The sequence below is a fragment of the Geotrypetes seraphini genome, chromosome 6, assembly GCF_902459505.1.
Source record: "Geotrypetes seraphini chromosome 6, aGeoSer1.1, whole genome shotgun sequence".
NCBI classification, from domain to species: Eukaryota; Metazoa; Chordata; class Amphibia; order Gymnophiona; family Dermophiidae; genus Geotrypetes; species Geotrypetes seraphini.
The window spans coordinates 240,893,467-241,351,220 of record NC_047089.1 but is presented as its reverse complement, the minus strand read 5'-3'; the positions used below and the strand labels follow the sequence as shown (position 1 = coordinate 241,351,220).

Genomic DNA, 457,754 nt, shown 5'->3' with positions numbered 1-457,754 from the left:
AAGGGATTGTGAAATGATCACAAACCCATTTGGCAGGAAGTCTTTACACAGAGATTAATGTCACAAGGCTCAGGGAGGTGCCCGCTGTGCCCTCTCCAGGTTCTATGCCAGTCTTCTTCAAGGCAAGGCCCTGGAGACTTCTGTGGCCGCCCTTGTCATCTGTACAGTTTTGTATACAAACTCAGGACAGAAAGAGTGACCTGGATGAGGGGGGGAAAGCCACTCGCTTGAAGGACAAGGCCATGATACAGAATAGTTTAAATCAGGGGTGTCCAACCTGCGGCCCCGGTCGAGGTCGATGCAGTGTTTCCCTTTGCTGCCCCCTGGTGTTTACTGTCTTGCTGCAGCGTTTGCGCGGTCCCCAGAAACATTTTTTTCAGCCAATGCGGCCCAGGGAAGCCAAAAGGTTGGACACCCCTGGTTTAAATAGTGATCTAGCTCTACTAAATCCAGCTCGCTATAGACCAGTTTCTAAGCTTTGCTTTTTAGCAAGATTGACAGAGAGGAGAGTTCTGAAGCAATTGGCATCTTGTATAGAATCAACAACTGTGTTAAATCCTAGACAAGCTGGATTCCGGATGATGCAGGTTTTCCTAAACTAAAACTTGGGGTTCCTTTTACTAAGCTGCGATAGCGGTTTTAGCGCGCGCAGAATTGCCGTGTGCGCTAAACCCACGCTACACGGCTAGAACTAATGCCAGCTCAATGCAGGCGTTAGCGTCTAGCGTGCGCTAAAACCGCTATCGCAGCTTAGTAAAAGGAGCCCCAAGTTTTATAGACCGAGTCATCTACCAAGAGGCGCTCAACTCGGTTTACAATAATGTAATCCATAAATTTGACGAGAAAAAGTAGACTGAAATAGTTAATTTCCAAAATGTTTAGCAAACAAACAAGTTTTCAGAACTTTCCGGAATAAAGCAAAAGTACCGCGCGTTAAACCGCCTGCCGCGCTAGCCGCTAACGCCTGCAATGAGCAGGCGTTAGTTTTTTAGCCGGCCGCGGGGGTTAGTGCGTGATCAAATGTCCGACGCGCTAACCCTGCTAGCGCGGCTTGATTAAAGGACCCCTATAAATTGAAAGCGTCTTTGAATAAAAAGGTCTTTACATTCGCTTTGTCATTGATACACAATAGTCGGCAGTGTCATGGATCTATATGAATCCACGTTTCAATCCTTCTTCGGGGTCGAGGTGATTTCCTTAGAGATGCCAGTCCATAGGGGCTATCTCATGCTGGGAACAATGGATCTATATGGGCAGTTATTTTGTGGTTCCCCTATAGCTCATTAGGACCTAAAGTCTTCAAGGGCCTGATGCTATCATTTAAATCAGGGGTGCCCACACTTTTTTGACTCACGAGCTACTTTTAAAATGACCAAGTCAAAATGATCTACCAACAATAAAATTTAAAAAAAACACAACGCACACTCTACGCATAGAATTGTTAATTATCATTCCTATTCTGGGGTTTTTTCAAAGAGGTCAAAGCAGATGACTCTATGCACTGTCACCTCAGTAACAACCATACAAAAATAGACAAATACCCACCCCCCTCCCTTTTTACTAAACCACAAAAGCAGTTTTTAGCGCAGGGAACTGCGCTGAATGCCCAGCACTGCTCTCGACGCTCATAGGCTCCCTGCGCTAAAAACCACTATTAGGTTTAGTAAAAGGGGACCATATTGTAAAATATAGACAGCAGATATAAATTCAGACACATTTTGATCACTAAATTTAAAATAAAATCATTTTTCCTACCTTGTCTGGTGATTTCATGAGTCTCTGGTTGCACTTTCATCTTCTGACTGTGCATCCAATCTTTCTTTCAGCCTGTATGCTTCCTCTCCTCCAAACCTCATTCCCTCCTCCAACTTTTTCTTCCTCTCTCCCTGCCCTTTCTTTCTTTCTCTCTTCATGCCCCCTTTCTTTTTTTCCTGTTTCTCTTCTTTCCTTCTGTCTCCCTGCCTGCCCCCTTTTTTTCTGTCTCCCTGCCTGCCCCCTTTTTTTCTTTCTCCCTGCCCTTCCCTAAGCCACTGCCGCTGCCATCGGGGAACAGGACCCAAACACCACAAACGGATAACAGGCCCCAAAGCCGCCGCCGACGCCGCCCCATGCTCTCTCTGCTTCGGGCCGATCAATCTTCCTCTCCCCGATGTCAATTCTGCCGTCGAAGAGGAAGTTCTGCCCAGCCAGGCAGCGATTGGCTGGCCCGAACTTCCACTCCGACGGCAGAATTGACGTCGGGGAGAGGAAGATTGATCGGCCCGATAGATCACCAAGGCAAAGGGAGTCCTGGATGATCGACTCACTTTGCCTTGGCAAGCTACCGGTCGATCGCGATCGACCTATTGGGCACCCCTGGTTTAAATCTTTGCATGACATGGCACCAAACCACTTGACAGCCAAACAGGTCCCTCCACTTTCAGGAGGAAATGCGCCTCAAAACGCCCCCTGGTGGTGTCCTTCAACTGTAAACCACCAAATGACGTTCCTACTCCACCTTCATACCATACCACTGGAATCAACTGTCCCCACAGATCCGATCCCTTGAAGGGTTCCTGAACTGTAGAAAAGAAATAAAAACATACCTCTTCACCTAACACCTCTGCCTACGGCCAGTGGATTGCTAAGAAATGTGCAGTAAATTGGTACGTCAGGATAAAAACTTGGATTGAAAATCTTGCACTGTAACTTTGGCAAATTGTAACCTGTGGCACCAACTTAAAAATTAGTGAAAACTACTGCCCTACTGGAATGGGACTGGGTAAAACGAGGATCCCGCGGACCCCGTAGGATCTAAAGCGCACGGCCTTAAAAAGATAGCAGCTGTGGCATGGGGCCCCTCGGGGTCCTCGTTGTAACTCCTGCAGACCTCACGGATCCCACTCACCCACAGATCCTGGTTTGAACCCCTGCTGACCTCACGGATCCCGCTCACCCCATGGATCCTCATCTTACCCCCTCCAGCGGGATCCGTGAGGGCCGCAGGGGTTAAAACGAGGATCCGTGGAGTGAGTGGGATTTGTCAGGATCCCTGTGGACCCCACACCATGGCCACTTTCTTTTTAAGGCCATTCGCTTTGAGTTCCCTGGGGCGTGCCGGATCCTTGTTTTAACTTCTAACCCCTCCCCCCCCCAAGCTGGTTTCTTTACCCCACAGCTATTGCCATTCTCCATGCATTTCTCAGCTGAGAAGTTAATCTTCTAGTTGTGCTGCTGAAAGTGAAAACTGGACAAAGACCTTTTCTGTATATATTGTTCATGTTTATTGAAAGCTTCTATACCCCTACTAATGACTGGGGAGTCAACTCATTTCAAAACAGTTTACATGAGCTTCTGTAATACTGTTACAATACAGAGTTAGTATTTTCTGAGATGGTTTCCAGTACAGACATATTTATACCATAATCCAGGAGGAAATTTTTTTTCCACTCAGAGAATAGTTAAGCTCTGGAACGCGTTGCCAGAGGATGTGGTAAGAGCGGATAGCGTAGCTGGTTTTAAGAAAGGTTTGGACAAGTTCCTGGAGGAAAAGTCCATAGTCTGTTATTAAGAAAGACATGGGGGGAAGCCACTGCTTGCCCTGGATCGGTAGCACGGAATGTTGCTACTGTTTGGGATTCTAGAATCTTGTTACTCTCTGGGATTCCAGAATCTTGCTATTGTTTGGGATTTTGTGTGGAATGTTGCTACTCCTTGGGTTTTGGCCAGGTACTAGTGACATGGATTGGCCACCGTGAGAACGGGCGTCTGGGACCATTGGTCTGACCCAGTGAGGCTATTCTTATGCTCTTATTGTATATTGAAAGCTTCTATACCGCTTCTAGTGATTGGGGGAGTCAATTCAGAGCGGTTTACATGAGCTTCTGTAAAGGTGTTACAATACAAAGTTAGCATTTTCTGAGATGGTTTTCAATCCATCTAATCCCACAACACAGTGGTATAAATATTAGGAAACCCAAAAAAAAAATACTCCTGCTAAACCACTATCAAAATAAAGTGATACCAAATCCTTATATGTGAAGTCAGCTTACTACATTATAGCAAACCGGGAGTGGGGGAAAAAAGCCTCATACCTGAAGCAAAGCACCATCCCGGTGTCGATATACAATTTATAATGCTCCCAATATAATCATAGGCAAAACCCACCCACTTCCTTCTTATTCTAAATAACCAGTACAACTTGACTGCAATATTGCCTATTTGGCAGAATCTCAGAGAAATATGCAGAGACTTTGCGTAATTCAGAATGCCGGGGTTAGATTGATTTTTGGACTGAAGAAGTGTGACTATATAACAGCTTTTTTTTGGGGGGGGAGGGGGGAAATTGCACTGGCTGCCGGTGGAGGCACGGGTGAAGTTTAAATTCGGTTGTTTTTGTTACAGGGTTTTATTTGGTCTTACCCCTAAATATTTAACCGATCTCTTTTCTTTTGCAACTAATAAACACAGGAGAAGTGTACATTTGAATTTTGTCTTTCCGCCCGTAAAAGGTTGTAAACGTAAAAAAAAATAAAAAAAATCACCAGCGCCTGTCTTACCAGGCTGCTCTATGGGGCAAGGATTTGGATTGTTTGATTATGCCCTCCAGTTCTTACTTGGAATTTAGGAGGCATTTAAAAACACACTTATACTTCTCCCTCCGTATTCGCTGTGATAGGGAATTAACAGAACCGCAAATACAGAAAAACCGTGACTAACTTTTTCATACGTTATTCGCTGTTTTCTATTAAAAACCATCATTATTATTATTATGTTCTTGTATACCGCCATACCCAAAAAGTTCTAGGCAGTTCACATCAATTAAATTAGGATCCGATCTGAACACGGATTTACAACATTTTGTCAGAATTACAAGCAACGAGGAAGGAAATGTTTGAGTTTTAGCAGGAATTTATCAGAGTTGGATTGGAAGGAAAGGGGGAGGGGGAGAGAGAGGGGTGGGGTGGGGAGGGTGTTGGTTTATTGCGGGGGAAAGGGGGTCAAGGGTCCTGTTCGCGGAATAGGTATGTTTTTGAGAAGTTTTCTGAAGTCGAGGTAGGTCGGGGCCTCGAGCATCATTTGGGCTAGCCAAGGGTTCAGCTTAGCCGCCTGGAAGGCGAAGGTTTTGTCGAGGAATCTTTTGAGCTGGCATAATTTTATGGAGGGGAAGGCGAACAGCTGAATTCTGCGGGATTTCTTATTGGTGCAGTACATAGTGAAGTGGTGAAATGGTGGTACATAGTGAATATGGTGAAACTGCAAATAACTGCAAATAACATGGTGGGGGACCTGGCCTGTTCCTGAAGGAGAGGCAAAACACGGTGAAGAAAGTGCTGGGAATCAGCGATTTTCTCTGTATACGCTTGGAATCAGCGATTTCTCTATGCAAGCTGATGTAATTTTGGGGGGAGGAGCCAGCAAGCTAAAAACCGTGAATAATCGAAACTGCGATTGCCGAAACCGCGAATACGGAAGGAGAAGTGTATTTGTCAAATATTTTGGGTAAGTAGCTTTCCATTTAATTGTACATCTTACGTTTTGTAAACCGCATAGAACTTTACGGTCCTGTGGTATAGAAGCTGATTGTTATGTTACTTGTTCTTTGCTTTTTTTTTCTCCTGATTTCTTTCCTTTTTTCTTTTCCAGTTTCTCAACTTCTCACAAATTAAAAATTCATTCAATTATATTATATTCGATTTGGTAGCATTCAATGCACAAGAGAAACTGTTGAAAAATATATTATGTCGCACCATCCATTTTTTACTTATCTTCAACAGTCCCGTTAATAGCATCTGTACTTTATAAACTTTTTTGCCGTTATGCTCCACTTCTCTGCTGTGAAAATATCCGTCTCATGTACTGTGCAGGACTATGGCTGCTTATCACCTAGATGTCAGCTGCTTCTCCTTCGCCAACGCTCCTCTAAGATCACTAAAATCTTCATCACAGCACCTATTATCTGTGCCGTCACTAGATTATATTAATGCAATGCGTACTTCCATTTTATCGGTAACCGCCCCGACATTGTGGAATGCTGCTCCAATTAATTCAAGGGCTCCTTTTACTAAGCCACGTTAGGGCATTGACACGCGGAATAGCGCATGCTAAAATGCTTAACGCAGCTTAGTAAAAGGAGCCCTAAGAGAAGAAACATCGTCGACTCAATTTAAATCAAAACGTAAAGCATTTTTATTCCAAGACGCTTACTACATTTAAACGTCCTTCTTAGGACGATAATGAAAATATTTTAAGATGACTTTTTTTTTTCTTTTTTTTTATTTTATATCCTAACGATTGTTCTTGCCTTGTTCTTGCAGATCGAATTCTCAAGCAAAGTTTTGGGCATCATTATTGACTCTACACTTTCCATTAATGATCATCTCAACTCTATGGTAAAAAAAAAAATGTTTTTTTAGTCTTCACATGTTGAGGAAAGTGAGATCCTGCTTCTGCCAACAACATTTTGCTGTCCTTGTTCAATCAATCATTCTTTCCAGACTAGACTATTGTAATTCCATCTATCTAAGTCTAACCAAGAAAAGTCTTCAAAGACTTCAGCGGATCCAGAACACTGAGGCTAGGCTGATCTTCGCAAAAAGTAAATTTGACCATGTTTCCCCGCTTCTGTCAAAACTTCACTGGCTTCCGGTGATTTCTAGGATTCACTTTAAATGGACCTGCCTAATTTTCAAGATCCTACATGGCATTCTTCCTCCCCTAATTCCACTATCCTGGAATTATTCGAGACCTGACACTACCAGATCCGCCCACATACTCAAACTATTTTTCCCTCGTTAAAAGGCGTCATCTATGCAGGTAAATTAGGGAAATCCCTTTTCTTCAAATTCACTGAGCTATGGAATAACCTCCCTGCCCCGCTGCTGAATCTAGGCTCATTCCAATTATTCCGAAAGCATCTGAAAACCTGGCTTTTCTCCAAAACGTAAAGCTAGCTATCCTCTTCATAACCTCTAATTTCTTATTATGTCTTTCCCTCATTTATTGAATTACCTGTAAACCGTGACGAGCTCTATCTTTATGGAGATGATGCGGTATACAAACTTAAGGTTTAGTTTAGTTTCTTTTCTGTTCAATATTTTAGTTCTCCCCATCTACCCTTTTGTTCCCAGTAAGTTAATTCATTATATGTATTGCTAATAAATGTTTTGACTGCTGTCAGGCTACATGCTAATTTTAAATGTAACCCACCTTGAAACTATGTACAGGCGATATGCCAGATTTTAAATAAACTTTGTAACTTTGATGTGATCTCTCATTCATCGGGTCATATGGAGGTAATTTTCTACACAGAAACAGCTTTTTAAAATTTCCCACCACATACACAGGTACAGTTATTTGTGTATGGTCTATTCACACACAAATGTATCTGCATCAGAGTGTAGATTTGTGTGCATTTCTGTTTGAAAACTGGATAAAAATGTGCAGTGTAAAAGTTGTCACATAGCGGTATTAAATGGAACAATTAGGTATCTTGCCACTAGGTGGCAGCACCATACCATACCATCCTGAAGACATCTCCGGCTAGATTATCAAAGTTTATCATGCCCTTAACATGGTCATTAGTTGGTTTAGCGTTCCAGTATTTTACTGGCTGATAATCAAGACGGCCTTTTCCGAGCTTCCTAGTAGTCTCTGACTCTGCCATGCAAATGTAGTACAACGAGGTCATTAATATTAAAATGGTAGTAAAATGGACTAATCGTTATTTAAAGCAGCACTGGGTAATTCTCTATCAATGTGGGCAAAATTTTCCGACAGGGTCTGAGCTGTCGTAGCCTTACTTTCTAGGCTCAGGCACTAATAGGAGAGAAAGACATGATAGCTCAAACCCCCCCCCCCCCCCCACACACACACACACAATGTTTTAAAAAAAGACCCCCGAATTGAAGGACAGCAAGAGGGATACCAACTCCCTCCTATCACTGGGGTCCCCGTTCTCCCACCAAACCCCATGACTCCCTGGCAGGAGGGATGCCCACTCCCTCTCACTGCCAGTGATCCCCAACCCCCCTCCAACTCCCTCGGTAGGAGGGATGCCCACTCCCTCCCACTGCCAGTGATCCCCAACCCCCCTCCAACCCCCTCGGTAGGAGGGATGCCCACTCCCTCCCACTGCCAGTGATCCCCAACCCCCCTCCAACCCCCTCGGTAGGAGGGATGCACACTCCCTCCCACTGCCAGTGATCCCCAACCCCCCTCCAACCCCCTCGGTAGGAGGGATGCACACTCCCTCCCACTGCCAGTGATCCCCAACCCCCCTCCAACCCCCTCGGTAGGAGGGATGCCCACTCCATCCCACTGCCAGTGATCCCCAACCCCCCTCCAACCCCCTCGGTAGGAGGGATGCACACTTCCTCCCGCCACTGGATCTTAATGTATCTCTTGGATAGCTTCTGGGCTTGCAGATGCATGAATCTGATGAATTTGATTGGTTGAGTGAGCAACAGGCAGATGTTCCTCAGCCAAATTCAGATCTGCAATCATTTCATCTGTTTGGCAGGAAAACCTAGCAGACATATATTACAATAAACCAGTGAGATAAGTGTGATGCAGAGGTTAAAACTACAGCCTCAGCACTGTTCTTTGTGACCCTGGACAAGTCACTTAATCCCCCCATTGCCCCAAGTACATTAGATAAATTGTGAGCCCACTGGGACCGATAGGAAAAAATGCTTCAGTACCTGAAAAAATTCATGTAAAATGTTCTGAGTTCCCTTACCACCTATAAGAAGAGCCCAAAATATTTCACTGGGGGTTAAGAAACAGGTTGCTTCTACCCCGGGCGAAAGCGCTGGAACACAGGAGAATAAATTAGATTTGACAAACTTTCTTGAGAATTCATTGGCAATAATAATGTCACCTTAATTGTGACATTTGCCTTGGAATTCGACCGAGATTTAATTCTACGTACTTACTTTAGGCACATGAATGATACTTTCCTTGGCTCAACTATTAGAGTTTTTCCTGGCATTTCTAATGACATTAAGGTCACCAGAATCACAGATGTACAGTACACTGGGGAATCCCTTTGGGTAAATTTGGCCAGAGGGAAGGACAAATGCCTGTATCTTGGCGTAGTATACAGACCCCCAAGACATCAAGAAGACCTAGATATGGAATTAATCGGAGATATAGAGAATATCACCTTGCGGGGGGACACAGTATTGGTAGGTGACTTCAACATGCCCGATGTGGATTGGGTCACGCTTTCCTCTGCCTCCGGCAGCAGCAGGAAGCTATTAAACTCTTTGCATGGAGCAGGACTCAGGCAACTGGTATTTGAGCCAACAAGGGATCAGGCAATTTTGGACCTGGTACTTACCAATGGAGAAAGTATCACAGAGGTCTCGGTGGGTGAAACTTTGGCCTCCAGTGACCACAATATGATATGGTTCAATCTCAGGAAAGGTTTCACGAAATCTACCACACTGACCAAGGTTCTCAAGTTCAAGGACACAAACTTCCAAGACATGGGAGACTTCGTTCACCAGGCGCTACAAATCCAAGCAGACACCAACAGCGTGGAGGAAATGTGGTCAACTTTGAAAACCACCATACAGGAAGCAACCAACCGCTATGTTAAATTAGTAAGCAAACGGAGTAGGAACAACAAGCCACAGTGGTTCTCCACGGAGATCTCGGACCTCATCAAAGAGAAGAAAAAAGCATTCATCTCTTACAAACAATCAGGGACACAGGACTCCAGAGAAGATTATCTGACCAAGTCAAGAGCCGTCAAAGCAGCAGTTAGGGAGGCCAAATTCCGCATGGAGGAGTCTCTAGCAAAGAACATCCAGAAGGGAGATGAATCTTTCTTCAGGTATATCAGTGACAGAAAAAAGAACTCGGGTGGGATAGTACGACTCAGAAAACCAGACGGAGACTATGTAGAAAAGGACTCGGAAAAAGCCCAACTGTTAAATGAATACTTCTGTTCAGTCTTCACCCGCGAGGCGCCGGGAATTGGCCCTCAACCACAGACAAGGATTAAATCAGTAGACCCATTTAGTAATTTCAAATTTACACCCAGCAGCGTCTACTGCGAGCTGTCAAAAATCAAGGTCAACAAGGCAATGGGGCCTGACAACCTACACCCTAGGGTACTCAGGGAGTTGGGTGATGTCTTGGCGGAACCGCTATCCGCGCTCTTCAATCTCTCCCTTAGTACAGGTAACGTCCCGATGGACTGAAAGACGGCTAACGTCATTCCACTACACAAGAAAGGCTCCAGGATAGAGATGGCAAACTACAGACCAGTGAGTCTCACTTCAATAGTGAGCAAACTAATGGAAACCCTAATCAAACGCCAATTGGATAGGATCATGGACGAGGAGAATCTACAGGATCCCCGCCAACATGGATTCACTAAGGGGAGATCCTGCCAATCCAACCTGATCAGCTTCTTTGACTGGGTGACGAGGAAGCTGGATGTTGGTGAGTCCCTGGACATCGTCTACCTGGATTTCAGCAAAGCATTTGATAGCGTGCCACACCGCAGGATGAGTTCTTTAGGTTTCGGCGACACATTAACCAAATGGGTTGGGAACTGGCTTGGGGGTAGGCTTCAGAGGGTGGTGGTGAATGGCACCCCCTCCGAAATGTCGGAGGTGATAAGTGGAGTGCCACAAGGCTCCGTCCTGGGCCCGATCTTGTTCAACATCTGTATAAGAGACTTGACAGAAGGGCTCCGAGGTAGAATAACATTATTCGCCGATGATGCCAAACTGAGCAATGTGGTGAGCAAAAGCACAGACAAAAAAGCAATGGCAGATGATATGGTGCATGACTTACTTCTGCTGGAGCACTGGTCTAGGTCCTGGCAACTCAGCTTCAATGCCAAAAAATGCAAAGTCATGCACCTGGGAAGCCAAAATCCATGCAAGATTTACACCCTAAATGGCGAGATTCTGACAAGAACTGAAGCAGAAAGAGACATAGGGGTGATTGTCAGGGAAGACATGAAGTCTGCAAACCAAGTGGAGCAAGCTTCATCCAAAGCAAGGCAAATCATAGGTTGCATATGCAGGAGTTTCATCAGCCGTAAACCTGAAGTCATTATGCCACTGTATAGATCCATGGTGAGACCGCACCTGGAGTACTGTGTGCAATTCTGGAGGCCGCATTACCGCAAGGATGTGCTGAGACTGGAATCGGTCCAGAGAATGGCCACCAGGATGATCTTGGGACTCAAAGAGCTCCCGTACGAGGAGCGGTTAGGGAAATTGCAGCTCTACTCACTCGAGGAGCGTCGAGAGAGGGGAAATATGATCGAGACATTCAAGTATCTCACGGGCCGCATCGAGGTGGAAGAAGACATCTTCTTCTTCAAGGGTCCCGCGGCAACAAGGGGGCATCCGTGGAAAATCAGGAGCGGGAAACTGCACAGTGACACTAGGAAGTTTTTCTTCACTGAAAGGGTGGTTGATCGCTGGAACAATCTTCCACTTCAGGTTATTGAGGCCAGAAGTGTGCCAGATTTTAAGGCCAGATGGGATAGACATGTGGGATCTATCCGCAAAGATAGATAGGGAGGGTCACTGGAGTGGGCAGACTTGATGGGCCGTGGCCCTTATCTGCCGTCTATTTCTATGTTTCTATGTTAGATGCAGAAAAGAAGGAAAGACTTTCTGGTTTACAGACCTAGGGTCGTTGTCTTAGGAGCATCCTTTATTTTGAAATTTCCTTCTAAATGCTGAATCTCATCTGAGGGTGAAAATGTTCTCTTTTTTTGAGCCGAAACAATGACTTGAGTTTATTGTGGCTAAGGAAGGGGGTGGTGTGGGGGGGAGTAATTATTGGTTCAATGGCTGTATCATCAATCTAGAACCAGCTATCTGGGGTTAATATCTTGCCTCCTGATTTGTTCTGTTGAGTTCTGGCATACCTTTTTATTGTCTTTTCTTTGTTCTTGGAACCTAAGATTGTGGACCAAATAAGTATATCATTTTCTTTTTCACTTTATCAGTCGATTAAAAGATTGTTTATTGTTTGTATCTAAATCTGTATTTTATCAATAAATAAAAAAATAAAACATTCATGTTTTGGAGTTTTAGACTCGATTTCCTTTCCCCCTATATCACATTAAAGGTGGTACATGGAGCCATCAGTCTGGCCCAGCATTCTAAGGTCAGGTTATTGCCTCCTTGGCTTGCTGTGTGGAAGTAGAGAATGATACGGTGACAAAATTCATCACCGATCCCGTCCCTGTGGATAACCACAGGAAACCATCTCCGTGTCATTCTTTAAGGAGTGAGGGAAGAATCAGAGTATGAATGGGCACAACCAGATTCTCCAGCCTTGCATTGAAGAATGCTGGTGTAGAAGGACTGAGGTTGAGATAGAGACAAAAGAATGACACAAGATGGTTTCCCATAGTTATCTGCAGGGACGGGAGCGGTGATGAATTTTGTCACCCTGTCATTCTCTATGTGGAAGACCTAGGTCTGATTGCAGAGGTCTGCTTTTCTTCCCCCAAAACCTAAACTGTGAAGGCAGCTATTTTGCTCAATGGTGACATCTAGTGACTGAATTTGGGATGCATGTCTATTAGAATATGCAAAGCTGCCTCAGCTTGTGGCCCCTGAGTCAGAATTTTTATAAAAATAGGGTTTTTTTGTTTAAAATTATGATTAGTAAGAGTTACTGCCAGTCTCTTGGTGGTTATTCATTTGTTCAGTTTATTTTTTTTTTCTCTTTAGTGTAATTGTACAATGTTTTACTTGCTCTGTTTTTGGTGATTGCAAACTGCTTCAATGCTATGTTCTGTCAGGCAGTAGACCAAGTGAACAGATCAGAAGTGGATGGTCCACAGTTGTAGAATTCTCTTCCAGAATCAGTACATGGTATTTCTATGTTTGTAATGTATGTTAGGACATGTTTTGTGTAACCCGTTTGGAACTTTGGACATGCAGGACATAAATATTTTAAATAAATAAAAACCCCTTGGTAGCCGCAAAGAAAGCTCAGGGCACCAAAGCTCAAGAGCAGAAGGAAAATTATTGGACTGTAAAAATAAGAAAACACTTCAAAACAAGGGGGGGAAAGGAAAGGGATTCGTATACCGTCTAACCACACTCAAAGTGGTTTACATACAGGTACTTCAAGCATTTTCCCTCTCTGTCCCAGTGGGCTCACAATCCATCTTCAATACAAAATTTTTTTTTTTTTTTAAAGCATTTTTTTTAAAAACATGAATGTTCACCAGCTGACAGTTCTTTTTACAGACACAGGAATGTGCTGATGAACGGGAAATCAAGCAGATACTGGTTGCTTTGTAAGTATTCTTTTGGTGTGATTTTTCCAGGAACACTGACAAACTGGTAGTGTCAAAAACGGCCAGAATATTTCCATGACAGACATTTCTATTTTGGTCAAGGTCATATGGAACAGGAGGCACTGGTCCCTCTAAACCAGTGGTCTCAAACTCAAACGCTTTGCAGGGCCACATTTTGGATAGTTAATGTCTTATTAAAGAAATGACAATTTTGCATGAGGTAAAACTCGTTATAGTTTATACATTTTTCCTTTTGGCTAAGTCTTAATAATAATATTGTCATTTATAGCTAAAGAGACATATGATCAAGAAACGGTTTTATTTTACTTTTCTGATTATGATAAACATACCGAGGGCCTCAAAATAGGACCTAGTGGGGCGCGAGTTTGAGACCACTGCTCTAATTGAAGTCCTACCACTAGAGGGCTCTGTTTCACTATCACATGTTCAGTAGTGAGGGACAGGCAAGCTCTGCAGCACCCAAAGAACCTGCCTGTCCCTAGCAATTGAAAATATAATTTTGAAGTACCACCTCCCCCTCCCGCTCAGTTTAGGGAGAAAAGTAACTGGGGATCAGTGGGATAGTAAGGGGGGGGAGCAGCCTGCCCTAGGTGCTGTCTTGGTAGGGGTATTGGCACCCGGCCTCCTCTCCACCTCCCCTGCTCCTTCCCCACCCCCACTACCGCACGCGTACGCTCGCCCCTTCCCTTCTCCCTTACCTCTTTAACATTTGTGGTGTGAGCAGCAACCCCAACCTGCTGCACGCGCCAGCGTCGACTCTTCCTGTGACATCACTTCCTGGACCTGGACCTAGGAAGTGACATCAGAGGAAGAGCCGACGCCGGCGTTGCTGTTTGCGCCTTGAACATTAAGGAGGTACAGGGAAGAGAAGGGGGTGCAGGCATGCATACACGGTAGAAAGTAGCGGATGGGGTTGGGGGGGCAGAGAGGAGGGCGGGGGAGGGCGCACCTGCCCCAGGCACCTCTCACCCTCACTACGCCGCTGCTGGGAATGCTCCTGAATATTCACGTTAAGCCTTGCTGCTCCTATTACTTATGCTTTTTGCTTTTTTAAAAAAATTAATTCCTAATTTTTTCTGTCGTTGCTCTGTCCTTTTTGTGGGCTTGTGAAAATACATGACTTCTGTATATAATTTTTTGGGCAAGGGTTCTACAAGGTTATTTCTTACGTAGTTACTTTTAAAAGCGTGCAAATAAAATAAATTCAGAATGATTATCTAATCTACCTTTGTTAACCAGATGCCAGAACATTCGGCTTGTGAGTACAAAACGTCTTATAGATGCTGCTTGCGGCTCTTTGCTTGTTTTTGGGCAAGAGATGAAAACGCAATAGGCAGCTGGTTTCCCAGATACGTCAGCTGGAGTTGGCAGCATTAAGTAAACCTTTGAAGGGTTTCACACAGGCCGCTCTTCCGTTTGCTTTGAAAGCAGAATGCTACTACCTCTAATGGTGTTTATACTGTTATTAGACATTTGAGAAAATAAACAAAAAAAACAGTGTAATTGCCAGCAGATATCGGGGCCAAAGAACTATACATAAAAGATAAGTACTTTTTAATAATACAATCTTTCAAGTCATGTACATATAAAAGTGTGTTAAGGTGGAAGTTTTGCAATGATTGGGTGGTGAGGTTTTTGGGGGACTTTCTGTCCCCAATTTCCTCCATGTCTCCGAGCACAATCTATCCACCGATTAAAGTATAAGGCATATGGAGTTTCAAGAGGACTTTTTAAGAAGTTACAGCAATTACACTAGTGTGTTTTTTGTTTATTTTCTTGAATTTTTTTCACGCTGTTTGATTTTTGAAGTTATTTTCCTCCTGTGTAGTCTTGTTATTAGACATTCCATGCTACCGATCCAGGGCAAGCAGTGGCTTCCCTCGTGTCTTTCTCAATAACAGTCTCTGGACTTTTCCTCCTATTGACAACACTGTTGCTGTGTTTTGCTTCTCTATCACAATAGCTGATTGTCTTGCAACAAGCTTTTTATCGGTTCGAATGGGAATGTCCTCAGTATCTCTCATCTCTCCCTAGTCTCTACCCTGGGAACTCCGTTCATCGGGTAAGTTTCTCTTGTTGGCACCCTTCTCCTCCACTGCCAACTTCCGACTCCATCCCTTCTACCTTGCTGCACCGTATGTCTGGAACAACCTGCCTGACTCAGTCTATTAGGCTCCGTCTCTGGCGCTATTCAAATCCAGGCTGAGAGCCCACTTTTTTGAAGCTGCATTTACGAAGTCCTAACCCAACCAACTTGTAAAGCACCCATATTTGTTTGTTTTTCATTGCCGGCCATGGTGATAAAAACTCAGACGCTCATAGAATTCCTATGAGTGTCATAACGTTTATCATGGCTGGTGATATAATAACCCGCTAATGCGGCTTCATAAAAGGGGGATACGAAAATTAGCATGTGCTACCCCTAGGTATAAAATGGGCCTTAGCATTTAACACACACTAATTCCCTTAATGAGCATTAAAGGCGCATTTAACCCTAACACTGCTTGATGAATTCCCCCTTAATACCTGCAAATTAAACAAAAAGGAAACACTAAGGAACTCATTAAGTCCTCAGTGGGCGGAGTCTTCTTGCTCATACATCAGTTCCAAGATATTTAAGGGGTCAGTCTGGTTTTCCAAGGCTGTAGGAAATTTATGGGAATTGCCAGCAGATTAATGGTTTGTGTCTTATTCTATGACTAGTATTTAAGCCCATTACATTAACAGGTGCTAGAATAGATGTCTGTCTGTCTGTCTTTCTTTCTGTCTCTCTATCTCCTGCTGTATTTCTCTCTCCCTGGCCCCCTTTCTCTGTCTGTCTTTCTGTCCCTCTTCCTGCCCCTGTGTCTTTCTTCCTTTCTTTCTGTCTCCCTCCCTCCCGCTATCTGTCTGTCTTTCTTTCTATCTGTCTCTCTCCCTGCTCCCTATGTAACATTCCCTCCCTCTCCATTTCCCTGTGCAGCAGCATTTCCCCCCACCCCACTTTCCTGTGCAGCAGCAGCATTCCCTCCCTTTCCATTTCCCTATGCAGCAGCATTCCCCTCCCCCACCCCACTTCCCTGTGCAGCAGCCGCATTCCCTCCCCCTACATTTTCCTGTGCAGCAGCATTCTCCCTCACAAACCCACTTCCCTGTGCAGCAATAGCAGCAGTATTTCCCTCCCCGCCCACTTCTCTGAGCATCAGCATCAGAGGTATTTACCTTCCCCTCCAGGTCCCTGTGGAGCAGCATCAGCATTCCCCCCCCCCCATCTCTTCCAGTCTGGCCTACCATCGCACTCACTGTGGTCAAGGAGATCTCCCTCCTCCAGATTAGACACACTGATTGGCTGCTTCATCAAAACTGTTCGTTGCCGCAATACTTCATTCACTGAAAGAGAGGGCACAGCAGGAAAAATGGCACTACCAGTAGAAGTTTATTTGTAAGTTTAAAGGTACCGCTGCGGCTCCTCTCAGGATCGCTGCCTGCGTCGGAAGTCTTCTCCAACGCAGGTGCGGCTCATGAGAGGAGCCGCTGCAGCACCTTTAATCTTAAAAATAAACTTCTACCGGTAGTGCCGTTTTTCCTGGATGGAAATCTGGAGTGCCAATTCTGTGCACGTGACCGTCGCCAGCACTCCCAATGACCTCCTCGCGGTCCAATGCAGGCAGCCATAGCGATGTTTCTCTGGCAGTGGGTGAATGAGGGCGGGAAGGGAGAGTCACGCGTGTTTGCTGCCTCTGTCAACCAGCCACTGCCACAGCCAAGCGCGCATGCGCACTCCTACCTGTGGGAACCTACAGCTCACGGAAAATGGAAGCACACAGGTAAGAGTGTGCATGCGCGCTTAGAGTTTTATTATATTAGATTAATGCTTGTCACTCTGTCCTCCGCTTCAAGATACTTATAAACAGTGACAGGATAATCAGGCACCAGACACCAGCGCGCTGACAATTCAGCGCAAGAAAGAAGTGCGCCGCCGAAAAACTTATTTTTAAAGAGCTACGATGGGAGTGTCCCACTTTAATGCATAGTGTTCGCGCTGCCGTTGGGGGTGCGTGGGGGGTGCAACCCCCAACATTGTAGAGAAAACGGAACTTTTCCTGAAAAAAAATCTGAAAAAGTTCCATTTTCTCTACCCCCCCCCCCCCAACGGCAGCATAAACACTATGCATTAAAGTGGGGTGTTCTCCCCACGCCCCCCGTTGGAGCTCTTTAAAAATAAGTTTTTCGGTGGCTTTCGGCGGCACACTTTTTTCTTGCGCTGAATTGTCAGCGCTGGATTGTCGGCGTGCTGGTGTCTTGCGCGCCACTGACAATGAACCCTTATAAACACATTCACGTTCAGGGAAATGTCTCCAGTTTTCAGCTAGCGAAGGCTGCCTTAGCTTATTTATCTAGGCTAAAAGGCACCTTAAAGTCATCTGAGAAGCTTTATACTACACGGCGCTATTATGCTAATTGTTCATCATATGCAAATAGTAAGTACAATGTAACCTCAGGATAATTAGCATCTTTAGGATTATGACTTAATCCATAGCCTAAGGAATTAATAGGAGGACTCAGTGGGTTAAATGCCAAGCAAAACAAAAGTGGCGACAGGGAGTCTTCTTGAAGTGTTCCTTGCTAGATCTTGGCGTGAAGAATGACAGTGTCCCATCTTCATACATTAGATTAAGCATAGTTTGTCACTGACCTTTCTGCTCCATGGGTCAGGCCCTTGTCCTCCTTTCCCCCCCCCCCTCCCCGACATGCACACGCTCCCCTTCTCTGGTACCTCTTTAATTTTTCCTGCACAAATTCCACAGAGATGTGAAGTAGAGAATGACACGGTGACAAAATTCATCACTGTTCCCGTCCCCGCGGATAACCACGGGAAACCATCTTCATGTCATTTTTTAAGGAAAGAGGGAAGAATCAGAGTATGAATGGCTACAAGCTTTGCTTTGAAGAATGCTGGTGTAGAAGGACTGAGGTTGAGATAGACACTGAAGAATGACAGTCTCTGGTATCCAGAGCAGATATTGTGATGTCATAATGCCTCCTTCCACCAGTGCCTAAGAGCCAATCACATCAGTGATGTCACAATGGCTTCATTATCCTTGGCTCCCATAAGAATCAGAGTATGAATGGCCACAACCACTGACCCTCAAGCTTTGCTTTGAAGAATGCTGGTGTAGAAGGACTGAGGTTGAGATAGACACTGAAGAATGACAGTCTCTGGTATCCAGAGCAGATATTGTGATGTCATAATACCTCATTCCACCAGTGCCTAAGAGCCAATCACATCAGTGATGTCACAATGGCTTCATTATCCTTGGCTCACATAAGAATCAGAGTATGAATGGCCACAACCACTGACCCTCAAGCTTTGCTTTGAAGAATGCTGGTGTAGAAGGACTGAGGTTGAAATAGACACTAGAAAATGATATGGGACGGGAACAATGATGAATTTTGTCACCATGTCATTCTCTAATGTGAAGGCAGCAGCACCGTGGCTTTGACGATTGCACTGAGGCCTCACATAATTTGTACTTATAAAATAAAAATATTACTTTACCTCCAGTGCTACCCACCTCCCTTGATTTGTATCTGGGGATTTTTGACCGTTATCATAAAAGGAGTGGACAGCAGAAACGTGACTTTGGCATGATTGGTAGTTGGCAGAAATGCAGCACTTCCGTTGGCAGTTTGTCATGCCAGCCATCAGTTTCCTCTTGAAAAACTGACCAAGTTGGCCAAAAGCAGGCCAGCTGGCGGCCCTGCTTTTTATACTGAGTTCAATCTGCCCCTGAGAACTTGCCGCTTGTCTCCTCCTTCTGTGACTAGAGCAGCCGTCTCATTGGCTAGCTCCTACCATAGTCTCTGCACTGGGAGGAGAAAGATTGGTAGAGCAATCGAGGGTTAGACTCTGGAAATACGTTCAAACATTTTAGCTATCCTTCTGGCTTGGAGAAAGTTAATTTACAATCTAGACAGTTGAAAATCCTAGTCTCCTGCGTCCTAAGTACATCACACCTCCTTACTAACATTTGGGTGCAAAGAATATGTCTAGTTTGTCTATACCTTAATTAATTTGGCCCTGCCTCTTCCCCCAATCACCATCCCTATCTTTTTCTCCTCTGGCTTTCTTTCAGAGGTATGTTCCATCATCACTTCTACTGCACCTCAACACCACTGTCCCTTCTAAGCTGAATGGAAGTCCTCCATCTATAGTCCTTCCAGAAGGGGGTGCTGTTTTATTATCACATTTTCAATAATGAGGGACAGGCAAGCTCTGCAGGACTCCAGGGAGCCTTCAGATCTATTAAATACACTTTTCCCTCCATATTCGCGGTTTCAATTATTCATGGTATTTTGTCCCGGGACCCCCCTAGTGAATCGCTCCATCCCCAACCTCCCCAGACCTGGTGGTCGAGTAGTGACATGGGGCGGGAGCAATCTTCCTACACTCCTGCCCCGTGCAGAGCCATCATCAAAAATGGCTGCTGTGAGTTCCCGTGGCCTCACGAGACTACAACGGAAACTTACGGCAGCCATTTTTGATGACGACTCTGCACGGGGCAGGAGTGTAGGAAGATCAGTCCTGCCCTGTGTCACCACTAGTCTACCAGGTAAGGTCCGTGAGGGCAGGAGGGAGGCGGGGGTCAGAGTCAGTCCAAAAGTTATTTGCAAATTTTCCATATTCGCGGGCCGGCTCTGCCCCCAACCCCCGCAACTACAGAGGGAGAAGTGTATGAAGCACAGAACATAAGCAGGTCCACAGAACAATCTAGGTCCATTACACCAGTGGCTCCCAACCCTGTCCTGGGGGACCACCCAGGCAGTCGGGATTTCAAGATATCCCTAACGAATATGCATGAGAGAGATTTGCATTCCTGTCCCTTCCATTATATGCAAATCTCTCTCATGCATATTCGTTAGGGATATCTTGAAAACCCGACTGGCTGGGGGGTCCCCCAGGACAAGGCTGGGAACCACTGCATTAAACATCTTGCCGAAAGCCCCTTGCCAATTGACCTGCATGTGTTATATCTACGCCAACTTGGTACAGTCGCTGGATGCATACCTCCAAATGCCAGCTACCTATCTAAAAACCAAACGATATCCACACTGTTATAACAACTGACAACTTAATTAAACTCCCCAAATGAAGTTTAGGACCTTCAGATGCAGTCTCTGTGTCCAGAACCCACACTTTGCATCTAATTTCTACTGTATTTGGGTTCAACTAAGCAGTTTGTTGTTTTCATCCTAATTATATATTCTAGAATGTTCTTGGCACTGACACATGGCTTACTGCATTATAATTCAGAGTTCAAGGTGACTAAAGACGAGCGTAGAGGATGTTTAGATGTAGGAAAGCCAGGCTCAAGCAGGGCCTCTAGCAACTGCAATGGTTCACCCAGTACATAAGCAAAACATTCTGGTTATTTTTCGGACTTGATCATGATTTATAGGCTTTTTGTTGGATGTTTAATTTTAATTAAAATTTTTTTAACACTAATTAGAAAGTCATGTACATTGACGATGCAGGTTGAATTGATCGAAACACAGGCAAAGCAGGAGAACCAGTATTCCACCAACGAGATCGAGAGACGAATGCACAAAGTGGAACACAAGCTTCTGGAAGTCCAGGAAATGTCGCTCATTGATTCACGTAATCATGTGAAAAACAAATCAAAGCAACCTCAGGATTTATTTAAGTAGGAAAGTGTCTCCGATAGTAGAAGCTCACATTAGTGAGACTCGGACTAGAGAATGACACAGTGACAAAATTCATCACCGTTCCCGTCCCCGCGGATAACCGCAGGAAATAATCCCATGTCATTTTCTAGTGTCTATCTCAACCTCAGTCCTTCTACACCAGCATCTTCAAAGAAAAGCTTGTGGGTCAGTGGTTGTGGCCATTCATACTCTGATTCTTATGTGAGCCAAGGATAATGAAGCCATTGTGACATCACTGATGTGATTGGCTCTTAAGCACTGGTGGAATGAGGCATTATGACATCACAATATCTGCTCTGGATACCAGAGACTGTCATTCTGTAGTGTCTGTTTCAACCTCAGTCCTTCTACACCAGCATTCTTCAAAGCAAAGCTTGCGGGTCAGTGGTTGTGGCCATTCATACTCTGATTCTTCCCTCTCTCCTTAAAGAATGACATGAAGTTTCAAGTTTCAAGTTTATTTGAATTTGATAGTTCGCTTATTAAATACTAAGCGAATTACATAATAAAAAAGTTATAGCATAAGGCAATGAGAAGTTATTTAACATAAATAATTTCAAGGGTTTGTGACAAACTGACAATACAGACGTACTAATATACACATAGGAAAGAACATTAGGAAATAAAAGTTACATTTTGCTGTTTCCCAGAGGGAAGAAAGGGGATATGTGATAGGTAGGGTAGAACATTAGGTTAGGGAAAGAAGTAAGAGGAGATTTAGTCAGTTTAGTACTTCACGGAAAGAGTCGTTCTAAAGATTAAATGAGACTTTAAAAAGAAATGTTTTTAAATGAGTTTTAAATGAGTTAAGATCTTTTATTTCTCTAATATATAGCGGGAGATTATTCCATATAAGAGGAGCCATGACTGAAAAGATGTCGTGGCGTCTTGTTCCTATTATTTTCAGTGAGGGGACCATTAATAGCCCTTGTGTGTTAGACCGAAGTGAACGATTTGAAATATGAGGAATTAAGAGTCGATCTATAAACTGTGGTTCATTAGTAGATATTGTTTTATGTACTAGTAATGCTATTTTATATGTTATACGTTGATTGATAGGTAACCAATGAGATTTTATCAAATAGGGGGTTACATGATCGTATTTCTTCCCTTGGTGAATTATTTTGATTGCAATGTTTTGTATTATTTGTAAGCGTCGTTGATCCTTGTGAGTGATATTCATAAGAAGTGAATTACAATAATCTAGTTTGGATATTATGAGGGAATATAATAAGATGTTTAGGGATTTTGATTCCAGATATTTCGACATTGAGCGAATTAAACGTAGACGATAGAAACAACTTTTAACTCTATTATTAATGTGCTCTTGATAGGAGAATTTGTCGTCAATTGTTACTCCTAGTATCTTGAGTGATGTGACAATTTCAATTATTGTGTTATCGATTGAAAAAGGAATAGAGAGCTTTAAGCCCTGTTTAAATGGAAAGAGTAAAGCTTTAGTTTTGGATATATTTAGCGCAAGCTTGTTCTGTGTTAGCCAATTTTTTATTTTTTCCAATTTTTGATTGATTTGAGTTATTTCGTTAGAGTTTTCCAGGTTGACCGGGTGAATTAGTTGGATATCGTCAGCATAGGCATACGTCGTGAAGCCTATGGATTGACTAAGACTGAGTAAAGGAGATAAAAATATGTTGAATAGTAATGGTGACAAGATTGAGCCCTGAGGGATTCCATAATTATGTGAAAATGGTATAGAGGAAGATTTATTAAAGCGCACTGTCGAGTTGCGGTCAGATAGGAAGGAAGAGAACCAGAGTAACGATGAATCGCTAATGCCTATTGATTGCAACCTGTCTAAAAGGAGGGAATGGTCTATGGTGTCGAATGCAGCCGAGAGGTCAAGGGAAAAAAGGATGACTGAATTGTGGTGGTCTAAATTGTAGATGATGTTGGTGGTGAGCCCAATTAAAGAATATTCGGTGTTGTGATGTTTCCTAAAACCCGTTTGATTAGGGTGAAGTATATTAGTAGATTGGACAAAATCTGATAGCTGGTTAAATACCACCTTCTCAGTGATTTTTGCTAAGAAGGGAATATTAGCGATAGGACGGTAGTTGGTTGGGTCATCGGGACTAATTTTATGATCCTTTAGTATAGGAGAGATTGTAGATGTTTTCCAAGTCTTGGGAATAGTCCCGGAAGAGAGACTTTTTTTGATAGGTAATTGTATAAATGGTCCAAAACAGGAAAAATATTTTTTTAAGATTACTGGAGGAATGATCTCAGAAGGGAAGCTCTTTAGGTTTGTTTTTTGGATAATTGATTTAATTTCTATTAATGTTGGGATTTTAAAATTAGAACATTTGGAGCAAGGGAGTTTATAAGTGTTGTGTGTTTCCGTGGAAGTGCTAGTTGGGGTGGATGCAAACTTGTTACGTATATTAATGATTTTCTTGCAGAAGGTGTCTGCAAGATGTTGTGCTGAAAGAACTGAATTATTTTTCTCGTATTTTGCGTTTGAGTTAAAGGATTTTATAATAGAGAATAAGACGGATGAATTTTTAGCTATTTTTATTTTATTGGTATAATAATTACGTTTAGCTTCATTAATTTTTATTTTATAATATTGAGATAGTTCTTTGAATGTTATCATGTTATTGATTGTTTTGTTTTTACGCCATTTTCTTTCTAGGGATCTGAGCTGTCTTTTAATGAGGGAAAGTTCCGGCGTATACCAGGGGTTTTGGACTTTTTTGATAGATATTGTTTTGTTAATAAGGGGGACTTCTTTGTCCAGTAGTGTTTGAATTGTGTCATTCCATGAATTAAGTTGTTCTTCAAGAGAGTCTGTCTCAAGGATTGGAGGACTTGAGAGAAGAAAGGAGGAGACTGACGAGAGTTCTAATTTAGTATAATCGCAATATGTTATATTTTTGGGTAAGGAGATCGGTAATATTTTCTTTTTTAACAGTAAATTAAATGAAATAAGATGATGGTCAGACCATGGGACTGGAGTATTAAGAATATTAGAATAAGACAGATGGTCAGTTTTTGCAATAAAAATCATATCCAAGATATGTCCTGCCTGGTGTGTGAACTCGTGAATGAGAGGTAAGAAATTAAGTGCATCCATATAAGTTAACAGTTCCTTGGTGAGAGGGTTAGCGGGTTCATCAAAGTGAAGATGGTTTCCCGCGGTTATCCACGGGAACGGTGATGAATTTTGTCATCGTGTCATTCTCTAACTCGGACCCTACACGGTCCGTGTTTTGGCAAATTCTCAGCCTTCATCAGGGGTCCTAAATATATAGACACGAATTATATGGTACCCGATACCTCAGAACAACTTTTTAGATGTTTTGCATACGAGAAAAATCTGCCAAATGAAAGTGAAACTTTTGTACCTAAATAAATCCTGAGGTTGCTTTGATTTGTTTTTAACATGAATGATTAGAGGACATTTTTTCCCTTGAATTTAGAAGTTCAATTGTGAGGGGGGAGGGAGGGTAATTTATTATTACAAATCGTACAAGGTATTTGATTATATGATAAGAAAGGGTGGGAAGGGAGGGAGATAAGAGCATATCATTTGTACCATTGATGATTATTAAGTGATATATTTATTGTTAATTTGTTTGAATATATTGTCACACTTATTGTAAGTTTGAAAATGAATAAATATTTTTTTAAAAAATATATTATTTTTTTTTAATGCATACTTGACTGGTGGGTGTGGCATATGCACAGGGCGACTGTGGGTATATAGTGAGCATAATACATATATAAGTAGCATGTGAATTATATAATTCTCTCATTATGCACATTCATGCTGACTTCCAGGCATGGAAAATCAAACACTAAATTGGGGGGAAACATATGAGGTCTCTTCAGCTTGGAGAAGAGACAGCTCAGGGGGGATATGATAGAGGTCTATAAAATACTGAGTGGGGTGGAAAATGTAGATGTGAATCATTTGTTCACTTTTTCCAAAAATACTAGAACTGGGGGATATACGATGAATCTACTAAGTAGTAGATTTAAAACAAACTGGAGAAAATATCTTTTCACACTTTGTGTAATTAAACTCAGAGGAATTAATTGCCAGAGAATGTGGTGAAATCAGTTAGCATAGCGGGGTTTAAAAAAGGTTTGGATAATTTCCTAAAAGAGACGTCCATAGGCCATTATTGAGATGGCTTGGAGAAATCCATTGCTTATGCCTAGGATAACATCTGGTTTTTAATTTTTTTCTTTTTTAAAATATATTTATTCATTTTAAAGCTAAAAATAAGTGCAACATATTATACAGACATTTTATACTTTAACAGCACTTAAATTCAATCAAATACATGTATCCTCCCCCCTTCTATATACCCAACTATTGCACTCAACCATAAATAAATTAAAAGTATCTCCCCACCCACCCTGGATGTGTATGTTCAAAGGGCAAAATCCATAATCACTCCTTACAGAATTTTGTCAATGGCTCCCAAACATCCTTAAATTTCCTATAATGTCCCTGCTGTATAGCAATCATACATTCCATTTTAAAAATGTGGCATAAAGATTCCCACCAGAAATTATGATTTAACCGGTCCCAGTTTTTCCAGTTCTTCAAAATAAGTTGTATGGCAACTCCCATCATAATAAAGAGAAGTTTATTATTATGGAAAGATATTGGGATTTTAGCCCTCATTAACGAGCCAAATAGCACGGTTTCGTATGTCAATGCCACTGGATTTTCCAATATTTCATTCACTTGACCCCAAATGGATCTCCAAAACTTAAGTATCAAGGGACAATAATACAGTAGATGATCCAATGTCCCTACATCGAGATGACAGTGCCAGCATCTATTAGACTTGGAACTATCCAATTTCTGTAATCGAACAAGGGTCCGAAAAGATCTATGTAACAAGAAAAAACATGTTTGTCTCATAGATGCAGACGCCGTACATCTCACCCTCCAAGTCCAAATTTGTGGCCATTGAGACGCAGAAATCTGTTGGCTTATCTCAATGCTCTAAATGTTACGAAGACCAGTCTTTGGTTTCTTATTCAAAACTTCAGATATTAATTTACACCACTGGGCGGCCTGATGCCCTGGGAAATCTGTCTGGAAGCATAGGACCGGCAAACTATACCGATTATTCAGATTCCGCCAATCAGGGAACCCCTTCTGAATATTATGTATATTGGTATTAGATCCCTTGTTTGTATCAAGTTAAGATAAAAACTTGTATCAAAAAACTTGTACTGTAACTATGATAAATTGTACCCTGTTAATTGTATATTATGTCCGTTAACCTGTAGCCCGTTCTGAGCTCTTTGGGGAAAACGGGATGGAAAATGAAAAAAAGAAATTTGTACCTGGGTCCCTTTATGTAAAGTCCACTGCACGACCACTAGGCTGCTCTTCTGCTCTGCTGGGATGTCTTGAGGTCAATTTAATAGGATCCCTATGGCTTGTTTTTTGAGTTTTTATAAAAAATTTGATATAATCGCTTATTTTGTTTTACTAAGCGAAATTCAATAATAAAAGTCATTAAATACACATATACTATTACAATTTAGGGACTACCTATAAAAAAGAGTAAACTCAACATACAAACCGATACAGAAGGGGGTAGAACAACAATATAGACCCTCTTAAAAAGGCGCGCAAAGCGTTTTAGTGTGGATTTAACACATGCTAAATCAATATGTGCACTAACGCATCCATAGGATAACATGCATGCTTTAGTGTTTAGACCAGGGGTGTCCAACCTGCTGCCCCGTGAAGTTATTTTGTGCGGCCCCAGTCGAAGGCGATGCAGTGTTTTCCTCTGCTGCCCCCGGGTGTTTACCATCTTGCCGGCCCCCTCCTCTGTCTTGCTGCAGCGTTTGCGCATTTGTGCGGTCCCAGAAAAAAAAAAAAATTTTCGGCCAATGCGGCCCAGGGAAGCCAAAAGGTTGGACACCCCTGGTTTAGACATTACATTGTACTTATTGACCTCATAACCATTAGTTTGGCATGGGTTACAAAAGATTATTAATGATAAATATAATACATTATCCCTCTTTCTTGGAATTCCTCAAACCCTAATACCACCAGATCCTCCCACAAACTAAAACTATCCTTCCCCTCGCTAAAAGGCATTTCCCACACAGGAAAGCTAGGGACCTCCCTCCACTTCAAAATCACTGAGCTCTGGAATAGAGAATGACACGGTGGCGGTTTACCCGCGGCCACCGCATTTTAGCCGCGGGTCACCCGCCGAAAACGGGGAAGAAAACTAGCAGTCGCTGCGGCGACGGGGACAAGGCCATACACCGCCCGCGGGGCGGTGAATGGTCTTGTCCCCGCAGTGAGGCATGAAGGATCGCGCGGTCCCCGCAGCTCACACCCGCCTGCCCAATCGATTCTAGTGTTTAGCCAGCTCTCTCCCTTCTCCTCACCTTAGTTTGTAGATTTTCTTTTTCGGCGACCCACACGCTATCAGAGAGCCGCGCACCCGCTGCTGCTCAGTTTCGATCTTCTGCTCTGACGCAACCGGAAACAGGAAGTTGCAGCAGAGCAGAAGATTGAACACTGAGCAGCCACGCGTGCGCGGCTCTTTGAGAAAGTGTGCAGGTCGCCGAAAAAGAAAACCTATAAACTAAGGTGAGGAGAAGGGAGAGAGCTGGCTAAACACTAGGATCGATTGGGCAGGCAGGTAGTGGCTGCGGGGACCGTGCGATCGCTAGTGTTCCCGGCTCAAATTGGAAGGAGGGAGTGAAAGGGAAAAGGATTCTGGGCCAAGGGGATGAAGTCGGAAAGAAAAACCCACAGCAGGAAAGAAAGGGAAGGACTGGCAGGTGAGCCAGATGCTAGAAGCAGGGGGGGAGGGGGGAAGAAAGAGGGAAAAAAGCTAGATGGGGTTGAAAATAAGAGACACACTGGTATGGAAGAGGAAGATAGCGGAAATCTGGACACAGGAAGGTAACAGAAAGAGGGGAAATTATGTGCACGGGGCATAGGGACAGAGACATAAAGGGGACATGCCATGGGGATGGTATATGGACACAGGGGGGGCAATGACAGATACATAGGGGAGATATTAGAAATGGAGAAAATAGGAGCACAGAAGCGAGATGGTTTGTGGGGATGGGACAGGGACCGAGCTTGCAGGCTCCAGTGGCTTGCACAAATTACATTGTAACGTGCCATGAAAATAAGAGGAAGGAAGGTAGATAGGCCACGCGAGAGGAGCTGAAGGGTAGTAGAAAGGAACAGATGGTAAAGGAGGGAGGGAAGGGTGGTGGTGGAAAGGAATAGAACAGACATTGAAGGAGGGTGGAGAGGAACAGACCCCCAAGGGAAATGTGGAAGACAGAGTGGGAAGAAGACAGATGCCAGACTATGCGGGAGCGGAGGGAAGAAGGTGGGTGCTAGACCAATTGGGGGGGGGGGTTAAGGGAGAGGCACAGTAACAGCAAATGGAAGACGCAGAGAGAAGACACACAGTGGATGGAAGGAATTCAATGAGAAGATGTGGAAAGCAGAAACCAGACAACAAAGGTAGAAAAAAAAATTATATTTATTTATTTATTTTTTGCTTTAGGATAAAATAGTATATTAGTTGTGTTGATAAAAATTTATAAACAAAGCCCTGCCAGCTGAACATCTCTTTCTCTAGTTCAGCAGCAGAAACTTTGATTTATAAGAAAGGAATAAGCTAAATATTACAGTACTAAGGCTTATATGGATGCAGCGGGGACGGTGACGGGGCGGTGAATGGGATGGCAGTGGCGGTGACGGGGCGGTGAAAGGGATGGCGGTGACGGTGACGGGGCGGTGAAGGGAACGGCGGTGACGGGGCGGTGCAGAGGATGGTGGGCCGGTGACGGGGACAGATTTTTTCCCCGTGTCATTCTCTACTCTGGAACAACCTTACCTCCCCTCTTCGGAACTTGAGCTCTCTCCAAGTTTTCCGCAAACATCTGAAAACCTGGCTTTTCTCAAAAAATGTAAGTCTCCCTCCAACTTAGGAATCAAGGAAACTCTTCTATCTTGGCATCCCAAATCCTCTAAATTTTCTTCACACTTCTACCTCTAACCCTCTGTTGTAGTTCCTTCCTATTTCTCCTACTGTAAACCGCGTCGAGCTCTACGAACGTGGAGATGATGCGGTATACAAACCTAAGGATTAGATTAGATTAGATTAGAAAATGGAAGTTAGTCAGATGCTTAGAAAAAAGATAGGTCTTCAGTCGCGTTCTAAATGTTTGTAGGGCTAAGCTGTGAGCAGTAATGCTCGAAATTCTTTGTCGTGAAGAGCTGCTTGGAACGCTAATGTGTTTAGCATGTGTTAATTTTTAGTGCGTGCTAAAAGCTTAGCGCACCTTTGTAAAAGAGGGGGGTTAGTTTTTTAAAGTTCAAAAGAGATACAGGTATGGAAAAAACCATAAGGTGGGGGATTCAGAAAGAATAAAAGGAAGAAGAGCAAGAAAGAAAAATTAAAAATAGAAATAAGGTACAGAAGAAGAGAGATGAAAGATAAGATCGGGTGAGGATAAAAGGATACGAGTATTATGTTTAAAGAAATTAAAAAAAAAAAAAAAAGGTTAAAGGCATGTTCCTTTTTTTCTAGGACATTTTTTTTTTTTTTTAAAGTACCTAAAGATATATATTTTGGGGCTGATTCTATAAACGGTGCCTAAATCGGCCGGCGCCTAAAAAAAACAGCACTAGCCGAGTTTCATTCACAGTTAGGCGCCATTTACGTAACCGCAGCTTGCGACGTCTAAGAAAAAAAATATAGGCACTTGAAATGCAGGCGAGGGTTTTAAAAGCCTACTTTTTCAGGTGCCTAAGTTTTTGGAGAATCACGCTTAGCAGTGCCTAACTCGCACTCCGCCCATAGAAACACCCACTTAGGCGTTAGACGTCGCTTGGCGCCATGCAACAGGCGCCTATTGCCCAATTAAATTTTATTTTTAGGCAATTACTGAGCCTATTGAGAATATTTTACCAATTAAGTTAGGCGCCCTTTATAGAGTCAGCCCCTTTGAGCACAAAACGTCTGGAAAATAGTGACCACCCAGAAAGCATTTCTAACTATGCGCAATTTAAGAAAAATCAGAAAATTCTTCGACAAAGAGCAATATAGGCTAGTAGTCCAATCCCTAGTACTAGGTCTATTGGACTACTGCAACATCCTCTATCTGCCTTGCCCTGCAACAATGATAAAACAACTACAGACAATCCAAAACACTGCACTCAGATTAATCTACTCACTGAGAAAATTTGACCACGTCACCGCAGCCTACCTGGACTCACACTGGTTGCCAATGCAAGCACGAATTCAATTCAAACTATACTATTATTCAAAGCAATAAATGGCACAGCCCCCAATTACCTAAACAACCGCCTGTACCAAAACGCCACCACTAGGCAAAGAAGAACTAAGACCCCTTTTACCTACCCCCCACTCAAAGGCACCCAGTGCAAGAAGTATTTGACAGTCTACTGGCGACGCATGCAGCGAAACTGGACCACGCTATCTCCAACCTGCTGATAACAACAAACGACAAATATTTTTGCAAAGAAATCAAAACCCACCTATTCAAAAAATTTATACAGATGGCTTAACCCCAACCGGACCCCCCTCAACGCAACTCCCCCCTCCCCCCTCCTCCCCCTTCACCAGTTCCCTTCTCTCTAGCCTCAAGCATGTCAACTGCTTCCCTAACGGTATATATACTGGATCTGCACTATTGCCTATTTGTACAGCATCTTGTAGCTCTTGAAATATACACCTCCATTACTCTTGTAACTTCTCCTGGAAAGGACCAGAATTCTCTCTGTAATTATCCTGGAAATGTCCAGTTGTCTCTTTTGTAATCCGCCCAGAACTGCAAGGTTGAGGCGGAATAGAAATCAGTAATGTAATGTAATGATTTTTTTATAAAACAAAAAAATAGGTGTTTTTCTGGTTCAAAAATTGCTATGTTTGGAACGACACTTGTTAATGTTTCACTGCTTTTCAACAAGACGTACATTCTTTTTGTGGGGCGACCCTCAGACCCAAAGAGCTGGCCAGAACCCTACACCTCGTGGTGGGGGTGGGACATCGGGGCTACATATATAAAATCATTTAATTGTTGCAAATCAAAGCAATTTACTTTAAAACATATGGAATAATCTGCGTTATCTTATCCTTTTTGTAATGTATGCTTTATCCCAGTGTGTCTCAAACGGTGTGCCATGTCCCAGTAGCGTGCCTTGAAGAGATTCCTGGTGTGCCACGAGAGATCCCAGAATTTTATTTTTAAAAATTCCCTTCATAAGTATACACTAGACGACTTGTACGTCGCATAGTCAAGAGTCTGTCAATGACCGAAGCGTCTAAGTGTAAAGGATACAACCACCCGGACAAGCATCATTCTTTGACGTGATTAGTCCTTGAAAACTAACAAGTAATTTTATTTTTTGTATAGTATTTTTTGTGCAGTAGTTATTTAAGACTCTATGTAAAGTAACTAGATTTAATTTTCCATTGATATGTAATTTACTATGTTAAGTATTTTCCTATATAATGTAACTCTTTATGTAATGTAACTTGAAATAATTTCCTATATAATGTATCCAGAAATAATTTCCTATGTATTGTATCTCTAGTTTTATCTATTCTATCTTTATAATCTAATAATTTATTTTTTTTTTTCTTAAAGTACTTTAGCTAGATTGTGAGCCTTCGGGACAGTCAGGGAACTTCCGAGTACTTTTCTTCATTTATTTTATTTTATTGCATCTTTTTTGTATCTTTACTGTAAACCGCTCTGAACCTCACGGTATAGCGGTATACAAGAATTCAATTATTATTATTATTATTATCCTAACTTGAGCAACAAAGCCATCAATGCTTTGTTACCATTTAGGTCTTCTTGCCTTTGCAAACTTGGATTTTCAGCTCTCAGAAATTAAATTGAAAAGAAGAGAACTGCAGATGGTGGATGATAAAATGCACGTTTGCATGTTGACTACTGACACACATTTGGAGTTAATTTGCACTCAAAAGCAAGCACATCCATCGCATTGATTAGCAATTCTTTCTACTTTAGTTTCACTTTCGTTACAATTGCCCATACATAACAATTTTAAATAAATAACTCTCAAATTTAATTTTTTTTTTTGTTAAGTTTTGCAATTTTATAATTTTAATTATAATGCACCATGAAAAGCATTTGCTCCGTTTAATGTGCCAGAGCTACAACTGTTTGAGACACGGCTCTATCCAAACGTGTTTAAAGAGACAGAGAGATTTGTTTGCTCGCTTGACTTGTGAAGTGAAAAGCACTTTGAGTTCCTTAACAGTAAGTGTAATTGTGTTCAAAGCAGCAGGCTGCTCAATTCCAAAAACCTGGCACATCCGAGCATATCCGTCTGTGCCAGCAAAGTTATTTTCTTGAGGTAGTCAAGTAATGACACTGAGGGCTCCTTTTACTAAGGTGCGTTAGGGCCTTAATGCGAGAAATAGCGCGCGCTAAAATGCCGCACGCGCTAGTTGCTACCGCCTCCTCTTGAGCAGGCGGTAGTTTTTCGGGTAGCGTGCGCTATAGCGCGTATAGCGCGTTAATCCGGTGCGTGCACTAAAACCGCTGGCGTACCTTAGTAAAAGGAGCCCTTAATCTCACTGCGTTAGAAATGATGGACAAACTTTTTGTTGAACATTTTGTACCATAAGGGAAAGGGGTTGGGGCTTGTACACCGTCTTTTTGAAGTCTTACAACCACGTTCAAAGCGGTTTCCAAAAACTCTCTGTTTACCCCTAAATGCATAATAGTATTAAAAAAACAAACATTCCAGTCGGGTTTCCCCCAATGAATATGCATGAGCTCTATTAGCATACAATGAAAGCAGTGCATGCAAATAGATCTCATGCATATTCATTGGGGAAATCCTGAAAACCCGACTGGAATGCGGCCCTCGAGGACCGACATTTGACACCCCTTCTTTAAAGGGTAAACATCTGCTAGTGTCCCTTCATATAGGGGCCCTTTTAAAGTGCACTAACTGATTTAGCATGCGCTAAATTGGTTATCACACCTTCATGAAAGGACCCCATAGTGAGAACTTGTCATTTTTAGCACCAACCCAAAAAATGCAAGACATCTTCTCCTGCAAATCCTATAGCCCTTGTGGGAGGGGATGTTTGCCACAGTCCCACTTCCCAACAGTTTCGTCCTGCAACCCATGGCCATCTTGAAAATGTATTACACACAAGCATTACTAGCCCCCCACCCCCTCTCGCTCATTGGAGTGATGGACATGGGCTAAGGACCGATGAGTGTGAGAATGACAGAGCCAGTGAGGGAGTTTCATGCTCAAGGTTGGCTCTCAGAGAGAACCTCAGCCACTGAGGTAAACAAGTTTCATGTTTATTTAAATTTCTTACCCTGTCTACTGGGGGGGGGGGGGGGGGGAGGGGGGAACCCTTCTAGGCAGCTTACAATTTTGAAATAGAAGGTACTATAGACAGGGGTAGGGAACTTCGGTCCTCGAGAGCCGTATTCCAGTCGGGTTTTCAGGATTTCCCCAGTGAATACGCATTGAAAGCAGTGCATGCAAATAGATCTCATGCATATTCATTGGGGAAATCCTGAAAACCTGACTGGAATACGGCTCTCGAGGACCGGAGCTCCCTACCCCTGCTATAGAGAGTTGTGAGGTTCAACACAGAAGAATGAGGGGTAGAACTACAATATATAACAGATAGTGGGAAACGGGAAACGTAAAAGGAATTCCATGATGTGTCTCTAAGACGATCACCCTGAGCCAAAAATGTGTGGAGAGAGAGGAATCAGCTTAGGAGTATGCATCCTTAAAAATAAATGTTTTCAGGCAAGATTTAAACCTCTCAAGGGAGATTTGAAGGTGAAAGGTGATGGGGAGTGAATTCCTTAGGGAAGGGTCTTGGATGGAGGAAATGGATTGGTGGATATGGTCAGTGGTGTAGGAAGGACGGTGCCCTGGGCACCGTCTTGGTGGGGGCATCGGCACCTCTCCGCCCTTCATGCCACACTATTCCTTCACCTCCCCCCCCCCCCCCCGCCATGTACTTCTTTAAAAATCTTCACCAGCATGAGCTCACGCTGGCCTGGCTCCCTCTGAAATTACTTCTGGGTCACGGGGACCAGAAGTGACATCAGAGGGAATGCCAGCACGAGCACAGGCAAAGATTTAGAGTTGTAGGAGGGAGGAAAGAAGGGGGCAAGTGTGGCTGACAGGCAGGCAGGAGGCGGAGAGGAGGGTGCGGGGGTCCCAACACTCCAGTTGCCTCTTACCCTCGCTATGCCACTGGATATGTTCATGGGTTACTTCCCTATAGGTCAGGACTACGAGTTGTTTTTGGTTGGCAGATCTGAGTGTCCGTAAAGGAGTGAAGGGGGTTTGTAGTCATGAAAGGTACGAGGGTTTGTTAGTCTGTAATACTCCGAAAACCTGGAGAATTTTGTAAGTGATCCTGTGGGTGACTGGAAGCCAATGTGATTCTTTTAATAAAGGAGTTATGTGGTCATATTTTCGAGCATTGTGTATTAACCGAATAGCTGGATGATTTGAAGTCTACGTATGGTTTTGTTTCTGATACCTGCGAGGAGGGAATTGCAGTAATCTAGCTGTTACATTATCAATGAACTAAACTAAACTAAACTAATGTGGAGCTCGGCACGGTTTACAAGAACTTAAAATATAGGAAGAGAAGGAAAAAAAAGGTTTACATGAACTTATATATAGAAGAGAAGAGTAAGGGGGGATAGAATTACATTTTAGTGAAAAGCCAGGTTTTCAGTTGCTTGCGGAATAATTGGAGGGAGCCCAGGTTCCGCAGCAGGATAGTAAGGTCATTCCAAAGACCTGCGATTCTGAAGAGAAGGGATTTTCCCAGTTTGCCTGCATAGCGAATACCGTGTAGAGAGGGGAAGGATAGTTTATACCTTTGGGAGGGTCTGGTAGAGTCAGGATTCGAGGAGTTATAAGATAGTGGGATTAAGGGAGGAAGGATGCCGTGAATGATCTTAAAAGCCAGGCAGGAGCATTTGAAATGGATTCTGGAAATCACTGGGAGCCAGTGAAGTTTGGCTAGGAGTGGGGAGACATGGTCAGACTTGCGTTTTGCAAAGATCAACTTGGCTGCAGTATTCTGGATTAGGTGGAGTCTTTGAAGACTTTTTTTGATAGGCTTAAGTAGATGGCATTGCAGTAGTCTAGTTTGGAGAAGATGATGGATTGGACAAGGACAGCGAAATGTTGTTGGCGAAAATAGGATCTTACTTTCTTCAGCATGTGGAGGCTGAAAAAACATGATTTAGCATGAAAGGACTAGAATATTAAATACTGGAGTGAAGATTAGTGAATGAATTGATCTTATTTGTCAAAACTTAAAAAAGGAGCGCTTGACCTCCTGTGAGATGTGGTTAGTGAATATAAGTTGAGAGTCAAGCATTATTCCTAGGATACGAGTAGAGTTTACGACTGGAACGAGTGTATTGTCTAATAGAAAAGTTGACAGTTTAGATTGTCCTTTGGGTCAAATATGATGACTTAAGACTTGTCAGGGTTTAATTTTAACTTGTGTTGATCAAGCTGGTTGGTAACAGAGATCAGGTTTTTGATTATATCAGTAATTTCACTAGTGGTGCTTGTGTTTAATTTGTAAAGAATTTGAATGTCGTCGGTGTAGATGAATAAGGTAAATCCTAGGTGTAGATGAATAAAGTAAATCCTAAACATTGTCTTAGAGCAGTGTCTCTCAAACTTTTTAGCTCTGGTACACTAAACGGAGCAGATGTCTTCTGCGGGATAATTTGAAAGTTATTTATTTAAGCGATGTGTGGGTAATTATAACAGTGAAACTAAAGTAGATGGAATAGAATTGCTAATCAATGTGATAGATAAGCTTACTGTTGAGTGCAAATTAACTAAAAACGCGGCTCAATTGTCGACAAGCAGTCACTCTCTTTTTTTTTCGATTTAATTTCTGTCAAAGCCGATAATCCAAGTTTGCAAAGATAAGAAGATCCAAATGGTGCCTTGATTACTTTGTTGCTCAAGTAAGGATAACTACTGCATATAAAATAAGACTTAAGATTAATTGCCATTAGTTTTCAAGGACCAATCACGTCAAAGAAGGATGCTTTTCTGGGCAGTTATATCCTTATCAACACAGACGCTCATAACATTGACAGACTTCTTGTGTACGTGACGTATTCTAGTGTATACGTATGAAGGGAATTTTTAAAAATCAAGCAAAATTCTGGAATATCTCGTGGCACAGCCGAAATCTCTTTGGGGCACATCACTGTGCCAAGGCACAGTTTGCGAAACACTGTCCTAGAGCAAGTAATTGCGCTACAAATAGGTTGAAGAGTAAGGGAGACAAGATGGAGCCTTGGGGTATTCCAAAATCAAGTATGAAAGGTATCGATAGTGTGAGTTGGCGACTTCATCTAATAGAAACAATTCACTAAATTATGAGGAAAACCAGTCTAATACGGTTTCCAGAAGGCTGATCCGATCTAGTCTTTGAAGTTTGTGAATGCACAGCATAGAGCTCCTGGACGTGAAGCTGCGATGGGAATTGAACCCGGTTCTCTAGGATCAAAGTAATCTGCACTAACCATTATGCTACTCCTCCGCTCTGCCTGATTTGTCAAATGAGCACACCACCAAACTTTGACTGAGGTATGTGAGGAAACACTTGTGAAGGATTCCTACCTCCTGATTGGTGACTAGGGAGTCTTTATCTCTGCAATAGTTTCTCATAATTCTGACTAGGTAGTTAATTTCCTTGTGTAACGTTTTCATATTATTTGTGACCAGGTAGTCACTATCTTACGCTTATCTTGACTTTTCTTTTTCTCGTTCTTTCTGCATCCTTTCCTCTTGCTCCTATCCTGCTTGTTTTTCCCTTAAGATATTGTAAACCTTTCCTGCCCTTTTGTCCTCTTGTGTCTAGTTTGGTTAATTTGTTCGTGTACATTCACCTTGTTATGTTTTTATTTTAAATATTGCCCACTGGTTTTATTTATTGTACACCGCTTTGACTTGACTTTTTTTTTGTTAAAAACAGCGGTGTATCAAATAACATAACTATAACCGTATTGTACTGTTAAGTCGCCTTGAACCTTCTTAGGCATAGCGCGACTCATAAATCTCAGATTAGATTAGTGTTGAAAGAATTCCTGGAATTTACAGGTGTGACAGTTGTCACCGATGATTTGAAAACTGAGATTGTGAATGAATCAAAATTACGTGAATAAGTTAAAATACAGTACCTGCACATTACATTGGAAACTCAGCCTTGAGGCCTTGAAATAAAGAGATTAAGCTCACAGATTGGCATTCCCTGTCTAAATTGCTGATTCTACATTTCAACTAATGCTTGGAAGTTCAGAAGGTTGATTTTGTGACTCTTAAGAGACATAGATTTATGTACCATTCTTCATATACATCCATGGGGATAAGGTTCTCAGAGGAACAGGAAATTTGGGAGTTTTACAGAGAATCTGTTTCTTATAGATTAGAAAATACAATACTAATTGGAAGGTCATACAGAAGTTAAGATGTATCTGTAGGAAGTAGGGCTTTTTACTGACATGATTGATATTTGAAAAGGTCAGAGATCAAAAGTGATTTAGGAAGAAAAGTGAAACACTGCCACCTGCTGGGTTTAAAAACTTAACAGAATGGACTTTTAATGTTAACATTGACATAAGGCATTTTTGGAAAGGAAGTCATGTGATCAACTGTGCCATTGTATTCTAAAGTATAATTATTACAAATGATGTCACATAGGGTATAAATCTGTTTGCCTTGTTTTCTCTCTTTGAAGAGCACTGAAATTCTGAGGGCTTGATCTTCCCAGACAGTGGGAGCTCAAACATTGAATTCACAGAACAGAGTCTCTATCCCAATCATGTGAGACAGAGAAACCATTCTGGCAATTCTTTTGGCCTCGATGTTCAAGTCTTCGGCCTACTTGAACATTAGGTACTTCACACAGATTTACATTAGGGATGTGCAGTTATTTGAAATGTGAGAAATGTCAACGACATTCCCCATGTCATAATGTGCCATTTTTAAATGAAAATCTGATAGGAAAAGCACAAAATTCTGTGAATTTTTATATACCGTTAAAGAGGGCAATGCTTTGAAAAGAGGGTACGGTCTTTTCCGATGAGCTCTTTGCAAAAAGTGTGCAGCCTTTCAAAAGGGTGCATATTCTTTTGTATGATGTGGCCGGCAAGCTTCAGGCCAAGGGCCTGGGATCACTGGCCACAATTAAACTCTTGTGAGTCGCTGCGGACTTCACAAGGATAGGTTCTTTCAGCGTTCGGTGAAAGGGACACCATCCAAAACAATAGGTTCAGTGTCAAAGAAAGGATTATATTTTAATTGTTCAAACAGAAGAAAAACAGTAACTTGTCAGGATTGAAATGGCAAAGCCAACGGGCTTCCCATACAAGGTAAACACAATGTTCAATAAACAGTCTCTGGTTGAGAAACCAACAAGAGTCCAAACTTAAACAAAACTCTCTTCCTCAGAGGTAAGTTCTCATTTAAATCATAGTCCAGGTGGAGTTCATTACCAAAAGAAAGGAAAACTTTTCCACCAAAACAAAGCTACAAGTCAGTGCAATAACACTGGCTTCTTCAGCGACTGCAGGCTGGAAAGACAGTGTGCACCGTGTGGTCTTGAATCGCCAGAAATTAGGCCCACTATCCCGCCACGTAACACGGGGCTAACCCCACTGTCTTATCATACCATAGTACACTTGATTCAAAAGGGAAAGCGCAATTAAGCTTTCAAAAATGGAAAAACAAACTTCAAAATAAAAGTCCTTGCTCAATTCAGCATAGTGAAAATCCACTCTTTAACATGAGTTACAATTATTCAGTCTGAGAAAAAGTTAATCAAAAACAAACTTGCCATCAACTTCAGCAACATTCAAATACTTGCTTTTATGAGGCAAACCTCCATAGGCGTATTCTCAGGAGTCAGCCCAACACTAGCTTCAGGGCTTGTTTCCAACTCCATGTCACATAGTTCCTCATTCAGACTGGAAGGCGATTCTTTTCCAGCTTCTACAAACTCCATGGCCTCAGGAGCTTGACAGCTATCAGGAGCTCCCAGCCCTGAGCCTTGTGACCTTCTCCCTTGCTGTTCCTCTCTCCTCTGATTTTCTAGGAGTCTAGTCTTCAGGAAGAGCAGCATTGCAGCCCCGCCCTCAACCCTCAGGTGGAAAGGATTTCCGGTGATTCACCTTGTGACCCAGAGGGGAATGGGAACCTAGCACTGCTGCTCTCTTACTCCCTCTACAGGCCCTAGAAGGAAATTCGGTCTGAGAGGCAGAAAATGGGGAATAAAACAGATTATGGGCAGTGTCTGGATTTGCACTGGGACCTGTACTAGGGACACTCCTAGCAGGCATAGTCTGCTTATCACAATGAGTACATGCATTCTTAATGACATCGCTCCTGTAATGGGGAAAAAAAATATGCCAGCACCCTAACAAACATAAGGAACATTCCTGTAAACACAGGAAACAACATGAAAATTTTTTTGAGCTGCATGCCATTAACTTACATCCTGGTTGCTGCACTGTAAATCGTCCATTCATTCATCTGGGCAGGTACAATACATTCACAAGACACAAGAAACATGTGATGGGAAAAGTCCATAGTCTGTTATTAAGACATAGGGGAAGCCTCTGCTTGCCCTGGATCGGTAGCATGGAATGTTGCTACTATTTGGAGTTCTAGAATCTTGTTGCTCTTTGGGATTCTGGAATCTTGCAATTCTTTGGATTCTGTATGGAATGCTGCTACTCCTTGGGTTTTGCCAGGTACTAGTGACCTATCCTGGCCAGAGGGAAGTGAGGTGGCCAAGAGCAGAACTTGTTGAAAATCATCTCAAGCACCTGTAACTTGGAGAGGTTTCCCTGCCCATTTAACAACACTGCAACCAACAGAAATATTTCTGGATTTCAGATCCACAAGGCATCACTGTGCTCTATAGGGCTGCTTCAAATAAAACTGGGACCTGGTGACCCGGTTCACAGTCATAAGCGTGCGGGACAAAGCCGCGCCGACATTAGAGAGCAGACAATTGAGCGTAAGCCTCAAGCATGCCGCTGTAAAAGTATATTTTAAAAAGTTCCGATGGGGGGGGGGTGAGGGAGAACCCCCCCCCAGTTTACTTAATAGCGCTGCCATTGGGGGTGGTTTTGGGGGGTTGTAACTCCCCGTTTTAGAGGAAACTTAACTTTTCCGCTATTTTTTTTAGGGGAAAAGTTAAGTTTCCTGCATAATGTGGGGGTTTACACCTCCCACACCCCCATCGGAGCTCTTTAAAATAACCTTTTATGGCGGCGCGCTGGAGTCTTTCGTGCACTTGTCTGCTCTCTACTGTCGGCGCGGCTTTGTCCGTCGTGCTTTTGTCCCGTCACCGGTGACCTCAAGCCCTAGAATAAACCTCTTAAATATATCCTTCTGGAACAAAGTAGAAATTGCCCAACCAGACAATACATATACACAAAAAAAATGCATAGATCTTTTGCACCTAGAAAGAAAAACACAGCGGCTACAACGTAACCAAAAATGTCATTCTATTTTGTTGGAGTTATAAAGCTTACAACATAGTGGCAATTGACATTACATAAATACCAAAAAAAACAGTATAAAAAAATCAAACTTAAAAACAATATCACGAAAAACTCCGGAATCCTTGTGTAGGAAACACAACTGTTCTTAGCTTTATTATTTTTAATTAAATTTTCTCTCTTTTATTATATGCATATTCTGTTCGCTCAAAATGAAGGAAGGGAGGGCAAGAAAAGGTGAACGCAACCACTGAGTGAATCCCACGCGCTTCTTCTATGTTTCTGGAAGAGCATAACTTAGGAGACAGGAGGGAGGGCAGCTTATACCATCAACATCCCTCCCCCCCTCCCAGTGTTCCAGAATGATCACGACTGGGCTTACAATGGAGAGATTATACGGGTAAACCTCTGACTGATGTGTATCCAGCCTCATTCTTCTGGCAAACAGAAGGCAGAACTCTGAATCTTAATTTTTGAACAGCTCTGTGCATGAATCTAAATTAAACTTACACCTGTCTCAATCTGTTTTTAGACCTTAGGTTGAACATGGACACAGCCAGAACAAGCCTCAACATGCATTCTTCACTATGCACGGGCACAAACATTTTTTCAAATTGGTGGTGCAAGATGACCACCGCCTCCTTCTGTTCTCCCTCTCAAAAAAAAAAATAAAAAAAGTCATAGAATTATAAAGCTTGTAAACTCGTAATCTGAAATACATTTGTTTTTTTATTTATTTATGGAAAAAAAAGAGTCATCAAAACAGTACCGCTCTGGACTGAACTGCCTGAGTGTTCTTCGTTTGCGATCGAAAGGAAGCAGGCGATTTGAAAGAGAAGGCAGCGTTTCAGGCATCAACACTTTCTCCTCCAGGACATAATTTCAGTTGTGCTATCGGAAACATTTGTGCTAACCTCTCGAGCAAAAAAGTTGAGGCAAATCTTATTTCATTTGGCACAGTTATTTTGGCTGGGGTGGGGGTGGGGGGTCGGAACTCAAAGTGTCACACGTGAGCAACATCAACGTTCCGTCTGTCGGTTCATTTTGACTGAAGGGTTTTCTTTATTTCATTAACTTCCATCTATGGAGGCAAGAAAGACAGAATTTTGTGTATTTAATAACTACTAAAAAAAAACCCCAAAAAACATTTAGGGTAATCTTAGGTGCGTACCCAAATTGCCCATGCAATTTAACTCAATTACATGCTAATTAGCACCAATAACTGGCATCTTAGCAAGCAACTCCTCTCTCCTTGGGTTCTACATCCCAAACCCTATATGTCACGTCTGTCTGTCCAAGTTAGACTGTAAGCTCTTCTGAGAAGGGACTGTCTCTTGAATCTTAAATGTACAGTGCTGCGTATGTCTTCCAGCGCTATAGAAATGATAAATAGTAGTAGTAATAGTAGATTGTAAGCTCTTCTGAGCAGAGACCATCTATTAAATGTGAAATGTACAGTGCTGTATATGTATCTTTCAGTGCTGTAGAAATGATAAATAATAGTAGTAGTAGTAGTAGTAGCAGCAGCAGATTGTAAGCTCTTCTGAGCAGGGACTTTCTATTAAATGTGAAATGTACAGCACTGCCTGCGTATGTCTTCCAGCGCTATAGAAGTGATAAATAGTAGTAACGGTAGAACAAGCAGCACTAATAGTACAATGCATGGTTACAGTCATAAATGTAAGCTTTGGGATGGGGAGAGCAGTAACCTGAACAGAGTGCTAGTAATAACCCTAAATCACTTTACTAGGCAAACCAGATGGACCATTTTGGTCCATCTGCTGTCATGTATATTACTAAAGGCAGATATTGCAGCTCATATAGGGAATTAGGGGGGGGGGGGGCGCTGATGAAGTAGAATCACATAGGACAAAGTCTGTAGGGACCACTCCCCTTTGTCCTATGTGATTCCACCTCAGCAGCTGCCCCCCCCCCTAATTCCCTACATCAGCACTACGTTCTGACTCCCCTTTTGTCCCATGTGTCTGTTATAATTAGACTGTAAGCTCTTCTGAGCAGGCACCATCCCTTGCAATGTGCAGCACTGCGTGCGTCTGGTAGCACTGTAGAAATAATAAATTGCTGTTATTGTGCTGAAACTTCCCGAGAAGCATCTCTCCTTTATATATTTCTTCAATTTTTATCCACCCGTTCAATATAAGATCTCCTCACCTTAACAGTTTCTATGATTTATCACACACTTTTCCACTTCCTTCTTCTATGACTTCAAATGTGTGCTGCTCAGTGGCGTAGTAAGGGGGGAGGTGGTCTGCCCCGGGTGACTTCTTGGTGGGGACGCCTGCGCCCGTCCTCCTCTCTGCCCCCGTTCCTTCCCGACCCCCAGCCCTGCCACACACGTGCGCCCCTTCCCTTCCCACGCAGCTCTTTAATTTTCCTGCTGCAAAGCAGTATCACGAACTTGCTGCCCACGTCGGCTCTCTGATGTCACTTCCGGGTCTCATGTCTAGGAAGTGATGGCAGAGGGAGAGCCGACACGACGTGGGCAGTGAGTTGGCGATGCCGTTCGCTCTGGGAAAGTTAAAGAACGGGAGAAGGGAAGGGGGGATGGAGAAGAGGGTGGGGGAGGGACACTATTACCCTGGATGTCACTCATCCTCGCTACGCCAGTGCTGCTGCTCATACCTCTTACAAAAATCAAAAACCCAACCCTTCCTTAGCCATCTAGCTTTCTTAGGAATGTTTCGCGGAGTGCTTGGGGGTCTAGTATGACGTTCAATAAGGTGTGGAGCCCATTGACTGCATATGCTGAATTGCAATGAAGGTCAGGTATCTCCCTTTTTACAGATTCCTTACACATCTGGGGGGTGGGGGGGGAGGAGAAGGTATTTGGGATTGCTAAAGGTATTTATCTATAATATTTTAATAATATATGCATATGCAGTGTAATAGTTATGTGAGGAAGGGAGGGAGAAAAGGATTGGTAATGGATTAATTTTGTGTATTTTAAGTGCGTTATGTATAATGCTAATGTTTAATATTGCACAGTGTTCCCCCGGTGATTCGCGGTCCCAGTCATGCGTGGTATTTTCTGACCGTGAACCGCCGACAAGGAGAGGGCAGCAGGAGAGAGCAATCGGAGCACCGCGAGTGCAGGAAATCACTCGCGGTACGCTCTGACCGCCTCTTCCTGTACTAAGTCGGGCCTTATCCAATCAGGAGCTGCGTGTCAAAGCAGCTCCTGATTGGATAAGGCCTGACTTAGTGCAGGAAGAGGCGGTCGGAGCGTACCGTGAGTGATTTCCTGCATTCGCGGCGCTCCGGCTGCTCTCCTGCTGCCCTCTTAAGGCTCCTCCATGAAAAACCGTATTTGTGTTTTTTTGAGATTCGCGGAGGTTCCTGGAACGGAACCCCTGCGAATTTCGGGGGAGAACTGTATTACACTGTCAAAATTTGAAAATCAATAAAGAATTAAACACACCAAAAAAAGAATGTTTCGCAAAAAAAGCAAGAGTGCGGACTTGTTAAGGTTGTGCATGTTTCTGCAAGTTGAACAAGCATACACAGACAGGAGGCCGTTAGGATGGCGCAGAGCTCATGTGTGGTGATGGCCAAAAAAGCAAAGAGAAGATTAGGAATTATTAGGAAAGGAACAGAGAATAAAACATGGGCGTAGTGAGTCCGAACCCATCCAGCAGCAATGCACCCTTAACACAACAGATTTTGAAAATGGATCAGTTTGGACAGAAGAGTCCAGAGAAATAAGCTCCCAGAAACAATGAGGTGAAACACAACAGTTAGGAGAATTTCCTCCTTTCCAATTGCCTCTCCGCTCGCCTCTACTCTCCCTTTCACAAGCACAGAACCCACACGGATAGACCCGGCATGCAAATGTACACACTCGCAGAGGGGGTTGAAAGGAATTCATGATTCAAAAAGGCATGGGATAAACACAGAGGATTTCTAATGTACTGACAAAATATATCTTTACTGTAACCCACTTGTATCCCATGTATTGACAAAACGTATCTTTATGGTAACCCACCTGTATCCCTTACACTGACAAAATGCACCTTGATAGTAAATCACTTGTATTGTAACCCACTTGCATCCCATGTACTGACAAAATATATCTTTACTGTAACCCACTTGTATCCCATGTACTGACAAAATATACCTTTACTGTAACCCACTTGTATCCCATGTACTGACAAAATATACCTTTACTGTAACCCACTTGTATCCCATGTACTGACAAAACGTATCTTTAAGGTAACCCACCTGTATCCCTTACACTGACAAAATGCACCTTGATAGTAAACCACTTGTATTGTAACCCACTTGTATCCCATGTACTGACAAAATGAATCTTTAATGTAAACCACTTGTATTGTAACCCACTTGTATCCCATGTACTGACTAAACGCATCTTTATTGTAAACCATTTCTATCCCATGTACTGTCAAATGTATCTTTATTGTAAACCATTTCTATCCCATGTACTGACTAAACGTATCTTTATTGTAAACCATTTCTATCCCATGTACTGACTAAATGTATCTTTATTGTAAACCGCTTCAAACTTCACGGTATAGCGGTATATAAGAAATAAATTATTATTATTATTAATTAGAAAATGAATGGTGTAAATTAAAGAACTAAGGCCAGTACCGGGCAGACTTGCGCAGTCTCTGCGCCATATATGGTGATTCGGTGCCGGATGGGCTGGGGAAGGGCATCAATGAGAACCTACGGTAACTTGGAACATGAGGACGTTACTGGCCAGACTTTATGGTAGGTATCCTGCCAATAATGGGATGGTTGGAGAGGCTGGAGGGAGCTTGGACGGCAACTCCAGCAGTTGGAACCTAGGACAAGACCAGGTGGACCTTACGGCCAATCAAAGAAAAAGAAAAGTTAATTTAATCATGAATTTATTTATGCTCCACGTGCCTTTCTCACTTGTTTTAGTGGGAAAATGGTCCAGAACAGTAGATCATGATATGAAGTTTGGAAAGAAAGCAGATTGAAGAGTAATGGTAGAAAATATGTCTTCACAGAAAAAAAAAAAATGATGAATATATGGAACAATCTCCCAGTGGAGCTGGTAGAGAAAGAAGTATCGGAATTAAAGAATACCTTTATTAAGAAGAAATGAAATACATTTATGGCATTGCTACTGGAGGGCTTAATCTGCCACTTCAACCTATGTCTTTTTGTATCGTGGTCTACCTCTTCATTTGCTTTCATAGACCTCCTACGGTTTTTCAGATGAGATTTCCCTTCCCTCTCGTATTTTCCCTTCTTTGGATTGCTTTTTTTTTTTTTTTGTGGAAAATGGATTTCTAAGCCTCTACCCTCGTGTTTAAGTCAGATATGTTAGTTCGTTTCTCCCCTATTTTATAATGTTTTATAATGTAAAACCGCCTAGAAGTATGATAGCCAGTATATGAAATTTTTAATAAACTTGACATCTCCCACATAGCTTAAGTTAAGCCACTGTACCTGTAATCGCAGTCGTATCTTTTTCTCTTCATCCAACTCAGCTAATAATTGTTTAATTTCTTTTCTGAAAGGAGAAGTAAAAAAAAAAAAAAGGGAATGCTTCTAAACATTTTTGTCACACACACAAGCATTCAAGTTGAACTGGAAATGGACAGATTTTTCCCCCAGTTAAGCAGAAAAACATGTCCAGATCTAGGTCAAGTCCCAGTTTGACTTGGATTACATGTTCCGAGTTAATCCAAGCCTGTTTGCCTATCCCCCTCAGCACGACCTTTCTGCTGAAATGGGTCTTTGAGCGATTAAGCTTAAGAAGTTTGTGTATTCAACAGACAAAGTACGTGAAACCAAAGGTGGTCTGTCAGTATTAAAATTCTTAAGCTAGCTAACAAGCAGGTAAGAACTGCACATTAATTTTTTAAAAGAGAATTATGGTTAGGCTTGCACCAGTGCTGTAACTGAAACAGATGATAAAGAAAATTGCCATGTTAGCAGGACAAAATTTAAATGCGAGCATGAAACCAACAAAGCCTTTGGAAAAATAGCATTACAGTGGTGCCTCACACAACGAACTTAATTCGTTCCAGGAGCAAGTTTGTTATGCGAAAAGTTCGTTATGTGAAACGCGTTTTCCCATAACAATACATGTTAAAAAAAATAATTCGTTCTGCAGCATAAAATATGCTAAGATGACATAAAAAAAGATAAATTTTTTGTTATTATGTTTATTTAGATACATCTAAAAACATAATTGTTTTTTAAAACAACACACATTTTTTAAATTTAAAGACAGACTAAGTAGAGTCTAATTTTACAGTGAGAGAGGGCAGAGTCTCAGCGGCAAAAACTGGGACTTAACTGTTCATTTACATCCTTTAATTTACATTTGGTGCACTGACTTGCTGCCCTTTCTATTGTCTCCCATTGGAAAAAAACAGTCATTCCTTTGCATTTCTTTTGTGTAGCATCTCAAAGGCTACCCTGACACCCCAGTGTATGTTTGAGAAAACATCATGTTTAGCTGCTGTTTGGCTCCTGGAGCCCAAAACAGAGAGACAGACTTGACTCCCTTGTAACCATATAGTATCTCAAGTACAGGGCAGCTTTAATGCAGAAGTGTAAGCATGCATCGGATACAAAAGAACGCAAGAGCAAAGCTTAACAAATTGCCAGATGCATGAAAGAAAAGTCAATTTAATAAGGTCAGTTGGTTTCTGTACAACAATGTTTTTTTTTTTTCTAGCATCGGGGAAGCGGCGAGAGTAGCTCCGCCCCCCCCAACGCATCAGCAGTAGGCGCCGGGCCCCTGCGAGCCGACGGTCCGCCACTGCACAGGGAGCCAGGCGGAGAGAGGGCAGTTAAGCGCAGTGCCTGCGCGGAAGGATGCAGCTCGGGCGACTTCGTTGTGTGAAACGAAGTTCGTTGTGGGAAGCAAGACCTGAAGTTCGTTGTGCGCAGCGTTCGCTGTGCGAGGCGTCCGTTATGCGAGGCACCACTGTATAAAGACACAGAGTGGTTTAAGACGCAAACTTTTAAGGTACTGTATTCTCTCTAATAATCACCCATCCCCTTGCTTGAGGAACCAAAAAAAACACCATAACATTTGGTGCGACCTCATCTGGAGTATTGCGTTCAATTCTGGCCTCCTTATCTCAAGAAAGATACAGTGGCGCTAGAAAAGATTCAAAGAAGAACGACCAAGATGGTAAAGGGATTGGAACTCCTCGCGTAAGAGGAAAGACTAAAAAGGTTAGGGCTCTTCAGCTTGGAAAAGAGACAGCTGAGGGGAGATAGGATTGAAGTCTAAAAAATCCTGAGTGGAGTAGAACGGGTACAAGTGGATCGATTTTTCACTCTGCCAAAAATGACAAAGACTAGGGGACACTCGATGAAGTTACAGCCAAATACTTTTAAAACCAATTGGAGTAAAAAAATTTCACTCAGAGAATAGTTAAGCTCTGGAACGCGTTGCCAGAGGATGTGGTAACAGCAGATAGCGTAGTTGGTTTGAAGAAAGATTTGGACAAGTTCCTGGAGGAAAAGTGTGTCTTATAGATCGAAAAATACGGTACCAGACAAATAATTCAAATTCAAAGTTTGGAAAATAAAGGCAGTGATACGAATCATTTGTCTGAAGACAAATAAAAAAGAGTCCAGGTTTTCACAAATCTTAAGGCCAACAGTCATCATAGCATTAAAGGGGAAATTCGATAAACTGCGCCTAGGTTAACACAGAAACACCGTTTGATACACTAGTTAACTTTAAATTCAAAACACCTACCAGTGTCTTAATAGAAGGTGCCGGAATCGTGCCTAACGCATGGCTAATGCTGGAAGTGGCATTAGGCACTACATGGAACCTACGTTGGTGCGCTTTGCGTCAAAGATAGGCGCCAGAAAGGTAGGCCTCGAAAACCCTGGACTACATTTCTGGCGCCTATCTTTCCCGGAGGCGCAGTTCTCTAAATGGCACCGTCCCGTGACTGACCCGTGATCGGCGGCGACCGCCGACATCGGTGCTCTTAAGAGAACCCGGCGGAATATGAACAAAGCTTAGCCGGATTCTCTAAGGCGGTGTCCCGAAATCTTTCTTGAGCCGCGGCACACTAAATGTAGTGGCTGCGGCTCAAGGCGCCCAGAAGCGTGTGACGTCGCGGTGACGATGTCACCCGCATGCCTGATGTCATCATGTCGACATCCGCGCATGCGCGAAGGGCGTTCAGATGGGCCCTGAGCTACCAGTGGGGTGGGTGTCAGCAGGGAAGAGGGCCGGAGTGAAGGAAAGGCACTAGCACTGGCTGAGTGCCTACAGGAGGTGCCTCTTAACATAGAAACACAGAAATAGACGGCAGATAAGGGCCAAGGCCCATCTATTCTGCCCACCCCAATGACCCTCCCCTACCTTTCTCTGTGAATAGATCCCATGTGTCTATCCCATTTGGCCTTAAAATCAGGCATGCTGCTGGCCTCAATCACCTGAAGTGGAAGACTATTCCAGCGATCAACCACCCTTTCAGTGAAAAAGGATTTCCTGGTGTCCCCGTGCAGTTTCCCGCCCCTGATTTTCCACGGATGCCCCCTTGTTGCCGCGGGACCCTTGAAAAAGAAGATATCTTCTTCCACCTCAATGCGGCCCGTGAGATACTTGAATGTCTCGATCATGTCACCCCTCTCTCTGCGTTCCTCGAGTGAGTACAGCTGCAACTTATCCAGCCGTTCCTCGAACAGCTGGATAAGTTGCAGCTGTACTGTACTGGCATGTCCTGTAGGCAGTCAGCCAGTGCCAGCGCCTCTCCTTCTCCCTAGTGTGCCATGGCACACTTGAAGTCTCAGGAGGCACACACAGTTTGCGATACACTGCTCTAAAGGGTCCAAACTAGAATTATTTCTATGACTGGGCTCAAGTACTGCTCAGTATTTCTCATCATAGTAACATAGTAACATAGTAGATGACGGCAGATAGAGACCCGAATGGTCCATCTAGTCTGTCCAACCTGATTCAATCTAAAAATTTGTGTGTGTTTCTCCTCCTCCTTAGCTATTTCTGGGCAAGAATCCAAAGCTCTGCCCGGTATTGTTCTTAGGTTCCAACTACTGAAATCTCCGTCAAAGCTCACTCCAGTCCATCTAAACCCTCCCAGTCATCGAGGCTCTCCTCAGCCCATCCTCAACAGCCATATACAGAAACAAACCGTGCAAGTCTGCCCAGTACTGGCCTCAGTTCTTCAATATTTACTATTATTTTCTGATTCTAGATCCTCTGTGTTCATCCCACGTTTTTTTGAACTCCGTCACCGTTTTCCTCTCCACCACCTTTCTCGGGAGCGCATTCCAGGCATCTACCACCCTCTCCGTAAAGAAGAATTTCCTTACATTGCTCTTGAGTCTCCCACCCCTCAACCTCAAATTATGTCCTCTGGTTTTACCATTTTCCTTTCTCTAGAAAATATTTTGTTGTACGTTAATACCTTTCAAGTATTTGAACGTCTGAATCATATCGCCCCTGTCCCTCCTTTCCTCTAAGGCAGGGGAAGGGAACTCTGGTCCTCGAGAGCAGTATTCCAGTCTGGTTTTCAGGATTTCCCCAATGAATATGCATTGAAAGCAGTGCATGCAAATAGATCTCATGCATATTCATTGGGGAAATCCTAAAAACCAGACTGGAATACGGCTCTCGAGGACCGGAGTTCCCTACCCCTGCTCTAAGGTATACATATTCAGAGCTTCCAGTCTCTCCTCATACGTCTTTTGTCGCAAACCTCCTATCATTTTCGTCGCCTTCCTCTGGACCGCTTCAAGCCTTTTTGAGTCCTTCGCCAGATACAGTCTCCAAAACTGAACATAATATTCCAAGTGGGGCCTCACCAACGACCTGTACAGGGGCATCAACACCTTCGTTCTTCTACTGGCTATGCCTCTCTTTCTAAAGCCCAGCATCCTTCTGGCAGCAGCCACCGCCTTGTCTCACTGTTTTTTTCACCTTTAGATCTTCGGACACTATCACCCTAAGGTCCCTCTCCCCATCTGTGCATATCAGCCTCTCCCCTCCCGACATATATGGTTCCTTCTGATTATTAATACGCAAATGCATTACTCTGCATTTCTTTGCATTGAATTTTAGTTGCCAGATTTTAGATCATTCTTCCAACTTTTGTAGATCCTTTTCATGTTTTCCACTCCCTCCTCGGTGTCTACTAGTGCTGCCCGATTCACGATTCGAATCGGTTCACCAATTCACTTCGGGTGAATTGATTCAAATCGATTTAAATTAAAAAAAAAAAAATCGGCTTCCCGATTCGGACCCTCCCTCCTCGCCCCCCAAAGCAGGAGCGGCAGCGCTGCTCTTGCTGGCCAGCCGGTGCCGCATCTGCTTTAGAGGGCGGGAGGGAGAGTCAGTCGGGAAGTGCTGCTGTCGGCTTCCCCCCTGGCCTCCCCGAAGGACATCGCATCGAATCGCACCCCCTGAAGGACTGCCCCCCCCCCCCCCGGGAAGGCCTCCATGTTCCCTCTGGCCTCTACGCAGCGTTTACCTTATAGCTGCAGCCTGCAATGAAGATCGCGGTTACAGCGTCTTTACTAAGTGCTTTCAGCTCTTTCCTCTGCTGTGGTCCTGCCCCTCCTCTGACATCATAGGCAGGATTGGGCGGAGGAAAGAGCTGAAAGCACTTAGTAAAGATGCTGTAACTGCGATCTTCATTGCAGGCTGTAGCTATAAGGTAAACGCTGCAGGGAGGCCAGAGGAAACACGGAGGCCTTCCCGGGGAGGGAGGAACACGGAGGCCTTCCCGGGGGGGGGGGCAGTCCTTCAGGGGGTGGGACAGGCCTTGGGGGGGGGGGTGCAGGCCTTTAAGGGGGGGTGCAGGGCTTTAAGGGGGGAATAGGCCTTTAAGGGGGAGGACAGGCCTTCAAGGGGGGGCAGGTCTTCAAAGGGGGGGGACAGGCCAGGGATGGTGGCACAGGCCTTCAGAGGGGACAGGTAGGCCTTCAGGGGGGACAAGCCTTCAAGGGGGGAGAGGCCTTCAAAGGGAGGGACAGGCCAGGGATGGTGGCATAGGCCTTCAGGGGGGCAGGCCTTCAGTGATGGAGGTACAGGCCTTCAGGGGGAGGTGCAGACCTTCAGGGGAGGGGGGCCCTGGTGTATAAGTACATGGAGGGAAGGAAGGGGGGGTTCAAAGAGACGTGCATATGCCGGACTTTGGGGGGGGAAGAAATAATGGGTCTAAAAATAGAGGAGAGGGAGAGAGATGATGGACAATGTAATTTAGGGAGGGAAGGAACAGAAAGGGAGAGAAGTTGGACACAAGGGATGGTATGGAGGGGGGTTAGAGATACTGGTTAGGAGGGTAGTTGGGAAAAGAAAGGGAGAGATGGTGGACCCTGGGATGGTGGGGAAGGAGGGAGAGATGCTGGATGAAAGGGTAGTTAAGAAAAGATGGATCTGTGGATGGAGACGAAAAAAAAGAAAGATGCCAGACCTCCGGGAGAGGGAAAGGAAACGGAAGGGGAGGACAGAGATGGCAGATGGATGGTTAGAACGGAGAAAGAAGGAGACGCTGACAAGCAAGTTATCAGAAGACAACCAGAGCCCGGGGCCAACAAGATCTGAATAATGCCCAGACAACAGAAGGTAGAAAAACGAATTTTATTTTCCATTTTGTGATTACAATATATCCGACAGCCAGTTTCTAACCCAGTTCACCACTTTGGGTCCTAACTTCAGCCCTTCAAGTTTGTTCAAGAGCCTCCTATGAGGAACCGTATCAAAGGCTTTGCTGAAATCTAAGTAAATTACATCTAGCATATGTCCTCGATCCAATTCTCTGGTCACCCAATCAAAAAATTCAACCAGGTTCGTTTGGCACGATTTAGTAAAGCCATGTTGCCTCGGATCCTGTAGCCCATTAGATTCAAGGAAGTACACTATCCTTTCTTTCAGCAACACTTCCATTATTTTTCCAACAACCGAAGTGAGGCTTACCGGCTTGTAGTTTCCCGCTTCATCCCTGTGACTGCTTTTATGAATAGGGACCACATCCGCTCTTCTCCAGTCCCTAGGAACCACTCCCATCTCCAGAGATTTGTTGAACAAGTCTTTAATAGGACTCGTCAGAACCTCTCTGAGCTCCCTTAGTATCCTGGGATGGATCCCGTCTGGTCCCATCGCTTTGTCCAACCTTCAGTTTTTCAAGTTGCTCATAAATACTCTCCTCCGTGAACGGCGCAGAATCCACTCCATTTTCTTGTGTAACTTTGCCAGACAATCTCAGTCCTTCTCCAGGCTTTTCTTCCGTGAACACAGAGCAGAAGTATTTGTTTAGGCACATTTGCTTTTTCTTCATCACTCTCCACATATCGGTTCCCAGCATCTTTTAGTTTAGCAATTCCATTTATCATCTTCCTCCTTTCACTGATATATCAGAAAAAAAGTTTTGTCCCCCTTTTTGACATTTTTAGCCATTTGCTCTTCCGCCAGGTGTATCTCCCTCTTGTCTTCTTTCAGTTTCACCCGGTAGTCCTTTCTGTACTCTTCTTCTTGGGTTTCTTTATATTTCAGGAACGCCAACTCTTTTGCCTTTATTTTCTTCGCTACTAGTTTAGAGAACCACGTCGGTTTTCTCTTATTTTTATTTAATTTCTTCAAATAAAGTTCCGTAACCATTTTTATAGCTCCTTTCAGCTTAGACCACTGTTTTTCGACTTCTCTTAGGTCCTCCCATCCTAAAAGCTCTTTCTTCAGGTACTCTCCCATTTTATTAAAGTCTGTACACTTGAAATCTAGGACTTTTAGCATTATGCAGCCACCCTCCACTTTAGCCATTATATCAAACCAAACCGTTTGATGATCGCTACTTCCTAGGTGAGCACCCACTCGAACATTAGATCAAATCTGTATATTTTGTTGCATAACGTTTTGAAATGCTCAAGGCCTGCCAACAGTGTCAGCTTTCTTTGGCCGGCTCAGTGGTTTCCGAATCCTGAAAACCTCATGTTACAGATGCATAGCACTGCTGTAGGTCTCCCGGACAACTTTGCGTAACCTGAACACTGACACTGCAATCCCCCAGCCACAGGAAGCCATCTGCCTGACTTTGCTACAGCTGAAATGACTTCAAATATTCTGCTAAAGTGTTTACACTGTAACGAAAATCTACCTTTCTGCCCACGTGACTGAGAACTTACTTTTGCTGGTCTTTCATGGCTTCCACGATGCTCCTCAGCTCCTTGACTTGTAGCCTCAGCTCGTCCAAGGTTAGCTGGTTGTGGCTCCCGTGCTCAGTCTTTGGCTTCCCTTCTGTGGTACTGGGCAAATAGGGAGTACTTGACCTTTGGCCTGTTGTTCCTATGGTGATGGAATGAAAGGCTGGCGGCGAGGACGGCGAGGAGGGTGGGGCTGCATGGGAGCTGCTTCCTCCTGCTTTCTGGGGCATTGACGTTCTATTTTCAGACACCTGAGATACAGAAACAGTACAGTAGTGAAGGGGCCACAGAGTACAAGTTACTCTCAGGCACTCAATTTTTATTTTATTAATTTTATTTTAATTTATTATATACTAGACAGATAGAAATTCTATTTAAAATACAGTTTGGAGAAACTCTTTATATGCCACATCTCTTTAAATTTTCTAATAATAAATCTTTGAACCTAAAACAATGATGCTTTTCGGTATCCAGTCAATAGGAACATCAGATACAATAGAACTTTTAACTCCACATGGTCATATCAAGCAGCAAATCTGTGGAAAGCATTATCAACTAATATTAAGCAGCAATCTAATTTTAAATGTTTCAAAAAAGACCTAAAGACCTATATTATTTCATGAATTTGTTACTAATATGCTACGATTCCCGAATTTTTTAAGGTTACCAACCATCAAGATCATTGCGTTCTGAAAATTCAGCACTGTTGAAGACAAAGGCCAATCCCAAGTCATGTGGAAACGAACGCCACGACCTTTTCATGTGCAGGAGTAAAACTGTGGCATGGCCTTGTCGGTCAAAGTCGGAAATGTGGGGGGATAGGCGTTCATTCAGGAAATTGCTGAAAACCACAATTATTTGTTGATGCATTTCTTTGAGCCCTTGACCTATTGCAAGGATTGAATCTTTCTGACCTTTTTGTTTTTATCTGTTCTGACCTGTTTCAATATTTTATGCATGTAATCTTATTGTAAACCGTTTTGGAATAAAACGGTATAAAAATTTTTTAAATAAATAAATAAATCCTAAATATTGTAATACTAGTTTTGAATTTGTATCACCATAATTACTTATGTAAACCGCTGTGAACTTCATGGAGGTATTGGTGGTATACAAATAAAATTGTATTGTATGCTACCTGAGAGCTATTTCCAGTTCAAAGTCAGTCTAGCCCCTTCCCGTTCCTATATTCCCGTAAAATTTAACTCTTCGCCTTCCCCTCCCTAAAACTATGCCACTCAAAAAAATTCCTTGACAAAACCTATGCCTTCCAAGCCGCCAAACTAAACCCTTGGCTAGCCCAAATGGTCCTCAAGGCCTACAACTACCTCGACTTTAGAAAATTACTCAAAACTTACCTATTCCGAGACCAAGACCCTTAATGCCCCTTTTCAATCCTCCTCCTCCCCCCCCTTTTGATCTACTCCCCTCCCCGTCTCCCTCCTCTCCCCCCTACTTCTCTCCTTGCTGTTCGCAACTTTATGATCAATTTGATATGTAACCACTTGTAATCTCTGTCTACTAATGTGAACCGCTTAGAATTCTTCGGGGTATGGCGGTATACAAAAATAAAGTTATTATTATTATTATATTGATGTCTGGTGCAACATAAGAGCCCACTTAATTTATTGTATCATTACCTGCGATACTGTAACGGTCCTGGGGACTTTCTTCGAAACATCTGCTGGTTTCTGAGCTAGGGAAGTAAACTCCTCCTTCTCTTCTTCAGGACTAGGTGAATCCAAAAAATCGGGACTCGAAAGCGAGGACTATTAACAAAGAAAAATGCAAATGAAAACCTGGGCATTATGCTCATAGCCTACTCCTCTGCCCTCCAACCCAGCCCGCTGATTAACCGTTCCCCTTAACTGTATCTATGACATCCTGTTTGTCTGTCTTGACTGTTTTTAGATTGTAAGCTCTTTCGAGCAGGGACTGTCTTCTTTTTCTTTGTGATTCTGTACAGCACTGCGTATGTCTGTTAGCGCTATAGAAATAATTCGTAGTAATAGTTGTGTGAAGCGCTTCAGTCTTTGGGAAGCAGAGCTGAGCTTGTGATGTCATAATGCATCATTCCACCAATAAGAGCCAATCTCATCAGTGATGTCACAATGGCTTGATTGTCCTGTACTCCCCTCTGCCCTCCAACCCAGCCAGCAGATTAACCCTTCCCTTAACTGTATTCATGACATCCTGTTTGTCTGTCTTGGCTGTTTAGATTGTAAGCTCTTTTGAGCAGGGACTGTTTTCTTACTCTTTGTGACTCTGTACAGTGCTGTGTGCGTCTGGTAGCGTTATAGAAACAATTAATAGTAGTATAATTCCCCTTGATTTTAGGGTTTGCCTTTCTATAATCCGCAGCAAATCTTATGTGAATTGAAGTGGCATAAAAGAACCTTGATTAGATTAGATTATTAGAATACGTTCTTAAAAATTCAAATTCAGGTGGAAGATCCTATACAAATATAAACCACCAGTGGATGGTATTAAATGTCCCCTGAGGAGATTCAAATCTAACAAATGTTAGCTTAAATGTCTTCAGATACTACTATTAAGAACATAAGAATAGCCTTACTGGGTCAGACCAATGGCCCATCAAGCCCAGTAGCCCGTTCTCACCGTGGCCAATCCAGGTCACTAGTACCTGGCCAAAACCCAAAGAGTAGCAACATTCCATTCAGAATCCTAAAATAGCAAGATTCTGGAATCCCAAAGAGTAACAAAAGATTCCGGAACCCCAAGGAGTAGCAACATTCCATGCTACCGATCCAGGGCAAGCAGAGGCTTCCCCCCGTGTCTTTCTCTATATAACAGACTATGGACTTTTCTTCCAGGAACTTGTCCAAACCTTTCTTAAAACCAGCTACTAATTTCTATAGCACTACCAGAAGTACACTGCGCTGTACAGAGTCACGAAGAAGACAGTCGCTGATCAAATGAGCTTACAATCTAAACAGACAAGACAAATAGGACGCCATGGATATAGCTTAAGATGCCATGGATATAAGTTAAGGGGAATGGTTAATCGCTGGCTGGGCTGGTGGGCAGTGGGGTTATGGATTAAAGGCTATATCAAAAAGGTGGGTTTTCAGTCTGCTTTTAAAGAAGGGAAGGGGTGTGGTGGACGAACTCGGGTAGTTTATTCCAGGCATAGGGGGGCAGCTAGATGAAAGGAACAAAATCTGGAATTGGCAGTGGAGGAGAGGGGGTACAGCTATGAGCAGCTTATCTGAGGAACGGAGTTTTCTGGGAGGTGTATAAGGAGAGAGAAGAGAGGAGAGGTATTGAGGGGCAGCAGAATGAACACACTTGTAGGTCAGCAATAGGAGTTTGAAATATACGCGAAGGTGGAGAGGGAGCCAGTGAAGTGATTTAAGGAGAGGGGTGACATGAGTGTAGCGAGGTTGGTAGAAGATGAGTCGTGCAGCAGAGTTTTGCACAGATTGCGGGGGGGGGGGGGGGAGGAGGAGGGGAGAGGCGGTACTGCGGGAGACCAGTTAGAAGTAGATACTGGGCTGTTTAAGTGCCTCATCTGAATCAAATGAGTGACAAAGGCAGACATGCAGATGGAAACAGTGTGTGGGCAATACATACGGATGTGAAGGACTGAGAGGGGGGCCGCCTGCCACTAGCTTTGGGCCTGGATGCGGTTGGATGACTGAGTTTCTCTCCTGCTGATACCACAGAATCAAACCCTTCAAGATCTACAAAAGAAAAAAAAAAAAAAAAAAAAAAAGGTAACAATAAAAAGATTTCTCTCTTCAAACACTAAAAACCATACACAGACATTAACAAGTTAATTTTCTCTGAGCACTGAATACACCAATATTGACAAATCTTCTTCCGGTCTCTTGCGTGCTTGGGCAACATGTCGGCACAATGAGAAACAAATAAGACTGGTGTCTCCCTACCCACGGTTCTATTACTCGTATCTAGGTTTGGAAGATCTGATGCATCCTTTTCTAAGATGTCAGACCCCTCCAAATTTTCCTTTATTTGGGTCATTTTCTTAACTCTCTACTTGCATAATGGAAAGAAAATTTAAAAGTTAATTTTGTAAAGGTTTTTCCACATACCTGCAAGGACAGTTTTACAAATGGAAAAGGTCTTTCATAAAACTATGTGCTACATAGTTATGTGTAAAATGACATGTAACATATGTGTGGAAGTAGATGGACAAGTGGTCCACTGGTCCTAGAATATTTTATTGTAGATAATCATATAAGAAGTAGCCAAACAGGGCAATGTTTCACCCACCAGGGCTGCCTCAGGGGCAGAAAAAAATAGTTAACACATAAAAACATAAATTAGCATAGGCACACTAAAACAAATTAATTGGTCATAATATGTCATTGATAAATTCATCATAAAACACAAGAAACCATAAAGATAAATAAATAAAAACTTGAATAAATATACAATATACATTCATGGGACTGTGCTCGGCCAAACCATCTTCAGAGGGTCCAGGAAAGGAACTCGTCCCCTGGGAATGCACCTTTTCAGGATCCTCAGTCCTGTAGGACTAAGAGGAGGCCGAACCCAAGGCTCCTGCCCCTCCCCCATATGATCTGTTGTACGCAGGATATGGACGGTCCTCAGCTGACCATCCAGTACAATTCCTGGCATGATATAGGAATAAGAAGGCTTGAGGAGTCCATCCCTGTTGATTTTAAGCAAAATGAAGGGGTTCTGAGGCAGACGGAGGCTTTGGAAAAAACAGATCACTCAAAATCTAAGATGGCTGCCGCCAGAAAAATCACACCAAAAATGGCCCTTGGAGACATCCCTGAAGGATAAAAACCACAGGGAAAGGGGTTTTAGAGGTGGGGGATCTAGGCTCTCGGGTCGGAATCCTTTAAATTCAACTTTTGAGGACCCTCCCCCCTGATTTTCCCCATAAGCTAGAATAGCCTTACTCTCTGTGCCATCCGGTGCTTGCCTGCCTGCTTCAGCATAAGATTTCAGTTGGAACAAAAGGAGAAGAAATCTGCCTCACAGATTCCCTGGATGAACTGGGTCTTTGGGCTACCAGTCGGCCCGCTGTTAGTCCCGGCCAAACTGGGAAGGAGCCTGCGCTCAAACTCCTGATGAAATCAGGGTTGTGAGCAGCTAGGCAGGGGATAGCCCCTGAGCTCAAAAATATAAGTGCAGGCTGGCTAGCTAGGTGTCCCCGAGGGCTGATCCTGCTAGCGGCTGACTTCTGCCATGCGAGTCTGCATCTTCTCCCAGTCAGAGGTCCCAACAAGTGGGAACCCCTGGGCATCGAGCCTCTAATCGAACACCTGGGGGAAAAACCACCCGAAAGTAAAAAAATTGCTGCAGAGCAGAGCCACTTCTGAGCAACTTGCTTGCAGAACACAAACTGAGGGGGGAGGGCAGGAACAGCTCCCTGGGAAGGAGGCGGAGTTGAAAACATGATTGACAGTTTTCTGCAAAAGCAACTTGAGAGTGGACATGCAGAACCCTAGTGTTCAGGACCACTAGACACATTGTATTAGAAGAGGGCGTGGCCAGTATAGAGTATACAACCTTGACTCTCTTACTGAACAGTCTAGATGGGCTATGCTACTCTTTATCCACCATCATAGGGTTACCAGATTTTATGTCAGTAAAATCTGGACCCCCTAGACCCGCCCCCCCAGGTCCACTTTATTCCACCCTCACTGCCTGTTCATCAGGCAGAAAGGCATCCGTATGTGACATCAACACATTGCATCCATGCATGTGCGGACGCCCCATCCCGATGCGATTTCTTTTCAAAACCCAAAGTCTCGGGTTTTGAAAATCCATCCGGACATGGGAAATCCAGACATCTAGTAACCCTACACCATCATTTACTATATTACTGGATGAAATGAGGGGGGGTGGGGGTGGAAAATCCAACCAGCAGATAAAGATTTATGATGCACTTTCGTTTTGATCTGCTTGTTAAAATACAAACAAACAAACAAAAAAAAAAAACACCCCACAAAATCCATCCATTCAAATGTTCCCATGAATTGTCAGAAGCACCTCAGGTCAAAGTCTCCCTTTTGTTAGCCAGACTGTCTTAAACTGAGACACCTGGGTTTCATTCCTGGCTCAGGCCACATGCTCTCCAAGGGTTAGGAATGCCGCAGTGTTGCGTTAACATTCAGATCCCCTGGGAAGAGACAGTCAAGTCATCTTGTTAACGCCAGCACCGAGAAGTCAGACTAAAGAGCCATGACTGCAGGGTTCAAGAAAGTCTTGTCTCTGTACAGACGGTACTAAATTTAGAGAGAGATACAAAATAAGGGGAAAAACTGGAAATAAAAGCCCCGTGGGGGGTGCCAAATCCTAGCCCTGGTTCCAGTTGAGCTGGAAGTGCAAAAGAACAGGAGGAAACTAGCAGATGGGGGGAAAAATTGTTACTGGGTCAAGTTTGCCACCCGATCATCAAATTTTAGTCATCTTTTTTTTTTTTTTTTAAATATATGCTTATTAACAGTGGTGGAACACAAATAAGCATGAGTCAACAATGCAAGAACACAAAAGCATATATACCACAAGTTATACAAGAGCAGATGACATATCCAAAGCAAGCAATCTAGTCATCTTGATCTCTTGCAGATGAAATCTGCTGAGCTGTGAGAAATTTAACACATGCACCCAAAATATTTTAGGTAGAATGCATGTAGGCATTCCCGGAGGTGTAGTTTGGATAGAGCAGACCTGGGTGATGAATGTAACACACTCACACATTTATAGTTTCTTTGGAGCGGGTGCAAATGTGCATGCCACATGATCTAGTTCTGGGAGTTACTTTTATTTAGGCCCACTGCTGTAAAATTTATCTCCTCTAATATAAACTCGGAACGGGCACAGTTATGATGGTTGCCACTGGAAGCTCAGGGAGTGTCAGGTCAAAAGGGTTCATAGACAACGGCGCGAAAGACAAAAGCGCGCGCCGATAATTGAGCACAGCGCGCGCCGCCGCACCGCTCTAAATTACAGTTTTTAGGGGCTCCGACGGGGGGTTTTGTTGGGGAACCCCCCCCCCAGTTTACTTAATAGACATCGCGCCGGTGTTATGGGGGGTTTGAGGGGTTGTAACCCTCCACATTTTACTGTAAACTGAACTTTTTCCCTAAAAACAGGGAAAAAGTGAAGTTTTCAGTAAAATGTGGGGGGTTACAACCCCCCACACCGCGGCACGATCTCTATTAAGTAAACTGGGGGGGTTCACCCCCACGCCCCCCGTCAGAGTGCTAAAAACAGTAATTTAGAGCGGCGTGGCGGCGCGCGCTGTGCTCAATTGTCTGGGCGCGCCTTTGTCCCGGCGCGCTTTTGACCTGACACCGGTCAAAAGCGCACCGGGACAAAGGCGCGCCCAGACAACTGAGCGCAATGCGGAGGCGCGCGCCGAAGAAAATGACAGTTTTAAAGGGCTCCGACGGGGGGTGTGGGGAGGGGAACCCCCACTTTACTTTATACAGATCGCACCACGTTATGGAGGGGTTTGGGGGGTTGTAACCCCCCCACATTTTACTGAAAACTTCACTTTTTCCCTAAAAAACAGGGAAATAGTTAAGTTTCCAGTATAATGAGGGCGGTTACAACTCCCCAAACCCCCCCACAACGCCGCCGCGATCTGTATTAAGTAAAGTGGGGGGGGTTCCCCAACAAACCCCCCCGTCGGAGCCCCTAAAAACATTCTTTTTCTTCGGTGCGCGCTTCCGTCTTGCGCTCAGTTGTCGGCGCTCGCCTTTGTCTTCGGCAGTTTTGTCTATGAACCAGCTCAGGGCACCACCGCATCAGTAGACGCTGGTTTCGATTAAGCTCAAAGACGCCGTAGACCAGATCCTTACTTCCATCTAGTAACAATTTTAAAAGTTTATACCATTTCTGGTTTTGGTCTTCAAGGGGTAACAGCCAAAGAAAAGGGGGAAAGGAATCTATAATATAAAAGACGAACAAAAAGAAAAAAAAATTCTGAAATTAAAAAAAAATTTTTTTTTTAAAGGCATTTAATTCAAAGAAATACAAAATTTTGTATCATCTGTGTTTCGGCACTCAACTTTCCTTAGAATTCCATTTAACTTTGTTTAAAATGCAATACAACAAAGAAGCTATTCTTTTTTCTTGGACATTTTGATCAAGAAGGAAGCTTATCGTTTTATTACATCAGTTTTCAAGAAACCCACTGATAAGAACAGGTATCTGCACTATACCAGCCTTCGTAATAAACATCTCAATGATAATTTACCCTTATAGCCAGTTCTTGGGATAATGCTGCCTTTGTTCAGAAACTGTGGATTTCATAAAACAAAAGCAGCCATGGCTACTAAATTCAAAATTAGAGGCTATCCTTTGACCTAAATCCAATATGAAAATCACAAATCCAAGCTTCACCATCGTGAGAATCTGTTGTCTACAGCAGTGTTTTTCAACCTTTTAACACCTATGGACCGGCAGAAATAAAAGAATTATTCTGTGGACCGGCTTCGGTCCGTGGAACGGCGGTTGAAGAACACTGGGCTAAGTCGTGGGCCAGACCCCGCCCATCTCTTCCCAATCTCCACCCCAGACCCCACCCCCATAATAGTACTAATTGCACCTTGCACATCCCGTGCCTCATCTAGAAGCCTTCCCTCTGACGTTGCAACGTCAGAGAGAAGGCTTCCGGTCCAGGCGCAGGATGCCCGTAGGAGCCACTGCCCGTGGCTTTGTGCACTGAATCAGTTAGGAAGAGGGAGCAGGCTCGAAGATAACGCCGCATCGATCGCACCGTGGACTGGCGGTTGAAAAACACTGTTTTGGGCCTGATGCATGTGCTGGGCCTGTGGATCGGCAGGAAATTTCTGTGGACCGGCACTGGTCCATGGACCAGTGGTTGAAGAACACTGGTCTACAGGACACAAGTCCAGAGTTCAATCAGATTTTGTCTGTACACTAAGGGCTCTTTTTACGAAGGCGCGTTAGGGCCTTAACACGCGGAATAGCGTGAGTTAAAATGCCCTGCGCGCTAGCCGCTACCGCCTCCTCTTGAGCTGGTGGTAGTTTTTTGGCTTGCGTGCACTAATCCGGTGCATGCGCTAAAAACGCTAGCGCACCTTCGTACAAGGAGCCCTAAATGTCATACATCTTTCCCGTATGTTCATTGTAAACTGCCTGGACTTTTTAGGCAGTATCTAAATTTTTTTTTTAATAAAACAAGAAATATTGGCATATCCTAGAAATTCAGTTGTTTCAAAGATAAGAAACTTACTATTGCCTATACATGGGGGAAATATTTAAAAGACAAATTAGTTTTGATCGTTTTGCAAGCAAAGTTCAATATATACATCCAACATTCAGGACGTTCCCCCTTGCGGAAAACGTTCAGTTTGTCGCCATTCTTTCCATCAGCTTTTCATCACCCTGCAACTGGGAAGACCTATAACCTACATTTTTTCCAGTACCTGCAATACAAGTTATGTGATCTGCGTTATTAAATGCCCATGTGACCTATTGTACGTAGGCACAATATAGCTGTGTTTCCAGACAATTTAAATTGGCACCCCTGGTTGAACACTGGGTAGATAAACAGAGTAGATGACATCCATTTCTCCATATTTAAAACTATGAAACAATATTGGAGAGGAGGTAATCTAAACCAGTGATTAGTTCATGCGTTAGACTATCTTCGAGATGAATACTCTACATCAGTGGTACTACTGGACAGGGGGGAAGGGGGAAGGGAGAAGGGGTACTGCTGGACAATGGGAACAGGGAAGGGAGAAGGGGTAATGCTGGGAAGGGGTACTGCTGGACCTAGCAAAAAGGGAGGGAAAAGAAAGGCGCTATACACTGGAGAGGAGGGTGAGATGGTGCATGGGGAGAGAGCATGTTGGGTTTGGGGGGCTTGGGGGTACGAAGGAGGGATGCCACTGAGGAAAGAGGCAAGGATAGAAAGAGAAAGCATGTAGGTGGCAGAAAGTGTTGGACTCATGGAGAGGGCAAGATTGATGGGGAAGGCAAAATGTTACACTGGGGAAGGGGGAGAGGGCAGAGAGTGAAAAGTTGGACTCATGGAGAGAGAGAGATGTTGTTTAGCTGAAAGAAGGAGGATCAGAGGAGAAGCATGCAGGAGGAAGAGAGAAAAAAATGTTGGACTGGTGGAAAGGAGGGAGAAATGTTGGACTGGGAGAGGGGCCAGAAAGGAGGAAGGGAAGGAAGATGGACTGCAGGGGGCAGAAAGGAGGAAGGAAAAGAGAAATGTTACACTGGAGGGGAAGGAGGGAAGGAGAGAGATGTTAAAGCATGGAAATAGAGAGGGAAGGAGAGAGAGATAGGAAGGGAAGACATGGAAATGTAGATTTTCAGAAGAAAGCAGAAAAAAGGGAAAAATTGAATGTTAAGTTAATGCCAAAGAAAGATGCAAGGCAGAACGTGAAGACGGAGAGAAAAACAAGAAGGCCCTGGAAACATAGTTAAAAGCACAGAAAAATGAAGTCAGCAGACAACAAAGGTAGGGAAAATATTTTATTTTCTATATAGTGATTGAAATATGTCAGTTCTGAGAAAGGAAAGATATTAAACTTTAATTATGAGGGCCGAAGAAAAAATAGGGTATTTGGAGGGCTGCAGAAAAAATAGTAAATGTCTTATTAAAGAAATGACAATTTTGCATGAGGTAAAACTCTTTATAGTTTATAAATCTTTCCTACACAAGATAAAGGAAAAATTTATAAACTATAAAGAGTTTTACCTCATGCAAAATTGTAATTTCTTTAATAAGACATTTACTATTTTTTCTGCGGCCCTCCAAGTACCTAAAAATCCAAAATGTGGCCCTGCAAATGGCTTGAGTTTGAAACCACTGCTCTACATCAGGGGTCTCAAAGTCCCTCCTTGAGGGCCGCAATCCAGTCGGGTTTTCAGGATTTCCCCAATGAATATGCATGAGATCTATGTGCATGCACTGCTTTCAATGCGTATTCATTGGGGAAATCCTGAAAACCTGACTGGATTGCGGTCCTCGAGGAGGGACTTTGAGATCCCTGTCCTACAGCAATAGTTAAGGGTTTAGGTCAGACATGGGCAACTCCGGTCCTCGAGGGCCGGATTCCAGTCGGGTTTTCAGGATTTCCCCAATGAATATGCATGAGATCTATGTGCATGCACTGCTTTCAATGCATATTCATTGGGGAAATCCTGAAAACCCGACTGGATTGCGGCCCTCGAGGAGGGACTTTGAGACCCCTGCTCTACATCCACAAGGCTTGAACTTAGACCTGGATTTTATTCAATTCCTGTGAACTTTCTAATGGTTTCACTCATTACGATATGTTGATCTGTTTATTTTATACTTGCCCAGTCCATTTTCAGTATCCCAAGGTTACATGGATTGTTGAGGAAGACCGCGTGCCGAAACACAGACTGAGTTGGGGTCCTTTTCACTCAGTTTTTTTTTTTACAAATTTTGTATTTCTTTCAACAAACACTTTTTTAAGAAATGTTTTGAAAATTTTATCCAGGTATTCCTTTTTTTCGTCCACTGCTTTGTTCTTCGAGGAGCAACTACATTCTTGTTGATGGAGAACAATTTTTCTATCAGAATTTTGTATAAGGGTTTCTTTTGCTCCTCTTGGATGGCAATAAAAATTAATTTGAAAAAAAAAAAAAAAAAAAGTAGGCCCAGTCAGTGGGCAATCTCTCTCACTGACCAGAGAGACGCTCCCTACACTGACAAGGCACCATAGAATCTAGGAAAACGCCTACTTGACAAACAGAATTTGGATGAAGCTTCCACAAACTGAAAACCCCTGCTCCCAACAAAATTAGAGGGGACTTGGCGATAAGACTAACAAGACAGTGAAGGAATATAATGAAGGTACATGCATAAAGCTTGCCACGGCTCACGTAAAGAAACGCACTTCACATTAAAGAGTTAGGAAACCAATCTAGAGACGACTAGGATACGTATCCTAGACTACAACATTCTCTTGTTAATATGCGTTCACGAACCATTACCAGCTACAGGACTGCTAACTAGTGGGGTGGGGGTACGCTACGATTGAGTCATGCATTCACTCAGCAATGCTAAGGGGGGCACAGAAGAGCTGAACAAACCTTACCCTCATCAAGTGAAGAGGAGTAGTTACCCATAGGAAAGAGATGCAAGTGGGAAAAGCTGGATGAGATGCAAATGGGAAGCAAAAGTAAGCGTCACTAGAACGGGAAAGAAAAAAAAACCAGAGAAAGCGAGAGATAAGCACAGCAGAAAATCATCAGCATATTTGGGGAGGCAGTTCTACTGGGTGCCTCCACTTAGGCGTCCCGAGGATGCAGTTATGAGCTTATTCTATTATAGCACCTGGGCATCCAGATATTCTATAAGTTAGATGCATAACTGGGCGCCACGCCCATACTCCATATACACCCCTTCCACTGTTACATAATAGCGCTGAGTTGCCCTGCTGGGGCACTTCACACTTATGCTCGTAAGTAATGATGCTCTAGATATTTACACACCCGAGGGGAGCTAAATGAAGGCATCTAGATTACAGCACTGCCCTTAGTATGCTATATGCTACATTATCACATAGCGGCTTCAGTGAAGGGTCCAAATTTATTCAAACAAAAACTTTTATTTCCCTTTCGTTTTTTTAAATTGCAGATTATCAAAGCTCCATATACCACTGAAGACATTAGATGAGATTGCTGCTTGTATGCAAATTGCTGGGTAGGTACAGAGGAGGGGGGGGGGGTCCTTCAATGTACCAGCTTCTTAAACAGCCCAACAATTTACAGATTCTTTATAAATGCAAGAAAGCAGCATGTGGTATTTTTTTTTTTTTTTTAACGATGACAAAACATATGAAGCATTCCATGGACGCCAGTGATAAAGAGCCCCAAAATCCCAGTCCAGTCTACCTTCAGACTTCTAGAGCAGGGGTGTCAAAGTCCCTCCTCGAGGGCCGCAATCCAGTCGGGTTTTCAGGATTTCCACAATGAATATGCATGAGCTCTATTAGCATACCATGAAAGCAGTGCATGCAAATAGATCTCATGCGTGTTCATTGGGGAAATCCTGAAAACCCAACTGGATTGCGGCCCTCGAGGAGGGACTTTGAGACCCCTGTTCTAGAGGGATCAAATGCTAGACTGGTGTCTTGGCACCCTTTATCATCAGTGCCCTGAGCCAGTGTCACCCTTGATCTAGCAGGAAGGAAAGACTTGAGAGAGGGGGGGAAGGGGGGATACCAGATTGTGGGGTTGGGGGTAGGGCGCCAATACCGAATGGCTCAGACGCCACCATCCCTTGAGCCAGCCCTGAGAATCCCAAAGCAGTAACAAAATCGTGAATATTCACTGTGGATATCCTGAAAACCTGATGGGACCATGGAATGGGCTGGGAATGGCAGCGACTTGAAGGCTATCCTAGGTGATCAAGGAGAAATTAGGTTCTTACCTGCTAATTTACTTTCTTTTAGCTTCTCCAGACCAGTAGAGGTTAACTTTACGAATGGGTATATATCTAATCATGACCAGCAGGTGGAGACTAAAAACAAAACTTTGGGACAGTATATACTATCCTCCCTTCTCTATTTCCCTCAGTCTGCCGAATAGCCAAGCAGAACCAAGAACTGGAAAACAGGAAGAAAACAATACTCCGAACAGGAGTAACAAATAACATACCCAAATGCTGTTGGAAAATGCAGAGGAGAAATACCCGAAGGAAAATGTCCCCACAGCTCGCCAGCTAAGCCAGCCGAGCCACAGCCGCTGTTCTTTAATTCTCCCCGGCCCTAGAAAAATACTAGAACCCGCAGCAAAAAACAAAAACTGCCCGCGAAAACAGCCCCAACAACAACAACAACAACAGACAGGGTGGGGACCTCTACTGGTCTGGAGAAGCTAAAAGAAAGTAAATTAGCAGGTAAGAACCTAATTTCTCCTTCTTTAGCACTCTCCAGACCAGTAGAGGTTAACTTTACGAATGGGACGTACCAAAGCAGTCCCTCTCACGGGCGGGACCCCCGAAGGGCCGATACCAGAACACGCTCACCGAACACCGCGTCCCGACGCGCCTGAACATCTACCCGATAATGTCTAACAAATGAATGCAAGGAGGACCAAACCGCAGCCTTACAAATATCCACCGGAGGCACGAGCGACGACTCAGCCCAAGAAGCCGCCTGACCCCGAGTGGAATGAGCCTTGAGAAACTCCGGAACAGGCTGCTGTTTCAGAAGAGAAGCGGAAGCAATCGTCTCCTTGATCCAGCGCGCAATAGTAGCCTTAGAAGCGCCAGCTCCCCGACGAGGACCAGCCAGGAGGACAAAGAGATGATCGGACTTCCGGAATTCCTGGGTCCGCTGCACATAAGAGCGAAGGACCCGACCGACATCCAACTTGCGCAGCTGCCGTTGCTCAGAAGAGCCCTCCCGACCACCCAAGACCGGGAGAACCACCGATTGATTGACATGAAAAGGAGAAACAACCTTCGGCAGAAAGGAAGGAACAGGCCGCAAGACGACCCGCTCCCTAGAAAACTCCAAGAAGGGAGCCCTACAAGAGAAAGCCTGCAGCTCAGAAACACGCCTAGCAGAAGTAATGGCCACCAAAAAGACCGCCTTCAAAGTAAGGTCCTTCAAAGAACAGTTGTCCAAGGGCTCGAAAGGCGGGCGCACCAAAACAGAGAGAACCAGATTAAGATCCCAAGAGGGAACCGAGGGCCGTAGGGGAGGCCTAAGCAACTTGGCCGCCCGCAGAAACCGAATCACATCAGGAAGAGCCGATAAACGCTGACCTGACACCAACCCTCGAAAGGCCGACAGGGCCGCAAGATGAACCTGGAGAGAAGACCAAGCCAGGCCTCTATCCAGGCCATCCTGCAAGAACTCTAGAATGTTAGGCAGAGAAGCGCGAAAAGAGGTCACTCCCCGCGCCCGACACCATTCCTCAAAGAGACGCCAAACCCGCACATAAGCCCGAGAGGTAGAAAGCCTCCGGGACCCCAACAGTGTAGCGATCACCTTGTCTGAATATCCCTTCTTGCTAAGGCGACCCCTTTCAAGAGCCACGCCGTAAGACAGAAGGGAGACGGGTCGAACATGGGAATGGGACCCTGCATCAGAAGGTCGTCCGAGAGAGGCAGAGGAAGAGGAACCGCCACCAGGTGCCTCACCAGATCCGCATACCACGGACGTCGAGGCCAATCCGGAGCCACCAGCACCACCAAACCCGGATGGTGAACAATGCGAAGAAGCACTCTGCCCACCAGCGGCCAAGGAGGGAACACATACAACAGTCCCTCCGTTGGCCACGGCTGGACCAGAGCATCCAGACCCTCGGCCAGCCCTTCCCTGCGACGACTGAAGAAGCGGGGCACTTTGGCGTTGCCACTCGTGGCCATCAGGTCCATCAGGGGCTGCCCCCAATCTTGCACTATCAACCGAAACGCTCCGGCGCCGAGAAACCACTCTCCTGGATCCAGGAAGTGACGACTGAGGAAGTCTGCCTGAACATTTTCTACCCCGGCTATATGAGAAGCCGAGAGGTCCAGAAGATGGGACTCCGCCCAAACCATGAGCCGAGCCGCCTCCTGCGCCACAGGAGTGCTCTTGGTGCCCCCCTGACGATTGACATAAGCCACCGCCGTGGCATTGTCCGACAGGACTCTGACCGACTTGCCCAGCAAAAGGGAGTGGAAAGCTAACAGCGCCAGCCTGACCGCTCTGGTCTCCAACACGTTGATCGACCAGGAGGCCTCCTCCGCGGACCAGGTGCCCCGAGCTGAGTGGCCCATAAACTGAGCCCCCCAACCGAGGAGACTCGCATCCGTAAGGAGCACTGTCCACTGCGGGAGATCCAGACCCACCCCCTGAACCAGGTGAGGGGTCCGGAGCCACCAGCGCAGACTGCAGCGCGCCAAGCCTCGCAGGGGAACCGGAACATCCAAATCTTGCCTCCGGGGAGACCACCTCCGGAGCAGAGCATACTGAAGAGGACGCATGTGGGCCCGCGCCCACCTCACCACGTCCAGGGACGCCGCCATTGACCCCAGGACTTGGAGGAAATCTCGCGCCCGAGGACCCCGGGACGCCAAAAGCAGGCGAATCTGAGATTGCAATTTGCTCACCCGGGCCTCTGGAAGGAAGACCTTCCCCAAGGAGGTGTCGAACATAACCCCAAGGCACTCCAGACGCTGAGCCGGGACCAACCGACTCTTGGAAAGGTTGACCACCCAGCCCAGCGACCGGAGAAACTCCACCACCCGAGCCGTAACCCGGGAGCTCTCCTGCAACGACTTTGCCCGAATCAACCAGTCGTCCAGGTAGGGGTGAACCAGGATGCCCACCGACCGCAAGGCTGCCGCAACGACCACCATTACTGTGGTGAACGTCCGAGGAGCCGTGGCCAGACCAAAGGGAAGCGCACAGAACTGAAAGTGCCGCCCCAAGATCGCAAAGCGAAGGAAGTGCTGATGAGAGGCCCGAATTGGAACCTGCAAGTAGGCCTCCGTCAGATCGAGAGACGTAAGAAACTCCCCCGGCTGAACCGCCAGAATGACCGACCGCAGCGTTTCCATGCGGAAAGACGGAATCTTGAGAGCTCTGTTGACCCCTTTCAAATCCAGGATGGGCCGAAAGGTCCCCTCCTTTATGGCCACCACAAAGTAAATGGAGTACCTGCCGGTGCCCCACTCCGTAGGGGACACCGGCACCACTGCCTCGAGATCTAGCAAACGCTGAAGGGTCTGACGAAAAGCCTGCGTCTTCCATGGAGTCTGACATGGAGAAGCGAGGAAAAGGTCCGGCAGAGAGCGGGTAAACTCCAGAGCGTAACCGTCCCGCACCACCTCAAGGACCCACTGATCGGACGCGATCTCGGCCCATTTGGGGAAAAATTTGCGCAGCCGGGCCCCCACCGGAACCAAAGGGGGCGTCGGCAAGGAGTCATTGCGCAGGACGGGAAGCGGGGGAACCGGCGGAGGGATTCCCTGCCCCCCGACGGGCCCCCCGAAAGGGCTGCATGCGCTGGAAGAACCGACCCCGGGAAAAACCCTGAGCCGGGAAAGAAGCAGCCCCACGCCCCGGGCGACACTTGCGAAATTCCCGCAAACGCCCCCGGGCAGCCCCACACCTAGACGCAGGGCGGGCACGGTCCTCAGGCAGACGGGGCACCTTCGAGTCCGTCAGAGTCTGAATCAACTCATCTAATTCCTCTTCAAACAAAAAGACCCCCTAAAGGGAACTTTAGTAAACTTAGCTTTGGACGCAGAATCCGCCGCCCAAGCGCGCAGCCACAAAATACGCCGCGCGGCCATGCCATAGACTTAGCCGAAATCCGCACCAAGTCATAAAGAGCATCTGAGAGGAACGAGGCAGCCATCGCAATCTTCGCTACCTCCTGATCCACTAGAGACCAGTCATCAGACTCCCGATCCAGGACACGCTCAGCCCACCGAAACACGGCGCGAGCGACTAGCTCCCCACAAACAGCCGCCTGGACCCCAAAGGCAGAGACATCAAAATCATACTTAAGAAGTGTCTCTAACGCACGCGCCTCCGAGACCCTAAGAGCAGAACCGTCCATAACAGGCACGGTATGCCGCTTAGGAAGTGCCGAGACCACCGCGTTCCCCATTGGCGAAATTAAGGTAGCCCTACCTCCCTCCGGGACGGGATACCCAAGAGCCAAGGCGCACACCAAACGAAACTGCGCCCATAGGCCACTGCACCAACACAAAATCCCGCAAATCCTGACGCACAGGAAAAGAGCGGGAACCAGGACAGACCCCCTGAAGCAGAGGGGCCCCCATACGCGGGGTCTCCGGCGGCGCCACTGCAAAAATGCAGCACCAAGGAGACCTGCTACACAGGTCTAAAAGCTCATCCCTCTGAATAAAAAAGCGCACCACGGACGCATCTGCTCTGGAAGACGGGAAACCCGCCGCCCCGCTGCCAACAGGCGTCCCCTCTAGAGGATCCTGGAAGCCCGCCAAAGCAGCCAGGTCCTCAACCAGGCCAACACGCTCCTCCGCCCACCAATTCGCAATCCAAGCCCCCCCGCGGGCGCTTGGATGAGGGAGGAGGAAGAGGGGACGCCAAACGAAAAGAGGGAGGCAAAGCCATAGGGGGCGCGGAGGGAAACCCCCCCCCCGAAACCCCTCAGGCGCACGTGGGACCCCCAAAAGTCCGCACAAAGAAAGAAAATAAATTGGGGGCAAAAAACCCCTGGGGGTCCCCAGGGACTCCCTGCCCCAGCAGGGGTCCATGCTGAAACCTGCCCCTGTGTTCGCCATACAGGGGGAAGGTCACCTGAGGTTGCAGACAAAATGGAGGGGCCAGACAAAGAAAATGGCGAAGTTCCCGCCAAAAATGCTCCCTCCATGGCCTGTAGCGGCTGAGAAGACTGAACAGTCTCAGCCGCTAAGACAGGCAAGTCGGCATCAGCTGTCAAAAAATCAGCTGAGAGGGAATCCTTCGGGGAATCCCTCCGTGGGCGGTTGTGGAAGACCGGGCTTCCCCACTGCTCCAAGCCGACTCGCGAGGCACCATCGGCGGGGAGCTCTGGGCGCCTGCAGCCGCTGCCGACGGAGCTCCACCACCTCACCGACCCAAACCGCCGAGTTCAGGCCGGCCGCGAGTGCCTCGCGGCTGGACTCAATTGTGTCCTACTCCCCCGGAGAAGGGCACAATTGCTCCATACGCGACCTAGCTATAAAAAAGTGCCGGTTACATGAAAAAATACAGTAAAATACAGTTTTCTTAAAGGGAAACAACCCTTCAGACCAGCACTACCTCAGGATTTTTTTTTTTTTTTTTACAGAACAGACTCCACAGGCTCTCGAAGCAATATGCCTTGCTTGACTTAGGGGGCAAGGCTTACTGCTGAGGCTCCTCTAAAAAAATGTGGGGAGGTGGAGGAAGTGGGGGGAGGGACCCCGCTCGTGACCCGCCGGGTTTGACACCCCCGAGGTCGGACGGACCCCCAAACAGGGCCCGACCAAGCTCCGTCCGGCCAAAAACAGGGACAATAAACCCCTAAACAAATTCCAACAGCCCTACCAAGAGAGATGGGTACAGATCACTCAACACCTGCTGGAGACTGAAAGAAGACTGAGGGAAATAGAGAAGGGAGGATAGTATATACTGTCCCAAAGTTTTGTTTTCAGTCTCCACCTGCTGGTCATGATTAGATATATACCCATTCGTAAAGTTAACCTCTACTGGTCTGGAGAGTGCTAAAGAATACAGTTTTCTCCTCCTCATCCCGTTACCCTAACCATGTAATTGCTAGAGAAAATGACGCGCTCTCCCCCTCTCCACCCTTGGCAAGAACAACCGCTATTCCCCCTCATACTACCGTTTCTCCCCCACTTCTGGAGTATTCATGCAAATGCTGTATGATTATTCATATTATGTTACAATTTCTTCCCTGACTAGGGTTACCAGATTTTACTTTAGTAAAATCAAGACCTCCTAACCCCGCCCCCAGGTCCGCCCCATTAGGCCCAGTCCTGCCCCAAATCCCGCCCCCGCACTACTTTCTGAGTGGCTGAGGTCAGTTCTTGTGAGTACTATGAGAACTGATGTCGGCCATTCAGTGGGTGGTAAGGGGGCAGGCCGGGATGCTGAAGAGATTGCGGCTGCCCTGTACCGCTGGAGACCCGAACCACGCGCCCGTGAAGGGGCTTCCTAAAAAGGTACTGGGAGGGGAATGAATGGAAAAGGCAGGGGAGGCGCCGGGAGATAAGCCGCAGCTAATGCCATGGGGCGGCTTATCTTCTGGATTTTAAACATAGGCCACCCTTTTCTGCAGCCTATACATGGGTGTGGCCTATGCAGACGGGTGGCTTATATACGGGGAAATATGGTATACATTTGTACTTTTAAAAAAAAGTTTTATAGGAGACTGTCCTCCCTGACACAGTTTAGCATAAGAACATAAGAACTGCCGCTGCTGGGTCAGACCAGTGGTCCATCGTGCCCAGCAGTCCACTCTCGCAACAGCCCCTAGGCCAAGGACCTGAGCCCTAATTGAGTCGAGCCTTACCTGCGTACGTTCTGTTCTAGCAGGAACTTGTCTAACTTGGTCTTGAATCCCTGGCGGGTGTTTTCCCCTACGAAAGCCTCCAGAAGAGCGTTCCAGTTTTCCACCACTCTCTGGGTGATAAAGAACTTCCTTACGTTCGTACGGAATCTATCCCCTTTCAACTTTAGAGAGTGCCCTCTCGTTCTCTCTACCTTGGAGAGGGTGAACAACCTGTCTTTATCTACTAAGTCTATTCCGTTCATTATCTTGAATGTTTCAATCATGGCCCCTCTCAATCTCCTCTTTTCAAGGGAGAAGAGGCCCAGTTTCTCTAATCTCTCGCTGTACAACTCCTCCAGCCCTTTAACCATTTTAGTCACTCTTTTCTTTGGACCCTTTCGAGTAGTACATTGATTTCATGCCCGATGCCCCCTATTAGATAAGTCTTGCATTATATTGTTTTACGAACAATTTTGAAATGGAGATTTTGAAAAAAAATTGTGTGTATGTGGTGAGGAGGGGGGAGGGGGCGACTAAAGATAGAAAATGTGAGAATATATTAAATCGGACCAATGAAGATGCCTGGTGGCGAATGTATCGCAATATTACAATCAGTTTGATATTTACCTACAGATGGTCAGATTATTACTTAATACAGATCTTTAATTTTATTGGGGGAAGGGAGATTTGCGTGAATTTGCAGCTAAAATTTTGTCATCTAGACCAGTGGTCTCAAACTCAAACCCTTTGCAGGGCCACATTGTGGACTTGTAGGTACTTGGAGGGCCTCAGTAAAAAATAGTTAATGTCTTATTAAAGAAATGACAATTTTGCTCGAGGTAAAACTCTTTATAGTTTATAAATCTTTCCTTTTGGCTAAGTCTTAATAATAATATTGTCATTTATAGCTAAAGAGACCTATGATCAAGAAACGGTTTTATTCTACTTTTGTGATTATGATAAACATACCGAGGGCCTCAAAATAGGACCTGGCGGGCCGCATGTGGCCCCTGGACTGCGAGTTTGAGACCACTGATCTAGACCCAGGTTGAAATTATTTAATTAATTAATTAAGAACTTGTACCGCGCTAATGCCTAAGTGGTCCACATCATACAGCCATAATTTTTAGACAGTAAAACAATAAATAAATAAACCATCCATTAAAATGCACTCTGCATAATCAGCACAAAATCATCTTTCACAAAAAGCCTCTACAAATAGAGTCGTCTTTAGTACCTTTTTAAATTTTTAAACGCTTTAATATAAACTCATCCAATACCTTCTGTGTTACAGACCAGCCCTAATTAAAAAGAACAAAACAAACAGATTCTGCAATGAGAACTCAATCTGGAAATGATCTAAACTGTGAATAGATCGGACACAAAGTTGCCAACTGGATCCAGATTCACGCGACAGGACTGATCTGGTCCTGGGTTTTACCCCATTGCATTCCCTAAGAAAGTAAGGCTACAAAGTTCCTACTTGCAGCTGGATAAACCAAGGACTGGATCAACCCTGTCGGGCAAATCTGGATCCAGTTGGCAACCTTTTACTGTATGAAAAGGTAGATGGTCTATATCAGGTACCAGAACTAGTTATTGCACATTAGTAATATAATGGGTACGCCTCATGTCAAAATATGGATGGACCAATCAGCGCTCACTTCCGGGTTAAACCATGCCCACACTCTGCCCAAACCACGCCCACTTTCTGCCCAAAACCCAGGGGCTTGGGTGACAGTGGGCGGGGTTTGGGTGGAGAGTGGGTGGGGTTTGGGCAAAGTGGGCGGGGTTTAACACGGACGTGAACGCTGATTGGTTGATCCTTATCTTGACAGCTGCTAATCATTTTCATACAAGGTATACCCATTATACTACTCACATTAATCAAGTATTCTTTTTAAAGGAGGGAATTTGGGAACAAACTATATCAGAGCCAAAAAGCACTGTGATGAAAATAAATACATTCCGCGTAAGATGTCATTTGTAAGCACTTCCTTCTGTATAAGATCCCTCATAAGATTTATCTCCATAGCCCTTCCCTACAGTTGTACTGTATTGCTTACAAGAGAATGGGGTTGCTGTGTACACACCTACACCTGTACAATGAAACATGCCCGCGTTCGCTGCCTAGGTGGAAAAGAGGCTTGGGAAGGAGCTCACCTACCCAGTGTGGTTCCTAATGCCCGCCTTCTCCCGTGCTCCTTTGGCCTACCCCCCCAAACCGCCCTCCCAAACCGTTCCCTTGAGCCTGCCTCCCTGCCCTGACTCCCTCCCCTCCCCCCTTCTGTCGGCACATCCTCGGCCGTTTTGTTGTCGCTGCCCACCCCACGTGGGGGGGGGGGGGAGGGTAGGGTGCTCTTCCTTTTCTCAAGAAAGGGGAAGAGAAAAAAATAATTCTGTGCAGTTACTCGAGCCAAAAACAAATTCTGAGGTAGCGTAGGAAAAACCAACATGACTGAGGGAATAGCCTGGGTCAGAAGTCTTCTACAAAATTCACGAAGAGAGTGCTGAAAAGCTTTTCACAACCTTTGCGCTGCTGGCTTAATGCTAAACTCTAACAAAAAAGAAACAATCCATGATTTTCAATCAATTATAAACAATGTGCCATCTTCAGTAGTGCCCGGGAAAAACAGTCTTCCGAGAGACCAGACTTAAGAGCAGTAAACCTCTCTCCTTTTTTCAATCACAGAACTGTCTGAATTGACTTTTATCGTAGCAAAACTTTGGCTGTTGAAAAAATGTTTATCAAAGCTTAAAAAGAACTTATCTTTTCGGGTTTTGACGCGTTTCAAGAATATGAGATCACAGTGAGACCAGCATCTGCAAAAATGAACATCGGGTTTTCTGAAGCAGCTTGCCGCGAAACGCGTCAAGACCCCCAGTGTTGCTCAGCGCCCGCAAAGATAAGTTCTTTTCAATCTTTGATAAGCATTTTTTCAATAGCCGAAGTTTTGCTATGATAAAAGTGATTTATTTATGTTTTATTTGTTTTAACATATTGATACACTTATTGTACGTTTGAAAATGAATAAAGAATTATAAAAAAAAAAAAAAGAAAAAAAGTAATTCAAACAGTGCTCTGATTGAAAATAAGGAGAGAAGTTTACTACTGGGGCTGCATAAAACTCCCCCCTCCTCCCCCCCCCCGAGCACTACTGAAGATGACACATTGTTTATAATTGTTTGAAAATCAGGGATCATTTCTTCTATTTTGTTACTTTGTATTACATTATCCTTGATTACTTTGTTACTGAGCTTCCCCAGCGAGTGTTAAGATTTAATGCCACACTCCACATGAGTCTAGTGTAACTTCTTAGCTGCTCACTACAACAAAAATTCAGCAAGGTGACACCTATGACATGAAGGAGGGATCTGGGCAGCGTTTTTACATTTTAAACATTAAGTCTTAAGAGTTTGCTGCATGCCTCAAGGCCGAGGGAGAATCATGCAAGGTGGTATGCACTTGCAGACCAGCAAAGAAGGAATCTGGCCCCCGAAAACTGTTAGGACAGCAGCTTTGCCCTTGCTGCAAGGTACTGCACCCGCTGCGAGTCTGAAGCCTAACATCCAAAAAAGTAAATGCATACTGCGGAGAGCGCAAGCATGCACCAAAGAAGCCAGATAGCAATAAAATGAGGGCAGTCACCGGCCGCGAAATCTAATGATGCATGCATGCAAAACACACAAAGATTTCGCCCCTTACCATTAACTCGGCGACTTGTTTTGCTTTTGCTGATGACCTGAGTGACAGAAGCAGGTGCCGGCTGCTGCCGACAGTTTCTTCCAAGTATTGTGGCCACTGGTAGTGCACTGAAACCCCCCTTCCAGTATCTGTTTACAGCAAATTAGCCGCAAGCATCTAAACATCTCCCCTTCGCTCCCCGCCCTCTCCGCCTGAAGGTTAATCAGTACCAAGCCAGGCACATTCCCAGTGAACTTTGAATATCAGCACATCGACTTCGCCCGCCTCTATTTCTCACTCACGGAAGCAGCCGTGCCCTTCACCAATGCACTCTAAAGCATTTCCCAAGTGGTATTCAGTAATACAGGGTCCAGCTCAAGTTAGAGCCCTATACGCTCTGAACTATCAAGACAGATACTTTATTGAAGAATCCAGTGGGTATCACCTATTTAGAACTTCTTGCTTGTTGCGGGTTTCCGGGTCTCGCTGCGTCTTTGTCAGGTAGAAACCGACATTTCAGCCGCCATGCTATGGCTTTCTTCGGGGTAGGCTCTGAGGTCGGCAGTGTGACTTTGGAAATAGTGGGTTCACTGTCCTGACTGGGAACAGGGCAGTCCAATTTGAATTTTGACGGGAAAGTCAGAAATTTGGGTTTTATGATGAAAGTCCATAGAATGGAAAAAGTCTCTGGTAGGGTTCTACCTGACAAAGACGCAGCGAGACCCGGAAACCTGTAACAAGCACAAACCCAGCTCCATGGGGAGAACATCTTTAAACCTACCTATAATGCCAGAAAATATGATCTCACTGGCTTCCGATTAGCCATCGAATCACTTTTCAAAATTCTGCTTTTATCATTTAAAACCCTTTCATCACATGAACCACAATTCAATGATAAATTGCTCATCTCTTACACAGTATCTTACACTCACTTCGGTCTATGAATCAAAAACTTCTTTTTTTTAATATATGTATCATTTTCATTCTAAGTGCATACAAAAATTGCATAAACCAGTCTCTATACATTATCCTTCTCCCTCCCACCCACCCCCTTTCTAACAGTCCCCTCCTTGAAAATCATTGGGACACGATGACAAGATATATTCTCGGCGATGGCGCCACAGCTCTGGAATGCTATGCCACAACGTCTAAGAGAGGAAATGAATCTGACCCGTTTTAAAAGTCATCTAAAAAGCTTCCTATTTAAGGATGCTTTTAACCCTTAACATGTGTTCAGTTCTTATACAAAATTCCATTTTCTAATTAACATAGTAACATAGTAGATGACGGCAGATAAAGACCCAAATGGTCCATCTAGTCTGCCCAACCTGATTCAATCTAAAAATTTGTTGGGTTTTTTTTTCTTCTTCTTCTTAGCTATTTCTTGGATCCTCTTTTATCCTTCTTCTCCTGTACTTCTTCCCGCTCTTTTCCTCTTCTTTTTTTTTCTTTTTAGACGCCCTATCATTCTTTCCATATATGTCTCTCCTCTGAACTTTGAAATACTAAATTGTAGTTCTATCCCTTTGTAATAGTTGGTCTGTATGTCTAATTGTCCACCCTATTATTTTTTTAGTTAAACTTTAAACTTGTAAATGTACATGTTTATGTCTTATTAATTTTTGTATTTCGCTTAGTAAATCTAAGGCCCTCTTTTGCAAAGGTGCGCTAAGCGTTTTAGCGTGCATTTAGCGCTTGCTAAATCAACGCATGCGCTAACTGCTAATGTGCCCATAGGATAACATGCACGCATTAGCATTTACCGTGCGCTAAAAAGCACAGCGCACCTTAGTCAAAGAGGGGGTAAATAAGCGATTCATCAGTCTAATAAAAACTTGGAAGAAACTTGGTCTGGAGCATTTACTATATCCAATCAGAGCCCCTTTAAGCTCACCAGGATTAAAATGAAAATTTTACATTCAATATAGTTTGATTTATATCCCGCTTTATACAAAGCGGGTTCCAAAATGTACATACATAATATTATCACATTGCATACAATTAACAAATCTAACAAACAAAACATTTGGTGACAGGTCAAAAGCACGCGCCGACAACCCAGCGCAGACAACTGAGTGCAAGGCGGAAGCGCGCCAAAGAAAAACAGTATTTTAAAGGGCTCCGACGGGGGGGTGGGGTGGAACCCCCCCACTTTACTTAACAGAGATCGCGCCGGCGTTGTTGGGGGTTTGGGGGGTTGTAACCCCCCACATTATATTGAAAACTTCACTTTTTCCCTAAAAAAGAGGGAAAAAGTTAAGTTTCCAGTACATGAGGGGGGTTACAACCCCCCAAACCCCCAACAACGCCGGCGCGATCTCTATTAAGTAAAGTGGGGGAGTTCCCCACCAACACTCCCCGTCGGAGCCCCTTAAAATACTGTTTTTCTTCGGCGCGCTTCTGCCTTGCGCTCAGTTGTCTGCGCGCATTTGTCGTCGAGTGCTTTTGTCTATGAACCAAACATTTCAGCGACCAGCGCCTACAAATATATTAAAGCTTCAAATCCCATATTTCAGCTTACAAAACAGATACCTTTTCAGTAATTTCTTAAAATTGCATACATTTCCCTGCTCACGGATGTATAGAGGGATGTCATTCCATGCCTGTGGGCCTCTGCACGAAAACATACCTGCCCTCGACACCTGCAAATGTTTAACAGGCGGAACAAACAGATTACCACGTTCCACAGAACAGAGATTTGGAAGGGGAACATATGGCAGAATACTATACACCAGATACCTTGGTGCTAGCCCATGTACACACACATATACCATAACCAGCAACTTGTAACGTATCCGGTAATCTAATTTCAGCCGGTATAATTTAATATAGTATTCTGCCACATGTTCCCACTTGCTCGGTCTAAAGAGCGTCCGCACAAGCGAATTTTGTGCAACCTGCAAAGCAGATAACGTCGAGGCTGGCGTTAGCAAAAACACAAGGTTGCAATAATCAAAGCAGGACAAAACTGCAGTTTGAAGTACAGTGGTACCTTGGTTTACGAGCATAATTTGCTCCGGAAGCATGCTTGTAATCCAAAGCACTCGTCTATCGGAGCAAATGTCCCCATAGGACATAATGGAAACTCAAAACGATTCGTTCCACAACTCAAAAGGAGTGCTGTAAGGAACTGGGAAGGGCATGCCCGCGGGTCCGGATGGCTTTTCAAAACCCGGCACTTTGTCTGGGTTTTGAAAAGCTTTCTCGAAATCACGTCGGGCAGGAGGGCACCTACGCATGGGCAGATGCCCTCCTGCTCGACGAGAGCACGCAGTGGGGGGAGTGGGTGGGACTGAGGCAGCGCTAGGGTGGAATTGGGGGTGGGACTGGGGTATAACTGGGCGGGGATGTGTAGAGCTGGGCGGGCCTAGGGGTACGGATTCTACTAAAGTAAAATCTGGTAACCCTAGCCTAACAACACCTGTATTTGGTTTAGTTTGCTGTACAGAACAAGCAATTAACGCATGCTACCCTTAGAAAGAGTCATCCATGACCCTCCCCAGGCAGAAAAATGTTACAAACAGCAGCAGCTTACCAATGTCATTGCTTTTATCCGAAGAGTCTCTTTCTGGGGTGTTGCTTATTAGATCTGCCTTCGGGCTGTCACTCCTGCCACTGCAAAACCAGAGAAGTCTTATTTTAGGGCAAAAGGATAATTTGTAAATTGCAGAAACGGACGACAGGAGGGAGGAAAGCTGTCATTTCAGCAGAGGAAGGGCGGAGAGCAGCTAAAACCATTTTTTAAGTGGGTTATAAATAAAGTAATTAAATAAATACATTTGCAATCGAGTGATCAGTAGATGATGGCAGATAAAGACCTGAACGGCCCATCCAGTCTGCCCATAAGTCATACCCATTAAAAAATACATGGACTATATAATATGATTGCACCCATGTATATGCATTGTTCTGCTTCTAATTCCTTCACAGTGTTGTTTTGTTTTATACAAATGTTCCATATATTTGTACTTGTACTTTTACTTTAAAACCAATAAAAAATTTTTGAACAACAACAACAAAAAAAATACACGGATTAAATTAACTTGTCTCTTCTTTGATATTTCTGGGCCATAGACTGTAAAGTCTGGTGTAGTCCTAGGTTCTAAATTTGTCCCCGGTGTCATTCTCTCATTGCTAGCTACACAGTTTTAATCATTGTACTCTGCTTTTGGTATTATGGTGTTACTGTTTTAACTAAGGAAAACAAAAAAACCTCTGTGGAGTGACGATGTTCCTAAATGGACTTTATTTGAAAGTGTCAAAGTTCCAAAGGTACACTGAAATCATCCACATAAAATAGTTCCATCCACATAAAAATAAATCATCCACATAAAATAAATTCATCCACATAAAAGCCTTAAAGGACCTAGTCCGCTAGGGATACAGGACCCAACACGGTCCGCGTTTCGACAAAAAGTCTTCTTCAGGGGTCCCTGGGGATCCTATAAAGGTGAGTGCGTGGGAAACAATTGTGTGGTGAGCCGGAAGTGAGACACTGCTTGCATTTGCAATAGAAAGGGGCACTTCTGGCTCACCACACAATTGTTTCCCACGTACTCATCTTTATAGGACCCCCAGGGACCCCTGAAGAAGACTTTTTGTCGAAACGCGGACCGTGTTGGGTCCTGTATCCCTAGCGGAGTAGGTCCTTTAAGACTTTTATGTGGATGAATTTATTTTTATGTGGATGAATTTATTTTATGTGGATGATTTCAGTGTACGTTTGGAACTTTGACACTTTCAAATAAAGTCCATTTAGGAACATCGTCACTCCACAGAGTTTTTTTGGTTTTCTCTGGATTTTCTTCTTTGTGGATATTTCGGGGTCAATTCCTTTTGTTTTTTTGCTTGTTACTATTTTAATTAACTTGATCCCAGTATCACTCACTATACTGAAATTTGTGAACAATTGCAACCTAGCTTGTACACGTACAAAGGCTACCTGAAGCCTAGATTATAATACAAAGATGCTTAGGCTCTGACAGGGTTCAAAAAAGCGTGGTGTGAACACAGAGCATCTACAATTGGAAAATGAATGTGTACATCGGTCAGCCTAAGGCCAGTACTGGGCAGACTTGTACGGTCTGCGTCCCAACTCGGTTTAGAATGAGCTAGGGAGGGCTTCAGCAGGAACTACAGTAATTTGGAACAGGAATACAGTGCTGGGCAGACTCTACTGCCTATACCCTGCAAAGATAGGCTGGAGTGAGCTTCGACCGCAGCTCCAGTAGATGAGCATAAGGACAGTATTGGGAGGACTTCAGGGTTAGTGGCCCAGAAATAACTAAGAAAAAAAAGGCAATTTAATGAAATTATGAATTTATAACGTATGTCATTTACTATGTATGTTATGTTACTATGTATGACCCTGTGACTTTCACAGTCACCCGTCACCAACTGACCTGATTTTTTCAAGTAATTATACGAGACTATCAATAATAGTCTCGTATAATTGCCTAAACTGAATTTGGGGGAGGGGAAGAACATCCAACAGGTTTCAGGGAAAGGGAAAGAGATTTGATATTACATTACATTACATTAGTGATTTCTATTCCGCCATTACCTTGCGGTTCAAGGCGGATTACATTCAAACTAAAAACAAGAATTACATTCATATTAAATGGAATAGAATAAGCGATGACATAGAATTTTTTAAGGTAATAAACATTGGATAAAGAGTTACCAAAGGGAAGTGGAGGTCTTTAGGAGATAAGAATAGGGTGAAATTATGGGTTTTAGATAACGTTTGATAGATAAAAGAGTATTAGAGAGATCTAAGGGTAAATAGAGTGTTGGATATTGGGTTGGGATTGGTTGTGCTGGATAGGTTTTGTGTGTTTTTTGAAGAGTATGGTTTTAATATTTCTCCTGAAGGCTTTGTAGTCTGAAGTCGAAGATAACAGAGTAGTGATATATCACCTTTCCAAGGTACAATCAAAGTGGTTTACATATACAATACAGGTACTTTTTCTGTCCCTAGTGAGCTTACAGTCTAGCAGGGGTGTCAAAGTCCCTCCTCGAGGGCCGGAATCCAGTCGGGTTTTCTGGATTTCCCCAATGAATATGCATTGAAAGCAGTGCATGCAAATAGATCTCATGCAGATTCATTGGGGAAATCCTGAAAACCCGACTGGATTCTGGCCCTTGAGGACCGACTTTGACACCTGTGGTCTAAGGGGTTTGGGCTATTTTTTTTGTACCTGGGGCAATGAAAGGCTAAATGGCTTGCCCAGGGTCACAAGGGAATGCAGTTGGAATTGAATCCAGTTCTTCTGATTCTCAGCCCATGTCAATAACCATTAGGTCTTGGAGAAAACAGGAGATACCTCCTTCCCGAACAGTGGAAGGCAAGAAAACAAACTAAGAAGGTACTCAATCGCCTCAAATTCTTCTTGTAAACCACCTAGAACTGAAAGGTATTGGCGGGATAGAAGGCACTAATGCAATGTATTGTTTATTAGATAATATGATGCTGACTCGACACGATCGTGTTTTCAGAAGAATTACTTGATGGTGCTGCATTTTGGCCTCTTCCGACTTATACAAACGAGGTCTCTCAACGAGTCTCTGCACATGGCCCCGCATTCTTCTGAATCCCCCCCCCCCCCCCCACACAGGCTGCACTCAAATGCTGTTACAACAAACCCAGCCTTGACGGAGCGGTGACCTAGTGGTTAGCACAGTTTCCTCAGCACCTTGAGATTGTGAGTTCAATTCCCAGTGCAGCTCCTTATGACTCTGGGCAAATCACTTACCACTTTATTGCCCCAGCTACGAAATAAGTACCAGTCTAAAATATGTAAACTGCTTTGATTGTAACCAGAGAGTGAAAAAAGCAGTGTATCAAGTCCTTTACAATCAAGCTACTGTGACATCATTGATGAGGTTGACTCTTATTGGTGGAATGAGCTATTGTGACATCACAATCTCAGCTCTGGTTACCAGAGACAGAAACTCTTCACACTAAAGGGGGAAGTTAGCAACTTAGGTCCATTGAGAGTGGTCCGGGGGTTAGCACGGCTGCCTCAGCACCCTGAGGCCATGAGTTCAAATCCCAGTGCAGCTCCTTGTGACCCTGGGCAAGTCACTTAACACTTCATTGCCCCAGGTACAAAATTAGTACCTGTCTAAAATATGTAAACCACTTTGATTGTAACCACACAGAAACAGCAGTATACCAAGTCCCATCCCCTTTATCACTTTTGTTCAAGTTAGTGAGGATACATTCCTAGAAGGCAAGAACATACCTGGTGTGAATGAGAGGTGCAGCGGGTCTTTCTGGTCTTCGAGGAGGTAGAGTGCCGGGCCTACTCAGAGAACTAGTCTTGGGTGGCCGAGGTTTTTTGGGAGGTATGGCAGGAATCGAAGGCCTTTGTACATCCACCAATTTTTGGTCTCTCTCTGGCCTTTCTTTACATCAAACATTTGAATTTATTTCATGTTTAAAAAAAAAAAAAAAAAAAAAAAAGATATCTTTTGACTAAAGTTACCAGTTATAGAGAATTTTAGATAATTTAAGACAATTTTGGACATCTTTAAAATACCCACTGGCTTGCTCTCATCAAAAACAGTGGTACAAGTCAGGAGGAAGGATGAAAGAATTTGGATTTACATCACACCTTTTATGATTCTATTGAAGGGAAGTTACGTTCAGGTACAACAGGGATTTTTTTTTTCCCTGTCCTTGGATGGCTCACAATCTAAACTGGTACCAAAGACAATGGAGGGTGATATTAAAATCACAAGAATCTGTTGTGAGATTAGAGAATGACATGGTAACAAAATTCATCACCTGGATAACCACGGGAAATGATCCGATGTCATTCTTTAGTGTCTATCCCAACCTCAGTCCTTCTATACCAGCATTCTTCAATGTAAGGTTGAGGGTCAGTGGCTGGGCCAATTCACACTCCGATTCTGTGAGCCAAGTATAGGACAATCAAGCCATTGTGATATCACTGATGAGGTTGGCTCTTAGGCATTGGTGGAATGAGGCATTATGATGTCACAATATCTGCTCTGGATACCAGAGACTGCCATTCTTTAGTGTCTAGCTCAGGGGTGGGCAACTCCGGTCCTCGAGGGCCGGAATCCAATCGGGTTTTCAAGATTTCCCCAATGAATATGCATTGAAAGCAGTGCATGCAAATAGATCTCATGCATATTCATTGGGGAAATCCTGAAAACCCAACTGGATTCCGGCCCTCGAGGACCGGAGTTGCCCACCCCTGGTCTAGCTCAACCTCAATCCTTCTACACCAGCATTCTTCAATGCAAGGCATGAGGGTCAGTGGTTGGGCCCATTCATACTCCGATTCTTCCCTCTCTCTTTAAAGAATGACATGGGGATGGTTTCCCAAGGTTATCCGCGGGGACGGGAACAGTGATGAATTTTGTCACCGTGCTACCCTAGTTCTCAGTTTGCTACTCTAAATATCAGGAACAGAGGTAGGAATTTTCCACATAGCAGTGGCACAATGCTTTAGTGAATAACGGGACTGGCCAACATCAATAGATTTTGAAAGTGTGCAATTTGACAGATTGTGAAACAAAAAGGAGCAAAAAGAGTTCCACTTTTTCAACAAACGAAGAAAAAGTGGAACTCTAGGGAGTCCAAAGCATAGGACAGTCTAAATAACAACAAATTGTTCTCTTGGAGAACAGACTCGATTCCAAGCAGTCACTTTTTCTCAATTCCAAGCAGTCTCTCTCTCTCTCGACATGGCCAAAATGCTCAGCATTTTGGTGTGCGATTGTTTTATTTCTGTGATCAGTTCAATTTTAGAATTTAAGAACTGTGCTCTAAACATCAGCTGATATCATCTTGACCAGTGAAATTGTACGACATGTTTTCCTTCTCCTGATGAAACACTGCTGCATTGAAAGAGTCTGCTTGGAATTGAGAGAAAGTGACTGCTTTGAATTGAACCTGTTCTATGTTTTATTAAACGTGCTTTGGATTCCACAGAGTTCTACTTTGTTTGTTCATTAGTAATGCAGAATGCCAAAACCTCTGAACATAGACTTTACAGTTGAGGCCAAGTTGAACAACGGCAGACCCATGGTTATCCGACACCCTAGGCCAGGGGTAGGCAATTCTGGTCCTTGAGAGGCGGAGCCAGGTCAGGTTTTTAGGATCTCCACAATGAATATGTACGAGATGGATTTGCATGCACTACCTCCTTGAGATGCAAATATATCTCATGCATATTTATTGTGGAGATCCTGATAACCTGACCTGGCTCAGGCTCTCGAGGACCGGAATTGCCTACCCCTGACCTAGGCAAATCCTTAGCCTTGTGCCTCTCACCAAAGGGCAACTGAAGGCCTTCCACCCAGTCAAGCATCATTCCTTCCCTGCCTCCCCCTCCCTCCAATATATCCACTATCTCCCCTCCAAGTTGTTCAGCAGATCTCTTTTCACATCACCGGCATTGCAGTCGATGTGCCTAAATAATTATTTTCCAGGCTAGCAAAGGCCATTAAAAATGCACAGCTATTCCCAGCTATGTAGTAGATTCTTTTACTTTTGTTAATGTAAAGCGTCCAAGACAATCACTTACATTCTTTTCGTTCCCTTCTGTCAAAGGATGTAAATATAGGAAATACCACCACCATCTTTTAGCCTATCACACAGCTTCTTGGGATAAAGATTTAAATTCCCTGATCTCTAATGCCGGGTCATAACACTTAAAAACCTATTTGTTCATCAAATTTTTAGGTAATTGACTGTATCCATCTTGAATGTCTCCTTACTTTTGTAAACCGCATGGATCTTTACTGTCATGCGGTATAGAAGAAGGCTTTTATGTTATGTTATGATTCTTCTGTACAAATCCCGAATAAAGAACAGTATAATGAATGCTTTAAATTTTCCAGAAAGCCTCAGCCCGACCACTCCACCGCTCAATACATCTTAGTAGCAGGAAGAATTACGTGGTTCTCATCACCGACTTTCAATTAATATGTTTTACTTATATTTTAATTACATTTATTTTACTCTTTATAAACTCTGTTAAAACTATAATTTAGCCATTTAATATTTAAGCCACTTATCTTTGAGATAACATGACTCGGGAGAGATGACCCGACATGTTTCGCACTCCCGTGATTTATCAAGGGTCTCCCATAGCCGTTCCTGTCATCCGACTCAGTGTAGGTTTAAAGAGTGCGAAACATGTCGGGTCGTCTCTCCCGAGTCATGTTAGCTCAAAGATTAAGTGGCTTAAATATTAAATGACTAAATTATAGTTTTAACGGAGTTTATAAAAAAGTAAAATAAACAGAATTAAAATATAAGTAAAACATATTAATTGAAAACCGGTGATGAGAGCCACGGAATTCTTCCCGCTACTAAGATGTATTGAGTGGTGGGGCTGAGGCTTTCTGGAAAATTTAAAGCATTCATTATATTGTTCTTTATTTGGGATTTGGACATTTGAGACTGTTATAGTTATTCCAAATTGAATACTTTAAAAAATTCTACATCATTACTGGGGAGATGATTCTGCTGTAGACAAATTGTGACAGCCTCAGTGGATGTCTAGGCTGTGTAGTGGGTGGGCCTGTCTTGAGCTGAACCAATTGTAGGATAGGTATTTCACAACCGCGGTCCAGCCTGCGCATAGTGGCTTGAATCTCCACCACTTGTCAGGGAAAGCTAACGAAAAGGATCCCTACCTTTTTCTTCTCCTCTGTTTGGAAGCGATTCTGGCCTTTCTGGAGGTATCTTTTTGATCTCATGCTTTCTCTCTGTGGTGCCTTAGATGAAAGAGAGAGAGAGAGAGAGAGAAAAAAAGAAAGTACAGCTACTATCAGTCCACACACTTTGTTACAACAAATTTTTAAAAGTTAACATTAAAAACCTGCCAATCTGGGGAAGACCCTATTCCGGGCAGAGTTCAAAAATATGTACATTACTACTGCTAATTTTTATAGTATTAGTTAATGTATATAATGTCATACACAAACATGAAATGTTCCATGTGTAATGACTCAGCTATTTAGGTGTGTACAGTGACTCGGCGTTTAAGAAGATGCGAGTTGGTGCAATGTTTCTTAATGAGGGCATCTGGGTTGTAAGAAATTAGCTCACATAAGTCCTGCTGATTGGAAATACATTCAAATACAGAGCCAGCGGAGGTGACTGGGATCTCTCTTTTAGTCATTCCCAGTGCATTTTGTTAAGAGATCATTTCCTCACACATGCGCCCACATCTGGACACCGAATTACACCATGCTCTCATTGTATTACATGAAGTGGGTGCATATTGACCAATGTGTTTGAAATATTCACTGACAGTGGAAGCTACTGCAGTCGATATATTAACAGCAGGAAGGGAGAAATTTATGCAGCATTAGGGCCTTAAGTCCAAAGCTATTTGACCAAAAATACTGCGCCAATATTTAAATCATCGCAGATTAGGCAGTAATGCAATTACATTATTGTACAACTACCCTAATGCAACTTGCAGTAATACACTGCATTAGGGCCCAAAAATCAGGGAAAAATAACCTCAGCTTTTTGTTGGGGTTATTTCACTGTTTGGGAGCACTGGTTTCCCAGGCCAGATAAGCAAGATTCCCTCTGGATTCTGGGTCCCCTGGCAAAAGACCCACTCTCCTCCCATAAGTACAAGCCCCCTCCCAATCAATCTTCCCTCACCTCTGAGGTATCTCTATCCCCCCCTCCCCTTCCCTCCCCCCCACAAAAAGTGACACTCGAAGATACAGGGAAATACTTTTAAAATCAACAAGAGGAAATATTTTTTCACTCAGAGAATAGTTAAGCTCTGGAACACATTGTCAGAAGGTTGTGGTAAGAGCAGACACTGGTTTTAAGAAGGATTTGGACAGTTTCCTGGAGGAAAAGTCCATAGTCTGTTATTGAGAAAGACATGGGGGAAGCCACTGCTTGTCCTGGATCGGTAGCATGGAATGTTGCTACTCTTTGGGATTCTGGAATGTTGCTACTGTTTGGGTTTTGGCCAGGTTCTAGTGACCTGGATTGGCCACTGTGAGAATGGGCTACTGGGCTTGACTGACCTTTGGTCTGACTGATAGATTCTTATGTTCTAATGGTTACCTTGATATTTTTGTTGTTCCGGTGAAAGGGGGAGGAGGTTCATGGTGTCTGGGGTTTCTTCAGGCTGGAGTGATGCCAGTTGCTCTTGCCCAGTGTGGTACCAGCTTCAAAATAACATAACATAACTTTATTCTTCTATATCGCCAACAATCAAACGACTTCTAGGCAGTTGATTGTTGGCAGTATAGAAGAATAAAGCTATGTTATGCTATAGTATGACTACTGCTAGAGTCAAATTTCCATATCTAATATAATAAAACGCTAGGCCGCGCATGCGCACTCCCATCGTGTGGGTCCATTTTCCGTGAGCTGTAGCAATCCATAGGAAGTGCGCATGCGCGGCTTACGGTTCTTTGAAGATGCAGCGGTGGCTACTCTCACGATCCCCGCCTGCGTCGGACTTTCGATGCAGGTGGGGATCATGAGAGGAGCCACCGTCGCGTCTTTCAAATAAAAAAAAAAAAATACGGCAAGACGTATGTCGGCCGCGGCGGCTGTCGGCGGCTGCAGGCCGCAGCAGCTGTAGCCCGCCGCGGCCGAGCATGGAGATGGGCCAAAGTTTTTGTCAACTTCTCAAAGACGCTGCAGCGGCTCCTCTCACGAGCCGCTCCTGCGTCGGAGAAGGCGGCGATCATGAGAGGAGCCGCCGGGAAGTTACACTGCTGGGGGCTCGGGCTGTTAGGTCCGTGCAGGCTCCTCTCGCGGTAAATAGAGGGAGAGGGAATGCTGCGGCTGCTGGACAGGGAAGTAGGGAAGGAGATAGGAAGAAAGACACAGGGACAGGGGCAGGGAGAGAGACAGAAAGACAAAAGGGGCCAGGGAGGGAGAGAGACAGAAAGAAAGACAGCGGGAGGAAGAGAGACAGAAAGAAAAAGACAGGGGTATGGAGAGAAACAGAAAAAAAGACAGATATATATTCTACCATAAGGGGGAGGAAGGGAGACAGAAAGAAAAGAAGAAAGACACTGGGACAGGGAGAGAGACAGAAAGACAGACAGACAAAGGGGGCCAGGGACAGAGACAGACAGAAAGAAAGACAGCAGGACAGAGAGAGAGAGAGAGACGGAAATAAAGACAGACAGAGAGACATATATTCTAGCACCCATTAATGTAACGGGCTAAAATACTAGTACAGAAATATTGGGGAGTGGATAGACTCTGCAGAGGGAACCCCAAGGCCAAGAGGACCTTGCAATGCCAACCTGGGAACATCAGGCCAAGGAAATGCTGCTGCTTCCAAAGTGGCTCACTAGTAATGTTTCTATTACAGAAAGGGGGATAGATGCATGGAAGTGTCTCCCAGAAGAGGTGGTGGAGACAGAGACTGTGTCTGAATTTAAAAGGGCCTAGGATAGGCACGTGGGATCTCTCAGAGAGAGAAAGAGAAAATGGTTACTGCGGATGGGCAGACTAGATGGGCCATTTGGTCTTTATCTGCTGTCATGTTACTATGTTTCTAGAACCATAAAGTTCTATGACCTCACAATGCAGATGTATAGAGCCTTATCCAATAGGGAGAGGAGATGCAAATGTTAATATCCTTAGCCAATAGGGAGAGGAGGAGATAGTGGATGCTGCGGATGGGTAGACTGAATGGGCCATTTCGCCTTTATCTGCCATCATGTTTCTATTCTCTTGAGCTGGGATTCAGCAAACTGCGATAATGGAACATCAGAGTGAAATAAATAGTCCTCTTTTACTGCACCTTGACGAATCCCCCTCCCCAAGTCTTACCTATCGTGAAATAAACAGTGTTCAACATCCTGTGTTTCTGCCTCTACACAATTATGCATTTTCTTTCTATACCTGGTTGTTAAAAAAGGCAATCCTGGGGTGGGATTAGAGCAGGGTTTCCAAACAGGTATTTTTAAAAGTATGCAGACATCACAGTTGAAAATCTACATAAAGTGGGGTATCTTTTTTAACTTTATGCAGTCATCCTGTCACTAAACAGTTTGCTCTTTATTCAGGTGGTTAAATTTCAAGTCTATTATTTAATCGCTATTGTTGACATCGTAAATAGCATGCAATGCCATTTACTTCTGTTTAAATATTTTTGCTTCTGTGATTGTCTGTTGCATATTTCTGGCTAATTCTTGCCTTGGTTGAATTTTTTCAAAAGGCAGTAAATAAAGCCTCATAAGTAAATATATTACTGTGCCAGCATTTCAGAACCACCAGAAATTCACAGGCAGAACTATGGACATTCCTGGCCAACCTGTGTCACAACCTGTCTACAGGTTAAAAGGGACTGGAGCTCTTCCAAGCGCCAACACTATATTCTGCACAGACTGAATTGGGTTGGTTGTATTTTACATTATTGCCACTAGAAGGCAGCATCAGTTCAACAAAGAATGCACAGGCTCAAAGTAAAGACACCTACCGTGTTTCCCTGAAAATAAGACCTACCCCAAAAATAAGTCCTAGCATGATTTTCAGGGTAGGTCTTTTTTTTTTTTTCAATTGTCTTTATTAGCAATTGCAAAGGGAACAACAACTAGGGTTTTGACCCAGGGTAGGTCTTAATATAAGCCCTACCCCAAAAATAAGCCCTAGTTGAAGCACTTATTTTGGGGGTAGGGGATAGCAAAATATGAGTCCACTGCTGGTACTGGGATCTTCCTAAATGCCGCAGCAGACCCTGCCATCTTTCCCAACCCACACGGCAGCAATCTAAACGGGCTGCTCCGGGTTTTCTCACATCGGGGCACTCCTCTGCTGCACCACTGTCATCAGCAATGTGGCAGAGGAACGTCCTCACGTGAGAAGGCCCGAAGCAGACTGTTTAGATTGCTGCTGCAACGCTGCCATTTGGAAGTAAGTAATGGTATGTCGGTCTCGCCATCGGCGTGGGGAGGCAGAGATGGAAGGGGAGGGAGAACTGGAAGGGTCGGCGGGGGCTTGGCTTCGTGGCAGGGGGGATAGAAAGATGCTGTGGGTTTTTGATTGGGCATTGTGCGTTTTGGGGGCCCAAAAATGATATAAGACAGTGTCTTATCTTCGGGGAAACACGGTAGCTGTGGTTTGGGAGAAAGAACTGGTTTACTTTGTGGCTGGTTTTCTGTAATTCATGAACAAAATAAGATTTTTAGTCCTAAGATAATGCAGGTCTGATTTTGTTTTGCAAATCAAACTAATTCTAATACAGAACCAATGCCATGTTCTCTCTCTATCACTCTATATGCACACATGCATACCTACATACACAAATAAACACACATAAAGGCATAAAATTCAGAGGTTTTGAGGTGTAGGGGTAGGTGGGTCTTGGTTAAACTTCAAGTTTTGGCTGTTCTAAGTTAATAGGGGCTAATAGCTACCATCAAGAAACAGCTGATTTTCTCCTATCTCAGATTACTTTTAATTTTTTTATTGGCATATACCATTACATGAATGAGGGCAGGCATGGCCTGCTAATGTTAAAAACAGCTGAACCTTGAAGAACAGCAGAGCAGAGTGAAATCCAGCCTTAACTTGGGATGATACTAGAAGAAATCAAAACATGCATGCATGCCTTGAAAAAAAAATCCTCACACTCTTGAATATTTTTCAAATTTTTTAAAATCTAAAAACACATTAGGAGTTTGTTTACAAATCTGTGCTACATACGCTACACTTTCAAATATAAAAAAAAAAAAAAATAATAATAGTAATATTCAAAAAGTAATTAATAATTAAGAAGTTTTGACTGCAAAACGGGTGTAGCCAGACACCCAATTTTTGGGCAGGCCCGAGCCAAAGGAGAACCCTACCCTCTGCCTGGCACCGCTCTCTCCCCTCCCCAGGTGATCAGGGGGTGTCTCTTAAATCCAATCCTACAATCTCCCTGGTACCTTTTAAGGCTTTTAGAAACATAGAAACATAGAAATAGACGGCAGATAAGGGCCACGGCCCATCTAGTCTGCCCACCTTAATGACCCACCCCTACCTTTCTCTGTGAAGAGAACCCACGTGACGATCCCATTTTGTCTTAAAATCAGGCACGCTGCTGGCCTCAATCACCTGAAGTGGAAGACCATTCCAGCGATCAACCACTCTTTCGGTGAAAAAGTACTTCCTGGTGTCACCTTGCAGCTTCCCTCCTCTGATTTTCCACGGATGCCCTCTTGTAGCCGTGGGACCTTTGAAAAAGAAGATATCTTCTTCCACCTTGATGCGGCCCGTGAGATATTTGAACGTCTCGATCATGTCTCCCCTCTCTCTGCGTTCCTCGAGTGAGTATAGCCGCAACTTATCCAGCCGTTCCTCGTATGGGAGGTCCTTGAGTCCTGAGACCATCCGGGTGGCCATTCGCTGGACCGACTCTAGTCTCAGCACATCTTTGCGGTAATGAGGCCTCCAGAATTGTACACAGTATTCCAGATGGGGTCTCACCATGGATCTATACAATGGCATAATGACTTCAGGCTTATGATTGACGAAACCCCTACGTATACACCCTATGATTTGTCTAGCCTTAGATGAAGCCTGCTCCACTTGATTGGCAGTCTTCATGTCTTCACTGATGATCACCCCTAAGTCCCGTTCTGCTACAGTCCTTGCTAGGATCTCGCCATTAAGGGTGTAACTTCTGCATGGGTTTTGGTTGCCAAGGTGCATGACCTTGCATTTTTTGGTATTGAAACCTAGTTGCCAGATCCTAGACCAGCGCTCCAATAGGAGTAGATCGTGCGTCATATTGTCGGATATTGAGTTTTGATCGTTACACTCCTTTCTACTACATTGCATAGTTTGGCGTCATCTGCGAATAACGTTATTTTACCTCGAAGCCCTTCTGCTAAGTCTCTTATAAAGATATTGAACAGGATCGGGCCCAAGACCGATCCCTGCGGCACTCCACTGATCACCTCTGTCATTTCAGAGGGGGTGCCATTCACGACCACTCGCTGAAGCCTGCCTCCAAGCCAGTTCTCAACCCATTTTGTCAAAGTGTCACCCAATCCTATAGAACTCATTTTGTTCAACAGCCTGCGGTGTGGTACGCTATCGAAAGCTTTGCTGAAGTCTAAGTATACGATGTCCAGGGGCTCCCCAACATCCAGCTTCCTCATCACCCAGTCAAAGAAGCTGATCAGGTTGGATTGGCAGGATCTCCCCATAGTAAATCCATGTTGACGGGGATCCCGTAGATTCTCCTCGTTCATGATCGTATCCAATTGACGTTTGATTAGAGTTTCCATCAGCTTGCTCACTATTGATGTGAGACTCACTGGTCTATAGTTTGCAGCCTCCATTTTGCAACCTTTTTTATGGAGTGGAATGACGTTAGCCGTTTTCCAGTCCAACGGGACTATACCCGTACTAAGGGAGAGATTGAAGAGCGCGGATAGTGGTTCCGCCAAGACATCACTTAACTCCCTGAGCACCCTGGGGTGTAGGTTGTCTGTCCCCATCGCTTTGTTAACCTTGAGTTTAGACAGCTCACAGTAGACACTGCCTGGCGTAAACTCGAAGCTACTAAACGGGTCTACTGAACAATCCCTCGTCTGTAGCAGAGGGCCAGATCCCGGCTCCTCGCGGGTGAAGACCGAGCAGAAGTATTCGTTTAAAAGTTTAGCCTTTTCCGAGTCCACTTCTACATAGTTCCCGTCTGGTTTCCTAAGGCGTACTATCCCGCCTGTGTTTCTGTTTCTGTCGCTAATATACCTGAAGAAGGATTTATCGCCCTTCTTGATGTTTTTTGCTAACGTCTCCTCGTTTCGGAATTTGGCCTCTCTAACTGCTGTTTTGACGGCTCTTGCCTTGACCAGGTAGTCTTCTCTCGAGTCCTGATTCCCTGATTTTAGTTTTATGCCTGTAGCTGTTTCTCAGTCATGGCCCCTACCTGCTAGAACTCTCTTCCCCCTTTACCTTAGGATAGAACTGTCCTTTATAGCAGTGGTCCCCAACCCTGTCCTGGCCAATCGGGTTTTCAGGATAGTTCTAATGAATATGCATGGAGCAGATTTGCATGCCTGTCACTTCCATTATATGCAAATCTCTCTCATGCATACTCATTAGGGCTATCCTGAAAACTCGATTGGCCCGGTAGTCCTCCAGAGCAGGGTTAGGGGGTTCAAAAGTCAACTGAAGACTTATTACGTTCCCTTGGCCTTTGACTTAGGGTCTCTTTTCTGATCTCAAACTCTGCTCACGTTCTTTAGGGTTTACTCCTCAATTTATTCTTTTGGGTCCAGAGAAGAGCGACTAAAATGGTTAAGGGGCTGGAAGAGTTGCCGTCTAGTGAAAGATTGGAGAACTGGGCCTCTTCTCCCTTCAAGACTTAGCAGATAAAGACAGATTGTTCATCCTATCCAAGGTAGAGAGAACGAGAGGACACTCTCTAAAGTTAAAAGGGGATAGATTCCGTACAAATGTAAGGAAGTTCTTCTTCACCCAGAGAGTGGTGGAAAACTGGAACGCTCTTCTGGAGTCTGTTATAAGGGAAAACACCCTCCAGGGATTCAAATAGGGGGAAACAACCTCCAGGGATTCAAGACAAAGTTAGACAAGTTCCTGCTAAACTGGAACGTACGCAGGTGAGGCTGGACTCATTTTGAGCACTGGTCTTTGACCTGGGGGGCCGCCGCTATCTCGGGTGAGTCCTGTGATGTCTCATACTTGTTCATGTAACTATGTCTGTTTTCCTTCCAATTTATAGTCTGTAAACCGCTTAAATTACACATTGTTTTATTTCTGCTGCACATTCCAGTGGCTACTCTGAAGCCAGAGCCACCAAGGCACTGGAGTGAGTGGAGGTCACTCCTATCCATTCTGCCATAGACCACCAGGAACTAGAAAGGTAGGCCTATGGGTCCTATAGGGGAGTGGGGGGAGGGTCCTTTATGAAGGGGTGCAATGCTCGGAAGAGGCCAGGAGGGAGGATGGTTGGCTTTTGTTGAAGAAGCAGAAGTGGAGGGGAGACCATGACTCTTCAGGCTGCTACTTGGACGTTATCTGGGTACCGGTTGATGTTCAGTGCTAACCAGGCAAAGATAGGATTCTATTTTATGCATTCCCATCTGGGCATTAGGACTGAATATCATCGGTGATCACACTCCAACCTGGCACTACCCAGACTGCGCGTGGGGGGTAGGGGTGGGGGGGGGGTCTGTGTCCACTACCTGGTTATGTGCTGCTGAATATCAGAGGATAGGAGGTCACAAATGACTTAACCAAGCAGGAGCCTTTCCTGCTCATTTAAATCACTGTAAGCCACTGTGAACCATAAGGGATTTGGTGGGATACTACTTCTACTATTCATTCAGTTATATCCGACCCTTGGATATGCTATAGGCCAGTCCTCGCCTTGCTTCCCTGTTTTCTAGTGAATTTGCCCTCATCACGTCCAAAATAGGTCAGTTTCTGTTCGGTCATCTTGCCTTTCAGGGACAACTCATGTTTTATATGATCAAGAACATCTTTGTTGGTGACCCTAACCATCCATGGGATTTGTATAAGTCTTCTCCGGCACCACAGCTCGAAGGCATCAATTTTTCTTCCATCTGCTTTCTCGAGAGTTCATGTCTTGAAGCCATACGTTGCCATTGGGAACATGACGGCAGTGATCAATTTTTGATGGTGACTGAGACATCCTTGCACTTCCACATTTGGTCCATGCTCACCATGGCTGCATATCACCCCCCTCCACCCCCCCAGTTTGGTGGGATATAAGCACGAGAAATAGAATTGAACTCAAAAGAGGTATTGGAAGCCAGCAACAAAATGAATTGATGCAATCACACTGATTCTGAATATCCCACTGAGGAGCTTTCAGAGATAAACCGAAGAGACGGCACACTTATGACAGTTAATCTATATGGTTGCCAGGGGTGATCCTCAATTTGATGACTACTTAATCATTGATTACTGACACTCTTCCTCAAATGCAGTGCATATTATTCATTGCAGAAAATGTGATGAAGGGTCCCATGTTGAAGAGACAAGGCAAATGTTAAAGACAAGAAACGATTCACATAGACGTATGATCAGATGCTACAAAGCAAACCAAGGAGACACCTAGTGAGAGAACATTTTTCAGGACCAAAATTCTGCATCAATGGCCTTATGATCAGAAAATTAAAAGGATTTTTTTTTTTTTTAAACAACCTAGGAATGTAAGACATTTTAATTTAAAATAAGATACTTTGCAACTAATGAGAAAGCACCTTCAGAGGTGTTAGTCGGGGACGGCATGCAGAGAATCTCATATCCCCTCCCACTTCCCCTGGTAGGCTTCTTAGCTTGTTTTCAGAACTGAGGCACCGTGAGCCAACATCGGGCAGGAAGGCACTCGCGCATGCATGGTGTGGGCAGTCTCAAAGCTTCATAAAAGCTTAAAGTGACAGTACACTTAGCACTGTCCATACCAGGCTCCATGGATGGCATCACCCACACGTGAGACTATGCTGCCTGCTCGTCCTAGGATAAAGGACTTTTTTCTGTATTTCCTATATTATATAAATCACAAAATTATACCTCTTGTCACCTTCTGATAACCCTTCTAGCGCTCCTTCTGTTCTCCCTCTCTCTGCCCCACTCCTACCTTCCCCTCCCCCAACCGTCAGTGGAATGCTTTTATGTTTCACTTATTTATTCTTCTGAAAAAAAAAAGGGTTACTTTTGAAAGCTCATCATAAAATGGATTGAGAATTAGTCCAATATAAAAGGTATCACCTTCTCTCTGGAATTCGTTGCCTAATCATTTACGAATCGAATCCGTACTAAAGCAATTTAAAGCAAAATTAAAAACATTCTTGTTCCAAGATGCTTTTGGACAACAACCGTCCTTTTAAGGACTAAACCCAGTTTTATAGCCTTTTACCCTTACCTATTGTTTTTCCATTAATTGTGCACTTTCTCGTTAAGATTGGAGTTCTCGCCCTTCTTCCCTAATTGTTTGTAGTCAGTATATATGTTCGTATGTGTTTACTAACCTAACCTGGTTCTGTTTAGTAATTTAATTTTAATTTGTTCTTAAGACACTTTTTATTTCTGTACACCGCTTAGAAATTTAATTAAGCGGTATAAAATTTTTTTTAAAAATAAACTTGAAACTTATTTCTTTATATTAACGTATATATTCGGATATTGTCATCTTTTGCTCAAACTGTCCTGACCTGGAGCAGGTGGTTATGGGCTCTGAAAGGTAGTCAAAAAATGTATTGTTAGTCCAATAAAAAAAAGGTTATTGCCTTATTTTCCATATCTGTTTCATTAATTAACTTTCAAAGTGAACAAACACAGCTACCGCACTGCTTGGTATGATAGAAAGGAATCCTCTTCTATTTTTCTTGATTGAACTTCTGTAAAATGTTATCTGAGAAACTGTCAGACCTTCGGAATAGCGAATGACACGGTGACAGAATTCATCACCATTTCCTTCACTGCGGATAACCGTGGGAAACCATCCCTATGTCACTCTTTAAGGAGAGAGGGAAGAATCAGATTATGAATGGGCACAACCAACGACCCTCAAGCCTTGCATTGAAGAATGCTGGTAGAAGGACTGAGGTTGAGATAGACACTGAAGAATGACAGTCTCTGGTATCCAGAGCTGATACTGTGATGTCACAATGCTTTATTCCACCAATAAAAGACAACCTCATCAGTGATGTCACAATGGGTTCATTATCCTATATTTGGCTCACATAAGAATCAGAGTATGAATGGGCACAGCCACCGACCCTCAAGCCTTGCATTGAAGAACGCAGGTGTAGAAGGACTGAGATAGAGATAAGACTCTAAAGAATGACATGGGATGGTTTCCCGTGGTTGTCTGCGGGGATGGGAATGGTGATGAATTCTGTCACCGTGTCAATCTCTACTTCAGAGCACACAAAGGAGGGGCTTTACAGTATACTTGAACAGCGACCTTCTGGTGTCTTTCTGGTGGCACACATCTCTGTGCATACAGAAGGACCTACTGGGTGACTTCCTGGACTATATGATCACTGGACCAGTTAAAGTAATTCTTTATACCCTAAGGTGCCATGAGCTGAGGAGAGATACTTTTTCATTATCTGTCACTGTTCAAAGACATCCCACCAAAGGAACAAAGTGCGACTTGTAGGAAACCAGGATTCAAAGTCAATTTTAATACCGTATATGTAAACAGCGGCAAAGTTCAATACAATTCTCTCTGATATAGATGAGGAAAATCTTGCATCTCTCGACATGACTGTGTTTTGGCAAGTCTTCCTTCATCAGGAGAAGTGAACCTTAATGTCAAGAATTTCTTTCAGGACAAAGATTCGGTTATCAAAGTGGTTTTTCTTTACTCGCCTTGACATTAAGGTTCACTTCTCCTGATGAAGGCAGACTTGCCGAAACACGGCCGTGCCGAGAGATACGAGAGACTCTTCATCTCTATAAGAGAGAATTGTATTGAACTTTGCTGTTTACGTATTTTAAAATTGACTTTGAATTCCTGATTTCCTACAAGCCCCACTTTGTTCCTTTGTCATGCACTGCATGGGACTTTGAACATAAGAACAAAAGAATTGTCATACTGGGTCAGACCAAAGGTCCATCAAGTCCAGTATCCTGTTTCCAACAGTGGCCAACCCAGGTCTCAAGTACTTAGCTAGATCAAAATAACAAAATTCCTAGGAATAAGCAGTGGATTTTGCCCAAGCCATCTCAATAATGTCTTATGGACTTCACTTTTGGGAAATTATCCAAGCCTTTTTTTAAACCCCACTAAGCTAACCGATTTCATCACAGCCTCTGGCAATGAATTCCAGAGTTTAATTATATGTTGTGTGAAGAAATATTTTTTCTGGCTTGTTTTAAATCTATTACTTAGTAGCTTCATCGCATGTCCCCTAGTCCTAGTATTTTTGGAAAGAGTGAACAAGCAATTCACATCTACCCCTTTCCACTCCACTTTGCTTGCTCCTTGTTTCATGCAAAGATATCGTACCACATTTTGACCCAAACCTGTTTGAAAAGCTATGAAGGTAATATATGGAAATAGAAAACAAAAAAATAAGATATAATGATAACTTTTTATTGGACTAACAATACATTTTTGACTAATTTTTGAAGGCAATACCTTCTTTGGGTGGGACATAAGCAAAAGATGACAAATAGCAGAATATATCAGTGAAATATTGAGTAAAATGGTGCAGTAAAAGATGGGTTACCTTTGAAAGCTAACAAAAAATGCATGAAGCAGGTCCAATTAAAAAGGTAGCTCCTTTATATTTTGTTCAGTTTCTATGTATTATTAGTGAAATATAAAAGCATTCCAATGGCAGAGTCATAGGGAAAAGCAGAGCTATGGATGAGGAGTGATGGGGAGAGATGGATGGGTGGATCAGAGGGTGACAAAGCAGTATAAATTTATGGCTTATAATACGATAGGAAACCCAGATCTTGTTATGTCTTTTCTGACGGGTGTAAAAATGTTTGATTCGTTTATATTTAAATTCACCGTATTGCAATGTTAATAATTGAAAACTAATAAAGATTTAAAAAATATATATATATATATTTCACCATTTTAACATCAAAAATTTATCTACCTAGATTATTTTTAAAGTTTCTTTTTTTTGGAAGGATATGGTTAATAGGGTAAGGTTAATCTGGGGAAATCTGTTTTTGTGTTTTATTACATTATCATTAGGTAGGTGGGGAGGGGGAGGGGGAAAAATTTGTTGAGTATGTATATTTGATAGTTAAATATGCTTATATTGATTTATTATATGTGAAATATTTATGTATTGCATTATTGAAGATTGTAAAAAAAATAAAGAATTATTTTTTTTAAAAAAGTTGTTGGTTTTTTTTAGCATAAAATCACCAAATCAATTCTCTTGTCTTGCCAAGTGCTCTTCCATAGATGCATCACTCTGGTTAGCTTTGCGGTATTTAAGGTGGTGCCCTTGTAAGTCATTTCTTGGCTTTAGTATCCTCCGTCACATTGTTTTTGCATTGAATAATATACACTGCATTTGATGAAGAGCTTGGGTGGGATTCCTTTATGCTGAATATTTTTCCCAGGTAAGTAATTGAGGAGGGGGTCCTGTGATACTGTGCTGGTACGTTTTGCAGCATGGTTTATTGCAAGAAGTCTACCCGTTCGCTTCATTTTGAGTGTCTGTCGGGAGTTTGTCGGAAGGGCCAGCGCTGGGGGAGCTGGGAATATCTCTTTCAGCAATTCATCCTCCCAGAACAGAGGCTGTAGATCTTTTACGAAAAGCTACAAGAAAAGGATTTTAAGGCAGCAGTGTGCACTGTAAACCACACATATGCAATCTACAGGTTTTGAGTCAGCACTGTGACACAACCACCTGTGTACACCAAGCAAAAAAGTAAAAGCCACTGTACTTTAGCAGCCTGACTTGAAAATGAGAGCTGGGCAATTAGCTTTAAGTCAAAACCAGTGACGTAGAGAGGGTGGGAGGCTTCTGGTGCTAACCCCCCCCCATCCTCTGCCCCCCCCCCCGCCACATGCGTGCCCCTTTCCCTCCCCATACCTGTTTATGTTCGCCAGTGCAAGCATCTCCAATCTGCTACCCACCCCAGCTTTGGCTCGCCCTCTGATGTCACTTCCTGGTCCTGCGACCAGGAAGTGACTTCAGCGGGAGAGCCGAGGCTGGCGAGAGCGGCAGGTTGGAGCTGCTGTTCACAGCATATTTTATTTATTCAATTTTCTATACCGTTCTTCCAGGGCAGCTCAGAACGGCTTACATTAATTTATTCAGGTACTCAAGAATTTTCCCTGTCCGTCCCGGACTCACAATCTATCTAATGTACCTGGGGCAATGGGGGGATTAAGTGACTTGCCCAGGTCATAAGGAGCAGCGTGGGTTTGAACCCACAACCTCGGGGTGCTGAAACTGTAGCTTTAATCACTGCGCCACATGGGGGGGGGGAGGGATGGCACACACGCAGCAGGGGAAGGGCAGGGAAGGATGGGAGCGTAGAGGAGGCACTCTCACCAAGACATCACCTGGGGCGGTCCCGCCGCCTCGCTCTCCCCTTACTATGCCACTGGTCAAATCCCAGGCTCAGGGATGACTGAAGCCAATGCTCTCGGTGCCTGTTAGTCATGGTTTTCAGGAGTCATCATTACCTGTCCCCGGCTTGATGGCAGGAGTAATTGGAGGTGGCTTCTTCGGTCTCTGCAATGGCACAATGGAATAAGAGAACATTAAGCTCCCGGATCAACCTCACGCACCAGGAAGTGACAAAATCTCTGTGCACTGTTTTCAAAAACAATTAGCACTCGCAATAAACACAGTACAGAAATGAAGTTTGTTCTGTATAAGCTTTCTGAAGCTTTCTAGTGCTCTTTTTGAAGAAAGACTCACAGCTGCCACAACACTCGATAAACTACCCTGGAAGTGAAACAAAACGTCTAGAGTAGTGTGTCCATAACTGTATAAAACCACTAGAAAAAATGTTTGCCCCTTTATCAGAAGTCCCCGTACCTGGACGAGTCTGGACTCCCAACTCAGAACACATAAACGGCCTCTTTTACAAAGCCACGCTAACGGCCCCGAAGCCCATAGAGATTTAAAGGGCTTCAGGGTGGAAAGTTGCGCGGGGACAGAAATCCCACCCATTCCCGCCTGTCCCCATCAGGATCCTTTCCGTCCCCACCCATCCCCGCAAGGAATTACCTCCATCCCCGCCCATCCCCATAAAAAGCAGCAATTACTTCTGACAGGATCATCAATTCCACAGTTTCTTTTGCTGTTTTCCTTGTGGAATCTCTTTGGTGGAACCCTTTTTTTTGTTTTCTGTTCAGGTAATTAACTTATAAACCCCCCTCTTTTACTAAGGCTGATGTGTCCATTATATTATATGGATAAACCCTTCTTTCAAAGCCTTCCATCCCTGTGGGAGTCCCATGGGCCAGAGGGGGGTCCCCGTGGGTTTTGGGGGGATTCCCGCGATCCCCGTTCCCGTGCAGACCTCTACTTCAGGGCTGTTGCCGCGCGGCTTTGTAAGAGAGGCCAAAAATTTTGAGTGGATAGTAACATTTGAAAAAGCACCTTCCATTTAACAAAAAGGCATTTAAGCGTTCTCCCCTCCCCCCTTTATGAAGCCGCATTAGGCTTTTTTATTGCCGTCCGCAGTGGTAAAAACTCAGACGCTCATAGAATTCCTATGAGCGTCAGTTTTTACCGCTGCGGCTTGCAATAAAAAAGCCTAATATGGCTTCATAAAATGGGGGAGGGGGGTTAATGAAAGATGTCTTTACCTTGAGACCTGAGCAAGTGTTGCATGGCGAAGCCTGGTACACAATACCATAACCAACACCTGGATTCTCAGTTTGACCCTAAAAATGTCACGTCATCCCCTGTATCTTAGTTCTAATCAAGACTCTGTAAACAGATCCTGTGTAGTCGCAGGCTTTCAGTACCATAATTTAATAATAATAATAATAACTTATTTTTGTATACCGCAGTACCAGAATAGTTCAGAGCGGTTTACATGACAAGAGACTGTACATCTACAGCGAAATTTACAAATAAGTCAATCAATCAATATAACTTAGCAAGTTGGGAGCAGGCAAGAAGGAGATAGAGAGGTTATAAACAAGTCAATCGGCGTGACTTAGGAAGTCGGGTGCAGGTAGGTAGGAGGTGCAGGTAGGTGGGAGGTGCAGGAAGGTGGGAGGTACAAAGCATAGTTAAAAGTAGAGTTACAAGGAGGGCGGGAGTCAGAGATATTTGTCAAAGAGATAAGTTTTGGTTGACTTCCTGAAAGTTTGGTAGGAGGGAGAATTAGAGATGAGAGTGGATAGACATTTGTTCCATTTGCATGCCTGGAACGCCAGGGATCTGTCAAGGAATCTCTTGTAGATGCAGCACTTTAGGGACGGGAAGGCAAACAAGTGGGTGTTACGTGTGCGGGTGGGGCCAGGACGGATAAAGTGATCTGATAGGTAGATTGGAGACGAGCCTGTTAGGGTTTTGAAGCAGAAGCAAGCAAATTTGAAGATAATCCTCGCCACCATAGGCAGCCCGTGCAGTTTTTTGTAGAAGGGGCTTATATGGTCAGATTTTTTTGAGATTACAGATGAGTCGAACGCAGTGGCGTACCAAGGGGGGGGCGGGAGGGGCAGTCCGCCCCAGGTGCCAGCCCTAAGGGGGTGCTCCCGGCCTTGCCGTTCAGTCCCCCCCCACCCCCCGAAGGACCGCTCGCCCCATTGACCTTCCTGCACCACCTGTGAAGCAGCCCGCAGCAGGATCGCGATGTCAGCGATCCCTGAGCTGCTTGGGCGCTGCTTCCTGCGCCGCGGTCCCGCCCCTCCTCTGATGTCAGAGGAGGGGTGGGACCACGGCGCAGGAAGCAGCGCCTAAGCAGCGCAGGGATCACTGACGTCGCGATCCTGCTGCGGCTGCTTCATAGGTGGTGCAGGAAGGTCAGTGGGGCGAGCGGTCCTTCGGGGGTGGGGGGGGAGGGAGACTGAACGGCAAGGCCGGGAGCATAGGTAGTGCTGCTTCATAGGTGGTGCGGGGAGGCCAGGGGGGCGAGCGGTCCTTCGGGGTGGGGCGGGCGGGCAGGCAGGCAGGCTGGCTTTCAAGGGGGAGGGGGGTGACAGGCAGGCAGGCAGGCCTTCAAGGGGGGGACAGGCCTTCGGGGGGGTGTGCAGACCTTCAAGGGGGGGGCAGGCAGGCCTTCAAGGGGGGGCAGGCAGGCCTTCAAGGGGGGGACAGGTCTACAAGGGGGTGGGATAGGCTTACAAGGGGGTGGGACAGGCCTTCAGGGGGGTGCAGGCCTTCAGGGGGGGTGCAGGCCTTCGGGGGGGGTGCAGGACTTCTGGGGGGGGGGTGCAGACCTTCAAGGGGGTGCAGGCCTTCAAGTGGGGGGACAGGCCTTCAAGGGGGGGACAGGCAGGCAGGCCTTCAAGGGGGGACAGGCCTACAAGGGGGGGACAGGCCTACAAGAGGGTGGGACAGGCCTTCAAGGGGGGTGCAGGCCTTTGGGGGGTGCAGGCCTTTGGGGGGGTGCAGACCTTCAAGGGGGTGCAGGTCTTCAAGGGGGGGACAGGCCTTCGGGGGGGGTGCAGACCTTCAAGGGGGTACAGGCCTTCAAAGGGGAGACAGGCCTACAAGGTGGTGGGACAGGCCTTCAAGGGGGGACAGGCCTACAAGGTGGTGGGACAGGCCTTCAAGGGGGGACAGGCCTACAAGGGGGGGACAGGCCTTTGGGGGGGTGCAGGCCTTCGGGGGGGTGCAGCAGACCTTCAAGGGGGGGGACAGGCATACAGGCCTTCAAGGGGGTGGGACAGGGGGGTACAAGCCTTCAAGGAGGGACAGGCAGGCCTTTAAGGGGGGACAGGCCTTTGGGGGGGACCCTGGTTTAGAAGTACACGGAGGGAAGGGGGGTGTTCAAAGAGACGTGCATATGCCAAACTTTGGGGGGGGGGGAAGAAATAATGGGTTTGAAAATAGAGGAGAGGGAGAGAGATGATGGACCATGGGATTTAGGGAGGGAAGGAACAGAAAGGGAGAGAAATTGGACACAAGGGATGGTGTGGAGGATGGATAGAGATACTGGATAAGAGGGTAATTGGGAAAAGAAAGGGAGAGATGGTGGACTCTGGGGTGGTGGGGAAGGAGGGAGAGATACCTGATGAAAGGGTAGTTAAGAAAAGGTGGATCTGTGGAGGGAGATGAAAAAAAGGAAAGATACCATACTTCCTGGGGAGGGAAGGGAAATGGAAAGGGAGGACAGAGTTGGCAGATGGATGGTTAGCATGCAGAAAGAAGAAAGAAGGAGACCCTGGCAAACAAGTTATCAGAAGAAAACCAGAGCCTTGGACCAACAAGATTTGAAATATAACCAGACAACAAAAGGTAGAAAAATTAATTTTATTTTCTGTTTTGTGATTACAATATGTCAGATTTGAAATGTGTATCCTGCCAGAGCTGGTGTTGGACTGCAAACGTGAGCTAGGATTTAACAGAGAGAGGAAAAGTCCTTTTTGTTTCTTTATTTTATTTACACCACAGCGCCAGTGTGGTTAGGAGAAGCCAAAGGGGATGAAAAAGCTATAAAACCCACCAGGAGTTTTGAAAAAAATCACCCAACTGGGCAGGAAAATCGAATTGAAAAACCAATTCAATAGGCTGAATCGAATCAAAATTTTTTTTCCTGAAGCTGGCAGCATTAGTTTGCGCTACTGTCTTAGACTTTAGGACCTGGGATTGGGGAGAGATGGCATCCTCAGTACTTTATAATGCAAGTGAAACGAGGATTTGGTCAGACTTTTGAAGGGTCTGCAGAAAAAAAATATTGTATAGGCCAGGGACATGAGACAGCAGGAAATGGGAACTTTTCTTCCTTCTATTTTTGTGAATGGAAAGGCTGAGGATGTCAGAGAGTTCAGTTAAAATATGTGCTTTATAAGAAAATATAATAATGTGTTTTATAAAGTTTATAGCATAGCTGGCCTACCCAGTGAGGTGTTCCTAGTGGTGGTGGTGGCAGCGTGTCAATGTGCTGAGAGGAAGAGGTGGTCTGAGAAATTCTGCTGAGCAAACTCTGGGACCATTTCCACCCCCCAGTTAGTCCATCCACTCAACTGGTTCACACACTGAGTGGGTCTGTTTTGGGATCTCTTCCAGTGGTTTATCAGTATCTCCTTCTGGTCCAAGGAAGGAAACTTTGTTATCCTTAGCATTGACCTACAGAATATGTTTGTAACAGCTGCTTGTGTGGCATTAGGCTATGTAGTGATCGAAAGAAAAAAACAGACCTTTGCACATTTTTGCACTATATGGTGGGTGTATGAGGAGATTCACATTTCCTGCACAGCTAAGTCCATGTGAAGTTACCTTGTGCTGTATTTGACATCTAGCAAGGTCTCTGTTTGAAAGGAAAGATCTAAACTTAAAAATGAAGTGGCCAGAAGGTATGGTAAAAGCAGATAGTGTAGCTGGTTTTAAGAAAGATTTGGACAAATTCCTGGAGGAAAAGTCCATAATCTGTTATTAAGACATGGGGGAAGTGTCTGCTTGCCTTGGATCGGTAGCATGGAATGTTGCTACTCTTTGGGTTTTGACCAGGTATTAGTGTCCTGGATTGGCTACCATGAGAATGGGCTACTGGGCATGATGGACCATTGGTCTGACCCAGTTAGGCTATTCTTATGTTATGTTCTCATCTGTAGGGGCCTTTGTTTTCACTTCTTATTTTAATGTATTTTTTTTCTGGGAACTTATCAGTGTTTTTTATAATGGGAACAAAAATGGAAGAGAATTAATGTGTGTGGGATGAGGGGGTAACTAATTTCTTCAGCTAAATAATTCAATCCACTTTAAACAGACATAGGAGAACTCACGCACCATTCACACACCCTCCAACCAAAAACTTCAAAAGAAAAAAAACTGTTCGACAACCTCCTAGCCATTCGAGCTGCAACACTCGACCCCCAACTCTACAACCAATTGACATCGACCACAGACTGCAAAACCTTTAAAAAGAAATAAAAACCCTTCTATTCAAAAAACACATAAAACCGAACTAACACAATCAGAACTGTCCCAAGCATCACCTGCAACTACTCCATATGTACTTCTGATGTCATGAAAATTCAGACATAATTTATGTTATGTTTGGAATATAAGAAAATTTTAACTGCATGTTTCTATTCTGACCATTTATTCCGTTTCATGGTCATTACCAAAAATATTTTTATACATGGGGGGGGTGTCAAAAAATGATGGGCCCCGGGTGCCACATACCCTAGGTACGCCACTGGTCGAACGGCTGCATTCTGAACGAGTCTTAAGCGTTTGATGGTTTTTTTTAAATGAACCTAGGTAGGACTAAGCCTATATAAATTGACTGGGTTAATCACACAATCTTCTAAATTTCACTGGAATAACTTTGGGAGGGCCTAGGGGTGGGGAGATAAAGTTAGGAAGATAGAATCCTAATGCTGTTTTTTAAAATTTTATCTACCCGATGAGACCATCCAAAACAAGGACCTGCAAGAAGACTAGTCACAATCTGGGTAAAAAGCGGACTTCACAGATTTTAACCAAATGACCTTAAAAATCTGCTCACCTCAGTCTTGAGAGCTACGGTTTGTAATTTCAGTTTATCTCTGACAGATCTGTAAATGGGGATTCCATGGACCTCGTGGATGTCTACCACACGACCTTAAAACGAGAGCGGCCGTGGCATGGAGTCTGCAGGGATCTTCGTTTTAACTCCCACGGACCTCACAGATCCTGCTCATCCTCATCTTACCCCTTTTCCAGTGGGATCTGCGAGGTACGCAGGAGTTAAAACGAGGATCCCCTGCAGATCCCATGCCACGGCTGCTTTCTTTTTAAGGTCGTGTGGTAGACACTCACGAATCATGTGCTTTAATTCCGTGAGGTCCGCGTTTTAACTTTTAACACTTGCTGATTTCTTTTTTCTTTGTGGTTGGGACTGGGTAAAACATGGACGCTGCGGACCCCGCAGAGATCCTTGTTTTAACTCTCGCGGACCTCACGGATCCTGCTCAGCAGATTTTTAAGGGCACGTGATTAAGATCTGCGAGGTCCGTGTTTTACCCAGCTCCCCCCTCCTCCCCCCGATCCCTTCTCTGTACTTGGTGAAAAAAGAGGCTCCATTTAGAAACCCACACCCAATCCCCTTCAGGCTTAAAAAAAAATTGCTAGTATTGGCACCTTCTCTTATTCTAATTTTTCTTCTTGCATTTCCAAAAACCCCAGCGATTCTAATATTCCTCTTCTGACAGCTACACTCTACTTTTTCAAAGATCTCTCCCAAATTTTCCTGAAGCGAAATGGGCAAAGGCTGACTAGTGTCACTGTATTACCTTGAAACATGAGTTTAATGACCTCTGTTTTGCTACAGACAACATACCACCTGATAATAGAGGAGGAGACCAATGAGATTAAATACTATGCATCTAGTTGGCTTGAATGCCTCCTTAGATTGGTTTTATGGTTTTTAAATTATATTAAAAGGAATGTTGAAAACCTTGTTTTCAAACACATGTTTCATAGTAATAAGAACTATGACGGAAAGCATGGAAAGTAACCTTAATTGGTAAATTTTAACCTATCAGGAGCAGGAAATAATTTCATTGGTTGTTGAGGTTTATTTGAACACTTTGAAATGCTGAGCCGTCATTTTGAGTGTGGAGAGTTGCACGAGGACAGGAATCCTCTCCGCCCCCGCCCATCCCGCCCTAAAAGTTACCTGTCCCCAAAAAAAGCAGCAATTACTTCAGAAAGTTTTGATTTTTTTTAAAGCCTTAGTTTATTTAAACCAGCAATAAAATACAATCCTTTTTTTTTTTTTTTAACACCCCCTTCCTTTTTTTAATCCCCTCCCCTCCTCTTTGCAGCGTCCTCCGGTTTCCCCCCTGGCCTCCCAGACTCACCTTCAGCTAATTAGGGCAGCCTCGGTCTCTTTCCTGGGCGGTGTCTCCTCTGAAGGGAACTTTTTCTCTTATGCCCGATTTATGTGGATTTTTGGATCAGATGAGATCTCTGCCCTCTCTATTTCTCTCAGAAGTCCTGGACGTAGCTCTCAAGGTGAAGTCCGATCCAAATTCCCCCTCTGCCAGACTTTTAAGCACTGGCCACTCCCCTATCACGCTGGTCCTTCATTTCTGTGTACCTCAAAGGCAAGACTCTGCTCTTTTGCACCTGAACTCCGATCTCCGTTAGTCTAGAATCAGCAAAATGACTGGCAGCAAGAGTTCAGGTGCACCAGCGATCTTTTTGCAGGCTGCCCTAATTATCGTAGCTGCTGAAGGGCAGCACTATTTCCAGCCGCACTTCTTCGCAGGGTAGTGGGCCCTGCACGTAGCTGACGGGAAGTCTTCCCTCCGATGCCAGCTCTGACGTCGGGAAAGACTTCTGGGTCAGCTACTGGTGTCGTGCTGAGAGCGCTGCACGCTGCAGAGAAGACTACTGTGTGGAGGGCAGTTAAAGATGCATTATCAACCAAGCTCTCCAACCCTGCGGGATCCCCATTCCCCGTGACCACGAGGGGCATCCCCAAAAGATCCCCAACAACCTGAGGCGGCGACCCCCATGGGATCCCGCGGGGTTCCCGTGCAGCTCTATTTGAGTATTCACAGAAGCTTGAGAGAAGTGAAGAAAGTACAATTATTTTAAATATTACATTACATTATCATTTATATACCGCATAACCTGATTTAGTTCAATGCGGTTCACAACTTTTAAGAATCTGAGAAAATCTCAGGAACTACACAAAGTGACAAATCATCATGTCCTAATTATGTATTACAGAAATTTATCAAATCAATAGGTTTTCAAGAGTTTCCTGAAATGTTTACACGATGCAGCTTATACGAGCAGTGTCTCCGATTGCAGCCTGAAATGAGAGCAACCTACCCCAAAAAAATTTTGTATCGACATTCCTTAACAGAAGGGAACGTGAAATAAAATAGAAAGCGTTTTGGCAAAAGTATGCCATGGAGAATTGACTTTTTTTTTTTTTTTTTGCAGAACTCTTTATAAGGTCCACTAGAATCTCTGATGCAGTGATAATTTATGCCACGACATAGTGGCTTTCATCGGATGGATGGACCATTGAATATAAGGTTTAAACACTAGTAGTTAAACACTAAAATGACTAAAGCACATTTTTTTTTTTTAAGTTTTGCACATTTTTTAATGTTCAGAAGGTTTTTTTTGTACCAATGACAGATATGAGTGAGCACTATTTTTAGAAGTGTCCAATTTAAATCTGTGGCTTTTCCTTCTGATAACTGAAGATTCATGTTATATTTAAATCTTTTTTTTTAATTCAAAGTGTATTCAACAGAACAAAATGAAAATAGGTAAAACTTTCCTCTGGTGAATGGCAACAAAAACAATCATAGGAAATCCAATTAAAGCCTTGAATTACATTTTAAGATACAACGAAACCAATCCCCTCCCCTAACATACTTCTACCCACTCATGGTTGACTTCAAATAAACAAGACTAAACTTATCAGACTAAAAATTAAAGATATGACTATGAGCCTTAGAGCAAATGTGTCCCAAAAGCGTTCCCAAGTTTGTTGGAACAGCATTCCTGAATGGAATTATAAATCCGTAACCGAGATCTTTTCCATTTTCATTTGAAAGATCATATATGTTCTCCATGCCTGCAAATCTGTTTGCTTCAGTGATATCCAAACTCACAAAATAGATTTAAGGGCAAACAACATAACTATTTTCAAAAAACATTTCAGTCCTCAGGGCACAGGAGATACTAAGACATAGATTCCAGAAAGCATTTTGGGGTTCAATGAAATTTTATACCATCGTAGACTTGACACATACTCTAATGCCATTGCCAAAATTGTTGTATCTCGGGACGCCGCCAAAACATATGGCCTAAACTGGCATATGGCGGCTGGCATTTAGGACAATTGCTAAGATTAGACGTGCGCTTTTCGGAGAGAAATATATAACCGTAATGCAAATTTATAGAGCCCTTCCCAATGAAAAACGTATCCATATGGACTTCACAAATGCTTACATCTGTGCAGTTGATAAAGATAGCTGCAAGTCTGTATTCCAGGAAGAAGTAAGATTCACAGTCATTTTCTGGAGAAGCTTATGATGAAAAGATAAAGATATGTTACTATCTGAGAACCCATTGTATAAGCCTTAGACAAGGTATCCTATACATCCTCACTCAGATCCTCCCAAGATAAGCTGTGAACATATTGGTGCAGCTGAATATAAGCAAAGACATCTCTATCAGCGTATCAGCAAAGGGTTTCATCTTGCCCTCTTTAGATAAAAATATTTTATACTTTGCTGATTCCATCTCTGAAAAGTAACAAAATCTTGGTCTAGAGCCAGGGGTAGGCAATTCCAGTCCTCGAGAGCCGGAACCAGGTCAGGTTTTCAGGATCTCCACCATGAATATGTATGAGATGGATTTGCATGCACTGCCTCCTTGAGATGCAAATCTATCTCATGCATGTTTATGGTGGAGATCCTGAAAGCCTGACCTGGCTCCGGCTCTCGAATTGCCTACCCCTGGCCTAGAGGAAAAGCATGATTTCCTTGTAGATATGGAGTGATTTGGGCTGAAAAATTAAGTCTCTTACAAATCTATCAAAAAAGGACAATGGATAAAAACCAGTACCTGGATGAATACAGGAAAAATAATAATGATTAACCTCCCCCCCCCAGAACATTTTATTAAAAACACGTTAAAAAAAGTCTTTGTGAACAAAGATAAGCAGCAGGACTATGGTTATATAAAAAAAAAAATCCAAATTTTTCCAAGCTGAAATTTTAGGTTATAGTAAAGTATTTAACATGGTGTGGAGCCCATTGGCATCATTTATTGAGTCACAATAGATGTCATGTACCTTTTCTTTTTATCTGACCTCCTTACACAACCAAGGTGGGAGGGAGGGTAGTGGGAAATGTGTTATTGTTTGTTATTCCTATTTTATTTATTGTATGGAAATTATAAATGTATATCTACTTTTATTAGTTAAGGGGGGAGGGGGGCAGAAAATGAGTGGTTTTTGAATTATTTGCATATTTAAAGTGTGTTTCTTGATTTGTTTATGTTTAAATTCATTGTGTTGCATTATTTATATTTTAAAATTAATAAAGATTTACAAAAAAAAAATCCAAATCAACAGAACAATTGTTGTTCAAAGGACGGTTTCAGCATTTAGCCTTCCTCAAGAGTCCATGTTATTTGATCAGGAAAAAGTACAGGGCAAATGTAAGGTAAGGTAGTGCAACCGACTGCAATGCCATAGTCCATAATTAGCACTCAGCTTGAGCAACTCAATCTAACTAAAACAAATGTTTTTCCTCCCCTTGTTTTAGTTGTCTTACAAATTCATCTCCACACCAACTTATATGTTTTCAGAAATGGATAATCTTTAAAAATTATTAAGGGGGAACCACTCGATGTATGTAACATACAACAAAAATATAATTTAGGCACCAATTGAGTTTTGATATCCGTGATCGAGAAATGTTCAGAGTTACGAAACCAGTCATTTATATGTCTCATACCACAGGCAATGGTAATATATCTTAACCCCCTTGATTTGTCAGGGTATGTAAGATCTTGACTGGCAGCTTGGCTCTTTTCCTACACCATAGATTAACATTGCAATCCTCTGTGCAAAAGTTTCTCCTCTTTCGTTGTAAGAAATAAGGGTAGTATTTGGCATACATAAAGCAGACAATGGGATTTTGATCATGTTATTCAACTGAATTCTTCCCCACAAGGATAGGGGGTATGCCCGCCTGGCACTCAGTCTCACAATGGAGTCATTTAATAAGGATTTTACATTCATATAAAGCTGACAGGTCTGTCAGCACATAAATACCCAGATATTTAAGGGCTCTGTCTTCCCATGCCACATTGTCCCCCATTGAATGTATTTTTAAATGTTCATCGCTTAGAATTTGAATTGAGCGATTAATCAAGAAAAATAATAAACTTGAAACTTGAAAGTCTCCACTCCAGTCGCCCCTTTTTTCTTGCTTCAAATTTGCTCCATTCGTTCACTTCTTCAGCTCAGTTCTCTTCGTGTTCTTACACATTCCATCGTTCTATCAAAACTTGATTACTGTAATTCTAGTCTTATTGGTCTTACAAACTACCAGCTATGTCAGACACAATTTGTAAAAAAATACCGCAGGCAGATCACTATATCGTCGTCCCAAATTTGACCATGTTATACCTCTTTTAAATGCAGAGCATATTCTTCCTGTTTCTTATTGAATCCCATATCCTTTCTTTTCAGATTCTATCCAGTGGTCTTCATTCTTTCCTATTCAGCTTCCTAGTTCAACGTTCTCCACAGATAACCCCTTCATTCAGACCAACATTTCGCGACCTTAGAATTACAGGGTTCTAAGTGACAATTTTCAGTATTTTTAACTCAGATGACTTCCGGGTTCTATCCGACATGTAGATGTTACAACACTCACGAGGCTTTATTGCAACTTAATCGTTCCTTCATTTCATAAGAAATTACATGGTAAATCCACACATGTCATTGAACACCAAATTGTCCCACAAACCTCCACTTCAAATTTCTGAGAATGACTTTCGGTACAGTTAGAACCATGTGATTCTAAGGTCGCGATTTGTTGGCCGTCCCCTCTTTCAGGCAGTTATTTCTTGATTCCAAAAAAATTCCTCTCTCTCAGTCATGGCGCCTACTCTTTGGAATTCTCTTCCCTTCTATCTTCGCACAGAAAATTTACGTTCAACATTTAAACAATAATAATAATAATCATAACAGTTTATATACCGCAGGACCGTGAAGTTCTATGCGGTTTACAATGAATTAGGAAGATTCTATGAATTAGAATGAATTACAATGAATTAGAAAGATTCAATGCGGTTTACAATGAATTAGAAGATTCTACAAATTGAATGGAACATTCATAGTTAAGAAATTAGTGGTTAACAGTTTACGGGATCAGATTTGGGGGGTGAGATTTAGAGCCCTAACCCCTTTAATCTTTCCTCATACGAGAGGAATTCCATCCCTTCATCATTTTGATTGCCTTTTGTTGAACCCTTTTCTAAATCTGCTATATCTCTTTTTGAGATACGGTGACCAGAATTGCACCGAATACTCAAGGTGAGGTCACATCATGGAGCGATATGGAGGCCTTATAATATGCTTGGTCTTATTTTCCATCCCTTTCCTAATCATTCCTAGCATTTTTTTTGGCCGTCTCTGCACACTGGGCCTCTGTTTCTATAAGCAATTATCTGTCCCTGCAGTAAAAGCTGTTGATAGATTTAACCTGACTTGCGTTTTATTTATTTATTCATTCAATTTTCTATACTGTTCTCCCAGGAGAGCTCAGAACGGTTTTCGTGAATTTATTCAGGCACTCAAGCCTTTTTTCCCTGTCTGCGGGCTCACAATCTATCTAACGTACCCGGGGCAATGGGGGGAGGGATCAAGTGACCTGCTCAGGGTCACAAGGAGCAGCGTGGGTTTGAACCCACAACCTCAGGGTGCTCAGGCTGCAACTTTAACCACTGTGCCACCCTCTGAGCATGGCATGGCAAACATTATCTGACAAAGATGGCAAGACACAGTTAAAGTATGGCAAAACATAACATGACCAAACATGGCATGGTGAAACATAGCATGGCGAGAATAGCATGGCAAAAACATAGCATGGCAAGCATAGTATTACAAAGCATGATTAACACTGTGTGACACGACTAGGCAAGTGTGCATGACGAAACACAGCATGGAAGACATGGAACGGCAAACATGGCATGGCATGAGAGATCATAGCATGGCAAACATAGTTCAGTAAATATGGTGTACACTTCTCCCTCTGTATTCGCTGTGATAGGGAATTAAGAGAACCACAAATACAGAAAAACTGCGAATAACTTTTTCATATGTTATTCACTGTTTTCTATTAAAGACCATCGTGAATGTGGTGAAATCGCGAATAACATGGCGGGAGACCTGGCCTGTTCCTGAAGGAGAGGCAAAACACGGTGAAGAAAGTGCTGGGAATCAGTGATTTTTCTCTGTAAATGCTTGGAATCAGCGATTTCTCTATGCAAGCTGATGTAATTTGGGGGGGAGGAGCCAGCAAGCTTAAAACCGTGAATAATCGAAACCGCGAATGCTGAAATCGTGAATACGGAGGGAGAAGTGTATAGTAGGACAAGGACGGTGGAGTGTGGTAGAACACTGTATGGCAAAACATGGCATGGTCAGCAGTGGCATAGCGAGGGCGAAAGTCACCCGGGGCGGTGGCGCCCTTCCCCTGCCGTGCATGCATGCCCCTTCTCGCTTCCGAAGCGAGCAGCGTGCCTGTGTCGGTTCACCCTTTGACATTACTTCCTAAGTGTGGGACCCGGAAGCCGATGCAGACGTGGGCAGCAATGTTGCCTCGCACTGGAGAAGAAAAAAAAAGGTATATGGGGGGGGGGAGGGGAAGGCAAGGTGCGCGTGCGATTGGCAGGGGGAGGAGTGGGGTGGGGCGGAGAGGAGGAGGTTTGCCAGTGCCCCTAGCGTGACGGCGCCCAGGGAGGACCCCTCACTACGCTGCTGATGGTAAGATATAGGATGAAGCACATCAGCTACATAAAGCCACAACAGCAGCTGGCACTAGAGGCTGGTACTTTATTAGAAGATTCAGTCATTATATAGTACTTACATTAACATCCTTCTCACAATCTGGGGGAAGGAGTTTTACAAAATTATCTGGAAACACTCCTCTTCTGCCATTCACCTCTCCAAACCACCAGCCCACATCTAGGCACTCCTAAAACAGAGCACATACTGCGTGATTAACATCTTGAACAGATAAAAAGGGGATCTAAAGTACTCAGCTTCAAAACATAAAGGTTGCATTAATAATTACTCCAATTCATACTGCCTCATAAGCCTCAAAAAGAATAGACAAAATAACTTGCATTTTTATTAAACAAAAAGTACAGTGCAAAATAAAAAGGTGGTGTAGGAATGATTTTCTTCCCTGGGACAAAATCTTGGTGTCTCAGATTTCAGATAGACAAGTTTTACCGGGGGCATAGCCATAGTGAGTTTGGGCTCAAGCCCACCAACCCAGCAGCCACAGGCCACCAGCAGTGGTTCCTACATGCTGCCTGCAGCTGACCCGGAAGCCTTCTCTCCTGCGCATTTTGTGGTTTGCATCAGAGGGAAGGCTTTCAGGTCAGCTGCCAGCAATATGTAGGAACCACTGTTAGTGACCTGGAGAGAATCAGAAATGCTGCACGGGCTGGGGTGGTGGGAAGGGAGGGAAAGAGAGATGCTTCACGGGCTGGGGTGGTGGGAAGGGAGGGAAAGAGAGATGCTGCACAGACTGGGGTGGTAGGAAGGGAGGGAAAGAGTGATGTTGCATGGGCTAGGGAGTGGGAAGGGAGGGAAAGAGAGATGCTGCACAGGCTGGGTGGTGGGAAGGGAGGGAAAGAGATTTTGCATGGGCTGGGGGGTGAGAAAGGAGGCAAAAAGATGCTGCATGGGCTGGGGGTGGGTGGGAAGGGAGGGAAAGAAAAGATGATGCACGGGAAGGCTTTGAAGACAATTTTGTTTGCCAAGCACTTTGGAAATGAACTACTTCTATCTCTCCTGTATTAGTTCTTTTGTATTTTTCTTTTTCTTAATGTTAACAGAGTTGAGCTCCAAATTGGCCAACAACCCAGTTTATAAAACTAAGTTTTAGTTTAGTTACTTTACGCTGTCCTTCCCAAGAGCTCAAAAGATTGGCCATAGTTCTACCACATTTATTGCTGTATTGATAAAGATGATACTGGTAGTACATCTAGGATTTTTGAGATCTCTGATGTATCAACTAGCTCAAAGAAACCAAAAACTGGACCTTGTGGGGAATCTGCCATAAAGACGCCATGCAGCATCTACCCGCTGCTCCAGGCGCAAAATAGCACTATCTCAGGGAATTTTTCTTATGATTAGAATAGCTGATAACAGTCCCGAAGAACAGCTTTTGCTGCTTCCCAAAACAAATAGGGATTTTTCGCTCTTTACTCAAAATTGTTGGCCGAGTGATCTGCCCATTGGGAAAGTAGGTATTGTTTAAAAGCAGCATTCCTGTACAAATCAAGTGGAAATTTCCAGCCTTAGGTTTTAGGATCCCCTTTAAGGTCCCAGCCCACCTACAGCACAGCATGGTCAGAAGCCTCAAAAGGTTCTGAAGTAGCCTCTTGAACAAAGGCCATAAGGTCTTATGATACATATTAAAATATAATCTATGCGAGCCTGAGTGGAGTGGGCCTTAGAATGATCTGTATAATAACGCTCCTGGGGGGATGCAACACTCCCCATATATCTAAAATATCAAAAGTAATATCCTTTGTGTTCATTCCATGCTTTTTCTAAATTCTGTCATTGTTTTCCTCTTTACCACTTCCCTCGGGAAGGCATTCCAGGCATCAACCACCCTCTCTGTGAAAAATAATTTCCTAACATTACTCTTAAGTCAACCACCCCCGCAACCTCAATTTATACCCTGTGCTTTTACCATTTTCCCTTCTCTAGAAAAGATTTGGTTCTTTTTAAAAAAAATGTTTAATAATGTTTATAAGCTTTAAAATCACAAACAACAGATCATTCCCACACCCACCAACGTACCAAAAAGAGACAAGTTTCATAACTTTACATATCAATTTGACAATAAGAATCCAACAAACCCCATACTTTTTAGAAAATATGGCAAACGCCTCTGGTTTATAGCTGCTACTTCCTCATACTTCCGCACCAAAGAAAAATCATTCCACCAGGCGCATTCTGAAAATTCAGAACTAGTCTTCCAGCAAGTCAAAATTTGCTGAATCGATAAACCCATTAATCGATAGCTTGGCATCTGCTTTATTTAATACTGCAACCAAGGCCGCAGAGCAACCAGTCTGTAAATTAGTGGCACATGAAATTTAACAATAGCTAAAACTCTTTTCCATATTGATTTCCAAAACAACTGTCCACAAAAATAAGCAAACGTATGTTGAAAAGTCCCCACCTCCAGGTGACAAGACCAACAAAAACACCCAACCCACCCCTCCCTTCGACAATCGTGACACCTTATAAATTGCCCAAAGGATCCGATGAGCCACATAAAAGAGTGACTGTGTCACTGAATCTGAACGGGTAGGCCTTGTTCAAACCCTTGTCCAAAAAGTCACCTAGTCATCCTCCTCCATTGTTTCTCCAAACTCATGCTTCCAAATTTGCTCCAAAGCCACACATCGATTAACCCCCTTAATTTCTGGTACATGGTTGAGGCTTTGTATTCTGCCCAATTAATCTCTCAGAGATATCCCGTAAACCAGTATCTCCCCTCTGAACAAACCCTAATAACCTACAATCGTTCCAACAATGCCGAAGCCGTAACCAATGTTGACCAACATACCAAATACTTTCGTCTTGCTAGTCAGCCTAACCAACCACATCACCCTGTATCCCTTACCTCAGGATTTTATCAGAAGGAAACAAGATCAGCTATCGGCCATACTTGATCCAAACCCTCTGCTAAGAACTTAAGTACCTGCAGTACTACATCCATCACTGTGCGTTACAATGAACCACGGTCTCCACCTTCATTGCTAGCAAGCCAACTAGGGGAATCAAGGATGCCAAAGGCCACTGCAGCTGCAACCACCGAGACCACCACCCATCCTCTTCTGGCAGCAACCTCTTGCTGACTTACAAGTGCGTTCGCTCTGAAGCCCCCTCCCCCATCTCTCTTCACTTATCTCCCTCTATGCTCCTCCTCATGATCCATCCTCTTCAAACGATCAATGATATTCAGAAAAGTCAAAAACGCTTAAATTCACTAACTCAGTGGTGTAACAAAGACAAGACCTTTCTATGATAACTTATTCTAATAACTTTGTTATGGGATATCAGATTGATCTTTTAAGTATTCTAACTCATCAGGTCTGCCAATTCCTCATCCATCCCTTTTTTTTCTTTTTTTGTCTTATTTTTTCATTCAATGTATGTGATATAAATACTTTAAATAACTTAGCTTTTGAACAGTATTATTCCATGCTTCAAGCACAGTTCTCCAGCATTTAAAAAATGCTCCCCATTGCCAACGCGTTTCGCCACTCTTTATCAAGGCTGGGGATACTAAACAGGTTTACATCACTGTCTACTATGCTGCTGGCCTGCAAAAGAATGACCTCCTCATGATCGCTATTCGTCAGGCAAGCCCCTCTTATCTGTACCCTTCTCTTCCACCAGGGCTGTGGAGTCGGAGTCGGAGGAAATTTCGGGTACCTGGAGTCGGAGTCAGAAGTACAAAAAACTGAGGAGTCGGAGTCAGAACATTTATCTACCGACTCCATTTTTGAACTTGGCATACCAATCACGAGCGATTCTTTCAGCTATAGCACCCACTATATACACAGCACAAATGTTGTGAGCAGCTTCTGCGGCCTTAGAACCTTGATTAAAAGCTAAAAGAAGGTGGTGTCAAAAATGCTCATTTCTCTCAACTTGACATTCCATTTTAACGATCTGAAAATTAACCAGTGCTGTGGAGTCGGAGGAAATTTCGGGTACCTGAAGTCGGAGTCTGACGTACAAAAAATTGAGGAGTCTGAGTCGGAACATTTATCTACCGACTCCACAGCCCTGTCTTCCACTGCCAACTCCAGATTCCATCCCTTCTTTCTTGCGGCACCGTATGCCTGGAACAGACTGCTTGAATCAATATGTCGTGCTCCCTCCCTAACTAAAAGACCACTTTTTTAAAATCTATTTTCAACTCCTAACTCCCACTCACTGCTGTCAGATACCCTATACCCACTGTCATCATTTCCTCTACCATAATCTCCCCAACCCCGAAATGTCCTCTCTAAATTAGATTGTAAGCTCTTCCGAGCAGGGATCCTCAAATAAACCATTACAGCGCTGCCTACGCCTTTCAGCGCTTTACAAATAATAAACAGTAGTAGTAACCAAGCCATCACTGCTGCCACCAAAAAATCCGCTTAAATAGCCTTGAAAGGCGGTATATAAAATCCTAATAAAACTTGAAAAAAACTTGATAATGATATAGCCCAAAGTCAGGGAAAAATCACACTCCCTGTACTCTTAAACCGCTTCAGTTTCTGTAGGTATCAAATTTTCATGTTGTACTCAAATAAAAAGTTAAAATGAGAAAATCAAAAATGCTACTTTGCAGATCAGCATCTCTTGTTGTTTATTTATTTATTTATTTATATACAGAGCATGCAATTTTATAAGAGCCATTTTCTATGTGTAAAAAGAAACATACTGTATAAAATCACCCTCTATGTGAAACTGTCATGAGTTTGCTCTCGAGTACTTTTTTTTTTTTTAAGAAATACTACTGGGCAGGATCACAGATGTTCTGAGAGTGTTTCCAGCCAATCAAAAGCAGTTTTACACAACAGGAATTTCTGAATAGGACTGGGTTTAAATTTTCCCACTCGCCAATTAAAGTATATTAGATTTTCCATGACTTTTTAATAAAATATTCACGCTTGATTGCAACCAGGGCCACTGCAAGGATATTAAGTACCAATGGCGAACCTTAAACCCTAACCATCCTGAAGTCCCCAAGACCATCTCTCCCAGAATAAACTGGGTAAATGGTTTATTTGATAATATCGCCTACCTTACAAAGTAAATTGAGGCGATGTACAATTAAAAACTATAAAAGTAGAAAACAACTCCATCAAAAAATAAAGAAAATGATTTTAGAAAGCCCATCCAATCAAGTATGTCATTCACGTATGTCGCTTGGCTGCAATCTCTCATAATGTCCAAAGTCTCTAAGAATCTGACTCCATAAGTTTCAAAAGCTAAGGTCTCCTTTTACTAAGGTGCGCTAGCCGAAAAATTACCGCCTGCTTAAAAGGAGGCGGTCGCGGCTAATGCGCGCTAAAACCGCAAGCGTGCCTTTGTAAATGGAGCCCCAAGTTTTTATATTCTTTCTGAATAATTTCAGTGATGATTCTGAACATAAAGATAACGGAAGCTTATTCCATAGAAAAGCCACCAGGAAGTAAAATGCCTTCTTTCTGGCGGCTTCATAGTGTAGCTCGGATGGTCTGGGCAGAGCCTGAAAACTGCGTACCCTCCCTACCAGTAAACATACCCCCTGTTCTAGTGGTTCCTAAACTTGTCCTGGGGGAACACCAGCCAGTCAGGTTTCCGGAATATCTACCATAAATATTCGTGAGATCGATTTGCATGCACTGCTTTCCACTGTATGCAAATTTCTCTCATTCATATTCACTGTGGGTATTAAGAAAACCTGACAAGCAGGGGTTCCCTCAGGAGAGGTCTGAGAATCACTGCCCTAATTTTTCCTTTTACTTGGTAGCTGTCAGGACCTATTGTTTTCCTTCAAATTTGGTTGCTCTTCATTGCTCACCACCCTTAAAAAAACAGCTGTTATTCCAAGCGATTGTCTAAGTAATAGCCAAGCCACCCTGATCATGAGTAATAATTAAGAGAGCACGGCAGTGATAAGCTGGCACAAAATAAATAAATGAAACAAACAATAATGTAAATTGTAGTGAAAAATAGGGCACGGTCATTTTTATTATTTGAAGCACAAGGTGTACGCCTATGATGATGTGCAGCAGGGCGTGAAAAATCGCCTGCTTTAAACATATTTAAGCCTGGAACTCTGGTAGTTTTGCCAGTGTAACGTTAGCTTTTATGACCACACTGAGGGGTATGTCTATTATACAAAAATTATTATATATTGATTTAATATCAACTTATCTCAATTATTTCACTAGGGACTAGTAACTTTAATTACCGTATTTTCACGCAAATAACACGCACCCGTATAAAACGCGCACACGTGTATAGCGCGCAGAAATCACGATGATAAGCACAAAAACTTTGGTATAACGCGCTCACGATTATACCGCGCATGCTGCCCGACTCTCCGTTCACCCCCCTGACTTCCGTGCACTGCCCCGCCTCTCCGTGCGCTGTCCCGACTCTCCGTTCACCCCCCCTGACTTTCGTGCACTGCCCCGACTTTCCGTGCGCTGTCCCGACTCTCCGTTCACCCCCCCTGACTTCCGTGCACTGTCCCCCCGTGAAGGTCTGTCCCCATCCTGAAAGCCTGATGCCCCCCCCCCGACGTCCGATACATCCCTCCCCCCGAAGGACCGCCGATTCCCCAACAATATCGGGCCAGGAGGGAGCCCAAATCCTCCTGGCCACGGCGACCCCCTAACCCCACCCCGCACTACATTACGGGCAGGAGGGATCCCAGGCCCTCCTGCCCTCGACGCAAACCCCCCTCCCCCCAACGACCGCCCCCCCAGCCGACCCGCGACCACCCTGGCGACCCCCACGACCCCCCCACCCCCCTTCCCCGTACCTTTGGTAGTTGGGCCAGAAGGGAGCCCAAACCCTCCTGGCCACGGCGACCCCCTAACCCCACCCCGCACTACATTACGGGCAGGAGGGATCCCAGGCCCTCCTGCCCTCGACGCAAACCCCCCTCCCCCCCAACGACCGCCCCCCCCAAGAACCTCCGACCGCCCCCCCAGCCGACCCGCGACCCCCCTGGCGACCCCCACGACCCCCCCCACCCCCCTTCCCCGTACCTTTGGTAGTTGGCCGGACAGACGGGAGCCAAACCCGCCTGTCCGGCAGGCAGCCAACGAAGGAATGAGGCCGGATTGGCCCATCCATCCTAAAGCTCCGCCTACTGGTGGGGCCTAAGGCGCGTGGGCCAATCAGAATAGGCCCTGGAGCCTTAGGTCCCACCTGGGGGCGCGGCCTGAGGCACATGGTCGGGTTGGGCCCATGTGCCTCAGGCCGCGCCCCCAGGTGGGACCTAAGGCTCCAGGGCCTATTCTGATTGGCCCACGCGCCTTAGGCCCCACCAGTAGGCGGAGCTTTAGGATGGATGGGCCAATCCGGCCTCATTCCTTCGTTGGCTGCCTGCCGGACAGGCGGGTTTGGCTCCCGTCTGTCCGGCCAACTACCAAAGGTACGGGGAAGGGGGGTGGGGGGGTCGTGGGGGTCGCCAGGGGGATCGCGGGTCGGCTGGGGGGCGGTCGGAGGTTCTTGGGGGGGGACGGTCGTTGGGGGGGAGGGGGGTTTGCGTCGAGGGCAGGAGGGCCTGGGATCCCTCCTGCCCGTAATGTAGTGCGGGGTGGGGATAGGGGGTCGCCGTGGCCAGGAGGGTTTGGGCTCCCTTCTGGCCCGATATTGTCGGGAAGTCGGCGGTCCTTCGGGGTGGGGGTGCGAGTGGTCCTGCCAGGGGGGGGGGATGTATCGGACGTCGGGGAGTCGGCCGGGCAAGAGGGCTTGGGCTCCCTCTTGCTCCGATCGTGGGTGCGGGTGGGAGCGCGTGCGAGCGGTCGTTCGGGGTGGGGGTGCGAGTGGTCCTGCCGGGGGGGGGGATGTATCGGACGTCGGGGAGTCGGCCGGGCAAGAGGGCTTGGGCTCCCTCTTGCTCCGATCGTGGATGCGGGTGCGGGTGGGAGCGCGTGCGAGTGGTCGTTCGGGGTGGGGGTGCGAGTGGTCCTGCTGGGAGGGTGAATCGGGCGTCGGGCGGGGTGGGAACTATGTTTTAAAACTTTTGTATACCGCGCTCACGCATATAACGCGCGAGGGGTATGCGCGGTAGGTAAAAACGCGTATAACGCGCGCGTTATATGCGTGAAAATACGGTACTATCCGTTGGGGGGGGGGGGAGAAAGGAGCAAAATATTTTTAAAAGATAATAAAACTTAAAGAAAAGACATGCCTTCTATTGGATGGAGAACCTGTAGACTGGAATAATTATTCAAGAAAACTTAACTGAAGCCTAGATACCGGCAGGTAACTCAGTCTGCCAGGAAACAGCTCAAGCTGCCACAACAGAACTCCGCCTTTCTCTGACTTCCTGCTTATTACAGTCTGTACAAACGGTTCATAGACAAAACCGCGGAAGACAAAGGCGCGCGCTAACATCTGAGTGCAAGACGGAGGCGTGCGCCGAAGAAAATGACAGTTTTTAGGGGCTCTGACTGGGGGTTTTGTTGGGGAGCCCCCCCACTTTACTTAATACAGATCGCGGCGGCGTTGTGGGTGGTTTGGGGGGTTGTAATCCCCCTCATTATACTGTAAACTTAACTTTTTCCCTGTATTTAGGGAAAAAGTGAAGTTTTTAGTAAAATGTGGGGGGTTACAACCCCCCAAATCCTCCACAACGCCCCCACAAAGCGGCACGATCTGTATAAAGTGGGGGGGTTCCCCCCCCACACACCCACGTCGGAGCCCCTAAAAACAGTTATTTTCTTCAGTGCGTGCCTCCACGCTGCGCTCAGTTGTCGGCGCGCGCCTTTGTCTTCCGCGGTTTTGACCTGACACCGTACAAACAGCAGTCAGCTATATCACATAGTCTACTAAGGCTATATATAATACGCATTCATATCAAAAAAAGCCTTAGAATAGTTTCTTAGACCTCAGCAGTGCAGCAGAATGCATATTATACTTCATGCATACTGCATATTTACTCTTCTATAAACTAAACGATAAAAAGATAAAAAAGATATATAAAAAGAAGGTTAGAATATGACCAATGACGATTCTGGTGCTGTTATGCGGTATGCATGAAGTATAATATGCATTCTGCTGCACCGTTCAGGTCTAAGAAACTATTACAGTCTGTGTCAGCTCTGTCTTGATTCATATTCCAGTATAGCAAGATGCATGTATGAAACTTAGGGCCTTTTCTATCAAACTGTGCTAGCAGTTTTTAGCGCAGAGAGCTGGGCTGAATGGCCCGCACTGCTCCTGACGCTCATAGGAACTCTATTAGTGTCGGGGAGCAGCGCGGGCCATTCAATGTGACTCACCGTGCTGCAAACTGCTAGCGAAGTTTGATAGAAGAGGCCCTTAATTAAGGAATAGTGATATCTAGTGCATTAAAGAGTCCCTAGCACTCTGAATGTTTTCTCTTTAGGCTTCCTGTGCTGCGCATGTCACTTCCTGTGCTGAAGTAAACAGAACTGCTGAAGTTGAATCATGAATGACTCGTCTGTCTTTGATTTTGAGCTCATAATCAAAGCTGAAGAGCAACCTCCATAATCTTCCTAAATCCCATCTGATTTTTGTACAAATACAAGTAATCCACCACTAACAAAGCAAAGAAGAGCAGCTAATGAGGCTGAAAATATGAGACAGTCCCCAGAGAAATATTTGCTACGGGACATATTTTAAAAGCTTACCTTCTTCACAATTGTAATGATTTCGCCCTCTTTGATAGTCAGCTCATCTTCATTCTGTGCTTCATATGGAAACAGCACTTTGCAATATTCCTTAGCTGGAAGAAGAAAAATAATTTACACAATTTATACCCTCTGCTTTTCATTTTTAAAATTTCCTTCCAAAGTTTATTTGAACATAAGAAAAGCCTTACTGGGTTAGACCAATGGTCCATCAAGCCCAATAGCCCGTTCTCACACTGGCCAATCCAGGTCACTAGCACCTGGCCAAAACCCAAGGAGTAGCAACATTCCATTCAGAATCCTAAAGAATAGCAAGATTCCGGAATCCCAAAGAGCAACATAAGATTCCGGAACCCCAAGGACTAGCAACATTCCCTTGCTACCGATCCAGGGCAAGCAGTGGCTTCCCCCATGTCTTTCTCAATAACAGACTATGGACTTTTCCTCCAGGAACTTGTCCAAACCTTTCTTAAAACCAGCTAGGCTATCTGCTCTTACCACATCCTCTGGCAACACGTTTCAGAGCTTAACTATTCTCCGAGAGAAAAAATATTTCCTCCTATTGGTTTTAAAAGTATTTCCCTGCAATTTCATCGAGTGTCCCCTAGTCTTTGTAATTTTTGACAAAGTGAAAAATTGATCCACTTATACCCGTTTCATTCCGCCTCAGGATTTTGTAGACTTCAATCCTATCTCCCCTCAGACGTCTCTTTTCCAAGCTGAAGAGCCCCAACCTTTTTAGTCTTTCCTCAGACGAGAGGAGTTCCATCCCCTTTATCATCTTGGTCACTCTTCTTTGAGCCTTTTCTAGCGCCGCTATATCTTGCTTGCATCTTTGCCCTTTCTGACATCATACAAAAATGAGATGCTGTGGGAAGGGACATCTTTTGGAAACTATACCAGAATTTTCTATAGTTAAGGATTAGGCAGCTACATTGTAATCCTAAAATAAATACTAGCCTGCATTTGGAGTACAGCAGAGTCCAACAAATTGTCATTCACCAAGCAGGAAAAGGAAGATCTGCTGCTATTTGCTTGGTTTCTACTGCCATTGAAGACATACTTTTTACTACTTTGAAAACTCTTCAAGGAGAGCTAAAATTAAAACCTTTTATCTCTTGCACTCTACCATATTATCAAATCACATTTACTATAAGACTGCCACATAAACCAGCCCAGTGGCTTGACAGCCCTACTGTCCATTACCATATATGGAAGGACCTGTGTGATTCCTGGCTCAGATTGGCCAGAGTTGGGATATGCGGAAGAGGCAACATTCACAGCCTCTAGCATAAGGCACTGGGAAACAATGGCTGTGTGATTTGAGGGTTCCGGAATGAGCTCTGGTTCATGGCTCTGGCCTAGACTGTTATTACAATGTCTGGGCTAAATCAAGCTTGAAAAAGACTTTTTATTAAAAGGGGGAGTAAACTTCCTTGGATTGCTGTAAATTTATTTATTAAAAAAATTTGTCAACTGCCTATTCCTAGGCGGCATTATAAAAGTAACCTACATAAAGTCAAACAAACACGACCTATACACGGTTCATAGTCTACAGCACACGAGGACAAAGGTGTGCGGACAACTGAGCGCAGGACTTCATCGCGCCAAAGAAAAAACGTATTTTAAAGGACTCCGACGGGGGGGGGGGTTGTTGGTGGGGAAAACCCCCCCCACACACTTTACTTAATAGAGATCGCGCTGGCATTGTGAGGGGTTTGGGGTGTTGTAACCCCCCTCATTATACTGGAAACTTTACTTTTTCCCTGTTTTTTAGGGAAAAAGTTAAGTTTTCAGTATAATGTGGGGGATCACACCCCCCATACCCACCCCCAACATGGCAGCGTGAGGCAGTGTGATCCCTATAAATAGAGTGGGGGGGTTCCCCTCCCCCACACCCCCATCAGAGCCTTCTGGGTCAGAAACTGGCTGTCGGACAGACGCCAGAGGGTGGTGGTTAATGGAAGTCGCTCGAAGGAAGGAAAGGTGACTAGTGGAGTCCCTCAGGGTTCGGTGCTGGGGCCAATCCTGTTCAATATGTATGTAAGTGACATTGCTGAAGGGTTAGAAGGAAAAGTGTGCCTTTTTGCAGATGATACCAGGATTTGTAACAGAGTAGACACCGAAGAGGGAGTGGAAAATATGAAAAAGGATCTGCAAAAGTTAGAGGAATGGTCTAATGCCTGGCAACTAAAATTCAATGCAAAGAAATGCAGAGTAATGCATTTGGGGATTAATAATAGGAAGGAACCGTATATGCTGGGAGGAGAGAAGCTGATATGCACGGACAGGGAGAGGGACCTTGGGGTGATAGTGTCCGAAGATCTAAAGGCGAAAAAACAGTGTGACAAGGCAGTGGCTGCTGCCAGAAGGATTCTGGGCTGTATAAAGAGAGGCGTAGTCAGTAGAAGGAAGAAGGTGTTGATGCCCCTGTACAGGTCATTGGTGAGGCCCCACTTGGAGTATTGTGTTCAGTTTTGGAGACCGTATCTGGCGAAAGACGTAAGAAGACTTGAGGCGGTCCAGAGGAGGGCAACGAAAATGATAGGAGGCTTGCGCCAGAAGACGTATGAGGAGAGACTGGAAGCCCTGAATATGTATACCCTAGAGGAAAGGAGAGACAGGGGAGATATGATTCAGACGTTCAAATACTTAAAGGGTATTAACGTAGAACAAAATCTTTTCCAGAGAAAGGAAAATGGTAAAACCAGAGGACATAATTTGAGGTTGAGGGGTGGTAGATTCAGGGGCAATGTTAGGAAATTCTACTTTACGGAGAGGGTGGTGGATGCCTGGAATGCGCTCCCGAGAGAGGTGGTGGAGAGTAAAACTGTGACTGAGTTCAAAGAAGCGTGGGATGAACACAGAAGATTTAGAATCAGAAAATAATATTAAAGATTGAACTAGGCCAGTTACTGGGCAGACTTGTACGGTCTGTGTCTGTGTATGGCCATTTGGAGGAGGATGGGCAGGGGAGGGCTTCAATGGCTGGGAGGGTGTAGATGGGCTGGAGTAAGTCTTAACAGAGATTTTGGCAGTTGGAATCCAAGCACAGTACCGGGTAAAGCTTTGGATTCTCGCCCAGAAATAGCTAAGAAGAAAAGAAAAAAAAAATTTAAATTGAATCAGGTTGGGCAGACTGGATGGACCATTCGGGTCTTTATCTGCCGTCATCTACTATGTTAAGCCCAGTAGCCCATTCTCACTATGTTAAAATACGGGTTTTCTTCAGCGCGAATAAGCCCTGCGCTCAGTTGTCCGTGCTCAATTATTGGTGCGCCTTTGTTCTCGCGCGCTTTTGACCCATCACCCTTATACACATATCTTAAATGAAGGTTCATGGTGTCAGATCCAAGAACTGATTCAGATTGGAAATACAAAGAAGCAGAAAAAAATACCTGCTGGGTTAAAATAAAACAAACAAACCCACAAAAACCTAACTAAATAAAAACAACAGATTGCCAAAAAATACAACAGCCTTACCTTTTGATCTGCTGTCAGCTTCTGCTTTCACCGAGTCCTGAGTTGCCATAGCTGGAGGTAATTTCTTCCCAATTGTCTGAAATAAAGAAATTACTTCATCTAAGTCTTCTTTAGTAACCCTTCAAAGAAAAATCAATAGAATTTTTATGATGCAAAACCGGAAGGGAGCTGCAAAGATTCAGAACCACGTCCATGAAACCAATGTTACGGTCTTAACTGTACTGTAGGGCGCTTTTAAAAATGCACACGCAGGCAAAGGTCTGCAGTTAGGCATGGGTAGAGAAGCACAGAACATTAGCAGGCAGGTAGGTCCTCTGCTCCACAGAGATACATCATGGAACCAAGGCTTTCAGATCCCAGGAAAAGTAACAAGTGATCAGGCACAGCTGGAGTCTTCTCAGCTGGTTAAAGCGGTATTGCCTCCAACTCATTGCAAAACTGAAATGAGCAGCAAGAGACCAACTTATGTTAACTCGCATCCGTCCAGGCTGAAGTGAAACTTCAGGTAATGAGCAGACTGGGTTAAAAAAAAAAAAAAAAAGTGTAGAAGATGACAGCATTTTTTTTCCTTCTTCACTCCCTAATCTAGGCTCAGCATTTGGCACACCTAGCCAATGACGAATGCCAGACAAGATCTCGGAGGGAGTGACGGATGTCAGGCATTGTGTGACGGTGCAATTTCTTTTTTTTTTTTTTATTCTTCACTTTATCTTTTAACAACGGATGGGGAACCTATCTAAATTTCTGAAATAGCTTAGCCTGCCATGGCACATCCCTTACTGCTGGGAGAGGCCAAAACCTGCAGCAGGCGGTGACAGGAGGATGGGAATTACAGTCAATTACAGAGAACTACCAAACAAATGTCTCAAGGTGTCTGCAGCATATAGTACACAGCACACAATGGCAGGAAGGGCAAACCCATCCATCCGGTCTGATCCTTTTCACGCTGCAAAATATGCACTTCAGCTGCCAGTCCCAAGGTGTGACCTCTAAATCAAATTTCTCCTTGCACAGGTTGATCTGGTTTGCTTCTCTCCTTGAAATGCCACCACCTTGGGGAGAGAAGCATATCATTCCCCTATCTGCTCCTTCCTGTACCCCTCAAGTCTGACCACAAAGCTCTATAACAGGCCAAGGACAAAGCCAGAACTTTATTTTTATTGGGGGAAGGGGGAGAACAAGCATTTCCTCTTAGTTGTCCCCCATCATAACTTTGCTGGCAGGGATGTTCAAGCCCCCACCAGTCAAAGACACTCTCTACTGCCTGAGGAGCAAGGAAGCGAGCAGGTAAACCTCCCACACCAGCACTTCCGCACATGCTCAGTTCAATTACATGAACTGAGCATGTGCAGAAATGCCAGCATCGGCAGCTAGAGCACCCCCACTGACTTCCTGCCACTCAGCACGGATGCGATCTCTGACATCAAGATGAGGCTTGAACACGTCCGTCAGTCACTTGTTCGGTGCCACAATTTTATAGGGGGCCTGAGCCCAAAATGGGGGAACCCAGGTCCAAGAGGCCCCCTCGTGGCTCTGCCACTTTAAACTTGTCAAACCTTTTTCTACTGATGGCCACATTTTATAAAATTTGAAGGGCCAAAACACAGAAGTCTCTCTCTCTCTCTCTCGTGTACCACCCCCTACTCTCAATCCTTCACTCAGTCTCTTTTCTTCCTCTCTCTCTCATATACCTGCAGCTTATTTCCTTCAACCAGCTTCAGTTGTACAAAATACAACGACATTCCTGCTGAGACTTGAGACCATGAGACCAACCCAAACCTCCATGGCTCAAGTTTGCAGAGAGCCAAGTCATGGTGGGAAAGCAGGAATCTCACTGTAACCACCACAAGGATCATCAAGCGTCCACAGGCCAGATTGAAGCATTTGGCGGGTAGAGTTCTAGCCTGGAGGCCATAGGATGGTCAAGCCTGCCCCACTGTGCAACAAATTTTAACTTTTTTTCTGGGGCAAGACGAAAATGAGGTTTAATTTATAGAATTTGACCTCCTATGTATGAAAACAGCCTCCGTTTTCTCCTATCACGTACAGTTTTTGAGCAAATCGCAAATATTTATAGCATGAGAAGTCATAATGTAACACATTGCGTCGATTTAAGAGTTCCTGTAAATATTACTTTCTAGAATCGTTTTGCTGTTGAAGTGCGTTTATAAACGAGATTAGGAGCGTCTCTAATTAATGTCCAACAATAACCAGCATTGACGAATTCCATCTGACCTGATATCATTTCTGCATTGTAGCAATGTCCTGGTGAAACCTTTCCCCGTGCTCATCACTTACACTGCCAAGATAATTGGGGGGAGGGGGATTTTAATTGGAGGCAAACTTTTAATATTTTACAGACTGTTATAACATTTACTCCAAGCATTAGAAAATATGGTGAAAATGTCAAATTTTGCATTATAATGCTCTTTTGCCAAAAAATCAGAGGGTTATACCGAAAAATTAAGATCGGTTTTGAATTCAGTGACCCCTGAATCACTATAGAACACCCACTATAATTCATGCCCCCAAACCTCTATTGCACAGTGTAATCCAAACAGCTAACATGGTCTCTGGTCTCTGTCCAGAAACAAAAAAAAAAAGAGAAAAATTCTCTGCACAAATTGTCAAAACAAATCAAAACAAAAACAAGAGAGCAGAAATCAAACTGTCAAAGGAGTTTATTAAAAACTAACATGCATATTATGCTTGAAAAACAAAGAGGAACCAAGGTGAGTCGTGTTTTGGTGTATGAGAGCCTGCATTAGGAGTCTAACACAATATATAAAAATTATGCAAAACGTACATCAATAAAAGGAACCAGGACTATATAATTAAAACCATATTTAAACCGGACTCAAAAAAGTGTTTGATGGACAGACCTTAACCCTTTCACTGGCCGCTTTACATAACTTGATGTTGAACGAGAGCAACGGCGCCGAGTAAACTGGGATTTGGAGACGCAGATCTCCCATAAGAGCCATAGAAGAGACATGTTGCTTCTGAGCAACAGTGCCAAATAAAGGGTTAACATACACGTGTCAAGGTCTGAGACAGATAAACTGACATGTAATATAACCCAGGGCTGCATTTTAATTAAAACTGAAATCAATCTATGTGCTAGAAACCAACAGAAGACCATTTTTAAGGTAGTACCTGTATGACATTTGTAAATCGATTTGATTGATTGTAACCACAGAAAGGCAGTACAGTACTCCCTTGAAATTCATGGGGGTTCCCATTCCAGTAACACCCGCGAATTCTGAAAAACCCGTGAATACGGGTTTTCAGTTGATCGAAGGCAGGAGAGAGCAGCTGGGGCACTGGCAGGTGCTTAAATTGTACTTACGAAGCCGGGCGCATTTTCCGACCGCCTCTTCCTGGTACTGAAGTCATGGTTACACCAATCAGGAGCTGCTTTGATATGCCAGATAGCGTGTCAAAGCAGGTCCTGATTGGTGTAGCCATGACTTTAGTACCAGGAAGAGGCGGTCAGAAAATACCGTGAATTACTGAGTCCGCGATTTGCGAACTGCGAATTTGAGGGGGGTTTACTGTATATCAAAATCCCTTCCCCTAAAGAACTGAATCTCCCTCCCTCTCACTCACAGATCCAACATCTCTCCCTTTTTCTTCCTTCCCTGCCTCTCTCTCTCTCTCCCCCATTACCTTTCTCTCTTTTCCCTTCCTCCCCTCCACCCCCTTGAGCAGCGACACAGACTTGGTGGAAAGCTCATCTCACGGCTGCTAAAGCTCACCGACTCGGCCATTACTTCCACCATTGGCCCCCTCCAGTTCTGTTCACAGGTCTGAAGCTCACTTTCTCCCTTCTACCCATAGTTCAGCATCTTCCCCCCACCTCCTCTCCCATCGTTCTGCCTTAAAAGTGGTCTTCTGTTGGTCTCTGGCAGAGGTTACCATGCCACATAGATTGCCTGCAACCTGCTCCAAAGCTTTCCCTCTGACCCGTCCCACCTTCTCTGAAATCACCTCTTGCTTCTGCATGGGTGGAACAGGTCAGAGGGACCAACAGAAGATCAGCTTTAAAGGTGGACCGGAATGAGGTTGGTTGGAGGATGATGATGAATTTCCTGGTGGGGGGGGGGGAGGAGGGAAGATGCTGGATTGTGCCAAGGACAGAGGTTTGAATTAGAAAAGAGCAAAGAGATGTTTGGAGGAGACATTGCAGTGTGATTTTTTTTCCCCCCACAAAGAATAATTAATGCATAAAACTCAGGGTTAACTGTGATTAACTTGCAGCCCTAATATAGACAACTTTGGTATCCATCCTGACAGCCCCTACCCTACAGCCATCGGGGGCTGAGGCGAGAGTAACTCCGCCCACCCCATAGCATCAGCAGAAGGCGCCCGGGCCCCCTCCATAAAAGGAGGCGGCCGACGGTTGTTTCCTCTGCTTCTTCACTGCTGCTAGCTGGAGAGGGCTGGGAGGCTGTTAGCAGGAGCGGGCTGAGAGAGACACAGAGTCTCATTAAAGCAGCAGCGCGTGGTGGACAGGGAGAGCGCGAGGCGAGCGGCAAACTCACTTTCTCCATCGGGGGCTGAGGCGAGAGTAACTCCGCCCACCCCATAGCATCAGCAGAAGGCGCCCGGGCCCCCTCCATAAAAGGAGGCGGCCGACGGTTGTTTCCTCTGCTTCTTCACTGCTGCTAGCTGGAGAGGGCTGGGAGGCTGTTAGCAGGAGCGGGCTGAGAGAGACACAGAGTCTCATTAAAGAAGCAGCGCGTGGTGGACAGGGAGAGCGCGAGGCGAGCGGCAAACTCACTTTCTCCATCGGGGGCTTCAGGGTCTAATCGTTCCTCCAAGTCTTACACCTTAAACATCCTACTGCTTACATCTCTCTGACACTCTAACTTTTCAACTCTACACTCCAGACGCCCTAAACTTACATACTCTCATACAAACCTTACGTACCCTCATACTATCTCTCTCTCTCTTTTTCTCTCTCTCTTTTTCTCTCTCTCATTCACTCTCTCTCATTTTCTCGTTAACAGGCAGACCTCACATATATTTCCTGATTATGGCAGGGCGAACAAGAAATGCGAAGCCTTCAAGCAAGATCGGCATTCTCTACACTGAGGGGATCCGGGAGGTGACCTCAACCTGCACACAGACGGAGGAGAATCCAGCACCAGGAGTGGATATGTCCATGCAGACTGAGGCCATCCCACTGCAGTACAACACGGCCTCCACACAGACAGAGGAGGACAGCCAGCAGGATGTCAACATTATGCGGGAACTAAAGAGCCTCAGGGAGGAGGTGAAACGCCTGAGGGGCATTAGAGAGGACGAGGCCTACATCGATGGAATAGTGCAGGAAATGTCCCAAATCACCGAACGGGCCCGTGACAGATCACTGAATGAGACACCAGGACCGTCGACGCTGAAACCAACTGTTGGAATCCAGGAGTTAGCTGAGGACACCGACTCCTGGCAGTTAGTGACCTCCTCCACAGGTAAACGTAGGAGACCCCCCCCTCCATTTACAAACTCTTCACCTTCTTATTCTTTCTCTTACCAGGGTAGCTCAACATCGACCCCACAACTTAACCTGAGGAACAGATTCCAGGTCTTGCAGGAAGAGGATACCGAGGTGAAGCAGGACCAGGTTCAACACACATCTCCATCTCCAGGGACAATGGATCGACCCCCCGAAAAGAAGCGCAGAGTAATAGTCATCGGGGACTCCATGCTGAGGGGCACCGAGGGACCAATATGCAGGCCGGATATGCAGTCAAGGGAGGTCTGCTGTCTGCCCGGAGCCAGAATACGAGATGTGACCACCTGTCTTGATAGACTTATCAGGCCCCAGGACCACTTCCCCATGATGCTCATCCACGTCGGAACGAATGACACTGCCAAGAACACCCTGGAGGACATAGCCAGAGACTTCGGAGCTCTGGGAAGGAGGCTAAAGCAGACAGGAGCACAGGTAGTATTCTCTTCGATTCTTCCTGTTAGGGGCAGAGGAAGGGACAGGGACGAACGTATCCTGAAGACGAATGAGTGGCTACAACGATGGTGCCGGGAAATGAACTTCGGATTCCTGAATCACGGAGAGGCACTACAGGGACTACAGGGATCAGACGGACTCCACCTGACCAACAGAGGTAAGAACGTCTTCGGACACCGACTAGCCCGCCTACTTCGAAGGGCTTTAAACTAGGTAAGTCGGGGGTGGGTACCCACTTTTACACCAGAGCAGTAAGTAACAATCCTGATGTGGTGAACCAAAACTCCGCTTCTAAGTCTGAGGTAAGTACCCTTACTGCAAAAGAATCGCTAGGAGACACTTTAATTCAAATGGGTGGCTCTCTACAGGAGAGTAATAAACATAAAGAGTGGAGAGCTATGTATGTTAACGCACGCAGCCTGGGGAATAAATTTCTAGAGCTAGAAACAGAAATAGTTAATGCAGACCTTGACGTAATAGCAATATCCGAAACATGGTTCACAGACTCTCATGGGTGGGATATAACTATACCGGGATACAACCTGCTTCGCCAAGACAGAGAGGGTAAGTTAGGAGGAGGGGTAGCACTTTACATCAAAGAGATCATCAAGACAACCAGGATCACGGATGTCAAGTATACTGGGGAATCCATCTGGGTAAACCTGGCCAGAGGCGGAGAAAAATGCCTGTACCTTGGTGTGGTATACAGACCTCCAAGACAATCGGAGGACAAGGATGCAGAATTAATTGAGGACATTGAGAATATCACCTTGCGGGGGGATGTTGTTCTGTTAGGAGACTTCAACATGCCTGATGTAGACTGGAACACACTCTCAGCGACAACTTGTGATAGCAGGAGGATATTGACGTCCATGAAGGGAGTACGGCTCAAACAAATGGTACTAGAGCCCACCAGGGCCCAGGCCATCCTGGACCTGGTACTTACGAACGGGGAAAGCGTCTCGGAGGTCTCGGTGGGAGAAACGCTAGCCACCAGTGATCATAACATGGTATGGTTTAACCTTAAGAAAGGCTTCCCTAGATCACAAACAAAAACAAGGGTACTCAATTTCCGGGGCACTGACTTTGCACGCATGGGAGATTTCGTCCATCAGAAGCTTCAGGTTCAAGAAGTAACTGATAATGTGGAAGCTATGTGGTCAACCTTGAAATCGACTCTTCACGAGGCAACTATCCGCTACATAAAATCAGTAACTAAACAACAAAGAAAAAAGAAACCCCAATGGTTCACTGATGAGGTCTTGTACCTCGTCAAGGAGAAGAAAAGAGCATTTCTCTCATACAAACGCACCGGGGATAAGGAAGCAAACATTGAATACAGGACAAAGTCTACAGCGGTCAAAACAGCAGTCAGGGAGGCCAAGCTTCAAATGGAAGAAACTCTAGTGAAGAACATTAAGAAAGGGGACAAATCCTTCTTCAGGTACATTAGCGACAGGAAAAAGAACACAAACGGGATAACACGCCTTAGAACGCCAGACGGGGATTATGTGGAAACAGATTCCGATAAAGCCAAACTACTGAATGATTACTTCTGTTCAGTCTTTACCTGTGAGGCACCAGGGCACGGGCCACAGCTGGAAACAAAGCAAAGCATGGAAGACCCATTTCAGAATTTTGAGTTCACAACTGCTGATGTTTACAGAGAACTGTCAAGACTCAAGGTGAACAAAGCCATGGGACCGGACAATTTGCACCCGAGAGTGCTCAGAGAGCTATGCGATGTTCTGGCAGAACCGTTTGCCATGCTCTTCAATCTCTCCCTAAGTACGGGGAGAGTCCCCCTGGACTGGAAAACAGCTAACGTCGTTCCTCTGCACAAAAAGGGTTGCAGAGCAGAGCCTGCGAATTACAGACCGGTGAGTCTCACATCAATAGTGTGTAAACTCATGGAAACTCTACTTAAAGGTAAATTAGACACGATATTGGATGAGGGGAATCTAAGGGATCCCTGCCAACATGGATTCACTAGGGGCAGGTCATGCCAATCCAATCTTATCAGCTTCTTTGATTGGGTGACAGGAAAGCTAGACTCGGGAGAGTCTCTGGACATAGTGTACTTGGATTTCAGTAAAGCTTTTGACAGTGTCCCACACCGTAGACTATTAAACAAGATGAAATCGATGGGGTTAGGTGAGAAACTAACTGCATGGGTCAATGATTGGCTGAGTGGAAGACTTCAGAGGGTGATGGTCAACGGCACCCTCTCTGAGACCTCGGAGGTGACCAGCGGAGTGCCGCAAGGCTCAGTCCTGGGACCATCCCTTTTCAACATATACATAAGGGACTTGACCCGAGGGCTTCAGGGTAAAGTAGCACTGTTTGCCGACGATGCCAAACTGTGTAATACAGTAAGCGAAAGCAACCTCAAGGATAGCATGACGCATGATCTGATCACGTTGGAAAACTGGTCCTCGATATGGCAGCTGGGTTTCAATGCTAAGAAGTGTAAGGTCATGCATCTCGGCAGCAGAAATCCATGCAGAACATACACCTTGAATGGAGAAACACTAGCTAGGACTTCAGAAGAACGGGACTTGGGAGTAATCATCAGTGCAGACATGAAGGCTGCCAAACAGGTAGAGAAGGCCTCATCCAAGGCAAGGCAAATGATGGGATGTATCAATAGAAGCTTCGTTAGCCGCAAACCTGAAGTCATAATGCCACTTTACAGAACCATGGTGAGACCTCATCTGGAATACTGTGTGCAATTCTGGAGGCCACATTACCGTAAAGATGTGCTTCGAGCTGAGTCGGTCCAGCGGATGGCCACTAGGATGGTCTCCGGACTCAAGGGTCTCTCATACGAAGAAAGACTGGGCAAATTGCAGCTCTATACTCTAGAAGAGCGCAGGGAAAGGGGTGACATGATAGAGACATTTAAGTACGTCACAGGTCGTGTCGAGGTGGAAAATGACATATTCTTTCCCAAGGGACCCTCGGTCACAAGGGGGCACCCGCTCAAACTCAGAGGAGGGAAATTTGGTGGTGACACCAGGAAGTATTTCTTCACAGAAAGGGTGGTGGATCAGTGGAACAAACTTCCGGAGCAGGTGATCAGAGCCACCAGCGTGCTCGACTTTAAGAATAAATGGGACATCCACGTGGGATCCCTGCGAGGGTCAAGTTAAGGAGCTGGGTCATTAGCACTCAGACTTAATGGGGTGGGTCAGTAGAGTGGGCAGACTTGGTGGGCTGTAGCCCTTTTCTGCCGTCATCTTTCTATGTTTCTATATTGTTAAATCAGTCTATGAAAACAATTAAACACCTGACACTAAGTCATATTTTATCCTAACTCTTCGCTTTCAGCAGCTAAAGATCCTCTAAGCTTACCTCATGCTTTCTTAAACACTAACAAAGATTTAATTGAGATGGACCAAAATCCCTTATTTTTGGTTTCAGTTGCAGCCCAAATTTACCATTTGGTTTCTGCTGAAACTGGGTTCTACTACACTGGCATTTTTGGCTGAAACCAACGCACACCTGAATACCAATTATGGGCCCATTTCTGCACCGAGACAAAACTGAAATTCTTAACTTTTGCCTCCAGGATAGGTTTACCATATGTCCTGATTAACCTGGACATGTCCTTTTTTTAGAGGACTATCCACGTGTCCAGATGGTTTTCTAAAACCTGGCAGCTCGCCCGGGATTTGGACCCTCTCCAAGTCCAACCTAAATTTATTTTTTACCTTCGGGCAGGTGAGCTGGGAGCCACATCAATCACAGTCCTGCCACAGGTACCGGTGGTCCGGGAGCAAGAGATCCTGTTGCGAGCTGTTGAAAACTCATTTGATGCTGGCTGGTGGTGGCAAGAAAGGCCACACGCTCTGCCTGAACTTGCGACAGCGTCTGGAGGGTGTCCGTGCATGCACATGATATCATCGTGCCCGTACATGCTTGGAGGCTCTCTAGATGTAGCCCCTGAGCTCAGGCAGAACCACGACTTTTCCTGCCATCTCCAGCCAGTGGGGTTGCAAGAGGAGCTCCTATCTCTGGACCACTGGTACCAGTGATGGGACTGCGATTGTAACATAGTAGATGATGGCAGATAAAGACCAGAATGGTCCATCCAGTCTGCCCAACCTGATTCATTTTAATTTTTTCTTCTTCTTCTTAACTATTTCTGGGCAAGAATCCAAAGCTCTGCCCGGTACTGTGCTTAGGTTCCAACTACTGAAGTCTCCATCAAAGCTCACTCTAGCCCAGTGGTCTCAAACTCAAACCCTTTGCCGGGCCACATTTTGGATTTGTAGGTACTTGGAGGGCTTCAGAAAAAAATAGTTAATGTCTTATTAAAGAAATGACAATTTTGCATGAGGTAAAACTCTTCATAGTTTATAAATCTTTCCTTTGGCTAAGTCTTAATAATAATATTGTAATTTATAGCTAAAGAAACATATGATCAAGAAAATGTTTTATTTTACTTTTCTGTTTATGATAAACATACCAAGGGCCTCAAATAGGACCTGGCAGGCCGTATGTGACCCCAGGCTGCAAGTCTGAAGCCACTGCTCTAGCCCATCTACACCCTCCCAACCACTGGAAACTCCGCACCATCAAACACTATCTTCAAATTTGCTTGCCTCTGCTTCAAATCCCTAACAGGCTCGTCCCCAATCTACCTATCAGATCACTTTGTCCGTCCGGGCCCCACCTGCACACGTAACGCCCACTTGTTTGCCTTCCCGTCCCTAAAGTGCTGCATCTACAAGAGATTCCTCGAGAGATCCCTGGCGTTCCAGGCATGCAAATGGAACAAATGTCTATCCACTCTCATCTCTAATTCTCCCTCCTACCAAACTTTCAGGAAGTCAATCAAAACTTATCTCTTTGACAAATATCTCTGACTCCCGCTCTCCTTGTAACTCTACTTTTAACTATGCCTTGTACCTCCCACCTTCCTGCACCTCCCACCTACCTGCCTTCTCCCTACCTGCACCTCCCACCTACCTGCACCCGACTTCCTAAGCCACGCCGATTGACTTGTTTATAAACTCTCTATCTCCTTCTTGCCTGCTCCCGACTCGCTAAGTTATATTGATTGATTGACTTATTTGTAAATTTCGCTGTAGTTGTAGAGTCTCTTGTCATGTAAACCACTCTGAACTATTCTGGTACTGCGGTATACAAAAATAAAGTTATTATTATTATTATTGAAGCCCTCCCCAGCCCATCTTCAACCAAATGGCCATATACAGAAACAGACCGTGCAAGTCTGCCCAGTACTGGCCTTCAATATTTACTATTATTTTCTGATTCTAGATCCTCTGGTGTTCATCCCACGTTTTTTTGAACTCCATCACCGTTTTCCTTTCCACTACCTCTCGGGAGTGCATTCCAGGCATCCACCATGCTCTCCGTAAAGAAGAATTTCCTTACATTGCTCTTGAGTCTCCCACCCCTCAGCCTCAAATTATGCCCTCTGGTTTTACCATTTTCCTTTCTCTTGAAAAGATTTTGTTCTACATTAATACCTTTCAAGTACCGGTACTTAAACGTCTGAATCATATCTCCCTGTCCCTCCTTTCCTCTAAGGTATACATATTCAGTGCTTTCAGTCTCTCCTCATACGTCTTTTTGTCGCAAACCTCCTATTAATTTTTGTTGCCTTCCTCTGGACTGCTTCAAGTCTTCTTATGTCCTTTGCCAGATACAGTCTCCAAAATTGAACATAATACTCCAAGTGGGGCCTCATCAACGACCTGTACAGGGACATCAACACCTTCTTTCTTCTACTGGTCACGCCTCTCTTTATACAACCCAGCATCCTTCTGGCAGCAGCCACTGCCTTGTCACACTTTTTTTTCATCTTTAGATCTTCGGATACTATCACCCCAAGGGCGCTCTCCCCCTCCGTGCATATCAGCCTCTCACCTCTCATCATATATGGTTCCTTCCAATTATTAATAACCAAATGCATTACTCTGCATTTTTTCGCATTGAATTTTAATTGCCAGATATTAGACCATTCCTCTAACTTTTGCAGATCTTTTTTCATATTTTCCACTCCCTCCACAGTGTCTACTCTGTTACAAATCTTGGTATCATCCACAAAAAGGCAAACTTTTCCTTCTAACCCTTCAGTAATGTCACTCACAAATATATTGAACAGGATCGGCCCCAGCACCGAACCCTGAGGGACTCCACTACTCACCTTTCCTTCCTCCGAGCGACTTCCATTAACCACCACCCTCTGGCGTCTGTCCGACAGTCAGTATCTAACCCAGTTCACCACTTTGGGTCCTAACTTCAGCCCTTCAAGTTTGTTCAAGAGCCTCCTATGAGGAACTGTGATTGATGCAGCTCCCCCAGCTGCCACTGGAGAGGTACCCATCCTGGGGGTAGGTGGGGAGAATGGGGTTGAAGAGGGGATGAAGTTTGTGTGGGGACAGGGCAGGGCTGGTGTCTTCCACTTTGGGGGGCCTCATTATCATATCCCCTGGTTATAGATCTGATTTCCCTTAAAACAGGTTTACATCTTGTGTATTATCAGATCCTTTCAGGGATTTGCTAAATTCTGTAGCTTCTTACAGGATTTTTAAAAAGAATGCGTTTCAGCACACTTTGTAGAAAGAGTAGGAGGAAGAATGGCAAAGAAAACCTAATGTAACTGCCCTAAACACAGACATTCAACAAAAACCTCCATTAGTAAATTTCAGTACCACTTTAAGGTTACAATAAGGCATTAGAAATTTACTAATACAGTATTGACATTGGCTGTGATCCTAAGTAACATAAAGAGTTGAAAATGATTTTATCTTCGCCAAACCACTCTTGTTCATGTTTCTCACATTTGGCTCACACGGCGATACTTGGCTAGAGAACATTTTCCATTCCACCCTATTAAGCATTTACTGGAGGGCAGAGTGTTGGAAGTTCCTAATTAAAAGACTGTTGGCTGTTTTGCATCGGAGTGTTTGGTGTGTGCATAGGGCATGCGTCTACCAGTCTATTTTTGCTTAAAAAAAAAAAAAAAAAAAAATGCAAATGATCTAACTTGCATTTCTCGTTCCACTAGCTCTAAATTGGAACAGGGGTTTTCAACCAGTTCTCAGGACACACCAAGGCCAATCAAGTTTTCAGGATACTCAAAATAAATATGCATGAGACAGATTTGCATAGAATGGAGGTAGCCAGCCTGCCTGCCTGGAAAACAAGAGGAGCTGCACGTCAAATAGTTTCCTGCTATGCAAGCCTTTGCAGCCCTGAAGAAGTGGCATGTCAGCCACGAAATGATCGTAGGCTGGCTGCTCATAGTTTTTCCTGAACTTGCAGTTTAAGTTTGTAGTTGCTGCTAGCACAGTTTTGCACAGCGGAATTAGAAATATGATTAACATAAGAATAGCCTTACTGGGTCAGACCAATGGTCCATCAAGCCCAGTAGCCCGTTCTCATGGTGGCCGATCCAGGTCACTAGTACCTGGCCAAAACCCAAAGAGTAAACCAAGAAGAAGAAGACTTCCTTATTGTGTAATCAGCCTACCCAGAATGACATATGGTTTAGAGCAAATTGGGTCTAATATGGATGTTTCCAAAAGACTTGAGTGTGTCTATCTTCAATTTTAGCTGTTCCCATATAGAACAAAATAAGCTACTATCTTTTTCTAAACAGTAGATTTACTTGCAGTAAGAGAAAGGCGTATCATATTCGTGGGTGATCAGATCATGGGACCTCTTATAATTTCTATATTATTTCATGTTCACATACTGACTCCAAATTTTAATCACCTACGCCTGTCCCATCCTACAAAAGAGTAGCAACATTCCATACAGAATCCAAAGAATAGAAAGATTCTGGAATCGCAAAGAGCAACAAGATTCTAGAACTCCAAAAAGTGGCAACATTCCATGTTACCGATCCAGAGCAAGTAGAGGTTTCACCCATGTCTTAACCCATGTTTTTCTTTTTGCACTTCTCTAGATATCTACATAAAGTAGCCACGAAAGTTTTTCTGCCTATGATGGATGGATGGATGTTTTTTTTCCCCCTCCTGTATAACTGAGGCTTTTTCTTTTGCTGGCTTTTATATGGTATCAGAGTTCAGTGCTTGTTGCTGGGTGTTCAATTCTCTTTTGGGGAGATTTTGTAAACGGTATTTAGAATGGAGGTAGTACTTGCAAAGTCATCTCAAGCTAGGGTTACCAGACGTACGGATTTCCCCGGACATGCCTGGGGGTCTGAATGGCTGTTCAAAACCGGCACTTTGTCTGGGTTTTGAAAAGCTGTGTCGGGCAGGGAGGCCGTCCACGCATGCACAGCTGTCACACAATAATGTCACGTGCATGCGTAAGTGCATGCGACATCATCACGTAGCGTCCACGCATGTGTGAACATCCACCCTGCCTGACAAGAGCAGGCAGCAGGGGGTGGGGCTTGGGTGGGGTTGGGGGCGGGGCTAGGGAGTCCGGATTTTCCATAAGGAAAATCTGACAATCCTGCCTCAAGCATTTTCACTGTGGGTTTTCTGGTGACCTGACTGGTTAAGTGTGTCCCAAGAACTTGGTTCAAAACCACTGCTCTAGAGTAGGGATTCTCAACCTAGTCCTCAGGGTGAGAAAGCAGCAAGGTAGATGAGGACTAATTTACTCCCTGAGGCAGTGGTTTAAATTAATATAGAAACAGAAACATGATGGCAGATAAAGGCCAAATGGTCCATCCAGTCTGTCCATCTGCAGCATCCACTATCTCCTCCTCTCCCTATTGGCTAAGGCTCTTAACATTTGCATTTTCTCTTCCTATAGGCTAAGGCTCTTTACACCTGCATTGTGATGTCATAGAGCTTTATGGTTATAGAAACATGATGGCAGATAAAGGCCAAATGGTCCATCCAGTCTGCCCATCTGCAGCATCCACTATTTCCTCCTCTCCCTATTGGCTAAGGCTCTTAACATTTGCATCTTCTCTTCCTATAGGCTAAGGCTCTTTACACCTGCATTGTAATGTCATAGAGCTTTCTGGTTATAGAAACATAGTAACATGATGGCACATAAAGGCCAAATGTCCCATCCAGTCTACCCATCCGCAGTAGACATTAACTCTTCCTCTCTCCAAGACAATGTATCGCAAATTGTGCACTGCAGCACACAGATTCGAGGTGTGCTGCGAGACGCCAGCAAGGAGAGGAGGCACCGGTGACTCTCTTCCTCGCTGGCAACTCTCCTCCTCTCCCTGCACCTTCCCCTCCTCCAGGATCCCCCATCAGTAAAGTGACAGGTTCAGGATCACGGATGGAGGGCTTGCGTAGGTTCAGGATCACGGATGGAGGGCTTCCGCACACGCACAGACAGTGACATGATTACATCATGCATGTTTGTGACATCATCGCATCGACGTCCATGTACTTCCAGATGCTTTTCGGTCACTGCACTGGGTTTAGTGTGCTGCGGCGCTGAAAAGTTTGCGGGACACCACTCTAAGAGATCCCACGCGCCTATCCCACACTCTTTTGAATTCAGACACAGTCTCTGTCTCCACCATCTCTTCCAGGAGACTGGGCACCATTGGAGCAAGATCATTAATAAGAGAGCAAGAGACACACACACAAAAAAAAATACCCTGAAAGTTGCTCAGAATTATATATTGATATGAAAAATATTTTTGCATAGCTGTAGTGTATAGTAAATGCTATGTGGGAAGGATTTTTATGCCGATGACTAAAAATGGATTGCGGAAATGTTTCCATAAAGTTATCTTGAGGCTTTTCCCTTCCACATACCGTCCTCCTAAGTCACACAAGAACTGGCACAGAATAATATTATATTGGTAATTTGTTTGTTACTGTTTCCCTGGTTTGAGTTGTACTATTTGATACTTCTACAGGACAGCACAGAGTCTTTTCAATTTTGATGAAGGTTTTTTGCCAATGAGGTGACCGCTCAACCCACCTTTAAGAAACCACTTTTTGTGCAGGTGGGAGGGCCTTTGTCTGAGGCTTTTTCCTTCTATTTCAACTTGTTGTAGAGCCTGTGCTGTTCTGGCATTATACAACTTGACATTACGCATCAATTTAAGTGAAAGTATTACTATTTATCATTACTGATTTTTCATTGTATCCGAGTCATTCTGGCTATTTGATACTAAGCCATCTCCTTGCATTGCAACTTGATCTGCTCTACCTTTGGGTTTCTGGCTGGGTTCGGCTGGTGGGATTGCTGCCTTTGTTGTTCCTTTCTGGTATTTGGACCTTTCTGCATTTTTGCTGCTGAGTTTGTATTTTGTCTGGTTGTGACCTTTTTCACTTTCAATAAAAATATATTTAAAAAAAAAAGAAAATGTGAAGCAGCCCTGAAGAATAATCCAACAACTATTCTACTCATTGGATGGTCAGAGCTTTTATATATACATATATCTTTTAAATAATTTATATTCCGCATATCCTACAATTCTATACGGATTACTAATTACAGTGGTACCTCGGTTTACGAGTGCACCGGTTTGCAAGTGTTTTGCAAGACGAGCAAAACATTCGCAAATTTGATGCCTCGTAAACCGAGCTTGCCTCACTGTATGAGCGCCCCCCCCTGAGAACCGGCACCCTCCCCCCCGCGATCCGGCACCCCCCGCCACCAACGGGCACCCCCCCCACCGCCATCGGGCACCCCCCGCCGCCACCGGCACCCCCCCGCTGCCACCTGAGATCCCCCAACCCACCCGAACCCTCTTCTTACTTCCAGTGTAGCCTCCGCATTGGCACCAGCATGTTCTGTGCCCGAAAATCTGCTTCCTGTGCTTACTATTCCAGTTCACTGTTATCTACTAAAAGAAGATAACCACGACTGTTGAATCTTTTTTACTTATCCTTTAATGCAGTATCTCAAGCGTGCCCCGAAGGGACCCGTTTCGCCTATACAGGCTTTTTCAAGGGTTCAAACAAGGAGCTCTGGAATAGTAAGCTTATTAGCTAATAGAGCAAGCAGAATTGCTACCGTTTCGTGGTAGGCCGGAACCTTAATCTAAAGAATATGATAAGCTTCTAGGCCTTTCTACAATCAATTCCCAACCAGTGGGGTTGTTATTCGTTGTGGGAGTTTCCAGATTGCCTCACTTTTCATCTTCATCTTTGCTTTAGAGATTAAGTGACTTGCCCAGGGTCACAAGGAACAGTGCAGGATTTGAACCCACAACCTCAGGGTGCCAACTGCACCGCACCGTGTCTGTATGGATATACATTATATACCAGTGGTCTCAAACTCGCGGCCCGCCAGATACTATTTTGAGGCCCTCGGTATGTTTATCATAATCACAAAAGTAAAACAGTTTCTTGATCATAAGTCTCTTTAGCTATAAATTACAATATTATTATTAAGACTTAGCCAAAAGGAAAGATTTATAAACTATAAAGAGTTTTATCTCATGCAAAATTGTCATTTCTTTAATAAGACATTAACTATTTTTTCTGAGGCCCTCCAAGTACCTACAAATCCAAAATGTGGCCCTGCAAAGGGTTTGAGTTTGTGACCACTGTTATATACCAATATAATCCTTACAAAACTAGAAGTTCAGATGCATTTACAGACAGGATGAACTTTGGGGAGGAAACAGAAATGCAGCTGTCAGCTTTTATCAATGTGAAAAAAGAAAAGCTTATCTTTCAAAGTTGTCAGCCACAAAAGAAGTAATTTAATGGGTTTCATTTATGTTCTATTTTGCACTTCAGCTACTATCAAGCAAGGCTCCGTAAAAAAAAAAAAAAAAAATCCATTCCAAACACATTGGAGCACAGGGAGAAAAGCAAAGGGGAAAAGAAACCTGCCAATTCACCACTGACAATTAACTAGAGCATTTCCTTTAGTGACTCAAAATAGCTGTAATCATTTGTGACCGGAGTAATCATCATTCATTCATCTTCAGCCCTTCGTGCCGCTAATGCATCACCAGTAATTCAGACTATTATCACAGTCTGCTTTCTTGTGCTTGTGCTTAACCCTCTGCTTTCACACAGCAATTTGCCTGCTAGCGAGTTGTACTGCTAGAGAGAGTCCCACAGCTTCCCCTAAAAAGCATTTCCAAGCTCCCAACAGAGGAAACATTACAGCTGAGGTCATCCCACATTAAATACTGGATTTACATTACATTGGTGTCTTCTACCTCACCAATACCTTTCAGTTCTAGGCTGTTTACAAAAGAATTGGCCTGGACATGCCCAGAGAAATTACAAGGTTGATAGTTGGAAAATGCCTTAGGATCTGGGGAGTCGAGAAGGTTGAGTTAGATCAATTGACAAATTTCTTGAATAGCATGGTTTAGATGTCATATTGAAAATGTTTTTCTTCATCTAGCATCTTGCCAAACCAGAAACCGATGAAAGTTTTCCCACACTCCAACTATATCCACAGCCCAGATAAAACACAAGGTGCTGAATTCCATTTTATTAAGAGACCATGAATCGAGTTTGAGGTAACTTCATTGAACATCGCTTTTCAGTAGTTCAACCTGAGGTGGTTAAACCAATGAACCACTTTAGCATGATCCTCCCATGCCAAAAAAATAAAGTACTAGAAAATCATACCTAAATATGTTAAAACCCATAATTCGAGGCTCCATAAGCAAGATAACACTTGTATTCATTCTCTGGTTGTATATTTGAGATCTAATAAGGTAAGAACATAAGAATAGCCTCACTGGATCAGACCAATGGTCCATCAAGCCCAGTAGCCCATTCTCATGGTAGCCAAAACAGGTCCCTAGTACCTGGCCAAAACTCAAAGAGTTGCAACATTCCATACAGAATCACAAAGAATAGCAAGAATCTGGAATCCCAAAGAGCAACAAGATTCTAGAACTCCAAATAGCAACAACGTTCCATGCTACTGATCCAGGGCAAGCAGTGGCTTCCCCCATGTCTTTCTCAATAACAGATTATGGACTTTACCTCCAGGAAATTGTCCAAACCTTTCTTAAAACCAGCTATGCTATCGGCTCTTACCACAACCTCTGGCACTGCGTTCCAAAGCTTAACTATTCTGAGTGAAAAAATTTTTCCTCCTATTGGTTTCAAAAGAATTTCACTGTAACTTAATCGCGTGTCCCCTAGTCTTTGTATTTTTTGATGGAGTGAAAAATCGATCCACTTGTACCCATTCTACTCCACTCAGGATTTTGTAGACTTAAATCATATCTCCCCCTCAGCCGTTTCCAGCTAATGACAGCCAAGGGATCATTCCCTGAATGACAGATTTATAGACCATAAAGTCACTTCAACTCTGGAGTGGTACTATTTGTTTAGATCAGGGGTGTCCAACCTGCGGCCCGAGGGCCGCATGCAGCCCCGTGAAGTATTTTGTGCGGCCTTGGTCAAGGGCAGCGTTTTCCTCTGCTGCCCCCGGGTGTTTACCGTCTTGCCGGCTCCGTCCTTTGTCTTGCTGCAGTGTTTGTGCGTTTGTGTGGCCCCAGAAACATTTTTTTTGGCCACCGTGGCCCAGGGAAGCCAGAAGGTTGGACACCCCTGGTTTAGATCATAAATGAAAATAAAGTAGCTTTAAACACAGCTTTAAACACTGCAGCGTCAGAGCTGCGGTGTCTTGGATTCTGAGTGGTGAGTGCTGGCAGCACCGAGAACGTATGCATTTCTCTTTTTAGGGGGGGGGGTTTGGCTTTGAAGAGTTGTTGTTTATTGACTTCATTTGATCCATTGTCTTGACGCAACGGCGTGTTGAAGCCGCATAACAATGGCTACCGTCGGCGGATCTTAACACCCTCTTCATTCAGATAAGCAATCTAACATATCAGGTTTTGTAGTTTTCACTGACTCTTAATTTATGGACATTATATTATGATTATTATACTGCTAATGAAGGGTTTTTTTAAATGCCTGCGATGGTTAAGTCCGAGTACAACTTATGTGAGCTGCAATGCTGAAAACGCTGTGCTTACTCCGTGAGTATGCCTGATAATCTGTAAGGCCACTTGATGCTTTTTTCCTTCATGCTATATAATAAAACCCTAAGCGCGCATGCGCACTTAGGGTTTCGTGTTCCCTGCCGCCGTGGTGTGTGATCCGTGGCCGTGTTCCATTTTAGAACCCGGCGTCAGGGAACACTCTGGCCACTCCCCCTCCTCCCGCCCTCACTCACCAACCGCTGCTGCTGGAGGAAGCGCAGGCAAGCTTTCTCCCAGCGGCGCCAGAGCCGCATCATCGCCGCCCGATTGCCGGACGCGGTGGCCACCGCAGCTGTGAAACTGCTCAGTACCGTTGCCGACGCCGCTCTTCAAAGGAGCCTGGTGAGGATAGCGGTGGCCTGTAGCAAACTTCGCAGGCTGCTCAGCACCTCAGTAGCATGTTTCCTCTGACGTACGTGATCGCGTCAGAGGGAACTTGCTACTGAGGTGCATAGCGGCCTGCGAGGTTCGCTACAGCTGGCCGCTATCCTCACCAGGCTGCAAACGAACATGCTGGACAGGGGGAGCAGGTAAGGGGTGCTGATGACTGGGGAGCAGGGAAGAGGGGCAGGGGGAGCACGAAAGAGGTGCTGATAGGCCGAGGAGCAGGGAAGAGGGACAGGGGGAGCACGAAAGAGGTGCTGATGGGCCGGGGAGCAGGGAAGAGGGACAGGGGAAGCACGGAAGAGGTGCTGATGGGCCAGGGAGCAGGGAAGAGGGACAGGGGGAGCATGAAAGAGGTGCTGATAGGCCGAGGAGCAGGGAAGAGGGACAGGGGGAGCACGAAAGAGGTGCTGATGGGCCGGGGAGCAGGGAAGAAGGAAAGGGGGAGCACGGAAGAGGTGCTGATGGGCTGGGGAGCAGGGAAGAGGGATAGGGGAAGCACAGAAGAGGTGCTGATGGACGGGGGAACAGGAAAGAGGGACAGGGGGAGCATGAAAGAGGTGTTGATGGGCCGGGGAGCAGGGAAGAGGTACAGGGGGAGCACGAAAGAGGTGCTGATGGACCGGGGAACAGGAAAGAGGGACAGGGGGAGCACAGAAGAGGTGCTGCTGGATACGGGGGACATAAAAGGAAGGGAGAAGGGCTACTGCTGGACAGGGGGAGCTGGCAAGGGGTGGTGGTGGACAGCAGAGGAAAAAGAGACAGAAAGAAAGACAGAAAGCAGCCAAGGAGAGAGAGAGAGAGAAAGACAGACAGACACATCTATTCTACCACCCGTTAATGTAACAGGCTTAAAGACTAGTTAATAATAATTGTTTAATGTATACAATTATTTACCCCAACTTTTACAAAACCGCAATAGCAGTTTTTAGCGCTGGCTGGCGCGCTGAATAATCTGCGCTGCTCCCGACACTATGAGATTCGGGAGCAGCACAGAGCATTCAGCGTGCCAGGGCTTGTGCTAAAAACTGCTATCAAAGTTTTATAAAAGAGGTTGGGGGAGAGGGGGGGTTAATTTTACTGAAGTGTGTTTGAACTTTGGTATATATAATGTAACATGCCACTTGCATAATAAAACGTGCAATACAAAACTTCTGAGTAGCTGATCATATAAAAATATTACATAGAAACATAGAAATAGACGGCAGATAAGGGCCAAGGCCCATCCAGTCTGCCCACTCTAATGTCCCTCCCCTACCATTGCCCTGTGAATAGATCCCTCCTCTTCCTTTGCCCTGTGAATAGATCCCACGTGACGATCCCATCTGGCCTTAAAATCAGGCACGCTGCTGGCCTCGATCACATGTAGTGGAAAACTATTCCAGCGATCAACCACCCTTTCTGTGAAAAAGAATTTCCTGGTGTCAGCTCATAGTTTCCCTCCCCTAATTTTCCACGGATGCCCTCTTGTTGTCGTGGGACCCTTGAAGAGGAAGATATCTTCCTCCGTCTCTATGCGGCCCGAGAGATACTTGAACGTCTCGATCATGTCCCCCCTCTCTCTGCGCTCCTCGAGTGAGTATAGCTGCAATTTGTTTAACCGTTCCTATATGAAAGAAGAAATACACAGTGTAGAAGTATCTCCACTGCCCAGGTCCTGCAAATACCCCAGAATTACTGTGGGATCAACACTACGGAAAGCCTAAGACGAATTCAACAGAATTAAGATGGAGACAGGGCCCTGTTCCACAAGTAAATGTCATAGAGGTAACAGTATGTGAATGAACATTTTTTCTCCGATTGAAAGGTTGTACTTTTTAAATGATTTTATGGAGTTCTATTTTTACTTGTGTTATTTTGTCTTGTTTACAAAATACACGGAATGTCAAAATTAATGAACGATGGAGCCAACGCTTTAAAACCCGATTACAACTTCTACTTATCACTTATATAGCGCTGAAAGGCGTACACAGCACTGTACATTGACATGTATACACAGTCCCTGCTTGGAAGAGCTTACAATCTAATTTGGACAAACAGACAAACATGACATATAGGGTTGGGGATGCAGAACCCAAGGTGAGAGGAGTTAGGAGGTGAAAGCACTCTCAAAGAGGTGGGCTGACATTTATAGATGGTCCCTGCTCGGAAGAGCTTACAATCTAATTTGGATAGACAGACAGACATGACACATAGGGTTGGGGATGCAGAACCCAAGGTGAGAGGAGTTAGGAGTCAAAAGCACTCTCGAAGAGCTGGGCTTTTAACTGGGCCTTAAATACTGCCAGAGACGAAGCCCGCCGTAGGGATTTGGGCACTTTGTTCCAAGCATACAGGGCAGCAAGGCAGAAAGGACAGTGTGTGGAGGTGGCAGTTGAAGACAAAGGCACAGATAGGAGGGACTTACCAGATGAGCGGAACTCATTGGGGGGGGGGGAATCATAGGGGGAGATAAGTGAAGAGAGATAGTGAGGGGCAGCTGATTGATGCAAATATGAATAATTTCAGTCAAAACTACAATTTTTTGTGGTTTTCTGGTTTCTCAGGGAAGTCTTTAGGACACAGCATGATCCTGTGACTTTTAAAGTAGAGGTCTGCATGGGAACGGGGATTGCGGGAATCCCGGGGGGTCCCGCGGGAATCCCCCCGACCCACGGAACTCCCACGGGGACCCCCCTCTGGCCCACGGGACTCCCACGGGGATGGAAGACTTTGGAAGCAGGGTTCGTGCATATAATATAATGGACACATCAGCCTTAGTAAAAGAGGGGGGGGTTATAAGTTAATTACCTGAACAGAAAACCAAAAAAAGGGTTCCACCAAAGAGATTCCACAAGGAAAACAGCAGCGCAAACACAAAAGGAACTGGAACTGATGATCCTGTCAGAAGTAATTGCTGCTTTTTATGGGGACGGGCGGGGATGAGTGGGGACGGAGAGGAACCTGGCGGGGACAGGCGGGGATGGGTGGGATTTCTGTCCCCGTGCAACTCTCTATTTTAAAGTCTCTGCTTACATACTTCTCTCAAGGAGAAATTACCAATTAACTTAATTGTATCCCTCAGGCCATCTTTAAAGGTTTTAACTAGATGTGATGGACATGAGTCCCTAGGGTTAGTGGTAGTTTTCAATCCTCACTACAATTCTATCAATATTCATATCATCTACCAGTTCAACGAAAGAGTCCCCCTGGGAAAACAACTCATTTGTCTTTCTTTAAAAAAGGAGCTAAAATAGAACCAAACTCAATTTAGCAGAGGTGTTACTTTAACCTTTTATTATCTCTAAATACTCCTTAATACAACTAATTCTATACCTCACAAACCTGCCACATCAAAAGAAAGTCCTCCTTATTATACTCCGAGGCCTGATTTAAGAGATTTCTTATCCTTTCAATAAGTCATTGGCCATATTATGTAATGGTGCAGTATTATTAGGATAAAATGTCTCCTTAGGCATCCTAATTAAAGAATGACACGGGGACAAATTTTTCCCCGTCGCCGCGGAAACTCATTTTCCCGTCCCCAAGAGTTCTTTTCCTGTCCCATTCCTGCAAGCTCCATCCTCATCTGCATAAGCTTCAAACACTTTAAAATCATAAGTGTTCGTGGCTTATGCAGTTAAGGCAGAGCTTACAATCTAACTAGGACAGACAGATATGACATATAGGGTTGGGTGGGTGCAAAACCCAAGGTGAGAGGAGTTAGGAGTCGAAAGCACTCTCGAAGAGGTGGGCTTTTAACTGGGCCTTGAACATTGCCAGAGACGGAGCCTGCTGTAGGGATTTGGGCAGCTTGTTCCAAGCATAAGGAGCAGCAAGGTAGAAGGGACGGAGTCTAGAGTTGGCAGTGGAAGAGAAGGGCACAGATAGGAGGGACTTACCAGATGGGCGGAGCAAAGGGGGAGGGGCCGCTGAGTGTGTTTGTAGGACAGTATCGGGAGTTTGAATTGTATTCGGAAAAGGATGGGAAGCCAATGAAGTGACTTTAGGAGTGGGGTCACGTGAGTAAAAGCGGCTCTCCCGGAATATGAGTCATGCAGCCGAATTCTGGAGGGATTGGAGGGGAGGGAGATGGCTAAGCGGAAGGCCTGAGAGTAGTGAGTTCTAGTAGTCCAAGCACGAGGTGAAACCAAGTTTAAGCACGATTCAAAATAAAATGTTCAGTGTTTTTCTGTCCTACACATGGGCATATCTCACCCTCCATTTATAACTGGAATCATCATCTGATATGATAGCGTAAGGTGGGCCTAAAGACTTCTCTATTTAATGATGTTTTTCTTTTATGAATTTGTATGTCCGACGTTGTCTGCTGATTCTATGGAATTTCTGGGTGGTGCGCATCCGGGCCTGGGAATCTCTAGACACCGCTAATGTTTCCCTTTCCTTTTCTATTATGCTCGGATTTCATTTTCTTACTTTAGTTAATATCTAGTGAGGGTTTGCTGTCTTTATGTGGGTTAAAAGCAAAATTAAAAAAAAAACCCCCCAAAAAAAACCACTATAGCAACTTAACCCACCTCGAATTCTGACACTGGATCCAACCAAATTGCTTATTTTGTCTGCCCACTACGCTGTCATAAGTTTATGGCCGTCTCCTCTCTCTGTTGGTAAGACGCCTTTGGTATCTATCCCAGACATGCTTGAATAAATCTTACACAAAGCACTTTTTCTAAAGGTGCAGATTTCTCCACTTTTCCATGGCTATTTCATTGTTAAAACAATATAAATCACGACCATTCATATAATTCTAGAAAAACATTTTTTATAGGGGGTGGTCTCAAAATAGGAAATAAGGGAATGGGGATGGGATTTGATATACCCAGTGGCGTAACCAAGGGGGGGGGGGAGAGAAGCAGTCCACCCCGGATGCAGTCCATAAGAGGGTGCTACAAGGGAGTGCTAGTATCACGGTCCGACTCTGTGAATTTCTTCCAGCAGCAATACATTCAGAATTTACTGCTCTGCCGATGTCGGGCCTTCCTCTCTACTGGGTCCTGTCATCATGGAAACAGGAAGCAGGCAGGACCCAGCAAAGGAAAGCCTGATGCTGGCAAGAACAGTGAGTTCTGAATGCTGCGTTGCCGACTGGGGAGTGACAAAGAGAGAGAGAGCACGAGAGGGCTAGGAGAGATATGCTGCACTCGATTGAGGAGAGGGAGGGAAAAGGAAGACAAGGGAAGGGAGAGGACAGACTATGGGGAAGGAAGGGAGAGAGGGAAAGGAAGGAAAGGAGATGCCAGACCAAGGAGAAAAGAGGGAGGGAAAGGAAAGAGAGGAGATACCAGAGCATGGAAGGGGAGGGAGAGATGGAAGGGAAGGAGAAATTTGCCAGGGCATGGGGGGGAGGGAAGGAAAGGAGACAGACATGCCAGACTATCAGGAAGGGAGGAACAGGAAGGAGAGGAGATGCCAGAGTATGGAAGGAGAGGAGATGCCAGAGTATGGAAGGGGAGGGAGAGATGGAAGGGAAGGAGAAAGATGCCAGGACATGGGGGGGGGAGGGAAGGGAAGGAGACTGAGATGTCAAACCATTGAGAAGGAAGGGAGGGAGGGAAAGGAAGTAAAGGAGATGCCAGAGCATGGAAGGAGAAGAAAGGAGATCCCAGGGCACGGAGAAGGGAAGCAGATGCCAGACCATAGGGTGAGTTGGGGTGAAAAAAAGGAAAGGAAAGGAGAAGAGAGATACCAGAGCATAGGGAAGGGAATGGAGACAGAAAGAGGAAAAAAACCAGAGAAAGAGGGCTGACGCTGTATGGAATGGAGAGTAAAAAGAAGATGAGAAAAGCAGAAACCAGAGATGACAAAAGGTAGAAAAAGATATTTGCTTGTTTTTTAGAATAAAGTAGCATTGTAGCTGCATTGATAAACATTTATAGGAAATAAGGTAATCTTTTTATTGGGACTAATTTTAATACATTTTTTACTAACTTTTGGAGACCAAAATCCCTTTCCTCAGGCAGTGGCATATCAAGGGGAGGGGGAGCAGAGGGGTTACTAAAAAAAAACAATAAAAAAAAAAAAAAATATATATATATATTAATATTGGGAAGGTATTAAAAATGATCAGCCCCAGGTGTCGCATATATTAGGTCAGGGTTGCCCAAGTCCGGTCCTCGAGATCTACTGGCAGGCCAGGTTTTCTGGATATCCACAATGAACATACATGAGAGAGATTTGCAGACCAAGAAGGCAGTGCAGGCAAATCTCTCTCATGCATATTCATTGTGGATATCCAGAAAACCTGGTCTGCCAGTAGATCTCGAGGACCGGACTTGGGCAGCCCTGTTTTAGGTACACCACTGGATATACCACTTTTCTGTGGTTACAATCAAAGCAGTATATTATATAAAGGTACTTATTTTGTATCTGAACAATGAAGGGTTAAATGACTTATCCAGAGTCAGAAGGAGCTGCAGTTGGAATCAAACTCAGTTCCCCTGGTTCTCAGGCCACTCCTTCAACTCCAGAGCTCAGCTGTCTGGACACAAAGGAAACCCTGGAATCTTCCATCCTATGAATTCATTCATCAAACAATATTTTCATTTTTATTTGTAGCTTCTAAATGAGAAACATCTGCATCCCATAATCATCCCCCGTCCTGCAGCCCACAGGCTTAACATCATCTTATGTCCTCATCTTACTGCAAGTACCAAAATTAGCAGGAGTAAACAGGCATGGATAGGAAGCCAAACGTTCCATTATCTGCAGCCCACACAATAGCCAATGATGTAAAGACTTGTGGTCTGGGGTCTTAGTCTTCATATAAAGATATCACTCTCTCCTCCTCAAAGTGAGGATGGGCAGCCAGACGTTTTTCTATTTTTTTTTTTTTTTCCATTTATAATACATATCTTTTCCCTATAAGATTCCACTATTTATATACAGGGCACAATTTTCGTAAAAACTATGCGCTATATGACATTTAGCTCGCCCTCCCAACTGCGCTCAGAACTGGGTTTCAAAATTACATTCATAATAATAAAACGGTACAACAAATGATATAAATACAATCAAATTAAACAACAGTCCCGGCCTGCCAATTTCCCTCCTGCACATCAGCAAAGAAATAAGTTTTAACAGGCTTATGAAATCTCAAATCATTAGTAAATCTCACAGAGCATAAAATAATGGTACCGTAACAGAAGCACGCCGACAATCCTGCGCAGGACTGATGCGCGCTGGCTTAAAACCCTTCCTGTTAGCGCTGTGAGGGAGGGTGTGGGCTTACAAGTGTTCGTGGTCCCGTTAGAGGGGGGTTGGGGGGGAACCCCACTACACTGAAAACTGCCGATTTCCTTAGTTTTTTGGGTATTCGGCAGTTTTTAGTATAATGTGGGGGGTCCCCCCACACACCCCTAACGGGAATAGGGAACAATTGTAAGTTTAGTGTGTGTGGGGGGGTCCCCCCACACACCCCCTTACAGCGCTAACAGGAAGTGTTTTAAGCCTGCGTATATCAGTCTAGCGCGGGATTGTCCGGTGCGCAAATGAAGGGTCACCTAAAAGGTACCGTAGCAGAAACACCATGCTTTTGTCCGGCGCGTGAATGATGGGTCACCTAAAATAATAGTAAGCTTGAGAACGAGCACACTAATTGAAAAGATCTGGCAGAGAGAGGGAAAAAGAAAATTCCTCTCATTCTGAGAATGTAGAGACCACCTAGACCAGTCCTCGAGAGCCATATTCCAGTCAGGTTTTTCAGGATTTCCCCAATGAATATGCATTGAAAGCAGTGCATGCAAGTAGATCTCATGCATATTCATTGGGGAAATCCTGAAAACCCGACTGGAATAAGGCTCTCGAGGCCCGGAGTTCCCTACCCCTGACCTAGGAGCATAAATTAGCAACTTCTTGGACACATATTTAGGTGCCATGCAATGAAACACTCTAAATGCTTATACCAATGTTTAAAAAAAAAAAAAAAGGCGATATTTCATGATTGGAAGCCAATAGAAAGGATGGACGGACAGGTGAGATGTGATATCGTGAACCTAGATTTTTCAAGTCAAATCACTGGGGGGGAGGGGGTCCTTTTATTAAGGTGCACTATCCGATTTAGCGCATACTAATTTTTGTCGCATGAACATAGAGTCTTATCAAGCTTTTATCTGGTAATCCCGTGGAGATGGCTGGCGAGTCCACTCTTTAGAAGTGGCAGGCAGAATCTAGCTGCCTTCTGCATGCTTATGAATGGGTGGGAAACACTTAGAATGGCCTCCTGGTGGAGGTGATGAAGACAGAAAGTGTGTATGAATTCAAGAAAGCTTGGGACAAGTTCGTTTTAAGTGAAAGGAGGGGATAGTAGATAGCATGGTTAGGCAGACTAGATGGGCCATATGGTCTATCTACCTTCATTTTTCTCTCTTTCTAAGCTTGACACAAAGTCTTACCGCTTTTGGTATTTTATTATCATAATTCTGGGATAATTTCATCTTTCTGTACATATAATTTATTGAAGGTTGAAGGTATATAAGATGAGGTAAATTGGAATATTGTTCATGTTTCTTTATCTTTACCTTCCAAAGTATTTAGATCAATGCTGTCTTGTTAAAATGTTTATTTTATTTTTATTTTTCCTCTAACTCTACTTTTCACTTCTCTATTACCCTCCAGGTACTTTAGTTAGATTGTGAGCCTTCGGGACAGTAAGGGAATTTTTCAAGTACCTTTCTTATTTCTAATCTTAATGTATATTTTCTGTAAACCGCTTAGAACCTAACGGATGTAGCGGTATATAAGAAATAAATTACATTACATTACATTTATCAGTAAAAGCCAAGTTTGTATGTCGGACATAGTGTCTGATGTACTACTGTTTTTATGTTCAACTATTTCAAGCTGTAAATGTTACACGGTAGTATATATTGTTGGTACTGATTTCTAAAAAAATTGCTTTCAAATAAAATGCACTGGTGAACCAAATAAACGTCCTTACAATGTGTTCCCTTCAGTCTCTAAAATTATGTATGCAACCCTGGTTTCGTGCCCCCACCACACCACACAGCGTGGGGCTCCGCCTGGACAGCTTGTCAGGTCGGAGGGAATCATCCACCCGACACCAGGTTTCACAATAAAGATTAAACACTTGCCTTTATTTGCTGCTACAATGATGGGGGGGTCACAGTCACTTACAGTCTCACATTCGAGCTTGGGCTTAGGCTGGGTCCAAAATACCCCGGTAGGCCGGAGGATACGCAATTCCGGGGTCTTCACTCGAACTCCTCACTTCCCTTCAGATGAGAAGACAGGTTGGTCCGAGGTATGAGTGGACCAAACAGGAACTTTATTCGAAGTTGATCAAACAGTCTCCCAAAACGATTTACAGGTAGCAGCACAGTGCAAAGCAGACACTAGGTCCCCATTCTCAAATGTTCTCCTGTCACCTCCAAATAGCTGTGCAGTCTCCACCATTTACACATTAGTTTCTAGTTCCTTCTCAAACTATATTGAGAGTCTCCCTCGGTCTAGGGCTTTGGCGGGAGAAGGAACTACCAAAAGCCTTTCTTCCTCTCTGCTCCCACCCAATGATGTTAAAGAGTCCCCTTCAGTCACCAGGCTCTGGCAGGGGAAAGAGCAAACCAGAAGCCAGGAACTTCCTATTGCAGTTCATTTTATAGTCTCTCCCACCCCCCACTGGAGAAAGGACCCCCCTCCCCATTCCTCCCTTTCAAACTGTGTTAAGTGACCACCTGAAAAATCCTCCACGCTGTTTTCACAGTGGAGGCAATTTTTTTCTTTTCCCTCTAAGCTGAGCAGGTGTCCTCCAGCTGCATTGCTACCACTAGGGGGTGGAATATTTTCAGTCGCTAAGGACAGGTATGTTCCCTGGAGTCCTGCAGAACTTGCCTGTCCCTCACAATTGAAAAATGTGACAGTGAAACAGCACCCTCTGTTGGTGAGACTGTGGGTGGAGGACTCCTGCTCAGCTTAGAGGGAACAGTGGCAGGGGCACACGTAAAACAATAGTGCTCTCTTGCACATTGCTACCCCATAATGGTGGATTCATTCCTCACTTCCTGTATTGTGCTTGCAACATTGCCAATTGTTCTGGTCTGGTGCTTGCTTTCATAGCAAGGCAGAAAGAAGGCTGAAGGAAAGAGCCACACCTGCCTGATTCATGCTAGCAAGGCGTTTCAAGCCAGGAAATAAATAAATAGCAAATTAACTCATTCTGGCTAGGTACATAGCGACAGTCATGATATGGATGCTTTCCTGGGGTGGGGAGAGATTGCCTGCTGCCGGTGACCAAGCTAGACCCAAAACAACTGGTTCATATTCTTCCAAAATAGATATGACAGTGTTTGCACCAGCACAAAGCCGTTTGCCTTGCTCCTTCATTGCTACGGTGTATGTGGCATTAGAGGAATGGTCATAGCACAGCGCTTTTCACTGGTTCAAATCCCAAGTGGCCTTCTAAAAAAAGGGACCAAAACTGAAGTGCTTTTACCCAAGCTCCAGTTATATTCGTACACATCTGTAAATGCTGCTGCATCACTGACCAGTGATAAGGACACAGAATGCCAAAAATAAGACATACAAACTTCACATTAGACAGGGTTATGGGTTTACCAACTGGCATAAATACTTGCAGACCTTATAATAGTATATCGTAAACTGTGTGCTGCGGCACACCAGTTTGCCTCCTGCGAATTCAGGGCTCCCGCGGCACACTGGGGAGAAGGAGAGGTGTCGTCGCCACCTCTTGCGAAGAGAAGCACGTCCTGTAGGCAATCAGCCCATGTCAGTGTCTCTCCTCTCCAGCCGGCCCTTTTCTTTGCAGGTACCCCCCCCCCCCCCACTGCCGGCGCAGGGCCTGTTTGAAGGACCTTTGTACATGTGTGATGTCATCATGGCGATGTCACGCACTTCCGGGTACCTTATAATCAATACTCATTTTATCTCACTGCTTGCATGAACCTGTAGCTCCAATCCATAAGACAACTTTCTTCATGCTTTGGGTTAACTCTAGGAATGGAACACACCATCATGAAACTGTTGTCAGCCAATAAGCCTGCAAGTGTGTCCTATGTAAGATATTTATTTAAAACACTGATGTGCCACTAATCCTCCATTCTAGGTGGCATACAAATGACATGAGAAATACCATATTTTTCGCACCATAAGACGCACCTGACCATAAGACGCACCCTAGATTTAGAGGAGGAAAACAAGAAAAAAAACCATTCTGAACAAAATTGTGTCAGCCAGATAGGATGCAGCGTAGTTGGATCGGGGTCAGCCTAAGCAGTGACTTACCGCTGCTGGAAAAAGAGAGAAGTCTGAAGGACAGGGGCAGGGTGGACCTAAGGGAGAATAAGGGGTACTGAACTCAAAGAAGTAGGGGATCTGAGACAGAGGTGCTGAACTCTTGGGGATGGGCTGGGAGCTGAGAGAAATGCTAGATAACAGGTGAGGGAACCAGGAAGGAGGAGTTAAATGCCCAAATTAGCCCAATCTTTTAAATCCATTTTTACCCCTCTCTCACAAAGGAACAAACCCAAATTTCAATAGATCATTTTTATCCTGACAGATTCATGACTATTTCAACCCTACTCCTGATTTTCCCCCTGATTTTTTTATGCTCATCTTTTTACACTACTTCGGGGACAGAGCTTATAGTGGGTAGTTCTGAGAGAGACCAGGAAGTTTTACTGCCCTTGGCAGCGGAGCTAGTTTGCAGAGGAGCGAAGAGGAAAAAGAGCTGAGTCATTTCTAATTTCAGTAGGGCCTGATGGAACACCATGATGGAGGCGGTGCGGGGCTCAAGGGGAGAGAGACAGACATGGAGCTGTCAAAACTGAGGCCTCTCTCGACACTTTCTACTTTCAGTTTTGATTGATCTTTGATTAAATCCACACGTTACTTTTCTGTTCCTGATCTCCTCGCACTGAACAAGTGGCCCTCGAGGATATCAGGCGGCGACAGAAGGGCGGAGAGAGCGGTAACAGCTGACTTTACTAGAGTCGGGGTTACCCCGCAAGTGAGACAGCACGAATCATTCAAAGATCTAATCCCCTCATACCGACTACTGTAACAACATATGAGAGCAAATGTAGTCCCTTCGGTTCATTCCCGGCTATCTCATGCTGGACAGCAGTTTGGGGCTTACTCGGTTAAGGTGGGGGGTGGGTGGGGGGAGGGAGCGGTAGCTGGGCTATCGGACGGTTCTCCGGCCTCTTCCCCTTTCTCCTTAGCCCGGTACTGTCTGGTTCCTGTTAACCGCACCCGGCGGTGGTGCTAGCTGCGGAAGGGCTGGCGATAGTGGCGACGATGCAGGAAGCCATGTCAAGATAAAATGAGAACCCTGCTGATGCCCTGCTCCATACTGGCTACTGCCGTTATTGTTGCTCTAGACACTGAGCCACACTTTCTACTCCTCCTCAGCCCACCCGTAGTCTGGCCTGCAGCGCGCTCCTTTGCGCGCCCTTTAACACAACGGAGCCTCGGCCCACAAGGGAGGTCAGCATGCTGCTACTGTGCGCACACCCCACCGAAAAGGTAGACTCGTTCTCTCCGTACAGTTCGAAAGGGGTGGGTGGGTTATGTTCGTTCCATAAGATGCACAGACATTTCCACCCACTTTGGGGGGGGGAAAAGTGCGTCTTATGGAGCGAAAAATACGGTATTTAAGTGAAAATATTTCTTCACACAATGTGTAATTAAACTCTAGCATTTGTTGCCGACGAATGTGGTGAAATCAGTTAGTTTAGCAGGGTTTAAAAAGGGTTTGGACAATAATGGCCTATGGAGAAGTCCATAGGCCATTATTGAGATGGCTTGGGGAAATCCACTGCTTATTCCTAGGATAAGCAGAATAAAATCTGTTTTTACTACTTGGAATCTAGCTAAGTACTTGGGATCTGGGTTGGCCACTATTGGAAACAGGATACTGGGCTTGATGGACCTTCGGTCTGTCCCAGTAGGGGAATTCTTATGGAACAAATTAACTGGACCGCAAAGAGCTCTGTCTGAAAATACTCAAAACTACACTTTTCATAGAAGCATTCCAATGAAAAATGTTTTCTGCCCAATTCTGTATTGTGTAGAACTGTGAACCAATTGTTTACACTGAATGATCTGTAATCTTTGATGTTTGTATAAGTCCTGTCTGTTTTATTTTATGCATGATACTACTTGTAAAGCCGCCTAGGAATAGGCGGTGGAGAAAATTTTTAAATAAATAAATAAAAAACCTCCACACTCATGACCCCCATCTCAGAAGCTACTCATTATCAAACATTGTTATCTTCGAAGGCTTAGTAATATCATGCAAGTCACACAACATGGCACCCAGCTACATACGAGCCAAACTTACAACATACATCCCAAACAGACCACTTTGCTCCCAAGAGGAAACATATCTACAAATACCTCCTGGTCGCACCCTCCAACTCCAGAGTGCCAGACGACTTTCATACTCGCACTTCCTATCAAGCTATTGGAATCAACTGCCTTCTCACATCAGATCCCTCAAAGGGCTTCTGAACTTTAGGAGAGCAGCTTACCTCTTCCCATAAATCCAGTAGCTGGTTTAATAAAGGTCTGGACAAATTCCTGGAGGAAAAGTCCATAGTCTATTATTGAGACATGGAGGAAGCCTCTGCTTGCCCTGGATAGGTAGCATGGAATGTTGCTACTCTTTGGGTTTTGGCCGGGTACAGTATAATCTCATTATATCGGACTCGCTTATAACAGAACTTCGTCTATAGCGGACAAGGTCCGCTGGTTCCGGCCGTGCGCCTTTATAAACATGTAGAAAATCATCGCATATAGCAGACTTTCGGATATAACAGACAACCAATTTGGTCCCCAGGGCTGCTTTTAGCTGTAGTTTTGTTCGGCTATAATGGACATACAAGCTCTGCCAACAAGGCGCGTGACGTGCCGGTGATATAGTACCAAAATGTAGCCCAGAAGAAAATGACAGATTATTTTTCTTTCCAGTACAGTACGACATAATGCATTAGAACATCTTCTAGTGTTCTGGTTTTGCAATCATTTCGTGCCATACCAATGTTTGCTGAGTTTTGTTATTGACGTTGCTGATATGCTTGTGCAGTGACTGTTATTCATTGATTGTACGTTGTTTCAAGTTGACCTAAATAAAGTTTTTAAAAAAATGCAACTCTGGATATAATGGTCTTTGGATATAACGGACTGTTTTTCCAGGTCCCTTGAAGTCCGTTATAATGAGATTATACTGTACTAATGACCTGGATTGGCCACCGTGAGAACAGGCTACTGGGCTTGATGGACCATTGGTTTGACCCAGTAAGGTTATTCTTATGTTCTTATGTGAGCAATCAAGCCATTGTGACATCACTGATGAGGTTGGCTCTGAGGCACTGTGGACTGAGGCATTATGACATCACAATCTCAGCTCTGGAATGTTGCTCTCATTGGGGTTCCAGAATCTTGCTACTCTTTGAGATGCTGCAATCTTGCTACTCTTTGGGTTTTGACCAGGTACTAGTGACCTGGATTGGCCACCGTGAGAACGGGCTACTGGGCTTGATGGACCCTTGGTCTGACCCAGTAAGGCTATTCTTATGTTCTTCCAACCAAATGTATTGTAATCTATGCTGAACTAGATACACTGAAGATGAAAAAAAACCCACAAAACATATGTTAACTTTAAATGACCAAACTGTATGCTAAACTTGACTCTGTATTTCAATCTAAGACGATCTACCATTACTGTACACATGTAAATTCATAATCCATTTGTCTTTGCATTATGTTAACTTTGTAACCCGTTATGAGCTCGTTGGGGGAGATGGGATATAAAAGAATCTACCAAATAAATAAAAATCCCTCAGATTCTATACATAGCACTGGAATTTTGCTCATGAATCCGAGATCCGCATGCAACTAAATGAGGTAGTAGGCACCAACTGGCCACTTAATTGGTGCTAATTGCTTCCTAATTGAAGTTGCAGGCAAATCTCCCCTGCGCACTATTCTACACCTTGGCGCCTAACTTTTGCGGTACGCAATCCAAAACAGAGCACGGCCACGGGAGGGGCACAAGCGGGGTCATTCTGAAAAGTAAGGTGTCAAATAATAGAATCTGGCCGAGCCTCAACTAAATTGGGACGCTGGACTTACACCTGTTCTCTATCAGGCGTAAGTGCGGCATCCACAGGGAGGCGCAATTTCTGCCGCTATTCTCTAAAAGTTGGATGTCCTTTGTGGGCTGACGGCCATTTATAAAATTTCCCCAATGTGTGTATCTTATTTCTAGGATTCTGAGAATTGTGAACCAGACTTAAAAAAAAAACCCCAAACACACATTTTGCTGAAACTACATGTAATCCAATCATATTCATTTCTATTATAAGAGTTTGGTCATTTACTAATTAATAAATCAAACCAAATTTCCTGTCAAATTATAAATACAACACTTACATTCACTATGTCTACCTATATTTGAGCCTGATGACCAATAGAACTATATAAATCTTTATCAATTAGGCATCAAAATCCACGAAGTCTATTTAAGGAAGAAAAAATTATCTGGCCCAAAAACTGGGCCATCAGTAAAACTTGAAAGTTATATGACTGCTCTGAAGTTAGGTAACTGCTATGAAGCATAATAACCTTTTTATATAATCATTTGTGCCTAGTGACTAATACGAGCAGTTAAATTTAGCCCAGTTTTTGGGCCAGAGAATTTTTTTTCTTCCTTAAATAGAAGGGAGTTGTTAAAAACATAAGAATAGCCTTACTGGGTCAGACCAATGGTCCACCAAGCCCAGTAGCCCGTTCTCACGTTGGCCAATCCAGGTCAATAGTACCTGGCCAAAACCCAAGGTGTAGCAATATTCCATGCTACCAATAGAGGGCAAGCAGTGGCTTCCCCCTTGTCTTTCTCAATAACAGACTATGGACTTTTCCTCCAGGAACTTGTCCAAACCTTTCTTCTTGGTTTTTTTCTCTCTCTGGTGTTTTTTTGGTAGCGGGTCAATAATAAAAAGAATGACTAACTTTAGCTCTCTTTTTGAGTATTTAGCCTTTCGGACTTTGAGGCCTAATTGATAAAGATTTCTATAGCTCGATCGGTCACTAGGCACAAATATAAGTAGACACAGTGAATTTATGTGTTGCATTGTTTATGACAGGAAACTCAGATCTTTGTTAAGTCTTTATGTTAGCTGACCAGTACTAATTAACTTATCATTTCTATAGCACTACTAGACATATGCAGTGCTGTACATCAAAACACAGAAGAGGCAGTCCCTGCTCATAAGAGCTTACAATCTAGTCAAGACAGACAAACTGGACAAGAAGGTGCATCAATGCACAGTGCTCAGGTGGGGGAATTACAGAGGGAATGATAAGACAGATATTGGGGCTAGAAGGTGGGTTGGAGTTTGGAATTTAAAGCATTTTCAAAGTGGACTTTGAGTCTGGATTTGAATACTGCCAGAGACGGAGCCTGATGTATCGAGTCAGGATTCCGGAATGTTATTGTTCTTTGAGATTCTGGAATGTTGCCATTATTTGGAATCTCAAAGAGTAGCAACATTTATTTATTTAAAATTATTTATAACCCGCCTATCCACAAATGTAAGTGAGAAACAAGTTTACATACACAGTCATGATAAAAACAAATAAAAACAAGTTTACACACAAAGGCATAATTAAAAATAAAAACAAGTACAAAACAAACTGATACAGTACAGGATAAAGCAGCAAAAAAACTGCTCAAGCTTACACTGTCACCTGGCTGGGACCTAAACAACGCTCAAACAACATGATTTTCACCCCTTTTCTGAACTGCAAAAAAAAAAAAAATAATATTCGATTGGCGCAATGCCAACGGTAAAGCATTCCAAAGAGAGAACATAGATTTACGGTTCCCTGTAAGTCTCACGGCACCTAACAACAGATCTTCTAGTTTCAAACTATCTGCCGAACTTGGAAAAAAGCCAGATATTCCATGCAGAATCTCCAATTTTGATTTGGCGATATAACAAGGTTTTAATAAACTTGTATAATAATAATAAACAACTTATCATTTCTATAGCACTACTAGACAAACGCAGCGCCGTACATCAAAACACAGAAGAGACAGTTCCTGCTCAAAAGAGCTTACCATCTAGTCAAGACAGACAAACTGGACAAGAAGGTGCATCAATACACAGTTTATTTATTTATTTATTTAGATTTTTATCCCGTCCTCCCAATAGCTCAGAACGGTTTACAAATGAACATACACAGTGCGGAGTAACTAGACATATAAGTAGTACAACAGGTTTAGTGGTTGGATTTATAATTTTTAGAGAGAATTGAATACAGGGAGATTAAGCAGAGGGAGAGAAGGGGGAAATACCGTAGTTTAATTTACGGAAAGTTATAAGCATATAGATGCAAATTTTTAGTGGATAGAGTAAGAGAGGGTCATACTGGAATTTCGGGAAGGAGATAGGAGAGTGGAGGGTGGGGCTTAAGGGGGGGAGAGACAGAGGAGATCTTTAATTAAAGAGGAGGGTCTTTACCGATTTACGGAATGCTAATAATGAGTTCTGTTGTCTAAGTTGGGGGGGAAGTTGGTTCCAGAGGTGTGGAATGAAGTGGCTGTAGGATCGTTTGTGGGCAGTTTCTGTGAGCAGGGATCTTCCGGGGGGGACGCATAGGCGTGTCTCTGACTTTGAGCGGAGGGTGCGAGTGGGGTTGTAGATGGGAAGTTTGGATTTTATGTAGGAGGGGGTGGTGGAGTAGATTCTCTTGTGGGCAATTGTTAGGGCTTTGAAAGTACAGCGTTGGCTAATTGGGAGCCAGTGTTCAGCATGGAGTGCCGGGGAGATGGAATCGCGGTAGTTGAGGTTGTGTAGGAGGCGGATGGCTGCATTTTGGACCCGTTGGAGGCGTCTGATATTATTTTTGGTTAGACCGTTAAATAGCGAGTTACAATAATCCATTCTGGAGAGGACATATGCGTATAGTAGTTGGGCGAGGTCTGGTTTGGAGATGTAGGGTTTGATCCTTTTCAGTTGGCGAAGGTAGTAGAAGGAGGTGGAGACTACTTGGGATATGTGGTTGGATAAGGATAGGTGTCCGTCTAGGGTTACTCCCAGGCTGCGAACTTGATCTGCTGCCGTTAGTCGAGTGGAATCCCATGTTAGTGTAGGTCGTAGGTATTTGGTGTTTTTGTTTCTGATCCATAGGAGTTCGGTTTTGGATGCGTTAAGTTGAAGCTTGTTGTTTGACATCCAAGTTTTCATGTCAGTGAGGCAGAGTTCGAGGTTAGCAATTTGGGATGGCCGATTTTCGCCTAAGGGGAGGAGCAGCTGGATGTCATCTGCATAAGAGTGGATTTTGATTTTATATTTTTGCGCTATGTCGATGACGGGTTTGATGTAGAGATTGAATAGAAGGGGGGATAGAAGGGCACCTTGAGGAACGCCATATTTGATAGGCTTAGGGTTAGATTTATGTGTCCCTAGTAGGACTGTTTGGGTCCTTTGGTGAAGGAAGGAGGTGATCCATTGGAGGGCTGTGTCTTTGATTCCGAGGTCGTGGAGCCTAGATGTGAGTAGGTGATGGTCAACTGTGTCGAAGGCAGCGCTAAGGTCAAGTAGGACTAGTAGGGCGTCGTTGCCTTTGTCCAGTATTGACCAGCTGTCGTCGATGATATCAATGAGAACTGATTCTGTGCTGTGGCCCTTACGGAAGCCAGATTGGACTGGGGATAGGGCAGCTTGTTCTTCAATGAAAGGGTGTAGGCGGGGGAATTTCAGAGGGAATGATAAGACAGAAGGTGGGTTGGAGTTTGGAATTCATGCATCACTCAGAGAAAAGCATCGAAAATGGTATGAGGAATGACTTGAAGACCTGAATATCTATAACCCTGAAGGAAAGGAGAGACAGGGATGGTATGATACAGACAATCAAATATTTGAAAGGTATTAATCTACAAACAAACCTTTTCCAGAGTGAGGGAAGGTAGTAGAGTTAGAGGACATGAATTGAGATTGCAGGGGATCTGACTCGGGGGGAAAAATATCAGGAAATACTTTTTCACAGATAGCATGGTAGATACCTGGAATGCTCTCCTGCGGGAGGTAATGGAGATGAAACCGGCAAGGAAATGCAAAAATGTGTGGGATAAACACAAAGAAATCCTATATGGAAGGCATGGAACCAAACAAGCTTAGCCGTGATTAGATGGTAACACCAGTAACTGAGTCCTACAGTCTGGGCTACTTTGAAACTATATCGAAAAACTGCAGACCTGGGCGGACAAATCTGGAGTGAGCTTGCTCCTGATCCCGGACCCCCAATCTGCAGCACAGGAGACCCCCCCCCAGAAACAGACATTCTCCAACAGCCTGCAATCTCCCGCTGCAAGGATATCCCCGCGGGGAATTACCACAGTACGAGGGCATACCTGTGACGAAAATACCGAGAAAACTACTGAAAACTAGCAAAAGAAACACAAGCAGAAGAGATAAGCTCCTACAGGCTGGCTTTTAGGAAAGAAAGACTGGTGTCCAAGGGGCATGCTCCAGGATATGCTAGCAGAGGGAGGAGTTCAGGCTTCAATCATCTGAGGCTACAGTGCCTGGCGGCAAAGGATGCATAAACCCACTGGGGGATTGTACAAGAAGTTCCGTTGGGGTTGGAGCCAGCAGTTATTATTGGGGGCAGAGGGGAAGCGGAAATAGAGACTAGTTATGGAGATTTCAAGGACCCGACTCTCAGGATTCTGGTCTGCCCAGGTGATGGTTGTAAAGGAAACGCAAGCTTGCTGTCTACACCAGTGGTTCCTAAACCTGACCTGGAGGACCCCCAGGCCAGTCGGGTTTTCAGTAAAGCCCTAATGAATATGCATGAGAGAAATCTGCATTTAAAGGGGGTACCAGGCACAGGGCCGCCATCAGAAATTTCTGGGCCCCTTACTGAGCAATCCTATTGGGCCCCCCAAGCACCCCTCCCCTCCGACCCCCCCTTCTTCCATGGGCCGCATACACACATACTTTTCTCTGTCGCCGCACTCTTTGACCAAAAGATTTGTAAGCCTGCAACCACGTCAAGGTAGACTCTTTCAGCAGGGCCCTAACCTAACCTAAACTAATCTATACCTATCTATTCCAAACTAACATATGTCTAATACTGAACTAATAACAAACTAACAAACATCTGCATAATAAATAACTAATAAATAATAGTGCTAGTAGCTATAATTCACTTTTGAATGTAAAATCTCAGTTAAGGATTTCTTTTGACCTTTGTAGGCCAGAAGTAGATCACAATTGCACAATATTTTTTGTAACAAGTATTAAATGTGTTTTTATAAATACTGTAAGCTTAATAAATATATCAGAAAAAACTATACATCTGAGCGCATATCTGAACATACACATCTGTATGATCCCATCCTCCTCTGCTTGCCTATAGCTGCATCATGCATGTTAAAAATGATATGTTGATATGTGCACCTTCCTTCCTTCCCATCCATCCTCCTCAGCCTGTCCTTACACATCCACAGCTGCATGTTAATGATGATGTATATGTTATGATGATAAATAAGTGCATATGAGCACGTCATTAACATGCAGCTATGGATGAATATAAAAAAGAAACAATATTCTGTACAATTGTCAATTTATAAATCAGTGTCTTCTCCCCATTCTCTCTTCCCCATTTCCCTTCAGCGTCCTCAGCCCACTCTCTCTCCACTTTCCTTCAGCACACGCACATAAAAACAAGCAAGTAATTTATATCATTTTCATTCTATTCATTCATAGAAATTAAAGTCTAAATAATGCCAGTCACATAACAAAACATGATTTTACAAAAATAATTCCCTGCACAGTCAAGCCTTCAAGGATTACTAGATGTCTTTCAGCAGTTCCCCTCCCCCTTACCTTTGTGGCCAAGTCAAAATGATCTACCAACAATAAAATTTTAAAAACACAAAGCACGCTGTACGCAGAGAAAATGTTAATTATCATTTATATTCCGTGGGTTTTCAAAGAGGTCAAGGCAGATGACTTTATGCAATGTCACCTCAGTAACAACTATACAAAAATAGATAAATATTCCCCCTCCCTTTTTACTAAAACGCGATAGCGGTTTTTAGCGCAGGGAGCTGCGCTGAATGCCCCACGCTGCTCTCAACGCTCATAGGCTCCCTGCGCTAAAAAACGCTATTGCGGTTTAGTAAAAGGGGGCCATAGTGCAAAATATAGACAGCATATATAAATTCTCAAAGCAGACACATTTTGATCACTAAATTGAAAATAAAACCATTTTTCCTACCTTTGGTAATTTCATCAATCTCTGGTTGCACTTTATTCTTCTGACTGTGCATCCAATATTTCTTATATTTCTTCCCTTCTTTCAGCCTCCTGTATGCTTCCTCTCCTCCAGACCTCATTCCCTCCCCAAACTTTTTCTTTGTTTCACCCTGCCCCTTCTTTCTTTTTCTCTCTCTCCATACCCCCTTTCTTTTTGTATGTCTGTTTTTCTCTCTCACCCTGCCCCCTTCTTTCTCTCTCCACACCCTCTTTCGTTCTGTCTCTCTTTTTCTCTCTCTCTTTCTGTGCCCCATTTTTCTTTGTTTCACCCTGCCCCCTTTCTTTCTTTCTCCCTGCCTTCCCCTATGCCACCACCACTGGGAAAATGCTGCCACTGCCACTGGGGAATAGGCTGCCACTGCCGCCATCGGGAACAGGCCAGCGCCGAGTTCGCCCTGCTTCTCTTCCCCACGGGGCCGACCAACTCTCGCCACCCGATGTCAATTCTAACGTCGGAGAGGATGTTCTAGGCCAGCCAGGCGATTGGCTGGCCCAGAACATCCTCTCCGACGTCAGAATTGACACAAGTGGCGAGAGTTGGCCGGCCCCACAGGGAAAAGCAGGGAGAACTTGGCGCCGGCCTGTTCCCGATGGCGGCGGTAGCACTCAAGTGGCTTATGAGCCGCAGTTTGCCGGCCTAGGGAGAACACTGGAGGGTGGCCAGCTGTGCACCCCCTTGGGACGTAAACCCGGGGCGGGGTGGGGCAGACCGTCCCCTCCCACCCTGGTATGCCACTATCTGTACCTCACTTCCTCCCTATGACCAAAAATTCTCCTTTCTTCTATTCCCCGTGTACACAGCCATCTCTTTCCCACCCTTCCTCTCTCCCAAGTCCATGCCTTCTGTGTCCAAAAACTCATTCCCTCCCCCACCTCAGCATCTCTTTCCCTCCCTTCCTCTCTCCCAAGTCCATGCCTTCTGTGTCCAAAAACCCATTCCCTCCCCCACCTCAGCATCTCTTTCCCTGCCTTCCTCTCTCCCAAGTTCATGCCTTGTGTCCAAAACGCACTCCCTCCCCCCTTTTGTGTTCCACATTTGCCTCCCAGCCCATCTTTGCAACTTTCTCAGCAAAACGAAGCTCAAGCCACGAGGCTTGTCTTCTGTTTCCTGCTTGCCCTGCCGCGCACAAATAGCCGACCGGAAGTATTCTCCGACGTCAGCGCTGATGTCGGAGGGCAGGCTTTGCTTAAGCCCTCCCTCCGACATCAGCGTTGACATCGGGGAACACTTGCGAACGGCTTTATGTGAGCGGCAGGGCAGGCAGGAACAGAAGACGAGCCTCGCGGCTGGAGATGTATTGAACTCCGCGGGTCCCCCGTCCAGCTCTCTCCTGTCCACGTGGGGCAGACCGCCCCTCCCCCTAGACTGTGGCCTAGGACCCTGGGGGAGCCCGGGCCCCCTGTCAGCTCCGGGCCCCTGAATGCAGGACTGGTGGTACTGCCCTGATGACGGCCCTGACCAGGCATGCAAATCTGCTCCATGCATATTCATTAGGGCTATCCTGAAAACCCGACTGGCCTGGGGGATCCTCCAGGACAGGGTTGGGAAACACTGGTCTACACCAAATGTTTTGCGACACACCTCCAATCTCTTGGAGATAGACCAGTGCGTAAAAGAGGGGCTGTATCATTTCATGAATTTCACACTGATTGAGAAACACTGACTTCCTGTAAAAATTGGAAATACAGATTGGTCTTCTTTTGTTCTTGCAACACGACTTCTAAGGCTGCTGTGTCCTGGTATACGTTCATTATCAGTGTTCTTCAATGCAAGGCCTAGGGGCCAGTGGTGGTCAGTGGAGACCTCTAGGGTGGCTCTGCTACTTTCTACCCAGGTTCGCAACAGAAAGGGGGAAGTGGATGAAGGAAAGAGCTGCATGTTTGGAGGACAAGATATTAAGAGAATGTCACGGGGACATAATTTTCCCCGTCCCCAAGGAAACTCATTTTCCTGTCCCTGTGAGTTCTTTTCCTGTCCCTGCCTCATTCCTGCAAGCTCCGTCCTCATCTGCACAAGCCTCAAACACTTTAAAATCATAAGTGTCCGAGGCTTGTACGGTTAAGGCAGAGCTTACAGGAATGGGACAGGGACAGTGACAAAACTTGCGGGAACAGGGAAATTGAGTTCCTGTGGGGATGTGGAAAACTGTCCCCGTCTCATTCTCTACTGAAGATATTTCTCAACTAGTCTATAAGCCCGTTACATTAACGGGTGCTAGAATAGATATGTCTGTCTGTCTTTCTTTCTGTTTCTCTCTCTCCTTGGCCACTGTCTGTCTTTCTTTCTTTCTGTGTCTCTCCTTGACCACTGTCTGTGTGCCTGTGTGTCTTTCTGTCTCTCTCTGTCCTTGGCCGCTGTCTGTCTCCCTCTGTCGCTCTCTGTGTGTGTCTGTCTTTCTGTCTCTTTCTCTCTCTCTCCTTGACTGCTGTCTGTCTGTCTTTTCCTCTCTCCTTGGCCGCTGTCTGTGTGTCTGTCTCTCTCTCTCTCTCTCTCTCCTTGGCCGCTGTCTGTGTATCTGTCTTTCTGTCTCTTTCTCTCTTTCTCTCCTTGGCCGCCGTCTGTGTGTCTGTCTTTCTGTCTCTTTCCCTCCCTCCTGTTCCCGCCTGCGCCCCGCTCCCCTTCTTTTGGCCGACCCCCCCAGCCCACCCCACCTCCTCTGCAGCAGCGCCACCAGTCTCTAACAAATCCTCATCCTTGGCCCGCCCAACGAACTGAAATTCACCCAGATGGGAGAGTGGAGGCAGAGGAGAAGGCCGTGCGACCAGGGAGCGGCAGTGGTTTTGGTCTGCTCTCCCCCTAGCTCCGTAGCTCGGTCGCTGCCACCTCCTTTTCTCCCCGAAGTCAGCTCAGAACGTGCGCACCTGCTGAACGCTCATGCGCACTCTACAACATTTCTCTGCCAGCCACGGATCTACGGACGCACGGAGCCACGAAGATTGAAGTGCGCATGCGCGCTAAGGGTATTATTATATAGGATAGGTGAATGAAATGTTCACCTCCTGGAGGATACACCCAATAAAAAGTTTGAAGGTGGACTAGTGGGGTGGATATTATTGACACACACTGATCAGTAATGTCATGGCCTTGTACGGAAGATATTTGGTGGCTGTCCTACAGTTCGTTTGCATCCGGAGTGGCCCTGACTTAAAAATGAGTGATGACAACTGTTTGATCAAATACGTTTTTCATCTTTTCCTACTTTCAGACCTCAAACATTTCCGTTTTGCTCTTAACATGCATGCATCACTGGTATTGTAAATATTCTATCAGGCTAATTTATCGATTCCTATGAGGTCTTAGATGCATTCTGCCATTGACATACCAGTTGTCCTGATCGTGGTAGAGTCCCAGGCAAAAGACACAGAGCTTGTAACAATCCATTCAGGACAATTTTCCTGTTGTTGGCCAGAAATTTTCAGAATAAAAAACGCTGGGCTTTTCAGAAGATACAGCAAAAATAACAAAAAAGGGCAACACTGAACTCCTTTTTGTAGGAGCTGACACACCCACAACATGTCTGGTCATGTAGAGTGGAAAAAAATGAAACTGTGGTATCGGCGAAGGGTCTTCAGGAGGTAGTGTCTTTCAAAGGGTTAATTTTGTACACATCACGACAGTAATGAACCTCATGCTTAAGACGGTGTGTGAACTATGATCTTAATGTCCCAGATTTTCTGGTAATGTTCCCCCATAGTACTTGCATTGTGTCAAACAGCCTTCTTCTGGAGCTGATAAGATTCAATACGTATAGGAATTGGCAAATTGGAAAATACTTTCAATTAAATCTGTGGCAACCGGCACAGTGAGAAATTTCTTTATTTTTTTTTCACTATGTTTTTTGGTCTCTGACTGCATTTCTTGGTACTTGAGGATCTTCTCTCTCTTTTTTCTCTTAAGTGGAATTGACTGGATGTCTATTATATAAGTAAAGCCCCGAGGCAAAAAATAAATAAATTTTTTTTTCAATACGACGGGAACAACTCTCCTATCAGCTTAAACCACATCACAGTGACGTGTTTTAAATAGCGGTAGCTTACGTCATACACTGAAAATGAAGGAAGAGAATGAAATTGCTTTTGTGCGAGGCTCAAATCCAACGTAACCACGATTGAAATGGTAAAGTAAGTTTTGATAACTAATCTGCTTTACTGTACATCTTTTATACCACATTTATTTTTATAAGTTGGACTATTTTTCCAGGTTGAAACGCTTTTTTAAAATTTGGTTCTTCTTTTATTTTATAGATTCAAATTCATGAGGAACCTCGACCCTGAGGAAGATACAGTGAAACGTGGTCATGTCGGGAGAGATGCTCCAGTCCTCACAAAGGTTGAATATACCGATAGTGATTATTCATCAAATGAAATAAAATAACTTAACAGTAAGAAAAGAAAAAAAGAAAAAGAAAAAAGAAAATATGATCCTATGACGAAGCTGGCTATAATGTTGAGTATTTAAAGAACTCCAGAAAGCCTACTGAGGATCCACCATACATATGAAAATATAAATGAGGGGAAAACTATTGATGACTGAGATTGTTCAAGATAATTATTTGGCAGCGACACCTCTATTACCATCCTTGCATTTATTACTATGTCCCCATTCTCTTGCATCAAGCTTTATCAAGTTTTAAATTTTCATTATAACTTGTTATACCACCTACAATAACTTCTAGGCAGTTTACAATAATAAAATTATTTCAAAAACGGAGAACAAACATTAAGGGCTCCTTTTAAAAAGGTGCACCGGCGGTTTTAGCGTGTGCTTAGTGCGTGCTAGCCGCTACCGCCTCCTTTTAAGCAGGCGGTAGTTTATCAGCTAGCGCGCGCTAATCTTGTGCGTGCGCTAAAAACGCTAGCACGTATTCGTAAAAGGAGCCCTGAGACTTACAGGACGGACAACAGACAGAACTTTGTTCTGGAGAAGATTGTCTTGCCTCAATTGGATGATTTTGGGAAAGAAATTGATTGCTTGGACTGTAACCAATTTGGTTTTAGGAAAGCACATAGTGTAAACGTTATTGACATCGTTACTAAATATTTTGCGCTTAGGGCTGGATCAACATGTAATTTCTGCTTGATATCCTTGGATATATCAGGAGCCTTTGATTCTGTAGCTCTTTAGAAAATGTTGCAGAGATTGAAAGATCTCGGGGTGGGTGGTACTGTTTTCAAATGGTTAAATTCATACCTGATAGACCGTACCTTTCAAGTAAGGAATGGGACTAAAATTTCGAGTAACTTACAGGTGCGGAGTAGAGAGTTGCGCGGAAACAGAAATCCCACCTGTCCCCGCCAGGATCCTCTCCGTCCCACCTGTCCCCGTCAGGATCCTCTCCGTCCCCGTCAGGATCCTCTCTGTCCCTACCTGTCCCCGCCAGGATCCTCTCCATCCCCACCCATCCCCGTCAGGATCCTCTCCGTCCCCACCTATCACCGCCAATATCCTCTCCGTCCCACCTGTCCCCGTCAGAATCTTCTCCGTCCCCACCAGGATCCTCTCCGTCCCACCTGTCCCCGTCAGGATCCTCTCCGTCCCCACCCATCCCCGTCAGGATCCTCTCTGTCCCACCTGTCCCCATCAGGATCCTCTCCATCCCCACCTGTCCCCGTCAGGATCCTCTTGGCCCCACCTGTCCCTGTCAGGATCCTCTCCATCCCCACCCATCCCCGTCAGGATCCTCTCCATCCCCACCCGTCCCCGTCAGGATCCTCTCCGTCCCAACCCATCCCCACAAGGAATTACCTCCATCCCCGCCCGTCCCCATAAAAAGCAGCAATTACTTCTGAGAGGATCATCAATTCCACAGTTTCTTTTGTGTTTGCGCTGCTGTTTTCCTTGTGGAATCTCTTTGGTGAAACCCTTTTTTTGTTTTCTGTTCAGGTAATTAACTTATAAACCCACTCTTTAACTAAGGCTGACGTGTCCATTATATTATATGGATGAACTCTGCTTCCAAAGCCTTCCATCCCCATGGGAGTCCCATTGGCTAGAGAGGGGTCCCCATGGGTGTCCCATGGGTTGGGGGGATTCCCGCGGGACCCACGGGATCCCCGTTCCTGTGCAGACCTCTAGTGCGGAGTGGAGTTCCTCAAGGTTCGGCGCTTTCAGCGCTGTTATTTCATATCTATATGGCTACCATTGGTCAGTTGTTTCAATCTTTAGGAGTTGAATACCGTATTTATGTGGATGATAATATCTTTTTTTCCCAGCGTGTGTGTGGGGAAATATACTGGAAAAACTGTTGACTAAAATCACTGGATGGATGGAGAAGAAAGGATTAAGATTGAATGTAGACAAGACTGAGGTAACGTTTGTAGGGAAATCAGACCATGTTAAATGGCCAAAAACATTAAAAGTAATGGATGAGGTACTACCAGTGAGGGAGTCTATGACAGTATTGGGAGTAAAATTGGACCCAGGGCATACTATGAATTGTCAAGTAGTAAAAACAGTGCAAATATGTTTTGCACAAATGCACTTATTGTACCGGGTGAAACCAATGCTGTTGTTACCTGGCTTCCGTGCTGTTGTACAAGCAATGGTTTTGTCATGGCTGGACTGCTGCAATGTCCTGTATCTGGGAATAACTAAGACCAGATATAGGGCATTGCAGGTGGTCCAGAATGCCGCAGCCAAGTTGATAACTGGAACATCAAGATATGAGCATATTACTCCATATCTTCAACAACTGCATTGGCTGCCAGATGGGTTTCGAATTCTGTACAAGGCAATCATGTTATGTCATCAATTCTTATATGGTACGATGCCTGAAATTTTTAAGAATATGATGTCTCGCTAACAACCACAAAGGTCCCTGCGTTCTATAGGTGTTGTATTGTGTAAAAACAAAGGCCAATCCTAAACATGTAGATACGAATGCTATGACCTTTTCATGTGCTGGAGTTAAGTATGGAACGGAATTGTTGGCCAAGTTCGAAAATGTGGAGAGAGGAATTCTTTTAGGAAAATTTTGAAGACTCAGCTATTTGTCAATGCGTTTTTCCGAGCAATCGATTCATATTATGCTGAATTTTTACTATACCTCGCCGGGTCAACGCTATTTGAACCCACTTAGATAAGTTCTCATTATTATATTTTTTGAACTCAAACTCATAGAATTCATATAGTAGTTGGAGAATATTCACTTTATTGGACATTTAAGGACATTTAACTCGAGTGTATCTCAACAAGCACTCTCTATTACCTTTTTACTCAAAATGGTGCAATGATTGATTCTACAAAAAACGCCTTTTAGGGGTTTGTACCCCAAATTGAAGTTTTTTTTCCATCTTGGATTCTGAGCACCTTTACTCGTTTAAAAAGGTATTTAAAGTAGCCTGTTCCTTTACTAGTTGTTTGTCTATTCAGATATTTTGGGAACAAATCTTTTTTTGAAATTTTTCCCAGTTGTATATATTGGAATTTTTACTATATCCTTCTATGTTGTATAGACTTTTAACATTTTATGTGTGTAACCCCTTGTGAACCGTTTTGGATAAAAAAAACAGTATAGAAATTTTTAAAATAAATAAATAGGTTATGTCATATACATTTGATTACAAGGGGTTGAGGGGGAGAACTACAGTTCTGAATAGGAGAGGAAGACATTTAAGGTGGACATACTAGAGGAAGGGAAGATTACATTTATTCTGAAGATATGGAGATAAAATGTTGCTTATAAATCAAAGGCATCCTTGAACAGAAAAGTCTTCTGATTCGATTTAAATTTGTCCATAGAAGATTCTTCACGGAGATGGGAAGGCATGGAGTTCCATAATTGTGGGGCTGTGACTGAAAATATGGAAGAACGTGTAGTATCATAAATTATTTGTTGTGGTGAGGGTGTTGCTACAAGATTTTGATTTTGCGATCTAAGTGTTTCGGAAGGTGTATATGGGATTAGCAATCTGTTAATGAATTCTGGCTGTTTGGAGATCTTTGTCTTAAAGGCTAATAGGATCTTATAGGTTATTCTATAAGAGACAGGTAACCAGTAAGATTTTATCCCAAATTATGTCATGATTCCAGTGCTTTTCCAGAACAGTGATGTACAGTACATAGTTTCCAGTAGATAAATTATGGCACCTTTTTGTATCTTTCTGTATAAAACTCTTCTCCCATCAGAATTCTAAAGTCACCTAAGAGATGACTAATTATTTCCAGCTTTTTCTTGCAGAATCTACAAATCTGTTTTAACAATTTTTTTCTCTACTTCCTTAATGGCGAGATCCTTGCAAGGACTGTAGCAGAACGGGACTTAGGGGTAATCATCAGTGAAGACATGAAGACTGCCAATCAAGTGGAGCAGGCTTCATCTAAGGATAGACAGATCATAGGGTGTATACGTAGGAGTTTCGTCAGCCGTAAGTCTGAAGTCATTATGCCATTATATAGATCCATGGTGAGACCTCATCTGGAATACTGTGTACAATTCTGGAGGCCTCATTACCGCAAGGATGTGCTGAGACTTGAGTCAGTCCAGCGAATGGCCACCTGGATGGTCTCGGGATTCAAGGATCTCCCGTACGAGGAACGCAGAGTGAGGGGAGACATGATCGAGACGTTCAAATATCTCACGGGCCGTATCGAGGTAGAAGAAGATATCTTCCTTCTCAAAGGTCCAACGACAACAAGAGGACATCCATGGAAAATCAGGGGCGGGAAATTGCACGGTGACACCAGGAAATACTTTTTCACCGAAAGAGTGGTTGATCGCTGAAATAATCTTCCACTTCAGGTGATCGAGGCAAGCAGCGTGCCTGATTTTAAGAAGAAATGGGATCGTCACGTGGGATCTCTTCACAGAGTTAAGTAGGGGAGGGTCATTAGGGTGGGCAGACTAGATGGGCCGTGGCCCTTATCTGCTGTCTATTTCTATGTTTCTATGCTTCCTTTGAACCATCTCCACTGTCTTGACCTGAAGCCATCACTCTCATACGCTTAGGGCTCCAGGGGCAGGGAAAAAAAGCAAACGTCTACAAATGGATAGTTTTGTACATTTTTAAAAATGGTTTTATTGGTACTTGATAAACCGCATTTGCCAACACATGGATCAATGTGGTTTACATTTCTCCCTATTGAGGCACTCTAATTATTTTTTTTCCCTATCTGTCCTGACAAGCTCACAGTCCAACTATGATACCTGGGGCAATGGAGAAATGACTTGCTCAAGGTCACAAGGAACGGCACTGGATTCGAACCTGCAACCACTAGGCCACTCCTGGTTCTTCCTGTTAGGGTTATCATATTTTTCTTGTTAAAATTCCGGATGCCTGACCCTGCCCCCCAGCCACGCCCATTCCACCTTTAGCCTGCCCTGTTCCATCCCAAGCCCCACCCCTGAAAGCCTCATTTCATTATTCCTTATCTCCGGGGCAATGTCCGGGTGGCTCTGAGCATGAGCGGATGCGTGTGACGTAATCCTCGCATTTTCAGAGGCTCTCCACACAAGGCTAGAGCTTTCCAAAACCCGGACAACTGCTGGGTTTTGGAAAGTCCATCTGGGCACCCGGACATGTCCAGGTTTTTTTTTAGTTGTTTGGTAACCCTACTTCCTGTGCACATTCAAAAATCGTTTCTAGCTCTTTCCTACCTGTGAGAGCGCTACTGTGTCTTAGAACTGCTAAATGGTTGATTTATCCTACTTGTAAGATAGAGAAAAGGGCCTGTTACTAATCCACACTTGTGCAAATAGGGTCTATTTTTTCCCCTTTTAATAAGTGATGCAGTTTGCTGGCTTACTAAGAAATTACACTTTTTAAAATTCACCTCTAACCCCTCCTCCAGTTGTACTAAAATATTACACAACTATTCATCTTGAAGACTAACTGTTAAAAATATTGTATCTAGACACAAATACATTACAGATCATTCATTCAGCAGCTATCTGGAGCGTTCAAGTCAGAGGCGTGAACAAAAAAATACAGAAAAAACTAAAAGCAAACAGCACATTACTGTCCGCAGGAAACATATGTCTTATTAATTATGCACTGTAAAATAATAATAATTAAAAAAAACTAAGTTAATTTTACAGTCGACCTCTGCCAGGTTGGTACTGCAAGGAGTTCCTGGCAAAAGGTCAATAAATTCCACAAAGACCCTTTCACTGCAAGTTCTTCCAGAGGTACAGCAGCTGGAAGCTTCTTTCCTGTTCTGGAGGAGCAGGTCGGTTGATACAAGCAAAAACCATGGGAGGCAACAGCAGAACTGTCTGCTCCAATTTATTTCCTGTTTTTCAAGATTATTATTTTTTTTTTTAAATGCAACAATGTAACATACAATTAGCAAAGCGATAGCTGGGTTTGTTTAGCAGTGATGTCATCATGACACAGTTCACAGTCAGTACAAGTTGCTGACAGATGAGCGTTTTAACACGTTACTGATATGCTCCAGCATAACTTGTTCGTAGGAGGCAATCGGAACCAAAAGGAAAAGCAAAACACTCAATTCAATGGCTTACTAAAGGGGACAAGTTACTCGTTGATAATCTCACCACTAAACTAAGATTATACTAACTACTAACATTACATTTCATATTAAATGTGTCAAATAAGCTCTTGAAAAAAACAAAAATGCTTTAAATCTGGCTACATAGCCACATCTCCACTTGCTTACAACTTCCACTTTGGTGGGGGAGGGGAGACATTTCTCTAAAGCAGGTTGAACTCTTTGGAATCCAGACAAGTAAGGTCATCGCCGTTATCTGGCACACAGCGCATAAGCATTTTCCCAGCTTTTCTGCTGTACCTTGGCCACTGAATTAAAAGCTTGCAGCATTCTTAAAAATGAAAACAAAGCCACTGCTTTTTTTATTTTTTTCCCTGCAGGCCAAACGCGGCTGCAACTTCTCTGCGGCACTTAAAGAAATGCAAACTACATATCTAATTTATTCCCTGCAGCATTGGAGTTCCAAAAATAAAATAATTAAAAAAAAGTATACAAAGAATTAAAACCAGCTGTGATGTTTAATGGCTGAATTCAAAAAAAAAATGAAAGCATTGCAAACAGTTCCAGGCCAGCATGTGTCTTCACAAATGAATTCCTGACTAATTTTTTTTATTTTTTTAATTCCTCTTAGGATATGCTGAAATAAAAATTGACTAGGTAGTTGGAGGAAAAAGATTTCAGAATATCCCCTAAAAGAAGAAGAAAGGGGGAGGGGGGGAGAATCTATATTTCTCCCAAGAACTTGTGAAGCGAGCATTCAATGACGATGGTTCTAGATGCTGGAAGGCAAATACATGAATAGAAATACATATGAAATGATAAATACCTCATCCGCCAGGGTGAAATAAAGCTGCCCTGCTAAGAGTCAGAATGTCCAGACACAAAATTCCTCCCACTCTCTTATTTCCTCTTAAGCAGCTACACGGACAAAGCCCGTCAGAGAAAACCTAAGACTGAGTCACATTTAGGGGCCCCGAACCAACACGTAAAAAAAACACAAGGCTGGCATTTGTTTATGATCCAGGAAGCCCGCAATCTATTCATGACTTTTCGGCATGATACACTGAAGGTTTCTGTCTTCTGTACTGGTGACCGGCTTTACCGGTTTTTGCTAAGAACAGCTTAAAAAGAGGAACGGGATCTCAAGCATGTGATAAGGGGGCAACGATATAGCTATTGAGAACCCCCCCTGCCACTCTCTCATCTCCTCCATTAAAAAAAGGGATTAAAATGTTAAGGAAATTACCCCTCTGAGTTCAAAAGTTTCCAGCATGCATCATGCAGCTCTTACCAGATCTGAACTTGGAGCTGACTCCGGTTTTGAAACACCCCAAGTGCCGTGCAATATTTTTGAGGATGTTGTACTATTTAAATCCGGTGCGATTTGTGCTGTCTTTTTTTTACCGTCCAAAGTAAGAAAACTTAACTCTCGAAAGATAGTCACAGATCTACGTCAGTGCAATGAGAAGGTCTGATCTACAACTTGGTTGCTGACTCTTTATTTCTACTTCTGACATACTGGGACTAATTATAGAAACCTCAATGCTTTGCTCTATAGGAGGAAAGGAAAAAGAAGAACAAGGGCATTTTTGGAGACATTGCAGACCATAAGAAAGTTACAGCCACAGGGGTGGGGGGGGGGGGGTCATTAGGAACCTCTTTTTAAGATGCATTTCAGTTTTTAATGGGAAAAGAGTATGCTTGGGTAGGAAAGAATTTTGGATTTAGCTCTCATCTTCAAGGTGTATGTACCATCTTTTCCCAAAAATAAGACACTGTCATATTAATTTTGGGCCCAAAAAAGGCACTAGGTCTTATTTTTGGGTAGGATTTTTTTTTTAATGTAATAATCATCTCTCCCTTCCTCTACTCCACCCCAATTCTTCCTATTTCCTTTCTCTCCCCCACATGTGCAGCATCTTTCTATCCATCCCCTTGTGCAGCAGAACCCTTGAAGCTTCTATCCCTCCCTTCCTCCTGGGCAGCATCTTTCTATCCCTCCCCCCTGCTGACCCTTCCATCTCTCCCTCCCATGCGATCCCTGACCCGGAATACCTGGAAACAAACAGCAGTGTCGGCAGCACAAGCTGGATCGCAGCCTGCCCTTCTCACGTCCGGGCGTTCCTCTGCCGCATCACTGATTATGTCATCAGCAACGCGGCACGGAACGGCCGGGCATGAGAAAGGCAGGCTGCGATTCAGCCTATGCTGCCGACACTGCCGTTTGTTTCCAGATATTTCGGCTCACGATAGGGGTTCGCATGGGATGGAGAGATGGAAGGGTTGGCGGGGGGGGGGGGGGCATGCGGAGGGAAGCGCTGCTGCTGGCGACTAGGGCTTATATTAAGACTTACCACAAAAATCATGCTAGGGCTTATTTTCAGGGTAGGTCTTATTTTGGGGGAAACACGGTATTTCTCTATCCCAACGGAGGATTAGGTGACTTGCTCAAGGCCACAAGGAGTGTCATTGGGATTTGAATTCTGGCTCTAAGTCCACAACTATCATTAGACCAGTGCTTTTCAATCTTTTTGTGGCCGTCACCCCATGATCATGGAGAAATAAAATTGCGACGACCCCCCCCCCCCCCGAAGGTGCAGAATAATAATGCACCAATGGAAAGCCCATCCAAATTGCGACTCCCCACTAGTTTTGTGACCCTACGTGGAATCCTGACCCACACACTGAGAAGTTCCGCATTAGACTGTTCTTCCGCTCTCCACACACTGCTTTCACTCTTACAAGCAACTTGCTTCTTCCGCTTCCATTTTTTTAAATTTTATTCCTAGGTTCATGTCTCCTTTTTTAGCCTCAAAAATTATTGTATTTTTTTACACTGCTTTTGCTATGAAAAATTATGAAGGTACGTGTCGAAGCATGCATTAAAGGATGCACAAGCTGTGGTTCACTGGCTGAGCTGGGCCGAGTCACTTAATCCTCCAGTGCCCACCGCTTTGAGTGTCAGCTTTGAAATGCCAAAGTGACAAAAAGGCCATAAACAAGTCCCCTATCCCTTTCATCATCCAGTTATCCTGTGGCCAAACCCAAGTACCTGTCAGAAACCCAAAGAGTAGCAACATTCCAGAGCTGAGATTGTGACATCATAATGCCTCATTCCACCAATGCCTCTGAGCCAACCTCATCAGTGATGTCACAATGGCTGGATTGTCCTATATTCAGCTCACATAAGAACATAGACTGGGACAGACTGGAGTTGTGGCTTACTGGTAGAGCTGCTGCCTCTGCACCCAGAGGTTGTGAGATCAAATCCTGCTACTGTTCCTTGTGACCCTGAGCAACTCACTTAACCCTCCAGTGCCTACAGCTCTGAACGTCAGCTTTCAAATGCCCTACATTTAGCTGAATTGAATGAAGAGGTTCCGGTGTCTTTGTGATTACATTAAAAACAAAATTCTCATTTTAGTTATCACTTCTATACTACTGTGCCAGATTCACATTCTACACTCAAGCCACATAGTAGTTTCTTGTGGTTTACAATGTTTAAAAGCCTTGTATTTTGTAAACAATGGAGTATACAATCTCCATTGTACTGTTGGATTCCATCCATTTTTCCCAAGAGTCTAGCCTCATAGGTTTTAATATCTTATTTATTTATTTTAAAAAATTCCTACCCGCCAAAGTGGGTTACAATAAAAACATACATTTCTAATTAATTCTCAAAAGAGACATACAACAATAAAAACAGTTTTATATTGAACTCCACATTTCATCCCTTAATGTCAATAGTCAACCATAATACTCCGCCACAAATAAGTGAGTTTGAAGTAATCACCTAAAATGCACAGCATTTCTATATAACCCGGCAATGCATTCAGTATAAATAAAAAGTCCCTGAACAATATAGGCTTCCAATTATTTAAATCCCACTAATATAAATTCACACACTCTCATACATAGAAACACAAAAATGAGTGCAAAGTGTGTAGAAGTAATGATCACGTGATCTACGCATGACGTACAGCAACGCACAAAAAGGGAGTATGTGATGTGTGCAAAAGGACCAATGAGATCTTGGCATCTGTTTGATGGTTGCTGAAAGCAGCAGGGTGGTAGCGTCTACACCAGGAGTCTCAAACCCGCAGCCTGGGGGCCACATGCGGCCCGCCAGATACTAATTCAAGGCCCTCGGTAGGTTTATCATAATCAGAAAAGTAAAACAGTTTCTTGATCATATGTCTCTTTAGCTATAAATTGCAATATTATTATTAAGACTTAGCCAAAAGGAAAGATTTATAAACTATATAGTTTTACTTCATACAAAATTGTCATTTCTTTAATAAGACATTAACTATTTTTTCTGAGGCCCTCCAAGTACCTACAAATCCAAAATGTGGCCCTGCAAAGGGTTTGAGTTTGAGACCACTGGGTCGATACTGTGGTGCACCATGAGAATCTGCAAGATGATTGCATTTGAACTTTAGTAATGTACTATTCATTTTTTGATTTGACGAAAATTAATTCACGCCATTTTTTTTTTTTTTTTGTTCAACCCTGAGGTCACGAGATACCAAGGGATAGAATGGGAGCTGTTAGACGGAGCTCCTCTGTGCTCTTGCATGCCTTCACCCTTAATTTGTGTTAACCCGTCAGTTTAGAGGTACCTACTAACAGATTCTACCTCGAGAATGCCTCGACCATCAGTGCAGAAGTCTTTTGGAGGAATCCAGGAAATCCACGGCATCAAAACCCAATGTAAAGACAAGGAGAAGAAGCGTTGTGCCAAAACAAAGATGGCAGTTCCTCTGAGACCACTGAGCCCATTGGTCAGTTCATCTTCGATAGTGGAGGCGACTGCAGCAGCAGACTCAGATTAAAGACTACAGTAAGAATTCAGCAAGCCAGAAGCCGCACGCGAGTGTTTGAATAGCCTGGGGCTAGAATTTGACACCCAGCAGTACCTCACGAGCAAACTCAAAGAGTAGGTCCAGGAAACCATGTGGCGGCAGGCGACCGTACAAAAATGTTCAGCAGAACTGGAACAGAAGGTGGACGACCTGGAAAATCGTTCCAGGCATAACAATCTGCCTCTCTCATCAGTCTGCCAAAATCTTTGTTGGAAAGAGAACTGTTGAAGTTTTTGGATACCAGACTTTCCCCCAGTCCCTACAACTGGAAGAACAACTTGCATCAATTTCGCACAGAGCATGCATGCAGACAGGAGGCCAACTGGCTACAGAACATCCAACCACATGCGACAGTCGTGAAACGGCTGCGGCTAGCTGCGTCTAGGGCTAGCATATTTTCGCGTGTGGGTCCTCGGGAGTGGAATAAGCTTCTGGGATATTTACGACAGCAATCGAGTTTAAATAGTTTTAAGAAAATGTTGAACACACACCTCTTCTGTAAGATGAAATATGGGACCTGATTTATAGTTTTTTGATGAAAGGCGTTAGTAGCCTCTTTGCAGTTTTAGGAGGCTTTATATCTACTATAATAAAATGCTAAGCACGCATGCGCACTCTTACCGCCGTGTTCCCTGATCCCTGATCTGTTGGGCTGTGGTCAGTAGAGTGCGCATGCGCGTTTAGCTTTCCAGTGGCCGCATGTGGCATACGCCATTACCTGGGCGCCCTGGATCGCCATCTTGGCAGCGGCTTTTTTTTTCTTACGCCTCGACTCCTTCCCGGCGAATGGAGGGATGTTCCATGGCACGGATGGAGGAGCGAGCGAGGCTGGGGAGGGAGGGGGAGCGGCGAACGGAGGGTTCAAATCCGCCCCTTCTACCGTCCGGACAAGTTTCCCCGCCGCGTCTCTTCCCGGGGCTCGGAGAAAGCCCCTGAAGGTGATTTCCAGCTGGGGAGGGAAAGCGGATGGTCGGGGTCCTGGCTGTTCGGTCCGTGCAGCCGCCGTCAGGCGTGGGAAGGGAAAGAAGCTGCCAGCGGGTACGCCCTGGATCGCCATCTTGGCAGCGTTTTGTTTTTTTTCCTTCCCAGCGAGCGTGTTCCAGGATTAGGGATCGCCCTTTTCGGACGGTAAGCCCGAACGGAGGCTTCAAATCCGCCCCTCTGAAGGTGATTTCCAGAGGTGTTTGCAAAGAAGAAACTATTCTCTTTTTCCTTCTCGCTCAGCCCTTCGACGCCTCTGCTACTGGTTTGCGGACAGAGGAGTCTCTTCAGCAGAGGCCTAGCCAGCTTTTGACGTCAGAGGGAGCAGAATTTCATAAAATAAGCCCCGGAAGGACTGGGAGAGAGGGGAGGGCTGAAATCTGCATTTGCACAGGCAGTTGGTGACTCACATTTTCGAGGAGGCTCAAGTGGAAATGAAATGTTGTAGGCCTATGGTGGTATGGGATAGGGTTATGCGATGAGACTTTCCCATAACCTAATTTCCTTAATATGTATATCTATGTGGGTTTTGAGTGGGGGTTTTCATAAACACAAAGAGACATAAAGAAAGACAGGGGGCCAGGAAGATAGAAGGGGGCAAGGGAGAGAGACAGACAGAAAAAAGACACACAGCCAGCAGCCAAGGAGAGAGAGGCAAAAACATCCAGTGGCCAAGGAGAGAGAGAGAAAAAGAAAGAATGACAGCCAGCCAGCATCCAAGGACAGAGAGAGAGAGAGAGAACCCCCCCTCCCCCCAGATAGAAAGACAGCTGCCAAGGAGAAAGAGATAAAGAAAACAGACAGTGTCCAAGGAAAGAGAGAGAGAAAGAAAAAACAAACAAACCCAGACAGCGGCCAAGGAGAAAGAGAGACAGACAGACATCTATTCTAGCACCCGTTAATATAATGGGCTTTATAGAGAAAAGGCCTCCGCATATAAAAACAAAATTAACCAGGCCAAAAACAACTACTATTCAAACAAAATGCATAAAGCAAAAAATCCTTCCATTCTATATAACATTCTAAAATCCATTACCCCAGAAACCAAAGGAAGCAATACCACTCAAAAGTCCATCTTAAAAGCACAGGAATTAGCTGATGCATTTCACCAAAAAATCAATACCATTCGAAATACTCTTTATTCCAATTTAGTAAGTAATCCCACGAACAATTACCAAGCTGAATTTATACCTACAGCCAAATGTTCTAATTTCAAAATCCCTTCCCTCAAAGACATAGAAGTTCTTTTTCAACAAATCAACTTAAAAGGTTCACGATCTGAAATTATCCCTCCATTTTACCTAAAAAAATTCTTCCCTTGTTTCGGGCCTTTCATTCATTCGCTTATCCTAAAAAGTTTACTCACTGCATCCGTCCCTCCCCTTTGGAAAACCGCTATCATCATTCCAATATTAAAAGACCATAAAATTTGCACAAATGAAGCAACAAACTATCGCCCAATTGTCAACATACCCTTCCTTGCCAAATTAACAGAAAAATTGATATTTAACCAAGTTTCAGAATTTGTGGAAACCACAAATGCTTTGCATCCCAATCAAACAGGTTTTCGTAAATTCCATAACACAGAATACTCAATGATAGGGCTAATAACCAATATTCACTATTATTTAGACCATCACAAATCTGTAGTTCTGTTTTCGTTAGACCTATCTGCGGCTTTCGACACAATAGACCACGACTTACTACTCAAACGATTAGAATCGATAGGCATTAATGACCATGTACTAAACGGGTTTACTTCGTACCTCTCCAACCGTACCTCAATGGTCAGGTTCAATAAAGAATATTCTAAAGCCTATATTCTTCAACCTATGGGATTCCCCAAGGTTCTATTGTGTCGCCTCTCCTATTCAATATCTTTCTTTCCCCATTACTTAGCATTTGCCAGTCAATTGGTTTTACCTCATTTACTTACGCGGACGATATTCAGCTTATCCATCCCTTTGATCCAGAAAACAACGAAGATATTATGTCAATTAATAAAAAACTTGAAATTATACAAAACCGGCTCAATTCCAACAAATTAGCATTAAATATACAAAAAACTAAATTATGCTTTTCACCTGGAAAAAGGACATAGCCCTGTAGACTCCATTTGTCCTTAATAGCATCCCCCTAGAGTCGGTGCCTGCTTTAAAAATTCTAGGGGTTATTATTGATGACAAATTACTGTTTCATGAACACATTACTCATAGAGTTAAAACATGCTTTTACAAATTACTCTTGATACGATCAATCTCAAAATTTCTTGAGCCCAAATCCATTAACATACTGATTCATTCCTTGATTATAGCTAAAATGGATTATTGTAATTCTCTTTTACTTAACATCTCACAAAAGGAAAAAAGAAGACTGCTATTAAGCTAATCCACAACGCCAAGAAATACGACCACGTCACGCCTTTATTGATTGACTCCCATTGGCTTCCAATCAGCCATCATATCACCTCCAAAGTGATACTATTAGTATTTAAAACATTAACCTTTAATGAACCACAATTCATAACCAGAATGTTAATCCCCCATAATACCTCTCAACCTCTCCGGTCGACCTTCCAGAATCTCTTAGCTATCCCTTCCTTGAAAATAGTAGGCACCAGAAGACACGATATGTTTTCCGTAATGGGTCCCCAATGGTGGAACTCATTGCCTCAATATATTAAAGATGGAAAAGACCTTATTTCCTTTAAAAAATCCTTAAAATCTTATTTTCTTAAAGACGCTTTTAACATTTAAATTTTAGACATGACATGATGTCTTCAGGCTTTAACTCTTTCCCCACCCTATTGTTTTTCTCCTTCTTTGTTTATTCCCTCTAAGAAAAAAATTGTAACTTTTCCCTTCTTACCCCCCTGATTCACGTTTGTTTTATTTTTTAAGAATTATGTTATTTCTTTAGTCTTTTTTGTAACCTACTTCTTTTTTTAGAATGTTGTACATCGCTTAGTAATTCGGATAAGCAATTCATCAAATAATAATAATAACTTGAAACTTAAAAACTAGTTAGATTATATTTTATTCATGTTCGATTTGTTGTACTGTATGTGATTCTGTTTGTGTATGTACTCTATTGTGACCCGCCTTGGGAAAGTGCTCTTCTGTATAGGAATTTTCCACCACAATTAGTTTGTTAACTAAAAATCCTGCAAAAGACCGATGATGTATGCTTCACCCCAGTAAGGACATGAAAAAAGCTTCATAAGTAGTGTCTTGGGTGTTTGAGGTCTTGAACTTAGTTAAGATTGTTCATAATCAGTTGGATATATTAAACAATACAATACCTGCACTGCAATGTTGTATAGCTATGGGTGGGCTTGGGTCGGCACAGGCCCATCCAGCAACAGTGACTCGTTCCCCTATTTCCCTTCCCCCTCCACTAGTGACCTGACATCCTCCCCAGTGTACCTTCCTTCCAGGCTCCCGGCAGCTGCAGCGATTCACCCTCACAGCCCGTGCTGGCCTCTGCAGGCTCCCCCAGAAAATGACATCAGTGAGAATGGGGATGTAACACAGGAAAGCCTAACCCAGGGATAGGGAACTCCGGTCCTCGAGAGCCGTATTCCAGTCGGGTTTTCAGGATTTCCCCAATGAATATGCATGAGATCTATTTGCATGCACTGCTTTCAATGCATATTCATTGGGGAAATCCTGAAAATCCGACTGGAATACGGCTCTCGAGGACCGGAGTTCCCTACCCCTGGCCTAGCCTTTTCCACCCAACTCCCATGAGGAAAGGTTTCTACAATACAGTGCTGTGTTTCTTTCTAAAAACAAAGCAAAAAAATTAAAATACTGACAAAGTAGAAAAGGGTTGTTTTGTCATTAAAAGATAAAATGGACATTGTGAAGAAATTTAAAAAAGGGAGTCTCAGGAAAAAAATTAGCAGAAGACTAAGGTTTAGGATTATCAACAGTATCCAACATAAAAAGACAAAGTGATGCTATTGTTATGTGGGATCTCTCAGAGAAAGAGATAATGGTTACTGCGGATGGGCAGACTAGATGGGCCATTTGACCTTTATCTGCCATCATGTTACTATGTTTCTATAACCATAAAGTTCTATGACATCACAATGCAGGTGTAAAGAGCTTTAGCCAATAGGGAGAGGAAATGCAAAATGTTAAGAGCCTTAGCCAATAGGGAGAGGAGGAGAGAGTGGATGCTGCACATGGGCAGACTAGATGGGCCATTTGGCCTTTATCTGCCATCATGTTCTATGTTTCTATTTCAGTTCTTGAAAAAGAGGAAGTTATTTGAGAAAAACCATGAAACGGTCAGCTAATAAACAGGCAGATAAAGACCTATATCTATGTTTTGTTTTTTAAAAAGATCATTAAGCTATTAATAATTACCAAAGATTATAAAAGGGTATGTTTGGAGAGAATGTACTTATAGAATTTTACATAGGGCTTATTTTTCCCAAATTCAAGCTTTTCATGCGAATTTAATAGATACCCCAATTTGTATTAAATGTAATAAAGATCCTGGCACATTATCTCATGCTTTTTGGTTGTGTCCTTTGATCAACTCATTTTGGTCTGCCATCCTATTATTTTTGGGTTCTTTATGGGGTAATTCGATAGTGGGTTGTCCTAGGGGAATAATTTTTGGTAAAGCATCAGCTTGTGGGGTTTTTGGCCAACTAAAATGTCTTTTATTTCAGAAAGCCTGTATGATTGGGCATAAATGTATTATGCAATTTTTGTTGCAGAAAGAATCTCCAAGTTTTTGGCATTGGAGGAATCAATTACATCGCTTATTTTTATTTGAGAGTTGGGAGGTTCGAGGTTCGCCTAAAAAAACTCATCTTTTTATGGACGTTTGGGATCCTTATATTCAGAATCTTTCACCAAAAATACGAAATTTGGTTATCAATGATTTATTATGAAAATTAGGTTTAATAATTACATTCCAGTTATTTATTTTAATTCTTTATTTTTGTCAACTTTCATCCAGGGTGAGGGATTTCATTTAGGGGAAGATAGTGGGTAGGGGATGGAATTAAGGGGGGGTGTAGATAAGATTGAATTAATTCATTTGGAAATTAAATTTGAAAGAATGATTTAAATTTGTATGAAATATTATTGTAATTCTTATCGTATTGAATGTATTTTTGTATTATCCTATTGTACTGATTATTTGATTCTTTCAATAAAAATTGTTATACATGAAAAAAGATCATTGGGCCATCCAATTTCTAGGCAGATATTAGCTGGAAAAACAATGCTATTCAATCAGCCAACTTCGAAGCCGGCACTGGATGGCTTCCAAATTTTAAATGCCGCCATGGAATCAGGCAGATTGAAATTCATGGTGAAAAGCTTTCTCCAAATTTACCAGCAGCTAATGACTCTCTTGCCCAATTTAATGACATTATCAAAAACTATGATCTATAATGAAAAATGAAATGGGTCTGAATTGGAAATCACTTCCCAATAAATCTCTGATTAGTCATAAGGAGCAATCAAGCTCCTGGGTTCAAGTCATCCAAAGAATGTGTCACATTGTTTGGGTGAGAGAGGTGGGGGGGGGGGATGCAACCGGAAGTCAAAAGTTGGAGTTCTTGCTAATTGGTAAATATTTTTTAAAAAACTCATACAGACGCCAAAAGAAATCCTGGATTAATTGTGAGATTGTCCTCGACAGATACGATAACTGCTTCATACCAGAAGTGAAAAGATTTCAGCTTCAGACAGGAAAGAAATAAATGTAATTTTATTGTTGGGACAATGCACCATCATATTAGAGAATGACACGGGACAGATTTTCCCCATCCCCGCAGAAACTCATTTTCCCGTCTCAGAGAGTTCATTTCCTGTCCCTGCCCAATTCCTGCAAGCTCTGTTCTCATCTGCACAAGCCTCAAACACTTTAGAATCCTAAGTAGCAACATTCTAGAGCTCAGATTGTGATGTCATAATGCCTCATTCCACCAATGCCTAAGCTCCGTCCTCACCTGCACAAGCCTCAAACACTTTAGAATCCTGAGTAGCAACATTCTAGAGCTCAGATTGTGATGTCATAATGCCTCATTCCACCAATGCCTAAGCTCCGTCCTCACCTGCACAAGCCTCAAACACTTTAAAATCCTAAGTAGCAACATTCTAGAGCTCAGACTGTGATGTCATAATGCCTCATTCCACCAATGCCTAAGCTCTGCACAAGCCTCAAACACTTTAAAATCATATGTGTTTGAAGCTTGTGTGGTTAAGGCAGAGCTTAGAGGAATGGGGCAGGGAAAACAACAGAACTCACAGGGATGGGACGGGGAAATTGAGTTCCTGCGGGAACAGGGAAAAATTTGTCCCTTTTTCATTCTCTACATCACATCCTACGGCTGAAAGCATAGAGTGAGAGGAAGGTGGATTCAAAGTGCTTTTTCTTCCTCCAAATGCGACATCTTTAATGCAGCCAATGGATCAAGGAGTTATCGTTTCCTTGAAACGACATTATAGGAAACAACTGTTACAGAAACTTCAATTGGCTGATATTGATGAATGAAGCATGATCCAAATCCATAAAAGAATTGAATATAACAGATTGTTCATACATGGTTGCTGGTGCTTCGAAATTAGTTAAAAATCAAACCCTAAAAAATAGTGTAGCTGGTTTTAAGAAAGGTTTGGACAAATTCCTGGAGGAAATGTCCATAGTCTGTTATTAAGACATGGGGGGAAGCCTCTGCTTGCCCTGAATCATAAAGTTTACTAATAGTCTATGTATCACTGACACAGCATGCTTACAAATACGTACTATTAAGAGTGATTTTTTTCTGCGTCTTAGATATTCCCTTTAATCACTCGATTTTTGAATGATTCAAGCCAGGGGTCTCAAAGTCCCTCCTTGAGGGCCGCAATCCAGTCGGGTTTTCAGGATTTCCCCAATGAATATGCATGAGATCTATGTGCGTGCACTGCTTTCAATGCATATTCATTGGGGAAATCCTGAAAACCCGACTGGATTGCGGCCCTCAAGGAGGGACTTTGAGATCCCTGATTTAAGCTCATTGCCCCTATTTGTGTGTGTTTGACGAAGTCTGCAACTTCTTTTGGGGCTCCGGTTGAGCAATGGATAATTCTGGACAGGACATTACCAAACAGTGAGCAACAGGCCAATGATTTATTGGCAGAATTTCATTTGTTTTCCTCTGCAGAACAAGGGTCTACTTTTTCGGACTGGGATCAACTAGAATCCACTCATAAAAGGATCATACGCACCGAATTACATGCAGCTAGTTTAGCTTACTGTAGGGTCAAACGCCTACCCAGGGGTTTGCGTATGAGATCGGAACCCCGGTTATTTTTAGACAATGGCAACTTTCCACAGAAATGGAATGCCATTCTCAATAAATGTTCATATGGCTTAATGTTATTAATTATTGAAACTACAAAATCCAACATAATCCATCCTATATATTACTAATAATTGGAAAGATCATAGTAAACTTAATTTTAATTTTTGGTGGAACTCAGTATGTCACATATATAGAATGGAAAGATCATTAGCGGTACAGAATGGAAATTATAAAAATTTTATTAAAATATGGGAGCCATTAACATCTTTTTGTCATGATTGAATGCCATTTTTCTATTAATTATAGAAACATAGAAAGATGACGGCAGAAAAGGGCCACAGCCCACCAAGTCTGCCCACTCTATTGACCCACCTCCTTAAGTCTGAGTGCTAGTGACCTGGTTTCTTAACTCGATCCTCGAAGGGATCCCACGTGGGTGTCCCATTTTTTCTTAAAGTCGAGCACGCTGGTGGCCTTGATCACCTGCACTGGTAGTTTGTTCCAGTGATCTACCACCCTTTCTGTGAAGAAATACTTCCTGGTGTCACCACTAAATTTCCCTCCTCTGAGTTTGAGCGGGTGCCCCCTTGTGACCGAGGGTCCCTTGGGAAAGAATATATCGTTTTCCACCTCGACACGACCTGTGACGTACTTAAACATCTCAATCATGTCACCCCTTTCCCTGCGCTCCTCTAGGGTATCGAGCTGCAGTTTGCCCAGTCTTTCTTCGTATGAGAGACCCTTGAGTCCGGCGACCATCCTAGTGGCCATCCGCTGGACCGACTCAGCTCGAAGCACATCTTTCCGGTAATGTGGCCTCCAGAATTGCACACAGTATTCCAGATGAGGTCTCACCATGGTTCTGTAGAGTGGCATTATGACTTCAGGTTTGCGGCTGACGAAGCTTCTATTGATACATCCCATCATTTGCCTTGCCTTAGATGAGGCCTTCTCTACTTGTTTGGCAGCCTTCATGTCTGCACTGATGATTACCCCCAAGTCCCGTTCCTCTGAAGTCCATTTAGTAGGGGGTGGGGGGGAGGGTTTCAAGTATATGATCTTATAATGATTAAGGGGCTTTGAGGGAAGGTGGGGAGAGGGTTACATTTGTACTTATAAGTTATAATGATAAGATGTTCAAGCGCTCAAATTAATTGTGTTTATTATGAATTTTTGTACACTTGATGAAAGTTTAAAAATGAATAAAGAATTAAAAAAAAAAAAAAAAAGAAACTACAAAAGTGGAGTTAGATCAGTACAAAATAGATGTACAAACACAAGTGGATTAGACGAGTTGATGACCGGAGACACTGGATTTGGGGCTTCCGGTTTGCTGACAAGGATCGGATGACATCTGGAGAAGTTTTGCAGCCATAACAGTGAAGTCATTTCAAGCTGGACTTCAGTCTTGACTGTTTTGCTTTTATTTTTCACTTTCTTTTTAGTTTATGATATTTTATTTTTAAATCTCATTCATTGTTTTGCCACTTGGTTTTTGTTTCCTAGTTTATTATTTAAATTTCATTTAAATTTCCCAAGAATTCTATAGTTTCAACGGTTCTCCCTTCTGCTTCTATTTCCTATCACCCCTCTTTTTTCAACCTTTCAAAGTCCTTTAGATCATTGTAGTCTTATTAGAGTGTTTATTTTCTTATTTTTCTCATCTATCTCTATTTTATTTCTTCATTACTCTACTAATTGTCATTTTTTTCCAGGTACTTTAGTTAGATTGTGAGCCTTCGGGACAGTAAGGGAATTTCTAAGTACCTATTTTACTTATAATTTTAATGCACCCTATTGTCTATTTTTCTGTAAACCGCTTAGAATCCTAACGGAGTTTAGCAGTATATAAGAAATAAATTACATTACATTTAAAAGGCAGTGTACAGGATGATATATATATGTAGCTCAATTTCAAGATCTGACTAAGAAACTTGATGATTTCAAAACTGAGTTACGAGGTTCCAAAATTTAAAAAAAAAAAACTATGCAGAGATGAGCTCGACTATCAGAGAGGATTTGTATACGGTTGGATGGACAAATCAAGAAGTCCTACATATGCTCAGACGTCTAGTGATACCTCTGAAAAGGAAACACAAAAGGCTGCACTTAGTGTCACCCTTGTACCAGGAACAGCAGTACTAACTCAGAAGAAGCCTTTTTTTAGCAGCAAACTCCAAGGTAGGCAATCAAAGACCCACAAGGCACAAGAATCCCAAGCCATAAGTCCATCGCATGTGCTTAATCTGTCCAGCAGGGTGCTTTACCAGTATTGAAATAGTAGTGCTTAACAAGGGTTTAGCCTTTGTTCCCACCTCTAAGTATAACCCACTGGACACCCGAATGTGTTTATACAAATTCATACGTAAATTAACGTTGAAACATTTTTTTCAGGATATTCATGAAAGTCAGGACAGTAATTCGGATGCAAGTGTGGGTTGTACCTGTATTCCATCTAAGAGACTTAAGTCCACTTGGTGCCCCTCTTGGCCCCATTGATTCCCATATTCAAGTGTTCGAACAAATGGTGGAACATGATATGTTGCAGATAATAATAACTTTATTTTTATATACCGCCAACTATCTTGCGACTTCTAGGCGGTTTACAATAAAGAGAAGTGGTTTACAATATAGAGAAACTGTAGTTACAATATAGATAAACTGTAGTTACAATAAAGAGAGACTGTACATACAGCGGATTAAAGGGTATAACATTGTACATCTGGTAGTTCCAACATTAATAAATGTTAACAGCAGTTTGTGTGCCGTGCTGCTTACACATGATTAGAAATGTTCCTTAAATTGAATATAGTGTTCATGGTTGGTGATTGGGTTGGGGTTTATAATTTAATGATTTGGGTATGTTGTGGTATTATAAAGGGGGCTGATGTTCTGGTTCGTTATCTAAGTATTTCAAGAACAGGTATGTTTTTAGGTGTTTCCTAAATTCACCATAGTTGGTTGTATATGCAATTAGTTTTTCTAAGTCTTTGCCCCATGTGGCTGCTTGGTACGATAACAGTTGTTGATGGTATCTCTTATATTTACACCCTCTAGCCGGTGGGGAGACAAATTTCAGGTGTGTTTTTCTTTCATGTCTGTTGGTTGGGAATGAGAAGAGGTCTGTGATGTATTTAGGGGCTAGACCGTTTAATACCTTGAAACAGAGACATCCTAGCTTGAACTTCGTGCGTGCCTTCATCGGCAGCCAGTGTAGGAGTCTGTAGGAAGGGGTTATGTGGTCGTACTTCTTCAACCCAAAAATCATCCTGACTGATAGATAGAGATACTGATAGATAGAGTATAGATAGAGTATAGATAGAGATACTGATAGATAGAGATACAACATTCAATCATTAAGGACAATTTAACTCCCTCTCAAAGGGCAGCTTTGAATTCTTTATCATCTTACAAGAACATAGTGATCCACCCTGCAGATAAAGGGGGCAGCATCGTAGTAATGAACACCTCCGCATACGTTCAGGAAGCGCAGCGACAACTTTTTGATGACACGTACTATAAACTCGTTGGTCATGACCCTACTGCTGAATTGGCTGAGGGAATTTCTCATATGCTGTTACAAGCTCTGGAATCCGAAGGTGAATACAAATTCCTGCGATGCCCCTGCCCGGTCATCTCTGTGATATATTTTGTCCCCAAAATACATAAATCTCTGGTGGACCCCCTCCGGGACGCCCCATGGTGGCGGGCATAGGATCTGCATTGGAGCCGTTATCTGAATTTATAGATCTTCAGTTGAAGGATCAAGTCCCACAGATCCCTTCGTACATTAGAGACACAGGAGGCATGATCAAGTTTTTGGACACATTTCAAGATGTCCCAGCCCATGCTATTTTAGTGTCTTTCGATATCACGGCATTACATACTAATATCCCGCAGGAGGCGGCGATTCACGTGATTAAGCAACATCTTCAACATATGGGATTGTCCTCTCAACGGATGGAGTTCTAGTTAATTTGGCTCAAATAGCTCTCAAAAAGAATTATTTTCAGTTTGACCAATCCTATTTTTTTTTTTTTAAATCAAAGGCACAGCCATGGGTGCGAAGATGGCACCAACAATAGCTTGTTTATATGTGGCTGCATTCGAACAACAGTATTTATATCCTTCTGAACATTTTACAAAGCTATTGATGTGGAAACATTACATTGACAATGTTTTTGCAGTGTGGTTCCCTGAAGCAGGAACGAAACGTGGTACGTCAGGACCTGCCAGCTATAAGATAAGTTTGCTGTTCTTTTTCAAATGATGGACGTACACAAGTAAACAAGTTTAGCCCTAGTGGCATAGGACTTTATTAAGTTTATATATTTGAAGTTCTTTTCAACCTTTTTTTGAATTTGCGATGATTGGGCGGTGAGGCAGTAGTGTCGGGGTTCTCCCCAGTTATTGCCTCCATGATTCTGAGCATAAAGTTTACTAATAGTCTATGTATCACTGACACAGCATACTTACAAATACTATGAAGAGTGATTTTTTTCTGCATCTTAGATATTTCCTTTAATCACTCAATTTTTGATTGATTTAAGCTCATTGCCCCTATTTGTGTGCCCTGAATCAGTAGCATAGGATGTTGCTACTCTTTGGGTTTTGGTCAGGTATTAGTGACCTGGATTGGCTACCGTGAGAATGGACTACTGGGCTGGATGGATCATTGGTCTTACACAGTAAGGCTATTCTTATGTTCTTATGTGAAACATTATTCTAAACAAATCAGAAAGACATAGAGAAGGAGAAAGCAATGATTTCCTTAAAAACATCACAAAGGATGTTCTGCACGTTTCTGGCTGCTTTATGATAGAGAACATCAGTGCATGGATATGCAGTGATGCTAATGATCCAGGGCATCAGATCATAATAGATGATGAAATTGTGGAATCACTACAAGGCAAGGAACAAGAGGAATCGCAAACTGATGACGACCAGCAGGTTGTTGCTGATGTGGGACTAACCCATGCAGAAGCCTTTGAATGCATCAAGATTTATAAAGACTAGAGGGGCACTCAAAAGTTGCAGAGTAATGCTTTTAAAACCAATAAGTGGAAATATTTTTTTCACTCAGAGAATATTTAAGCTCTGGAATGTATTGCCAGAGGATGTGGTAAGAGCAGTTAATGTAGCTGGTTTTATTAAAAAAAAAAAAAAAAAAAAGGTTTGGACAAGTTCCTGGAGGAAAAGCCCATAAACTGCTGTTGAGACAGATGTGGGGGACGCCACTGCTTGCCCTGGATCGGTGGCATGGAATGTTGCTACACATTGGGGATTCTGCATGGAATGTTGCTACTATGCGGGGTTCCGGAATCTTGTTACTCTGAGATTCTGGAATGCTGCTACTATTTGGATTTTTTTGCCAGATACTTGTGACTTGGATTGGCCTCTGTGAAGGCGGCATACTAGGCTACATGGATCCAGTAAGGCTATTCTTATGGTCTTAAGGTTTAAATACAGCAATGAGTTGCTTAGAAAAGCAGAAGAGAGCAGTGTGACCCAGCTCCTTTGCCGGAAAATTCTATGTGACCTTGCAGAACAGAAAATGAAAATCCACACTGAAACAATTAGCAAATACTTCCTTTTTTTACATAGAAATACAGTAGTATATGTATTACAAACACAGTACTGTAGGTTGGCATTTTATCCCCCTTATTGAAAATATCTTTGAAAATAAAAAATGTTCAATATTTAACACTCAGAATATGTGCTCTGTTCAAATACAGTGCCTATGCTGTAGTGTGTTATTTTGCCCTTTCTTGTTGAAAATAAAAAAAATAATATTCCAACATGCAAAGCTCAGAATGTGTGCTCTGTTCAAAGAGGTTAGTCCAATCATACAGATTCCCTTTATCCGGACTACCCTCTGCTGAGGTTAGTCTGGATAATCAGTTTTCGGATCTTTTCCAGATAAGCCCCGCCACTAATGGAAAAACTGCACGCACCGAAAGTTAAGCCCCGCCACCTTTTGCCAGCGCACGCAACCTTAACCAGTGAAGTTCTCAGCACAACGCCGATGTGTATAAAGTAAAGTGGGGGGGTTCCCCCCCATGCCCCCCCGTCGGAGCATCCAAAAAATATTATAAAAAAGAGGATATGAAACTTAACATTATCAAAAATAGGATAAACTGTCGGCCATTTTTTTAAGGGCTCTGACGGGGGGGGGCGTGGGGGGGAACCCCCCCACTTTACTTTATACAGATCGCGCCTCTTTTTTATAATCTTTTTTGGGTGGTGGGGGTTAACTTTTTGGTGGGGCTTATCTGGAAAAGATCCCAGTTTTCCACTGTACTTTTAACAGCATCTAGAACAGTGATTCTCAACCCTTTCCTGGAGGACCCCCCAGGCCAGTCGGGTTTTCAGGATAGCCCTACACGGAGCAGATTTGCATGCCTGGCACCTCCATTATATGCAAATCTCTCTCATGCATATTCATTGGGGCTATCCTGAAAACCTGACTGGCCTGGGAGTCCTCCAGGACAGTGTTGGAAACCACCGATCTAGAAGCCGACTTGTTGTTTAAAGCTACTTCACCAATAGAAATTGTTTAAAACTAAAAGCTGCAGTATTTTTAAAACTGAAAACGGATGAGGAAAGCCTAACTAGCTTAAGGTTCTTCAGCCTGGAGAAGAGACATCTGAAAGTAGATTATAATTATATCCAATAGTATAAAATTCTGGCGAGACCTCATTTCAAATATTGTGCACAATTCTGGAGACCACTCCTTCAAAAAGATATAAACAGGACAGAGTCGAAGCAGAGAAAGGCAGCTAAAATGGTCAGTGGTCTTCGTCATAAGGCGTACGGGGACAGATTTAATGATCTCAATATGTATACTTTGGAGGATAGGGGAGATACGAGAGAGATGTTTAAATACGTATGTGGCATAAATGCGAAAGAGGCGAGCCTCTTTCAATTGAAAGGAAGCTCTGGAATGAGGGGGGCATAGGATGAAGGTGAAAGGGGACAGATTCAGAAGCAACTTCAGAAAATACTTTTTCACAGAAAGGGTAGTGAATGTTTACAATGGCCTCCTGGAAGGTGGTAGACAAAAAAAGTGTATCTGAATTCAAGAAAGTTTGGGACAAGTAGGTTAGATCTCTAAGGGAATGGGGGGAGATAGTAGAAGGTATGGGGGTTAGGCAGATTAGATAGGCCATATGGTCTTTATCCGCCTTTATTTTTCTATGCTTTCATAAAACCATGAATAGAATAAGTAAACACGCATTGATTGAGCTTTCAAAAAGTTCAAGATGGGGGGGGGGGGCATTAAATATATTGGAGAAAATATTTTTTTGTTTGCTCAACATATAATTAAACTCTGGAATTCATTGCCAGAAGATGTGGTAGAAGCTTTGGATACATTTCTGGCCTTAGCATCCTGAGGTTGTAGGATCCCTCGCTGCTCCTTGTGACCCTAGACAATTCACTTAATCCCCTCATTGCCCCAGATACACTAAATAGAGTTTGAGCCCGCCAGAACAGATAGGGAAATATGATAAAGTAACTGAATGTAAAACACTTAGGATATAATGTAATTTATTTCTTATATACCGCTACATCCGTTAGGTTCTAAGCGGTTTACAGAAAATATACATTAAGATTAGAAATAAGAAAGGTACTTGAAAAATTCCCTTACTGTCCCGAAGGCTCACAATCTAACTAAAGTACCTGGAGGGTAATAGAGAAGTGAAAAGTAGAGTTAGAGGAAAAATAAAAATAAAATAAACATTTTAACAAGACAGCATTGATCTAAATACTTTGGAAGGTAGAAGAGAGGAGAGAAAGGAATAGAAGCAGAAGGGGGAGCCGTTGAACAGTAGAATTCTGGAGAAATTTAAATGATAGAAATAGAACAAAACAAAGACAAAAGGCAAAACAATAGATAAGATTAAAGATAAATCATAAGCTGGAAAGAAAAATAAAATAAAACTTATAAGTGGTGTATATATATATATTTGAGGAAAGTTGCTGCTTATTCCTAGGGGTATGCAGGATGGACACCATTTTTCATGATGCTGCTAGGTACTTTGACCTGGAGTTGCCCACTGGGCTTGATGAACCTTTTGGTCTGACCCAGTATGGCAATTCTTATGTTTTTAATGTCAGACCGATCCACCCAGCAAGGACAAAAAACATCAAAGGTGGCTGAATTCAAACACTGCTACTCTACGGATATTTGAAAGATTTTAAAAAAACTAAAATAAAAAATTAATTATTGCTGCAAACAATTGAAAATATGACAGCTGATTGGGGTATTTTGGAATATTAGTAGAAGCTTATTCCCTGTTTGCTGAGACTAGGAGTTAAAGAAAAATATTCAAGATCAAAGACAGAAATCAAAAAAAAGACACCTAAAGAAGTATATTACCAACCAAATATCTTTGCGATTCACATTTCAGAAACTCCAGGCTCCAATTCTAATAAAAAAAACAAGTTGAAACCACTAACAGAAATTCATTTGGGTAAAGAGTAGGACTGTCTCCTGGATGGAGCGGGGGGGTCTGGTATGATGAAAAGAATTAAACAAGGCAAACCAAAATAAAAGCAAAACAGTGAGAACGTGTTTTTCAGCCGACACAATGCACAGGAACGAAGCGAGGCAATGTGAAAGCCAACCTCGATTTACTCAAAAGCCTGTGATGGAGAAACACTGCACAGCTTCTCACCGACAGCTTTAATAATTACATTTATTCCCTTGAAGGCGCCTCGTTCACTGTGTCCCTTCAACTGGCAATCCCAATAAAATTCTCTGGGATATCAGAATATTAAAAAGAAACTCGTGGCCTTTGCATCCTGTACAATTTCTCATAACTATTCATGACTGGTAGTAATGTTGCATACAGATTTACATTTTAGCTACCGCTGTTTAAAGTTCTTCTGAAATTACCATTCCCTCCCCGTCTCCTTCTCCCCGATTCGCCCCTATCTATTCGGAGCAGTCATACGGTAGACCAGACATGGGCAACTCCGGTCCTCGAGGGCCGGAATCCAATCGGGTTTTCAGGATTTCCCCAATGAATATGCATTGAAAGCAGTGCACGCAAATAGATCTCATGCACATTCATTGGGGAAATCCTGAAAACCCGATTGGATTCCGGCCCTCGAGGACCGGAGTTGCCCATGTCTGCGGTAGACTCTCAGTTAACCAGCACCCATGGGGATTGATAGATGCCGGATAAATGTGGTTTCTGGTTGCTTGAGAGTTACTATTAAAAACAGACCTAACTAATATCCCTATACCAGGGGTCTCAAAGTCCCTTCTTTGAGGGCCGCAATCCAGTCGGGTTTTCAGTATTTCCCCAATGAATATGCATGAGATCTATGTGCATGCACTGCTTTCAATGCATATTCATTGGGGAAATCCTGAAAACCCGACTGGATTGCGGCCCTCAAGGAGGGACTTTGAGATCCCTGCCCTATACTATGCGACACCATAAACTGTTCCAGAAAAAACTACCGGACATGTGGTAGGCAAAGCGTGGGCATATTCAGGTGTGGTGTGCCAAGTTTACACTTAAATTTCCGACAGAAATTGATTTTATTTTCATTTTTATTTAAAGTATTACAGCATTTTTTTTTTTTAAAAATTTTTTTATGGTTGCTTGAGAGTCTCCTATCCTTTCCTTATTTTTCTTTGTTGGTTTGACTGTTTAACTGTATTTTAAGTTTTGTTTATTATTTTCTTTGTTCCCCACCCTATTTAATTTTTTTTAATATTTTTAAATTTTTTTTATTGTAAACCGCTTAGATTTACCTTTGGTTTTTTACTTGCAGTATATTAAATAAATTGAACTTGAACTACTGTACTTACCACAGGAGGAGCTCGTGTGGAATGAAATCTGTCCGGGCCATCCTTGGTCACATGATAAGCAACATGATAGATATATGTACTGCTCTGGAATATCCAAAGGGGAACCGCTCTGATGACAGGTAATCTCATGACTTCCTCCTTCCCTCAAAATTCTACTCTTCCCTTTCTTCCCTCACCCGCCCAAAATAGATTAATCTCTTTCATAAAAACACAGGAAAATGAAAGCAGATAAAAAGACCCATATGGCCTATCCAGTCTTCCCATCCATGCCATCAACTCACCCCTTCACTCCCTTAGAGATCCTACGTAGTTGTCTCCAGGTTGCTGGAATTCAGATATTTATTTATTCATTCAATTTTCTATACTGTTCTCCCAAAGGAGCGCAGAAAGGTTTACATGAATTTATTCAGGTACTCAAGCATTTTTCCTTGTCTGTCCGGGTGGGCTTACAATCTATCTAATGTACCCGGGACAATGGGGGGATTAAGTGACTTGCCCAGGGTCACAAGGAGCAGCGTGGACTTGAACCCACAACCTCTGGGTGTTGAGGCTGTAGCTTTAACCACTTTGCCACACTCTCTCCCTACTGTTTTTGTCTCTATCTCCTCCACCAGGAGGTTGTTCTGTGAATTCACCACCCTTTCAGTGAAGAAATATTTCCCCAGGTGACTTCCGAGTCTATCCCCTCTCACCTTCATCCTAAGCCCCCATATTCCAGAATTTCCTTTCAAGTGAAATATTTGCCTCCTGTGCATTTATACCAAGTTTCAAGTTTAATAATTGTTTTGATTAATCGCTTAATCATATTTCAAAGCGATGAACAAATTAAAATTACAATTTCTGGGAAACAATACATGACACAACAATACATATTAACATACAAAATTAAAAAAATTATCATTACAAACTTATAAACACAAGGAAGGGGGGGAGATGAAATACAAAATCATTATAGAAAAGTAGAACAAAAAAAAAAGGAAAAATACAAAATGAGTAACAAAAATAAACAGTATAATATAGTACAATAAAATAATCTGAGCTGCGGTGAGTTTTGTTAATTATCACATACCACATAGCTATTCCCTTCAACAAAGGTAGCCTTAACCCCTAGTGAACTTTCTGTAACAGAAGTCCCTCTGGGCTGGGGTGGGGGCTTCAGTTTCTACCGCATGAAGCAGACTGAGAAAGTACACTTCTCCCTCCGTATCTGCGGTTTCCGTATCTGCGGATTCGCTTATTCACGATTTTTCGGCTGCTGACTCCACCTCCTAATTTTCACCACTGAACTTGGCGTTTCACATCGGAAATCGCTGCTCCCAGTGGTTCCTGAAGGAAATCGCTGTTCTCGGCATTGAACGGAACAAATCGCAGGTCGGGTTATTCACGGTTTATCTTTTTCAGGTCTATTTTACCAAAAAAACTGCGCATAACATGCAAAAATTTATTCGCGGTTTTTTGGTATTCACGGCGATGTTCTGCCCGCATCCCTCGCGAATACGGAGGGAGAAGTGTAGTTCAGAAAGCTCCAGGATCAATGGTTGCTGATGGTTTCCTGGGCAACACTCTCAGATATCACGATGCCAGTGACTTAGAAAGGGGGACGCGGCGGGGGGGGAGGGGTCCGCCCCGAGCACGTTATTCCTAAGGGTGTGGCACCTCTCCAACCCTAGCTTCCTCCCATACCTTTCTTTACTTCCCTGGCGTGAGGTTGCTGCCCACGTCAGCATCAGTGCTCTGACACCCCTTTCGGGCGCCGCACCTAGGAAGTGACATTAAAAGGCAAGCCAACGTGGACACGAGCATGCTGCTCATGCCGGAGAAGTTAAAAAGGTACTGGGAAAAGGGAAGGGGGTGCATGCGGAGCTGAGAAGAGCGGCACCACTACCCTGGGTGCCACTCACTCTTATTACGCCACTGCTTGATGCCATTTTTAAAAAAACCTCACGAAGAACATGTTAATCTGTCGCTCAGGTCACAAGACAAAATGAAACTATGTAGCAAAACACAATTACATTGAGGCAGCAAAAATGACTCAGGAAGGCAACTTTACAAGTGAGACTATTTACACTCTGTTAAAAAGTGTTGATAAGCAAAAAAAATATGCACCACAAAACATACTGAAGATTAGCCACTAATTGAAGCGCTAACACTTTACGCTCAGGATTATTTTTCTATATTACAGAATAAAGCCTTAAAACATCCACCCCATGTGAAACAATTGGTATCCAGATGAGAAGCATGAAATTTTTTATGTATAAACAATTTCTAATTAATTTTTGAACGTTATAATAATGAATAAACTTCTATTAACAATCTCTAGCGTCCATTTTCAACATATATTTTAGAGCTTATTATTCTTTATTCCCTCTTTGAGTAATGAAACTTGTGATGGGCATATCATAACTCTACAGACGTCAATCTTTAGAATCTTTAGTTCCCGTCATGTATGCCTTTATATTCATTTATTTATTTATGTATTCAATTTTTTATACCGTTCTCCCAGGAGAGCTCAGAACGGTTTACATGAGTTTAATTCAGGTACTCAAGCATTTTTTCCTGTCTGTCCCGGTGGGCAATGAGGGGGTTAAGTGACTTGCCCAGGGTCACAAGGTTTGAATCCACAACCTCAGGGTGCCGAGGCTGTAGCTTTAACCACTTCGCCACACTATCCCCTTCCACCACCACCTACCAATTAATATTTTTAATTTATATTATGATTTGTGCAATGTATCAATTAATACATCTGCTCACCTATCCGACAATAAAAGCCTGCCGCTACAAAAGATTCTTGGACAGAACTCTTGCCTTCCAGGCAGGCAAACGGAACGACTGGCTTAGTAACGTTTTCGCGCTCTCTTCATCCTACTTCAGTTTTAGAAAACTATTAAAAACGAGTCTGTTCAATCGATTTGTTAACTAAGAATCTACTCAGCACTGCTTATTCAATCCAGTAACCCTAAGAACTTTATAGCTTTCTCATTCTTTATTATGTAAGATTGTATTGACTTTGATTGTAACCTCTTCGCTGATTGTCCAGCGCCTCTTGCTGTAAACCGCCTCGAACTTATATGGCTTTGGCAGACAAAACTAAATTCATCCTCCTAGAAAATAACAAAATCCCAACCATAACCAACTTAGAAATCAACTCTATCAACTACCCTTTGCAAACCACCCTAAAACTTCTAGGTATGACTATTGACAGAGGCTGCACCATGCAACCACAAATTAACAAAACAATACAGAAATCTTTCGCAGTTATGAGAAACCTTAGACAAGTCCGAAAATTCTTCAAAAAAACACAATTTCAGCTCCTAGTACAATCTCTAATCCTAAGTATCCTAGACTATTGCAACATCCTCTACCTCCCCTGCCCTGCAATAATGATTAAACAACTACAGACAATTCAGAATACAGCTCTGAGACTCATTACATTACATTACATTACATTACATTACGGATTTCTATTCCGCCTATACCTTGCAGTTCAAGGCGGATTACAAAAGATTTGACTGGACATTTCCAGAGATGATCACATTACAGAGGATTTTACTGGACATTTTCCAGTGAGGATACAAATTTTTTTTTTTTTTTTTTCTTGGGGATCTTATGGGTTGGATAGAAAACTGACAGTGCCTAGCAGTGTGATATTAGCAAATGGAACACAGTTAGAGTAGGCAAGATTACAATCTTTTTATGGTCTGTTTACTTGAAGGGTGATTAGGTGTGATACTTGGGGGAGGATTGTCTGGTGGTAGATGAGTTCAGTCGAGGTAGGTGAATTTTCTGGAGGTAGGTGAACTTAGCTGGAGGTAGGTGAAGTGGTTTAAGGTTTTTGGATGAATTTTTTAAAAAGCAGGGTTTTGATTTCTTTACGGAATGTTTTGAAGTCGTCCGATGTTGTCAGCAGGTTGGAGATGGAATGGTTGAGTTTTGCTGCTTGTGTTGCCAGAAGGTTGTCAAACATTTTCTTGCGTTGTGTGCCTTTGAGTGGAGGGAAGGCAAAAGGATTTGGGGTTCTTCTTTGTCTTGTGGTGGAGATCTGGTTTAAGCGGTTGTTTAGGTAGGATGGGGAAGAGCCTTGTATTGCTTTGTATAATAGGCAGAGGAATTTGAATTGAATTCGTGCTTGTATGGGTAGCCAGTGGGAGTCTAAGAAGGCGGTTGTTATGTGATCATATTTTCTAAGTGAGTAGATCAGTCTGAGGGCGGTGTTTTGTATGGTCTGGAGTTGCTTTATCATAATGGCTGAACAAGGAAGATATAGGGAGTTGCAATAGTCCAGCAGACCTAAGACTAGGGATTGTACGACTAGTCTGAATTGTGTTTGGTTGAAGAATTTTCTGATTTTGCGTAGGTTTCTCATGGTTAGGAAAGCTTTCTGGGTCGTCTTGTTGATTTGGGACTGCATTGTGCAACATCTGTCTATGGTGACTCCTAGTAGTTTTAGTTCGGGTTGTATTGGGTATTTGGTATTTTTGATTATCAGTTCTGTGATGGTAGGAGATTTGGCTTTTTCGAGCAGGAGGAATTTTGTTTTTTCTGAGTTTAGTTTTAGTTTATGATCCATCATCCATTTTTCTACTGTATCTAGGGTTGTTTCTAGCTTTGCGGTGGTGGTGGGCTCTGAAGGGTCGAAGGGGAGGAGTATGGTGATGTCGTCTGCGTAGCTAAAGGATGTGACATTTAGGTTATCTAAGGTGGCTCCTAGGGAGGAGATAAAGAGGTTGAAGAGTGTAGGTGAGAGAGGTGATCCTTGTGGAACTCCGCAGGGATTTGCCCATGGCTCTGATTTGATATCATTGTATTTTACCCTATAGGTTCTTGATTTGAGGAACCCTTGAAACCAGTTGTAAACTTTGCCAGAGATCCCTATGGCGTCGAGTATCTGTAGTAATATGGTGTGGTCAACTAGGTCAAATGCAGCAGAGAGGTCAAGTTGTATTAGTATCATCTTTTTTCCTTTACTGATGTGTTGCCGGGCTGTATCTAGAAGAGAGACAAGTAGTGTTTCTGTACTATGGTTGGTTCGAAATCCTGATTGTGAGGGGTGGAGTAGGTTATGTTTTTCCAGGTAGATTGTGAGGTATTGTGTGACTAGGCCTTCTATTATTTTGACGTATATTGGAATTGAAGCGATAGGTCTGTAGTTGGAGGGGCTATCTATTGGGCCTTTGTGATCTTTCATGATTGGGGTGATTAAGATCTCTCCTAAGTCCTGTGGGAATTGGCCTTCTGTTAGTGTGGTTTGAATCCATAACATAAAGTTGGTTTTGAATGTGGTGGAGGCGTTTGATAACAGGTAGGCGGGGCAATTATTTAGTTCGCTGGAGGCATGGCTGTATTTGTTGTAGAGTCGGTTCATATCCGACCAAAGTAGGATTGGGAAGTTGGACCAGCTTCTGTCTGCTACGATGGCTTCGCCTGTTATTGGGTTTGTTGTTATCTTTTCGAGATGGGTGGGTGTATTGATGAATGCGGTTCTGATATTAGTGATTTTGTTTTTGAAGTGGTCTGCTAGGTGGATGGCTGTCGGTGGGTGGATACCTTGAGTGGCAAGATAAGGTTTAGTATCAGTGAGGTTCTTTACTAGGTTGAATAGCTTTTTTGTGTCTGGGATTTTTATGCCTATCATTTTGGAGTAGTAGGCTTTCCGTTTTTCCTTGAGTTTGGTTTTATATTGGTTAATTTGATTTCTCCATGCAGTTTTAGTGTGTTTTAAGCTCTTATTTTTTTTCCAGTCTCTCTCTAGTTGTCTGCAGAGCTTTTTTGATTGGAGGAGTTCGGAGTCGAACCATTTATCAGAAGGTCTACATATTTTAAATTTTAATTTTTCTGGGGCTAGTTCATTCAGGATGGTTTCGCTTATGGTTCGCCATTGGGATATGAATTCGTTGGGGGCTGTGTTGGTGATGGAGTGGTCTGCTTTGTCCCAGAATGTGGGGGGGTTCAATTTTTTGGCGTGTTTTGAAGGAGGTTTTTTTTGGCGGTTGTTTGTTGATGCTTTGAGGCCAGTTGATGTTAAAGGCGTATTCATAGTGGTCTGACCAGAGTGAGGGGTGCCAGGCCCCATTTGAGATATGGATTTCGGGTTTGTGGGGGTGTTGGGTCATGTAAGCAGCGACATCTAGTTGGTGGCCTTTTTCGTGTGTGGGTTGGGGGTCGAGGATCTGGTAGTTCAGTGCTTTGAGGTATGAGAGTAAATTTATTACTTGTTTAGAGGTGTGATCTTCAAGATGGAGGTTTATATCTCCTAGGATTAGATTATGAGGTGAGGTTAGGGAGTTCTGGTAAATAAATTCTTCGATATCTTGTTTGTTGTCATTCCATTTTCCTGGTGTTGAGTAACAGAGGATGCATGTTAGAGTTCCAATGAAAGAATCATCGGATAGTTGACAGGCTAGGAGATCTAGGTGAGGGGTGGTGTGTTTGTCTAGGGTCTTTATATTGATGTTGTTTTTGAGTATGATGGCTAGACCTCCACCACGTTTTTTTTTCCTGCAGATCAGTTCTATTTTGTAACCTATAGGGCATAGTTCTGTGATGGTGGGATCGGATTCCGAGGTTAGCCAGGTTTCGGATAGGAATAAGCAGCTTAGTTGCTTTTTAACTATCCAGTCCTTAATGAGGTCTGCTTTTGTGCTTATTGATCTGATGTTCATGTATGCGCAGGATAATGAGATGTTGAGAGTTTGGGGAGTGGGTGAGCGGTTTGGGTGGAGGAGATTTTCTTTGGTTTGTGGATGATGGTTGCGGTTTTCTGGCTTTGGTTTTGGAGGTGGTCTTTTTCCCCAGCTGGTTGGTATGCTGATGTGGTTGAGTGAGGAGCAATCTATCAGGTTTCTGGGTGAATGAAGTTTTCTGGTAGGTAGTGGGAACCTTTGGGATTCTGTTAAGGTTGGGATAGAGGATGTGTGATAACCTTCTGTTTTTCTGTTGGTTAGGAGTAGGAAGAGTAGTAGATGTAGGAGTACGTTTGTTGAAAAGTTGGGAGGCATGGTGATGTTTGTGTAGGGTGCAGGAGGTTCTGCTGTTTGGTAACTGGTGTGATGTGCAGGTTGGGAGGTGTGGGGATGTTAGGGGAGGAGGAGGCGTTTTTATTTTATTTTTTTCCCTTTTGTTCTGTAGCGTCTGTGTCCTTCAGTAGTGAGTTCAGAGATGGGTGAGTTTTCTTCCCACTGTTGTGAGAAGTGGAGCTCTTCTTTGAATTGTGAGGGTCCCTACTGGTTCGGGGGAATACTATCAAAGTTAAGTAGGAATGGGAAGCACAAACGAAGAGTGTCAGCTATAGCAGTTTGTCTGTGCTTGTCAGGATTTAGGGGATAGACAGTACTAGTATCTTATCAGACTATAAGGAGGACGTATAGATTGTTTTGGGGCTAAACAGTAACTATCAACTTATTCGTCTGTATAGGTTCTTATGGAGATAAACATTACTAACAACTTATCAGTCTGTATAGGTTCTTATGGAGATAAACAGTACTAACAACTTATCAGTCTGTATAGGTTCTTATGGAGATAAACAGTACTAACAACTTATCAGTCTGTATAGGTTCTTATGGAGATAAACAGTACTAACAACTTATCAGTCTGTATAGGTTCTTATGGAGATAAACATTACTAACAACTTATCAGTCTGTATAGGTTCTTATGTTTATGGGTAATATTAATAATAATAATAATTTTATTCTTATATATTACATTACATTACAGATTTCTATTCCGCCATTACCTTTCGGTTCAAAGCGGATTACAAAAAGAGTTATGGAAGAAGGGTTACAACGTTAGATCAGAGAAGGTTTCCATTCATTCGTCTATTCATTGAAAAAAAACATGATCACATTACTGAGGCATTCATCAATTCTCATTGGCTTCCAATCCAGGAAAGAATAGAATTTAAATTCTACTGTATACTATTTAAAACTATAAATGGAGACAGCCCAACCTACCTAAACGACCGCCTCATCCAAACCACCTCTACCAGGCATAGAAAAACACCCCCCCCCCATTCACTTACCCCCCAATCAAAGAAGTAAAACGGAAAAAACCATACAACGGACTAGTGGCCACTCAGGCAGCGAAGATAGACAACCAAGTCTCCAACCTGTTGACAACAACCCCACACTACAAGATGTTCAGAAAGGAAATACAAACTATACTCTTCAAGAAATCCCTTAATAAAGCTTAATACCATGATAAAGCTTAACCCCCCCTCTTACCATCCCCTCCCTAACCCCAGATCCTACTTTTCCCTCTCTTGGAAACCTTCTCTGATCTAACGTTGTAACCCTTCTTCCATAACTCTTTTTGTAATCCGCTTTGAACCGAAAGGTAATGGCGGAATAGAAATCTGTAATGTAATGTAATATATAAGAATAAAATTATTATTATTATTAATATTACCCATAAACATAGTTCCTAAAAACCCTATAAATTATGTAGCAACCAACTTTTCAATTGTTGTTATTTGAAAGGCAACACTTATCTTTAAACTTGGTGGGTTCTGCCACCATCAGCGTTGATGTTTCTTGATTATTTTTCTGGCTTGTACACTTTTTACAGATTCTAAAGAAGGTGATCTCTGAGCAGTAACAGTGAATAGGTCATTTTCAAATCCATTTCTGAAGATAAGAGTGCGCTTACTTGCAGAAATGGGCTTTTATGAAGCTGCGTGCCCGATTATATATGCAAACTTTTATCCACTGTAGTCAGAGGCAATCCTATGCTCACTTTTTTATTCAGAAATAGGCTCGCAGAGAAGGGAGGGGGGGGGGGCAGAGGGAACAAAATTCCCATAAGCATTGCCTCCAAGGGGGAGCCCGGTGCTTGCCATAGAAAAGCTGCCCTCTTTGGAGGTATAGCATGGGCTGACCCGAGCCCACTCAGCAACTGTGTTACCCACAAACTGGGCAAGTCTTGCACTCTGCCTGCAGCAGACCCGGAAACCTCCCCTCCGACATGTCTGAAGACTGTATCAGAGGAGGGTAGGATGCGGCAGAGAGGAGGTTTCTGAGTCGGCCGTAGGTGGCGTGTGAGAATCGCTGTCACCACTGCTGGCAGCCACTTGTGAGAGAGGCTTATGAAGGTACATGGATGGGGGAGGTTGAATGAAGATTCAGCCATGGGGGGAAGCAAGGGAAGATAAAAGGAGAATTGTTGGACATCAGGGGGAGGGGTGAGAGGGAGAAATGTTGGGCATGGGTTTGGAGGGATGGGAGGGAGAGATCTTTACTTTTGACTGATGGTAGGGTGGGGGTGGGGCCCTTAAAACTGTTTGCCCCATGCCAGACACCGTCTCTCAGCTGCTCTGCTCAGGAAAGGTATCGACATAAATTAGCAGGTGTAAATGTGTACCAGTACTTTTCCTGGGACAATTTTCAGAGTGAGAGTAGAAACATAGAAAATGAAAGTTTCAAGTTTAATTTAAAAATTTGATATATCGCATATCATACTTTTATGCGGTTTTACCTAATAATATCATTAAACAGGGTAACGAATATTATCCCAGGACAAGCAGGCAGGTATTCTCACTAGTGGGTGATGTCATCCGACAGAGCCCCGATACGGACATCTTGCAAGCATGTCTTGCTTGAAGAAACTCAGAAGTTTCGAGATGCCCGCACCGCGCATGCGCCAGTGCCTTCCCGCCCGATGCTCCGGGCGTGTCTCCTCAGTTCTTTTTCTTCCGCGGAGCTGAGAAGTCTATCTTCAATTTGCGCCCATTGAATCTCTTTTTTGCCGCGGGTTGAGTTCTTTTGGCTCTCCTGTGCATTTATTTCTTTCTTTGATTTCTTTTTTTAAAAAAATAAATAAATAAATTTTTCCTTCCGATTGCGGCGGAGCTTTTCAGGCCTATGTCCCAGCCGATTACCAGTTTTAAAAAGTGTAGCAAGTGCCAGCGCGCGATTTCGCTCACGGACCCTCATCGACGCTGCTTACAGTGTCTGGGACCGGATCACTTCCCGAAATCGTGCCGGCCTTGCTCCACTCTGACGGCGAGAGCGTTTAAGCGCCGCTGTCTACTGTGGGAGTCCATGTTCAAGATGGAAGCTTCATCGGATCCTGCAGCTTCGACATCGACGGGTGCTCCGACTCCTTCCACGAAGCCCTCTGCCTCCCCGGCTGCTTCGGGCCTCCTGAAACCGGCATCGTTCACACCGGTTTCGGCCCCGGCTTCGGCGCCTTCCTCCGTCTCCTCGGAGCAGGTATCGACCCCGACAGTTCCACCGGTGGTGCTCAAGGTGCCGAAGACTGGCAAGCAGAAGCACGCAGCACCGAAGGAGCACGGAGACCATGCGGAAGGGCCCCCTTTTGGTGCGGATCCCTCCATATCGGCTTCGTTGCGGTCCCTTCTGGAGGCTCAGTTCGTGGAGCTCATGCAGAGCATGGGGCCTCGGCTGATTGCCACCATCCAGGGTGACGTCCCAGCTTCGGCTTCGAGGGGCGGACCGCCCCCTCCTCCTCGCCGCACGACCTCGTTACTCGGCGAGGAGGAGCGGCGAGCGGTGTCCGGGTCCTCGAGGAGGTCCTCCGTTAGTGCTGTGCCTCCTTTGGAACCGATTCCCTCGAGGAGGGCCTCCCTTAGTGATATGCCTCCCTTGGAGCCCATCCCCTCGAGGAAAGCCTCGTTTAGTGACCTGCCTCCCTTGGAACCGATTACTCCACCCCATGACTCAGTGTGGCGTCCACCTTTGGGGCTACCCAGTCCTGGGCATAGCAGGAAGCAGGACGAGTTCTTCCGAACCCCCTATCAAACCTGGGCGGCATCGGGGGAGGCGCCGACTCTTCCGCCTCTGCGATCGACGGCGTCGAGTCCGATCTGCTCCTTGGAGGCGTCTGAACCAGTTTCTCACAGACGGGCTCGATCCCCTTCCAGGCATTGGGAGGGGCATCGATCCAGACATACTTCGAAGCATTCCTCTCGGCACTCGACCGTCTCGCCTCAGAAGAAATTGCCTCGGTTGGGGTATGCTGCTTCGACTGGGTCTCCTCCTCCGGGCCCGGAGTTCGAGGACCCCGAGGTTTTCTACTCGTCCTGTTGCTCGCAGGCCTCTCTAGAGCCTGAAGCCTCTTCTTCTTCTAGTCTGTCTCGCAGACCGGCGACGGCGGACCAACTGTCCTTTTCATCGTTCCTCAGGCAGATGGCATGGACATTACTCTCGATGTTGGGTCTCGATACTCCAAGGAGTACCTCGATACCATGCACTTGCCTCGTCCTCCGGCGGAGTCCTTGCGGCTTCCCCTGTATAAGCTCTTCGACCAGACCTTCATGCGATGCTTCGAGTCTCCTTACTCTACCCCTGCGGTCCCTGGCAAATTGGATGCGCGGTACCGCACGGTGCATCATAAAGGCTTCGAGGGTCCTCAGCTTTCTCACCAGTCCCTCCTGGTCGAATCCTCACTCAAGCGGTCTCATTCTGGCCAGGTCTATGCTTCAGTGCCTCCGGGCCGCGAGGGCAGAACCATGGATAAGTTTGGTCGACGCATCTATCAGAATTCGATGATGGCGTCTCAAGTCCTGAATTACAATTTCCACTTTGCAGCCTACTTGGAATTTTTTCTACCTGTGCTTCGGAAGTTCACACCCTACATCGAATCCCAGGCTAGGTTTGAGTTTGAGGAAGTGGTTGCTTCGCTGTCCCAACTTCGGCTTCAGTTAATGCAATCTGCCTATGATGCGTTCGAGCTCTCAGCCCGAGCGGCGGCCTGCTCGGTGGCGATGCGCCGGTTGGCCTGGTTGCGGACCATTGATATGGACCCGAATCTTCAGGACCGCCTGGCGAACGTCCCGTGCGCTGGGGCGGATCTTTTTGACGAATCCATCGAGACTGTTACGAAGAAGTTGTCTGACCACGAAAAGTCCTTCCAATCTATCCTTAGGCCGAAGCCTAAGCCTCAGCAGTCTCGACCTTCTCGTCCGCCGTTGATTTATCAGCGGCGTTATCAGCCGAGGCAAACCACCTGCGAGGCAACCGGCGAAGCGCCAGCCTCCCCAGAAGGGTCAGCCTAAGTCTCAGTCGCCTGCTGTCCCTAAGACCACTCAGCCTTTTTGACTGTCTCGTCGAGGGCATAACCAACCTCGTTCTGCCTCCCCCTGTTTTTCCCATCGGAGGGCACCTCCATCATTTTTATCATCGCTGGGAGGCCATAACAACCGACCTCTGGGTCCTTACTATCATCAAGGAAGGATACTCTCTTCATTTCCATCGGGTCCCTCCGGACCACCCTCCAAGAGAGTATCCTTCCAACTTGACTCAGACTGCCCTTCTTCTCCAGGAAGCTCAGGCTTTGCTCCGGCTTCGTGCCGTGGAGCCGGTCCCGACGGACCAACTGAACCAGGGGTTTTACTCCCGGTACTTCCTTGTTCCGAAGAAGACGGGCGACCTGCGACCCATTTTGGACCTCAGGGCCCTCAACAAATTCCTAGTCAAGGAGAGGTTTCGCATGCTGACACTTGCTTCTCTTTACCCTCTCCTCGAGCAGAACGACTGGTTATGCTCTCTGGATCTCAAGGAGGCCTACATTCACATTCCCATTCATCCGGCCTCCCGCAAGTTCCTCAGATTTCGGGTGGGACATCTACATCTGCAGTATCGAGTGCTTCCATTCGGCCTGTCCTCGTCTCCCAGAGTCTTCACGAAGTGTCTGGTGGTGGTGGCCGCTGCACTCCGGAACAGGGGTCTTCAGGTATTTCCATACCTCGACGACTGGCTCATCAAGGCCCCGTCAGCTCCAAAGGTCATTTCGGCGACCTTGACCACGATCTGCTTCCTGCAGAGCCTAGGCTTCGAGATCAATTTTCCCAAATCTCATCTGCAGCCTACCCAGTCCCTTCCCTTCATCGGGGCGGTTCTGGACACCATTCAGCTTCGAGCATTCCTTTCTCCTCAGCGCATGGATGCTCTTCTTCGTCTCTGCCAGTCTGTATCTTCTCGCCAGTCCATCTCAGCGAGACACATGATGGTCCTCCTGGGCCACATGGCCTCTACAGTTCATGTGACACCCTTTGCCAGGCTCCATCTCAGAATTCCTCAGTGGACCCTAGCTTCTCAATGGACTCAAGTGTCAGACCCGTTGACTCGACACATCATAGTCACTCCTGCTCTTCGGCAGTCTCTACTTTGGTGGATGACCTCTTCGAATCTATCCAGAGGTTTGCTGTTTCACACTCCTCCTCATCAGAAGGTTCTCACAACCGATTCCTCGACCTATGCCTGGGGGGCTCATCTGGATGGGCTTCGCACTCAGGGATTCTGGACCTGTGCGGACCGACTCCATCAAATCAATCTTCTGGAGCTCAGATCCATCTTCAATGCTCTTCAAGCTTTTCAACATCTGCTTCACGACATGGTGGTCCTCATTCGCACCGACAATCAGGTCGCCATGTATTATGTCAACAAGCAAGGGGGCACGGGCTCGGCCTCCCTCTGCCAGGAAGCTCTCAGAGTCTGGGATTGGGCGGTTCGCCACAACACCTTCCTCAAAGCTGTCTACATTCAGGGGAAGGACAATGTCTTGGCGGACAAACTGAGTCGTCTTCTCCAGCCTCACGAATGGACACTCCACTCCAAGCCCCTTCATCAGATCTTTGCTCAGTGGGGAACGCCTCAGATAGACCTCTTTGCGGCTCCCCACAATTTCAAGCTGCCTCAGTTTTGCTTCAGGATCTACGCTCCTCATTGCCTCGAGGCAGATGCTTTTCTGCTGGATTGGGGGAATCACTTTCTGTATGCGTTTCCGCCATTCCCTCTCATTCAAAAGACTAGTCAAACTGAAGTCCGAACATGCCACCATGATTCTGATAGCTCCTCGGTGGCCCAGGCAACCTTGGTTCTCCTTTCTACTTCAACTCAGCAGCAGGGAACCGTACCTACTTCCGGTGTTTCCTTCACTGCTTACTCAGCATCAGGGGTCTCTGCTTCATCCCAACCTGCAGTCTCTCCGCCTGACAGCTTGGTTCCTCTCAACGTAACTCCGCACCAGTTTTCCCAGGCGGTGAGGGATGTCTTGGAGGCTTCCAGGAAGCCTGCTACTCGTCAATGCTACTCCCAAAAATGGACTAGATTTTCTTCATGGTGTATTTCCAATTCTAAGGAGCCTCAGCGAGCCTCCCTATCCTCTGTTTTGGACTATCTTTTACATCTGTCTCAGTCTGGTCTCAAGTCGACATCTATACGAATCCACCTGAGTGCTATTGCGGCTTTCCATCAGCCTCTACAAGGGAAACCTCTCTCTTCTCATCCTGTGGTTTCCAGATTTATGAAAGGACTTTTTCATGTCAATCCTCCTCTCAAACCGCCTCCAGTGGTTTGGGATCTAAATGTCGTCCTTTCTCAGCTTATGAAACCTCCTTTTGAGCCTCTGAGCAAGGCTCCACTAAAGTTTCTCACTTGGAAAGTGGTTTTTCTGGTGGCCCTCACATCTGCCCGCAGGGTCAGTGAGCTTCAGGCCTTGGTGGCGGACCCACCTTTCACAGTATTCCATCATGACAAGGTGGTCCTCCGCACTCACCCGAAATTCCTGCCTAAAGTGGTCTCTGAATTTCACCTCAACCAATCCATTGTGCTTCCAGTGTTCTTTCCAAAGCCTCATTCTCATCCTGGAGAATCAGCTCTTCACACTCTGGACTGTAAACGTGCTTTGGCTTTCTACTTGGATCGCACCAAACCACACAGAACTGCTCCTCAACTTTTCGTCTCCTTTGATCCAAACAAGTTGGGACGACCTGTATCGAAGCGCACCATCTCCAACTGGATGGCGGCTTGTATCTCTTTCTGCTATGCCCAGGCTGGATTACCCCTTCCCTGTAAGGTCACAGCACATAGGGTCAGAGCAATGGCAGCCTCTGTAGCCTTCCTCAGATCGACACCGATTGAGGAGATTTGTAGGGCTGCCACTTGGTCCTCGGTTCATAAGTTCACCTCTCATTATTGTCTGGATACTTTCTCCAGACGGGATGGGCAGTTTGGCCAAACTGTGTTACAAAATTTGTTCTCCTAAGTTGCCAACTCTCCCTCCATCCCATTGAGGTTAGCTTGGAGGTCACCCACTAGTGAGAATACCTGCCTGCTTGTCCTGGGATAAAGCAATGTTACTTACCGTAACAGTTGTTATCCAGGGACAGCAGGCAGCTATTCTCACGTCCCACCCACCTCCCCTGGGTTGGCTTCTCTGCTAGCTACCTGAACTGAGGAGACACGCCCGGAGCATCGGGCGGGAAGGCACTGGCGCATGTGCGGTGCGGGCATCTCGAAACTTCTGAGTTTCTTCAAGCAAGACATGCTTGCAAGATGTCCGTATCGGGGCTCTGTCGGATGACATCACCCACTAGTGAGAATAGCTGCCTGCTGTCCCTGGATAACAACTGTTACGGTAAGTAACATTGCTTTAGACCAACAGGACTTACTGGAACAATAAGGTTGAGGGGGGAAATACGTTTTAAAATAGTAATAATAATAATAGCCGTTTATATACCGCAAGTCCGTGAAGTTCTATGCGGTTTACAATGATTAAAAAGAATACTACAATTGAGCAGAACTTACATAGTTGGAGGTTAGTGACTAACAGAATATGAGAGCGGTTTTGGTGGGAGAGATTGTGCGGATCAGCTACCTAGGTAATTCAAGAACAGATATGTTTTTAGGTGTTTCCTAAATTCACCATAGTTGTTTGTATGCTTAAGTAGGTTTTCCAGGTCTTTGCCCCATGATACTGCTTGATATGAGAGGAAATTTTTTTTTAAAAAGTGAGGTTTCAGGTTATTTTGTGACATAGAGAAGAAGATTCCAGCATGATGGGATTCATGTTAGGTTAGGTTAATATGTTTTTTGAATAGTAGTGTTTTTATTTCTTTTCGGAATGCTTTATAGTCTGTTGTTGTAGTCAATAGGTTGGATAGGGACATACTAGTGCGCAGTCTGAGATCTAATCTAATCTAATCTAATCCTTAGGTTTGTATACCGCATCATCTCCACGTTCGTAGAGCTCGACGCGGTTTACAGTAGGAGAAATAGGAAGGAACTACAACAGAGGGTTAGAGGTAGAATCAAATTGGATAGGTAGAGGGAAAAATGTTTATGATCAGCTAGACCAATGTTTTGGAACGCTTTACCTTGTAATGTCAGAGAAACAGATCTATTTTTGAGCTTCAGAAAACAGGTTAAAGCCTCTCTGTTCATGCAGGCTTATACTTAACTCTGGATGATGTCAAAGAACTGGAATTTTTGAGCATATCTGTGGTGCGTCATTATTTGGATGACGTGTGGTTTATTTGTGTGTTGTTTTTATAACATGTGAACTGTAAGCTGCCCAGAATGGAAGATGGTGTGGGATAGACATTTTTTAAATAAAGAAATGGTGGGATTTTTACTTGCGCTGCTTAAGTTTAGCTGTGGTGTTTAAAAAATATAGTCTTACAAAGTTTTCTTTTTATAACCAGCTCCACCAAGGTCTGGAGCAGCTAGGATGCTGCTCTGTTTCCACTCTGCAAAATTTGGGGATTATTGTTATTTATTCATACTGAATGGCCAACTCAAGCAAAGGCTCCACAGCACAGAAGACAAAGCAGAGGAAGAGGAATGTACTAGCAACCCTACTGAAACTGAATCAAATATATTCTTAACAGGACCACATCACCGCCGCATACCAAGACACACACTGGCTACCTATACAAGCACGAATACTTTTTATATTCTACTGCATGCTCTTCAAAACCCTACATGGCAATGGTCCATCCTACCTGAACATTCGCCTAACTCGGAACAACTCTTCCAGATCTAGGAGAACTCAGACATCCTTCACCCCCTCACCCCAATCAAAGGCATTTAGTGTAAAAAAAAAAAAAATACAAGACGGCAGAGAAACTAGACAGACATCTCCAATTTACTGATCTCAGCACCAAACTGCAAAACCTTCTGGAGGGAAATAAAAACCAGGTTGTTCAGGAAATGTGTCAAGACAAACTCCTGATACAGCCAATTATCCTCACTCCATTACCAGACTCTAAATGTTCCAACCAATAGCTTCCCTGTAATCTTCTGTATATGACCAGAATATCTTAGTTTTTTAATCGCCTAGAACCACAAGGTATTGGCAGAATAAAAGAAACTAATGTAATGTTAATTCTATTAGAGATCATGTTTTGGATTTGCCAACCAGCATGGTAGGACCAACACTGTTTGCCTCATTCAGATTCATCAATACTAAACAAACATTTGTTAATGCCCTAAGTGCTGGCAAAGAAGGGAGGTCCATTACTTGCAGGTAGAACAGTAGTGGTTCTATGTGGTTTCTAGATTCTTTGCCATAAAGCTTGTAACCAACTAGAGAAGATAGCCACACTTCAAAACATAGAACAACAAAACTATCAATAGGGCCCATCCAAACTTCTCAGTTTTCTCTTTGGGAAGGAGCTTCTTTCACGAACCTTTAAATAATGAAAAAGGTTTACCACAAAAGTACCTTCTCTACTAGTAGAACGTCGTTTTCTACTTCTATTGACCTTGGTCTTAGCTTTATGGGTTTGTCTTTGAAGATGTCCCCAAATCCAAATCCCTTGATCTTCTTGGGCTGGATTTCTGAAGACGTTTCATTTGCCCCTTCTGATTTGGTGCTGCTTGAATCTCCACCATCACTCTCTGAGCCCGCCATGTCCTTCAAACCTAAGAAGAGTCAAGAAAACAAACAGGAAAAATAGTTTAACAGTAACTGTACAACTTGGTACCATCACACTCCTATAGCTGCCTCTTGAGAGCAGGACTGAACCAGTAACAGGATGGGCATGAGGAATTTTAGCACCCTTCCAAAAGATGTACCCTCCCCCTGTGACCTGTAGCACATGTTCTCCCTCTCCTGTTGGTGTTCTATTAGAATCCATCATCTCTTTCTCATCGCATCCCCAAGTCCTCAGGACCACAATGCCCATAGAAACATAGAGACATGATGGCAGATAAAGGCCAAATGGCCCATCTAGTCTGCCCATCCACAGTAACCATTATCTCTTTCTCTCTCTGAGAGATTCCACATGCCCTCTTGAATTCAGACACAGTCTCCGTTTCCACCACCTCTTCCGGGAGGCTGTTCCACGCATCTACCACCCTTTCCGTAAAAAAGTATTTTCTCAGATTATTCCGGAGCCTATCACCTCTTAACTTCATCCTATGCCCTCTCATGGCAGAGTTTCCTTTCAAATGAAAGACACTCGACTCATGCGCATTTACATTATGTAGGCATTTAAACGACTTATCATATCTCCCCTCTCCCGCTTTTCCTCCAAAGGATACAGATTGAGATCTTTAAGTTTGTCCCCATAGGAAAGGAGTCATAAAAGTCACTACTGGCTCTACGCATCATCACCCTGTGCCCCTGCGGTTCTCCAGCAAGTATTTCAAAGTAGAAGCAGAAATGGCCTTGCAGTAGAGTCAAGGCTTTCCCGAATGTGTTCCCAATACCATTTGCTGCTTCTCCCCACGCAAATGTTCATTCGTGCCATTTTTCAATCAACGGCTCCTAGAAAGGACTGTTTGGTACCCTGTATAATAGCATATTTCGCATCCCTCTGGTACATATCCTGGTTGCAAATAAAATCATGGAGATAACATGTTTTTGTAACACGTTCTCTGTTAATGAAGGATAAATAGCACAGGCAATCCCCGGGTTAAGAACGAGTTCCATTTTTTAAACCGTTCTTAAGTTAAATTTGTACGTAATTTGGATCCTGTACAGTACACAGACTATAAAAACATATTAAACATTAAAGAAACAGTCCTCAAAATAAAGTGCTGTAGTTTAAATAGAAAGAAAAGATAAGAGGTTTGCACTTACTTTCGTTCTTCATCCATCCCACTGTTCCCTCTCCACCACCACCACATCCAACATTTCTCCCTCTCATCTCTCTCTTCCCCATGCATCTGCACCTCTCGCCTCTCCCACCACCATGTCCAATAGTCCTCTCTCCCTCCCTATGCCCAACAATTCTCCTCTTTCTTCATTTCTCTATGTGCACCATCTTTTTCCCTCACTCCCTCCATTCTTCCATCCTATGTCACGAGTTCATGCTTTCCTCCCTCCCTTCTGTGTCCCAAATTCATGCTCCCTTCCTCCTTCCATCCTTTGTCCGAAGTTGGTGCTCCCTCCCTTCTTTCTGTGTCCCAACGCGACCTTGTTTCTCTCTTCCTGTCACAACTCCTCCCTTCTGTGTCCCAACACGCCACTCATCGACTTTTCTTCCCTCTGTTCTGCATCCCAAATTCATGCCTCCCTCCATCCTACGGGTGTTTACCTCCTCTAGTTGGCTTCTCTTCACAATGCTGCGGCCGTGGTTCTTACACATGGCTTGCGGCTGACCCGGAAGCCTTCCCTCTGATGTCAGAAGGAAAGTTTTCAGTTCAGTCATGGGCTGTGCATGCAGGAGCCGCTGTTTGTGGATTTGTGAAGAGAAGTACGGCTGGAAGGAGGGAGTCGGCCAGATAAGGTAAACACCCGCGGGAGGGAGGGAAGGAGGGAGGCATGAATTTGGACTCAGAAAAAAGGGATAGAAGGACGACGAGGGGCACATTGGGACACAGGAGGAGGGTCACATTGGAGTAGGAAGGGAGAGGCAGATCCCCAGTTTGTAAGTACGAATCCGATGTAAGTCAGACATTCTTAAAGCGGAGACTGCCTGTAGTAGAAGATTTCAGTTTCAGGCATGCCACTGTACATAAGCACTGAATTCAATTAAAAACAGAAAATACAATACTACTACTACTGTACAAGAAAAAAATAATCTATAAAACAAATTCAGAGATAAGCTCAGCTCCAGGGACAAAACTTTGCAATTCCATTAATGTACATTAGCAAAGAATAAAAGACAGAGCTTCTAGCAAATTACTGTGACCCTCAATGATTAAACTGTCTGAAAATATGCGTAGCTTGGAAGTGAGAGAGCAGGAGAGACCAGGTGAAAGAGATTAGGCTACAGCTACTTTGCATGCATGAAAACAGCATGCTCTGCACTAAAGCCAATCCTCAGGGCACATCAAGCCAGCTAGGTTTTCAGGATATCCACAATAAATATGCAAGAGGTATAGCGTAGAACTGCGTAAAAAGGAAGCAGTGCAGACAAATCTATCATGAATATTCATTATGGATATCCTAAAATCCTGACTGGCAAGGTGCACCCTGAGACTAGGTTGAGAACCATTGCCATTAATTTTCAACAGTGTCCCTTTACGACAAACAGATCCCGCGCATATTCGTTGCAGAAATCGTGAAAACCAGGCCGGGTTGTGGATCTCGAGGACTGGATTCGAGGACCCCTGTTATAACCTGTGAACGAAAGCTGGTCATGCCTCTGACTCACCATGCCCCTCCCAGGGCCACACTCCTGGCAGTTATACTTTATGGATAGTGTGTACACTATAGCAGGGGTCTCAAAGTCCCTCCTTGAGGGCCGCAATCCAGTCGGGTTTTCAGGATTTCCCTAATGAATATGCATGAGATCTATGTGCACGCACGGATTGCGGCCCTCAAGGAGGGACTTTTAGATCCCTGGTCTATAGAATACCAATTATAGCCAATAATTGGTTAACACTAATTGACATCTGATTACACTGTTACGCGTGTAACTGACTCTTGTATAGCATTCACATGGATCTTTGTGCACTAACGGCTAGATTCACTAAAGTCCACAAATCGCTCCGATTCGTGTCCTATCCGTTTCCGAGCCATTCTGGCCGATCGATTCAGTAAAGCTTGTCCATGCAAATTATCAAATCGTAAACACGCCCCCATTCGCGCACACGTCTCGCTGTAACATCGATCGACGCGTATGCGCATTGTATCCTTGTTGGTTTTGAAGTACATAACGCTTGCGCTAGCTCTTTAAGACTTCACTGCGTAGAAATGGGGCGGGGTTTAATCGTGGACGTCATTGGTGGGCTCTGAATGCGCCTGCTGCAAAGTATTGTTGTCGTAAAAAATGCACTATAAGAACTGTAGTTTTTACCAACCTCTCCTCGGCAAACTCGTGTTCCAAAAGAAGCAGATAGCGTAGCCGATGAGCGCCGTCCATTTCTCTCAGGAAAAGAACTGTTAAGTTGCTAGAAGGCACAACAGTTAACAGCAGTTGAATGCGCTGAGATCACGCGCTGTTATATACAGCCTACGAATCCCAGGAGGCTGTGCGGCTCTTTCTGCCGTGAAGCACGAAGCAACCAAAGGCAACTCCGTGACGTCAGATGCACGCGACAATCTAGCTGGAAGGAAGGGGGGGAGGGATAGTTTGATTTTTTTTAAAAAAATTTGGCATTGATATATGAAATGTACACTGTGCAAGGAGAGCACGGGGTTAATACGTGATTTTCTCGCCATGCGCATTACAAATCCGAGATTCACTCCCGCGCTCGCTATGCGCATTCCCCAAAAATATTTCTAACGCTTATGTACATGAAAGTTTACATATATTTAAAGTTTTGATATATTTTGGATTTTTTGCAGGGTAGATATATATTTTTAATGGGGTTCTTAACATGCACGCGGCAATTGCTCGGCAGGAATAGTCGGCGAGGATGTAAAGCGACTGGTCCTCAGCAATCGAAACTTTTTGGATCGGAAAGACCAGTCGGTTTGGACGAAATGGTTTCATGAATCGACGCCTTAAGAAATTTACATGCCTTTCTACTCATTTGCATGCGCAGATCGGATCGGGTGCGGATGGGGTCTGGAGGAAGGTTAGTGAATCGAGCTGGAGTCGAAAAGTGAGCGCAAACCGATTGGTACAAGATCGGTTTGCTTAGTAAATCTAGCCCTAAGGGTCATATTCTGTGAAACGAGACCAAAGCTATGCACACAAATTGGTGTGCCCTGCTCATTTCCATGCACTATTGGTTTAACAATCTAATCAGCAATTAATAAGAGGCAATTAACATGAATTTTTTTGTGTGCTGTACATAGAATTTGGGGGTAGGCATACAGATGGGTGTGCAAATTTATAGAATTAGGGTATTAAAGGCTGTGTACTCAAGTTTTAGAGCATAGGTTGCAAAAGTGCTCTAAAAATCACAAAACTCACTCAGGAAATGTTTTACATTACACAATTGAGGGAAATACAGAGGGGATGCTTTCAATTCCAATCTCCAACCCACCTTGTAAACATTCCCTCCCCACTGTGTATTTATGCACCTTCTTGTCCAGTTCGTTTGTCTTGACTAAATTGTAAGCTCTCTTGAGCTGGGACCATCTGTTTTATATGTTTTCATGTATAGCACTGTGTGTGTCTAGTAGCGTTATAGAAAAGATTATTAGTAGTAGAAGCTGTCTGAACACTCAGTGACATCACAATGCATAGGGGTCATATTCAGAATTCTTGATGACATCATAATGCAGCTGTTTATGGTCCTCCCACCTGAGCATAGTGTATTGATACACCTTCTTGTCCAGTTTGACTGCATCTATGCAGGTGGAATACTTGGGGCTAGATCAGACATGGGCAACTCTGGTCCTGGAGGGCCGGAATCCAATCGGGTTTGCATGCACTGCCATGCATATTCATTGTGGAAATCCTGAAAACCCGACGGGATTCCGGCCCTCCAGGACCGGAGTTGCCCATGTCTGGGCTAGATTCACTAAAGGTGCTACAATGTTACTCTGCAATAATGTGCCTTATTTAACACATGTCCCATTTTAGAGGGGAAGCTATAAACCATTAAGATGGGTTATTTTACCACAAGTTATACTATTTTAGTACAGGGTCTCGTTTTATGCAACTGAAGCCCTGTGGTAAAACTAACCCATCTTAACGGTTGACCACGTTGATAACTTCCTCCCTTATGCAATTCAACCTTATGTAACGCACATTTATTTATTTAATTCATTTTCCATCCCATTTTCCCCAAAGAGCTCAGAACGGATTACAGGTTAAACATACACCGTATACAGTTAACAGGTTACGATTTGCATTGGATTTGCCATAATTACAGTACAAGTTTACGATACAAGTTTTCATCCTAGCTTGACACATACGAGAGATCTAATACTAAAATACATAATATACAGTTTACAGGCTACAATTTTCCAAAGTTATCCTTACAGTGCATTAACAGCTTTAGTATGTGCTACTACCGTGTTTCCCTGAAGTTAAGACAGTGTCATATTCATTTGGGGCCCAAAAAAGGCACTAGATCTGATTTTCGGAAAGAGCTTATTTTTTTCATGAACATAGATCATCTCTCCCTTCCTCTCCTACATCCATTTCTTCCTTTTTGCTTCCCCCGACATGTGCAACATCTTTCCTCCCCTCTCACCCATCCCCTTGTGCCTTCTCTCTGCAGCATCTTTCTATCCCTCCATCCTTCCCAACCTCCTGTGCAGCAGAACCGTTGCCCAGCTTCCATCCCTCCCTCCCTCCCTTCCATCCCTAGTGCGGCAGAACCCTTGAACACCTGCCGCCGTCCCCGCTGCACAGCTGAACCGCCGATGACCCTCTATCCTTCCCAACCTCCTGTGCAGCAGAACCGTTGCCCAGCTTCCATCCCTCCCTCCCTTCCATCTCTAGTGCGGCAGAACCCTTGAACACCCGCCGCCGTCCCCGCTGCGCAGCTGAACCGCCGATGACCCTCCATCCTTCTCCTCCCAACTGATCCCCACCGACCACGACCATAAATACCTTGCTGCAGAGGAGCGTCGGGCCGGCAACACTCACAGGCTGATTTGCGGCCTTCTGTGTACTGATGCAGGCGGCCCCAGTGAGAAGGCCACAAAGCAGCTTGTGAGTACTCTTCTGCAGCAAGATATTTATGGTTGCGGTCGGTGGGTATCCGTTGGGAGGGAAGGATGGTCAGCGGGGATTCGGCAGTTCAGCTGCATGGCGGGGGCTGGGGGGAAGTGCGGCTGCCTACGACTAGGGCTTATTTTTTGGGGTAGGGCTTATAGTAAGATCTACCTCGAAAATCATGCTAGAGCTTATTTTCGGGGTAGGTCTTATTTTCGGGGAAACACGGTATCAGAACACTTTAGACCAGTGGTTCTCAACCCTGTCCTGGGGACCCCCCAAGCCAGTCGTGTTTTCAAGATATGCCTAATGAATATGCATGAGGAGAGAGATTTGCATACCTGTCACTTCCATTATATGCAAATCTCTCTCATGCATATTCATTAGGGATATCTTGAAACCCCGACTGACTGGGGGGTCCCCAGGACAGGGTTGAGAACCACTGCTTTAAACTAATACAGAAGCTTTCCATTTTATATTTCAATAGATTAAAATAAAACAAAAAGAAAATATGTTTTTATTGCACTAATAACACATACAAATAAAAGAGGTATCATCTTCTTTTCTATGTTTTATTTCTATTTATTACATTTAAAAGTGGACTAACACGGCTGCCCTATCACTTTACCCTTAGTATTTTAATAAATGTTATTCAGATTTTTGCTTGCTCACAAATATCTGTCACATAATAAATCTATAGGAGGCATCTCTTATGTCAGACTGGTACCACCCAAGGATTGTGAAACATCTCTGCTTTTGCTCTGCCAGCCTAAATGTTCCAGACTGCTCCATAGGGTGTCGACTCTCACAAAGAAGTGCTGCCACCTGCTGCCTACATAAGGATATTACAGGCCCAGCAATGACAAACAGGTGAGAGACACACTGACTGGTTCCTTACCTATTTTAATCTGCTGCTGCTCTTCCTGTGCAATTCCGACACTATCAAATTCATTGTGGAGCTCTTTGATGAAATTGGAAGGGAACATGCCAGTCTTTCCATTAAGGATTCCTTCCCACCATCCCTCTTCTACCTAAACCAAGATAAATTTGGAAAAATAGAACTGCTTAGATACAGTGAAAACATTTTTGCAAACACGGTCATCAATTTATTATGCATACCTTCATAATTATTAGATACAAGGATAGGAATTTTGTAAAAGCCTGCCCACCCTGTTCAGTTTGCATGCATAAGGTTCAACAATTCTCATAAGAAAACAGTCAATGCTTTTTTGAAAATTAAGGCAATGAAACTTCTGAAAACTACATTATTTGTAGAAGCATTTCAATAAATGTTTTTTTCTGGGTTATGAATGCTTCTGTATTGATACGCTGTCGAGTGCCGTAAAATATGGCTGATATAAAGGAAATGTTATTGTTTGTATAATATGTGCTGTGTGTTTCTTATTTTTATATGATTGGGGTTGATTTTTTGTGTGGTTTTTTGTTTGTTTTTTTTCATAAAACCGCCTAGGTATAGGCAATTAAGAAATCTTTTAAATAAATTTCCTGGCACGGTTTCAAAAATCCAAGAGTATGTCCAACCTTGCCTCCAACCTTGCTTTACTATTTTAAAATGTATTTTCTCCCTCCAACCTTATTGTTCCAGTAAGTCCTGTTGGTCTAATGTTCGTTACCCTGTTTAATGTTTTTATTAGGTAAAACTGCTTAGAAGTATGATAGGCAGTATATCAAATTTTTTAATTAAACTTGAAACTTTCATTTTCTATGTTTCCACTCTTACTCTGAAAATTGTCCCAGGAAAAGTACTGGTACAAATTTACATCTGCTAATTTATGTCGATACCTTTCCTGAGCGGAGCAGCTGAGAGACGGTGTCTGCCCCAACTGTCTCTGGAAAACACCTTTGTTTGCTGCCACTAAAAATGTCTATCAAATGGGATGAAACAGAATTTTATCCGCAGATAGTTCAAGCAATTTTATAAACAGGCAAGTGTACATAAAGATAGTGGATGACAGCAGAAAAAGACCTAGTGGTCCATCCAGTCATAATTAAATTAAATTGCCCTTTTTACTTTGATATTTCTGAGCCATAGACTGTAAAGTCTGCCCGGTACTGTCCTTAGGTCCCAACTTCTGGAGTTGCTGTCAAAGCTAACTCTAGCCCATCCAGCCATCTCATCTCTTGGGGATACATATCATAAAGTCTGTCCAGCAACATCTTCATGTTCCAAGTTACTGCAGTTCCCATCAATGTCCTCCCTAGCCCACCCTATATCAAATTGCCATATACAGGACACAGACCAATATCAAAGTAACATAGTAAATGACAGCAGATAAAGACCTGAACGGTCCATACAGTCTTCCCATTAGTTATACCCATTATAAATGCATGATTAAATTAACTTGTCTCTTCTTTGCTATTTCTGGGTCACAGACTGTAAAGTCCACCTGGTATTGTCATGGGTTCCAAATGCTGAAGTTGCTGTCCAAGCTCACTCCAGCCTATCCAACCATGTTTGCAGGACATCTAATCTAATCTAATCTAATCCTTAGGTTTGTATACTGCATCATCTCCACGTTCGTAGAGCTCGATGCGGTTTACAGTAGGAGAAATAGGAAGGAACTACAACAGAGGGTTAGAGGTAGAAGTGTGAAGAAAATTTAGAGGACTTGGGATGCCAAGATATAAGAGTTTCCTTGATTCCTAAGTTGGAGGGAGACTTACATTTTTTTGAGAAAAGCCAGGTTTTCAGATGTTTGCGGAAAACTTGGAGAGAGCTCAAGTTCCGAAGAGGGGAGGTAAGGTTGTTCCAGAGCTCAGTGACATCTACTGTAAAGTCTGGCCAGTAACATCCTCAGGTTCCAAGTTAGTGGAGTTCCCATCGATGCCCTCCCCAGCCCAATCCTACACCAAATCATCACATATGGGACATAGACCGTGCAAGTCTGTCCATTACCAGCCTTAGCTCTTTAATTTACATTCTTCGTTTTTCAGGGTGATGCTGGAGGATCTTACCAGACAAGCACAAAACCATAATTCATCAAGCCATTAGGACTCAAACAAGAGTCAATGGCACGCAACTAACTAAATTCATACCTTCAATTACTAAACTTAAAGTAACAAAAATATCAAAAACTCACTCTTACATTGAATATATTTATGAAGTGTCACTTATTATTTCCATATGCTCAGAGATATGAAGCTCTATAGGGAGTGAACCCATCTAGTCATTCCATATATATGGTAACATATATTTATTTTTAATTTAGTTTGATTTGCTTTTTAGATGTTATTATAACTTATTATAGATTCAACTTCTGAACTTTTTTTTGCCAAACTTTGCACTTTATAACTTGAAAACAGGAGAATAACAAGCCACAACTTAAGAGTAGGTAAGTCATTTATCTTAAACCTGACTTTGGGGATCCCAACGTGGCCCAGTTTCAATGACTTCCTCAGGAGACCCGAAAAACAAATTTTCAAATGATACAAACTCTTCAAATATCAATAGTGCTGTAAACCACCCTACAAAGGGCTTGCGACTGGCTTGCTCTGTGGCATAGCTGTACACTTCTCCCTCTGGATTCGCGGAGGATAGGGGCAGAGCCAGACCGCAAATTTCCGGCTCTGACCCACCCCCGCCTCTCCGGCCTTACCTGGTGGTCTAGCGGGCTTTCGGGGCAGGAGCGATCTTCCTACGCTCCTGCCCCATGCAGATTGCCATTAGGAAATGGCTGCTGTGAGTTCCCATAGTCTCTCGAGACTACGACGGGAACTCCCTACAGCTATTTCCTAATAGTGATCTGCATGGGGCAGCAGCGTAGGATGATCGCTCCTGCCCTGAAAGCCCGCTAGACCACCAGGTAAGGCCGGGATGCCGGGGGGAAGACTTAACGATGTTTTTTTTTTTCTTTTTCCCCCCTCCCCAAAAAATCGCGAATATGTGAAATCGCGATTGCCGAAACCGCGAATGGGGAGGGGGAAGTGTAATATTATGTCTCAAGTTTAAAGGTGATCAGTTCTTTCAATGGCGTTGCCTGGTTTCCAAACTTAAAGTAACAGCAGAAGAAAAACAGGTGTGGAGATATGAAGAAAACAGCAAAACAATTCCAGAGGGAATAAGAGAAGAGTTATTGTAGTTAAAACATTACCAAAAGAAAAATACATGAGTCTATGGAGAGCAGGGAAGCAAACAAGGTGAAGAACATTAAAGCTAAGGAATAGCGTGAAGTATTTTATCTGATAATGGTTACTGCGGATGGGCAGACTAGATGGGCCATTTGGCTTTAATCTGCCATCATGTTTCTATGTTTAGTTTAAATCAGGAACTCATTCCAACATCTGTACCTATGAAGGATGGAATCTACTTAAAGGTTGATAAGACTTCTGAAGTTTCAGGGTACTATTAGCCTCTTCATTATGTACAGAACCTCATATTAATGCTTTTGTCAGAGGAGTTTTCTTTAAACTTAAGTAGCTATGGTTAGCTCACTCCTGTTTATATCAAGAACATTTTAGAGTACTTGTTCAATTGATAACCTTGTCCCTATTGGACTACTGTAATTCCTTAAATTTAGGAATCTCATCAGAGTTAATAAGATTAGACTCTCATTGACTCAGAATACGACTGCCAGGTTAATATATGGATAATCTAAGTTTGATCATGTTTCACCATTGTTTATGTTTATTGAGGGCTTCTATACCGCTGTTAATGACTGGGGAGTCAATTCAGAGCGGTTTACATGAGCTTCTGTAAAGGTATTACAAAACAGAGTTACAAAGAGCGTCTTTGAGGTGTTACAATTCATGGACTCAATACAGAGTTACAAGGGTTCTGTAGAGGTGTTACAATAGAGTTTTTAATATTAGCATATTTATGCCATAATCAATCATCCTACTTATGTGTACACATTTATATCATAATCGGCACATCGATTTATGTACTTTTATGTACACTTTTATACCAAAATCTCAAAAATATAGGATAACAAGTCCAAGTGTTACTCTCAAGGGAGAAAAGACCTCAGTGTCTAATAGGGAAAATCAAAGCAACCCATATAGACAGGCTAGTTGCAAATATCACTTGCAGCCAGCAGACACATCCTCGGTCAAAAACTCCCAAAAAGTTGAGGACACAATTTCACAGTGAATTTCAACAGTCTTAATTCTAAGTTTCAAAAAGTTTTCAAAAAAACACTTATCTGAAAATTGTTGTCTTCTCAATCAAATTGCAAACACAAGAACGTGATCCTGGAGCTTGGAAGCAGGAGAAAATCACTCCATAGGAGACAAACTATGATTTGATTATGTATTGTTTTATGTGATTTCCTTTTTTCTTTTGAAGTATTGGATATTGTAATGTATTCAAAATTATATAAAAAAAAAACAAACCCAAACCCCCCACAACCTCTATTAAGTAAAGGGGGGGAATCCCCCCATGCCCCCCCGTCGGAGCCCTAAAAACAGTAATTTTCTGCGGCGCGCACCTCCGTGCTGCGCTCAATTGTCTGGGCGCGCCTTTGTCCCGGCGCGCTTTTGACCTGACACCAGATATTCTCATAACTCTCCCTCCTCCCCGGGTTGGCTTCTTAGCTGGCTTACCTTAACTGAGGGACTGCGCGCCTCCGTCGGGCGGGAAGGCACTCGCGCATGCGCGGTGCGGGCAACCGAGAACTTTCCAAGTTCTTAAAGTGGTCCGTACCAGGGGCTCCGTGTTGACGTCATCCATCAGTGGGAATATCTGCCTGCTGTCCCTGGATAACACCTGTTATGGTAAGCAACTGTGCTTTCTCCTCCTCTCCCTATTGGCTAAGGCTCTTAACATTTGCATCTCCTCTTCCTATAGACTAAAGCTCTTTACAACTGCATTGTGATGTCATAGAACATTATAAAACATTGTAACATGATGGCAGATAAAGGCCAAATGGCCCATCCAGAGCATCCACTATCTCCTCCTCTCCCTATTGGCTAAGGCTCTTAACATTTGCATCTCCTCTTCCTATAGGCTAAAGCTCTTTACAGCTGCATTGTGATGTCATAGAACATTATACAACATTGTAACATGATGGCAGATAAAGGCCAAATGGCCCATCTGCAGTAACCATTATCTCTTTCTCTCTCCGAGAGATCCCACGTGCCTATCCCAGGTCCTTTTGAATTCAGACACAGTCTCTGTCTCCACCAAAGAAATGGAGACATAAAGCTGGAAACAATTACAGGATAAAGGTTTTTCAGCAAGAATGGAGCTCATTTGGTGTGAAGTGGAGATAGAAATTCCTTCGCAGAAAAGTCAAATCACAGGTCTTGTTTATTCACCAGCTTGTTCAGAGACCCCTTAAAACAGGTCTCATACTGGGTGACTGGGTCTCTTTGTGAGCCACTGGTCACTTGAGTAGAGATTCTGATATAAACCTATGGAACTGTCCAAGTGGAAACACTGAGCCCTGATGATTTTTCTTCAGCCACTCACAAAAACCGCCCGTGTATTCAACCATAGACATGTCTGTATGTTTGACACTTCAGTTTGAAAAATGCTTTGGTGTCTTGTTAGGCTGAAACATGGAAGATCTTGCCAAGTACAAGAGAGGATAAAGGGAACAGTATTTTTTAGGCATAACTGCATACAAGTTTAAAGCAGAAGCTGTGAAAAAATGTCTTTAGTAATTCAGTCAGCTTTTAGAACAAAAGATAAATTAGGGCCAGATCCCAATTCCATAAAACTACCCACAGTGTGCTTTGAAAAAAATTTAACCCCCCCCCCACCCAAACAAACCAACTTATCCCCCCGTTTTCAACCCTGAGAATGCTATCATTCATCTCGCTCTCCAAAAGCCAGACTTCATCAAGTTATTGTTAAGGAAATAACTCTCCTAATGATTGACCGCTAACACTCTATATTAACTAGGCCCCTCTCACAAATTTGAATGGCATCACAAAAACATAGAAACATGATGGCAGATAAAGGCCAAAGGGCCCATCCAGTCTGCCCATCCACATCATCCACTATCTCCTCCTCTCCCTATAGGCTAAGGCTCTTTACACCTGCATTGTGAGGTCATAGAGCTTTATGGTTATACAAACACGATGGCAGTTAAAGGCCACATGGCCCACCCAGTCTGCCCATCCACAGCATCCACTATCTCCTCCTCTCCCTATTGGCTAAGGCTCTTTACACCTGCATTGTGAGGTCATACAGCATTATTTTTATAAGATGTGCAGTGTCTGGTAGCGCTATAGAAATAATTAATAGAAGTAGCAGTAAGCTACTTGCATAGTGAGGTCATAGAGCTTTATGGTTATAGAAACATGAGGTCCCAGTATAATTGTATCAAAACCACACGTGTGGATATTGTGGCATAAGCCCATGCATGCATGATGCTGTAAAGATGCCTCTCAGAAAGGGGGCACGCACGGTATGCCACAATATCCACACATGTGGTTTTGATACATTTATACTGGGACCTCTGAGGAAGACATATTGGTTGCAACACGGACAGTGTTGGTTCCCCTGCACCATTCACACATGTGGATTATCTTACTATACGTTCTATAGACTAAAATAAAGCCTGCATCAGGAACATCTGTCTCCACAGTTTTGGTTTTTGGTTTTTTTTTTGCTTTAGTATATAACTTTTGTGATCAGGACATCCTGAATCAAAATCATGCCCCTTGCTCCCTCTTTCCGCCACTGCAGGGAGGACGATGGACGGGAATTGATTTTTGCATTCTGTCTCCTTTGTGCCCTGTGTAGCTACACTATTCACCCAACCTTCTAACATTTTTATAAATGATATTGCTGAAGGGCTGTCGGGTAAGATTTGCCTCTTTGCAGATGATACCAAAATCTGCAATAGAGTAGACACGACGGATGGTGTGAATAACATGAAGAAAGACCTGGTGAAGCTTGAAGAATGGTCTGAAATTTGGCAGCTAAAATTTAATGCGAATAAATGCAAGGTCATGCATTTGGGCTGCAAAAATCAGAGGGAACGGTACAGTCTAGGGGGTGAGGAACTTATGTGCACAACGGAAGAGCGGGACTTGGGTGTGATTGTATGTGATGATCTTAAGGTGGCCAAACAGGTTGAAAAGGTGACGGTGAAAGCTAGAAGGATGCTAGGTTACATAGGGAGAGGTATGGCCAGTACAATTATGGAAGCCGCATCTTCAAAAAGATATGAAAAGGATGGAGTCAGTCCAGAGGAAGGCTACTAAAATGGTATGTGGTCTTCGTGATAAGGCGTATAGGGACAAACTTGAAGATCTCAATCTGTATACTTTGGAGGAAAGGCGGGAGAGGGGAGATATGATAAGTCGTTTAAATACCTACATAATATAAATGCGCATGAGTCGAGTCTCTTTCATTTGAAAGGAAACTCTGCAATGAGAGGGCATAGGATGAAGTTAAGAGGCGATAGGCTCCGGAACAATCTATGGAAATATTTTGTTACAGAAAGGGTGGTAGATGCGTGGAACAGTCTCCCGGAAGAGGTGGTGGAGACAGAGACTGTGTCTGAATTGAAAAGAGCCTGGGATAGGCACGTGGGATCTCTCAGAGAGAGAAAGAGATAATGGTTACTGCGGATGGGCAGCTCTATGACCTCACAATGCAGATGTAAAGAGCCTTAGCCTATAGGAAGAGGAGATGCAAATGTTAAGAGCCTTAGCCAATAGGGAGAGGAGGAGATAGTGGATGCTCTGGATGGGCCATTTGGCCTTTATCTGCCATCATGTTTCTAACCTTTAGGACAGCCTTGGCACTGATCAAGATTGTTAGAATAACTGCTTGAATCGTGCTTGCTAGATCTTGAACCTGAAGAAATAGACATAAATACCTTACCAAACATAAGGTGACCTTTTTTTTTTTGTCGCTTTAGTTATTTGGCATTTTATAGAGTCCCAAATCTAGTATAGTACTGAGCTTTTGATCTCCATTTGGGACTGTAGAGAAATATTGAGCTTCAGAGGAAGAGCGTCTCCCAGTGATGAATCGATTTTCACCCAGCGTACTTCTGTCTCAACCGTCTTCCTGTTACTTATTAGAATAGAGGTAAGGAAGGCAGTGTGATTTTCCTCAAAATTATACATATCTGCAAGTGTGAATGTGATTCATTGTAGTAATTCTCCTTAGGATCCCCCCCCCTCTCCAAATCTGCACAGTACAAGGGGGCACTTGGAGAAATTAAAAGGGGGCAGGTTTAGAACAAACGCTAGGAAGTTCTTTTTTACCCAGAGGGTGGTGGACACATGGAACGCGCTTCCGGAGGCCGTGATAGGCCAGAGCACGTTACAGGGCTTCAAAGAAGGTTTGGATAGGTTCCTAGAGGATAAGGGGATTGAGGGGTATAGATAGGAGTTGAGGTAGGTTATAGGAATAGTCAGGGACCACTGCACAGGTGATAGGCGTGAGGGGCCGCCGCGGGAGCGGACCGCTGGGCGGGATGGACCTCTGGTCTGACCCAGCGGAGGCAAATTCTTATGTTCTTATGTTATATTAGGTGCATTCTTCATAGAATCTCCTATTCCTTAGGTGCTACCTATGTGGAGAGAGTAGGGGATACTCCCCCCACTTCTCAGGTGTTCATTCTCCAACCTCTAGGGCAGAAATAAAGCGTCACTAATGCAGTCCGGGAACAAAATGCATTGTCCACTTCTGACAGAGGCCCTCATGCATGAAAATAGCATAACAGTCAGACAGATCCGGGAGGAGAGCAATCAGAGCAAACAGCAGTGCACGTTGTTTACATCCAAAAAACGTATAGCACTGTTAAGAGTTTATATCATTGGATGATTTGGACAAATTGGAAGAACATAACCTAGGACTTAGGCATAGGTTCAACAGAGAAACAAACAGTGCCAAAAAACAGAGCGAAAACGATGGTTTGATAAATGTAGCTTTTATGCTGCTGTTACCAAAGACGATTGTTTTGCTAGTTAATCTTTAAACATACAGATCTTTTGGTGACGGGTCAAAAGTGCGCGAGGACAAAGGCGCACCGACAACTGAGCGCAGGGCTTAATCGCGCCAAAGAAAACCTGTATTTTAAAGGGCTACTTAATAGGGATCACGCTGCCATGTTGGGGGGGGGTTGTAACCCCCCACATTATACTGAAAACTTAACTTTTTCCCTAAAAAACAGGGAAAAAGTTAAGTTTCCAGTATAATGAGGGGGGTTAAAAACCCCAAACTCCTCACAACGCCAGCGCGATCTCTATTAAGTAAAGTGGTGGGGGGTTCCCCACCAACACCCCCCCGTCGGAGCCCTTTAAAATACGTTTTTTCTTCGGCGCGATGAAGTCCTGTGCTCAGTTGTCAGCGCTCGGTTGTCGGCGTGCCTTTGTCCTCGCGCGCTTTAGACTATGAACCAATCTTTTTGGGGGGAAGTGGGGGGGGAGATCAAGGATTAAATTACACCTATTTTAAAAAGAGTGCATTAGTGGCCGATTCTGTTTCGTAACCAATTCGAAGTTTTGAAACTTGTCCAACAAGGTGTTTATGACATCATATGAGATCAATCTGCCTGCTTTTAAATATCAGCAGCAGTGGAGATCAACTGCTTTTACACCTAAGCAGCAACGAGACCAGCCACAACCACCGAGAGAACACAGACCCGATCCTACCAAGAGTGTGAACTCTTCCCCCCATGCAATCCGCTAAGAAGATCGACTGTCGGCTCCGGGCGGCTTTCCCGCAGAGGAGAGAATCCTGCATTCACCGTGGGCCTCATCTGGGGCAGCCTCCTTGGAGTGGCTGGGGCACGGGCAGTGTGTCTGGGAGGGAATGCATGGATGGGAGAACATCGCAGGGGAGGAGACATAGACATCCTGGGACTGTCGGCCAAGTCTCTTCCCTGAAGAAGCCCTTTTTCTGGAAACGTCATCGCTCCTCCTAAACTTACTTGCTCCACTTCATCACTGACGCTGAAACCGTGGATTGAAGACAAAGTTTTATTTTATTTTTCTTTCCAGCTTATGATTTATCTTTAATCTTATCTATTGTTTTGCATTTTGTCTTTATTTTGTTCTATTTCTATCATTTAAATTCCTTCTGCTTCTATTCCTTTCTCTCCTCTCTTCTACCTCCCAAAGTATTTAGATCAATGCTGTCTTGTTAAAATGTTTATTTTATTTTTATTTTTCCTCTAACTCTACTTTTCACTTCTCTATTACCCTCCAGGTACTTTAGCTAGATTGTGAGCCTTCGGGACAGTAAGGGAATTTTTCAAGTACCTTTCCTATTTCTAATCTTAATGTATATTTTCTGTAAACCGCTTAGAACCTAACGGATGTAGCGGTATATAAGAAATAAATTACATTACATTACATTACATCCTGCCGAATTATTTGGCAAAATGCCTAACACTATATATTCCACCAAGGACGCTAAGGTCACAGAAATGTTGGTTGTTAGACCCAAAGGGGAATATTTTATGATATGTACGGACCAAAAATTCATGTTTCTCTACAGCTGGACCATTGATGTGGAATGCATTGTCTGGTACTTTACGCTTACGGTTTTCTATTGCAATTTAGGAAGTTGCTCAAGATCCATTTGTTTGTTCAAGGTTTTCTAAGCTAATATTCTACTTCTTAAGTTAACATTTTACTTTCTGAATAGCATCTCTTTTACAAGTTATTGGATTTGTGCTCCTTGATTGAAGTGATGTAGTGCAATGGTTCCCAAACCCTGTCCTGGTGGACCACCAGGCCAGTCGGGATTTTGGGATAACCCTAACGAATATGCATGGGGCTGATTTGCATGCCTGTCACCTCCATTATATGGAAATCTCTCTCATGCATATTCATTTTCGGCTAACCCCAAAACCCAACTGGCCTCGTGGTCCTCCAGGACAGGGTTGGGAACCACCCATGTAGTGGATGAGCGGTTGAGATGGAAGTTATGGGTCGAGATGGTATAATCTTATGATTTTTACTGATGCAGGGGGAATCTTTGTGTTGTACAAGTCCTGAAATCTAATCTAATCTAAGTAATGTGATCCACCTTGGATAAAGAGCGGAATAAAAATGTTTGAAATAAATATGTTTGAACTACAGTCAGCCTACAATATGGCCGCTTCAACAAGTTGGCAGCTACCTCACAATATAAACACTTTTTTTTCCTGATAAAGAGGCAGCAGAGCCAAGTACTTTGATTATATCAGTAGCCCTTTCTATTGATAAAGTTTGGTTGTTAAAATTATTCTTTAATAATAGGCAGAAAGAATTCATGGGCTTTAAAATACAGATATTTCCTGATTTATCACGGGAGACCCAAAAGCGTCGCCGTGAATTTCTTATGCTGAAGCCAGGTGTTATATCTTTAGGTGCTACTTTTTACTTGCGACATCCTTGTAAGTGTATAGTCCATCACCGTACAGTTAAATATGTTTTCTTCGAGCCTAGTCAGTTGACTTCTTTTTTAGCGCTTTCCCGTTTGGAGGCAGAAAAATCATAAGCCCTAAGATTATAGATTAATCCCTGCAATCAGCCGTATAGCTATTTCTATGCATAAGAATGTACATTGTGTTCTATTCTTTTCTTTTGTACTCGCTAAGAAAATCTTGGATCCTATAATTTGAGGACTTGAGCATATTAGTTATAATTATTCCAATGTTATTGAATTATTTTCTTGCTTTATGTAGAATTACTAATCTTGCTTTCTGTACAAGTTATTCTTGGTTGTTTGATTTGAAAATCAATAAATATATTAAACACTTTTTTCAAGAGACTCCAACTTATAAGCGCAGTCCTAATCAATATATGAAACCGTGATACTGTTCACATGGATCTTCAGATTGACATCGAAGCAGCCTAACCCGCTGATGACTACATTCATCATTGATCCTTTTCTATACTCTGTTTTAAATAATTTAAATATTTTAATGCTTGTGTTAAGATAAACTTAGCTTATCGTGCAGCTACACCTCTTCCAACGTGTTCCAATTGCTTCCTCAGGGTTGGGGATGTTGAGATAGTAATCGCGCTCTCGGTTCTTAACCTGACTGCTTTACAATAACCGCTGCCGTTTCGTATAACATCACTGTTTCATGTATTGATTAGGTCTGCATTTACACAAGTTGGAGTCTCTTGAAAAAAGGGTTTATACAGTGGTTTACGAGTGCACCGGTTTTCGAGTGTTTTGCAAGACGAGCAAAACATTCGCAAAATCAGCGCCTCGGAAACCGAGTATGGCTCGATTTACGAGCGTCACCCCCGCGATCCGCACCCTTCCCCCGCCACGATTGGGCACCCCCCCCTGCCGCTTCTTACCATCATCTGGGCACCGGCACCGGCATGTCCTGTGCGTTGGTGCCGGTGCCCGAAGATCGGCCTCCTCTTCTTGCTGGGCCTTGAACATGCGCAGATGCTCAAGGCCCAGCAAGAAGAGGAGGCCGATCTTCGGGCACCGGCACCAACGCACAGGACATGCCGGTGCCGGTGCCCAGATGATGGTAAGAAGCGGAAGGGGATGCCCAATCGCGTCGGGGGGGGGGTGCCCAATCGCCGGGGGGAGGGTGCCAGATCGCAGGGGGGGCCTTTGGGGGAGCAATGACAGTTCTTGTGGGGGGGGGGGACAATGTATCAAAGCGACTTTCCATTATTTCCTATGGGGAAACTCACTTTGATAAACGAGCATTCTGGATTACGAGCATGCTCCTGGAACGGATTATGCTCGTAATCCAAGGTACCACTGTATTGTGAAGTACAGTTAGAGCATAGCAGAAAACTAGCATATTTAATTACATGTGCTTCTTTTAGTTAAATATCTTGTCTGTCCCTGTCCACTACTACTACTTAATCACTTAAATAGCACCGAAAGACGTACACAGTGCTGTACATTTTGACATTCATAGACAATGCCTGCTCGGAAGAGCTTACAATCTAACTTGGACAGAGAGACATGACATATAGGGCTGGGGATGCAGAAACCTAAGGTGAGAGGAGTTAGGAGTCGAAAGCGCTCTCGAAGAGGTGGGCTTTTAACTGGGCCTTGAACCCTGCCAGAGACGGAGCCCGGCGTAGGGATTCGGGCAGCTTGTTCCAAGCATACGGCGCAGCAAGGCAGACGGGACGGAGTCTGGAGTTGGCAGCTGAAGAGAAGGGCACAGATAGGAGGGCCTTACCAGCTGAGTGGAGCTCACGGGGGGGGGGGGGGGGAGGGGGCGACGAGAATCTTAGGGGGAGATAAGTAAAGAGAGATAGTGAAGGGCAGCTAAGTGAATGCGTTTGAAGGTCAGTAAGAGGAGTTTGAATTGTAGTCTGTCTCAAATGTACATCGACATTAAAAGCCGTCAGATTTTTTCTCCAGAAATAGGTCAGAAAATTGCAAACTCCTTAGAGCAAGGCTTTTGGATGGAATACCAGGGGGGGGGGGGGGGGGCTGAGATGGAATGATGCTCCAGGGTCTCATTAGTAGGATTTGAAAAGAGTCTAGGAGAATTATCTGGCAGCACAGCAGAGGGCAAGAGCATATAGGATGGGATGATCATTCCTCCTTCAAAACTTGGCATCTCTGAGACACCATGTTGCCTGTGATGGATCCATGTCCTATGCAATTTTATAAAATATGGTACAATGCTGATAAACATCCACCCCTCCTCCCGCCGTCAGCTGTCAGTGACAGGCGGAACTGACAGTCCGGGGACGTGCACAATGCAGGCTCCCTTCTCTTACCCAGCAGGCGGCTGACAGAGGCGATGCGTTCACAAAACGGCTGCAAATTAGCTTCAGTTCAGAACCCCCTATTACCAGCCAGGGGGAAAGGAACCTTTATCAACCTTTTGAAAATGTCCCTTTTATAAGCCAAATTGCACATATGGGGGCATCACAAAGGGCTTCATTTTGAGAATCAGTGTGCCCCTCTATTGTCAAGTTCGTTGCGCTTTTTATGCAGTTCAGCAGAGATGGGGATGGTTGATTTTGGAGTATGTAGAGCAGGGGGTTTGCAGTGTGCTGGGTTTACAAAAGGAGCCACGATCAGCCCATCCTATACGATCTCGCACTCCCCTGCGCTGCCAGGCTCTCAAAACCCTACACTAATGAGACCCTGGTTCATGATTCCATCTTGGCTCCCCTGGGATTCTATCCAAAAGCTTTGTAATTTTGTGACCTATTTCCGGAGGAAAAAACAAAAAAAATCTGATGGTTTTTTTAACATCGATGTACATAAATCTCTATTAAGATTTGGCTCAAGGTAATGTCTGAATTGGGCGACTGAGGATAAACTAATATATGTAAACCGCTTTGGTTGAACCACAAGGTGGAATCAAAGCCATGACCCTTCACCATACAAAAAAAAATTATCAGATTTTGTGGTCATCTTGGTCTCAGTGACAAACTCCTATTATTAAGCAGAGCTATGCAGAAAGTAAATCTATTATGGTCAAACCGACCACATCATAACCAGCAGCAAAGCCCTCAACTTGAACAGCAACAACCTTCCCTTTGTAAGAAAAGAAAAAAAAAGGCAGCAAAACAATGTAAACCACTTAGGCTATAAGTGGTTTTATAAATACTAAAAATAAATATTACACTGGGCCATAGAACAACATTACTGTTCTTCCCAGCAGGTGAAAGGAGTCATCCAGAGGTTGCCAAGGGGCTGAAAACCAGTGCTAAATCCCACTTCTCTCACTTGACCCTGGGCAAATTATTAAACTCCTGTTGCCTTAGGTAACCACTAAAGTTAAAAGTGTATTTGGACAGGGCTTATTGTATCCAAATTCTAAAAACAGAGCAAACTACAGCCTTTCCTTTCAACACAGATAAGTCTAACATTTTGGACATTTTATGCTTTCACGTGTTGGATATTTAAACAAATATTTTTTCATAGCACTTATGGCTATATGAACAGTATGTGCAGCTAACTGAAAATTGAAGACTTTTTCCGTGAAAGAGAGGGCTGAATGATATATATATATATTTTTTTTTTTTCACACTTCTTTTCAATTTTTTGTTTAGAGTTGGAGTTTGATTTTTTGCTTCACATTATCACTAAAAGGTAGAGACATGATGATGTACGGGGCGAACTCACTTGGGCTGCAGCGATTGTCCGCATATGAGTTGTCAGCCTTGATTGATTTATTTCAGTTTCCCAGGGCTGAGGCCTCTTCCATAGAAATTTATATTAGGTGAAATATAATTACAGAATTATTTTATATCATATCACTCTCCTCTCCTTGGGGTATATGGTGAGAGGGGTCTCTCTCTCCATATAATTTGCTGATTCTTTGGTATTTTGTTTAAGGTTTTTGGCAATCCTAGGTTTTTAAAAAAAAAATTTTTGCCTTTGTGTTAAACTACCTTTAACACTGGAAAAGTGGGCTAAACATCTAGGTTTATTACACTGGAGGGGAGAGGGAATAAGCTGGGGCATTTAGATTTATTGTTTTTTTGCCACACATTTGTTTTATTAAAACACTACATATACGCAGACGACATATCCATCCTAATCCCTTTAAATGACAACTCAACTGAAATTATAGACATCCTTTCACACACAATGAGAGAAATCCAAAAATGGACCACCAACTTTAAACTGAAACTAAACACAGAGAAAACAAAAGTCTTCTTGGCAAGCCCCAACGACAAAATAACGACATCTTTAAAAATAAACAGCCACGAATATCCGATTTTCAAAACCATAAAAATTCTGGGTATCACACTAGACACGCACTTGACCATGGCTGACCACACAAACTTAACAGTGAAGAAATCCTTTATATACTATGGAAGCTAAGGACTATCAAAAAATACTTTGACACAACATCCTTCAGGTTACTGGTGCAATCGCTGATCCTATCCACCCTGGACTACTGTAACATCGTCTATCTGGGTATCCCACAAAAAACAATTTAAAAAACTGAGATTAGTACAAAACACTGCAGTTTGCTTAATCTTCGGATTGAGAAAACAAGACCACACTAGCCCATACTACAAAAAACTGCACTGGTTACCAATGGAAGCGCGAATACAGTTCAAATTTGCATGCATCTGCTTCAAACAAATCTGGGGCCTAGCACCTTCCTACCTGCAAACACACTTTACTCTACACAACCCCACACGAACAACCAGAAACAAAAACATCTTCGCCTATTCTAAAATTACTGGCTGCAAATACAAATCCTACCTTGACAGAACCTTCATATTCCAAGCTAACAGACAACAATCCTGGCTGGGAAACCACATAAACAAAACCAGAGAGACCTACAACGCATTCCGAAAATATATCAAAACCACTCTGTTTTTAAGTGTGACAAACACTTTTAAGGTTTTAAGTGTGACAAATTCATCACTTAAACAGACCGATCCGCGCTCACTACGCATTTTTCCCCCCGACAAACCCGAAGCAATCTTCAGGCAATTTCTACCCCTCTCACTTTCCCTTCCCCTTTCAACCCTTCTTACATTCCCTCCCCTTACACCCCTTTTTCTTCTGTAACTTTCCCCTCATGCATTTGTAATTCGCTGAATGTCCAGCCTTCTTTCGATGTGAACCGCCTAGAAGTCGTCTGACTATGGCAGTATAGAAAAATAAAGTTATTATTATTGATATTAATGAATGAGTGTTGACCTGAGCTAGGAACTGCTTCCTCTGGGTTTTATTTATTTATTTATTTAGATTTTTAGCCTGTCCTCCCAGTAGCTCAGAACGGTCTACAAGTGAACATACACAATGGAGTGTAATTGGACATATAAGATATACAATAGGTTTAAATGTTTGGACATACAAGACTGCAGTAGTTTAAATACAGGGAGTATACAGCAAATTAAGAGTAGAATTTAAGTATAAGTAGTTTAGTTTAAATACAAGTTATTTGAGTTTAGATACAATTTATCAGAGTACAGACTAAGAGAGGACTATACTGAAATTTAGGGAGAAGATAGACAGGAGAGAGAAGAGAGAGGTGGGGCTTAAGGGGGTGACCTTTAGTTGAAGAGGAGGGTCTTTACCATTTTACGGAACGTCAATAATGAGTTTTAAGCTAAATCATCAGTGAAATGGTTGACGGGATATGATTGAAGTCTACAAAATCCTGTGTGGCATAGAACGGGTACAAGTGGATTAATTTTTTACTCCACCAAAAATTATAAAAACTAGGGGCAGTGGTATAGTAAGTGGAATGGGGTGGGGTCTGGGCGCTGTCTTGGTGAGGGTGCCGGCACCTGTCCTTCTCTCCACCCCCACTACTGAACATGCCCCTTCTCTGCCCCCAACACCTATTTATTTAATACATTTATATACTGCCCAATTTCTAGGTAGTTTCCAATATCAAAGCATTCATAAAATTTATCATAAAACACAGACATAAAAACACCACCACTTTCTTCTCATCCATATATGGCGACTGTATACCTAGAGTCCCAATAAGATGGTTATTTCTTCAATAGTACTCTAACTTGGAATCGCATATAGCTCATATATTCTAAGTGTTGTAATATATGATTCAACCACTCTTAATAGCTATAAATTTCATAACTTTACTGAATCTACAGACCTCATAAACACCACTCGTCGCTCAAATGTTTATCATAGCAATAAGCTTACTGTGTTGTCTCCTCACTGGCCCACTTTTATTTATCCTAATCTGATTTCAATGTTTAAAGTGCAGTTTTTAAAGTGCAATAGTATCAAAGTGCTTAAAATGTGCCTTAAAGTGCTCCTAGTCAAATGCTTTACATATGTACTAAAGGCTTATTTATGACTTATCTCAAGTTTCAAATTTTTTTTTCTTGGTTTTTCCTTCTCTAAAGGTGGGTGCGTCTTATGGTCCAAAAAATACGGTATTTGTTTTTATTATATTCATTGTGAATTTATATATTTTAATTACTTCATTTATGAACTTGCATTCCCTTTATTATACTTTAGATCAGGGGTAGCGAACTCTGGTCCTCAAGAGCCGTATTCCAGTCGGGTTTTCAGGATTTCCCCAATGAATATGCATTGAAAGCAGTGCATGCAAATAGATCTCATGAATATTCATTGGGGAAATCCTGAAAACCCGACTGGAATACGGCTCTCGAGGACCGGAGTTCCCTACCCCTGCTTTAGATGGTTAAAGTCACATACCTCTGTATTTAATATTTTCATGATTCAACCTCCTTATTGTGTTCATATATTGTAGACATTGTGTTTATATATGTTTAGAGATATTTCATTGCTATTCTGTTCTATAGGCTTCATTCATACACCCCTGAAGAAGGCTACCTTAGCTGAAACATGAACCGTATTGGGGGTCCAGTATAAAAAAAGATTGAAAGATTCTTTGTTACGTCTGCTTTATGTATGTGTTATATTTGTTTCATTGACAAAATTGTTCAAATAAATTGATTGTCCCTGAAGTTGACTGACTATGTCCCTTCCCCAATTTTTTGGTTTATACTTTCACACGTGGCTTTGTGTCTTTTCCTTTGTATTGTGGGATACACCAGCAATACAAAACATTTTTGGTGTTTTTGAGATCACATATTGCACTCCTGTTTCCTTACTTGCTATTAATCTCATCCCTCCCACAGATCTTAGTGTCCTTTCAGGTCTATACATTTCCCACAGTGTGCCAAAGCACGCTGGAACCGATCTATACAAGACCTGGTGGACCAGGGACAGAACTTTATACTGTACCCTCTGTTTTACTGGTAACCAATGAAATTATTAGATATGTGCCATTCTGGGAGTGTCAGTGATCAACCTCGCTGCCGAATTCATCATCAGTTGCAAGGCCTTGTTCTTTACTTGTGTCAATCCAAGATAAATTGAGTTACACTAATCCAATTTAGGCAATTTAGATGTCACATCCTGGACCTGCGTCTAGAAACTGATGTCAGAGGAAGAGCCAACGCTGGAAAGAACAGCAGGTTGGGGTTGCTGCTTGTGCAAGGAATTTTATAGAGGTACGGGAGAAAGGAAGGGGCGCGTGGCAGGAGGGGGTGGGGAAGGAGCGGGACGGGGGCGCCTCTCATGCTCGCTATGCCACCTACTAGGGGACACTCAAAGTTACAGGAAAATACTTTTCAAAACAATAAGAGGAAATATTTTTTCACTCAAAGAATAGTTAAGCTTTGGAACTCATTGCCAGAGGATGTGGTAAGAGCGGTTAAAGTAGCTGGTTTAAAAAAAAGTTTGGAAAAGTTCCTTGAGGAAAACTCCATAGTCTGCTATTGAGACAGACATGGGGGAAGCCTCCGCTTGCCCTGGATCGGTAGTATGGAATGTTGCTACTATTTGGAGTTCTAGAATCTTGTTGCTCTTTGGGATTCCAGAATCTTGCTTTTCTTTGGATTCTATATGGAATGCTGCTACTCTTTGTGTTTTTGCCAGGTACTAGGGACCTGGATGGGCTCCTGGGCTTGATGGAACATTAGTCTGACACAGTAAGGCTATTTATGTTCCTAATATGTGAGGATTATTTATCCTGCACTGATAAGTCTTCAAATTCAGTTTTATTCACCAATGTCTCACTCAACTTTGGCAAGTTCACTTAAAACAAAATGTTCTAGAAAAATCACTCACCCTTCATATCCAAAGAGAATGTTTTATTCAGGCATCAGTATTTCTCAGCACCCACGTTCCAGTTTTTTCTTTTACCAAAAAAAAAAAAAAAAAAAAACCAACCAACCCACAAACACACAGTCAGAATTTCACTCATCAACTCTTTTCACACCAACTGTCTCAACTAAAATTCCTCTTTGTATCTACTGCTGCTTGAGTCATCAGACAATCAATTGGCTTTCAGCTGAGGACATACGATAACTGACATACACAATTCCCTGCCAGCACGCCTTTCTCTCAATGTACATGCTCGGCACAAATTTTCAACCAGCCAGAATATTTACAGGTTTCAAATAATCACTATTATTTTATTATCACATCCCAATTTTTCTTGTGCATCTCCTCCAAGCCTTTACAATCTACGCAAAACTCTGCTGCACGACTTATCTTCCACCAACCTCGCTGCGCTCATATCACCCCTCTCCTTACAACGCTCATGACACCCCTCTCCTTAAGTCAATTCACTGGCTCCCTATCTGCCATCGTATACAGTTCGAGATCTTATTGCTGACCTACAAGTGCGTTCATTCTGCTGCCCCTCAATATCTCTCTTTATACATCTCCCAGAGAACTCCATTCCTCAGATTAGTCTGGAATTGGCAGTAGCTTTCTGAATGGCTCCCGCAAATTCTCATGAGTATTCGTGGGAACCATTCAGGAAGCCGCTCAGCGCCGAGCAGCAGCACCATAGCTGAAGCCGGAACTGGCGGCAGTAAGTGAGCAACTGGGTTAGCAGCGGGGCAGGAGCATGGAAAGCTCACTCCTGCCCACTGCACCTCTGGCCCACCAGGGATTCCAGCAACAGAGGAGGTACAATGGACAGGGAAGGGAGAGGGGACAGGGTGGCGAGCCTGGGAGAGAGGGAAGAGGGCTGTGTGCAGTGCCTGGTAGGGGAGGGAGGGGGCGCTGAGTGCAGACCCTGGCAGGGCACTTGAATTAGAGAGTTGCGCGGGGACAGAAATCCCACCCATCCCCGTCAGGATCCTCTCCGTCCCCACCCATCCCCGCAAGGAATTACCTCCATCCCCGCCAGGATCCTCTCCATCCCCACCCATCCCCGCAAGGAATTACCTCCATCCCCGCCCGTCCCCATAAAAAGCAGCAATTACTTCTGACAGGATCATCAATTCCACCGTTTCTTTTGTGTTTGCGCTGCTATTTTCCTTGTGGAATCTCTTTGGTGGAACCCTTTTTTTGTTTTCTGTTCAGGTAATTAACTTATAAATCCCCTCTTTTACTAAGGCTGACGTGTCCATTATATTATATGGATGAACCCTGCTTCCAAAGCCTTCCATCCCCGTTGGCTAGAGGGGGGATCCCCTTGGGAGTCCTGTGGGCCAGAGGGGGGTCCCCGTGGGAATCCCATGGGCCAGAGGGGGGTCCCTGTGGAAATCCCGTGGGCCAGAGGGGGGTCCCCGTGGGAGTCCTGTGGGTTAGGGGGGGATTCCCGTGTGACCCACGGGATTCCCGCGATCCCCGTTCCCATGCAGACCTCTAACTTGAATATTAAGCCACCCAACATATATTTGAGTCAACCATTTTTCTTCCTTTTGTGGGGTAAAAATGGGGGTCTCGACTTCTATTCAGAGAGACTTATATTCGAGCACATACGGTAAAACTGCTTTGTTATCTGTTGCCTCTCTGTCTCCTATTTACCCACCACCCCTCCTTCTTTCTGTGAAGCTATTACTGAAATGTTTTCATGTTTTCCTTATATATACTGAAATTTGTCAACATTTGCTTATTTCTGATCTGAAGGTTTACTTTTGAAAGCTCATCATAAAATTCACTGAGTTAGGCCAATAAAAAAAAGCTATTACCTTATTGTCTTTGCTTTTTATTTCTATTACCTATTTAAAATAGGAAAAACATGAAAAACACAACATTTAACAAAAAAAAACCAAACCGAAACAAAGCCCACATTCTAGCTCAACTGCTCACAGTCCCTCAAACGCCTGCCATTAGAAAAACGTTTAACAAAAAAAAAAAACCAAAACCAAAAAAAAGCAAGCTCTAGTTAAGGAATTTTTTTTTGGACTCAATGCCTTGTCAAATTTATGTCTTTGAAAAGTCTGTATAATGTAACTGTCTAGTCAATCTTTTCATATTCCTATTGAAACTGGCTACTGGTGCAGGAATGAGCTGTGAATAATTTCAGTGTTTGAGAACTTAAAGCTTTAAGACAGTTCTGGGCTTTCGGTGTCATGGTATCCTAGACAAATGAAGCATCCTCTTGTCTAACTGCCATCAGCTCAAATTGGAAATTCAACAACATTCTGCATCTCTACAGACAACCTCGGAAAGTATAGATATAGGTGGAATCTATTTTCTTACTCTTGCTGATTCTGTGACAGATCAAATTCCTCCATAAATGAAACCTGAGTCACACCTACACAATTAGCATTTATCAGACAACGGCAGAAGAGAGTTAATAGAGAAAAACAAATTCTTCAAATGATAAAAATCAGGAATACTGGAAAATATACTCCTAAAATACAATACAATTCTTGTCCGTCAAGCCCATTCCCTTCTTTAAAATCAGACTGAAAACTCACCTTTTTGATATGGCCTTCAATCCTTAACCCTACTCCTCTGCCCTCCAACCCAGCCAGCTGATTAACCGTTCCCCTTAACTGTATCCATGACATCCCGTGTGTCTGTCTTGGCTGTTTGGACTATAAGCTCTTTCGAGCAGGGACTGTTTTCTTCTTTGTGACTCTGTACAGCGTGGCGTACGTCTGGTAGTGCTATAGAATAATTCATAGTAGTAGTAGTGTGAAGAGTTTCAGTCTTTGGGAAGCAGAACTAGATTGTGATGTCATAATGCCTCATTCCACCAATAAGAGCCAACCTCATCAGTGATGTCACAATGGCTTCATTGTCCTGTACTCCCCTGTGCCCTCCAACCCTGCCAGCAGGTTAACCGTTCCCCTTAACTGTATCCATGACATCCTGTGTGTCTGTCTTGGCTGTTTGGATTGTAAGCTCTTTGGAGTAGGGACTGTTTTCTTCTTTGTGACTCTGTACAGTGCTGGTAGCGCTATAGAAATAATTAATAGTAGTATCCCATAATTTTCTGCCAGGAATCAAAGTGGCTTACAGCAAAGAGTTTTACATTAGTGACACTAGGTCGAAGATAATTGAAATAACATGGATAAATCAGGTTGAGGTAACACTGATGGGAAGATGTCAACGTCTTTGAAAAGTGGTACGTCTTAAGCCTTTTCCTGAAGTGACCGTATGTGGTGGGTTGCCGCAGATTAAGCAGGCAGACTGTTCTAGATGTGCGGCCCTAGGAACTCAAAGGTGGAGTCAAACATCTTCTTCCTGTGGGATCTTGTAGCATTGTGAAGACCTTGAATTGAGGAAGGTGTGCGAGACCTCAATGATGGACACTGCTCTGTTGGAATTCTCTCTGTAGATGGCCTTGTCGATCATACAAAGCTAACTTGTAACGAATCTGCTTTTTCACTGGTAGCCAATGCAGTTTAAGCAGTAAAGGACTAACTCTCTCGAAACGGCTGGCTCTGAAAATTAACCTCGCCGCTGCATTCTGGAGCATTTGCAGTCGCTTCAGTTCCTTCTCTGTAATGTCAAAGTACTTCTATTCATTTGAAAGTCAAAAGCCCCTGGCTGCCACAGTTGACTTAAACCCAAATATTCAGTACCAGTACCAGTACCAGACTGAGGTGATATTCAGCCCGCCCTCAAGATTGCTAACTGGATCAAGTTAGGACAGCAAAAAGATCAGCAGAACGAATATAACTGCTAAGGCCCAAATTCTATGTGTGACATCCTAAGTTGCATGCACAAATCGGTACGCACAGCCGATTAATGGACACAACTTAATTAACAACCCAGCTGGCACCGTTAATTGGCAATTAACACCTAATTGACACTAATTATTTGTTCATTTTTATAGCCCTCCCTCCCTAGGAGCCCAGAACGGGTTACATTAAAATAAAATTAGGTACTTAGAACTTCGCCAACTGTCCCAAAGGTTCACAATCTAACATAGTAAACATAGTAGATGACGGCAGATAAAGATCCAAATGGTCCATCCTGATTCAATTAAAATTTTTTTTTCTTCTTAGCTATTTCTGGGCAAGAATCCAAAGCTCTACCTGGTACTGTGCTTGGGTTCCAACTGCTGAACTCTCCGTCAAAGCTCACTCTAGCCCAGTGGTTCCCAAACCTGTCCTGGGGGACCCCCAGCCAGTCAGGTTTTCAAGATATCCCTAATGAATATGCATGAGAGAGATTTGCATATAATGGAAGTGACAGGTATGCAAATCTCTCTCATGCATATTCATTAGGGATATCTTGAAAACCTGACTGGCTGGGGGGTCCCCCAGGACTGGTTTGGGAACCACTGCTCTAGCCCATCTACACCCTCCCAGCCATTGAAGCCCTCCCCTGCCCATCCTCAACCAAAAACCAATATACAGACACAGACCGTGCAAGTCTGCCCAGTACCTGAGAAAACAATGATTAAATAGTAAAGATATAACACTTCAAATAACAAAAAAAAAGAGAATAAAATTAAAATAAATTAAAAAATAGAAAAGTCAAATCAGGCAAATTGATAAGTATTTGTACTTTTGTAACTCTTAAAATTTATTTGAATTACAGAAATAATTTATTTCCTTTGAATTTTTTCGTAATCCACAACACTAAGCCTTATATGATAGAAGCAGACTATAAAAACTCAAAGACAAAAGAATAGAAAAACTACCCACTGGACCCAGTCAGTGGCACTTATCTGGGGTGACAGGTGCTGCTACTCATACACTTAGGGGTCCTTTTACTAAGGCATATTAACCGATGTAGCATGTGGTAAATGCTAAGGCACCCATAGAATAAAATGGGCGCCTTTTAGCATGTGCTAAATCGATTAACGCGCCTTAGTAAAAGGACCCTTTAATTTTTTGGCTTTATATTCGAAAGTATTTAAGATTTTTCATTTTGTTTTTTTTAATTTCTTTCCCCCCCCCCCCCCCCAATTGATTTTTATTGAAGGTGGCAACGAGGGTGCATACACAAAGAATCAATACAAACCTCCCCCCACTTGGGAGGGTAAACAAAGCAGCACAACTAGACAAGATAAAAAGGAAACCAGACATCCCATGTGTAATACACGACCCTCCCGCACACCCAAATATTTAACATACAAGCTCAACCTCGCCAGTTTTCTTCTGCTTCTTTGGAACTTCAACTCCTGCTAAGCTAAGGCGTCGTCAGTCTTCCTTTACAGATACCTTTCGGCTTTTCCTCTGTTTTGTTCCTCTTCCCACACAGCCCAGCAATGGCAGCTGAAAGGCATGAATCCAAAGCGCCTTCTCCAACCCAACCCAAGTGCCCTGGAGTCCATCTCACAACCTCAATACCATGTTCCTTCAGAGGAGCAGTAGACTCAATCTCTGCAGAAGACAATCCAGAATTTCAGAAATGTCGCCATTCTGGGCTACCAGACTGACCCTTTGATTTTTAATTTAATTTGTGTAGAGATGATTTTTAATTTAATTTGTGTAGAGATGATTTTTAATTTAATTTATGTAGCAGTACTAACGGTTGAAGGATTCTGAAGATTCCCTCCTACATCATATATAAATGGTGAAAATGGATAAGTAAAACACAGTGCGCCAGTGTTTATATGGAAAGTGGTCCCAAAATATATTTTCTTTGGAAATCGGATTTTTTTGAAAACCTCCCAATCTCAGAGCGGACAGAAGTACAAGTCACGTTGCATTTTCAGGAGGCCCTACCCAGGGCACATTTATGTCAGCGGGGGAAATTAAAGCATGCAGAATGCATTTTCAGATCTGGGCAAATTATTTTAATTCACATTTCCCCCCCCCCCCCCTGCATAAGACGACAGCAGACATATTGCAGCTACTCTGCACCCACAGCAATAAAATCTATACAAAAAGTATGCATGAAATTTTCCTTTGGATTACTGGTTCAAAGCCTGCAGGTAAAGGGAATGGGACTTGTACACCGCTTTTTCTGTGTGGTTTACACATTCAAAGCTGTTTACATATTTTAAACAAGTACTTATTTTGTACCTGGGGCAATGAAGTGTTAAGTGACTTACCCGGGGTCACAAGGAGCTGCACTGGGATTTGAAGTCATGGCCTCAGGGTGCTAAAGCAGCCACGCTAACCCCCGGACCACTCTTCCACTCCCAGTGGCCTAAGTTGCTAACTTCCCCCTTTAGTGTGAAGAGTTTCTGTTTCTGGTAACCAGAGCTGAGATTGTGATGTCACAATACCTCATTCCACCAATAAGAGTCAACCTCATCAATGATGTCACAATAACTTGATTATACACAGTTTTTTTTTTCTCTCTGGTTACAATCAAAGCAGTTTACATGTTTTAGACAGGTACTTATTTTGTACCTGGTGTTAAGTGACTTGCCCAGAGTCACAGGGAGCTTGCACTGGGAATTGAACTCATGGCCTCAGGGTGCTGAGGAAGCCGTTCTAACCACTAGGCCACTCCTCCATTTGCAACGACGTGGGCAGTCTGTTTGCACTATGCTTATACTTCCTGGGGATAATAAACTGTTAACAGCGAGGTAGGGATATTGCAATTGTGCAAAAAGATTAGATCAAAACAAACAAAAAACCCCATCTACAGTATGAATTAAAAGCACTGTGTAACCCATAAAATACTACACAAGATGGGTCCGAAATAAACAGGTTGCATCAAGGGCTTTACATTAAATGTATTACAATATTCCAGTAAATAACAGACTTATATACTTATAACTTATATACTTCTCCTGCTTTTTGTAATTTATGTTAAAATTCTTCACACAGTGACATGATGGGGATTCAGTGAAGAATAGTTTGCATAACTGAGGCCTGATTTAAAAAGAGCACTGAAGTCTCATTTCAGCACGACTACTTTATTTTATTTTACTTCTAGCAGTCATATGCTCAAGAAAAGAGCAATATTTTTTAAAGAATGCAAAACTCAAAGATGCTGTAGAAAGACAGACAAAAAAATAGGCAGGTTTATAAAATCAGAATGATTTATAACCTGGCAAGATATAATATGAACAGAAAATGCACCCCTTGAAGGAAATAAATTATCTCTATTGCTGCTGGGATAACAAATATGGATTTATCATTTACTCTTTCAGATGCCAAAACAGCTCCTTGCTGTAAATGAAGTGAGCAGAGGCAATCCTTTTCATTGTCTGAGGCACAGGGAGACATCATAGAAACATAGAACATGACGGCAGAAAAGGGCCGATGGCCCAACAAGTCTGCCCACTCAAGAACCCTCCCTCCAGCTAGTCTGCCTGCTCAAGGAGCCTTCTTCCCTGGAGTATCTATCGATTGAGCATAACTCCGTAGTACTCCCACCTGTTTGCCCCATCGACTCTTGAAGTCGAGCACGTTACTGGCCTCAACCACCTGCTGGGGAAGATCATTCCATCAATCAATCACCCATTCAGTGTAGAAGTATTTCCTGGCATCTGCATGAAATCTTCCTCCCTTAAGTTTTAGTGGAAGCCCATAGAGCCTGCTACATGGTTAGCATAGACTGAAAAGGGCTGATTCTGTATAGGACGTCGGTCTCAGTGGCCGCCTAAGAAGCAGCTGAGAATCGTGTATCGGCGTCCTATACAGAATCGCATCTAACTAAAAATACAGAAGCCTTACCCTCCGATTCTTTAACTGGGGCCCATGTCACAAGCACCAGTTACAGAATTGTGCCTCAAATAGAAACATGATGGCAGATAAAGGCCAAATGGCCCATCTAGTCTGCCCAGCCGCAGTAACCATTATCTCTTTCTCTCTCCGAGAGATCCCACGTGCCTATCCAAGGTCCTTTTGAATTCAGACACAGTCTCTGTCTTCACTACCTCTTCTGGGAGACTGTTCCACGCATCTACCACCCTTTCTGTAAAAACGTATTTCCTTAGATTGCACCTGAGCCTCTTAACTTCATCCTATGCCCTCTCATTGCAGAGTTTCCTTTCAAATGAAAGAGACTTTGACTTATGCGTATTTATATTACATAGGTATTTAAAAGTCTCTATCATATCTCCCCCTCTCCCGCCTTTCCTCCAAAGTATACAGATTGAGATCTTTAAGTCTGTCCCCATATGCCTTATGATGAAAACCACATACCATTTTACACTTCCCCTTCCCCATTCGCGGTTTCGGCAATCGCAATTTCACATATTTGTGATTTTTGGGGGGAGGGGGAATAAAGAAAAAAAAACCCATTGTTAAGTCTTCCCCCCAGCATCCCGGCCTTACCTGGTGGTCTAGTGGGCTTTCGGGGCAGGAGCAATCTTCCTACGCTCCTGCCCCGTGCAGACTGCCATTACGAAATAGCTGTAGGGAGTTCCCGTCGTAGTCTCGAGAGACTATGGGAACTCACAGCAGCCCAGCAGCCATTTCCTAATGGCGATCTGCACAGGGCAGGAGCATAGGAAGATCACTCCTGCCCCGAAAGCCCGCTAGACCACCAGGTAAGGCCGGGAAGGCGGGAGGGAGGCGGGGGTGGGTCAGAGCAGATATTCGCGGTTTTTCACCATTTGCGGTCTGGCTCTGCCCCTATCCCCCGTGAATCCAGAGGGAGAAGTGTAGTAGCCTTCCTCTGGATTGACTCCATCCTTTTTATATCTGTTTGAAGTAGACACAACCGGCTGAGCTGATTGCGACAAGGGAATCCCCAATCAGCTGAACCGACAGGACTCCCCAAAGCCACAGCTTTGAGGAGTTCTGCAGGCTCAGCTGATCAAGGGGGAGGGGGAGATGAGAAATAACTCTGCCGTGATCAGTTGAGTCGGCTGCAGCAGGGGACCCCCTGTCAAGTACCCCCAAAATTGGCAGGAGGGATGTCTACTTCCTCCAGCTGCCTAACTTCCTGAACAGCCAAGACCCCCCCCCCCCCCATATCTGAGAATGGCAGGACAAATGCCCTCAGCCACCAACCCTTTCTATCCTCTGAACCCTCCTCCCCTTCCTGTTGAAGACTAGCAGGAGGGATGCCCACTCCTTCCTGCTAACACCTCCCCAGAACCCCCGACACCCCCCCAGACACCCCCAAACCTGCAGACCCCTTCCCCAGCACTCACCCCGACACCCTCATATCTTTGTCAAAGAAAGGCCAGCCAGAGGGATGCTTACTCCTTCCAGCCGGCAGGCCCGTTTCTTCAGACTGGCGGGCCTTCTCCTTCCCAGTCCATCCTGGGATGCACTGGGGAGAGGTTTAAGGCCCTGATTGGTTCAGTTGCCTAAAGCCCCTCCTATAAGAGGGGCCATAGTCACCTGGGCCAATCAGGGCCTTAGGTCTCCTTCCCAGTGCATCCTGGGATGTAATGGGCAGGGCCTAAGACTTCGATTGGCCAGGTATCTGGTCAGTCGGGAGTCTTAGGCCACACTCATTGAATACCAGGATCAGCTGAGCCAGCTGTAGCAGGGAACCCCCAGACAAGAACCCACAGAGGAGCCGTGGTTTCGGGGAGTCCTGATGGCTCAGCTGATTATTTTAACATTTGAAATGTAGGCCAGAGTGGCTAGACAGGTATTATGGCAATTGAAGAATAGAGGGGAAATGGGAGTGCCCAATTTTGAATTATATCATAAAGCTGCACAATTACAAATTTTAGTTGCATGGATGACTAGAATATCTAAACCTTGGGTTCCAATGGAATAAAAATTAATGTTTACTGTGCTATTATAGGCTATACCATGGCTTTCTATAGAACAATTGCTTATTTAACTTGTGGTCCTGGCTAGATATACAAGCAAAAATGTTTCTGCAGCAGCAATATTTTGGACTCAGTGCAATTTTATACAGTCAAACCTCGGTTTGTGAGTAACGCGGTTTATGAGTGTTTTGCAAGACAAGCAAAACACTCCAGCAAATTTTAACTCGCAAAACGAGCGTTGTCTCGAAAAACGGGCGTATACGCGCATGTCATTTATAAGCACGCACAACATCGATATGCCACGCTCATTGACATTGTGCACGTCTATACGTAATGCGTGCGTACGTGGTCATTTAGTAGAGCGGCGCTCGTAGCAAGTCTAGCACCCCGCACAGTTTGTGGGGAAAAAAAATATAGGTTCCCACCGGCACCCTGCACATCTTACGCTCACGTCCAATGAACACATCCTAAAAGCGTACCACATCCTGTGCATCTTACTCGCACGTTTTGTGTGTGCATCATACACACAGGAGCAGCAGCACCGTGGAGCCACCCAGGCTGTGGCTCTTCCTCTGGCTGCACGACGTCTTTCTCCTTTTTATTTCATATATTACAGTATTATTAAAGTTTTGGGGTTGCGGAACGTATCGTCTGGGTTTCCATTATTTCCTATGGGGAAATTCGCTTTGATATACGAGCATGCTTCTGGAACAAATTATGCTCGCAAACCAAGGTACCACTGTATTTGTATTTTATTTGTATTTATAGACCGCTCTTTGGTACAACAGCATAGTGGTTTACATAATATAAAACAGAAGGAAATGAACTCAATCTTCAAAAGAAAAGTAAAATGATAAAAATTCAATAAGCAATAAGTAAAAAGTATACAAGATAAAATAAATAACATAAAATTATAAAAAAATATACATATAATTATAAAAATATAAAGACTTCGACTGCAAATCTCTCCCAAAGTGTTCGCACTTTTTACTCAGAAAGCTTAATCACGGCACTGTACCGAGTACTGGTGGTATGTTCTAATCTAGTGCTCTCAACCTCGTGGCCCGGGGACCACATGCGACCCACCAGGTACTATTTTGAGGCCCTTAATATGTTTATCATAATCACAAAAGTAAAATAAAACAGTTTCTTGATCATATGTCTCTTTAGCTATAAATTGCAATATTATTATTAAGACTTAGCCAAAAAGAAAGATTTATAAACTATATAGTTTTACTTCATACAAAATTTGTCATTTCTTTAATAAGACATTAACCATTTTTTTCTGAGGCCCTCCAAGTACCTACAAATCCAAAATGTGGCCCTGCAAAGGGTTTGAGTTTGAGACCATTGTTCTAATCCTTCTACATAATAAATGAAGAAATGGGAGCAAGACCCAGGTGAGACACTGGATCTAGATATATGAATAAGCTTTAGAGGGCTCTTGAAGGTTTCTTTAGCCAGTAGTTTGAATGAATAGGTACAAATATTACGGTACTATACACCAAAATGATTGAGCTTGATTTATAACAATGTCAGTCCACAGTGTTGGAGACACTAATGCAGATGGAGACTTATCGTGTTTGGTGGACCTATCCTCAAGTACACAAAGTTTTTGGAATCACCTTTTGCAAAACATCGTCTATTACACATAAAACCCCAGCATTTATCAAAAGATAAGACATATTCTTGCCTGTAACCTGTTTACACCTAGCAAGATGCTCATTGTTTCATGCTGAAAGAAACAACACCCACCCACCATGACTCAAGCGCTGAGGACATGTGACTGTCTGTTTTATAATGAAATTAAAAACTTTAAAATATGGGCATTTACATCTCTTTCATAAGGTTTGGGACATTTATGTACAGTAGAGATTTTCCTTGCAATCGTTAAGCTAGAAATTATCAAATAAATGTGAAGTATTACAATGGGACAGTTTTGCCTTGCACATGATATCTCGTTTGTATATGGTAAACCCAGAGAGGTCAGGGGAGGCCTGGCATTGGAAATTCTTTGGATAGATTGGGGAAGCTGGTTATTTGTAATAAGAATGGACATTTGTTACTGTAATTCTTTGCTGACATTTGTATGGTTATAAATGATAAATAAATATAACCCCCTGCCCCCCCAAAAAAGCAAAGATACTTACTTACCTGTAGTAGGTGTTCTTCAAGGATAGCAAGTATATATTCTCAAGTGGGCGACATCATCCACAAAACCCGGTACAGACACTGCCAAGTGCACTGTTACTTTAAATCTTAAGACAGTGCCCATACCGAGTGCGTGCATGTTACTTCCCACCCAACGCTGGCTTCTGGCGCCATCAATTCAGTAACGAAGCTAAGAAGCCAACATGGGGAGATGGGCGGGTTGCGAGAATATATGCCTGCTGTCCTCAGAGAACACCTACTACAGGCAAGTAAGTATCTTTGTTTTCTCCGAGGACAAGCAGGCATAATATTCTCACACGCGGGGATTCCCAGGTTGGCAGGATCATGTCTCTGGAAGAGCTTAAACACGGCATATACAGGAAGCTGGGTTCCACCAGCAGAACCAGTATAGGCAGGAACTACCAAGGATCACTCCGAGCTAGAACTCGAACCAACAAGAAACCTCTGAGTAGAGTTCACAGAACGTAAGGATTCCATGGAACCCACTTTGGGAATCACTGGTGTAGACAATATAAATCTTTGTATTAATATTGGAATTCATCTTAACGCAGTGTGTAGTCGTATTTTCCATGCTCAACCCCTCTCTGCATTGCTGGGCAAGTAATGCGCACTTACAACCCACAGTAACCATGTGGTTAGGCTCAGAAAAGCTTTCTGCGTTGGCTTCTTACACTGTAAACTCTGAGGGGGGCAGGGAATTTCTCAAACCTGAATTAATATTAATGCTTTTAAGATGCCTCGAGCATTATTTGGAAAGGCAGGCTAAAAAAAAAAAAAATCCAAATCATTATCTGCGTTATTACATCGTACAGCGCTGCATGCGCAGACGACATTATAGATAGGTAAAAAAATATATACATTCAGGGTACAGAGTACTCACTTCTCCAAGAACTTCAATAATTTCACCAACTTTCAACTCCAGCTCATCTTCATTTTGAGGCATGTAACTGAAAGCCACTTGACATCTTCTCTGCCGGGTCTTGTCACCTGAATGTAGAAGCAAAAATGAAAATCACATTTAACGAGAGAGAGTGTGGCGCAGCCTCAGCACCCTGGGGTTCTGGGTTCAAACCCACGCTGCTCCTTGTGACCTTGGGCAATTAACTTAATCCCCCCATTGCCCCAGATTCATTAGCTAGATTGTGAGCCCACCGGGACAGACAGGGAAAAATGCTTGAGTACCTGAATAAACTCATGTAACTGTTCTGAGCTCTCCTGGGAGAACAGTATTGGAAATTGAATAAATAAATAGTGTGAAAAGTTTTAGCCTCTGATAAACAGAGCTGGGATTATGACTTCATAATGCCTCATTCCACCAATGACTAAGAGCCAAGCTCATCAGTGATGTCACAAAGGCTTGATTGTCCTATACTTAGAGCTCACTTTTACTTCATTTTGATTTCTAGAGTGGTGCAGTGGTTAAAGCTACAGTCTCAGCACACTGCTCCTTGTGACCCAGGTACATATTAGATAGATTGTGAGCCCACCGGGACAGAAAGGGAAAAATGCTCAGGTTCCTGAATAAATTCGTGTAAATCGTTCTAAGCTCCCCTGGGAGAATGGTGTAGAAAGTTGAATAAATAGTGTGAAAAGTTTCAGCCTCTGATAACTAGATCTGGTATTGTGACATCATAATGCCTCATTCCACCAATGCCTAAGAGCCAACCTCATGAGTGATGTCACAATAGCTTGACTGTCCTATACTTGGCTCACTTTTGCTACATTCTGAATTCAGAATAGTGGTTAAAGCTACAGCCTCAGCACCCTGAGGTTGTGGGTTCAAGCCCACGCTGCTCCTTGTGACCCTGGGCAAGTCACTTAATCGCCCCCATTGCCCCAGGTGCATTAGATAGATAGTGAGCTCACCGGGACAGACGGAAAAATGCTTGAGTACCTGAATAAACTCATGTAAACCGTTCTGAGCTCCCCTGGGAGAACGGTATAGAAAATTATATAAAATTAACATTGGTACACATTTTCTGCATAACTGGCCGATAGGTATGACACGTAATAAATCCAGGATGGAATCTGGGTGCTGATCCCAGGACTCTTGATGAAAGTAGTATAAAGTCTAGAGCTTCGCACATCTGTTTTCCACCCTGCAAGAGAGCTCCGAGTGGGTCATCCTTCCAATGGCTTAGTAAGGGGGGGGAGGACAGACTGCCCCAGGTGCAATGTTGGTGGGTACACCGGTACCCCTCCTCCTTTCTGCCCCCCTCACCTCTTCCCACTCCTCCCCTCGCCACGCGCTCCCCCTTCCCTTCCCCGTACCTCTAGCTATTCACCACAGTGAGCAACAAAAACTTCAACGTGCTCCCCGCGACTGCGTCATCTCTCCCGCCACGCAAAGCTTCAACGAGAGAGAAGAGAGGATCACGAGGAGCATGTTGACGTTCACTGCTTACAGCAATGAACAACTAGAGGTACGGGGGGAAGGGATGGGGTGCACGTATAGTGGGAGGAGGGAGATCGGGGAAGAAGCGGGGGGGAGGGGGCAGAGATAAGGGCGGGGGAGAGACGACGACGCTCCCGGGCGCCTCTCGCCCTCGTTATGCCACTGCATCCTTCCGAGCCATTTGCCCAGTGGTCAAGCAGATAAGATTTCTAATGGTTAGTGTAGTGGGTGAGAACCTAGGGAACTGGGTTCAATTTCCACCGCTACTCCCTGTGATTCTGGGCAGATTGTGAGCCTGCTACGAACAAAGAGTACCTTCATATAGTCTATGTAAACCGCTTTGATTGTACCCACAGAAAGGCGACATAGTAGAGGTGTGGCCTAGTCAGTGGCGTAGCGAGGATGGGAGGCGCCTTCCATCTCCTCCACCTGTCGAGCGCGCTCCCCTTCCTTTCCCCTGTACCTGTTTAGCTTTTCCCCCCCTCCGGCGCAAGCAGCATCTCTAACTTGCTGCCCACACCGTCATCAACTTTCCTTCTGACATCACTTCCTAGTCCTAGAAGTGATGTCAGAGGGGAAAGCCGTGGCAGGTGTGAGGAGCAGGTTGGAACTGCTGCTCGTGCCGGCAAAGAGCTACAGCTACGGTGGGGGTGAATTGAACGTGCGCAGGGTGGGGGGTGTAGTGGGAAGGAGGGGGTGGTGGAGAGGAGCCAGCACCCCCACCAGGATGGTACCCAGGACAGAGCAGTCTGCCCCTCCCTCTTACTACACGCTACTGGGCCTAGTGGTTAGAGCTGGTTCCTCAGCACACTGAAGTTGTGAGTTCAAATCCCTGCCTGCTCTTTGTGACTCTGGGCAAGTCACTTAACCCTCCATTGTCCCGGATACCACAGTTAAACTGTGAGCCTGTTGGGACAGACAGGAGTGCCCGATTTCTATTCAATGTATTGTAAACCGCTTTGGGTGAATATCTTCATTAAAAAGGCGGTTAAAAACCCAGATAATTAATTTTAAAAATATCACGTCTATACAGGTCAAAGTTTTAAAAAATATGATTTTAGGCAGCTCTGTTCCCACCTCACCCTCACCAGAATAACTCACAGAAGGGAAAAAAGCACAAAACAAGATTATAAAAGTGAGAGATGGCCACGCAAGCGCTGCCAAGTTATGCTGGCTCAGTCTGCAAAAATGATCAAACGGGTCATTCGCGTTCCTGCCTCAGTAAGCAAAAGATAGCCAGAGTCAGAGCTTCACTATGCCCCAACGAGCCTGGGCAGACTGGAGAGTCTTGGAATGCTGTACAGAGCGTGAAAGGCTGAGATAAGAGCACCATGGTGGAAATTATTTTTTTTGCTGTCGCAAGTCAGCGTGGCCTGCTGAAGAGCTAGAAACAGGTTCTGGGTTACTGTGAGAACAGAGCTGCTGTGCAAAAAACAAGAATTGTTAGTATGTGCAAAGCAGCATGAGGATAGTTGCCTTTAACTCGGAAAAAGGCCATCAATTTTAGCGTGTTTATACAGTAGATTCCTACAGACTAATCTTCAGGCTAAAGAAATTTGATCACGTGACACCCTACTACCAGCAGTTGCATTGGCTACCGATGGAAGCACGCATAAAGTTTAAGTACGCCTGCCTCCGCTTCAAAGTACTATACGGACTAGCCCCTAAATACATAACTGACCTTTTCTCCTTCTCAGCCAACAGACACAAGAGAAGCTCACATTCGAACTTCGTTTCCCCCCCAGTTAGAGGATGTAAACTGAAAAAAACACCATGAACACCTTCTCTCACATCAGGTAGCATTATGGGGTAAAGATCTAGAACAGTGGTTCCCAACCCTGTCCTGGAGGACCACCAGGCCAATCGGGTTTTCAGGCTAGCCCTAATGAATATGCATGGAGCAGATTTGCATGCCTATCACTTCCATTATATGCAAATCTCTCTCATGTATATTCATTAGGGCTAGCCTGAAAACCAAATTGGCCTGGTGGTCCTCCAGGACACGGTTAGGAACCACTGATCTAGAACAATTGCTTTCGCCCATTACTTATGAGGAATTCAGGAAGTGTCTAAAAACATACCTGTTCCTGAAGTTATCTAGACAACTGACCCGTACATCTCTTTCTCCTCAATAATGGTTTTCTTGACCTATTAATCACTTTCTTCCACCTCTCTTAAGTTTAATCAATTTGTACCTTCTTTTAATCTTTTGTAAACTGCATAGAACTTCACGATATTGTGGTATATAAACTGTTATTATTATTATTATTATTACAGAAATCCTGTTCTGCATACCGTCAATTTTCATTAAAGATCAGTGCTTTCAGAAACCCCTTTCACTAGCTGGAATGTCTCACAAGCGGCTGAGATTAACGCCATCACCCCTTAAGATTGCCACGCCGTCGACTTTTAAAACTGCAACTTCTTTAAAAAGGACTTGCAACGAACCATGTAAAGGGGGGCAGAAAAACTGACAAGAGGCAGGTGGCACTTCACAGACCAGCCAGTTTATTGAGGCAGAGCTTTCGATAACTAAAGACCACACGTAGCAAATGCACCGAAGCCCGTAGGAATTTAACAGGGCTTCGGTGCATTTGCCATGGGGGGGAATTGCTAGTGCGGCTTTGTAAAAGGAGCCTTAAATCTGTTAATCTATAAAGTTCCAACCTACCTCTGTCAAAGGGGCCTTTTACTGTGTTTCAAACAAAGAACGTATAAGACCCCAAACAAGTCAGGTTTTCAGCTTGTAAAAAATAATGTGCATTAACCACATGCAAATATTACTAGTATTTATTATTTCTATAGCGCTCAAAGGCGTATGCAGCTCTGCACATTTTAACATACAATAGACAGTCCCGTCTCAGAAGAGCTTACAATCTAATTTAGACAGTTTGCGATACACTGCTGTACACCTGTTTGGGGGGTCCTCTAGAAAAGGATTGGGATTTGATATACTGTTTTGACAAGGTATATTAAGGGCTAGACTCAAAGCTGGCCGATCCGTGGCTGAGTCTTCTTGGGCGATCGATTCAGCAAGCCTCCTCGTGCAAATTAATGCAATCGGAGGCACACCCCACAATCACTGAACGGATCGTTGCAGAGCGATTGGGACACATGCGCGGACCATCTTATTTTCCTGTAGATAGTCCGCGCATGCGTTGGCTCTCAGCACAGGCGTACGCAAGAAACTCAACAAATACAAACTATGTGGTGAGGGAATTGTCCAGGGACATCTGCTGAAGCGACCTCAAGAGACAGCGCCACATCCAATAAAGTGGAGAAAATAAGACCTCAGAGACCATGCTCCTCACAGTATGCAAGAAGCTGCTGAAAAGTTTGTGGGAGGGGGAGGGGGGATCGAGGAGGCTAGATCCAAGGTAAAAGGGACGAAGGGCAAGGCAACTTGGATGAGAGGCTAGGCCAGCAAATAGCAGACACGTGCACATGCCCTAGCCAGAACGTGAAACCTGCCCCGACTCTCCTGCTCTCTGCTGTCCTTCCCCGCAGTGCGAGCCCATAGTTTTAAAGCGGGGCTGCACTGCGGGGAAGGGCGGCAGAGAGCAGGAGAGTCGGGGCGGCACTTTTCCCCCATAGAGAATCAGACTTGCTGCTTAAACACACGAGGTAGGCAGGGCGGCAGAGAGTAGGGTTTTTTTCTGGGCTGCAGGGCTGGTATTTCAGCACGGGAGAGAGCAGGAAAGGAGTGAGCGACTGGTCCTCATCAGTTTCGGATCCTGGTTTCGGATCGGCCAGCCCAGTCGGTGTGGCTGAAAAATGTGGGTGAATCGCTGCCTTCCTAGATTTGCATGCCATTTCCCTTATTTGCATGCTCGGATTGGGTGTGGACAGGATTGGCCAGAAGGTTGGTGAATCGGGTCGGGCTCACAAAGGGGTCGCAAACCGATTGGTACACGATCGGTTTGCTTAGTGAATCTAGCCCTAAGTGGTTTACAATCAAATACTCAAGTAATTTTCCCTGTCTGTCCTGGTAGGTTCACAGTCTATCTAATGTACCTGGGGCAGTGAAGGATTAAGTGACTTGCTCAGGGTCACAAGGAACAGTATGGTTTTTGAACCCACAACCTCAGGGGGCTAAGGCTAAAGCTGTACCTCTAACCACTACGCCACGCTCTCATGAACCACTGTTCTTCTCCGATAGGTGAGAACAGTAGCAGCCACTGTTTTTGGCTGTATAGTACAGGGAGAGAGTGAGGGTTTTTCTCTATTGCCTTGGCTACAAGCTTTAAAATCCGTCTGTCAGTGCATGAAATACTGTACAGGATTCTGCATTATGTTTTAAGGGCGTGAACAGTATTTTTTAAAATCGTGTTTTGGTTTTTTTATTCATGAGGATTTATTTGTTTCATTTATATGAAATGGAAAACCCAACATTTTAAAAAAAGGACCCTGAAGGAGACCAGGACACAGTGGCAGCTGCATTGAATGGCCAAGGGCATTTTTTTTTTCCTGTTTGTTAGGCTAGCACTGCTCTGCTTGCTAATGATTAATAAATATTGCAAATTAAAGAAACCTGTCAAGACAAGACCACACTCAAACTGTCTCATATATACAATTTTTTTTTCTTTTTTTGTTTGCTCAAAAGCATGATAGTGATCAATTCCACATTGTGAGGTACATGTAAACATGGGGAGCATAACTAATGGCGATGATACCAATTTAAAATGTTCGGTAGTGTCATGTACAAAAAAATGGAATACATCAAAAAATGTTCCTAAAAATTAATTTTATAGTATAAAAATATCAATACAGTATAAACTCGTTATAACGGACTTCAAGGGACCTGGAAAAGCAGTCTGTTATATCCAGAGTTGCGTTTTTTTTTAAAACTTTATTTAGGTCAAATTGAAACAACATACAATCAATGAACAACAGTCACTGTACAAGCATATCAGCAACATCAATAACAAAACTCAGCAAAACACGAAATGATTGCAAAACCAGAACACTAAAAGATGTTCTAAGGCATTATGTCATACTGTACTGGAAAGAAAATACTCTGTCATTTTCTTCTGGGCTACATTTTGATACTATATCACTGGCACGCGCCTTGTAGACGGAGTCTGTATGTCCGTTATAGCCAAACAAATTTACAGCTAAAAGCGGCTCTGGGGACCAAACTGGTTGTCCGTTATATGCGATTATTTTCTGTATGTTTATAAAGGCGCACTGCCGGGACCAGCAGACCTTGTCCGCTATAGGCAAGGTTCCGTTATAAGCAAGTCCGTTATAACGAGATTATACTGTATACCCATATTTTTCACTATCCTCCCCTAAGCCACTGTAAAATAAAATTTGGTCTTGGCACACAAGAAACTCAACAAATACAAACTATATAGTGAGAGAATTGCCCAGGGACATCTGCTGCATCAACCTCAAGAGACAGCACATCAAATAAAGTGGAGAAAATAAGACCTGAGACCATGGTCCTCACAGTATACAAGAGGCTGCTGAAAAGTTCTCAGCCCAAGAAGAGAATGATGTGGAGCCACGAAACTTACAAGTTATTCCACACTTTTTTTGACACTTTAAATTTCAGTGAGGCAAATGCATCTAATAAACGGGCACAAGTATAGGGAAACCAAGCCATTGTGACATCACCGATGAGGCTGGCTCTTAGGCATTGATGGAATGAGGAATTATGACATCACAATAGGAGAGGAGCTGCTGAAAAGTTCTCAGCCCAACCAAGGAGAGAAGGATGTGGAGCCATGAAACTTACAAATTGATTCCATACTTTTCTTGAAATTTTTAATTTCAATGATATGAAATGAAATGAAATGAAAAGTGCCAAGAAAAGTGTGGAATAAATTTGTAAGTTTCATGGCTCCACATCATTCTCTTCTTGGTTGGGCTGAGAACTTTTCAGCGGCTCCTCTTATTGTGATGTCATAATTCCTCATTCCACCAATGCCTAAGAGCCAACCTCATCGGTGATGTCACAATGGCTTGGTTTCCCTATACTAGATGGTAATAAAGGAACTGCTACAATCATAGGTAGCCCCCCAACCCCCCTGCCCAAAAAAAAAAACCTCCACTTAAGAAGGGGATATGATTTCTGAGCTACTGCTGCAGTTTTCCCATCCTTTCCCCTTCATGTCTACCAGTTTCTCTGGCTTCAGCAACTTCCTTCCAGGTTTCCTCAATCATAGACCAGCTCCCGTAGCTACTGTCATATCTTTGATAGATTAGGCCAGTACAATGCCTCATTGCCATGCTGGGTCTGCAGATGGTGACACATTCAGCCAGCATGATGCTCCAGTGAGTCATGGGTCAATAGAGTTCCTCGAAACGGCTTGAATCTTTTAACACCCTCCTCATCTTGATGAACTCGGAGAACTCTGCAGCTGTCGTGGCTTCATCTCCACCACACACAGGAACATCAAGAGAAAGTTCCTCTGGATGCCTACATGCAGTGCCTAAAAAGTCTTATGAATGAGCAGTGGGCCCTAGGCCTCTTTACTTCTTGGGCAAAAATACACCATTGGACACTGAGAAGGGAGGGGGCTGACTGGGATGAACATGTACAGTATACAGAGAAGAAAATGACATAGGAATGGTGTAAACGTCTCTAGTAACATACTCTAATGGCAAATCCAACTCTGTACCTAGGACCACTAAAGCATGTCTGAGACGGTAAACTTGAAAGGTCACTTGGACACACAAAGTCAGAGGCGTGAAGAAAGTACAAGAGGTTTATTTACAGCATGCCGGACTCTAGTGCAGTGAACAGCCTGCTTACCAGAGTGTTAGAAACAGGAAATGCACGGACTTTTATGCCCTTTCACTAAACATATGCAAACTAATACATGCAAAAACTACAACTTTTCATTTGTTACTTCCTTAACTTTTCTACAATTATTATTGGTCCTAAGCCAGCACTTATGATAGGTTCAGGGATACAATTTATAGTCCTATAGCAGTGGTCTCAAACTCAAACCCTTTGCAGGGCCACATTTTGGATTTGTAGGTACTTGGAGGGCCTCAGAAAAAAATAGTTAATGTCTTATTAAAGAAATGACAATTTTTAACGAGGCAAAACTCTTTTATAGTTTATAAATCTTTCCTTTTGGCTAAGTCTTTCAAATAATATTGTAATTTATGGCTAAAGAGACATATGATCAAGAAACTGTTTTACTTTACTTGTGTGATTATGATAAACATACCGAGGGCCTCAAAATAGTACCTGGCAGGCCGCATGTGGCCCCCGGGCCGCGAGTTTGAGACCACTGTCCTATAGGGAGCTAGCTCATTTCTCTGCTTATCTAAATCTTACATGTACAGGAGGGTAGGGTACATCATGGCTCAAACTCTTATCTATTTAGCTTACAATGTGGTAAGGTAGGGACATACATTTTAGGCAGATGAGGTCAATAGATTATACACTGTTTTCAGCTATGTAGGCCAGAGCAGTATTTCAAACAACAGTTAACCATTTCATGACCCTACAAACTGATCTGCAATTCTGCACCCAGGACAGCATTAAATTCCAGATAAAAATATCCAAAAGCTTTCATCTAATAGATACAGAACAGCATAAAAATATACTGTGAGTACCGGTAAATATATAGCAGCATACAAATGGAGAGCAAAGATTTTTTTTTTCCAGGAAGACAGGTAAAATTTATGAGGTGCCAACTTTAATTACAGCAGGCAAAAGCTAGGTAGGATGTGTCAAAACATTTTGAGGGCTTTGGAAGAAATGTGACGCAGCTCATGATGAGGCATGGTATAGTCCGAGAGACAAGTCTGATGACAAAAATCAGTCTTCACAAGCAAGGCCTATATGTCCAAATTGACAGCCATCTCAGCAGGCAGTGAGAAAAAATTCGACTTCAGATGCCTGATTTTTCGTTGACAAGCATGGCAAATTATGTGAAATGAGGTGGGGGTGTTTATTCATTTTAAAAAAATGCAAATGTGCAAAAAGTATTTTTCAAAAGATGAGCACTATCAAAAGTTTTAAAAAAAATATGCAAAATGGAGCTCACCCTAGGGCTGTAGATGTTTTGTGTTTCAAGAATTCATATTCAGCTACTTGTCCATCAGGGCTGGTGCAACCTGGAGATGGTGTGCTCAGGTGGCAGTACTAGTTAGCCAATGGATAGTACCAAGGGTGTGCCTCAAAGCAGATGCCTACCCAGTTCCTAAGCCAGAGGCGTTTACCTCATTTAATTTAAGCATGCCGTCTAGGAAGAGAGGATAGAAACAAACACAGCAGGGTTGGCAGAAAAAAAAAAAAGGACCAAACCAGTTGCATACTGTAAGAATGTTTGAATGAGCACGGAATGAATTACCTAGAACAGTGTTCTTCAGCCACCGGTCCATGGACCGGTGCCGGTCCACAGAAATTTCCTGCCGGTCCACAGGGCCGGCATGTGCATCAGGCCCAAAAACTATGTTCTTCAACTGCCGGTCTGCGGCGCGATCGATGCGTTGTTAATAAGATTATATTGTGTGTGTATATATGAAAAATGAATGGAAAAAATAGTGTTACAATTAGGACTATGGGGGCAGGGTCTGGGGTGGAGATTGGGTAGAGATGGGCAGGATCTGGCCCATGACTTAGCCCAGTGTTCTTCAACCGCCAGTCTGCGGACTGATGCCGGTCCACAAAATAATTATTTTATTTCTGCCGGTCCATAGGTGTAAAAAGGTTGAAGAACACTGACCTAGAACTTGCAAACTGAAACGTATACTGTTTTTGTATAGAAATAACTAACATAGCCACTGGTAAAAATCTAAAAACAAAAAAAAGAGAAGGAAGAACAATAGGATAAGGATAAAAAGGTAACAAAAAAATGCACAAAGAAAACCAGAGTGCACAATGTCATGAAAGTATAACAACCCAAAACCGTGCAAAGAGGCATATATAGGCAAAAAAAGGGACTAATTACAGTAAAAAAAATACTGTAAGAACATTCCAAAGCAATATACATACAGTCGACTCCACCTAAGTGCACGTCGGTAAGCCTACCACCATGGTCCTGTTTTTTACATTAAAGTCAATGGACGTAAACTCTGGATATTTGTAATTCTGATAAGCACACGATCCGCTTATGCGCACTGATGTCGTAGGTCCCACCTGTATTCTTTCACGTAACGTTCACTCTGCTTAAAAGCAATCGCGTAGATGAACCGTGTGTTTTGGAACAGCAGTCTAGGCCTGGCCATGTGTTCGAGCTTTCAGAACTGAAGCGTGGCGTCACGTGGACAGAAATCATTGTCTTTGGCTGAATGTGTCCACCATGCTGATGTCAGACGTCGCTTAGGCATTGTTATTACGCTTAGGCATTGTTATTATAGTACTTGTTCATAAATTGGAAGGGCCAGTCCCTTGAGAGTGGTATACTCCAGGTCCTTCTGCAGTTGCTCACATATGGTCTCCCAATTAAAGCGATAGAGACCTATACACCGCTTTCAAACGTAGCGAAGCTGTTGGCTTCAAGGTGCCTGCCTATTGAATATGAAAGCAACAAAAACCAAGGGATAATCACAAACTTCAAACGTGATTACAGGTCACTCGTCCTAAGATATGTGATGGCAGTGATCGGTGCAAGCACGGAATCCTGCCCCCGAGCTGCTGATCTTGCGAGAAAAATGACGGTGCTTGACTCTCTTGATATGGTACGCTGATTAAGCGCAAATGGCAAACCGGTCCGAAGGGCTTGCACTTAAGCGGAGTTGACTGTACTAGAAAGGTACACTAACTTAAAACCAAAAAAGGAGAAATTAGATAAGAACATAAGAAGTTGCCTCCGCTGAGGCAGACCCTAGGTCCATCCTGCTCAGCGGTCCGCTCCCGCGGCGGCCCACCATGCCCATTGCCTGAGCAATGGTCTATACCTATCTATACCCCTCAATCCCTTTTTCTTCTAGGAATCTATCCAAACCTTCTTTGAAACCATTTAATGTTTTCTTGTCTACAACAGCCTCTGGAAGCGCGTTCCATGTATCCACCACCCTCTGAGTGAAAAAGAACTTCCTAGCGTTTGTTCTAAACCTCTCCCCTTTCAACTTCTCCGAGTGCCCCCTTGTACTTGTGGTGCCCCTTAATTTGAAAAATCTGTCCCTGTCTACTTTTTCTATGCCCTTCAGGATCTTGAAGGTTTCTCTCATGTCTCCTCTAAGTCTCCGCTTTTCCAGGGAGAAAAGTCCCAACTGCTTCAATCTGTCGGTATATGGGAGATTTTCCATTCCCTTTATCAGTTTGGTTGCTCTTCTTTGTACTCCCTCAAGTACCGCCATGTCTTTCTTCAGGTACGGTGACCAGTACTGGACACAGTACTCCAGATGCGGCCGCACCATTGCACAATACAGCGGCATGATGACTTCCTTCGTCCTAGTCGTAATACCCTTCTTAATGATACCCAACATTCTGTTTGCTTTCCTTGAGGCCGTGGCGCATTGCGCTGATGCCTTCAGTGTTGCGTCTACCATCACTCCCAGGTCTCTCTCCAGGTTACTGACCCCTAGTGGTGTTCCCCCCATTTTGTATGTGAACATCGGGTTCTTTTTCCCCACATGCATGACCTTGCATTTCCCTATGTTGAAGCTCATTTGCCATTTTTCGGCCCACTTTTCCAGCTGCGTTAGATCCTTTTGGAGATCTTCGCAGTCTTCCCTGGTTTGAGCCCTGCTGTATAGTTTGGTGTCATCTGCAAATTTAATGACTTCACACTTGGTTCCCGCCTCTAGGTCGTTTATGTAGATATTGAACAGGAGCGGTCCCAGCACCGACCCCTGCGGAACTCCGCTCGTAACTCCTTTCCAGTCTGAGTAGTGGCCCTTTACGCCAACCCTCTGCTTCCTGTTTGCCAGCCAGTTTTTGATCCATCGGTGGACCTCCCCTTGTACCCCGTGGTTCCATATCTTTTTAAGCAGTCTCTCGTGTGGTACCTTGGCGAAGGCTTTTTGGAAGTCAAGGTAAATGATGTCTATAGATTCCCCTTTATCCACCTGGCTGTTCACCCCCTCAAAGAAGTACAATAAGTTTGTGAGGCATGACCTACCCTTGCAGAAGCCATGTTGACTCGGTTTTAGCTGCCCATTTTTTTCGATGTGCTCACAGATGCTGTCTTTTATCAGTGCCTCCATCATCTTTCCCGGGACTGAGGTCAGGCTCACCGGCCTGTAGTTTCCTGGGTCTCCCCTTGCGCCCTTCTTGAAGATGGGCATGACATTTGCTATTTTCCAATCCTCCGGGATCTCTCCGGTTTTTAAGGATAGGTTGCATATCTGTCAAAGTGGCTCCGCTATTTCGTCTTTTAGTTCCTTGAGTACCCTTGGGTGAATGCCGTCCGGACCTGGCGATTTAACCTTTGTGTTTGTGGCCATTAACCACGGTGGCCACAAACACAAAGGCAAATTGAATGACAAGATTAAAGATAAGTAAAAAAGTCACATTTTAAAAGATCTCAATGTGAAAGTATATAATTGAAAGGGCATTAAACAAACAAATAATGTCAAAAGGGAGATTTAAAATGGCCCCTGCAAATGAACAGAAAAAGAAACTAAGTGGTGAGTGGGACTGTACCCATCAACCTTGGAAACAAGAACCTTTATTAATAAAGATTCAAATAAAAACTAAGCACATATATAAAAATAAAAATACAGGGATAAAATGTCCTTAGTCTTTAGGGATCCAACACAGTCTGTGTTTCGGCCTCCAATTGGAGGCCTGACTCAGGGGTGATGAAGTCGGTCTGAAAAAATACATGTACATTACATGAATACAAGAATGCAAAAAAATACAAAATTACAATGATGTTAAGAGCGCAAAAGAGACAACATGGATACTTAAAATAACTTAAAATATTAGATGTAAATAATGAGGCCGTTAAATATAATCAACATCGATATAAACATCAAATCAAACCATAATGCATACAAAAAAAAAAATATCGCAGGAATAACAAAAACACTTAAAATATCATGAGGTGCAAAATAGAATCGGACACATTGCACCTAGGAAGAGAGGGCCACATAGCTGATGAGGAAAAAGCAAGAACAGGGAGAGAAATAAAAAGCTATAGACTATGCCAGGGATACGCCCGACTGATAATATCCTACAAGTTCTCTACTGTACTTGCTACTTACTTTTTTGCATAATAAATGTGTACCTATGCTAAAGGAAGTTTAACACATGTTGCTTGAGTTACTCTAATAGCAGTGATTCCCAAACCTGTCCTGGGGGCACCCCAGCCAGTAAGGTTTTCAGGCTATCCACAATGAATAGTCACGAGTTAGATTTGCATACACTGCCCCCCCCCCCAGTATGATTTTTAAAGGTGCTCCTAATATAAGTCCTACCCCAAAAATAAGCCCTAGTTAAGATCAGCCTCCAATGCCCCTCCCGACTGTCCCCGACTCCATCCCTGACACTGCTTTCTCCCCTCATGTGCATCTTTCCTCCCCTCTCCTCCATTCCCCTGCGCAGCATCTTTCTACCTCTCCCTTCTATCCCCCTGTGCAGCAGAACCCCACCGACCTTTCACCCATCCCCTTGTGCAGCATCTTTCCCTCCCTCCCATCCCCCTGTGCAGCAGAACCCCGCCGACCCTCCCAATGGTGAGGCCGACATACCTCCGCTCTGAGGCCTTCAAAAACAGCAGCGGCTTTTGATGTTAACTCTTGGGAATTTATGTTATATACATTATTGTAATTGCTGCGGACCGCCTCATAGCCCTCAACAGGCAGTATATAAAACACTGATACATAAATTAAACCAAAATAACCGAGCAACTAGATATGGCGGTAGAGAGGCGCTATGTCAAAGATTAAACAGAGTCAAGGAAGATACACGTTCTGCAGGAAACAAACTATGTTCTGGAATCTCTATGGATAGACATTCCATACATGACTGGGAGGAATAGCTGCTGGGGTATATTTCCCTCCGCTCAACCAGCAGGAAGAAATGAACTGTGAAATGCTCACGGAAAGTAGACAGGCTATTAAATGTTGACACACAACAGCAATGAGAGCACTCAATCTCTCATCGGGGCATGTCAGGAAGGTTACATTTCTAGATGTCATAAATGTCTACTTCATGGAGCAACTGATCTCATCGTTCACGGAAAGAGAGGATCTGGTTCAAGGTTTATAAACATCAGAAACATGCAATCAGCCCATCACTGGAAGTAAATTAATAATTTATTTACAAAATTTACCGACTTAGATGTCTTTCCTACCTTTGCTGTAAGCCCAAGTTGAGCAACAATAACTCGCCAATTATTTAATTATTCTCCCATGGGCGCTCAGAATGGTTTACATGAATTTATTCAGGTAATCAGTGGGGGGATAAGTGACTTGCCCATAGTCACAAGGAGCAGCGTGGGTTTGAACCCACAACCTCAGGGTGCTGAGGCTGTAGCTTTAACCACTGCGCCACACTCTCCCCTATCACTCCCCACAAAATAGCAACATAAAGACTACAATGACCCAAATAAATCACTCTTTAAGAGTCTTCAAACTGAAAACAGGTCCCATATCTGCCTCAACTTCTGGCGGAGTTTATTCCACAAAGAGAACATGACAATAGAAAAATAAACAGGTCCTTTCACGGACAGATGTGTGAACTCCGGTCCCGATACCTCCAACACCCTTTCTCCCTGCAATCACAAACTGAAGTTTAGTATATACAATCGTTGCTTATCTCACAAATAACTAGGCCCTATACCTGTCAAGACCCAAGTCAACATTACAGTCAAACTGGGAAAGGGGAAGCCTATTCTGAAATGATGGACTCCACCTTAACTGGGCTGGAACTAGGCTGCTGGCACTAACATTTAAAAAGGAGATAAAGCAGCTTTTAAACTAAAATGGGGAGATGGGGGAGGGAGAACACATGTAGCAGCGAGAACAATCCTTGAAGGATAGTAACAAAACAGGCTATAAGGGGCATCCCTGTAGAAACATTTCAGCATTAACCTTTTCCTATCATGTGTCCGGGACATTCCAAAAATTTCATTGCCATCGTGGATAAACAGTCTGTATGGACTAATAAAGAGCCAGGAACACAAAATATTTGAATTTACAGACTTATGACTTATTTACATTATGTTTACAATAGCCGCAAATGATAACGGTGAATAATACAAAACTTTGCTAAAATAATTACGATTGGAACCAGCGTAAGGTAAAATTTATTACGATAGGAAAAGGTTAAAGAAAGCCAGGAGTGTTTAAGGGGAAATCAGAGTAAAAGGTTACAAATTAACCCAAACAACTTCTAAGCAGCTCGCAGATGCAAGGAGTAACCACAATTTGAAGTGTCTGTATAAAAATGCTAGGAGCCTAAACAATAACATGGGTGAATTAGAACATTACAGCACTAAATGAAGAGGTATAATAGGCATCTCAGAGACCTGGTGGAAGGACAACCAATGAGACACACTATTATCAGGGTACAAATTATATCACACAATGATAGGGTGGGTCAAATTAGAGGGAGGTTTACACTATATGTTAAAGAAGGAACCAAGTCCAAGCAAAATAAAACTTCTGCAGGAAAACAGACAACCCTATGGAATCCTTATGGACAGAAATTCCATATGTGGAGGAAAAGAGTATACTGGTAGGGCTATGCTATCATCTGCCAGGTCAGAACAAACAGACAGATGAAGAAATGTTAACAGAAATTAGGAAATCTAGAAAATTTGGCAACACTATAGTGATTTCAATAGCCACCCACTAACAAGGATTAAGGGAAGATGATTATGTTGAAATTGCACCGTACTTTTACAGCAGATAAGTGTTCTTCTAATGAGTATAATATGTACAGGTTGGATTTAAGGACAGTGAATTGATGCTTGCACGGTTGAAATGATATTACTGCTGGGACTTTGGAACTATGATTTTGTTTCCTATTTAAATTTTAATGTGATGTTTGAGGATATCTACAAATTATTGAGATTTTTGAGAAGACATGTTTTTTGGGTACAGTTTTTCTCTGACCTATGATTAATGTGGGTCTGTGTTATAAATACTTCATATGCCCATGTGGGTTGAACCCTTTTTTTTTTTTTTTAATAAGGTCTTTTTTCTCCACATTATTGCTTAACAGTTGTCCCCTTCATTACATTAAGGGCTCCTTTTACAAAAGTGCGTTAGGGCCTTAACGCGCGGAATACCACATGCTATAATGCTGCACGCGCTAGCCGCTACCACCTCCTCTTGAGAAGGCGGTAGTTTTTTGAGTAGCGCACACTAATCCGGTGGGTGCGCTAAAAACGCTAGCGCACCTTTGAAAAAGGAGCCCTAAGTATTGGTGGAATTTTTCCTTCCTTTTTTGTGATTTCAACTATCTCAGTATTGACTGGATAAATGTCAATCGGAAAGCGCTGGGGAGATAAAATTCCTGGATGTAATAAATGACTGTTTCTGGGAGCAACTGGTTCAGGAACTGAGAAGAGGAGGAGTTATTTTAGATCTAGTCTTTAATGGAATGCAGGACTTATCCAAGAAGTAACAGTGTTGGGTCTACAAGGAAACAATGATCATAATATAACAAATTTAACTTAAAAACTGGAGTGAGGTCACAAAGGAAATCTATTGCAGCAGCATTTAATTTTTGAAAGGATAACTATGATAAAATAAGGAAAATGATTATAAAAAAAGCTAAAAGAAACAGCAATTAAGGTTGCTGTTTAAAAATACCATCTTGGAAGCTCAGATCAAATGTGTTCCATATTACAAAATGTAGAAAAAAAAGAGCAAACTTCAGCCAGCATGGTTAAAAGCAGGGGTGTGGAGTCGGAGTCAAGGAATCGGGGGAAATTTCGGGTACCTGGAGTCGGAGTCGGAGTCAGAAGTACAAAAAACTGAGGAGTCGGAGTCGGAACATTTATCTACCGACTCCATTTTTGAACTTGGCATACCAATCACGAGCGATTCTTTCAGCTATAGCACCCACTATATACACAGCACAAATGTTGCGAGCAGCTTTTGCGGCCTTAGAACTTTGATTAAAAGCAAAAAGAAGGTGGTGTCGAAAATGCTCATTTCTCTCAACTTGACATTCCATTTTAACGATCTGAAAATTAACCAGTGCTGTGGAGTCGGAGTTGGAGTCAAGGAGTCGGAGGAAATTTCAGGTACCTGGAGTCGGAGTCGAAGTCTGAAGTACAAAAAACTGAGGAGTCGGAGTCAGAGTCGGAACATTTATCTACCGACTCCACAGCCTTGGTTAAAAGGTGGCATGGAAGAGGCTATTAAAGCAAAAGAATCCCAAGGATGTTATGAGCGAAGTTATTTTTAAGTTCAAAGCTGCGGTGGCGCTTCCTCTCACGAGCCGCACGTGCGTCTAAGTCTTCCGAAGCAGGCGGGGATCGTGAAACGAGCCACTGCAGCAGCTTTAAACTTAAAAATACCTCCGGCACAGAACTAAACGGTCAGCGAAAGAGCATCGGACATTGCTCGCGATCCTGGCCGCTCTTCACACACACTAGCAGGCAAAACAGCTTCCCACACACCCGAACAACCTCTAAGCGTGGGCTACCCTGCTCTTCAGCTTCTCTAAGCAGCAGCAGACTTATCCACAGCCAGGGAGTACTGTAAGGCCCTTTGATGCTCTTCTGTCTACCCTCCTCTTCTAAACAGCCAGATGCTGGACAGGGGAATCGGGTAAGGGGTGCTGCAGTACAGGGGGAGCAGGGAAGAGATGCTGCTGAACAGGGGGGGGAGGGAACAGGAAGGGAGGCCTACTGCTGGACAGGGGGAGCAGGGAACAGATGCTACTGGACAGGGGGAGCAGGGAACAGGTGCTGCTGGGCAGGGGGAAGGTAAAACAAAGGGAGAAGGGGTGCAGCTGGACAGGGGGGAGGTAAAAGGAAGGGAGAATGGCTACTTCTGGACAGGGGGAGCAGGGAAGAGGTGCTGCTGGACAGGGGGAGGTAAAACGAAGGGAGAAGGCCTGCTGCTGGACAGGGGGAGCTGTGAAGGGGTGGTGGTGGACACAGGGGAGGTAAAAGGAAGGGAGAAGGGCTACTGATGGACAGAGGGAGCAGACAAGGGGTGGTGGTGGACAGCCGAGGAAAGAGAGAGACAGACAGACAGAAAGACAGACAGCGGGAGGGAGAGAGACAGAAAGAAAGAAAGACAGACAGACAGAAAGCAGCCAAGGAGAGAAAAAGAAAAAAAAGAAAGACAAAGACACACATCTATTCTAGTTAATGTAACAGGCTTAAAGACTAGTAAAATATAATTTGATAGAATTTAAGTGCTGTTAAACTATAAAATGTGTTGCACTTTTTTTGGTTTTAAAATGAATAAAGATTAAAAAAAAAAAAGAATAAATTTACTGGTTAAATGATTAAACATAGCTTAATTGTGAAAAACCAGTGTGGATTTAGGAAAAGGGGGGTTATACTTTACTAGGTGGTTTTGTTTTTTTTAAGGAATCTTTCAAGGCATGAATAAGCACACAAAGACAAGAGAAGGTAAATATGGTATCTTGATTTCAAAAGACATTTGATAACGATCCTCTTGAGATACTCCTCAGGAAATTAGAAAGCCATGGGATAAGAGGCAATGTTGTACTGCAAATTGGAAACTGGTTAAACGATAATACAGAGCAAGACTAAATGGTCAGTTTTCTGAACAGAATAAACAGTGAAGTGCCTCAGGGATCTCCAACATTCAAGTCCAGAACTTATTGATAAACTGATCATTCCTTGTAACTCATCCAGAACGCTATGATCAAATAATCAACACCTTTTAGTTATACCTTCACTAAGCTAAATTGTATATGATACCTCCTGTTCCTTGACCTTCTCCATAACTGCCCCCCCCAATTGTGGCACTCTACGCTATTACATTTTCGGGAGGAATCTTCTCTGGATCGATTCAAAACGAATTTAAAACCATTTTTATTTAAAGATGCATTCGATTTATAGTCCCCCCCAATTACTCTTAATGACAAAGTTAAAATCTCTCTCTCCCTATTGTATTTAACATTCACATCTCTTTATCCTATCGATTATTGTATTTTAATCCCCTAACCCAGGGGTAGGCAATTCCGGTCCTCGAGAGCCGGAGCCAGGCCAGGTTTTCAGGATATCCACAATGAATATGCATGAGATGGATTTGCATGCACTGCCTCCTTGAGATGCAAATCTATCTCATGCATATTTATTGTGGATATCCTGAAAACCTGACCTGGCTCCGGCTCTCGAGAACTGGAATTGCCTACCACTGCCTTAACCTAATGTATGATAATGTACGTCTGTTAATGGGATATGTATGTATTAACAATATCAAAAAGCCTAAGAATATATATAAATATAAATATATAAAAGGAGGGGTCAGTCTCAAGTACAAATCAATCCCAAAGATCTGCTCCTAGTCCTTTGTATTCTATCTTTGGCATGGTAGGTGTGCATGTGCAAAGATAGAATATGTATGTATTACCCATATTTTATTCATTTTTACTTTTGTACGCTGCTTAGAAGTTTGATAAGTGGGATAACAAATTTTAAATAAACTTGAAACTTGATATTCATTAACGATCTAGAAAAGGGAACAATGAGTGAAATAATCAAATTTAAACGTGACAAAGTTCTCGGAAGTTAGTTAAAGCTCCAGGATGACAGCCAGAGAGACCCAGTTCAAATTCCACACAGCTGATCCTCGTACAAAAATTAATTGCCAAGCTTAGTAAAACCACTTAAGGATCTATTAATTTCCCCTTCTATGCTCTGGAGGGCTAGAAAGAGCTCCAGAAGCAGAACAGGTAGGTTATGCCTATAAGAAAGTCAAAAACTCAGGGACAGTTAGTTCATCGAGTTCACAAAGCAACGTCAAGTTTCCGTAGGCTACAGAATGCAGACCTACATGGTCTGAGAAAAAGTGTAGAAGGAAGCAGAGGGAAAAAGAAATTTCAATCTATGGTTTACCGCTGCTGTTGTCAGAGACAAGCAATATGATTCTTCTTCCTCAGGCACGCCAATAAACTATGTACTACATACAAACAGACGCCTGGCTGGCAATTGTGAAATAGGCGATAGGTTAGACTCCAGCTAGAGACAAGCATTTTTGTATAATATTTTGTTTAAAACAGAAAGCACTCCTCTACAGAAATGTCAGATAAATCATATTGATTAAACTGTCATCTTTGAGCTTCCTTTTTTTTTTTTCTTCTTCCCTTAATTGATGGCTTCCTCCTGTTCCTTGGGCTTCCCCTCAATTGGAAGCAGCACCAAGATCTGATAATATACAAGTCTTCATTTCAAGTTACACAGGAACTATTTTTTTTTCCCTCTGCATGTCCTAATGAAAAATGTTATAATGGACTTTGGAGTAGTAACCATATGAAGAAAAACAATGCAGGAAGATTAAATGATCCCTCCGTAGCAGTGGTCTCATTCTCAAACCCTTGGCAGGGCCACATTTTGGATTTGTGGGTACTTGGAGGGCCTCAGAAAAAATGTCTTATTAAAGAAATGACAATTTTGCATGAGGTAAAACTCTCTATAGTTTAGAAATCTTTCCTTTTGTCTAAGTCTTAATAATAATATTGTCATTTATAGCTAAAGAGATATATAATCAAGAAACTGTTTTATTTTACTTTTGTGCTTATGATAAACATACCGAGGTCCTCAAAACAGTACCTAGCGGGCCGCATGTGGCCCCCGGGCCGCGAGTTTGAGACCACTGCTCCATAGTGTGGGAAAAAAATCACCAAAAGACCCATTTAGAAGTCCATCAACTGGGAAAACAGAAGATAAATACATTCATAGTGATTTTTCCCCCCTATATACACTCTGGAACCACTTGTGAATTTTGCATTTATTCAACTTTCTGACCTTTTATCTTTTTTTGTTGACTCAATAATTTGTCTGTGTACCAAATTATAAGGGATACTTTTGGCTATTAGAATCAACTTTTTATTCTAGCCTGGCCTTGAATGTCTGAGGTTATTTGTTAAATTTGCCATGTTAATCATTTTTCGGTGTAAATCAAGTAATGTACTTCGCTGGCTAAAAAAGTACATGCGAGCGTCATCTATCCTTCATATTCATGTAAGTGGCTGTTTTCTGTGTCAGTGATGGCTCAGTATTTGGCGAGCCATCCTCTGTTCTTGATCACCTGTCTGCACTGTGTCGGCACTGAATGAACCAGTTTGATGAGATGATCACGGGTGACAACACAGTTGTAGGCTGCAATGAGTTGACTCAAATCAACTCAAGTTTTGATGTTGGAATGTCTCTTGGATATCTCCTAGTCCACCTTGTGCCACAATCGGATTCAGATCCAAAGAATGGGCAGGCCATTTGATTGACTCGTTGTTCTGAATCTTCCAGTTGATCACCTGTTTGGACCGATGGCAAGGTGTGTTGTCATCTTGGAACAGGAACTGGCCTGGAAACAGCTGCTGAGCCAATGGCGCAATGCGCTTTTGCCGAATTGTGATGTACTTGGTCCCGTTGGACCATTCCATCGATGATGAGTAGACATCCAACGCCACTGGCAGCTATGCAGCCCCAGACCTTCAAAGGATGCTTCACAATGAGGTTGAGGCACCCAGGCTTGGAACGCCTCTCCAGGAGATAGAGGTGTGGGCCTCCAATTTTTCAGTTTGCAGTTCTGACTCTAGCTGCTAGTGATATTAGCCTTTTCGTTTTTTGTTCTGGATCTAAACTACTGGTAAATGCAACTGTAGGTCCAGGATAAAGATATAAGTGAAGGCATAGCCTAATGGTCAGTGCAATGGGCTGTGATCCTGTGGAACTGGGTTCAGTTCCCACCAGTGGCATAATAAGGGGGAGGGGTGGACTGACTCAGGCGCTGTCTTGGTGGGGAACGGGGAGAAGGGAAGGCGCGAGAGTGGGATGGGGATGGAGCTTGGGGGGGGGAATGGAAAGGAGGGTACGCCACCGCCTCAGGCACCTCCTACCCTTGCTACGCTACTGGTTCCCACTGCAGCTCCTTGTGACTCTGGGCAAGTCACTTAACCTTCCACTGCCCCAGGTACAAAAATTTAGATTTTGAGGTCGGTGAAAGAATCTGCATATAATGTGTACGGCCCTATAGTAATGAGTAGTGCTAGTCATAGTAAAATAAAACATATAAAATATGGTGAATTTAAAGTTAAAATTTTGAAGCTGGAGTCGGAGTTGGTACATTTCTACCAACTCCACCTAAAATTGCTGCCAACTCCCTGATTACAATTTGGGTAGGCTCTCTATAGGTGCATCCATATTCTGTATCTCTTTATTTGGCTGCGATCACGGGAGGGAAGGGGGAGTCACAGCCCGCGAGACTTGACAAGCACTGGCATCACTGTTTTCACTTCCATCCTCCCTCCACTCCCACGAACACCTTCTGGTCTTCAGTCTCCGTGCTGGTCGCTAGCATGACTTAGGGCTCCTTTTACGAAGGTGCGCCAGGGCTTTTGCGCATGTTACATCGCCCCGCGCGCTAGACCTCAATGCCAGCATTGAGCTGGCGTTAGTTCTAGAAGCGTAGCACGCGGTGTTATCCTGCGTGCGCTAAAAATGCTAGCGCACCCTGGTAAACGGAGCCCTTACTGGTTTTCGTCTTGATTGGACGGATGGGTCCTTTCGCCTCTCCAGTACCCCCCCCCCCCCACTCCTGACGAAGATTTCAAAACGGGGCCCTGTCGAGTGGCGATAAGAGTGGATTCAGCTAAGCCGAACTGTACTTTAACTGCTTGGTTTCCAATTGTGATTTTTGGGGGGATTTCCCTTTATTGGATTTTTCATATTTTTTTATGACTTTCAGGGATTTAAAGCACCTTATAGTCCTTATCCCCTCTCTTTGAATGCACACTCGCACTTTATATTTATTTGCACTATATATATTTTTTGAAATAGGGGAACTTATAATGTACGGGGCAGTGTTTATTTAGACCTTTGGTCTGGTGCAAGTCATCAAACACCTGCCTGGAGCTAACTATGAATCGAAGGGTTGATTGAGCCCGTACTGACACCCCAATATTATTACTACTAAATTTTTGTAACACTTGAGCTGCGGGTGTTATTCTTATTGGGGGGGGGGGGTAAAGGCTTTTACCAATTGTTTTGGATTTTAAAAAATATATATCATTTGTCATCTTAGCAACCAAAATATTGAATCTGAAAACTTGGCTAATTCATATTCTAACGGGATGATGCAATCCTTATTAAAATCACAGCATGCCAATTTTTAGTTGATATTTCTAAAACTCTTACTACAAAACCTTATGCTTTTGAAATATATTTTGGAAGACTGCATGGAACAATTTCTGGGTAATACTAATATTTGGAAAGTAGCAAGTTCTGGTAACCACTGTATCACAGTTCTGACAGAGTGAAATACATACTGTATATACTTGAATATAAACCCATGCAATTATAAACCTTTTTCGCCCAATAAAGGGGAGGAAAAAGGATGCCTCGAATATAAACTGAACTCATGGCAGCCTCGTAAGGTTATCTGTGGGTCCTCGTGTCAGCCATTTTGAGTAATGAGACTGCATGGGGCAAAAACATAGAAGAATCGCTTTTGCCCTGGCTCACCATTGGCCAGTAGGCTTTAAGGTAGGTCCAGGGAAGAGTCCTGCGATGGCTCTGAGAGGGGATGACACCAATATAAACAGAGACTCCCATTTTGGGGCCATTATAACCCCAAAATCTAGGTTTTTATTCGAGTACATTAATTGAGCACCCTACCCAAATGATTGAGAAACAATGGAAGCAGTCAGTGCCTCAGAAAATTGTTCCTAAGGTCAATGTTGCAAGAGATCTTATAGGATTGTGAAAGCAAGTAACAGACTAGAATAATATTTATCAACCATTATTGTAATGCATCTTGCTTCCGAGTTCATTCAACCAATCACCACTGCAGACTGAGTCACATTGTGCATGAATCGCAACCTTCTGGAATGAAGGTTAAGTTGCACCATAATTTATGCCAGAGGTGAAATCTTGAATAAGGCAAAACATGTAGCATAAATGCTTCCCCCCTGTACTGTTAAAAACAGAAATGGATCTTTGGAAGCAAAGAAAAGGGAGAACCACCGTACCAGCCTCTTTTATCCCAGTTCTCCTTACAGGTCAGTCAGGAACATAAGAATGGCTGGACTTTTTTGTTTTAAACCCGAGTTCAAGAATTAATGCAGAAGAAATTTTGAAGTAAAACTCTAAAGGGTAAAAGGGATGGGACTTGATATAACACTTTTTCTGTGTAGCTACAATCAGATTAGACAGGTTCTTAAACATAGAAGCATGATGGCAGATAAAAGGCCAATTGGCCCATCCACAGCATCCATTATCTCCTCCTCTCCCTATTGGCTAAGGCTCTTTACACTTGCATTGTGATGTCATAGAACTTTATGGTTATAGAAACATTGTAACATGATGGCAGATAAAGGCAAATGGCCCATCCGCAGCATCCATTATCTTCTCCTCTCCCTATTGGCTAAGGCTCTTTACACTTGCATTGTGATGTCATAGAACTTTATGGTTATAGAAACATTGTAACATGATGGCAGATAAAGGCCACCCCCATACCTCTTTAAATCTTCATCAGCGTAAGCAGCTTCTCTGGCCTGCTGCTCACGCCGGCGTTGGCTTTCTCTCCGCCATCACTTCCTGGCCCCATGAGCCGGAAGTGATTTCAGAGGGACCCATGCTGGCGCCAGCAGCAGGCCAGAGTAGTTGCTCATGCTGGTGAAGATTTAAAGAGGTACGGGGTGGGGAAGGGTGAGCGTGGCATGGTGGGGCAGAGAGGGGATAGTGTCCCCACCAATATGGTCCCAGGATGGTCTCCCCCCACCCTTTACTACGCCACTGTGTAGGGGGGGGTGGAACTACAATATTAATAGGAAAGTAGTGGGAGAGTGGAAGAGGAAAGGTTTGCATATGCTTATCCAAGGATTTGCTTCTGTTACTGTAGTCGGGGAAAAAAAAAAAAAATCAGTTAAAGACTGGATGTGATTTAATTGTAGATCACAGGCATCCTTAAAGAGAAACGCTTCAAGATCTTGCTAAAAATGAACACAGGAAGACTGGATTCTTAAATGGAAAGGCAGTGAATTCCATAGGTCTGTTCCTTGTACTGAAAAGATGGTATCTGGTATGTTTATGCACTATTTCTCTTTAGGTGGGAACAATTAGCCAATTATGTTGTGACAACCTGAGTGTCCTGGTTGGGTGGTAGGGGGTAAGGTGGTGCGAGAGGTAGGCTGGTTTTCTCAGAGGTACTTTGAATCCCAGGAATAATATTTTATAGATAACACTGTGGGATATCGGAAACCAGCGAAAACTGTTTTCATGTGAGGCGTTACATTTGCCATGTTTCCCTATCCTATATAATAAAACGCTAGCCGCGCATGCGCACTCAGACCTGCGTGATCTGTAATCCCTGAGCCGTAGGTCCGTGGCCAGAGTGCGTATGCGGCGGCTACACAAAGCGTGAGAAACAGACTCAGGATGGGAGGATGCGCCGCAGCAAAGTGCTGCAAAGGTACTGCAGGGGAAGAGACATATCGCTTCTACACAAACCTCCCTCCAGCATTGGCAGTCGCAGCACGTTAAACAGGCTGCTTCGTGACTTTCTCCTGCAGTTGAGTCCCTCTGCCGCGTCACTAATGATGTCATCAATGATGCGACAGATAGACTCAACAGCAGAAGAAAGCCGCGAACCAGCCTGTTTAGCGTGCTGCGGCTGCCAACGCTGGAGGGAGGTTTGCTATTAAAGTCATCTCGCCGGGAGGGTCGCAAAGTCAGCGGGGGTTGGGCTGGGAGGGGAGAGAACCGTCTGCCTCGGGTGCTTCAGGCAGCAGCAGCGTTTACAATTCGCTGCTGTTGCGGCTTCAGGCCTTCCTCTCTGGCCGGTCCTGCCTACTTCCTGTTTTTATGAACACAGGACCCGCCAGAGAGGAATACCTGAAGCCAGCAACAGCAATGAATTGTGAATGCTGCTGTTGCCCGATGAAGTAGTTGAAGGAGGAAAGTGAGCACAGGGGAGAGTGGCTTGGAGGGAAAAACAGATGGCAGGGTATGGAGGGAAGGAGGAAGGTATGCTAGACCAAGGGAAAAGGAAAGAGGAGATGGAGAGAGGCCATATGGGACGGAGAGGGGCGCACACTGGATGGAAAGAGAAGAGAGGGCAGAGAATGTAACCCTTTAAATATAGTTTTCCTAGTGTTTCATGATTGTAAGTTTTTGTAATTATGTAATTTTATTTGTCTATGTTATAATTACCCCAAGTTTTTATTCATTCGTTATTGTTTGTATATCGCCTAGAATGTAGAATAGGCGATTAATCAAATTACATAATAAACTTGATAAACTTGAAGGGGCAACATAGAGGGTGAACAGTATTCTAGCACCCGTTAATGTAACGGGCTTAATGACTAGTGTTTTTAATAAGCTTGCAGAAGCTTGAGAAGAACATTTTATGGAACAAAATGCTGCTGCTACCTCTCTGCCCCCATAAACAAAATTTTCCATTTCAAAATTTTGCTAGATTAGCATACCCGTTTCATACACAGCTGCACTGATTTTTTTAGAGTCTCAGTGGCTGAAAACCCTTTTTGTAGCCATAGATTTGAATTTTATTTTTACCTACCTGCTATTAATTCAGTCTATTTACCTACATGTGGCAAATTAATTTGCAGGCAGATGTTCTTGAGTATGAAGAAAGGATAAATATAGAGCACAGAAGTGGCAGATTTTTGAAGGTACATCTAACTATCTCGGGTGACAGAAATTTTGTTTCTTGAATATTCTGAGGTTTAATGACTGTGGTATATGGTATAAGCATGGTATCCGACAACAGATAGGGTAACAGGAAGCTTATATGATAACATAATATACTGAGGTGTTATTCTACATTTTTCTAACTCCATAAAAATCTGGGCCAAATGCATTCTATCTAGCTTAAACTTGAATATGGAAACTTTAGCTTCACGTGTGAAAGCAGCTGAACAACTTTTTCCGACAAATGCCAGTTAATAGCAAAAGTATAGTTCTATACTAGCAATTTGCTTCTGCTACTGTGGGTTGCACTAAGTCAATTTTAAACAGACTTTACTGTGATATAGCACCTAAGTCACAACTGCCCAGGTGTTTCCCCTCCCCCATTTTTAATAATCATCTATTTACATCTGTTTTGTCAAGGTAGAAATCATCTTCAGCCAGGGGATAGGGCTGTCTCTATGTATGGGCCACTATGACATAACCCGGGGCTCTGAATTTCTCCCCACTTCTGACAGTCGCGGAGTCACATCTGCTACTATTAAAGACTTCTCTAGCCTTAAACAGCTGCTCGCATGATGCTGGGGAGCAAAAGGCAAAGTGGGGATTCAAGTGTCATGCAGAAGCAATCGGCTAAAATGCCAAGAGGCCATTGTTGTGATTTGTGTTGCTTTAAATTGATGGCGTCTTTGTTTGAAAGACAGCAGTGACTTCATGATCCCCATCCCCTGAAGAATTGTTCCACGAAACTCATCGGGTTAGGTTCTGGGGATCTTTCTTGCCTTGGCTGCTCATTGATAAAATCAATTTTGGACTTTAACCAAACATTTGTTGGACGGAAGGTGCTCCAGACCAGTGTTCTTCAACTGACGATCTGTGGACCGGTGCCGATCCGCAGAAATTTTCTGCCGGTCCACAGGGCTGGCACCTCCATCGGGCCCAAGAGATTGTTCTGTAGCCGCCGGTCCTCGGTGCGATCAATGTGGCTTCTTTGGGCCAGCTCCCTGAGTGCTGCAGTGCACAAAGCCATGGGAAAGGGCTCCTACCCGTGGCCTGCGCCTGACCTGGAAGCCTTCTCTCTGACGTTGCAACGCCAGAGGGAAGGCTTCCAGATGAGGCGCGGGATGCGCGCGAAGGGCCACTTCCCACAGCTTTGTGCAATGCGGCACTCAGGGAGCCGGCCCCAAGACCCTGCGTTGATCGCACCGTGGACTGGCCTGAAGCTAACACCAGGGGGCTGGCCAGAAGGCAAGGCACATGGAAGGAGAGAGACAACAACGGTAGGGGAAATGCTTTTATTTTTTTTATGTAGTGATTTTACATCTGCCCTAATTATCTGTTCAGGAAGAAATGCATTTGTTTCTTTTCCTCTGGGGTTGTACTGCTTGCAAAGTCTTGCATCTTAGGGTTTGTTTGTGAATATTAGCACTTTTAGTTTTGGAGTTCCAGGCAAATACTGACTATAATTAAGGAAGAAACTAAGGATTTTAACACTGATGTTGTTATCCATCTGGGAACAAATGACCTGGCCAACAACTCCACACTTGCAGCACAGAAAGCTTTTCGGGAGCTTGGTGAGGGCGTGAAACCTTTTGTAAAGACTTTAGCTTTTTCTGAAATACTGCCTGGAAGGACAAGAAGCTATATTGCACTGATGGGCTACATATTACTACAGCAGGAAAAAGAAACCTTGCAAAGAAATTTAGACAATATTTTTCTAGGTATTTAAACTAGAAGGTGGGGGTGGTGTATGTACGAAGGACAATTATAGAGACCACCCCCGGCAAAAGAAAAGATGTGATAGTAGTAAAGGCTGCAACATAAGCAATATCAGCAACTCATTTCTTAGTATTGCAACTGAAAGTGAAACGACACAAAAATCCATACGAAAAAGGAGATTATCGCTGAAAAATAGCTGGAAAGCGATGACCACAAATGCTCGCAGTCTAAGCAACAAAGTTCATGATCTGCAAGCCCTGATATTAGAGGCAGATCTAGATATTGTTGCTATCACAGAGACATGGTTCAGTGAATCACATGGATAGGATGCAAACATACCGGGATATAATCTTTTTAGGAAGGAAAGAGATGGTCATAAAGGTGGAGGAGTAGCTCTCTATGTAAAGATCAATATCCAAGCGACCAAAATGCAAGGGACCTGGGGAGAGGAAGAAGCGATATGGATTGCTCTGAAAAGAGAAGATGGAACTTCTATCTACGTGGGTGTAGTCTACAGACCTCCGACTCAATCGCAGCAAATTGATAAGGATCTGATTGTGGATATCCAAAAGTTTGGAAGGAAAGAGGAGGTTCTGCTGTTGGGAGATTTCAACCTGCCTGATGCGGACTGGAATGTTCCGTCTGCGGAATCGGAAAGAAGTAGGGAGATTGTGGATGCCTTTCAAGAGGCTCTGCTCAGACAAATGGTGACGGAACCCACAAGGGAAAAAGCGATATTGGATCTGGTCCTCACAAATGGAGAGAGTATCTCTAATGTTCGAGTGGGTGCTCACCTGGGTAGTAGCGATCATCAAACGGTTTGGTTTGATATAACGGCTAAAGTGGAGAGCGGCCGCACGATAGTTAAAGTCCTAGATTTCAAATGTACGGACTTTAATGCTATGGGAGAGTACCTGAAGAAAGAGCTGTTAGGATGGGAGGACATAAGAGAAGTGGAAAGACAGTGGTCAAAGCTGAAAGGAGCGATAAAAATGGCTACGGACCTTTATGTGAAGAAAATCAATAAAAACAGGAGAAAAAGGAAGCCGATATGGTTCTCCAACCTAGTGGCTGAGAAAATAAAGGCGAAAGAGTTGGCGTTCATGAAATATAAAAAAACCCAAGAAGAGGAGAGCAGAAAGGACTACAGGGTGAAACTGAAAGAAGCCAAGAGAGAGATACGTTTGGCGAAGGCACAGGCGGAAGAACAAATGGCTAAAAATGTAAAAAAGGGAGATAAAATTTTTTTCAGATATATTAGTGAAAGGAGGAAGATAAAAAATGGAATTGCTAGGCTAAAAGATGCTGGGAACAAATATGTGGAGAGTGATGAGGAGAAAGCAAATGTGCTAAACAAATACTTCTGTTCTGTGTTCACAGAAGAAAATCCTGGAGAAGGACCGAGATTGTCTGGCAAAGTTACACGAGAAAATGGAGTAGATTCTGCGCCGTTCACGGAGGAGGGTGTTTATGAGCAACTTGAAAAACTGAAGGTGGACAAAGCGATGGGACCAGACGGGATCCATCCCAGGATACTAAGGAAGCTCAGAGAGGTTCTGGCGAGTCCTATTAAAGACTTGTTCAACAAATCTCTGGAGACGGGAGTGATTCCTGGGGATTGGAGGAGAGCGGATGTGGTCCCTATTCATAAAAGTGGTCACAGGGATGAAGCAGGAAACTACAGGCCGGTGAGCCTCACTTCAGTTGTTGGAAAAATAATGGAAGTGTTGCTGAAAGAAAGGATAGTGTATTTCCTTGAATCTAATGGGTTACAGGATCCGAGGCAACATGGCTTTACAAAAGGTAAATCGTGCCAAACAAACCTGATTGAATTTTTTGATTGGGTGACCAGAGAGCTGGATTGAGGACATATGCTAGATGTAATTTACTTGGATTTCAGCAAAGCCTTTGATACAGTTCCTCATAGGAGGCTGTTGAACAAACTTGAAGGGCTGAAGTTAGGACCCAAAGTGGTGAACTGGGTCAGAAACTGGCTGTCGGACAGACGCCAGAGGGTGGTGGTTAATGGAAGTCGCTCGAAGGAAGGAAAGGTGACTAGTGGAGTCCCTCAGGGTTCGGTGCTGGGGCCAATCCTGTTCAATATGTATGTAAGTGACATTGCTGAAGGGTTAGAAGGAAAAGTGTGCCTTTTTGCAGATGATACCAAGATTTGTAACAGAGTAGACACCGAAGAGGGAGTGGAGAATATGAAAAAGGATCTGCAAAAGTTAGAGGAATGGTCTAATGCCTGGCAACTAAAATTCAATGCAAAGAAATGCAGAGTAATGCATTTGGGGATTAATAATAGGAAGGAACCGTATATGATGGGAGGAGAGAAGCTGATATGCACGGACGGGGAGAGGGACCTTGGGGTAATAGTGTCTGAAGATCTAAAAGCGAAAAAACAGTGTGACAAGGCAGTGGCTGCTGCCAGAAGGATTCTGGGCTGTATAAAGAGAGGCGTAGTCAGTAGAAGGAAGAAGGTGTTGATGCCCCTGTTCAGGTCATTGGTGAGGCCCCACTTAGAGTATTGTGTTCAGTTTTGGAGACCGTATCTGGCGAAAGACGTAAGAAGATTTGAGGCGGTCCAGAGGAGGGCGACGAAAATGATAGGAGGCTTGCGCCAGAAGACGTATGAGGAGAGACTGGAAGCCCTGAATATGTATACCCTAGAGGAAAGGAGAGACAGGGGAGATATGATTCAGACGTTCAAATACTTAAAGGGTATTAACGTAGAACAAAATCTTTTCCAGAGAAAGGAAAATGGTAAAACCAGAGGACATAATTTGAGGTTGAGGGGTGGTAGATTCAGGGGCAATGTTAGGAAATTCTACTTTACGGAGAGGGTGGTGGATGCCTGGAATGCGCTCCCGAGAGAGGTGGTGGAGAGTAAAACTGTGACTGAGTTCAAAGTAGCGTGGGATGAACACAGAAGATTTAGAATCAGAAAATAATATTAAATATTGAATTAGGCCAGTTACTGGGCAGACTTGCACGGTCTGTGTCTGTGTATGGCCGTTTGGCGGAGGATGGGCAGGGGAGGGCTTCAATGGCTGGGAGGGTGTAGATGGGCTGGAGTAAGTCTTAACAGAGATTTTGGCAGTTGGAACCCAAGCATAGTACCGGGTAAAGCTTTGGATTCTTGCCCAGAAATAGCTAAGAAGAAAAAAATAAAAATAAAAAAATTTAAATTGAATCAGGTTGGGCAGACTGGATGGACCATTCGGGTCTTTATCTGCCATCATCTACTATGTTACTATGTTATGGTCCTGTATTTGCATGGGGTTATCTGTTTTCTGGTAGGAATGAAAGTTGAAAAGCATACAGTGTGCTTTGTGTATTTTAATTTTGTGGTTAACCATTATGTGTTGTTAAAACGATTATATTGTGTGTATATATACGAAAAATGGATGGAAAAAATGGTGTTACAATTAGTACTATTAAGGGGCGGAGTCTGGGGAGGAGATTGGGTGGAGATGGGCACAATTTAGCCCAGTGTTCTTCAAATGCCGGTCCGCGGACCGGGGACAGTCCACAAAATAATCTTCAACAAATTCCTGAAACAGCCTTAATTTCAAACTTACCGTACTTCCCCCCTCCCTCTTCCCGCCACACTGAAACTACATAACCTACTCTTTACCTCTCTAGAAAGGACAAATGTTTTCCATTGTAACCCTCCTTTTTTTTTTTTAATCTCTTTTGTAACCTGCCTTGAACCGCAAGGTAATGGCGGAATAGAAATCTCTAATGTAATGTAATGTAATTTTATTTCCTCTGGTCCATAGATATCAAAAGGTTAAAGAGCACTGCTCTAGACAGATGAGAGAAAATTTTTTTTTATATGAAAAGTACTTAACTGCATTAATCACTGTTTAAATACAATATATGATAGAGAGGGGCTTAGTTCATTACACAGTACAGAAGAATATAACAGAAAAACATAAGAATAGCCTTACTGGGTCAGACGGTGACGGGACTAAATCGCGCGAGACAACGGCGCGCCGACAACTGAGCGCAAGGTTGACGGCGCGCCGAAGAAAAGCACTATTTTAAAGGGTTCCGACGGGGGGGGGGGGTGTTACTTAACAGACATTGTGCTGGCGTTGTGGGGGGCTTGGGGGGTTGTAACCCCCCACATTATACTTAAAACTGAACTTTTTCCCTAATAAACAGGCAAAAAGTTTGGTTTCAAGTATAATGAGGGGGGATACAACCCCCCAAACCCCCCACAATGCCAGCGCAATGTCTGTTAAGTAAAATAGGGGGGTTCCCCACCAACATCCCCCGTCGGAACCCTTTAAAATAGTGCTTTTCTTCGGTGCGCCGTCAACCTTGCGCTCAGTTGTCTCGCGCGATTTTGTCTATGAACCGGGTCAGACCAATGGTCCATCAAACCCAGTAGCCTGTCCTCATGGTAGCCAACCCAGGTCACTAGTATTTGACAAAAGCCTAAATAGTAGCAACATTCCATGCTTCCGGAGCAAGCAGTGGTTTCCCCCATGGAAATTGTCCAAACCTTTCTTAAAACCAGCTACGTTTACCGCTCTTACCATAATCTCCGGCAACGTATTCCAGAGCTTAAATATTCTTCGAGTGAAAAAATATTTCTTCCTGTAACTTTAATCAAGTGCCCCCTAGTTCAGTGGTTCCCAACCCTGTCCTGGAGGACCACCAGGCCAATCGGGTTTTCAGGATAGCACTAATAAACATGCATGAGAGAGATTTTCATATAATGGAAGTGACAGGCATGCAAACCTGCTCCATGCATATTCATTAGGGCTACCCTGAAAACCCAATTGGCCTGGCGGTCCTCCAGGACAGGGTTGGGAACCACTGCCCTAGTCTTTGTAATTTTTGACAGAGTAAAAAAAATATCGATCCATTTGTACCCATTCTACACCACTCGAGATTTTTGTAGTCTACACCAGTGTTCTTCAACCTTTTTACACCCGTGGACCGGCAGAAAAAAAAGAATTATTTTGTGGACCGGCAAACTACTAGGACTAAAATTTAAAAACCCCGTTTCTGCCCCATCTCCGCGAGCTCGGTTCCCACAAATCATCTGATCCCATCCACACAAGCCTCAGTTATCAATTTATATTGAATGTATTTTATTAAAGTATAAAAAGAAACAATATTCTGTACAATTGTCATTTTATAAATACAAATAATTCAGAGCAAGGATCAACAAAACCCCTGTCTCTCCTCCTCTTCACATATATCCCCTCTACTATCAAGAAATCTGAAGAAGCCAAATTATTACAGAATGCTACACAGAAATATCATGCTAACAGAATACTGCAGTCACACATGACAGGAATAGTTTTAGGGGAGTACAACTAGGGCAACTGCCCCCTGGTCAGAGAGCGCAATAAGCCAGCTGGAAGCTAAAGAAGCACTGCCTGGGTTTTGCAGTCCCCAGTTATGTCTAACACCAGCTCTAGCAGGATATATATTTCAAATCTGATATATTCTAATCACAAAATAGAAATAAAATGATTTTTTTCTACCTTTTGTCATCTCTGGTTTCTGCTTTCAATCTTCTTTTCACTCTCTTCCTTCCAGCGTCAGCCCTCTGTCTCTTCAGTCCAGCATCTGCCTCTTCCATCCACTGTCTGTCCTCTCCCCCTTCCATATGGTATCTGTCTTCTTTCTATGCCCCTCTCCTCTTTCCATCCAGCTTGTGCCCCTCTCTCCTTTTTACATGATTCATTCCAGCTTCACTGCTCTCTTCATTTTTCTCTCTCCTACACCAGATCTATCATCGTTGTCCCTCTCTGCTTATTTTTCTGCTGACCCCTTCCTATCATTAATCTCTCTATTTTCTCATGCCTGTGTCTCCCCTTCCCCTCCTCTAATCTCTCTGCCAGCTGTTTCCTTCCTTTATTCATTCTCCCTTCCCTCCTCCTCCTGTCCAGCAGTAACTCTCTTCCCTTCCTCCCCTCCCAGCAGCATCTCTCCTCCCTCTCCAGTAGCAGCTGTCCCTTTTTTCCCTTGCCCAGTAGCTTCCCAGATTCCTTTCCCTCCTCCCCTCCCAGAAGCATCTCTCCTTCTCCTTCTCCCTCTGCAGTAGCAGCTGCCCCTTTTTTTCCTTGCCCAGCAGCTTCCCAGATCTATTTCCCTCCTCCCCTCCCAGAAGCATCTCTCCTTCTCCTTCTCTCTCTGCAGTAGCAGCTGTCCCTTTTTTTCCTTGCCCAGCAGCTTCCCAGATCCCTTTCCCTTCTCCCCTCTCAGAAGCATCTCTCCTTCTCCTTCTCTCTCTGCAGTAGCAGCTGTCCCTTTTTTTCCTTGCCCAGCAGCTTCCCAGATTCCTTTCCCTCCTCCCCTCCCAGAAGCATCTCTCCTCTTCTCTCTCTGCAGTAGCAGCTGTCCCTTTTTTTCCTTGCCCAGCAGCTTCCCAGATTCCTTTCCCTCCTCCCCTCCCAGAAGCATCTCTCCTTCTCCTTCTCGCTATGCAGTAGCAGTTGTCCCTTTTTTTCCTTGCCCAGCAGCTTCCCAGATTCCTTTCCCTCCTCCCCTCCCAGAAGTATCTCTCCTTCTCCCTCTGCAGTAGCAGCTGTCCCTTTTTTTTCCTTGCCCAGCAGCTTCCCAGATCCCTTTCTCTCCTCCCCTCCCAGAAGCATCTCTCCTTCTCCTTCTCCCTCTGCAGTAGCAGCTGTCCCTTTTTTTCCCTTGCCCAGAAGCTTCTGATAGTGGCTTCTCCTCTCCCAGCAGCTCTTCTTACTTCCCAGCGCAGCGATACAGGAAGGCAGCCTCGGGTCCTTTGTTGGGTCGCGCCGCCTCTGAGGAAAGAGGAAGTTGCATCATCAGAGGCAGCCGCGAATCAGCAAAAGCCCCGAGGCTGCCTTCGTGATTCGCTGCGCTGGGAAGTAAAGGAGAGCTGCAGAGAGGGGAGAAAGCCACTGTCGGAGGCTCCCCAAGATCTCTCCGTCCCAGCGCAGACCTCAGATGTTGATCTTGCCGGCCCTGCGCGGACCGGCAGGAAGTTGAAGTTAGTCAGTCTTGCCGGCCCTGTGCAGACCGGCAAAAATTTCCTGCAGACCGACATCGGTCCGCAGACCGGCGGTTGAAGAACTGTGGTCTACACAGTGGCTAGCAAATATCGGACTGCATTGATAACTCAGGTATTTATCATGAAAGCTTCCCCATATTAAACAGCCATAGAGCCTACATGGCTTAAGTTTACCTGGACAAAATGGAAGTATTTACCAGCGGAAGAGCTGAGAAGCTGGGTTCCCTCTAAGGCAGGGGATTCTCAACCCAGTCCTCGGAATACATGTAGCCAGTCAGGTTTTCAGGATATCCACAATGACTAATCACGAGAAAGATGCACATGCCCTACTTCCATAGCATGCAAAATTTAATCTCATGCATATTCCCTGTGGGCAACCTGAAAACCTGACTGGCTAGGAGTGCCCCAAAGGATCGGGTGGGTTGAGAGCACCTGTTCTAAGGAATGATGGTTTGTGTGCAAAAGTTTCAGCCCAAGGGCAAAAATTTCCACCGACAGAATTTACGAGCAATTCTGGGCATAACAAGGTACAAAATTTAGGCAAAAATTAAGGCCCTCTTTTACTAAACTGCGGTAGAGGGTGGCCCAGAGTGCTAAATGCTCCAACGCTGCTACGACACTCATAGGCTTTTAACGCCCCAGGCCGTCGTAGAAACCTCTAGCGTGGCTTAGTAAAGAGGGGAGGGGGAGAGGTAAATGTTTATTATTACTAATAGTAAATAACTTTAATAATTTCTGCCTTTACATGAACTAAAAATATAAAAAGAAGACATTTCAGACTTGTGAAGGAAAGCCAATCGAACTATACCCTCCCCCACACCCTCCCAAAAAATCCCCTCACACAAAAGCTTTTTTTACATCAGCCAGCATAGAGCAAGGGTCTCAAAGTCCCTCCTTGAGGGCCGCAATCCAGTCGGGTTTTCAGGATTTCCCCAATGAATATGCATGAGATCTATGGGCGTGCACTGCTTTCAATGCATATTCATTGAACTATGAACGTAACTATATAATGTAAAATTATGATTGCAAACGGTAACCCGTTCTGAGCTCTTTGGGAAGGACGAGATATAAATATAAGGGTGATGAGATTAAGGCCCCCCCTTTTATTAAGTCACGTTAGGGGTTTTTTTTTTAATTGCTAGCAGCTGCGGTAAAAGCTCTAATGCTCATAGAATTCCGCAGCAGCCGGCGATAAAAAAAATCCCTATCTCACTTGCCCTATGTTGAGAAGGAAGGGGAGGGAGTTTGGTTGATGTTACTCTTTTATTGTATATGCTTGTTTTATTATTGTATATGATGCATTATTATTTGTACTGTGCACCTTTAGGGTGCGCTGGTGTTGTATTTGCTGTGTTTGCATCAATAAAAATTGATTGAACCTAAAAATCCCTAGCGTGGCTTAATAAAAGGGAGCCTAAGTGTCAAGACATCTAGAATAGAGAATGACATGGGGACAATTTTGTCCCTGTCCCCGCAGGAACCCAATTTCCCTGTCCCGACCCCGTGTGTTTTATCGCTTTCACTGTCCCATTCCTGTAAGCTCTGCCTTAACTATACAAACCTCAAACATTTATTTTAAAGTGTTTGAGGCTTGTGCAGATGAGGACGGAGCTTAGGCATTGGTGGAATGAGGCATTATGACATCACAATCAAAGCTCTAGAATGTTGCTACTTATGATTTTAAAGTGTTTGAGACTTGCGCAGATGAGGACAGAGCTTAGGCATTGGTGGAATGAGGCATTATGACATCACAATCAAAGCTCTAGAATGTTGCTACTTATGATTTTAAAGTGTTTGAGACTTGCGCAGATGAGGACAGAGCTTAGGCATTGGTGGAATGAGGCATTATGACATCACAATCAAAGCTCTAGAATGTTGCTACTTATGATTTTAAAGTGTTTGAGTCTTGTGCAGATGAGGACGGAGCTTGCAGGAATGGGAGCAGGGGCAGGAAAAGAACTCTCCGGGATGGGACGGGAATATGAGTTCCCGCGGGGACGGGGAAAAATTTGTCCCCATGCCATTCTCTAATCTAGAATTAGCAGGTTACTGACTACCAAAAAATTCATATCAACTAGATGCTGCATCTATTCAATGTCACGCTGGGCACCCAAGCAACAGCTTCTCCATCACCAGCTAAATATTTTGGCACTGGGGAACAGAGGTTTTCACTTGCGTATGTACACCTGTCTCAGGACTGCAAAGGCAAAATGGTGATGAGCAGTGAGCAAATGATCCCGCCCTAGATCCCACTCTTTCTTGAAACAAAAGATACTGCCTTGCATTCCAACATGATACTTCCATCCCAGATCTTCTTAGACCTCTGAGCAAACCAACCCATTCACAACTTCCCGTGGATTTCCCATCTTTGTCACACAGACACCAGGGTTTAAAAAAAACGAGAATGGTTTGGAAATTCTTCTCCAGTCCTTATCACTGGTCCTGCAGAAGCACAGGTAACCATGGTGATGCCCTCTCTTGACATATGCACATACACTCATCCCTTCCTATTCCCCTGCAGCTATTAACATTTCATAGGCAGCTTATGTCACTTAAGCAGATGATTTTAAATGTACTCAGTTTCCTATCCTCAAGCTCCTCTGCCTGGTTTCCTTCATTTCCACGCATTTTCCTTTAGCCGAGACTCAATTAGTAGAATCTAATGCACGTAAGAGTACAGATAAACTCTCCAGGCATTCACTATCACTATCATTTAGTGCTGGGTCTCAGTACCTTTTACAATTAAGCTAAACAGCACCATTGCAACTCATGACCCAGGCAATAGGAGGTTAAGTGCCCACTAAATGCATTTATATATGTAGTCATTTCAACCACAAGGAAATATGTTTATTACTGAGCAGCAAGCAGGCCCTTGGTTTAAACCAAACACAGACGTGCCATTTCTGAAAGGGTTTCAAAACAGCTCTGGTTTTCAAGTAACCAAACGTGCAAACTAGCCTGGCTCTCTACAGATGCACCTCTGTCATAAATCTTAAGTAGGCTATCCACAGCAGTATCTCTTCTGCTCACAAAAGTCTCCTGTTGATTGTAATATAAGCAGCAGAACGGAAAGGTAGAAAGAGGCAGCAGGGTCCGGTTTGCTGAAAGGCTCTTCCTTTGGAGCTAGGACAGGCCCCTACTTTGATTCAGTTTAGGAAAGGTTTGATAACAAACTTATTTGCACGCCGATTTATGAGGTTATACATTTGTCTAAGATGGGACTTATTGAAGAATACCTTTCTTTGAAAGCTGTATGACCTGCTTTTCTTGTTATGTAGTTTTTATGATGTTTTAAATTTATGTGTTACTATGTTACACTTTATTATGTTATGTAACCTTGTAACCCGTCCTGAGCTCTCCTGGGAGGACGGGTTATAAAATTAAGCAAATAAATAAAATAAATGTTAACCCACAATAGTGAGGGGCAATCCCCAGTCCCTATGCCACTCTCCTTCCAGAGGTTTTTAGGATGGGGGGATGCCAAGCTACGATTCGTATATACACACTTTTAAAACTTACTCTGTCTGGGCACTGCCTTATGTGTCAAAGGAAAAAAAAATGCGACAGAGCAGGGGCCTGCTGTGCCGAGAAGGGGAACATAGTAACATAGTAGATTACGGCAGATAAAGACCCGAATGGTCCTTCCAGTCTGTCCAACCTGATGCAATTTGAATTTTTTAAATATTTTCTTCTTAGCTATTTCTGGGCAAGAATCTAAAGCTCTACCCGGTACTGTGCTTGGGTTCCTACTGCCGAAATCTCTGTTAAAAACTACTTCAGCCCATCTAAACCCTCCCAGCCACTGAAGCCCTCCCCAGACCATCCCCCCACCAAACGGCCTTACACAGACACCGACCGTGCAGGATCTCTATGCTGCTTTCCTACCTCATGGCACTGACAAAACCTTTTAAACAAATAAGTTACAATAAAGGAGTAAATCAACAAAGACATGAACAGTTGAGCCACTTCAACCCCTGTCCAGAAAGTATACTATCCATTACAAGTGACAGTCGGGGGCCGGTTTTTGGCACTCTGGGACCCAGGGCAGAAATTAATGAGGAGGCCCCTGATCCCCTCTCCTCTCTACAGTGGGCCCTGACTGTCACTTGTCCCCTCTCCCCCCCCCCCCCCGATATCCCTACTTCCTATTACTACCACACAAACACCCCCCCCCCAAATATCCCTACCTCCCATTATTACCACACATAAAACAACTTTAAATGGCTTCTTTGCACACAGATAGACCTTTTACCAAAGGATCACAAACAGAAATTGAACTGGAAACCCCAAGAAATTAAACTCAGCAAGTATTATACTGGAAAAATAAAACCAGATAGGCACTTCTTTCTGTACTGAACACACAGTGATCCCAGGCCCCAGGTCCACCAAAATTTAGCCATTTCCCTGGCAGTAGCTGGTGGGGATCCCAAACCCTGCCAGTTGAAGTCCAGCTCCTCCAGTCTGGCAGCCAGTAATCTCCAAGTTCTGCCGCTAGCGGCAGGGTTTCTGAGCTGCCACCAGCTGTAGAGCTTGAAGAGTTCTGGCCGCCGAACTAGAGGAAGAGATCTTCAGTCGGCAGGGCTTAGGGAAGCACACCAACTTAGGTATTCATATTTTGCATTTGGGTAGGAGGCATGGGGCATGGCGGGAAGAAAGGTTAGTGCTCGAAATTTTATTGGACTAATACATTTGTCAATTAGCTTTCAGAGGTCAAAACCTCTTTCTTCAGGTCATTAAAGTATACTGCTGTTACTGTATCCCTGTCCTGACCTGAGGAACGGGGTTTTGGTCTCTAAATTAGTCAAAAATGTATTAAAATTAGTCCAATAAGAAGGATCACATTATTTCCATTTTCTATTTATAAACGTTTATCAACACAGTTACAATACTACTTTATTTCAAAGCAAAAAATATATATAGAAATAGAAATTGTTTTTCTACCTTTGTTGTCTGGTTTCTGCTTTCCTCATCTTCTCATCATTCTCTTCCTTTCATCCACTGTCTACCCTCTCTCTGCCTCTTCCATATGGCATCTGCTCTCTTTCTATGCCTCTTCCAGAAACTGTCTGCCTCTCCCTCCCCTCTTTCCCTTCCCCCCATTGGTGTGGCATCCATCTTCCCTCTGCTTCCCCCATGGTGTGGTATCTATCTTTTTCTCTTTCATCTCTCCCTCCCTCTCACCCTCCCAGCAGATTTTAGCATCTCCTTTCCTCCCCTCAGATCTGGTATCTGTCTCCTTCCTTTCCTTGCCCCAGATCTCGTATCTGTCTCTTACCTTTCCCACCATACTCTTGCATCTCTCTCCCCTCTTTCTTCCTTTTTTTTCCCTGGTCTTCCTTCTCAATTTATTTTCTGTCTGTCTAGATTAAATTCTCTTACTATCCAGTCATCAATTTCCCTCTTTTCATTGTGCCTACCTACAGCTTGCCACCTCTTTCCCTCACCCCTTCCAGTATCTAACTCTATCCTGTTCCTCCAATCCAGCATGTGCCCTTTTTTCTCTCTTCTCCCCACTTCCATTCAGTGTCTGCTCTCCTCTTTCACCCCCCCTTCCATCCAGCATCTGTCTCTACACAATAAACCTAAAACACCATTCAAACTCTTCCCCTTGTCGGGCCATCTCCCTTCCTTCCCCTCACCTTCACGGACACTTTTCCAAACTGAAGTTTTATCTCTCAGAGGGGCTACAACGCGGCTGCCGTTCTAATTTCACGCGGCTGCCCCAAATCATCTCCTCCGACACAATCCGAAGTTCAATTAAGCTAGTGAAAAGATAATAGCCTGGACTCCAATCTGAGTGTTAGCCACAGCTGTGTAATAATAATAATCTGCTAGTTTAACTTTAAACTTACAGCTCTGTTTTTACAGCTTAACTTCTTTGCTCATTTTGCAGCTACTGCTCAAGAAGCCTGCTCATTTAAAGGACGGCAGAACTGTCTGAACAACAAGGAGGATCTGTCAGGCCAAGTGCTTAGGAATCTATGGCACAAATTTACAACTCTGCATTATTTAACATTTCAAGAATCATATACGACGTCTTATAGGTACAAATGCAAAATGTTTTGTGGTTGACAAACCACATCATCTTTCTTGGCTCTTAACTCGGAATAGATTCAAACAGAATTAAGAAATCATGGAAACATTAACCAGGCACTAATGTTTTATTTAAATACCACTTATAGCCTGGGGCAATGGGGGGATTAAGCGACTTGCCTAGGGTCACAAGGAGCAGTGTGGGGTTTGAACCCACAACCTCAGGGTGCTGAAGCTGAGGCTACCCATTAATCAAGTTAACGTTATCCTACTATTCCCTAAGAACATACTGGGGCAGAACAAAGGTCCATCAAGCCCAGTTTCCTGTTTCCAAAAGTGGCCAACCCAGGTCACAAGTACCAAGCGAGATATCAAAGAGTAAAACAGATATATATATTTTTTTAATGCATGAATAAACATGTGGGCAAAAGTGTGAGTCAGCTGATCTACCTTGCAGTGTATCTAGATTTTCAGAAGTCTTTTGACCTACCACCTTATAAAAGACTCCTGAGGAAATTAAAGAGTCTGGTTGAAAAATTGGTAAAAGACCCCTTTTGTACCCAGAACAAGGATGACACCTGCAATATACAACTAAACTTAGAAATTTTCAATGATGAATAAGGGGATTTCAGTACGGGCTCAATTATTCCTACGAATGACCAAAAGCCCCGAGCAGGTGTTCATAGGTGACTAGCACCAGACTCAAAGGTCTAAATAAACCCTGCCCTGTACATCATGGTTACCCTTATTTTGAAACATTTAGCTGACAGCATTTAAGTAAAAATCTATATATATAAAACCCCTAGCCGCGCATGCGCACTCAACTGCGTGCTGCCGTGATCTCTGATCTGTGAGATGTAGGTCCGTTGCTGCAGGAGTGCGCATGCGCGAGTCCCCAGCCTTACTGCTTCCCAGCCGCCCCTGCTCGCGGTGTCGACTCCTCTCATGAGCCGCACCAGCGTTGGAGAAGGCTTCCGACGCTGGCGGGGATCGAGAGGAGCCCTGCGACACTCGCCCAGAGCAAGCCAAACCACGGACCGGGCAGGGAAGCGCCGAAAGAGACTCCAGCTGTGAGCCGCTCAGTGCGACCAGGCAGGCAGCCACGTGAGGGAGGGAAACAGAAAAAAAAAATGGTACGTGCAGGGAGAAGCTGGGCCTGCCTGTGGGAAACACGATAAGGGAAGGGGGGAGCCCTTGGAGCAGGCTACACCGCGGGAGGGAAGGGGGAGGGGCCAAAAGGAGCAGGCCACATCGTGCTAGGAGTAGGGAAGGGGGGTGGGGGAAAATGCTGATACTGCTGCACAGGGACTTGGAGGGGAAGAGGAAAGACACAGGGAGAGGGACAGAAAGACAGAGAAAGGGGGCCATGGAGTGAGAGAGAGACAGTGGGAGGGAGAGAGACAGAAAGACAGACATATATATATTCTAGCACCCGTTTATGTAACGGGCTTAATGACTAGTATAAATATAAAGTGCAAATGTGCGTCCAGCATAGGAAGAAAAGGGGGAACTGTAGGGTGTTTGAAATCCCCGCAAAAATCAATCACAAAAAAAATCATCAAAAAAAAATCAGAGAATAATAAAAAAAAAATCAATTAAACTAAATCTTCTCAAATTCAAAAGTTCATGAATTCATATCACCACTAGGGGCTCCTTTTACGAAGGTGTGCTAGCCGTTTTAGCGCACGCTACCCGAAAAACTACCGCCTGCTCAAGAGGAGGCGGTAGCGGTTAGCGCACGCTATTCTGTGCATTAAGGCCCTAATGTGCCTTCTTAAAAAGGAGCCCTATGTCTCCGTTCATCAATCAAAGATAAATAGTAAAATTCATGACAGAACGCTAAGGAACCAATAAACTTAGCTGTATCTTCCAGTTCATAAGTTCATGTCACCACCATATCTCCACTCGGGTGTCATCCTTGTGCTGGGTACAAAAGGGGTCTTTTACCAATTTTTCAACCAGAATTTTTATAGTATTGGTAATTACATTTTTTGGTTTTTTTGAAATTAAAGAGTCACATGACAGGATCGGAAACTGGTTGAAAGGACAGAACACACAGTAGAATTAAATAAGTCAATTTTGTTTAATAGAGGAAGGTAAATATTGTAGTGCCTCAGCAATCTGTCTTGGGGCCTGTGTGTTTTAACATATTTATAAATGATCTGAAAATTTTATAAAGATCTGGGGGCCATTGGAACGTTATTGTAAGGAGTAAACATCATTTTCCTTGGATGAATATATGTACACATTTGGGAGGGAGTTTTTCTGGAAATTTCACTATATTATGTGTTTATATTATATTTATGATATAATTGATTATAATATTTGAAAGAAGGTAGGTGGGACGGGATATAATTTTTATGTTTGTAGAATTATATGAGAATTACAAGTGTTATTGTTGTTACTAATGATATATTCCTGTACGCTTGCTGTAAGTTTTCAAAATGAATAAAGAATATTAATTTAAAAAAAAAATATATATATATATATATATATATACAAGCCCAGTTTCCTATTTCCAAATTATTCAAAAACATTAAAGTTGTTAAACAGCTTGCTGTGTGCAGGAGGATCTTGCAAGACTGGGCATCCAAATGACGGATAAAATTCAATGTGGACAAGTGTTATGTGATGCACATAGGGGAGAATAACCCAAATTATATGAGGGCAAATAAAAAAAATTAAAGGTAATTGTTATATTAAGTGATAACCGGAACAGAGCTAGCAAAATGCAACATATGTACTCTTACGTTGCCTGTTGGATCATTTGACTTTAGTCGTGTGGCAGCCACGAGATGAGAAACATGGATGCTCCATTGCAAGACTGCACCATTGAAGAATAACGTGCGGTAGTATGCTTTCTTTGGGCAGAGGGAGTGAAACCTGTGGAAATTCACCGTCAGATACTGACTCAGTATGGACATAGCATCAATGAAAGGTTTGTGAGTGGGTAAAAATATTTAAGGTTGGAAGAACAGGTGTCACCCATCAACATCGCACGCACAAGAACAAATTGACAGGGTGGATGCCTTGATTAGAGAAGACCGATGGATATCGGTGCCTCAATTGGCTGCAAATTTAGATATTAGCTATGGATTTGCATTTGCCATAATGCATGACGACTTGGGATACAGGAAAGTCTGTGCACGATGGGTTCCCAAACAGCTTACTGATCTGCATATGAAACAGCGAGTGGAGGTTCCAATCCAGTTCCCGAGACGGTATGAAGAAGATCCAAGCATTCTGTAGAGCATTATCACCGGCAATGAGATGTGAGAGCATCACTGTGACCTGGAGATCAAAAGATGAAGTAAAGGAAGAGGTGCTCACCTGGGAGCAGCCAAAAAACTTCTCTGCGGGAATGCAGAAGCTACTTGAACGACACAACAAATGTGTTTTCTTGCATGGATCTGTGTGGAAAAGTGATATGTTCAATTGCTCACAGCTACTTCTATTAAAGCCATTACATGTATTTTGCCTTTTTCATTTACTCTCGTACCTATTTGATACTAGGTTCTACATTAGGAGTTGCCCCTCAAGAAGGATCTAGGTGGCAATGTGGACAATATACTGAAATCATCTGCTCAATGTGCAACAGCAACTGAAAAAGCAAAGAGAATCTCGAAAATGATTAGCAAGGGAATAGAGCATAAAACAAATACTATATTGTCTCTGTGTTGCTTCATGGTGCAACCATGAGAACTGAGTGAAATTTTGGTCACTGCATCTCAAAAAGATATAACGGAATTAGAAAGGTACAGAAAAAAAAAAAGATGACTAAAATGATAAACAGGATGAACAACTCTCATATGAGGAAAGGCTAGTGAGGCGGGGGCTCTTCAGCTTGGAGAAGAGATAGATTAGGGGAGATATGACAGAGGTCTATAAAAATATAATTGGTATGTATGGGTAAATGCAAATGGGTGAATGCAAAAAATATATAACTACTAGGGGACATGTCATGAAGTTGCTAAGTAGTACATTTTAAACAATTTGGAGTTAAACTTTGGAACGCATTGCTGGAGAATGTGGTAAAAGCAGTAAGTGTATCTGGGTTTAAAAAAAAGTTTGTGCAAGTTCCTGGAAAAAAAGTCAATAGACTTTCTATGAGACTTTTGAAAAGCCAATGCTTATCCATAGAGGTAAAATGCATAAGAACGTAAGTAGTGCAAAACTGGAACAGACCAAAGGTGCATCAAGCCCAGTATCTTGTTTCGAACAGTGGCCAATTGAGGTAACAAGTGCCTGTCAAAATCCCAAATGAGTAAAACAGATTTTATACTGATTATCCTTAAAAAAAAAAAAAAGCAGTGGATTTTCCCAAGTCCATCTTTTAATGACTTCTGGAGTTTTCTTACACAAAATTAGCCAAACCTTTTTTAAAACCCTGCTAAGCTAATTGCTTTTACCACTCTTTTAAAACCATGCAAATCTAACGCTTTTGCTACTTCTTGGAATTCTGCAGGTAATTGTGACCTGGAAACAGGAAACTAGGCTGGATGGATCTTTGGTCTCAACGAGTATGGCAATTCTTATGTTTTTGATATTAACCACTTCTTCTGGCTATAAATTCCATAGCTCAGTCATGCATTCACAGAAAAAAAAACTATTTTAAAACTGCTACCAGTTAAGTTTCATGGAATGTCCCTTAATCCTAGTACTATTTCAAACAGTAAATAACCATCTCCATTCTATTTGCTTTCATGATTCCCACTGCATACCAAGCTGAGAATTTCAACGTGTTGTCCACAGTGGCTCAAAGATCCTCTCTCAGAACTGCAAATCCTTATAATACTCCTGGAGCAAAATCTGCACAACTACACTCCTGCAGAATTTGTGAATTCCCCAGGACACTGAATTTGATTGCTGCTACACAAAATGTTATCTTGACCTAGGGGAAGGTTAAGCACCAAATGGCTTCTTTCAGCAAGACTGATAATATCTGCAAAATTGTAAGCACCATGCCGATCTCAATCTACTAGGGTGCACAGTGTGGGAAGGCCATAACAGCCGCCACTTTCTGTGATTCTGCCAGATAGTGGGCTAGATGGACCTCTGGTCTGACCAAATATGGCAGTTTTTATGTAACCACTGAAAAATATGATGTGCCAAGCCAATCATGCCAGAGAGAGAATGTGTGGGGGGCACAGCTGCAGTGCAACTTGTCGATATTCCCAAGCCCCGTCAGCTGAAGGCTCAGCATTCTCCTCCCCTCAACCCCCCTGGTTAAATTAATCTATCATGCAAAAAAATTTGACCACGTCACTCCTCTCCTCCGTGAAGCACATTGGTTACCTATTACTCATCGTCTCTCCTATAAAATAATCCTCCTCGCTTTTAAAACTAAAAACTCTAACCCACCAGCGTTCATAGATAAAACTCTTGATACCTTATTCATCTTCCAGGACCCTCCGATCAAATAATCAAAATTTACTCTCCATACCATCAATCCAGGAACTATTTTACGATAACTACCCGCAAATCCATCTTTTCAGTCACTGCCCCCTCTCTGTGGAATGCCCTTCCTTTAGATGTTCGATTAGATAACTCCCTGGAAAAATTTAAAGCCAAACTTAAAACCTTCCTCTTTAAAGTACTATATTCAGCCTCTTAACCCCTTGATTCATGTGAAGCTTTGCAATATCTAATACAGTGGAACCTTGGTTTACGAGCATAATTCGTTCCAGAAGCATAAACCAAATTGCTCGTATATCAAAGCAAGTTTCCCCATAGGAAGTAAGGGAAACTGCTTTGATTGGTTTCACCTCCTCCCCCCCCCACGAGGCTACCAGCGCTGCTCCATCCTCCCCCCCCTTGAGGAATCCGACGCTGTTCCAAACCCCTCCCCGCGATCCAGCTTCCCCCCCCCACTCACGTTGCCCCCTCTCCACCGCAATCCTACTTTCCCACCTCCCGAGCAGTCAATGACACCCTTTATCCGACTTGGCACCAGTGCCGGTGCCCGAAGATCCTCCCTCTTCTGGCGCGGCTGGGCAGTGCGTCGGAGATCCTCCTTCTTCTGGTCTGGGCTGGACTGGCTTTGAGCATTTGCGCATGCTCAAAGCCTTTTGATCTCGCTCTCTCCGAGATTGAGAGCAAGACCAGAAGGCTTTGAGCATGCGCAAATGCTCAAAGCCAGTCCAGCCCAGCCCAGACCAGACCAGAAGGAGGATCTGCGACGCATCGCCCAGCCCAGGCCGCGCCAGAAGAGGGAGGATCTTCGGGCACTGGTGCCAAGTCGGGTAAAGGGTGTCATTGACTGCTCGGGGAGGGGGGGGAAGTAGGATCGCGGTGGAGGGGGGCAACGCGAGCGGGGGAGGGGATGCCGGATCACGGAGGGGAGGGGGGGGCACTCGTACTGCAAGGCAAGCTCGGTTTACGAGACACCAAGTTTTCAAATGTTTTGCTCGTCTTGCAAAACACTCGCAAACTGGTGCACTCGTAAACCGAGATACTACTGTACTTCTTTTGAAATGATTCCCCTCCTAATGTTTTTGCCACTCCCCATTTACCATCCTTTTTTATTAATTTTACTTCGATGTATTTTAAACAACCTTTCCCTCCCCTACTTTCCTTCCGTTTCATGTACGTTATGTCGAATTCGTCTAGTATTTAATATTTGATAAAATATTGCTTTTATTTACCTATTTTAATTGGCCCTTACAATCTTTTTACATTGTACACCATCCAGACATTCGATTTGATGGACGGTATATCAAAAATAAAGAAACTTGATCAGGAGTCTTAACTCCATTCCCTGCCTACAGTATTCTTTAAAAATCGTTCAGTGTCTTCTCTGGCAGCCAATTGTGACTCAAACCCACTGGTCGTGCCGTCTCCAAGCTTTCCCTCTGATGCAATTTCCTGCTCGTAGGACAAGGAAGCTAGGAGAAAGGAAAGGCTTGAGACCACTACTCACTGCCAGCGAAGAGCTGGAAGATTTTTTTAAAAAGTACTGGGGGAGGAAACTCCTGATCACTTGGGGGAAGGGAGGAAGAGATGCCAGAGGCGAAGGGTTCTTGTACCTACCCACTTTGTATTCAGCCCACCCGTCTGGTTAGCCCCTGCTTTCTAAGTGGTTTTCGATATCTAATTACAAGAAAAGTTGAAAAAACTTCCAGTGATAGACAGGACAGAGAAAATAAGCTGACTGTGCAAGCATCTTTCAGCAACCATCCCGACTCCAGCCCAGAGACGAGGGACAACCAGGATCACAAAAAAAGTGTCTGTCTGTAATTAAGTACCAAAGGCATTCTGAAATGAAAAAGATTTTAATTTCTTCTTAATACTAGCAAATGAGCATTTCTCACGAAGAGGCAGAGGAATGGCATTCCAGAGGGAAGACCCAGTGACACTAAATATCCTGGACTGGATAGTATCTAGGCCAGACACGGGCAACTCCGGTCCTCGAGGGCCGGAATCCAATCGGGTTTTTGGGATTTCCCCAATGAATATGCATTGAGAGCAGTGCATGCAAATAGATCTCATGCATATTCATTGGGGAAGTCCTGAAAATCTGACTGGATTCCGGCCCTCGAGGACCGGAGTTGCCCATATCTGATCTGGGCCAATGATACGGAAAGAGAGGATGACTTGGCGGTTATGCTCCACTAATCTTAGGGACCCAGAAAGAATATAATCAGCAGTGTACCCCTGTAGAACAGTGTTTCTCAACTCGGTCCTGGAGTACCCCCTTGCCACTCAGATTTTCAAGATATCCACAATGAATATGCATGAAATACATTTGCATATAATGGAAGCAGTGTATGCAAATCAGGTTTATGCAAATTCAATGTGGATATCCTGAAAACCTGTCTGGCAAGGGGGTACTCCAGGACCGAGTTGAGAAATAGAGAATGACACGGTGGCGGTTTACCCGCGGCCACCGCATTTTAGCCGCGGGTCACCCGCCGAAAACGGGGAAGAAAACTAGCAGTCGCTGCGGCGACGGGGACAAGGCCATTCACCGCCCGCGGGGCGGTGAATGGGTCTTGTCCCCGCAGTGAGGCATGAAGGATCGCGCGGTCCCCGCAGCTCACACCCGCCTGCCCAATCGATTCTAGTGTTTAGCCAGCTCTCTCCCTTCTCCTCACCTTAGTTTGTAGATTTTCTTTTTCGGCGACCCGCACACTATCAGAGCCACGCACCTGCCGCTGCTCAGTTTCGATCTTCTGCTCTGACGCAACCGGAAACAGGAAGTTGCAGCAGAGCAGAAGATTGAACACTGAGCAGCCGCGCGTGTGCGGCTCTTTGGGAAAGCGTGCAGGTCGCTGAAAAAGAAAGCCTGCAAACTAAGGTGAGGAGAAGGGAGAGAGCTGGCTAAACACTAGAATCGATTGGGCAGGCGGGTGGGGGCTGCGACGACCGTGCGATCACCCGTGTTCCCGGCTCAAACTGTAAGGAGGGTGTGAAAGGGAAAAGGATTCTGGGCCAAGGGGATGAAAACGGAAAATGGATGCAGCGGGGACGGTGACGGGGCGGTGAATGGGATGGCAGTGGCGGTGACAGGGCGGTGAAAGGGATGGCGGTGACGGTGATGGGGCGGTGAAGGAAACGGCGGTGACGGGGCGGTGCAGAGGATGGTGGGCCGGGGACAGATTTTTTCCCCGTGTCATTCTCTATTGAGAAACACTGCTGTAGTAGAATTTATGGACCAAACTTTTTCTTCAGATCAAGGCAACTAAGGATGATAAGACCTGTCCTAAGCAAAAACAATGTCCAAAAAGTCACACAGGCTGTCTTACTCTCCTATTTGGATTACTGTAACTCATTATATTCTGGTATCACAGAAAAGGAATATAGGAGATTTGCAACCACTCCAGAATACAGCAGCTAGATTAATTTTTCAAGTAGGCCATTTTGAGAAAGCTGCCCATGAAGGAAAGAGTTCAGTTTAACCCTTTCAGGACCAAGGGACATATTTGTCCCATAACTTTAAAATCCTATAAATTTTGATTGGGATAGTCTACAGTTCTAAATTTGATATGTACAGATTCCATATGATACTGCCTTTATGTAAACAAACTGGTTCCGACATTCATTCATTAGCGTCGTTGCTAGATTGACGAGAAGATTCACTTGCCACACTGTCCATAAGCCAGAAGTGTGATTTTTTTAAATAAAAATAATGATATTTCACAAAAAAAATCAATTTTTTGGCATCTGCAAGCCCTTTTTACCATAAAAATGTCGTCAAAACCACAAAAATTGGCCTACGATCCTTATGGTCCTGAAAGGGTTAAGGTCGCTTGCATGGTCTATAAGGCAATTTATGGAGAAAACTCTCATGGTCTTGTATCGGATATTAAGGTTGCATCCTTTCTTCAACACTCAAGGGCAACACAGCGCCTTAAGCTGACCTTTCCCTCTCCCCAACAAGTCCAATGAAAAAAAAAAAAAAACAACCTAAAAAACCTTTTGAGTCCACCTTCGAATTCCAGGGCCCAAAGGTCTGGAATAGCATACCCTCAAATTTACGTCAGCTCCTTCCTTGTTATAACTTTAGGAAAACCTTAAAAGACATATTTCCTCACTTTGTAACACTCATGACGCTGCATCCACTTGATTATAGAAATTGACTATAATTTTGTAACTTTTTTCATTCTTATAAGTTAAAAGGGGATAGATTCCGTACAAACATAAGGAAGTTCATAGAAACATAGAAAATGACGGCAGAAAAGGGCCATGACCCATCAAGTCTGCCCACTCTAATGACCCACCCCCTAACTTCCTCCATGAAGAGATCCCACATGCCTATCCCATTTTTTCTTAAAATCTGGCACGCTGCTGGCCTCAATTACCTGTAGTGGAAGATCATTCCAGTGATCAACCACCCTTTCAGTGAAGAAGTACTTCCTGGTGTCGCCATGAAATTTCCCACCCCTGATTTTCAACGGATGCCCTCTTATTGCCGTGGGTCCTATAAGAGGTCTTTCACCTCGATACGGCCCGTGACATATTTGAACGTCTCAATCATGTCTCCCCTCTCTCTGCGTTCCTCGAGTGAGTATAGCTGCAACTTACCCAGTCGTTCCTCATAAGGAAGATCCTTGAGTCCTGAGACTATCCTGGTGGCCATTCGCTGAACCGACTCAACTCTCAGCACATCTTTTTGGTAATGTGGCCTCCAGAATTGTACACAATATTCCAGATGAGGTCTCATCATGGATCTGTACAACGGCATTATGACTTCTGGCTTTCAGCTGACGAAACTTCTACGGATATAACCCATGATTTGTCTAGCCTTGGATGAAGCTTTCTCCACTTGATTGGCAGCCTTCATGTCTTCACTAATGATCACTCCCAAGTCTCGTTCTGCTGCAGTCCTTGCTAAGGTCTCACCATTTAGGGTGTAAGTTCTGCATGGATTTCTGCTGCCAAGGTGCATGACCTTACATTTTTTGCCATTGAAACTTAGTTGCCAAGTTTTTGACCAATGTTCCAGTAAGAATAGGTCCTGCGTCATACTGTCGGGCACTGTGCTTCTGCCTACTATGTTGCATAGTTTGGCGTCATCGGCGAATAATGTAATTTTACCTTGAAGCCCCTCAACCAAGTCTCTTACGAAGATGTTAAATAGAATCGGGCCCAAGACCGAACACTGCGGCACTCCATTGATCACCTACGACGTTTAGAAAAGGGTACCGTTCACCACCACCCTCTGAAGTCTACCTCCAAGCCAGTCCTTAACCCATGTTTCACCTAATTCCATCGAACTCAACTTGCTCAATAACCTGTGGTGTGGGACGCTATCAAACGCTTTACTGAAGTCCAAGTACATGACGTCCAGGGACTCCCCCATATCCAGCTTTCTTGTTACCCAGTCGAAGAAGCTGATTAGATTGGATTGGCAGGACCTTCCCTTCTTCACCCAGAGAGTGGTGGAAAACTGGAACGCTCTTCCAGAGGTTGTTATAGGGGAAAACACCCTCCAGGGATTCAAAACAAAGTTAGACAAGTTCCTGCTGAACCGGAACTTACGCAGGTAGGGCTGGTCTCAGTTAGGGTACTGGTCCTTGACCTAGGGGCCGCCGCGGGAGCGGACTGCTGGGCACGATGGACCACTGGTCTGACCCAGCAGCGGCAATTCTTATGTTCTTATTGTAAATCGCAATGAATCAATGCTGAAAATTTGCAGGATATAAGAAATGGTACGGTATGGTAAAAAATAAGTTTGTAAAGATTATTCTGTGATCAATAGGGAGTCAATGTTCTTCTCACAACAAAAGGGCCATGTCTTGTGAACCCCAAAAATAACAATGGGAACAATTTGTTTCATAAGTTGCCCAGGAAAGGAGACATGACAAAAATAAACAACCTGGTAGGCATAAGCAAACTTTCTATTTGGAGAGTGTTTCAGTCTTTGGGGAGTGTGTGGTGCAGTGGTTAAAGCCGCAGCCTCAGCACCCTGATGTTGTGGATTTAAATTAGAGATCTGCACGGGAACGGGGATCACGGGGATCCCCCCCTAACACACGGAACTCCCACGGGGACCCCCCCCCCTCTAGCCAATGGGACTCCCACGGGGATGGAAGGCTTTGGAAGCAGGGTTCATCCATATAATATCTAATCTAATCTAATCTACTCCTTAGGTTTTTCTACCGCATCATCTCCACGTTCGTAGAGCTCGACGCGGTTTACAGTAGGAGAAATAGGAAGGAATTACAGCAGAGGGTTAGAGGTAGAAGTGAGAAGAAAATTTAGAAGATTTGGGATGCCAAGATATAAGAGTTTTCTTGATTATAATGGACACGTCAGCCTTAGTAAAAGAGGGGGTTTTAAGTTAATTACCTGAACACAAAACAAAAAAAGGGTTCCACCCAAGAGATTCCACAAGGAAAACAGCAGCGCAAACACAAAAGAAACTGTGGAATTGATGATCCTGTCAGAAGTAATTGCTGCTTTTTTATGGGGACGGGCGGGGATGGAGGTAATTCCTTGCGGGGATGGGTGGGGACGGAGAGGATCCTGACGGGGATGGAGAGGATCCTAGTGGGGACGGAGAGGATCCTGACGGGGACGGGCGGGGATGGGTGGGATTTCTGTCCCCGCGCAACTCTCTAGTTTAAATACCACATTGCTTCTTGTGACCCTGGGCAAGTCTCTTAATCCCCCCATTGCCCAGGTACATTAGATAGAGTGTGAGCCTGCCAGGACAGATAGGGAAAAATGCTTGAGTACCTGAATGTGCCCCACTTAGGCTATAAGTGGTATATAAATGCTATAAATAAAATAAATAAATAATTCTGAAAGTGCTCAGAAAAAGCAGGAAAAAAAGAGACTAAACCTGCTTCATATAGATAAGATAATATTTTCTACAGAAGGCTATTGGAATCAAATATGGCATTTTTTCATGATAAAACATCTTCTTTAAAGTGCTGTGATTGAAAAAGGAACTATTATATATGTTTGTCTGTTTAGATTGTAAGCTCTTTGGAGCAGGGGCTTTCTTTGCGACTCTGTACAGCACTACATGTGTCTGGTAGCGCTATAGAAATAATTCATAGTAGTAGTGTGAAGAGTTTCAGTCTTCGGGAAGCAGAGCTGAGATTGTGATGTCATAATGCCTCATTCCACCAATAAGAGCCAACCTCATCAGTGATGTCACAATGGCTTGATTGTCCTGTACTCCCCTCTGCCCTCCAACCCAGCCAGCAGATTAACCGTTCCTCTTAACTGTATCCATGACATCTTGTTTGTCTATCTTGGCTATTCAGATTGTAAGCTCCTTCGAGCAGGGACTGTTTCTTCTTCTTTGTGACTCTGTGCAGTGCTGCGTGCGTCTGGTAGCACTATAGGAACAATTAATAGTAGTAGTAGGGCTTAACTCCAATTTGGTCTCTTCTCCTACTTTTTCTGAGCACTTTCAGCGGTCCAGACAGAAAGATCGTTTATGCCTAGTGCCTACTAGGTTGTGTATTTGTGCGTATGGACAGTATATATGCATTGTATGTGGAGGACAGGGCTTCTGAATTTTATGCACTCATCTGACAATTTGAACATAAGAACTGCCATCTCCGGATCAGACCTTCGGTCCATCAAGTCCGGCGATCCGCACACGCGGAGGCCCAGCAAGGTGTACACCTGCCGTAATTTTAGTCACCCATATCCCTCTATGCCTCTCGTAAGGAGATGTGCATCTAGTTTGCTTTTAAATCCTAGAACGGTGGATTCTGCAATAACCTCCTCTGGGAGAGCATTCCAGGTGTCCACCACTCGTTGCATGAAGCAGAACTTCCTGATATTTGTCCTGGACTTGTCCCCCCTTAGCTTCAGTCCATGTCCTCTTGTCCGTGTCACATTGGACATTGTAAATCATTTTTTTTTCCTGCTCTATTTTGTCGATTCCTTTCAGTATTTTGAAAGTCTCGATCATATCCCCTCGCAGTCTCCTTTTCTCAAGGGAGAACAGTTCCAGTCTCTTAAGTCGTTCCTCGTATTCCAAGTTCTCCATACCTTTTATTAGCTTTGTTGCTCGTCTCTGCACCCTCTCCAGCAGTTTTATATCCTCCTTTAGGTTGGGAGACCAATGTTGGACACAGTATTCCAAGTGTGGTCTGACCATTGCATGGCATTATAACTTTCTCCGATCTACTCGTGATTCTTTTCTTTATCATGCTTAACATTCTATTTGCTTTCTTTGCCGCTGCCGCGACATTATGCCGACGGTTTCAGGGTCCTATCTATCAGTACACCCATGAAGGCTTGCAGTTAGCAATTATTTTCAATTGCTGATAATTTGTAACAACCAACTTGAAAAACACTGTGTGGCTGTGAGACGTGAGCACCGCCTGCAGCTCACAGCGCTCCTTGAACTCAACGTATTGCTGAAATCCAGAAGTCAGACCCTACGGTGCACTACTTCTGTACCTGGATAAGGTCTGGCCTAATTTAGGAGTCCTTTTACTAAGGTGCGCTAACCGATCTAGCACGTGCCAATTGATTTAGCACGCGCTAAATGCGCCCATAGAATATAATGGGCACCGTAACATTTAGCTTACGCTAAATCAGTTAGTGCGCCTTAGTAATAAGGACTCCTTAGCCAGCAACGGTCTGCATTTAGAGAAACGATGACGGCTGCCAGGTGAATACCGGCCCCAAAACGTTTATTTGGAATTACCTCAGTCTACCTCCCGCTCCCCAACTCATGCCTGCAGGGCCTCCTTTTTCAGGCTGCCGATTCACATTCAAGCTCATCGCGAATTAATTGTCTTCCCAGTAGCACCTCCTACAGGTGCTGCCGAACTGCAGAATTCAGTGCGTCAATTTCCTCGCATTTCACATAACTTAATGCAAATTCTGTCACTGCCTTCTCCTCGTTTCTCCTTCCGCCCCCCAAATTTAAAAAGATGATTTTTCTTTCCTGACAAGATCTTACCGATGTGTCACAGAAGGCTGTGTTCATTCTGGAACACCACCCTGTAATTATTTTTGGATATTTTATGCCAGGGTCCTTTTAAAACAAATGCAAATGGTTATTTTTAAAAACGCAGCCTTCTGCCAGCGTAGTCCAGGGAGAAACTTTTGAAAAACAGAATCCTAATATATTATCTTAAGCTTTCACTGATCATAAATTTTGAAAGACGTTTCGGCGGCCAACAGATCTTTGTACCTTTTCCAAACAAATGTACCTCCCCCAAATTATGCAGTACATTATTTTGGCATTCCCCGTCAGCTCAACTGTTGCCAAGTACGGCAAAGCAACCTCGATCGGTGCTCTCCCCTGCCTTTTCAAGCACTACACGTCCTTAACCTCCTCTATCCACTTTCCCCCACTTAAATTTTTTTTTTTTTTAAAAACCCTTAGTAACTGGTATTTTTGCATTTCACACACTGGCAGCTTATGCCTGCAATGTGAGGTTTAATTAGCTTGGCTGCTCCTTCCAATATGCAGGGCTAAGGGTGACCCTGGAGTCATTTGCACATAATAAATTTGGCAGCTGACACCAATACTTTTACAATCTCTTCCACCAGTATCTTCCCGTGCACATAGAACACAAATAAAAGGTCCCTGGTTGGCTCAATAGTCTGACCTCTCTCTGGACCTACACATGCAATCCACATTTGGAAAAGAAGATTAGGAGGCTGATGGGGATTTGTATAAAAATACCCAATTATTAGGCCTTCCACAGGCCAAAAATATATATAAGCAGGACAATGAAAATAAAACATTTTTTTTTTTTTGGGGGGGGGGGCAATTCGATAAAACTGGGCATCTCTGTTTGGGTGTCCCAAGTTTATAAGGTAAGTATCTGAATAATGGTACCTAGATTCCATTATAGAATTCTAATGTAACCCAATATTGACATGGCAACTTACAGTATTCTATAAGTTCATGTGTTAGTGGGAATCCTGCCTATGTCCCATGCATGCTCCATCCATCTGTACACCCCCTTATAAATTCACCCTATATATATCCTATATAATAAAAGGTTAGTGGCGCATGCGCTTTTAAAAAAGCGTGATTACTGCGGCCGTGGTGTGTGATCCGTGGCCGTGTTCCATTTTAGAACCCGGCCAATGATCACTCTGGCCACGCCCCTCCTCCCGCCCTCACCAACCCGAAGGAAGCTCAGCAGACCTCCCACCCTCACCTCACCAAGCTGGAAACCATACCTCCCGCCCTCGCTCACCGCTGCTGTCGCTGCCGCTGATCCTCCTCTTCGGGCCAGTCTGCGATCGTGGCTGGCTTTGGCGGGCCGCTTTCCGGCCTCGGTGGCACGTTCCCTCTGACGCACGGGATCGCGTCGGGGGGAGCGTTCTTCCGGGTTGGGGAGCGGCCTGCAAAGTTCGCTGGGGCCGGCCACCACGATAGCGGCCTGCTTTGAAGAGAAGCAGGCCAGGTAAGCAGGGGGATTAATTCAGGGGGCCAGAGGGAGAGGGAAAGGGGCCATGGAGAGATAGGGAGAGGGAAAGGGGGCTGCTTTGGGGGGGGAGGTGTTCTGGGGACAGACAGTTATACTCTGGGGGGTAGACAGAAGGGCCCATGTAGAGACAGGGAGAAGGAAAGGGGTCTGCTTTGGGGGAGGGGGTGTGCTAGGGTGAGACAGAAGAGGCCATGGAGAGATAGGGAGAGGGAAAAGGGGCTGCTTTGGGGGAGGGGTGTGTTGGGGGGGGAGACAGAAGGGGCCATGGAGAGATAGGGAGAGGGAAAGGGGGCTGCTTTGGGTGGGAGGTGTGTGCTGGGGGCAGACAGCTTTGCTCGGGGGGGGGGGGAGACAGAGGGACACAGACAGCAGCCAAGGAGAGATAAAGAAACACAGACAGACAGACACTCTATTCTAGCACCCGTTAATGTAACGGGCTTAAAGACTAGTATATATATATATATATATATATATATATATATATATAGTAAATTAAGTGGGTATTGCAGAACAGTGGTTAGGCATTCCACTAGAATTTACATGGGTAGGTGCAAACATACACAATAAATGCCAGGTGCACATATATGTAAGAGTCTAGGGTCTAGGTTATAGACTTAAAACAAAGTAAGATTATGGCAGAAAGCATCAAAGTTGTTCATGGCACTAATGTCCCTTTGTAACAGAGTGGGCACCCCGGAGGGAGTGGAAAACATGAAAAAAGGATCTGTAAAAGTTAGAAGAATGGTCTAGTCTAGCGTCTGGCAACTAAAATTCAATGCGAAGAAGTGCAGAGTGATGCATTTGAGGGGTAGCAATCCGAGGGAACCGAATGTGCTGGGAGGTGAGAGGCTGATAAGCACAGATGGAGGTGATTGTGTCTTGAGGATCTAAAGGCATCTAAACAGTGCGATAAGGTGGTGGCTGTAGCCAGAAGGACGCTCTCCTTCTCATGTGATCTCTCTCTTCCAACAGTGTCAACAAAATGATAGTCGTAACTTCATTATGTGGGCTTCGAGCGACATATCTAGTCTGATCTCTTCCAAAATCGATTTGTTAGTTCTCCTGGCGGTGCATGGCATGCATAGAATCCTTGTCCAGCGTAGAGAGTTGCGCGGGGACAGAAATCCCACCCGTCCCCGCGAGGAATCCCTCTGTCCCCACCCGTCCCCGCGAGGAATCCCCTCCATCCCCGCCCATCCCGCTAAACTTCAGAAATAGTTATTTCATTTAATTATGCTACTGAATTAAAGGCTCTTATAGAAACCCATTTACAAATAAGCAAAGAGACTTTATTAATTTGGAAATATTAATTGGGAAGAATGCATACTTTGTAAACGGGTTTCTACCAGAGCCTCTAATGTAAATATAAAATATAAATACTCAGCTGAGGAGAACCCCCAAGCTGTCAGCTGAGGACTTCCTTTGCAGTTGGCCGGGGGTCCCTTTTGCCAAGCTTGGCAGGCAGCAGTAGCGTCCCTGAGTCACAGATGCTGGCATCTCAGTGGCTCATGGATGTTGCCAGCGACTGCTGTGCTTGGTGGAGGGGAGTTCTGGCCGTCTATAGAGGAGGTCCTCTGCTGGCGGTGCTTGGGGATCCCCACCAATCACAGCAAGGATCAGCAAGTACTTCAACACTGTAGAAATAAAACCAGAAATGCATTTCCTTTTCTTTTGAACACAATACAAAGACATCTGCTATATACATTTCCCAAAGCTAACATATTTTAGTCAATAAATTCCGTTTTTTACCTTTGTTGTCTGGAGACTTATTTTTCCATAAAGTTGGTCCAGACTTCATTCCCTCCCCCAACTTTTTCTTTCTTTCACCCTGCCCCTTTCTTTCTCTCTCCCTGCCCCCATTTCTTTCTTTTGCCCTGCCCTCCCCCAAGCCACCGCCATTGGGGAACAGGCTACCACTGCTGCCACAATCGGGGAACAGGCCGCCGCCAAGTTCTGAGTTCTCCCTGCTTCCCTTCCCCGTAAAGAGGATGCTGAAGCGCCGGACCGACCAACCTTCCCATCTCCACCCAATCTCCACCCAGACCCCACCCCCATAATAGTACTAATTGTAACATTTTTTCCATCCATTTTTCATATATACACACATACAATATAATCATATTAACAACACATAATGGTTACCCACAAAATTAAAATACAGAAAGCACACTGTATGCTTTTCAACATTCATTTCTACCAGAAAACAGATAACCCCATACAAATGCAGGACCAAAAACTAAAAGTACTAATATTCAAACAACCCTAAGATGCAAGACTCTTCAAGCAGTACAACCACCAGAGAAAACCAAACAAATGCATTTCTTCCTGAACAGACAGCAGATGCAAAATCACTAAATAAAAGCATTTCCTCTACCGTTGTTGTCTCTCTCCCTCCATGTGTCTTGCTTTCTGGCCTGCCCCCCGGTGTTAGCTTCAGGCTGGTCCATGGTGCGATCAACGCAGGGTCTTCGGGCTGGCTCCCTGAGTGCTGCATTGCACAAAGCTGTGGGAAGCGGCTCCTCGCGCGCGCGGCCCACACCTCGTCTGGAAGCCTTCCCTCGGACTTTGCGACTTCAGAGAGAAGGCTTCTGGGTCAGGCGCAGGCCGCGGGTAGAAGCCTTTCCTCATGGCTTTGTGCACTGCAGCACTCAGGGAGCCAGCCCAAAGATGCCGCATTGATCGCACCGAAGACCGGCGACTACTGGACAATCTCTTGGGCCCGATGGAGGTGCCGGCCCTGTGGACTGGCAGAAAATTTCTACGGACCGGCAGTTGAAGCTGAGCTGTGAGCCACACTCAAATGGATAAAGAGCCGCATGCGGTTCGCGAGCCGTGGTTTGCCGACCACTGATTTAGAGTAAACGGCAATCTCTTATGCATTAAGATGGCAACACCCCTTTGCCTCCCACTGAAGGTAGAAGAGTAGACTTGGCATGCTCGATCTGAGAAAGGCGGGTCTCTTACAAATATGCTATATCAGCACCCAGCTTCCTGAGATGAGTCAACATCCATGAACGCTTAATGGGAGACTTGACTTCATCCACATTAAGCGTAGTCACTTTCAAATCAGCCATAACCACAGACTATCTGGATGCCCAGCTAAACTCCGCCGCATGAGTATGTGCTACCAACCACAATGCCCCCGGTACCTCATCCCACCCCCACATCCACACTCCCCACACACCCCACAAACATACACAGGCATACCCCCCTACACTAGACATACCATAGCCATACCCCCACCCACCCCCTCCCCCCTCTCCTAGAGCATGCCTCCCCCAGCATACAATCCCATATGTACTTCCCTAGCCCACCCAGAGAGGACCTGCTCCCCAGCCAAAAAACAAACACATTTCTGCATCCCATCCAAGAACACAACTGCAAAACCAAACTGGAGAGCCCAGCAATACCCCAGTCAAATTGGGCCACAGGCAGAGAGCTGATAGCCAAAGCAGATTGGAGTTCTCACAGAGTGAAGGCCCCCCCCAGCCCCCTGCAGAGTCCTCCAGCCAACAGCATACAGTCCAGGCAAATGCAGGTGCACAGGGGTCAGGACGGTAGGAGCCCCAGCAGGCCACAGCAAACATGGGGCCCAGGCAGGAGCAGGGATGTCAAAGATCAAACCCTAGGGCCAAAACCCTGTGTCCACGCCGTTCCCCACAGGAAAGACAGAAGTCGTCCATCAGGCCGCACAGGGTCTTGCAAAAGCAGTAAATTGGGCAGGAAGCTGCTCCATAACTGCCCTGGCTTCCTTCACCTTGACAAGGATAATCGCCCTGCCATCCTGCCACACACGCAGCTTCGCCGGGAATACCAGTGCGAATTGGAGGCCTCGGTTGTGAAGATCGTGCAGAACGTTGACATAAGTTTGCAGCCACTTGCACGGAGTAATTGTTAAACAACAGCACTTTAGAGTCTTCATAATCCAAAGCCCCTGTTTTTTGGAAAGCTCGGTTGGTCTTCTTTTCCCTACCTGCCCTGCCGCAGCACACAGCCGACCGGAAGTCTTCCCGATGTCAGCGCTGACGTCGGAGGGAGGGAGGGAGGGCTTAGCTTAAGCCCTCCCTCCGACGTCAGCACTGACATCGTGGAAGACTTCTGGTCTGCTGTGTGCTGCGGCAGGGCAGGTAGGGAAAAGAAGATGAGCCTCGCAGCTCGAGTGCATCGGAACCCCGCAGGATTCCCGCGACCCTAGCAGGCGTATCCACGGGATCCCCGTGACCCGAAGGGGGAACCCGCGGGTCCCGCGGGATTCCCGTCGTCCCCGTTCCCATGCAGCTCTCTAGTCCAGCGTTTGTTCTTCTGAGTGTGACTAGCTAGTTAGTTGCTAAAAGCTTGGGAGAAGATCCAAGCTTTCCCCTGCTTCCCGAAGCAGAGACAGTTTCAGGGTGTGTGTTCCAGAAAACGGGGGCCTCCTCTGGAGAAAGCTTGCTGCTGGGTGTCGCATCACATACCCCCTTCTTTTTCGAACGCATAGCGCAGGTTTTAGTGCCGGCAGCGGCGATAACTGCTCCGACGCTCATAAGAATTCTAGGAGCGTCGGAGCAGTTACCGCCGCTGTTGGCGTTCGTAAAAGAGGGGGATAATTTACTTTACAAAAGCCGGCCCAGACTGAACTACAATGCAAAGTACTGGGCTCAAAAAAAAACCAGGAAGGGCCCTAGGCGTATCCCTCATGGTTATACTTCCCTGCAATTTCTAGGGAACACTACTATGTTTATTTATCTTGATTTTTTTTATCCCTGCCCCCAAAGAGCTCAGAACGGGTTACAGGTTAAACATACATAATTTCAGTACAAGTTTATGATACAAGTTTGACACGCAGCTCCTGATTGGTAAGGCCCGACTTTAGTGCAGGAAGAGGCAATCGGAGCTTACAGCGAGTGATTTCCTTCACTTGGCGGCGCTTTGGCTGCTCTCTCCTGCCTCTCCCGCTGCCCTCTCCAGTCTCCCCCATGAAAAACCGTATTCGCGGTTTTTTAAGATTCGCGGGGGGGGTTCCTGGAACGGAACTCCTGTGAATATCGGGGGGGGGGAGTACTGTACAAGTTTTCCTTACGTGGCACATACTGGTTCTGGTACCAAAATACATTTTTTTGCTGCCCATCGGTCAAGGGCAGGGGGTTAGGTGAAGAGGTATGTTTTTGTTGCTTTTCATAAAGTTCAGGAGTCCTTCAAGGGATCTGGATCTGCGAGGGCAATTGATTCCCGTGGCTTGGTATGAATTAGAACCGTTGTTTGGCAGTTTGCAGTTCAAAGGCACGACCAGGGGGTATTTTGGGGTGTATCCCACCCCCTTAGTATTTTGAAAGGCACTCCTCTGGAGTGGGGATACAGAACGTTTTCTCTTTACCTGCAAGGTATGTGCATTTTGGTGTCCTGCTACATTAGTTAATTTCAGATACGTTACTCTTTTGAGCATTGTTAGGCTTCTAAATTGGCTCATATTCAGAACCGGGTTACACACCCTAGGCCAAGGGTAGGCAATTCCGATCCTCGAGAGCCACAGGCAGCTCAGGTTATTTGCATCTCAAGGAGGCAGTGCATGCAAATCCATCTCATGCATATTCACTGTGGATATCCTGAAAACCTGACCGGGCTCCGGCTCTCGAGGACCGGAATTGCCTGCCCCTGTGTAACTAGATGCATTTGCCTCATTGAAAGGAAAAGTGTCAAGTGTGGAATAACTTGTAAGTTTCATGGCTCCACATCCTTCTCTCCTTGGTTGGGTGACAACTTTTCAGCAGCTCCTCTCCTATTGTGATGTCATAAAGCCTCATTCCACCAATGCCTATGAGCCAACCTCATCGGTGATGTCACAATGGCTTGGTTTCTCTATACTTGTGCCCATTTACTAGACCAGGGGTAGGCAATTCCAGTCCTCGAGAGCCACAGGCAAGTCAGGTTTTCAGGATATCCACAATAAATATGCATGAGATAGATTTGCATCTCGAGGAGGCAGTGCATGCAAATCCATCTCATGCATATTCATTGTGGATATCCTGAAAACATGATCTGCCTGTGGCTCTTGAGGACCGGAATTGCCTACCCCTGCACTAGGTCAATCTGATGAGGACTGTAAATACTAGCTTAAATGCAGGTGGCTCCAAGTATTGGGTATGAAATTTAAGTCTCTTGAAGGCTGCTCAGCTAGTGACTTGAGCACTTTAAGACAAGAAATGTATAAGAGACCACAAAGCAAGCACCCATGTAAGTCATAAGGCCATGACTCATCGTCCACCTCAGTAGGTTTCATTTATAAGCTCCAGAAGTTTGGAATTAGAAGAAAGTAATAATGGAAGTGCCGTCTAAGTGCCAAAAAAGCTTGCACAAAATCATTTTAGAGTATGAAGTGGGAAGAGGCTGTTGAAATATGAGCTCTGAAAGCATATTAACGTCTTATTGAATGAAAATGTAAGAGCAAAGATTTGGCCAGCAGGAAAAAGGGAGTGGCAATGTCTCTGTGTGAGACCTCATTTAGAATGCTGTCTGCAATTCTGGAGACCGCACCTTTAAAAAATATATAAAGAAGATGGAGTCAGTCCAGAAGTCAGCTAATAAAATAGGCAGTGGCTGTCATCAAAGCATATGGGGACAAAGATATCAATACGAAGGGGTGCTGAAAAGTTCTCAGCCCAACCAAGAAGAGAATGACGCAGACATTGTTCAATCAATGATCTGAAACAATGCCAAAACATAGAATTTGATTTCTGCAAATTGGCTCTTAATGAAATATGATAACACTCTTTTTAGCTATGGTGGCAAAATAACGCTCAGAATTTAGGAAGTTAGTTGTTTGGGCTGAGAACTTTTCAGCTTTCCCTCGTATGTAATACAAGTAAGCCAAGTATAGGACAGTCAAGCCATTGTGACATCACTGATGAGGTTGGCTCTTATTGGTGGAGTTAGGCATTATGACATCACAACCTCAGCTCTGGTTACCAGAGACTGAAACTCTTCATACTACCAAGGGGGTGCTGAAAAGTTCTGAGCCCAACCAATGACGTGGATATGGTTCAATCAATGATCTGAAACAATGTCAAAACATAGAATTTCGTTTCTGCAAATTGGCACTTGACGAAAAAAGATTACACTCTTTTCAGCTACAGTGGCAAAATAACGCTCAGCATTTAGGAAGTTGTGTGGCTGGGCTAAGAAGCTTGCAGCACCCCCTCGTATGTAGTGCTTGGCCAACACTGTCCATGAATAAAGTTGCATGCAGCTAGGCATATCTAGCTACATAGCTACATATCTATTCTATCATTTTTTTTAAAAAACTGTTGAAAAGAAAAAAAATAAGTGCAATACTTTCAAATCGGGTCAACATAAAAAAATTGAACAGCATATGCAGGATAATCGGTGACAGGTCAAAAGCGCAAACAGGGAAAAAGTTAAGTTTCCAGTATAATGAGGGGGGTTACAACCCCCAAACCCCCCCACGACGCCGGCGCGATCTGAATTCAGTAAAGTGGGGGGGGGGGGGTTTCCCCACCAACACCCCCCGTCGGAGCCCCTTAAAACACTGTTTTTCTTTGGTGCGGGCCTCCGCCTTGCGCTCAGTTGTCTCGGCGCGCCTTTGTCGCCGCGCACTTTTGACTATGAACCGGATAATCGGCCATGCTGAGCATTTTTTTAAAATAAAGGATGATTTTCAGTTTCAGTAGTACATTTAGGCCCTCTTTAACTAAGCCGCGGCTGAGGCTTCTACCGTGGCCCAGCCTCTAATGCTCCAATGCTGATGGCAATTCTATGAGCATCAGACCATTTAGCACTTCGGGCTGCAGTAGAAGCCTCTGCCGCGGCTTAGTTAAAGAGGGGGGATTCGTTTGAAACTATATTTTTTATTGCCCAAAATGAATGCTGTAATTAAATGTGGTTAATCGTGTGATTTAAAAATTTTAATATCACAATTTTGATTAAAATGTTTAATCATTACCCACCCCTAGTTTTAAATTGTTTTAATCCAGTTAGGTATTAATCTGCGTTTGTTATTTTGTACAGTGCCAAAAATGGTAGATTGAGCGGCCTGTAAATTTTTAACTTAAAAAAAAAAAAAAAAAAAGTTGATGATGGCAGACCAGTTGGTTCACACTTTCTGCCCAGTTATTCCAGTCTGCACTTCCAAGGAAATATCCCAGGTGCCAACCATAAAAGCATAATCATCTCCAAGATCTGTTTGTCTCCCCTGCCCTAATTTTTTTTTTTTTTTTTGTTAAGAGCAGAGAGAGTGACCCTTGTTCGAACTATCCTGCTTCACTGATAGAAAATATACCACAGAAGTAGATAAACTACCAGCCTAATCATAATTCACGGTTCATAGACAGTAACGCGGAAGACAAAGGCACGTGCCGACAACTGAGCACAAGAAGGAGGCGCGCGCCGAAGAAAAAGACTGTTTTTAGGGGCTGCGACGGGGGGGGGGGGGTTTGTTGGGGAGCCCCCCCCGCTTTACTTAATACATATCGCGGCGGCGTTGTGGGGGGTTTGGGGGGGTTGTAACCCCCCACATTTTAGTGAAAACATAACTTTTTCCCTAAAAACAGGGAAAAAGTTAAGTTTTCAGTAAAATGTGGGGGTTACACCCCCCCAAACCCCCCACAACGCCCCCACAACGCGGCGCGATCTGTATTAAGTAAAGTGGGGGGTTCCCCCCCACCCCCCAGTCGTAGCCCCTAAAAACAGTCTTTGTCTTCGGCGCACGCCTCCGCGCTGCGCTCAGTTGTCTGCTCACGCCTTTGTCCCGGCGCGCTTTTGACCTGACGCCTAATTCACTAGCAGTCTAGAAAAAGACAGTTTGGGCTTTATGACTTACTAAAAGAAGTACATTCAAATAAGTTTCCTATTTTCAGTAACTCGTGTACTAACCTGTTTTTGGTTTTATTTTTTGCTCTGCTGTACATGACAGCTGCAATTGAAGGGAAACCCATTATTTGAAACATCATTTACATTTGAATCGTAGTGAGAAAAGAGGGGCGGAGGGGGATAAAGTCACATGCGCATAGAGACCGAGTTTTAACGCCCACAAGCCTCCGTGGCATGCCTACCTCTCTGAGAGGCTCTGAGAACCGCCTCAGCTGACAGCACGGGGCTTCCATTGGACACCTCACTGAGAAGCTTTTCTGGAGGTTTAATCACAGGGGTTTCTTTCTTCACATCTCGCTTCAATTCCTGCATAGGTTAAAAAAAAAAAAAAGAGAGAGAGAGAAAGAGAGGGGGGGTCACCTTCTAGAACTGTACAAAGTCCAAGATGGATCTTTACAATCAAAGTTCATATTCCCTATACTAAAAATAAAATAAATAAATAAAAAGAGCATGCATTTAGGAGTATAGCAACAATCTTACTCAGTCAACCTTAGTAGCAGGACAGGTCTTGGAGAAGGATAGATTTGAGAGCTACCTCTTAACAATCTGAAGGAGGAAACCCAGGCAAAACTCTATTGCCAAGTCATTAAAATATAGCGCAAACTGCAAAAAAGATCCGGCCCTGAAAGTCACAAGACTAAAAGACTTCCTATTTCTCTACACAGCTGCCATCACTCTCCCTACAACAGTAAGCTGAGAAATGTAAAATCTGTGCTATTTATTAAAAGAAAAAAATAACAATAATGAAAGTTTGCAGCTCAATTGCGTTCCTAAATCATCCAATTCTTCTGTGCAAGTACATATTGTGATTGTTACCATAGAGTCACTCTTTTGCTTTCTTGCTTCAGCTTCGCTTCCCAAGTTCACTTCTCTGTGTCTGAGAATCTGCAGACAAAAATGCCAGACCTTCACCACAACCCCTGGGTAGGAGCTAAGGCACAAGACCAATCTGAGTTCACTAATGCAAGTGGTGGGCTGCAATAAGAATCCTTTTCACCCAGCTCCTCCCTTCAGTTAGCAAATCGCAAAATAATAGTAATATCAAAAGGAAAAAAATAACCCACTTTCCCTAAAGCACTGCTCTGTCCACAGATTCTTTTTTTTTTTACAGAGCCAAAAGTGAGGTTTTCATATTTTCCATCATTAAAGAGCCTGTATGTGTGTGTACAGCCATATGTTATTAACGCAAATGGTAACAAGACTCGCATAACTTCTTCACTCTGTTATTCTACATTTCCATAATAAATTCTCTCATTTCACTGAACCAGGAAACATAGTTAAATAATAAACACTCGGCAAACGTTTTCATACCTTTCATCCAAAAGATGAAGCACACAAGGCAAATTTCTCATTTGCTCTCACTTCTAATGGAGGGAAGCCATGCTAATTATTATGCGCAGGCTGGGAACTACTGCTGCTGCTTTGCATGTTTTCTGAATATTCTAATCAGGATGCATTTATGTAGTCAAAGCATCTATGCACAAGAGGCAGTGCCACTTTCAATGAAAAGGAGGCACTGGACAAGGGATCACAGGATGAGTGTGAAAATAACTAGAATACAGTAGCGATTCTCAACCCAATCTTTAGGGCACACCTGGCCAGTCAGGTTTTTAGGATATCCAAACCGAATATGAACGAGACAAATTTGTAAAGAAGGCTGAGCGTGCAAATTTCTCTCGTGCTTATTCACTGTGCATATCCTGAAAACCTGATAGGCTGGGTGTACCCCAAGGATTGAGGCCTCGATGCATTAAAACCGTCGTTAAAATCCGGTGGGTCGCTGTGGGGTTGGCAAATTGTCCGATTTCAAAACAGCGATTGATGTTGAAACAATTTTGTATGCAAATGAGTTACACATGGAAATCTGTCAGAATCCCGTCCGAACAATCATTGGCAAACAGACTGACACTTGCACAGAGCCAACAGGGGAAGCCCGAACTGCTGAGCGTTAAAGGAAGCTCCAAAGTAGTCTCATGCTGCTCAGCTGTTTGGGGCAGGAAGCCTCTCTTTTTTTTTTAAATGAACACAGATATTGTGCATGTGCACCATATCTGCCCCCATTTTAAAAAAAAGGTGGAGCTACAAAAAAAAAAAAAATTAGCAGGAAGGAAGCCCATGCCCTCCTGCCTCAACCATCCAGAGCCCCCATCTTTAAATACAAAGAGGCAGGAGGGATGCCCACTCCCTCCTGTCATCAGTTGCCCCCCCCCCCATAGAACCGACCCCTCCCCAAAGCCATAAACCCCCTCCCCCACACTCGACCCCTGTACTTTTTTAAAAAATTGGCAGGAGGGATGCCCCCACCCCGATCTACCCACGTACCTTAAATGAAGAGAAATTCAATCCTTCCCATAGACTCAACAATTATACTCTCAGCGTTCACCATTTACCTGAGTAAAACCCCTTGAAAGGCATTGACAATCTTTCTATCTCTCTCCCTATTTGCAGACAGCATACTCCAATCCACATCTGGTAGATTCATGTCACCCAGTATCGCCTCTCTCTTCATTCCCACTTTTAAAACATTATTGATCCAATCTCTGTCCAGTTCTGTTTGACTTGAAAACCATCTGTAGACTATACTTGTAAGGATGGAGATGCCATTTTGTTTTTCCAAAGACAATCCACAGTGCCTATTCTCTTCCTCATACTCCTTGCATTTCAGCCACTTAAAAAAGCCACTCTCCTTCCTTTTTTCTGCCTTCACTATCCTTCCTAAAGAGATTACAGTCAGCTTACGGCATTATCCCATTCACAACGCGTATTAAATCATGTCTCCATAATGGCCACTTTACCCAAGTCCATTTCCACCATCAGCTCTTCCAGATCTGAAATTTTGCTGCCCAGACTTTGACCCTTTCTGCTCATTGCTTTCCAGCACTTAAGTTTGTACCTGAGGCAATGAAGATTCAACTGACTTGCCCAAGATCACAGGAAGCAGAAGTGGAATTTGAACCCTAGCTTCCCTGGCAGGAGAGAGGAGAGATGAAACTCAATAAGTATACTTTGGAGGCAAGGTGGGAAAGAGGAGATATGATAAGAGACATTTAAATACTTAAGTGGCATAAATGGGCACGAGGCGAATCTCTTTCATTTGAAAGGAAGCTCTGGAATGAGAGGGCACAAGATGAAGTTAAGAGGTGATAGGCTCAGAAGTACCGTAATCTAAGGAAATACTTTTTTTTTTTTTTTACAAAAAAGGTGGTAGATGAGTGGAATAGTCCTTCTGGTAGAGGTGGTGGAGACAGAGACTGTGTCTGAGTTGAAGAAGGTGTGGAACAGGCACGTGGGATCTCTTAGGAAGAGATGGAAATGGTGGATACTTTGGATGGGCCATTTGGCCTTTATCTGACGCAATATTCCTTTGTTTTCTATGTGCTCTACATTCATATATTTATTTTTCCTGTCTATACATTCTAGATTTTCCTGATGAGTTACAATGGAAAACAAATATAAAATAATAATAATATATAAAAATTAGCATACTACTAGGCAAATACACAACGTTGCAAAAATCAATAATAAAACTTCCTACCACCTATTCTTGTTTTTTGGAAGATGATTTTTATGTTGTTGTTTAAACCTTAAATGAAAAGTGTCATTAATTCAGACTATAACCATAGCGAAATGAAAGGCAAGAAAACAGCAATGCCACAAATTCTTTTCCAGTCTAGTGCTCTCTTGACAGTACTGTGCAGGAGAAATCCTGGTAAGATCATGCTTTTTCAAGTTTCTTATGCATTTGATTAATCGCTTATTTGAAATTCTAAGCGATGTACAAAATATTAAAATATTGTATTACAATAATCAAAGGGAAACAGACTAATTTAAATATGACGGACAAGACAAAACATATGATACAAAAGGAAAGGAATAGGAAAAGAAATACAAGTTAAAAATAGTAAAGAAAACAAGTAAGGGAAAAAACAATAGGAAAGGGGAAAGCAGTAAGCTTCAAAGAGTTTGAGAACCAGGGCTCCACATGCTGAGGAAAGTGAGATCCTGCTTCCGCCAACAGCATTTTGCCGTCCTTGTTCAATCCATCATCCTTTCCAAACTAGATTACTGCAATTCCATCTACCTTAGTCTAACCAAAAAGAGTCTTCATAGACTTCAACTAATTCAGAACACTGTGGCCAAGTTGATCTTCGCAAAACGTAAATTTGACCATGTCTCCCCACTTTTGTCCAAACTCTACTGGCTCCCAATAATTGCCAGAGTTCATTTTAAATGTTCCTGTCTAGCTTTTAAAATCCTACACGGCATCCTCCCTCCTCTAATCTCTCTATCTTGGAACTCCCAGAGTCCCGACAATACCAGGCCCACCCAAAAACTTAAACTTTCCTTCCCCTCACTTAAAGGTATCCTCTATGTGGGAAAATTGGGAAAATCTCTCTTCTTCAGAATTACAGGGCTTTGGAATAACCTTACTACCCCACTGCGGACTCAGGTCTCCTTCCAACTATTCCGTACGCATCTGAAAACCAGTCTTTTCACAAAAACGTAATGTTCTCCTCCCCCCTATACTCAATCCACCAAACTCAATGTGCTATTCTTTTCCTTTATTAAGCTCTTGTAAACCATGTCGAGCTCTATATTCATGGAGAGGATGCAGTATATAAACTTAAGGTTTAGTTTAGTTATCAAGCATTGGCTAGATTTGAGACCTCCACAAAACATGCACATGTTAACCACTCATTAATTTTTACTATTGACTTTATCATTGTTTCAAGGATCTTCGCAGTTGTAATGCAGTAATCCCTCATCAGTTTTTTGGGGTTTTTTTTTTTTTTTAGAAATACTGCTACAATCGTCATTGATCCTTTATATATACACTGTGTGGCGGAGTGGTTAAAGCTACAGCTACAGCCTCCGCACCCTGAGGTTGTGGGTTCAAACCCACGCTGCTCCTTGTGACCCTGGGAAAGTCACATAATCCTCCCATTGCCCCAGGTACATTAGATAGATTGTGAGCCCGCCAGGACAGACAGGGAAAACTGATTGAGTACCTGAATAAATGCATGTAAACCGTTCTGAGCTCCCCGGGGACACCGGTATAGAAAACTGAATAAATAAATATCTCAATAAGCTGACGTTCTGGTCAGCTGGGGACTTTTGCCGACATGTTTCGTCCCGCAGGCTGTATCAAGGCTGTCCCCTATAACATTCCGTCCCACCATCAAGCCCGAACTATTCTCAGGACTATTCTCTTAACTTGCTAGATTTAAGGTCTAACACTGCAGGGAGCCACAGTGCATTGTCACAAAGAGGACTAAACTAGGTATGATGAGGGGGAATATAACAAAAAGGGAGGGGGTAGTTTTGATTGAATTCATGGTCAAATTGAACTGGAAAACCAAAAAGAGAAACTCTTAATTTTTGTAAATTTGCATTACATTTTGATAGACAGTTCCATTTTGTGGAATAGCGATAACTGTAGTAGCATACATATCACCTTAAGCCCATTGAAATAATAACATTTACCAGAGTGCGCTTTCCAAATCTGTCTTGGGAACCACAAAACCAATCCATCTCAGTTAATACATAATGAATATGGATGAAAAAAATCTGTATACATTGTGTCTGCTTTGTATGCAAATCTATCACGCATGCATATTCATGGTGGATATCCTCAAAACCTGACTATGAGCTCACCAGTGCAAGTTTGGGAACTCCTGGTTTGCTGTGGTACATTATTTGTAAGGTTTTCATTGAGCAGAGCTGGAGTAGGCAATTCTTATGTGGGTCCTCTTAGGAAGAGCAGGAGATAGTGGATGCTGCGGATGGGCAGAATGGATGGGCCATTTGGCCTTTATCTGCCGTCATGCTTCTATTTGCTCAAGTCATTTAGCCATTTGAAAATTGCTCACCCCTGACCCAATTAAAAGTATGCACAGAGGCAAATTCACACACTTTTACCCAGTCAAAAAAAAAAAGCAAACTATGCTCTCAGCTAGGTCAAGGAGGAGAGGAGACTGCATAGTTCAGACCAGGGGTGCCCACACTTTTTGGGCTTGCGAGCTACTTTTAAAATGACCAAGTCAAAATGATCTACCAACAATAAAATTTTAAAACACACAAAGCACACTGTACACAGAGCGGTTTTTATCACAGGGAGCTGCGCTGAATGCCCCGCGCTGCTCTCAACACTCAGACTTCTTGCGTTAAGATCCGCTACTGTGGTTTAGTAAAAGGGGGCCATAGTGCAAAATATAAACAGCAGATATAAATTCTCAAAACGGACACATTTTGATCACTAAATTGAAAATAAAGTCATTTTTCCTACCTTTGTCATCTGGTGACTTCATGAGTCTCTGGTTGCACTTTCTTCTTCTGACTGTGCATCCAATATTTCTTCCCTTCTTTCTGCCTCCTGCATGCTTCGTCTCCTCCAGACCTTATTCCATTCCCCAACCAACATCTCTGTCCTTCCATGAGTCCAACTTTTTCTTCCTCTATCCTTGCCACTCCCCCTTTCTTTCTTTCTGTTTCCCTGCCCCCCTTTCTTTCTTTGTCTCTCTCTTTCTTTCTCTATGCCCCCCCCTTTCTTTCTGTCTCCCTGTTCTGCCTCCGTCTTTATGTCTCCCCTTTCTTTCTTCCCAAGCCACCGCTGGGGCTGTCATCTGGGAACAGGCCCCCAAGTCACTGCCGATGTCTGGGAACAGGCCCCCAAGCCACCGCTGCCACTGAGTTCTCCCAGTTTCCTGACGCTGCAACAGGCCAGCAGCCTTCTTGACGTCAATTCTGACTTTGGAGAGGATGTGCTGGGCCAGCCAGGCAGCAATTGGCTGTCCCGGAACTTCCTCTCTGATGTCAGAATTGACGTCGGGGTGGGGGGAGGCTGGCGTGCCCGGCACTTCTGTAGTCGCTGCTGGCCTGTTATGGTGGCGGGGAACAAGGAGAACGCAAAGGCAACGCAAGTCTTTGTGATCTACTGGTCGATCGCGATCGAGCTTTTGGGCAGCCCTGATTTAGACTTTCAAATGTGCATGCATTGTTTTCAAAGGGAAAATATCTGCAGAAGAAACAGGTATAGATATCTATGGGGTAATTTTCTCATAAGAACATAAGAATTGCCATACTGGAACAGACCAAGGGCCCATCAAGCCCAGCATCCTATTTCCAACAGTGGCCAGCCCAGGTCCCAAGTACCTAGCTAGAATGACACGGGAATGAACATCAAGCAATTGAAAGAAGCCGTGGAAAACAGGGAAGCGTGGTGAGGACTGGCCTACAGAGTATCTAAGGATCGGACACAAGTGAATGGATAGTAGAAATACTAGTAACACATAACACATCCTAGGGAGGTACAACATCAACTACCAAAGGCTCTAACAACAATAATGCACTTATTTAGGCCCACTCAAGACACAAATAATTGTAACTAGCGCCCCCATTTTCAGAAACCTACTGCAGATGTCTACTGGATGTCCCATCACCACCTGAAGCTGAATATGGCCAAGACAGCTATTTTGTTCTTCTGCCTAAACCCACCTATCCTCTCCCCCACTCTCTATTTCAATGGATGGCGCCCTCATCCTTCCCGTCTTGCCAGCTCGCAACCTCGGGGTCATTTTTGATTTCTCTCTGTCCTCTATACAAATCCAGCAGACCACTAAAACCTGTCAATTCTTTCTCTATCTATATCATTATCAAAATCCGGTGAAGGCGTTTCTAGTACAGTATTGGGGTTCAAGAAGGGATTGGGCAATTTTCTGAAGGAAGAGTATGGATAGAGGATTACTACACAGGTCCTGGACCTGATGGGCCTCCGCGTGAGCGGACTGCTGGGCATGATGGACCTCTGGTCTGACCCAGCGGAGGCACTGCTTATGTTCTTATGTTCTTCTCACAGTACACCACCAAAACCCTAATGACCTCTCACTGCAACTACTGCAGGTTGTTTCTCTCAGATCTTCCTTGTAACCAACTCTCTCCCCTTCAAATGGTCCAAAATTCTGCTGCATGATTTAAAATTCTGCCCGAGTTGCTCTTTCCCTATCAATCCTCTCCTCAAATCACTCTATTGGCTGCCTATCCACTGCCGCTTACAATTCAAATTCCTCTGACTTACAAATGCATTCACTCTGCAGCTCCTCAATATCTCTCGTCTCTTCTCTCTCTATACACCTCTCCCTGGGAACTCTGCTCACAGTGGCGTAAGGGAGGGCGAGAGGTGCCCCTCCAACACCCTCTTCTCCCCCCCCACCTGCCATGTGCAAGCACACCTCTTCCCTTCCTCGTATCTCTAACATTCCCAGTGCAAGCAGCATCACCAACTTGCTGCCAGCATTAGCTCTCCTTCTGACATCATTTCCTAGGCGCGGGTCCAGGAAGTGATGTCAAAGGAAGAGTCGACATTGGGGCGAGCAGCAGGATGGGGCTGCTGCTCGCGCCGGGAAAAGTTAAAAAGGTAAGGGGCACACGCGGTAGTGGGGGGGGGGGCAGGGAAGGAGAGGAGGACAGGTGCTGGCGCCTCCACCAAGATGGTGCCCGGGGTGGAATTCCCCCCCCCCCGCCCTTACCTATGCCACTGTCTGCTCATCAGGTAAATCTCTCTTATCAGTACTCCTCTACATTAATGCCAACTCCAGATTCCATTCCTTCTCTCTTGCTGCGCCTTGCACCTGGAACAGATTCCCTGAATTACCGTATCAAGCTCCGCCCCTAGCTGTATTCAAATCTAGGCTCAAGTTCCACTTCTTTGAGGTTGCTTTAACTGTAATTCCTAACCCCCACTTGCTGTAAGGCATTCGTGCCTGATGGAACTCCACAACCCCCTAACTTGTCTTGTTTGTCTGTTGGGTAGATTGTAAGCTCTTCCGAGCAGGGTCTGTGTCTTGAATGTTCTAATGTGCAGTGCTGCGTACGCTTAGCGATGCTATAGAAATGATAAGTAGTAGTAGTAACCAATCACAAGAGTGAGGTCAGCTCAGCTGAGCTTAAAGAAGCTCCTTCAAATGGTAGCTGGATCAGATGGGATCTACATGTTTCTCTACAGGGCTCTTGCAGACTGAAGTAGACATAGTCATAGATAGGAATTTGGTCTTAATCTTACACTCGCTCTCACCCCCAAGAACTCATTTAGTCACTACACACAGATCTTCAATAGTAAGAGTCAACACTTGGAGCTCTATTACCTCTCTATTCATGCCCCCCCCCCCCCCCAAGGTGTCATGTGTCTCCCGCTTTGGGAACATCCCTGTGGCTGCAAGCCTCGAGGCTCTTTAGATCTTTTTTTTTCAGTTCAATAATTTTTTATTAAAATTTTATATAATAAACATACATTTAAACAGGAGTGAATATAAATTCTGAAAAGCTTGTTTATCATCACAATGCAAAGCATGTTCATAAAATAAAGCGTGTTCATAAAATTTCTAAGAACTATCCCCAAATCCTCCCATTCCACCCCACCCCACCCATTTGCAGAGAGTGAAAAACCTTACATACATTCATACCTATACACACATAATTATCCATTCTTTAATAACACTCAACCATTGTCCACATATTCTTGTACAGTACTCTCCCGATATTCGCGGGGGTTCTGTTCCAGGAACCTCCGCAAATGTTGAAAACCGCAAATATGGTTTTTAGCAGGGAGATAGGAGAGGGCAGCCGGAGAGGCAGGAGAGGTCAGCCGGAGTGCCGGCGAGTGAAGGAAATCACTCGCACTATGCTCCAACCACCTCTTCCTGTATTAAAGTCGGGCCTCACCATAGTTCTAACCAGAGGAGAGTGTGGCGTAGTGGTTAAAGCTGCAGCCTCAGCACCCCGAAGTTGTGGGTTCAGACCCCATGCTACTCCCTGTGACCCAGGGCAAGTCACTTAATCCTCCACTACCCCGGGTACATTAGATAGATTGTGAGCCCACCAGGACAGATAAAGAAAATGCTTAAATTACCTGTATGTAAACCGCTTTGAGTGTGATAATATAACTACAAAAGGTGGTATACAAATCCCAATAACCACTGCGCCACACTCTCCTGTCTTGTCAAGTCGAGGAAGCCAAAGCAACAAATTCATGCGTACAATGGCTTAAAATCAAGACTGTACCAAATTCTCTCTCTAATGTGGAGCTATATGACGAGTAGCGCTGTGAGCCTGTATTTGTGTAGTCATGGAGTTGAAGTACGAAGCAATTTTGGATGGAGTTGGGAGTCAGTAAAAATATACAGAGACTGACTCCAGGTTCAAAGGGGTCTTTTTACAGAGGTGCGGTAGCAGTTTAATGCACATTAATTCACGAGGCTTAGGATTTTAGGCTGCCGCGGGGGTTAGCGCATGATGAAATGTCCGACATTCTAACCTCCGTAGCACGCCTTGATAAAAGGAGCCCAAATTAAGACTATAATATATGATAAATTTATCTGTTCTGAATCTTAACTTATTGCTAAATATAAGTTATACTTGTCAGTACTTTAGATCCAGAACAAAAATATTAAATCTTAAAAACAGAAGGCATCAGAGATCCCACGTGTAGGCTTTCTTGAATTCAGACACAGCAGTGTTCTCCCCAGAAATTTTTTTCCAGCCGAGTGGCATGAAAAAGTAGCCGGGTGGGACGGGATGGGGAAATTAACCCCCTCTTTTACTAAGGTGCACTAGTGTTTTTAGCGCACATAAACCCCCGCACTACGCAGGAAAAATAACGCCAGTTCAAAGCTGGCGTTAATGTCTAGTGCACACAGCAATTCTGCACTCGCTAAGCGCACGCTAAAACCGCTATCGCAGCTTAGTAAAAAGAGCCCTAAATGTGTACTATTTTTATTAGTTAATTATTATTATTTTCAAATGCTCAATATGACTTCCTTTTTTAAGGTTTGACACTTGTGCCAGAATATTTTTACTAAATTTAAGAAGTATCCAATTCTAGAAGGGAATAATTATATATTTGCCCTCTTTCAAATGGTATAGAGGTTTAAAAAAAGGAAAATGTGTTAATGAAGTCATTAGGTTCAATATAGAAATGGCTCTACAGCACCTCTAATAATGTTTTGATCACCAGGTTACTTCCTGAGATCTCACTGAGGATATGAAATAGATTCGATCCCCACTTCCAGACCTCTTCCACATAATTTATGGAGAGGTGTTACTGAGCCTTGAAGGAGACCTGTGTGATTGATCTTTATCTGCTACATTTTTTGCTGTACACTTCTCCCTCCGTATTCACAGGGGTTAGGGGCAGAGCCGGCCTGCGAATATTAAAAAAATGTGAATAATATTCGGACCGGTTCTGCCCTTAACCCCCACTTCCCCCAGCTATTTTAAGCCCTGAAAGCCCCCCCTTAAGCCTTACCTGGTGGTCTAGTTGGTTTTCAGGCAAGAGCAATCTTCCCATGCTCCTGCCCCATGCAGATCGCTCACAGGAAATGGCTGCCTTGAGCTTCCGTAGTCTCTCAAGCCATTTCCTGTGAGCGATCTGCACGGAGCAGGAGCGTGGGAAGATTGTTCCTGCCCCAAAAACCCACTAGACCACCAGGTAAGGCTTAAGGGGGCACTTACAGGGCTTAAAATAGCCTGAAAATGAAAATGTATTTTTTGGTTTAAAACCGCGAATAAGCGAATCCGTAGATACGGAATTCGCGAATACGGAGGGGGGAAGTGTAGTGCAAAGTGAGAGCTAGGGCAAAACAGTTTAGGTAAAGAAGTAGGTAATAAAATATTTTATTTTTATTTGCTTATAATGTCATTTGAAAGCTGCTTGATGTTAATACAACTTTAATTTAATTCTTTATAGTGCGTGTGGGGATGGGGGGTGGGACAACACCTACATCAACAGTAAAGTTAGAATAGGGTCATTAAATTCAGTGGCGTATCTAGTATATATGACAGCCAGTGCTGATCATTTTTTAACAACCCCCTCCTCTATATAAAAAAGATATTTTTAGTAATAATCCATGAGTCACACAACAAGGGTGCACCTAGGAAAAGGCAGCATCTTAAACACTGCAGTGAGCACTAGAACACCAACACACGCATTGTAAAACTAAACAAACCAGATCCTACATAGTCAATTGAACCTGTACAGAAAACCATGTTCTTTTCATAAACATAGAACACAGATACCCCCTCGCCCAATATGGAATAATCACAAACTAAAAATAGAAGTATGTAGACAAAAGTTAAACTGAACCAAGAAACCAGACTCTGCATACAATGCAACACCACAGAAACAATGACACGTCCCCTAATACTGTGCAAAATATAAAGACAGTAGATATACATTTGAAAAAACTTCTACATAACAATCACCACTTTACAAATTAACAAATAGAAATAAAACAAATAATGAGAAATAAGAAAATACAATTTTTTGGACTAATCAATTTTTCAATTAGCTTTCAGAGGACAAATCTTTCTTCAAGACAGTACAGCAGGGTTGCCCACACTTTTTTTAGCTTGCGAGCTACTTTTTAAAATGACCAAGTCAAAATGATTTACCAACAATAAAATTTTTAAAAACACAAAGCACACTGTACGCAGAGAAAATGTTAATTATCATTTATATTCGGGGTTTTTTTCCAGAGGTCAAGGCAGATGACTTTAAAATATGCAATGTCACCTCAGTAACAACTGTACAAAAATAGACAAATTCCCCTCTTCCCTTTTACTAAACCGCAATAGCAGTTTTTAGCGCAGGGAGCTGCGCTGAATGCCCCGCACTGCTCTCGACACACATAGGCTCACTGCCCTAAAACCCACTATCGCAGTTTAGTAAAAGTGGGCCATAGTGCAAAATATAGACAGCAGATATAAATTCTCAAAACGGACACATTTTGATAACTAAATTGAAAATAAAATCATTTTTCCAACCTTTTTGTCTGGTGATTTCATGAGTCTCTGGTTGCACTTCCTTCTTCTGACTGTAAATCCAATATTTCTTTCTTTCTGCCCCTCCCCTTTTCTTTCTGTCTCTCTTTCTTTCTCTCTCCCCCTGCCCCCCTCTTTATTTCTGCTTTTCTTTCTCTCTCTCCCCCTGGTCCCCAAGCCATCGTGACGATTTCTCCACTTCCCCGATTCTTTCCCTACCCCCCCAAGCCACCACGATGATTTCTCCCTACTGCTTCCCCGAGCCAGGCCAGGCACGTACAAGCGCCGGACTCACAAGACTTCACCTCCGACGTCAATTCTGACGTTGGAGCGGAAGTTTCAGGCCAGCCAGGCAGGGATTGGCTGGCCAAGAACTTCCTCTCTGACATCAGAATTGATGTCGGAGGTGAAGTCTTGCGAGTCCGGCGCTTGTATGCGCCAGGCCTGGCTTGGGGAAGCAGGAAGAAAAAGATCGCAAAGGCAATGCAATCGACTCACATTGCCTTTACGATCTACTGGTCGATCACGATCGACCATTTGGGCACCCCTGCAGTACAGTATACTGCTGTTATGATGTCCTGACCTGAGGAAAGGGGTTTACTCTCCAAAAAATTGCCTTATTTCCATGTCCTATTTATAAACTTTAATCAATACAGTTACAATACTACTTGATTCTACGTAAAGCAACAAAAAAAATTTTCTCTACCTTTTGTCGTTTCTGCTTTAATCATCTTCGCTCTCTTCTTTCTATTCAGTGTTTGTCCTCGCTCCCTTCCATGCAACATCTGTCCTTTCTCTTTGCCCCTTCCACCCAGCTTCTTCCCTCTCTCTCTCTCTCTCTACCCCTTCCATCTACTATCCACCCTCTCTCTGCCCCTTGCATCCACTATCCACCCTTTCTCTTCCCTTTCCATCTCTGCCCTCTCTCTGTTCCATATGGCATCTTTCCTCTTTCTATGTCCCTTCAATAAACTGTATATCCTGTGCCCTTTCTCTCCTTTGAACATGATTCATTTCAACTTCACCCCCTTCCCTATGCTCGGCATTTCTCTCTTCTCCTTTCCTTCCTTCCTTACCATCCCACCCCATGGTCTGGCATCTCTATCTCCTTCCCTTCTCTCCCCCATGCCCTGGCATCTCCCTCCTCTTTCTCTGGCACCTCCTCTCCTTACTTTCCCTCTGGTCTAGCATTTTGTCTCCTTTAGTTTCCCTTCCCCAAATGCCTGACATCTCTCTCCTCTCATCTTCCCCTCCATTATCTGGCATCTCTTCTCCTTCCTTTCTCTCCTTCCTTCCACCTGGCCTGGCATCTGCCTCCTTACTCTCTCCCCTCATATGCCCCGACATCTCTTCCCCTCTCCTCCATGGTCTGGTAGCTCCTTTCCTTTCCCTCCATCCCATGGTCTTGGCATCTCTTTCCTCTCCTCTCCCTTCCCTGGTCTTCCTTCTCCCCTCTCTCTCCCCAATTGGGTGCTGCTGCAGCAGCAGCACTTCTCTTCCCCTTCCCAATTGGGTGCAGCAGCACTTCTCTTCCCCTTCCCCCCCAAAAAAACTGGGTGCAGCAGCAGCAACATTTCTCTTCCCTCTCCCCCAAAAATGTGTGTAGCAGCAGCAACATTTCTCTTCCCCCTCCCTCCATCCCAAAAATGGGTGCAGCAGCAGAACATTACTCTTCCCCCCTCCCTCCCAAAAATGGGTGCAACAGCAGAACATTTCTCTTTCCCCCTCCCCTCCCCCATTTGGTGGTGCAGCAGCATTTCTCTTTCTATCCCTTCCAGCTCACACACCTGGCAGAGTCGCTAGGCAAGTTGTAAGCTTCCCTCCATTGCTGACCTATCTTCCATAGATCAGCGACGGAGGGAAGCTTACAACTTGCTGCTCTTCCTTGCTTTGGGCCTTCCTTGTTGCCGGGTCCTGCCTTTGCAGAAACAGAAAAGTAGGCAGGACCCAGCAGCGAGGAAGGCCCGAAGCAAGTTGTAAGCTTCCATCCGTCGTTGACCAGTCTCTTGCCCGTCTCCTGCCTAAGCCTGTAGCGAACTCATGCTTTGGGGCTCTAAGGTGTGCGTGCCAGCTTCCCTTCCCTTCCCCCCCCCGGGACGTAACTTCTGGTTTCGGAGGGAAGAGAAGAGAAGCCAGCACGCACACCATAGAGCCCCGAAGCATGAGTTCGTGTCTCCAAGCCGGTGAGAGGTGTTTGGTTTTTTTTATGTTGAGTGGCGGCAGTAGAGAGATTCACGTTAGATGACAGCTGGGCGGTCATCTAAATTAGCCGGGCGCAGTGCTCAGCTAAAAGGCCCTGGGAGAACCCTGCACAGTCTCTGTCTCCGCCACCTCTACCAGAAGACTATTATACGCATCTACCACCTTTTTTGTAAAAAAAAAATAAAAAAAGTATTTCCTTAGATTACTTCTAAGCCTATCACCTCTTAACTTCATCTTGTGCCCTTTCATTCCAGAGCTTCCTTTCAAATGAAAGAGATTCGCCTCATGCCCATTTACAACACAGGTATTTAAATGTCTCTATCATATCTCCCCCTCTCACGCCTTTCCTCCACAGTATACAGATTGAGATCTTTAAGTCTATCCTCATACGTTGTATGACGAAGATCACGCACCATTTTAGTAGCCTTCCTCTAGACAGACTCCATCCTTTTTATAACTTTTTGAAGGTGCGGCCTCCAGAATTGTACACAATATTCTAAATGAGGTCTCACCTGAAAAATAAACATGTGCAGAGACATCAGGCCTTCGTATTAACAGTTCTAACATCGCCCATCCCATGTAATTTTTACGCTTTTACATATCTTGCAAACGGGGATATTTATTTATTTGGATTTACTTATTACCTCTGAAGGCATTCACTCGAGGCAGTATATATCAAGAATAAGAAACATAGGCAATAAATTACCACAGCAAAATATTCAAATAATACAAGATATGGCACGGTATGCTACATTACAATGACAACACAATATGCAATAAAACATTCTAATTGGCAGCGCAGGGTGTAAGAAAAGATGAAACATACAGATAAGGTAGAGTAACAGGATTTAGAAAATAAGGGGATTAATTTTTAAAAAGCTGTAGGTGAAATCAGAAAAGTGCACGAATATAATCTCAACTAGGGCAGGAGTGGATCAATTATGGAACAACTTGCCTGTAGAATTGAGGAAGGGAGAATCTTTTCAACATTTCAAAAGACTTTTAAAGACATATTTTTATTTTCCAACTGGCCTTTTTAAATTGACAGGATGTGAATTCAGGACTGCAGTCTGCATTTTTACAATTTTTTAATTTGAATTAATTAATTTTTAATTTTATTAATTTGGATGTTATAGGATATTATGCATTAGAAATGTTATTTTTTTCTTCTTTTCTTTTTTTAAATGGAGTTCTTTTCATAATTTTGATTGAATTATATTGTAAACCGCTTTGATCCTTTTTGGCTGTATATAGAAACATAGAAACATAGAAATAGACGGCAGATAAGGGCCCACGGCCCATCTAGTCTGCCCACCTTAATGTCCCTCCCCTACCTTTGCCCTGTGAATAGATCCCATGTGCCGATCCCATTTGGCCTTAAAATCAGGCATGCTGCTGGCCTCAATCACCTGTAGTGGAAGACTATTCCAGCGATCAACCACTCTTTCAGTGAAAAAGAATTTCCTGGTGTCACCTCGTAGTTTCCCGCCCCTGATTTTCAACGGATGCCCTCTTGTTGTCGTGGGACCCTTGAAAAAGAAGATATCTTCCTCCGCCTCGATGCGGCCCATAAGATACTTGAACGTCTCGATCATGTCCCCCCTCTCTCTGCGCTCCTCGAGCGAGTATAGCTGTAATTTGTCAAGCCATTTTTCGTATGGTAGATCCTTGAGTCCCGAGACCATCCGGGTGGCCATTCTTTGCACCGACTCCAGTCTCAGCACATCCTTGCGATATATGCGGCCTCCAGAATTGCACACAGTATTCCAGGTGGGCCTCACCATGGATCTATACAATGGCATAATGACATTCCGCCTTACGACTGACGAAACCCCTTCGTATGCAGCCCATGATTTGTCTTGCCTTGGACGAAGCCTGCCTCCACTTGATTGGCAGACTTCATGTCCTCACTGACGATTACCCCCAAGTCTCGTTCTGCTACCGTTTTTGCTAGGATCTCGCCATAAGGGTATAAGACTTGCATGGATTCTGGCTGCCCAGGTGCATAACTTTGCATTTTTTGGCATTGAAGTTGAGTTGCCATGTCCTAGACCATCGCTTCCAGTAGGAGTAGGTCATGCATCATGTTGTCGGGCACTGAATCTTCGTCTGTTGTGCATTTGCCCACTACATTACTCAGTTTGGCGTCATCGGCGAATAATGTTATTTTACCTCGAAGCCCTTCTGCCAAGTCTCTTATAAAGATGTTGAATAGGATTGGGCCCAAGACTGAGCCCTGTGGTACTCCACTAATCACCTCCGTCATTTCGGAGGGGGTGCCGTTCACCACCACCCTTGGAGCCTACCTCCAAGCCAGCTCCCAACCCATTTCGTCAATGTGTTACCTAATCCTATAGAACTCATCTTGCTCAGTAACCTGCGGTGTGGTACGCTATCGAATGCTTTGCTAAAGTCCAGGTACACGATGTCCAGGGACTCCCCAATATCCAGCTTCCCCGTCACCCAGTCAAAGAAGCTGATCAGGTTGGATTGGCAGGATCTCCCCTTAGTAAATCCATGTTGTCGGGGATCCCGTAGATTCTCCTCATCCAGGATCTTATCTAATTGGTGTTTGATTAGAGTTTCCATTAGTTTGCTCACTATCGATGTTAGACTCACTGGTCTGTAGTTTGCTGTCTCCATCTTTGAGCCTTTCTTGTGAGTGGAATGACGTTAGCCGTCCTCCAGTCCAACGGGACGCTGCCTGTACTAAGGGAGAGGTTGAAGAGCGCGGACAGTGGCTCCGCCAAGACATCACTCAGCTCCCTAAGCACCCTGGGGTGCAGGTTGTCCGGCCCCATTGCTTTGTTAACCTTGAGCTTTGACAGCTCACCGTAGACACTGCTGGGCGTAAACTCAAAGTTACTAAACGGGTCAACTGAGCCAACCCTTGTCTGTAGCTGAGGGTCGAGCCCGGCGCTTCTCGGGTGAAGACTGAGCAGAAGTATTCATTTAATAGTTGGGCTTTTTCCGAATCCTTTTCCACATAGTCTCCGTCTGGTTTCCTAAGACGTACAATTCCGCCTGAGTTTTTTCTTCTATCACTGATATACCTGAAGAAGGATTTATCTCCCTTCTGGATGTTCTTTGCTAGAGACTCCTCCATGAGGAATTTAGCCTCCCTGACTGCTGTTTTGACGGCTTTTGATTTGGCCAGGTAGTCTGCTCTAGAGTCCTGCTTCCCTGATTGTTTGTAAGAGATGAATGCTTTTTTCCTCTCCTTGATCAGGTCTGAGATCTCCGCAGTAAACCACTGTGGCTTCTTGTTCCTTCGCCGTTTACTTACTGATTTTACATAGCGGTTTGTTGCTTCTTGTATGGTTGCTTTCAAAGTCGACCACATGTCTTCCACGTTATCGGTTTCTTCTTGGCTTTGTAGCGCCTGGTGAACGAAGTCTCCCATTTCTTTGAAATTTGTGTCCTTGAATTTGAGGACATTGGTTAGTGTAGTAGATTTAGTGAAACCTTTCCTGATATTGAACCATACCATGTTGTGGTCACTGGAGGCCAATGTGTCGCCCACCGAGACCTCTGTGACACTTTCTCCATTGGTATATGCGGTACATAAAAATTTTAATAAACAAACAAACGTATGTATAGCCTTGTTTCCTCATATATGTGACCTACTCTGGGTGAAGAGTTGAGCTATCACCTTCCTCCTGAAGTCTAGATAGTTTTTGTGTTAAAGAAAACCTTTCAAGGAATGCTTTCCTATTTGTCTGTTTTTATTAGATTGTAAGCTCTATTGAGCAGGAATCGTCTCTTATATGTTTAATGTACAGTGCTGTGTACATCTAGCAGCACTACAGAAATAAGTAGTAGTAGTAACAGCGTGGGCCCAGACATCCAATTTTGGGCAGACCTGAGCCTAAAGTAGGTGGGCACAACCTTGCTCACCTTAAGGTGGTCAGAGGATCACTTAAGTCCATAGAGAATGACACGGTGACAAAATTCATCACCGTCCCCATCCTCACAGATAACCGCGGGAAACCATCTTCATGTCATTCTTTAAGGAGAGAGGGAAGAATCAGAGTATGAATGGCCACAACCACTGACCCTCAAGCTTTGCTTTGAAGAATGCTGGTGTAGAAGGACTGAGATTGAGATAGACACTGAAGAATGACAGTCTCTGGTATCCAGAGCAGATATTGTGATGTCATAATGCCTCATTCCACCAGTGCCTAAGAGCCAATCACATCAGTGATGTCACAATGGCTTCATTATCCTTGGCTCACATAAGAATCAGAGTATGAATGGCCACAATCACTGACCCGCAAGCTTTGCTTTGAAGAATGCTGGTGTAGAAGGACCGAGGTTGAAATAGACACTATAAAATGACATGGGATTATTTCCCGCGGTTATCCGCGGGGACGGGAACAGTGATGAATTTTCTCACCGTGTCATTCTCTACTCCACACCCTCCCCTCCCCACCATTTTCTTTAAATGCTTTAGGTCAGGGGTGTCCAACCTTTTTGCTTCTCTGGGCCACATTGGCCAAAAAAAATGTTTCTGGGACCGCACAAATGCGCAAACGCTGCAGCAAGACAGAGGATGGAGCCGGCAAGACGGTAAACACCAGGGGGCAGCAGAGGAAAACACTGCATCGCCCTCGACCGGGGCCGCACAAAATGCTTCACGGGGCCGCAGGTTGGACACCCCTGCTTTAGGTCTTCACCAGCAGCCATCAGCAACTCATTTCTCTTGCTCACGCCAGTTATGAACCTTCCCCTCAGATGCAACCTTCTTGGTCCTGCAAACAGGAAAATGCTTTAGAGCAGCGTCTCGCAAACGTTTTAAAGCTGCGGCGTACTCAACTCGGGGCCAAGGCTGGAAGGTGTCTGGAAGTGCACAGACATCGACGCAATGACGTCACACACGTGCATGCACGAAGGCCTTCCAGATGGGGCTCTGAGCCTGCAATTACTACGTCAGTGTGGGGAGGGGTGCTGGAGGAGGAGATGCCGACTGCCTACAGGATGTGCCTTTCATCAATGGGGGGGGGGAGTAGAATAAAGGGATCCCATGATCTCCCGAAGCTGCTGTTTGGGCCCGAGTCCAAGGTGTCCACCCGGGCCCACCTGTGGCTAGACCACAGATGGGGGCTATTCTGGAGAAGATTTACCTGGCTGACATATCGTGTCATGTCCTTTGGAGAGGATGTGGTTAGGCATACTCCTTGGTAAGACCTTAGTGACCTTGAAAGCGTGTAGAAGATGATCCTGTCCTTCAAGTACTGTATAAAAGATATACATGTACCGTATATACTCAAATATAAACCAGGATTTTTAGGACAAAAACTGGCCCAAAAATGGGGGTCCTGGTTTATATTTGGGATAGTGCCCCCTCTCCGAATTATTGCTGGCCACCACCAGGCTCTGCACCCTGTCCCCCCTCCCTTCCCTCGTACCTCCTCTGCCGATCCCTGGTGGTCCAGAAGTGCAGCGGGTAAGAGCGAGATTTTCGCGCTCCTGCCCAGAGGGAACGTGCTTTCATACTTCACAACACCAACGCACCATTAAATATTTTTGTGGAAGCTCCTTCAGTTCTTCAAAATTGTGGATTAGCAAAGATTCATAAGAACATAAGCAATGCCTCTGCTGGGTCAGACCTGGGGTCCATCGTGCCCAGTAGTCCGCTCACGCGGCGGCCCAACAGGTCCAGGACCTGTGCAGTAATCCTCTATCTATACCCCTCTATCCCTTTTTCCAGCAGGAAATTGTCCAATCCTTTCTTGAACCCCAGTACCATACTCTGCTCTATTACACTCTCTGGAAGCGCATTGGCTAAGGCTCTTAACATTTGCATTTCCTCTTCCTATAGGCTAAGGCTCTTTGCACCTGCATTGTGATGTCACAGAACTTTAGTAACATAGAAACATGATGGCAGATAAAGGCTAAATGGCACATCCAGAGCATCCACTATCTCCTCCTCTCCCAATAAGAACATAAGCAATGCTTCCGCTGGGTCAGACCTGAGGTCCATCGTGCCCAGCAGCCCGCTCACGCGGCGGCCCAACAGGTCCAGGACCTGTGCAGTAATCCTCTATCTATACCCCTCTATCCCCTTTCCAGCAGGAAATTGTCCAATCCTTTCTTGAACCCCAGTACCGTACTCTGCCCTATTACGCCCTCTGGAAGCGCATTCCAGGTGTCCACCACACGTTGGGTAAAGAAGAACTTCCTACTACACAGCATCCGGTGTGGCCTAAATCTGGAGGCTGGTTATGAAAGAGTGGAATATCAAAAGGCACAAATGCACAAGTTCCTAACAAAACACCAAAATATAATGGAGTCAACAACCCGGTATCCAAGGCTCAATAATTTCGGATTTTCATTATTGAGGGTATTGTTTTAATTCTGATTTTTAAATCATAATGAGACAGAAAATGAAGCATGTTCCCTTGCATTTTGTGTGCTGTTGGCAAACCGCCTTGAACTGGCGCACGCTTTAGGAAAACAACTGCCAATAAAAAAATATATATTTTAAAAATCCGGGTTAATGAGAACAGGAGCATTTATTATTCAAGTCACGATCGGCAGGAGCCGTGTCTGCTGCCAGGCTTGACAAACAGAAATGAGAGGTCCGACTATGCGCCATCTGCAGCCATAATGGGGGTCCCTCTCCAGCACTTCCCATAATTTTTTTTCAGCCAATCATCTCATGCATCTGCCATTCGTTTTCAAGGCATTTTGACAGAGAAGTTGGCTGGCTGTTACTTATTAAAAGCTCTGTTATTTCAACACTGCACTGGTTAATTGCATCCTTTTCAGAATCCCATATTCCCTCCTAGTCATCGTTACAGCATGGGGCAGCCTACACGAACTACATCCGAATCCAAATTTCTCCTCCATGCCTTTAGCATTTACTTTATGCTTTGGTTTCTGCTCTGGATCTAATCTAAAAGTCTCAATCTGTACTGGTATACGCTGCCCGTTATGGTTCATAGACAACGGCGCGAAAGACAAAAGCACGCGCCGACAATTGAGCGCAGCGCGCGCCGCCGCGCCGCTCTAAATTACAGTTTTTAGGGGCTCCGACGGGGGGTTTTGTTGGGGAACCCCCCCAGTTTACTTAATAGACATTGCACTGGCGTTATGGGGGGGTTTGGGGGGTTGTAACCCTCCACATTTTACTGTAAACTGAACTTTTTCCCTAAAAACAGGGAAAAAGTGAAGTTTTCAGTAAAATGTGGGGGGTTACAACCCCCCACACCCCCCACAATGCCCCCACAACGCGGCGCGATGTCTATTAAGTAAAGTGGGGGGGTTCCCCCCCCCAAAAAAAAAAACAGTAATTTAGAGCGGCGCGCGCTGCGCTCAATTGTCTGGGCGCGCCTTTGTCCCGGCGTGCTTTTGACCTGACACCCCCGTTATTATGCAAAACCCTGGTTTCATTTTCTGTGTGTTTTATAGCCTGTTAAAAACCATCAGAGTTCATAGAAATCTTTGAGAATTTACAACCAGGCTTGGTATTTCAGTCTGGTGGACGTCATACACAGGTTCAGTAAAGGTTTGATGGCTTGAGTCATGACTGGTAGTTGTGGAAAATGAGGGCATTTCACTCATGATCAAATCAAATTACAAGACGGATCTATGATCACGTTTCAAATTTCAAGTTTATTCAAATCTTGATATACCGCTCATCAGATGTCCGAGAGTTTTACAATAAAAGTAAATAGGAAGAAATTAAAAAACAAACACAGGGAATACAAAAAAAACCCAAACATACGACTAGATACACAAGGAAAGAAGGGTTAAAGTTTGGGTTAAAATAAGTTGCGTCCCTTAGTAAAAAGACATTTTAGAGTAGCGAAATAAATATGAAAATTTTGAGATTTGATTTAAACCTATCCATGGAGGACTCTTGACGGAGACAGGAAGGCATGGCATTCCATAAAGTAGGAATCTGTTACAGAGAAAATAGATTTACGAGTAGTTTCGTAAATAATATGACTCAATGAAGGGACAGTAAGAAGGTTTTGATGATTAGAACGCAATGTTCTTGAAAGATTATAGAGAAGAAGTAATCTGTCTATAAAAGCTGGAGAATGTTCTTGTCTGGATTTAAAACTAAGAAACAATCTGATCAATGAGTTATGAGATGTGGGCAATTTGCCCCCCCCCCCCCACCACCCACCCCATTAATGACAGCTTCCAGTTGGAAGGAATACCATCAAGCAAACATATCTGGGTTCCTCATGGCATCACCTTCTATCGCCACAAAATGCTTCACTACTTATCAGTCATAAAGCTCTGGAACCTTGCAGAATCTTCAGGCGGCTACACACCCATAGTAACATAGTAGATGACGGCAGATAAAGACCCGAAATGGTCCATCCAGTCTGCCCAACCTTCAATCCAAAAATTTGTTGGGGTTTTTTCTTCTTCACTCCTGCAAGCTTTGACTCACAAATCGAGCATTGACTCGATATGCGAGCCCCCACCCTCTCCGAGATTCTCGGAGCATCTCATGAGAATCTCGGGTAGGGTGGGAGCCAGAAGGCCTTGAGCATGCGCAGGTGCTCAAGGCCCTGCAGCAGCCCAGCACAGATCAGCGGCAGGCTCTTTCGGCACTGGCACGTATATGTCATGAGGGTTGGTGGGTGCCGGTGTCCGCTCAAGGTAAGGGTTTGGGGGTGGGCCGCAGGGGGTGTGAAGCTGGTTCCCGGGGTGGGAGCGAGCAGCGCCAGTGGCCTCGGGGGGGGGGGGGGAAAGGGGTCTTTTTGGGATGTGGAATGAATCATCCGAGTTTCCCTTATTTTCTAAGGGCAAACTCGCTTTGATATACAAGCGCTTTGTTTTAAAAGCATGCTTCTGGAACGAATTTGTCAGCCTAGCTATCGCTACCATTCAGCATTCTTAGTTGGCATTACTTATGTCAGCGAAGGCCTATGGGAAATTATATCAATCTGACTCTGGCATGGGAATGCAGATAGACCCTGAGGGCAGGGAGACGGTTTTAAGTAGCCCTGATTGATATGTTTTAAGTATCCCTGATATGTTTCAAGTAGCCCTGATTGAATCATGACTGGCTAAAAGGTGTTAATGTCTGTTTAAGAGGGTGCTTAGGACAATGGGTCCAGGTGCACAGATCAAGAACGAAGAAGCCAGAGACTAATCCCATCTCCATGCCTGCAAGTATCACACCCTCCTTAGCAATTAAATTAACCATTGTTTCAAACAGTTTACAGATTCTAAACAGAAAGATACTGGGACATACAATAGTTTCTATATTCAGCCAAGCTATAAAAGCCTGCTCTCTGCAAAACACATCTATCTATCAATCTATCTATCAATCTATCTTTCTATCTCTGGAGGAGAGGGGTCTTGGCTCTCTCTCTCTGGCTCTTCCTAGAACTTCTGACTCTCTGTCTCTTTGTTTCTGGACTCTGTAAGGCAGGGAAACTGCTTTGCTCTCTACTTAATTGTAATGCTTCATTGTAATGCTTATAAATATTGCTTTTCTGTAAGACTATTTCTATAATATATTCTTTATGCAACCACCTCTGGCTGTGCCTATTATTTGATTCTACTTCCTGGTGAAACTTCAGTGAGGGAACTGAACCTGGGACCAGGCGTTTTGTCAGGGCACCTTTCACTTAACCCCTACCACCATACATTGGGGGGGCCACTAACAAACCTGACAGAATTATGCTCGCAAACCAAGGCACCACTGTACTAAATTTTTTTTAATCACTCTTGAAAACAACTCAGCATCTCCACATTCCCATTTTGGAACCTCCATATATACTAAGCGTTTCAATCGCTCTTGAAAACTACACAACCATCCCAACATTCCATTTTGGAATCGCTCAACAATTCACGATCTTAGTGGAAATTTGCAGGCCCTATTTATGGTCTTTACATCAGTGCATAGACACAAAGAAAACTGATTTGATTACCACTTCAAAAGACTTCAACTTGTTTTAGTTTACATCGCAGAATATTTTGGAGGTAACAATCTGTGTTTCCAAAGATACTATTATACTCTTCAGATTGTAGGTTTACTTCCTTGACACTCGCTCAATGGAAGCAACTTAGACCACCTAAGCATGGGCTCCTTTTACAAAACTGCAGTAGAGGTTTCTACGACCATCAGAGCTTTTATCGCAGCGGCCAGTGATTTTAAAAAAACAACAAAAAAACCCCTTAAAGCAGCTTGATAAAAGGGAGCCTATACGTTTAATACATGACACACCAATTACGATGCTTTAAACTTAAAAGACTAGAGATGTGCATTCATTAGAGCACCTTAAAAATGTCTGTGTAAGCTAGCAATTAGTATGCATTTAAGTTTTCATTAATACCAGTATTTGAAATAAACTGATCAAAAACATGAAAGCTGGGGGAGGGGGGGCAAAATGAACTTTAAAATGACCCCAAAAATTCTGGCCTATGCATATCCCTAGAAAAGATGTGACACGCAGGCATAATCTCCTATCCTGCCAAACAACACATGCTTAAGTATCGCACTGTACATAACTGAAGGAGCCAAAAAGAAGCTATAAGGATTCAATTTATGTCCTGCACGCAGCGGATGCCAAATCATCCTCAATCCTCAGTAACAAATGCCTGAGCAAAGCAGGGCAGGGCAGCACGAGGCTGGCTGAGGCAGGAGCAAAAGTATTTTCTCCCTCTCCAATCATGTCCATTATTTTCAACCAATAGCACCAAAACAAGGTTTAAATCAGAACTCCACCTAACCATACACGCAAAACGCAGAGAGAATGCAGTAAGTTTTGCCATGTGCTTCTTGGCGATTCCTCTGGATATAGTCAGTGCCACTTCCAAAGACTGGGTGAAATGTTTCCGTGCCTCATTCTGCCTTTAAGCCTTCTAACGGCTATGAACATAAATTTTGTATTGAAGAATGTGGTACTGTTTTTAAAAGGTGACTGTCGTCCATTTATTTTATTTATTCACTTTTCTATATCATTCTCCCAAGGGAGCTTAGAACGGTTTACATGAATTTATTCAGGTATTCAAGCATGTTTCCCTGTCTGTCCTGGTGGGCTCAAAATCTATTTAATGTACCTGGGGCAATGGGGGGATTAAGTGACTTGCCCAGGGTCAAAAGGCGCAGTATGGGTTTGAACCCACAACCTTAGGGTGCTGAGGCTGTAGCTTTAACCACTGCACCACTCTGGAAATCAAAATATAGTAAAAGTGAGCTAAGTCTAGGATAATCAAGCCATTGTGACATCACTGATGAGACTGGCTCTTAGGCATTGGTGGAATGAGGCATTATGATGTCACAATACCAGTTCTGGTTATCATAGGCTGAAACTCCTCACACTATTTATTTATTGAATTTTCCACAGTTCCAAATCCAAGCTCAAGGTGTGCAACACACTCAGGCACACGAGTCGTTTCTCTGCTACAATGGCCTCTCAATCTAAGTTGTACTTCAGGCAATGGAGGATGAAGTCACTTGCCCGGCATCACAAAGCTGATCAACAGATGACACAGGGATCTGAATCCTGGCTTCCCTAGTTTGCAATCTGCTTCTCCAAACATTAGTAGACTGTAGTTGTTAACAGACGGCAATGGTATTTGGGTGAGGGAAGAGAAGCAAGCAGAGAAAAACCTTGTAAAAGGAAGGATGGGAACAAGGAAGAAAGATTAAGGAAGTTATGAAGAAGATAGAGAAAGGAATGGTTTGGTTGGCTGGAGAGAGAATCTACAGATATCAGTAACAATATATAAAAATTATATGAGTTTCCCAGAATGCACAATGAAAATTAAATTTACATTTTCAATTAAAGAGTTGCTTAAAATTTGATGAATAAATGCATAAAAATTAAAAAAAAAAAACCATTCAAATTACACCAAAGGCAATTAACTATCCCTTCACAAACAGTCTGTCTAGTCAATAAATTAAATGTAGTTTCAAGTTTATTAGGTTTTTATATACCGCCTATCAAGGTTATCTAAGCGGTTTTACAATCAGGTACTCAAGCATTTTCCCTGTCTGTCCCGGTGGGCTCACAATCTATCTAACGTACCTGTAAGGTGGGATGAACCAGTTGAGGGATGATCCACTGACAGATTCACATTCCAGGGCCCACAAAGAATATTTTTCTACTCCTCTTCCCTGAACTCACACATATTCTTCTCCAAGGGAGCAGGTTCTCTCTATGGAGAGATCCCTTTCAGATAAACACTCAAGAGAAAGATAGGGGGCGCTCTAACTGTCTTTACTGAATATAACTGCAAAACAATTTACTTCATAAGAACATAAGAATTGTCGTATATGAACAGACGAAAGTCCATCAAAGCCCAGTATCCTGTTTCCAACAGTGGCCAACCCAGGTCCTGAGTACCTACCTAGATCCCAAGTAGTAAAACAGATTTTATGCTACTTATCCTAGGAATAAGCAGTGGATTTCCCCAAGCCCGACACTGCTTCGGATGAAGATAGGACTCGCTTGCGATTGGCGGGCAGGGAAGGATGGAGGGTCAGCAGGGGTTCGGCTGCACGATGGGGGGGAGGGGGGCTAGTTGAAGAGTTGCTGGCAAATCCTGGGACTAGGACTTATTTTTGGGGTAGGGCTTATATTAAGACCTACCCTGAAAATGATGCTAGGGCTTATTTTCAGGGGAAACATGGTATAATGGTACTAAGTGTGCCAGGCTGACAATTTAGGAAGAGGAAAAAACATCACTCTGCAGGACTTCCAGGCCTTCATTTTAAATCATCAACTCCAGAGTCGGTATGGAACATTTTCCAAATAAGATCAATCAGAGTTAAACGTCTTTAACCACACCGTCCAGCCTGTAGCTCGTAGTGTGGTCATTTCCTTTATCTGGTTCACAAGTTTATATTAAACACTAAATTCTATAATTAACTGGCTGTAAATTATTTTACTTTAAAGAGTTCTTGCAATCAGACTTGGCTGAAAATAGCTGTTCACACCTCCATTCCATCCCACTTCCTGTGCCTCAAGCCTTCAGCACTCTCTTGCATGATCTGCAAAAGCTGAAGTTACCTAGCATCGCCTCAGACCGTCATCAATGCATGTCCTACAGCAGTGACAAGATTATATTACCTTAAATACTTACACTCAAGAGTCACATGCATAGAAGAGAAAACCAGTATACTGTACTCGGAATATGTTTATACAGACCCTTTTGCCTCTTTTTTGTTCTCCTTTCCACTCTTCTGAGCTCTGCTTTCAGCAAAGACTTCTCTAGGTTGACTAATCACTTTCATAATCCCTATCACAACTCAGTTATACAATGGTACAAGCGCTGTATTAATACATTTAAGAAAAGTCCCTGCTCCATGGGATTAACGATCTAGTCAACAGACAGGACAATAAGTTCCCTATAATCTCTCTCTATAGTAAAGATGGTAAAATCTAAAAAGCTAATATCAGGGACAGCTAGGATTTAAGATTTTATAACAGCCTCAAAAGATTGTGCTTAAAGAAGAAAAAAAAACCCAAACCCAAGGAAAATATAACAATTACTCAATTTTAACAAAAAAAATTATAGACTATTTCAAGAGAAATTCTCAAAGTATCAGAGAGAGTCAATAATCACCAATATTTATACTACTAATCATTTTTATAGAGCTACTAGACATACTAGAGATAGCACTCCAAACAAAAATCAGACTTGTCCACGTACTCATTTTCTCAGTGGTCAGTTGCCGATGTGAAAGCTGGACACTACGGAAACAAGACAGAAAGAAGGTTGACTCATTTGAGCTTTGGTACTGATTTTAAGAAAGGTTTGGACAAGTTCCTGGAAGAAAAGTCCATAGTCTGTTATTGAGGAAAAACATGAGGGAAGCTGCTGCTTGCCCTGGATCGGTAGCATGGAATCTTGATACTCTATGAGATTCTGGAATGTTGCTACTCCTTGGGTTTTGGCCTGGTATTAGGGACCTGGATTGGCCACTGTGAGAACGGGCTACTGGGCTTGATGGACCATTGGTCTGGCCCAGTAAGGCTATTCTTATGTTCATTAAAAAGCATTTTCTTGAACTTCTGAATATCAGAGAGAGCTCTTTGCGGTCTATTTTATTTTATTTTTATTTATTCAGTTTTCTATACCGTTCTCCCAGGGGAGTTCAGAACGGTTTACATGCATTTATTCAGGTACTCAAGCAGTTTTCCCTGTCTGTCCCAGCGGGCTCACAATCTATCTAATGTACCTGGGGCAATGGGGGGATTAAGTGACTTAACCAGGGTCACAAGGAGCAGCGTGGGTTTGAACCCACAATCTCAGGGTGCTGAGGCTGTAGCTTTAACCACTGGACCACACTCTCTCCTAGTTAATTTGTTCCACAGAGTTACTCCTATGATGGAAATAGCAGAAGATCTTTTATTCTCATAGCGCGCTTTTGAAAAGTCCATCAACGACAATTGTATCGCGCCCTCAGACTGCAGAGTTCTAAGCATTCGATAGATTACCATAGCCTGCGATAAATACCAGGGAATCCCATGGTAACCAGTACCATGAACACCAGTACTAATGTCTTGAAAACAATGCGTGAGCGCGCAGGTAACCAGAGCATGAGCAGCTTCTGGAAATTACCAGGAGAGTAAGCGGCGCTGCACTTCAGGGCAGCACGTGCGCTGCGCGAGAACGAGGCAGCAGCGGAGGAAGGGAGATGTCTAGCGTCGTACGGAACAGACTAACAGCCTCTCCTCCCACCAGCGTAACGCTCGATCCAAGTGGGGGAAACCGTGATGGAGCATTCCCTGCCCCCATAGAGGCAGAAAGCAAACGCAAGGTGACGAGTTTCTCTGGGTAAAATCTTGAAACCACGTAATGCAATACCAAGCTGCACCATTGCAAAAAGGAAAAAGAAACTGGGTCACAGCTGCTGTTTGGACAATTAACTACTTGCATTCAGGTTTTCCTGGTGCATGCATAGCTGTGCTTACCGCAAATCTCTTGTGTGCATGCACCAGGCATGTTCCCTTTCCTTACTTTCAGTGAAACAATGTGTATATCTTTTGCATGTTTTTACCGTCAAGCATTGACTTTTTTTTTTTTTTGCGCACTACTCCTGCAGTATTGCTTGGTCACTGTTCCATACAGTGCCAGAGTTCTGAGCTAGAGAATAACACAGGGACAAATTTTTCCCCGTCCCCGCGGGAACTCATTTTCTCGTCCCATCCCCGTGAGTTCTTTTCCTCTCCCTGCCACACTCCTGTAAGCTCTGTCCTCATCTGCACAAGCCTCTAACACTTTAAAATCATAAGTGTTCCAGGCTTGTGCAGTTAAGGCAGAGCTTACAGGAATGGGGCAGGGACAGAGACATAAGAGCATAAGAATAGCCTTATTGGGTCAGACCAATGATCCATCAAGCCCAGTAGCCTGTTCTCACGGTGGCCAATCCAGGCCACTAGTATCTGGCCAAAACCCAAAAAGTGGCAACAATCCATGCTACCGATCCAGAGCAAGCAGAGGCTTCCCCCATACTTTAACAACAGACTATGGACTTTTCCTCCAGGAATTTGTCCAAACCTTTCTTAAAACCAGCTACGCTATCTGCTTTAGCCACAACCTCTGTCAAAGCGTCCCAGAGTTTAACTATTCTCTGACTGAAAAAAATATTTTCTCCTATTGGTTTTAAAAGTATTTCCCTGTAACTTCATCGAGTGTCCACTAGTCTTTGTCATTTTTGATGGAGTGAAAAATCAATTCACTTGTACCTGTTCTACTCCACTCAGGATTTTGTAGACTTCAATCAAATCTCCCCTCAGCCTTCTCTTTTCCAAGCTGAAGAGCCCTAACCTTTTTAGTCTTTCCTCATACGAGAGGAGTTCCATCCCCTTTTATCATCTTGGTCGCTCTTCTTTGAACCTATTCTAGTGATGCTATATCACGGGGACGGGACAGGGAATTTGAGTTCCTGCGGGGACGGGGAAACATTTGTCCCCGTATCATTCTCTATTCTGAGACTGTCAGATAGGAAAATGAGACCATCCACAATCCACATTATCAGCGACTAAGGCATAGAAAACACAATTCCCTACAGTGATAAATGCACCTAAGTGGGCCAAGCTCAGAAGTTTCCTTCATTGACAGCATCTAATTTAAATGGTGTCGGGGCACAACCAGTAAACATTTGAGGATACTTCAGTCAGATGCCTTATCATGAAGTGATCCTGTCCAAAAGAAGTGTTTTGGGTTTGGTTTGTTTTACTGGCCATATACTTTGATTAACGTGGCAAGAATAGAATCAACCATAAACATAGAAACATAAAGTTCTATGACATCACAAAGCAGGTGTAAAGAGCCTTAGCCAATAGGGAGAGGAAATGCAAATGTTAAGAGCTTTAGCCAATAGGGAGAGGAGGAGATAGTGGTTGTGCCATTTGGCCTTTATCTGCCATCATGTTACAATGTTTCTATAACCATAAAATTCTATGACATCACTATGCAGGTGTAAAGAGCCTTAGCCAATAAGGAGAGGCTCCTACTAGAACACCACCCTATTAGAACAGAGTTAAAAAATACTAAAACCCATCTGTCCCAGAAAAATAAATATACACAAAGCTATCCTTAGATCGTCTTTAAAGCTACTGAAAAATCTTGCATCCCTGCCACACACAGTCTCTCATTCTAAAGTGCCCCTCGCACAGATTAAATTAATGAAGCTTGCATTTCTCCTTAAATCCAGTTGCTAATGGAAATTCCAATGGCTAAACTGTTTCCAGGCTTGGCATCTGGGGTGTGCTTGTCTATGTGAACAGAATGAATTGCAGCCACTGAGGATCTATAACATAATACAGCGAGCAAACCTTGTGTTTGTTTTGCCATGCATGTACTTGAGAGGCAATGGGGGGGGGGGGGGTTTTGTGCACATAAGTCTATGCAGTGGCCTCCTAGGAGGAATCCCAGTGGTGTTTGCAAAGCTGTGAAGTGACTGCACTAGTGTAAATTCTACCATTAGATAATTAGAACTTGGCTCACAATCCTCACTGGCTGATCTTTTGGTCGTTACTGAAAATGTGTCCTTTCAAAGAAATTCACTTTTCATACCAGAGACCTTATGGCAACAGCTTCAAATTCATCATTACACGTTTTACATTTACTGTCCAGAATGTTCCAGAAAATAACATACACGCTAGTCCGTCCGTCCCCCCCCCCCCCCCTTCTTCTTAAGCTAGGGCCACTTTTGATCCAAATGAGCAGAAAAATAGAGAATAACACGGGGACAAATTTTTCCCCGTCCCCATGGGAACACATTTTCCAGTTCCGTCCTGGCGAGTTCTTTTCCTGCCTCTGCCCCATTCCTGCAAGCTCTGTCCTCATTTGCACAAGTCTCAAACATTTTAAAATCATAATTATTAGTATTAGGAGGTTTGTGCGGTTAGGGCAGAGCTTATAGGAATGGGGCAGGGGCAGGGACAGGGACAAAACTCACGGGGATGGGGAAATTGAGTTCCTGTGGGGGACGGAGAAAAATATGTCACCGTGTCATTCTAAATTAAACTAAACCTTAAGTTTATATACCGCATCATCTCCACGGATGTTATGGAACTCGGCACGGTTTACAAGAACTTAAAATATAGGAAGAGAAGGGAAAAAAAGGTTTACATGAACTTATATATAGAAGAGAAGAGTAAGGGGGGATAGAATAACATTTTAGTGAAAAGCCAGGTTTTCAGTTGCTTGCGGAATAATTGGAGGGAGCCCAGGTTCCGCAGCGGGGTAGTAAGGTCGTTCCAAAGACCTGTGATTCTGAAGAGAAGGGATTTTCCCAGTTTGCCTGCATAGCGAATACCGTGTAGAGAGGGGAAGGATAGTTTATACCTTTGGGCGGGTCTGGTAGAGTCAGGACTCGAGGAGTTATAAGATAGTGGGATTAAGGGAGGAAGGATGCCGTGAATGATCTTAAAAGCCAGGCAGGAGCATTGGAAATGGATTCTGGAAATCACTGGGAGCCAGTGAAGTTTGGCTAGGAGTGGGGAGACATGGTCAGACTTGCGTTTTGCAAAGATCAACTTGGCTGCAGGATTCTGGATTAGCTGGAGTCTTTGAAGACTTCTTTTGATAGGGTTAAGTAGATAGCATTGCAGTAGTCTAATTTGGAGAGGATGATGGATTGGACATGGACGGCGAAATGTTGTTGGCGAAAATAGGATCTTACTTTCCCCAGCATGTGGAGGCTGAAAAAGCATGATTTAGCCAAGGAGTTGAGGTGGTCATTGAGGGAGAGAGAAGAATCGATAATGATGCCAAGGACCTTGCTTGAGAACTCAAGCTGCAGTGCAGCGCCTGAGGGTAGTGCGAAGAGAGTGGGCAGGTGTTCTAATTTTGGGTCGAGCCAAAGTAATTTTGTTTACTCTACTGAAGAAGACCCTCCCAATATCTTCCTACGTAAGGTCTGCCTCAGAAAATACTTTTTCACAGAAAGGACGGTAAATGCATGGAACAGCCTCACGGTGGAGGGGGAGGAGATGAAAAGTGTATCTCAGTTCAAGACAGCATGGAACAAGTACATTGGGTCTCAAAGGGAAAGGAAGAGAAAGTAAATAGTATGGATAGGCGGTTCCGTAACTAAAGCGCACAGACAATGGCACGCCAACACCTGCGTGCAGAACGATTGCGTACCGCCGTTTCCAGCGCTTTTACGGCTTACCAGTAGCATTCTGAGGGGGGTGGTGGGGTGGAGCCCCCAAGTACATAATATTTGCCACTGCTGGGTCAGACCAGTGGTCCATCATGCCTAGCAGTCCGCTCACGTGGCGGCCCTTAGGTCAAAGACCAGTGCCCTGAGTCTAGCCTTACCTTGTAAGTGGTCATGCTTCTGTTGGGGGAGGGGGAACTCCCCCAATACACTGAAAACTTTTGTTCTCTCGGTGTTCGGGAGTTTTTAGTGTAGTGGAGGGGGAGGGTTCCCCCCCACACACCCCCAGCGGGAGCATTTATAAGTATAGTTGGGGGGCTCCCCCCCAAACCCTCATAACGCTACCGGTAAGCTGTAAAACCACTGGAAACGACAGCATGCAATCATCCTGTGAGCTGTGTCAGTGCGCAATTGTTGGCGTGCCAATAACCTGCATGCAATTGACGTGCCACCGGATAGGCAGACTGGATGGGCTATATGGTCTTTATCTGCCTTCATTTTTCTACGTTCTATGTTTTCTATGTATTTTATTGTGTGTTTCATCAGGGAGGTAGGCTTTTCCAAATTCATTATCTTTATCGATTGAGAAATGCCTTGTCTTTAAAGCATGTTGCTCTTCCTCCCATCGTAGGGTTACCAGATTTCCTCTTTAAAAAAAAAAAAAAAGAGGACATGGCCACGCCCCATTCTGTCCCAGCTCCACCCTCACAAGCCTTGTGTCTTCTAGAGGCCGCATCTAGAGGACCTCCTTGCATGCGTGCATGTCGACGTGATGACATCATGCTCTTGTGAACATGCATGTGATGTCATCACATCGACGTCTGCACATGCACACCTCCAGACATGGCCCCAAGTTCAGGGTCTTCCAAAACTTGGACAAACTGCCAACAAATATCTTCCTACTTGGGGCCAAGACACCAATAACACTTCACGACATTCATTCCCACCAGAACGCTTGGCTTTGGTCACACATGCAGGACACAGATAAACTATATTCAAATAGAGGACCACAAGCTAAAAGTCCTAATATACACAAATGAAACCCTAAGATGCCAGACTCTGCAAGCAGTACAACACCAGAGAAATAGAAAAAAAATGCATTTCTTCCTGAACAGTGTAAAATATAGACAGCAGATATAAATTCTAGAAATAACATTTCAATCACTAAATTGAAAATAAAATCACTTTTCCTACCTTTGTTGTCTGGTGATTTTATTTTTCTACTCATTTTTTCCCAGTCTCTGGTTGTACTTCCTTCTGTTTGTGCTCTTAACTCTTTGGAAGACCTTCTTGTACATTTGCTGTTTTTCTCTCCTTCACTTTCTGTCCTACATCCATCTTTACTATAGTATGTTCAGGGATATTGAGTATAAACTCTAGGTCAGAAAGGAGCTTTCGATATCTAGTATTACAACTGACCTAAAATGGTAACAAACCTATGGAGAGTGATCAAACTAAAGTTTATAAAAATACTCAGAGATGTTGAAACTCTATAAGGAAGGCTGAAAAATCTCCCTTGGGTGAAGAGTTCACCTTCCAGTCATTGTTACTTTATAAAAAAACTTTGATCACTGTCTCCAAAGAGGTTATGCTTAGTATAATTCAACGGTTTCAAATGGTTTCTCTTGCTAATATACTGCGGAAGGTCACTGCATGATATGTATGATGCAATTTACACTTAGCTTGTCAGTAGGATTAAAGGGGTCCCTACATCCATCTTTGGCATTAACTTTTAACATTCAGCTTTTTCTGAAATCTATCTACTTTTCTATGCCTTCCCTTCCCATTTATCCATGTGTACTCTTCTCCTCCCTATCTCTGCCCTTCCCCTCCATGTGTGCCATCTTTTCCCTCTTTCTTCTCCTCTATTCCCATCTATCCATAAACAGTATTTCTTCCTTCTCTCTTCCCTTCCCTTCCCCACTCTATCCATCCATGTGCACCATGTCCTCCCTCTCTCTCCCTTTCCCCTCCATCCCTATGCACCATCTCCTCCCTCTACTATGGTCTGACATCTGTCTTCCCCCCTCCTATGGTCTGGGATCTTTATCCTCTCCTTCCCAGAGTCTGGCATCTCTCTCCCCTCCTTCCTTTTCCTCCTCCTCCCTCCTTTGTGGTCTGGCATCTCTCTGTCTTTCCCTTCCCCTGCCTTAGTCTGGAATTGCTCCCTCTACCTTCTTTTCCTTGGTCTGGCATTTCTTTTCTTCCCCCTTCCCTATCCAGTGATCTGACATCTGTCTCCTTCCCTCACCCTCCTCCCGTGGCCTGGCATCTCTATTTGCCCCTTCCCTTTCTTCCTCTGGAGGTCTGACATCTTTCCTTTCCTCCCCATCCCCATGGTCCAGCATGTCTCTTACCCTTTCCATGCTATTCACCACCCATCCCGTGGGATCCGGTGCTTGCGCCCCATTCTTCTCGGTGATGCCGCTGTAAATCTTTAGGCCAACAGCAGCATGAATGAAGTAAACATGTTTCCTGTGGCAACCCGAAAGCTTTTCCTCTGCTATTGCTTCCTGTCCCCACATAGGTGGTAGTGTTTAATTTTCATTATTTTTAATTCTAGTTTTTTATCCTATGAATAGGCTACATTTCTATTTGAAGCAGTCAAAAAGTAATCTCCCAGTCTGTCGTGTACATTATCCAGTTCATGAGGGACACACTGTGAATGCACAGTATTACAAGTCATTTCTGCGGTACTTCCTGTGCCATGTAGTACAGGAGAAACGCCCAGAACTGTTGCACAGCGCCATAATCCTAAATGAGAACACTTTGAAGGATGTTACCAGTTAAACATACTCACGCTCAAGCTGATTGTGTGCTTGGTTTAGTTATACAGCTAATATTTATTGCTTGTCTGTTAATAAAATGATGATTTCAAAATGTCATGTTTTTCGCTTCTCCCCTACCAGAGACTGCTGCACTCATCTTTCATCTGGTGGGAACATTAAGTTCATGTCACACAGTTTAAAAACGTATACAGTGTTCCCCCAGTCGTTCACGGTCGGCTGTTCGCGGTCCCGGTTATTCGCGATGTTTTCCGACCGCGAAACGCCGACGAGGACAGCTGGAGAGGCAGGAGAGAGCAGGGAGCGCCAGCGAGTGCAGGAAATCACTCGCTGTATGCTCCGACCGCCTCTTCCTGCACTAAGTCGGGCCTTATCCAATCAGGAGCTGCTTTGACAGGCAGCTCCTGATTGGCAAGGCCCAACTTAGTGCAAGAAGAGGCGGTCAGAGCATACAGCGAGTGATTTCCTGCATTCGCCGGTGCTCCGGCTGCCCTCTCTAGGCTCCCCCATGAAAAACCTAAACAAGGCAGCTGTAGATTATATACAGTATACTTGTGTGTGTATGTGTATATATATATATATATATGTATGTGTGTGTATGTATATATATACACATATACACACACACAATATACTTGTGTGTGTGTGTGTGTATATATATATATATATATATATATATATATATATATATATAAACAATGCAACCTAAACAATGCAGCTGTAGATTATATACAATATACTTACTTGTGTGTATATATATATACTATATACAATATACTTGTTTGTGTGTGTGTATATATATACACACACAAACAAGTATATTGTATATAGTCTACAGCTGCATTGTTTAGGTTGGGCCTAAAGAAATTACTGGATACTTTTGTCGCCAAAAACAAGAACAAAGCTGTCAAGATTGAAAATTATTTTGGAATAATTTGTTTAAAAGAATTGAAGGAAGGAAGAACGAAAAAGAGATTAGCAGGTCATAGGATATACAGTACCCATAATGTTCAGATGGTCAAATCTTAACCTTGGTATTTGTTTTCTTCCACTGTAAAAGCAAAACTATGTAACTTACACCGCAATTTGCACCTCTGCAAAATCTGTATTTTTAACCTACTTTCTTAAAATGTATGAATTGTAGTGTGTGTTTCTAATAAAATTTAGCCCGGATTCTCTAATAAGCACCAATTTTTTAGAAGCTCAGTAAAAACAACACTCTTTAAAATGTTTTTAACTGAGTTTCAAGGTGTCTACTGGCACCTCCATAGGTGATTCAGGCCGCCTAATGCCACTTTGGGCTTGGCTAACGCAGGAAGTGGCGTTAGGCAGCCTAAAGCGCCTACGAAGGCACAATTTATGACAAAGATAGACGCTGGAAATGTAGGATTGGAAACCCTGGCCAGCACTCATCTTTCGCAGAGGCACGATTCTCTATATGGTGCCACTGTGCGACTGACACAATCGGCGGCATATAGAGAATCTAGGCCAGTGGTTCCCAAACCTGTCCTGGGGGACCCCCAGCCAGTCAGGTTTTCAAGATATCCCTAATGAATATGCATGAGAGAGATTTACATACCTGTCACTTCCATTATATGCAAATCTCTCTCATGCATATTCATTAGGGATATCTTGAAAACCTGACTGGCTGGGGGTCCCCCAGGACAGGTTTGGGAATCACTGATCTAGGCCTTTGTATTTCATGCTCCATCCACACTAAATTTTCAATACACGTCAGGAGGTCCAGGGAAATCCAAGTACACGCACGCCCCTATCCATTCTGAAAAATAAGCTCCATTACTTCTTTGTGGAATTCTGTTCCTTCACAAAGCCCACATTTTATTTCTTGAAAATCTGGTTATATCTTGGCAGTGCAGTGATGCCTTGGAATCCGAACTTAATCCGTTCCAGAACCCCGTTCGAGTTCCAAAACGTTCGAGTTCCAAGACAATTTTTCCCATTGAAAATAATGGAAACTGGATTAATCCGTTCCTGGGTCTCACAAACTCAAATTTTAATAGTAAAAACACTGGATTTTAGGGGCAGAAACACACACATACAATGTTCAGGGCGTTCGGATTCCAAAGCAGAGTTCGGATTCTGGAGCAAAATTTACTACAAAAAAAAAAAGTTCGGATTCCAAAATGTTCGAGTTCTGGGGCGTTCGGATTCCGAGGTACCACTGAATTTGAAAAACTGCCTCTACACATTTTTATTGAGAAGTCTTTTTGAGGATGGGCAGTGAGGTCACACTATTAACTTATCATGATTTCCATAGCTCATAGTAGATGCAATATTGCACAAAGAGAAATAATGGACAGTCCCTGCTCCATGGAGCTTACAAACTACTCAAGACGGACAAAAAACACCGACCAAAAAAAAAAACACAACAAAAACTGGATTTTGAATTAAAACATCAGGTCATTATAGATTTCTACAGTAGATAGAAAGGGGCAATTTTAATTGCATATAAATATGTTGCAGAGATTTTAAAATGTTTAAAGCAGCACCCTGGTTAAGCGATTTATTGGTAATCAGAGTGGAAGTCTCTGCTACCATTAGCGTACTGTAAGTCGAATAAGAACGAATGATTAGTCAAGGACCACTGTTCAGGCAAGTAGGCCTGATGGGCCGCCGCGGGAGCAGACCGCTGGGCAAGATGGACCTCTGGTCTGCCTCAGCGGAGGCAACTTCTTATGTTCTTACTGTTCTCCCAGAGGAGCTCAGAACGGTTTACATGAATTTATTCAGGTACTCAAATATTTTTCCATGCATTTCCCAGTGGGCTCACAATCTATCTAACGTACCTGGGGCAATGGGGGGATTAAGTGACTTACCCAGGGTCACAAGGAACAGCATGGGTTTGAACCCACAAACCCAGGGTGCAGAGGCTGTAGCTTTAACCACTGTGCCACACACAATCCATCTTTTAAAAAAAAAATGTAGATGCATAAAATATTCCAAAATTGAGCTGGTCTTATGGAATAACAAAAATAAGCTCTGCTGGGGTCTGTAGAACATGGCATTTTGGAGAAAAGGCTCACACGGAGACTACAGGAGGTTGTCTGGTCATGTACAGCTGTTTTAACACCAACAAAATACAGACTGGGGACGGAAGCACTCTCCAGGCACAATTATAAGTAGAATAATCTTCCAACAGAAATCACAACAGAGGAAATGAAGCACTTCTGACATATTCCTCCTGTCCACATGACATCTCCAGGACATGCAACGTCCGGCCCAAGTTTATTTTATTTGCAATGAAAGAAAACATTCTCAAATACTGTAACGAATAGCGTCACCAGTAAAGAGGCATCTACAGGGATCTAAAAATGGTCAGATGAGGCTTATCTTCAGAACAAATAGATGGATTTTGTGATCCGTGTAGGCTCCTATCGTCATTAATGTTCTTCGTCCTGAAAAAAAAAAAATGCTCACCATAATCTTAAAGGCAGCATCAAGATAGTGCTTGGACATCTGCTGTGCGTATTTTACTTGAAACTAGTTATCTCGAGCTCTGAATGCTGAACACGTTATGCGGTGAAATGTGGTAACTATGGGGGCCAGAGAGCAGACTTAATGATAGCAGCGGTAATAAAGAAGATTTGTCTCTCGGTTTCAGCCCTTCGATCAAAACAGCAAGCAGGGTGACAGGAGAGACTCCCTCGATGGGGTTACTGCATACATGCACAGCAAATGGGAAGATATCTGAACACCTTCCTCTACAAAGATGAAGAGACAAGCCCGGCTTTTCATCCTGCCAGAAGCAGCTGTTGCCAATTTGTGAACAAGCAATGTGAATACAGAAGCTCCAAAAAAAAAAAAAAAAAAAAAAAAAAGATTATGCATAAGCCAGGGAAAACATGCCAGTGGACAATGTAGAGGGGAAGATAATGGGAGGAATTCCAAATGAATTCCAACAGGACTGAAATTTCCTAATTAGTCAACAAATCCTCTATCTGAATTTAATATAAACCCTCTTGCTTAAAAGGAGGACTGAAAGTCAGAATTTTGTCTAATACAAAGTGCCAAGTAATCCATGTCGACTAAAGACAGACAACGTTCCATTTTTGGCCAACAGAATGTTGGCTATCAGAAATTCTTCCGTTGACCTGTCCAAAAATGACACAAATTTTTTACTACTTCCATTACTTAAAGTACTAGACAAACACTGGTCTTTTTTTAAAGGACTGTCGGGTGTCCGGGCGGTTTTCTGAACTGGAGGGAGCTTGTCCGGGTTTTGGATTCCCTCCCTCACGGTCCAGCCTCTAGCCCTCACCCTGGAGTCGAGTATGGCTCTTCCCCGTCTCCTACTTACCTCCTCCATCACTGTAATTTCAATCTTTGGGCAGCAGGCAGCTTAAGCGACGCGAGCCTGCTGCCTTCGTCCTGCCCCGGAAGTCTTCTCTCTGCAGCATCCCACCTATGCGGGAACAGAAAGTCGCTGCAGAGAGAAGGCTTCCAGGGTAGGCCGAAAACAGCAGGCTCACATCGCATAAGTTGCCGGCTGACCCAAGATTGAAACTACAGCGCAGGAGGAGGTAAGTAAGGGACAGGGGAGAGAAAGAAAGGTCACATTGGGGGATGGATTTGAGAGAAAGCACCCATGGGAGGGATGTTGGAGAAAGAAAGAGGAAGGGAGGGAAGTATCCATAGGTTGGGGGGGTGTTGAGAGAGGGAGAGATATCTTCTTTGTGACTCTGTACAGCGCTGCATACGTCTGGTAGCGCTATAGAATAGTAGTAAGCACCCCCAGTAGGGGGTGGGGAAGAAGAGGTTGGAAAAAGAGAAAAAGAAAAAAAAAAACAGAAAAAAGGAAAACATAAGAATTGCCATATTGGGACAGACCGAAGGTCCATCAAGCCCAGTATCATAGAAACATAGAAACATAGAAAAAGCGGCAGAAAAGGGCTATAGCCCACCAAGTCTGCCCATTCCAAGTATCCCCCCCCCAAGTATCCTGTTTCCAACAGTGGCAAACCCAGGTCCCAGGTACCTGGCAGAAACCCAAAGAGTAGCAACATTCCAGAGCTGAGATTGTGATGTCATAAAGCCTCAATCCACCAATACCTAAGAGTCAAACTCATCAGTGATGTCACAATGGCTTGATTGTCCTTTACTTGGCTCACATAAGAATTGCCGCACTGGGACAGACTGAAGGTCCATCAAGCCCAGTATCCTGCTTCTAACAGTGGCCCAATCCAGGTCCCAAGTACCTAGCTAGATCCCAAATAGTAAAACAGATTTTATGCTACTTATCCAATGGATTTCTCAAAGCCATCTCAACAATGACCTATGGACTTCTCTTTTAGGAAATTATCCATACCTTTTTTAAACCCTGTTAAGCTAACTGATTTCACCACATTCTCTGGCAATGAATTTCAGAGTTTAATTACAAATTTGAGTGAAGAAATATTTTCTCCAGTTTGTTTTAAATCTACTAGTTAATAGCTTCATCTCCTAGTATTTTTTGAAAGAGAGAACAAGTGATTCACATCTACTCTTTCCACTATTAATTCCCCTAATTTTGTAGGTTAGTCCTCGGGATATGTATATTGCTAATTTATTGTATCCAGCAATGGGTGACAGAAATGGCAGGATCTGACACAGCTGTGTTTCGGCAAGGAATTGCTTGCATTAGGGGGTCACATACACAAGTAGGTGGGAAAAAAAGCACCACATGCAACCACAGACAAAATATTTCAAAAGATCACAAGTTAGAAACCTTTGAGAGGTCACTAATTCAGCCTCGGCAAGCAAGGTCACAAGGGTAGGAAAGCCCAAGGGGTCCATACCTGCCACTTTTAAGTAAAATTGAGGGGTTTTGAGGCAGTGGCTTCCCCCATGTCTTTCTCAATAACAGACTATGGACTTTTCCTCCAGGAAATTGTCCAAATCTTTCTTATAACTTGCTACGCTATCCGCTCTTACCACGACCTCTGGCAACGCATTCCAGAGCTTAACTATTCTCTTAGTGAAAAAAAAATGTCCTCCTATTGGTTTTAAAAGTATTTCCCTGTAACTTCATCGAGTGATGTATTAACTTATAAAATCTTGTATGCCACCAAAGTGACAAATCATTCTATTTAGGGCAAAAAACAATCTGCAGTAAAGACCAACGTAAACACATTTAATAAATAAATAACAGCAGCTTAAAATAGTTAACAGTCTTTCACAGGCTAGAACCAAAAGACAGGTGCATGGAGAACACCGCGCACATTTCCACCAACTTCAAAGCATGCGTAAACTCATGCATCGGCATTTATGACCTATTTGGGCTGAATTTAAGAAGCCTTCTATATAAAAAGGCACACAGGTACATGTACTACCTTTATAAAATGGTTCATAGACAACGGCGCGAAAGACAAAGGCGCGCCCAGACAATTGAGCGCAGCACGGAGGCGTGCGCCGCTCAAAATTACTGTTTATAGGGGCTCCGATGGGGGGGTTTGTTGGGGAACCCCCCCACTTTACTTAATAGACATTGCGCCGACGTTATGGGGGGTTTGGGGGGTTGTAACCCTCCACATTTTACTGTAAACTTAACTTTTTCCCTAAAAACAGGGAAAAAGTGAAGTTTTCAGTAAAATGTGGGGGGTTATAACCCCCCACACCGCCCCCACAATGCGGCGCGATGTCTATTAAGTAAAGTGGGGGGGTTTTCCTCCCACGCCCCCCCCGTCGGAGCCCTAAAAACATTAATTTTGAGCGGCGCATACCTCCGCACTGCGCTCAATTGTCTGGGCGCGCCTTTGTCCCGGCGCGCTTTTGACCTGACACCTATAAAATAGACACTTTTTTAATCTTCCGAAACAGGCATCCTGTAATAGAACCAGGCCCAAAAAGTATTGTCTCTGCTGGAACATGTTTAATCCTTCTCTCGCCAGGAGAAAAGTCTCTCTCTGTCACACAGACATTCTTCTATCAGAAGATGAACAGATGGTTTCATTTTGGGGGGAGGTTAATCCGGTACTTCCTCGTTCTTTTTTTTTTTTTTTTGTTCTCCCTGCCTCCTCTTCATCTGCAAATGTTGAAATATAATGGCAATAGCATCGTTATATATGTAAATCTACTGTACATAAATATTATACTGTGTTACAATACCCAGATTTTATTCCATATTTTTGCAGCAGTTGAAATGGGGTCACTCATTAAACCCTTTATATCAGTGGTCTCCAACTCAAACCCTTTGCAGGGCCACATTTTGTATCTGTAGGTACTTGGAGGGCCTCAGAAAAAAAAGTTAATGTCTTATTAAAGAAATGACAATTTTGCATGAGGTAAAAACTCTTTATAGTTTATAAATCTTTCCTTTTGGCTAAGTCTTAATAGTAATATTGTAATTTATAGCTTAAGAGACATATGATCAAGAATCTGTTTTATTTTATTTTTGTGATTATGATAAACATACCGAGGGCCTCAAAATAGTATCTAGCGGGCCACGAGTTTGAGACCACTGCTTTATATCCTGTGTCCCTTTCCCCTCCCAGTAATTAATCCCTTGCACTGTGTTCTTCTCATCTTTAAAGGCCAAACGCACAGAACTCCGGCACTGCTGGAAAACACTGGGTTTTACAGCGATTCTAAATTACTGGGCGATGCTCGACACTGACAGAATGCCAGCTATATGCATGCTATTAGTGAAAGACGGAGGAATGTGCCTGTGCACAAGAGCTGAGCGGTAGTGTGCACAGTTGTGCTCTCTGGACAAGGCAGAAGCAGCAGTAAGGGCAAAGACAATAAAATACCCTGCAACAATTTGGAAGTATTTTGGCTCCAGAGCAACTTTGAACGCAGCTGTTATGCATGAGACACACACGCATGGCTACATATCCCATACATGTGCATTAAAAAAAAAAAAATACTAGTACACTGCTCCACCAAGAAATCACCCAACTATTACCACAGCACCAGACCTGCCAGATAATTTTGCCTGCTTCTCTGAGAGCGGGAGGCAGGGAGAGAGGGAGGGATTGATTCCACAGAAGGGAAAGAAGGAGCACGCGGTGATTCCACAGCCAGCTGGTCTGACACCTCACCTCGGTGGAGGGAGGGATCTCTCCTGTCCCAGTTTGGTTCACCAGAATTTAAGGAGGATGCGGGGATAGCCCAGCGCTAGGCTTGGGAGGGGCAGGGGAGTGTACAGCTGGGCGGCACTTAAATATAAACCCCTTGCTGATATTCGAGTTAACATGTTCCCCCTAAAAGTGTGTGTGTGGGGGGGGGGGGAATGTTATCTCGGTTTATATTCGAGTACATATGGTACGTGGGCCTGCTTTCCCATTGCTCCAAAATTCTGTAAGATTAGACATCTAACACGAGCCCCCTTTAAATGCTTAGTATGACACCAGTCAACAGCAATAACAAACAGCCATTTCGGTGATTATGTTCTTCAGATGAATGTTATGCAGATTTTGCAAGGTCAGCCTTCAAACTGCTGTATCGCTTGTTAAACAAGCTGTTGATAAATTACCCCACAAAAAAAAAAAAATACTAGATAGGGTTTTCACAGGGAAGTCCCACATTTGATAATGATATACAAACGAATGCTCTCTGAGAAAGGCAATCTCTGTTAAAACATTAACAGCTAAATAAATCATCTGATGCAATAGGAAAAGAGGAGAACTGTGCCGATGCCGATGTCTGACATCAACGAAGAGCTAGACATCTCAAATGTCATGCCTCAGGCTCCGCAAACGAGTCTGGCATTCATAAGGCATCTATATGGGGTGATTGAGCGGAGGTGCGAATTTATGCTCAATTTAAATTCATTAAGCTAAAAATATACAAAACCTATTCTGGGCCTTTGAAAGACCAGGGTTTAGCGACATAACAAAAACTCACTTCTATACCGCAAATAACATAACATCGTGCTTCTAAACTGCGTAACCGTAAGTTCAACGCGGTTTACAAAAGATTATAAATAAAAATAACAAAGGAAACCCAATTGAACTATTTGGCCAAGTATTTTGAGAAGAGATAAATTTTCAGCTGGGTTCTAAAATGAAGGCCCCAGCCTTCATAGATAGATTACTGATTCCATACGACCCACCAAGATCCCTAAGGTCCATATCTCAATTTAACCTCAATATTCCTTCCCTAAAAAATATTGGCACACGCCGTACCTCAATTTTTTCAGTTACAGCCCCTACAATCTGGTTTGTTGGGGAACCCCCCCAGTTTACTTAATATACATCGCGACGGCGATATGGGGGGTTTGGGGGGTTGTAACCCTCCACATTTTACTGTAAACCGAACTTTTTCCCTATGGGGGGTTTGGGGGGTTGTAACCCTCCACATTTTACTGTAAACCGAACTTTTTCCCTAAAAACAGGGAAAAAGTTCAGTTTTCAGTAAAATGTGGGGGGTTACAACCCCCCACACCCCCCACAATGCTCCCACAACGCGGCGCGATGTCTATTAAGTAAAGTGGGGGGGGGTTCCCCCCACGCCCCCCCGTCGGAGCGCTAAAAACAGTAATTTAGAGCGGCGCGGCGGCACGCACTGCGCTCAATTGTCTGGGTGCGTCTTTGTCCCGGCGCGCTTTTGACCTGACACCCTTAAACTGGCGATCATTTAAAGCTTGGGCAACAATAAAGTTGACCACCTGAATGACCAGTGATATCACCTCACCAAGCTGTTCGCCATACATCTGAGCACAAAGCGCCTCCTGATGCAGGATGCAGTGAAAACTCAGGATGGGTCTCTTTTCATGTTCACGGAAGAAGCGCTACGAATCCTCTGTTTTTCCCCACCATGCACGGGGCACCATCAGTGCACACCAAAATAAGTTTATCCATCAGTAGATTTTGTTCTTTAGCGAGCTCAGTGAAAGACTTGAATAAATCCTCCCCTCTTATTGTCCCTTTCATAGGCAAAACAGCAAGATTTTCCTCACGTAGTGCGTCTCCGACAGCATTACCTTGCAATCACGCTGAACTGGGATAAATGGCTTACGTCCGTTGACTCATCCAAAGCGAGAGAAAAGAATGGTGCTGCATTTATGTCCTTCACTTGTGTTGCCTCAATTTGATTTACCATCATGATGGTTACGATCGTGAACAGTTCTTGCCGACAGAAGCATGTCTTTTATTCGTTTGATTATCTTGTCTTTATCCGAAAAGTCATCAAAAAGTTCATTGGCAACATCAAGCATGAATGTTTTGGCATACTCCCCCCATCTGTGAATGGCTTTCCGTTTCTCACAATTGCTAAAGCCACCAGCAAAGTTAGCCGAATTCCAGTCACCTTGTTGGGTCCAAACACGGAGTTGCTGCTGACTAGCTTGCACTCTGCACAGTAGCTCCTGACATGCTTTCTTCCTGCTGTCCCCCGCAGGATATTTCGATGCAAATGTAGTATGGCGTGTGTCGAAGTGACTGACGCTTTATAGTTGACCGTTTCATCGATGCAATTTTATCATTGCATATTAGACACACTGCAGAACCTGCTCTCTCCACAAAGGCGAATTCCTCTGTCCATTCCTGCTGAAAAGTACGATACTCCTCGTTTTTTTTTTCTTTTAGCTATCTGCTTCAACAAAAGGATTTCTGCAATTAGCTAGCTGACTGAGGTGAGGAGGATACCACCCCAGGTAGTGGTCTGTGGGGCAGGGCAGAGGTAATGAAGACAGGGTAGCCAATTGCGGGTGTAGCCGGTGGGATGGGAAGCCGGGGCCTTGATTTGGGGCTGCCTTTGAAGGACGATGTGGCTTCGGGTCCATTCAGCCGCAGATGCTGCGGGGCAAGGTAGGGTGGGTCCCAAGGTTGCGGATGCGATGCAGAGGACGGCGTGGCCTGCGCTCGGCGGAAAGAAGACGTGGTGTTCTTTCCCAGCATGCATCAATCAAGCCCCAGCCAAGGATCTTTCCCATACATTCATATAGTCACATAGGGACACTGGGGAGATTAGGGGGAGGTTCTGGAGCAATAGCAAATGAAGTAGGCACACTCACAACTTGTCCCCTTCACTGGTATAGCTTGCTGCGGTCCAGGCTAGAATCTGCAGCTGGGGGAGGTGCCGCACCGTGCAGAGCATCGGAAGATGGCTGCCGCTGTCCCCGTCCTGGCTCAGATCTGATCCGGCTCTGTGTCGGCGGCTCCTGCTTCCGGGTGACTGGCAGAATGTCCCCGATGGTCTGGGTAAGTCTGCTCGGGTGTCCTCTGCTGCAGTGCACGTCTTGGAGAAGATTTTTCTCCGCTGCAGCAGAGGAGCTCGTAGTGTGTGCGGCCGCTCTCCTTGGCTCCACCCCCAGAAGTCAGAGTTGGCAGCGAGCCAGATGCAGCCATCAAAAGAGCCACATCTGGCTTGCGAGCCATAAGTTCCTGACCCCTGCCTTAGCAGATGGAAAAGAGAATAACGCATGAGATTTCTTAGAATGTTTGGAATTGGTAATGATAAAAGATTCCATGAGATATTCTGAGATGAGGAATGCCAGCACCGTGAAACAAATACATCCAAACTTAAACTTAATCCGCGTCTTGACCGGCAACCAATGCAACTGACGATAGAAAAAGGTAACAAGATCATACTTAAGTCGTAGATCAATCGAACTGCTGCACTCTGTATTATGCACAATCTTTGAAGGTTTTTTTGGGCTCCAGCAAGATGCACAAATTATAATTCAATTTTCAGTGAGATTTTAAATCATGCTGTGGCTTAACTACCCCTACCCTCTTGTTTTTTACATTTTTCTACCATAAATTGAAAATTGTAACTTTTACTCTTTCCCTCCCTACTCATGTTTGTTTTCTATGAAAATGTATTGTTAAATTGTTTGTTTGTTTTTTACTATATTATATTTTGACTTTGTATATCGCTTAGTAATTCTAATAAGCGATTTATCAAATTTATTAATAAACTTGGAAACTTAGTAATCGAGTTGGCTAAGAACCAATGATTGTACTAACAATTGAAAGGCATTTATTTCAATGCTCAGTAAATGATTTCAAAATGAATTTCCCAAAACAACACACAGGGAATAAAAAAAGAAAATACAATGTCATCTGTATTATCACTGTGATATTGTTTCTTGCCTCTTCCCCATTCTCTCTCTGTATATATATTAAAAAAAATTTTAAGGAACATAGGAGAAGATTCTCAAAACTTCACGGTAAAATCCGACATGCTGCTGTCGAAGGCGTAAATATAATGTTTTGCAAAAGATGAATCATTTTCAGAATCCCGTGCATGCAAATGAGGTTCATGGAGGGTCACTATATTTGCATGTGATGAGTCGCTGATGTGCAGAATGTACCCGCTTCAAAATGGTGGGCCTTCCCCTTCCCGGTACATCCCAGGATGTACCGGGGAGGGACCTAAGGCTTTGAATGGCCCAGATACCAAATGCTCCTCCAGCTGGCCTTGGACCGAGAGGTATGGGGGTGTCAGGGAAGGGTGTTGGGGGTGGGAATCACCAGCGACAGGAGGGAGCTGGCATCTCTCCTGCCGGGGTTACAGGGCAAAATTTTCTGGCAGGCCTGAGCTGTCAAAAACCTTACTTTCCTGTCAATGCCCGAGACAATCAACGCTCAGGCACTGACCAGAAAGTAAGGGTACGATATCTCAGACCTGCTGAAAAATTTTGCCTACAAATGTAGGACAGTGAGGTTAGAGAATCACCCAGCAATAATAAAGAATCGCCCAAAGTGCTCGTCTAAATATTAATGACCTCGCTGGCAGAGTCAGATTCTGCCAGGAAGCTTGGAAAAGACCACGGTGAGCCCTTTTGAGAAACAGCTGGTAGAATACTTCCACGCTAAACCAGCTGGAACCAGTTTAGCGACCATCGTTAAAGACACGGTGGGTTTTGAGAATTTTCCCCATAGAGTAGGGTGAAGTGGGGAAGGAGGCAAGAAGGAAATTTGATTCCTGCTAGACCAGACCATACCACTGGGTTGTGTCCCTTTCTTACCAGCAGAGGGAGACAGTAACTTTACCAGTAATATTACCGGTATATGGGCTGGAGCATCCTAGAATTCTCCAATTATGCTACTACCAAGGCATGATTAGGTCCATGGTACCACACTTAAAAGGCCCATCTTGCCACTGAAACTTTAAAGATCAACTACTACAATAACTAAACAGTAAACTCTCAGTTTTGCTTGAGAGTTACTGTACAAATAGTTTGATCTCCCTTCCCACCTTACTCTATCATCCCCCACTTGTACATCCAGCATCTGTTCTTCCCTTCTTTCCCGATCACTTTCTCTCCCCACCCCCACCCCCTTATGTGTCCAGCATCCATCCATCTCCCCTCCCCTGCTAGACTCCAGGTCCATACCAGGCTCTTCCACACTTAGGCCTGCTATTACAATCTGCAGCTTATTAAAACTTGATAAACCTTTGTTAGGTAATCGCAACACATTGGTTTAAAATGAATAAGTGAGCATGCCTAATACATTAATGCCAATTTGCACTAGTAGTTTGTAAATGAATCTTGGCACCCAAATACCCTTATAGAATTAGCATTCAGCTCACTGCATCTAGTTGCTTAATTGTGGCACAGTTATAGACTTGACCCCTATATACTTAACATGGCATACATGTGATGACAAATGCTATGTTGTCTGGCCCCACGGCAAGGACCCTGGCACAATAAAACCAGAGAATAGTTAAGCTCTGGAATGCATTGTCAAAGGTTGTGGTAAGAGCAGATAGTGTAACTGGTTTTAAGAAAGATTTAGACAATTTCCTGGAGGAAAAGTCCATAGTCTGTTATTGAGAAAGACATAGAGGAAGCCACTGCTTGCCCCTGGATCGATAGCATTTAATGTTGCTACTCTTTGGGTTTTAGCCAGGAACTAGGGACCTGGGTTGGCCACCATGAGAACGAGCTACTGGGCTTGATGGACCTTTGGCCTGACCCAGTAAGGCTATTCTTATGTTCTTAGACTGGTGTACCAAACGGTGATCTGGTGTGTTGACCTCAAATGTATGTCCACCACCAAGTTGGAGGTGGGGGAAGACGGAGCATAGACGGGAAGGGAGAGAATGAGCATGTTCGTCTATGTAAGTGATTGACCTTTTCTATCTCCTGCAAGAAGCGCCAAGCAATAGATCGCAGCAGCCAAAGACTCCTGGGGAAAATATGCATTGTAATGTAATTTATTTCTTATATACCGCTAAATCCGTTAAGTTCTAAGCGGTTTACAGAGAAATATACATTAAAGGATACAATAAAATAAGATAAATAAATAAAGAATAGGTACTTTGAAATTCCCTTTGTGATGCTAGCAAGGGTAAGCAGAGATTTGACAGACGATTGTGTGCCTAATAACTGAATGATCCATTCTTGAGAACAGGTTGCGTTATTTAGGCGCGGCTGATTACAACCCTCCCTAACAGAATTGTAGATTTACCCTCCATCTATTCTCTTGTCTCTTCTTTCCTCTTTCCTTCATTCTCTGTATTAGACTGTACACTTCTCCCTCCGCATTCGCGGTTTCGATTATTTGCGGTTTTTTCGTTTGCTGGCTCCTCCCCCCCCCCCCCCCCATTACATCAGTTTGCATAGAGAAATCGCTGATTCCAAGCATGTACAGAGAAAATGGCCGATCCCCAGCACTTTCTTCACCGTGTTTTGCCTCTCCTTCAGAACAGGTCAGGTCTCCCACCATGTTATTCACGGTTTCACCATATTCACGATGGTTTTTAATAGAAAACAGTGACTAACATATGAAAAAGTTATTCACGGTTTTTCTGTATTTGCGGGTCTGTTAATCCCCTATCAAGGTTCAAGGTTTATTAATATTTGATTTATCGCTGGATCTGTTTACAAAGCGATGTACATAAGTAAAAAAGCATAAAATATGGAGATACAAATTAAAACTCAGTAACATCAGTTTTAAGACAAGACAAACTTGAAATGGAGGGAAAAAAGGGCAAAGATTACATCTGTTATAAATAGAAAAACAAATACGGGAAAAAACATAAGGGAAAGGGAGTAATTAAAAGCTTAAAAACTAAGAAAAAATTTTTTAATATTGAGTATTAAAAGCATCTTTAAAAAGGTGAATTTTCAGAGATTTTTTTCACAGCGAATACGGAGGGAGAAGTGTACACAACTTAGACAATATTTTTTTTTTAATTTATTTATAAATTTTTGAAATTTTAACAAGCATACCATCTTGTACAGAATAGTGCAATCAAGAAAACATATCTTTGATTATTCTCAAAATGAAAATAAACCAAAATTACATAAAAGGTAATAACTCCAACTTAATCGTACACTAGTCCTCAACAATGGATCCAAGATTCAGGAATTAGGAGTGAGTTTAGTACAATAACAAAATTAACCAAAACACGTCATCTGTGCTGAAAGAGAGCTTAATAATTAAGACACCGATGTTACTCCTTTTCAAGGCGCTTCATGGAGAGGAAAGCAGTCAAATGAGACGGTTCAAAGAAAATATATTTGAGGGAATTATACCTTATTACACACTTACAAGGGTATCTAAGAAAAAATAATCCCCCCATCTGAGTCACACCTGGTTTTAACAATAAAAATTCCCTCCTTCTTTTCTGAGTTTCTCTTGAAACATCAGGAAAAACTTGAATATGGAAGCCAAGGAAATCTCTGGATCTATTTTTAAAGAAAAGTTTAAGAATCCAATCTCCGTCTGGAGCCAAAGCTACAGTCAGTAAGAGAGTGGCTGGACTAGCCACCTCTCTATCAGATTGTTCCAATAAAGCAGTAACATCCAAAGGATTTTCCTGTGGACTACCATCCTCATCTTTTTTTTGAGATTCCTGATTTTTTTTAATAGGCAAATAGTACACTCTTGACAATGGTGGCAATGAACCTTCAGGAATTTTTAAATTTTCCAGAAAGTAGCGTTTTATCATTTCTCCTGGAGGAATTGAGGCAACCTTTGGAAAATTAATCAAACGTAAATTGTTAAACCGACTATTTTTTTTCAGGTGCTTCTAATTTTCTTCTCAAATTAAGATTATCTTTCACAATCAAGTCTTGGTTGCTCTTAAACATTTTTAAGTCCTTCTTTTCTTCTTGTATCTCAGTTTTTATGACTACAATGTCCTGTTTCACATTTTTAATTTCTTCCTTCTGAAATTCTAATTCTTTTTCCAAATTCTTTATCTGAGGACTGAGAGAATTACCTAGACTAGAAACCAAGTCCCATAAAGATTCCAGTGTAACCTCTGGAGGTCGGATAGGGGCAAAGGAAAGTATTTGTGCACTGTTAGTTAGTTCATCTGAGTGTTTTACCTCCCCTGTGCCTTGTAGACTCTTAAGCACAGTTGTCCCGGTCGCTGGTTCTTTTACAAGGAGAAGTTCCCCTTGTGCTGTTCCCTGCAGCGAGCCCTCCACTTCACTGGCCTCTCGAGATGAAAACTCTGCCTCTTCGGACATGCTCTCATCCCTTGGAGAGCTGGCTCCCAGCGGCAGTGGCTGTAAGGGAGGCATCCTGACATCGGGGCTCAGCGTGACGTCCAGCCCAGGGGTATCTGCCGAGACACTCCTATCAGCCGGCGCTCCCAACGGGCGATTCCCCAAACGGTTCGACTCACTTTGGAGACGCCGGAAAATGTCGTCGACTGTAAGAACTGCAGGGCTCGAGCGCTGGGAGGCTCCACCAACGCTCCTGCCTCTTCTCTTCAGCATTTTTCAGTAAGTTAGGAAAGACACTCTCTAGCGTCTTGTCAGCAACAGATAGCGGCAGCCATCTTGGATTGATCCTTAGACAATATTTTTAACGTATGGGACATGGAAAAATTATGTTCTTACCTGTTAATTTTCTTTCCTTTAGACGCAGCAGATGAATCCAGAGACCAATGGGATAGCCCACATCTACCAGCAGGCGGAGATAGAGAAACTGATTAACAGGTGGTCCTATTGGCTGGCACTCCTCCTGTATCATCAGTATAGCTCCTTGCCCAAGCATCCGTAACCGTCATTAGGCATAACATGTAAAAAATACTTGGAAACTCTGTGCATGATTGGCAAGTTGCTGTGAAGTTCTTGCCAACTTAATTGAGGAGGCTGAATTTATCACCTACCAACACAGTATCCACTTCTCTATTATTTTGGGCTCTGCTTAAGTTGCATACGAACTGAAACCGTTTCTTGTAGAGCTGCATACAGCTAAACAGGTTTATTAAGGAAACACAGTAAAACCTTGGTTTACGAGCATAATTCGTTCCGAAAACATGCTTGTAATCCAAAACACCCATATATCAAAGCGAATTTCCCCATAAGAAATAATGCAAACTCAGACGATTCGTTCCACAACCCAAAAATTTTAATACAAAATACTGTACGTACTTGTATTGCGTCAGAGAGAAGAACCATCGGCTCAATTGTGATAATGCGACACGTGTATATGGTATGTACTTGTATTGCAAGACTTTCCTTGTTTAGAACAGTCACTAAACTCTTGCAGTGTCAAAGAATAACCATCAGCTCAGTTCTGATGTTGTGATGTGTGTATACTGTATGTACTTGTATTGCAAGGCATTGCTTGTATATCAAGTTAAAATTTAATAAAATGTTTTGCTTGTCTTGCAAAACACTTGCATACCAAGTTACACTTCTCCCTCCGTATTCACGGTTTCAGCATTTTGCTGTTTCGATTATTTGCGATTTTTAGTTTGCATGCTGGCTCCTCCCCCTCCCCCCCATTACATCAGCTTGCATAGCGAAATCGCTGATTCCAAGCATTTACAGAGAAAAATCACCGATTCCCGGCACTTTCTTCACCATGTTTTGCCTCTCCTTCAGGAACAGGCCAGTTCTCCCACCGTGTTATTTGCGGTTTCACCACATTCACGATGGTTTTTAATAGAAAACAGCGAATAACATATGAAAAGGTCCTTCGCAGGTCTGTTAATCCCTTATCACCGCAAATACGGAGGGAGAAGTGTACTTGCAAATCTCTTGCTGACCTACAAATGCATTCACTCAGCTGCCCCTTCACTATCTCTCTTCACTTATCTCTCCCTATGATCCTTACCCCCCCCCCCCTCTGGTGAGCTCTGCTCAACTAGTAAGTCCCTCCTATCTGTGCCCTTCTCTTCAACGGCCAACTCCGTCCCTTCTGCCTGGCTGCGCCGTTTGCTTAGAACAAGCTGCCCGAATCCCTATGGCAGGCTCCGTCTCTGTCAGTGTTCAAGGCCAAGTTAAAAGCCCACCCCTTTGAGAGTGCTTTCGAATCCTAACTCCTCTCACCTTGGAATTCTGCATCCCCTACCCTCTATGTCATGTTTGCCCAAGTTAGATTGTAAGCTCTTCCGATCAGGGACTGTCTATAAATGTCAAAATGTACAAACTTTCAGCGCTATATAAGTGATAAGTAGTAGAAGAGACAAAAACAGTTTGCCTTATGCATTGCTTTTTCTGTCTATGGTCAATGATTCCTAAACCTGTCCTAGTTTTTAGAATATCCCCCAATGAATATTCATAAGATAAATTTGCATTCGGTGGAGGAGGTCCATGCAAATCTCTCCCATGAATATTCACGGTGGTTATCCTGAAAACCTGACCTGGCTAGGGGTTCTCCCTTGAATAGTTTTGGGAACCACTGGTCTACATGAAGCATCTGTTCGATACCATTTGTTTTAAGCCTGAAGTTATAACTTCCACTTATACCCTAAGTTGTCCTTTAAAATATTTTATGGTGCACTATGTCAACATTGTAAGTAGTGTAATATGTCATATGTACGATTTGAATATTTTTTTTTCCGCTCGAATTTCTTGCTATATGCCGCCTTCAAAACGGCAGTAAATAAATTCTATACTTACACAAATAATTCTAGCAGTGTTAGAACTTGGAATTTTTTTATAAGAACTTTGAAATATTAAAATTAAGTCAGAAGCAAAGATGTTCGGATCTTGCATTGCAAAGCTGAAAAGTAGTGGGTGGTCTCAGACAGAAGGCATCATGCATGATTACCAGCTTGAAGGACTAGACTGTAAATGAATGAACATGGAACTTTTATAGGTATTAATTTAACACTGACACTATGTACTTCTGGCTGCCTGCAAATACCAAACAGCCCCTTTTCATTTTCCAAATTATTGTTTACTGGGGAGAGTGTGGCGCAGTGGTTAAAGCTACAGCCTCATTACCCCGAGGTTGTGGGTTCAAACCCATGCTGCTCCCTGTGACCCTGGGCAAGTCACTTAATCCCACTGCTCCAGGTACATTAGATAGATTGAGACCGCCAGGACAAAACGAGTACCTGAATAAATTCATGTGAGCTGTTCTGAGCTCCTCTGGGAGAACAGCATAGAATTTTATAAATGAATTCTAGTCCACTGGGGATGCTTGAGACCAGCGTTGGTCTTACAAGCCTTATCCTTGGGTATTCTGCAATTAAGTGACACAAAATGCAAGCTTCCGTGTTTATAGAGTTGGAAGTTGAAAAAAAAAAAAAAATCAAGGCTAAATAAAAACGCAAATGTTTGAAAGGTAGGTATTGTATCTTTTGAGCAATGCAACCCTGCCCTGCCATTCTTGCCGCCAACAACGCAACAGAGCAAACTATTGCACGTTTCAGGACAAGGACTCACCACTAGGTGATGTGTATATATCATGTTACATCGCACAAGGACAAAACGTTAAATGCCGAGGAGGCTCATTTTCAAAGCACTTAGGGCTCCTTTTACAAAGGCGCGCTAAACCGCCGGCCATGCTAGCCGCTACCGCCTTCTCTTGAGCAGGCGGTAGTTTTTCAGCCAGCGCAGGGGTTAGCGCGTGATTAAAAGTCACGTGGCTTTGTAAAAGGAGCCCTTAGACACACAAAGTACTATAGAAACCTATGGTAAAATGTAATGTAATGTAATGTAATTTATTTCTTATATACCGCTACATCCGTTAGGTTCTAAGCGGTTTACAGAAAATATACATTAAGATTAGAAATAAGAAAGGTACTTGAAAAATTCCCTTACTGTCCCGAAGGCTCACAATCTAACTAAAGTACCTGGAGGGTAATAGAGAAGTGAAAAGTAGAGTTAGAGGAAAAATAAAAATAAAATAAACATTTTAACAAGACAGCATTGATCTAAATACTTTGGAAGGTAGAAGAGAGGAGAGAAAGGAATAGAAGCAGAAGGGGGAGCCGTTGAACAGTAGAATTCTGGAGAAATTTAAATGATAGAAATAGAACAAAACAAAGACAAAAGGCAAAACAATAGATAAGATGAAAGATAAATCATAAGCTGGAAAGAAAAATAAAATAAAACTTTGTGTGTCTTAAGTGCTTTGAAAATGAGCTCCCAAGGCCCATATTCTATAAAGGCCCCCTACCGGCGCCTCATCCATAATCTCGTTACCTGTCGTTTAAACACTACAAAAGATTCCAGAATAGAATTCTTGCCTTCCAAAAACTTAGCGATTGGCTGGGCAATATTATCTCGCACTCCTCATCCTACCTAAACTTCAGGAAATTATTAAAAACTAACCTATTTAACCGATTTATAGCCTAACTCCCCTATGCCCGTCCCCTTGTTCCCAAGAACTCTTAGCCCCCCGTTCCCTACTCACCCTTACATAAGGCCCCTATATTATATTGTACCTGCATCCTGTTTCCCTTTAATTGCATCTCCATTCGCTGACTGTAGCAATATCCGCTGACTGTCTAGTCCTTCTGCAAAGGAAAGTGTGGGGGGGAGAGAAGGGAATGGGGGGTGGTGGGGGGAAAATGCTGCTACTGCTTCACAGGGACCTGGAGGGGAAGGGAAATAATGCTGCTGCTTCTGCAAAGGAAATTGGGGGGGGGGAGAGGAGGGAAATGCTGTTGCTGCTGCACAGGGAAATGGGGTGAACATGCTGCTGCACAGGGAAAAGGAGGGAAATAATGACAGACAGTGGGAGGGAGGGAGACAGAAAGAAAGGAAGAAAGATACAGTGGCAGGGAGAGGGACAGAAAGACAGACAGAGAAAGGGGGCCAGGGAGAGAAAGAGACACAGCGGGAGGGAGAGAGACAGAAAGACAGACAGACATATTCTAGCACCTAGTTATATTATATGCGCTGATTGTCCAGCACTCTCAATTGTATCTTCTTTCGCTGATTGTACCAATTTTCGCTGTTTGTCCAGCCTTCTTTATTGTAATCCGCCTCGAACTTCTACGGCTTTGGCGGTATATAATAAATAAATTATTATTAAATTATTATTATTATTATTATTAAACTACTGCAAACCCGAAGGGAGAGAAGAAATTTGCCATACAGCAAAGCAAACAAAAAAAAAAAAAAAAAAGAGGCAAATGAGATTTCAAAAACAATCAACCAAACAGTTACTTTATTGGTGCAAATGCGCTCTCTGGTTCCACAGCAAGCAATGAAAACGGCCAAAACTCCTACAGCCTTCAGACAACCCTCGGAAATGTTCACGACCACAACAGCTCAGCTTCCTGAGTTAAATTTCAGCAGAGCTGTGAAGGCCATCATGTGTCCTGCCTGTAATTGGCACATGTAAAAATCTGGTCTCTTTACAGCTGGTTCAATCAAGAACATCAGGAATTAATCAAGCTACTCCATTCTCTTCTTCTTAAGTTGACTCTTAACACACATAAAAATTTTTTTTAAAAATCCAAAAATGTCAGTGATTTAGAAATACAAACAGGAAAGAAGAAATGGTGGAAACTCATCTGAGGATAATGTGGGTTATAAATTTAAAAATAAATAAATATAAATTTCATACTTCTGTTGCTTTCAATGGGCATCTTCTATACACTTCCCCCTCCGTATTCGCGGTGGTTAGGGGCAGAGCCGGCCCGCGAATAATATTTGGGCCGGTTCTGCCCCTAACCCCCGCTTCCCCCGGCTATTTTAAGACCTGAAAGCCCCCCCTTAAGCCTTACCTGGTGGTCTAGCGAGTTTTCAGGCAGGAGCGATCTTCCCACGCTCCTGCCCCGTGTGGATCGCTCACAGGAAATGGCTGCCTTGAGCTCCCGTAGTCTCTCGAGCCATTTCCTGTGAGCGATCTGCACGGGGCAGGAGCGCGGGAAGATCGCTCCTGCCCCGAAAACCCGCTAGACCACCAGGAAAGGCTTAAGGGGGGGTGGGGTGCTTACAGGGCTTAAAATAGCCTGAAAAAAGAAAAAGGAATTTTAGGTTTAAAATTGCGAATAAGTGAATCCGTAGATATGTAAACCGCGAATACGGAGGGGGAAGTGTATATTTTTTTCCCTATTGATTGCCATTTTCAGTCTTAACATGGAGAATACCCTTGATAGAGGGAAGAAAGCAGAGAATTCTAAGAATGGAAGAAGAATATAATTTAGCCATGAGGATAATAAGGTTCCGATAGATAAGGTTCAATATACATGAGGAAGAAAAAATGTAAAGGTTCCTCGCACAAAAAAAAAAAAAAAAAAAAAAAGTTGAAAAATCATTCCCATGGATGCTTTTTCTTAAAACATTTTCCAGTTCAAAAAAACCATTTGTGGATGCAGAATGGTACAAACTGCCTTCTCAGTAGAAACTGGGTCCACATAGCTATGAACTGGCCTCTCTGAGGTATCCAGAGCCTTACCTTAGGCCTCATTATTTGACATGTCCATGCTTACATTGCATTCTCTTTGAATCCCCCTGCCACGGCCAAAAACCTTCACCCTCCCCTTATTAGTTACTAACTGACAAACATTACTTTTTTTTGCTCCCTGTCTATGTGCATTTAGCCTGGTCTGGCTCTGTCCATGTAAACAGATTTCATTGGTCATGCTTGGAATGGTTGAATGGGGAACATATGCAAATAGCTGCAATTCTGTCATAGGAATGTGTAAGGTGAGCCCATGACAAATCAAGAGTCCATTGAGGCCAGGATGCCGTCTCTGATCGGCAAGGTTATAAGTACTCAGCAGATTTATTTGTCATTTCCAGGATTAAGTCTACCAAACCATTTTTGATTCCTGCTGCATATTATCTTCGTTGATAGGTAACAGATAGCACAACTGAATTATGCTCTGTGTGACAGAATATTTTCTCTCTGTTTTCTGCCTGCTGGCTATTTTCATGGATCATCCTCTTGTTTTACCGCCTCTTTTACAAAGCTGCGCGGCAACAGCCCCGAAGCCCTTTAAATCTCTATGGGCTTTGGGACCATTAGCACGGCTTTGTAAAACAGGCCCTTAGGGCTCCTTTTACTAAGCCCCGTTAGTGGTTTTAGCGCACGCAGCATTTTAACCCGCGCTATGCGGCTAGAACTAACGCCAGCTCAATGGAATAGCACGGGCGGCAATTTAGCGCACGCTATTCCACGCATTAAAGCCCTAACGCGGCTTAGTAAAAGGAGCCTTTAGTGTTTGAAGAGTTAAACCACAGTTCCACATTATGAGCTCCTTTTGCTAAACGGAGCTAGAGGTTTTTCAGTGCACGCCGGTGAGGTAAATGCTCGGATGCTCAAAGAATGCCTATGAGCATTGGAGCGTTTACCTCGACGGCCCACGCTAAAAACCTCTAGTGCCGTTTAGTAAAATCCAGTGTACATTATCTAAACTGTTTTCATAAAGATGACAAGAGCCCCCCAAAATTTGATTTACAGTGATGTTTCCTTTTGTATCATCAGATTAAATTATAAAACAATTACCGTATATACTCGAATATAAACTGAGATTTTTGGAGCAAAAAAAAAAAAAAAAGGTTCAAAAATGGGGGGTCTCTGTTTATATTTGGGTCAGCACCCACCCGCCCCCTCCCCCCCCCAGATCTGTTGCAAACCTCCAGCAGGCCTGCCATTAGAACTGGTGGTCCAGCAGTGGGCCGGAACAGGAGGGATCTCTCCCGCCTCCTGTCCTGGCTGACGCTCACCACCTCCCGATTAGTAAAAAGCGAACCTTTAAAATCCCTGATTATCCAGCAGTGAACCGGGGCAGGAACAATCTTTCTAAGCTCCTGCCCCATGCAGAGCCGCTATCCAAATGGCTGCCATAAGTTCCCGCAGTCTCTCAAGGTTGCCATGAGTACTCAGGGAAGCCATTCAAATGGTGGCGCTGCAAGGGGCATGAGCGTGGGAAGATCGCTCCTGCCTTGGTTCACCGTTGAACCACCAGGGATTTTAAAGGAGGTTGAAGAGAGGTGAGAGTTGTTAAATTTGGCTGGGATAGGAGGCAGGAGGGATCCCTCCTGTCCCAGACAACTTCTGGACCACCAGGACTTATGGCAGGCATGGTGGAGGCCTGCAAGGCATCAGGAGACAGGGGGGGGGGACATGGCGCAGAGCCTAGCAGGGCAGGGCAGAGCACTTGACTATAATCCCCCTCTCCCCCATTTTTATATTCAAGTCAACCTTTTTTCGAGGGGGGGAAAAAAAGATTGCCTCGGTTTATATTCGAGTAAACATGATCCTGAAGAGTCCAGTTAAATTATGCAAGTCTGTACTGAAAAACAATCAAGTATTCATCAGCCACACTTCCTGATTTTAAAACATCCACCCACCCAGACACCAGTTCTGCATAGGGCACCTAAGTCAGGATGTCCAAACAGTGGCATGCGTTTTACAAAAGGCTAAACTCAGCATGGAGCCTTCTGCAAAATATGTATAAGGACTCCCAGTGCATTCATCAGGAACAGCCATTTTAGGAAAAGACACATTCAAATAGTAGCACCACTCAGTGTTTTGAATGTTAAGTGATACTGTACATAGAACACTACAGATCAAGATTGATCCAATTGCCAAGCAAAAAAAAAAAAAAAAATCTTGAATTTTAAAGGTCGTCTTTTAAAACCACAGGGGTGAGTACAATTTCCCCTCAATTTATTTGTTTGGATTTATATCTCATCCTCCCAGAATAGCTCAGAAAGGGGTTACAAGTTTACATACATAATAAGAAGTAACAGGGTTTATGTAATAAAAGTTGAACAGGGTATAGGAATGCAAAGCATGACTGTACATTTTAGATCATGACATGATAGGACAATTATCTGGATTCATTAAAACGACTCGACACAAACATGTTTCGGCCCTACGTTCTGCATCAGGAGTCCGAACAGTCCAAGATAAACAAATTCAAACAACGTAAGTGTCGCAATTCAGATACAGACACCACATCTTATAGTAAGATACTATTTGCCACCTACATTTATTTGGACTTGTTCATCTCAAACTGTTCAGACTCCTGATGCAGGCCACAATTACTTACACAAACCCCAAGTCAAAATGAAGAGTCAGCTGGCACGTCTACCTCAGAGAAGGTATAGGAGGTCTAACTGGTTTCAAGTATGCATGTATTGGTATTACAAAATTAGGAATACACTTCTCCCTCCGTATTCACTGTGATAGGGGATGAACAGAACTGCAAATACTGAAAAACCGCGAATAACTTTTTTTTTATATGTTATTTGCTGTTTTCTATTAAAAACCATCGTGAATATGGTGAAATTGCAAATAACATGGTGGGAGACCTGGCCTGTTCCTGAAGGAGAGGCAAAACACGGTGAAGAAAGTGCTGAGAATCAGCGATTTTCTCTGTAAACGCTTGGAATCAGCGACTTCTCTATGTAAGCTGATGTAATTGGGGGGGGGGGAGGAGCGAGCAAGCTAAAAACCGTGAATAATCGAAACCGCAAATGCTGAAACCAAGGGAGAAGTGTATTTGCATACTTTTCCAACCTACCCAAAAACAATCGCTTGGAAATTCTTGTGCCAGTGCTCACACCAAACAAGGATGCTAAAGGTGGATTAGCGCTGAACTAGCACCTGCGTTATAAGTGCAGATTGCTCAGAGGGATCTAGCGTGGGAGACACGCGTGCCAAAGATTAGCATAAAAAGCATGCAAATGTAGTCAAATTGATGTCAATGAGGCCATTTCCTAATGCTCAGAGAACAGCACACAAAAGCAAGGCTATCCTACACCTTAAAAAAATAACGCCAGCTCGGAGAAGACATTAGGGTGTTTGAAGAAAGGATTTTCCACGATTCTCTCTTTAAAATCTGCTGGGATTTATTTTACTTGGAAGAAGAAGGAAGTCCGTGAAAGTCCCAAAGTGTTGGTAGTGAGAGACCAATGTACATGAGTCAGAGCAAACCCGAAAGTGAAAGCACACATTGGCGTCCTTTTTCTGTGCTTAAATATAAGTGAAAAATAAATGTTTGAAAAGCCTTTTCTTTTAAAGGCCTAGAAGAACAATGCCACTGTGTGCTTCACTTCCTGGTGTGTTTACTGCAAAACACTTCTGCACATGCACCAGGCATCAGCGGTATAGTAAGAAGGGAGGTCCACCCTGGGTTGTGGTAGGAACGGATAGCATAGCCGGTTTTAAGAAAGGTTTGGACAATTTCCTGGAGAAAAGGTCCATAGTCTGTTATTGAGAATGACATGGGAGAAGCCACTGCTTGTCCTGGATTGGTAGCATGGAACGTTGCTACTATTTGGGGTTCCGGAATCTTGCTATTCTTTGAGATTCTGCCTGGAATCTTGATACTCTTTGGAGTTCTAGAATCTTTTATTACTCTTTGGGATTCTGGAATGTTGCTACTCCTTGAGTTTTTACCAGGTACTAGTGACCTCGATTGGCCACCGTGAGTACAGGCTATCCTTAACCTGATCCTCACACCTGCGCTGGCTCTTCCTCTTGACCTCACAGGGAAGAGGCTGGGATTGAACTCACAACCTCAAGAGGGTCCGGAAGGCTTTTCAAAACCTGGCACTTTTGTCTGGGTTTTGAAAAGCTTCCCGTCAAAATCGCGTCGGGAAGGGGCGCATGCACAGCTGCACGCATGTATCTGCGCATGCACGGCTGCAACACTGTGACATCACGTGCGACATCATTACATCGCAGCTGCGCATGCGCAGATGCCTTCTGGGGGCGGGGCACAGAACAGGGCATGACACAGGCAGAATGGGGAGGGCCTGGGGGGGGCGTGACCATGGGTCCATATTTTCCTTCAGGAAAATCTGGTAATCCTGCTCTTATGGGAGATTTGCATCTCCAAATGCCTGTTACTTGGCACTGTTGCATCTCGTTCAACATCTGCCAATTAAAGGGTTAAAATACATCGGAATTGTATGTACTTTTCTGAGTGGGAGTCCTCCACCTACAGTCCTGCCAGTGGGGAATGCTTTTTCAAAAGATTGAAAAAAACGCAGTATTGACGCATCCTGTCCCCACCCACACTGGCAGCAATGCAGTTCGAGGACACCCTGCAGTCTGCTGAGCTAAAAGTGAAACCCGGAGGACAATCAGCTGGGGAGGTGCAACAGGCCTGGAAATGTGATTGAACTGAGCAACTCGCAAACTACAGAGGGAAGAGTTGGTTCTTACTAAAAGAGTGGGATACATCAGTGCAGTACTACAAAAAGAAAAAAAAAAAAAAAAAAACTTAAGATGGTAGCGAGCATGCAGATACCACAGCTTAGAAACAAATCACTTAAAATAAATATAACTCTGGTTTTTAATTTCTGCTGTGGCTTCTAGAAACCCACTATGCAAAATTGAGCAGATGGTATTTCCCCTTTAAGGAGAGCTCTTTTAGAACTTGGTACATGCAAATACAGTGCTCCCCCGCGAATTCGCGGTCCCAGTCATTCGCGGTATTTTACGACTGCGAAGGGGAGGTAGGAGAGGGCAGCAGGAGAGGGCAGCCGGAGCGCCGGCGAGTGAAGGAAATCACTCGCTGTATGTTCTGTCTGCCTCTTCCTGTACTAAAGTCGGGCCTCACCAATCAGGAACTGCATGTCAAAGCGGCTCCTGATTGGTGAGGACCGACTATAGTACAGGAAGAGGCAGTCGGAGGATACAGCGAGTGATTTCTTTCACTCGCCAGCGCTCCGGCTGCCCTCTCCCGTCTCCCTTGCCTAAAAAACGTATTCGCGGGGGTTCCTGGAACGGAACCCCTGTGAATATTGGGGGAGTACTGTATGGGCATAAAAGGCAGTGGGGGGGGTTCATAATAATTACAATATTTTTTAATCTTAAAAACAGTCACAAACAGATCAATAAATAACAACATTATTCAGCAAAGCTGCATAACATAACAGTGGCTTTTTAGATCACATAACCATGAGTTCGATGCGGTTAACAAAAAATTATGTTTTAAAAAAAAAAATGCATGTTATAATGTGAAGAATGCAAAGGATCTAATTAGCCAGAAATTTTGAAAACAGAAAGGTTTTCAATAGTTTTCTAAAATGTTCATAAGAGCTGGATTGAAGTAGCAGTGGACGGAAGAGTGTGCTCGTGATATTTCTTACTCTTAGATGTCAGAAATATAAAGAGGGTATGAGATTTTCTTCTGTTCTTGTATGAAACTATGAGGAATCTGTCGGCAAGATATAACGGAGCAACTCCAAAGGTGACTTTATAATATAAATTTAAAGATCACCCAGGCCTCAATGGAAAGCCAATGCAACTCACATAAGAACAGTGGTCCATCGTGCCCAACAGTCTGCTCACACAGCGGCCCCTAGGTCAAAGACCAGTGCTTTAAATGAGCCCAGCCTCACCTGCGTACTTTCCAGTTGAACAGGATCTTGTCCAACTTTGTCTTGAATCCCTGGAGGGTGTTTTCCCCTATGACAGACTCCGGAAGAGCATTCCAGTTTTCCACCACTCTCTGGGTGAAGAAGAACTTCCTTACGTTTGTACGGAATCTATCCCCTTTTAACTTTAGAGAGTGCCCTCTCGTTCTCTCTACCTTGGAGAGGGTGAACAACCTGTCCTTATCTACTAAGTCTATTCCCTTCAGTATCTTGAATGTTTCGATCATGTCCCCTCTGTCTCCTCTTTTCAAGGGAGAAGAGGCCCAGTTTCTCTAATGTCTCGCTGTAGGGCAACTCCTCCAGCCCCTTAACCATTTTAGTCGCTCTTCTCTGGACCCTTTCGAGTAGTACATTATATTACATTACATTGGTGATTTCTATTCCGCCTGTGCCTTGCGGTTCTAAGCGGATTACAAATTAGAAGAGATCTGGACATTTCTAAGCGGATTACAAATTAGAAGAGATCTGGACATTTCCGAGAGAATTACATAACAAAGATTCATATAAGTTACATCATAAGGTAGAGAATTATAAATTAGAAGATATCTGGATTTTTCCGAGAGAATTACATAGCAAAAATTCAAGTAATTACAGAATACAGTGGAGAACAATAATATATTCGGGTAACAGAAGAAAATTACCTAACATTGAAGGAATAAGTTTATTGGATACAGATGGTAGTTGCTTATTTAGGAATCTGAATATATTTTGGTAGGTATGGTTCGAGGAGTTGACTAATGTGTTATTCACGGGGGAGAAAGCATGTGCGATTAGGGAGGAGATTAGTAAGTAGGTAAGTGTTTTTTTGAATAGAAATGTTTGATTTCTTTTCGAAACACTTTAATGTCTGTTGTTTTGATCATCAGTTTGGAGATGGTAGGGTCAATTTTCGCTGCCTGTGTCGCTAGAAGGCAGAGTACCATGACCTGGAGTACTGCGTCCAGCACTGGTCACCGTACATGAAGGAGGACATGGTAATAAAGGTGTCACATGGGTCATATTTCCTCAAATCGTAAATTAATCTTACCGTGGTATTGTGAACTAAGGTCAGTCTAGCTAGGTTTTTCTTAGTACACATCTGGGGTAAAAAGTGTGAAGAGTGTACATTTGAAATTTTATGTATAGCAAGATTAAATGCCAGGTGTAAAGAGGATGGGACTTGATATACTGCTTTTTCTGTGTGGTTTACACCAGTGGTTCCCAACCCTGTCCTGGAGGAACACCAGGCCAATCGGGTTTTCAGGCTAGCCCTAATGAATATGCATGAAGCAAATTTGCATGCCTATCACTTCCATCATATGCAAATCTCTCTCATGCATATTCATTAGGGCTAGCCTGAAAACCCGATTGGCCTGGTGTTCCTCCAGGACAGGGTTGGGAACCACTGGTTTACACAATCAAAGTGGTTTATTGTACACATTTTAGACAAATACTTCTTTTGTACCCGGAACAATGAAGTATTAAGTGACTTGCCCAGAGTCACAAGGAGCTGCAGTGAGAATTGAACTCACAGCCTTAGGCAGCTGCTTTAACCACTGGACCACCTTTCCACTCCCAGTGGCCTATGTTGCTAACTTCCCCCCCCCCCCCCCCGTAGTGTGTAGAGTTTCAGTTTCTGGTAACCAGAGCTGAGATTGTGATGTCACAATACCTCATTCCAGCAATGAGAGTCAACCTCATCAATGATGTCACATCAGCTTGATTGTAAATGGTAAAGAACTTGGGGCTAGATTCACTAAGCCCACCGATCAAGTCCGGACCACTTAGCGAACCCTTTGCGACCTCCGATGAGTTCCTAACCTTCCTCCCGCAACCGATCTGATCCACGCATGCAAATGAGGGGAACGGCATGCAAATGTAGGCAGGCAGCGATTCACTAAAAAAAAAAAAAAAAAAAAAAAAAAAAAGAGGAACACCGACTAGGCTGGCCGAACCCAAAACAAGCCACTGCTGAGGACCAGTCGCACACATCCCTGCCGACTCTCCTGCAAAATTTCCGCCCTGAAATCGCAGCCAACTTTCAACAGCCCTGCTCTCTGCCCCAAGTAAAGCATCTCCTGCTTTCTGCCGACAATATTAATAAAGCTCTCTGCTCCCTGCAATAATAAAAAAGCTCTCTGCTCAAATTCTTCTGCTTTGCCGACAAAAAACCTCTGCTCCCTGCCGCGATTTTCCTTCTTGCCACCCCGCACTCTCTGCCCCGACTCTTGCTGGCCGCCCCAACTCTCTCTCTCTTGCCCCAACTCTCTTCTCTGCCTCAATTCTCTGCCCTTCCCTGTAGTGCGAACCCATGGTTTTAACCACAGGCTCGTGAAAAATAAAAAGCAGTCCAGTCACAGCTCTTTCACAAATGCAAACACCCCCACCGGAGCCTAAATTTTTGGCAGCCGTTTCCTGAAAGCATGGGAAATGTGGCAACACATTTTTAAGACAGAAGGCAGTTAAAAAAAAAAAATAAATAAAAGTTTCCAGCGCGGACAGCATGCGCAGACCATCTACAGGCAAAGAAGATGGTCTGCGCATACTTCAGGATCACTCAATAGTGATCCTTGTGGTCACTGAGAGGGGGGGGCGTTCCTCCGATCGCCCCATTTGCATGCTGACCCGTTGTGGATCAGTCGGCCTGCTGCAGATCGGCCACGGATCGGGAACGATCGGGCAGGTTAGTGAATCTAGCCCTTGATCTACTGCCTTTTTTGTGTGATTACAATCAAAGTAGTTTGCATTTTTTAAACAGGTACTTATTTTGTACTTTGGACAATGAAGTGATTTGCCCAGAGTCACAAGGAGCTGCAGTGGGAGTTGAACTCACAATCTCAGGGTGCCGAGGCCACTCCTAGCATAAAACAGGATATTTCACAGAGGTGAGCCACAGCTTCCAATGAGTCCTCTCAAGTATTTTGAATGCAAGAATTATTGATAAAACAAATTGAAAGCACATTCCATTTTCACTAAAAAAAAAAAAATAAAAATTCTTGTCATAGTGATACTCGGTCGTATTTTTTTGTACCATATAAGTTTGGGCTGATTACCAGAACAGAGGAATCTTACTAGGGAGTGCCTTTGTGTGTTACCTCTATTGTTCAATTACACAATTATAATTGTCTAAACATTACGCTGAAAGATTGCGCTGAAAAGTATCTGAATAGATTTAAACTTCTAATTTCCAAATTATAGCCAATATACAAGCGAAGCGTGTGCCATAAAAATTCAATTAACCTCGCGCCTGCAAATGATCGCTTAGGCTGTGCAGCCTATTTTGCATACGATCCGTAATTGCTGCAATCACTGAAGCATAGAGATACCGACTGGAACAAATGCATCATTCCTAAAAGACAAAGAAACAATGAAGTCTAATATAGAAGCACCATCAGTGTTGCGCTGACAGATTCACTTGATAGAATGAGTCGCCGAGCAGGTGCTGGTAAAATGCTGAGCGTTTGTGGCTGCTGTAAAAAAAAAAAAAAATTATGTTGGTATCAGATTAGAAAACCCCCCCTAAGGTGCTGGCACCGTTTTTAAAAGGAGACTTCCTGCCTTCAGTTAACCGACAGATCACGTCAGCAACCGTATGTCCTGCGTGCCATTAATCGAAATTCCGAAAGCACAAGAAGGAACACAAGTCTCTGGGGATCCAGGAAGTGTATGTTTATTCGAATGTCCAAGTAAAACAGCCTGTGAATTAAAAATCGGGTGCAACATAAAGGCGTCAATGATATTTAAAGCTCACAGAGTGAGGCTTGGACCTTACATAGTCTGTGTTTCAGCGACGTCTACCCCCTCTTTGACTAAGGTGCGCTAGCGTTTTTAGCGCGCGCTAACCCCCTACGCTGCGCGTAAAAACTAACGCCAGCTCAATGGTAGCGCACTTTAGTAAAAGGAGCCCTCAGGGGTCCTACGAGTGTTGACACAAATTTGCGCGATACATGAGACGCCAGAAAGGGGTGCCAGCAGGGAAGAGGGCCTGAGAGGAGTCAGACGGCGCCTCTCCCCCTTCCCAGTGCGCCGCGGCACACCCAAAATCTCAGAAGGCGCACTAGCGTGCTGCGGCACACGGTTTGCAATGCACTGCTTTAAAAGGATGCTCTGAGTCGAGTGATTTTTTATAGACTAGCGCTTACAGCCCGTTTCCATGCTCATATTTTGGCACCAGTATTTATGCCAACCGGAACCTGGTGTAAATGTCGGTGCCCGGCTCTTGTCATTTGGATGTGGAAATAGTGCTATTCTATATCGGCCCACCTCTACTCGTGCTTCCTTTGAGTTGTGCATTAGGGGGAATTTTAGGCTTGTGCGGATGTAGAACAGCAGGCAGGAAGACGCGTGTGCACGTTTTTAATAAGACCAGTTCACTGCAGCAATTAACAGTCCTTTTATTGCAGTTAATTGGCTTGTAAACCAATTAATTTGTGTGCACATCTTCTATCTTTGGCGCCCGATTTTGAGTGTCATAAATGGAATCTGGCGATGAATATTTGCCTCGCCACCAAGAGTTCAACGTTGCCCCGTTGTATTGTGTTGCATCTTCACCAGCACGCTGCTCGCACCGGCTTTCCCTCTGACATCATTTCCTGTCCCCGAGACCCAGAAGGGATATCGGAGGGAGCCAGACCGGTACGGGAAGCAGGCCAGAGTAGTTGCTCGCGCTGGTTAAGATTTTAAAGAGGTATGGGGGGCAGGGAAGGGAGAGAGTGAGTGTGGTGTTGGGGGTGGGGGGGTGGAGAAGTGCTGGTGCCCCCACCAAGACAGCACCTGGGGAGGTCTGCCCCCCCTTTACTACGTCACTGCCTGCATCTAAACCTGCAGTTTTGATATTGGACCAGGCCTGCAGGAGTGTGGGGGACAAGATTTCTCTGGTCCCAACCTCAGAAAAGCCATCCTCTTCAGGGGTGTAATTATGGGTCCATTCATAAGAACAGTCTTACTGGGTCAGACCAATGATCCATCTAGCCCAATATCCCATCTAGTCCAACGTTCCATGCTACCAATCCAGGGCAAACAGTGGCTTCCCCCATGTCTGTCTCAATAGCAGACTATGGACTTTTACACCAGGAACTTGTCTAAATCTTTTTTAAAACCATCTACGTTAAACGCTCATCACATCCTCTGGCAAGGTGTTCCAGAGCTTAATTATTCTTTGAGTGAAAATATATTTCCTCCTGTTTGGTTTTAAAAAGTATCTTCCTGCGACTTCGAGTGTCCCCTATAAAGTGGTCTCTGTGGTCCTGCAGGACCTGGGCTCAATTCCCAAATCATGTCTTCTGCTCCCCAATTCAGCTGGGACTTCAAATGCTGCGGACAAATGACAAAGGGACAGAATTTGTCCCCCGTCTCCCTCAAGCCTTGCATTGAAGCATACAGGTGTAGAAGGACTGAGGATGAGATAGATACTAAAAAATGATATCGGATGGTTTCACGCAGTTATCCGCGGAGACAGGGACAAATTATATCCCTATGTCATTCTCTAAATGAAGAGGCAGCATTCACAGCTCCCAGAAGAATATTCTAGATGTTGGGCAGAAGTGACAACTAGTGGCAGGATATAGGGGTTAGAGCTATAGGGTATGTACCCCCTCCTCCCCCCCCCCTCCCCAACATTCGAAAACTGTCACTGCAACAGAGGGATTAAGTGAGATAGAAGAAAACCTGGGCAGTTGTAAATAAAGGCTCAAATACCTCAGGTAGACCAAGATAGCGACGAGAGCAGACACATGCACCTTTACATAGAGAAGTTCCTTAGGTGGATCATCGTAGTCTAAAGCATCTAACAACTCTGCCCTGGGCTCAGTGGCTGCCTCTAGCTTGATCGGCAGAACCTGTCCCAACTGTCTCACATATTTAGTGAAAAGAGAGTCCTTCCAGAGGAGACCTCCTTATTGGGGGAGGAGGAGAAGGATCCGAAGGTATTCAATAGGATTCTGGAGCAGACAAAGTGGCCTCACACTCAGAATCAGTAGGGTGCTGAGACAGGTCAGAATCAACTGCCCAAACCGCAGGAGATTCTCTGAAAGATGATGCATGAGGAGGAGATTGGTGAGATTGGCGAGAAAATGCTCCACAATGTCTTCAGTTCCAATCTGATGAGAAGGAAGAAGAGCAATGGGAAGGTCTCTTACTCCCATAAGCATGGGATAGATGCATCTAGAGCGATGCTCAGAGGCAGGAGATCAATGTCTTGATGAAGAGCGTCAATGCACACTCGTCGATCAATGCCTCGATGGAGATCTGGTATCCTGTGGCCTCAATGTGCTATGCTGAGATTGGGCTGGTACCGAGGGAGTGGACGTTAACAGCAGTGTTACATGCAACTTCAGGAAGTCTCCACGCTTCCTCCAAAAGAACTTTGATCTTTACCTCAGACAGATTAGTGAAGATGTCTTGGAAGAACTTGAAAGGCTGCCGACTTCTTACCTAAGAGTGCTGAAAAATTGTTTCATTAGGCCCAATGTGAGGTGCAGTGGTGGCATCAGCACCTTCCGGGGTCCACCATTTGACATTTCTCCCCACAGAGAATTCAGTCTACTGTGGCCAGTACCATTTTGATAGTGCACTTTTGTGACCCTGCTGTCCCAAAAGCAGAGAAAGTAGCAGGGAAACTTCGTAAAACCACCTTGGAGACCTATTAGTAAAGCCACCATTTTGAAGTCTCCACTGACTTCCCAGCCGTACTCGTCATACTTCAAAATACCTAGTAAGGCCTTGTTGCTGTTACAATCCTCTTTGAGGTGCACTGAGTGAGACAAGGAAGAGACTTGTACTTGTTCCCGTTATGTAGCAGCACAGCTCTGATGCTCCTGGATAAGCTGTCAACGAAAAGATGCCACTCTTTCGGGTTACAGGCAATTGCCTCAGGAAGACTGGTCTCAATTTGTGGCAGAAGCAGAGCCCATCTAGATGCGTAAAGATGAAAAAAGCTTGGTGACGCTTCCTCCGATCTGCGACTTGCAAACTTTTCATCCGACAAAATTAGCGAATTTTACACACACAAAAAAAAAAAAACGTGACGACAGCCACTTTACTCTCTTGACTTGGACCCTGCTGACTTCCTTCTTGGTTTCTAAGCTTAAATGCACGCTGAAAGGAAAGCGATTTGACACCATTGAAGACAAAGCAAAACTCAATGACTAGAAGTTGTAACTGGAGAGCAGAATGCCTGTAAAGACTTATTGGGAAGCTGTAGGTGAAAAGTTTAGAGGAATCACAGCAAGTATAAAAGTATTTTTGAAATAGAGTGTTTGATGGATGTCTGATGGCCAAAGGGAACATTTTAAAACTTCTATATGATGGATTGGAAAAAAAAAAAATTATTTTGATACTTTCACAATAAAACAACATAAAATCAGATTTCTAGACTGCATAATCTAAAGTTCAATGCGGTTTACAAAAGTTATTAAGTGAGCATAGTAAGATGAGCGCGTCTAGATGGAAATTTAATTGACTATAAACTTGGAGAACATAAGAACATAAGACTTGACTCTGTCGGGTCAGACCGGAGGTCCATCGTGCCCGGCAGTCCGCTCACGCGGCGGCCCCTCAGGTCCAGGACCTGATAGTGCTCCTACCCTAAAACTCACATACGCTTTTCGCTTTTGTCCTGTAGAAAAGAAAGGTTTTTAGCCGTCTTCTAAAGTGTAAATAGGAACACGTAAATAACAAATGCCAGAAAGGTAAGGGTACAAGCCATGATGTTTTTTAAATTTGCAACAAGGCGATTGTTTAACTGAAAAGATATTTATACTGTTTTAGAAATATATTTGCAATCACACAGTTTTTTCAGCGCCAAAGGGTAGGGTTTTTATGCCAGTGACTGAGCTAGGGAGTTCGTAGAATCTCTCTATATAATTCCCGTTAAAAATCTGAGGCTTTTCCTTCCCTCTGGTTGAGCTTATTAATTTATCACACAATACAAAGGAAAAAAGCAACCCCACAGGCGAACTATAGGAACAAAAAAAGTGGGGAACGGACATAGGTCAAACCACTGCGTAAAACAAATACGTTTATTTAAAATGTCAAGCAAATTTTCCCTTAACAGTTGCCCTAACACCAGATAAGAACTGGCTATTGAGACTTTTCTTTAAGAATAAACAGAAGGACTTTCTAGGGTATAAAATACAAATGTATCCTGATTTGTCACGAGATACACAAAAACGTCGACGTGAATTCTTGTTGTTAAAGCCGGGAGTTATTGCCCTTGGGGGCGACTTATTTTCTTCGTCATCCATGTAAATGTGCGATAGTGTATCAATCGCAAAAATATGTTTTATTTTATCCTAGTCAACTGATAACCTTCGTGTCAGGAGAGGATATATGAAGCACTCATAGATTTTGATTTCCTGCCTCAGCCAATAACCTTTATTTTATCTTTACTTTTACTTCTTTGTTATTACTTCGCCGATTTCTACATCTTGGTTCTAATATTGAGGACTTGAGTTAAAGTTAAGCTATATTAAGTTCTCTTGGAATAGTGGATTAGTAGGACATAATTGTACTTTATTTGTGGCTTAACATTATCTTTCTGTACAAGTGTTAACTTGATTGTAATTTAAAATCGATAAATAAATAAAATTAAAAAATTAATTTAAAAAAAAAAAAAAAAAAAACGTCAAGCAAATTTCAATTAAAATCACACAGATATATAAATAAACAAAATGTGGCAGGCACATAAAATCCTTTGTAATAAAACATATACTGGACCCCAACGAGTTCCAGCCACAACGGCCTTCTACAGGGGTGTAAAAAGTAGCCTTGCCATAAGGTTCCTGCCGCCTGGCACATTGGTTAGGACAAACACGAACTCCAGTATATGTTTTATTACAAAGGACTTGGATATGCCTGCCACATTTTATTTATTTATATATCTGTGTGATTTTAATTGAAATTTGTTTGACATTTTAAATAAAAGTGTTTTGTTTATACCTGTGTCCCTTCCCCCCCTTTTTTTTTTTTTTTTTTTGAGCTTTTTAATTTCCACGAAAGACAACTGAGTAGGAATGAATATGTGTTGAAGTGCTCTATATTATTCTGCTTAATGTTTTCTGCAGGGGAGTTTGGTACTGAATACCTATACATAGGGTTACCAGATGTCTGGATTACCCTGGACATGTGCTCCAAAACCCAGCACTTTGTCCAGGTTTTGAAAAGCTTCCTTCTGCCCGACGAGAGCCGGCAGCGGGGGTGGGGGTGGGGTGGGATTGTGGCAGGACTGGGATGTAACGGGATGGGGATGGATGGAACTGGGTGGACCTGGTGGAGGGTCTAGAGGCCGGGGCTCCGGATTTTGCTAAAGTAAAATCCGATAACCCTACCTATGCATCCATTTTAATTTATTAAAACAGAGCGGCAGGTATGCGTCGAGCCACCTTGCTGTGAAGACTCGATGGACCCCGATAGTCAACCTTTACCATGAGCAGTGTTCTGCAAAGTAGATGTAGGGGGGGAAAAACAAAGTCAAACTGAAAGAAGATACAAGAAAACCACACTGCAAAAAAAATTTTTTTTTTTAAAAAAGTTACAGCTGGCTGCAGACTGATTTGTAAAGCAAAACGGGCGACTGCACACGATGGGCTTCCTCTCTGCATGACCACAGCTTCCTGCCCTATCTAGGTTTCAGTTCCCACCTGCAGAGCTCTCCTGTCTCAGAAGCCTGCTCCCTTCCAAGTCCTGGTCTGGCATATCAAATCCACAACAATGCAGGACAGTTTAAAGCAAACCCCAAAGCTTACGCATCTCTCTGGTTAATGTATGCTCTTTTTTTTTTTTTTTTGCACTACAATTTTGCAGAAGATTTAGAATTATCCCCCGAGACTGCTTTGCAAAGAGTAAAGACAGCCAGATGTATGCATTTAAGCAAAAGAACACAATTTCAGCAAAATATATCCGTTTAAACTAAAAAGCCATTTTGAAACTTTTTCAAACCAGAATATTTTATTTTTCCACCCAATAGCTCCTTACTGCTTTTTTATACTTCCAGCTCACTAAGAAGCTGACCCAGAATCTCATGCTATGAGCCTTCATCTGTTGCTGTTGCAGGGATTTCACTTATTTTACGTCTCTTCTCCTACCCTCCCCCCCAACATACCTCATCTGATCATTGCAATGTCAGTCCTGAGTCAGGGGCTAAGGCATCAGAGCCAGGGGGGCCAGATTTCCTCTTTGAAAAAAAAAAAAAAGAGAACGCCTGGCCTTGCCTCTTTCTGCTCCATGGCTCTGCCCCGTTCCTCCCCCAGCCCTGCCCCCCCCTCCAGTGAACCTCCCTGAGCTCGAAGGCCGCATTTGGAAGCCTTCGCACCTGTGCGGACATTGACGCAACGATGTCACACGCATGTGCGTATGACATCATCACGGTGACGCCCATGAATGCGCAAAGGCTTCCAGACGCGGCCTCCGAGCACAAAACCCGGACAAACTTCCGGGTTTCGGGAAATCTCTCCGGGCGCCCAGACAGTCCTCTAAAAAGAGGACATGTCCGGGTTTTCCCAGATGTACGGTAACCCTAATCAGAGCTCTCTCTGGCCACAAACTGTTACCCTTCATGACCACATCCAAGGGGTTATGAATTTATTCCCAGTCCTCCCAGAAAGCTCAGGGCAGATAACAGTAGAACAAGCACAGTTTCTGAGAATGGGTTACCAGTAGAACAAACAGATTCAGAGAGTGGGGTAATAAAAGAGAAGGGAAGTCATAAAAGCAGAGAGTGCTTAGGTACAATATTAAGGCTGACGATTTATCATCTAAATCTAAATTGGAATGTCGATGAGAAAAAAAGAGCCAGATATCAGCGAATAACAATAAACTTTTATTGATAATGACAGGAGTCGCCATTCAACATATTACTAGGAATTGGAAAGATCATAGTAGACTAAGTTATAAGTTTTGGTGGAATTCACTTTGTCACATATATAAAATGGAAAGATCATTAGCTATACTACATGGTAATTATAAGAATTTTATTAAAATTTGGGAGCCATTAACGAATTATTGTAATGATTAAATGCCATTTTTTTTTTTTTCTATTGAGAGATACACCATCTAATGCTGGGAGGGGGGAGGGTCACATTTTATTGTTTATCTCAGAAAAGAATAATGGGTATGGGGGTGGGATGAGGGCTACCGTATTTTCACGTAGATAACGAGCAACCGTGTAAAACGTGCACACGGGTATAGCGCGCAGGAAACCAAAATATATGTAAAAAAAATTTTGTACACCACGCACACCCGTATACCGCGCATGCTGCCCCGACTCTCCCGTCAGAGAAAGGGCGGGACCGCCGGAAGAGGAAGCAGCGCAGGCGCAGGGCTCACAGAAGGGCCGGGACCGCCAAGAGGAAGCAGCAGGACACCGGTAGGAGCGTCTACATGATGGAAGGGGGGTCGGGAGGCTGTGGGGGTGCGAGCGGTCCTGCGGGGGGGGGGTGAATCGGACGTCGGGGGTGGGGAACTATGTAAAAAAAAATTTTGTACAACGCGCTCACGCATATAACGTGCATAACGTGCAAGGTTATGCACGGTTTGTAAAATCATGTATAACGCGCGCGTTATATGCGTGAAAATACGGTAATTATACATATTATAAGATACAGTAATAAGAGTTGCAAGTGTTGTACTTTAATGTTGTTTATTTAATGCCTGTACACTTGATGAAAGTTTGAAAATGAATAAAGAATTTTTTTTTAAAAAAAAGGCTAACAATTTATCATCGAAGGGAAATATCCAAATATACAGATTTCGTGGCAGTGTATCTAAGGATAAGGTGAGGTTCACGTATTAACATTTACGGAGAGGAACCAGGTGGGACGAGGGTATGCATAGCTAAGGGAGAGGGATTTGGGTACAACATAAGACTTGCCACTGCTGGGTCAAACCAGTGGTCCATCATGCCCAGCAGTCCGCTCACGCGATGGCCCCCAGGTCAAAGACCAGCGCTCTAAATGAGTCCAGCCTCACCTGAGATTATAATGCAGTATGCAAAATCTACTAAAATTAAAGACTTAATGAATCACATTTAAAAAAAAAAAAAACCAGCATCAGACACGAAATATGATCGAATTGGTAAACATGTACCAGGGTTTGGTACTTAACACCTGGAGCAGATCCACCTTGACTGGAAGCCATCTTCCCCTGCCAGCAAGCGCTATGTCCTGTGGCATACAAGAAATAAAAAGCAGTAAAAAACAAGCGTCACTTCGTACTCACTCTTACAAAGTTGTCAGGGAACAGACCTCGCCTGCCTTTCACCTCTCCTTCCCACCAACCTCCATCTTCCTTCTTGATGTTGGTGATAATGTCACCCGCAACAATGGTCAGCTCGTCTTCATGCTGAGCCTGGTAGTCAAATTCCACTACGGCATCCACTGAAATCAAAAAACACAAGCAAGAGACTGCATTAGACTAAGAGGGTGGTTGACTTCCACAAGCTGTTATGAGAGCTTTGGAGACAAGCGAGGAAGGAGAACCAGATAGGAGGAGAAGGGGGCTAGAGGGAAAGCCAGAGGAATGGCCCACAGAAGTCTGGGAAGATCTGAACAGTAAATGATGGTCACGTTCTTGTTACCAAGCTATTAGTTCCAAAATTATAAAAATGCAAAACAAAGAAAAATCCAACAAGTCTGCAGGAAAGGAAGAACAGCAAAATCAAAAAAAAAAAAAAAAAAATTCCAAAAACTGCAGAGAAGAATGTACAAGGGACAGGAACTTTTATTTGGAGTCAATAAAATGTTGTTTTCCCAAGAGATGGCTCTCATTTACACAGAGAACGGACCCAACACTGTGTGTCAGTTCGACCTCCGCATAGCCTGTTACCTACGAACTTTAAAACTACAAGGTCATATTCCATATAGTTCTCCATTTGTGAAGTACAGCACAACTCGGACCCCTGAAGAAGGAGTGTTTCTCCGAAACACAGTCCGTGTTGGGCCCATTCTCCGTGTCAATGAGAGCCATCTCTTGGAAAACAACATTTTATCGACTTCAAATAAAAGTTCCTAAACCTTTGTACATGCCTCTCTGCAGTTTCTTTTTGCTTTTGGTGTAGTTCCTAAATTATAATCATCCTTCAGAAACTATTTGTGCATGCAAGGATATTGGACTCGTACAGTTCTGGCTTTTATGGTAAAGAAAAAAAAATATATTTGAATATTCTACGATGATGTCGACATATAACCAATTATTTGAACTTCCATTTTGAGATTTCTAATGATAATTGTAGAACACTAGTCTTTTCACAAAGCTAAACAGTTATTCTAACTTTCAAGGTGTCCAAGATGTATTCAAATTTCTAGTTAGGCTTTGCTTATCACTTTTGGTCTCCCTCCTTCCCTTCTTCTTACTGTACAATCGTCTAGCTTTTTTCATTTTTAGCTCCCTTGCTCCCCTCCGTCCCATTCCCTTGGCTACTAGTCTCCCTTCGCTCTATGGCCTCTTTCCCTTCAAGTGTCCCCTCTTTATAAATTACCTACTGCTCTTTTATCTACAACTTGTCTTTCTGAATAACAGACTATGGACTTTTCTTCTAGGAACTTGTCCAAACCTTTCTTAAAATCAACTACGCTATCCGCTCTTACCATATCCTCTGGCAACGCTTTCCAGAGTTTAACTATTCTCCGAGTGAAAAAAAATTTCCTCCAATTGGTTTTAAAAGTCAAAGGGTTCAATGGCCTAGGAAGGTCAAGTAGCTAGGATGCCATAAACAGAGGTGGGGAGGACTCAAGAGTGTTCTACAAATAAAAAATTACCAAAAATGAACCAAAGTCAGGTAAAATACTAGAACATGATAAAAAAAGATGAGGAAAACGCTGAAAAATAAGAATGGTAAAGCAGAAAAAGAGAGCAAAAATTTTGATGTGCTGAAGAGAACCTGAAGACACTGCTTCTCAGCCCCATGGAAAACAAAGAACCAATAGTCCTGTGAGCTGTCATTGGGCGGGAAGGCACTGGCAGTGCACTTTGCATTGCCCATAAGTGGTTCCGTGGATGATGTCATTCACATCTACTATAATAAAACCCTAAGCGTGCATGCGCACTTCAAACTTCATGATCTCTGCGTCCGTGATCCATAGCTCCGTGCCAGTAGAACGAGCCTGTGGCAGTTTTCTGGCTCCTATGCGTATGCAGAGTTTGAAATGGCGACCACGGACGGAAGGAGGCGGAGAACACGCCGGCGACTCCCCCCTCCTGCCCTCACTCACTGTAAGAGCACCACGCAATGGAGAAGGGGCCATGGTTTGGGAGCAGGTAGAACACGCCGGCGACTCCCCCCTCCCGCCCTCACTCACTCTAAGAGGGCCACGCAACGGAAGCAGCTGCGGTTTGGGAGCAGGTACTGATGGACAAGGGGAGCAGGGAAGAGGTGCAACTATTGCAACTCTCTACTCTTCAATATACCACAAAAGGATAAAAAGAGGCTCCAAATTATCCAAAACACCGCAATAAAACTAATCCATAAAGCAAAAAAATATGACCACGTAACTCCTTTACTGATAAAATCCCACTGGTTACCCATTAATCATCGAATCACTTTTAAAATAGCACTACTAATCTTTAAAACTATGGCATCTAAGGAACCACAATTTATCTCCAAAATGATTATTCCTTATCATGCTTCTCGTTCCCTTCGATCTATTTCTCAAGATCTATTATCGGTCCCTTCTTTAAAAACAGTAGGCACAAGAAGAAATGAAATGTTCTCTGTTTTAGGACCTCACACTTGGAATTCCCTGCCCTTTTACATAAGAAAAGATAAAGACCTCAATTCTTTTAAAAAATCTTTGAAAACTTTTTTATTTAAAGATGCTTTTACCATTTAATTTTATACTTGGTTTATATATTCCTTGTTTTTCAAGCTCAATTTTTAATCTCTTAATTTTAATTTTTTTTTTGCCCCTTCCTTATGTATGTAACTTTAATGTTTTTCCCATATTAGATTGAGAATATTGTAACTTTTTCCCTTCTTTCCTAATGTATCAAGTTTGTGATGTAACTCCTTAAAGTTCTAACATTGTATGTTATAAATTTTTGCCTTTCAAAAATTTTAAGAAGTATTGTTTTAACACTATTTGTTATCATTTATGATATTTTATTGTACATCGCTTAGAAATTGTTATAGGCGATACATCAAATAAAATTGAACTTGAACTTGACAGGGGGGAGATAAAACAAAGGGAGAAGGGCTGTTGCTGGACAGGGGGAGCAGTGAAGGGGTGCTGCTGGACAATGGGGGGGGTAAAAGGAAGGGCGAAGAAGGGCTACTGCTGGACAGGGGGAGCAGGCAAGGGGTGGTGGTGGACAGCTGAGGAAAGAGAGAGACAGAAAGAAAGAGAGCCAGACAGACAGAAAGCAGCCAAGGAGAGAGAGAGATACAGAAAGAGAGACAGACAGACAGACAGAAAGAAAGAGACATACACATCTATTCTAGCACCCGTTAATGTAATGGGCTTAAAGACCAGTATGATAATATTATGCCTGCTTGCCCTCAGAGAAAGTGACTTATCCAAGGTCACAAGAATTGGGAGGGAAGGGTAAATTTAAACCGTGGCTTCCCTAGTTTCCACTGAGCCACTCCTCAAACTATTCTTGAATATATGCGATGCCTGGATATCCTTTGAACTGATTCTGTATCCATCCGTACATCTCATCACCAATCCTGACCTTCCATTTCATAACAAGCTATCATTGTTTCACTTCAAACTGGAGAGGAAGTGAAACTTACATGCACCAGTCTAACCTCCTCCCCATCCACTGCGGTTTATGCAACAGGTATGCTTAATCATCTCGTAACTACTGGCTTTTATTTCAACAGCATAACAGATAAGTTTCAGCTACACGACAAGAGACTTCCCTTTAAAAAGCATGAAAAACACCTCCAGTTTTTCCCACCGTTTATGAGATTAAAATGATGCTGTGACATCACTGCAGTCAAGGGGTGCAGTGCTTACAGAAGGAAGGGACCCCACCTTTTGGATTAGAAGGTCAAACATGGCATGCAAAGGTTTTTATTAGAAGACTAGAATAGGATCAAGAAAACAATATGAAACACAGAAGCTATGTTTAAAAAACAAAAACAAAGAAATGGGAGAAGGGTTCTTTGAGGAAGTTACGTAAAACATCCATACTTAGGGTTACCAGATTTTATGTCAGTAAAATCCAGATCCCTGGACCAGGGGTATCAAAATCCCTCCTCGAGGGCCGCAATCCAGTTGGGTTTTCAGGATTTCCCTAATGAATATGCATGAGATCTATTTGCATGCACTGCTTTCATTGTATGCTAATAGATCTCATGCATATTCATTGGGGAAATCCTGGAAACCCGACTGAATTGCGGCCCTCGAGGAGGGACTTTGACACCACTGCCCTAGACCCACCTCCAGGCCCGCACAGTTCTACCCATCCCCGCCCCAGCTCAGCCCTCGGCCCCAGCCCCCATTGCCTGTTCGTCAGGCAGGAAGGCGTCCACGCATGCGTGGATGTGACACGATGACATCACACACATATGCAAGTGTGTTTGTGTGACGTCACTGCGTTGCCCCTCTCGACGTGATTTCTTTTCAAAGCCCGGACAAAGTGCCGGGGTACAACTATACGATGGGAGGGATGTTAGTGAATGAGAGTACCCAAGAAAGGGACTTGGGGGTAATGGTGGACATGACAATGAAGCCGACGGCACAGTGCGCAGCGGCTGCTAAGAGAGCGAATAGAATACTAGGTATAATCAAGAAGGGTATTACAACCAGGACAAAAGAAGTCATCCTGCCGTTGTATCGGGCGATGGTGCGCCCGCACCTGGAATACTGCATCCAATCTTGGTCACCATACCTTAAGGATATGGCATTACTCAAGAAGGTTCAGAGGAGAGCGACGCGTCTGATAAAAGGGATGGAAAACCTTACATATGCTGAGTGATTAGAGAAACTGGGTCTCTTTTCCCTGGAGAATAGGAGACTTAGAGGAGATATGATAGAGACTTATAAGATCATGAGGGGCATAGAGACAGTAGAGAGGGACAGATTCTTCAAACTTTTGAAAAATAAGAGAACAAGAGGGCATTCGGAAAAGTTGAAAGGGGACAGATTCAAAACGAATGCTAGGAAGTTCTTCTTTACCCAACATGTGGTGGACACCTGGAATGCACTTCCAGAGGGCGTAATAGGGCAGAGTGCGGTACTGGGGTTCAAGAAAGGATTGGACAATTTCCTGCTGGAAAGGGGGATAGAAGGGTATAAATAGAGGATCTGTTGGGCCGTCGCATGAGCGGGCTGCTGGGCATGATGGACCCCAGGTCTGACCCAGCAGAGGCATTACTTATGTTCTTATGGTACAGAATGCAGTTATGATCGTCATCTGATCCAGTGATCTCCTACATGTGGCCCCTGAAGTCCTCTATTGTGGCCCCCAGATTGTTGGCTGAAAAGTTCTTCAAATCCTGTAAATGTTTTCATTTCAATCTTGCCCACTTGACATCGTAACTGCAAACAATCTTTTATTTATGGAACTTGCTATGGTTGACATTCCAAAAATAAAGTGAGTTTGTGAAATATATCCTTGAAATGTTGTAGAATCAGTATTAATTTTTAATGTTTAATACCCAGTCTCAACAAGTAGATCAGGGCAATTTACAAAATTAGTAATACGTATAAATGTGAAATCTTTAAGTGACCCTCAGGGCTTTCTCATATTCACACTGCGGCCCTTCCCATGAAAAAAGATTGGAGACCACTGATCTATCTCCTCTCTGTATTTCACTGGGTCAAAAACCTAGAATTAAAAGGTGTCCTTCAGTGTCTATACATGTGTTGAACCAAGAACATAAAAACATAAGAATAGCCTTACTGGATCAGACCAATGGCCCATCAAGCCAAGTAGTCCATTCTCCAATCAAGGAGCAAAATAGGTGCTCAGGGATGATAAGGCCATATCAGAGAGACTGAATGAATTCTTTGCTTCAGTCTTTATGGAAGAAGATGTAAGAGATCCACCTGAACTAGAAATGGTTTTCAAGGGTGATGATGCGGAGCAACTGAAAGAAATCTTGTTGTGTCTGGAAGATGTACTAAGCCTAATCGACAAGATAAAAATGATAAATCACCTGGAACGGATGGCATGCAGGCAGTGTTCCCTCTAAGCGGGCGGGTGTTGTGAGCAAACTTTTTTCACTGTGAGCTAAAAATATCGGGCGCCAGCAAGTTATGAGCCAAATAAATATGTTGCTTTCTACCACAGAACTTCCTTACGTTTGTATGGAATCTATCCCCTTTCAACTTTAGAGAGTGCCCTCTCGTTCTCCCTGCCTTAGCTACTAAGTCTATTCCCTTCAGTACCTTGAATGTTTCTATCATGTCCCCTCTCAATCTCCTCTGCTCAAGGGAGAAGAGGCCCAGTTTCTCTAATCTTTCGCTGTACGGCAACTCCTCCAGCCCCTTAACCATTTTAGTTGCTCTTCTCTGGATCCTTTCGAGTAGTACCGTGTCCTTCTTAAAGTACCAGTGCTGGACGCAGTACTCCAGGTGAGGGCGTACCATGGCCCGGTACAGCAGCATGATAACCTTCTCTGTCTCTTCAGTCCAGCATCTGCCCCTTCCATTCACTGTCTGTCTTTCCCTGCCATCTCTCCTCCTGCCCCCCCCCACCCCCCAATTTGGTCTAGCATCCATCATCTTCCTTCTGTTCCCCTCATGGTCTGGCATCTCTATCCTTCCCTCCCCCCTGTGGTTTTTAGCATATCTCTCTTCTCATTTCCTCCACTCAGATCTGATCATTCTCTGCTCTCTCTTCCCTTTTCTTCTCTGGTCTTCCTTCTCTATTTTCTGCCTCCATCTAAATTAAATTCTTTCTTACTATTTAGTCCCGTTTCCCTCTTTTCACTGTGTCTACACACAGCTTGTCACCCCTTTCCCTCACCCCTCCATTATCTTACTATTTTCTTCCCCCTTTATTTATCTCCTCCTTCCATCCAGTATGTGTTCTTTCCCCACTTCCATTCAGCATCTGCTCTCCCTTCTCAACTGACATCCATCTGCCTTCTGCTCTCTCTCCCTTCTTCTCACTTCCATCATCTGTCCCCCTTCTCTCTCTCTCTCATCTCCTCCATTCCATCATCTGCCCCTTCTCTCTCTCTCTCTCTCTCTCCCCCCCCCAACTTCCATCATCTGCCCCCCTTCCCCTCACCTTTGTGGGTCACTTTCTTTCCCCTGAGGGTGGCTCATGTCACAGGGGAAGCTTTGGCCGAGCAGAACCGCTTGATTGACAGTGGAACTTACTTGATTGATGTCGATGCTGGGGCCCGTTGCCGTTTGAAGGAAAAAAAAAAAAAGGTGGAAAAAAGGAACCTGTAAAGGCGAGAGGAAGGGAAACCTCCAGGACAGCTGCTTTTTGCCCTCCTTCAGCGGCCCAAGAGTTCAGACCAGCAGCGGCAGCTCTGTATGCTTTTAACTTCGGCACAGAGCTGCCCCTAATCAATAGTTTAGCGCGGTTTCATGAGGCAGCCTCGGGGCCTTTGATAGCCGGCCCGCTTCGATGATGCGATGTGGGCCGGCCTAGCAAAGGCCCCGAGGCTGCCTTATGAAACCGCGCTAAACTATTGATTAGGGGCAGCTCTGTGCCGAAGTTAAAAGCATACACAGCTGCCGCTGCTGGTCTGGAGGTGCGGAGACAAGGCAGGAGGCAAACGCGGTGGAAGGCAGGAGTCCCGGCGAAGGCAGGAGTCCCGGCACAGCGACTGCAACAGGAAGTTGCAAGTCAGCTGACGCCGGCCTTTCGTTGCGGCGGGGACCGAATCCTTCGCGGACCGGCAAGATTTTGTTTGCGGACCGGCGGTTGAAGAACTGTGCTCTACACTGTGTGCGCTGTGACGAGAAACTTGTGCGCTGCGAGGTAATATTTTGTGCGCCAGCGCACCCCAGCGCAGCTTAGTGGGAACACTGCATGCAGGGTACTAAAAGAACTCAATCATGAAATTGCTGACCTGCTGTTAGTGATCTGTAACCTATCACTAAAATTGTCTTTAGTACCTGAAGATTGGAGGGTGGCCAATGCTGATTTTTAAAAAGGCTTCCAAGGGAGATCTGGGAAATTAGACTGGTAAGCCTGACTTCAGTGCCGACTAAGTCAAAATCTATCCACTGATTAAAGTATAAGGAATATGGAGGACTATGGAATTCAAGAGGACTTTTAAGAAGTTACAGCAATTACACTAACGGGTTTTTTGTTTATTTTATTGACTTCAGTGCAGGGCAAAATGATGGAAACAATTATAAAAAATAAAATTGTGGAACACATAGACAAACATGATTTAATATGACAGATTCAGCATGAGATCTTGCCTCACCAATTCGCTTGATTTCTTTGAAGGTGTGAATAAACATGTGGATAAAGGTGAGACGGTTGATGTAGTGTATCTAGATTTTCAGAAAGCTTTGACAAATTTCCTCACGAGAGGCTCCTGAGAAAATTAAAGAGCCATGGGATCGGTGGCAAAGTTCAGTTGTGAATTAGGAATTGGTTATCGGATAGAGGGTAGGAATAAATGGTCATTTTTCTCAATGGAGGAGAGTAAACCCCAAAGAACAATTCACGTAAATACATCGACCTCCTCCAAATTCTGGACTAAAACAGACGCAACAATACAAGAGTGCAACCCCAAGGATTTCGTCTCACAATGGTGCAGGCTAAGTACAGCCAACCTAGATGAACTAGCCCCAATACAAGCAAAAATCAGAATAATCAGAAGATCAGACAAATGGTTTGATAATGAACTACTCCTACTCAAACGACAATGTAAACGACTAGAAAGAAAATGGAGAAAGAATAACCAAGAACCCACGAAAACAACATGGAGAAAACTAAACCAACAATACAAGCTAAAACTAAAAGAAAAAAGAAAGACACACTACACAAACCTAATAGGCAAAGAAACCAAAGACACAAAAAAACTATTCCAAATACTAAAACTCACAGACACCAAACCCTACCAGGCCAATAATGACACCCCTCCCCCCTCAGCCACCCTTTTAGCTGAATACTTTAAAAACAAAATTACAACTACCAGGACTACCCTCACCAGAACCCCAACCCACCTAGAAGAGATCGCAATGCCCCCCCCACAGAAAAAGAATCAGCTGTGGCAGACAGAACTTGGTCCCACTTCCCCACTATACAATGGTCTGATCTTAACAAACTCTACAAAAAATACAGCCACGCAGCCTGTGATCTCAACCACTGCCCTCCATACCTATTAAAATCCTCCAGTACTAAATTCCACGCTCTCCTCTTACAATGGATACAAACCATGCTTCCTGAAGGTCTTTTCCCGCAAGACCTCAGCGAAATCGTCGTCACCCCGATCCTAAAAGACCCTAAAGGAGCAACAGATCAACCATCCAACTACAGACCCATAGCCTTAATACCACTTTATATCAAACTAATGGAAGGCCTAGTAGCCAAACTCCTCACCAATTACCTAGAAGACCATGACATACTCCACCCTACACAATCTGGTTTCAGAACAAATTACAGCACAGAGACATTACTAGGTTCCCTCTTGGGCACAGCTAGACAACACCTCAGCACATTTAGAAAAATGCTGATTATATAACTGGATCTCACCGCAGCATTTGACCTGGTGGACCATAACATCCTACTACAAATACTAGATACAATAGGAATCACTGATAAGGTACACACATGGTTTCAAGGATTCCTACAGTCCAGAACTTACAGAGTAAAGTTGAACAAAGAAAAATCAGATCCATGGTCCAACCCCTGCAGCGTACCCCAATGATCTCCACTATCCCCAACTCTCTTCAATCTCTACATTGCATCCCTCGGCACCTGCCTGGACAAATTAGGCTTAACCTCCTATAGTTACGCAGACAACACCACCATTCTCCTTCCTTTTGACCAACCAACATCCTCCATGACAGACACACTACACAGGACACTTGAAACTGTAGCAACATGGATGAACAATCACAAACAAACTGAACCCAGACAAGACAAAATTCATTCTCCTCGAAAATAACAAAACTCCAACCATAACAAATCTAGTAATAAACTCAATCACATACCTCATACAACCCACTCTAAAACTTCTAGGAATGATGATAGACAGATGCTGTACCATGCAACCACAAATAAACAAAACAATACAAAAATCTTTCGCGGTCATGAGAAACTTAAGGCAAGTTCGAAAATTCTTCGACAGAACGCAATCCCAGCTCTTGCTTCAGTCCCTAGTCCTAGGTCTTCTAGACTACTGCAACATTCTCTATCTCCCCTGCCCCGCAACCATGACAAAATAACTATAAACAGTTCAAAACACAGCTCTAAGACTTATCTATTCACTGAGGAAACACGACCACATCACTGCAGCATACCTCGACTCACACTGGCTCCCAAAACAAGCAAGAATACTATTCAAATTCTACTGCCTACTATTTAAAACCATAAACGGAGACAGCCCAGCCTACCTGAACAACTGCCAAATCCTAACTACCACAACCAGACATAGGAGAACCCACCCACCATTCACGCACCCCCCCCAGAGACGTCAAACGAAAAAAAACTGTACGATGGCCTTCTAGCCACACACAAAAAAACAAAAGGAATTGACCCCAAAATATCCACAAAGAAGAAAATTCAGAGAAAAAAAACAAAAAACCAAACTCTGTGGAATGACGATGTTCCTAAATGGACTTTATTTGAAAGTGTCAAAGTTCCAAAGGTACATTGAAATCATCCACATAAAATAATTCCATCCATATAGCCTTAACCCTTTCAGGACCATAAGGATCGTAGGCCAATTTTTGTGGTTTTGACGACATTTTTATGGTAAAAAGGGCTTGCAGATGCCAAAAAATTGATTTTTTTTTGTGTAATATCATTATTTTTATTTAAAAAATCACACTTCTGGCTTATGGACAGTGTGGCAAGTGAATCTTCTCGTCAATCTAGCAACGACGCTAATGAATGAATGTCGGAACCAGTTTGTTTACATAAAGGCAGTATCATATGGAATCCGTACATATCAAATTTAGAACTGTAGACTATCCCAATCAAAATTGATAGGATTTTAAAGTTATGGGACAAATATGTCCCTTGGTCCTGAAACGGTTAAAGGACCTAGTCCACGAGGGATACAGAACCCAACACGGTCCGCGTTTCGACAAAAAGTCTTCTTCAGGGGTCCCTGGGGGTCCTATAAAGGTGAGTACGTGGGAAACAATTGTGTAGTGAGCCGGAAGTGAGACACTGCTTGCATTTGCAAATGACACTAAACTTTTCAAAGTTGTTAAAACACACGCGGATTGTGAAAAATTGCAGGCAAACCTTAGGATATTGGAAGAATGGGCATCCAAGTGGCAGATGAAATTTAATGTGGACAAATGCAATGTGACGCACATTGAGAAGAATAACTCAAATCACAGTTACCAGATGCACGGGGTCCACCTTGGGGGGGGGGGGACAGCGCCCAAGAAACATTCTGGGTGTCATTGTAGACAATATGATGAAACCTTCCACCCAATGCGCAGCGGCGGCTAAAAAAGCAAACAAGATGCTAGAATTATTAATAAAGAGATGGTTAACAAGACTAAGAATGTTATAATGCCTCTGTTTCGCTCCATGGTACGACCTCACCTGGAGTATTGCATCCAATTCTGGTCTCCTTATCTCAAGATATAGCAGAACTAGATATAGCAGAACTAGAAAAGGTTCAAAGAAGAACGACCAAAATAATAAAGGGGTTGGAACTCCTCTCGTATGAGGAAAGATTAAAACGGTTAGGGCTCTTCAGCTTGGAAAAGAGATGGCTGAGGGGAGATAGGATTGAAGTCTACAAAATCCTGAGAGGAGTAGAATGGATACAAGTGGATCGATTTTTCACTCCATCAAAAATTACAAAGACACTCGATGAAGTTATAGGGAAATACTTTTAAAACCAATAGGAGGAAATATTTTTTCACTCAGAGAATAGTTTAACTCTGGAACACATTGCCAGAGGTTGTAGCAAAAGCGGATATCGTAGCTGGTTTTAAGAAAGGTTTGGACAATTTCCTGGAGGAAAAGTCCATAGTCTGTTATTGAAAAAGACGTGGGGCAGGCCACTGCTTGCCTTGGATCGGCAGCATGGAATGTTGCTACTCTTTGGGTTTTGGCCAGGTACTAGTGACCTGGATTGGCTACTGTAAGAATGGGCTACTGGGCATGATGGACCATTGGTCTGACCCAGTAAGGCTATTCTTATGTTCTTAAGAGCCATAGAAGACACATATTGCTTCTGAGCAACAATACCAAATGGGTTAATATGTAAAATGAATGCATGCAAATCAGAAATTATTTGTTACCAAAAAAAAAAAAAAAAAGTCAGGACGAGGATTATATCACCTCTAAAAAAGGATGTAATAAAACTCGATTAGAATCATATTTAAGTAGAATGGCCATTTCCAGTCACTGAAATACTACTTTGTATGATAAAATTTAGTACAGCATGCATTTTTTTTTTTTCATTTCCTGTATGCCTTGCCACCCAACAGATTTTGAAGACTTTTTAGCTAGGGTCAGATTCTAAATCAACGCTAATCCCAATAAGAATATCTATCTGCAATCTACACAACATGCACAATACCTAATCATAGAGCCAATGCCATGCGTCAGCTGTCAATTTTCTGGATGTCAAGAGGAGAAAGAGGGAAGGAAGCTATGCTGTGAGCAATTGGTCCCATCTGGCTGGTGAACTGCTCTTCTCACTAACAGAGCCACCATGCCTTCTGATGCCCAGAACGTGAGCATGTGAACAAGAAACCAGCAGCTACGTTCTGTTCATCCATTTGCTTTGCTCTCCCCCAAAAGAAAGATGGCATCGCTTCATTCCAGGACGTCTACAAAGTTCTGTGCTCTCTTCCTGCACTGGTCTCGGGCCATTATTTCAGAAGCTGCAGCCATCTGGAACTGGTTTATGTTTTCTGGGAGCCTGGCATTTCCAGTGGATGCACAGGACTCTGACCGCTGCCAGAAAGCAACAAGAGATAAAAGAATAACAGCCCAAGGAAGCTCCCAGGGATGAGGAGGATAAATTGTACATTTACATTTTAAAATGTGTAGGGAAAAAATGGGAACCAGTTGTAGGTTAAAAGTATAGAAGTTAATGGACAAGGGGAATCGGTGTACACGCAGTAGTTCTTAAACCTGTTCCTGGGGAACCCCCCCCAGCCAGTTGGGTTTTCAAGATATCCCTCATGAATATGCATGAGCGAGATTTGCCTATAAAGTAGGTAACAGGCATGCAAATTTCTCTCATGTATATTCATGAGGGACATCTTGAAAACCTGACTGGCTGGGGGGTCCCCCCAAGTCAGCTTTAAGAACCGCCGGTGTACAGAATAATTATTGAGCAAATAAAAACATAGTAACATAGTAGATGACGGCAGATAAAAGACCCATGAGGTCCATCCACTCTGCCCAACAGTCTATTGTTCTTTCTTTGAAAATTTTTACGTAGAAGTCTGACTGGCTCTGTCATTAGGTTCCAGCTACTGGAGTTGCCGTCCAAGCTCACTCCAGCCTTTCTAAACCATCCCAAAGTATCGTAGTTCCCGTTGAAGCCTTCACCAGCCCATCCCAAAACATATAGTCCTATACGGTACATAAACCGATTGTGAACTCTGCTCAGTTCCGGCCCTAGGTTTTCAATTTATATCCGTCACTTTCCGATTGTAGATCCTCTGTGTTTGCCCCACGCTTTTTTTAAATTCCATCACGAACCTCTCTCTGGCTGAACCACTGCAAACCAGGAAGAGAACATTTGGTTCACAGAGCAAAGTAACAGTAAATTATGACAGAAGAAAAAAAACCATTTGGCCAATCCATTCCACCCTGTTATTCAGTCCATACTGTTACTGCTCTTAGGGGTTCTTTTACTAAGCTGTGGTAAAAAAAAAAAAAGTGGCCTTAGCATTTGGGCTAAGGTCATTTTTACCACAGTTGTTAAATGGACAATTTTCTTTTTTTCCAATAATGGCCATGCACTAATTTTGCCATTAGTGCAAGGCCATTAAAAAAAATTAGCGAATGAGCACTTACCAAAACCTGTTTTGTAGGCAGTAAGGCAGGTGTCAATCAGGCAACAGTGACAGTTACAGAATCGCGCCTCTGGCGGCCAAAAAAGCATAGAGGATGCTAGAAATTGTTAAAAAAGGGATGGTTAACGAGACTAAGAACGTTATAACGCCCCTGTATCGCTCCATGGTGCGATCTCATCTGGAGTATTGCGTTCAATTCTGGTCTCCTTATCTCAAGAAAGACAATACAGTAGTGGCGCTAGAAAATGTTCAAAGAAGAACGGCCAAGATGGTAAAGGGGATGGAACTCCTCTCGTATGAGGAAAGACTAAAACGGTTAGGGCTCTTCAGCTTGGAAAAGATATGGCTGAGGGGAGATATATCGAAGTCTACAAAATCCTGAATGGAGTAGAATGGGTACAAGTGGATCGATTTCTCACTCCGTAGGGGACACTCGATGAAGTTACAGGGAAATACTTTTAAAACCAATTGGAGGAAATTTTTTTCACTCAGAGAATAGTTAAGCTCTGGAACTCGTTGCCAGAGGATGTGGTAAGAGCGGATAGCGTAGCTGGTTTTAAGAAAGGTTTGGACAAATTCCTGGAGGAAAAGTTCATAGTCTGTTATTGAGAAAGACATGGGGGAAGCCACTGCTTGCCCTGGATCGGTGGCATGGAATATTGCTAATCCTTGGGTTTTGGCCAGGTACTAGTGACCTGATTGGCCACCTTGAGGACAGGCTACTGGGCTTGACTGACCATTGGTCTGACCCAGTAAGACTATTCTTATGTTCTTAGGTAGGTGCTGGAAATGTAGGCCAGGGCTCTCCAGGCCTACGTTTCCGGCACCTACCTTTGATGTGAACCGTGCCTCAGTAGGTGCTTTAGGCCACCTAACGAAACTTCCGGCATTAGCCATGCCCACAGTGGCATTAGGAGGCCTAAAGTGCCTAAGGAGCAGTGGCGTAGTAAGGGGGGGTGAGGACCTTCCCAGGCGCCAAGTCAGTGGGGGTAATGGCACCTCTCCACCCTGGTGGTGGCCAATGATTTTAAAAATCCAACGCAGTTTGACAAATGGGGACCTAAATGATGAACTTATAAGTTTAGGACTATCGTTTATTTGCCTGGATTTATAAGCCCTAATTATGAGCGTCGTGTTGAAAGTCACCGCTAAGCTACTAACTATTTCCCCTATCTTAAATCTGCCCTGTTGCTGCCAGTGGTGCATTAAGGGTGAGCGGCACCCAGGGTGGTGGTGGTGCCCCTCCCCGCCCCCTCCTGCGGCCCGCACATCCCCTTCCCTTTTCCCCGTACCTTTTTATCTTCTCCGGCGTGAGCAGCATGTCCACATCGGCGTCGGCTCACCCTTTGACGTCACTCCCTAGGAGCGGGTCCCAAAAATGACGTCAGAAATAGCGCCCATGCCAATGCGGGCAACAACCTTACGCCGGAGAAGTAAAAAAAAATGGTACAGGGGAAGGCAAAAAGCATGCATGTGGCAAGGAGAGGAGCGGGGGTGGTACGTCCTTAGCAAGACAGTGCCCAGGGTGGACCCCCCCCCATCTTACAACACCACTGGTTGCTGCCCAATCTCTTAATTATACACTCAACCCTAGTAAATTTTTCAAAGAGGCTAATTTAGGAGGTTAACTCTCAAATTTAGGAGCATAAACCCTTTGAATACTGGGTCTTCAGTGTTTTTACTGAGTGCTCGTGATGCATCGTGGTCTGGTCCCTTACACTGCAATCTGGACGCTTTAAGATGTTGGGAGATGCAGCCTCTGGGACCCACCAATATCTCAAGGAAAGATATCGGACGCTTGAATGCTCGGAAGACTCTAGCTGAGGTATCAGCTGCAGTCTGCCAGTTCTCTCCGTTCACAGCTGAATTTCAGCACGAGACCAACCAACCCCCCTCCCCCCCCACACACACACATTACTGTTTCTCTCTGGCCAAGCCTGTCTGGGAAAAACTATCCCCTCTGTTTACAGTCTAACGGTCCACAATAGCAACTAAAGCAGCAGGAAAACCCAAAAAGGACTGTTGAAGGGTCATGGATTTTCATATACTGTGATTGCTCCCACCCATAAAATGTGCAATCCCTTTAACCCTTTCAGGACCATAAGGATCGTAGGCCAATTTTTGTGGTTTTGACGACATTTTTATGGTAAAAAGGGCTTGCAGATGCCAAAAAATTGATTTTTTTTGTGAAATATCATTATTTTTTTTAAAAAAAAATCACACTTCTGGCTTATGGACAGTGTGGCAAGTGAATCTTCTCGTCAATCTGGCAACGACGCTAATGAATGAATGTCGGAACCAGTTTGTTTACATAAAGGCAGTATCATATGGAATCCGTACATATCAAATTTAGAACTGTAGACTATCCCAATCAAAATTTATAGGATTTTAAAGTTATGGGACAAATATGTCCCTTGGTCCTGAAAGGGTTAAGTACAGAGCTCTCTATAGTTCCCCCCCAGAAGCACAAGATGGGAATATCCTTATGCTGTGATAAGACACCCAGGCTTTTTAAATTACTGTAAGTGCGCAGGGAGATTGCTAGCAGGCTCCATTGTTCTCTCTCCCCCCTCCCATCCCCCCCAAGAAGAACAAAGAGGCAAACTGGTGCCCTGCTGTACCTGGTTCTCATCCCTCTGCTCTAATCACTGGTCTACTCTTCCATTCTGAAAAAAAAAAAAAAACCCCTTCATACTGTACCACACATGTTACATTAATAATGAGATCTCCATGACACCACAAAGAATAAAAGTTATGCACAGTAATTTTTTTTGTATTTATTTGAACAGGCATATTAACAGACCAAACCAGCAACAAAATAAAATATATACCAACCACAAACTAACCCTCACCTCCACCCTTTTGCAAAACCGTACTGCGGTATTTAGCGCCGTCCACAGTGGTGTCAGCTCTGATGCTCATACCACTATGGTTTTATTAAATTAAAAAAAAAAAAAAAAGGTGGGGGGAGGTAAAGAAACCTGACAAAGACAGACTAGAAACTGTTTGGGGGTTTTTTTGGGGGTGGGGTAGAATGCAAAACAAAGTGACGGCAGATAGAAAAACACATGCTAAGGGGCATGGGGCTGCCAAGAAGACCTCTGCCTGTGTGTTCACGGATAACTGATTTCTGCAGATAACATTTAAATATGTGAATGTTTACAAAAAAAAAATTTTCTATACCACATAACAGCCTAAAAAAGGATCCAAGTGGTATACAATATATAATACACATTCATTAAGAAAGGCAATATATAATACACATTCTTTAAGAAAGGCAATATATAATACACATTCTTTAAGAAAGGAACTCCATTTAAAAATAGGATAGAAAAGAAAAAAGCAAAAGTTTTTCAAAAAGATTTTTCCTAAAATACTAAACTGTTAGAGAGGCGTAATCAAAAAAAACGTCTAAGTCCCCTTTTGGCCTAAGGCCTTAAACATTGAAAATAGAAGCAGGGAAAATGTCCATTATCAAAAAAAACGTCCAAAAGGAGGTTTTTTTGATAATGGCCTGCCTCTATGTTCAGCTGTTTAAACGCCCAGACCACCACTATGTCTACACTAACACCATATAATTAACCTCCAAAAAGCCTAAGTCCCAAACGCCCAAAACAAGGGCTTTTAGGCGAAGGAGGAGCCGGTCCTTCGCCTAAAAACTGGATTCTGTAACCGGTGTCTGTCAAAAACAACACCAGTTACAGAATCCACCCCCCCCCCCCCCTACAACGATTGGGCCAGGAGAGAGCCCAAGCTCTCCAGGCCCGCTGAGTACGATCGGGGCAAGAGGAAGCCCAAGCCCTCTTGCCCCGTTGAACCGCAACCCCCCTGCTGACATCGAGGCAAGAGGGAGCCCAAGCCCTCCTGCCCCGTCAAACCGCAACCCCCCCCCCCCCCCCCCGACAACATTGGGGCAAGAGGGAACCCAAGCCCTTCTGCCCGTCGAACCGCGACCCCCCCACCCCACCCCGCCGACATTGGGCCAGGCGAAACCCCCACTAAAATACATGGATCTAACCCAGCCCATGTGCCTAAGGCTCTGCCCACAGGGCTTTCTAAGAGGTGTATGAATATACCGTACTCCGTTTAGGAACTGAACTACATGAAGCTGAGAAGTAAACGAAGAGCAATATACCTAGCCCTTGTAACAAGCTAAGAATGGCACTTGAAGCTGAAGGGAATTGAACGCTAAGTACTTGGCAATACACTTGCGCCAAAAAAGAACTCTGGAAGGGTGCAAATGTTGAGAAGTACTCAAGAAAGGAAAAATCTACAAAAGGAAGCAGAAGCCACAGGTGAAGACGTCTGTATCACCTGGATAAGAGAAGAAACAACCTGCTTCACATAACCCTTACACGTCAGCCATGACTTTTCAAAAGCTAGGTCGCAATACCAAAGTAGTACGAATATCCATGTTGATCGGACCCTAGGTGAGCAAATCCGGAGACACCAGGAAACTCAACAGTACGGTTGTCGAAAGACTCATCAGATCCGCATAGCAAGGATGGCGCAGCCAATCCAGAGATTCTACAAATACTGTGCCCTGAAAGTGAGCTTGAGATGGCAAATCCAAGCCATCATCAGCCAGGGGTAAACACTGAAAAAAAGAGAAACCAGAGGCGAGAAAGAAGCCACGCTGCTACCCCCTCTGACTCCCACTCTCTGTGCCCGTCGAAGAAGCTAGGAAGCTTAGAATTCTGAGACGAGGCCATGAGGTCTAGTTCCAGGAGATCTCACTTCCATAAAAAGAGCTGGAACGCCTGAGCCAAAATTCTCAATATCCAGGATGTAGAAGATTTCACTATTACTAACATTTACACTTTCTAGAGCGTACACAGCGCTGTACACTATAACCTACAATAAATGGGCCATGCTCAGATTTCACAAAGAGAAAGTCTATCCAAACTCTTTTCCTGACCCATAAAATGATCTGCCAACAGAAGAGGAAGATGAGGGTCCACCCATTGAAGTAGAACTACAACTTTACCCGCCAACTGAGTACATCACCTACTGCCCAGGCTGTAGAGAAATACCCCCATCATAATACTGACTGAAAAGACCTTCAGCGTCATTCCGGAAGAATGGTCTGAAGCTCCAGAAACGGTAGCCTGACCATGCTCCAGAGTAGAAGAATGAACAAGTACCGAGTCGCCTCTTAAGACCAGACTCCTGGAGCTGAGGATGGAAGGCACCGAGCCCCCCCAACCCAACAGCCCGGGATGTTTGGTGGCCATGAGCTAGTCCAGCAAAGACCGAGGCATACCTTTGAAAAGATAAATCTCACTGAGCCACCAAATCATACAGAGCGATGCTTGAGGAGTCTACCAAATAATTGGAGCCCTGAGATACCGGGAACCACCAGAACAAAAGTGACTGCTGTAGCATTATAATGGGAAAGCAAGCCGAAGTTCCCAGTGGAGTCAGCAACATGGATCCTAGAACCTGTACAGAATCCCATACTCTTGGTCATGGTGACCGAAGAAGAATGCAAACTTGAGACTGTGACCCATCGCCCTAGTCTCTGGGAAGAAACACATTTCTTTCCTATATGAATAAAAACATCTCCCCGATATACCTATAAATAGTACAGGAGAAAAGAGCGCTGTGCAAATTCGAAGATTCACGTCCAAAGAACTGAGGAAAAGAACCACCCTTTTCGAGTCAGTCAAATGGCCCGACTGGAAGACGTCCGAATCAAGCAGTCAGTCAAGAAAAAATTAGGTGAATTGCCTGGTAGCGCCAAAACGGTACTACTGCCTACATTTTCTAAAATGTTCGTGAAACCTTGGGTAGGCAAAATGGCATGTTCCAAAACCGAAAGCACTGCTCCAAGAGAGGCAAGCAAACCTAGTGCCGATTCGGAGTCCATAGTGAAAATGTAAATATTCTCCCAGTTTTTCTGCAGAAATGTGTAACCCTGAGAAACTAATTCAGCAGAATGGGATCCAGCCTGCCCAATGCCCCCATCTTGGGCACCATGCAGTAAGTGGAACAACGTCCCTTAGTTCCTGAAGAACTACAAGAACTGCCCTGAGGACCAGTAACACTTAAAAGGGAAACACAAAACATGGAGACTCCAAGAACGAACCAGAAACCTGAGGAGAATGCAAAGTTGCAAGTATCCTGAAAAATGTTCACAGCCCCCTGACCTGACATTATAGTGTCTTCTCCCTCATGAGAAAGTCTGAAGAGTCATTGGAAGAAGTCAAGATCCCCTCAGAATGAAGTGCAGAAGGTCAGGGAACGGCAGGATGAGAACTGTAGGATCTGTAAAAAGAAAGAAATTCTACTAGGAAAAATCAAGTTTCGTAATGTAAAGAGGAGTATACTGGAACCATGAAAACAGTACGAACTCCATGCAACGTGAGCGAAATACATATGTCCTTTAAAGTGAATACGTACTAGATGCAATCAAGATGCTGCATCTACTGCCCTGTGGAAAATAGCATCCTAATAGGTATCAGACAAAGCTCACATCGCTAATGAGAGCTTCAGGGATGAGGCTAACAGCCACATAGCGCACACTCCTCTGTGGGTTTGATAGAATAGGTAACTGGCTCCTGGTTAGAAGGAGCTGCACAGTCCTTCCTGTCTGGTTGGGGGGTCCATCTAGTATGTGCCATGAGAAGATGGCGACAGGAGAAACCAGTGTGATAAGCATGGAAATCTGAAGTCCAGGCCCTCTCAAAAATAGAGAAAGAGAGTCCTGGCCGCAGGAAGATGCGAAGTGTCATTATGCCCATAGAGACAGCCCGAACTTGGAAACTATTAGGCATTTATAAACCATATAAACCTTTAGGCATATATATCCTATGCCACTACTAGACACATGCAGCGCAGCACAGAGGCCCAAATAAGAAGGACAGTTACCAACAGACAAAGGCTCAACCCGCAGGGACCCCAAGAGAGACAATGAGATACCCATGTGAACAGGGCACTATCTTACTGCTGATCTCACTGTGCCGTGAGTTGCCGTATGTCGGCCCAGTCCGGAGACAAACCGAGACTGGGTGACCTAGCACAGGTCAGAGTCTCTCTGGTAATCCCCTTGAGTGCTAACCCCAGAGTCCGATTAAACTAGCAGCTTCCTTCAAGGGAATACAGTAGGAACACAAACATAGACGGAACGCGATCTAGGAGTGATCATTAGCGAGGATATGAAGGTTGCCAATCAAGTGGAGAAGGCTTCCTCCAGGGCAAGACAAATGATGGGGTGTATCCGTAGAGGTTTCGTCAGCAGGAGACCTGAGGTTCTGATGCCGTTGTACAGAGCCATGGTGAGGCCTCACTTAGAGTACTGTGTTCAGTTTTGGAGCCCACACTACCGAAAGGACGTGCTGAGGATTGAGTCGGTTCAGCGAACGGCCACCAGTATGGTCATGGGGCTCAAGGATCTCACGTATGAAGAAAGACTAAAGAAGTTGCGGCTGTACTCACTTGAGAAAAGAAGAGAACGGGGAGATATGATTGAAACGTATAAGTACATCACGGGACGCATCGAGTCAGAAGATGATATCTTCTGGCTCATGGGACCCTCAACCACCAGAGGGCATCCGCTGAAAATCAGGGGAGGGAAGTTTCATGGCGATCCCAGGAAGTACTTCTTCACCGAAAGAGTGGTGGATCATTGGAACAGACTCCCACCCCAGGTGATAAAGGCCAGTAGCGTAACGGATTTTAAGAAGAAATGGGATACTCACGTGGGATCTTTAAGGGAGTAAATTCAGGGGGGGGGGGATACTTGGAATGGGCAGACTTGGTGGGCTATAGCCCTTTTCTGCCGCTTTTTCTATGTTTCTATGTTTCTATAGACATATAAATCTGCCCAAGCTTGTCCCAAAGCTGGTGAAACACGAACAACTTGTCTGAACCGGAAGGAGAGAAGCCGCAGAATACCCTGACCAAAGTCAGCTGTAAATAAACTACCGGAATGCTGCAGCTCTCCCGCCATCGCCGGAGACCCAAGCGCACGCCTGATTCTCGCTGACACGTGGCCGCTGCATCAATGTTCCTAGAAACATAGTCAGATTCAAACTCCGCAAAATTTACCCTGCCGCGGCCTGCATAGAAAGAAAATCAGACTCGGGGAATAACCAGAAGAACGGTGCAGTGCTTCCCACAGCGCCGGAAAAAACATGTCCCATCTCATGCATGCTGCTATAAACCGGCACCTGCACAATCAGCTGCACATGGCCGTGACAAACACTGACGAAAGAGAGCCTCAGAATAAACAGGACTACTACTGCTGCATTGAAATCCAACAAGGAGAACAAGAGCAAGCATGAAATCGCACCGCTACTGCCGCACTGTAACCAACAAGGAAACCAAGCGCGTGCATGCAAAGGGCGGGAAAGTCCCGGCTCCCTCAATGGATTTCTAGTCATAAAACTTAGCCTCAATAAAATATCCATTCCTTAAACGTACGTTGACCAAACCCACAGTACTAAGACTCCCAAACAGAACCTGAAGTTCAAACAACAGTAATAAACACATACATACTCACAAGCTTGTTGTTAGGGCTGGTTGAAGCCAGTTAGAGCTGGATGTGCAGCACTAACAGAGCAGAATGTAACAATTATGGTCTCTTTTTTTTTTTTTTTTTTTTAAACAGAGAAGGGAAAGAAGAAAAAAGTAGAGACCCAGTCAGACCCTCTAGCAATGGGAGGGAGGGTAAGGCAGGGACCTGGGGAGGGGCCAGGTGTAATCCCTAAAGCCGGCACTGTTCAGCCGGACACCCCTGTCTCACTGAAGAGAAAATCTCAACAGGAGAAATAGCATTGCCAGCTCACTGAAGAGAAACCTCAACAGGAGAAACAGAATGGCAGTCTCACTGAACAGAAACCTCAACAGGAGAAAATAAGTTTTCAGTCACAGCCAGAGTCCAGGAGCTATTCAAATAGCGACCATCACCTGCTGGGAGATAGAGCATACTGGAGATACAGGAGGAGTGCCAGCCAATAGGACCACCTGTTAATCAGTTTCTCTATCTCCGCCTGCTGGTAGATGTGTGCTATCCCTATTGGTCTTTGGATTCATCTGCTGCTGTTGCTAAGGAAATTGGAACAATATCAGCCCACAATCAAGAGCCTCAGTCTGTAGGAGGGACAAAAGTGAAGGAGGGCAGCCTGTTATTGGGAAGGTCAAAGGTCAAATGTCACCACAGCTGGGGGCAACAGTTCACCAGTCTCAGCTTGCTGGGGAGAGCATAAACACACCATCCTACACTCAGCAGTGGGAACACAAGGGAATACAGAGAGGTCTTTCTTCTCTCCCAACCCTTGCCTGGTCCCATTATCCTCTGAAACTTGGGGCTATGTTTCATATGGGAGAAAGCCAGTGAGAATGGTACAAATACTGAACGGTTAAATACAATACAGTTAATTATGGAAGTTGTACAACTCAAAGGGCACGAGTGTTCGAGCAGAGCTCATTCCAGTTTGAGGAAATAAAGGTCTCATTCATATTCTGTTTTTAATACTTGTGGGGAAAACAGAACCTGTAATTTTTTTTTCCACTCATATCTCTACTAAAATTCCACTTCAGTACCTTCCTTCCCACAAACAGTTCTCTATTTTATTTGGTTATTTGAATTTAGCTCACGCATCAATAGTAGTTCAAGGTGAGTTATATTCAGATGTGGTAAGGGATAAGAACATAAGATTTGCCACTGCTGAGTCAGACCAGTGGTCCATCGTGCCCAGCAGTCCGCTCATTTGGCAGCTCTTAGGTCAAAGACAAGGGCCCAGTATCCCATCTTCACAAAGGCAAATCCAAGTCACAAGTACCTGGCAAAAAACCAGATAGTAGCAGCTTTCCATGCCACCGATTCAGGGCAAACAGTGGCTTCCCCTATGTCTGTCTCAACAGCAGACTATATGAACTTCTCCTCCAGGAACATGTCCAAACATTTTTAAAACCAGCTACATTAACCTCTCTTACCACATCTGGCAACGCATTCCAGATTTTAACTATTTTCTGAGTGAAAAAATATTTCCTCCTATTGGTTTTAAAAGTATTACTTTGTAACTTCATGGACTGTCTGTCCCCTAGTCTTTGTAAATCCTCATGCAGTAAAAATATAAATCCACTTGTACCCATTCTACACCACTCAGGATTTTGTACACTTCAATCATATTTCCCCTCAGTCTTCTCCTTTCCAGGCTGAAGGGCCCCAACCTCTTTAGTCTTTCCTCATACAAGAGGAGTTCCATCCCCTTTGTCATCTTGGCCACTCTTCTTTGAACCTTTTCTAGTGCCACTATATCTTCTTTGAGCCAAGGAGACCAGAGCTGAATGGAATATTGAAGATGAGGTTGCATTATTATTGAGCGATACAAAGGCAATATAACATTCTTAAGTCTTGTTTACCACTCCTTTTTTAACAATTCCTAATATTTTGTTTGCTTTCTTGGCTGCCACCGCACATTGGGTAGAAGGTTTCAGTGCATTGTCTACAATGGCACCAAGATCTTTTTCTTGAGCGCCGACACCAAGATGGACCCCTAGCATCTGGTAACTATGATTTGGATTATTCTTCCCAATGCATTTGTCTACAATAAATGTCATATGCCATTTGGACACCCGATTTCCTAAGGTCTTCCTACAGTTCTTCACAGTCCACATGCATTTTAACAACTTTAAACAGTTTAATGTCATCTGCAAATTTAAATCACCTCACTCGTAGTTCCAGTTTCCAGATCATTTATAAATAAGTTAAATAGCACCAGTCCCAATACAAATCCCTGTGGTATACCACTATTTACCCTCCTCCACTGAGAAAAATGGCCATTTAATCCTACCATTTGTTTTCTATCGAATAACCAATTCTTAATACACAATTGAACATTGCCTCCTATCCCATGACTCTAATTTTCTCAGGAGCCTCTCATGAGGAACTCTCTCAAAAGCTTTCTGGAAATCCAGATACACTACATCAACCATCTCGCCTTTATCCACATGTTTATTCAAATCTTCAAAGAATTCGAGCAAATTGGTGAAGCAAGACCTCTCTTGGCTGAACCCATGCTGTCTCATTAAATCATGTTTGTCTACATGTTCCACAATTTTATTTTTTATAATTGTTTCCACTATTTTGCCCAGCACCGAGGTCAGGCATACCGGTCTGTAATTCCCCAGATCTCCCCTGGAGGCCTTTTTAAAAACTGGCTTAACATTGGCCACCCTCCAATCTTCAGGTACTACAGACGATTTTAGTGACAGGTTACAGATCACTAACAACAGATCAGTAATTTCATGTTTGAGCTCTTTCAGTATTCTGGGATGTTTACCATCAAGTCCAGGTGATTTATCACTCTTTAACTTGTCGATTTGGATTAGTATGTCCTTCCAGGTTCACTGAGAAATTTAAAATATTTTTAGTGTGGTGTACATTCAGAGACAGAAAAATTTACCAAAGAACACCAGGGAACATCCCACAGTAAGCCTTTTTAATGTATGGCAAGTGTGCATTGGAAAATAATATGTTTGGGAAGATCAAAGGAACCAGGCAAAGAGAGCAACCTGCAATGGACATGTTGAAAACAACTATGGGGACGACACTGGAGAACCTTACCGAACTAGTACTAAGCCAATCTCTTTTTAGATCTGCAATTCATCAAATTGCTAGGACTCAAACACAAGTTGATGGCACCGAAGGGCTCCTTTTACTAAGGTGCGTTAGGGCCTTAACGAGCGGAATAGCACGCATTAAATTGTCTTGCGCGCCAGACCTTTATGCCAGCATTGAGCTGGCGTTATTCTAGAAGCATACCGCACGGTAATTTTGTGCGTACGCTAAAAACGCTAGCATACCTTAGTAAAAGGAGCCCTAAGTGTGCACTAGATCTTCCCAGTTTGGGAAAGAGATTTGGTCTTGTATACTGCCTTTTTGTAGTTACACAACCACATTCAAAGCGGTTTACAGGTAAGCAAGTAGCGTTAACGATGATGGTGTTCTTGTTTTCACTTTATATTGTTGCTATTGCATTGTAGCATTTAAGTTTTCATTGTTTTCCGATTGAGAACTAGAGGTTCGTTTATAGTCGAGTATGATAGGCGATTCTTTTTTGTTAAGTCGTACAGTTTGTGAAGAGTAGGATTACCAGACGTCTGGATTTCCCTGGACGGCTTTTCAAAACCTGGCACTTTGTCCAGGTTTTGAAAAGCTTCGACAAAATCGCGTCAGGAAGAGGCATCCACGCATGTGCAGACACAATGCGGTGTCATGACATCATTGCGTTACGCCCACGGATGCCGACTGGGGGCAGGGCTGTGGGGGGCGGGGCAGAGGCAAAACTAGGCAGTCCTATGGGAGTGGCCATGTGTCTGGATTTTTCCAAAAGTAATCCTAGTAAAGAGTAGTAGGTAGAAGCAATAAATGTTCCACAGAATAATATACAGGTGTGTAAAGGGTTTAGCTAGGATGTAGAGATTTTAAATGTTTTAAGAATGATATGTAGGTCTGTAGAATACCAACTAAACTTTGATGGAAGCCTTTGTCCCTGTAGGCATATTAGAAGCACGTTGGAAGGTGTATATTCTGTTATGTGAAACACAGTAGAAATACAGTGCAAGTTTTATGCCATCTTAATGCAAACAGCTTTTGTACTGTCTGACGTTATTAGGGTTGTTGACATTAAAGAGTTGCACAAGGACAGAAATCCCACCCATCCCCACCAGGATACTCGCCATCCCCGTCAGGATCCTCTCTGTCCCCACAAATCCCCGCAAGGAATTACCTCCTTCCCCGCCCGTCCCCATAAAAAGCAGCAATTACTTCTGACAGGTTCATCAATTCCACAGTTTCTTTTGTGTTTGCGCTGCTGTTTTCCTTGTGGAATCTCTTTGGTCGAACATTTTTTTTTTGTTTTCTGTTCAGGTAATTAACTTGTAAACCCCCTCTTTTACTAAGGCTGACGTGTCCATTATATTATATGGACGAACCCTGCTTCCAAAGCCTTCCATCCCCGTGGGAGTCCCGTTGGCTAGAGGGGGTCCCCGTGGGAGTCCCGTGGGTTAGGGGGGATTCCCGCGATCCCTGTTCCCGTGCAGACCTCTAGTTGACATGAGCAGTGGTGTTAAGCAGTCACAGAGAACATGTAACTGTGGACAGTTATTAAATTTACTTGGATGGTAGGGCAATGATTATGTTACGTTTCTGAGGTTTTTAAACTGAAAAAAGGATATAGTTGGTGGTAGTTTCTGTAGAACTGTGGTGTGGGCACATATGTGCTTTACAGTAGTGTTGTGTTATCTGATTAATTTTCCTCAGGTTGTGTGTTAAAATCATGGTTTTATCAGCCTAACTTCCTTCCTGTGTGTTTGTGATGTGCCCAACCTCATTATCTGTTTAATTTTCCTCAGGTTGTGGATTTCCCCTCCTTTGTGTTTGTGAACTGTGTTTGTTTGTTTGTTTTTTTCAAGTGCCCAACCTGGTGGTTTTATCTGCCATACTTCCTCTCCTGTCTTTTTCCTCAGCTTGTGTGTTGAAATCTTTCTCAATGTGTTGTAAGCTTCATTCTGGTGTTCCAGTAGTCAGTTTCAAACTTCACTCTGGTGCTCCAGTCTTGTGTATTCCAAGCCTCATTCTGCTGTTCCAACAGTCTTTCTAAGTGTGTTCCAAGCCTCATTCCACTATTCCAGTCTTTCTAAGTGTGTTCCAAGCCTCATTCCGCTGTTCCAACAGTCTTTCTAAGTGTGTTCCAAGCCTCATTCCGCTGTTCCAACAGTTTTTCTAAGTGTTTTCCAAGCCTCATTCCACTGTTCCAACAGTCTTTCTCAGTGTGTTCCAAGCCTCATTCTGCTGTTCCAACAGTCTTTCTAAGTGTTTTCCAAGCCTCATTCCACTGTTCCAACAGTCTTTTTCAGTGTGTTCCAAGCCTCATTCTGCTGTTCCAACAGTCTTTCTCAGTGTATTCCAAGCTAGAGAATGACACGGTGACAAAATTCATCACCACTCCCGTTCCCACGGATAACTGCGGGAAACCATCTTCATATCATTCTTTAAGGAGCGAGGGAAGAATCAGAATATGAATGGCCACAACCACTGACCCTCAAGCTTTGCTTTGAAGAATGCTGGTATAGAAGGACTGAGGTTGAAATAGACACTAAAAAAAAGCTATGGGATTATTTCCCGCGGTTATCCGCGGGGACGGGGACGGTGATGAATTTTGTCACCGTGTCATTCTCTATTCCAAGCCTCATTCTGATGCCCCCCCCCCCCCACTGTGAATTTTCCAAAATTTGACACCTAGGTACTGTATCACAGCCTTAAAGCAATTTGAAAACACACTTTGCCAAACTGCCCATACATATTACATCTTAGGAACTCAAAAAAAGGAGTTCTTTGGAATGATGTTTGTAGGTACTACATTGAGCAATAGCAAACTTGAAAGATTCAGATCATACTCCATATGCCCTGGCTAAAGAACAAGACTCATTTCTACTGGTATGCAGAATATTAACCCATCTAGAGACACTGCACCCCAGAGGAATGAAGGAGGTGATACAAGGAGCTACTCACCCACCAGCAGGAGGTAAGATGGACAGTACTTAAATCTTCCATCTTGTGTCAAGAGACCACATTAAAATTAAAGGGAACTGTGCAGGAGAAACCCGATCAAACTGTCCACATGCGGTCAAATTACAGAGGATTGAGAAACAAATTTCCTGCAATTCAGAAACTATTAAATTAAATTTTTTTTCCCCCTTTCTTTTGGGTATCTCTGGCACATTCATCATATCTTAGTGATTCTCCCACAAGACTAGATATCAGTGTCAAAAGCAAATATGCTGGATATCAAAAGAAACTGGTCTCATATCTCCTTGTTAAGCATTTCACCTCAGAAGAGCATTCACGTGCTTTCTAGCTTAAAAAATCAACAAGGTAATGGTAAAGATTGGGGATGCAGCGGCAACCACTTTCACAACTAAGGTAAGACTGTGTTCAGTGTTGGTCTACTCCAATCCAATTTTTTTGGCCGATTCAAAAAGAGCTATTGATGCACTAAAAGGTTTGCATGCAAATGATTCACGTGGTTCATTGCGATCCCCCGACTCTCCCGTTCGATTGATGGCTGTCAAAGCGACTCTTACACATGTGCAGAGCCGGCAGGGGACGCTCGAACAGCTGAGAGGCAGGGAAAAGCCTCCTGCAACTCAGCTGTTTGGGGCAGAAAACCTTTCCTTTTTTTTTTCAAATGGGCACAGATGCATCCCAAGGGTCCTTAGGCATCTGAGCTTTGGGCCCCTCCTCGTGCATCACATAATGCACCGAGAAGGAAAGGTCCGCCATTTAGGATTGGTGGGCCTTGAAGGAGGAGGGACCGTGCTTCCCTCCTCCTTCCAATGGACAAAGGTACGGGGGTGGGTGGGTCGAGGGAGCATCCAGTGTCAGGAGGGAGTGAATATCCCTCCTGCCTTTTCTTTTTTGGGGAGAAGGGGGAGAGTAGAGGATGGTTTGTGGGGGGCCTCCGTGGGCAGGAGGGAGTGGGCTTCCCTCCTGCCAATTTTCTTTCGTGTGAGGGTGGTAAGATGCCATGGCAGGAGGGAATGGGTATCCCTCCTGCCAATTTTCTTTCAATGGAGGCGAGGAGGATTGGCATGGCTGGAGGAAGCGGGCATTTCTCCTGCCATTTTCACGGCTGGGGGTGGGGGGGGCAGTTTGTGGTTCCGGTGCGTTGGTGAGGGCTGTCAGCAACGGGGAGGGGATACTTTTTTTCTAATGGGGCAGATATTGTGCATGTGTAACATGCACAGCATCTATGCCCATTTAAAAAAAGGGCTAAACAGGTAAGCGACTGGTCTTGAGCAGTTGCTTTTTTGGGATCGCTAAAAGCGATCACTTTTTTTAGTGCATCGCGAAGCCATGTTAGAACATCAATCGCTCTACTAGTTTACATGGCATTTTAATATTAATGAGCTTATTTGCATAGTTGGATTGGGGAATGAGCGATCGTGCAGAAAACCACAAGGCGAGACGTCTTCTGTATCGGGTCGGCATAAGCAGTCGTCGCTAAAGCTGTCAAAACAGATTTAGCAACGATTGCTGGCTTTAGTGCATTTGGGCTTAGGACTCCATCTCACAACATCTGGTGGCCAGATTTAGGGGCCACAATAGCAGGGTTCCAGAAGGAGCCCTGGCAAACAGCCCCAGCCAAGGACGGTTACTGCAATGACTAGATTAGATATTTAGGAGAACAGAAGAGAAACAGTGGTGAAAAATCCCAGCCTCTGATATAACTAAGCTGTAAGTTCCAAAGAAGCAGGAAAAAGCTGCTGGTCTCATTCCCCCTCTGCTCCCCCCTCCCCCACCTCCCCCCAAAAATGGCAAGGTTAGTTTTGAAGCTTATGATATAACAATTGCATGCTTGCAAAACATAGAAATACTGTATAGCACAAATTTTAATCTCCTTAACTTCATGAGAATGCTTCATTCCAATTCTTGATCAGAAGAGCACAAAATAAATGTCCTGTTAAAACTAGCAGATAACATGCTGTGATCTGGAGATTTAAACATGAAACGTCTATTCTTATAATATGGAAAAATCAAATATTTCCCAGATGGTTCTTTGATTTCATGATTAAAGGCTTTCATGCTCGAGTTATGCACTTTTCCGAATTATAGGACTGTCTTGATGTTTCCAAAATTATTCTGTCAATCATGTGCAGAAATAGGCTAATTGGATTATAGCAAACTTGACACATGTAAAAACTAAAAGCAAAATATAAGGGTTACAATGGAAGGAGGGGGGCACTTGGCCTAATTGTGTGCTAGCTTTTTATAAGCTTCGGGGGTGGGGGGAGATGGTTTACCGCTCAGCAACTGTTGGTTTGTTCATTTGTTTATCTCTGCTATTAACACTGCCCTCTTTTCATGTTGCATCATGCTTCAAAGAGATTAGATAGCTAATTAGATAAGCTCAGTTTATTGGTTTGGTCTACTGTAGGCGGTATGGAAAACAGAAGACAGAGCCCAAGCACAAAGACTGTGTAAGCCAGAGATCTCAAAGTTCCTCCTTGAGGGCCGCAATCCAGTCGGGTTTTCAGGATTTCCCCAACGAATATGCAAGAAATCTATGTGCAAGCACTGCTTGCAATGCATATTCATTGGGGAAATCCTGAAAACCCAACTGGATTCCGGCCCTTGAGGACCGGAGTTGCCCACCTCTGGACTAGATCAGGGGTTTCAAAGTCCCTCCTTGAGGGCCGAAATCCAGTTGGGTTTTCAGGATTTCCCCAATGAATTTGCATGAGATCTATGTGCATGCTATGCTTTCAATGCATATTCATTGAGGAAATCCTGGAAACCCAACTGGATTGCGGCCCTCAAGGAGGGACTTTGAGATCCCTGGGAGCCTTACAATGTAAGGGAATAGAGCAGGGGTGTCAAAGTCCCTCCCCGAGGGTCACAATCCAGTCGGGTTTTCAGGATTTCCCCCCCATGAATATGCATGAGATCTATTAGCATACAATGAAAGCAGTGCATGCAAATAGATCTCATGCATATTCATTGGAGAAAATCCTGAAAACCCGACTGGATTGCGGCCCTCGAGGAGGGACTTTGACACCCCCTGGACTAGAGAATCTGCAAGTAAGTAGAAGTTAAGATACCTCTACCACAGTGGTTCTCAACCAGTATGTTCCCAAGAGGTGGTAGGTGCGCCACGAAACATTTAGTGTAAACAGCAAGCCTGAGTTTCCCTTTACAACCGAGAAGAGAATACAAACGATGGGAGAAAACGAGATGCTTCCCAATGGAAATCTTTATTGGCAAATAAAATGACTCGACACTGTCGACATTTTGGTACTTTACATTTGGTTGCAGAAAGAATCTCCAAGTTTTTGGCATTGGAGGAATCAATTACATTGCTTATTTTTATTTGAGAGTTGGGAGGTTCGAGGTTCACCTAAAAAAACTTGTCTTTTTATGGATGTTTGGGATCCTTATATTCAGAATCTTTTACCAAAAGTACGAAGTTTGGTTATCAATGATTTATTATGAAAATTAGGTTTACTAATTACATTCCAGTTATTTATTTTAATTTTTTATTTTTGTCAACTTTCATCCAGGGTGAGGGATTTCATTTAGGGGAAGATAGTGGGTAGGGGATGGAATTAAGAGGGGTGTAGATTGAATTAGTTCATATGGAAATTAAATTTGAAAGAATGACTCAAATTTGTATGAAATATTATTGTGATTCTTATTGTATTAAATATATTTTTGTATTATCCTATTGTACAGATTATTTGATTCTTTCAATAAAAATTGTTATACTTAAAAGGTACCTTCCTCAGGAGTCTGGTTGTTAGAAAGCTAACATACCACACATGTGTCCATTTTGAAAAAAGGAACGCAATTCATGCGCAATAATCTCTGTGTTATAGCCTTCCATTTCAAATGGCGGGAAAAAGAGAAAATTGAAATCTTTACAAACCACCAAGGCCTGCAAGCTGGCAAGACCAGCAATCTTGGGAGTCAGGTTCTTGAAATCTCCATTAAGTCCCTATTTGTTCCCCCAACCCCCCCCCCCCCACCCCCAATAACAACTTCTGCCACCAGCCCCAAGTGAAAATTTTGCAGGTCTGCTGTCCATAGGTTCTGTTTGCTATAGTTTCTGAGTAGCATATTTACAGGATTTTATGGCGCTTCACAGCATCAGGCAGTGGAGGGATTTTGTGCTGTTACTGTTACTGAGGTGATATTAGAGTTTAAATATGGAATTTTCCAAGTACCTTTCTTATTTCTAATCTTAATGTATATTTTCTGTAAACCGCTTAGAACCTAACGGATGTAGCGGTATATAATAAATAAATTACATTACATTACATTACATTACATTTGTTTTGTTGCATGCCAATTGAGAATCTGGGTCTGGCCACTAAAATGTCGGCTTTGTGGATTAAATGAATCAAAGCTGCTACACATCTTCATAAACAAAGCAGAAAAGGCAATTATAAGCTCATGCATTTTTATAATACAAAAGAAACCTCACCACCCCGACCACCCCCCCCCCCCAAAAAAAAAAAACAAAAAACACAAAAACAGCACAACTTTTATTGCACCTGCAACCCTCTTGCAGGAAGGTGACAACCTGGATACTGAATGTCCTCCACGTGATTGGCTAGTGTACTATGAGTCTTCATTCACAACTGCCCAGGGCTTTCATTATTTTAACCCTTTCAGGACCAAGGGACATATTTGTCCCATAACTTTAAAATCCTATAAATTTTGATTGGGATAGTCTACAGTTCTAAATTTGATATGTACGGATTCCATATGATACTGCCTTTATGTAAACAAACTGGTTCCGACATTCATTCATTAGCGTCGTTGCTAGATTGACGAGAAGATTCACTTGCCACACTGTCCATAAGCCAGAAGTGTGATTTTTTTAAATAAAAATAATGATATTTCACAAAAAAAAAAAATCAATTTTTTGGCATCTGCAAGCCCTTTTTACCATAAAAATGTCGTCAAAACCACAAAAATTGGCCTACGATCCTTATGGTCCTGAAAGGGTTAAGCCCTCTCTGATCCTACAGGAACTAAAAGCTTGCAGCTCCCTCAAATCAGATTACCAGACATCTAGTGTTCAATTTAGAAACCAATCTATTTATCCCTTTAGACTTGACATTACACAACTTTACTCTGCCTATAGCTCTGCACTCAGCCCTTCAGCTACATAGTAAGATATTATAATGCTGTTCTCACGGTATAAATATCTGTGTTATTTAAATGTTTATTTATTCATTCGTTCAATTTTCTATATCGAGGGAGCTCAGATTGGTTTACATGAATTTAATCAGGTACTCAAGCATTTTTCCCTCTCACAATCTGTCTGATGTACCTGGGGCAATGGGGGGGGGGGATTAAGCGACTTGCCCAGGTCATAAGCAGCCGTTTGAACCCAAACCCTCAGGGTGCTGAGGCTGTAGCTTTAAGCACTGCGCCACTCTAGAAATCAAAATGTAGCAAAAGTGAGCCAAGTCTAGGATGATCCAGCCATTGTGACATCACTGATGAGATTGGCTCTTAGGCATTGGTGGAATGAGGCATTATGATGTCACATCAGCAGCTCTGGTTATCAGAGGCTGTAGGAAAGCAGCTGAACAGCTTCTGAAACAACGTAACAGAAACATTTTTAACTGGTATTTATTCAATTTGCTATACTGTTCTCCCAGGAGAGCTCAGAATGGTTTACATGAATTTATTCAGGTGCTCAAGCATTTTTCCCTGTCTATCCCGGTGGGCTCACAATCTACCTGGGGCAATGGGGAGGGGGGATTAAGTGACTTGCCCTGGTCTCAAGGAGCAGTGTGGGTTTGAACCCACAACCTCAGGGTGAAAATGCGGTTTGTAGAATATCGTATTTTTCACTCCATAAGACGCACCTGACCATAAGACGCATCATAGATTTAGAGGAGGAAAACAAGAAAAAAAAACATTCTGAACCAAATTTTCCCTGCCAGGCTCTGCACCCTGTCCCCCCTCCCTGCCAGGCTCTATACCTTGTCCCCCCTCTGGTGGTCTAGTGGTAGGCCAGGACAGGGTACAGAGCAGGCAGAGACAGGGTACAGGGCAGGCAGGGGACGAGGCACAGGAATAATGGAACAAAACATATCTACTAAGCAACCATATATGGACTAAAATATAAAATGTAAAATAAGATATATAAAAGTATCAGAGCACAAGACAACAGATAAGTTAAAACACAGAGTAGAAGCCCAGCCAACCAGAAGTGATAAAATGGGCTGTCCCAGGCAGTAAGTAAATTAACAGAACATGCTGAACCCATCAGAATTCCAGGGAAACAGAGCATGAACACAGAAGACAGACAAATACAGGTTCAAAGACCCGAAGCAATAAAGCAAAATACTGTAGCGTGGTGCCCAAAGCTGATAAAGAACTAGACGAGACCCAGCAATACACAAACCCGGAAAACACAACAACAAAAGGGGAAAACTAACGCAAAGGGTGAGGAGCATGTAATTCAGAAGAAACAAGCAAAAGGTGATGTGCAATACCTGACGTAGAAATGTCGAAACTCGCACTAGAGGAGTAAAAAAAGCCAAAAATAAACAGCGGTGTACAACAGAAGGACATGCTGAAATAATTGGGGGGGGGGAAGACTCACCTTAGAAACTAAGGGCCTCTTAGTGCGGGAGCCACACTGAATGACCCCCCGCTGCTCCTGAGGCTCATAAGAACTCTATGAGTGTCGGGAGTAGCGCAGGCCATTCAGCGCGGCTCCCCGCACTAAAACCACTAGCGCAGTTTAGCAGAAGAGGGAGTAATGCGGCACGCTCAGAAAAAGGCTCTCCAGGAGATAAAAAGACCGCACAGGAGAGAATCCGCTCAAGAAAGGAAGTGAAAGTAAAAACGTTGATGACGCTACTAGTGAAGGGGGAACCGCACACTGCGTGTTGGGTGCAAAGAGAGGGGGTAAAGAGTAAACAGTAACTAAAAATAAGTGAGAGCAGTCGCTGCAAAAAAAAAAAAGGGGAGGCCTGGAACGCTATCATCAGTGAAAGGAAGGTAGAGAAAAAATGGGGGGACGGAGACAGCTGATACACTAAAGAAAAAAAACAAATATGCAGGTGAATAAGAAAGGCAGGAGAATGATTAAGCAATGCACAATTGAACAGAACGAAGACTGAAAGATAAAAAGAGCAACACGAACATGTAGGTGAATGAAAATCATCGGAGAACAGAAGCTAAGAAGCAGAAAAGAACAGTCGCTGACGGCAGCAGTTCGGGTGTCAGCCAGAGGGAAGGGCAGGACTGCCGGACCACCAAAGGAGCTAAATAAAGTAATGGGATGGGCGGGGAGGTTGGGTATTCGCTCCATAAGACGCACCCTTATTTCCACCCACTTTGGGGGGAGGAAGTGCATATTATGGAGTGAAAAATATGGTACTTTGTTATATGCTTATCTTTATTATTAAATTAGGTGACAATTGGCATCTACTATAATAAAAGCCTAAGCGTGCATGCGCACTCCCACCTGCATGCTCCGTTTTCCGTTTGCTGTAGGGCCACGCAGGTAGGAGTGCACATGCGCGCTTAGGCAGAGGCTGTTGGCCGTGGTGGCTCTTGGCGGCTGCAGGCCGCGGCAGCTGTCAGCGGAGGCCAGGGAGTGCGCATGCGCGCTTAGGCGGAGGCTGTTGGCCGCTGCGGCTGTCGGTGAAGGCCAGATGCGAGGTAAGGGGTGTTGCTGGACAGGGGAACAGACGGGGGGGGAGAAAAAGGATGGGAGGCCTACTGCTGGACAGGGGGACAGGAAAGAGGTGCTGATATACAGAGGAAGAGACGGGGGAAGAAAAAGGAAGGGAGGCCTACTGCTGGACAGGGGGATAGGAAAGAGGTGCTGCTGGACAAGGGGGAGATAAAAAAAAGGGAGAAGGGCTGCTGCTGGATAAGGGGAGCAGTGAAGGGGTGGGGGTGGACACAGGGAAGGTAAAAGGAAGGGAGAATGGGTGGACAGCCAAGGAAAAAGAAAGACAGAAATACAGAAAACGGCTAAGGAGAGAGAGAGAGAGAGAAAAATAAACACAGACACACACACATATATTCTAGCATCCGTTAATGTAACGGGATATAAGACTAGTTGTTAATAATTGGCTATAATTGCAGTTAATTAAGAACATAAGAATAGCCATACTGAGTCAGACCAGTGGTCCATCTAGCCCAGTATCCTACTTTCAACCGTGGCCAATCTAAGTCACACATACCTGGCAGAATAGTAATGTAATGTAATGTAATTTATTTCTTATATACCGCTAAACTCCGTTAGGATTCTAAGCGGTTTACAGAAAATAGACAATAGTGTGCATTAAAATTATAAGTAATATAGGTTTACAGAGAAATATACATTAAAGGATACAATAAAGTAAGACTCCAGAATCTGAAAGAGTAATAAGATTCCATGCATCCAATCCCAGGGCAAGCAGTGGCTTCCCCCCCCCCCCCCCCCCCCCCCATGTCTAGCTCAACAGCAGACTATACGAGGGCTGTTCAAACAATATCAGACCTTTATTCATAAAAAAATACTCGTATTCAGATACAAGAATCTTATACTAATCTCCTTCAGAGTATGCCCCCTTGGGCTGCCACACACTTCTTCCAAACGGTTCTGCCACTGTCGGAAGCAGCGTTGGAACGCCTCTTCTGAGATTGCTCGCAACTGGTCCTTCGCATCCTGCGTGATGTCTTCTCTTGACTGAAATCTGGTCCCGTGCTGGGGCATTTTCAGCTTGAGGAAAAGCCAGAAGTCACGCGGAGCCATGTCGGGAGAGTGGGGAGCCTGAGGAATCGTGGTTGGCCAGGAAACTCCATATCGAGTGTGAAGAATGGGCAGGTGCGTTATCGTGATGGAGCTGCCAACTGTCCGCTGCCCACAGGTCTGGCCATTTGCGTCTCACATAGAAACATAGAAACATAGAAATAGACGGCAGATAAGGGCCAAGGCCCATCCAGTCTGCCCACCCTAATGTCCCTCCCCTACCATTGCCCTGTGAATAGATCCCTCCTCTTCCTTTGCCCTGTGAATAGATCCCACGTGACGATCCCATCTGGCCTTAAAATCAGGCACGCTGCTGGCCTCGATCACATGTAGTGGAAGACTATTCCAGCGATCAACCACCCTTTCTGTGAAAAAGAATTTCCTGGTGTCAGCTCGTAGTTTCCCTCCCCTAATTTTCCACGGATGCCCTCTTGTTGTCGTGGGACTCTTGAAGAGGAAGATATCTTCCTCCGTCTCTATGCGGCCCGAGAGATACTTGAACGTCTCGATCATGTCCCCCCTCTCTCTGCGCTCCTCGAGTGAGTATAGCTGCAATTTGTTTAACCGTTCCTTGTATGGGAGATCCTTGAGTCCTGAGACCATCCGAGTGGCCATTCTCTGAACCGACTCCAGTCTCAGCACATCCTTACGATAATGCGGTCTCCAGAATTGCACACAGTATTCCAGGTGGGGCCTCACCATGGATCTATACAATGGCATAATGACTTCCGGCTTTCGGCTGACGAAGCCTCACAGCGTTATGAAGGCGACGCAGAACCTCTTCGTAGTACCCCTTGGCGATTCGACGATCCTGCATCACCAGGGTCCTCACTTGGTCAATGACGATCTCATTTCTGGATGTTGAGGGGCCTACCAGAACGTGCTTCACTCTCCACTGATGTGCGGCCATCTCTGAAGTGGTTTCTACCACTCCTTTATCTGTGCGGTGCCCATGGCTTCGTCTCCGAAGGCCTGTTGAATCTTGCGGATCGTTTCCACTTGGGAATCGCCAAGCTTTACACAAAATTTAATGCAGTAGCGTTGTTCAACTTTTTCTGTCATTTTGTGAAAATGGGACAGCGCTCACTTACACTTCCTCACTCATCGGCAGTCTGCCGGTGACCGACAGCTTCTGTAGGCGGGAAAAAATTCAAGCATGCGCATTAGGGTCACCTACATAAGTGCACCAAACTACGCCTCCCTAGTTTTATTTGTTTACGCAAGAAAAATTAAGGTCTGATACTTTTTGAACAGCCCTCGTAGACTTTTCCTCCAGAATCTTGTCTGAATCTTTAACCCAGATACGATAACTGCTGTTACCACATCCTCTGGCAACATGTTCTAGAGCTTAACTATTCATTGGGAGAAAAAATATGTCCTCCCATGTTTTAAAAGTACTTCTATGTAATCTCATTGAGTATTCCAGATCTTTGTACTTTTTGAAAGTGTAAAATATATATATATATATATATATATATATATATATATATTGATTCACATTTACCCATTCTACAACAGTCAGAATTTTGTAGATCTGAGTCATATCTCCGCTCAGCCATCTCTTTCCCAAGCAAAAAAGACCTAACCTCCTTAACCTTTCTTCATGTGAGAGGAATTCCACCCCCTTAACCATTTTGGTTGCCCTTTGAACCTTTTCTAATTCCGCTATATCTATTTTAAGATACAATGAACGGAATTGAACACAGTACTCAAGGAGACATCACACCATGGAGCAATACAGAGACATTATAATATTCATGGTCTTATTTTCCATCCCTTTGCTAATTTGCAGTTACGCAAAACCACTGTATCCAGTCAATATTCTGCAACTTTTATGAGTAACTCCTTTAGCGTACAAATGCTATAGGGTGTGGCTGTAGGAAGGGCATGGGTGGGCCAGGGGTGGGCCTAGAACTTCCATGCTAAAGTTACACTATCAGTAGGCACAGGACTGGGGGTTTCCGCTACTGGGCTACAACAGCAATTATTACACATGCAAAATAGTTAAACTTTTGCGCCTTAAGATACATACTTTAGGCAACCTTTTGAGAATTTAGCACACAGTCACATCAAAAACCTAGGAGAAAAGCTAAAGAGTAGGAAACAAACTTGAAGTTCCACCATTGGAAACAGTTACAAATAAACAATGGAATGAATACATTCTGAAATATAAAGACGTCTAATTGCCTAACATTCTGCTACATATACATTCAATTGTATAGGGCAAGAAAAACCTTCTACATTTGCATGACATACTTCATTATTCACGTATATTTCAAAGACACAGGAAATAGCTGTTAAAAAAAAAACAACAAAAACCCAGAAAGGAATGAAGAAGGGACTGCCGGATGAACTGCAGGGACTACGCACATACAGGGCTCCTTTTACAAAGGCGGGCTAGGGCTTTAACGCGCGGAATAGCGCACGCTAGCCTCCACCTCCTCCTTTTGAGCAGGCGTTAAGATTTTCAGCCAGCGCACGCTAATCCGGCGGGTGCACTAAAAGCGCTAGCGAACCTTCGTAAAAGGAACCCACAGTGTTTTGCAAAAAAAAAAAAAAAAAAGAGTCTTCATACCCTTCTTTGGTTTTTCACATTCTGCTACAAGGGGAAAAAAAAAAAACCAATTCAAAATGCATTAGAGTAGGCGTTTCCCTCACTTTTATACAACATAACGCTCTCAGTGTGAAAGAACAATTATAGATGTATTCAGAAAGTAATTAAAAATTTTAATAAAACACAAGAAGTACAGGACGGAAGCCCCGGCTGCAGCAGTAACAACCGTGAATCACTTGGGATATTTTTCTAGCACGTTTGCACACAGCCTGATGGCGCAGCGTTGGCTCACGTTTTTCTGGGCAGACTAGTTCAGGTTCTTTCCAATTGGCTGGGGTTCATCCACGGACTGCAAATACAGTAATGAAGTTGTGTGGTGGATTTTTCTATTTAGGCCACTTAAGGACATTCACTTTCTTCTTGTTGGAGTTACTTTTTGTTTCTTTTTGCTTTCTGCTTGGGATCATTTTCCTCCAAAAAAACGTAAATCTTCTCCTTGGTCCTAGGTCAGCAGCAGAACATAAGAATTGCCGCTGCTGGGTCAGACCAGCGGTCCATCTCAGCAGTCCGCTCGCGCGCCAGCCCTCTGGTCAAAGACCAGCGCCCTAACTGAGACTAGCCCTACCAACGTACGCTCTTGCTCACCAGGAACTTGTCTAACTTTATCTTGAATCCCTGGAGGGTGTTTTCCCCTGTGGCAGACTCCGGAAGAGCATTCCAGTTTCCTACCACTCTCTGGGTGAAGAAGAACTTTCTTACGTTCGTATAGAATCAATCCCCTTTCAACTTTAGAGAGTGCCCTCTCGTTCTCCCTACTTTGGAGAGGATGAACAACCTGTCCTTTTTTACTAAGTCTATCCCCTTCAATACCTTGAATGTTTCAATCATGTCCCCTCTCAATCTCCTCTGTTCGAGGGAGAAGAGGCCCAGTTTCTCTAATCTTTCGCTGTACGGAAACTTCTCCAACCCCTTAACCATTTTAGTCGCTCTTCTCTTGACCCTTTCAAGTAGTACAGTGTCCTTCATGTACGGCGACCAGTGCTGTACTCAATACTCCAGGTGAGGGCGCACCATGGACCGGTACAGCAGCATGATAACTTTCTCCGATCTGTTCGTGATCCCCTTTTTATCATTCCTAGCATTCTGTTCGCCCTTTTTGCCACTGCTGCACATTGCGTGGACGGCTTCATCGACTTCTCGATTAGAACTCCCAAGTTCCTTTCCTGGGAGGTCTCTCCAAGTACCGCCCCGGACATTCTGTATTTGTGCATGAGATTTTTGTTACCAACATGCATCACTTTGCATTTATCCACGTTAAACCTCATCTGCCATTTCCTCGAGCCCGATTATGTCACGTTGCAGATCTTCACAATCCCCCTGGCGTCTTCACTACTCTGAATAGCTTCGTATCGTCTGCAAATTTAATCACCTCGCTCATCGTACCTATGTCCAGATCGTTTATAAATATGTTGAAGAGCACGGGTCCAAGCATCGAGCCCTGTGGCACCCCACTGGTGATGCTTTTCCAGTCCGAGTATTGTCCATTTACCCCCTTTCTCTGTTTCCTATACTCCAGCCAGTTTTTAATCCACGCAAGTATTTCTCCCTCGATTCCATGGCTCGCAATTTTCCGAAGTAGTCGTTCATGCGGAACCTTGTTGAACGCCTTCTGAAAGTTCAGATATACAATGTCGACCGGGTCACCCTTGTCTATCTGCCTGTTTACTCCCTCGAAGAAGTGCAGCTAGTTCGTCAAACAAGATCTGCCCTTCCTGAAACCTTTCATGATCTTCCTGTACTTTGCACCATCCGTCTTGTCCCTTGCTCTTCTCAAGTCTCCCTACTCCTGATGCTGCAAAGTATTCCCACTACGTCTTATTTATTTAAAAATTTATATACTGTTTTAAACCAAAGCAGTGTACAATCAATATACAAACGCAATAAATATGGCAGTATGTCAAACAATGAACAATCAATAACCAAACAAGATTTGCCCTCAAAAATCAAACGTTTCATTAACTAGTGAAAGTAGAGCTCCATTAAATTAATGCTTCGGCTTGATACCTAAATGAGACAGCCGTTGTCATCCCGCCTTATCTGGATTTCATTGTTGGTTTGTTTTTATCATTTGGGACGCCTGATGCAGGCACCTTAGTCGAAACACGGTCTGTGTTGAGTCCATGATTTGAGCCTACGAGTCCATGATTTGAACCTATTATTCGTCATATGTCTGTGTGACTATTTTAGACTACTTTGTAAAGAATGGCACGGTGACGGAATTCGTCACTGTTCCTGTCCCCGTGGATAACCTCAGGAAACCATCTCCTGTCATTCTTTAAGGAGAGAGGGAAGAATCAGAGTATGAAGGGGCACAGCCGCTGACCCTAAAGCCTTGCATTGAAGAATGCTGGTGTAGAAGGACTGAAGTTCAGAGCAAATATTGTGACATCATAATGCCTCATTCCTCCAATGCCTAAGAGTCAAACTCATCAGTGATGTCGCAATGGCTTGATTGTCCTATACTTGGCTCACATAAGAATCAGAGTATGAATGGGCCCAGCCACTGACCCTCAAAAGCCTTGCACTGAAGAATGCTGGTGTAGAAGGACTGAGGTTGAGAGAGAGAGACACTTAAGAATGACACAGGATTTTTTCCCGCGGTTATCCGCGGGGACGAGAACGGTGATGAATTCTGTCACCGTTGTCACTCTACTACTTTGCATACGGTCCCCGCGGATAACCGCAGGAAATAATCCCATGTCATTTTCTAGTGTCTATTTCAACCTCAGTACTTCTACACCAGCATTCTTCAAAGCAAAGATTGCGGGTCAGTGGTTGTGCCCAATTATACTCTGATTCTTATGTGAGCCAAGGATAATGAAGCCATTGTGACATCACTGATGTGATTGGCTCTTAGGCACTGGTGGAATGAGGCATTATGACATCACAATATCTGCTCTGGATACCAGAGACTGTCATTCTTCAGTGTCTATCTCAACCTCAGTCCTTCTACACCAGCATTCTTCAAAGCAAAGCTTGAGGGTCAGTGGTTGAGCCCATTCATACTCTGATTCTTATGTGAGCCAAGGATAATGAAGCCATTGTGACATCACTGATGTGATTGGCTCTTATGCACTGGTGGAATGAGGCATTATGACATCACAATATCTGCTCTGGATACCAGAGACTGTCATTCTTCAGTGTCTATCTCTACCTCAGTTCTTCTACACCAGCATTCTTCAAAGCAAAGCTTGAGGGTCAGTGGCTGAGCCCATTCATACTCTGATTCTTATGTGAGCCAAGGATAATGAAGCCATTGTGACATCACTGATGTGAATGGCTCTTAGGCACTGGTGGAATGAGGCATTATGACATCACAATATCTGCTCTGGATACCAGAGACTGTCATTCTTCAGTGTCTATTTCAACCTCAGTCCTTCTACACCAGCATTCTTCAAAGCAAAGCTTGCGGGTCAGTGGTTGTGGCCATTCATACTCTGATTCTTATGTGAGCCAAGGATAATGAAGCCATTGTGACATCACTGATGTGATTGGCTCTTAGGCACTGGTGGAATGAGGCATTATGACATCATAATATTTGCTCTGGATACCAGAGACTGTCATTCTGTAGTGTCTGTTTCAACCTCAGTCCTTCTACACCAGCATTCTTCAAAGCAAAGCTTGCGGGTCAGTGGTTGTGGCCATTCATACTCTTGATTCTTCCCTCTCTCCTTAAAAAATGACATGAAGATGTTTTCCCGCGGTTATCCGCGGTGACGGGGGACGGTGATGATTTTGTCACCGTGTCATTCTCTAGTTTCGACCTCAGGCTCCAGTTTTCCCGAATGATGACGATGCTGCCAGAACAGTTTCCAGAGCTCGCACCGAAAGCGGGCTAGGGAAACGCTACAATAAGTTATCGCGTAGAAGTCACGTTTGCAAAATAAAGAAATCTTAACACGGGGACGGCATATTTTTAAGTAGGGACCGGACTGCAGGGTGGGCACTCGACTTCCATCCTACGCATCATTCACTTTATCTAGTCCGATCAGCTGTCAGATTAAAGAGCTCTCACCCCATACAGACACCGCCTGGCACGGCTTCCTTATCACCCCCCCTCCTCCATCTGTCACAGTCCTTGCAGAAACACAATGAATCGCTTCAACGTTAATCTCGGACATTCTCAAAGCACGAGTCTCTCAACGGGAAGAGCGTTGCTGCACAGCGCAGCCGTCGGCATCGAGCGCTGGGCAGCTCGCGAGCAACTTGAGGGGAAGCCCGCGGCATTTAGCGCGCCCTTGTGTCCGGCGGCATCGCCCCCACACGTCGCCAGCTCCGGTTTCTTCGGCCTCTCGGACTGGCCGGCTAAGTGGCCAAAGGAGCCGTCGCTTGCCCCGCCAGTGAAGGAATGAGACGCGGCCACTCGCCCTCTCCGGCTCTGGGGGGAGACAGAAAAGTTGGTGAGGAAAGGGGGGAGCGCGGCACTCACCCATTGATGTTCGGCGGCGCTCTCCTCGGGGGCGGACACGAGCGGAAACTTTCCACGGGGAGGGAAGGCGACGGCTCGGAGCGGGGCTGCCGCGTCCTGCCCCTGCTCCGGCTCCTTTTGGCCGCTGAGGCAGCGCGAGGGAGATGCGCGGGACGCGTCTGCTGCTGCCGCCGCTAGCCACCAAGAAAGAGTCTCGCGCCCCGGGGCCGCAGCTTGCCAGGTGCGGCGAGGCGCGCGCGCGCTCTCTCCCTGCCGGCGCTGCTCGCGAGCCCAGCCGGCGCGCGACTCCCCCCTCGGCTCCTCCCCCTCGGCCTCGCGAGGCTGCGCGCGCCTGGTTGATAGGGGCGGGGTGGGGGGGGTGGTCGCGAGCGAGGGGGCGGCGGCGCATAGTAGCCCTGACTTGCTTCACTGCACGTGCAGCTGGAGGTCGATTTTCAAAACGACTAAGCCGGCTTTTGGTCGCTTAAATTGCTCGTCTGGGGGCTGAGCTGCTGCATATCAGCGCCGAGTCCTCAGCTCAAAAATCGCCACTTATGCTATTAATAATAGTTTCTGCAGCAATCAAATTCTTGTGGCTATTCCCCTAATAAAATGCTGGGGACTTTCAGTACACAATCTTAGTGAAATCCAGCATACAGCAGTAATAGATGCTCAGAAGACTATTGAGCGCCTCCAGGGGTTAATGCGAAATAGTCACTGGATCATCACTTTTTAATTTATAACTTTTTATTGAAGGAATCAAATAAATATACACTAATACGATACGAGATATTAATTACAATTAAATTCACAATAATATTTGCATACATATTTTTATCATTCCTCCAAAATATATTTCTATATACCTAATCCATTCCTTTCTATACCCCCCTTAATCCCTTCCCTATCCCCCCCTACCCTTCTCCCCCTTCATTCTATTTATTTCATTTATAACATTTTTAAAGAATTACCTTAGATTATTTTTTAATGGAGAAGGTGGAGAGGGACAGATTCTTCAGGCTAGCGGGGACAACAAAAACAAGAGGGCATTCAGAAAAATTGAAGGGAGACAGATTCAAAACGAATGCTAGGAAGTTCTTCTTCACTCAGAGGGTGGTGGACACCTGGAATGCGCTCCCAGAGGAGGTGATAGGTCAGAGGACAATATTGGGCTTCAAAAAGGGATTGGATGACTTCCTGAAGGAGAAGGGGATTGAATACAGAATAAAAAATTTAGGTAAGGACTTACAGGTCACGAACCTGGGGGTCGCCACGGGAGCGGACTGCTGGGCACGATGGACCCCTGGTCTGACCCGGCAGAGGCAGTGCTTATGTTCTTATTAATATCACTTTTTAACCTACCATTTTTTTATATATAATTTTTATTAATTCTTAATTTATACTATAAATATTTTCCTTCTCTCATCTTTTATAAAGGGAGCGCCTCTACCAACATGTCCAAGTTTCATAACTTTTTCATCAGGGTCGATGCTCCCAATATCAACATTATCATGCTTTGAGAATAGCAGCTCCTCTCATGTAATCTCATTCAATAATATCAGCACTTACTATACTTAACGTGACCATTTATTTTTTTTCCTCAAAACAGGACTGGACCCCCAGATCCCATTAGATATAGTGCAAAATATAGACAGCAGATATAAATTCTCAAAACTGAACACATTTTGAGCACTAAATTTAAAATAAAATAATTTTCCCTACCTTTGTTGTCTGGTGATTTCATGAGTCTCCGGTTGCACTTCATGTGCATCCTCTCTTTCATTTCTTTCTCTTTTTATTTCCTTCTCTCTCTCTGCCCCCCCCCCCCCCCCACACACACACACACACCAAGCCACCCTGCTTTCCCGACACAGCCTGCCCCCCCCCCCCCCAACAAGCCAACCCTGCTTCACTGACAAAGCAACACCAAGGCACGTGCAGCGACTGCATTACACAAGCGCCAGGCCTACAAGTCTTCCCCCCCCCCCCCCCCCCCCACCAATCACTGGCTGGCCCGGAACTTCCTCTCCAACGTCAGAATTGACATCGGTGGGGAATGCTTGTAGGCCCGGTGCTTGTTCAGTGCAGTCGCTGCAGCGCCTGGTCTATTGCCGAGTCAGAGAAGAAATCCTGGACTCCGAAAACGGGGCATTTCAGGTGTGCTTTGGGATAACACAGCAAGGTAATTCAAAACAGGACATATGGTCACATTAACTATACTACTATTTATCATTTTTGTCACACTGAAAGGCATATGCAGTGCTGTACATAAGACAGTCCCTGCTCAGAAGAGCTTACATTCTTATTAGGACAGACAATAAATGGGTCAGGTTGGAGACTTTCCTACAGAAAGAATGATAGGATGGACACAGGTATTCAGCACTTAATTGCCTATGTTTAGCAGTGTAAATCAGATATAAAAGTTGGTCTATGTGTCACTTGTGTTGCTTAAAAGATAGCTGACTCCAGGCTAGAGATCCACAGGAAGAAATAGTTGATTAGCCTAAAGAGGAAGGATGTTTAATTTAATTTTAGTCCTATCTGAGATGCCGTCAATTGCTTAGTATTATTTCTTAATTTCACTGTGCCTCTTTTTCCTAATAATTTTCTCCCCTCTACTTGAGGACTTAAAGGGGATTTAGATATACTGTATGACTATTTTTGACACACATTTTTTATTTTATGTTTGTATTATAATTTGAATGTAATGTTATAATTCAATTAAAATTGAAGAATTAAAAAAAAAAAGCCGACCACATAAACCCAGATATTCAATCAATTCCAGCTGCCAGCTGAATATCATTCCCCTGACCAGTAGGTGTCAATGGCTTAGATTCATTAAGCTCATTGATCTTACCCAATCCATGGGCGATCCAAGGCAGGCCGACCGATTCTCCAACCCTTTGCCTGTAAATGGGAGCAATCGGAAGCATGTTCCCATCCGACGACACAGATCGCTGGGTAACGATCCTGATGCATGCGCAGACCATCTACTTTGCCTGTAGATGATCTGCGCATGCGTTTTCTGTCCATTTTATTTTTTTTACTAGCCCCAACTCTCCCGCTCTCTGCCACCCTTCCCTGCAGTGCAAGCCCATGGTTTTAACCCATGGGTTTAAAGCAGGTTAAAAACACAGAACCGTAAGGCAGGGGTGATCCCTGGCGGCAGCAGCAGCCCCTTCACCAACTCGACACCAAGGGCCCCCCCTTCCTCCTCCTAGGAACCCCCGATGACAGGGCAATAGAAGACAGCAGCAAGCTCCATTCAAATAAAAGGCATTTCATAAAGACGCTCCGGACAGAGGCTCACAGAGAGGCAGAGCGGCAGCAGCTCACACAGCTTCTGAAACTAGCAGGAACAGGAGTCTAGGCAAAGAGCAGGGTGGTCCTAGCAGGGTTTTTGCACAAGCAACTGGTCCTCACCAGTCGCTTATTTTTGGTTCTGCCAGCCCAGTCGGTGTGCCTTCTTTAGTTTAGTGAATTGCGTCCTTCCTACTTTGCATGCCGTTTCCCCTCATTTGCATACATGGATTGGAGGAGGATCGGCACAGAGGTTAGTGAATCAGGTCGGGATCGCTAAGTGGTCGGGACATTATTGGTGAGTGTAGTAAATCTAGCCCAATGTCACAAGACGATCAGGATTCCTCCTCCTCCACCACCACAATCTATAGCTTCACAAGTACTGTGTTTGCTGCTGGACTTGCAACAGGAAATTCAGAGTCATTCTTGAAATATATGTCTGTGGGAAGATAAAAAGCAGAGGGAAATTCTACTCCAACCCCAAGAGAAAAGAAAAAGCATTTCCCACATGTTGTCTTCATAAAACTGATCCATTCAACCCCTGACTGATTATTCCTTTCCATTTCCAGCACAGGCTCAGGCACTGCTGTGAACTGCAGCTGCCTCCAACTCGATGTGGCTCCCCCCCCCCTACATCCAAAGCAGATCTGAAGATGTCATTAGAGATTGCTTGCCAAGCCAATGGAAATGTAATCCTCCACCAACTCCATTGTGGGTGCTGTTAATACAAAACTAAGCAAAGTAGTCTAGAGCAGGGGTGCCCACGCTTTTTTGGTTTGTAAACTACTTTTAAAATGACCAAGTCAAAATGATGTACCAACAATAAAAATTTTAAAAACACCAAGCACACTGTACGCACAGAAAATGTAAATTATAATTTATATTTGGAGTGGTGAGGGGGTTCAAAGAGATCAAGACAGATGACTTTAAAATAGGCAGTCACCTCAGTAACAAATATAGAAAAGTAGACAAATATAGTGTATAGACAGCAGATATAACTTCTCAAAATTGCCATATTTTGATCACTAAATTGAAAATAAAATCATTTTTCCTACCTTTGTTGTCTGATTTCATGAATCTCTGGTTGCACTTCCTTCTGATTGTGCATCCAATATTTCTTCCCTTCATTCTGCCTCCTGCATGCTTCCTCTCCTCTAGTCCTCATTCCATTCTCCAACCAACATCTCTCTTTACCTCCACGAGTCCAACTTTTTCTTCCCCTGCCTCCCAACACACTCCATTTACTTCCCCAACTTTAAACTTTTTCTTCCTCTTCCTGCCCCCTCCCCTTTCTTTTCCTGCCCCCCTTTATTTCTCTCTCCCTGCCTCTGTCTTTTTCTTCCCCCAGCCACTGCTGCCGATTTCTCCCTGCTTCCTCGACACAGCAACAGGCCAGGTGTGCGCCACGACTGCACAAGCCTTCCCCCCCCCCCCCCCGCCCCTATCATCAATTCTGACATCGGAGAGGAAGTTCTGGGCCAATCACTGGCTAGCTGGTCTGGAATTTCCTCTCTGACACCAGAATTGATGTCGGGGGGGGGGGGAGGGAGGCTTGTGCAATCGCTGCACGCACCTGGCCTGTTGTTGCATTGGCGTCAGGGAAGCAGGGAGAAATCATGAGCTCTGCAATCGACTCGCATTGCCTTTGCAATCTACTAGAAGATCGCAATTGACCTTTTGGGCACCCCCGGTCTAGAGAGATGTAATGGTAAAGCTCTCTTCGGACTCCCAAACAGTCTCTCCCCAAACTTTATTTCTTAGCACACAAGGAAAGAACCAACAATTAGAGGTACCCCTGAAGGAAATTAATTGCATGCAACCTCTCCTGAGAAGCCATCCTCATCTCCCTCTATGCTTTCTTTAAATGCGAGTTTAAATATGAGTGTTCTAACTTTTTCTTAAAGACTTTTTATGGCTTAAGTTTGTATTTCATTTAACACTTCTTTACTCACCGTCTACCAGCATTTCAGTCTTTATCAAAAAGTGGTGTTTATTATGGAAAGGGTAGTGGATGGCTAATATGTCATCTATGATTACGTGATGTAGACAAAAAAATGGTAACAAAATTATTAGTAGTAGTACTAGTTTAAGCCCGTTATATTAACGGGTGCTAGAGTACATTTCTGACTGGTTTTTTTTTATTTGTCTCTCTCTCCTTGGATGCTGTCTGTCATTCTTTTCTGTCTGTCTCTCTCTCCCTGGCCCCCTGTCTATCTTTATTTCTAACTCTATCCTCTTCCCTCAATCCTGCATGTGCCCTTTTTTATTTCTCTTCCCCACTTCCTTCCGTCTGCTCCCCCTGTCCCTCAGACTTCCATTCAGTGTCTGTCTCCCTCTATCTACCCCTTCTATCTACTGTTCACCCTCTGTCTTGCCCCTTCCATTCACTGCCCTCTCTTCTCTTTCCATCCAGTGTCTGCCCTCTCTCTCTCTCTGTTTCATATGGCATCTCCTCCTTCCTTTCCCCCTGGTCTGGCATACATTCCTCCTTCCCTCCATGCCCTGCCATCTCTTCTTCCCTCCAAGCCATTCTCTCCCCCTCTGCTCCCTTTCCTCCTTGAACTTCATCGGGCAGCAGCAGCAGCATTCACAATTCATTGCTGTTGCCGGCTTCAGGTCTTCCTCTTTGTCGGGTCGTCTTCCTGAAACAGAAAGTAGGCAGGACCCGCCAGAGAGGAAGGCCTGAAGCCGGCAACAGCAGTGAATTGTAAATGCTGCTGCTGCCCGAAGAAGCCAGGCCTTGAAAAACCCGAGGCAGACCGCTTCTCTTCCCTCCCAGCCCAACCCCCGCTGACTCGGCTCCCTTACCCTGCATCGCGGAAGCGTGAAGACTGAATGCCGGCAATCAGGGTGGCGAGGGCGTGGCTCAGGAGACTGTGAGGTGTTGGCATGCGGCGGCGCTCCACGAAGCCCTCTTCCCGGCAGCCGCCGCCAGCACCAATCGGGACCAAGCTTGCCTGCGCTTCCTCCAGCGGTTGGTGAGTGAGGGTGGGAGGAGGGGAGTGGCTAGAATGATCCCTGCCTCCGCGTTCTAAAATGGAAAGCGGCCACGGATCAGAAATCACAGCGGCAGGGATCACGAAATTTCAAGAGTGCATGCGCGCTCTAGAGTTTTATTATATAGGGTTTATATACCACTTATAGTCTAAGTGGTTTACATTCAGGTACTCAAGCATTTTCCCCTATCTGTCCCAGTGGTCTCAAACTCTGATGTGCCTGGGGCAATGGGGGATTAAGTAACTTGCCCAAGGTTACAAGGAGCAGCGTGTGATTTTAATCTACAACCTCAGAATGCTGAGGCTGTAGCTCTAACCACTGCGCCACACACTTCCCATTGTAACATGCCTGGGAGTAGGGTATGTGCATGCAGCTCTAATGCGCAGTATAAGGCAAGTGTGGCCTGGCAGCACCTTATAAATGGAAAATTAATTACATTAAAATTAATTTAGCACAAATAATCAGGGTTTTTTTTTTCAACATTCTTTAGACTTTATGCATGAAAGCAAAACATATATGCCTTAGAACTCTTTGTTAACTTTTTCATGGAAACTTTGAGTGCCTTTATAACTTCATGATCTGCATGTATGTGACTTGAAGGTCTTCGTGGATGGGTAGCTATGTAGAGGGGGCTGTGAGGTGAGTGAATGTGTAGCAGAGTTTGAGATAGCGAGGAATAGGGAGTAAAAATATTTGTATATTGGGAGTTCTTTTGGGGATATGTCTGTGGAAGTAGATGGGAGGGGCTATTAGGGAGTGTCATTTACAGAATATCTACATTCTTACACCCTCTTCACTTCACCTGACACCATGATTCCTTTCACAAGCTCACACCTTTCTCCTTCCCTTCTTCCACACTTCCTTATTTGCTCTTTTACTGACCTTCCTTCACCTCTCTATATTCCTTAAATCTCCTACTTGCTTGTCCTCACCAGCTCCACTACCACACTTTCCCACTCACTCATCCTCTACCAACTCCTTTCCCTTTCTCATACCCAACTCACTCACCCAGCCAACCCTGTACCTGTCCCTCCTTCCCATTCTCTCTCCACCAAATACCCCTATGCTCTTTTACATCTCAAATTACTCACCCCTATCATACGTGCCAAGTGTGTGGGTGTAGTGAGTACTCCAATACTGAGCAACCACTTCATTTGTTAGTACCCCAATCATTTTGAATAGCTGACATTTATGACACCTACTAGTGTTTAAGCCCGTTGCATTAACGGGTGCTAGAATAGATGTGTCTGTCTATCTTTCTTTCTGTCTCCTTGGCTGCTGTCTGTCTTTCTTTCTCTCTCTCGCCGCTGTCTGTCTCTCTCCTTGGCCACTGTCTTTCTTTCTTTCTCTCTCTATCCTTGACCGCTGTCTTTCTCCTTGGCAATGTCTCTCTTTCTCTCCTTGGCCGCTGTGTCTGTATTTCTCTCTCTCTCTCCCTCCTTGGCTTCTGTGTCTTTCTGTCTCTCTTTGGCCACTGTCTTTCTGTCCCTCTCTCTGTTCTTGGCTGTGTGTCTGTCTTTCTGTCTGATTCTCTCTCCTTGGCCGCTGTCTGTGTATCTGCCTGTCTCCCTCCCTTCCTGATTCATTTGGAGATGAAAGGATCGATCTCATTGATATTCCCGTGGTCTGCCATCTCTTTTCTATTTTCCACATGCCAGCACATCTCCCCTCTGTTCCCTATCTACGATCGGCACCTCACCTCATACCTGGTCACCTACCAGCAGCCTGCAGCTTCCTTGTCCGATTACCGATCCCTTTTCACAGAACTCTCTGATGCATCCCACCTTTACAGAAGTAGGAAGTTGTGCCAGAAGAGGGCGGGGCCCCAGAAAAGGGACACTGTTGGTGATTTTTTTAAAATTTGTTTAAATTGTACGGGAACG

At 43.9% G+C, this 457,754-nt stretch overlaps 1 protein-coding gene across 3 annotated transcripts; it reads right to left on the bottom strand.

The window, feature by feature from the left end:
* Positions 1 to 40,577: 40,577 nt before the first annotated feature.
* Positions 40,578 to 449,907, bottom strand: SH3KBP1 (SH3 domain containing kinase binding protein 1). 3 transcript variants are annotated; one of them, XR_004539909.1, is made up of 18 exons: positions 449,596 to 449,907; positions 405,400 to 405,557; positions 328,550 to 328,673; positions 261,643 to 261,749; positions 229,304 to 229,436; positions 222,117 to 222,316; positions 129,663 to 129,738; positions 126,180 to 126,274; positions 116,636 to 116,743; positions 102,569 to 102,617; positions 88,104 to 88,184; positions 84,671 to 84,833; positions 80,959 to 81,038; positions 57,341 to 57,450; positions 55,387 to 55,515; positions 53,725 to 53,997; positions 46,052 to 46,115; positions 40,578 to 41,669 (listed from the first exon to the last, which is right to left on the bottom strand). XR_004539909.1 is itself a non-coding variant. In XM_033949043.1 (18 exons), the coding sequence occupies exons 1-18, from the start codon at positions 449,597 to 449,599 to the stop codon at positions 41,628 to 41,630; spliced, it is 1,992 nt and encodes a 663-aa protein (XP_033804934.1). In that variant the 5' UTR covers positions 449,600 to 449,907; the 3' UTR covers positions 40,578 to 41,627. The 3 variants fall into 3 exon arrangements, 2 of the variants coding, with proteins under 2 accessions (XP_033804934.1, XP_033804935.1); XM_033949043.1 differs by having other exon boundaries at positions 53,729 to 53,997; XM_033949044.1 differs by lacking the exons at positions 405,400 to 405,557; positions 449,596 to 449,907 and adding an exon at positions 329,184 to 329,297 and having other exon boundaries at positions 53,729 to 53,997.
* Positions 449,908 to 457,754: the final 7,847 nt, after the last annotated feature.

Bases quoted from the DNA above. Each gene is read 5' to 3' on its own strand.
- SH3KBP1 (XM_033949043.1), bottom strand. The intron at 57,451-80,958 runs GTAAGCTGCTGC...TTTCTTTTGTAG, and splicing joins GGATAAAAGCAATGACATTG to ATCTTGAAGGGTTTGATTCT. The intron at 55,516-57,340 runs GTATGTATTGCC...CTTTGTTAATAG, and splicing joins CCTCTCAGTCCTTCACATCC to TCCTCGCTTTCGAGTCCCGA.